General features: G+C 40.7%; 3 protein-coding genes and 1 pseudogene across 12 annotated transcripts in view; 2 read left to right on the forward strand and 2 right to left on the reverse strand.

Annotated features, from left to right (window-relative positions):
- Window positions 1–9,549: 9,549 nt before the first annotated feature.
- ADAMTS6 (ADAM metallopeptidase with thrombospondin type 1 motif 6) lies at window positions 9,550–282,104 on the forward strand. Of its 10 annotated transcripts, XM_058679970.1 has the most exons (25): window positions 9,550–10,134; window positions 20,672–21,047; window positions 23,963–24,327; window positions 31,991–32,159; window positions 38,749–38,960; window positions 39,477–39,560; window positions 40,046–40,191; window positions 120,626–120,669; window positions 125,671–125,776; window positions 150,009–150,155; window positions 159,068–159,209; window positions 169,885–169,992; window positions 179,953–180,098; window positions 182,160–182,223; window positions 195,994–196,096; window positions 213,172–213,305; window positions 214,857–214,980; window positions 215,446–215,526; window positions 225,428–225,591; window positions 226,014–226,152; window positions 246,036–246,165; window positions 255,058–255,262; window positions 266,087–266,263; window positions 268,131–268,287; window positions 281,198–282,104. In XM_058679970.1, exons 2-25 carry the CDS (start codon window positions 20,951–20,953, stop codon window positions 281,305–281,307), a joined length of 3,354 nt encoding a protein of 1,117 aa, XP_058535953.1. In that variant the 5' UTR covers window positions 9,550–10,134; window positions 20,672–20,950; the 3' UTR covers window positions 281,308–282,104. The 10 variants fall into 10 exon arrangements, 7 of the variants coding, with proteins under 7 accessions (XP_058535953.1, XP_058535952.1, XP_058535954.1 ...); XM_058679969.1 differs by lacking the exon at window positions 9,550–10,134 and having other exon boundaries at window positions 20,314–21,047; XR_009247499.1 differs by lacking the exons at window positions 9,550–10,134; window positions 255,058–255,262; window positions 281,198–282,104 and adding an exon at window positions 226,820–226,908 and having other exon boundaries at window positions 20,314–21,047; window positions 268,131–268,269.
- On the reverse strand, window positions 248,015–248,141 carry LOC118758225 (U2 spliceosomal RNA; annotated as a pseudogene).
- Window positions 282,105–394,344: 112,240 nt separating the features above from the next.
- CWC27 (CWC27 spliceosome associated cyclophilin) overlaps window positions 394,345–576,716 on the reverse strand; it is a 206,361-nt gene continuing 23,989 nt past the window's right edge. The window contains exons 8-14 of the mRNA XM_004583738.3: window positions 573,631–573,710; window positions 572,662–572,692; window positions 569,826–569,983; window positions 492,370–492,470; window positions 422,562–422,671; window positions 418,339–418,442; window positions 394,345–394,513 (exon numbers count right to left, since the gene is read on the reverse strand). Coding sequence (XP_004583795.2) covers window positions 394,351–394,513; window positions 418,339–418,442; window positions 422,562–422,671; window positions 492,370–492,470; window positions 569,826–569,983; window positions 572,662–572,692; window positions 573,631–573,710 — 747 coding nt within the window. The 3' untranslated portion in view covers window positions 394,345–394,350. The remainder of the gene's footprint in view (window positions 394,514–418,338; window positions 418,443–422,561; window positions 422,672–492,369; window positions 492,471–569,825; window positions 569,984–572,661; window positions 572,693–573,630; window positions 573,711–576,716) is intronic.
- Window positions 493,706–493,945, forward strand: LOC105941743 (small ribosomal subunit protein eS27-like). The gene has a single exon (XM_012926529.2). It carries the CDS (start codon window positions 493,706–493,708, stop codon window positions 493,943–493,945), a length of 240 nt encoding a protein of 79 aa, XP_012781983.2.

Here is a 576,716-nt window from a genome sequence, read left to right on the forward strand (position 1 = left end):
CACCGGAACACAGGTGCCCTGGCTCTGGATGTCTTTCAGCTCTTCCTTCTTGGCCTTCAGAGCTTTGCTCAGGCTCCAAGTTTGAGAGGATCTGGAGCTTTCCTTTGACTTGAACACTAGCTTGGTGAAAAGCCTGATTTTCAGTTATATAAAAAAATGAATAGATATGTTATAGATAAAGCTAAAGTTCTCTCTGACCACATTTCCTATCTAGTTCTCCTTTCTGTCTAGGTAACACTATTTGATAAATGCTGTTATCTTTCATGATACATAGTGATTGTTTTGTCCTACCATCTCATGTGTGCAGAATGTACTTTCCAGTGAAATAAATCTTATAACAATCAATACCTATTCCATCATGGTGTAACTATCATCATTCTGTTAACTCCTGGTGAGTAAGGAGAAAAAAATAGAAATAAGCGGAAGAACAAGGACAATGAATAGAAAACAGTAAATATGCTAGTTATTCATCTGTGCCAGTGTGTTTAAATATGAGTAACCTAAATATACAGATACTATGAAAGTAGATGAAAAGAATTCAGTTATGTATGTTAACGTGACTGGGGCTGGATCACACCAAAGTAGGCGCCAGGAACCCTGTCTGAAACTCCCATGTGGATGGCAGGAACCTAAGCACTTGGACCGACACCTTATGTCTCACACAGTACCTTAGCTGGATGGTGTGTCAGTTTTGGAAGAGATAAACCAAGAAGATCTATTGCAGTATGCATCTCTACTCCCAAATAAAAGATGGACTCTCAATGAAACTGTTCAATATATCTCGACAGTAGGATGCTGGACTGTCTACCATTGTCTATACCTACAATGTTATACATGTAAGTAGCAACATGATGGACTTGTGACTGTTGCTGAAGGACTGTAGTAATAATATGAGTGAAAACAGTTGAGGGGGGAGCATAAAGAGGGTGAAGCCTATGGAAGTATAGTTTGCAAAATGAAAATTAAAAAAAAATAAAAGAACCAAGACGTGAACCAGGCACTCCAATATCTGCAACCTTCCCAAAATACTGGTTAACCTGCTATTTTGCAATACCCACCTCTCAGTTACACTTTATATAAGAAACCTGCTTTATATATAAATATAAAGATGCAGATTGATTAAAAGTAAAGGAATGAAGAAATGTGTGTCATGTTATGGATTGAGTGTCTCCTCAAAATTCATATTGATGTCTTAAAACCCATATTGATGGACTGGTGTGTTGGTTCAACCTCCACTTTCAAGTGCCAGGGTCCCATATGGTTTCCTTTCATGTCCTGGCTGCTTCATTTCCCATCCAGCTCCCTGCTTGTGGCCTGAAAAAGCAGTAGAGCTGGCCTAATGCTTTGGGACCCCGTGCCCACATGGGAAACCCAGAAAAAGTCTGTCTCCTGGCTTTGGATTGGCTCAGCTCTGGCCATTGCTGCCATTTGAGGAGTGAACCAGCAGATGAAAGATCTTTCTGTCTGTAAAACTGCCTTTCAAGTAAAAATAAGGAAAAAAAAAAAAAACCACCCAGGGTGCTGGTATTTGGGATTGAAGTTTTTGGAAGGTAATTAGGATTAGATAAGAAAGAACAGGGAAACTTAGTGCCCTAAAGAGACACCACAGTATTTGATCTCTTCTATGTGAAGACACACCAAGAAGGTGACTGCAAGTCAGGAAGAAAAACCTAAGCAAAAACAGCCTGCAGACCCAGCATGATGGCTCAGTGGTTAAATCCTCACGTTGCACACGCTGGGAGTTTTCCAGCAGATGGAAAATCTTTCTCTCTGTATCTCCTCTCTGTAAAACCTGCCTTTCCAAAAAACAGACAAACAAATAAATCTTTTTTTTTTTTTTTTTTTTTTTTTTTTTTTTAAAGATTTATTCATTTTATTACAGCCAGATATACACAGAGGAGGAGAGACAGAGAGGAAGATCTTCCGTCCGATGATTCACTCCCCAAGTGAGCCGCAACGGGCCGATGCGCGCCGATCCGATGCCGGGAACCTGGAACCTCCTCCAGGTCTCCCACGCGGGTGCAGTGTCCCAAAGCATTGGGCCGTCCTCAACTGCTTTCCCAGGCCACAAGCAGGGAGCTGGATGGGAAGTGGAGCTGCCGGGATTAGAACCGGCGCCCATATGGGATCCCGGGGCTTTCAAGGCGAGGACTTTAGCCGCTAGACCACGCCGCCGGGCCCGAAACAAATAAATCTTTAAAAACAACAACAGCAACAAGACTTTGTTAGCATGAAAATGTCAGACCTCCAGCCTTCAGAATTGGAGAGAATAATCGTTTGCTTCAGTCCCCAGTTCGTGGTATGACAGCCCAGGCCGACTAAAGCATTGTGCTAACATCAGCTAAAAGAAACTGGAATAGCTATATTAAGTTCATTACAAAGCTAATGTCAGGACAAAAAAAAAATGAGAGGTATTATGAGGAGCATAATTGTAGAGGAATCATTTACAGAGTTTTAAAAAACACAGACCATGAGAAGTAATTCTGAAACTATACTGGAAGTAAACTAGACATCAACGAGGGTACCTGGAAAATCTCAGTTTGTTAGGAAGTTCAACAATAAATTGTAAGCACATGGGTCAAAGAAGTCTCAATGGAAAAATATATTATGAACCAAATGAAAATCAAAAACAACCTCGCAGACTTTGATAGCTATTGTGCTGGATGCATATGTTGGAAAACATGAGAAATTTGAAATGAGGAAGCATTCATCATAGGAAATTAGGAAAAAATAAGAATCAAAAGATGAAATGATCGAGGAAATCAATTAACTGAAAACAGGAAAGCAGCAGAGAAATCTGAAGAAACCAAAGTGAAATTTGAGCAAAAATAAAATTAATAAATTTCTTACCACTCTAAGAAGACAATACCAGAAGTGAAAAGTGCCATCCCTTCTGATTTCATCAATAAGGATAATAAAGAGACATTATGAACTATTCATAGATTTCATAAACTTAGGTGAAAGATGAAATAAACCGAATCTGTGAGAGACAGTTAACAAACATGCAAGGAGAAATAACTACTACACACAAGCCTTTTATAAAATCATTAAATAGTAGGCTTCCAGATAAAACATTGGTCCTAGATAATTTTTTCCTTTTTATGACTTATTTATTTATTTAGAAGATAGAATTACAAGGAGAGATCTTCTATTGCTACACTGTCCAAGTAGTCCCAAGAGCCAGGGCTGAATCAGTCTAAAACCAGGGGCCAGGAACTGCATTTGGGAATCCAACATGGTGACAGGGATCCAAGTTCTTGGGCTATTATCTGCCTTCCCAGGCACATTAGCAGGAAGCTGGATGAGAAACAAAGCATCTGGGATTTGAACCCATGTCCATATGGGATGCCAGCATCCCAGGCATCAGCTTAACGTGTGCTACAATGTTGTGTAACCGCCCAGCCTCCTCCCAGGATTATTTCACTAAGTGAATTCTATCACACATTCATGGAGTTGGTGATGCCTGTCAGCTCCACAAAATGCAGGCAGAGAAATACTTCCTAGGTAAATCTGGGAGGACGACATCATCTTGATATAAACGTTGATACATAGCCAGGAAGAAAAACAACAGATCACTGTTTCATGAACACACAGAGAAATCCTCAACAAGCTCTTTGGAAATTAATCCAATAAAGTACAACAAAAACCCTACATGACATCTAAGCAACATTTATTCTAGTATGCAGAGCTGGTTCATGACATCAGCTGACTAAAGCAGAAAAATATAACAATGCAAAAACCCCACAAAATTGTTAAAACACTAAGCAGGTTAGGAATGTAAGGGAAGAAGCTCCAGGCTCTTGGCTTCGTACCGGCCCAGCTCTAGCCATTGAGACCATTGGGAGAGTGAACCAAAGGATGGAAGACTTCTTTCTCTGTCTCTCCCTCTCTCTGTATAACTCTGACTTTCAACATAAATAAATAAACCTTTGGGAAAAGCTCTGCCTTAGAAGTGGATTAGCTGGGCCTCTATCCAGGACTCTGCTTCCAGTATGGGTTCAGAGGGCTGTAAGGGGCAAGTTAACGTGCTGTGCCACAAAACCAGTGCCCAAGTACTGTCTTGTTGTTTTAAAGTTATGTGTGTGTGTGTGTGTGTGTGTATATATAAAAGATTTTATTTATTAAAGATTTTATTTATTAAAGATTTATTTATTTGTTTATTTATCTGTTTATTTATTGGAAAGACAGATATACAGAGAGGAGACACAGAGAGAAAGATCTTCTAGCTGCTGGTATACTCCTCAAGTAGCCCCAATGACCAGAGGTGAGCTGTTCCAAAGCCAGGAACCAGGAGCTTCTTCAGGTCTCCCACGTGGGTTCAGAGTCCCAAGGCTTTGAGCCATTCTCTACTGCCTTCCCAGGCCACAGGCTGGGAGGTGGATGGGGAGTAGAGCAGCCAGAACACGAATAGGTGCCCATGTGGGATTCCGGTGGATGTAAGGCAAAGGTTTAGCCAGTAGGCTATTGCACCAGGCCCTTATTTGAAAGGCAGAGTTATAAGAGATTTGCCATCTGCTGATTCACCCTTCCACATTGCAGCAACCACTTATGCTGGGCCAGGATGAAGGCAGGAGTTTCTACTGAGCCTCCCACAGGTGTGGCTGGATCCTGAGCATTCGGCCTGTTTTCAGCTAGTGTCCCAGGCCATTAGCAAGCGAAATAGAGCAGCCTATGCCCATTGGGATTACTGGTGCTGCAGGTGGTGGCTTAACGGCTCTGCCAGGGGACACCTGATGGGTTTTTGAAAGATGAGAAAATATTTTCACCATATCAAATTCAACTCTCATTGAAGGAATGCAGTATATAGAAACTACGGAATTTGCTTATATTTGTGTTAAATCTAGTTTTAATATCTGAAAGGAAGCATTCCTAATTTGTCACATTCGGCAATATCTGTTTCAGTTTAATGATTCTGTGCAAATGTAAAAATCAGAGTTTTTTTGAAACTAAAAGTAGTCTAATTTTAAGAAATGCCTTGGTTCTTGGCTTAAAATTTAAAGTTAATTCATACTGATGAATTAAATGGTTATAAGATCTATGCTATTTAAACATTATTTATTTGAGAAGCACAGCTACAGTGGGCTGGCGTTCTCCAGGGGTGAAGCTGCCATCTATGACTGCCTGCCCAGCTCCATGGTGACGGCCTGGGAAAGCAAAGATGGCCTTAGTGCTTGTGCTCCAGGACTCACACTGGAGACTAGAATGAAGCTCCTGGTTCCCACCTTGTCCTGGGCCAGCTGTTGTGGCCATTTGGTGAAGGAACCAGTGAATGGACTCTTTGTTTCTCTGTTTAACCCTGACTTTCAAATACATAAATAAAAACATCTTAAAAATCATAGAGACCAAGATCTTTCATCTGTTTTTCTCACCAAAGCTGACAAAGCTAAGACCACGGCAGGCCAAAGCCAGTAGCCCAGAACTCAACCCGGGTTTCTTACTTGGGTGGCGGTGACCCCAAAAATCGAGCCCTTGCCTACCTACTCCCAGGGTTTGCATTAGCAGGAGGTTGGAAGTGGAGGTGGAATCAAGTCAAACCCAGGTGCTCCAATAGGGGTAACCGGAATCCCACACATTCACCAGGTCTCAGGACTTAGGTGTTTAAAAGCTCCTCAGTTTTTCTTCTTTTTTTTAAATCTCAAACTCTCCTCTTCGCTTCTCTTTTTCATTCTTTGAAGTGTGTGTATATACACATGTATACAAATTCCCTTACCTCCTCGACTTTATTTTATTCCATCTTGTATGTTTGAATCGGGCTCTGTTGCCTTTAGTAACTCTCTAAGTTAGGGTGGGCACATGCCTAGCTGTTGAGATGTTCTTACCTGTTGGGATGTTCATCCCTAGCTTGGGATGTTCTTACCACACTTGGGGAGCGAACCAGAGAAGGAAAGAGCTCTGTGTGTTTTAGTCTATGTTTCTGACCCTTGTATTTCAACTACAAAAAGAAGCGATTTCTGGCAAATCTTTTAAGATGTAACTAGGCAATTCGCTATCAATTCTCTTCTTGCTATCATCAAGCTTCGTTAAAATGAGCAAATAACAAGAAAACTAGAAGAAAACGTTTTGTGGGGGAAAAAGATTGTTCTAATAATTTTAAAGAATTTTTACATCAACTGAAATTTATTTAGAGTTTGATTAGTTTGACATATTTTGATTAAAAAATTATATTCAAGAGTATTCAACTAAAAAATTTCCATGGTAACAAAAGTGTTGAATATGATATTTACAGTACGGTGTTGAAGGAGAAAAAAATTATGGGGCTAGTGTTAAGGTGAAGTGGATTAGACCACCTGTTGAACGTCAGCATCTCATGTGGGAGTGCCAGTTCAATTTCCATCTGCTTCGCCTTTGATCCAGTTCCGTGCTAATGAGCTCAGGAAACAGTGGGGAATAGCAAAAGTGCTTGGTCCCTGCCTCCCATGTGGGAGGCCTGGGTGGAGTTCCAGGCTCCTGAGTTTCATCCAGCTTAGCCCTGGCTATTGCAGGTATTTGGGAAGTGAAGCAGCATAGGGAAGGGCTCTCTCTCTTTTCCCCCATCCTTCTCTTCCTCTCTTTCTGTCACTGTGTTTTTCAAATAAATAAGTACAAATATTACATGTTAAACAAAAATATTCGTCCTGGCCTGATGGCTCAATGGCTAAATCCTCAGCTTGCAAGTGCTGGGATCCCAGACAGGTGCCAGTTCGTGTCCCACCTGCTCCACTTCCCATCCATCTCCCTGCTTGTGGCCTGGGAAAGCAGTTGAGGATGGCCCAAGGCCTTGGGACCCTGCACCCGTGTGGGAGACCTGGAATAAGCTCCTGGCTCCTGGCTCCTGGCTCCTGGCTCCTGGCTTCGTATCAGTTCAGCTCTGGCCATTGGATGGAAGATCTTTCTGTTTGTCTCTCCTCCCCTTAAATCTGATCTGCATTTCAATAAAAATAAATCTTAAAAAAAAAAAAAAGGAAAAAAAAAAGACTTAATGAGAAGGAACCAGTAGATTTAAAGAGATTTCAAGGGAAAAAGGAATTGGGAAAATGTTGGCCAAATAACATCAAATTTCAATTTTATAGGAGAAATAAGTTCAAGAGATCTGTTTTACATCATGGTAGTCATATTTGATAACACTGTATTGCATTGCTGAGAATTGCTGATGGTAGTGTTCCCACCACAAAAATACAAGTATGTGACTTAACACATATTTGTGCCTGATACATAATCTTTTATTTGCTTTGGGAAAATTGGCATTTGATGACATTAATGTTGTAAAAGTAATACTTGTTGTGGTAGGTTTTTTTTAGTGCTTATATTTCTAAAATGCCGAGAAATAATGACTACAATAAAGTGATATCCGAGATTGGATTTAAAATAATCGCATTACTGTTGAACAAGTCATTGAAATATAGATGAAACAAAATCTGCCTTTGGCACTGTTTAAACTGCTTGATCGCTATTTGGGGCTTATTCTGCTGTTTTTCCTTTTTGCATATGTTTGAAGTTTTCTGTGATAGAATAATGACACAAGTAGAAGTATGAAGTTTTATCAACTTTCCACTCCTCATGCTCCTAATTTTTGACATTGGCGATGTCCTTGACTGTGAGGTGGAGACATGGAGCTCTTGAAAATATTTCATTGCTCTGTTTCAACGCAGGATGGCACTCTTTGAATAAGTAATTAGCCAAAGTGTACTTCTCGCAGAGTTACTCCGCAGTCCAGTGCCTGCTTAGGGCAATGTGTTTTAGCTGGGGGGGAAAATACTTTTTAGGTAGTATGTACAGATGGTTACTGCTCAACCTAATTTTCCTGTGCTGGCTGCATCCATCTATCTATCTCTTTGAAAAACTCAGGAAGGTTTTAAAGTTTATGACTATTTAAAAAGTGATATGGTACAAAGCTTGTTTTATGCCACTTCTAAAAAAAGTGACATTATGACGTTTAGCACTTTGTGTATCTTACACACACAGATTATCTTTATTTAAATGCCGACCATCGGACCTGTTTCTCCGATTTAATGGCATTTAGTCCAATACCCTGGATATACCCAATAGATGAAAACTATTGACTGTGGACAGATGCTCCATTTCAGCCCTCAGGGAAACATTGAAATAACATCACCCCATTCTTCCCTTTTGCTAACTCTTCACCAATTCAACAGAATTACACCTACTACCTCTGGTAAGAAGATGAAAATCAAATGGGCAACAATGTTAACAGAAACTTGAAATTTAAGATTTGGCATTCAGAAAGGTCCTCCTCCCTACTCCATTCTCTCAGGTCCAATTCCCTGTTTTGGTTGTGCTCACCGGAAATTGACTTGGAGATCTCTGAGGACTGGACTTTCAAGGTGTCAAGTCTCCCCTCCCCCCCCCCCCCCTTAGAAACTCTTCAGCTCCGTGGTAGAGACAGACAAATGATGCAGCAGATTACACCGCTGGAAGGCGACATTCGTCCTGAGCTATTTTCACATTTTTCCCTGTTTCCGATTTGTGTGCCAGACTTTGTTTGCTTGGTTAGGACATGGAAAACATATTGGGTAGATTCACAGTTTAACACCAGTGGCTTTCTCCCAGCAAATGAAAGTGAAAGTGCTACATTGTAATAGTATTTTATCCTTAAAGACCGGACTGGCAGCTGCTGTGTGAAGTGTGGGGTGGTGGGAGCGGGGTGGGGAGGTGGGATTGGGAAACTTGAAGAACCAGTTTTGAGGTTTTGTTTGTTTATGTTGAGATCCCAGTAGGGTTCCTTTTTTTTTTTTTTTTCTTTTTAGTGGGGAGGAGGGCTGACTGCTGACTTATTTTCATTTGGGCAGTCTTTTAAGTTTCATTCAATGTCCTGAGGTTAAAAAAAAAAAAATACACTTCACTTGCAGCTTTCCCCGGTTGCGCTTTAAAACACCATCCAGTCTCACCCTCATCTGGAAATAATGCAAGCTTGTCTCTTCCTCCGCTCCCTCCCCGCCCCCCCCCCCTTTTTTAAAGCCCCACATAACCCGAAGTCAATAATCAGATGGAAACAGTGCTGGTCTTAGTTTACTTTTCCTTTTGGTAGTAACCTCACTTGTTGAAATATATATAAAACACACAGGCGGTTTGTACACACGTAGCTACCGAATCTTGAAATCTGCCTGCTCAATTCATCTATAAAGTTTGCTGTAAGTTTTCTCGGCGGAACTGTTTATGTGTAGCTTTTAATACTTTTACTGTGTAGACTTAAAAAAAAACACAGAAAATGACACAGGAGAGCTTAACAGTGACATTAGTTCATCTGAAGTCATTCATCCTCCTCTACCTCCTCCCTTCCATTTTCCAAGAAACTACTCATAACAAACCAGCCTGGAGTTTCTGAAAGGGGTTAGCAAAGGAGGAGGAAAGGAGGCGGAGTAAGGTTAAGGGAGAGAGGTTAGAGGGGCCAGAATCTCTCTCATTCACAGGGTGGAAAAGTTGACATTGTCTAAGCCCTTCTGAATGGCTGGTAGTTGGTTACCCTGATTGTACCTCTACCTCCCCTCCCCCTCCACGTGACGACCCAGGACACATGCGCACCCGACGCAGCCAAGGCACATCTGCAGACTGACGTCAGTGTGCTCTGCCTCCGAGGAAAAGCTGCCAAAATTTTCTCCTGCTGCAATTCAAGTTGGCTGGGGGCCGGTAGTGAGATCTAGGGCTACTTCAACAAAACTTTGCTGCCCTTCCTGCTGCTCTGGTCTGCTTTTCTCCTGATACCTTTTGATGCTCTGCACATGTTATTTGCATAGCAAAGGCACTAAGCTGTCCAGGAAGAGAGGGCACCACTTCCACCCCCAATAAGTCTTTTTTCCCTTTCTTTCTTTACTTTTTTTTTAAGTGGTTGGAGTGGGGGGTGGAGAGAGGAGATTTGCAAAGGCAGCATCTCAGGGTGATAGCCTGCATGTATTGAAGGTGTCTTTTTTTTTTTCCTGCCAAATTATAAAGTCTGTTTTCTAAAGCCTGGGTTAGCCAGACTATAGTGTTTTATTCTGGCTGAAGAATAACTGCAGAATAACTGGTGTGGCTTTTTGCAAAAGGGGGGGGCAAAAATTTTTTTTAAAAAGAGAGAGAGAGGAGAGGGAGTACGTGAGTCGTCCAGTGCAATCTATTGTTTGAAACTTACTTTTTAATCAGAATTTGAAGATGAAAACGGTAAGGAAGACTTCACAATATTCAATGAAACCTTTTTTTTAAAAAAAAAACTTATGCTTTGCTTGTCTTCGGAATAATGCTTAGAAACCTCTCTCTCTCTCTCCTCTTTCTCTCTCCCCCTGTGTGTATGTGTGTGTGTGTATGTGTGTGTTTTATGGCAATGAGTGAACCTGACTGAACTCATTTTACAGATAGGAATCTTTTTAACTCCAGACTAGTCCGGGGTTGTAGAATTCTGGGACTTGCAAGTATTTTATGATGCAAAACAAAAAAAAAATGATTATTTTATGGATATACATGTTTTATGAAGTAGACTTGATTCTGGTTAATGTGGTATTTTAACTGATCACCCAATAGTAATTAGGAAAATAACGATGGTGTGTGTTGTGTTTTAAATTGATTTTCCAGTTTTCTTCAAGAAAAACCTTCTGCATTTTACAGTTTCATGTCAGTGTCTTAAGTATTTAGACAAGTGCATATTTTATACGTGGGCTCAGAGGACAGCATGAATGTGCTAGCTGTAGCCCTGATGCTCTAGGATCTGTTAAGCTCTTAATAGGCTAATCAAAGAGATGGAAACGTGTGTTTTTGATTTACTTTTGGCCACTTGGGACGTGCTAGACTCATAGCCCTCCGGAGCCTTGTTTATCGCGGTATGTCTGTATATATGGTGTGTGGGACCAAAGTTCAGAGATGCGGGAGGGGGGAGCCGGAGTGCTGGAGGGAGTACTGGAAAACCTTTTCCTGATAATGTGTGCTTCAATTCCTGTCTTTGCTAATTTCTGTCCTTGTTGTACTAGAGGCAAAGAGTAAGTGACTGAGAAAGCACATTGAGAGAGAACAAGAGAGTGAGTTTTCTTACTCTTGTTTTTATTTGAGCTGCCGGTGCAACGCGTTTGGGCCAAATGCCAACTGTCTGGGTCACACGCGTTTTATCCAAATAGATTTAGCGCTGCTGTCTGGAAATGGGCTGCTGGATGTTAACGTTAGGATCACAACTCAACCCGGGCAGCTCCGACTGTTACCCTCTGTCTGGGTGAAGTGGATGACGGTGGGGGGAGAAGGGGGGAAGACTAGCGAGTGGGGGGGGGGAACTGAATCATGATTTGGAACTTTGGAAAAAGACACTGGAGATTGTGCTTTTCAGTATGTTTTAAGAGCAAGCTTTTTGAACTAATTTTCTTTTTAGAATGTTGGAGTGACAGTTCTTAAAGTTTTTGTCAGAGAAATTAAGGTAACCAAACTGGTATAGTTAAGGGAAATTAAGAGAAAATCCATTTTGGAGAATACGGTTTTCCTCTGTTTCACCAAAGTATGACTGGTTAATGTGAAGTTAGTGCTTAAGTGTGATCATTGGTGCTTTGGAGCTAAAGACATGATTTCAAATAAATTTATTCATTTGCTGGAGTTGGCAACAGATGAAATCTATATCATGTTATTTGTGCTTTGTGAACCCCAAGAAGAAAACCTACAACCTTCAGACCTAAAATATTAGAATACTTTCATGTTTGGTCCAATACCTGTAAGATTAATTACTCCTCTTGTCTACTGTTACCACTTCCTCTTCATTTCCTTGGCAACCACCAGCAGCTACTCGTGGTTTAGGATGTGTCTGTCTGCCAAATCTTACCCTGTTTGTGACTTTAGCGAGACTGAAGAGAATTAACATATTAATATAGCTGAAGGCATATTTGGAATATTTTTAGGGGAGAGGAAGAGAGGAAGTGCATAGTTCTAAGTTCACCAAAAGACTTGATTAGCATCATATCCACCTACTTCAAGTGGAAAAAGATGTTACTTCTGTTTTTCAGAAAAGAAGTTTCAATACAGATAACATAAATTAACTTTGTTTTCTATGAAAAAACAAGGTTGGACTTATATTGATTTAGGGCTTGATTTTTGTAAATCACATTTTGTATTTTTGTTTTTGACTCTCTGCTTCTACTGACAGCCAAGTTTTGAATAATTTGTACTTAATTGTGTGTTGCTTTGTAAATCAGCCTCAGAAAGTTTATAAATGATCTGGAAACCTTGGTATTTGGAAATCTAGCTGTGTTCTTAGCAATTAATTGCTGACAGTAAATATTTATTGTTTGGAATAAATGGGAACTGAAATGAAAAGTTAATTTTCACATGTAAAAGTTGAATATCCAGAGGAAGGATGGAATTGTTGCTTCTTGCTTGGAGACCAAATCAGCCTGAAAATAAATAAGCAGAGTTAAGATGAATTAAAGAAGTGGAGAAGGATGTTATTCTTGTTCTTTAGCTCCATAATAATAGCTCATGAGAGGAAATTATTGCCTTGGCCACACTCAGGTCACTTGAGTGGGAAGTAAAGATGATAGAGGGAAAAGACCTTTGGCCAGGGCAGATTACTGGGGGAATTGTTGTAGTGCAAGTTGTCTGGTTTTCCTTCTGTTTTGTTGTAGCTAGTGTTGTTTTGATTCATGGAAGTATGTAAATGATACTCTAACTTTTCTGGCTGGTGCATTTATATTAAGAAGAAACATTTATATTAGGAGAAAAAAATCAAAGTAAAATCAATTTTTTAAATTCTACTTTTTTTATTTTATTTTTATTACAAAGTCAGATATACAGAGAGGAGGAGAGACAGAGAGGAAGATCTTCCGTCCGATGATTCACTCCCCAAGTGAGCCGCAACGGGCTGATGCGCGCCAATCCGATGCTGGGAACCAGGAACTTCTTCCGGGTCTCCCACGCGGGTACAGGGTCCCAATGCATTGGGCCATCCTCGACTGCTTTCCCAGGCCACAAGCGGGGAGCTGGATGGGAAGTGGAGCTGCCGGGATTAGAGCCTGCGCCCATATGGGATCCCGGGGCGTTCAAGGCGAGGACTTTAGCCGCTAGGCCACGCCGCCGGGCCCCCAATTGTATTTTTAAATTTTAAATAGTCACAAGTGCAATTGTTTCCTTATTAAGATACTTCACAAAGTTCATGGAAAATGGAATTAAGAGATACATTTAATTTGGTATCAAAAAATCCATGCAGTTTTTCATATTAAGGATTTTTGTGAGCTTTTTGAAGGCCCCCTGGACCATTTACTTAGAAGACAATATGGCATAACTGTTTGACTCATATGCCACTTGATCAACATTGACCAAGTATTCTGTATTTCTTATGGAAGGGGCAATGTGAAACCTTTTCAAGAAAGACCTTTGAAGTACTTTCGATAGCGAAGGGAGGATGGCTAACAATTAGTCCTTAATGTGATGCGTGCCGGACTCTACAATCATGTCTGATCCAATGTAATCACTCAACAAGTTTTTGTAAAGATTTACCTTTATCTTGATTTTGTAGATGAACAGATCCAGAGAGGTGTGGTAACTTGGGGTTAAGCCAGTTCTCAAAGCCTTTGTACTTTCCACAACATAGTAATGCTTCTGCTATGTAACTTAAAGGCATTGTTGCATTGTACGTAATGATTTCTGGTATTTTAATGTCAGTCTGAACTTTAGAAACTGTATCTGGAAAAATCTAAGTCTGTTACAGATTTGTTTATGGGAACCAGATTAACCTCCTCAGCAGGTATCAGAAAGTAAGTTAGCTCATTCACTTTTCATCATGTTGGGGACTAAGAGTGGTCAGATATGTTTGTTGTGTTGCTTTTAGTTGAGTTCTAGGTAACTCATTTATTTCGTGTTAAGTTCCTTACTAAGCATCAGAGGTTATTGTGGAGTGAGAAAGAGTGGGGAAAAACACCCACCACCAAATTAATTGAATGGCAGATGCTAGATACTGTATATAGCTAGTAGTAGACTCAAGACTGTAACTTTGATTTGTTTCAGTTCTTACTTTGTCTACCATGCATCAAAGCCCTTTGGGTGTATGTGTGTGTGCTTCAAATCCTTAAATCATTAGTCTACTTCTGGCTGTAATAGTAACTTACTACTTCTTTTTCCCTCAATGTTGCTGGTTTAGTTAACTTGGATATTTCCAGAATGATATTAGTTAAGGGTAAGAGGGAAGGTTACAGCACTCTGTAGGGCAGGACATTTATCAAATTCAACCAACTAATTTTTTTTTTTCAGTTTACCATTAGTTTCAAAGTGTGAGAAAATAGGATGAAAATAAGGAATGGTTCAGTACAAAAATTAACTCAGATGTGTTATTAATATATTCATCTTTAAAGGAAGATTAAAATTTAAAGTATTTGGGGGACTCATTTAATGGCAGACATGTTTATCCAAACAATTTAGTGATTTGAAAATGATTAAAATAATGAGAATGAGTATTATCTAAATAAGCAACAATGATACTCTAATGTCTCATGGAAGGGTTTAGAGTATGGAAACTGTATATAAGTAGGTTAGAAATAGAGATAACTAGATTAATGTTATTACACATTAATCTCTTTATGAATTTTTCCCTGAGAAAGGATAGTGTCTGTTGTGTTGCCCAAATAATTGTAAAGCTAATTTAAAAAAAGATTTATTTACTTTAATTAGGAAGTCAGATTTTACAGAGAAAAAGAGAAAGAGACAGAGAGAAAGATTTTCTTTCTGCTGGTTCACTCCCTAAGTGGCCCCAGTGGCCAGAGCTGAGCTGATCTGACCAGGCGTCAGGAACTTCTTCTGAGTCTCCCATACAGGTGCAGGGTCCCAAGGCTTTGGGACGTCTCTGGCTGCTCTCCCAGGCCACAAGCAGGGAGCTGGATGGGAAGTGGAACTGCTGGGATATGAACTGGCACCTATGTGGGATCCTGGTGCTTGCAAGGAAGGACTTTAGCCACTAGGCTACTGTGCCAGGCCCTGTAAAGATTAGGTGAAATGTTACGTGTAACGTTGTTAAAAGCTGCTTACATGAAATACCAATGCTGTTTATGAGCATGTTGATGTTGATTATATGCATCTGATATTAAATATTTTAAGTTGCAGCGCCTTCAACTGGAAGTATGATATAATTCCTGGAATTTATTTTGTTTTTACATAATACATTTTTTTAAACTGACAGAAAAAGAGTAGGTTACCGACAGATGTTTTCCAACTGTGTATTTACTCCTGAAATCACCACAATAGCTGGGATCAGGCCAGGCTGAAACCAGGAGCCAGGAATTCCATCAGGATCCCCCGTGTGATTTGCAGGGACCTAAATACTTGAGCCGTTGATTGCAGCTTCCTTGGTGCATTAGCAGAGGGGTGGATCAGAAACAGAGTAGCTGGGGGCCCGGCAGCGTGGCATAGTGGCTAAAGTCCTCGCCTTGAACGCCCTGGGATCCCATATGGGTGCCGGTTCTAATCCCGGCAGCTCCACTTCCCATCCAGCTCCCTGCTTGTGGCCTGGGAAAGCAGTTGAGGACGGCCCAGTGCTTTGGGTTCCTGGTTCCTGGCTTCGGATTGGCGCGCACTGGCCCGTTGTGGCTTACTTGGGGAGTGAATCATTGGACGGAAGATCTTCCTCTCTGTCTCTCCTCCTCTCTGTATATCTGACTTTGTAATAAAATAAATAAATCTTAAAAAAAAAAGAAAAACAGAGTAGCTGGGACTCAGATGGTAATCTGATATGGGATGCATGTTTTCTAAGAAGCAGCTTAACTTGCTGTACCACAATGTTTGCCCACAAATAAATAAAATTTTGGCTTTAGAGCCAGAAATGTTGTATGTGAATCTGGGTTTCATTGTTTTCTAGCTATCTAACATCCTTAAGAATTGGCTTGTTAACTGAAACTAGTGGCAATATTATCATAATATTAACTAATTATCTCAGTTTATGTGAGTTAGGAGTTCAATCATGGCATAGCGAAGTCCTCTTGCTTTAGGATTTCTCCTAAGCTTGCAGTGTGTTGATAGGGTTTGGGTCTTCATAGGAGCCTCCACTAGGAAAAGAGAATGCTCTGACTCACGTGTTGACGGGCAGGATCCAGGTTCTTTTTTTTTTTTTTTAAGATTTATTTATTTTATTACAAAGTCAGATATACAGAGAGGAGGAGAGACAGAGAGGAAGATCTTCCGTCCGATGATTCACTCCCCAAGTGAGCCGCTACGGGCCAGTGCGCACCGATCCGAAGCCGGGAACCGGGAACCTCTTCCGGGTCTCCCATGCGGGTGCAGTGTCCCAATGCATTGGGCCGTCCTTGACTGCTTTCCCAGGCCAGAAGCAGGGAGCTGGATGGGAAGTGGAGCTGCCGGGATTAGAACCGGCGCCCATATGGGATCCCGGGGCTTTCAAGGCGAAGACTTTAGCCGCTAGGCCACGCTGGGCCCATGATCCAGGTTCTTGAATGCGTTTGGATGGGGACCATGTTGCCTGCTGGTGGTATTTGGAGTTCCTTCTCTGTGCCTTGCCATGTAGAGCTCTTGATCTGCGAGAGCTTGTTCCTTCTAAACCAATGAAAGAGCCTGCTAGCAAGATGGAAATCATAACATTTTATAATCTAATCACAAAAATGGCATCCCTTGAACATTGAAGTATATTTTCTTTTTCTTTTTTTTAAAGATTTATTTTATTTTTATTACAAAGTCAGATATACTGAGAGGAGGAGAGATAGAGAGGAAGTGGAGCTGCCGGGATCAGAACCAGCGGCAATATGGGATCAAGACGAGGACCTTAGCCACCAGGCCACCCTGCCAAGCCCGAAGTATATTTTCTTGATTAGAATTAAATAATTCAGTTTCTTAAAATTTGATTTATTAGTCCATGATAAAGTTCCATAGGCTCTGGGATTTCCTGTACCCCTTGCTCAAATCCACACCACACCCTCCCCTCCTCCCCGATTTCCCTCATAATATTATAGTCCTTCACAATTAGTCATAAGTCCATCGTTCAGCTATCTAAGTGTATCCTGACATTGTAGACATGGACAACGGCAGAGTCCAGCAGCCTATTATCAATATATATTTAACAGTTTCATTGGGAAACTTGATTTGGAATTAGAGATGCACACTGCAATGTATCTTCACATCTGTAAGTGATAGTCTCTACTACACAGTTATTGTAAATCCCATTAAATGAAAAGTCATAAAACAAAATCAACAACAGAGAGAAAGATAGAAAATTTACAACAATGAAGTTAAATGAAATGCTACCAAATGATTAATGTGTGGCTGAAAAAGATGGAAAAGAAAAATCAAAGACCTTTCTGAAGCAAACTGTTGTGTGACCTTTGAGTCACTGAGATATTAATAAGAAAAGCAAAAAACCTGGTTCAGGTTTTGTTCTCACTTGACATGAGAAGAGTAAGGAGTTAATAATAGCTTTTTAGGATGAAGAGTTCTTACTAGAGAAAAATGAATAACTTTCTCTTCTCACCGAATGCAGATCAAGCAGTGAAAAGCATGGGAAACTTACGGGCTTTGGTAGAGCTGAAGAACCCTATAAGGGTGAGGGTATCAATTCCTTGAGGGGTTGTGAATTCTGTTTTTGGAAAGTCTTTTAAACACTATAAAATTTCCTTTCCTAGCTCTGTTAATAGGAAGTAGTACCAGTTTACATCCACTAACAATTTTGCTACTCCTAAGGCCCTTTCCAGTCTGATGATTTCAGTAACCCATTGGTATATAGAGTACTGAGGTCTTTGTAGAAGGAGCTGACATTTTTCAATACAAATAGTCATCATGATGCTTAGCCTTCAAATAATTTAGTGAAATCATTGAAGAATAGATGTGAAATACAGTTTTCAAAAAGAATTAAATGATTCAGTGGGAGTGATTAGATAATGGATGTTAGGAGGTAGAATCTTGGAGACACTCAGGGTGCTTAGCTGTAGGGCAGTAATACCTGCTTTACAAGACTGTAGTGAAGATTGGAAGGAATCAAATGTATTCCAAGTTTTTTAGTTTTGTTCTGACCTTAAACTGCCTTACCAGATAGTACATGTTGACCTTCTATACTGGAGCCTACTTTGTTATCACTGTTATTCCTAATAACACTGTTTTTCTCTTTCACTTGATATCTAGATTTTGTAGAATGCATACTGCATGTGTAACGATTTCCTCCAGCAGTCTGACTTGTGAATGCTATTCATCTTCTAGGACCCGTTTCAAAATGCTCCTTTGCTAGAATTCTTACCAGATTCATATTTTCTGGCCCAGAAATCATGTTTCTTCTCTGACATCTTGGAAATAATGTTTCATGACTTCACTGTGGCATTATCAGTCTGTCTTGATTTTTTTTCTTGTTTATTTAGATCATGAGCTCCCTGAGGACAAGGATTATGTTTTAATCTTTTCTGTCTCCCTTAATCCTTTCTGTATTCTGAATTGTTACATCGCCTTTTAAACATGGTAAGATAACACAGTATTTGTTGATTAATGGATTAGTTTTTCAAGGCTCGGAAGTTTCATAATATGTGGAGGGAGATATGAGGAATGGTGTGTACTTGTGGTTGTTTTAAATGTAATAACCAGTATTTCTAGTACCATAAGAATAAAGTATTCCACATAAATTAATTTTTTAGTTAATTATAAGTATTCTTTTATTTGCTTAGGTTACTTATTTTAAACCACTGTTCTTTTATTTTTATCAATTATTCAATCAATAAATACATAGTAAGCACTTATTGGAGGATAATTGCAAATATCAGGGACTTGGGATGAAAATATTTCCAATGTCTTATTGTAAGTAATCTAATTTAAAGTCTTTATGTTTTTTTTTTTTTAAAGATTTATTTTATTTTTGAGGGAATTTCAACTGAACTTGAACTATGGTTATGCAGCGGGGTGGAGGAACCCACCATGGGGGGAGGGTGGGGGGGGGAGTATCCCAGATTCTATGTAATTAAAACACCACGTAATTAATGAATAAATTTAATAATAAAAAATATTTATTTTATTTTTATTATAAAGTCAGATATACTGAGAGGAGGAGAGATAGAGAGGAAGTGAAGCTGCCGGGACTAGAACCAGCGGCCATATGGGATCAAGGCGAGGACCTTAGCCACTAGGCCACACTGCCGAGAAAGAGAGAGAAAGAGAAAGAGAGACAAAGGAAGATCTTCTGTCTACTGTTTTACTCCCCAAACGGCCCCAATGCCCAGAGCTGAGCTGATCCGAAACTAGGAGCCAGGAACTTCTTCCAAGATCCCACATGGGTGCAGGGTCCCAAGGTTTTGGGCCATCCTCTGCTGCCTTCCCAGGCCACAAGCAGGGAGCTGGATGGGGAGTGGAGCAGCTGGGGTAGGAGCTGGCACCCGTATGGGATCCTGGCACATGCAAGGCGAGGATTTCAGCCACTAAGGCATCGTGCCGGGCCCAGACATCTCCAACTTTTTATCCTTATCTTAGACATAATACTGTGAATGTCAGGTATTGAGCTGTAACACAGTTATGTACACAGTAGAAACTATTAAACTGTGCAAGAACCCTTTGCCTATACCCACAAGTGTGTTACTTGAGGGTTTCTAAAACAATTTTTAGGGTTGGTTGTTTTAGTTATGATCTTGTTGTAACAAAGCTAGGTTTTAGCTCTTTAGTTATTTTGTTCTTTTAATGTGTTGTGTACTGAGAAATCAGGTGGCCAATATGCCAGTGTTATGTGTGAAATGTGAGTGCAAGACTCTGTGAATAAGATTGTCAGCTGAAAGTAAAGTATATGGGATAGGATGTGAAACTTCTTGTAGTGCCTTAAATGAGAGTTGAAAGTTTCTTTTCAGGTACATTCTAGAGAGCTGAAATTGCTTCATATAAATTATAGGTCATCTAAGACTTCCAAATAAAATCAAGGCTTTCTGTGAATAATGGTTCAACATTTTAGAAGTTGAATTTGTGATGCTGATTGTTCACAGACAGTAATTGCTAAGTTTCCTTTGTTAGAATAAAGTGATAGATGCCTTATAACGGAATACAGCAATTTCTGGGTATGAGTGAAGTGACAGAGTGTGTTTAAGAATGTTATCATCTTCCTCTTCCCCAGGGCATTAGCAGAAACCTGGATCAGAAGCAGGGTAGCCAGGGTTTGAACTGGCATTCCGGTGCAGGTGCTGCCAGTGACACTTATCCCACTGCTGCCCCACTGCCAGGATGCTTACCCACTCCTGCCTGGGTCCTCGCCACCTGTGCAGGAAGTCTAATGCCTGCTCCTGGCTTTGGCTTGGAGCAGAACTGACTGTTGCAGCCATTTGAGAAGTAAATCAGGGAATGAAAGATCTCTCTCTGTCTTTCACATTAATAAATACTCTTTAAAAATGTTCAAATGTACTTTCTGGTTTCTTTTTAGTGGGATTATTCCTGTCACATATAATTACCTTAGACTGTGAAGTCTACTTTTTCTTTCATCCAAAGGAGGTTAGCTGACGCTACTCATTCATTGTTATCTTCAACATTTAATGAAAAGAATTATGGTTCTTCTTCAGATTCTTTCTTTGATTGCTAAGTCACTGTGGCATTTCCCTGCTAACTATTTAGGTCTCTAATTCTGTGTTTAGTCTTGTGAAAGTTTATTTAGACTATAAAGAACAATGTTTTTTTTTTTTTTTAAATTGTATTAGAATATGTTGTAGTTATGTGCTTTGGCAAACATTGTGTGATATGTAGGTCTGTCCATTGAGAATATTTTTGATTAACTTAATTTTCCCCCTCCTAGGTTAAAAAATGGCCATATTTTAGTAACTAATCAGCCTAATGGTTTGTTTGTGAACATTTTACCAACACTATCTTTTTTTCACTTCGGATTGAGAAAATGAATCCAAATGCAGAAGAAAGTATGGGCTATTGGAAAAAAGTACCTGCTAAACAGTGGAACATCTAACAACAATTTTCAACAAGTTTTACAGAAATAAGACTGTTATGCTTCGATTTGGGTGCAGAATTGACTCTCTAGCACATAGGTAGCCCTCCAAAACATCATCTGGTTTTCTGAATTATGGAAATTTTGTGGAAGACGTTGACATGGATTCTGAGCCTGATCATGGCTTCATCAGAGTTTCATCATGAACACAGACTTTCATACAGTTCTCAAGGTAGGATTCCCACTTTTCAAAACTGACAAAATTGTTAACGATTAGATTTTTAAAATTTCTTACTATTTAGTTTGGGTAAGCAGTGTCTTTGGAATATGTAGTGATAGGAACAGAAGCCTGTTGTTAGCCCAGCGGTAGTTTCATTAATGTTAAGGAACAAGAAAGTCCCCAAATTTGCCCCACAAAGCCTTTTTAATATTTGGGGAAGGCGGGAGGAACTTTAAAGTTGATTGTGCTTTCTTGGAAAGTGATATACTCTAGGCATGTATTTTTCCTGAAGCCTTAATTTTAATAGACTTATACCTTGCTAGAGTTTATGGAAAAAGTCACATTCAAAGAAAAAATTCTAAGGGCATACTGTAGAAAAGGAAGAAACCAGATAAATTCTGACACTTTTTATTGAGATCTCTTATGAGAAAATAATTTTTCAAACTTAAGAATTCTAGTCTAAAGATTATAACTGGACTAAATGAGTAATGTAAAATAGTCAACTTTTCAAATTCTAGACCTTATAATTTTAATATGGAATTAACTTTACATTATAGAAATGGTCTTCAAAGTCAAGTCCTCATAGTGAATGCAATTTGTTTTTCCATGGTCTGCTCCAATTTTTATCGAATTATCGAAAGGCAAACCTTTGGTGTCCTTTACATGAAAACATAGTATAGATTGGATTTTTGGTGCTTCTAAGTCAGATTTCCCATTGTAGATTGATGTATGTATCTAAAAGTCCATGTTATAATATGTGGCTGTCAAAGTAGGTCATGAAAGTTATAGTATTTAGTAGGAAGCCCTTTATTTAAAAAAATTTGTAAAAAGCAAAAGAAAATGTCTTTCATTTTTATTTCCACTTGGTTATGGGTTCATGGGAGTTGATATGTGTGAGCGTACTCCATGTAAAGGCAGTAGGCAGTAGGAAAACATTTGCTTCCTCTCAGTGATAAACATAGTTGAAGGAAAGTATGCCTAAGAAGGTGGAAGGGTAATATTGGGTATGTATAATGAAGAAAATGATGAAAATGCATTTAATATTCCTTTGAAATTTTAGCCAGTCATGATTTCTAATACCATTATTGAGATATGGTATGCTTAATATATAGTTCACCCATTTAGAGGGCACAGACAGATGGTTTTAAGTATTTTCTGAGTTGTAATGATTGCCATAATGAATTGTAGAATATTTTCATCATTACATAAAGGAACTCTACCCATTAGCATCATTTTCAAATTTCCTGCTAACCTCCCTCCACGCTCACGTAAAGACTGGCCTCTTTTACTTAACATAGTGTTTTCATGATATTAGATAGCCAACTTTGTAATGACAGTTATTAAGTTTCATGTTGCAGCATGTATCAGAAATGATTTTGTTTTTATTATTAATTAAAATAATATTACATCATGTGGGTACACCACATTCTGTTTTATCAGTTCATGGAAATTTGGATCATTAGTGTTTTTTTTAAACTATTGTGAGTAGTACTGGTATGAACATTCATGCATAGATTTTGGTGTGGATCTGTGTTTTATTTTTCTCAAATATTTATTAGTGGGATTACTAAATCAGTTGATAATATCATGTTTAACATTCTGAGGAACTGTCAGACTGTTATCCAAAGGGGCTATACTGTTTTACATTACTGTTGATGATTTCAAAAAATACTTTCCCCAAGGCTATAGATGTTCCACGTAAACTCTTTTGGGTAACTTTCAAAAATAAGTGTAGTCTGAAGTAAACGCTTTTACATATTTGTACTTTTCAGTGTTTCTTTTTTTTTTTTTTAAGATTTATTTTATTTTTATTACAAAGTCAGATATATACTGAGAGGAGGAGAGATAGAGAGGAAGTGGAGCTGCCGGGACTAGAACCAGCAGCCATATGGGATCAAGGCGAGGATCTTAGCCACTAGGCCACACTGCCGAGCCCTCAATGTTTCTTTGTTTCAATGTGAAATGGTCGTACCTGCTGTAGAATTTAGCTCTTAGATTTCATGTTTTAAAAATTAAATTTAAAGAAGAAAAATAGTCCACAGATAATTTTAAATAGTGTTGTCATAAGGAATTAAACAATTAAAATTAATATTTATGTTTAAAAATTTTCATCTTTCATTTTCATATATCAACACTTTTTAAATTAATTAATTTATTGTTAATTTTTTAATGATACAATTCTATAGGCTCTGGAATTTTCCTTATCCTCTCCACCCCACTGATTTCCCCTATTTTATTATAACAGTGCAGTCCTTCATAAGCAGTCATGTGTCCATCATTCTGTTATTTAATTGTATCCTGACATTGCAGGTATGGACAATGGCAGAGAGTACAGTATCCTATTGTCAAGATATATTTAACAGTCTCATTGGGAATCCATCTTTGATCTGGAAATAGAGATGCATGCTGCATTGTATCTTCACATCTATATGTGATAGTCTCTACTACACAGTTACTGTAGGTGCCATTAAATGAAAAGTCATAAAACAAAATCAACAAGAGGAATAAAGCTAAAAAAATTTTATAACACTATGAAGTTAAATAACATGCTACTGAATGACCAATGCGTCTCTCAAGAAATGAGAACAAACACAAAAAACCTTCTTGGAGAAAATGTTGCGACTGTATGACCTATATGCCAGTGAACAATTTAATAAGAGAAAAGAAACTATTTTGAAAAAATGAAAATAAAAACAGATTTGAAAATCCATGAATTGCAGGAAAAACTATTGAAAGGCTATTGATCTTGTGTTTTGTAAGGAGATTGCCTTATATCAGAGTGAACATGGTATTTGTCTACACCACACATAAAATAATGCATAGTATTTAACCTGAGGTTTGTTGTTTGTATTGCTACTTCTTTGTTCTGTTAAATATTATTTTCTTCTATGTGTTTTTTCTGGATTCCCTGCCTTGTGATTACAAAGAGGAATTCCTGACTTATCTTGAACACTACCAGCTAACTATTCCAATAAGGGTTGATCAGAATGGAGCTTTTCTCAGCTTTACTGTGAAAAATGATAAACACTCAAGGAGAAGACGGAGTATGGACCCTATTGATCCACAGCAGGCAGTATCTAAGTTATTTTTTAAGCTTTCAGCCTATGGCAAACACTTTCACCTAAACTTGACTCTCAATACAGATTTTGTGTCCAAACATTTTACAGTAGAATATTGGGGAAAAGATGGACCCCAGTGGAAACATGATTTTTTAGACAACTGTCATTACACAGGATATTTGCAAGATCAACGTAGTACAACTAAAGTGGCACTCAGCAACTGTGTTGGATTGGTAAGTAGATGCTATAATTTTAACTTTCCAATGAGAAAATAAGTTTACAGTGTGTATTTCTGCTCAGATTGAGTAAGTGTGTATGTGGTGGGGTGGGGAGGATGGAGGGTGTGGTTTAAGCAGGAAGATAATAGTCTAGAATTTTTCATTTCTGCTGCCTTTGCTTTTGATTATCTTTTAAAATAATGTTTTATTTAGTGTTCAAATAACAGTTCTTGAAGCCATTAATAGAAAAATGAATGAAACCTTAGGCTTCCTTTTACGGTTAAGTTTTCTGTTCAAATAAGGTATCTATTTTATGTACAAAAAATCTCAGTCATTGGTCAAGACTTTTGAAATTTCTTTGTATGTATGTGTGTACTATGTCAAAAGAGAGTGAGTCCTCTTTAAGTTTCTTCCTGTGACATCTTTCTCTGACATATAGCACCGCTTACAATTACTTATTGTTTATATAGGTTACAAGTTCTTGAAGCAAAATCTTTAATGCCAATATGTATGAAATAGTTTTCCTAATACCCAAATGGGAAAGATTGCTAACAAAGATTGCTAAGAAATCTTATGTTACTCAGAAAATGGGTTCAAGTGTTCAGGATTTATGCATTTCAATACTTTGCAGTCTAATGGTAAACAGAGTTCGAAGTTACACGTAGAAATAGGTTCAGGGTGCTCGCTTCGGCAGCACATATACTAAAATTGGAAAGAAATAAGTTCAGATCACAGTAAATAGCTGTACTTCTCTGCTGCTTCCCTCCTGTTCAGATTAATGTAGATGTTCCACTAAAGCTTTATCAATGCAAACAAGTATATTTCGATGCCCAAGTAGTATTTTCATAAACTATATTTATTCATTACTATAACACTGATTTTTTAGATCAGTATATGATAACTATATAATTAGATTAGAATTTAAATAAGTTTTAATCCTGAGAATACTTTTAAGAACTATAAAATGGGCCTCTAATAGTGTTGAACCTTTTCAAGAGCCAACCTTTTTTAAACTTATTTTTATTGGAAAGTACGATTTACAGAGAGAAGGAGAGAGAAAGTGAGAGAGAAGGATCCTCTGTCCACTGGTTCACTTCCCAAGTGGCCACAATGGCTGGAGATAAGGCGATCACAAGCCAGGAGCCAGGAGATTCTGCAGAGTTTCCCATGTGAAGTGCAGGATCCCAAGGCTTTGGGCCGTCCTCCACTGCTTTCCCAGGCCACAAGCAGGGAGCTGGATTGGAAGTGGAGCTGCCGGGTATGAACCGATGCCCATATGGGATCCTGCCAGGCGAGGATTTAACCACTGAACCATCATGCTGGGGACTAAGAACCAACATGTTTGTTCTTAATTGTGATTGTTCTCACAGTTGTGATACTTCATTTAATGCATTGTGGCACAAAGTGGGTGTTGGGGATATGATTATGACAGTAGTAGGCTTCTAGCTTTCTCAAGAATTTGAAGCAAGCAGAGTTGTGAGAGCTGTATGGTACAACTAAGCTACACAGGAAATCTTGTTAATTTTGTAGGTGCTTTAAGATTCTTGGATGATTTATGAAATGCTCATGCATTGTCTTTACATGTAATCATTTTAATGCAGAAGCTAAGGGCACAGTTTACATGCTTTCACCAGTTTTTGTTATGAAGCAGCAAATGAATTTTAGAGTTTCAAATGGTGATGCCCTCCTAATACTGCATTTGGGGAGGACTGAAACCTCATAGAACTGCATCAGCATGGGAGAGATGCGATCAAAGATGTTGGAATTTAAGTTGGACTTTTGTGCTAACATGTAGAGGGTGGAATTTCCCAAAGCTGTCAGAGGAATTGTGGTTAGTTAATATTTTGAGCTTTGCATGATTTTACTTTTCTATTAAATAACAATAACGATAACAATACTAGAGACAGAGCAAAGAAGAAAAGCAGAGAAACAAAGGGCAGCCATTGGCCTAATGATGGATGGGAGTGCCTGCACTCGATTTCCAGCTCTAGCTCCTGAGTGTGGTTTCCCTCTAATGAGGACCTTCAGAGGCAGGGTGATAGTTCAAGTCGTGGGGTGCCTGTCGTCCAAATGGGAGACGTCAACTGGGTTCCTGCTGCTACAACTGGGCGCCCAGCAGGTGCAGGTGTCTCAGGAGCAAACCAGTCCATGGGAGCTTGCTCTCTCAAATAAATAAGTACATTAAAAACCCACTTTTTTTTAGAAAAAGAAAAAAGGCACGATGGAGAATTTTGTCTTTAGATAGAGAACAGTTTGCTCAGATTGTCTACTCCATATAATTGTTAAATAAAATGAGCTAAAATAAATACTTAGGTTATAGGTTTTAGGTTTCACTCATATAGAAATATGAGTACATTTACTGCTAATTTATTTCTGTATAAGCAATGTGAAGACTTCAGTGTATAAAATAGATATATTTTTTGAGGCAAATTATTGGAAATGAATGTGGCCTAAAATGTACCATGTGTTAAAATGTTTGTTAATCGTTTGCAAGAATACCATTCCTAGTTATTGATTAAATCTTTTATATTAGTCATCAATGTTAATTATGCAGCCACTAGTTTTTTAACCGGTGGTAAGAAAAGTTTGAGATTTAGAAGAACCAAAGAAAACTAAGTCCCTTGTGGAATTTTAGGGCAGAATATTAATTGGAGATAAGGAGATGATTTAGAAGATGTGGGAGAAAATAGGTTCTGTATGAAGACTGGCACTGTGAGTACCGAAGACAGGCTGAATCTGAGCCGGTAACTCCATCTGAGTTTGCCACGCAGGTGGCCAGAGCCCGATGACTTGTTCTGTCGTTTACTGCCTCCCAGGATGCACATCAGCAGGACGAGGGATCACAAGCCGAGGCAGAACCGCATCCCAACCTGTTCAATATGAGATACAACGGCCTTTGGCCTCTGCCTTCCTTTTTGCTTTGGAGGGAGAGAATCATTTGAATCTTGCAAAAGAGAATGCCACTGTCGTAGTGGATGATGTGGAAAGAGTATCATTTAGGGATCTGCAGTTGCTTTTTTGTGTTTTAATTATCGTAGATGAAGTGAACATTCTGAGGGTGTGGATTTTGTTGACTGGCCTTGAGTTTGAAAGGGAAAGGGAGAAGTGAAGGAAAGACGTGGGATCATAAGATATGATGCACGTGGTCGTGTGGGAAATGGAATGCAGTTTAGAACCTTGGGCTTCTTAAAGGTATTGGCACAGCAGGAATGAGGGGAGTGCTGGAACCGGTCCTGCTGGTCCTAAAGCAAGTGGCTGGTGGGTGAGCATGCTGAACGATTCAAGCAGAGCTCTTGCCAGGCATGCAGTGTTCCAAGACTCCCAATTCAGATGTCTAGCCTCTGGTCTGTTTGCGTTAGGGTCATTTTCCCCTTACTTCCCACCAGTCACTGTTGCTTCTTGCTGTTTCTCAAACGTTGCAAGCCTACTCCTACCTTATTCCCTCTGCATTTGAGTGTACCATCTTGTCTTCTCTTTCCCAAGGCATCAGTTTGCCTAACTCCCTCACCTAACAGGCTTCTGTTCAAATAGTTTATGGTGGTTTGTATAGTACCCTCATTTGTGATTTCTCTGACTGTGCTTACACTTATGTCTTTCCCTGCTAACATGTATCACTACCTGATTATAATTTTTATATCTAATTAGTTAATTCCATTTTTCTGTAGCTCCTCCCACCACAATGTAAGCACTATGAGAGAGTAGCTGCACTGTTAAATCCCTGCCATCTGGTTCAGAGTCTTCTGTCTGATCAGTACATAGAACATATTGGTTGATGAGCAGTGCGTAAGAGAATTAGAGTATAATGGTGAATAGTATATGCTCCAAAGTCAACTAAAATGGTTTGTTTTGTAATGTTCCTTTGAGTTTATTTGGCTTGCAGTCTCAGTTTCCCATCTGCAAAGTGGAGCTGAAAGCAGCACTTACTTCAAATAGCCGTTCAGATGGGATGTGATAATGTGTGTTAACATTTGTTAGCCTATCTGACACCTGAGCTCTCCAGGATTTTTCTGCCAGAGTTTTTCCATTCCTGAAATTAAGCGTTTCATTTACTCACCAGGCTTCTGACTCCATTTCTCCCAGCAGTCCAAGTTTCTAGCCTGGGATCTGTCAGCTTCCTTCTGTGTAGAGATTAGTTTGACTCGAGTGCCTTGGCCTTTTGGAGCAGCACTCTGCACCCTACTTCTTCATATTAAATTTATACCGCTCCCTTTTCTGCTGCAATTATGCTCTGTTTTCTCATACATTGTTTATGTATTTATATTCAGGTATTAGAGCCTGCTAATGGCATTTATTTCTGGCAGTACTTACTTTTAACATAGGAGCTAATTTTTTAAAGGATTTATTTAGGGTCCAGCTTAATGGCTCAATTGGCTAATTCTCCCCCTTCAAGCATTGGGATCCCATATAGGTATCAGTTTGCATCCCAGCTGCTCCACCTCCCATCCAGCTCCCTGCTTGTGGCCTGGGAAAGCAGTAGAGGTCGGCCCAAAGCCTTGGGACCCTGCACCTGCATGGGAGGCCCAGAAAAATCTCCTGATCAGCTCAGCTGCAGCTTGTTGTGGCCATTTGGGGAGTGAACAGTTGGAAGATTTTTCTCTCTACCTATTCTTTTCTCTCTAAAATCTGCCTTTTCAATAAAAATAAAGAGAATCTTTTAAAAATTATTTACTTATTTATTTTGGAAAAGCAGATTTGCAGAAGGAGAGAGGGACACACAGAGAGAACTCTTTTGTCCACTGGTTTGCAGATGATCGCAGTGGCTAACATAGGACCAGGCTGGTGCCGGGAGCAAGAAGCTTCATCTAAGTCTCCTACATGGATACAGGGACTCAAGAACATCTTTGTTTTTTGTGTTTTTTTTTTTTTTTTTTTATTGTCAGGTCAGTCATTAGCAGGGAGCTTGTTTGGCAGTGCCGCACCTGGGACTTGAACTGGTGTCCTGCTGGGATGCCAATAGCAGTGGCTTAAATTACTGTGCCATGATGCTGACTCCAGAACCCATTGTGGTTTTGGTTTACTGCTCAGATGTCTGCAACACCCAGGGCTAGGCAGGCTGAAGCTGGGAACCAGAAAATTCTTCCAGATTTCCCACGTGGATGGCAGTGGTTCAGTCACTTGAATCATCTTCTGCTGCTTTTACCAGATTATTATCAAATAGTTGGGTACAAAGTCAAGCTGCTGGGGCCCGACCCTGTGCCCAAATAGATAGCAAGTGGGGCCTTTACTCCCTACTCCACAGCACCTGCCCCATGAATGGACTTTATTATCCTTCAACTCTGACAAAAAAAAAAAAATGGTGAAAATAATATGAAGTGACTAATGGCTTTTAAAAATGCATTCGTTAGATCATTTCATGTAGGTGACAGCCAGCTTCTCTAACTTGGAACTCTGATCCTGTCTTTTTTTTCCCCAAGCACATGGTACTTACCATGAATTTCCCATAATAGTATCATAAAGCTTTAGAATTAAATAACCTTGGAGATTATCTAGACCAGAGGTTTTCAATCTTTTAAATCATTTTAAATGATTAAATCATTTAAACTGACAAATGTTATGTGAAAACTAATAAATAGATCAACAAAAGCACAGCTGATTTCCAAGTCCAGGAATCCAAGCCACACAGTTGTCCCTTTGTTGTCTGGTGAAATCTCCTGAGGGCATTTCACTTGAACCCCTAGGGCTCTCCAAAGTGCTGTTTCAAAACCACTCACTTAGAGGGACTTTTTCATTTTTCCAGCTGAGGAAGTAAGCTGAAGGTGTTTGTGTTTTATCCACAGGGTAAATTAGTTGGATTAAGATCAGTCCTCACATGTACCCTCCGTAGGAAAGCAATATTTGACAAGGGTAGAACTACTTAATTTTGACGCAGAAAACACTTATCATTGAATCTGTTTTTATCAAAAAACTTGTTTCTACCTGTTACATCTGAGACACTATTGCTGTAACTGAGTCAAAGAAATTTTGAATATAAACTTTTTGCCTAAAGAAAACAGTTTAGTTGAAGAGAGAAAACATTTCGAAGACGAGAGATGTAACAAACCAGTGTATAATTGAAAATAAAAGATATTGGTAAACTGTATACTCTCAGCTCCTTCACTCATTCAAGTCCTCCGCCTCTGAACCTGTTATTCCATCTGAAAACGTGTCAGGGTTTGTCACAATGGAGCTTTAATCTCTCTTTAGTGTCCTTATCCAACAACTTTGCAAGAAGTCATGAGAGGACCTAAGTTCTTTGTTTTTTTTTGGTTTTTGCCTTCCTAAGGTCTATGTTGCTTTCATTCAGCTGACAGTACAAAAAGAGTATGGAAAATTCTACCAGGAAGTTGTTCAGATGCTCGGCATGAAAAGCGTATAAATTTTCTACCTTTTTTTGTTGAAAGGATTTGTTTATTTGTCTATTTAAGGACAGAGTAACAGAGATAAGAGAGATAAAGGTCTTCCCAAGCTAGTTTATTTCCCAAATAGCCACAACAGCCAAGATTCAGGAACTCCATCCTTGTCTCTCACACATATGCCAGAGGCCCAAATACCTTGGTCAGCTTTCAGTGCTTTTCCAGGCACATTAGCAGGAAGCTAGATCAGAAGTAGAGTGTTGGGATTTGAGCCAGCACTCTTGAAATGGGTTGCCAACATTGTAAGATGTGGCTTAACTGTACCACAATTCTGGCCTTTCTTCTACCTGTTTTTATTGGTTCAAACATTTTCACAAAAGCTGTACATCTACACAGAGGATGTAGTTATATCATGTCCACAATTTAGAAGTGAAATCAGTTTACTTCATGAAGTTGTTAAATAGAAGACTAGAAGAAACAATATATGTAATATAATACATTGCATACCTGTGGAGGTATTTGACATCCTTTTCAAACAATAAGAAAAAAATGTTAAAGGTTTGTTTATTTATTTCAAAGGCAGAGTTAGAGAGGGAGACAAAGTTAGAAAGGTTTTCCATTTGCTGGTTTATTTCCCAAATGGCCATAATCGCTGGGTCTGGGCCAGGCAGAACTCAGGTCTCCCAGCATGGATGTCAGAGGCCCAAGCATTTGAGCTGCCTCCAGCTGCTTTCCTGGGTGAATTAGCAGTGAGATGGACTACAAGTGGAATAGTCGGGACATGAGCTGGCACTCATATGACTTAATCTATGCCACCCACTGGCCTCAAATAGGAAAATGTGTATGATACCTTTCTGAGTTCAGATAATATACAAAATTAATATTAAGATGTGTTTCCGGGCCTGGCACAATAACGTAGTGGTTAAAGTCCTTGCCTTAAATGCACCGGGATCCCATATGGGTGCCGGTTCTAATCCCGGCAGTCCCACTTCCCATCCAGCACCCTGCTTGTGGCCTGGGAAAGCAGTCAAGGACGGCCCAAGGCTTTGGAACCCTGCACCCGCGTGGGAGACCTGGAAGAAGCTCCTGGCTTTGGATTGGCTCAGCTTCAGCCATTGCAGCCGCTCACTTGGGGAGTGAATCATGGGACGAAAGATCCTTCTCTCTCTGTCTCTCCTCCTCTCTGTATATCTGACTTTTCAATAAAAATAAATAAATAAATCGTTGAAAAAAGATGTATTTTAGCATCCTTTTTTGGAAATATATTAATTTACTTTTGACTCTTGGTGATAGTGAACATTTAAAATAATTCCTCTTGATGAATTCTTTGTTTCTTCTTCTTACAGCATGGTATTATTGCTACAGAAGATGAAGAATATTTTATTGAACCTTTAAAGAATACCACCGAGGATTCCAAACATTTTAGTTATGAAAATGGCCATCCTCATGTTATTTACAAAAAATCTACCCTTCAACAACGACATCTGTATGATCACTCCCATTGTGGGGTTTCAGGTAAGTCAAATATGCAGCTTTTAGAAAACATACTATATTTTTTGTTGCTTTCTGTCTTTTCTGCAAGTATAGAAAGGTTAATAACAGAAGTATTAAGGTACAGTGGGTTAAGCAGCTGGATAAAACATGGCATCCTCTACCAGAGGGCTGGTTCAAATCTTGCTGCTGTTCTTTCCCTACAGCTTTCCGCTCATACACCTGTGAATGCCTTAGCGCAAATGAGGCCTGAAGTAGTTGGGCACCTGCTACCTAAGAGGGAAGTCAGGACAGAGTTGCTGGTCCTTTACTGTAGCCTGTCCCAGACCTGGCTATTGTGCTCCTCTGGAGGAGAGAACAAGTAGATGAAAGACCTTATGATTAAATACATTTAACAAATTTTGCTGTGAATTTAAGTCAATTTGGAAGCCTGTGAGAAGTCCTTAAAAAATACAGAACCATTTAAAATTTGGCAGTTATTTCTTTGAGTAGAAAAAAATACATTTGCTTTATTTTATCCAGATAATGCATAAGCTTTCATGCAATATTACTTTGTTAACCCAACAGAAGTTGTTAGGTTGTTTTTGCTAGTTTTAGGAATCTAAACCATTGAATAAAACTTAAGGAGTCTTAGGATGGTGTTCAAAGGTAGAAATAGCATTGAGTGAAGGGGACTAAAGAAATCCCAGACAGAGGCATCAAGCTGTGAAAGAAGTGACAAGTGAGCTGAGGTGTGAGGAAATAGAGGTTGGTAGTCAAAAGTGATGGGGCAGGACCAGCACGAGAGCCTAGTGGCTGAAGTCCTCACCTTGCTTGTGCCAGGATCCCACATGGGTGCCAGTTTGTATCCCAGCTGTTCCACTTCCCATCCAGCACCCTATTTGTGGCCTGGGAAAGCAGTTGAAGATGGCCGAAGGCCTTGGAACCCTGCACCTGCGTGGGAGATCTGGAAGAAGCTCCTGGCTTCCAGCTTTGGATCAGTTCAGCTCCGGCTATCGCAGCCACTCAGGGAGTGAATCAGCACATGGAAGATCTTTGTCTCTCCTTCTTTTCTTAAATCTGACTTTCCAATAAAAATAAATAAATCTTTATCGGAGCAATGACTAGAGTGTTCCACAAAGAGGAAATAGCATTTACAAAGACCTTGAACCAAAAGAGAGAATGTCACATTCCAGAAATTGAAGGCTTACGTAATATGGATTGGAGAGACAGAGATTAGGTACATAACTACTAGGAAGAAAATTGTAAGAGATGAAAATGGAGAGATAGCAAAGGGCCAGCTCATGAACGGCTTATAAAGTGTATTAAGGAATTTGTTTATACTCAGTGCACTGAAAACCAATGAAAAGATTTTAAGCGGGAGGAGAGACATAATCAGATGTGTGTCTTAGAAGGACTACTCTGACAATAGTGTGATGACTAAATTAGAGAGGAACAGGAGTAGAGACGAGAGTTAGGCCAATGAGAAGTTTATAGATGGCAAAACTTAGAGAAATCTTGTATGGACAAGAGTAGAAAGAACACGACTTTGTGGTAGCTGTGATCTGATTACCCAACCTTTCTTGAGTATTGAGTACGTATTAGTTATTCAGTCAAATTGTAGATGTCATCATTACTAAAACGACTGCAGTATTTAAAGAGCTATGACAATTGAAGGAGAGAAACTTCAGAGATTTGTCTTATGACAAAATGATTCCAAGGAAGACTTCATCTTGATGAAGGAGTTCATTAACTACAAGATTTAACAAAAATGGAGGCAATTTGCGAATTAGCAAATGCTTCATCCTTTTATTTCTTTTCTTTGTCCTTCTATTCCAAGGGATAAATGTTTTTGGAGTTCTTTGCTCAGTTGAGTGTTCTCATTCTGCATACGTTCTTTTAGGAAAAGGCTTTAAAAATCTGAGATTTTATAATCTAGTCTTGATCTATAATGATCAAGACTAGCTGGTACTAGGTAAACCGTACTGTACGTGAATCTTCTTAAAATATGATATAGAATTCTAGAGCAAATAATCTTTTCAAGTTTTGTTATTAATATTGTGTAATGGAATTAAACATTGAGAAAAATTACCTTACATCTAATAAAACTTAGGGTCAAGTGCAACTACATGTAAAATCTTTGCAACGAGGATTTAAATGTTTAGTCATGATATAATTTTCACATTTTTTCGGGCCCGGCGGTGTGGCCTAGTGGCTAAAGTCCTCGCCTTGAACACCCCGGGATCCCATATGGGCGCCGGTTCTAATCCCGGCAGCTCCACTTCCCATCCAGCTCCCTGCTTGTGGCCTGGGAAAGCAGTCAAGGACGGCCCAAAGCTTTGGGACCCTGCACCTGCGTGGGAGACCCGGAAGAGGTTCCTGGTCCCGGCTTCGGATCGGTGCGCACCGGCCCTTTGCGGCTCACTTGGGGAGTGAAACATCGGATGGAAGATCTTCCTCTCTGTCTCTCCTCCTCTCTGTATATCCGGCTTTCCAATAATAATAAAATCTTTAAAAAAAAAATTTTCACATTTTTTTCATGTTATGGCCTCCTTTACTTTATAGTGGTGAATCACTCTTTGCAGATAATCATTTCATCATGTTATGAAAAGCATCTATTTATCCTTTGATATTCAAATTATTCTCTTTTCAAGTATTTAATCACATTATTTTAACAATTTTGTGTATAGATTTTATTGGTTTTAGGTGTGGATCAAAAATATCTCCATACCCCTTGTTACTGCTGTCATAAAATTCTACCGTTCTGGGGGAAGATTTTCTTCTATTCTGTGTGCCTGGATTACTAAAATGACTTCCTTTTTAAAATTAAAAACATTTTGTATTTATTTTTTATTGAAAAGTCAGATTTCCAGAGAGAAGGAGAGACAGAAAGATTTTCCATCCATTGGTTTACTCCCCAAGTGGTCCTAAAAATTGGAGCTGAGCTATTCTGAACCTACGAGCCAGGAACTTCTTCTGAGTCTTACATGTGTTTGTAGTGTCCCAAGGCAGTGGCGCATCCCTGACTGCTTTCCCAGGCCACAAGCAGGAGCTGGATGGGAAGTGGAGCAGCTAGGACACGAACAAGTCTGCATATGGGATCCTGGTAGTTGCAAGATGAGAATTTAGTCTCTAGGCTCCTGCGCTAGGCCCTAAAATGATTTCTTAAGAAGCCTTCTCTTTCAATGCATTTTATTCAGTAGCCATATGTACTACTTAAATCAATTCAGTTAGTTCAGATCGTTATTATAATTAGCCAAAAAAGACTGTGTTTTGTGCTTTTTTGTCTCTAAGTTGTCTTTATGTTTCTAGTCAAATATGCCTCCTAATCTATCTGCTTGTATCGCACACTTCAAACACCCTTACTGATTTCCCTTTGGTAGGATGTGGTAGTAGTTCTCCAAGTGTTGAGAAAATGCTACTAGATGTTATTAGAACATAATGCTTTATGTTAAGTAAGTAAGGGAATTGTCTGGCTAGGGACTTCATTGTGATAGTGTTTCATCAGTGTAGTTTAAGTGACAGATAGAAATTTGTAGACATACATTGCAGTTAGTGTGCTACTGTGAGCTCCAGTTGTATGCAAATGTAGGCTGTAAAATCCCTTTTGAAGGTGGGTGTTAGGCCTAGTGGTTCCCACACTGGAGTGCCTAAATATGACTTGTGGCTGCTGCAGCTTCCCTCATCAGTGCAGCCCCTAGGAAGCAGCACTCGTGGCTCAAGCAACTTGAGGATTGCCTCCCACATGGAGATCTGATAAGTGCTCCTGTCCTCTGGCTCTGAGTTGGCTAGCAGGCTTTTGGGGAGTCAACTAGAAGACTGACTGCCTATCAAATAAGTAAAAATTAGATTTTTAAAATGTATTTCTTTGAAAGGCAGAGTTACAGAAAGTGAAAGAGAGAAAGAGTTTTTTTTTTCATTCACTGGTTTACTCCATAAATGGGCTCAATAGCCAACATTGGAGTAGGCTGCAGCCAGGAGCACAGAATTCTATTTGGGTCTGCCATGCGAGTGATAGAGACACAAGAACTTGAACCATAATCTGCTGCCTCGCAGGTGTGTGTTGTCTGGAAGGTGAATTGAATTGAAAATTATATATTCTTTATATTTAAAGTGCTTATAGTCTGATGGAGTGATAGCCAAGCAAACTAAAAATGTAAGAAGTTAGAAGGTTGAGAATTATGGCAATGAAATGATGATGATTATAGCAATTACCTTTACCTGAATACTTACCAAATGAGAAATGTGTTTGCTAAATACTTAGTGACCAATCATGTCTAATTCTTTTTGCAACACTTTAAATAAAAACAAGGAGGTACTGAATGGATCAACTAAATGGAAATGATCAAAAGAATGAAAATCGAATCTTTTCTGTATTTTTGACAATCTTTATGTAGTTAATTAGGGCACAAAGGTTCAAGGGCTACAGGAAAGTGGTAAGACTATTATTTCCACATTTTCTTTTTTTTTTATTGTGTCTGGGGTAAAGGGGGATAAAAAGGGAGAAACCCCACCCAGCCTCCCACCAATCCCAGGTCCCCAATGTGGGGCATGCTCCAAGGGTCTCGCTCAATTGGTTTTGATAGTTCAACTGTTATGAATTGCTGCCAATCTCGCCATTCCAATCTTACCTGTAGACGTTTGAGTTGTTTAGAAAAATAAGCATAACTTAGATGAATGAATTTTTTTATGTTCATAAAGGACTGAACTGATGAAACTGGAATTATATTGACCCTGAAAAAACTCTGTATGTTTCAAAAAATTAGCATTAACCTGGTGGCTTAAGCATTCCACTTTTATCATCTCTCAGGGTATGTAGGTTAGGAGCTTGCATGGGTAGGTCAATTTCTTAGCCTCAGCCGGAAGTGAAGGTAAAACAGATTGTCATTTGCTATTGGTGACGTTCATTGCTTTGAGTTAATAAGCAGCTTTAGTTTTTGACTTCCAGAGGACACCTGTTTACCTTGTCATACTAGGCTTCAGCAGTATGGTTGCATGTTTTCTCCAAGCCAGCAAGGAAGAAGATTTAAGTAAGATAAGTGGTACAGTCACATCCATCCTATGGATTTTTGCTGTATTCTGTGATTAGAAGCAAGTCACTGGTCCTAGTCATCCTCAGATGGAGTAGATCACAGAAGGATATGAGTATCAGGAGGCAGACACCGTGGAAGCCAGCTTAGGAGTCTGCCAGGCTGTTGTGTGTTTGAACTAGGCAGTGACCTGTCTCTGACTCTGTTGACTGTTAAGAATAAAGACGCTCAGTTTCTATTGGTTTCGCTGGAGGGCTGTTATTGCAGTGCAGTGTGTTTAGGCAACATCACCTGTGTAAGGACTGCGGCTCTACTTCTGATCGTGCTTCTTCCTGCTGATATGCCCGGGGTGGCACTGAAAGATGGTTCAGATAACTGATGTCACCACCAGTCAGGTGGGAGACCAGGATGGAGTTCCTGGCTCCTGGCTTTCCCTTGGCTCGGGAGTGAACAATTGGATTGAGGCTTTCTCTCCCTCGGCACTCTTCCTTTCTTCCTCTCACTCTGCCTTTCAAATAAATAAATCTTTTGAAAAAAGTATGTCACTAGTACTTCTCATGGTCATTTCCATCCTTTTTTTTAAGTTATCCACCTTAACTGTATAATTTTTGAAAGGAAAAAGGCAAAGATTTGAAAAAAAAAGAAAAATAGTGGTAATTTCTGTTAGGTGTATAATAATATGTATTAATCTATGTTTCCTCACTGAATTTTTCAGTAAGTGGAAATTAGAAAGATTTTATGTTTCTTAAAGATTATGGAAGTAAACTGCAGAGGGTCTCTATTTGCTATTTAATGAAGACACTGATACATGAGGCAAATATTTGTAAATAAGGGCTAAGATGTTATGTAACAAAAATCACAGTACAGAAATATTTTTTTAAGAGTGAAGGGCCAAGTGTTTAGAAAACAAAGGATACAGTGTCATTGATACTAAGATTTAAAACAAACTGCCCAGGGCTAATCCTTTAATTTTAATGTCCTTTACCTCTCGACTTTGGGAAAGCATTACTTAGGATACTCTGAAAGTGCAAAGAGTTATAGAACACAAAACTGATTGCGAAAAGTATTGGCAAGCTTTAGATTTTACATCAGTGGAATTGGTTCTAATTCAGATGGTTTAATAAAAGTGTGTTACTTTAAAATAAATGCTCAGTAGCATTGTAGGAATATAGTTTTACAGCTTAATTGTTCTTCATTCAAATTTTCTTAGGCTGTTTCAAACATTCATGCCTTAGTTGCTTTTAAAACAACTGTAAAGGATTCCTTAAACTATGTATTCTAAATGTGGAAGTATTATAATTATTCACTGACATGATTGTTTCAAAAATTTTTTTTCTGTTGATTCATTTCATAGATTTATTGGGTTTTATTTTCATGAGCAATTGGATGTCATTGATGTTTAGGTTTTTCTTCCAGATTTCATTATGATTATTTTCAAAAATTTTAGTAGTTTAATATTTTCTTACTCCTTCAATTCCTCATTCCTTTCCCTTACTTAGAAAAATATTAGACAATTTGTAAGAAGCGTAGCTCCATCAAAGATCTATAAGTAAATAGGTTTAACTAGTGAGCCTATCTGAATCGGTTAATTGTTTTTATTGTAGACCTCACAAGAAGTGGCAAACCTTGGTGGCTGAATGACACATCTACTTTTCCTTCTTCCCTACCAATTAATGACACACACATCCGCCACAGACATAGGAGATCAGTGAGCATTGAGCGGTTTGTGGAGACATTGGTAGTGGCAGACAAAATGATGGTGGGCTACCATGGCCGCAAAGACATTGAACATTACATTTTGAGTGTGATGAATATTGTAAGTTTGATCCCTCTATATAATATTTTACTTAGTAGTTTGTTGTGTTTTTGACTAAGGTCATGGATTATTATTTTTTTTTACTTTGAAATAAATGATGATTAAAAAGTCACTTGTCTAAAATGTTGAAGAATTGGTCTATGAATGTGTCAGTTCCATAGAAAATAAATTTAAGGATGACCTTATTGTTAATTTTCAGATAATATGGTTTTAAAAAGATGAATTGTTAAATCTTGTTTAATGGGTTTTCTTTAAACATCAGCTCAGCTCACCCTCTAATTGCTATGTTATAGTTCAATTCTGGGAGAAAATATTTCTTGAGGTAGACTTTTATAGAAAATTTTTACCAAGGCATTTTGAGTGTAGAGTTCTAAGTGTTCTGGGGAAAAAGAATTTCTTTTTGTATACACAATGGTTTGCATCTTAAAAGTTGTTTACCACTTTTAAAACAGCACCAAGCTGTCTTCCTGTGAGCTTTGTCTGACTTTGTGTCTTTTCTTATTTTCTGGAGGTCAGGTTGCCAAACTTTACCGTGATTCCAGTCTAGGAAACGTTGTGAATATTATAGTGGCTCGCTTAATTGTTCTCACAGAAGATCAGGTAAGAATGGACTGGTTTATAAATCTAAAAGTCCTGGAAAGGCTATAGAATTGTTTATTATAAGAATATATTGTGGCTCTTCTTAAAGAATATTATTTGAATATATGAGTGTTTTCTCTAAATATTTAATGTTGTAAGCAAATTTGAAACACCTTCCAAGAATATACCGCTTATGTTAAAGCTGTGTGTGTATTAGTTACATTTCAGTATAAGGATGAGCATTTGCATGCCACACTTTATAAAAGTGATTTTGGTTGGTTTCAGATGTTTATAATCTCACATGTTCACATTATCATTAAAGCTTCAACTGGGAAGAATGTTCAATTAAATACTAAGTGAACTAGCTCAGATATTACAGAGATACAAATTGGCAAGAGATTATTCCTAGAAACCACTGCTTCTAATTATAGTCCCACTTCAAAAATTTTAACGTCCAATCCTAGTAATTTGTTTGGAACATTTCTGGTATGCATGTTGTATTGCAGCCAAACTTGGAGATAAACCACCATGCAGACAAGTCCCTTGACAGCTTCTGTAAATGGCAGAAATCCATTCTCTCTCACCAAAATGATGGAAACACCATTCCAGAAAATGGGATTGCCCACCACGATAACGCAGTTCTTATTACGAGGTATGACTTTTTGCAAGTATTTTTCCATTGATTCTTGTGTTTGATATGGTGACTATCTTTGGTTCTGTTTAAAGCCTCATTTAGGTGAACAGTGTAGTCAGAATAAGGTGGCAATTTATTTTTCGCTATTGAGAAAGATTGTATTATACTACTGTTGTGTCTGCAGTAAATGAACTGAATAAGAAAAACAAGAAAAGATGAGGATTTAACTTCGAAGTTTAATAATAATTCTTTTCCTGCTTATATGTATTATAATATTTAATTGGAGGCACATGTAAGATTTATTATTTGAACAAAATGCACACTAAAAGCAAGAGTAAAAAGTGTGAAAAATGTTTCAAAGATAAACTTGTCACTCTTGTCATAAAATATATTAACTATTGCTACCTTTGCATTGTGTTAGTTTATTAATATAGGATATTAATAATGATACAATTTACTTACATAAAGGATTAATTGAAAGTGTTCTAATTAAGATACAGAAATCTAAAAAGCATACTTATATCACTGTGGAGCAGTTTCTCTCAAGTGAAGCTACTGCTTGGTGATAACCCAGTGAACTAACACACTGCTTTCTTAGTTTTACAAAGATGACTTAAATTTACTATCAACAACAACTCTGTGGAGTAGATAGTACTTTTATTTTTCTCACTTTAGAGATAAGGAAACTGGTTCAAATAGTTAGGTTTCTCATGGTAAGTGTATATGTGTACTTCTCAGTATTCAAAAATAAAAAAGCCATAATTAGTAAAAAAACAAGCAAGCAAAATGTAAGCATAATTCTATCTTTGACAGTGCAGAGTAGCTTTTGTTGTTATGATGACTTCGTCTGATTTGCAAGGTAATATTTACGTGTGTGGAGTGTTTATGGATTACATGAAGCTCAGTGGTGCTATATAAAGTATATGGAATCAGAATCTTGAGACGCAGATAGGTAATGTGAACATTGCTTTTAAAAAAATTTCCCTGTTAACAGAATCAGAGTTAAGCTTCCTGGTTTTTATTTTCCTGACTGTCTACCTCAAATCGTAAACCAGAAGATAATGTTTATTGTATATTTGTTGAGTACAAACAACAGGAATTCTGCTAATATATAAACTTTTCTACAAAATGTGGATATGGTTAGTTTAAATGAAACTAGTAGAGGAAAATATCTGTTATAAATGCTGAATAAAATCATTACAGATATTTGCATGGCTTCTGTGTTTATGCTATAAAGCATTTACTCACCTCAAATATGCAACACTTAGGTTCTACCAATGGTTAACATTTGCACTATTAGATTTGCATTGACATTTAAGAAATAATTATTTACTCATTTGAATGGTAGTGTGACAATTGGGAAAATAGTGACACACACAGAGAGGGAGAGAGAACCTCCATCAGTGGTTCAGTCCCCAAATGGCCCTAACAGGCCACGCTGGGCCAGGCTGAGGTCAGGAACCAGGAACTTCATCCTGGTCTCCCATGGTTTTTACCTTTTGCATCAGACACCAGAGGTTATACCAAAAGTACACTTTTATAAGTATTGGAGTAGTGAAATGTATCTGGGCAGTTAGCCACCCTTGCTTTGCACTGACATCCAGCTTTCCACTTTCCAGCTTGTTATTCTGAATTGGCTCAGCTGTTTTTCTGATCCTCTGCAGAGCTCCTCTTTGCTTCTGTAAGCTACTCTGAGTGCCTTTTTGATGTCTTGGATTCAAACATAAAATTTGCTTTTATAGTTTGTCTCTAGTGAGCAAACTTGAACTAGAAATGATTTCAGGATTTAATAGGGCAATAGTTTAAAGATTTTTTTTTATCTTGTATGATTTTGGATTGGCTAATGTGGTAGAAGTTAGAAAAAGCCTCTTTGAAGCCATAGAAAATATTTTTTAAAAAGCACTATTAAAGCCTCAAAGTGATTTCTAGCCTATTTTAAACTCTATGGTTATCTTTGAATTAATAGGACCACAGAAAGTCTACTCAAAATGCGATGAATGTTTTTTGGAAGGAGGAGGGTAACTGTCAATAATTGACTATATATTTTCGATTTGTAAACTTAAGCAAGTATTTACATGAGACTGCTGCTTTTAGTAGATTACTCAAGAATTCCCAAGATGATTTTCTATTAATGTTTACAATAGCATTTTGTAATTCATTTACTATCATGTTCAACAAGTTGTGGCCATACTGTTTTATAGGCAGGAACATGATTTATGTTGGCTTGAAATGTCTGCTCACTAGGGAGAATGTATAATGTGTTTATTGAGAATTCCAAAGGAAAACTAGTAGACATGTTTATCTCTGCAGGCCAATTTTCTCCCAGGGACTTAAATGTTTTAAGCAGAAAATCATTTGGAATTGTAATCTTTTTAGGTAACAGTAGTTACTTTTACAAATTCAAAAACGTTACCTCACTTGAGCTAACAATATCTTATTGTTCTTTTAATCGATTTGAATTTCAATCTGTAGTTTGTAAAATTAGCATATCTCTGTAATTATATAGAATGAAATGAAAAACTATGCATTTAGAATATTTTAATTTTGCATGGGTGCAATAATAGTGAATTAATGCCAAAGCATGTGTTAATTGGTATTGATCGCTTCCATAGACTGGATTTGTTAGTATTATTTAATTAGTAGTGCTCACATAAGTCAGTTTGACATTTAGTATGTTTAAATACTAGACTATAATACCATATCATTTGGGTAATAAATGTTTAACACTTTGTGCTTGAAATTCTAGCGTTATAATTAAGAAGATACATTAGAATTGTACATAGCTAAATGTTTGCTGGTTAAAAATATCAAATTTTAAATTTCAATTTCATGTTTTTATTTTAGCTATTTTTAAAGTTCATACTTTTTAACGAGAGATACAGACAGTATCTTTCATCGGTTGATTAATTCCTTAAATGCCTGCAATGGCCAGGACTAAGCCAAGTGGAAGCTAAAAGCTAGAAATCCAGCCCAGGTGTCCCATGTGGGTGATAAGGACGATTTGAGCTGCCTTCTGCTTTCCCTCCACAGTGAAGGTTAGCAGCAATCTAGAACAGGGAATAGAGCTGGCACTGAAATATAGGCGCTCTCAAGTGAAATGTGTGTGTCTTACCTGGCGACTTGACTGCGATATCAAATGTCCACTCTGATCGCTTGTTTTTATATTGATAAAGAAAAATTGTATGTATTTGTTGTGTACAACATGCTATTTTGATATAATGTATATGTTGTAGGATGACTAAATCAAACCCTAGCTTGAAAAACTTTGTATTGACAAGCTGTAGAATAATAGCTACTTAAGAAAAACCTATAGTTTAACAGATTATTTTTATGTACACATGAAGTCAGAATATATTTGCCACAAGTTTAGAATCAAGTCAACTTATAAATTTGTTTTGTGGAAGAATATCCAAGCAATTTATTTATAGTCTGAAATTAAGTAGGAATTTAGTATATTATATTGTTGTTTGGTCAATTAGCCTGACTAGACTAGTGCATATGTTCTTGGCTTTTTCTTCTGTAAAGTATTGTTTTTCTACTTTTAAGATATTGATGATTAATATCTTACATATCAAGGGTATGAATTATGGTACTTTTTGATAATCACTTTATTGAGATGTATAGACATACAATTTGTTCATTTAATGTATAATTTGTTTTTAGTGTAAAGATGCTGTTGTGTAGTGATCGCTATGAGCAGTTTTAGAACATTCTATAACTGCAGAGAATATCATTGTCCCATCATTTTTTTCCTACCTCATCTTTGCTCCATCTCCTACTGTCTAGATTTGTTGTGAACCATTTGTTTGAAATCGTAACATATGTGGTCTTGTGTTAGTTTTGTCTCCTGCTTAGCAGAATGTTTTCAAGGTCCACTTATGTGGTTTCATGTATTAGTAGTTCATCCTTCTTAATTCTTTAAACTCAAAGGTATCTAAATTTTAAGAATGCTTATGATTAAGGGTTGTTCTTTCTTTGTTAAACTTCTAATTTTTCAATAGTGAAAAGCACAGGACTTACAAATACATCTCAGAATATCTATGCAAATATTGCACACCAACTCAGTAATTTAATGTTTAAAGTGTTTAGTAAAGATTGTGTCTTACTTGTAGACATCAGTAAGAATGTGTTTTGTAATGAATAGTTAACTTTAAAGAATAGTATCTTTAGTACTTATATTGGTTTTATGGATGTGTCGATACATATATGCAATCTCTTGTCCCGTATGTATTACAGACTCCTTTTTATTTAAACTTTAAGTAGCTTTATGGGGGGTGTCACTATTTTATACATGAGGAAGCTGAGGCAAAGGAAAGTTCACTGACAATGTCACAGGAGAATCAGAACTAGTATTCTGGATATGGAGTCCTTCCAGAGAAATGTTAAAAAAAAAAATTCAAAGTGGAGATTCAACAAAAAATTCAAAGTGGAGATTCTGTAGTATTGAGCCATGGTAGGCAGATCTGTAAGGTGTTGCAAATGATTTTCATGGCCTTTATAATACTCTTTTTTTGTGTGGGCTATGTCTAGTGAATTGATATTGTAGCAACAAGAGGCTTCCTGCCAGTGAAGAAAGTACCTCTCTTCATTTATTTAGGTGGTCGTTAATTTCTTTCAACAGTGTTTTGTGGTTTTCAGAGTTTTTATAATTTTGAGCATATTTATCTTATTGTCAATGATGCTATTCTGAAAAATTTTATGTTAAATATTGACTCTGGCATGTAAAAGTACAATGGACTCATGTTGATTTGCACACTGCAGCTTCACTGATACAGCTCATTTGCGAGTTTCAGTAGCTTTTACAAGATTCCATTGGATTTTCTACAAAGATGGTCATCTGCTACTAAAGATAATTTTATTTCTTCCTTTTAGTCAATAATTAATTTTATTTATCTTACTTGCCTTCCTCTACTGACAAGAAGCCTTAGTACAGTGTGTAACAGAGATGATGAGAGCAGACATCCTTTCCTTGTTCCTGATCTCAGAGGGGCAAGTCTTCCATTTTTTCACCAATAACTGTGATATTAGCTCTAGGTTTCATCATACAGATATACAGAGATAAAGATCTTCCATCCCCTGGCTCACTTCCCAAGTGGCCACTACTCTCAGAGCTGAGCTGATCCGAAGCCAGGAGCTTCTTCCAGGTTTCCCACGTGGATGCAGGGGCCCAAGGCTTTGCGCTATCTTCTACTGCTTTCCCAGGCCACAGGCAGGGAGCTGGATGGGAAGTGTTGCAGCAGAGACGGAAATCTGCACCCCTATGGGATCCTGGCATGTGCAAGGCAAGGACTTCAGCCGCTAGGCTAGCGCTCCAGGCCAGATAGTTCAGGTCTTTCAAGGAGTCCACACATTCATCGAAGCGATGCAGTGGGTTGTCTAGAGGTTTTAATGAGCTCAAATTTACTTTCAGTGATTTCCTTTCCTATTTTTCAATTTATTAGCTCATTGATTTCTGCTATGTCTTTTATTTATATTTTCTATTTGCTCCAAATCTAATTTGCTCTGCTTTCTTTATAGTGGAAGATGTGATTGAGACCCTTTATTCTCTTGAAGCCTTTCTGCATTCCTAATATAGGTATTTCTACTATAAGTGTTTCTAGTTTCCCCTAAAGCATCATTCTATCCCACAATTTGGATATGTTATGGTTTCAATTCCATTCAATTTTTAAAATGCTTCCTATTTTGCCTTTATTTATTTATTTTTTTTTTACCCTTGAGCTTTGTGGAATTGTGGTATTGTGTTATTTGTTTCAACATATTTGTTGGTGGTGGTTTGTTTTATTGCCCCCCCCCCCCCCCGCACCAGTTTATTCTGGTATTTGTTTCTGGTTTATCTCCACTGTGGTCAGCGAATATACTATGTATGGCTTGAATGCTTTTCACTGTATTGGGAGTTTTTAATGATCCAGAATATGGTCTTTTGCTGTTAATGTTCTAAGTGCATTTGAGAAGGGCGTGAGTCAGCAAGGGATGCTAGTGGGTGGAGAGCCCAAGGCAGGGTGTGACAAGGTCCCCAAGCTGCAGGTAGGAGAGTCCCTGCCCTGCTGGGACCTTGTTGCCTCATGTGCTACCTTTATTTGATGGAATGTTCTGTACATATTGTTATTTGGATGTAATTTGGATGATTATGCTCGTACTAATGACCCATTTGGTTAGTATGTTTTTGAATCATTTTTTCATGTTTGAGCTTGTTGAGCGTCATAGATACACTTTAACCAAATTTTGAAAAATCTAACCATTATTTTTTTTTTCAGTGTATTATTTTTACCTCTTCTTTCCTTTCCCTGGTGATCTCATTTGTGTGTTTCTTTAGCCGCAGGAAGCCATCTCATTGATGTTCTGTTTATTATTTTAAATTGTCTTGCCCATTTGTTTTTAGTGTTTTGTGTTTTCTGCTGTTATCTTCAAGATCACTAAATATTTTTAATTATATGTAAGAGCTTTCTAGAACAGACATCTGGAAGTAGAACTGTTGTGTCATAAGGGATAAGCATTTTAAAAATTAATTAATTTATTATTATTGGAAAGTCAGATTTAGAGAGAAAGATCTTTCATCTGCTGATTTACTCCTCAAGTGGCCTCAATGGCTGGAGCTGAGCTGATCTGAAGCTAGGAGCCAGGAGCTTCTTCCGGGTCTCTCCTGTGCGTGAAGGATCCCAAGGCTTTGGGCCATCCTCGACTGCTTTCCCAGGCCTCAGGCAGGGAGCTGAATGGGAAGTAGAACAGCCAGGACATGAACCAGTGCCCAAATGGGATCCTGGCACATGCAAGACAAGGATTTAGTTATTGACCCATCACGTTGGGCCCAGGTATAAGCATTTTTTACTATACTAAGCATCAGCTGGATGCTCTACAATGTGGTTTTGCTAATTTACACATTCTAAAGCATTTAGGGGAGTTGGGATTTATCCCAATTTGTTTTGTAACGCATGAAACTTTATAATTGTTTGTTGATTTATACATTATCAACTTCACTTGTTATTTATTTCTGGTTTTAGTTAGTGGCTCATTATGATGTACAACAGTAGATCCAGTTCCATCAGCTTTCTAAAAATATATTTATTTATATATTTCATTATTCGAAAAGCAGAGATAAGAAAGCTTCCATCTGCTGGTTCACTCTCCAAATGTCTGCAACGGCAGGATCTGGACTAGGACAAAGCCAGGAGCCTGGGACTGCATCGGGGGTCTTCCACTTGGGGTCAGGGACCCACACACTCTAGTCATGCCCTGCTGCTTTCCCAGGTAGTAGCAGGGAGCTGGATTGGATGTGGGCTTGAAAAAGGACCCTGGTATTGTAGACGGTGGCTCAATTTGCTGTGCCACAACACTGATTCCTCCGTTATAGTTTTTTTTTTCATTTTTTTCTCTTTTTTTTTCAATTTACTTATTTATTAGTGTGAAAGGTTGAAAAAGAGATCAACTCTCCATCTGCTGGTTGACTTTCTGAATGTTCCCAACAGTCAGGGCTGATCTGGGTTGGCGCCAGGACCAGAAACTCCATCCTAGTGTCCCTCCCGCATGAGCAGCAGGGACCCAAGCAACTGTGCACATTGGTAGGGTGTGAAGTAGCTGGAACTTGAAGTGGCAGTCAAGTACAGAATGTCAGCACTGCAAGCATCAGCTTAGCGTAGTGCACCACAGTGCTTCCCCAAATGCAAGGTTTTTGTGCGTATGTGTGTTTTCAGATCTTTGGGTATGTATCTAGGAGTATAATTGCTGTGCGATTTGGTAAATATTTAACCTTCTGGGATCTGCTAGACTCTTCTGAAATAGCTGCACTGTTTTAAATTTACACTTCCTCATGGACAATATGTCTAGTTTATTTCTCTCAACATCCGTCCTCCACTTCCATCCATTTCACTGCAAGGAATAAGATTTCATTCTTTTTAATAGCTGAATAATATTGCTCTCTCTTTCTCAATAAATATATTTAGATATGAATATATATATATGTCATGTTTACTTTATCCATTTATCTGATTCTGGATTTTTTTGTTTGCTTATAGTTTTTATTTCTTTTTTTTTTTAAATTTTGCTTTATTTTTATATGAAAGAAAGAATTACAGAGATAAATAGGAGAGATCTTCCATCCACTGGTTCACTCCCCAAATGGATACAATTTCCAGAGCTGGGTCTGTCTGAAGCCAGGAGCTTCTCTGGGTCTCCAACATGGGTGAAAGGGCCCAAACACTTGGGCCATCCTCCACTGCTTTCTTGGCCATTAGCAGATAACTGGATCAGTAGTTAAACAACTAGGACTTGAACTAACATCCACATGGGAGACAAGTGCCATCGGCAGAGGCTTAACTTACTACACCACAGCAACAGCTCCTGGTTAGCCTTTCTAATATATGTGAAGTGGTATCTAATTTTGGTTTTGATTTGCACCTCATTGATGGTTAATCAATGGCTATTTTGTTCATTTGCTTGTTGGCTATTTGTCTTTTCTGGAGAAATATGTAAGGTGCTTTTGTTTGATTTGATTGCTTGTATTGCATTTGTATAAAAATGATATCAGAAACAAGCACTAAATAGGCAAAAATTTTAAAAATTTTAAAAAAATGTTCAGGTTTTTATTAAATATTGTTACGTAGTGGGAGTGAAGTCACACCGACTTCATTTTCTTCTTTTTTTTAAATGGTTATTTTATTTATTTGATGTCAGAGTTACAGAAAGAGAGAAAGCGAGGTCTTCCATCCATTAGTTCACTCCCCAAAATGGCCATAGCTGAGCCAGTCTCATCTAAGAGTCGGGAATTCCTTCTGAGTTTCCCACGAGGGTGTATGGGCCCAAGCACTTGGACCATCTCAGCTGCTTTCCCTGCAATAACAGGGAGCTGGATTGGAAGTGGGGCAGTGGGGACCCTTCACTTCAAATACATAAATCCCTAATAAATTAGCTTCATGGGTTTGGGGAAAAGTGAAATTTCAACAAAAAGGATGACAATTTATAATCATGTGAGAGAAGTTGTAAAGACCAGACTGTGATCTATGTAAAGTAAAACAACTGAAGTTACATAATAAGTTATAACACTAATAATAAATTAGACTTAACTCTTAAGTACTTTAGATGTGGATGCTACTGGACACATTTAAGCAGAAAATGGACTTGATCAGCTTTGAAAACTATCCCTGGCAAGAGGGACTGTGTTTTTGTGATTAAGAGTTAATGTATGCAGAGCAGTGATAAATGGGAGAAAAAAACTCAATGCCTCCTTTCTTTCCAGTTCAGAAGGGCCCCTGAGAACTATTTGAATTAACATTTTGGTCCTTTTTTCCCCTCCTATCCCAAAGAACTGTATGCCTGGCAAAAACCTGTGAGTTCCAGTGTTGGGAGATGGAGAATTATTGATGAGAGAAGTACAAGAGGAAGGAGGAAAAGATTTAGGAAATGAGAGGGGAAAACTACTTATAGACTTATTTTATTGAAGTTCTTCCTTATTTTTTGGTTGAGATTTCTTATCACATTATTTTGAGATAAAATCTGCTAAATTAGCTACTTATTTCTTACTCTACCCTAGCAAAAGTTTATCAAATAGTAGCATTCTTACAAATGATATTCCTTTTAGCATACAATGTTTAAAAATGTTAATTAATAGACAATGTTAAAATATTGACAGCAATACTTTTGAGAAGTCTTTGTAGTATAGGAAAACAGTGTTTTATATAGTTTTATCACAATCTTATATTCACTTTTAGTGGTTCCATTTATTTTCATGGATTTAAGTACTGTATGGACGTAAATGCACCTAAACATCTTTAAGGGTCATCTCTATATACAAACACACATCTCTGATTTTACTCCTCCAAATTTTGTATTTGTACATTTCCTTGCCTAGTCAACGTCTCCAAGCGTCTGAATCTTAGTATGATCAAAATCCAGTTCCTCATTTTTTTTCTTCGTACTTGCTGTCTATTCAGCTTTTCTGACTTCATGTTCGCCCTGCATGGAAAATATGCTTGCTAATTATATAAAAAGTAAAAATAGTTTCAAATAAAAGGCTAATATCTGAAATTTGACATTGCAAATTAACAAGTTAGGTTCAACCATCAGATATATATATTTTTAAAATTTAAATTTATTTGGCAGATCCATGCAAGTCTTTGGGTGAGATAGTAAGAGATGGGAGAGGGAAGGTGAGTGAGGGACATCACCCTGCTCCTTCTGCTGTACCCAGGATGGGCTAGGCAGGAGACGGGTGTGGTACTGCTGTTTTCTCCCAGGTCACATCAGTCCCAGAGGACAGAGATGGTCCCTTTGTTTTTGTCCAAGGGACCCTGATGGAGAGAAGAATGTCCAGTGGGTGTTGCTTGAGTAGTCTTGATTGTTCTGAGATGGTGTTGGCTTCATTGCACCAGGTATGAGACACCACTTCCCACACTTGCCAGTTGCCTAAGTTTTGGTATGGCCATAGCCTTAGATGTTTGGTGGAGACTTTGTCCTGTGGAATTATTCAACCTGTTCTGCTGTGTGTTTTTTGGTGAGGCACTCAAGGTCTCTGTTGAATCAGAGGCCAGTTGTCCTATCTTCCGTGTGCATCCCAGTATGTTGTCTGTCCTTAAAGAGTCAGCAATGGGGGTGATGGTGGGACAGTCTGTTCCCACAACATGTGTTCCAAGGCCGGATCAGATATCCATGTGGCATTCCCTCAGTTTAGGGATTGAGCAGAGTGGACCCATTGGGCCAACTTCTGAGAATCCCTTCTGGGTTAGTGCCCTGATCTTGTTCTTGTGTGTGCCAGTGGGCACTGCAGCCCAGCCTGGCCCATCCTGGGTTATTGTAGATATTTGGGGGATGAATCAGAAAATGAAAGATCTCTATTTCTGTTTCACCCTCTCTGTTACTCTTTCATTTGAATGACTAAATCTTAAAACTCTAAAACTTGCCTCTTTTTATTGTACATATAGGTTAAGGTTAATTAAAATATTTTCAGTGAACCAGCCCCCGAAAGATAGACATCATATGTCTTTCTTGATTTCTGGTAATTAATATACCGCATACAGGAGAAATAACGTTTATGAACAAAATTAACTTTGTCTATACCCTTGAGAAAGATGGTTTTTTTTCTACATACTCCTTATTTAATTCTTTATTTAGTGGAGAGTTAAACTTGTGATTAAAAAATAAATCAAAAGTATGCCATTGTAAAAATTTAAAGATGAATGAGAAAGGCTAAAGGCGGAAAGGAAGGTAAGATGGGGATTGGCTATGTGTTCTTCCTGCTGTAACTATGAAATATACGCAATTTGTTCCCTTTACATAAATTAAAACATTTAAAAGTATGTTTTCCAAGTACTTTGAGTCAAATTGGAATTTTGACTCATTCTTGCGTTAATTTGATTATATACCTTAGCTCTAACCCTTCAGCTTGCATACCATTTTTACAAATATATGTACTTTTAGTAAACTCTTATTTTTACCTCCATTTTTTGCACTTTTTTGATGTCAGTTATATTTACTATTTTTAATCAGTGCCAATTTCAGAAATCCATGAATTAATAGAGGAAATCAAAACTTAGTTGTCTGATAGAGTTTGGCTGAATGAATCTCAAACCAAACGTAAAATAGATTCAACAGCTGGGTAAATGCTGTGATTGGTTCAGTTTCCTAATTTTACAGGAAGTGAAGTGACAGGGAAAAGTAAAAGCAGAAAGGCTATTCACTTACGTTGCTATTCAGTGCAGCTTTATAGCCATGACAAGTTGTTAATATTTTGAAGTGCTATTTTTATATACTGTGTTGTCTTAAGCATACTTAACGCTTCAAGTTTAATTATAGAACTGCAGTGAAAGTAACCTATTTCTGAATATTTGCTAACCATGACAGAATTTTATTTTGTAATCCAAGTAGTCTTATTTCTCATGTATAATTAAGTATTCAATTTTGAACTGAAATCTTATTGAAGATTTGAATGTCATGTAGAAGACATTCAGTAGGTAGTAGATAAATAAATGTTTACATGAACATGGAAAGTAAGAGTGTATAAATCCTTGCACGTATGAATAAAAAATAAAAAAAATGACTATGATATTTGGATATTTTAGGCTCATACACGGAGATATTTATGATTTTAATGATTGAGTATTTTCAAATATATGTCTAATTGCTACTACATTGCTAATTATAGTGTTAGAGTAATTTTAATTGCAAGTTATCTTCTGACACACATTTTTGAGTGACCATGTGTAATTATACTTTCTCTTGGTACTAATAGAAAAGGTTATTAGACTTCTGGATCTCTTGCCAACGGGGATTTGAGCTGAACAGAGGTCAAAATGATGTGAAATTCAAACTTGTATGAATAAAACAGAATAGATAAATAATTGCAAATCAACTCTGCAATGTGTTCATGGAGGTTGCATTTTTTTCTATAAGCACTCATCTATTACATATGCTGTTATTATTAATATTTTTTAGTCACAAGCTATTTCTATGAGGCAAATATTCTTTGCTACCACAGAAATGTTTGTATAAAAAAAGAACTTGTAAAAAATATGATGTTTACATAGTGGATAGGATGGAAAGGGTTAAGGACTAGGGGAAAATGGGTAAGACCATTATTTCCACATTTTGTTTTCCTTTTTTTTTGTATCTGGGGAAAGGGGGGTAGAGAAGGGGAGAAGCTACACCCAGCCTCCCAACCGCCTCAGTATCGGGGATGGGGAATAGCCACTTGCTGTCAATCCAGGGTCCCAGATGTGAAGCATGTCCCGAGGGTTCTGCTTAAGTGGTTTCCATAAAGGAACATATGTATATATATTTTAGGATGTATTTATCTCCATTGCAAATTCAGTTATACAGAGAGGAATATCTTCTGGCACATGATTCACTCCCCAAGTGACTACAATGGCTGGAGCTGCACTGATCCAAAGCCAGGATCCCAGAGCCTCTTCCAGGTCTCCCATGTGGGTGCAGGGTCCCAAGGCTTTGGACTATCCTCGACTGCTTTCCCAGGCTACAAGCAGGGAGCTGGAGGGGAAGTGGAGCAGCCGGGATATGAACCGGCGCCCATATGGAAAGTGGGCACATGCGAAGGACTTTAGCCATTACACTGCTGCGTGGAGCCCTGAAACTTTCTTTTAAAAAGATTTATTTATTTTTACTGAAAAGGCAAATTTACAGAGAAAGAGAGAGAGAAAAATCTTCCATCTTCTGGTTCACTTCCCAAACGGCCACAGCGGCCGGAGATGAGCCAATTTGAAGTCAGGAGCCAGGAACTGGTGTGTCTTCAATGCGGGTACAGAGTCATAAGGCTTTGAGTCATCCTCTGCTGCTTTCCCAGGCCACAGACAGGGAGCTGGATGGGAAGTGGAGTAGTCATGACATGAATCAGTGCCCACATGGAATCTCGGTGCATGTAAGCGGAGGATTAGTCAATTGAGCTATTGCACCAGAAGATCGTGTTTTAAAATAGCCAAATGGCAAAAGTGTTCTATAATAGAGATTGAGCATACTTATTAAAGAGAATCAATTCACCTCTGATGTAGTTAACAAAAATGTTGTAAGTATTTGAGAGCCAGGAAGAAAAAGAGTGCCTGTGTACTTAATTCATTCTTCAGTGTCTACTATGGTGGACTTGGCCATGGCCAAAGCTGGGAGCTTGGATTTTAATCGAAATTTCCCCCTTGAATGGCAGGAAACCCAGTAACTTAAGTCATCACCAGTAGCTCCCAGGGTCTGCACTGGCAGGAAGCTCAAGTCAGAAGCCTAAGCCCTGAAGCAGGTGTGGTGCTGTGCGGTGGATTATAGCTCCCCGTGCCGACGCTAAATGCCCAATCCTAAAGGAATTTTATGACTGGAAGGAAGCACAGGAAAAAATTCCAGGAGAAAATACAGGCATTGGCATATCTACTCTTCCTAGTTGTTTTGAGCTTGTGTGTATACTTTCTGCATTTGTGTATGTAAACGTAGATGGAATATACCTTTTTTTTTTCTTTCTGTTGGAAGAGATTCAAGTGTGAATGGGAGAAAGAGAGGAGAGGAGAGGAAAGGAGAAAGAGAGAGAGAGCAGTCTTGCATATCGTGGTTCAGTTTCTTGAATACCCACAACAGTTGCTGAACCAGGCTACTGGAACACCATGTGATTCTGACATGCAAGCAGCAGGAAGCCAAGTGCTTGGGCTATGCAGGTGTTCCAAGTGGTATCTTCAAAGGTGTGCCTAACACCCACCCTGTATGGTGCTTTTTATTTTGAAAGTATTTTCCCAGCCTTGTAACAATAAAAATGTTCTGAAAGAAATTAAGGCAGGATGAAATTAAACACGATGGCAAAAGCTGAAGCATTTTTCGGTTTCTAATTATTTCTTTTAAAATGAGTCTTTTATTTTAAAGGCCTTAAAAACTATCTACCTATCTACCTACCTACCTACCTACACACACACACACACACACACACACACACACACACACACACACACACAAATACAGTATAGGATTTCAAATCCAATGAGTAATGATCCGGTTGGAGTAATTGGCATATTCCTCATCTCAGACATTTGTCATTTCTTTGTGTTGGGAATATTTAAAATCTTCTCTACTATTTTAAAGTAATAATTACCATCAACCGTGGTTACCCACTGTGCTATACCACATGAGAAAGTACTGTTAGCCAACTGCATACCTCTGCTGACTAGCGTATGTCTTATGGAAGATTTTTAAAAATCTTTTTTGGACAAAACATTTGCTTGTAGTGTGATTTTTGATGTAGTTAGATAGGCTATGTCATCTTAGTAATTTCTAGGTAATTATCCTGCTTGTAATGTACATAATGACTCATATGTTTCGTTAACACTAGATGTTTCACAGGCATTAGGCACAGCTTCTCTTCAATTCTGTTGTTTCCTGGTTCTCTTTTGATATGTGTTTGACCTGATCACCTCGCTTCCGGGTCTCTTAATCATTTTTTGGCCCTTGATCCATGCTGTCTTAATTTTTTCTTAAGCTATGATGAAGCTGCCACTCTATTGATTCACTGCATTTTTGTTTTCAGTTTTACACTGTTTGTTTGTTTGTTTTTAGAAATTCATTTTTTTCCTCAAGCCTTCTTTTTTGGCAATTTCTTTTACCTTGATATTGAAATCTGTGATTCCATTGTTGATTTCTAAAACTTTACTGTGGCTTTCATTTGTTTTATGTGTTCAGTTCCTCTTCGAAAATAACATGTGTTAGAATACATGTTCCTCTTCTTAAAACAGTATGTATTTTAACCTGAAACACTAACTTAGCACATGCAGTAGTAGTGTCTTTTTCATTTTGAGATTTTTCTTAATATTTGGAGAATATTTAAGGAAGATATACTTAATGACTAATCAGGAGGTATTTACAGGTTTGAGTTTCATACTGAAATTTGAGAGTTGGAAATCCATTACTCAGAAAAATCAGACAATTCTAGACTATTTTGCAAGAAAACCAAGAAGTAGTACTCAAAATTAACACCCAGTTTTAATTTGTAAGATGAGATTTTTTTGTTTTGCATTTACAGGTATGAAAAAGTTTGACTTAATTGTTTCTAGAATGTGAGAATGTAGACAACTGGGATTACAAGGTACATTAGGTAGTAGAAAAGCTAGATACAGCTTTTAAAATGTTAAGTTTAGGGCCAGGCGCCGTAGCCTTAGTGATTAAAGCCCTTGTCTTTCACGTGCCCGGGATCCCATATGGGCACTGTCCTAATCCAGGCAGCCCCACTTGCAATCCAACTCCCTGCTTATGGCCTGGGAAAGCAGTCGAGGATGACCCAAAGCCTTGAGACCCTGCACCCTTGTTAGGAACTCAGAAGAAGCTCCTGGCTCCTGGCTTCAGATCAGAACAACTCCTGCCTTTGAAGCCTCTTGGGGAGTGAAACAGTAGATGGAAGATCTTCCTGTCTAACTCTCAGTAAATTTGTCTTTCCAGTAAAAATAAATAAATCTTTAAAAAAAAGTTAAGCTTGTATATCATGCTGGGGGAGGGTGTTAGAATCAAAAAGGCAGAAAAACCTCCAGGGACCTTTCATTCCAAAGGGAAGACAAAATGCTAGGGATTGACTGAGCAATATCAAAATTATATTCTGGAATTGAATATCTGTTTAGCAACACAACATAGTTAAACTGAAAAAAATTGATTTTATTAAAGTTTTCCCTTATAGAATTGATATTTCTTTTGTGCATGTAATTTTCTCCCCTAAATACGCTATTTTGTGCTTTATGAATGCCAATCTTAATACCTATTCAATCCGTTACTATGTTGCAAGCTACAATGTTGTAGATTTGTGAAAAAGTGTTCTTGGAGACTCACTTAAAATACAGGCAAGAACAGATTTTCTTCCCCTTATCCATTATACTTAATGTAGTAACGTAAAGTGTATTGTTAATTTATGCATTGTGTAAGAATTTTGATGACATAAAAGATAATTTCTTTACTTTCTGCATCTGATTTCTAGCATCAATCAAAACAGTGATCAGCTAGTTTTTAAAAATTCTTAATGTATAAATAGGACATTTGGTTTACAAATGATTGAGGCTGAGTGTGCTTAGTCTTTACATGACAGTTTGATTTTCCAAATAAACTACTCTTTTAATTGCCTACTTCATCATAAGTTCTGTGGCAGACTTTTTGGGAAACAGAAGGCTTCAGAAATGCTTTCATTCTTCTCTTTTCATGATGTGTGCTTCAAAGTGGAGTTCTGCTTGCTTGATTACACTTAGGGAAGGAAATGCTGGTGAGGAGGGCAAATCAAAGTAAGCTATGCTTTAAATAGGAAAGAAGAGAAAAGAAAAAGCAGCCTGGGCATGGAAAAAAATTAGCCTCTTTAGTTGGACATTGTTTCAGCTAAGTCCTTTGATGAAGTAATTCCTGGTGAAGTGCTGCTGGTTTTTAGAAGTTAAGATGAATTCTGAATACATGACTGATGCGTTATATTTAGTTGCTCATTGTTAATTTTACTTCTTAGCTATAAAACATGGGCTTGTCCTAATCATGGACTTTTAAATTTCTTTGTGAAAGTATAAATTAACTAGGAAAAATATATATAATGTGTATATTGTATTTAAACTTCATCAGTAATCCTAAAATATTAAATATTTTATATTAGTTTTTTGTCTACACTTGGAAGATTTTCATCTTAATATTAATTTGTAGTTAGTTTTTTTGCTAGAATTAAACAGCTATAAGAAGAAAATTTTATCTTACATAATATCTTTTATAGAGATTTATTGTTATTCTTTATTTGCTATTGAGTATCTGGGTGAGTTTATGAACGATGTTAAAGTTCCAAGTTACAGATATTAAAATGAAATCAAATAATCATTTTAATATAGTTACTAACTCCTATATTAGTTGGATGTTTGTCCATGTTATCTTATTAATGAAAATCAAGGAACTTCAATAGAATTTTGAATAGTCTATCGACCTTCCTGTAATTTTTTCTTCTTACTATGATCTTTAGCAGTAGTCTTTTTTTTTTTTTTTTTTAAATAATGTCCAGGCTGGAAACTAAAAAAATTTTACAATTTGACGTTATCTTTCTATTTATCCTGTGCCCTTTATCTAATATAATACCTTCAATGGACATTCTCTTTTCCAGTGCCCTCCCCCCACTTTTTTTAAACATTTATTTATTTGAAAGATAGAATGTCAGAGAGAGCAGGAAAGAAAGAAAGATCTTCCATCTGCAGTTTCATTTATCAAATGTTCAAACAGCCAGGGTTTGGGTCAGGAGCTCATCCCGTCTTCAGATGGGCATCTGGAAATCAAGTATTTAAGCCATTAACTGTCTCCCAAGTGTACTAGCAGGAAGCTGGATGGGAAGCAAACACAGTATTTGTTGCTAAGCACTCTTACTGGGTTCGGTGTCCCAAAATGATCTCATCTGTCATGTGACTTTTTCTGTATTCTTCTTACAGATTCTTTCCCATCTAATATCATCTAATATCATTTGTGTAAATGTGTCCTTAAGGGAAAGTTCATAGTTTGATTTGTTTTCCACATTTTAATGTAGGAGAGGATAAAGTCTCCTTCAACCTTCTTAGAGTCTGCAGCTGGATCTTTAATAGTGAGATAGATTAACAGGTGAAAAGCATACAATTCATTTAATAAAAGTTTGTATGATACACATACTTTGATAAGACAAAAAATTTGAAGAATCAGCTAAAACACTACATATATATATATATATATATATATATATATATATATATAAGATTTATTTATTTTTATCACAAAGTCAGATATACAGAGACAGAGAGGAAGATCTTCCGTCCGATGATTCACTCCCCAAGTGAGCTGCAACGGCCAGTGCTGCACCGATCCGAAGCCGGGAACCAGGAACCTCTTCCGGGTCTCCCACGCTGGTGCAGGGTCCCAAAGCCTTGGGCCGTCCTTGACTGCTTTCCCAGGCCACAAGCAGGGAGCTGGATGGGAAGTGGAGCTGCCGGGATTAGAACCAGCGCCCATATGGGATCCTGGCAGCGTTCAAGGCGAGGTCTTTTAGCCGCAAGGCCACTCCGCCAGGCCCTAAAACACTACTTTTGCATTCAGTTTTTAAGAATTATTTTACTTGAAAAAGAGAGAGAGAGCGAGAGAGAGAGAAAGAGAGAAATTGAGAGATCCCATCTGCTGGGTTACTCCCCAAATGGCTGCACCACCAGAGCTGGGTCAGTCCAAAGCCAGGAGCCAGGAGCTTCCAGGATTCCTAAACGGGTGCAGAGCCCAAGGTCTTGAGCCATGCTCTCTTGCTTTTCCAGGCTGTAAGTAGGGAACTGGATCAGATGTGGAGCAGACAGGACAAAACTGGTGCCCAAATGGGATGTTGATGCTACAGACCAAGGATTAGCTTGTTGCCCCACAATGCCAGTGCCTGTATTAGGTTTGATGAAGAGTGAAAAATTGTGGAAAATGTGATAGAATAAAGGTGGATGAACTAAAAATAGTGAGCTGGGTAATCTCAGTGAGACCTGTTTATTGAAATTTCTCTCAGTGGGCTTTGTCCCTTCTTTCTAGTACAGAGGTGACACTCTTCCTAACAGATTCTCTGACTTCCTGTGGACATGGTCACAGTCCCGCCCATAGCGCTTATTCCCCACATTGCTTCATCTCAATGCGGTCAAGATGCCAAGCCCCACTCTGGGCACTGTTATCTGACCCAATCCTTCATATTCTTTTGATTGAATTATAATATTAGATTCCCAGTCAAGAGGAGACAAAGAAATGATAGCAATTTAGAGAACAAATTCCATTCAAAATACCAGAATCGCAAGAATTGTCAATTAAGATTTTTTCAGCTGCAAATTTATAGCTTATCAGTGTTACTTTGAATGTCACGTTTTTAAATTACTTACATTGTTAATTTTAGCTATATTGTTATGAATATTTTAATAATTTGTTTTGTTTTAAGTTGTTACTTGACAATGTTTTTCATAGGCCATTTGTCATTTTTGATGAAAATTTCAACTAACCTTTTGTATTATACCTCCAATGTGGATTGTTGATAATACTGCAGTCAAAACAATGTATGTAAAATATTTTCCGTATTTATTTGTGTAGAAGCATATTATTGGTGAGTTGTGTTTATAAATCTGCAATGTGTCAATTCTTATAACACTGTCAAGATAAGAGTGTTAAGATTACTGCTTTATAAAAGTGCTTGTCTTGCGATATGAAATCATGGATATTGATCAGGTACTGTCTGTGGGCATGTGTGTGTGTGTTTGCAGGTATGTGTGTGTGCAGGTGTATGTTTTCTTTTTTTTTTTTTTTTTTTTTTTTTTTTTTTTTTTTTTTTAAGATTTATTTTATTTTTATTTCAAAGTCAGATATACTGAGAGGAGGAGAGATAGAGAGGAAGTGGAGCTGCCGGGATTAGAACCAGCAGCCATATGGGATCAAGGCGAGCACCTTAGCCACTAGGCCACCCTGCCAAGCCCGCAGGTGTATGTTTTCATAAAAAAGCATTCATATGTGACTGTATAATCCTAATCTTTTCTCCCAAGGACTAACTTTATGAATGGATGAGACTGTAATAGTATGTATTGTTCTATTATTACAATTTTTACTTTTCTTTCTGAAAGTCTTTTAGTATCTAACAATTCTTTTTTTTAAGATTTATTTATTTTCATTACAAAGTCAGATATACAGAGAGGAGGAGAGGCAGAGAGGAAGATCTTTTGTCTGATGATTCACTCCCCAAGTGAGCTGCAATGGGCCAGTGCTGCGCTGATCTGAAGCCGGGAACCTGGAACCTCTTCTGGGTCTCCCACGCGGGTGCAGGGTCCCAATGCATTGGGTCGTCCTCGACTGCTTTCCCAGGCCACAAGCAGGGAGCTGGATGGGAAGTGGAGCAGCTGGGATTAGAGCCAACACCCATATGGGATCCTGGCAGCGTTCAAGGCGAGGACTTTAGCCGCTAGGCCACTGTGTCGGGCCCAATATCTAGCAATTTTAATTTTCGTTTTTATATAGTCTTCCAGTATATGTCACATATTAAGTATATATCACATTAACGATCTTCGTCTTTTTCTTTTATTACTTTCCTAGCCATATGACCTGGAGCTAATTACTTCATTATGCTTACATTTCTTTACTTATAAAAGAAGGTTTGTGATAGTCACCTACTCATAGGTTCAATTATTAGAAAATAACTGTATTATCCTCTCTCACCTCCCCTTCCTTTAAAAAAAATTTTTTTTTGGCAAAAATGTACTTTTAATCCACTCTGCAGTGAGAGGCTTAATGCACTAGTAACTTTAATATTCATCAACTATGAAGACCAGTTTCAGAAGAACATGAAAAAGAGCCAGAAACAACAATCAAATCAGAAAGTGCCCATTACATTCCTATCTATTTTTTTGTATTTTATATTAATTACCATGAATCAGAGAAAACATATATTTGTCTTTTTTGGACTGGCTTATTTCACATGCTAAATGGTTTTCAGTTGCATCCATTTTTTTCATAAAATACAAACTTTTATTCCTTTTTATGGCTGAGTAATGCTCCCTAGTGTATCTATAGCTTATTTTCAGTATACAGTCATCAGCTGATAAACAACATGTGATTTGATGGCATATCTTAGCTATGGTGAATTGAGCTACAATAACTGTGGAGGAACAAATAGCTTTTTAATATTCTGATTTCATTTAGTTTATGTAAACTCTCAAGAGTGGGATGGCCTGGTCATATGGTAGATCTCTTTTCGGATTTCTGATAAATCTTCATGCTGTCTCCCCTAATGATTTTACAAGTTGACATTTCCACCAACGATGTATGAAGGTGCCTTTTCCCCTGTGTCTTCACCGGCATTTCTGTATGATAGACATTGTAACTGGGCTGAGGAAAAGCTTATTGTGGTGTCTTCTTGCCGTTACCAATGTATTTTTAGGAAAGATTCTGATAATTTGATCAATTAGAAATAATTTCTTGATGTCATAGGCAATGTTAGTTTTTCTAAGTTTTGTCATTTCAACAGAGGGAAGAGCCCTTACGCAGTGTATGTCCAACAAATTCAGATGTTTAAGTTCATTATTGAATTAATCATGATATCTAATACAAAAATTTTGTGAAAATTTACTTGAAATTCTTTGAGGGTTTGGTGTGTTCCCTGAATTTGACTAAACCCTGGGTGAAGATTTTTAAGTAGTCATTGAATGAATGTTTTGAACAATTATCTGTTAGATCAATTAAGAAAATTAGATAATGAATAAGTAGTTAGATCTCTAAAAAGTCATACACAATTTAAAAAAAACAAAAAGAAACATAATCAGAATGGACTTATATGTACTATAGAAATTAACAATGAGTAAACCTTCACAACAGAAAGCGATAGATTTGGTAAATTCTACCAAATATTTAAGGAAGAAATTATATTATTTTTTAATGGTATCTCAGAAGATACATGTAAAGAAAATGCTTTTTTGGCAGTAGAGAATGGCCCAAAGCCTTGGGACCTTGCACCCATGTGGGAGACCTGGCTCCTGGCTTCAGGTCAGCTCAGTTCTGACTGTTATGGCCACTTGTGGAGTGGACCAGGCGAGAGAAAATCTTTGTCTGTCTCTCCTTCTCTCTGTGTATCTGTTTTTCCAATTAGAATAAATTACTGTTTAAAAAAAGAGAATGCATTCTTGCCCTTTCTATGTTACCAGTGTCAACCTAGTACCCAAACTGACAAAGACATTGCAGGAAGACTATAGACATTGACCTGTCATGAACTAACAAGTCCTTAGTCACAGAAAATGAAATACCACATGATATGAAAAAAGTGTTATACAGCATGACCCATAAAGATTTACCAAGGCTGGTAAAGCAATTAATGTTATACCTTACATCCATAAAGTAGAAAAATCACATGGTCTTATTACAAATAGGTAAGGGAAAAGGACATGATAAAATTCAGCACAGAATGATAAAAATACTGACTACATGAATAAGAAAACTATCATCAACTTGATAAACTACGTCTACAAAATGTACACAACTGACGTCATACTTAATGGTGAGGTAATAGAAACGTTCCCACTAAGAAGATGAAAAGGAAACTTTTGTGTCCCCTCTCAGCACTGCTTTACAACATTGTACCGAAAGTGCTAGCTACTGCAATAAAACAAGAAAAGGAAAGACAAGACGTAACTATTGGAAAAGAAATAAAACACTTTACAGATTACATGATTATCTATGTAGGCAATCTGCTGAAATACAAAAATTCTAGAACTAATAACTGAGTATAATGTTTTCAGGAAAAAATTAATGCATAAAAATTTGTTAATTTGTCAAGAGAAGAAAAGGCAAGCCATGATGTGGGAGAAGGAATTTGGAAAAAAAAAACATTGCTACTAAGGAACTTTTTCTTATTCCTACAAAGAACTCTTAAAATCCATCAATAAGGAACAAAAAATTTTGGAAAATGGAACGGAGATCTCACCAATGAAAATGTACAAATAAGCATATAAAAATGTACTATACCTTATATACCTTCATGGAAGTTCAGAGTAATCCAACAATGAGATATACCTTCACACCTATTAGAATGACCCAAGTGTAGAATAATAACAGAAAATGTTGGGCTCGGCAGCGTGGTCTAGTAGCTAAGGTCCTCGCCTTGATCCCATATGGCCGCTGGTTCTAATCCCGGCAGCTCCACTTCCTCTCTATCTCTCCTCCTCTCAGTATATCTGACTTTGTAATAAAAATAAAATAAATCTTAAAAAAAAAAGAATAATAACAGAAAATGTTACTGCAGATACAGAGTAGAGAAACTCTGATTCGCTGTTGGTATAGATACAAAAGATATTTGGAAAGAGTTAGTCAACTTGTTATAAAAATGAATGTTGTGTTACTAGATCCAGTATTCTTGGTCCTTGGTGTTCATACTCAAAGTTGCTGAAAAATTATATCCTCAAAAGACACATACACTGATATTTGTAACAGTTTTAATCATAATAGCAAAAACTTGGAAGCAACCAAGACATTCTTCACTGGGTGAATAAATAAAAAGTGGTATCTCTTTTTGATGGAATATTACTCAATGCTTAAGAAAGGCGGAGGGGGTGGCTGTCAAAGTTTGAGAAGACATGGAAAACTCCTAAATTCATATTACTTGCTGAAGGAAGCCTATCTTAAAAAGACTACATGTACTGTATAATCCAACTAAATGACATTTTGGAAAAGGCAAAAAACTGTGGAGACAGTCGAAAGATCAGGCTGCCAGGGATTGCGGTGGAGAAATGAATAGGACAGTGAAACCACTTGAGTGTGAGAATATAATATACGGTAGCTCTCATTATGAGTTTGCCTAAACTTGCACCATGTGCAACAGTGAGAGTGAATGCTTTTAGGTGAATGTGATGGATCAACATTACTTTATTGACAATAATAAATGTGCTACTCGATTGGAAGATGTTGATAATGGGGGAAGGAGGGTGTATATGGGAAAAACCTATGAGGAAAACCTCTTTAATTTACTATGAATTAAAAATTCCTTCTGAGAAATAAAATATTTTAGGAAACCCTGCTCCCCGAAACACAAAAACAACAAATGAATAAAAACACTAAATAATAAAGTGCTTACCTCTAAGGAAAAAAGAGTGGGAATAACTTATAAGAGATATCTTCTCCATGCAAATCATTTTGGTTGGTATTATAGTGGTTGAAGCAATGTGTTAACGTATATATTAACATCATACAAGAAACGGTGTAAAAGAGAAGAAAAGATGAAGATTTGGGGTTGTCTTAAGAAAAATAGAATGAATATTGGTTTCATTAATTGTAAGTATACAAATTCTATGTTTTGAAAAGGATTCATTTGTTTGAAAGAGCTGGGGGGAGAGAGAGAGAGACAGAGAGAGAGACAGAGAGAGAGACAGAGAGAGAGAAAGCGTGCAATTTCATCTGTTGGTTCATTCCCCAAAGGGCTGTAATGGCTGACAGTGGGCCAGGCCAACACCAAGAATTTGGAACTCCAAACAGGTCCCCCATGTGAATGTCAGACATGCAGCTCCTTGGTCCGTCTTCTGCTTTCTCAGGTCCATTAACAGGAAGGTGAATTCAAAGAGGAAAGTCAGGGACTTGAATTGGCACTAAGGTGGGATGCTAAAAATCACAGGTTGCAGCTTAACTCATTGTGCTACAGTGCTGGTTCTGGAAATGAGGTTTTAAGGTAGAATGCTAAGCAGTTATTTATTTCCACAGAGAATGGAATATGTTTGTGGTGTTTGATCATAGCTCTTCTCTCATGCACAGTCATAATTCCCTTAAGGAAGCAGTGAGATGTCATATACTTTCATTGTTTTAACATCTCGTGTAAAAGATCTTCAACTAATTTCCATTTGATATATCTTCCATAAGGACAAAACAAACTTCCTGTGAGAATAGATGCAGATTAGAATTATCTTTGGAAAAAAAGGGATGTTTTTCTGTAGAAGTTATTTAGCAAATTAATCAGTTAAGACTCAGGTTTATGGCAGAGAAACATGAAGAATTTGTTGTTTTTCAAACACCTTCAAGATGAGTTCAAAGGTTTTAATGAGTTGGAGACACTTTTTATACAGAAACCTCAAGAGCAAAATGATGTTTGCCGTGCTTTGGATTATATTAGAGAGCTTCTCTACGTCATCCATAGCCTCATAATTTGTTGTCTTCACAGACCCTCCTTCATCTTACAATGTACCAACATTGGCAAATTGTGAGTAGCATCACTGAGAATCTTGTGAAAATTTAACACATGTTGACCTTAGGACTTTGAAAATTTAGGATATTTATCTGTCCCACATTTTTCTTCTTGGGAAAAACTGCCTCCTTAATTGAAGACATTTTTAATAAGAGTTTAGTGTAAAAAGAACTATCAGAAATTGCTTGCTTAGTTTATCTTTTCTTGAGAAGTTAGAATAAAAGGAATTTTGGTTCAGATACTAAACAATTTGGAATTTGTTTGAAATATTCAGACATTATGAAATAAAGTTTTATGATTGACTTTGTGGCATTGAAGTAGTTAGTTTGAACTCTTGCAAGGAACTTCTGAAAAAGAAATTTTTCACATGAATTACCAGAAGCGAATTATGCAATAAGAGATTTTGTTCTTCGATTGTACAGGAAAACACTGCACTGTCTTGAAATTTGTGGTATAATGGATATTAGAACTCATGTATACAGCATTCAGTTAAGAAAACAAAATAATATAAATCTTGGATAGAGCAAGAAAATAAGAAAGCCAAGAGGAGATTAAAACTAAACAAAACTGCACTTAATGTTAAGAGAGATTGTGCAGCATTAAAAAAGATCTGTTGACTTTGAAAGTAGGTGAGTATCAACAGTTCACACCAGATTGGAGTTCTGAAAGCACATGTTAGAAATTGTGCTGAAGCTGAACATCAGAAGACAGTAGTTAAGTGCACAGGATGGCATATCCGTGCAGCAAAGAGCATGATTTCTAGGCCTCCAGAACGACAAAACTTTTTTTTAATGATTTTTATTTTAAATTTTGAATTTTTTCATTCAATTCTATATAGTCTTGTATTCCCATCCTCCCAATCCACCCCCCCCAACTGATTTTTCTCATATTGTCACAACAGTACATTCCTTCATAAGGAATTGAAATTCCATCAGTCTGTTATTTAAGTGTGCCCTGACATTGCTTGTACGATGTCACAGTCCATCATCCCATTGTCTAGATATGTCCAGCACTTTCATGGGGAGTCCATCTTTTGTTTGGCAGTAGGGATGTGTCTTTACATCTGAATATGGTGATCTCCATTGCTCCATCACTATACATTCCTATTTGCATGACGGTTTCTTTTTATTAGACAGAATATACGGTATTTGTCTTTTGGAGATTTCACTGAGCATAACGGTCTCTAGTTGGGACCATCTAGTTGTAAATTCATTCTTTGTAATTTCATTCTTTTTAATAGTTGAATAATATTCCCTGGAGTATGTGTGCCACAGTTTCTTTAACCACTACTCTTTGGACGCACATCTGGTTTGTTTCCATGTCTTTGCTATTGTAGATTGTGCTGCTGCAAATATAGGATTATAGATTCCCTTCTCATATGCAGTTTTAATTTCTATTGGGTATATTCCTAGGAGTGGGATAGCTGGGTCATATGACAGATTTGTTTGCAATTTTCTAAGCACCTTCCATACTGATTTCCATAGTGGTTGTACTAGCCTGCACTCCCACCAGCAGTGAAGAAGAGTTCCTTCCCACATCCACGCCAGCAGGTGTTGTTAGTTGAGTTCTGAATGTAGGCCAACCTCACCGGAGTTAGATGGTACCTCAATGTGGTTTTCATTTGTATCTCCCTGATGCCTAGAGAGCCTGAGCATCTTTTCATATGTCTGTTGGCCACCTGGATCTCTTCTTTTGAAAAATGTCTGTTAATTTCCTTTGCCCATGTTTTCACCAATGTTTTGTTTTGTTTTGTTTTTCTGTTGTTGTTGTTGTTGTCTCTGGGTTTCTGAAGTTCTTTGTAAATCCTAGATATTAGTCCCCTATAACTTGTGTAGTGTGCAAAAATGGTTCTCCCATTTTGTTGGTTGTTTTTTCACTTTGTTAATTGTTTCCTTTGATGTACAGAAGCTTTTTGATTTGATGTAGTCCCATTTGTTTATTTTGTCTTAGATTGCCTGTGCTTTTGGTGTCTTTTCTAAGAATACTTACCTGTTCCTATTTCTTAGACAGTATTTCCTATGTTTTCCTTTAATAGTTTAATAGTTTCTGGGTGTAAATTTAGGTCCTTGAACCATTTAGAGCTAATTTTTGTATAATGTGTTAGGTGTAGGTCTTGCTTCTTAATTCTGCAGGCTGCTATCCAGTTGTCCCAACAGCATTTGTTGAATAGACAAGACTTTCCCTGGATTGTTTTCAGTTTTCTAGTCAAAGTTGGTTGTCCGTACATGTGTGGGCTCCCTTCTGGTGTTTCTTTTCTGTTCAATTGATCTTCTCTGTTTCTGTACCAGTGCCAGGCTGTTTTGATGACCACTACTCTGTAGGTCTGTCTTGATGTCTGGAATTGTGATTTTTCCAGTTTGATTTTTATTCTTCAGGATAGCTTTGGCTATTCATGGTCTCTTGTGTTTCCAGATGAGCTTTTGTATCTTCTTTTCTATTTCTGAGAAGAATGTTGTTGGGATTTTGATTGGGATTGCATTGAATTTGTGTATTGCTTTTGGGAATATGGACATTTTGATGATGTTGATCCTGCCAATCCAGGAACATGGTAAGTTTCTCCATTTTTTAATATCTTCTTCTATTTCCTTTTAAAATGTTTTATAATTTTCATCATAGAGGTCTTCTACATATTTATTTGGCTTAATTCCTCGGTATTTAAGATTCCTTTCTTCAATTTCAATGGGGACTATATTTAACAATTCCTTTCTCATCCATGGAATCATTTGTGTACACTAGTACCATCGATTTGTGTTGATTAATTTTGTATCCTGCTACCCTGCCGAAGTCTGTTATGTGTTCCAACAGTCTGTTGACCTCATTTTTTGGTTCTCATGTGTAGAGAATCATGTCATCTTCAAATAGAGATAATTTCAGTTCCTTGTTTCCAATTTGGATTCTTTTGATTCCTTTTTCTTGCCTAATAGCTCTGACAAAAACTTCCAATAGTACTACATTGAAGAGTCGTGGTGACGAAGGACATCCCTGTCTAGTTCCAGATTTTAGTAGAAAGGCTTCCAATCTTTCCCCACTTAGAATGATGCTGGCATTAGGTTTTTTGTAAATTGCTTTGATTGTGTTGTAGAATGCTCCTTCTATGCCTGTCTTGCTTAGGGTTTTCAGCATGAAGTGGTGTTGGATTTTTATCAGTTTCCTTTCCTGCATCTATTCAGATGATCATATGATTTTTATTTTTCATTTTATTGGTGTGATGTATCACATTTATTGATTTGCAAATATTTAACCATCCCTACATGCCATGGATGAATCCCACCTGGTCTGGGTGAATGATCTGCCTGATGTCCTGTTTGTCCTGTTGAATCCTGTTGGCTAGTGATTTATTGAGGATCTTATGCATCTTTGTGTATCAAGGATATTGGTCTGTAATTCTCTTTTTCTGTTGTTTCTCTTTTTGGCTTTGGTATTAAGGTAATATTGGCTTCATATAAAGAGTTTGGAAGGATTGCCTTTCTATTGTTTGGAAAAGCTTGTGGAGGATTGGGGCAAGTTCCTTTTGAAACGTTTGGTAGAATTCAGCAGTGAAGCCATCTGGTCCAGGACTTTCTTGAAGGGCTTTAATTACTGATTCAATCTCAGCCCATGTTATAGGTCTATTAGATTGTTAATTGCTTTTTGATTCAATTTTGGTAGATTTTATGCGTCCAAAAATCTATCCATCTCTTCTAGGTCTTCTGATTTGTTGGCATATAGTTGCTTGAAATAGTCCTAATAATTCTCTGGATGTCCAAGGTATCTGTTGTTATAATTCTTTTCTCATCTTTGATACTATTGATACATACCTTCTTCCTCCGTTTTTAGGTTAGTTGAGTTAGTGGGGAGTCTATTTTGTTGATTTTCTCAAAGAACCAGCCCTTTCATTCATTGACCTTATGTACAGTGCTCTTGGTCTCTATTTGGTTTATTTCTTCCCTTATTTTGATGATTTCTTTTTTCCTACTAAACTTGGGATTGCTTTGCTGCTGTTTTTCTAGTTCCTTCAACTGTAAGGTTAGTTGATTTACTTGATGCTTTTCTAGTTTCTTAGCATAAGCATTGATTGAAATGAAATTTCCTCTTAGCACCGCCTTGATTGTGTCCCATAAGTTTTGATATGTTGCATTTATGCCTTTATTTGTTTCAAACAAATTTTTAATTTCCCCTTTGATTTCCTCTGTAATCCATTGCTCATTTAGTTACATATTATTGAGTCTCCATATGTTTGTAAGTCTTCCTTAGTGTTTTGACTTCTTGGTCTCTATCTTCTCTCCATGATGGTCTGAGAAGATGCATGGTATAATTTTCATGTTTTTTTTTAATTCGCTAAGGTTTGTTTTGTGGCCTAAAACATGGTGAATTCCGGAGAAGATTCGTTATACTGATGGAAAAAATGTTTTCTCTATCAGTAGGATGAAAGTTTCGGTAGGTTTCAACTAATTCCATTTGCTCTAGAGTTTGTGTGAGTTGTTTCTTTGCTGAGGTTCTGTCTTTTTGATATGTCCATTGATATTAATTGTGTATTAAGGTCACCCACTATGATTGTATTGGAGTCTATTTCTCCCTTTAAATCTGTTGATGTTTGTTTCATGTAGCTAGATGCCTTGACGTTTGGTGCATGTACATTTATTATGGTGATCTCTTCTTGCCGAATGCATCTTTTGATCATTATATAATGTCTTTCTTCATCTCTTTTAATATCTTCCACATCAATGTCTATATCATCGATGTAAGAAGATTACCCTGGCACGTGTTTCCTCTGTTCTTATGTTCTGGAGATGTGTCTCCTGTAAGCAGCTGATAGATGGGTTTTGTTTTTTGATGCAGTCCTCTAATCTATGCTGTTTGATTGATTAGTTTAATCCATTTGCATTCAGAGTTATTATGGATAAGGGGTAGTTTGGTCCTGTCATTTTAGCAATGGGTTGTTTTTTGATTGACTCTTCTGTTAGCCTTTTCTGGAATGTTCTCCACATTTGCTTTTGGTTTTGGTAGCTGCTATTTCTTTTCTCTTTCATGAGAACTTCTTTGAGTATTATCTGTAGGGCAGGTTAAATAGAGGTGAATTCTTGGAGTTTTTCTTAATTGTGGAAGAATTTTATTTTATTTTCAAGGACAAAAAAAGCTTTGCAGGATATGCTAGTCTGTGTTGAAAATTTTTCCCTTTTAGAATCTGGAATATGTCACTCCATTCTCTCCTGGCCAGTAGTGTTGCCTCTATTTGGTCAGCTGTGAGTTTGATTGAGATTCCCCTCTAGGTCACTTGATTTTTTTCATGTACACATTTAAGGATTTTTTCTTTCTGTTCAACTGAAGAGAGCTTGATTATCATGTGTCGTGGTAAGGTTGATTTTTTATTAACTCTGCTGGGAATTCTGTGACCCTCCTGTAGATTGTTTCCTGTATAAGTTTTTGTTTATTATTTATTTGAATAAATCTTTAATCTCAGTTTCTCTTTCTTGCCTTTTGGAATTCCCATAATCCTTATGTTGAGCCTTTTAACCATATCTTTTAATTTTTGGATACTTTTTTTTCTTAGCCTAGCTCTGCCTCCAACTTTTTGTTTGTTTCCCACTGGTGACAGGAAATATCTTCCAATTCTGATGTTCTTTCTTCTGCTTCATTCATTCTATTTTTGAGATACTCCACTGTACTTTTAATTTTCTCTAATGTATTCTTAACTTCTGAAATGTCAGCTTTCATTTGATTCATTTCCTGTTTGACAGATTTTTTTTAACATTCTTTAAACTCATCTGTTATGTGCTTCTTATTGTTGAACAGAAGTTTTATAATGAGTTTTCTGAATTCTGTGTCCCACATTTTTGCAATATCTTCCTCACTGTCTTCTTTTAACGTCTGACATTGTATTCCTGCTTGGCAAATTTTTCTCCTTAGTGCAGATTTCTAATATGTATTACCTACAAGTCAATTTTTACTTCAATCAGTGTCCTGGATTAGAAGATGCCAACTGTCCCAGATAACTGGTATGTCGGCAGTGCTGATCTTGTCTGGACACACAAGATGGCACCTGGTGGGGCACTGTTGGAAAGCCGAGGTTGCAGGCCTATGGGTCCAGGGGCCATACAAATCCTGCAGAATGCAAAGCTGGCTCTGTCTTCTCCATGGGATCAGCCTGGTATGACTACCCGTGAAATGCGCCCACTCCTGAGCTCCGACCCGCCACCAGTCTGCCCCATGGAGTCTGCAGCTCCTTTCTGTTTGTTGTTATTAATGATTGAGGGGCAGAACAATTTTAGGAGGCATGTGCAGAGAAATCTTCAATACCTTAGTGAGGAGTAACTGATCTTTGTGTCCTACCTAGTAAGGTATATGGTAGTCCAAGGTGACTTTTTCCTGTCTGTTCTAAGCTTTCCTTATTGGTCTCTGTCTGTCTATCTGATCTAATTTTGAGGGCTCCCGAGCGACCCTGATGGTCATTGCAAGAGAGGGTGGAGGCCAACGTTGGAACTAAGTAAGGACCAGAGAAAGCTCCTTTCCCGAGTCCCAAAGGAAGTTTACTGTTCTTTGTTTCCGAGGACTGCTCAGGGCTCCTGGCTGTTGTTCCGATGACATTAGATCCTGTGAGGACGGATCTGGGCTTCTTCCATCCCATGTGGGAGATCTGATAGGGAATGGCTGACCTCAGAGTTCTCGGCCTATGTTGGCACTCCAATTCCCTGTGATCTCCTTGGCAGTTGGGATATAGTCCTTGGTGCTCATACTGATAGTCCTTTGTGAGGTACCTGGAGTCTCCGGGGTTAGGATACAAGCCTCCTCCTGTCCGCCTGTTAAACTCTGGGAGCCCCTCCTGCTCTGTGCAAATGACCTCCTGTTAAGAGGCTGTCAGGATTGCTCTTGCATCCCAATTCATGACTTTATAGTTTTTGCTGATGTCTAATGCAGATTCGAGTCTGCTGTCTGTAAGTTACCTGTTACAATCTTGATAGATTATACTTAACATCTTCCTCACTAACTCTAAAAAGCTGGAAGATTTCTCTTTTCTCTCGACCCATTGTGGAATAACATAGGGTATTAAAAGCATATCAGGCTTTTCAGTTCTTTGACGTATTTCATAAGCATTGATTATTGGTTAATTGGTTACATCACCATATCTTATTGCGTGTGATGCAGGCTGTTTGAAGGTGTAATAATGTTACAATTTACAGGTACTATTTTTAGGATTGACATCATTTCATCTTAAATTAAGGGAAACATGTGGTATCTAATCTTTTGTGATTTTCTCATTTTCCTTAGCATAATGATTTCCAATTGGGCCCATTTGGCCACAAAGAAATGCATTTCATTTTTTTTTTAAACAGCTGAGTAGTATTCCATGGAGTAAATGAACCATAGCTTTGTTATCCAGTCTTCTGCTTATGGGCATTTCAGTGGCTTCCAAATTTTTGCAATTATTGATTGTGCTGCTATGAACATAGGGGTGCATCTTGGTTTCTCATGTAACAGGTGTTTTGGATATATTCCTAGCAGTGCTATTGCTGGATCATATGGTATGCAGATTTTCAGTTATTTAAGTATTCTCTGTACTGATTTCCACGAGGCTGCACCAGCCTGCAGTCGCACCACCAGCAGAGTAGGGTTCCCTTTTTCCCATATCCTAGCCAGCAAGTGTTGGTGGTTTTTTGTATGTAAGCCATTCTTACTGGCGTTAGGTGGTACCTCAGTGATGTCTTTTTTTTTTTTTATTGATTGCATTGCATTATGTGACACAGTTTTTTTTTTCCTGCACTCCCTCCCCATTACCGGTTAACATAGCGTATTGAGGGTATAGTAGGTTTTACAGTTTTTCGATGTAGATCTCAAGTATTCTGACATTAATTGTTGGTTTATAGATTACATCGCGTTATCTTATTGCATTAGATACAGGTTGTTAGAGATTGCACTAATATTACAATATACAGGTACTATCTTCCAAGTTGTCATCTTTTCATCTCAGATTAAGGCAAACATGTGGTATTTAACCTTTTGGGATTGGTTCATTTCTCTTAGCATGATGGATTCCAGTCGGACCCATTTGACCACAAAGAACTGCATTTCGTTTTTTTTAATAGCTGAGTAGTATTCCATAGAGTAGATGAACCCTAGCTTTCTTATCCAGTCTTGTATTGATGGGCATTGACACAGTTTTATAAGGCACTGGGATTACCCCCCCACACCCCTGCTCAAGCCCTCCTCCAATGATGTATTCCTCCACCTTGTTGCATTACCGCAGTTCAAATTCAGTTGAGATTCTTTCATTGCAAGCATTTACCAAGCATAAAGTCCAGCATCTTATTGTCCAGATAAGTTCAACGGTTTCTCTGGTCTGAAGGTAGAGCTGACAGAGTATCATCCTGATCAATTTAAAGCCCTGACATAACATCAGTAACAATTAATAACGTTATGGAATTAGTTGATATGGTATTGAGTAACCAATATGTTAAAAGAAAAAAAAAAGAATGCAAGTTCTGAACCACATCCTGTGACTTCTACATTGACATTTCAATTATTAGTTTATATACAATTGGGTTCTATACACCTTAAAATGGCTATAGATTACTATTGAGCTGTCTCGTGTCTATTTTAATTTTAGTATTTAGCAGTTTATAGCGTTGAAGCATGATTTTGCTGAACCGGGTAGTCTAACTCTATAACTCTAACAAGACATATGTCACTCAGTGATGTCTTAATTTGGGTTTCCCTTATTGCCAGAGAGCTTGAGCATTTTTTCATATGTTTGTTTGCCATTTGGATTTGTTCATTTTTAAAGTGTCTGCCCATTTCCCTTGCCCATTTTTTGAGTGGTTTGTTTGTTTTGATGTTTTGGTTCTTCTGGAGATCTTTGTATATTCTGGATATTAGCCCCCTATCACCTATAGAGTGTGCAAAGATCTTCTCCCATTCTGTGGGTTGCTTTTTTACTTTGTTGGTTGTTTCTTTTGCTGTACAGAAGCTTCTTAGTTTGATGTAGTCGCATTTGTTTATTTTTGTCTTTATTGCTAGTGCTTTTGATGATTCCTTTAGGAAGTCAGGGCCTACACCTAAGTCTTGCAGGGTGTCTCCAACATTTTCTCCCAAAAGTTTGAAGGTTTCTGGATGTAGATTTAGCTCTTTTATCCATTTAGATACTACCAAAAGCAATATATACATTCAACATAATCCCAATCAAATTACCCAAAAAATTCTTCATAAAACTGGAAAAAATGATACAAGGGTTCGTCTGGAAACACACACAAAAAACACAAATAGCTAGAACCATCCTGAAGAATAAGAATTTAACAAGGAGGGATCACAATTCCAGACCTCTGGACATACTATAGGGCGGTGATCATTAAAACAGCCTGGTACTGGCAGAAAGATAGAGAGGAGGATCAGTGGAGTAGAATAGAAGCAGGAGGAAACCCACAGCCAAATAATCTTTGACGAAAAAACAGATGACAGTCCAGGGAAATTGGAAGGTCTCTTCAATAAATGCTGTTGGGACAATTGGTTGATAGCCTGCAGAAACAAGAAGTTAGTCCCACATCTTTCATCATACACTAAGATCAAATCTGGTTTGCTTTCTTAACTAGCTAGTTTATCTCACCTTTTAAAATTTTTTACCCTATTTATATTTTCTAAAATAATATAACAATCAGGTTAAGCTCTGTTGATATTTTACTTTATTTATTTATTTATTTATTTTAGAAAGTCAGATTTACAGAGAGAAGGAGAGGCAGAGAGGAAGATCTTCCATCTGCTGGTTCACTCCCTAAGTGGCAGCAACAGCAGGAGCTGAACCAATCCAAAGCCAGGAACCAGGAGTTTCTTCCAGGTCTACCATGTGGGTAAAGGGCCCCAAAGCTTTGAGCCATGCTTGACTGCTTTCTCAGGCCACAGCATGGAGCTGAATGGGAGTGGAGCAGCCAGAATATGAACTGGTGCCAATATGGGATTCTGGCAGATGCAAGGCAAGGATTTAGCCACTAGGCTACCATGCCGGACCCAGTTTTATTTGTTTTTTTTTTTTTTTTAAAGAACTGATGTGCCTTGTCAGTGATTAAACAAGTGCACTGTGACCACAGCAGGCTACTGTGACAAACTTTGGCTTGAAGCCAGCAAAATGTCGCATGTTCACAAACATACTTAGTGTTTCCAGATGCTCAACTGTCATAATTACTGTGCCTGCTATAGTTATGATTGTGTCTATTGTCATAGTACAGCACATCGGTCACCTGTCATGTTGTCAGTTGTGTGATGGCTTTATATCATCAGCTTTTTTTTTTTTTTTGAATATCTCATGTAATTTATTGGATACTACACTGAGCACAAATGGCAAAAAGGCTGCATGAATACAGTCACACAATCATGAAGTTGGAAAATCATACCGTGGATCATGTTTTTATGAGTGGGCAGTGGCTACGCGGTATCCTTGAGAAGGATTTGTTCTTTTTTTTTTTACTTTTTTTTTATTAATTATTATGCATTATGTGACAGTTTCATAGGCTCTGGGAGTCCCCCCACCCCTCCCCACGCCCCTCCCCCCTTATATCATCAGCTTTGAGGGACTTTTTTGGTATACCTTTTCAATGTTGAGAAAGGGACCAGGGATTTACAGTAGAGCTACAGAAGTTTTAAAATATTAACAGCCCATTAAGTACAGGATATGGTTCATGAGGTTTAATGGGAAGTTGTTAAAAGGAGATGGAATTATTCCAGTAGTTGTGGAGGCATGATTGGTGGCAAAGAACAAGGAAGAGAATGTAAAACTTGTTTTTTCTGTAAATAATATTTAATGTTTTATATACTGAACAATAATAGCAATTAGTCTCTTCTGTATTGATAAGGGGGCATTTGGAGATCAATGAAAATTCCATTTGTTGTTGTGTGCTAATTATCTTTTAAAGAAGATATCCAGCAGAGTTACGTTTTAAAAATTTCCCGTAGATTTGAAAGATGCTTGGCATTCAGTAACTAAGACCTTAAAGAACTTTGAAATAGTGCCTACTTTGTTTAACATTTAAAAAATTACAAGGCTCCTGAGGTTAATTCTTGGACTAGTCTTCAGCGATTATCTAGAGTATAATAAAAAGGCAGGATTTTTCAGAGGAGGGTATTTGTAAAGCAAAAATAATAGTACACTTAGGAGCATAACACTTAACACACACTCGACTCCTGGTTCCTTGGAGAGTGGCCCCCTCACACTGTGTGTCAATCACAGGACCAGTGACAGTCTGATGTATCATGTGTGTTCCATACACATGCCTAGATCTGGGCTTTCAGGTCTCCAGAGATTCAGACCTTTGCTTCTATATTTTGCATTACGTACTTTATTCCTCAGCCCTTCGATTCTGTGTCATTTAGGTGACTTTTCTGAGACTCGGTCTTCTCTTTATGAGACTCGACCACTTCACAGAATTACTTCTAAGATCAAATGAAATCATGCACATGCAAGCAGTTTGTAGGCGCTAAAGTGATCGTATTATTATATGTAATAAACTTATTATATCTAATATTATTCATTAGATTGTAGGCAAGTCAAAAACTAAGGGCCCAAAACTCTGTAATAAGGCCCAACTTTTGGAAACTTGACTCCCAAACCTAGTTTTGTTGCTAATTCTCTTCAGTTAACCTAAGTCTTCCATATATATGCCTTATGATTTTTTTGCATTGGATTTTTATGTTAGATTTGTATTGTTAAATAGAATTGGAACCAAACTGAAAGCACTGAGAAAACTCCAGTGACAATTTTAATAGATATTTAGCATGACTTTCACACCTTTAATTCCTTACCTTAAAATTCATCTTGACCTAGTCAATGGAATGTTATTCAGTATTTGCTGTTTGGAATGTCGCCATGTTCAATTTATCTGTTACAGAGCAACAAATCACCCAATACGAAGTGTGTTAAAACAGAAACAAACATTATTTCTCACTGTTTTCCTAGGTTGGAATTTAAGAAAGTGTTCGGTTGAGCAGTAATAGGTAGAGCTCAAACAGAATAGGACTGCAGCATCAGGGGGCTGGGCAGCATAGTTCTTGCTTACTGTGGTTTCCCTATATGGGCTGGTTTGCACTTTGTCCCAGCACCCTGGCTCCAAGCAGCTAATCAGCCTGTTGTATCCTGAAAGAAGCTAGTCTCTAATGGGGACTGTGCTCTCTGATGTCACAATCCTGCCAAGATTCAAGTCGGAAAAAAAAACAAGATTCCACTTATTATTGAGAGGCATGACACAGAGACATTGCAAGTGGGTTGGAGCTGTTAGAGTGATCAGAAAACAATCTGGCATGTGAGCGATGATTAATCCCATCACTTCTGTTAGCCTGACCTCCATAAGGCCACGATATGGAATGATTTAATTTCTTTTTTCTTGAAGGGCGAGAGGAAGAAAAGAATATCGGTGTATTTTCATTGTTGTACCTATGGACTGTCTTGAATCTAACCTGTTAAAACTAGTTTTATAAGTAAAATTTAAAAATTTAAGAAATGATTTCTTTTTGTTTCAAACTATGCAGTTTTTCAACTGCATGTGAAAAAGGAAAAATTGAGCAAGTAATAGGACAACTTTTTGCTTTGTTTTGAAGATTTATTTGGCCGATATTACAGAGAGAGGAGAGACAGAATGGTCTTTCATGGCTCACTCCCCAAATGGCCGCAATGGCCAGAATTGAGCTGATCTCATATCAGCAGCCAGGAGTTTCTTTCGGGTTTCCTATGTAATTGCAGGGGCCTAAGCAGGGCACTGGATGGGCAGTGGCCCTTCCAAGACGCAAACCAGGTGGATGCTTAGAGGCATTGGATTAGCTTGCTCTAACACTGTACCTTCCCCAGAACTGCGTTGTTATTTTTTGTTTTAAATCGTTTTAAATCTAAACTCTATCTGTTCGGAAAAAATTATCGAAATGTAAAAACTAAAGAAAAAACTCAGTTTTTCTTGGAGTCATACTTTCAGAAAAAATGTTATCCTAAATATTAATTTGAAAAGCTCATAAAAATTAGCTTTTCAACTGGCATGTTTTAAAATTTAATAAACTCTTACTTTGGGAACTATTTGTGCTCTGACAAGCAGTGAGGGTGTCTGTCCTTTTGTATGGCACTAGTTTCCTACAGAGGGAGTCTGTGTTATGGTGATTTTGAAAATTATAGAGCTCTGCCTCAGTAACGAAATGTCCTAATTCACCTTATGTAGCTGTACATTTTAAGAGGATCATTCAGCCAGTTGGAGAAATGAAGAGAGAGCTAATAATTCTGACCTGCGTACATGTCCATTTTATATGTATCAACATGCATTAAGATGTTGAACTTGAAAACATATAAAGAAGGATTAAAGTGATGAGTGGAATAAAAACAGTTTTAGAGATACACATTTTAAGAAGGAGTTTGAAGCGACATGTATTTCCAAAAAAACTGAGTGCCAATTGTTCAAATTGTCAATTATCCATATTTTTACCACAGTTGATGTTTTAATCCTGGAGAGTGATAAAAATAAGGCATTCTTTTAAATTCAATAATAGGTATTCTTTGAAGGAAAAATGACTTTTTACATAGCCCTTTTGCATTTCTCATGAACTAATTTTTGAGGTTGAACTTGAAATAAATGACTGATAAGTGAGATATACTAAGCACATTCTGAAAGTCTGTGTTTAATTAGAAAATAAATTTGGAAATGTTACGAAAATTTGGCAGACTAGCTATTCGTACTGGTAAGATTCTCAGTTGAAAATATAACATGTAGTACTTTTATCTTTCATGATTATGATGTTTTAGGTGGTTACAGATTGGTTATTGAAGCTTTGGAAACATTTTATGTGTTTGAAGAGAAACAGGCGGAGATTGAGAGTAGAAACTTTCATTTGCTGGTTTGCTCCCTAAATGCCTTTAAGACCAGAATTGAGCTAGGAAAGCAGGTGGTCATGGGACTTCAGGACCAAGAGAGCGGGGGATGCCAACTCCTTGAGCCATCACCACTGCCTGCCAAGAGCCCCTTTGTGTGAAGCTGGAGCTGGGAGCTGCAGCCTGGAGTTGAACTCAGGTGATCCTTGGCAGGATCCCATAACCCACTGAGCATAGACAATGGTGTGGTGCTGAAGTAACCCAATACACCAGTGGCAGTCAGTGAGCAATGATCTGAGCTCCACTGTGGCCGGAACTCCACCAGCAACCAGACCTGTGGGCGACACGGCTTAGAAACCTGTCCTAAGTAGAAGAATCTGTTAACCAGAAGTACAATGACCAAGAACAAAAGAAGAGACAAAGACACAATGAATATGACTGAAGACTCCCCTGCAAAGGAGCAAAAGCTTGTCAACCTCAGAGTTAACTGAGGAAGACATCGAGAAAAATTCCAAACATTTGTTATTAACAGTGAGAAGCACATACGGGAATTTAAAGAATATGTCACACAGCAAAAAGCAACAACTGAAATAAAATCAAGCTGAATTATTGGAAATGAGGGACACAATAGAGGAAATTAAAGATTCCATGAAAAGTCTCAAGAATAGAATGAACTAGGCAGAATAAAGAATCTCAGAATTGGAAGATATTTCTTGTCACAGTGGATGAACAATTAAAAATTTGAAAGCAGAGCTGGATTATATACAGAAGAGTTATGGGAGTCTCAGAAGGTGCAGAAACAGAAGCTGGGTTTAAAAATGAATTTAATGAAGTGATAAAGGAAAACTTCCCTAATCTGGAGAATGAATTGGGAGACAATATCCAAGAGGAGCACAGAACCCCTGGCAGGGCTGATCAAAAGCGATCTTCACCATGGCATATGATCATCAAGCTCTCTTCAATCGAACATAAGGAAAAGATCCTTAAATGTGCTCATGAAAAAATCAATTGACATATAGAGGAAAGGCAATAAAATTCACAGCTTATCTCTCACAAGAATGGAACGACATATTCCAGATTCTAAAAGCAAAATATTGTCTGCCGAGGATAACTTACCCAGCAAAGCTTTTCTTTGTCTTTGAAAATAAAATAAAACTCTTCCACGGTAAAGAAAATCTAAAAGATTATGCCTCTTCCAAACCTGCCCTACAAGTGGTACTTAAAGATGTTTTCTTGACAGAAGAAAACCAAAACCAAAGGCAAATATGAAGAGCATCCCAGTAAAATAACAGCAGAAGACTAAATTAATGAACAACTCATTGCTAAAATGACAGGACCAAATTAACACCTATTTCTATTAACCCTGAATGTAAATGGCTTATACTCATCAATCAAATGTCGTAGATTAGTAGACTGGGTTTAAAACACAAACCTATCTATTTGTTGCCTACAGGAGACACATATGACCAACAAATATCAGCAGAAGCTATATCTCATGGATTTTGATGTTTTTTGTTTTTAGTTTCATTTCTTCAAAACACTTTTTTTCTCATTAAATTTTTTAATGACTCAGATCATGCAGTCACATCATTTTCCGCAAGAAGGCTCTTGATTTCCTTTTTCATTTGTTCAATGACACATTAGTCATTCAGTAGCGTGTTTTTTTTTTTAACTTCATGGTGTTGTAATTTTTTAGTTTTTCTTGCTGTTGTTGATTTTGTTTTGTAGTTTTTCATTTAAGGGGATGTATGGTAACTGTGTAGTGGAGACTGTCATATCCAGTGGCATGCGGTTTAACATCATGGCATTGTAAATTTGTTTTTCTTTGTGTTGTTGGTTTGGCTTTTCACACGGGGGGATTTATAGTGACTGTGTAGTGCAGAGTAACATGTCCAGATGTGAGGATACAGTGCAGTGTACATCCTACTCCCCATCAAGGTTAGACTCCTAGTGTAACTATTGGATGTGTCTTGACAGTGGGATTCTGGACTCTCTGCCATTGTCCGTGCCTGCAATGATGAACTTATGACTGTTTGTGAGAAACTATACTATTGTAATAATATGGGAGAACTCAGTGGGGGGAGGAGGAAGTAGGTGAGAACGTTGCACAAAGTCCCAGGGCCTATATAACTGTATCATAAAATGATAATAATATGATGATAATAATAATAAAAAGGAAAAATACAAAAAAATTAGAAATTAGTATATTACACAAAGATGTGAAAAAGACTCTTTTTGGATACCAAAGTAAACAGTATGTTGTAATTAAGTACCACTGGCATCTGATTCTTTCTGTGAATTTTGCAATAGTTATATCCAAAGCTGTGAGGAAGGGAATGGTGCCTGTACGGAAAGAGAAAATAAAAATAGGAATGAACGTATTGATAAGCTCTTAAATTATTGTTTCTGTTAGAGTATTCACATGTGTAAGTAAAAAAAAAAAAAAAGGAACCTAAACTTTTGTCTTTCCTGTGAGAATGTGTATTGCTTTACAGACCAAACAGCATACATTGTTTTCAATGACTTGCAAGTCTACCAAGTTATACTGTTACTCACGAAAGCAGTTGCCTGACCTCTGCTGGTATATTAAGCATTCCTTTGTTTGTATCTTGCTTTGAAAGTTCTCTTTCCTTTTTTCCGGCACCACTGTAATTAGATTCATTAATCCTCTAATCTATTCCAGTTTTTACCAGCTCATTGAAATCTTTGTCAGCCTACTCTGTCAATGCCTTATTTATGTTTTCCTGCTGTCTTTGATCCTATGCTAGAGTTACTCTGATGAACTAGTTAGTTAGAATGAATCTTGACCAATTCAAACAACTTAAAATGCCTGACTAAGCAAGTCGCACATCAGATAAAATCTGTCCATAAGAGGCCTTGATCTATATTTGAAGCTTGTTATATTTTTATGACTTTGTTATGGTAATAAGCTTATATTCTTTTGTATGGGAAGCAGTTATAACTAAATAATGAAACCTTTCCTTCCACTTTCTTCCCATTTCTATTTTTAGGATTGTTTGAGAGTGCTAGAATTACTGTGTAGGTTGTAATTATTTATACTTAGAAGGAACTTAATGATTTAAAGTTTGAGAGTTATCTTGTACCATTTACAAGCTGTATTGTTCATTTTACCAAAGTTAAGCATTTCTACTGACAAAATTCCAAACTGACCACTAACAATTTGTTTGTCACTCAAATGACACTGTATAAGGGATTTACAAATTCTGCTAATGTGTACCAATTGAGTACTTTCTGAAAACCCATTTTTATACTCATTTATTAAATCCTGAAAACCTAAACTGAATCACACTCATCAGAGTTTCCAGTTATTACTGTGGACTGAAAAAAAAAATACCAGCTCAGCCAAATGCCAGAAACCTACATAATAATAAATATAGACTGAGGAAGAGCTGAGCACTAAATTTTACTAAGGCTTATTTTGGGGTAGGCATTATGTATTATCACAATTTCAAACGAAAGAAATGTAAAGCTCTTTGAAGAAAAAATACTGTCTCATCCTCAAATTATTAATAAATTATTTTGTGATTATTATTTAAATATATACCAACATAAAACAAAATCTGATTCCTTATACTTAGTTCTTATAAATCTTAAAATAAAGTAAAAGCTTATAAGCAAGTAAACAACCAATAAAAATTACATCTTGTTAGAAAAGCAACAGCTTATTGAAATTAAGTTGGCTGCTCAGTGGGAGCATGGTGCAGGTTTCTGACTTCAGCATGCTTATTCTCCCATTCTTTTTCCAGATTCACACTGTTGGAAAACTTTATTTATATAGCCTTGTGACCCTACCCTTCACTTGACACAACAAAATTTTTATGTAAATATTTCTGTTTCTCATTAGGCTATGATGATGAAAATCTGTCTGGGGGACGGTATGACCCAGAACACAAATGTCAAAGCAAGGCTGACACTACACAGCAGTATTTTTTGTTAATGTGTTCTTTTACCTTATTTAATGATTGTAGCAAAAATATAATTATGTTCATTTTTAAGGACGATATTGTCATTAGAAAGAGAATCTAAACAACAACTAAAAGAAGTGATCAGAAAACTCAGGAATGGGAGGGCTTTGTGGGATACCAGGTAGAGACATTCTGTAATCTAATCCTTTTGTCAGCTTCAGTAGGTTGGCATTATTTCACTGCTTTACAGAGTAAGAGATTGAGGTTCAGAAAATAATGCCTAAAATCATTCAATGAGAAAGTAGATTTAAAATCTCCATGATTTCTAATGTTTCAAAAAGTCATTTTCTTTTTGTCGATAGAAGTACTTTAACCTAAAGGTATGAGGATTAAATTGTATATAGGCTGAAGGTTACAGGTTTAAAACTCAGATCAGTTGCATAAAAATGGTAATTAGAGGACTGATAACAGTTAGGTTCTATTATGTATTCATTTAGTGCAACAGTCTTGCAAAACTTATTGTGCAAATTCTATCATTCATTTGTTTTCCTCTTTGATCTTGTACCTTAGGTTGATATCATAAGGAATGTGAATGCTATAGCAATATTGTTACTGTTGTTCCAGTTCATTGAAGTCTTTTAGAAGTAGTGGTGCATAATCTTCAATGCTTTTTTGGCCAAAAGATAAGCTAACAGATCTTACTGTGGAAGTTTCCAGGGCAACACATGAGTTTAATCTACAAGAGGTGTACATCAAATGAGTTATTGATGCTTTTTTCTTACCCTTACTCTCAGGCCATAAATGTCACCACTATTAAACTGCTGATGATTACCTGCTTGGAGATTAAGAAACATTCATGCAATCCAGTGTCCTGTTGTATCATTCAGACAGCAGGTTGGCTTGACCCAACTGTGAATCTGGAGTTTACAATGACCAGAAAGATCAGACATTCTAAAGTTTTGATTTAAAATGCCCACTGTAACCATTTGTAAAAAATGTCTAAAGCTGTGTTTTATATCAAATTAAAACATTTTTAAATGTGTTTTTCACTTTTACTTAATGTACTTACCAGTTCAAGGCTTTCTGGTTTTTTAAAATTTAATTTAATTTATTTATTTTTTATTATTTCATTTTATGACACAGTTCCATAGGCTCTCAGATTCCTTCATATTGTTAGAGTGGTACAGCTTATAACCAGTCACAATTCCATCATTGCAGGCATGGACCCATGCAGAGTCCAGCATCTTATTATCTGGATAAATTCAACAGTTTCATTGGGAGACCATCCTTGGTCTGAAAGTAGAGCTGGCAGAATATCATCCCCTCCAATGAGATGCCACAACATAAATTCAACAACAGGAAGAAACATGGGAATTTTTACATCATGATTCTGTTTATTTTTTAAAAATTATTTAAAAGGGCAATGGAGAGAGTGGGAAAGCTCATTTACTCTTGAATGCCATGGTAATCAGAGCTGATCTGCAGCCAAAGTTAGGTTTTGGGAATTCAATCCATGTCTCCTGTGGGTGGCAGCTGCCTCCCGGGATCTGTGTCAGTAGGAAAGGAGTCGGCATCTGGAGCTGGGCATCAAACCCTGGGACTTTGATCTTGGGTGGGAGTGTCTTAACCAGTGGCATATCTGCCTATCCTTCAATTTGTTTGAAATAATCAGTCTCTCTGTTAGAATAGTAAATGACTTTGCTTTGGCCTATTAAAGTTCATTAAGTTTCTTTAAAACGCCTATTTTGAATTCTTCACCCAAGAATGTGCAAATGTCAATTGATATCTGGGTGCCTTCTGGCAGTTTGGTTAGCTGAAATCATGGTTCCCTGAAAGTTCTTGACACCTTTACCATACCATATCATTTATGCTGTGATTAGATATTTTTTCCAGTCTTTGTAATCTTTCTTTGCAATTGTTCTTCTAGAAATTCTGAGCAGTCTGTTTATTTTCTCTGAGACAGAACGCTTCTATTTCAGTACTGAATGGTGACTTAGTTTGTATTTACCACGTCGTTGTTGGCATTGCCACCATGTAGTCCTAGAGGATTTCCTAAGTTGAGAGTTTTCTGAAGTCCGCAGTTGGTGTGTTGTACAGAATGAACTGGAGGAAAGGGGATGGTTTAGTTTCTTCTTAGGGTAGGTTTATATGCTTCGTCTGGTGGCCACCAACATTGCAGTGCTAGATTGCTCTGGGGTCCAATAATGGTACACCCAAAACTCACATCACTGTGTTCTATGTGCTTCTGAGGTGAATCTACAACTTGAGGATGCTGAATTGGTTGGAAGTCTGATCAACTGGGGCGGTGAGACACTGCTTGGCAGTGGAACAGGCCTAGTGGCTTCATACACAGGCATTGATCTGAGAATGAATCATGTTTATTTTCCCTATGTTGGGCTTTTCCAGCTCAGATCATTAAAACTATAAGATTCTCCAACATTGGTTTGGAAAAAGTATAAAGCGGAGTTTTCAGAAACTATTTGTTGAGGTTTTTGCAATTTTATTATTTATTTATTCATTTATTATTTATTTATTTTTACTATTTTTATTTGTAATACACAGGCATTTCTTTCCCTTTTGTTTTGTTTTTCTTTTTCTTTCTTTCTTAGCTCCCACATTGCTGGGGTAAAGGTGATAGACCCAGCCCTTTGGTCAGGCAGGCCAGCACTAAGTTGGGTTTTACCAGGGTCTGACAGTTACTAGGCTCTGTTCATTTTGGGGGTTGACAGTGAGTCATACTGAAACAAGTTATCCCACTGGGACACCAGTCTGCACTTGGTGCAAATGTGGAGGCTCTGCCTAGGAGCACAGGCTGGGAGTAAAGGCTTTTGGTCTTCATCAGGTGTTAGGTTGCAGAGTGACTGGCCTCCCGCCAAGGCGGCAGGTACACAAGAATTTGGGCCATATTCAGCTACCTTACCAGGCACGTTAGCAGGAAGTCTGTTCAGAAGTAGAGTAGCAGGGTCCTGCAACAGTGATTCTGATATGAGATGCTAGTGTTACAAGCAGCAGCTTAACTCACTGGGTCACAATGTGAACTCAGTTTCAAACATTTTGAATAAAGGATATGGGACCTACAGTGTCATATTAAATAGAACTTTATGTGACTGGCTATATGTTTGTTTAGTCTTATTTGATTTATATACAACATTACTAGTTGATTCTTTATGAAAAAGGAATTAAATACATAAGAATTCTGTTAGAACTTTTGGAATGTGTTTCTATGAGGAAAGGAAAGGAAGCAGGGTTAGACAGAAGGAGAAGCTGGGATGTGATGCAGTTAGAACAAAAGCCTCAGCCTACTGTATGGGAAGACTGAAACTCTCACAGATTAAAATTAGCAGGCTAGATCTTTGTACCCTGACATTGGCCATTCATCTGATGAAAGCTGCACCTTGCAGATGGTGTGATCTCACACAAGGTGATGTAGATACACTTTTTGGTAATTTTGAGAGCAGACTGACAGCTCAGCACTGATAACATTAGGTAAATAAATTCACCAAACCTAATTTTACCTGTAGAAAAATTAGATTTATGGCCCAGCACGGCAACCTAGTGGCTAAAGTCCTTGCCTTGCATGCCCAAGATCTGTTATGGGCTCCAGTTCTAATCCCAGGAGCCCCGCTTCCTATCCAGCTCCCTGCTTGTGGCCTGGGAAAGCAGTCGAACATGGCCCAAAGCTTTGGGACCCTGTACCCACGTGGGAAACCCAGAAGAAGCTCCTGACTCCTAGCTTCGGGTCAGCTCAGCACCAGCCGTTGTGATCACATGGAGAATGAATCATCGGATGGAAGATCTTCCTCTCTGTATGTCTGCCTTTCTTTCTTTCTTTTTTTTTTTAAATGTACCTGTATGTGTTCTTTGGACTCTGGGATTGGACTATTAATACGATGACTTTTCCCAGTGAGGTAAAGAATTATTTTTTCAATATTAAATTGGAAGCCTCACCAGAGATTGTCCTCTCCCACACAAATATTAACTTAATTCTGCTTAAGTTACTTATTTATAACAGCATTCTGTTTATAACCATTTAGCTACTATAAAAATGGTAAATTGTAGTTAACCTTTTAGCATTTTAATTCATTGTGCCCGTGGTAATAATAATTTTACTATAGCTCCAGGGTTATTTTGTAGTTTTTTAAAGGATTCTGATTTAATGTGCTATTCTACATTCTCTTGTCTTATAAAATAACTGCCATATATTAAAGGAGTTTTTATCTTTTTCTCAGAATACGTGTCTAGAATGCAGAAACTCTGTCTTGGTTGATACCCATGCCTTCTTGTCTCTTGGATAAATTATTATAATTAATTTTCTTTTGGCTTTTCAATGAAAGTGACCCAGAGGCAACAGTATTTGTTCAACAGACGAACTCTGTTATTGAACTTGGAAGCAGTTTTGGGGGTTGGAGTTGGGAAAGTATCCACGAACATCTGTCACATGGATTGAATCTAACTTTTACTAATTTTACACTTAGAATTATCTGAATTTTAGATCTGTGGCCATGTTGCCAGAATCAAAAATCAGTAAGATGATAGCTTTAGGAGCATCAATTTTGATGAAACTGTAATGAATATACGAATAGTGTGAAAGTTTTACACATCTTGAACAGCAGAATTGGAATTTTTGCAGAATAAATCAATAAATCAATTGTGATTGAAATGTCATTTTACTATGGCTGTAGGGCTTGTTTACTAGCTCTCTGGTTCATCTATTCCTTGGTTGGATTCAAATGTGGTATTGTTTTGAAAATTCAAAATTCAAATTTTGGTGGAGTTTTTATGTTAAATGTTTTTGTCTTTGCCCTATTCTTTCCCCTTCTTCTTTAATAATTTTAACATGTCACTAGAATGAAAGTAATAAAAATAGTGCTTATATAAGATCAGGCAATATTTTTACCCTTACTAGTAGTGAACAGTTTCAAATAACTGATGTAGGATTCATTGAACAGCAACTTTCAGTTCTGTCCATGGATTCCCTAAAGGCCTTGCATCTGTTTGTTCCTCTTACTTGTATTTACTAGATTAATTGAATTTTCTTCTTTTCTAAAAGATTTATTTATTTAGTTAGTTATTTACTTGAAAATCAGAATTACAGAGACAGAGCAAAAAAGAAGAGAGAGGAAGAAGAGAAGGAGGGTTAGAAGAGGAAGCAAGAGAGAAAACTGAGATATTTTACATGACTAATTCTCTTCCTAGATGGCCTCAACATCCAACGCTGGGCAGACTGAAGCCAGGAACCAGGGACTTCTCTTGGGTCTCCCAGGAGGGTTGCAAAGGCCCTAGCTCTTGGGCCATTCTTCTGCTGCTTTCCCAGGCCATTATCAGGGAGCTGAAGTGGAAATGGGACAGCCAGGATTCTAATTGTTTTGCACATGGTATTCTGGCATCACGGGCAGTAGTTTTACTTGCTATATCACAAGTCAGTCCCTAGTTTCATTTTCTCTGGGCTAGTTTAGCAATTGTTACCTGAGATCTGATTAGATGGTACAAACTCAGTACTAATGGAAATTTTTTCCATTTAGTCAGTGATTTTTTTGCCTCTAGTATCAAAAGAGATGTCATTGATTTCATTTGATGACCACAAATTCAAAAAGAGACCCAGAATCATATCTGATAACATTTAATTTTATAGGAATGTTTACTCTCTCAGTGTATGGGTGGATAAAATATCTGAAGTGCCAAAAAAGCTATTATCCCATTACACAATTAGCAAGCAAAGACAGTCTTCACTGAAATGTAACAGCTTTTATTTCACCCTGTTGAAAGCAATGGTATTAGGATGCTTTCTAATTTATATTTGACCTAATTTTATATAAGAATAACAATTTACCTGAAATATGTATCTTTTAAAAAAGATTTTATTTTGTTTATTTGAAAATCAGTTAAACAGAAAGGACGAAAGACAGCGAGGAAGATCTTCCGTCTGTTGATTCATTCCCCAAGCAGCCACAGTGGCTGGAGCTGTGCCTATCCAAAGCCAGGAGCCCAGAGCCTCTTCTGGGTCTCCCATGTGGGTGTAGGGTCCCAAGGCTTTGGGCCGTCTTCCACTCCTTTCCCGGACCACAAGCAGGGGGCTGGATTGGAAGTGGGGCCGCCAAGATATGAACTGGTACCCATATGGGATCCCAATGCATGTGCAAGGCGAGGACTTTAGCCACTAAGCCTTTGTGCGGGCCCAGAAAAATGTATCTTTAAGCAGGCTTCTTATAATACAACCCGAGATATTGTGTTCCAGATAACTTGTTTAGGATTACATTGTTTAGTTAATATGAAGAATATTTTCCTGTTAAAAATTGCCTAATCAACAAAATGGTATTTTTATACTGTGTTTCAGCTTCTGGGAACTTTGACGTGTTATCTGTCTGAACAACTCTTTGCCATGATAAAAACAGTTTTTATTATTTTATCTGTAATATATGGAGGAGCAACCTGATGCATAAATTAATAAATTGTAGCTCTCTTTACGCTAATGCTCTTGCTACCACATTATACTATTTCCCATGGATGATCAGTTGTTTTGGTCTCAGTACAGACTGAGTAAAGTTTCTGCCTGTCAGCTTTGAACAAAAAAAAAATATCTTTTAAAAGTATAGGGGTAGTTATTATAGATGTTAAGTTTTGCATGAAGAATAACGTTGTACATTGCTCTGATTGGAGTCATGTATCTGCACTAAAAGCAGACTGTGTCAAAACTGGGCAGGCATGTGACTTAGGAATTCAGCCAGTTATGCCTGTGTCCCGTGGTGCATTACCCCGTCTTCCCATCAGTGCAGATCCCAGGAGGGAAGTGGTGGTTCAGATGGTTGGGTTCCTGCTGCCCATAAAGGATGCCTAGACTGTGCTCTCAGTTCTTGACCTGGCCTGACCCAGCCTTGGCCAGTGCAGGTGTTTGGAGAATGGATCCTCATATAGGTGCTCTGTGTCAATCGTCTCTCTAAAAAAACCTCAGATAAAACCAAAATTGGAGTCAGGGTTCCATAACCAAAAACTAAAGGCAACAAGAGAGTTTTAATGATGATGAGTCCAGGACCAGCTGAGTTTGGAAACTCCAGGAGGCGTGGTTGTATTCTCTATGCTATCCTCTGGAGTTGTGCGACATGGTGATACTTCATAATTAAGAACAATGTCCTAAGAATGCTAAGGAATATTCAGAATCCTAACGGGCAACGATTCAGTGAAGAAGCTCTAAGGATTGAGGCTTTTTATTCAGCATAACTCTGATGATCACATAAGTCATTTTCCCAGACAGAATCTTTTCATCCTGAAAGGATGAGGTCAGGTGTCACAGCTGCAGTTTCTCCAGGGAAGATTGGTGCTTTTACTTAGCCAACAGGCTTTCACCTCAATATTTGAAGAGGGTGTTATAGCTTAAGTCAAAATGAAAATATTGATGCCCATTTTGAACACAGAGCAGTTGGCTTCTTAGCTATTTGCACTCTGGTTGGCAAAGCAGCTTGAGATCCAGTCTTTGTCATGTATCTTTATGTGATTTTTTTCTTGCACTGCAGTCTTTCTAAATTCAAAATAGATTTAATTTATGGCCTACATCAAGTTGAAATGTCCTACACTGATCTTAAAATGATCCACATTTAGGTACAAGCTTTTCACAATGTTAACACTTATTTAACATAGAAAATGAGTTTTTAAAAGAATTGTTGATAGTTTATTTTGATTTGAAATTCTTAATCCCAAAGATAATTTTCCTATGTGAATATAATGTTCTTTGGCATGTAGTTTTTCCAAAGATTACTAAAATATTTTCTTAATTGAATACGTTTCATAGCATAGAAGTCAACCAAGCAATGCTTTTTTTTTTTTAAGATTTTTTTTATTTTTATTGGAAAGTCAGATATACATAGAGGAGGAGAGACAGAAAGGAAGATCCTCCATCCGATGATTCACTCCCCAAGTGACCGCAATGGCTGAAGCCAGGAGCCAGGAACCTCTTCCTAGTCTCCCACTCGGGTATAAGATCCCAAAGCTTTGGGCCGTCCTCGACTGCTTTCCCAGGCCACAAGCAGGGAGCTGGATGGGAAGTGGAGCTGCTGGGACTGGAACCGGTGCCCATAATGGATCCCGGTGCGTTCAGGGCCAGGACATTAGCCACTAGGCCACGCCGCCGGGCCCCAAGCAATGCTTTCAAAAACCATCTGCATTTAGTGAATTTTGTGTAAGTCTGATGCAAAGTTGATGAAAGGAGTTAATAGCAGCGTTTGTTCAAATGTATTTCTAAGACATTTAGATACTCATTGCCACAGATAAATAAGCATGGACTAAAATGACTTAGGAATGACCTGTATATAGCACCAAACATTTTGGAGGGAAAGGCAAGTATTTTAAAAATTAATATTAATGTTAAAATTTCTTTTACTTTTCTTGTTTCACTTTTAAATTTTGATTCTAATTATTTTTTAAGATTCAGTACCGTTCATAGCTACAATTCTAAAATAACAATAACCCATTCTACCCTTTCCCTTTCTCCTCCAGTCTCGATTTTTGGGGGGGGGGTACTTAAGATAACATCTCATATTTATGCGACTATAAAAAAGGATTAATGCTTCACCAAATAGTTATGCCAAGTAAGTAAAAAGAAAGAAGACATTAGTTTAGTGGAAATATAGGTAGAGCTAAATGGTGGATAGCTGGATTGATGCTACATCTTAGATATTGTGAAGTGATATTCAAACAGCTATCTTTTATGTTGATTCCATGTCATTTGACTATATTGTCAGGAGTGGGATGGCTTGGTCATATGGTAGATCTATAAAATCTAAAAATCTCCATAATGTCTTCCATAATGATTGTGCTACTTTACATTCCCACCAACAGTGTATTTTAGGGTACCTTTTCCCCAGCACCTTTATTGTTTTTGGTTTATGTACATTCATTTTTGATTTATGTATGGCTAAAAACCCTCCAGGTGTTGTGCCATGTGGGGAGTGTACCTGCATCCCCAAGAAGAGCCCACAAGATCTTTGTCTCTCCTTCTCTCTGTATATCTGCCTTTCTAATAAAAACAAATAAACAAATGAGCAAATAAATAAAACCCAGTGTGGTATAGTGTTTGGGGCTGAAGTCTTTGGAAGGTAATTAGCATTAGATAAGGCCAGGACAGTGAAACTGTTTTAGCTGATATCAGGATAGCTACTCCTGCTTGTTTTTCATTTTTCATTTACCTGATAAATTTTTTTCCAGCTCTTTCAATCCATGTGTATATTTTTCTGTGGAGTTTCTTGTAGAAAGTATAGTGGGGAGGACTTGATTTTTTTTATCCATTCAGCCAATCTATGACTCTTTTGTTTTAAGATTTGTTTATTTTTATTGTAAAGTCAGATTTACAGAGAGGAGGAGAGACAGAAAGATCTTCCATTCACTGATTCACTCCCCCAAGTGGCCCCAACAGCTGGAGCTGAACTGATCCAAAGCCAGGAGAAAGGAGCTTCTTCCAGGACTCCCATGTGGATGCAGGGAGGTTTTGGGCCATCCTCACTGCTTCCCCAGCCACAAGCAGGCAGCTGGATGGGAAGTGGAGCAGCTGGGACATGAACCGGTACCCGTATAGCATCCTGGCATGTGTAAGGCGAGGACTTCAGCCACGAGAACCACAATGAGCCTGAATCTGTCTTCTGGCTAGAAAATTGAATTGACTTGTATTCAAGTTACTATTAGCAGATAGTTAACACCCGCCATTTTGTTGACTGCATCTTTCTTCCACCTCCTATATTGGTGAATTTGGTGGTGTCATGTGTTACTATGATGCTTACTACTAATGAGACTCCCTTCAGAATTTCTTGCTAAGCTGTCCAGTAGTGGTGAATTCTCTCAATTTTTTTTTCTTATCTGGAATATACCTTATTTTTCCTTTACCTTTGAAGTATAGCTTTTTTGATTACGACATCCTTGGTTGGGAGTTTTTCCTTCTTAAGGTATTGAGTATATCATCAAACTCTTCTGGCATTTCGGGTTCTTGAGAAATCTGATGATAATATAATTGTTTTTCTTTATATGTAACTTGACAATTTTCTCTTACTATCTTTAGGGTTATCTCATTGTCCTTCAGCTTTGACAGTTTTACTGCAACATGCTTTTATGAATATCTTTTTTTGATTCTGTCTGCTTTGAATCCTTTGAGATTTTTGTATCTGCTTATCCACATTTCTTTACAGAGCTGGGAAATTCTCAACTTTTATTTTATTTAGTGGCTTCCCAATGCCCTTTGCTTTTCTTTTCCTTCAGAAATACTTATAATGTGGATATTTGGTCATTTAATGGCGTCCCGTGTTTCAGTCACACTTGCTTCATTCTTTCTAATCCTCTACTCTTTGGTTTTTGTCTGATTATATTAAGTGGTGTCCTCAAGGTCACAAATATTTTTTTGTTTTAATTTTACTTTTGATGATGTTTACATAGTTTATTAGGGTGGGAATGGTCCAGGGTTAGGGGAATGTGGGTGAGACCATTGTTTCTACATTTTCTTTCTTCTTCCTGAATCTGGGGGAAGGGAGGATAAAAGGGGAGAAGCCGCACCCAGTGTCCCAACCGCCTCAATAACCAGGGTTGGGGAACGGCCACCTGATGTCATCCCAGCGTCCCCAATGTGGAGCATGTTCAGAGGCCTCTGCTCAAGTTGTGTTGATAATTCAGTATTTCTGAAATGCTGTTTATCTCACTGATCCAGCAATGAGGAATTCCTTCCAAGGTCCATTGGGTGATATAGATTCTCCATTTTACCAGAGTTTTGCTGTTGACACTTGGCTGGGGTATTTGACCAACCTGTTCTGCCCTCCTTCCTCTGCTATGGTACTAAATGTCCTCTGCAGGCTCCAATGGATTACCATATCCTCCATGTGCATCAGAGTATGTCATCTACCACTTCATCCAAGCCACTGAGAAATCCCAGCTCTGATACCTGAATTCCTGATCAGACCATAGATGCTGTTACTCTCCTAATGGCTTGGGTTCTGAGTCCAGATGTTAAGCTGAGGGATCCCCAAAGAAACCTTGCCCAAAGTAGTGCCATACCTGTCTTGTGTGTGCTTACTAGTCCGGGCTTCAGCTTGATCTGTCACCCACATCAGCCTATGTACACACTGGTAGTTGCAGTTTCTGGGTCAGTTCTGTTTCCAGCCCTGTCTCTTAGGTAAACCAATGCAGCCTAGCCCAACCCAGCCAACTACACACACTTGACCCTCACACACACCAGTGTGAGATTCAGCCTCATTGGCGTGACCCCCAGTAACCCTCCCTAGACTTGCCCCCAGTTCTAGTTCCTGTATTTGCCAGTATGTGCAGCAAACTGGTCCAAGCTGTCCCACATCCCGTTCAGTTCTTGTATACATCAATGGGTGTTGAAGACTAACTCAACCCAACCAATTCCACTGTCCAGCCGACATTCATGTTGGCAGGTGCCACCACCTGTTCAGCCAGGCCTACTTCCCATCCTTGGTTCTCATGCTCACCAGTGGGAGTTGCAACCGACTCTCAGTCCCGGATCTTGCACTCTCCAAGTGGTTGTGTAGTTTAGCTTGAAGGTTAGAAATCCTTATGCTAAGGGAAATGAGCCAATCCCAAAAGGTTAAATACCACATGTTTGCCTTAATTTAAGATAATATGATGTTATGTATAACATGTTATGTTTTGAATGTTATATGTTGTGTATAAACTAAAATTGAAGTATAGGTGAGGTGGTCACAGAAGGTGACTGGGAACTCGCATTTACTTTTAACATATTGGTTACTCATTACTATGTCAATTAATTCCATAATTATGTAAATTTTTGCTGATGGTATGTTGGAGCTTTCAATTGACTGGGATGATACTCTGCTGGCTCTGTCATCAGACCAGAGAGGGTATACCTAAGAAGCCGTTGACCTTGACTGGACAATAAGATGCTGGACTCTATGTTTGGTATACGCTTGCAATGGGGGAATCTCAACTGAACTTGAGCTGTGGTTATGCAACTAGGTGGAGGAATCCACCATGGTGGGAGGGTTTGGGGAGGGGTGGGGAGAACCCAAGTATCTATGTAATTTTGTCACATAATACAATGTAATTACTGAAGTTAAATAATAAATAATTTAAAAAAAATACCAAAACATCCTAAAAAAAAAAAAAGAAATCCTTGACTTTACTTCGTCTATTCTCTTAATTGTTTGCTTGTTTGTATATCAATGCTCTTAGTTTTTTTGTTTCACTGAATGAAGAGTCCATTGCCAAAATTTATATTTGGTTCTTATTCATGTTCTTAGTAATGTTTCATCCATATCATTCAATGATTACCTCATTTCTTTAATCTATTTCCTTGTGTCACATGAGTTTTCTTACAGTTATTTTGAATTCTGCTATTTGACCTAACGATCTAATGCTATTTGATCTAATGCTAGAAGATTGTTTTGTTATTTTGGAAGTGTTATACTACCTTTCTTCTTCACATCTCCTGTATCCCTCTTTTACCATCTGCACATCAGGTGTAGTTATTCTTTCCTAATCGAGTGGGACTTCTTGGAACAGAGTTTATGGTGTATCTGAACTGCCGGCTTTCACTTGACTTGTTGCTATGGCTCTGGGATAGGTTACCCAGAGTGTAAGTCTCTGCATGATTTCTTTTTTCTTAATGAATTTCAGTTTTGTCAGTCTTCTGAAGCTCGTAGGGCTAGAAATATGGCTTTGAGATGAATACTTATTTTCTAGGATGTATATCTTTGGTCCACTGAGAATCAATGTCTGTCTCCCTGGTGATTGCAATAGTCAGGACATTGTTCTTAGTACTGAGGGAGACACAGGTGGGTATCCCCTCGTCCTGTGCTGGAAAGCCTGAGTGATGCTGTGGCTTGTGTCATCTATTGCTGTGTCTGCAGTATGTGTGATGCAGATGGTCCTTTCCTTAGGTGCTGCTAGAAGAGTCCAACTAGTGTTGTAGCTTATACCAATTGCCCTGGTCCTGGTCCTGGGACTAGAGGATCTGGGCTGAACCCTGTGCCAATGAAACAGTGTGAGTGATTTTGCTCTGACAAGTATGAGTCCACAGAAGTGACATTCATATAGGTCCATTGTGTAGGTTCCAATGGGATTTAGAACTTTATAACTGATTGTTATCGTTATTGCTAGTTACAATAACCCCAGTGTTGTAGAGTATAGTGGAACCATTTTCCAGATCCCCCACAGTGTGGGTGGGTTCTCCTGATAAAGCTCACCTCAAGTTCTCTTAAGTCATCCACAGTCTCTGTAGCCTGTAACCAAAACTTTAATGTGGTAGTACATCTCTTTGAACAATCTACCAGAATAATTCCTTCAGGTATACTACCATTTCAACTGAAAATTCCTTTTTGCAGTAATAAAGACCATTATGGTGAAAATAATTTTTACTCAAAAAGGTTAAGAATGGAAATAAGGTGATGGATTGGATTAAAGCATCAGTTTCTAGCTCAACCAATTTAATTCTTTATGCTGGCATGATTTTGGTGGCACCTCCTAGTCCCTCATGGACTTTTGCCACATCAGACAAAACCACTGAATGGTTTTGTGTTGTCTGGCAGAATTGTTAGCTTCAGTGGTGTAGAAATGGAAACAATTTGGGAGTTGTAGGTTGAAACCGAGGTGGTTGGTTCTATGAAGTGGTATTGGTACTGAACTTTGTGTACCAGATTTATGTATATACTTACAACATTTTTTTAAGGTGGATGGCAGTGGTGGTTATTTGCATGTCTTCAGAATAGTGAAGCATTCAGCATAATTATACGTGTAAAAAGAGGTATTTTAGAACAAGATGGGTTGCATATTAACTTCAATTTTAGAATCCAACCAAAACTCATTTCATGTCTGTATAAACTATTTTAAGCCATCTTGATCTTACTAAATTTTTTTCTGCGCTCTGAAATTTCTGTACTTAAGGCCAGCTTTCCCCTAATCACTATGGGATTTGTATTCAGCGGTCTTGCTGAGTCATGTCTAGATTGGGCCCAAGAAAAGTTAATGCTGTTCTATTAGATTAAATCAATTGTACTCTTTATTTATAAATAAATTGCCGGTCCACCAAATTCACTAAGTTCTTTGGAGAGCTAACATTATACAGAGAAACTAGGGTCAACACCTTCCAAATCTTATATTAAAAGGGCATAAGGCCAAATAATAAACTGTTATAAAACGTGAAAACTTCAGATAAAACATTAAGATTAGGTTTTTAAAAATTTTTGTTTTTAATGTTCTTTACATAGTTGAGAAGGATGCATTCCCATGTAGACCTCTGCTTAGGGTGCCCAAGTCTACCTTAGTGCATCCACAGGCACACTCACTCACTACAGAGCTTGGTCAGGAGAGTGAGCCTACCTGGCCTGATTTCCATTCTCTGACGAGGCACCTGGCATTGTTGGCTGGCCCAGAGGAGCTGGCTGTCGTGTCCCTTGTGTGCGTCTGGGCATGCTGTCCACTGCACAGACATCAAAAACTTAAAATTGTATTTTTAAAAATATTTTAAAAATTTTTAATTATTTTTATTGTAAAATCAGATATACAGAAAGGAGGAGATACAAAGAGGAAGACCTTCGTGCATTGATTCACTCCCCAAAGCGGCCACAACAGGCAGAGCTGAGCTGATCCGAAGCCAGGAGCCCAGAGCCTCTTCTGGGTCTCCCACACAGGTGCAGTTCCTTAGGCTTGGGGCCGTCCTCGACTGCTTTCCCAGGTCACAAGCAGGGAGCTGGATGGGAAGTGGAGCTGCCGGGATTAGAACAGGCGCCCATAAGGTGGGCCCTCGCGTGCAAGATGAGGATTTTAGCTGCTAGGCTACCGCACCAGGCTTTAAAATTGTGTATGTAAGAACTTATTTGAAACAGATAAGTTTGAAGTCTGGTGAGAACATAGCCACATACTCTTCTGAACTTTCATAACTTTTAATCTGTCTCTTAGGCTTCTGAATGAAAGACCAGGTAAATCACGGTACTTTGTTACATCAGTTTCTAGATGTGTTAATGAAGAAATAAAGATTTGACTTTTGGTTGCAAATATTTATTTAAGCACATTAGTTCATTAATTTTATATGCAGTTATCTTTGACATATTTCAAAATAATTATAGGAAGTTGAATCTTTTTGTGCTTTTTCACTCTCTGTTTTATGAAAGTGTAGTTGTAATTGAACATAAAATTGTATATACTTGTATGTATTGTATACAACATGATATTTTGATATTTGTATATATTGTGAAATGATTACATTGAATTAATTCACATGTATTACCTTACATACTTATCACTTATTTAGGGTAGATAACACTTCTCATTTATGCTATTAGAAATTTTAAGTACATAGTACATGATTTTTAACTACAATCAATATGGAGTTTATTTCTTGAATTTTTTCATGTTGTATGACCGAAACTTTGAGCTCTCTCTACCCTCCCCCCTCCTCTCCTTCTCTGGTGCTTTGGGTCCCTTCTTTTCCAAATGTATGTAAAATAACTTTTTGAGAATGTACCTTTATGTGAGATCATGTGGTATTTGTCCTTCTGCCTTATTTCGCTGGGCATGATAGACTCCATATTAATCCATTTTGTCTAAAATGACCAGATTTTCTCCATTTAAAAGATAGACTTATGTTTCTTTGTGTATGGAGAGGATTCAAAAAGATTGTGAAGAATTTGCTTTATCCATTTTATTCTCTTTCCATTGACTTTTTGATGCCTCTCATATATATGTCTAGACCATGTTTGCTTCTTAAAAGTGTTTATTTCTTTTTAATTACATTTTTATTTTTGTTTAACTCTATATAAAGAACAAATTTCATGAATTTAGTAAATGTGATTCCAAGAATAAAGCAGTACTTTTCTTACTCTCTCTTCCTTCCTTTCCTTCCTATTAAAAAAAATTGTTAGATCACATACTTTGAATTTATTAACACAGGCTCAGTGTGCCACCAAAGAGCTATACAAGAAAAAATAGGAAGACCACTTTTTCTGCAGAAATCAGACAAGGGTTATGAGCAATAATCAAGTCACATGATGTCCGTTTCACTCAAGTACAGTAAAGGTTTTTTGTGCTCTGTAGGTTAGTACAATAAATGCAAAACTGCGCTGCTTGACTTTTCGGATCTGGCTTATATTATTGCACATAGCGGTCTCCAGTTGCATCCATTTTGTGGCAAAAGGCAAATTGCATTCTTTGTTATGGCTGAGTAGTATTCCAGTGTGTATAACAATTTCTTTGTCCAGTCAGTTGATGGATATCCGGTTTAATTCCATATCTTAGCAATTGTGAATTAAATTGCAATAATTTATAGTGTAGGGGTACAAATAGCTCTTTTGTCTGCTGATTTCATTTTGTTTGGATATATTCCCATGAGTGGAACACCCTATCATATGGTACATCTGTGTTCAGAGTTCTGAGGAATCTCCATACTGTCTTCCGTAACAGTTGTACTAGTTTAAATTTTCAGTGTATTAGAGTTCATTTCCCCTACATCCTCGTCAGCATGTTTTTTTGTGTTGTTGTTTTTCCTGCATGATATCCATTCTAACTGATTATATCTCGTCGTGATTTTTAGTTCCATCCCCCTGGTAGCTAGTAATCCTGAGCAGTTTTTAATGTTGTCTGTTGGCCATTTGATTTTCATCCTTTGAAAAATGCCTCTTTGTTTCCTTTGCCTATTTCTTAACTGAACTGTTTGCTTTGTTGTTGAATTTCTTCAGCTCCTCAGATGTGTAATTTGCAAATATTTTTCTGATTCTGTAGGTGGCCTCCTCACTTTGTTGAGTGTTTCCTTTGCTGTGTAGAAGCTTAGCTTGATGCAATCACGTTTTTTCTATCTTTGTTTTTATTGCCTGTGCTTTTGTGATGCCTATGCAGATGTGTTGCAATGTTTTCCCATGATAATTTGATAAACTCATGTCTTAAATGTTGATGTTTTCTCCTCTGCGGTTTAATTTTTGTGTAGCGTGTAAGGTACAGGTACTATTTTCCCAATACGCTTTGTTGAAGATATGTTCTTTCTCCAGAAAGTGATTTTAGCGTATTTGTCAAAGACTAGCTGGTTGTGGATAAATGAATGAATTTCTGGTGTTTCAGTTTTATCCTGTTGATTTGCATGTCAAGTTTTGTGCCAGTATCAAGCTGTTTTGATTATAATGTCCCTGTAGTAGTATGACTTGAAATCTGGCATGCCTCCAGCTCTCTTTTTTAAAGCTATTTGAGGTCTTTTTTGTTTTTCCTAGTTCATAGTTCTGAGAATGTTGGTCATGTTTTCATTGAAATGGCATTGAATCTAAAAATCACTATAGGTAGTAGGGATAGTTTGATGATATTAACTTTTCTATGAAGATGGAAGATAATTCCACTTGTGGCCTTCTATTAATTTTCATTGTGGAGGTCTTTCATATTCTTGATTAAATTTGTTCTAGGTTATTTAAATTTTTTTATAGCTATTGTGAATGCTACTGATCTGATGAGTTCTTTTTCAGCCATGGAATTATTTGTATATAAGATGCTATTGACTTTGTGTGTTGATTTTGTATCCTGTAACTTTACCAAATTCTGATGAATTCCAATAGTTTCTTAATGTAGTCTTTTGTTTCTTGTATATGAAAGATCATGTCATCTGTAAACAGGGATAATTTGACTTCCTTATTTTCAATTTGTATCTGTTTGATTTCTTTTCTTACCTAGTGTCTCTGGCTAATACTTCCAAAACTATTCTGAACAGTAATTGTGAGAGTGGACATCCTTGTCTCTTTCAGGAACTTAGTAGAAATGCTTCCAGTTTTTCCCCATTCAACATACCTTGATCATGTTATGGTTTGTTCCTCCTATACCCAATTGGCTTAATGTTTTTGATTTTTTCTAATAATGAAATAATATTGTATTTTATGAAATGCTTTCACTGCATCTATTGAGACATTGATATGGTCTTTATTCTTTGCTTTGTTGATGTATCATTTTATCGATTTTCATAATTTGAACCATCCCCACATTTCCAGTATAAATCTCACTTGTTTAGTGTTGGCATTCTTGAAGAATGTTGTTGGATTTAATTATCTGGTGTTTTGTTGAGGTTGTTCCTATCTAAGTTCATAAAGGATATTTATAGTTCTCTTTCTTCATCGTTTTTTCTTCTGGTTCTGGAATTAAGGAAATGCTAGCCTCACAGAAGAAGTTTGGGAATATTCCCTCTCTTACCATAGAAAGATTATCTCCCTTAGAATGGTTTTTCATAGTTTTAGAAAAATTGGGATTAGTTCTTATTCAAAAGCTTGTTAGGATTCAGCAGTGAAGGTATCTGATTCTGGGCTTTTCTTTAGTGGGGAGGGTCTTTATACTGATTTTATCTCTATCTTGATTACTGGTCTATTTAGATTTTCTATTTCTTTCTGCCACAGTTTTGATAAATTGTATGTGTTTATAGAGAATCTCCCCATTTCTTCTAGATATATAAATTTGTTGTCTTATAGATATTTCAGTAATATCTGATGATCAAACTTATAAATTATGATTATCCACACCTTGTTTATTTATGTTTCTATATATGTTGCAAATTAAATCATTTTCATTTTAATTAAAAAGTCAATAAATTAATCACTCCTGATGATTCTTTTTTTTACATCAATTTTAGCATTTTATTTTTCTTTTTAAGAAATTTTTTAATCTAATTTTTAAAAAAAAGATTTATTTATTTTACTTGGAAGAGTTACAGCAAAAGAGAAAGAGAGATCTTCTATCTATTGATTCCCTCCTCAATTGGCTGCAATGTCCAGCGTGGGGCCAGTCTGAAGCTGGGAGCCAGGAGCATCCCCTTGGGTATTTCTTTTTTATGCTTTTAATTATTATTTTTTTTATTAATTACATTGCATTATGTGGCACATTTTTATATGCACTGGGATTCCCCCTACCCCTCCCCCCAAACCCTCCCCCCACGGTGGATTGCTCCACCTTATTGCATTTCCACAGTTCTACCCCTTGGGTATTTCAAGTGGGTGTGGGGTCCCAAGACGTGAGGCCATTCTCTGCTGCCCTTCAAGGCCATCAGAAATGGGGCAAATGTTGAAATGGAATCAAACTGGCACCACATGGCTTGTTAGTACCAGAGGTAGGATTGGCCTGTTTGCCAACACAAAAAACTCCCATTTTATTTATTTTAAAGGCAGAATTAGATAGAGCGAGAGATAGATTGTTCATACGCTGGCTCACATGAGAAGTGGCTGCCATGGTCAGAGCTTAGCCAGATGGAAGCCAGGACCTTGGAGCTGTGCTTGGGTAGCAGGGGCACAAGCTCCTGGGCCATCTTTCCCTGCTTTTCCAGATGTGTAAGCAGGGAGCTGGATTGGAAGTGGAGCAACTTGTTCTCAAGCAAGCTTCTCAAAAAAGCAGACAGAGGGTCTTTCTCTGTGTCTCTTCTGTCTCTAAGTCTGCCTTTCCAATAAAAACATAAAAATATTAAAAAAAAAAAAAAGACGGTATGAGGTGGAGAGTCAGAGCTAGAACAAGAGTTAGAGCAAGTGAATCAGAGAGATCTTTCATCAGCACGACCATTTGTAGCTGGGTCAAGCCACAGCCAGGAGCCAGGAGCTTTTTCCAGGTCTCTTACATTTTGGCAGGGGTAAAACACTTGGTCTTTCTTTTCGCTGCTTTTCCCAGACCATTAGCAGGGAGCAGGATTAGAAGTAGAGCAGGGTCCTAGTGCAGTGGCCTAGCAGCTAAAGTCTTCACCTTGCACGCCCGGAATCCCACATGGGTGCCGGTTCTAATCCTTACAGCCCCGATTCCCATCCACCTTCTTGCTTGTGGCCTGGGAAAGCAGTTGAGAATGGCTCAAAGCCTTGGGATCCTGCACCTGCGTGGGAGACTCAGAAGATGCTCCGGCTTCGGATCAGCTCAGCTCCAGCCCTTATGGCCACTTGGGGAGTGAATCAACGGACAAAAGCGCTTTGTCTCTGTCTCTGCTCCTCTCTGTATATCTGGCTTCCCCGTCCCCTCCCCCACAAAAGTGGAGCAGTTGGGAGAAAACATGTTTCAGCGTTTCACATGAGGCCACAATGTGAACCCTCGTGTTTGGTTTTAGGTCTGATCAAAAGCCCATCCCAATATCCTGAAGTATTTACTCTATATTTTATTATAGTCACAAAGTTTCGTGGCACATATTGAGGTCCTTATTCTATTTTCAGCAGATTGTTGTACCTCATTTGAGATGAGTCTACTTCATTCTTCTGCCTGTGTATTCCAATTGTCCTAGCAACCAATAATTAAAAAAGACTATCCCTTTTCCATGTTTTTAGCACCTTTGTAAAAGATCTGTTGGCAGCAGATACATGGGTTTACTTCTCGGGTCTCTGTTCTGATCCTTCGTTGCAGGGGTTGAGAACATGTGGCCTGTGAAGTTTAAGTCCCACAGAATCATATGACTGGGACGTGCTAAGGCAAGCATATTGGGAACTGAAAATCAGTACAGCAGGCTAATTTTTAAGTTTATAATTTTATGTGACCTATAAATAATTCTTTTTAGAGACTATTTATTGGAAAGAATTACATACAGGGAGTGGGAGTTAGAGGGAGACCTGTTCCATCTGCTGGTTCACTCCACAAATGGCTGCCGTGGTCAGGGCTAGGCCAGCCTGGAGCGAAGAGCCTGGACTCCATTTGGGTCTGCAAGCAGGTCTCCAAGTATGTGGGGCCATCTTCCACTGCTTTCTCGTACACTTTATCAGAGAGCTAGACTGGAAGTAGATCAGCTGGGATTTGAGCTAGTGCTTATATGAGGTGCAGATCCCCTCTTAAATTGCTGTCCCACAACACAGGCTTCCATTCTTGCCATGGATCACATGTCTCGATGCCAATGTTGCATCACCCCTGAGTTCCTGGATTTATTCAACATGATCATGGTTGAATTTGGTATATTAATACTTTCTTGGAGAATAGTTGTATCTTTGTTCATGAATGAATTGGACTGTAATTTTTCTCATATTGTCCTTGTCTGGCTTTGGTATCATGGTAATGTTAGCTTTGTAAAACAAGTTTGGAAGTATTCCCTGTTCTTCAGTGTTTCAGAGGAGTTAGGACAGTTGTTGTTGATTCTTCTTAAGATATTTGCTAGAATTTATCACCAAAGTCATCAAGTCCCAGAGTTTTCATTATTGGGAATTCTTTGATTACTGATTTAATCTACTTACTTGTTTTTGTTCTGTTCAGATATTATTTCTTCATGAATTACTTTGATCATTATACATTATAAGTCTTATGTTTCTAATAGCATCCTTTTTTTTCCAGGTTGTCCAATTTTTGGCATACAATTCTTTTTATCATTCTCTTTTATGAACCTTTGTGTTTCTGCAGTATCGATAGTAATGGCTTTTCTTTTATGTGTGATTACTTGTCCTCTCTCTTAAACCTAGCTAAAGATTTGTCAATTTTATGTTTTCAAAAAACTAACAAAGTTTCATTGGTCTTCTCTGTTGTTTTTCCTAGATTCTGTTTCCTTTATTTTTATTCTGATGTTTTTCTTTTTCTTAATTTTTGATGATGTTTACATAGATGATCAGGGTGGGAAGGAATGAGGGTTAGGAAAAGTGGGTGTGCTCATTGTTTCCAAATTTTCTATTTTTTTTTCTGTATCTGAGGAAGGGGGAACCTGAGGGGAGAAACCATACCCGGCCTCCCAACTGCCCCAGTACCTGGTAATGGGAACAAGCACCTGCTTCGAGGGTTCTGCCCAGCTGGTTTCACTAGTTTTGAAATGCTGTCAATCTTGCCAATCCAAGGGTGAGGGATCCCTTCCAGTGTGCATTGTTTGGCATAGTTGAACTGAGTCTCCATTTGCCGAGATGTTTGCTGGCATCGTTTGGTTGGGGTGGTTGTCCAGTTTGTTGTGTTCTCCTCTTTCCGTCCACTGCTCCGTCTTTTTCACTGAGGTCTGATATTTTTCTTTTGCTGCCTCTGAGCTTAGATTCTTCTTTTTCTAGTTTTTTTTTTTTGGGGGGGGTATAAGATTAGATTGTTTGTTTGACATCTTCCCCCTTTTATTGTAGTAAGATATCACAATAAACATCCGTCTTGGAACTTCCTGTGCTGGATCTCATAGGTTTTTGTATGTTGTTTTTCCATCTTCAGGTGTCTCTTGGATTGCTTTTTATTCTCCTTGGTTTCTTCTTTGTGCCTTTGGTGGTTCAGGAGCATGCTATTTGACGTTTGCATATTTTTGAATTTTTGAATTTTTTTCTGTTACTTATTTCCAACCTGTTACCAGTGGTACACCTAGAATAGTTTTATACACAATTTTTGTATCTATTATTTCATGTGTCTCATCTTCTTTGCCTTTCTGCTACATTATCCCACTGGAAGCTGTATGCTAAGGAGATTTATTCTACCCCTGTGCACACTAAAAGTTATTTCATTGATATTATCAATAGTGAAAAATTTGTAATATATTCATTTAAAATAACAATCTAAATAAAACTCACTAGAGGTATTTGTGGAAGCAGAGATTAAAGCTGAACACCTTCAGTGTTTATACTCCAGACCACAATTTTAACATACTTTAATACTTCAGAGAGCAGCTGCATCAATATTTGGCTGGAACTTAAAATCTGCAATGCAGTCCAAATTCCCAGCAAGATAGCTTGCGCAAAGTGATAAATGGTGCTATTGATTTAATTTAACTTGAAGTGACATATTAGAAGAGATCTTTGATAGTGATGATAATACATGTAAACCAAAGCAATTAAATGCTAAACAAAAAAGCTGCAAAATATTTTCTGTAAGAAAAGAACAGAAGAAAAATGTGGCTTTTAGGGGGCTGTGCAGCTGATTTCTGGATCTCTTGTTTGGCTCTTCCTTTTATGGTGCATGCCTTCCATTCTTATGAGATATGTTTTGAGATAAACAGAGAGAAAGAATAGCAGTCCTCACTTGACATAATAGTGGAGAGGTTCAATAACACACCACAATTAGGACCAGAATGCAGTTATCCTGTTTGCTGAGATCTGGGCCCTTTTTACTAAGGACAACTAGTTCACAAGAGACTCATAAAAAATATTTTATTTTCAAGAAAAGATATTTACAACCAAAAAAAAAAAAAAGATTTCAGTGTGTTTTTTGTTATTAGAAATGTAACCTAGATTTTTTTTATGATTTTTTTTTTTGTTGCTATTAAGCTTACAAAATAAACATACTGACTAGTTGGGTATGTGAAATACATTGACAAAAATAAAAATACAGTAAATTTTTAATCATCCAAGTATAAGCACTGGGGCCCGGCTCAGTAACCTTGTGGCTAAAGTCTTCACTTTGCATGCTCCAGGATCCCATATGGGCGCTGGTTCTAATCCTGGAGGCCCCGCTTCCCATCCAGTTCCCTGCTTGTGGCCTGGGAAAGCAGCTCAGGACACCCAAAGCCTTAGTACTATGCACCCATGTGGGAGACCCAGAAGAAGCTCCTGGCTCCTGGTTGCTGGCTCCTGGCTATGGATTGGCTTGGCTCTGGCTGTTGTGGCCACTTGGGGAGTGAATCAGAGGATGGAAGATCTTCCTCTCTGTCTCTCCTCCTCTCTGTATATCTGACTTTCCAGTAAAAATAAATAAATCTTCTTAAAAAATTTAAGCCCTAGAATATATCTACCAAACATTAGAATGTTGGTGGTATAAACAACTTTAAATGTGTATGATTTTTTGGTGTCACTTTGTTTTGTAAATACGCGTGTTTCTGCTTGAGCAAGGAATGAAGGAGATTAAGCAAATTAGAGAATGGCAGAATACAGTTGCAAAAAGAGAAAAACAAAAATTATATAACCTGACATTACAGTTGCAATGATTAATTCTGAAACATATTTTCTGAAATAATTTCACGCTTGAAGTTTTATAAAACATTCATGATTGTGCTATAATACCAATATAAACCCTAACAAGTTAATTTAAAAGAGATGGATAACAATAATAGAATTAAAATTGCTTTTGTTATGTATTATTCATTGGGTAAACTTTAGATAAGAAGTTGATTTGTCTTGTTGATTACATCCAATTTTATTTATCCAAGTTGGCTTTTGTGTTTTGTATCTCTAGTGGTCACTATTTTGAAACCTAGGTAATTTAGTAATATGGCAATCTGCAGCTGGGTTTAGAGAAAGAATTGGATCTGAGTGGGAAAAGGGCTATCTTTGCTTTGACCAAATGTTTTTATCTTTGTCAGGGTCACAGTTAAATTTCCGTTTGTCATGATTCTTTGGTGAGAGAATTATGTTATTGTTTTTTTTTTGTGTGTGTGTGTGTGTACAGTTTCAACTTGTCATTATCATGAACACTTTTAATTATTCACAAAGTGGCTCATTTTCAGCTGGTGTTCACATTGATGCTCACATTAATATTATGATTCTGGGACAGACGATTACTACATTATATTACAACAGGCACTTGGAATCCAGAAAAGGAGCCACTCACACTTTTACTTAGCAAATCTTTTGGTGTTGGAAGCAATGTGCATGTCAAAGAACTAGACGAAAAAGTACAAAGGTAGAGTAGTTTTCGCCAACAAAAAGCAGTGAGCACTTTGTGAAATTCAGGTGTAATTTATAACTTAAAAAAAGGCTGACTACTTTTACAGTGCTCACGAGACTGAACGAATAGTCTTTTTGGAAGAAAGGATGAGGACTATTTAGGTTGGCAGGTGGAGAAAATTTACAAGCCAACAATGCCTGCATAGTTACTACAGTACCTTTCCTGACACTTCATTTAACTTAGCAATATTAGGGCTAATAATACTTTAGGTTGGCAATTCGAAGGAGAACCTTATTGGAGAATAAGAAGGTAGTTCCAAGCCTCATAATTAGTTACCTTATAATACCTCAAATATCATCTTATAGTGTCTGTTTTGTGATTTCAATTAAATGGGAATCTACAGATAATATTTAGTAAGAGGTTGTTATTCCTGAGTTCAGCAGCTTATGAATCTGAAATTTGAATATATTGTAGGACTTTATTTTAAAAAATATTTATCTGTTTGAAAAGCATAGTAGCAGGGAAGGAAAGATGGAGAGAGAGATCTTTCATCTGCATGTTCACTCCCCAAATGCCTACAATAACCAGAATGAGTTAGGCTGAAAGCAGGAGCTTGGGACATCGTTATGCCTGCCTCCCTTATGGCTGATAGGGGCTCACGTACTTTGATCATCAACCACTACCTTCTTCATCACATTAGCATTAAGTTGTCCTGGAAGTGGAGGAGTCAAGACTCAAAATGGAACTCTGATTTTGTATGTATTTTAGTTATAGGATGCATACTGACATTTCAGTTAATAATTGGCTTCATTTTTGATGGTTGCTATCCCATGTTGTCTTGTTATGCAGTAGGTAGCATCATCTGGGTTTGTATAAGAACATTCTAGATGTTTTCACAGTGACAAAATTGTCTAAGAGCGTATTTCTCAGAATTTATCCCCATGGTTAAGAGACACATAATTTATATAGAAAGACAGTAGAAGAGATTAGGGAAACAAAATAAGAATATACGTGGAAAAAATTCAGAGCACTGCGTTTGAGATCAATCCATAAAGAACAAGAAGAATATATACATGAGTCGATTCTATATTAACTTAATCTGTTCACTGTTGTTCAAGTGATAAGTTGTTTTCTGACTGTAGTTTTGCAATAGTGTCCAAACCTGCTGGAAGAGACTCTATTTAGAAGAATCATACAAGTAGAAACCTTGTATGTCTTGTCCAGTGCTATGCTCAGTCTCCAAAGGGGCCCTGTACGTGGTTAAGTTCTCATCAATTACAATGATTACTTTGATATAACACATCTATAAATGACATGAAAGTTTTTATAATATGAGAACATTTAGGCATTTCCCAAATGTTAACCTCTGGCAAAAATTGCAGTCATTTTTTTCTAAAAATTCTGAATTTTTCCACTTTTCCTATACCACTTGTTAGTATTTTGTCACTGTTAGTGAACCACACTTGGCTTATCCTATAGTTTTTATACACTTCCAGCGCTAGTCACAGTCAGAAGAACAGTGAGAGTTAATGTTTATCCAATGTTCTACAATGGTTCAATACCCAGGACAAGAATCTTATCTTTTTGCTCTACAAAAGTAAAAGCTTTCATTGTTTTGCCGGCAACACCTGCTAAGAACACTAGGCTGTTTTCAAAATCACTGAGTTAGAGTTTCACCACTTTTGGCAAAGTTACTCAAATAAAAACTTGTAGATAGCTCCTGTAAATTTAATGCTTATTGAATGAAAACAATACTTCTCACTTCCAATACTGTGGAGGATGTTGCAGGGAAAATTTAAATGGAAACCATTAACATATTGTGCATTTCATATATTTCAGGTCATTTTGTTATGATTAACAATGTTTCTATCCAATGCATGTTTACAGATAAGCAATTTTAAACCTGTTATTACTATTCTATTAATTACAGAATGCAAGTATAAACTAAGAAAGCAAGATTCAAGTGAAAATCTAGGAAAGACTTTAAAAAGAAATGACCTGTTATTTATCTTTGGTCTGTTCATAGTGACTAAGAAGGGGCACAATATTGCCATGCATAGCAAAATCAAAGTCAGGTTATTGAAGCTTTAATAGCTATGATAGCTACTTTGGAATTTTTTTGTGGGGTTTTTTTTTTTTTTTTTGGTAAGTGCAAAATGTCTTTAAGCTTATTTGAGGTATAATACTCTTCAACAAACATTGTTACTGACTCCATGCTCAGCAGCTTCTTAATATACTTAATAATTTTAATTTCCTTTTTTTTTTTTACCAATTTAAGGTATAAAGTCATTCTGTCTTATTACTTACAAACATATTTTGCATCTGCATTTGTTATCATTTTTAAAAGAAATTTACTTATTCAAAAGGCAGAGTTACAGAGCTAGAAAGGGGAGAGGATGGCGGTGGAGAGACAGATCTTCTGTCTGCTCGTTTACTCCCCAAATGTCCACAATGCTTACTTAGGAAACTTCGTTTTAAAAAGTTACCTAGGTCATCTGTGTTGGGCTGTCTCGTAGAGCACCATAACCACTTTTCCTTATCCATGGAAAGTAAGTACCGATGAAGTATATTTACTTCCCAATTCTGAATGGTAGATAATTTATCTTTCTAAGGATTTTATGATCTATGTATGACAACAATAGATGAAGTATTTTATCTATCTATGTGTGTTACTTCCATGTTTGTATGTCATTTGAGTAGCTAGGCTTCTTGAGATTCAGTCCAGACAAGTTCTGCTTAAATTTGGGGGCTAGGGGTATATTTTATCTGGCATAGCCCCGTATGTAATGAGGTTATTATAGAAATTATTTTTCAGATTATTTAGCAGCAGACCAATACATTCATCTAATGATAGAATAGAATGCCTAGTATACTAAAGTAACCCAAATAGTTACAACATTTTGTGATCCTCCAAACTTTTCACTGTTTTCTGCAAGAGAACCAATTATTATATTGGGGGGTTTGTAATCTAGCTCTTGAGTCTTTATATAATTTTATTAACACATTTGTTTTTATAGTTTATACATTGTATCTCCTGCAACAGTGTTGAATTGGAACTGCCTAGTGATGGAGCAAGTTTAACAAAACCTGCATAGCTATATATTTTCTTTCCAGACAACTGTGAATTCTGGCAAACTTTTAAAGACACTTAAGCACCTCTTGTAGATGTGGTGGTTATTCAATTTCCAATATTCTTTTATTTTCTTTTTATTTATTTATTTTAATTTGAGAAGTATAGAGGCAGGACTCCATATGTTGTTTCATTCTCGGGCCTGCCATGGCAAAGGGGTATGACAGCCTGAAAATGGAAGTTTAACATCAGTAGCAGGATCCTAATGACTTGAGGCAGCAGCTCTCCTCTGGGTCTGTCAGGAAACGGAGCCTGGAAACTCATGCCAGGAACTCCGATGTTGGGTGTGGGCATCCAAAGAATGGCTTTTTTTCCCCCCGATTAATTTATTTTTATTGGAAAAGCAGATCAGATTTATGGAGATAAGGAGAGACAAAACTCTTCCATCTGCTGATCCAAATTCAGGAGCCAGGAGCTTCTTCTGAGTCTTCATGCAGGTGCAGGGTCCCAAGCTTTGAGTCATCCTTTACTGCTTTCCCAGACTGCAAGCAGGGAGCTTGTGAGGTGAGCAAGGGCAATGGAGCAGCTGGTACACACAAGGGATGCTGGCACTTGTAAAGTGAATATTTAAGCATTCAGCCATCGTGCGGGGCCCCCAAAGAATGTTTTCACCACTTGAGCAAATGCCCACTATCATTTTTTCCTTTTTCTTAGTATGTTATTAGCAATTGGATTGGAGATACAGTGAACGACATCAATGCCTATGTCATGCTAGAGATTGTGACTCTAAAATAATTTTCTGTTGGGAATATTGAGAAGAATGGAATACAGAAGGGGAAAAAACATGAAGCAGGATAGTAAAGAGGAAAAATAACATAAGATCTGGTTTGTAGAACTCATTCAAAACTCCTTTTAACTAGCTACTCACCGACATAGGGATGATGCGAGTATTTGTTTTGCAAAGCCCAGTATAAGGAGAATAGGCAGGTATTGCTTAATTCCCTTAACAGACTTAGAATAAGGAACCTTATAGATGGGAGCAGTATTAGCTGGCGTGCAAGTATCTTGTTTTATGGTTCGGTCCTCTTTTGAGAGGTCAGAGATAGTATACTGTCATGATGTTTTAGGAGTTTTGATGATGTACAAGTAGGGTTTGGTTGGTCTGGGAACTATGTGTAGGTGGCAGTTATTCTGGCTGGTCAGAACCTGAGATTTCTGTAAACAAAAATCCTTGCGACAGGGTATAGCATAAAGATGTTTTCCATGCAGGAAATAAATGAAATCATAGATTAACTGATCTGGTACACTCTAGGAACAGCTGAACCAAAAACATCCAGCCTCTAATTCATTGAGTTAATCATTAGTAAGAAGTTGGTGGGCCCGGCGCCGTGGCCTAGCAGCTAAAGTCCTCGCCTTGAACGCCCCGGGATCCCATATGGGCGCTGGTTCTAATCCCGGCAGCTCCACTGCCCATCCAGCTCCCTGCTTGTGGCCTGGGAAAGCAGTTGAGGACAGCCCAAAGCTTTGGGACCCTGCACCCGCGTGGGAGACCTGGAAGAGGTTCCAGGTTCCCGGCTTCGGATCGGGGCGCACCGACCGTTGCGGCTCACTTGGGGAGTGAATCATCGGACGAAGATCTTCCTCTCTGTCTCTCCTCCTCTCTGTATATCTAACTTTGTAATAAAAATAAATAAATCTTTAAAAAAAAAAAGAAGTTGGTATGCAGTCACCAAAGCACTGCAAAGGAGCTTCACGCTAGAGGATAGCAAAATTGGTGCCTGAAACAAGAATATATCAAAGGCATTAAGGATTAGGTTAGGGATAAGGATAAGGCGTGGTTTCAAGAGAACGAATAACTGATTGTGTTTAAATAAAGCTGAAAACCCTCTTAGTAGTAAAGGAATAATAAGAAAAACACAAAGTAACAATATAGTGTTCTGATGAAAGCAAACACAATACTTGGAAACATAAAAAGGAATCAAGAATGTGGACACTTGAGGCTATTTTGCCATTGTACTTGCCACTGGTCAGACTCTTATGAGAGTATTGTTTGTTTCTAATTCTCAGTTCTACCACTAAAGAAGGACATGGAGAACTTGGAGAAAGTTCAGACGAGGACCACAAAGATGATTAAAGGGTTGAAAAAGAAACCTAAAAGAAAAATGTTAAAGTAACAGTGATTATTATTTCAGAGAATACTTAGAGGTATTTAACTTATGCATAAAGGATAGAGACCAGATGTTTTCAATTTCTCTGAAGGTCAAATAAGAAGAAATCAATCTGAGCATAGATTTAGGTTAAATATGAGGAAAATTTTACATGTGGTATGTTCCAGCAGGTGACTCTGGAACATGTGACATCTTTGATAACACCGTGCATGCTTGTTGATAACATCAAGCAATTAACAGGATTTATGATTCTAACAGTAATTAGAATTTTGAGTGAGGAGAATTAATAGTTGATATGGGAATTCTAACTTAAGAATCAGTTAATGTGGAAATGGTGTCTGATTGCCTTGAGAGACGTTACATTAATACAGGTTGAAGTGAATTCTGAGTGTTAGTTATTGTAGTACCATGCTTCATGAAATCCCCACAGTAATCAATCTGACTTCAAAGCCAAATAAACCCACCTTTTCTTTTAACCTGACCACACTCTAGAAGAGAAGTGGCAGCTATTTACTTATTAATTAGTTGAATGGTGAATATCAATAATAAGAGAAATGATTGCATTGAAGTTTAAATAGTTGTATTCTAGATTTTAACATGTATTTATATACCTACAGTTTTTAAAACTGCTAATGTTTTTTCTAAGCATATCACTTTTGTATGCATTTTTAAAATGAAATTAAATTTTCAAAATCAGTATGGTTGCCTGACTGTATATAAAAATTATTAATTTTGGAAACCACCGAAGTATTATCTCACAGAATTAGACTATTGTTTGTTTGTGGCTAGACTTAAAAGACTCACTTACCAATGACAGAAAAATTCAATGCCTTATTGAGCAATGTTAACATGTCTATTATGTTTTTCCTTTTTTGATTTAAATAGCTTCTTTGGTTTTGAGGTTTTTGAGGAAGAAGACAAAATAGGCTATGTACGTTATTTTAAGGCAAAGAACTGTTGTGGTCTACCATGTTCTGTAGCACCAAAAAGATGGTGTGGTGTAGTAAAAAAAAAAAAAAAAAAATGGAAAGAAAGACGTTCTAGTAAAATGTGAAAAGTTATTTGTATAAACGATGTTTGTGTCACAAATAAAATAAACTGATCAGTTTTTCACTGTTTATAAACCATTTCCATTGTATGTTGATGCCAAAATCATCTCATTCCTTCCAAAAAATTTATTTTTTGATTCTTATGTGTATATTCAAGGTGTAAGGCATATTTTTATATGGACTTATTACAAATGATGAAATCACTCTAAGTCATCACCTCACATACTTCTTTTTGTGATATGAAGATTTAAGAAGTACACTTAGCAATTTTGAGATCTACATCATTAGCTGCAGCTGCCAAGGTATTCCTTAGGTCTCATGAACTGGCACCCATGTGGGATGCTGGCCTGATAGTCAGCAGCCTAACTCACTACTCCACAATAATTGCCCCCAAACATTGTATCTTCTGCTCAACACCTCTCTGTTCTTCTCTCCTCTCCATTACCCTTCTGATAAGCGTTTAACTCTGCTTTTGTGAGTGACTTTGTAGATCCCACTTAGATCAATATAATATTTGTCTTTCTTACCTGACTCTTCCAGATTCATGTGTATTATTTCAAATGACAGGATTCCCTTTTTCCAGGAATAGTATTCCTCATTGTATATCAGTAGATGCAGTGAACACAGAAATTAAGATATTTAGTCAACCTTCTGCTTTTAGTTGCTTTGCTTAGACACCCAGAAGTTGGATTGGTGGGTTCTATAATAATTCTCTTTTTAACTTTTCAAAGGGCTTCCATGGTTTTTCATAATGATTGTACTAATATGTATTCCCACTACCAATATGACAGGTCCTGTTTCTTCACATCAGTTTCTCATTGTGATTCCAATTGGCATTTCCCTGGTGTTTAGTGATGTTAAGCTTTCATTTTTTATATACTTGTGGTTTATTTGTTTGGTTTTTTTTTTAAAGAATTGTCAGTTTAGATCCGTGGCCCATTTTTTAAACTGAGTGATTAATTTTCTCACTAATGAATTTGAGTTGCTTTTAGTTTTCAGTTAATCTCTTATCAGATACGCGGTTTCCAAGTATTTTCTCCCAATCTGCAGATTATTTAAAGTCATTTTACAATCTTTCATTTGTTTGTTTGTTATGGAGAGTGGTTTGCATTCCTGCCAATGTTAGGATAAAATAATTTTTCTTGGGGTAGGCACAGTGGTGTATCAGCCTAAGCCTCCGGCTCTGGCATAGCATCTCATATGGGCACCAATTCATGTCCTCACTCCCCCGCTTCTCACCCAGATCCCTGCTAATAGCAGGGGACAGCATTCTAAAATGGCCCATATCCTTGGGCCCCTGCATCCACGTGGCAGATCCAGAAGAAGTCCTGGCTTCTAGCTTCAGAGCAGGCCAGCTTTGGCCGTGGCAACCATTTGAAGAGTGAACCATCAGATGGAAGATCTCTCCATGGTTTTCCATCTCCCTTTCTGTATTTATGACTTTGAAATAAAATAAATAAGTCTTTAATAAAGTAATAGCAATTTTTCTCAGCAATTTCACTGTAATTTTCTTTTTTTAAGTGAAGTGAACTATATATGCTGCTCCCTTTGTTTGGGTAAAGAAAGCAGAAAAGATTTGTCACTATCACTTAGCTTTCAATACATAGGAGAGGAAATTTTTCTTTCATTCTACCCATCTGAGTTTCATGGCTAAAGCCCTTGTGCTAAAGATAAACCGACAAGATGAAAATGTGCAGATGTATTTAATGTAAGCTTTATGTGGCCTTGGCGCCTTCATAAATAATTGAAGACTTAGTTAAATTTGAGCATTTTTAAAATAGTATGATGAAAAGTGAAGAGGTGTGGAGAAATATGATATAGAAAAGAGGGTGTGATCTAAGGATTTAAATTGATAGAAACTTAAGATGACCATTCATATCTTCCATGTCTCTTCTTGTTCAATAAGGATGTCTCTCACTTCCAGTACTGCCCTGTCCTTTTCACATGAGGGTCTCATTGCCTGCTTCTGCTTTTATGACATGCTTGAGGAGGATAGGGTGGAAAGACAGTAACAGTGGCCTTGCTTCTGCCGTCTTCTCAGATTCCTTCTGCTTAAGATATTTAATATGCCAAAGTGCCGTATTTTGGGTTATCATGTCCTGCACCTCCATCACCACCTCATTGAGGAGAACTAAAGGAGGGGATACAGTATATAGGACAACTGTTTAGAAATAAGTGTATGACTTAGTGTTCCTCAAAAGAGATGTACAGTCTAGATGTTTGAGTCAATCCATTTTCAAAACTCAGTTACCAAAAGTTGTCTATATATGGATTTGTATTACATAGGAGTGAGATGTAGTTGCAACAAAACTTTTAAGAACCAATTAAGGTGTTTCATTATTATAAGGTAGTGCTGTTTTTTTAGGACTTAATTATATTTTAGCCAGTGTCTTTTACTAGCTATGCCTAGCCAAAACAGATCAGGAGATTGAAGGATTGAAACCATCCATACGAGAAAGTGTATCAATGTTGAGGTCATAGATGTTACAACAATGTGTGGTTTTCATCTTAATCCGTCCAACCTCTTCATGAATTTAGGGTGAGGAAATGACAACATGTGCCTTCGTCTACCACTTACCGAAAAGCAGAACCCTGAGAACCTTTAAGTACATTCCCAAAGATTGTATTCCTTCAACCTTTTAAAATCTACCCTTTCAGGAAAAGGATATAAAACAAAATATGTTCTTAAGAAAGTATTGTTTTTCCATCTAAATTCAGAGAGCTTTTTCTAATATTTCAGCTTGTCTTTCAGTTCTACTGAATTTTTTAACCCACCCTGAAATTTAGATCATAATGCCAAGGTTAGAGTTCTGGCCACATCCGGCTCATCAAGATTTGATGTTGACTGACTTGTGTAAAGGGAGCTGTCAGTCTATGCTAAAGCAGGATATGTCCTCAAAGCATGCAGCTAGATCTTTGGGATCAGGCAAATTTTCTCCAAGAAGTTTAGGTCTGGAAGAAAATAAGGTTAGGCCCAAATTATGGCACAGGAGGGTTGATGTGATGCGAGTGAAAATCAATACAAGGTACAAATATGAAAGGAGAAAAGAAGAGTAGCAGGGAGAGGTGTCTGAGAATAATCATTGTAGCATAAAGGCCAGTTATATATGAAGGCAAAATGGGAGAAGACTGAGTACTACTCAAGGACTTGAACTAAACGATTCATACTTGAGGTAAGTTGAGAGACAGTGTTTTAAATATATTCCAGCTATAGAATAGATGACTCACAAAGTTTTTCATATTTGTAGAAATATGGGATTGATAATAATGAGAGTAGTTTTCAGAAAAGGAAATAATCAGGTTTTTATATGTAAAAGGAAGCAAAATAGGAATAAGAAAATGGGTAGGGGCCTGGCGGCGTGGCCTAACGGCTGAAGTCCTCGCCTTTAATGCCCCGGGATCCCATATGGGCACTGGTTCTAATCCCGGCAGCTTCACTTCCCATCCAGCTCCCTGCTTGTGGCCTGTGAAAGCAGTCAAGGACGGCCCAAAGCTTTAGGACCCTGCACCCATGTGGGAGACCCGGAAGAGGTTCCAGGTTCCCGGCTTCGGACTGGCGCACACCAGCCATTGCGGCTCACTTGGGGAGTGAAACATCGGATGGAAGTCTCTCCTCCTCTCTGTATATCTGACTTTGTAATAAAATAAATAAATAAATAAATAAATAAATAAATAAATAAATAAATAAATAAAGTGGGTAAAATAGGAAATAACAGAAGAGGACATTAAAAAGAATAAGAGAATTGTAAGGTTACAAAATATCAAAATAATAGAACTAAGGTGATGAAAAATTTAAAAACTGTCGTCAGTGAATACTATCCATTAGACTTATTATTTTGGTATGAACAAGTAGCCAAATATGGAGCAAAATACACAGTGTGAGTAGAGAAAAATATTTATATTCATCATTTATATATTGGTAAGAAAATTCAAAGCAGTTGAGAAAATTTACTTTGAATAGAAACTGGTTTCTTATGTTTATAATTTTCAAGTTGTAAAGCAAATATATCTTGATTATATATTACATAATTTATATAAAAGCTAATCTTTTAGCCATGTCTGAAGTTGTTTTTTGTTCAGTCTGTTTCTACTGTTCTGTGATATGTATTCACAGAAGACAATAAGAATAGTTAAGAGAGATGAATATGTTTTAGGGCTTGTGTAATGTTGGATAAAGCCACATATAAATTATTTTTATTACTCCATTATTTTTTGGCTTTTATTCATTAGGAATGTCTGTAGCAATCTGATGGAAGCTGATATGTTCAGGAATACTGTTTGGGAGAGGGTAGTTATCAGTTCTGGTGAAGGGGATTTCTGGGCCAAATTCTGTCATACGCAAAAATATTTAGTAAGAAGGCACAAAATAGTTGATCGTCCTTATTTTACAAGCTCGATCCCATTTCAACTCTGTTACATGCTTTGACATCACCTTGCATGAAAAATCACTTAATATGTGTATGAAGGTATTTTAGGGACAGCATTTTTTCCCCTCATCTTAATCACCATTCACTGTAATCAACTAAATGAACAAGTGGACACACAGAGCCAATCCCAGACATTTTATCTAAATATACAGCCTATCAATCTTCCTGAATTCTTATATGCACACACACAAAGTGTGGCAGTGCCTTCCAAATGTTTTGGCTAATCTGTAGGTCTGAAACATATTTTTTCTTTGAAGAAAAACACATTTTAAATGCTTATTAACCAATCAATTGGTTAATTATCAAATGTGTGTTATGTTAGTAGAGATAGGCATATCTGAAACACTTTATTATGTAGCACTGAATATATTAAGATCATTATATTATCTCTGCTCTCCCACATATTCCTTAATTATTCTATTTCTTTATGTTCAAGAACTGTCTACACATTGTACAATGTACCATAACAAGGTTTAGGATGGGTGAAAGACATGCTTCTTAAGTTTTGTTTAGCTTTGTAAAACAGAAGTGGGAGAATGGTGAGTGGCAGAAGAGAGAAGGAAGACTGATGGATTCATGTGCATTCTAAGAAAAGCTCATATGGGGATTTGGGAATAGATTCTATTTAAACATTTATATCTGCATTACCCATGAAAAGTCTTTGTTTACATTTTCTTGAAGACTGCTGGAATGGTTTGTGTCCAAGTAACATAATAGGCATAACACAGCCTGATCACAAGATAAATTGATTGTGATACCCAGAATATATCTTCTGGCTCTTTAGTGAGTACATCATTGCACTCTGTATCTGACGTTCAAGAGTGTTCTAGACACTGCAATCCTCGGGCTTATCAATCACAAGGAAGGAGGGAGCGGGGATGAATACATGAGTAGTCCAAAGAGGTTATTACCAGGAAATAAAATCCTTTATCTCAAATGTAAAATGAATAAGACGAAGAATTTTAAAAACTAAAAATAGGCGGAGGCAATATCTGGATATTTTAATGAGTTTCAGAAACACTGTTGGTATGGTTGATTGCATTATTTGTTTCTTGAAAATACATTTTGGTCTGTTGACTGATGAATAAGAATAGTGTAAATTACTAACGCCGTACCCTAGTAGTACTAACTAGCCATTATTTACACACAGTAAAAAGGAACTTGGGTTTCCCTGAAGCTTGTGAAACTCTATTTTTTTTTAAAGACTTATTTTATTTTTATTGGAAAGTCAGATATACAGAAAGGAGGAGAGACAGAGAGAAAGATCTTCTGTCCGATGGTTCACTCCCCAAGTGAGCTGCAACGACCAGTGCTATGCTGATCCGAAGCCAGGATCCAGGAACTTTTTCCAGGTCTCCCACGCGGGTTCAGAGTGCCAAGGCTTTGGCCTGTCCTGGACTGCTTTCCTAGGACACAAGCAGGGAGCTGGATGGGGAATAGAGATGCCGGAATTAGAACTGGCACCCATATGGGACCCCGGCAGTTCAAGGTGAGGACTTTAGCCGCTAGGCCACCGTGCTGAGCCTGAAACTTAACTTTTTTAACCTAAACACCTTTCCATTTCTGGTACATAATATAGACAAATAAAAATTTTAGTCATTGAAGTTTATATTTTACCCTCTATTTAGAAGCTGTAAATACTTTTGGTTTTAAAAAAAGATCAACTTTTAAGGATATTATCCTCAAACTGCTAAATTTACATATTCAAATAGATATTGACAATGTTCTTAATACCATAATGTATATTTTTTAAATGAAGGAATGCTTTATGGACCCAATCTTTTCTTGATTTATACCGCAGTGCAGCAGTAGAGTGTCTGACCAATGCTAGAAAAGCCTTCTGTAGGGTCATGCTTTTGGCTGATTGTAAAAAGTCTTTTAAAACATTTGTGTTGTAGCCATTTTAAATTAAACTGCCTGCATCCGGCTAGAAAAAAAATATATAATTGTATTCTCCCTGCTGTGCGACATTGTTTAAAACAACAATAAAGAACCTGTGTTGGGGTTGAAGGAGCTCCAAGAAGAGTGCTTATAGTTCAGAAGTCTAAAATATAGTTTGTGGCTATAGCAGGAAGATAATCCCAGCAAGTTCAGAAAAGACTGGAAATACAAAACAACTCATTTGATTTTAGTTGAAGCAGTAGCAATCTGCAGACAGGCTGTTGTAGCTACAGAACAGTCTGGTAGATGGTCTTCTGGCACGCTAACCTTTCTTTCTCGCTGGCAGGTGTCCTACTGGCTGGCAGCCAGAGGCTGTGAGTGCAGTGCAGCCTGCGGTGTCCCCCGGAGTGCTGACAATACTGACACTCCAGCTGGCTGCTCCAAGAGAGAACTGCGATGAATATACAAAAATTATTTTACAAAATTTGATCAGATTACAAATTTCATCTCTCTTTTTCTCTCCTCCTTAGATATGATATCTGCACTTATAAAAATAAGCCCTGTGGAACACTGGGTAAGTTTTTTTTTTTGTAATAAAGGAAGGATAGTTCAGATCGCCTTCTTGGATCACTAACTTTACCCTTTATCATTTCATTTGGTCATTATTCTCTGTTGCACATTGGAAATTACCCCAAAATGGTTAAAAACTGATCTTCTATGGGTATATCATTTAGTAGGAAACACATACTTATCCCTGCAATAAATACTAGTTAAGCTCACTGGCTTTGTCCCCTGAAAACTAGAATGATGATTAGAAACAAAAGAAACTATTCAAAGTCATTAAATAAAAATTACAAATCAGTTATTACTTGTTTTCATATAATTAATCTCTGTCATGTGTTTCCCATAAAGCACCAAGGAATCTGAGAGCAAATGAAAGCAACCAGCATCTTAAAATCAAGGCTAGGCAAGAAAAAGGGAAAAAGAAAAACCCAGGGGTTTTTAAAAGGAACTTATGCAGTACAACACTTCTTTTGATTCACTTTTGGGGAAGAAATATAGTTTCATAAACATATTATTATAAGTTGTTAGTACTCCATCCAAATTAGCAAGCAATTTTATAAGATATTACAAGCACAAGGAGAGGGAAAGGACAGGTTTATCATCTTTTTGCACCTCCTAAAAAAATCACTTGCTTTATTTATCTACTTTTTACTTTGTTTGACAGGGAGAGTCACTGAGAGAGAGGGAGAGCGAGAGAGAGATCTTCCATCTGCTTGTTCACTTCCTAAATGCCTATACTAACTTGTGCTGGGCCAGGCTGAAACCCAGACTCTGGACTTTGATCCAGATCTCCCATATTGATGGCAGGGACCCACATTCTGGAGCCATCATCTGTGCATTAGCAGAAAGCTGTACTGGAAGCAAAGTAGCTGGGACTCAGCCAGCATTCTGAAATGGGCTGTGGGCATCCCAAGAAGCAACTTAAGCCTCTGTGCCAAAAGGGCGACCTCAGCGTCATTTGCTCCTTCTACTGTAATTCTTTCTGATTCTAGAATCGCAACAATAGCATTTTGTTACGGGACAAACATTTCATATTGATTGAGAGTTAACTGTAAATAAAGGTAGGAAATGCTAGCTAAAGTATTAAGCAGTTAAAGCTGTTTTAAGGAGCGGAAACTTTTTTTCGTAAGAGAGTTATTTCTTTTGGTCTCCTAGAGATTTTTTGCAATCTTAGAAGTTAAGTGCTTGAAGGTATATGTAGTTTCTGTATGACAAGTTTCAATTTTCTTACTTGTAAAGGTAGTTTTTGATTCCTACACATCTCCAGAAGTAGGAGAAAAAGTATCAAAACTTCTCACCTTGATTTTACCTGCCTTTTTAGGTTTCTTCCAGTCCGTTGCTCTCAGAACTTAAAGCTGTACAGGAAGTTCAAATTAGCCAGTTCTGAGTATTATAAATGGTGAAGATGCTAGTTAAAATGCATAACATGGAATATGTTCTCTTTGTTGAGACAGCTCACATCAGAAAGATTTTCTTTGCAGTATTGAGGTTAGTAAAACTGACATAACCCAACAGGGAACCCTGACCTGAAAGCCAACACCGTTGGGTTTCAAGCTCTTGTTTATCCATTTTCTTACCTGTGAGGTACAAGTATTACCTACCTTCATGCTACAGGGATGATGTGAAAGTCACTTGAGAAAGAAAATGTAAATATGTTTAGTAAAAAAATACTATAAAGATGAACAAGTACTATTTAGTGTAGAAATTCCCTATAGTATTGAACATAGTCTGCTGTATTTACCATTCATCATAAATATTGAATATGTAAGTATCAGTAAGTATTACTAAGTGCTTAGCTTAGTAAGCCATTTTAACTGTATGTCCTTAGGCTGTTTTGATTGTTGTGCTAACACCGTTCAGTTTACTGACACATTCTAAGATGACTGTATGGCTAGGCAGTATCATCAGAATGGAATCATTGTGACCTATGTGGTCCATTGTAGGCGGAAATGTTGTGTAATTGCAAATCTGGGTATATGATAGGATAATAAGAAAATTGGTGTGAAATGAATTAGCAGATAGGTTTTTTTGTTGCAAAAATTTTTGAAAATCCACACATCTTTTTCATGGAATATATTTTTCCATGAATTTTTGAAGTCCTTTCATGTGCATGGATTTCCAATTATTTGTACCAAAATAAACTTACCTTTTAATTCAATTTTCCATGAACTTTTTCTAATTGTGTATGTATAAATGTGTGTGCATATATAGAGTCTATTCTGCTTTTTGAGGGTAGATTTTATGTTTTCAATATATTTTTTTACTGTGACATTAGTATACCATTACATAGTACTTTTATTGTCATTATTGTCAAAAATTTGAGATACTATCATATACTACTTCCACTTTATTTTTCCAAAATAGTCTGTTCTGACACTTGATAGTTTAACATTAAATTCAGGAATCAATACATTGAGAATACAGTGATACATACATATCAATGCATTTTCAAGCACAACATAAGTTGTTTTAAAACTATAATTCTTTATGTATTATTTCACAGTCTTATAATGAACGCTGAGGAAGTTACACATATTTGCTCTTTCCTGTGTGGAAAGAGCACAAAACTGATCGAGCTATGACTTTCTGAGCTGTCATCTTAGTGACTTTCATTTTGAGTTTTACACTAATTTTTTAGTATTTTTTGTTCAACAATCCTACGTTCAATCGCCTAAGTTGATTTAAGGGTGAAACCATGGTCATTAAACTGAGGAAATCTAACTGACGGAAAGAGAAGCCAAACTCCGCTTCGCACAACCACACACAAGAACGTCAGTGGCTTTTCCAGCTGAGCCTTGTGAAGGACACTGGCATTTCAAATGCTCCCTTGTTTTCGTAAAGTCTTATCTCTATGTTTCAATAAGTAGCAGCTATTTCCAAAAATACTCTTCCTTATGCTGTTTTTTTAGCGGAGCTAGCAATTTTATATCAGATATCAGAAGCGAATATATGCTTCTAAATACATCTTATAAAATTGTTGACAATGTGAAAATTTAATCCCATTATACATACCAAAAAACAACCTAACAGCAACAACAAAACCCAAAGAACTGACTTGTGGAATGATGTGTTTTAAGAAACAATATTTTCATAGTAGTTTAACAACAATTGTTAGTGATTTTGTTTTTAAATACGCACTTCATGAAACTCAAAACAGAAACAGTTTTCATCCTATCTGATGAGCTGTACTGAACCCAATAGCTTAAGGTCAGATACATTTATTTTTAAGATTTTTTTTTTATTGGAAAGTCAGATTTACAGAGAGAAGGAGAGACAGAGCGGAAGTTCTCCATCCACTGGTTCTCTCTCCAAGTGGCCACAGTGGCCAGAGCTCAGCTGATCAGAAGCTAGGAGCCAGGAGCTGCTTTTGGGTCTCCCCTGTGAGGACAAGCTCTCAAGGTTTTAGGCCATCCTCTTCTGCATTCCCAGGCTACAGGCAGGTAGCTGCAAGGGAAGTGGAGCAGCTGTGAGAGGATCAGATGCTCATATCGGATCCTGGCATATGCAAGACAAGGGCTTTAGCCGCTTGGCTATGGCGCTGAGCCCATTCAGATATGATTTTTAAAATTCTGACTGGGGTGTGTATATGTGTGTGAGTGTGTGTTTCTTTGGTGGGGTTTGTAAGTGACATTCATTAAATATTTTGCTAATAAAAAAGGATCCTCTATCTCTAATCAGTTCCTCTTTCCATGTTGCTTTTTTCTGTCGCCAAGGGCTCTAAATGAATGGAAGAGCAGCACAAGAGGGCTCAGTATTTCTAACAACTCAAGGGGGCAGAACCCAGCTTTAACTCCTAACCAGTGTACAAAACTGTAGGCAAATCCTGCACCAACCTCAGCTCTGCTGCAACACAATGTAATTTTGCTGATTTTTGTAGTGGGAAATATAGAGAAACACAATGCCTAGGACTTTCTTATCAGTAAAAATACAAATTAGGTAGCATTTAGTATTTCAGACTAGTGCCATGCGGAAAGTGTACCAACAGAAAATTGCTTTTTGCCCTCAGTAAAAACTCTTTGAATTGATTGAAATCAGTTTTGTGGAAGCTAACGATGAATATTTGAGGGAAAATAGTAGGCTACTTCTAATAACATTGTTCCTATTTTTCCATAACTTATTCTAAATAACTATGATTCGGCATGTTTTATATCAGATAGCATTCTTTCTTTTACATAAAAGTTATTTTGTTGTAAATACTGTCCTAAAGCTGTTTGCTAGTTCACACAGCATGATATTCATTTGGAAATAAATATTAAAGTTTTTACATGCTAAAGTTTCCAAGGAAAGATGACCAGGAGTAACATAGCATTTCACTGGACTCATTGTGTTAACACAGTAGTTGTTGCTTTATACTAACATTAAAATGCATTGGAGGGAGTGGGAGAGAGGAATACTACAGTGAATGAATGACTTTCCTTACATTTATATATGAAGAGAAATTGTTGCATCACTATTAGGACTAATTTCAAAAGATTCAAAAAGTGTAGAGAAGGCCCATCTTTAGCAATTCTCCCTTTTTTGAATCATTCATTTTGCTTTTGTAAAAATGGCATTTTAAAAAATGATTTGGGATCCCCCTTTTTGTAACTAAAAAGTTGCTTGTATATTTTTATGAACCCACTAAATTTAAACAGATCTCTTTAGAAAAATAGTGTGGATATATTTTGCTTTCTTACTGCCTGAAGAATGTTAAAATAGAAATGCTTTCTTGAATTCCCTCTTCTGGCTCAAGTTACTAGGTGGTCCCAAGTTACCAGAAGTAAAATTTATAAATCTAACCCCTAGTCTAGACATTTTCCAGCACTGACTGCAGTTCAAAAAATATTAATGTCTAGCCGGCAAAGTGAAATTCCCCCCAGTGATTTTGCAAATGACTAGAAAGTTAACCTTTTACCAACTGTTCCTTCTGTGCATGGAGGTTATTAAAAAGAATCCAGGCATTTATAAGTATGGGCTTTTTAAGGCTGAAACACCTTGGCTTGACCCTTTGTGTCTCTTTCTGTTTGTTCAGGCTTGGCCTCTGTGGCTGGAATGTGTGAGCCTGAAAGGAGCTGCAGCATTAATGAAGACATTGGCCTGGGTTCAGCTTTTACCATTGCACATGAGATTGGTCACAAGTGAGTAAATTTAAGAAAAATCAAAATAAATTTTAGAACTCTGTGCTTTTGAGCAACTCCTCACTACTGTGTGCAAAGCCCTGGCTTACATACATTGCATTGCCATTTGGTTTGACTTTCAGTAGAGAAGGTGATCATTTTTGATGATGGGATAAGTCATCTTAAACAATGGAGACATGTAAAATCCTCCTTGTGATTCAGTGACGGGGACTGTCGGTGCTGAATATACCCTGCTAAAGTTTTGTTAAGCACATCTGAGATACTTCAGCTTTAGCTGTCTCCCCAACATCTACAGGAAATTCAGTTGTTTTCAATGATCTTGCTTTTTTCTCAAGTAACAATATATGCATACCTTTAAAATCCTTGATACTGCTACTATAACATGTATTTTTAGTTTTCACTTACCTTTCCAGACATAACATTTGTACAAACATTGCTGTGTCACTCACATCTTCAGGTGTGCTTATATGTCACTAGAAAAACAAAACTGCTTTAAAAAAAGTGTAGTGAGATATCATCCTCACTTTTTTTAGGGAAGAGCTTAAATTTTTTGAATACTTGCTTTAAATAAATCTATGCTATCCGTTGGCTTTCTCTACCCCCCGCCCCCGTTGGGAATAAATTCCTTTCTTTATTTCAAGCAGGCAATGGTAAATGTGCAAAACTATTCATAAGAAGAGAGTGAAGTTTGATAATATTTCTCCTTATTTCAGTCATTTGTGTTCCTAATATTCTAGGTGACTTGCTCTTGATTAGTCAAATTCTGATGTGCTTCTGGTGCTGTGATAAAGGTTAAACCAAACAAAATAACTTTTGATTCACTAAATTTTAATTTTATGCAGGAAAGCCCTTTTCCTCTGAAATAGAAATGTGATAGTTAACAAATGGCTAATATACCTGGTAACAGGAAAATGAGAGAAAAGCAAAACATATGTATTTTACATATATATAAAGCACACACATATAAAGTTATGGCATCAGCCTGTTTCCAAGAACTTCTGTCATTTTTTTGACTAAAGTTTTATAATACACTGTTTTGGTGGTGAAATGGAGAGGGGAAAGATCAAAAAGAAAAAAAGGAACATTTATTGTACACTTGTCTCTGAGGTAACTCCTGAGATAAATCTATGGTTGAGTTTTTTACTTTTTTAAGTAGAGATTACGATTGGGGTCAGTTTGTTACATTGCTTTAATGAATTTTTATCAGATGGATATTGCTTTAGTTATAAATTCAGATCACCAACGCGTTTTCAATCTGACATATTTTAGACACAGGAAGTCAGTATCATACTTTTAATGAATTCTTAAAAATATTGATATTCTAGTTTCCAGTGCAATCAATAGCAGGGAAACAAAAGGAAATGGCCTTTTAACCAGGCAGTTTATCTTTAACTCACTTAAGAATCTGACACTTTACTGACTGTCATAATCTGTCTCTCCTTACTGAATTTACTATATTTTGTTTATTTTGTTAGAGTCTATTCAAGTGAAAACTTAGGACAAATAAACACAATGTGTGGACACACACACACAACCTAGACACACACATACACACACATATACCTTATTATATTGTGTAACTTATTCAGTGTCAACATATGCATTTCAAGTTTCATTCTGGGATGTATTTAAAATACCTTGTATCTTGGTTGCCTCTTAGGTTTCCTAAAAATTTTTTTGTTGTGAATCCTTTTAATTCTTTTATTAAGCGCATATATATATATATTTGAAAAGCAGAGCTGCGGAGAGAAAAATCTTCCATCTGCTGGCTCACTCCTTAAATGATTACAAAAACCAGGGCCAGAACCTGACCTTAGTGTTGGCAGAAGCCCAAACATCTAGTCCATCTTTGCTGTTTTCCCAGATTCCATAGCAGGGAGTTGTTGTGGAAAAGGAGGCAGCCAGACCTCAAACCAGCACCATAAGGGATGATGGCATGGCAGTAGTTACTTAGTCCTCTATGTTCATGTCACCCCAATCCTTTGAAATCTTTTTTGTTTTAAAGATTTATTTTTTTGTTGCAAAGTCAGATATAGAGAGAGAGGAGGAAAGACAGAGAGAAACATCTTCTGTTCAATGATTCACTCCCCAAGTGGCCGCAATGGCTGGTGCTAAGATGAGACGAAGCCAGGAGCCAGGAGCTCTTCTGGGTCTCCTACGTGGGTGCAGGGTGCCAAGACTTTGGGCTGTCCTCGACTGCTTTCCCAGGCCACAAGCAGGGAGCTGGATGGGAAATGGAGCTGCGAGGACATCCATTGGCGCCCATATGGGATCCCGGAGCATGCAAGGCAAGAACTTTAGGTCATGGCGCCAGGCCCTGAATTCTTTTTTTTTTTTAAAGATTTATTTATTTTGTTACAAAGTCAGATATACAGACAGCAGGAGAGACAGAGAGGAAGATCTTCCGTCCGATGATTCACTCCCCAAGTGAGCTGCAACGGCCGGTGTGCCCCGATCCGAAGCCGGGAACCTGGAACCTCTTCCTGGCCTCCCACGCGGGTGCAGGGTCCCAAAGCCTTGGGCCGTCCTCAACTGCTTTCCCAGGCCACAAGCAGGGAGCTGGATGGGAAGTGGAGCCGCTGGGATTAGAACCAGCGCCCATATGGGATCCGGGGCGTTCAAGGCGAGGACTTTAGCCGTTAGGCCACGCCGCCAGGCCCCGGGCCCTGAATTCTTAAGGTTTATTTATTTACTTACTTATTTGAAAGGCAGAGCAAGAGAGAGACAGTAAAGGAGAGAGAAAGAGACAGATCTTGCATCTGCTGGTTCATTCCCTAAATTGCTGCTACACTCACGGCTTGACCAGGCTGAAGCTTGGAACCTGGAATTCTGAGTCCCCTAAACGGACACAGTACTTGGGCTGTCCTCCACTGCCTTCCCAAGAGGATTGGCACGAGGCTTGAGTGGAAGTTGAACACCTAGGACTTGAAAGATGAATGGTTTCTGTTATAGAAACCATTGTGAAAGGAGTTTTATCTGCGTTTAAGTAACTGTATCTCCAGAGTTAATTCTTGTTTGCAAATGTGAGTGTTAAAAAGCCAGTGAGGGAATTCCACAGAATTCTTTAGATTGAGGCTGGAAAGAATGTTTCCATACAAAAATATCACTTGAGAAACCCCCATCCTCTTTTTTCCTCCCTTCCATGGAAGCTTTTTCTCCAGGTCCAGTTGATCATGAAGACTGTGTTGTTTTGCAAATATCCTTCAGTCTTCAGAGCTAGACGGGATGTGTTGCACATATTTTATTTTTCGTTGCATCACAATTTTATTTGGTCAGTCAGAGAAAATGTCTCTAGATGAAGATCCCTTTGCTTGTGTTTAAGACTTAGGGTTTAGGTTTCAGAACTTAGCGGATCGCTTCTGGCACAATTCATGCCTCTACTTCTGAGACAAATCAGCAACCACTGAATGTATTTATCTAGTAGATTTTTCAGATCAAGCATTCTTTTTTTTTAGTGATTTCAATCGCTTATTGAATGGATAAAATAATGATTTCTGTTGGTTGATTACAATGAATAATATTTGACAATGAATTCCTAAGTAGAGAACCCCAATGGGGTCACTATACTACATGAATGTTTTTAATCTTTTTAAAATTGTATAGAATATACTTTATATCTAGTATATACTTGCCTTGGATGTATATTCCATTTGAAATAACTATGGAATAATTTTTTTCTTTGACTAGGTTTTAGTGACTACTTTTATTTCTCTCTTTTTATGAAAACTATAAATTAACATCCTTGTCAAATGGAAAGGTGAGATTTATGCTACATTTAAATGATATGTCTCTTTTTAATGTATTCTGTAAGATAAAAACACTTTGTGAAACCTTATGGGAAAATGTGTTCTTTATAGGATTTTGAGAATTATGTAGTTGCCCTGGGTATCAGAAGTTGAAAAAAGTTATACCAAAGAGAAGTGGTAAGAATTTAACCAAACATCTAGCTGTTGAGAGCACTGCACATGTGCCCTGCCCTAAGATGATGCCTGGACCCTACTTCCTCTTGGAGACAGGTTTCAGGAAGTGCCCTGTGATTGGCCCTTTCCCGCTTGCCTCAGGCATGTAAGCTGATTGGAGGATTGAGAGATAGCCAGGGGCCTTGGGGGAGGGATGAGGAGGTTCTCTGCGTAACAGAAATAACGGAATTAACTGACTTAACTGAAGGCTTCTGGGTAACGGATTTAATGGATAGGAGGGATATATAAGCCAGGGGCTTCTGCCCAAAAAGAAGGAACTGAAGGTTGGAATAAAAGTGCCTCTGAAACGCTCTCCAGTATCGGGTGATTTCTTCAGCGGGACGGGAGACACCGATATCTAGCAATTGAGAAAACTAATCTATCTGAAGTGCTCAAAAATTAATAATCTTGAGAAGAGATCTTGGGCAATGCCTTTGGTGCCATGGTTAGGATGCTGCCTGGGATGCCTGCTTCTCACATTTGTTCTCCTCCCTTTGCAGCTTTCTGCTCGTGCGCATTTTGGGGTGAAGCCTCAAAGGGTTGTTTCCCTGCTGTGGATGTGAGAGATGCAGTTTGGGTTCCCATCTCCTGTCTTCTGCCAGGCCCAGTCCTAGTAGAGTAGAAGTTGGGAGGTCCCTGTGTTAGGAGATGAGTTTTGTGTTTGTTTTTTCAAAGGAGAGAAGCAGCATCAGGAGATTTATTGTTAGGATACCTGTGTTAGGAATGTTTATCCACTTTTCATCCAGTCTTCCCTTCTCTGGTTAAGACCATGTTTATTTTGTCCTGTTGTTCCCTCACTTTCTATGTCATCCATTTACTTTTTCTCTTTTCCTTTCTTTTACTTATTTCCAGTTTAGTTTGTACTTTTTTTTTTCGTTTGTGGTAGAAGCTTCAAGAATAGATTTGGGGTCTTTGTTCTTTCATAATATAACTTAAGACTAGAAACTTGTTTTTAGCTTTAGCTTTTGTAGCAGTGGTAAGTTTTGCTGTGCTGCATTTCATTTTCATTCAGTTCAAAATTGTGTGTGTGCATGTGATTTCTACTTGGACTATCATCTTCTTGGAATATCATTTCTCCTTGAATTCTCTCACATGTAAAATACCAGTAAATGGATCATGCATCCTTGAAAAGGATAAGTGTTCTGCCGTTGTATTAGGCGTGGTGTTCCAGCATTGTCAGTTTGAGTCATCTGAGTGATAGCACTCAAAGCTTCTGTGCTTTTACAGCCATTTTTGACACGTATCTGTCAGTTTGGGAACAAGGTAATGGCATTTCCAAATGCACGGATAGCTTTGTCTATTACGTCAGTTCTGTCAGATCTTACATCATGTCTTTTGAAGTTTTCTAATTAAATGCATTCACATTTAAATTATATGTTTTTGATAATTCAGAATCTTTGTCATTTTAAGAAGGAAAAAGAAAGCAGAAGCAATACAAGAGATATGATTTTATCCTTGGGTAATATTACTTTTTCAGGAATTACGTTGCTGCATATAGCAGCTCCAAATTTAATCTTATTGTTTGCATGTCATCTTTTTTCTTTTCTGTCCTTTGAATTTGTTTATATCATTGTATTAAATGTGAAATTCTTTTAGGCGACTTACAGTTGATTTTTGCTTTCTTCATTCTGTATAAATTCCTTCAAGTTGTATTATTTCTTCCAATTACTTATAATGCGATTATTGATATACTTGATTTTGGCTGATAATGTTGCTGCTTTTTTTAGCCTTTTCCATCTGTTTGTGTTTCATTTTTCTCTTTTAGTTGAATATTTTGAAAAAATATTTCATTTTTCAGTGTATTCTACAGGTAATAGATGGAATATTCTATGAATATCATTCGAATTAGGTTGATTGATAGTACTATTCAGATCAATTGTACCTTTGTTGATTTTCTTATTTAAATGCAGTATTATTTTTTTTAAATATTTATTTATGTTTATTGGAAAGTCAGATATACAGAGAGGAGGAGAGACAGAGAGGAAGATCTTCCGTCCGATGATTCACTCCCCAAGTGAGCCGCAACGGGCCGGTGAGCGCCAGTCCGAAGCCGGGAACCAGGAACCTCTTCCGGGTCTCCCATACGGGTGCAGGGTCCCAATGCATTGGGCCATCTTCGACTGCTTTCCCAGGCCACAAGCGGGGAGCTGCATGGGAAGTGGAACCACCGGGATTAGAACTGGCACCCATATGTGATCCTGGCGCGTTCAAGGCGAGGACTTAAGCTGCTAGGCCACCACGCTGGGCCCTAAATGCAGTATTGTTACAGTAACTGAAAAAGCAGTCTCAATAATGTTTCTAACTCAAATAGTGAAATTGCATAGCTCTCCTTGAAGTTCTGTTCATTTTTTTAGTGTGCTTTCATATACTTGAAAAGCAGTGTGCCAGAGAGAAAAAAAGAGAGAACTAGAGTGCGAAAGAGACAAGACAGGCAGAAAGACAGAAAGCTTTCATCCAATGGCCCACTGCCAAAATGCCTGCTACAGCTGGGACAGTGCCAGGTGAAAGTGCGAAGCCAGGAACTCAGTCTGTGTGTTTCATTTGGATGCCAGGGACCCAAGTACCCGAGCCTTTGCCAGTGCTTCTCTGGGTGTGCATCAGCCGGAAGCTGCAGTCAGGGACCTGGGCTTTGCATACAGCTCCTATGATATGGGGGTACGCATCACAGCCTGTCTCCTGACCTCTAGGTTAAAGGACTAGCCTGGATTTTTCTGGCTTTAACTGAGTACTTTTTATGATTCCATTTTCTCTCCTCTTGTTACATAATTGTTATATTGCTTTTCATACATTTTCTTTTTACTTTCTTTAAATATTTATTTTTATTAGAAAGTCAGATTTACAGAGAGAAGGAGAAACAGAAAGATCTGTCCACTGGTTCACTCACCAAGTGGCCCCAATGGCTGGAGCTGAACTGATGCAAAGCCAGGAGCTTCTTCTGGGTCTTGGGATCACGTGGTCCCAAGACTTTAGACCATCCTCAAGTGCTTTCCCAGACCACAAACAGGGAGCTGGATGGGAAGTGAGGCTGCCGGGATTAGAACCGGCACCCATATTGGATCCTGGAGTGTTCCAGAAGAGGACTTTAGACACTAGGCTACCTTGCCAGCTCCTTTTTAAAATACTTGTAATAGTTTTTGATACGATTTATGTATTCATTTGAAAGTCAATTTTAGAAAGAGAGACAGAGAGATATGACATCTTCTGATTCACTCCCCAGGTAGGCACAGTGACCAGTGTAGAATCTAGGAGTCTGGAGCTTCTTCTTGGTCTCCCACATGGGTGGCAGGCCCCCACACACTGGGGACATCTTCTGCTGCCTTTCTAGGCCACTAGCAGTGAACTGGATTGCAAGCAGAGCAGCTAAATCCTGAAGCAGCCCCCATAATGGAGACTGGAGGCACAGGCAGCAGCTTCACTGACTAAGCCACAATGCCAGCCTGCAGTGTTGGCTTCTAAACTTGTAATAGAAAACTTTGTATATAAGATTCTCTAATAATGTATACATATGTGAGTTTACAAATAGTGTGAATCTATTTTCAGATATCACTATGCTGTTTCGTGTATAATATGTGTATCCTTATAATTTCCAGATCCTCACTGCTCTTCCTATAACATTGGTATTTTTATCTCAGTTATCCATTTATTGTAGTCTCCAACACATTATTACTATTGCTTTATTTTTTTTTAGCCTCTTTATTATTTCTTTTTGAATAATCCACTCCAATAAAGTTCTTTTATTTTGACTTTTATCACTTTATTTTTCTTTGGTTTTTATTTTAAATAATTTATTTTTGATGACGTTTACATAATAGAGAGGGTTGCATGCCTATGTGAACTGCCAGTTAGGATGGGGAAGGTTTAGGAAATGGGGGAAAGTTGATGACACAACTGCCTCCAATCTCCTTTTTTTCTTGTATCTGCAGCAAGTGGGGAGAGAAGAAAAGAGGGCCGCTCCCAGTAGCACAGCTGCATCTGTACCTGGGAATGGGGAACAGCCACCCAATATCATCCCAGGAACCCAATGTGGAGCATGTCCTGAGGATACTTTTTAAGTGGTTTGGATAGTTCTGAAATACTGTTGATTTCATTGCTCTAAGGTTGAGGAAATTCCTGCAAGATCCATTGGCTGACACAGTCCACCTTAGAGTCTCTCTTCACCCAGATATTTTCTGTCATAGCTTGGCCAGGAATGCTGTCCAATTTGTTCTGCCATCGATGTAGTGGTTGAGTTGGCCCACCTCCTGTCCTGGCCTTACACGACCAGCCCACATCCATTCCTGCACCTTATTGTTGGGTACTGCGGCCCAGCCATGCCTAGTCCAACCCCAGATCCAGCTCTCATGTGGTTCAGCATGTACCGAGACCTGGCCCAGCCTGTCCTACACCTACTCTGGCTCTTGCAAGCACCAGTAGGTGCTAGAGCCTAGCCCAGTCTAACATACTCTTGATCCAGACCAAGCTATACTTCAACCATGTCCAGCCCAGTCTGGCATCTTCATTCTGGCTTTTGCCCTCACCAGTAGGAACTGCAGCCCAGCCATGGCATCCTCTTACATCCCAACCAGGTCTGCTCCCAGCTATAGGTTTTGCCTGTGCAAGTGGCAGCTCTGACCCAGCTCTGCAAACCTGTCCCCCAGCTTGGCCTTTGCCATCAAAACTACAGCCTGGCCTGGCCTGGTCTGGCCTGGTGCCACCCCCAACCCTTCCACCAGTCTCAGCTCCTCACTGTTGGGTGCTACAGCCTAGCCCTCCCCAGCCTGCTCCCATCTCTGGCTTTCATGCAAACCTAGCCTAGCCTGGCCTCTGTGCATGGCAGTGGGCTAAGGTTTGGCCTGGTTCTGCCCAACCACAACTCCAAAGCCAACCTACACACTTGTCAACAGGTGAAGTAACCCTGCCCAGCATGGCCCACACCAGCCCTGATTCACGTGCTCACCAGCAGGAACTATGGCCCACCAGGTTGTACTTCCAGACCCAGATCTCACATGTGCCAGCAGGAGGTAGGCTCTTACCCGGCATAGTCTACTCCCTCTGTCTTGGCCTTTGTATGAGCTGGCCCCCACCAGTCCAAATTCTTGGGTGCACCTACAGGTGTTACAACCCAGCATGACCTGATACCAATCAGTGTTGGTGAGTCCCATAGTCATTCCTAGCTCATCTTGTCACTACCATCAGCCCTTGTGCAAACCAGCTGCAATGGCAGTCCCACAGGGATGAACCCATGATTCCCCCACAGAATCTGCTCCCAGACCCAGTTCTCTTGTGAGCTGGTTAGTGTCATGGTCCAACCTAACATGGTCCACATGTTGTCCTGTCACTCGCTGGTGGTTACTGTGATGAAGCCCTGCCAGGCAGGCACCCCTTACCCCGAGGCATGGCCTTTGATGCATCAGTAGGTGGTGGTGGATACCAAATAGCCCATCTTAGGTTTCCCACAAGGGTGGGTGTATTGGTTTGGCCCTAAAAAGTCCTCCAGTGTCCCTCCTCTAAACCACCCAGTTTCAGCCCCCTCATTTACCTCCAAGTGCAGTAGCCTGGTTGGTGAAAGTTCCCCAGAAGTCATTCCTCATCTGTCACATTCTTCCTGAGCAGTCCTCCCTCCCCTACAACTCCACACCCCTTCCCTGAGCAATCCGCAGGCCCCCATGCCTGCAAGCATGCATATCCCCAAGCCTTGTCTTCTGGTGGAGTGCTGTGCCAGCCTGGGTCCCTGCTGCTTATGTAGGCCCCACACACGCTTGCACATGGGTCCCCAGATCCTGTCTGCTGGCATTCCAGTGTCTGTCCCCCACATATCTTTAAAAAAAATTGAATAGGCAATTATGCTGGCACATTGGTATAGTTAACACAGATTTGGCCCTAACCAGGCGCTTACCAGCTATTAACTGTTTTTCTCCCAGTAGTGTAACACTTGGCTAGGTACAAGGCAATCTACAGCTGGGGATGATTGCTACCTTAAACAGTTATATTTTGTATCAATAAAAAGTGAGAAAATCTTATTCTCTTTTGGCTTTACTCATTCATCTTTTGATTCTCCTCCTTTATTTTTAAAAGTTTTTTTTATGTTTATGTACTTGAAAAGCAGATACAGGGCTGAGGGGAGAGAAGAAACACACATAGATAGATAGATAGATAGACAGATAGGTAGATAGATAGATCTAAGTGGCTATAACAGGACTGTGTTAAGCCAAAGCTAGAAGGCAGGAATTCCGTTGGGATCTGTCTCATGTGTGGCAGTGGCCTGAGAGCTTGGGCCATCCTCTGCTGCTTCCCAGGCTCATTAGCAGGAACTAGATCCAAAGAGGAGCCGGTGTTCCAATATGGAAGCCATTTTCTTTTGTAGGGATTGTAGTTTCTCGTCCTTTCTTTGCATATCCACAAGTTTTCCTTTTCTCTGATGGATTTTAATGGTTTTCCTTACAGTATGGGTCTTGCATTTCCTCAGCTCAGGTTTGAGAGAATCTTTCTGTATCTCTGAGGAGTATTTTAATTGGATTCACAATGTTCTCAGTTTCTGTGGTGAAGCAGAACTCTTCTCTTTCTGTGGGTGAGGTATTTCCCTCCCTACTCTGGCTTGTTTCTCAGGACTTTCTGCACTTTTGTTTTCTGAAGTTTGTGGATGATACCTCATAGAGGTAAATGTTGCAGTGTTCAACCTGTTGTATATTCTCTCAACTTTCTGAATCTGTGATTTAGTGTTGGCATTAGTGTTGGAAAAATTCTTGATTATTATTACTTTATGCATTTCTTCTCCATTATCTTTTTCTTTCTTGTAGTCCAAGTTACAAGTTACACCTTCAGGAAATGTTTCAGAGCTAATGTTCATAGATGTTGTCTTTGGGGTGTGTGTGTGTTTGTGTGTGTGTGTGTGTGATTACTGATGCCTTAACATGTCCAGTCCATACCATCAAAGGCATCCTTCATTTCTGTTAGAGTAATTCTGATACTGAGTACTTCTTTTTTGTTGTTTTTTGGAGCTTTCATCTCTGTGTACATTACCTACTTGGGTTTTTTTTTTCATGTTTTCTACGTTTTTTTCCATTAACAGCTGTTCACATGTTAAATGTGGTTATTTGAAATTCTCTACCTATGTGTGCAGCATGTTAAGCCACTGCCTATGTCACCAGCATCCCATAGGAGCACCTGTTCAGGTTCCAGCTGCTCTACTTCTCATTCAGGTCCCTACTAATGTGCCTGGGAATGCAGCAGAGGATGAGGTGCTTGGGCCTCTGCCATCCATGTGGGAGACTCTGATGAAGTTTCCTGGCTTGACCTGGCTGAACCCTAGCTTTTGTGACCCTTTGGGGAGTGACCAGTAGATGAAAGATCTCCTCTCTCCCTCTCTGTCTTGCTGAGTCTGCCTTTCAAAATATGAATGTTTTGAAAACAACTGAATCCCCCATTTTTGCTTCTAGAATCTCTGTCATAGACTGTCTACCTCGGATGCTTGTTTTAGCTGGTCTGCCTCAGCATGCCTTAAAATTATTTAAGTTTATTTCAGTGCTCTATTAGGTAAAAGGAACATGTTTGTAGTTCTAATGGGAGATAGAAAGCTTTCTGTCAGCATCTGTTAGTAAATGAAAAAAGAGTAAGTGTTTGCATTGTGAAATCTAACTCTAAAATAGGACTCCTTTAAATATTTTTTTCTCTTTGGATGAAGCAAAGGGACTTAATTGTTTTTCTGGCATGGAAATATTTTCAGTTAGTATGGCATGAAGAATTTACGCTGTCAGTTACTTAAATGTTTTTTAAATGATTTTATTGTTTATTTTATTTGAAAGTCAGATTTAGAGAGAGAGAGAAAAGGAAGAAAAGTCTCCCATCGGCTAGTTCATTCCCCACATGATTGCCATGGTATGATTTTGATTTTTTAAAAATTTGCTGAGGCTTGTTTTGTGGCCATGGAGTCATGGAGAAAGTTCAACATACTGATGAAAAAATGTGCACTCTGCATCTGTGGAATGAAAGGTTCTGCAGATATTAATTAAATCCATTTGTTTTATTGTCTGAATGAGCCCTGTTGTTTCTTTGCTGAGTTTTTGTCTCTTCGATCTGTCCACTGAGAAGTTGGTAGAGTGTTAAGGTCACCCACCAATTTTGTATTAGAGTCTTTGTCTCCCTTTGAATCCATTACTATTTGTTTCATTTTGAGCTATCCTAACATTTGTTGCATATACATTTATTATCATGACTTCTTCTTGCTGAATTGATCCCTTGATCATTATTTGGTGTCCTTCTCCATCTCTTCTAATGCTTTTTACATCAAAGACTTGATATTGGACTGGCTATACCAGCTTGTTTTTCCTTTCCATTGGCCTAGAATACCCTTTTCCATTCTTTAATTTTCAGTGTCTGCTTATCTTAGTTGGTAAGATGTGTCTCCTGTAGGCAATAAACAGATGGGTCCTGTTTTTTCATCCAGTCCACTAATCTATGTGTTTTGACTGATGGATTTAAGTCATTTACATTTACGGCTAATATTTATAGGTAGTGATTTGGTCATGTCAGTTTAGCATTGAGTTTCTACCATTTGGAATAAAATGGTTCCAGCTGGAGACCATTATGCCCAGCCAAATAAGCCAGTCCCAAAAAGAAAAATACCATGTCTTTCTTCTCTGTGATGTGAGGCAACATTATGTAAAATACAAAACAGCTAGATACAGAAGCAAACATGAAGGTAATTATATCTTTATATATTAATTGAATAATGAAAACTACCATACTGGGAAATGAAAATACGTTGCATTATGCATCTCTATTCCCAAATAGAAGGAGAACTCCCAGTGAAACTGTTAAATATGCCTTGATAATATAATGTTAGATCTTCTACCATTGCCTACACCTACGATACCATGATACACTTAGATAGCAGAATATTGTACTTGTGAATGTTGCTGAAGGACTATAATAATATAATAATATGGGGGAAAAGAGCAAGAGGGTACAATAGGGAAAGGGAAAGGAAAATGCAGGGGGAAATCCCTGAATCCCTTTACCTTCAAAATCACAGTACAGAAAATAATGCAAATAAATAAATTAATTAAAGGAACGCATCGACCGAACATTAAAAATTGTTATGTGTATGCATGTGGCAGAATAGACATCTACGTGCTTACATATGTTAATACTGTCCCGTATTTGTTCTGAAGCTCTCATTGTCACTGGTATTTCGTGTGCCAATATTAAATTGCTGTAATTAGCACGTTTTATAACACAGATTGAAGTTCTCACTTGTTCCTTAAAAATCATCATAAATCTTTATGATCCTTTACTTTCTGTACTAGTAAAAAGCAACTCTATTCTGTAACTACAAACGTAACCCCCGCTTTTTCTTCTAAAATGGTCTAGTTCCAGTACCCCCTACTGTATACCCGACAGGGTTTATTTATTGCGAAATGTTTACTAATTGATTAACCACATTTTGTCTAATTCACACCGTCAGAGTCCTGTGCATAGTTTTAAGGGTATGTTCCCAGAGAGGAGTGTAAGAGACACTGGGTTATCAGGGTTTCATGTATCCCCAAGGCCGAATGGATCTTCTCTACTCTGAAGAAATGAGCTACTGCCTTCTGTCACTAGTGCTGGTGCTATCTTGGGCCTCAGTCTCAGAATTTAGGGGAAGAAACAACAGATTCAGTTACTAAGATGTAAGGAGTATCTTTTTCACCAGGAACAAGACCGAGTCTAACTATCAGAATTTCTCAAAATTTAGAGTAGAGCTGTCCAACAACACGCTGTGTTTTGATTGTGCTTCACAAATCTAATGGACTCAATATCTTTGAATTGTCCTTAACGATGAATTGACCTGGGATCCCCTGTGTCATGTAGAGCTTTTTAGTATGTGAGAATTATGCAATTCCAGTCTTGTAATGTCAGCAATAAGGAGCAGCAAGGGAAAGGCAAAGTTTAGCAAAACTGAATGGAACTCAGAACAGCTTCTGTAGATCCCATCAAGAGACCATTTATTAGAATTGTATTTGAACCATGTGATTTCCTGCTTTTCCAAATTGAATTTCGGCTGTTGTAGTTTTTAGTTACACAAAGTCTCTATGCCTTCATTACCAATTATTAAACTATTATATGCTAAGTAGTATGAATGCAGTGCAATATGAAGCATACTTTCTTGCTCATTTTCTGTTTTCATAGCAATGAAAATAAAATCTAGCATCAAGCCATATACAGACTTAAACATTTATAAGCAGTCGCTTTGGAAGCAGTCACTCTGACAGTTTCTTACAAAGCTAGGCTAGGATGCAAGTATAGACCCATATTTGGATAAAGAAGAATTGTTTATTTCAACTGCATTAAAATTTAAAATGTAATCCAAAAACACCATCAGATAAAGATATAGGACATAATGCAGCAAAAGCTGTTTCCTACCAGAAATACATCAAGAACTTACAAATTAATACAGGAAATAATGAAATAATGCAGGAAATAATGAAAATACTTGAACACTTAAGAAATTGTAATAGTCTGTAAATAAATAAAAGATGTCTCTCTAATTAATATCCAGGGAAAAAAATCTGGCTATGTTATATATTGGTGAATATACATTATGCCAGAATTAGTGTATGAAAATATAAATTGAAAAGCTATTTGGCAGGCCTGGCACGATGGCTCAATTGGCTAATCATCTCTTTGCAAATGCTGGGATCCTGTATGGGTACCCGTTCATATTCTGGCAGCTCTACTACCTATCCAGCTCCCTGCTTGTGGCCTGGGAAAAGCAGTGGAGGGATAGCCCAAAGTCTTGGGACCCCCTTTGAAGCCTTACAAATCCAAACTATTTTCATAATAATGCTAAGATCACCTGTTAAGTTACCATGTTTAAACTGCTCTTGATCTTAGCCAAAAGGCCAAGAAGCGATACTGTGTTTAAACTGATTTTGCCGGGTCTTGTCATTTTGACTCAGCTCTGGAAGCTACTGCTTCCATCACTGGCATCCAATATCAGAGTGCCAGTTCAAGTTCCAGCTGCTCAACTTGTGATCTCTGCTGGTGCGCCTGGAAGGGAGGTGGCAAGGGCCCAAGTTCTTCAGTCCCTGCCAACCATGTGTGGGACAGCTGAATGGGCACGGGCTTCTGGCTCCAGGCTCATCTAGCTCTGGTCGATATAATCATTTGGCAAATCAAACAATGGATAAAAGAACTATCTCTCTCTGTCTCTCCCTCTTTCTGTTACTCTACCTTTTCAAATAAATATATTTTTGTAGAAAAACTAATAGTAGTTATAAATGCTGGCATTGGGCCCGGCACGATAGCGTAATGGTTAAGGTCCTCGCCTTGGACGTGCCGGGATCCCATATGAGCGCCAATTCTAATCCTGTCAGCTCCACTTCCCATCCAGCTCCCTGCTTGTGGCCTGGGAAAAGCAGTCGAGGATGGCCCAAAGCCTTGGCACCCTGCACCCATGTGGGAGACCTGGAAAAAAGTTCCCGGCTTCTAGCTTCGGATTGGCGCAACACCAGCCATTGTGGCCACTTGGGGAGTCAATCATCTGTCTCTCCTCCTCTCTGTACATCTGCGTTTCCAATAAAATAAATATATCTTTTTAAAAAAATTAAAAATAAATAAATAAATAAATAAATACTGACATCTTGGCCTGAATCAAGACAATTATATTAGTATACATTTCATTTGTCACTGTGTGCCCTTATAGTAAAACCCGTGGTAGTTTTACTTAAGAACATTCTTAGTTAGGCAACATTGTTAATTTCAGTAGATTGTAATTCTTGAATGCATGTATTTCTAATATTCTTTACACAATGAGAAGTGTGTAGTACACTAGTTCTATACCTTAGTCTAATGATTGTCACAAGGAAAAGTACTTGGGCAATTGTTTTAGATGAATTAGCTCCTCTTTTTTTTCCTGGAAAATATTTTTATTTGAAGAAAAAACAGACAAATTATGGGTAATTGGCAGAAATTAATTTGAAAATGAATGAATAAATCTTTGATAGCTTCTTAATGCTGAAATATTTTTCTGATGAGATTGATGATAATAAGGAAATCATTGAGGGGTGGGTATATGGCCTAGCATTTAAGCTACTGGATGGACTATCTATGCCAGGTTCTGGCTCCTGAATCAAGCTCCCTGCTACTAGAGGCCCTGGAAAGCAGTGACAGCGGTTCAGGTCATTGCATTCCAGTGTGGGAAAACTGGATTGAGTTCCCGGCCTGTTGCCTCTCTCTCCAGAGTCCTCCCCTGACATCCGCCCTGGTTGAGGCAGGCATTTGAAAGTACACTACTGAATGGGAGCTCACTTTCTCTCTGTCTCTCTGTCTCTTCCTCACAAATTAATAAATTTTGAAAGATCTTTGATATAGTTAGAAATCATATTGCGACTCACTATTTAAAAAAAATCAATTCCTAAATATCATCGTATTGTCAAAAGAGGACATTCACTTTAATTTGAAACAGCTCTGAAAATACTTGTTTCTTTTTTTAGCTATGTATTAGTATCAGGTAATATTTTTATCATATACTGCTTTCAGACTATCACCAGACATTGAATGAAGAAGCTGATACGAGAACATGGCTATCTTTGAACATGTTGGACACAAAAGAGATTAGCAAAACAATAACGAAAAAGTATTACCCTTTTGTTTTAGAAAATGTAAATTTTTATAAAATAAAATGGTGATTTATATTCACATCTATCAGATTTATTACTTAGAATAAATTTTTTAATTGCTTAGTTTTAATTTTACTATGATAAATTCAACTAGATGAGACATAATAAACTCGGTCTTTGGAATCTTCAGGATTTTAAAAATATGAAGGATTCCAAAGTCAAAGTAAGAAGTTCTTGAAGACATAGTCAGTGATATTCACAGTATGTGTCCATCGTAGCAGCCCCCGCATATCTCGCCAAGTCCATCACTGCAAAATAGCTAAATAAAGGCTATATTTATAATGAAGTACAGCACTGACAATAAATGATACAAACTTGGAGAGTTCAGCAGAAATGACTCATGAATTGTTGAATGAAAGAAATAAGTTATAAAAGAATATATACAAGTATGATTCTGCAGATTTTAATACCAAGTAGAATTAACAGATACTTTTAAGAAATGCAAAGTGGATGATTAACATGAAAAGCAGGACAGAGGTTCTCTCTCAGAAAAGGAACAGAAATATGAGTGTGAAGGTGAGATTGGAAAGCAATCTTTTAGTAGTTTGAAAAACATATCCTAAATTTGATAGTGACAACATGGATGTTTGCTTTATAATTACTCATTAAAATGCAAATACGCTTTTTTGCTCTCTCAAACATATATGCTATAAAATTTCATTTATTCTGAAATTGAACAAATGACTAAAACAATCTCATAAAAATAAAAATATAATGAGAAAATATGACAAGGGAGTACATTAGACAAGTGACTGATTTTACTTATGTTGCATGTGTTTCCTGCTATGAACTCAGTGTCAACAAACCATCAAGCACTTATATTACTTAAGAACCAGTTGAAGCTTATCTTTTAGAAGAACTTTCGTAAGACTCACAAAACTTTGTTCCTTGAATTCAATGATTTTTACTTGCATTTGAGTGTAAAATTTACAAATTTCACCCTGGTCTGTTATCATTAAATAGCACCAGAAAGAAATCTGAGGCTACTCTGGTTGTTTTAGCTTTTTTTTTATGATTTATTTATTTTATTACAAAGTCAGATATACAGAGAGGAGGAGACACAGAGAGGAAGATCTTCCGTCCGATGATTCACTCCCCAAGTGAGCCGCAACGGCCGGTATGCGCCAATCCGAAGCTGGGAACCAGGAACTTCTTCCAGGTCTCCCATACGGGTGCAGGGTCCCAATGCATTGGGCCGTCCTCAACTGCTTTCCCAGGCCACAAGCAGGGAGCTGGATGGGCAGTGGAGCTGCCGGGATTAGAACCGGCACCCATATGGGATCCCGGGGCATTCTAGGCGAGGACTTTAGCCGCTAGGCCACTCCGCCGGGCCCTGTTTTAGCTTTATAGGTCATTTTCTTTCACCCTAATTCCCCAAAAGATACTTTAGTTTTGAAAACCCCTAAGTTTCTTGAAATGCTGCATCACAGGCCTTTGCGGAGCCAGAATTGTTGATGGCTTCCTTCCGCCATCGTGTAGCTGGAGCTGCTTGTGGCCTCTCTCTCTTCCATAGGATCTGAGGTCTGGCGACTTGTGCTGGGGCTGTTGGAGCAAACTTGAGATTGCACTTGTGTTTGGTCCCAAGGGTGGGCGGGGAGGAAGGAGGAAAAGGCTCCAGGCTAGCGTGGTATACCTGTGGGTCATCCCTGGGATCTCAAGCAAGCACTTGTGTCCCAGGCAAGTAGAGAGGTAAGGTCCCAGACCTGCATATATACCAGAGGACTGGGTCTGGCAACCTGTCCACGATCTTGTATCCTTAGGCAGGCAGAGCTCCAGGCCAGCATATCACCCCACTATAGGACGGGACTTAGGAAGACCAGCCTCGGGAACCTATGTGCTCCTGGGCACAGGGACTATGGATTGCACAGGGAAGAAGATGTTGGGAGGTGAGGGAGGAAGGGCCACTGAAGGAGTATATGGCAGGTAAGGAATGACTTCTGGGGGATTTCCACCATCAAGGTCACTGTACTTGCAGGTAATTAAGGAGGCTGATACTGAGTGGTTTAGAGGGAGGAAGCTGGAAGACCTTTCTTGGAAGACTGATACACCCACCCAAGTGGGAAACCTGAGTTGGTCTCGTTGGCTTTGTCCACCACCGACCACCACCCACCAGCACACACCAAAGCTAGGACCCAGGGTGGGCAGGGCCAGATCACAATATCTGCTAGTGAGTGTTGGGACAGGGAATGGGTCACATTAGGCTGGGCCATGACACTACCCAGCACATAAGAGAATCAGCTCTGAGGGCAGATTCTGTGGAAGATATATGGGCCCACCCCTTGGAACTGTAATTTTCGCTGGTTAGCTTAAGAGTTGGGAGTAGTAACAGGCTGAACTAGGCATGACCGTGAAACTCTCTTGACCCTCATGGGTACTAGGGTTTAGAACAGGCTGGGCTGGTCAAGCACCTGCAAGAACACCTAAGAATGGGGTGTGGGGCAGTCCAGGTTGCAACATATACCAGCTCATACAAAGACCTGGACAGAGGGGACAAATTATGGTGGGTAAGAACGTAGCAGCAACTGGCACATGTGAGATCTGTGTCTGGGGAGTAGGCCTGGTCGGGGAACTTGGGGAACTCCCCTGGTGGGTCATAGCTCTGACTGGTGAGCATGTGATTCAGGACTGGTATTGGTCAGGCTGGGCAGGGTCGCTCCATCCATCAGCAAGTGTGTGGGTTGGATCTGGTGGGGGCAGACCAGACAGGGCCTGGCCAACCTTTGCTCACTGGCATGTGCAGGAGCCAGGCTGGAGTGTGGGTCATGATGGGCTAGGCTGTTATACCTACTGGTTTGCATGACCTAGGGATGGGAGTAGACTGGACAAGTTTAGGCTTTAGCACCCAATAGTGAGAGTTGGGACTGGGGGTAGGCTGGCACAGGCCAGGCTACAGCATCCAACAGCAAAGGCCAAGATGGGGAATAGGCTATGTGGAGCTAGATCAGAGCAACCAAAATGACACACACAAGATCTGTGGGTGGAAACAGTCCTGGTTGGGGAGCTAAGGGGACACCCCAGCTGGGTTGTGGTTTCTACTGGAGCATAAGAGCTGGAATGGGCACAGCGATCTGGGTTGGACATGATTGCAGTGTCCCTCAGTATGAGTGTGGACTGGATCTACGGTGCGCCTGACTTGGTTAGACTCCAGCACCCTCTGGTGCTCACAATAGACAGGGAGCGCATAGGATGGGCTGGGCTAGGTCTTGGTACCCACTCAATCACATGAAAGCTGAGTCTGGGACTGGAACAGGTATGGCTGGGCTGTAACATCCAACAGTAATTGCTGGAGTGGATATGGGCCGCTTGGACAATGCCACTGTTCCCTGCTGGACTAAGTCAGTCTGGGCCAAGGACCCACCAGTGTGCATGAGATCTGCCACTGGGAGGAGATTTGATAGAAGGGCTTGAAAACTCCTCTGTCAGGATGCAGTCCTTGCAGGTGACCACAAGAACCAAGTTAGGAGTAGCCCAGACAAAACCAGGTTATGGCATCCACCAGTGTACATGTGGGTCAGGTCTGGGGGTGGGTCAGGCTCAGCCCATTCATTACACTTACTGGCAGATTGGAGAATCGAGAGAGGATGCAGGGCAAGCCAGCTTAGGCCACAACACCAGCCAGTTCACATTATGAGCAGGACTGGAGGCTGGCTGGACTGGGTTAAGCTTCAGCACCTACCAGCATGATCTAGAACTGGGGGCAGGCTGAGGTAGACCAGGCTAGAGCACCTGCTGGGAAATGCCAAGCTGAGGCTGGTCATGAGAGACTGAGCCACAGCAACTACCAACACACATGAGACCTGGAGGAGAGTGGGCAAACCCGTAGGGGGTCTGTGAGGTTTCCCCTGCTGGGCCACTGCTCCAACTGGCAAGCGTGAGCCATGGGAGGGGGGCAAACCAGGCCAGGCAAGGGTATAGCTTTTGACTTTATATGAACAGGTTAGGGGGAGAGCCAGGCTGGGCTAACCAACTGTATCAACAGGTGCATGGCTGAATAAGTATAATAATACTTATTATATAAGTATAAGTGCAGACTAAGTGCAGGCTGGTAGGACTTTGTAGCAGCTTCAGCTGGAAAGAGCTGAAACTGGGGGCAAATTCTGTCAAGCTAGACACAGAACCACCTGGAGAGTGCAAGATCTGGGACTGGGAGTGGGCCCAGCAGGGAAACTGTGGTCCACTCTCTGATGGGTTGCAACTCCCACTGGTGAGCATGAGAATTAGGTCTGGCAGCAGGCCAGGATAGACAGGCAGTGGCACCTGTTGGCATGAGTGTTGGTTGGGTAGTGGTGTCGGTTGGGTTAACATAGGTTTCAATGCCTACTGGCAAGTATGAGAGCTGAATGGGATATGGGCCAGACTGGACCAGTCTGCTGCACATACTGGCAAGCACAGGAACCAGAACTGGGGGTGGGCCTAAGGAGAGTTCCTGGGGGTTGCTCTGACTAGGCTGCAGCTTCCACTGATGTGTGTGAGGGCCAAGAGTGTGGTGGGCTGGGTTGGCTTGGGCCACAGCATTCATTGGTTTATGTAAGAGATGGGGCAGAATTGACCCAACAATTGCAATGACCAGTGTGTGCTTAGGGTGATGTGGATGAGGGACTGAGCCAGACTCTGTTCTGGCAAGCACACACAAGAGTCAGGTCTGAGATCACTTTCAGATGAGATTTCTTTGGGAAACCCTGTAACTGAACTGCTGGCCTCTGAACTCCAACCATGGGGAGAATCGCATGATATGTGATCTGACCATTTAGCGCGTACGGCAGAACTGGGCCCCTCAGTGGCTTAGACATAACAGCAGACTGCGTACCTAGATGCACATTGAGGACAGTCCATTGGAGCCTGCAGAGAACATCTGGTACCATAGTAGAAGAAGGAAGTCAGACAAAATGGTCAGCTACCCTGGCCAAGAAATGACAGCAAATATCTGGGCTAATGGAACCTCTAAGGTGGACTAAGTTACCCAGTGGACTTAGTGGAAAGATTTTCTCATCATTGAATCAGTGAGATTGACAACATTTTAGAACTATTGAAACCACTTGAACAGATCCCTCAGAGCCTGATCCACATCCGGGACCCTGGAATGGTATCAGGTGACCATTCTGAGGCAGTTGCTAGGCTGGGTGTGGCTTCCCCTGTTATTTCCTCCCTTCCCCCCAGATACAGGAAGAAGAAAAAAAAAAAAAAAAACAGAAGCAAGCAAGCAAACAAACAAAAAATGTAGCTCAGTATATATTCAAATTGCATGAGGTTTTCCCAGGATATACTCATTGAATGGTTCAATGTTTATCAGAATTCAGCCTTTTTATGTCTTACTTATTTTCTTACATTGTATTGTAACATTTTGACAAGTTGTTTTGGTTCTCTTTGGGTACAGAAGCCGTATATATGTCAGACACCTATACTTTAAGACTTTTAAACCCTATCCACTTTTGTTTCGCTTTGTTTTTCACACTCATATGAGAATGCTTTTAGCAGTAGTCTAGTTTTTGGCACTTCAGCGTTGCCTTTTTCCTAATATGCTTTTGTGCTTTTCCTGATGGTTTCTTCTGATACCTCATGCTTTAATCTGCATTGCCATGTGTTCCCTTATTTTTTGTTTTTATAATATAATGACTTTTTAAAATTTGTTCAGTTTCATAGTAACAGGTGTCCAGTTTCTATGTTTTCTGAGTGGATGTGGATACAAGGAGTTTATCATATAAATATCATTCAGTTCTTTGAACTCTGTTGAATTTTTTGTCAAAATATAAAACAGTGAGTGAGTGTGCAAATAATTGATTCCCTTCTACCAACGTTTGGAGACCTGGATTGAATTCCTGATTTCTGGCCCTAGTTTGGTCTCTCTCTTTGCCTCTGCTTTTCAAATAAATTAAACTGCTTTTCTGTTATTAAAAACTAGTTTTAGCTAATAGCTCTGAAGTTGATTCAAGTACTGTAACCATCATCTTCTGTCTCCTCCTTTATACTTTAACGGGAAGCTGTATTTGGAAACAGAGTTGGTACTTTAACCCATGTACCCTGATATGGGGTGTGGGCATTCCTGGTAGTGTGCTAATGACTGAATGCCCATCCCCAATGTAACTTTTATATTGTACTTGTGAAGACCAATGTATTCTGCTAACTAATGTCTCAAACCTAATTCCACCATTTCATCCAGTGACCAGATTTAGACCAACATTGTTTCTCAATTGGTAACAGTTTTCTGACTATTCTTCCCAACCCATTATCTCCAGCATAAAATTCTTATAATGGCCTGAAATCAGGTCTAAAATAGGAATCATTTCTATATTCTTTGCTCATTAATCTTCAGTTGCTCTTACTTATAGGTCTTCAATGTCCTTTATTGCCAGGGGGACAGGTATTAATATTTACTTTCAAGATGTATTGTGTACTTATCTCTTCTCAATTGCCTTTGTAAAGTTTCTCTATCAATAATCCATATCTATTTTATATTCTAGTCACATTTCCTTGACTATACATCGTGGTGCATTTATTAGAATTTCACAATGGGAAAAATAACTTTATTTTAAGAATAACATTCAGGGCCCGGCATGGTGGCCCAGTGGCTAAAGTCCTCACTTTTAACACGCCAGGATCCCATATGGGCACTGGTTCTAATCCTGGCAGCTCCATTTCCCATCCAGCTCCCTGCTTGTGGCCTGGGAAAGCAGTCAAGTTGGGACCCTGCACCCGCGTGGGAGACATGGAGGAGGCTTCTGGCTGCTAGTTTCGGATTGGTGTAGCACCGGCCATTGCTGCTCACTTGGGGAGTGAATCATTGGACAGAAGATCTTCCTCTCTGTCTCTCCTCCTCTCTGTACATCTCCCTTTCTAATAAAAATAAGTAAATCTTTAAAAAAAAGAATAACATTTAGCCTAAACCTACCTGTGAAACATGATTAAAGGTGTTCTTATGCAATGTATGTAATTTTTAGTTAATTTTTATCACAAAATGTTGTAGTTTACATTGGTAACCCAAATTATGGTTATTGCTCATGGACTACAAGAAAAGCTTTGGGAATAAAAGAGCATCCCAATGGAAAAATCAGAATTCTTAAAGTATTGGGATTTTCCAAAATGAGTTTTGAGAACACACACATGCAAGAAAAAAAAACACACAAATTACACATGCATTTAATGTCTGTTTATTAGTGTTAATAAATGAAAACACTTCTGTGTTTGGTCTGTCAATTAGAACTGTTTTTGGCCTGTCAATTGTAACCATATTTTATGGCTGTCTTTCTGGATTTCAGCAGGATAAAGTAAGAGCAGTCTCATTTTAAAAGACAGGTTCTATCAACATTTTCAACATTTATTGTGATCTTATTAGATCTTTGCTAAATCTTAATGTGAGGATTAATCTTTCCTTTTCTGCTCAAGTGGAGATTAAATCATGTGTGATCACATGTTCAAGTGTGTGGCAAATGAAAATGGAATCAGACGTATACTGTACAATTGAATGATTGGTCGATTCGTCTCCTTAATCATAAGCTTATATTTTTTGAGAGACTCTCTATCTTAATGGAAGGCATTTGTTGATAAAACTTAACAAATAATCAGATAAGGAAATAAAGGAGTGTTCGAGATTGTTTTATTTCTTCTTCTTTTTTTCTTTCATGTTTCTCATTAAAACAGTTTTGGCATGAACCATGATGGAATTGGAAATTCCTGTGGGACAAAAGGTCATGAAGCAGCCAAGCTGATGGCAGCTCACATTACAGCAAATACCAATCCTTTCTCCTGGTCCGCCTGCAGTAGAGACTACATTACTAGCTTTTTAGAGTAAGTAATCTCTGGAGGATGATGATAAATTGCTCCAGAAGTAAGATATTGGTAGAAGCTTAATGTGTACTGCTACAAAACTTGTATAAGGAGTAACTTTTATAGGACCTTATGTATGACTGTTTCTCAAATATTTTAATATGCCCTTGAGGAAAATTTTTTCTTCGTACTCAAATGGAACTTACTGAATAAACAAGAAGAATTGTTGCAAGAATGTGTGGTTGATGATATGAATAATTATAGTTGTCCAATAAAAGCATTTCAAAAATTATAGATATATAATTTAGTAGCAGTCAGGTCAAACTTTAATGCAGTAATCATATATTTCATTTTGGGGGGGTTAAAAACATGAATATTATAGAAATACAGAAGTATCTAATAGTAACAAACAACAATGGCAACAACAAAAGCAAAAATTAAGAAAAAGCACTTTGAAAGGAAGATATAGTAAGTGGCCCATCTTTTCCACAGTTATGAAACTGTTGTGTGTTTTTTTTTCAGTCCTTAAATGTACATTTCAGGAATTTGGTTATCTGAATAGGAAGAATATGTGTTAGCTCAGATGTAACTATGTTTAAGAAAGGAGATTGTCTATTTCACCAGAATAGGGCTTCAGAATTGGACTTTGGAAACTGCTAGAAATTAGGTATACCGTTCTAACTGTATGACCTAGGACATGTTAGCTGATTTTTCTAATCTCCAGTTTGCTAATAGATGAGTTTAAGCCATATGCACATCAACAGGTGGTTTGGGCATAATTTTGTATAATGCTTTGATGTGCATAAAAGACCTACTATACTTTCATTGAATGGTAAATATGATACTTTTAGCTAGTATCAAGGCTTCAATGCTCTGTTGCTTAGCATCACTTTGCCTGCTTTGTGTCTTTATTTTCTTAAATAAGAGATCACTGAAAAAGAGGCATACATTGGACAATGGAAATTCCTTTTTGTAATTGGCTTTGTTCAAACTTTGTATTAGCACGTTTGTGTTGCAAAGATTTTGAAATTCAGATAAGTTATGTAGGAAAATATTATTTATTAAGATTTATATCTATTAAAATCAGATCAAATATTTTTAAAAGTTAGAGTTATAATTTATAAGATGTATTTTGTTCATTTGAAAGTCAGAGTGCTATAGAGAAAGGGACAGAGAGAGAAGGGGTCTTCACCCACTAGTTCACTCCACAGGTGGCTACAGTTTGCTGGAGTTGGTCAGGGCTGAAACCTGTTGCCTGCAACTCCATTCTAGTTTCCCATGACAGGAGCCCAAGGACTTGGACCATCTGCTGCTGCTTGCCTAGGTACATCAGCAGGGAGCTGCATCAGAAGTGGAACAGCTGGGCCTTGAGCCTCTACTCCAATAGGGGATGCCGACATCTCAGGTGGCGGCTTATTCCTCTATGCCATAATGCCAGCCCCCAAATCAGTATTTTCAAAATCTTCAAGCAAGATTCCAAAACATCTAGCACAGAGTTTTACTGAAAAAACCCAAAGACAAGTGAATTAGTATAATAATAAAATTGAAGGATTCCAAGTTCATTTTAGAAAGTAGTTCTTCTGAACAGCTGTATAATATACATATATGTATATTTATATATATATGAATCCTAACAAAGTCTAATCCCATTGATAATTATAACACTGCATTTGCCCAGTGCCCAAACTGTATTAGCTTCTATAAACATAAACCAAAGAGAAATTTGCTTGACATCTTCTGATGGTTTTAATTCAAAGCACCAGGAATATTATTTTCCAAGATAGTTTTAATGAAAAATTTACCTAAATTGTATTCAGTGTTAAGGATCTGCTCACCCCAGAAATTGAGCAAAATCTGGAGTTTCAACCTGAAACTGGTTCATGTTTCACCAATATAGTGAAATCTTACTGTCATGCAAAGACAAGCTGTTTAACATGCTGGGTTCTTGTACATTTTTGATGGCTGCCCTCTTGATTTTTTAAATGTGCTGTTTTCTTTTATATCCTGTTTCCATCCCGTTGACCACGGCACAGCTCACTTGCTGGGCCATCTCTCAATACTGAATACAGGACCGGAATTGGCCGCTTGCCATACACTGTGTGAAACTGTATTTAACATACTCCGAAAGGAAATTTTTAAATTGCTGCAAAATGCAGTTAAAAGAGATACACATTATTACTAATTGTGTTAAAGTGTTCCATTTATTTTAATTAAAAGATTTTATTTTTTAAAAGCATTATTTAATCTTTATCACTTCTCTGCATTTTATATATGTAAGCATGATGAATGTTGATGCAATTGTAATGGGTTTATTTATCCTGTATTTTGTAAAAATTATTTCTCTTGTGCATCCTTAGGGGACTGCACACAAATTTAAGAGCATTAAGGATGATAAATGTGAAAGACAAGAGTAGAGGCTTGGAGAAAAATTGGCTTTTTCACCCTTCTTTGATAATAAACTAAACAATTCTGATTCTAATCTGATGAAGTAATAAAAGGTTTTAAACTCAAGACCCTTTAAAAAGGTCAGTTCACTGGAGCACAAAGACATAATAATAACTTTCTTGAACTTCTTTGTTCCTTTTTATTAAGGCAGTGGACTTAATTGCTTTCACAGCCATTCGTGATATTTTTAAAAACCCAGTGATATTTTGATCAGAGATGAGGTTACATTTATATTTTATAGTCGACTCAAAAAGGTCCATAACATTTCATTTTAGCTTCTCTTGTCAAGAAACAGAAATCTTAAAAGATGAATTGTTTAGGAACCACAGCCCAGCTGACAAAATGCATACCTTTCTTTACAAAGTGACTGTATAAGCCAAAGGTTTTGGTGGATTCAAACAATGAGCTTTCTATGACTTACAGATTTACACTGTGGTCAGCTGAGAACAATCCTGTGGCCTTGAAGCGCCAGTAGAATAGATTCTCTCGTGTCATTTTGAAACACTAGGTGCTATTGGTCATTCAGGAGATGGTGTTTACCAACTCCCAATATTTTTTTTCAGATTTCTTTAACTCGGTGATTCAATAAGTGGTTCATGAATCGCCCAGAAGCCGTCCTGATTAAATAATAAAGAACCCATTTCCGTTAAAATGGACGTGTTATGCCAGCTTCTGATGTTTTCCGACGACGGCTTTGCAGGTAGTGTTCCTCCTATCTGCCTGCGGGACTTACCGATTGACGTAGGGAAGTCAACCTGGTATTACGGCTCATGCTCTTCGAGGACTATGGGCTGACTTACCAGGCAGGGAAAGGCAGCCAGATGTAAGTTAGCCCAGTTTTTCATACATTCTCCACCACTTAAAAAAAAGTACTGAGTATTTTCTTATAGAATTCAGAAATTACAGGGGATATATGAATCAACTGTTGCACTTTTTAAAATTTAAGTCTGTTAGGCTGAACTTTCAAAGGTCCGTAGCAAAATTTCCTGCAGTTTCAAGTCAAACCCAAAGTAACCATTCTTAGAGAAGCTGAACACATGCTAAGAGGCCCAATGGGACTTAAGCAGCAAGATGAGAGTAGAGTGGCAGAAGGACGTAAGATGTACAGGGTAGCAAAGGCACTACGTATTTTCTCCCTGTGAAGGTCAACACTGGACTATTAGATGGAGAAGCAGTCCTTAGAGATGAGACCTTTTAAAATGCAGCTTCCAAGAAACAGCTTAGCAAAGCACGCGTTTCCTTCCATTTGTCTGACACATTTTGTGAATCTTGTACTAAGCATTCTTTTGGACAAGTCATAATTACATATGGCAGAAATAAAGAATAAACCACCATCTTTACCTTTGGAGCCTCCTCTTCATTTGTTTTCAGATACTCCAAGTTATACTGAAGGTGCAAGAACATGTGACTTAGGATAATACATTTAGGCTTATTTTTACCTAAACGTGTTGCCTTTAGGCAAACCATAGTTAGTTTCATGACGATTGATAAGGTAGCTTGTGAAAACGTAAGAGATAAGATATCTGACGGACCAGATAGATGGTATCAGCTTGCCTGATTCGTTTTTGGTTAGTTTATATGTGTCAGCATACTTTATGAAAAGGAAAAAAACTAGAATATTCCATCATTAACTTTTTGTTGTTAAGACTGTTAAAATACATGCAGAGTTACATAGAGAGATTTATTTTTCAGACTGACCTACTTAACTGTAGACTTACAGTTTATATTTTATCGTGTAATTGTTTTAGTGAAAATAAATCTAAAATCATGATTAGGAGTATTCCTCTTATGTTCTAGTATCCAAGCCAGGAGTGCATATTTTACATAAGGGTCTTAAATTTTCGTTGAAGCTTGAACCCTGGCTCATATTCCCATTTTCAGAGCTAATTTTTGGACTATGTAAATAAAACCTCTCTAAATTAGAAGTAGGATATATAAAATGTGTCTTTCTCATCATGCTACAAAGATGTCTTTAAATGTAAATACTATCTGATTTAATATGAATTTCATAATCAAGCAAGACGCATTCTCTGAAATGAATACATATATTTTGCTTTGTCTTAGAAACATAAATTATACTTGGTATTTGATAATTTAGTTGTCATACAGGTAAGTAGGGTTGAGTTTTTAGTTGTGAAATATATGCTGCTAGGAAAATAAAAACATTTTTGCTTTTGGTGTATACAGTTTTACTCAGGAAAAATGCATCTTTACTTAACAAGAGTAATTTGTAACACCTTTGTACCACTAGTCTGTTAATGCATAGAGGTTCTATTTTCTGAGTGGAAAAATTTGTAAATGACATCAAGCCATAAACTATTTCTAGTTAAGTGTTATTTGATGACTAATTCAAGCTTGTTATGATATCACTATTAGTATTTTTTGACAATAGCCATAATACTTAGCATCATAAGAATTATGTGGTTATAAGTCAATTAGCAGATTAAATCAAAGCTCCCTATAATTTGCATTTTGTTAATGATAAGACAAGTTAAAACTAAGAAATAACAGTTCACATTCATATTTTATGGCAGGAAAAACATTTGTGCATTTGCTCCTGCAAACGTGTAATGACATTTTATCAGCATGATTTGTGATCCCCAGAAATTATAAATAATACAACTGTTTATTAATGGAACCATGGATAAGTCATTGTGGAATGATTTTAAATGGAATATATGGAGGCAATAAAACGGAAAAATAAGGGCAATTGACAGGCTACAATTGCATAAATGACGGTAATAACCTCACATAATGTGGAGCAAAAAAATGAATTCACAAAACAAAGTCTACAGCGGGACTCCTTTTACACAAAGTCCCCAAACAGGCTGACCAATAAGTGAGACGTAAAGTTACAGAGGGAAAAACAAGGGAATTGTTTTACAACATCATAGTAGTAATACCTCTGGGAAAGAAAATTAGGCTGTAGTGGAAGTTAAGCAATTGGGAATTTTCTTAGGAAAAAAAATGAAGAAAACACTTTCAGTGTTAAGCATTTATTTCTTCAATCCATATTGTCATCTTGTACTATATTTGAAATATTTTGTAATGGTAATTGGTGACTTAAAAGACATGAAAATATCCAGGATTACTGTTTTCAAAGAGTTCATTAGTAATGAGTAGGAAAGAAAAAAAGTACTTATAAATAGTAGATAAACTTTAGTAGTTTTATACAAGAGCGTTTTTGTTGTTTAAGCTTCAAATAAAAATCGCAAGAACTTAACTTGCAGGCCTTCCTAATTTGAACAAACATAGCCTAATTCATTTGAAAAGGCCACAGGTTCTTTGTAAAAGATCCATACAATTGTCTTCTAGATTTTATTTCACATGATGTTTTGTTCTGCACAAATACCCTGGAAAAGGAAATCAAGATTTGTCAAGCTGTTTTACTAGACCACGTTAGTACACACTGGCTGTAACAGCCATTTCTGGACCAAGCGGAAGCCTTCCAGGAGCTGGGAGCTTCATCCAGGTCTCCCGCAAGGTTGCAGGGGCCTAAGTCCGGGAGCATCCTCATTGCTTTCCCAGGCACATTAGCAGGGAGCTGACTAGCAAGCAAAACAGTGGAGACTGGAGCCAGCACCCAAATAAGATGCTGGTGTCGTAGATGGTGGCTTAACTTGCTATGCCACAACACTGGGCCCCATTTAAAGAGTCTGAGCAATTACTAGAAGATTGTTAATACTGGAAACAAAAATATAAAGAAATTGTCTTGGTTCCTCCAAATTTAAGCAAATTTTCAATTTACCATGAAATATTTCTTCCTCATGTATATTTTTGAATTCTTCTTTGGGTTCCACATAATACTTCCTTGAGTGTTTATGTTAATTTTCTAAATTCCTAAACATCTTGAATGGATTTGGTGTTGATATTCCTTAGGTAAATATATCCTATAGGTATTTTTATGCTATTGGTAAATATTTTTTGTTAATGCTTTTAAGTGTAGGGTACTGTACTTGGCTACCTTGGCACACAATTTATATTTTCTGTTGATTTTTAGTAGCATTTAACTTATTTTATTGCATGTTTAATTCTATCCATAGGGATATTTTAAAATTTTATTCTAAATAGAGCAGAAACAGGTGATTTAGTAGGAAAATTGAGAAGTTAAACTACTGATTCAGTCACCTCACAAATGATCTGCATTATCAAAATAATGTTACTTTTCCGTTATATCGTTGAAATATGATCTCTTTTTTCATTAACCTTATTGTATAATTTCAGATTTAGAAGAATTACATTTTCTTAAAGTTTGCATGAAATGAGAAAAAAGTTCTCACTAGTTATTATTAGTTTTTTAAGATTTATTTATTTTTGGGCCCAGCGGCGTGGCCTAGCGGCTAAAGTCCTCGCCTTGAACGCACCGGGATCCCACATGGGCGCCGCCGGTTCCTTCAGAGAGGAAGGTCTTCTGTCCCATACTCACTCCCCAAGTGGCCGCCATAGCTGGAGCTGAGCCAATCCGAAGCCAGAATCCTTTTCCGGGTCTCCCACGGAGGTGCAGGGTCCCAAGGCTTTGGGCCGTCCTGGACTACTTTCCCAGGCCATAAGCAGGGAGTTGGATGGAAAGCGGACAGCTGGGATTAGAACTGTCGCCCATATGGGATCCTGGTGCGTTCAAGGCAAGGCCTTTAACCACTGTGCTATCGTGCCGGGCCCTAGTTAGTTATTTTAAAGATTCATTTATTTATGTCTTTCAAAATCGGAGCAATTGAAACCAAGGGAGATGCCAAGAAACAAAGAGAGAAAGGAAGGGAAAAGAGAAGACAGATTAGTTTACTCTCCACTTGGCTACGATGACCAGGTCAGACAGACCCAGGCAGAAGCCAGCAGGTAGGAATGCTGTCTGGGTCTCACACCAGCACTTCATCTGCTGTCTTCCCAGGCACTTTAGCAGGAAACTGGGTTGGAAGTGCAGCAGCCGGTCACTTACTTATGGGCTACCAGGTTGCGAAGAGCAGCACGAAGGACTGTGCCACCACACCATCCCTAACCCTTACTGTTTAAAAATCTCCACTAGGAGTAGGTTTTCTCGCTGAGGTGTATGCCAATTTTTTGTTCTTAAAGTATAATGAAAAGGAAATTTAGAAGTTTTGTTAGGAAAACTGGTTAGCCGGCTGAAGAAAAGAATGTTCTCTGTTAGACATGTTCAGCAGCGACAACCAAAATGAATATAGTAGACAATAGAAACATTTTTCTATAGAAGTACAGCATTTAATGCCTCATCCAAAATATTTGACAGATTAAAAATTACTCAAGAGAGATGTAAATGAAGGGAAATGGGGTAAAAAAGACAGACTGTGTCCCCTTGGTCTTTGAATCTATATGATTCAGTTCTTAAATGGACACGATGACTAGCTGTACAAATGTACACCTTTGTAGAACACCTTAGCTTTTCTGTTTTAAGGATATGAGAAACTTTTAAGCGCATATAAAGCCTGCTGTTTCGATTCTTTCTTATACCTATGTGTAAATGAAAAGCTAGACTTTCCTAAATAACAGTTGAGGAACTTCTACTTGTGAAATTATTTTCCTTTGGCAAAGTGGATGGAAAAGATTTGGGGGGAAAAAAAAAAACATGAGTGCTGGCACAATGGACAGGAATGTTGGAAAAAATTTTTAAATGTTGGCATAGAAATTCTTTAAAAATTCTAACTTACTCACATGTGAAATGAAAGTAAAAAAGCATCTGTCCTGCTTTATGCACACTGACTAAAATAAAAACGAACCATTATATACAGCAAAGTTTAAAACGCTTGAAGGTATTCTGTCTGGCTCTTGGCGCTCTTCATGTTATTTGTTCCACTGAATTAAAATATTATGTTTGAGTGCAGGCATACTTTGAAAAGCAGAAATTAGAGAGACAAGAACATTCTCTTTTCCAATTTTGATGACCCTAGATGAAACACGAAATTTTTAAGAGACTAAACACTTCTAATTTACTTAAGAAGAGTATTTTGGATCTTGACCCCATCTGTTATTCAGCTTATTTATTAGTGAAATATTTCAAGAACCTATAGACACGTCTTCCCTCAGCATCTATTGTTCTGCCCAAAGTGGAAGTATATAAATTAGGTTTTTAAGAATTACAACCACAATTAAAAAAAAAAAAAAACTTTCCACATTTCATGTTTTTAATTCTGCTACCAGATGTGCTTATATTTGCAATAAGAAAAAAGAAGCTTGGAGCAATATAAAGTTCTGTTTTGATTCCTTTATAAATTAATTTACACCAGTGTTTCAAGGGCCAACAAGACAGTTTCACATTGTTGTCTGAGATGCTTTTATTTTATTTTTGGTGTAAAAAAATTGGAACTCTTACTCAGGTTTTAGTGAAGCAATTCTGTTGGGTTTGTGATTATTTGGGGGTAGAATACATTGTTTTGTATGAATGAAATTCATGCAAAGAGCTGAACACCTGGTCTCATAATTATGGTTGAAGTCGTCCATAGAGTACCTAATTTCCTTTGATCCTTTATGTTGAACAGTTCAGGCCGTGGTACTTGCCTTGATAATGAGCCTCCCAAGCGTGACTTTCTTTATCCAGCTGTGGCTCCAGGTCAGGTGTATGACGCCGATGAGCAATGTCGTTTCCAGTATGGATCAACCTCCCGCCAATGCAAATATGGGGTAAGAAGTCTTCATCCTTTTGTTTAGCCATTTACATACGTTGTTTTCATGACACAATTGTTATGATGGGATTATGATGGTTGCCATTTCTATAATATCTATTTCTAGATGTCTGAGTATTCTAAAATTAACGTATTTGAAACTTCTTGTGAAGGGATATGGTACAAACTTAATAACTTCTAATGTATTTATTCTTTGCATGTTGAGTTAACTTTGTCTTTTGAAATGTTGTGATTTTAAAAGCCCTCCGTAAATCCTTTTTTTCTGGTACTTTTAGCATTGAGCTAAAGGGTATTTTTACATTGGCTAGGTGCCTTTGCTTTAATTCATATTAGCTAGTACTGAGTCATTTCAAGTTGCTTCATCCACTGCCCCATTCCAACCTGATAATCAGTCAGGGACAAGATGACATTCACCCCAATAGTGAAACAAGGAAAGTTGTTGTAGAAAATTAAAAGGTAGGTATTAGAATTTACTATTTATATCTGCCTTTAAAAGTTAAAAGACAATATCAAAAATCATATAAAAAGTTCCATAGAGAAATATTGTAGTGTCTGATACAGGACACTGGTTCATAGAAGAAATACAGAATAAGCATGACAAATGAAAGAATAAATTTTCAAATGTCACATTGGTTGCCAGAAATCTTTCAAATTTGAGAAATAAGCTTAAAGTCCTGGTTACCATTTTTGTTTACAATAGTTTTCAAAATAATAGTGTCATAAAAATGATTACAAGTTTTAAAGTAATACAGACTAAACGATAGACTGTTGTCCTGCATTAATTATTGGATCTAGTAAAAGATAAAGTGATTTTCAGAATTATTTATTTTTGGTAGGCTCTGGCATTACATTTATTACACTAGCCTGAAAGGTTGTAAATGATTACCTGGATGTATAGGGCCTTGAATAAAGTATTGGTTCTCTGATTATTGTGAAAGTCTTCCATACTGTTTTTCTGTAGGGTTCCAGTTTCCTTTGTCTTTAGGTTATTCCACCCTGCATCTGTAAACCAGTCACATTTTAATCACAGCCTTTCTATATGCAAACTGGCTAGTAAATTGGAATTCATTTTAAACTGAGATTATAGATTTTCTATTAGAGTATTTTTATCTGTGTGTCCGGGAGGGACATGGACTAAGCTTCAGGCTCTTAACTTCCACCAGTCCCCACCCTGGTTGTAAGCATGTGTAAAGTGAACCAACAGGTGGGAGAGAGAAACTCTTTTTCTTTCTTACACTCTTTGTCTTCAATTCTGCTTGTTAAGCAAATAATACTAACTTTTTAAAAGTAGACTTAATCTACCTTACTGTATCTGTGTATCTCATTCATTTCAGATGATCTGATTTGAAATGAAATAAATAATTATGAAATTGTATTTTTTTTTTAGTTTATGTTCCTTACACTGTGTTTTTAAATTCTTCATGGGTTGTAAGTATAATAACTTCTGTGACAGTTATAAAAGAAAACTGCAAGGTGTAGGGAGAGACATTAGCATTTCTAAGTCTGTAATTTCATATATTTTATCATGAATCCTCTTCCCTGTCATTTGCGACAAAATATTCTTGTACCATAAAAAAAAAAAACTTAGTGTTTACTTTAGGGTATTTTTTTTACAAAGTGATATATAGCACTAACAGAGTTTCTTGAATCATGATAGATTCTTTGTAATCACTTCTACTTCTTAAATTTGTCACTGAAAGAAAAAAATGGATTTATACAATTGATAGCATCCAACCCCCTATTTTGTTTTGTTTGGCACATCCTTACAGATTTAAGCAATTCTAAACAACTTTAAAAAGTAGCTTTGAGGGTGATAGGCCAGTCAGATAAGCAAATCATATTTCAGATGTCAGGTGAAGGTAGAACTATATAGAGTCTGAATATGGCCTGCTGTATTCAACACTAAGCACAACCGTTGTGTCCCTACCACACTGGAGCTTTTCCAAAGGCTGTTAAAGAATCATGAAGTGATTTCTGTTCGACTAGCATGTCTCCAATGATGTTAGAGATTTCAGAAAGCTGTAGAATGAGTGCAGTAGTATTCAGTTTTTCACCTCTTCTGGCTATCATGTGGTCATTGCCATGTTACCAATGACTGTGTGTGTAGTCATGAAGAATCTTGCCTAAGTGTGGGGGGTCGGGTTGTTGTTAAAAAGTTATTTAGTTCTTTGAAAAAGTTACGGAGGGAAATAGGGAGACAGAGAGAAGCTGGACCTGGCAGAAACCCAGAGCCAGGTACTTTGTCTGGATCTCCCGTCTGAACAGCCAGGGGCCCATGCATGTGGGCCTTCTGCTGCTGCCTCTGCCAGGCTGTTAACAGGAAGCTGGATGAGAAGTGGAGCAACCTGGGTGCGAACCACTGCCCAGATGGGATGCCAGCATTATATGCAGCTGCTGTACGTGCTGCGCCACAGTGCTGGTCATTGCCTGAGTTCTTAATGAATTCTTAGTAAGCTGGTACCTTAATAAATGTGTTAGTTGCATTTTGGAATTTACATGAAACTTTTCTACTGAGGACAAGATTTTAAAACTTCTATTATCTTTGCATATATATTTTTATTTTGCTAGTATTTCTAAATTCCAACAGAAACAGTGAAAATACACACAAACAATAAAAACTACAGCACAATTATAGTAATGTGAAGTAGTTTCTGGTAATTATAAAGTACTTTTTAAATAAGATACTTCACAGTGCCTTAACAGAAGTCATAATAGTTCCTAGATGAAGAAACTAAAAATATAAAATATGATAGAACCAAAGCATTTAAAAAATAAGATCTCTTGGGCCCAGCGGCGTGGTCTAGCGGCTAAAGTCCTCGCCTTGAACACACCAGGATCCCATATGGGCGCCGGTTCTAATCCCGGCAGCTCCACTTCCCATCCAGCTCCCTGCTTGTGGCCTGGGAAAGCAGTCAAGGAAGGCCCAATGCATTTGGGACCCTGCACCCGCGTGGGAGACCCGGAAGAGGTTCCTGGTTCTCGGCTTTGGATCAGCGCAGCACTGGCCGTTGCGGCTCACTTGGGGAGTGAATCATCGGAAGGAAGATCTTCCTCTCTGCCTCTCCTCCTCTCTGTATATCTGACTTTTTAATAAAATAAAATAAATCTTTAAAAAAAAATAAGATCTCAACTCACTAGGTATAGTGATGTTAAGTAAAATAGAAATAGCAGATATATTTTGTTTCAGAACACTATGTAAGTTAGTTTATAACTGGTAATGTCACTAATAACTATGAATTTGAAAGTCCCTCGTCCTAAATGTCACTAGTGACTGGGAGTTTGAAAGCCCCTCGTCCTAGTCTCTTACGCAGAGAAGTGATCAGAAGACCTTTGAAATCATCATCAGAGTCATTTCTCAGATATCTTCATCTTGGCTTTCAATGAATTTGTTTTCTTTTAGTTTATATTTAAAATATAGGATATCTTGTACATAAGCTGCAAGTACAGGCAGCAGCATACAATGCTGGAAACCAATTAGATTACTTCAAAAAAATCTTAGCTATTTATGTTACAGGTCTCTTAGGGACCTACTGTGCTTCTTGGATGGAAATACATGGCAAACAGCTCTGCGGGATCAATATATCAATTAAGTAATATTTCTGTGTGTCTTCTTGGGGGGGCTGGAAAGCTCTGTAGAATCTATTCTTCCATTTCTCTAACATTTTCTATTAGGGTTCTCTTAACTATACTACTATAGTAAAAATATGTTTAGGAAGGAAACTACCAATAAGCTTGTACAGCTGATAGGCTCTGGGTATTTTTTTGGTTGCTTCCCCCAAAAAAAACACAGATTAATTCAGAGATCAAGATTTACCCCCCATATTTCTTTAATGTATCACTTCAGCACATAGTCCAAACATTGTTTTCTGTACACTTAATAGTTCAATCTAGATTAATAATATTTGGTGCATAAATTGATGGTAGACATCAAGAACTGATTGGTGCAGCCATTAGGAGATTGCATGGAACAGTCTCATCTCAGATTGCAGTGTCTGTTTGAACCACAGCTCCCTGATAATGTATTCCATGGGATGTAGCAGGTGATGGCTTAGGTATTTGGGTCCCCTCTGGCCACCTGGAGGCCAGGACTAAATAGGAGCTCTTAGGTTTCAGCCCGCTACATCCCTAACTGAGGCATTTGAGCAGCAAATGGGGCTGGAAAGATCATCTCTCTCTATTTCTGCCTTTAAGACGAAAATAAATAGATAAATAAATAAATATATTCAAGGCCTCAAAAACACGGACATTTTATATATGTCATACCCTTTCTTATTTTATGAGAAATTTTCTTCATGAAATTTATCCATTATTCCATAGACTTAACACATAAATGAGTAATAGTATGCTGTATGTTATTATAGCTTATTTTAAAGCAGAACTGAATGACATACCAATATATCATATATTCTGAACCATGAATAAGGAAACATATTCTGACACAAAGTGAAACCGAATATTTTTTAGCAGAAGGCGAGACCTTCCTGGCAAGCTGACTTAGATTTGGACGTATGTAGCCGTGCACACGTTAATTAAGTGTAATTTCTGTGGGGAAACAGATTCTACCTGATTTTGTGGATTTCTCAAATTTAATTTTTAAAGATTGATTCATTTATTTGGAGACACAGCGTTCCTCCATCCTCCCGCTCATTTCTGGAATGGTCTCACAGCCAGCAGTGGGCCAGGCCAGTCACTCCCACGTGGGTGTCAGAGACCCAAGTTTCAGGCCATTTGCAGGCCATCATCTGCAGCTTTCCCCGGCCCATTAGCAGGTGGCAGGGACTATAACAGCATCCACACAGAATGCCAGCCTATTGGCAGTTGGCTAATAATGCTGCTTCCTAGTGCAGGTCCCTTCGGTGGATATTTGTATAATGAGTAGCACAACATCTGTCATAATTATAGCAGCTCAGTAAATATTTGTTGAAAGTGAGTGAGGAGAATTCTCTGGATGAGGTAGACACTGATGCTGGGAAGAGCTGAGAAAAGTGCAGTGTTTTGTTTTGTCCTCAAGCACCATGTAAATGAGGTAGAACAGACCGCATCTCATCGGCATGCTAAGAATTTCACATTTATTAAAGGTAATAAGGAACTATTAAATGATTTTGGGTGAATGAAATCATTAGGGTTTATTGATATGCAGGAAAACACAATTTCTAAGGAACATTAAAGCTTAGGAAACAGAGTTCTGTAATCTAGAAAAACAGTATTTGAAAATTGAAATTTTGTAAAATGATGGAAGCCCTTTTCTCTTCCTTTTTGTTCTCCCCTAACACATCCTACAAAAATCGCTCCATTGCAGCATGCCCTCATTTTCCTACATAATTATGAATATGTTTCCTTTTTTAAGTAGTGGAAAGTGCTGCACTACAACTCAGATTAGTGGCACAGAAACTAAAGTTGTGTGAGTTCTATAATTTTGCTTTTGTGTTTTTCTTTTATTTATTTATTTTTGGTTTTTGTTTTACTTTTTTTTTTTTTACTACTTTTGTAATTTTGACTTTTTGATAGAAAAATCCCAGTGTGTTACAGTAGAAATATGAAAGGACATCTAAAAATGTGACATAACTTTGCAAATTCTAAGACTTAATTTTTGATTCCTTCCATGAGAAATGTATGATACTTACAGATCACCAAACTTGAGTTTTCTAAATACCTCAGTTAAATATTTAATAATAGAGCAATCTTCTGCAAATAATAAAGTACCATGAGTATTTCAAACCGTAAGAGACTTTTAGGATTTAATATAAGAAATGAAAGGTCAAAGGATATATATATATATATATGATTTAACTTGTTGATTTATATAATAGGAAATATAGGCACATAGTCCAATCTTGTAAAATCTGCATTTTTAGTCACCTAAATAAATCTACCAGCAGGCCAATTTATCGTTAAGACTGTTAGATCAACAAAGAATTAAAATGCCAAATAGTAAAGATGGTTTGAAAATACATTAATTACCCACTATGGTAATAATGTCATTAAGTTTTCTCCACCGAGAAGCTAACTTTTTGCAGTCCGGGTTGCTACTAGAGACAAGACAGTTGGGTGCGTGGTCAAGGTGTCCTTCCCTGGAGAACACTGAATCGAAATTCGCATAGTTGATCTCTCAGAAGTTACCTGTCAGTGTTTTCCTGCCATATCACTTTTGGTTCTTGTTTTTTTTCTTTTCTCTCATCACCATCACTTAATGAAGATTCAAGTCATTATTTGTCATTAAGAATAATTCTTTCAAATAATTATCTCCTGATTTACTCATAATAGTATTTATAAAGAGACTGTTAAGTACACACACAGTTTTTTAAGAAGCTGCAGCTAACTAGGGAGACAGTAGTGCTGAAGTGCTGAAGTGCTGAGAACCAGAAACCCGTTACGATGGGGAAATTCAAGGAGAAAACTCAGCAGCCTCATTTTGGCCTCAGAATGATTCTCAGATGTTAAAACTGTGATTTGGTCGTTGGTAACACATTACTCTCCTGCCCACCGAAAGCAGGTAAAGATCCAAGGTAGTCTTATGTCTTACAGTTCAAATGCTGTAGATTAAATACTCTGAAGAATTCCATGTTATGAAGTGTTGCATTGAGAGAAATCATAGAATCACTTTTCTAGAAGATGTCAAGGCAGTAGAAATATTCTGCTGTGCTGTTTGAGATGCACGTAGGGAATAAAAGACATGGAAATATTTTAGCACTTCAATATTCTTTTGGAATTCAAACAGATATTTGTATCTAGTACATGCTTAGCAAAAAGCATATTTAATTTTAATTTTCTTAAATCCTAAGCCAACCTAGTAGATACAAATCACCCATGTCCTTAAAGATGATTACTTTTTAACCCTGAGTTTACTTTGTAGATATTTTTGTTCTTTTTAGCATTTAATCATTTTTAATCCCCTTAAGTTGTTAATCATTTATCTAACCTGAATTTCTAGACTAGATTTTTTCTTTTTTTGCCTTTTTAAAATCTCTTCCATCTAAATTACCACGTGACAAGGTCGAACTGTTTAAGGCGGAAGTGACATTGCATCTATTCTTTCTTCCAATGTCCTGTAAACAACTGGTTCTGGGCCACAGGGTCACCATATGTGGGTCTTCATGTGATAAGTGACCTTCTAACCGCCACGCTCTTTCCTGACCTTCCTTCCCATCGGGATGCTTGATTGTGCACAGCTGCTGAAAGATGTTGCTGATAGGGCAATAAGGACAAAGAGGATGTTTTATACTCAGAATCGAGGACCAAGATTGCATAGGAGTTCGGGTTTTCCCAGGGCAGATAACCTGTAAATATTTCTTTCACTGGTTCTCAGCAAACATTTTGTAATAGATATACCATTTTCTTTTTAAAATATTTCTTTATTTACTAATTCTATTATAAAATTACCTTTTGCTTTTCAGGCTCCTTTCCCTTTGTGTCAGCTGCTAATGTTGATTTTCCTTGGAAAATCAAAGATTTTCTCACTTTTTAGTTTGCATTTGCATAATTACTTGAAAAACATTGACACATTATGAGGGCTAATTTTTATTTCTTTTCTTATATGTAAAGGCTCTATATAAGTTGGTCAATTATCTATTCTACACAGTGGAGCCCAGTGACAAAATTCAGTTCTGATATGTTTAAGAGAATTAGGAAAGTAGCTTAGTTGTGTGGCGAGTCTTGGGCATTGATCTCAGATGACGCTGATTCAAATTTAGATCTAGATAAAATTGAATCAAACTACCACATTTTTCTGAATATTAGGTTTCTCATACTTTCTAAGATTGTCCTGATGATTAAATGAGATGCAGGATGCTTAGCGTAGTAATCGACAGTAAATCCTGAAAAGTATTATTTTTTTTCTTCTCTCTCATAGCATCCTTTTTTTCTTCACACAATATCTCTGTTGTGAAGTATATTGTGCGGTAATTCCCATTATGCATTTAGTTTATCATTGCTCAGCTCTGATATTTAGAGACTCTCCTATATACTGAAATGAAATATTCTCCCCATCATTTTTACCTATTAAACTGCCTTTTCATTTAGGCTGATGTGCATATTTTTTTCCCTAATGGTAAAGTCAATACTGTTGACTTTTTAAAGGTTTGTTTATTTGAAAGAGTTACAGAAAGAGAGAGCAAGAGACTGAGAGATATTCCATCTGCTGGTTCATTCCCAAACTGGTCTCAGTAGAGCTGGGCCAGGCCAAAGCCTGGAGCTGGAATCTTCTAGGTCTCTCAAGTGAATGCAGAGACCCAAGCACCTGAACAGTCCTCCACTGCTTTCACAGGCACACCAGCTGGTAGCTGGATCAGAAGTGGAGCATCCGGGACTGTAGTCAGCACCCAGACGGGATGCTGGCACACAGGCTACCCAGCCAATGTCTCAGTGCCAGCCCCAGTAACATGGACTCTCCAAAGTCGAAGAAAAGAGTTTCAACTTCAAAACCTTGAAAAACAATAACCACCATCATTCTTTCAAGTACAAAACCAAAGATGCTAGATAAAATCACACTAGCAAATATGTTAGTTCATTTAACTACAACACGTATTTCTGTGACTAAAAGAGACATGAGCAGCTGACAACTTGGGGAATGATTCCATAGTTTTGTTTTTCCTGTATTACTATTTCATAGTAGATTGGTGAGTTGAAATGATCAGGAGAGCATTATCACAATTAAAGAGACCATCAACCACAGCACATATAAACTCTTGTAAAAAGACTGGAAGTGCTACCCAAAGTCCTTTGTTTCTGGCATTCCAAGAATTAGCCAGTTGTTAGGAAATTTCTGTCTTTTTGTCTCTCAAATGAAGTCAATCAATTAAAAAAAAAAAATCTGGGCAGTGGATAGTTCACAAATGTTTAGATTGTTTGTACTTTAAAACTTGGCAGACCAAGAAAAGGATGCCAACCTTCTAATTTTACCAAGAAAACCGTTAACACACCAACCCTGCCATCAAGAATTTTTCAAAATCTAGAAAAATGAAAAAATAAGGATGTGCTGATAACCCATTAAAATAGAAAGTTTAATTTTATGAGAAAAGCCTGACCAAATTAGTATCACAGAGCAGTTTCAGTCTGTGACATGCAGGCTGCTCATCTGACTATACCTTAACTTCTGCAGGGAAGTTACTATGAATTGTAAATGATAGCTTAGTGTATTATTTTTTATAATGCATAATTTCTTCAACACAGTAGATTTTAACTAAATATTCTTAAATAAATATGAAAAATGCTATCACCTATGTGCATTGTCAGACAATTCGCCTAATTAGTTACAAGCTGAGCCCATGAAATTAGACATTCATTTCAAACCTTCAGCATCATGTAACAGAAATGTCTGTGACATGCCAGGTAAGTGAAAGGCACTTTGTATTATTGTCATATCCCTTTGCTATGTGGAGTTTACAAGAACATTTTGGCTGCTTTCACTTGTTACGAAGCCTTCAATCTACATGCAGATGAATAATCCTTTCCTTTTTAAACGTTTTAAAATTTATTTACCTTCAGTTTTATCTGGATAGCAAAGAGACAGGCATCATAGCTTTGTTTAATATATGGAGAATGTTTGTTATCTATGAAGTTCGTCAGTGTTTACATAGACTTGAGTTAGTCTGCAGCAGCTGGACTGAAGCCCAGGAACCCACAACTCAAATCTGGACCTCCACACATGGGTGGCAGGGACACAACCACGTAAGCCATCCCCTGCTGCCTCTTACGGTGTACATCAGCAGGAAGCTGGAATGGAAGTGGAGGAGATGGGGCTGGAACTGACCTAGCTCTGTGATGTTGTGCCTGAGGCCAGAGGTAGCAGTCATTATTCTGTTTTTAAGAATATATATATTCTGTTCCACTGAGCAAGCAAGCATTAGATCATGTGGTCACCCCGCCCCCAAGTCATTGTTCAGAATATATGGTCTGTTGCTAAGTGCTGAGGTAAGATAATGGAAATTCATAATCAACAAGGCAAGATAGCTTCAAACAGCATTAATTGGTGAGTTTATGCTGTTGAATATTCTTGCATGAGATAAACATGTATTTCCTTTTTGCGTGTTCATTTTTTTCCTACTACATGAATGAAATGTCTGCAGAATATTATAAGATAAATCCTTGGGCCCAGCCGTGTGGCCTAGTGGCTAAAGTCCTCACCTTGAACGCCCCGGGATCCCATATGGGCACCAGTTCTAATCCCGGCGGCTCCACTTCCCATCCAGCTCCCTGCTTGTTTGTGGCCTGGGAAAGCAGTTGAGGACGGCCCAAAGCTTTGGGACCCTGCACCCGCGTGGGAGACCCAGAAGAGGTTCCAGGTTCCCGGCTTCGGATCGGCACGCACCGGCCGTTGCAGCTCACTTGGGGAGTGAATCATCGGACGGAAGATCTTCCTCTCTGTCTCTCCTCCTCTGTATATCTGACTGTAATAAAATAAATAAATCTTTAAAAAAAAAGATAAATCCTAATCAACTTTCAAAACCAAGATATGCTTTGTCTACTGAAAGTTATTAAGACAATTGTTTAAATGGTTTTGAAATGTGACTGACTCACCTTGCATAAGAAATATCTCCAAATTTTTCATCCTTGATGCTTCCACAGTGATGTGAGACCTGGAACATCATGCTAAATGACTCAGTGTACTTGATAGAAGCATTGGCCATGACTTTGGTATGTAATTCTGATCAACTTGCTTTTGCCTTCTTTCCTAGGAAGTGTGTAGAGAGCTCTGGTGCCTAAGCAAAAGCAATCGCTGTGTTACCAATAGTATCCCAGCAGCTGAGGGGACGCTATGTCAAACTGGGAATATTGAGAAGGGGGTAAGCTCAAATGATTTACTAGCTGTTTGACTTAGAAGCTAAACTGATACAATTTCTGGTGCTAATATTTAAACACTAGGAAATTATGTTCATTAGTTTGTATACGGTTAAAAACAGTAAACTAGTACAGCAGATTGTCATATCTTATTCTCTATAAATACACATTGTTTACGAAATAGCAGCTATTATATTCTAGACTAGTTGAGTTGCAGCTTTTTGTTGATACATATGTCAGTTATATTTGTACGATAAATATGTCAGCAAATGGTCTAGTTTTCTTCTGGTTAGTGATCCCTAGGAAAATTATGTGACCCCCCAAATAAACTTTTAAATTATAGTATGAGAGAAAGGGCCAGTAGTGAGAAAAATAAACAATGTAATGACCATACAAATTGGAGATAAGTAACTTTAGTTTCATCAGTCTAGTTTTCAAAAATATCACTGTCAAGAATTTTCCAAATAGTTGGAAGGAATTGTGTGCTACTCCTAAAATTCTCTATAAATTGCTATATATGTAAATTCTATGGTTTATTGTTATAGACTAAATTTCTAGTAATAACTAGCATCATCATTTTTTCTCAATTCTGACTTCTTCCATGTTAGCTGGGCAAGTTTCAACAAGGATTATGCTGAATTTCAGCTTGCAATCTTATGTTTAAATAGAAGAAATGAAAGCTTTTGGGCAACTGTCACAGTTTATTAATCCTTGCTGATGGCTTCATTCAGGACCCATGACCTAGAGCCATGGTGATGGCTTTTCCATGCTGAGTTTGGAAATGTTGGTAAATTATGCTAAATATATGAATTGATAGGGTCATTTTAAAAGGATTAAGGCTTTTTTTTTTCAGTTTTTATAAGTATCTAATAGAAACACAGCACTATCAAGAAATTCCTTTTTTTAAATTTTTACCAAAGTGATAGAAAATGTTAGGAAACACATTGTTGAAACAACTGTTTAGGTTTATTTTAGAACCAACCGTTCTTGACAAATACCATTTTATGTTCGATTTATTAACTGGAAGAATGACACCGACATGAGTAGGAGAGCGTCGGACTTGCAAATGTCATATCTTGCAGTGTTTGTGCATACATGAGATAAACATAGCACATTACTTGAAACTTTAGCTTTGAAGGCTGCTTAAAGAAAACTCTCAGGTAATAGTAAAGTAAATTGAATTGAATTTAGATCTAGTTAAGAGTAAAAGAGACATAATTACTAACATAGATAAAGATAAGCACAGTAAAGGGAAAGTAAAGCAAAAGAAGTTAAAGTATTCTTTTTTCTAAAGCCTCAGTTATTAATATTGGTTAATAGTTGCCGACTCCTTGTTCAAATGAATTCTAAAGAGTTGTGCTATACCCATTTGACAAAGTGGAAATACTCTTGTTGTTTCTGGAGCCCTGTACAAGCCCTTACCCTGTCTTTGAAGCTTTGCTGGCCTCTGACATACTTCCAAGCAACAGCTTGGGCTCCTTGAAAAACTCTTTGAAGAACCTTAAAATCTAGCAAAATTTGTGTGTCATTTATATAAGAGTACGTTGTCATATGGTTTATGTATTGCCACCATTTAGAACTAATCTGTACAACGAATCTTAATAATTCTTTCAAAAACATGGAACCCCCTCAAAAAAATCCCCACTATTGACTTTGGATTTTTGGAGAAGCTATTAGAGAACCTAATCAACCTACATTCTTAAGAGAAACAAAAAACTAGACATGCATGCTAAATATTTACTAAATTATCTTTTATTTATGTTTGCTAAACGGAGTTATCCTGTTACCTCTTGCATGATTTTATAATTTAATTTGTTGATATTTCTCCTTTTTTTCCTTAAGAGGGCAGGAAGTATGTTTATTGTTGCTAAAGGTACCTTTTGCCCTTAAGGCAATTTAACCAGACCCAGAATTTTGATTCAAAGCAAAACAGCCATTCAAGGAGGTTGTGTCAAAATTAAAGTGGAATTTTCACTTGAAAAAGTTTGTGTGGTTAGTCTGTAAACTTGCCATCTAAAAATAGTTGACATTCTCAGTAACAATGATGATGATGACTGAATATTTTATAAGTGCTTACACTTTGCCGGGCACATATTACCACATACTTTACAACCATTCTTCTGTTTAATATCAATAAAAAAAAAAAAAATCCTATGACGGGGGAACTGTTTTAACTCCATTTTACAGATGGGAAAAATAAGACTTAAGAGCCCATGATGGGCCCGGCGGCGTGGCCTAGCGGCTAAAGTCCTCGCCTTGAATGCCCTGGGATCCCATATGGGCGCCGGTTCTAATCCCGGCAGCTCCACTTCCCATCCAGCTTCCTGCTTGTGGCCTGGGAAAGCAGTCGAGGATGGCCCAAAGCTTTGGGACCCTGCACCCGCATGGGAGACCCGGAAGAGCTTCCTGGTTCCCGGCATCGGATCGGCGCGCATCGGTCCGTTGCGGCTCACTTGGGGAGTGAAACATCGGATGGAAGATCTTCCTCTCTGTCTCTCCTCCTCTCTGTATATCCGGCTTTCCAATAATAATAAAAATCTTAAAAAAAAAAAAAAAGAGCCCATGATTACACAGCAGTTTATTAGCATAGCTGAAATTCCAGCCCAGGTCTTTCTGATTTCCAGAGTTGAAATCTTTGCCCTTCTATACTGACTTTAATTTTACCTTGTCTTCACTTGAAAAAATTTACAGAGAGAAAAAAAGAAGTAGTTTTTCATTGTCGCAGGGGTGAAGAGGGTCACTGAGTACAAGATGGGTGGTGCTCATGTGTCTTGCCCAAGAACACTTAAGCGAATTTGGTATTTCTATACCTGTAGCAGTCTCTAAGCAAAGGAATCACAAAAGGGCAACAGTGGGGACAGGACATGGAGCTAAGAATTTATGAATCTCTATAATGGTAGAAAATAGATTTCTATGTATTCTTTAAGAGATGTATTATTTTGTCTTTAGTGTTGTTTACATAATAGAGATGCACACGCCATGAGGGACCTCCAATTATGTATGTATTTCAGAGAGATGTTGTGAGAATGAAACGAGATAATATCTAGGATATATACTAGATGTTATTCAGTATGACTTTTCATCTTTACTCGTCAACCTTAACTGATGGTAGGCAGAGCTTCTCATGGCTACACTGGGAGCAGCACACAGCAGCTACAAGCGCAGGTTTGTGTGTCTCAGGGACGTGAAGGCTATATCCACAACCCCTGATCCTAACTAAGCAGTTCAAAATTGCTCTCCCTGGAAGCAGGAAGAACCTACACACTGTCTCCCCAAAGCTGCACATAGTTTTTTTTTTTTTTTTTTTTTGAAGAAATCTTTTTTTTAAAATGGGAGGGTAGACGTATCACTCAACTGATAGTGTAGACATATCCAGAGGATTGGATCCATGATGATCTCGTCCAATTCTGGCTGCATAAGATACGGGATCCCTGCCCTGGGGCACAGCTCCACAAATGTTCCATGTAAGTATGGGAACTGTTCCATGTACATTTAGCAGATGGAATAAGAAATACAGCCAAAAAATTAAAAACTGATCTTTGCGTGAGTCCTGGGGGGTCTGCCATTGCTATTACAGCCATTGGATGTTTGCCTGAATAAGCCATTCAAGGACTGAATAAGAACCATATGGTCTGAGTGGATGTGCTTAGAAACAGTAGCATTAAGCAAAGGAGGAAATTTGATGAGTCTAGATGGTGCGCTGGTCCTGTGTCCATGGGTCAGTCGCCTACAAATCACTCAGTGTAACTTTCAGCCAGCGAACTCTCCTCAGATACAGCATCCCACAAGCGGACCTCTGGATGGGAACCAGAAGGACGCCATGCTGGAGGAGATGGTAAATAGGGATTTAGAATGTAAAAACTCGGTTCCTTTGCAGTGTTAGCTTTGTAACCAAACAGGATATTAAGGATAATCAAGACCCAATCCTTCTAATCCTTGTTGGTGACCACAAACAACACTTCCATACTTGATTTATTGCCAAAAGATTGATTTAATGATTCTGTAAGATCCATTTAGAGATACAGCCACCATTTGGGATTACATGTAAGTGACATTGATCCCTAATATTTTTGCGTGGAAAACATAGGACTGGATTAGAATAGGATTATTCAGTAGGGGAAACGGAGGTGAGGAGGGAGGACGGGAAATCCCAGACCCTATGAACCTGTATCATGGAATAATATAATAAATAAAAGTCCTTAAAAAGTACAAAAATGAATAGGATTATTATGTGCCCTTCTGAAGCACTGGGTAAATAATAGAACATTTGCCACCTTAGCTTTTAATTCACTTAGACTAAAATATGGTATGTTTTGACTGAGTCCTAAACTATAACCATAGAAATAAAGGAAAGAAATTGTTCTTCCAATTGCTTTAAAACTTTAAATAGAATGGAATGACAAGTTCTGATTTAGAGTTGGACTAAAATATGGCTTTAGCATTCCCATACCTGCGCAAAACAATGATAAGGCTTTCAATGGCACTCTGCTCCAACCTTCAGGTATTCTGATTTGGGAAGAATGCTCTGTTTTGAATCATCAATGTTACTTCCTTTAATATCTTTGGATTTCCTTAGCTGTTTCTTATTTCAAATGCTGGCACGACCCTGTGCTGTCTCTAACAAGATGCAATCATAATAGCATCCTAACCTGACCTTATTAAAGAAAGAAAACAATTACTTGAAAATGTGTATGCTCATTGCTCATTGAAATTTTCCTTTGTGAAATTCTGACACATTATCAGATAGATTGATTTACAATTGATTTGCTGATATATAATAATGTAAATCATAAGTTAAGAAGCCTGGCACGATAGCCTAGTGGCTAAATTCTCACCTTGCATGCACCAGGGTCCCATGTGGGCACTAGTTCATGTCCTGGATGCTCCACTTCCCATCCAGCTCCCTGTTTGTGACCTGAGAAAGCAGTAGAAAATGGCCCAAAGCCTCGGAACCCTGGACCCTGGGAGACCCGGAAGAGGCTTCTGGTACCTGGCTTCAGATAGACTCAGCTCCAACTGTTGTACCTACTTAGGGAATGAACCAGTGGATGGGAGATCTTTGTCTCTTCTCTCTGTAAATCTGCCTTTCCAATAAAAATGAACGACTCAATAAAAAAAATAATAAAGTAGTCTAATAGTAATACATAGTCTCTAGTAATGAATAATATTTCATAAAAAGGCTCTAAAAGCCTCTTAGGAACATGCCTTCTTTATTCATAGTGTTTAAACATTAATTTAAGGAGTATGTGGTAAATGAGTATTCCAGCAGCTAAAGCCAGGAGGCTAGAATTCCATCTGAATGTCGCACATAGGTAATTGGATCCTAACCTGTTAGGCCAGATTGTGCTGCTTTAGCAAGTACATTAGCAGGAAGCTAAATCTGAGGTGGAGAAGCTGGGGTTCAAACTGGCAGCCATGTGGGAAGCCAGCTGCTTAACTCACTGTATCACTGTTCTAGCCATACTTTCTTTTCTTGAACTTACATGCCATATTAGGGTTTTCACTACCAAAAGAGAGAAGTGGCAAGAATTCCCTAATGGTCCTTTCCCAAAAGAAAGTACAGAAGAACACTTTAACTACATATCAAAATCAAACAAGTTGTTTGATAGAATTTTCACTTCTTGGAAGACATGCCTGCACTGAACTAATTTTCAAAGTTGTACTAAACTATACTGAAACAAAAAGCTAAAATTAGTCCCTACTTTATAGTTAGGGAGACAGAAGAAAGCAAGCATGCTTTGGATCAAAGAGTGCTAAAATTAGAACTAAGATTTCTAACAAAGTTTGCGACACAGCTTGATGCTAATTTGTAAACTATTCAACTAAATTGTTAACTGGTTATTACACTAGAGACTAGTCTCTTTTCCACTGCTTTTTTCTCTAATACATATTATTTTTTAAACCCGTTAATCTCTTAACTTTTATATAGTTACCTATTTTCTAACGATTTATTTTTTCCAAAGGCAGTGTAACAGAGAGACAGAGAATGGAATGGGATAGAGAGAGAGAGAGAGAAAATGTCTTCCATCCACTAGTTCACTCCTCAAATGCCCCACAACGGCTAATTTCGCACCAGGCTGAAACAAGGAGACTAGAACTCCACTCAGATCTCCCAGATGAGTGTCAGGAACCTAAATGCTTACCGTCATCTGCTGGCTTCTGATGCATTAGGAAGAAGCTGGCCAGGAAGTGCAAGTAGTACTTGATCCCAGTCACTCTGATGTTAGAGGTGACTATCCCAGGAGGCAATTTAAACCTTAGTGCCAGTCCTACAATTGTCTATGGTATTATAAGTCCAAGGGAAGATATATAACCAAGGGATTTATGCAGCAGTAGGTCTTCAAACAAAATATGCATAAAATTCTACTACCAGGTAGATATTAATGAGAATTAAGCAGTATTTTACAAACTTAACATTGTATTTATCTTTTGCTTTTTATCTGTAAAAGAATTTGTTAACTTTCTAGGAACGTGGTTGCCAATATTGCCTAAATATATTAGAACTTACATCTCTTGGTGTGATGTGGCCCTCTCAACACCTGAGATTTTTTTTCTCTGCAAATCACGTGTACCCAGAGTGCTCTGAAATAACATATGACTGTAGAGCTCTTTGTAATCTTTAGTATTAGTTTACATTTTATGCGCTAAAATTTTAGTATTCTTTAATCTCTTCCAATTTGTCATACACCTTCAAGTAATTTTTTTTTCCTCACTTATTTTTGTATGTTTTTGGACACATAGTCCCTTTTCTGCTAAGTGGTTTTGGGCAAATCCACCTCTGGTTCTAGTTTCCTCATGTGAAAATATTAAGTGCTTAGACTGCCTGAATCCTAAAGTCCCTTCAAGTTTTAAATTCAACTCTGATTATATGAATTCAAATTAAAATCAGATTTCAATGTCATTTGAAATTAATAATGCTAAATTTCTCTCTTGAAAGAATAAATTTGAAGATTTCGGGTTTTTAAACTGTCAGTTTCTGCAAATTGGAACCAAGAACCAAATGTCAGTAATTACAAGCCAGAAATACACTATTTGATCATTTCCATAGAAAAAGCAGTTCTAGTCATAAATGTTCTTCTATACAGTTTCTTCTAGCGATTGAAACACAAAATGAGATTATTTGGCCTGATATGACATATTTTAAAAATAGGATTTATTTTATTCATTTGAAGCACAGAGTTAAATAGAGTAGAATAAAAGAGACAGAGTGAGAACGATCTTCCTTTCCATTTCACTCCCAAATGGCCACAATATCTGGGGTTGTGCTGGGCCAAAGCCAGGAACCAGGAGTTTCCTCTGGGTAACTACATGGGTGGAAAGGGCCTAAGCACTTGGGCCATCTTCTGCTGTTTTCCCAGGCACATTAGCAGGAAGCTGGATTGGAAGTGAAGCAGCCAGGACACCAATTAACACTCATATGGGATGCTGGTACTACAGGTGGCCTGTTAGCTTGGCTGTGCCACAATGCAGGCCTTAAGTGTTGTGACATTTGTAGGTGAAAATCTAGCATAGTTGAAAATGGCTTGACTTCAGGACCAATGAGATAAATCATAAGGTGGAGGATTTGACATTGTCTCCCCTTCTTTCTTAGTAACCTAGATACTAGGGTCTATAGTATGTTATTGGCTTATCCAAGTGCCTCTTCAGTATTTTGGACAGATAATTTTTTTTCGCTCATGATAATGTTGATCTTACAACATTCAATACATATTATGCTTGGGATCAAAATGATGTTCTTCCTTCTAGACAATCATATTTTGACTTTCTTTTGACTAATAATTGCTCAATACTTCCCTGAAAAGTCCTTTATGATTTCACAAATACGAAAGCATTCACTGAGTGCCAATTTGTGTACCAACTAACAGGGAAACAAATGTGTCTTGACAGTGTTTATCTGCTAGTTCTCCAGTTCCTTCCTCTAGTAAGCAAAACAAGACGTAACAATTCTATATAAAAAAAAAGTCCAATGATGCATTCACTGAATAAATTTTGTGCATGCCAAGTCTATTCTAGGCATTCATCATTTCCCACAAAACACTCTAATGAGGGGGATGTTCCCTATCCCCTCTGAGGAAATAACCTCACCCTCATCCATAGCCACTAGCCGCATCTGGCAGCCTAATCCTTGAATTGTGGCAAGGGGGTCTGCGAAACTGACAAATTTCCTTTTAATTAATTTCAACTTAAATAGTCACCTGTGGCTCTCTAGTCTTTTATATTCTAAGGAGGGGATGACAAACAAGTCATCTGAGGAATTTTTAAGAGAGGTCAGAGGAACGAAAATAGGCGGATTTAAGCCTTTTTGCAACTGAGAATGGAGCAGGAGGGCAAGAAAGGGGTGGTGAGACAACGTCAGGGTAAGGGAGGGTGGGCAAAGGCCTCTCTGTTGAAAGGACACTTGGTCTGAAACGGGTGAGAGGACAGTAACCTGAGGGATTGGGGATAGTGCGTTTCAAGAAGGCATCGCGTACAAACACCCTGGGGAGGGAACAAATCAGTGATGGAGGCCTACCAAAACTTCAAGGGAAATGCATACTGTGAAAAAACTATGCATCAATTTCAGACATCTTTGGCACCAAATAAACTTCTTAAATCATTTTTCTACAAATTTTTTGAGCCACCCTGATATTGAGGAAAAGAAAAAAAAAATAGTGTGTCTGGAACAATCTGCTTTAGGGGAGAGAATGAGATGTGAAGAAAGCAGAGCTGGACCGCTAAAGTCCACTGTTGAGCAAAATCAAGAGGCGTATAGAATCACTGACGTCTGCTAACCAACAGGTGACTTGATGCCATGTCGTGATTTTTTTTTTACAAGATGTCACTGAAGGCTCTCTGGAAAACGAATTCTAGAGGAAAAGGGTAGTGACAGAGTGACCGTGTAAGAAACTACTCCATTTACCAGTTTGATTCAGGGTGCTAGCAGTGAAGAAGGTAAAGAGTAAAGGAATAACAGATGTATCTTGGAGGTAGAATCAGTAAAGTCTGGTGACAGATCAGTTTCACAGGCCAATTAGTTTCTAAACAGCACCTGTCCTCATCCCTCCACATTTTAATGTAAGGTTCAATTCATTTAATGACCTTAACGTTGCTTAACTCAAATAAGTATGTTCCCCATTGTTATCCATATACACATGGTGGTTTGTCAAACTTTGATAATTCGGGGTGGGGGGGCGGGGAATGGCAATAACAGATACCTGCAAATGTCTGGTTAAAGAAAAAGAGTTTCATTTTGCCCTATTCTGCAAATAAGATTTATCATGCTAGAGTTACGAGTTGATTATGCGATGTCTGTGTCTTGATAATTTATTCCTGGCTTTGCAGTACGTGTGGTTTATTGCAGAGAGTAAAGTCAAGCAGAATTCCAGTACACATGTTCACGTAGCGACCATACTTATGGCTAGTCAGTATACATAAGGGTTTTTTTGTATCCAGTCCCTAGTGCCTTGGCATTACTTTTATTATGTCTGCAGTGCTCATGTAGATGAAATGCCACAACACATTCTTTAACTATTGTAGCTTCAACTAATCTTTTTCTTAAGAGCAATTACCATCATAAAAATTCCTTACTGTGGAACTTTCCATATTGCGTTATCATTTCATGAGTCTAATAATGGTGGAATATAAAAGAAAAAAATTTTATGAAATACTCTAGAAAGAGTTGTGGGTCTGCAGATAGTTTCATGATTAAAAACACTAAAAGTCTGGAGAAGAAGAAAAAAAGCAAAGTCGGAGATTTTAGAGCTCCTGGTACTTGGTAGAGATCTATAAATTACAGGCTAGCTAAAGATAATTCGCAATCCACATACACCTTCACCAATGTCTAAACACAATTACAGAATGATCTGTGTTATCTATTGTAAAAATGCGAATGCCTATAATTGGTCATTACTTGACCTTTATGTATTTGTACCCTGATAGCTCTATCTGCTAAAAGCTAATTCTGTGTTTTCTGTGAAATCTTGCAGTGGTGTTATCAGGGAGATTGTGTTCCTTTTGGCACTTGGCCCCAGAGCATAGATGGGGACTGGGGTCCCTGGTCACTATGGGGAGAGTGCAGCAGGACCTGCGGGGGAGGCGTCTCCTCATCCCTAAGACACTGTGACAGTCCAGCGTAAGTAGCTAAAGTAAGCCGGAGCCAACAAAAAGACACAGTTGGAAATGATTCAAAGCTGTGGTTTCACATGTTATCTGTAAAAACGTTTCTCTAGTGAGCCAAATGCTTGTCTTTGGAGCAAGCAATAGGCACAGCAAAATGAAGAACTTTGTGAGACAATTTCTTTTTCTTCCTTTCCTCTTATTGTGTAACTAAAAATTAAAAAAAAAAAAGAAAAAAGAAAGGAAAAAGAAAACCATTGTGTATCTGTATCCCAGATAAGCCATACTTTTAATATAGAATTAATCAGATAGATTTCCACCTCCAAAACCTACTGAATTATGGATGAATCCAGGTCTGGTTTTAGCAACATTACCATTATTCCCAGGAAACCTAAGGTCTTTTCACATGTCACATAAAATTATTACTGCTACATTAGTATTAAAAGGACCAATGAGAGCACTTCAAGGGTTGAAATGCCTTGATTCGCATCACAAATCACAATGAAAAGAATATTGCCCATGTGTTAAAATAGTTTCCATTCACATGCCCCCATTAATCATCTTCCGGAGCTGCCGCCACTTTTCTCCCCATGACTGTTTTATGCAGGTCAGACTGCTCCTCTCCCACTACTCTTTCCTGCAGCCAGAGTTCTCCTGGCCCAAGGCCAGACCCATCAGTATTCTCTGCTAGCTCTATTGCTGCTCTCGCTCTCACCAGTGCCCGTTACAGGTGGACTATTGCTCTGGTTATATTTTACTGTCCTCCCTCAGACTAAACTTCTCAGCTGCCACATGTCAAGTGCCCATTTTTTGTCTAGAACTACAACTGAGAGCATTCTTTCCCAGCTAATATTTTGGTGCAGAATAACGTGTCTACTTGCTACCCTCTCTACTACCCTGGCCTACCCAACGAGGATAAAAGATGATATATTTTTAGTTTTCTCTCATGTCTTATTTTGACTCCGGATTCCTTTCTTTGATTCTTCTCTCAAAATGTACTTTTCTTCTCTTTTGGTCCTTTTTAAAGATTTTTTTTTTTTTTTAGATTAGTTTGGTATTTTCATTCTCTCGCTTTCTGTCGGTTACTACCCTTCTGTTAAGTAGCACTTGCTGTTACCTGTCCATAGACCCGTTATGCTATTCCCATCCCCAATACCCATTTCTCTCAAGCTGAGTCATTTTTCCCTTTCTTAGACCCAACATTCACTGGCATTCAAAATATAGTTTTACTTATCTCTTGGTAGCAGTGAGCCAAATTACAATTTGAACTTGACCCTTTTACAATAAGTGCAGAATATTTAACCTGAATTTAACTGCAGGTTCATTAATACCAAAAGTATAAAACTTTATGATAAACAATATACCGAGATATTTAAGGAAATGACCTGGAACTCCTTTAAAAGATGAAATTGGTGGTCCCCCCCCCCACATTTAATACTAATGCTAGTATGCCCAAATAATAGCAGATGGTTTCCTTATTATAGTCTATAAAGGTTAACTTGGGTAAATTAAATATTTGATGTCTTCCTCTTTAATTTGAGGAATAAGATTGTAAATTCATGTACTGCAAAGTCATTATAGAGTTTTGGAGCTGGTTTCATGTCATATTTGAAATTAGTTGTGAATTTGTTTTATTATTGTTTATTTGAACTGAAGCTTATTTCCAGAGATATCTTTGCTTCTTCACGGGAAGAAACAAAATTTTCATTCCTACTGAGTAGATAGCATCAGATGATGGCTTTTATTGAATAACTTAAATGAATTTTCATTATAAATTGTTATTGTTAAACTAATGACTAAGCACTGTACTATGATAATAAGTATTGATTTAATTACATTTTCTTAAGAGTAAAATATGAAATGAAGAATCTTGTGTATTAGTCATAGTATATTGTCCTAACTTATTCATCAACTCAATCATTATTGCTAAAGATCACAGCAGACTATTATTTTAATAATTAGTAAAATGTCAATTGTAAATTTTTAACATAAACTTTAATGTGCTTCTATCATAATATATGTACTCTTTGAATGGAAGATGTATTATATTCACATATTAAACAAAATGTTTTTTCAGACCTTCAGGAGGTGGAAAATATTGCCTTGGGGAAAGGAAACGGTATCGCTCCTGTAACACAGATGTAAGTAAAACCAAAAAAAAAAAAAAAATTGCTATGAAAAACTAGTTTACATTTTCCCTAGGGCAGGAAATTTTTTTCAAATTGCTAACTATTCGATCAGAAATCCATGTGTCTGAGGGTTCCATGAGTGTTCTAAATGAACGGAGTTGGTCACAACCTCATCTGTTCCATACAAGGTTAAGGGGGAGTTCCAACACTAAGAGCCAGCACACTCCTTCCCGACAGGCATCACAAGAGAGCCACACACGTCCTGTGCTTTCCTACCCCGCCGTGCTGCCAACATCATGGCCCCTGTCTGTCTTGAGTCCCTAAGGACTAACCTGATCATGTCCTTTGGCCCCGTGAAGAGAAGCTCCAGCCTCATGCATTATCCCCTATCATCAGTCATCCTATCCCATAGTAATGTGGGCATCTGCCCCCCGATCTATTTCCTGCCTCTGACCTATTACTGAAGCTCTTTTACGAGGTACTCTGGAGGGCATGATCCATGATCAGCAAAATCCCTAATTGCTTCTGACTTTTTGAATTTTCCTCCCCGTCGTCTTCTTGCTTTAATGGATGCTAAGTCTCCTCTGAAGACACTTCTTACTCTGTAGTTCCAAGTTGGGACCAGAAAGAGGACTGGCAGTCATTATCTTTTTATTCTTTCCATATCATGCTTCCTCACATCTATTTGATATCATCAAAGAGTCGGCTCACTATCGCTCACTTTTCCTACCTTAATTCCTGACAATTTCATAAGCATGTAGATAATTACTCCAATATCTTCTAGAACTTTCCATCTGAAAAATAGGCTAATTGAAAAAAAAGGGCCTGCTAGATATTTTCTTTGCTCTCCTTTAAAACAAAGTTCCTCAGCAAAGTGGCCTCTATGTACTGAAACCATTTCCTCTATTCTCATTTTCCTTCCCCTCACCCTAGTTTTACTCCTGTCGGGTTTTTGCCTCCATAATTTTATTGGAATGCTCTTGTGAAGTCCTAGATGACTTCTGTGTAGCTAAATCCAGTGGTCACTTCTTCATCTTACTTGGCTTTCACCAGGCTTCCAGGACACAGCTTGGAGCTGGCTTGTTTATTTCCCTGCTTACTCTCTGTTCTAGTTTCCTGTTTCCTTTTCTTTACTCTGATCTCTGCATGTTGCAGGATCCAGGACTTCATTTTTGTCCCCTGCTCTAAGATGCTGATTTCCTTGATTACCTCATACAACTTCATTGCTTATGATACGATTTCTATGCCATTTGACCCTCATATTCATGTCTTCAACTTAGCCTTCTTCCATTGATACTAGCCCCATGTCTTCATCAGACTTTTCATAGACATCTAATGCTTAATGTCCAAAGCATGCCCATTAGTCTGTTCCCACCAGTTTCTCCCTTGTCATCTCCTAGACTGTTTTATTTACTCCGAAGAGGGTAAGCTCAGGAAATCCTGCTGGTTTCACCTACAGAATATGCTGCAGATAAGACTACTCCTCACTACCTCCGCTGCTACCACTTGGTATAAGTACCACTGCCTTTTGCTGTGGTGCTTCAATAGCCTCTTGTGATGAGTTCCTGTTACTACTTCTGTCCTGTAACAGTCTCAGGATAGGAGGAAGACTGAATCAGATTTTCCTTCACTCAAAGTTCTTCGGTGGTTCCTCATTTTACTTAAATATGAAGACCTCTTACAAGGTTTGCAAGTTCTGCACAGAATGGCCTTCATCACTTACTAGACTAGAACATGACAGTAAGCAAATCAAGAAGAATTAAAAATATTGATAAGAACGATTGAAGTGCTGAGCAGTGGAGAGATCTGGCAGCTATAAGAGGACTAACAAGGAGACAACTAAGCACCTACCTTCACAAGGCAAACAAACCAAAGAAGCAGTTGAGTAGGAAAACCAGAGTGAGAGAAATGGAAAATTAGACAATCTAAAAATGAAGTATATTTGAACTTAAACTAGGACAAGTAAGAATATTCCTAATGATGGTACATCTGGAGTGTGGTCATGGGAGCACTTGCTAACTTTAAAAGCAGGTAACAGAATCCAAAGGATTTGGAAGTTAGTCAGTTTAGAGGGTCTTCTATGTAGATACAGAAGTCGTTCTGGATAGTGTTAGAACCTAAGACTAAATGAAGAAAAGTGACTCAGATTTGTTAAACCAGGTAGTGGTTTGTGCTATTACATGCCTCTTCTAGGAACATACAGTCTAAATAAGCATAGAAGTGAATACCTGCTGTGTTATCAGACTAATGAGAGGAGCTTCTCAAATGTACTTCTCAATTCCCAGCAATTCCATCATTATACAGTTTTGCAAGTAGGTGCACATTTGGACACTAGAAGACTGTATAAAATGAATAAATCATGAAAAATTGTAGAAAAAGAAAAAATAAAAGTGGCAGATTTTTTAGACTTCCTCTGCTGCTCTCACAAATTTCCTTCAACTTTTATTTGCTTGAAGACCAGATATGCACCTAAACCATCGATATAATTGTTTTTGGAATAATCCTGATTTGTCCCTAAAATGAGTTTAAGATCAGCATTCCTGACAAAGATTTTTAAGCTAAATAAATACACACAGAAATCAATCAATAAATCTATAAAGTTCATTGGCAAGAAAGCAAGGAGTTATAAACATTGGGTATTTCATAGTTGGGTGTTCAGGGTTGTTTGATTTTCCTCTTCACTAACAGAGCTAACAGTAGTAGTAGAAATAGCTGCTGCTAACGTTCATTGAGCATTTACCTTATTGGACCTGTTATTGTACGTACATTCTCTTCCTGCACGCAGAGAACTCCTCCTCCTTCTCTTTAGTAGAGTGTTGACATAGGTGTGGACTGTCCATGTCACTGGCAAAAAATGATAGTGACCACTAAGAGTCATTTCTTTTTTTTTTTTTAAAGATTCATTCATTTTATTACAGCCAGATATACACAGAGGAGGAGAGACAGAGAGGAAGATCTTCCGTACGATGATTCACTCCCCAAGTGAGCCGCAACGGGCCGGTGCGCGCCGATCCGAAGCCGGGAACCAGGAACCTCTTCCGGGTCTTCCACGCGGGTGCAGGGTCCCAATGCATTGGGCCGTCCTCAACTGCTTTCCCAGGCCACAGGCAGGGAGCTGGATGGGAAGTGGAGCTGCCGGGATTAGAACCGGTGCCCATATGGGATCCCGAGGCATTCAAGGCGAGGACTTTAGCCGCTAGGCCATGCCTCCAGGCCCATTACTAAGAGTCATTTCTGTTTTCCCAAACAATTTTTCATCCTTAAAATAACCATATAGAATGCTGTAAGAGGTTAAAACTGAATGTACATATTATAACCACTTTGAAGTACCCGTAACTGAAGATTATCAAGGTTAATACTTTCTGAAAGGCATATTTATAGTGAATAAAAATATAGCTATCTTGAGGTCATATCAACATCTAAAGATAACATAATCATAGTCAGTTTACACTGAAGGCAGAAACACATAGTAGGAACTTCTGTGGCAGAGCCTGTGGACAAATGAACAAAAACAAGCATGTGAGGTGGATGTCATAACGTATACAACAATTAGCTATAGGTTTATAAAATTTTTAATAAAAATTTTTAGAAGTTTATATTATATTTAAAAATTTCCTGATGGTTAATTGCTTTCTATATGTCAAATTGATCTTCATTTTTTTTCCTTCTTATTCTATGTTATGTGTGACTTGTGTGTCTGCTTAATAATCTGAGCAGGATAGAACTTCTGGTAAAGCACCTAATGTTCGATTTAGCTGGGATGGACAGTCACATTATAACCACAACTTAGCCATGCTTATTTCTCTCTGTTATGCACCAAAGCCATATTTTAAAAAAAAAATGTATAGAGTTGAAGTTTACCAGATCATCACAGTGCATTCTAAAATTTAAGCTTGGAATGTGGAGTACTTACATGTGTTCTCAGTCAACTTTGCTAAGTGGCCATGCTATTCAGTATTTTATTTACTGTGTGGCTTGAGGTAATTAAACTGTTACTACCTCAGTTTTGGTAGAAAGGGAAATTATAGCCTGTACTGGAAAGTAGGATTAGAGTGAAAAAGCGTGCGTTTGCAAGTTAGGTTGGCTCGAGATTGAATCCTAACTGTGATGTTCGTTACTGTTTGGCCGTGACACATCCCTGTGACAGGATGGAGCGGTCCAATTTCTTGTCTCCAAACTTGGAGATGAGATTTAGAAAAGGTCAGCAGCATCGGGAGACTGCTTAGCAAAAAAATAAAATACACATGGAGGAGGAGGGTGTGCAGGCAAGCTTGAGAGTGAGCTGTGCCCCAGGAGGTTAGGGGGTCATTCCTTTATGTTGGTCTGGAGGCTTAGGGTGAGGTGTTTGGGGTGGAGTTGTCCAGGAAAGGGTGGAGATTTCCAGGAATTTGATGATTGCCCATTTTCTGACTTCTGAGGAAGTCTCAGATGTGTCATGGCATCCAGTACATAAGTGTCAGCCTCATCATTTCATTATAATGATATTAAAACAGGCTGGAGGTCGTCACAAGGATGCCGTCAACAACCATGTTGGATATTTTTGGCCAGTGACATTTCTGGGCGGCAGCTTTGCTGCAATAGTGATTTCCTGTTGCCAGCTATTGGAGGCTGATGTAGTGCTCCTTTTCTCTTCCCTGTCTCTTTACCTATACCATCACCTCAGTAAACTGCAGTTGACTCCTACATAGTGTGTGATTATATCAGGCTTACAGTTATTGCAGAGTGAAAACAAGTGGTACATGTGGAACATGTGATGCTATTCCTAACCCTAACCCTTAATGTACACTCATAATACGGTATAACTATTGCTGTCTACATTAATGATTTCTATGTTACATTGAATATTCATACATAGCCTCATTAAATCTTTAATTTTTGCGAGGAGGAAGGATAAACTTCTAAAAATACTTTTTAAGCATTTGTTTTATTTGAAAGGCGAAATTACAGTCAGAAAGAGGGCAAGACAAAGATATCTTCCATCAGCTCGTTAACTCCTCAAACAACCTTGACAGCCAGGGCTGGGCCAGGTGAAAGCCAGGAGCCAAAAGCTTCATCGTGGTCTCCCATATGGGTTCAGTGGCCCAAACAATTGAGTTACCTTCTGTTACTTTCCTAGGTGCATTAACAGAGAGCTGGATTGGAAGTGGAACAGCCATAACTCAAACCAAGGCTCAGCAATAGACTAGTGTAATGGGAGGTATCAAGTCTGATTGCTGGTACTGATAATAACAGGTACAGCCCTTGAGATGTACGGCAAAGCCAGCTTCTCTGAGAGTTTGGGTGTCTTTGACATTTTCTTACTTGCAGGCGAATCTCAGCACTGAATCAGAATTAGATAGCCAAGAACGTTCTGAGACTGTGGGTCTTACTCTTAGGCAAAGGGGCCAGATAAATGCTGAAGAGGTACACAGTTGATCCATTAACTAATAGTATACAGCTGTATTCTAAAGCATAATTATAAAGTAAATACGTGGGGCCAGCATGATGGCTCAACTGGATTAATCCTCTGGCTACAAGTGCTGGCATCCCATATGGGCGCCAATTCATAGCATAGCTGCTCCATTTCTGATCTAGTTCCCTGCTTCTGGCCTGGTAAAGCAGTGGAGGATGGTCCAAAGCCTTGGGATCCTGCACACATAGGAGATCCAAGAAGAGGCTCCTTTATCCTGGCTTCAGATCACCTCAGCTCTGGTCTGGCTGTTGCAGCCATTAGGGAGTGAACCAGCAGATGGAAGATCTTTCTCTGTCTCTCCTCTCTGTAAAAATTGGCCTTTTCAATAAGAATAAATTTTTATTTTTAATAAAAGGAAAACAAATGTGTGTCAACCACTTTGTTCTTTATACATTCAGAAATATAAACATAAATATGGCACATGCATATGTATTGTAAAAAAGAACAGAAATAAAAGCAAAAATCTTAGGTTGCTGTGAATTTTATGTATTGTGTTTTACGTTTTGAAAAACAAGGATTAGCTTCTAAGTACATATCAGAGTATTGTGTGTTTAAGAGAGACTTTTAAAAATGACAAAGCAAAAATTTGTTTCTTGGAATTTTTATGGGCTTAGAGCAAAGAGTTAAGCTTTGGATAGATGGGTGGAAGAGGTTGTTCAGCCCAGTAGTTAGGATACCTGCTTTCCACGCCAGCGTGCCTGGGTTTGCTTTTCAATTAGTGGCTCTGACTGCTGGTTCCAGCTTCCTGCCAGTTCCCACCCTGTGTTATGGGGCTATGTTTTCCAGTTTTTATTCCAAGTTCTCGCCCACTCATGAGATAAGAATTTATAGCAGAGGCTCAAGTACGACTCGTAAATAAGGACAGGATTTGTTTAAAGTGAGAGAGTGAATATACATTTATATGTGAGTGTGGACAATCCCATGAGGAAAGACACCTGCTGGGGAGATCCCTGCTAGAGAGAACAGGGGACAAGGGGAGAAGAATAAGAGCAAGAGTAAGAAGTCCACAAAGGACCGCTCACAACAGCAACAGTTCTCCTTATTCTCTAAGTATGCAGGGTGGAGTTCGGGCAGGAGTTTTAGTGTGGGTAAGGTTTTCAGGGGTTTCCTGGAATCTTCCTGTGGATAACTTCCATGTGTTCAAGTGCTGTCTGCTCCTTCCCAGTCCCAAAGGAGACAGAGTCGCATCATGAGAAATCAAATATACTTGTTAAATAAGGGGTAAAGTTACAGAGCAGGCTGTGAGACACAGTTGTTGGGGAGATCTTCCAGCTTCTTTATTTCTGTCTAACTTGCTGCTAAATTCCCCGGCCCGCTGAAGCACCGGGAGGCTGCAGCAGTAGCTCAAGTCACTGTGTTCCCAGTCTACCACAGGGGAGACCTGGAATTAAATTCCAGGCACCAGCTTCTGCCCCTGGTTCCTCTCTGGCATTTGCAGGTTAATTAAAGGAACATTATCTGTCTATCTATCTATCTATCTATCTACCTATCATCTCTCTATCTCCCATGTTGGTGGAAGCGATCCAACTCCTTGAGCCATCATCTGCTGATTCCTAAAGGATTCATTAGCAGAAAAGTGGATCAGAAGTAGGGAAGCCAGAACTCTAACGAGGCATAGAAGCAGCAATTTAACTGCTATGCCACATGCCTGCCTTTTATTTTTTTTTTTAATTCAGGCTGTATAAGACATATAAAAACAATGTTAATTGTAGGAATTTTCATGAAAAAATTATGATCTCAAGCGTGGCAGCTGTATTAAATTTTGCATGGGTAATATGAGTTATTGGTCCTTTGTTTTATTTTTTTAAATCAATGTGTAGAGAAAGTATCAAAAAGAAATCAGAAGCTTTTTGGGAAGAAAAGATAAAAAATTTAATCAAAATTGAGTTTGGGATCATTCATTACCTATAATTTAACATTGGACATGACCTCTTATGAATTACTTTAATTAGGCAGCCATCTAATTTCTGAAAACTTGGGAATCAGCCATTTGATTTGCATCTTGTCAATCAGGGTGTATAAGCAAGGCATGTGTAAGCCTATGTTTTATCTTTGTATAATTTACAGAAAGATGTCCACCTGAGTAAGCAAAAATGTGTCCTTCATAGTTCCTTGTCAACAGCATGACTTGCTAAGCAGGCAGGACTTGGATTTCAAAGTCCCTCAACTACAAGGTACAAGCTGCTAAGAATATGTTGCTGTCCTGAACAGGATGAAAATGTAGTTGGGGGAATGTTGAAGGCTGCTCGAATGTAACAGTGACGAAGCAGAGATGCACCTGATGGGAAAGCAGAAAAAAACAAAAAAGTGGGAAAGAAATAGAGCAAGCAGAAGAACAGAATGTCAATTTTACTCATTTTGTAATTTTATTTTGAGGCCAAGAAAGTCCTTCTATCTTCTCAGCCTGCCCGTTTCCTTTAGGAAGAGAAGAGGAAATGCAAAGTGGAAAAAATGGTCTTCATTGTTGGCCTACTTCCATTACTCATAAGATATAATACAGTATTTTCAGAATTATCATTTGTGCAACAGTTTAGGATGTATTTTTCTTGAAGATAAGAGCAATCTGGATGTGTTTTATAAATGAAAAAAGGCACAGAAGGTTTGGGGACTTACCAAGGTCACCCTGTTCGGGGGAAAAAAATCAGGACTACAACCTTCGTAATAGAATTGTCGGTGGAAAGTTTGTGAGCAGCACCTTTTCAATGCCCTCAGTGAATTACTCCGTTTAAGATTACTTATTAATGAAAAAAAAACTAAATTTCATCAAAAGACAATGAGTCTAAACCGTCAGGATTATTTGAAACATAAGGTAGCTTATAAAATGTATTGACCTGCATAGATCTCTGGGGAAAGGGGGGAAATTGATAGATACAATTTTGTTGTTGTTTTGTTGTTGTTGTTGTTTCTTTGATCCAGTAAAAAATGAAAAGATGCTAAGACCTCCTGTTTTTTGCTCACTGGATATCTATGGGTTCTTCCTGGTCAGTTTTTACCAAGAGAGCTTGTTTCTTTGGTGTTAACATAAAGAAACTGAAAATCTGTGACTTTGTATTTAAAAAGTCTGTCATTCGTGCCTCAAATTTTCTGTTAGAGTTTTTCTATCATGTCAGCATTTATTATCCTTATGTGGTTTAAAAAGTTAGCCCTTTGACTATCCACTATGCCTTAATAAGACAAAAATATATTTTAAATAATTTTCCTGAGGAAATCAATTTCCTTTCATCATTCTCATTCTCTTTTAATTTAATTTTTCGGTATCATTATTATTGTTGTTGAATTAGAACTTGTCCCCCTCCCCACTGATTTCTGCTAAATTATTATAATAGTATAGTTCTTCATAAGCTGTCGTCAGTCCAGCATTGCAGGCATAGACAATGGTAGAGTCCAGCATCCTATTGTCAAGATATTTTTTAGCAGTTTCATTGGGAATCCATCTTTGATCTGGAAGTAAAGATTCTTTAGAATGAATATAGTCAATACAGTGCCCACTGAGCCTATTTTTAATTAGCACAAAGTTAAAACATTCACTGACAGTAACACTGAAATCAAGAGAAATGATTACTGGTTAGAATATTCCAGAAATAGAGAGACCTGCGATCAAGTCTCCAAGTCTACTACCATCACCTCAATCCTTCTGCTCTCTGGGTTATCCTCTGAGTACCCAAATACAATCCTACCTCTGGCCCTTTGCATTTACCGCTTTCTAGAACACTCTTTTCACAGATGTTTGCACATGTCATTCCTGCATTAAACATATCTCTTTGCTTATATGTAACCTTTTCAATCAGAATTTCTCTGACTCTAGTTTTTTTAAATAAGGCCTCTTCTACCTCACTCTCAACCTCCTTACCCTACTTTATTACTTTTTTCTTTCTTATGTACAAACAAAGTGAAACTTCATGAAAGCAGGAAGCTTGTCTGTGTTGTCTTTTCAGCATAACACCAGAACCTAGATCCTATCTGGCATGCACTAAGCATTTTATAAACACTTGTCAAATGAAGAAGTGATACTTCAGGTCTAGTGCTTTGTTTAAAGAGGGTTAATGACCAGTTACTATGATGCGCCATAGCGATGTCATCAGGGTATAGGTAATTTTCAGTTTAGGAATTAGATTTGTTCAATGTGGGTTTATAAGAAAGACCAGTAGGTAATAGAAAAACAGGTGTTGGCCAAAGAGAAGGAAGAGGCTTCTAATAATTGTAGCCACCTGGGAAGTATTTGATCTTTCTGTATATGTTTACACAGATCACTTCAAAAGAAATTGTGTGTAGAAAATCTAAGAATCTTGTACGAATTAGATTCTATCACTTTGAACATAAAGTTTTAAAAAGTTGACACTGTGCTGACTAAAAAGTTAATAATTGAGTTTTGTTCTTCTGCAAAACTTTGCCAGACAGACATGACTCTTATGTTAACATAATTTGCCATGGGTTGGCAAATTGCACTTTCTAGGCCAAATATGACCTGTTATTTCCTTTTATAAATATTTTTATTGGCACATAGCCATGGCTATTCATTTACATGTTGTTTATGGCTTTTTTTCTTCTTCTTTTTTTTAGCCTATACTGCATACTTTAGTAGTTGTGACAGAAACTGAATTGCCCACAAAGGCTAAAATATTTACTGTGTAGTTCTTCACAGAAAAAGTTTGTTTGCTTTTGCCCTGACCTGATATACTGCAAATAATAACATGGAAACATGTACCTGTTCAGTTTCTCACATACTTCACTATTATTTTTGTTATTTTGTTCTTGCCATAATAATGTATTCTACTCTGTTGAAGTAGAGCAGAGAACTGGGCACATAAATAGTGGAAGAAGCTAACAAATTTGTAGATCAGCATCAATGGCAAAGTGCAGACTGGAATCAAGGAAGCCTCAACCATAGAGGAGGATGGCAGGGGAATGGAACTGTTGCTTGAATTAGGAGCCACACAAATTGATTGTGCTTCCGGCTGAGATGCGACCTGAGACAGAGAGGAAATGAGTCGAGTGGCCTGGCTTCTCAGCTAGTACCTTCAATAGCCTGAGCCTATCTCTGCATCATCTGACTCATGAGGCTGGGAAATGGAGCTTGTGGAGTTCCCTGAAAACGTACAGCAGCGTGGAAGGGTTGAGAATGAATCTAAGGCCAGCACAGCTGCTAGTTGGTACTAAATGCCAGGTACAGGGCTGGACAGTGTACAAGACTCCTCACCTAGGACACAAATTCTAGGATTATCCCCAAATTATAGAACAGGCCCAGACAGCTAAGAAAAATCATTCAGTGCCATGAATAAAATGGATTTTGAAGTTAGAATTGAATCTAAAACCACCTTGCTCCACAATTCAACTTTCAGCCTTCTCAATTTACAATAGATATGAAAATCATTTGGAGAAGGTATAAAAAACTTTGCAGATGATAATTCATTAAACCTTGAACCCTGAATTCCTGTTAGGAAAATGTCTAAAGAAACTCCAGTTCAGATGATGGAGGCACCCTTCAACCCTGAAACTATTACTCAGGAATGCTTTTGCAATCCACTTATTTTGTTACTGAATGAGATTATTAATGATAACTGGCCCAATAAGAGTGTTGAGAGGGGATAAATGATATTACTTCTAAACATCTCTAACCAGTTTGCCACAGAGTATGAATCACAGGTAACTGTTGTTATTGTTAGTTTATTACTATGATGATGATGGTGGCGAAGAGGATGCAGACCCTAGGAGTGGTTTTCACAGTAAAGAAAAAAATCTTATGTAGTGTTATCAAAGGCTGTAATTACACAATAATATCCTATTGCTGGAACTTTTACTTTTCCAGTATTTAAAAAAATCACTAAAACATACCAAAAGTAGCAATTTGTTTCCTTTTTTCCACTTTGCTTTGTATGTTTTGGCTTTTATTTATTCATTTGTATAAAGGGAACAGATTTCAAGTATTTCATTGTACAGTTTTAAGAAAGTAATGATACTTTCCACGCCCCATGATGCCTTTGTAAAAGTACTGCTGCTTATATGTGATGTATTGTTTGCTGTTCTGCCTTTAAATAATTCTTCTCTTTCATCTAGGATGGCATTTTCCAATCTTGCTCAATGTGATCTTTGTCTTCCTGTTCCCATGGCTTTACTCAGCTCCATTCTTAATGGTTTTCCCTCCCATGTACCAAGCCCTTATTCTTTCTTTACTTGCTGAAATCCTATAATACTTCACTATATGCTCAAGATTTTCTTTTGCTACCATTTTTTTTCCCCGTAACTACTCTCATGGCTCTTTGCTGTAACCTATATATAACAACACAGATAACCTAGAATGAGCTATCAAATACTATTTGAAATACCAATGTTGAAATACTTGTATAGTTTTTCCATTCATATTTTATTCCTCCAATTAGATTAAAAACTATACTTAGATTAACTTTTTCAAAATAGTCAACTTATTTGAATGAAAACTTCTGGTTAGAGTGAAATTACTTGTTCTTTTTGAAAAAATGATTGTTATTTGCTTAAATGCATAGCAAAGTCACTGACAATCGTAATTTTTATGAGGTTCCCTGAAGATAGCTAGAAAAAGGAAATATTCCTTTATTCCAAAGCAGTCAAAGATTCAGACTTTAGCAGGAACATGAGACTAAAGAGCGTGAAACAAAGTATGTATCCTATATAAATAGTTATTCCTTTTTTAAAAACTTTATTTTATTTTTACTTATTTTAAATTATCATCATTCTATGATACAGTTCCATAGGCTCTGGGATTACCCCTGCCTTCTCCCCACACACCTCCCACCGAATTCCCCTATATTATTACTATAGCATAGTTCTTCATTAACAGTCACGTGTTCATCATTCTCTGCATGGACAGTGGCCAAGAGTCCAGCATCCTATTGTCAAGATGCAGCTAACAGTTTCATTAGTAGTCCATCTCTGATTTGGAGTTAGACATGCACACTGCACTGTATCCTCACATCTGGACATGACAGTATCTGTTACACAGTCACCAGGCATCCCTCCTAAATGAAAATAGTTATTTCTAACTTTTGTTAAGGACAAGCAAGTAAGGTAATTTGACAAGAAAAATCATTATGCAATGGAGTGTCCTTACTTTAATGTGCTGAAAATATATTCAGATGAAGGACTCACAACGCAGTATGATTTGCTACTACTATTTTCAGATTCTGACCGCTGAACTTGGTCTTAAAATTTGAGCTGTAGTATTTAGGAAGTAATGATGACGATGCAGATTCTTACAAACTGTGGCCCACTCTTATTGCACATGCTTCAGAGAGACCATTTGTCACGTACTAACTTCGGAAAACTGTGCAAAGCAAGTGTAGAGGTCCAAGAGAAAATAGTAAATACTAGAAACGGTTTCTGGCAATGCTTGAACATACTTGAGATGTAGTCACAATTAAGAATCCCATCTAATGCCGTGTTCTCTTCTTTCATATTTAACTGGAATGTTTCATCAGCTTTTCAGAATCAGAAATTTTGGTTTTTAAATGCTACAGGTGCACAACTCTAAAAAATAAAATTGTGTTGCTTAGCACTAGGAGATATTATAGTTACATGAATTTAAAGATTAAGATGACCCTTTGCTATTTAAAATCTGTAGCTGCCTAGATGAACAACATACTTGTTTTTTTTTAATTTAGATTAAAAAGTGTTTTGAAACTTTAAATAGTCTTTCCTCGCCCCTCTAAACGGTGTTGTCCCAACTCCACCTCCCTAACATATGTACATGCCTTGTACCAGTTGAATATTTCATTTTCTGTTGTGTTAATTAAAATTCACTAAATTTGAAGTTGTTTACACCTAGCATTTTGTCTATTTTATTCCATATTTAGAATTAGGGGTTTGTCAGGACTAGACAGCTGTAACAGAAGGTTTCTGAGCCAAAATTAATTGTGGTGAATGCCATGCTACATACCTACCTCTTGATTCCTTAAAATAAAGATCTCAAAGGAGGTATAGCAACTGGACATCAAGTCATGTAACCAAAGAGGATGTGTGTGTTTTAGTTTCTTCACTTAGTTTTTCTGTGTATTTATAACCTGATGGCTTGATTGTGAAGTGAACTATGACATGTATCTGAATTTAAAGTTATTATGGAAACTAATTCTTTGTGTATAAATTACTTCAGTTATTTCTTCTGTAACTTAAATTGTGATTCAAACATTTCGATTTAAATGCCGATTGCGAAACAGTAAAGCAAATGCCAGAGTTATTGCCAGACAATGTGGTAGAGAGCTATTATGATAGCATTCTGGTGATTTTAATTATAGGAACATTGTTCCTTGATTTTGGTATTTTCCAACAATGGTACCATTCATGATTTTATTTTATTTTAGCCATGCCCTTTGGGTTCCCGAGATTTTCGAGAGAAACAATGTGCAGACTTTGACAATATGCCTTTCCGAGGAAAGTATTATAACTGGAAACCTTATACTGGAGGTAATGTATAACCTGGCAGAAAATTCATGCTTGAGATTGAAAATATCAAAAAGTATATAAATACATACAAACACACATATAAATTCATGCTCCACTAGTAGCAGGAAAATGCTTGTAATTCTATAAAGGGCTCATGTTTTAGTTTCCCTGAAATAAACTTCGTGTATTATTACAACCCAAATTATTTGTAAACCCAATTATATGTAATAAGATACAAAATTCCTAGAGTAAGATGTCTGTACATCAAAATAATATAATTTTTAAAAGCTTTATTTTCTTACAAAAGTGGAAGTGCAGAGACAGAGAAGAAGAGACAGAAAAGAGATCTTCCATCTGCTGGTTCATTTCCAAAACAGCCACAGCAGCCAGTGTTGGGCCAGACCAAACTGAGCAGGCAGGAGCTTCTTCTGGATCTCCCACATAAATGCAGGGGCCCAAGCAGTTGGACTATCCTCTGCTGCATTCCCAGGTGCATTAGCAGGGAGCCAGATCAGAAGTAGAACCACCGGGACTTGAACCAGCTCCCGTTTAGGAAACCAGCAAGACAAGCAGTAGCCTGTCTATACCACAATGCTGACCTCACACACATACTATTTTTGAATCCTACTTTGGACTTTGCTGAGTAGAGATAAAACTATATTATAATCATTGAGTATTTGCAATTAGCACTGTTAAAAAGTACAACAATATAAATCAACTCAAAGGGACCAAGAGAGTCTATATTCTTTTTTAAAGATCTTTCCATAGATGATTATTGTTCTTTTTCATAGTTAGGGGGTTTTTTTTTTGCACTTTGATTTGGGCATTTATCAAATATTAATACAAGCTAAATTTTATCTTGGAAAAATTGAATGATTTTTTTTTAAGATTTTCATTCATTTCTTTGAAAGTCAGAGTTACAGGAGGAACAGGAGAGAGAGAAAGAGATCTTCCTCCACTAATACTGGCTCACTCCATAATTGGCATCGAAGCCAAGAACTGGGGATGGCACCTTAATCTTCATGGTCACAGGTGTGGCTTTACCCATTATACCACAATGATAGCATCTGAACGTACTTCAAAAACATTTTAATTTTTGCTTTTCCAACATCTTTAAAAATTATATAACATATAAAAATGTTAAACATAATTTTGGAGCCAGTGCTGTGACTAATCCTTAGTTTGCAGTCAGATGGGTGCTGGTTTGTGTCCCGGCTGCTCCACTTCCCATCCAGCTCCCTGCTTGTGGCCTGGGAAGGCAGTCGAGGATGGCCCAAAGCCTTGGGATCCTGCACCTATGTCGGAGACCTGGAAGAGGCTCCTGGCTTCCAGCTTCGGATGGGCTCAGCTCTGTCCATTGCAGCCACTTGGGGAGTGAACCAGCGGATGAAAAATATCTTTCTGTCTCTCCTTCTCTCTATGTAAATCTACCTTTGCAATAAAAATATCTTTTTAAAAATTAAAAAAATAATTTTACAATGACAACTGTATGTCTACCTCCAATATGCCACCATTGACATATTATATTTGCTCTAAACTCATCTATTCATCTCTATGCCCATTATTAATCCAGCCTAATTTCTAGATGCATTGTAAACTAAGTTGAATTACTAATACTTTAAGTATTTCAATATGTGTAGCTTTAAACACAGTTCCATGATTTGCTTTTTTCCTTTGAGATAATGTTATGTGCACAAATCTCAACTATTTTTTTCTTGGGCTTTGACAAATGCACACATATGTGAAACCCTGTTGCTGTGTTAAACATTATTGTTACTTCCAGTATTCTCTTAGTTCTTGTCTTGGTCTGTAATGCTGTCAAAAATTATGAGACTGGGATCCCAAACTTACTTCATACAGTTTGGATTAAGTTGTCAGTATGGATGGATTTCAGTGGGGGCCTTTTCCTATGCTATTGGCTGACTCCTGATTACATCTTTGCCTGGCAGAATAACAGAGAAGAATTTCTGTGAGTTCCTTTATATTAGGCTGATAATCTTATTCTTAAGGGCTCCATCTCTAAAATCACCTTTGAAAGATTCCACTAATACCATAATCTTAGATATGAATTTTGATGGGACACATTCAGTCCTCATATTCCTTTGTTATCAATAACTGCTTATACTAACTCTTTCCAAGACACTATCGTTGTTGTCTTTTTTTCCCCTCATCATAGTTTAGTTTTGCCTGTCCCCCAATCATATATAAATAAACCAATTATCATATGTACTGTTTTGTGTAAGGCTTCTTTAAGCTTAATGTTTTTGAACCATGGTCAATGTTGTATGTGGAAGTAGTTTATTTGTGTACGTATTTTTGTGAGTAAATATTTTTATTTCTCTTCTGTAAATAATTAAGGGTGAATTCTCTGGACAACAAAATAGATGTGGTTTTAGTTTTAAAACAAACTAGCCAATGTCTTCCCATGGTGGTTGTATTACGCAACACTCCTATGAACACTGTGTAAGAGTGTGTTTGTTCCACATCCTTTCTAACGTTTGGTATTTTCATTCTTCATTGGTAGGGATGGAGTGATATCTCATTGAAGTTTTAACTTGCACTTTCTGAGTATTGTCTATGTTGAGTACATTTTCATGTATTTATTAGCTATTTATTTATGTTCTTTTGTAATCTGTTAAAATCTTTGCCTATATTTTGACTGAGTTATTTTTCCTCTCAAGTGCTAGTCATTTATTATATATACATTTTACAAATAGTTTGTCACATTCTGTGGTCTTATTACCATCATCCCTATCATCCATAGTGGACATAAGATTCTGCACAATATATTTCTGAGTAATTTTTATTTCTTGGTTGTTTGTACACAAAAATCAAAATGATCTTGAATGTTAACTGTTCTGTTGTAAATTGTTTGTATTTTTCTTGGCCAACATTCATGTTATCTGGAAATGGAGACAATTTGTTTCAATGTTTCTGCCTTTCACTTTCTTGCCTTAGTGCACTCTATTGGCCCTCCACAGCAATTTGTGCATTTATTGATTATATTTTTTGAAAATACAAAGTGGCTCAGTAGACTGAACATTGTCAAACCAAATTCCTATTCCCAGAATGAAGCCCACGAATGATATATTACTCTTCATATGTTAGTCCATTTAACTGCTACCGCATCCCCACCATGAATGCACAAGGGCCTGTGTGCACAGAATCCTTATTACCATTTTTTATCTCTTGAATTTCTTATAATAACTCCCCTAACAAGTATACAGTAGTCACTCACTGTGACTTGATTTAGATTCTTTCTGGATCATCAATTTTCACATCTTTTTCATGTACTTTTTGGCAGTTTGTATGATTTCTGATCCTTTGCTTATTTCCAATTGGATTAATTCTGGTTTTGTTATTGAATGTATGAGTTTCTTAAGTGTTTTAGATAATTATCTTCTTTCAGATGTATAGTTTGGAAGTATTTTCTTTTGTTCTGTAGGTTTGATTGGTTCATTGAGTGGGTACTTCCTTTCCTGTCCAGAAACTTTCTGTTTTTTTTTTTTACTTGTGTTTATTTATTTGGGCTTTTGTTGTCTGCACTTTTGTATTCATAGGTAAAAATTCATTGCTGATATAAATGTGCTGGTGCTTTCTCCCAATGTTTTCTTCTGGTAGCTTTACAGTTTGAGGGCTTCTTTGTAAGTCCTTAATTTATTTTTAATTGCTATGCTATAAGATAAATTTCTTTTTTCATTTTGCATTAAAGTTCACTTGGCACCTTTGTGAAAAACCACAAGGCCTTTCCTGTATGAAGAGTGTTCAAAAAATCACATACAAGACATAATTATACAAGGATCAAAAAATTATGCAAGGATCAAAAAATTATGTAAAAATCAACTTATATATGGCCATTTTGAAATACCATCATTTATGTAGGGATTTATTTTTAGACTTTCTGTTCTTTTCTGTCATTCTGTGCATCTGGTTTTTAAATTTTTTAAAGTCCTTTCTTTTTCTGATTACTGCAGTTTCATAAAGTAATTTGAAATTAGGAAGCATGGTGCCTCCAGGTTATTTCTTGCTCAAAATTGCTGTGGCTCTCCATAGTCTTTTGTGATTCTGTTTGAAGTTTAATAAAATTGTGTTTCTTAATTCTATGAAAAGTATCATTGAAATTTTGATAGAGATGGCACTGAATCCACTGATTTTGAGGAACATGCACATTTTGATTATTGGTTTCTGATCCATGAACATGGGATATCTTTCCATTCATCTGAGCCTTTCAAAAATCTTTTATTATCTTTCATAGATCTTATATATTCTTGGTTATATTCTTTCTTTGTAACTATTTTGCTTTCTATTTGGTGCTATTATGCATGGGATTGCTTTCTTAATGGCGTTTCCAGGTAGATCATTATAATTTTACTAAAAACACTACATGGGATTGCTTTCTTAACGGCTTTTCCAAGTAGATCATTATAATTTTACTAAAAACACTAGTAATTTGTGTGTGTTGATTTTGTATTCTGTGTTTATTGAATTTGGTCTTTAGTTCCAATAGTTTTTTTTGTTGGAGTCTTCTGCATTTTTATTGTATATGATAATGTCAGCAAATGGAAACAATTTACTTCTTCGTATTTATTTAAATGCTACTTATTTATTTATCTATTGTTTAATTGCTGTGACTAACATTTCCTATGCTATGTTGCATAAAAATAGAGAGAATGCATATTGTTATCTTGTTTTGATCTCAGAGGAAAAGCTTTCAATATTTCCCTACTGAGTTTTATGTAAACTTTGGGTTTGTCTAAGTGGCCTTTATTGTTTTGTGATTATATATATATATATATCTTCTATATGTCATCTACTGAGAATTTTTTTCATGAACGATTGTTACACTTTGTTATAATTCCCTTGATACACATATTGAAAGAATCATTTGGATTTTGTTCTTTATTTTAATATGGTTTTATTACGTCTATTGATTTGCCTATGTTGAATCATCCTTGCATCCCTGAGATAAATCCTACTTGATCATGGTGAATGATTTTCTTATGTTTAATTCATTTTGCTAATATTTCATCAGGATTTTTGCATTATGTTCTTCTGGGATATTGGTCTACAATTTTTGTTTCTTCCAATGTCTTTATTGGAATAGCTTGATAATAGTACAACGCTTACCTTCTTAAATAAGTTATAAAGTATTGCTTTCTACAGATTTTTTGGAAGAATTTGAGAAGATTTGACATAATTCATCAGTAGGTCCCAAGTTGATATTTGATATGAAGTATCTTAATATAGATTCACTCTCTATACTTGTTATTGATCTATTCAGATGTTCTGTGTTTTCATAATGACAATTTAGTTGTGTGTTCCTAGGACCTTATTTATTCTAGGTTATCCAAGTTTCGGGTGTATATTTCTTAATAGCCATCTCTTATGAGTCCTTTTATTTTTTAATAGCAGTTACAGTATCTCCTTTTTCATTTATGATTTTATTTCTTTTTGAGTCTTCTCTTTCCTAATGAAAAGTTTGCTAGTTTTATCTTTTCAAAAACCAATCAGCTTAGTTGACTGTATTTTTTCGCATCTCTATTTTATAAAGCCGTGTTAGTCCCTTTCTTTGGGCTTAGTCCATTCTTTTTTTTCCTCTGCTTTTTTGAGGCATTAAGTTAGGTGGTTAATTTTAAAGTCTTATTTTCTTCATATATACATTTGTTGCTATGAATTTCTCTCTTAGAAGATTACTTTAGCATGCTGTGAATTTTGTGATGTTCTGATTCCATTTTCACTTGTCTTAGGTAATTTTTCATTTAGCTATTTAGTTCTTTAATCCATTGGTTGTTCAGGAGCATGTTTTATTTCCACAGATTTTTGTATTTCCTGATTTTCTTTGTTTTATTGATTTCAATTCATACTATCAAGATGAGAAATGATTCCTGACATATTTCAGTCTTAAATTTATTAAAACTTACTTTGTGGTCTAACATTCAATGTATCCTGAAGAATGTTGTATGTGCACTTGAGAAGAATGTATATTGAAATTTAAAAAAAATTAGTTTTATTCCGATACCAACATTATAGTGTATGAGTGAAGCTGCCACCTGACATGGGCATCCCATATTGGTTTTGGTTTGTGTCCCAGTTGCCTGCTTTCAGTCCAGCTCCTTGCTAATGGCCTGAGAAAATCAGCACAAGATTGAAGTGTTTGGGTCCCTACCACCAACATAGGAAACCTGGATGAAGCTTCTGGCTCCCAGCTTGAGGCTTGGTCCAGCCCTCACCATTGTGGCCATTTGGGCAGTGAACAGGTGGATAGAAGATAGCCCTCTCTCCCTCTGAATATCCCCACCTCCACAAACACACACCTTCTCTCTGTAATTCTGACTTTCAAATAAATAAATTTCGTAAAGCTACTTCTGTTCTTACTTGTATGTTAAAGCAACAGAGAAGGGCATTCACGGAGGCAGACAGAAAGTGATCTTTCATCTGTTGGTTCATTCTCCACATGTCCAAACTAGGGCCAGGGGCAGCAAGGAACCCAGAACCAGTTTGGGTCTCCATGTGGGACAGGAAGTTGGAGAGAGGGACCCAAATACTTCTTGATCCCTCATCTGCTGCCTCCCAAGATGTGCATTAGTGGGAAGCTAGATTGGAAGCAGAATAACTGTGACTTAAACCAGGCACTCTGATATGGAATGCAGTGATGACTTAACAACCAGCTGTGGATTCTAGTCTGAATGTCTGTTAGATCCTATCTACTGCATAGAGCAACTGCAATGTTTATTGATTTCCATTGCTGAAGTAGGTTATTGAAATTTTGAATAATCACACAGTTGTCTGTTTCTCCCACCAGATCTGTTAATATTTGCTGTATATGGTGAAGTACTCTAATATTAGTGTATATGCATTTACAGTTGTAAGATGCAAGGAGTTGTTGAACAGAGCCCCTTTCACTTTAAAATGAGTTTGCCTTCTTTTTTTTTTTTTTTTTTTATCCATTTTATTGTATTGTTGTTGACAATCTTTACATAGTTAACTATAGTTGAAGGAAAAACAAGAAGAAGAAAAAAAAAGGTTCAGGGGGATAGGGAGGTGGGCAATGCTATTTTGTTCATATTGTTTCCATCATGTATCTGAGGTAAAGGGGGATATTGAGGGAGAAGCCCCACCTGGTTTCCCGCCCACCCCAAGTCCCGGATGTGGGGCATGCTCTGAGATATGTGCTCAAGTGGAGTTAATAGTTCTCCAGTTATGAGTCACTGCCAGTTTCGCTCGATGAGGTGGTCCACTGATTGATATGGTCCATCATGAAGTCTCCATTTGTCCCATATTTCGCTGCCAACATGTAGCTGAGATGAATGATTGTCCTATTCTGTCTTCTGTCTTTTCTTGGTTAGAGTTCTGAGTCCAGCAGTTCAAGTGGGGAGATCTCCAAAGATACTTTGAGGTATTCCCAGATTAGTTTCTTGTGTGTTCTAGCAAGCACAGGGCCCGGCACAGTTTGCCTTCTTGTAACAGTTTTTTGTTTGTTTGTTTTGTTTTGTTTTGTTTACTGAACATCCCTTTTGTTTGGAATAAATGTAGTCACTCCGACTTTGTTTTGGTTACCATTTGCATGGAATATCTTTTTTCATCTTTTCCCTTTCAGTGGATGTTTGTCCTTAAATCTGAAGTAGCCTTTATATAGTTATTCTTTTTTATTCTTTCAGCCACTTTGTATTTTTTTATTGCAAGATTTGAATATTTCCATTTCTTCAGGGATTTTTTTTTCCCCCTGCTACTTTCAGATACCCAATTTCTTTTATTCTTCTCTTCTAGTGTGTCTTTGTGAAGGGGTTTGCTGTGATGGTGTGCTTTGGTTCTACAGTCTTTTCCTCTTCTGTGTATGTACGAGAGGTTTCTACATTGTGTTTCTCATGAGGCTGACATAAAACATCTGTAGCAGTTTGTTTTAAGCTGAGAATAACGTATCTTTGATAACATACAAACATTTTGCCCTTTTACCCGCCCTCATTTTATGTTTTGTGAGGACACAATTAATGACTTTTTCGATTATATATTCATTACCATGTTATTATGAGAATTACATCTATTTTAAATACATTTACCTTTTATTCTTTAGAGTATTCCGGTTTCAGCTATACACTTACATTTGCCAGGGAGTTTCATTCTTTCCTACGTCTTCCTGTCACTAATTAGCACCCTTTTGTTTCAGCTTGAAGAACTTACTTTAGCATTTCTTGTATGGCAGGTGTAGTGGTGATGAACTCCATCAGCTTTTGTTTGCCAGGTAAAGTGCTCTTGCTTGGCAGATTTTTCCTTTCTGCTTTTTAACAAGTCATCTTATTCTTTCCTGGTCTGCAAGGTTTCTGCTGAGAAATCTGTGGCTAGACCTGTGCAGTTCCCTTAAAGGTGATGGATTATTTTTTCTCTCTTGCTGTTGTCAAAATTCTCTTTGCTTTTTATATTGGGCAATTTTATTATAATACATCTTTGTGAACTCTTCTTTTTGTTTGTTATTTTTATTTTTCATGGTGTTTACTTAATTGATCAGGGTGGGGAGACCATTGTTTCCAATTTTCTTTTTCTTTCCCCTGTATCTAGGGGAAGGGAGAAAACAGGAAGAGAAGCTGCACTCAGCCTCCCAACCACCCAGCACCCGGGGGGTGTAGAATGACCAGCTGATACCAACCCATGGTCCCTGATGTGGGCCATTGGCTGACATAGACAACCTGATTGTCTCCATTCTCCCAGATAGTTGCTGTCCATGCGTGGCTGGGTTAGTTGTCCAATTTGTTCTGCCCTCCTTCCTCTGCTGTGGTAGTGGATGTCATCTGCAGGCCCAAATGGACTGCCATATCCTCCATGTGCATCTGGGAATGCCATCCACAGCTCCATCTAAGCCGATGAGGAGGACCAGCTCTGACACATGCACTTCATGATCAGTCCATAGATCCCACGATTTCCCCCTGCTTGGAGTTCAGAGTCCAGTGGTTCAGTTTGGAGGATTCTCAAAGAGACCTCATCTGAGGTGATTCCAGATGTGACTCTTATGTGTGCTTGCCAGTACAGGATCTGGCTTAGTCCATCACCCACATCAAACCTATGCATAAACTGGTAATCACAATTTCTGGTCAGTTCTGTCTTCAGCCCCATGTTTTAGGTAAACCAATGGATGCTGCAGCCCAGACCAACCCAGCCAATTACACAGTTGACCCTCATACACCAATGGGAACTGCAAGCTAGTTGGAATGACCCTCAACAACCCTCCTTAGGCCTGCACCCAGCCCTGGTTCCTGTTCTTGCCAGTATATGCAGCAGACTGGTCCAGTCTGTCCCACATCCCATTCAGCTCTCATACACATCAATGGGTTTTGCAGCCCAGTTCAACCAAACCAGCCCCACTATCCAGCCCATACTCATGTCCACGGGTGCCATTGCCTGTCTAGCCATGCCCTTCCCTAGCCCTGGTTCTTATACTCACCAGTGGGAGTTGCAGCCCATCAGAGATTGGACCACAGTTTCCCTACTGGGCCCGCTCCCAGATATTGCACTCTCCATGTAGTTGTGCATCTAGCTTGACAGGATTTGCCCGCAATCCCAGCACTTTCCAGCTGATGCTGCTGCAAAGCCATACCAGCCTACACTCATTCTGGCTGATGTATGCACCAGTGGGTAAAGTTGGTTGGCCCAGCCTGGCTCTCCCCCAACCCCATTCATATAAGGCCTACAGCTGTTATAGCCCTGCCTGGCCTGGTTTGCCCCCCTTGCAGCACTCACAATTGCCAGTTGGAGCAGTGGCCCACCAGGGGAGACCCCCATTCTGCCCCCCAGTAAGCTCAATCCCCCGCCCCAGGTCTCATGCATACTGGTGGGTGCAGTGGCCCAGTCTATCATGGCCCGCCTCACCTAGGCATTTGCTGGCAGGTGCTGTATCCTGGCTTGACCGGGTCTGCGTTCGATTCCAGTTTCTGTCAGTGGGTGCTGCAGCCCAGCCTAGCCCAGCCAAGTCTCCAGTCCCGGCCTAACATGAACTGGCTGGTGCTGCAACCCAAACTGGCCTGTCCTGTACCCCACCTTGGTTCTCACATCTAGCAATTGGATGTTACAAACTGACCCAGCCTAGCTCACCCCCAGACCTGACTCACAAGTATGCCAGCGGTTACTGTAACCTGGCCTGGTCTGGATTATCCTAGTCTTGCTTCTTGCACTCACCTGCGGGGACTTTTTCCTAACAAAGAAGTTCTCCAGGCTCCTCTATCAAGTCTCTTCCCAGTGGCAGATCTTGTGCACATTGGTGGGTTCTTGGCCCAGGTTGACTTAGTCCCCCTCCAGTCCTGGCAGGGACAGTAGGCTTGCCCAACCATCCCACACACATTCTGGTTCTTACTGTTGGGTGTTACAGCCCAGCCACACCTGGTCCATGATGCCCAGACACAGCTCTGTGAACTCTTCTTTGATGTGAATTTTTTGTGTGTGTCTATTCTTTTTATTTTTTTGTGTGTTTTACATTTTATTAATATTATTATTATCATTTTATGATACAGTTCCATAGGCTCCTGGTATTTCCCTTATCCCAGCTCCAATTTCCCCCCAAAACCTAGTTCCTCTATATCATTACTAAAATATAGTTCTTCACACAGTCATATGTCCATCATTGCGGGCATGGACAATGGCAGAGTCCAGCATCCTATTGTCAAGATATAGTAAACAATTTCATTGTAAGTCCATCTTTGTCTGGAAGTAGAAATGCATACTACATTGTATCCTCACATCTGGATATGTTAGTCTCCATTTCACAGCTACTGTACATCCTCTTAAATGAAAATTCATAATACAAAATCAACAATAGAAAGAAAAATAGAAATTTACAATGCTATGACCCAATACACAGCTACTATACATCCCCTTAAATGAAAGGCCACAAAACTAAATATCAGGAAGAAAAAAGAAATTAACAACACCATGAAGTTAAACAACATGCTACTAAATGACTAACATGTAGCTGAAGACATGAAAATCAAGAACCTTCTTGCAGAAAATGATGCTACTGTATGATCTATGAGTCATTGATGAATTTAATCAGAAGAAAGTGTTTTGAAGAGGTGAAACTAACAGAAAACATCAAAACCCATGCAATATAGATTCCGCTGATTTTTGTTGGTGAAATGTGTCTCTTCTAGGCAACAAATAGATGGGTTTTGTTTTTTAATCCAGTCTACTAATCCATGACGCTTGATTAAACATAAGCCATTTACATTCAGGGTTAATATGTATGGGTGGTACTTTGGTCCTGTCATTTTAGGAATGGGTTGATCATTGGTTTAGTCTTCTGTTGTCATTTTACTGGGATGTTCTTCACATTTGCCTTTGGTTTTGTTTGGTGCTATTGCTCTTCTCTGTGAAGAGAACATCTTGAAGTATCATTTGCAAGGCAGGTTTGGAAAAGACAAATTCTTTTTTGTTGTTGTTGTTAAAGATTTATTCATTTTTATTACAAAGTCAGATACACAGAGAGGAGGAGAGGCAGATCTTCTGTCCGATGATTCACTCCCCAAGTGAGCGCAATCGCTGTGCTGTGCCGATCTAGAGCCAGGAGCCAGGAACCTCTTCCAGGTCTCTCACACGGGTACAGGATCCCAAAGCATTGGGCTTTCTTCAGCTGCTTTCCCAGGCCACAAGCAGGGAGCTGGATGGGAAGTGGAGCTGCCGGGATTAGAACCGGCAGCCATATGGGATCCCAGTACTTTCAAGGCAAGGACTTTAGCCACTAGGCCATGCCGTCAGGCCCGGAAGAGACAAATTCTTTTAACTTTTCTTTACTGTGGAAGAATTTTATTTCATTTTCAAAGACAAAAGAAAGCTTTGCTGAATATGTTATCCTAGGCCGACAATTTTTTCTTTTAGAAGCTGAACTATGTCACTCCATTCTCTTTTTGCCTGTAGAGTTTCCTGTGAGAGATCTCCTGTGAGTTTAATTGGCATTTCTTTATATGTCAATTGATTTTTTTTTTCACATGCACCTTTAAGGATCTTTTCCTTACGTTTGATTGAAGAGAGCTTGATGATCATGTGTCTCGGTGAAGATCACTTTTGATCAGGCCTGTTGAGAGTTCTGTGCCCCTCCTGGATCTTGTTTCCCAATTCTCTCTCTAGATTAGGGAAATTTTCCTTTATTATTTCATTAAATATATTTGTAAAACCAGTTTATCTTTCTACCTTCTGGGACTCCCATAACTCTTATATTAGCCTCTTAATAGTGTCTTTCAATTCTTGAATACTTTTTTTGGCCTGATCCTGCTCTGCTTCCTGCTTTTTGTTTGCTTCCCCCTGATGACAGGAAATGTCTTCCAATTCTGAGATTCTTTCTTCAGCTTGCTTCATTCTATTTTGGAGACTCTCCACTGTACTTTTAATTTGCTCTATTGTGTTCTTAATTTCTGATATATCAGCCTTGATTTGCCTGATTGCTGCTATTGCTTGTGTAAAATGCTCCTTAAATTCTTTGAACTCTTGTATGTGCTTCTCATTGTTGATCAGAAGATTTAAAATGAGTTTCCTGAATTCTGTGTCTCCCATTTTCTCGATGTCTTCCTCAGTGAACTCTGAGGTTGGCATAGAATTTCGCTCCTTTGCAGAGGAGTTTTCAGTAATATTCATCGTGCCTTTGTCTCTTCTTTTGGTCCTGGTCATTGTACTTCTGGTTAGCAGAGTCTTCCCCTTGGGGCAGGGTTCTAAGCTATGTCACCCACAGGTCTACAATTTGATTTTACTTATTGCAGTTGGTACACAACACTTTGCTTGCAGCCAATTGTGCCACTCCCTCCAGCGAGTTTCAGGTCAGGATTCTTATGTCAGATTTCCACCAAGAACTGTGTAGTCCCAACTCCTGGCTCACCAATCTCCATCTCCTGTGATACTGTGCTGAGGTTGCACCATTGTCTGTAGCTTTCTCCACTTCCGGTTGGAGCAGGTCCTGGGATTAGAGAGACACCAGGTGTCCTATATAGATGGGTAGTTGGTGGCACTGATCTTGCCAGAAACTGTTGGACGTTAGGTCTGGGTGCCACATGGACCTATTTTGACCTGTACGATGCCACAGTCGGTATTATTTTCCTGTGCAATCCACGGAACTCAGTGAGTTCTCGTGAGCTCAGCACATGCACAGTTCACTGTTGTCCCCTGCAGTCCTAAAGCTTTTGCCACAGTGTACAAGATGGCACCTGATGTACCACTACTAGAGTTCTTGATCTGCTGGCCGTCAGGTCTGAGGGCTACCCAGACCTGTCTTGGGTGGAACCTGTAGAATGCCACGTTGCTGTAGTTCACCGAGACAGAAATGAGTTCACTCCCAGCTCAGTTTATGCTCAGTCCTTTCCCTTGCCTTTTCCTCCTTACGCAAAATGTTGCCCAATTCAGCTCTCGGAGGCTGACTGGGCTGTGAAATCCACCCTGTTCTCACACTGCCCATCTGGGATCTGCTGCTCTGTCTCTGCTCCTGGTCAAATCAAACGGACCAGCAGGACGGACAGTTCTTGGCCTGGGTTCACCTCCCAAGCTCCCAGTGAAAGTCCCTTCCCACCTGGTTGTTGCTGGAGTTCCAGCGGCTGGTGGAGTTCAGATTGCTGTTAGCTGAATGCCGCTGGAGTATCAGTCACTGCAACACCATACCATTGTGTTCGCTGCTTTCCTGTGTCTGTCAGTCTCCAGGTACCCCTCTGCTGTTGTTCTGTCCTCTCCTATTTCCTGGAATGTGTCCTCTCTGCTTCATCCTGATTAAATGTTTCTCTGTCCCTTTAAACATGTGCTTATGCTATTCTGGCATCTTGATTCTCCCCCTTTGATGTGAATCTTAAGAGACTTTGCTCAAAGCTCATGTACTTGGATATCTGTATCTGTCTCCAGATTTGAAGTGTTCAGCCATCCCTTCTTTTCAGTAAAGTTTCTTCTTCTTTGTCTTGTCCCTCTGGAATTCCCAAAATACAAAAGTCACAACTTTGTTCATGGTGTTCTATAAATCCTGTAGATTTTATTCATTACTTTTTATTCTTTTTTTTTCTTTATATTTCTTGAGACCCAATATGCTCAAATGGATACCCTGTTATGTTTACAGTTGCTTCTGCTTGATTTGTTGATGCCTTCTATCGCACTCTTAATCTCATTTTGGTCTGTCAGCTCTGGAATTTTGGGTGGTTTTTTTTTCTTTTTTTTTTTGTTCATGTGTTATTTTTATAATTTCTTTGTATTGTGATCTTTTGTAGCTTCCTTAGCCTCCTTAAAACAGTTTTATTCCTTGTCAGGCTTTTTCTCTATCTCCATTTCTTTGGATTTGGTTATTCAATAGGAAGAATTCTTTAGTGATACCATGTTGTCATGATGTTTCTTGTTCCCTGAAATATGTTATCAAGACAGAATTACTCCCTCTAGTTTTTGCTCACTGATTTCTGGAGACAACCAGCCAATAGGGATTTGAGACTCTCAGGCCTTCTCTCTCGACGCAACTATTCCACAGTTCTAGTTCTTTTTGGGGGAGGAATTCTTGAGATTGTATGCCCTCCCTGGCAAAACCCGTCTTAAGTTGGGTGAATCTCCCTTCGTTTTCCCTGGGAGTGGGAGTGGTGTCTTAAAATGCTAAATTTATGTACCTTCTCCCAGTGTTCCAGAGCCAAGGCAACTGTCTGCATGAGGCACTTATACCAGCTATCCACGGATGAGCTCTCAGGCTGCATTCTTGGGGAGTGTTTAGGAGAAGAAAAACTGCACAAGGTTCTGCAGGGGATCATGGGCTCGTTTGTTGGGTGGGTCCATACCCAAAGCCTGCAAAATGTCTCATGGCTGATGTTCCTAATGTGATCCACAGAGCAATTAGTTAGCTTTGCAGCATTTCTTGTTTGGTCTCAGCCATTCAGCCAGGTTGATTACCTCAGCATTTGAGGTGGAGCATGAAAAGAAAATAGGCCCATTGAGCAGTGTCTGACACAGGTAAAGGGAGCTGGGTCTCATTCTTCTCTGACTTCCTCAGTGGGAAAAATCATGGGTTGAGGGGTCGGTCTGTCTGCTCACTGATGTAAGTTGCTTAGAGGAAAGTGAGATACAGATAAATAAACTGTCTCGAACACCTCTTCCTGCACCTTTTCTTGGAGCTTTGTCCCCTCTAAGGTGTGCTGGGATTTCACTGCTGGAATCCCAAAGTCTCACAAAGGTACTCTTGTCTGTGGGTAGTTTTCAAACTCAATACTTCTGTGAAGGTACAGTGGTATAAAGATCTTCTTCTACCATCTTGCTGATGTCACTCTTAGAACAAGTCATCAGAACAGGAAGAGCTGAACCTATATTTAGTAATAGACAAAGAAGAAATTAATTCCTAATTCTATCATACAGTGTAGTAATCTGAGGAATGCAACAAGTATATCTCCTGCTTATCAAACACTATATTACATAGTGAATGTAACATTAAAATTGGGTAAGCAAAAAACTCGGAGTCCCTTTTGAAGCTGTGTACATGAAATACTTCACTGGATCCTAAAGAATTGCCATAACAAAAAAGAAAACAACTGTGCGGAGTAATAAAGAAAGTAATTCCATCCCATTAAGATTTATGGAATTTTAGAGTAATTTTATTTGTAAGAATTTTATTAAAATATAGTTTGATTATTAATTCAGGAAGATATAATTATATTTGCAATGTTATTTCTGTTCTCAATACAGCACAAGTGTACCATTGACTTAAGCCTAAAACTAATGTTGTAACTTCTTTGGAAGCCCTATAGCCTATAAACAAGTACAATAGGAAAAAATATGGACTCAGGCCAGAGGTGGTAAGCTTCAGGGACCATATATATAGAAGGTATATATTAGTTTCCACTTTTAACGAGTTGACAGCACTTAATAAATTAATGGGTTTCCATTGGAAAGAAAAACTAGTTTTCATCTTTTGTTGAAAACCTTGTGTTGCATGTTGGGCCACCATCTTATTAAACAATACACGTGAGAGCAGGCATCTGTTATGGGATGTGCTTTGGCTGCCTCACTCCACCTGCTTTATTTTACCTTACCTTGTGGAAACCTGGTTTCCAAGAACTTCCCGGAGGACTGGGCCCATCCCTCATCAATCTGCTTTTGTGTTCTTCATTAGAAGAAGTCTTCTGAGGAGAGAGGGCGACACACCAAGGAGGGGGGAGAAGCAAGACGCTTTATACCAGAATTGTAACTCTGAACTACAGGGAATCTGTTAAAAGCTAACATTTTTAAAAAAAATTAAAATCTTCATTTTGAAATGAAATTTTGTCAGCATAATTTGAATACTACCAGTGTGTATCTCCAACCTCAGGGAATCAATGTTCACAAGAAAGGCTTTTAAGTTAGAATTTCAGTAGGTAATACATGTTTATGAATAGTGGCTTTTTCTTGATTTTTGCTTGTTTTCAATACTACACCCATAGTCATCTGCTTTTCTGCATTCCTGTCGTGTGTGCCCATCTTCATTCAGTCTTGAAAAAATGCAAGCATTAACGGCTAATGAAAGTGGCCAAATGCAATTACTTACAAAGTAAAAATAAAGTGTTTTATTGTTTAAGTCTATAGTTCATAATTATGTTTTTTATTAATCTCATAGGAATAATGCAGACTTGATGTAATTTATTTTATCTTTGATTTGCTAATATCTTAAGAATTTATCTTCATGCTAGAACCAACTTCATGGTATATTTAAGACATATACAGATTCAGTTTAATTTTACAACTGCTGTATTTCTGCCTTATATGGCAAATTTTTTCAAACCACTTCAGTAATATACAGCAGAAATTTCTATTTGCTATGCATTGTATTGTTTCACATCTTCTCAAACTTTATTTCCTCAGTTAATTTCTCAAAGCAGTTTTTAAATCTATTTTTAAAAACAGTCACATTCACTGTTACTGCTAAGCTATACTTTAAGCATAGAAAGAAAATATCTGACAATTATGAACTTTTTAATTACGTAAACAATGAACCTAGGCAAGAAAAAGGAAAGTGAACAAATCTGTATATTTGGGTGTGTAGTCAGGGAATGACTATTATATGTATTATAAAGTTTCTACAAATAGTATTGGCTATTGTTCATTAGGAGAAACATTTCATTTCCTTCCCTCCTACTGTATTTGTCCAGGTGGTGTAAAACCTTGTGCCCTAAACTGCTTGGCTGAAGGTTATAACTTCTACACTGAGCGTGCCCCAGCGGTGATTGATGGGACCCAGTGCAGTGCAGACTCCCTGGATATCTGTATCAATGGAGAATGCAAGGTTCTATATTTTATTGCTCTTTGTTGAGATTCTTGAGACTTTTGCCTTCTTTTTAAAAATAATACCTCTTGATTAATACCGTGTTCAATTATTTTCAAAGAACCACATTTTAGAGAAAGCTAATGTCCAGCTTAGAATGCGAATGTGTGTACCTAAAGTTAGAGTGACCCGTTCTTACTCAAGCACCCAGGGAGTGTATGACCTAGTGCTGCTGGCAGTGATTGCCAAAGGTATGGAAATATTTTTAGGTTTTATATTTCCAGTATTTTGGTGTGCTTACAAACATTATGGTAGGAAACAAGAGGGAACAGCGATTCAACTGTTCATATGGCGGCCATATGTTTTCATTGGAAGATTGACACATTTCATAGCATAATTCTTCCCAAAGTGTGAAGCAACTATGTCCCTCCTATTTTATCTCATTTGAAGCATCTGTGGTGGTTTTCATTATAGAATTAGTTTTTATCTTATTAATGCATTTGCCTTAGGGAATTGGGCTGCTTGGGAATTGTAGTAGCGTATCTATACTGTTTTCCTAGAATTGTATATGAGCCTTATCTAATAAGAAAAGCTACAAAAATTACTCTTTTCACAAGTGTTTTTGCTTTGTTTTACTTTAAAGAGAAGCACAAGATACAGTGATAAAACTTGGGAGATAAAAGCACCTTTTTACTTAGTCTCATAATTTCTTGGAAAAGTTTCTGACACTCTGGGTACTTGCCTCCATACGTATCCAAAGATACAGTTTGTGTGGATATTTGTGTGGGAGTTGGGAGAGGAGCTTTGTGTCCTTTTTTAAAAGTAACATTACTTTTGTGACACCGTGCAAGGTTTTTTTCAGATAACAAAGATCCAGGTATTTCATAGCCTTTACTCAAATATTAAATGCTTATAGTGTCAATGACTGAAGGTCAATTGTACAAACTCAAGTACCAAGTATGTACCTACTGTATGTCAAAAGTCCTGATTTTATGAATACAAAACAGAATAGTGAATCTTAGCTTCCTAAATTGTTTGCTTACAACACTGTTTCATTTACGACAATTGTATTCAGTCAGTGGAAACAGATTTTAAAGCATTCACGCAGGTGAGGATTCCAAAATCAATTTCCAGCGCCGACAGTGTCCGAAAAGAACCAGTGGTTTAGAAGTGGCAGGCCACGATTCTCAGCACTCTTCCTTCATAACTCTATGGGACTAATATGCCATTTTTGTTAGTCCTTGAAATTTTTATGCATGCCTCCATTGAGGGGCTATGTAAGAATCTAACTAATTGTAATTATTCAGTGATCACGGAACATGGTATCTAATAGTGAAGACAAGGTCTCAGATAGAAACGTAGGCCTCCATCCTAGGAAACAGGATTCCCCCACACACACTTAATCTTGAAGGTTGAGAAATTATTAGTTGTTGCAGGGTGGAAGTCATATTTTTTTTATTTTGATTTCCTTTATTGGAAAAATGAGTAAATAAATACGTTACCTGTGTCTGGTTAGGTATGGTTCCAAGAATTTCTCTTTTTGACACACTGAATATTCTTCTCTGTTTTCAGCATGTAGGTTGTGATAATATTTTGGGATCTGATGCTAGGGAAGATAGATGTCGAGTCTGTGGAGGGGATGGAAGCACTTGTGATGCCATTGAAGGGTTCTTCAATGATTCGTTGCCCAGAGGAGGTGAGTGTGTAGAGAGAACTCTTCCTCACACCTCTGGTGGACCTGGAATAGCCAAAAGCACTTGATTTCCCCCTCACTCACTTATTTGAAAACATTTTCTTTACTGGGGCAGACAATGTTTTTTGTTTTTTCCAAAATTTTCTTCAGTTTTTAAAGTATCATGTGGCTTCGTGTAAGATGTTTTCAGAAAGTGTTTATATTCCCTCTCTACTTGACTTCATTTAGCCATGTTTCTTTAAGATGCAAAATCCCCGAGGATATCTTTGAGGTAATTTTAGGGAAGAAGATTATTAAATGCCTTTTCTCTAAAACGTACTCATTAATCCAAAGGAGACTTTGTCTGCATTTTGTAATTTATAAAGTACAAAGCCAAAGAAAGAACAGAACAAGCAGGCTGTCATCTCAGAATGGTTACCGGTTGTCCGGCAGAGGCTGCTGATTACTGGCTCATCTTCTGTGTTGTAGGGTACATGGAAGTGGTGCACATCCCAAGAGGCTCCGTTCACATTGAAGTCAGAGAAGTTGCCCTGTCCAAGAACTATATTGGTATGTTATTCTGACAGATGTTATATTATTATTATTTTGTTCTTCTTCATTTGTGTGTCAAAGGCAGAGACAGAGGTCTTCCAAATTCTGATTGTCTCCCTAACTGCTTGCTGCAGCTGGGACTGGGCCAAGCTGAAGTCACACGCCTGGAGTTCCTGGAAACCCAGGTGCTTTAGCAGCACCTGCTTCTACAAGGTGCTAGGTTGGTTTTGCAGTTGCGAGTTGCAAGTTACCTGCTATGGCAAACGCCTCTATTTTGCTAGATTCCAACAATTAATAAGGAAAATCAGTATAGTATCATGAAGGAAAAAAATACTGTTTTGAGGTGGAATACTTTTATGCTAAAATGAAAGCAGCTCCAAGTTTTATAGGACCACATGTAAAATGCGAAATGGAAAAATCACAGGTCACTCTTCACTTGGCTAATTATTTGAATTTTTTAAAGAAATTCTTTGAGTACAATTTATATATACAAGATACACACACTACAGCACTAATAATGACATGATCCACATGCAAGATGGGAAACATTTCTATGATTTCCAAACTATCTTCCATCCCTTTTCAGTCATATCTTCTCGGCCCAGTCAGTGATCTAATGCACATGTAACATCATGTGTATTATCTTTATTTATTTTGTATTTCCACATAATGAACATATATAGTATATTTGCCCTTATTTGGGTTTTTCCACATAGCATAGTGCTTCTGAAATTTGTCCATCGAGTTGATGGCTTCAGAAATTCATTTTTATTGCTAAATATTATACATACATAAATATACTATATTTATCTATTCTCTTGCTGATGGATAGTTGAATTATTTATTGTCCTTGTGAATAAAACTTCTTTGAATATTCATAAATAAGCTTTGTATAGACATTATTTTTATTCTGGATAACTTTGTAGGAATGTAATGGCTGAGTATATGATAGGAATATGTTTAATTTTATAAGAAATTATTAGAGTAAAGCCATTATACAAAAAATATAGATGTTTCTCCAAAAATGAAAAATGGAACTACCAAATGACATAGTAATCCTGCTTTTGGGTGTATATCCAAAAGAAACAAAATCACTATCTTGAAGAGACCTTTGTACCCTCACATTCTTTACAGTAGGAGTCAAAATACTCAAAATATGGAAACAACAGAATTGTCCACCAACAGGTGAATGGATGAAGGAATTATGAGAGTATATGTAACTGTATATACATATTTGACTATTTGTACATATAACACATATGCTGTATGTATGTACAGAGTGAGAGCAAGCAGTATTATTCAGTCTTAGAAAAGAAAGAACTTCTGTCATTTGAGACAACGTGAATGAACCTGGAGGATATTATGTTAAGTGAAATAAGCCAGACACAAAAAGATGATCCCACATGATCCCATTCAAATATGAAATTAAAAGAAAAAAAAAAGAACGCATCAAAATAGAATAGCAGCATAATTATCCCAGGGGTCTGAAGTTAGGAGTCAGATCCGGGATATGTTGGTCAAAGTGTACACACTTTCAAGTATAACTTTCTCCAGAATTAACTCTAGAGATTTGATATACTAGATCTGATAATAATGTATTACATACTTGAAATTTGCTAAGAGAGATCTTAGCCCACTTTTTGTTCCTCTGAGATACTCAAGAGGCACTTCTTGGGAAGGAAAATGTTTATTTGGTCTTACGGTGTCAAGATGGCAGGTCAGGGTCAGGTGGTCCCCTGCTCTGCCACCCGGGAAGCTTGTCTTGGCTGCTGCAGAGGAAAGACCGCTTGGTGAGCCAAAAGCAGAAGGAGCAGCTAGGCAGCGCTTGAACTCAAAAACTATCCCCGTCTCCAGGAATAGCCTCCCTCTCATGACAACCTGCAGTAACCCAAAAACCTTCTACTAGCCCTGTTTGTAAGAAAATCCATCAGCCATTAAGCCTGTTTAAACATCTGCATGAATTTTAGGGATGCAAGTTCTGTACCCACAACATTCTCACACATGCACAAAAGGTATGAGGTGATGAATATGTTAATATAATGTGATGAATATGTTGGTTATCTAGACTGTGATGATCAATGAAATCATAAAGTTGTACACTTTGAAATTTGTTATTTTGTCAGTTATATTTCCAATAAAACCACAAAAAGAAGTTACTAAGTAATTTTCAACACTTGCATTATCAGAATTTTTCTTTATTGGAAAGACAGATTTACAGAGAGAAGAGACAGAGAGGAAGATCTTCCATCTGCTGGTTCATTTCCCAAGTGGCAGCAAACAGTCTGGAGCTGAGTCCATCCAAAGCCAGAGTCCAGGAGCTTCTTCCAGGTCTCCCACATGAATGCAGGGTCCCAGTGCTTTGGGTCATCCTTGAATGCTTTCCCAGGCCCTAGGCAGGGAACTGGATGGGAAGTGGGGCCTCCGGGATTAGAACCAGCACCCTCATGGGATCTTGGTGCATACAAGATGAGAATTTAGCTAGTAGGCTACCGTACCAGGCCCTATCAGAACTTTTAATTTACTCTTGTGGATATCTTCTATTGTGAAGAATGTAAACATTTTTACTATTTTAAAATTATCTTTGTCTTTTTAAGTTATGAGAGACCTTTACATACTCTGGATACAACTCTTTGTCAAATATTTGTATCATGGATATTTTCTCCTAGTGTATCATTTACTTATGAATTTTTAAATTCCTCTTTTAATCCTGATGAAATTCAATTACTTAAAACATTTGTTATCATGTTATTGATCATAAATAATTATATATGTTCCTACTTTATCTCTGTCACAGCTTTATTATTTTTTAAACCTTTATTTATTTATTATTTAAAAAAAATTTTAATGGTTGCATGGCTGACTATGGTGGGAAGGATTGAGAGTTAGGAAAAAATGGGTGAAATCATTTTTTCCAAATTCTCTATTTCTTCTCATCTCTGAAGGAAGAGCAGAGTTAAACGGGGAAGCCACACACAGCCTTCCAAATGTCCCATTCCCAGGGATGGGGAAACGCCACCCGATATCAACCCAGGATCCCGATGTAGAGCATGTTGTGAGGGTTCTGACCAAGTGGTTTGACTAGTTCTGAAATGCTATCGATTTCACTGACTCAGTGGTGAGGCAACCCTCCCAACTGACTGACATAGTTGGCCTCAAGTTTCCATTCACCCAGATTTTTGCTGTCCTTGTTTGCTGGGGTAGTTGTCCAGTTTGCTCTGTTCTCCTTCCTCTGCTGTGGTACCAAATGGGCTGCCACATTCTCCGTGTGCATCAGCGTCTGTGTCCACTGCTCTGCCTTTTTCACTTGCAGGCAGGTCCAAGGACCAGGGCCAGGAGACCCAAGCCCCACCGGATTTCCCACCTTGGATCTCACGAACTTAGCACCCACCACTCAGGCGGGCCAATGGACCAGGACTAGGCAACCTGAGTCCCGCCAGATTTTCCACTGCTGGGCCGCATGAGCCCGGCACCCACCTCTCAGGGTGGGCAGAGAGAAAAAATCTCTGATCTACTGGTTCACTGCCCTGAAATGACCCCAATAGCCAGGGTTGACCCAGACTGAAGCTGGGAACCTGGTTCTGTATCTGACATAGACCCAACTGGCTGAGCTGCTACTGCTGCCTCCCAGTGTACACATTAACCAGAAGCCAGAACTTGGGATGCATGTGCCCCAAGCAGCATTTGACCTGCTGGGGCGACTGCCCGATTCGAGGCATTTTTGTATGGCTTGTGTTTTCGTGTCCTTAGGAATTTTTCCTTCTTAGAAAGAGTGCAAGAATTGTCTTCACTGTGTTTTTTTTAAGATCTTATTATTTTAGTGTTTATGTTTAAATAGGTGATACTAGATGAGTTACATTTCACATAAAGTTTCTTTTTTTTTTTTCCATGTGGATAGTCAATTATTCTAGCACTGCTTGGCTCATTTTTTCCTGTGAATAGTAATTCCCTTTCTGGAGACGTTTTAAGCTAAAACCAGGCTTTGCTCTGACTTCCCAGTGGATATGGAAGTCCAGAAGAGATAGTGATCACATTTGCTCTTTTTTTAAAGTTCATTTTGCTTTTTTAGACCCTTTACCTTTCCATTTACATCTTATTATCAATTTGTCAATTTCTGTAAAGGATTTATGAAATTTGTATGTCAATTTGTTGAGAACTGATATCTGAAATATTGAGTTTCACAATATGTGAAGTTTTAGTTTTCTTTAGATTTATTTCACTAACATTTCACTTTCAGTATGTAGGCGTTGAACCAGATGTTTTATTAAGTCTATCTTCTTGCTTTTTGATGCTTCTGTTATTGGTATTGATATTTTAATTTCAGTTTCAAATTTTATTAGATATTAATATATATGGTTACTTTTTATATAACCCTCAAGTCCTGAGATCTGATAAACCTCATTTATTAATTTGGACTTTGTATTTAGATTATCATATCTAAATACATAGTTTGACTTCTAATTACTTTTCTTTTTTTTAAGATTTGTTTTTCAATTGTAAAGGCAGATTTACACAGAGTAGAGCTAGAGATAGAAAGATTCTCCATCCACTGATTCACTCCCCACGTTACCGTAATGGCTGGAACTGAACTGATCTGAAGCCAGGAGCAAGGAGTTTCTTCTGGGTCTCCCACATAGGTACAGGGTCTTAAGGATTTGGGCCATCCTTCTCTGCTTTCCCAGGCCATGTGCAGGAAGCTGGAAGGAAAGGGAGCTGTCAGCACATATAGAATGCTACATTTGCAGGTGGAGGATTAGCCAGTTGAGCAATTGTGCAGGCTTTCCTTTTCGTGTTTTTTTCTTTCTTTCTTTCTTTCTTTCTTTCTTTCTTTCTTTCTTTCTTTCTTTCTTTCTTTCTTTCTTTCTTTCTTTCTTTCCTTCCTTCCTTCCTTCCTTCCTTCCTTCCTTCCTTTCTTTCTTTCTTTCTTTCTTTCTTTCTTTCTTTCTTTCTTCCTCTCTTTCTTTCTTCCTCTCTTTCTTTCTTCCTCTCTTTCTTTTTCTTTCTTTCGGGCAAACTATACAATGTCGGGCCCGGTGGCGTGGCCTAGAGGCTAAAGTCCGCGCCTTGAACGCCCCGGGATCCCATATGGCTGCCGGTTCTAATCCCGGCAGCTCCACTTCCCATCCAGCTCCCTGCTTGTGGCCTGGGAAAGCAGTTGAGGATGGCTCAATGCATTGGGACCCTGCACCCATGTGGGAGACCCGGAAAAGGTTCCTGGTTCCTGGCTTCGGATTGGCGCAGCACCGGCCATTGCGGCTCAGTTGGGGAGTGAATCATCGGATGGAAGATCTTCCTCTCTGTCTCTCCTCCTCTCTGTATATCTGGCTTTCCAATAAAAATGAGTAAATCTTTAAAAAAAAACCTATACAATGTCAAATAGATATGAGAAAACTAAATAACCTTTGTACTGACCTTAAGGGAAAAATATTTCCTTTTTTTAACCATTAAATATAATGTTTGCCACAAGGGTTTTTGTAGATGATCCCTTTCTGGTTGAGGATTTTCACTTCTATTTACAGTGTTCTGAGAGTTTTACTTATAAACAGATATTGGGCGGTTCTTTCAGATCTTTCTACATGTACATATGATTTTTTGTTTCTCCTTTTAATATATGCATTTTACTATGCATTGAATCTGAGTATTCCTGGGATTACAAACATCTTGTGATGATGTATCATCTTTATATGAAGTCACTTGATAAAGCTCGGAAGAATGAAATTAAACTATAAATTATTTAAATTGGTGCAAAATATGTTGAAACACATGCATAGCTGTTTTACAAAAAACAATTTTATGTGTTGTGTTTTGGTATTTATCCTCCCGGATCCCACCTTCCTCAACCTCTGTTAATCTCTAAGATAAATTCAGAAAGATTCTTTAAGTTTACACACATGATGAAGAGCTTGTAGCATTTATGTCTGCCTTATTTTACTTAACACAGTGTCCTCCAGTACTATGTAGTTTCTTGCAGATGTCAAAATTTCATTCTTTTTTCTTTTGACTCAGTAATATCTCATTGTGTTTGATTGCCGTATTTCATCTAATAGTTCATCCATTGGCCAATTAGGGTGATTGCGTGTGGTGCCTGTTGGGAATAGCGCTGCGATGGACAGGAGACCACTTATCCCTTTGATGTGCTGTTTCTGTGTTCTACAGGAATGTTGCAGAAGATGGGTATCTGGGTCATAGGGTAAATCCATTAAGGCTTTTTAAAATATATTTGTTAAAGATTTTATGTATTTTTATTGGAAAGCCAGATATACAGAGAGGAGGAGAGACAGAGAGGAATTATTTTCCATCTGCTGGTTCACTCCCCAAGTGACCACAATGACTGGAGCTGAGCTGATCCGAAGCCAGGAGCCAGGAACTTCTTCCAGGTCTCCCATGCGGGTACAGGATCCCAGGGCTTTGGACCATCCTCTACTGCTTTCCCAGGTCACAGGCAGAGTTGGATGGGAAGTGGGACCACCGGGATTAGAACTAGCACCCACATGGGATCCTGGCACATGTCAGGCGTGGACATTAGCCACTAGGCTACCACGCTGGGCCCTCCATTTTTAGCTTTTTGAGGAGTTGCTACACTGTTCTCTAAAAGAGCTCTACTAATCTTCACTTACACCAATTGTGTACAAGTATTCTCTTTTCTCAGCATTCATGGCAGCATCCATGATTTTCTGTCATTTTAAAAGATCTTTATTAGTACATGGGTAATGGATATATGTCATAGCTACAATTCTAGTAAGATAACACAGTTTCTTCCATTCCTCCTTCCCTCAAACCACCCTCCTTCTTTCCTTTTTTTTCTTCAAGTTTTACAATGACTTTTTTTGTGTCTATTTCATCTATACAGTTTTAAGAGCAAGTCTTTTTAAAAATGTATTTACTTACTTATTATTTATCTTCGATTTGCCTGTTCACTCCCCAGATGTCCACAATGGTCAGGGTGGGCCAGACTGAAGCCAGGAACCTGGAACATCTTCTAGTTCTCCCTGTGGGTGAAAAGGGCCCAAACATTTGCGTCGTATTCCAGTGTTTGCTCCCACGTTATTAGCAGGAGCTGGGTAGGAAGTGGAGCAGCTGGGGCATAAAGCAGAGGAGATGCTCGGATTGCAGGTGGTTGTGTTATTAGCTATGCCACAACATCAGCTCCTGTTTTCGGTCTTTCTGATAATAGCCTTCCTAGCTAGACTGAGTCCATCTCTCAAAGTATTTTTAATTTGCATTTTCTAATAGATAATGATATTGGGCATTTCCCCACATAGTTGCTGTCCACTTGTCTTTCTTCTTTTAATAAGATTCTATTTATATGCTCAGCATATTTCTTGCCTGGTTTCTTTGTAGGGCTTTGTTATTTGTTTGGTCATTTTATTTGAGAGTCAGAAAAACGGGAAAAAAAAAACAGTGAGAAAGATGTACAGAACTTAAAAAGAGAACAGCCAGCGCTGGGATGGGCCGAAGCCAGCCATTAACCTAATCCAGGTGTCACACATGGGTGCCAGGAACCCAGTTACATGAGTCAGCACTGTTTCTTCCCAGGGTCAGTGTTAGCAGGATGCTGGAGTCAGGAGTTGGAGATAGGATTCAGTCTCAGGCATGGAGATATGAGGTGTAGACATCTCAAACAATGTCTTAACTGCTAGACCATGTGTGTGCATGGATCTTGTTAATTGTTGTTGTTGAGTTACTTGGATTTTCTTATATATTTTTTATATTAATGCTTTGTCAGATGAATAACGTTCAGATATTTTCTCCCATTTTTTGGTTTTTCTCTTGAAGTATTCCCCTATGTTTTCTTCTAATAAATAATTTCATAGTGTGATGTTATGATGCAATAGCTCTGTAGAAAAAGGGTAGTGAAAGCTTAAATTGAAGTGCTTAAAGCTACTCAGAATTGTTTTTTTTTTTATTTTTACTATTTCACATCAAACAGGCCCAGATGTCTTTGTAAAACCTAAGTAATTCTAATATTGTTGATATTGAAAATCAGGCAGAATATGCCTGGAGGTGGGAGTTGTGCATATAAACTTTGAGGAAACTTTTTACAAGAAAGATTCAAGTCCAAATAGTCCTTAATATTATTTGACATGTTCTTGTCTCAAAAGGTTAATTAGGTTGTTTTGTTTGTTTTTGCAATTCAGTGACTCTTTACAACATATCTGAAGCAAGAGAAAATATGTTTCTCAGGCACATGGGGTTGCGGGAGAGGAAAATGGTATATAATATGAACCATAAGCAGTGGAGGTCTGTGTACACAGAGGCTGTCCACCATGGCACTTTGTGGTCCTTGTGCTGCTTGGTCTGATCTGATAGTTTTTGCAGGAAGTTAGAATACTAACAAAAAAATCAAAGTGACATATTTACCACCACCTTGCTTAGTTATAGGAGTTTTTATACAGTAGTGCTTTAAAAGACCCTTTTCTATAGTCATATCTTTAAACTTTGTAAAAAGATATTTTTCCTGTTGAGCTTTTAAAAGATTATTATGTACATCTTTGAATCTATTCATAATCATTACTGAGTTTCTTGTTGTGCCCCAATATTATAAGAGAAAAAGTTCTCTTACATTTTATCTTGCCATTCCATGATAAAAAAGAAAAAATATATATATTGAGCCCGGCGGCATGGTCTAGCGGCTGAAGACCTCACCCTGAACGCGCCGGGATCCCATATGAGCGCCAATTCTAATCCCGGCAGCTCCACTTCCTATCCAGTTTCCTGCTTGTGGCCTGGGAAAGCAGCCGAGAACGGCCCAAAGCTTTGGGATTCTGCACCCGTGTGGGAGACTTGGAAGAAGTTCCTGGCTCCTGGCTCCGGATCGGCACAGCACCGGCCGTTGCGCTCACTTGGGAAGTGAATCATCGGACAGAAGATCTTCCTCTCTCTCTCTGCTCCTCTCTCTATATATCCGACTTTGTAATAAAAATAAATAAATCTTTAAAAAATTACTTATCTTTATTTGAGAGGCAGATTTGCAGAGAGAGATAGAGAGATTTATGATTCTTTCTCCAAATAGTGCAACAGCTTGACATTCCATGACTTAATTATAGTTAGATTTAAATGTTCATCCATCTGGCATTTATTCTTTCTCTTTAAACAAAAAAAAAATTGAAGCAAAATTTGCATCCCTCAATGTTCAGTGCAGTTGAGAGACGGGCGTCTGGCTGCTGGCTGACTGTTCTGCTGTGGAGGGCCTGGTTTGGGTTCGCAGCTCTGACTTCTGATCCAGTGTCCTCTTCCTGAGGAGTGCTGGAGACAGGGCACTGGCTCAGGGAACTAGCTTCCTGCCATCCACATAGGCCACCTGGCTCCTGGCTTTCAGACCAATACAGGAGAGGGACAACTCTATCTTTCTGTCTCTCAAATAAATAAACAAATGCAATCTTAAAGGAAAAAAAAAAACAGCCAACAATTCTGTGGTATGTAGTACATTGCACCCACTAGGAAGTTTTCCCCCACTCTCTCCAGCCCTCGCCCTTGATGGCATCTGTCTCTTTCCTGTCTTGTGGATTTTTTTCCCTATTTTGCATCCTTCATACAAATGGAAGTATGTAATATGGGACCTAATTGTTTTTGAGATTCATCCTCCTGGGTGTGAAATATCTTTGCTTCATTCCTTTTTATGACTGAATAATATTGTTGGTTGATAGCATTCCATTATATAGTATCACAGGGGTTTCTTTTAATCCACTTACCCATTTATAGGCATTCCATTCTTTCATCCTTTTCTACCAATGATATTATAATACTTAAATATTGTCTGAACATTTGTATGAAAATTACCATTTTAATTTGTACTCGGGAAAACATACAAGAATCATAATATAAACTGGCTATCCATTGTATACGTTAGTAATTAATCAGTGATGATTTCATAATGGAGGTTTCACATTTTTAGGTGAACCGTGATTTTTTCCCCCCCTAGCTTTAAAATCTGAAGGGGATGATTATTACATTAATGGTGCCTGGACTATTGACTGGCCTAGGAAGTTTGATGTTGCTGGAACAGCCTTTCACTACAAGAGACCCACGGATGAGCCAGAATCTCTGGAAGCTCTGGGCCCGACCTCGGAAAATCTCATTGTTATGGTAAATGTGTCTTTGCCTCTTTATTTCCACTATTTGTAGTTTGGCTTTCTGAATTAAGAAGGGTCAGGTTTTATTATCAATGATTTTGCCAGTGGTGAAATTAAGCTAAAGAAAGGCAAAATGGTTTGCAGAATGATATAAAATTAGCACAAAGTTAAATCCATCGTGCTCTGTCTGAGTGTTCAATTTTTTCATCCAATGCTTTCTTGAATAATATTCTTATAATCACAGAAAACAGAAATGACTTCCAACTGGCCATGAAAATGGAAGGAGAAAATTTGATATAAATGCATGTGATATAAAGGTTATTTTAAATTTATTCTTAGGAGGTTATGATGTTTTCTTCTTCAAAAGAAATAATAAATGTCTGAATGAAGGCTCATTGTATTTTAATTGTCTTCACCAGTTGTTTTCAATGGCAGGTTCTGCTTCAGGAACAAAATTTGGGAATTAAATATAAATTCAACGTTCCTATCACCCGAACTGGCAGTGGAGATAATGAGGTTGGCTTTTCATGGAATTACCAGCCTTGGTCAGAATGCTCAGCCACTTGTGCAGGAGGTAAGGCACCAACTAGGCAGCCCCGTCAGAGGGCAGGATGGAGAACAAGATGTATCTGAGTGATGCTTTCTGTCCGCTAAAGAAGCTAATTGAAAACATTTCTTGCAGGTTTGCCTCAACTGTAATTTAGCAAAAGACTCTTTGCTTTAATTATATTATATTCCATTCGTTTTCAACCTCATGTAATTTGTACAGATATGTTGGTAAAATACATCTTGGCACAATGAGTGTCTCTGCTGGTGCTTCTCCCAAGACTAACTTGAAGGTGGGCTGTTTGCTTTTCGTGAACACATTCTTGGTAAAAGAACATAAAGTGTTTTAAATAAGAAAATGAGCAAGAATCAGACGTCACAGATGCAACTTCTTGGAATGGGGCATAAGAAAGTACGACAGTGTGCTTGTGTGTTGATGTGTGCATGTGTGTTTCCCACAAACATATTCAAACTCCCTTCTCCAGCCATCCAAGTTAAGGGGCTGTGTCCTGGGATGCTACAGTAATTACTAATGGGTCTCTGAGTTAGTGGTGGATACCGACCTGTGGTAGACCCTCAGAGAGGTAGAGGTAGGTGCTAGGTGGTCGTTGGTGATGTGTTGGTTGTCCCATGTGCGTTTTTCATGGGTGCCTTTTCCCCACAATTTACTCTATTCCTAATCCTCCTCCCTCTAGTGGCCACCAATGCAATTCTTTACCTCTGGCTGGGAGAGCAGGACAGTTGGCTTCCTTCAAAGCCAACACCCTTGCTGCTGCATGGACTGGTGAGTAGAAGTGCTGTGCGAGCAGCATCTTCCTTCTCTCTGGAGACTAAATGCATCGCCTCCACTGTACACCGCGATCCCAATAGGCCAGGGAACAGCTGGGCTAGCGGACCTCACCATTCCAAAAACAAAGAGAACCTTCTGAGTAGTGATGGAGAATGGGAACAGTTGAAGTAGCCAATATTTACCAGTCTATTCCCTTTCTAAACTATGCAGAAGTGTGTGATTTCACATGGACTTCATCCTATCCTGTCTTGAATCTCCTGTGTGAACACTTCTGATTTTCACGACTTGAATTTGATACATGCTTTTCAGATAAATAATCATATGTTTGTGTGCTCATTTAGAATTAAATAGTTAACTATAGCTCCAAAGTAAACACTATGCAAAATGAAGAAAGCAAAAAACAAGTTGATGTTGTCTCCTACATAAATACCATGAAACATGATTATATGTACTTTGTTATGTATTTTTATCCATTTTATGTTGAAATGGGTGGCAATATATAAAGCTTAAAAAAACTACAGGACATTGCCATTTCTTTTCATACATCAGTGACATTTACAATGAGTTACTCCAGTAAATGCCATCACAGTTTATTTTAGTCGGCATTTCTGCACACATCTTTCCTTATTAAAATTAAAGTCCTTTTATTCATCCATAAACTCATATCCCTTTTCACGTATCAACAAAAAGTCCTCATTAGAACCATGTGTATATAAATAAATAATTCCGGCCCTGAGTAAGGCAGATAAATCATCCAAGAAGAATCAAAACAAACTTTTTCAAATCTGTAGGAAATGTCTGAGTTGAGGTGAATTAGCTTGAAGTAGAGAAGGCTCAGGGAAAACACAGTAGTATCTTTCAGGACATGACAGAATGTTGAATGGCAAATTCTTATAGTGCCTGTTCTCCTTTGTGCTGAAATTGCTATATTTGGGGATGGCTTAGGCAGAGTCTTGTCTGAGGCCAAGGAGGGATTAAGTGAATTCTCAGATTCCTTTAACCCTGTGATTCTGATTCTGTTTACTCAGAAGGGAGATAGGCGAGGGCATGAGAACTGAATTTGGAAGAAACCTCTGATTTTCACTAAAGAAAGTGTGAAGAATCTAAAGGAGTATTATTCTCTTCTGTAGCACCTGTGTTAGGGGAAAAAAGTGATGTGTACGCATATGTATGTGTTTGTGTGTGTGAGAGAGAGAGGGTGAGAGAGGGAATAAAAAAGTAAAGGCAGGAGATGATCTTGGAGGGAGAGTTTTCTCCTCTTCGTTATTTCTATCTTGCGCTGCTTTGATTGATTCTGAAGCTACCGATCTTACATGCTTGAGATGGTATGGAACATATAAGTTGTGCTTGGTTGTGAGCAATCGTGAGCTTTCATGTGCTCACTGCCTCCTTTGGAGAGGGTGGCTGGGGCTTGAAAGCTGGCGGCCAAGGGACGAGGAGCTGCCATGTGAAAGTGATGCTCGGTGTGCAGTTCCTACAACACCAGCCTCATCACTTGGGAACGCGGTAGAAATGCTAGTCTGGAGACCCCATTTCAGACCCCATTTCAGACCCACTGAACGAAAGCTGAGTGCACCCCAGCAATGGTTTTAACAAAGTATCCAGGCGATTCTTAGGCCTGCTCAAGATCAAGTACAATGGTCTTGGCTGACATGAAAGCTGGAACTTGGCACTCTAGACACAGAATCCACATGCTTATCGTTGAAGTCTGCACATATTTGTAGATTCACTTTGCACTCCGAACAACATCTACAATGTGCCAATAGTTTGATAAAAATTTACGCGCGAATGAATGAAAGAAATTGGTTTCGGCAACTATGTATTTATGCTTATTGTTTTTTTGTGTAGAAAAATGAGACTCCAGAATTGCTCATTTTTTATGGGGTGGAATGAAACAATTGCCAAGAGACTATAATTTTCATTATCATGGACAAACAAAACCAATCTCCTCTCTGCTTACTCTGACTAGGTAGAAAGTGTTTCCTAGGCTCTCCCGTACAGACATGTTATCGAGGTTACTTTTCCTACACCTAGCCCTACTTTTAACCGCAGCTGGCTTAAGTACATGAAGCTTATGCTTGAAGGAAGTCCTTCAGGGCCCGGGAACCTGGATCCAAGGGAGCGACGGGCTCATCCGCTCTGTAATGGTAAATGAAATGCCAACCACGGACAAGAAACTTGTCAGGACAAAGTCTTTTCTGCCTGATTTTCACTCCAACGCTACAGATAAATTCACCATCAGCCCTTCAATACGTGGCTTTCAACCTTCCAGGGGTGTGCTGGGTGTCTAGAGGGTATGCAAAGTTTTACTTTTAAAAGGAAAGAGATAAACCAAAAAAAAAAAAAAAAAAGTTCTCAGTTGTCAGAAGATTTCTTGTTCTCACCTGCTATCCTCCTGTATGATTTACTAATGTCAAAACTTTTGGACTCTGAGTTTGGGAGCAACAATGATAACATTCTCTTTGGAGATCTTGTAAGAAGTGTTGAGATGGAATTGTTGTGGTTGCTTAGAAAACCCAATGACGAATCTAATGCAGCTGGAACATTGTTGGTGATTCAGCGCAAGTCAGGGTTGTCTCTCTGAGTCAGCGGTGAGACACTTCCTCAGCCTGATTAGGAATCTTTGAGATATGCTATGGGGTGTTTTCAGGATAAATGTCATTTTTAAGATACAGCCTTTGACTCTTCCTCTGAAGAAAAATAGCCCAAGCACAAGAAACTAAAACTCGACTATTTTTAGAACCATTGTTCCTGCTGCTAAAGTTCCTCTATTGTACGCCCAAAGCATTTTATACTCTATAATGTATCTGACTCTTAAATGTTCATGCAGTAGAATTAGGGAGTATCAAACTATGCTCATTGAAAAAGCTCGACTGGGTAGTGTATATCCTGTTGTTTCAAAATTCAAAGTTTTAGGAGGTTTTTGTTTTAGTAGTGTATCTTTGTGCTGTGACTTCTATTTAAAAGCTAGTTTGTGTCCTGGCTGCCCACTTCCCATCCAGCTCCCTGCCTGTGTCCTGGGAAAGCATCTGAGGATGGCCCAAAGCCTTGGGACCCTGCACTGGTTCTAGACCTAGAAGAAGCTCCTGGCTTTGGATGAGCTCAGTTTCAGCTATTGTGGCCACTTGGAGTGTAATCAGCAGATGGAAGATCTTTATGTCTCTCCTTCTCTCTCACCTTTCCAATAAAAATAAGCAAATCTTTGAAAGAAAATGTTTTTCCCTTTTTTTTGGAAAAAAAAAGTTTTCTTTGAAAAACATATTTATTTGAAAGGCAGACTAAGAGAGGGAGAGAGCTAGGAAGAGAGAGGTATTCTTGGTCTGCTGGTTCACTCTGGAATGGCCACAAATATTGGGGCTGAGCTAGGCCAGACCAAAGCCAGATACCTGGAACTCCATCTGGGTCTCCCATGTGGGTAGCAGAGATCCAAGGACTTGGGCCACCTTCCCCTACTTTCCCAGGTCAATTAGCAAGGGACCTCGTCAGGAAGTGGAGCAGCCAGGACTTCAACCAGGGTTCCTATGCTTGTGTTACAGGCGCAGTTTAACTTGCTGCATCTCAAGACTGACCCCTGCATCAGGACTTGGAAAGGCTGCAGTGGTAGGCAGCTTCTTGCTTGTGGGCAGTAGAAGGTCCATAAAACCATTTGGTCTGGCCCTGCCAACACATGCAGGTGGAACTCCAAATTCAGTTAATCTTTAGCAATCTAATAAGACCCATGAATCTTATGAGTGTCTAATTGGCCCTTGTCAGAAAAAAGGCTCTCCTCCATAGCCCAAATAACAAAATATTTGTCACACTAGAAAAATCCAAAAAACAAAAAAAATCTAAGAGGATTCATGTATTAAAATCAACAATTGCAAATGAAACCACTCAGAGGTCCAGTTGGGAAAGCTACTTTACTTCCTGCAGATCTGCTAATACATCCACACTCCAGAGTTTACCTGCTGGAGAGTACAGTTGGCTCCGCAGGACCAGCTCAGACACAAGCTGTTGCAGCTGCACCCCTGTTACACAGGTTGTCCTCAGAAGACTTGACTTAGAATGCTACCCCAGAGGGAGCCTTTATGATGCCATCCCAGAGGCCACCTCCATCGCAGAGAATGCTCCTTACGGGCGGAAGGCAGCACCGTGAGCCCTCTGTACAGGGCACATTTGATTTTAGTCACACGTACTCTTTTTTACTGATGTTTGGCTAGATACATGACCCTCAAATTACCTGAAGAATTACCTGAAGGACTTTTGAAAACACCAACTATGAGGTTCTGCCACCAGCTTCAAATTCAGTAGGTCTGAAGTAGGCTCTAAGAATTTGCATGTCTAAGGAATTTTCAGGTGATGTTGCTGCTACTGGTTTACGAACCAGACTTCAACAAACTCTGAGCTAGACTCATTTCCTCAAGTAAATGCCTATTAAAACAAAATGACAGATCTGTTGGGTTGTAATTCATAGTACAGTTGGCAATCCACATTACCACTAATCTTTCTAATGACAAGTGGTTTTGCTCAGCTATGTAATAATAAATACAATTTTACAGTTTATGAAACATTTTCTGATGCCTGTTTCATTTGATCATACCCAACAACTGGTCTGTTAGCTTCAACAGAGCTTTTTGACTAGTTGGCAGCCTCAGAGGAGAAATATATATCTCCCCTTTCCTAGCCTGAAATGTATTTTTTTTAAAATGCTTTCCCTAGAGTAATAGTTCTTTCTGCCAAATATTGGAATCACCATGAGAACTCTAAACAGTTCTGATACTTGCACTCTGCCTCCAGAGTCTTACCAAGCTGGCTTAGGGGTGGGGATTGGGCTTCAGATTTTGAAGTTTCCTGGTACTGTTATTTTTTTAAGTATTAATTGACATGCCCCCATAGTTGAGAAGTACTGAGTTTGACACTCATTGGACGTTTTGAGTCTCAAAAAAATTAACTTTCAAATCCAAATGCTCCTGGGAGCATCATTCCTAACATGTGTCTCTTGGTGCACTGGTGACTGGGGCGCAGTCTGGTAGGACTTATAATTGAATACCTGGGGAGAGAGCAGGGCACCACAGAGAGGTCGAATGTACTGCTAGCCATGCACATGCTTATAGAAAGCTTTCCTGCAATTCTGTTAATTTTCACACTTTCTTCTTTACCTGATTAATCATTTATAAGCATCTAATTAATGCTTTACACATGACTGAAATTGGTGATAAACAGCTTTTCAAATCTCTTTGTTCTGATCACAAGCTATATTTAAGAGGTGTATGGCCTCCTTTTTAACCTCAATATTTATGAAAACTGATTTAAAAAAAGTTTTTCTCTTTGTGACTTACTGTAATCAAAGAAAGCCTTCTATTTGAGACATTGCTATTTCTTTAGGACTCGAACCTTTGTGAAATGCATCAATATTTATGATAATTTTCTACCTTATCTCTTTGGGCACATTCTCGGCTTTAACACTGTATTTAGCTTTGTGCCCATTCTATTATAAATAAACCTAATAATATTTTATTTGTAATTCAAACAGTGATCACAATGTATTGCAGTTTTAAATCTATAAATATATTAATACTTGTTCTGCCATTTAACTTTATTGGTATTTTTTCCTTTGTGTAGAACTAAGAAGCTTTCACACTGAGGAAGTGAGTTAGGCAATTCTGTCTTGATAAATAGAGACATCTCTGTTAAAACTTTGCAGCTGGGGTGGGGGGAATAAAACTTAGTTTGAGGAGGAGGACAGAGACCCTGTTGTCAGAGCCAGCTTTGGTTATATTTGGAGATTAAAGAGCAATGACATATATGTGTGCTTATGTTTTCTGTATGTGCATAGTTACCTACTATGTGATTATACAGGTATGTTTCTGATCAGTTGTCACTATTTGCGTGTATGTGCATGTGTATCACGTATAAACATAGAAACTTCCATCTAGCAGGGACAAGTTTTCTAATTTTTTTCTTATGTTTTATTTTGTGTGTTTTACCAGCTTCATCTACATTTTATACATATGTGAGTTGACTACTACTCTGAGATTTTAAGAAGCTTTGTGTGATTTTCAACTACTGTTTCAGATTTCCCTCACTTCGGTTCGTATTCCGCAGACTCAGGACACAGCAGAATACTCCACGTTCCTGAGGGAGAGAGGCTAACCCAGGGCCAGATAGCACACACGTGATTACGATGGAGGTGTTTGCACCTATATTAATGAACAAATTCAACATTTTTCTTCTGTCTAGGAAGCATTTTTAAAATTTGTTTTATTTATTTGAAAGGCAGTATGACAGAGAGTACTAGGGAGGGACAGAAAGAGAGAGGTGCAGAGAAATCTGTCTCCTGATTCATTTCCCACAGAGCCAGGGCTGAGCCAGGCTGAAGCCAAGGAACTTGGTGCTTGGGCTGCTTTCTCAGGTACTGTAGCAGGGAACTGGATCAGACAGTGAACAGCTGGAACTCCAACTGCATTCAGATACGGATGCCAGCGTGTCAGGTGGAAGCTTAATCCATTGTGACATATACTGGCCCCAAGAAGTAATGTTTGGAAGAATTAATGAGATACTAAGGGTACCATCAACCAAAAACATTTGAAAATCTCTGATGTGGGTGAATGAATGTCATTAAAATTGAATAAAAACAGGGCCTGTGTGATGCCTTAACTTCTTAATCCTCTGCATGCAGGCGGTTTGTGTCCAAGCTGCTCTGTTCCCATCCAGTTCCCTGCTTATGGCCTAGAAAGGCAGTGGAAAATGGCTCTGGACCTTGGGACCGTGCACCCACGTAGGAGACCTGTAACAAGCTCCTGTCATCAGATTAGCTCAGCTCCGACTGTTGTGGCTATTTGGGGAGTAAAACAGCAGATGGAAGATCTTTCTCTCCTTCTCTTTGTAAATCTACCTTTCCACTATACATAAATAAACCTTTTTTTAAAAAGTTGGGTAAAAACATGACATCTCACTTCCTTTTTTTTTAAAAAAAAAAAAGATTTTATTGTTATTGGAAAGCCGGATATACAGAGAGGAGGAGAGACAGAGAGGAAGATCTTCCATCCGATGTTTCACTCCCCAAGTGAGCCGCAACGGGCCGGTACGCGCCAATCCGATGCTGGGAACCAGGAACCTCTTCCAGGTCTCCCACGCGGGTGCAGGGTCCCAAAGCTTTGGGCCGTCCTCAACTGCTTTCCCAGGCCACAAGCAGGAAGCTGGATGGGAAGTGGAGCTGCCGGGATTAGAACCGGCGCCCATATGGGATCCCGGGACTTTCAAGGCGAGGACTTTAGCTGCTAGGCCATGCCGCCGGGCCCATCTCACTTCCTTTTGATAGATGTGGAATTTCAGTAAGAGGAAAAATTGCATATAATTCATTGTTCATAATGTAAAACTCGGACTCTTCCACATTGCCAGTTAGTGAATCTCAGACTCCTTCCTACCTGAAGCCAGTGTTCCATCTGATAGGGCATCCTGAATGTGCGTGAACATGCATGCCTCGCTCCTCTGTCTCTGTCCTGCTGAAGACTGGTGGCTGCTTAAAGCAGAAAAAGAAGGGGACAGTGGATATATTGAAAAGAATTCCTGAATGGTAAGCTCTTCTTTGTGACTGACGAGTTTATATAATAATTTATACAATTCCATTTGCAAATAGTATAATTTTCAAGTTATTTTAATGAAAGTGTCACGCAGATTTGTTCTTTTTAAAAAGTTGAACATTTCTGTATTGTTTCTATGGATACATTTTATGTTCATATATTTTTTAAAGATTCATTTTTTTTTTTTTTTTGAATTTGGAAAGTCAGATTTACAGAGAGAAGGAGAACCAGAGAGAAAGAGCTTTCATTTGCTGATTTGCTCTCCAAGTAGCCACAACGGCTGGAGCTGAGCTGATCCAAAGCCAGGAGCCAGGAGCCAGGAGCCTCTTTGGGTCTCCCACGTGGGTACAGGTCCCAAGGCCTTGGGGCAGCCTCAACTGCTTTCCCAGGCCACAAACAGGGAGCTTGAAGGGAAGTGGAGCAGCCGGGACATAACTGGCACCCATATGGGATCCCAGCACATGCAGGGTGAGGACTTTAGCCACTAGGCTACTGCACCAGCCCGTATGTTCATATAAAGAATGATAGAATATTAACATAATATTCACTTAAAAATTCAGTACTGCCATTCTAAAATAATTTGTAGGTTATTTTTGAAAGGCAATTATTAGAAAAAGTACAATGCAATCTTTAGATCAGAAATAATAATTGACCAATAGAGAACAATTCTGTAAGAACCAGTGAAACAGAAACAAATGCTTTACCTTTTTCGCAGATGTCATTGTGAATTTGTCTGCCTATTCTAAGGTGTCTGTAGAACACATTTAACATCAGTAAGCAGTCAGTTCATGTTATTGGTTAACTAACACAATGTGTCTCAAACATTGTGTCCTTCGTTCTTTTCTTTGAAGCAATAGTTATGATTGATTTTCAGGAAGTATTCCCCATCCCATCAAAGGTATTTTCAGTGTGAAGTTATGCTGTGTACCCTTGTTGGAAACCAGAGTCTTTCACATTTGATTCTTGTGTTTATCAAACTTAGGCATAAAACAAATTGCTGTGATATCATTAATAGTATACATATTCTATAAAAGTTATTTGAGTTTAGGAAGAATAAGGGTTGTGTTAAGTTGTGCTTATTATTCTCTAAATTTCTCTTTGAACCATAAGAGACCTAGACAGTGGCCTGTCCCAGCACTGAATATGGCACTCTCTTATTCACTCCTGCCATCTCTTCCTTTCAGATCCTTTTCACTGATGTGAAGAAAGAACGTCCCTAAATATATCAGATTAGATGTACTACACATTATAGCAGGGTACCCACGAGCATCATAGCTCCCAACATCCTTGACCCTGTCAACACCAAGTTCACTAGGGGTATTCCCATGTAGCCTTGAGAGAAAAGAAGTTCTCTGCAATAAACTCATGCCCCTGGCAGGTTCATTCTTTTTTTTTTTAATTTATTCATTAATTACATTGTGTTGTAATTACATAGAATCTGGGATTCTCCCCCCCACCCTCCCCCCATGGTGGGTTGCTCCACCCCGCTGCATAACCATAGTTCAAGTTTAGTTGGAATTCCCTCCCTGCAAGAATTTGCCAAGCATAGAGTCCAACATCCCATAGTCCAGACAAGTCCATCTACTTATTGGGAAGACCCTCTCTGGTCTGAGGGCAGAGTCAGCAGAGTATCTTCCCGGTCAAATAAAAGCACTAATATACCATCTGCAACAATTAACATCATTATGGATTGAATTGACATGATATTGAGCAGTCAACATGTTAAAAATAAATGCGATTTCTTAACCACTTTCTGTGACCCCCCATTCATAGTTCAATTTTAGTTTGTATACTACAAATGACATAATATCCATAACATAACATGATATGCTTAACATCATATCATATTAAATTAAGGCAAACATGTGGTATCTAACCTTTTGGGATTGGCTCATTTCCCTTAGCATTATGGTTTCCAGTTTGGCCCATTTGGCCACAAAGAACTGCATTTTGTTTTTTTTAATAGCTGAGTAGTATTCCATGGAGTAGATGAACCATAGCTTTCTTATCCAATCCTCTGCTGATGGGCATTTTGGCTGTTTCCATGTTTTTGCAATTACTGATTGTGCTGCTATGAACATAGGAGTGCATGTTGGTTTCTCATAAAACAAGTGTTCTGGATATATTCCTAGGAGTGCTATAGCTGGGTCATACGGTATGTCGATTTTGAGTTGTTTGAATATTCTCCATACTGATTGCCATAGAGGCTGTACTAATCTGCAGCCCCACCAGCAGTGGAGTAGGGTTGCTTTTTCCCCTGCAACCTCGCCAGCAAGTGTTGTTGGTGTTTTTCATGTGGGCCAGTCTTACTGGCGTTAGGTGGTATCTCATTGTTGTTTTAATTTGGATTTCCCTTATTGCCAGGGAGCTTGAGCATTTGTTCATATGTTTATTTGCCATTTGGGATTGTTCCTTTGTGAAATGTCTGCCCATTTCCCGTGCCCATTTCTTGAGTGGCTTGTTTATTTCGGTGTTTTGGCGGTTTTGTAATTCTTTGTATACTCTGGAGATTAGTCCTCTATCACCTATGTCGTGCGCGAAGATCTTCTCCCATTCTGTGGGCTGCTTTTTTACTTTGTTGATTGTTTCCTTTGCTGTGCAGAAGCTTCTTAGTTTGATGAGGTCCCATTTGTTTATTTTGGTCTCAATTTCTACTGCTTTTGGAGTCTTTTTTAGGAAGTGAGGGCCTACCCCTAAGTGTTGCAGTTTGAAGTTTGAAGGTTTCTGGATGCAGGTTTAGATCTTTTATCCATTTAGATTTGATCTTAGTACATGGTGAGAGGTGTGGGTCTATCTTTTTGTTTCTACAGGCTATCAACCAGTTGTCCCAACAGCATTTATTGAAGAGACCTTCCCATTTGCCTAGATTATCGTTTGTCCTTTTATCAAAGATTATTTGACTGTATCTGTGTGGGTTCCCTTCTGGTGTTTCTATTCTGCTCCATTGATCTTCCTCTCTATCTTTGTGCCAGTACCAGGCTGTTTTGATAACCACTGCCCTGTAGTATGTACAGAGGTCCGGGACTGTGATTCCCCTTGCTAACTTCCTGTTCTTCAGGATGGTTCTAGCTATTCGTGGTTTTTTGTGCTTCCAGATGAAACTTTGGATCATTGTTTCCAGTTCCATGAAGAATGCTTTTGGCAATTTGATTGGAATTGCGTTGAATGTATATATTGCTTTTGGCAGTATAGACATTTTAATGATATTGATTTTACCTATCCAGGAGCATGGGATATTACTCCATCTTTCTAGATCTTGTTCAATTTCTTTTTTCAGTAGTTTGTAGTTTTCCTCAAATAGGTCTCCTACATTTTTGGTTAGGTTTATTCCCAGATACTTCATGCTTTTCCCTGTTATTTTGAATGGTATCTTGCTGGTTAGATCTTATTCCAACTTGGGGCTATTAGCATACACTATGGCTGTTGATTTTTGTTCATTAATTTTGTACCCTGGCAGGTTCATTCTTACGGAAGCCAGTTCATTTATTTATTGGTTTGTCTGTCATAATTATTTTGACTTATTCATTAAAGAATGAATAAATATGTAATCCACTTTTTAAAAAATTATTTGAATTCTCTGCATAGTTTTAATATAACTTACATTTTCTACTGTCTTGTAAAAGGCTTTACACTTGAGAAATTACTTTGCTAATCTTGGCAGTCTTTAGTATTAGCCCCTGCACATTGTGGCTTATTTTGTCTTTACAATTAAGATTATAGCTAAAGGCAAGAATCCATTGCTAGCCCCCAAAACAGGCTTAAAAGGTTCATTTTCGTCATGTTTCATCATTTCCATTACTGTAATGCTTATATTCTTTGCTAACATGAACATGAACAGAGTTTGGATACATATGCACTCCCTGAAAACCTTCAGTAGGACTCAATATATGATTACAAGGAAATCTCCGTTTTTAATAAACAAATCAGCATATACAAGAAGCTCAAGATCTTGTACTGTTAAATCATTGCTCTAAAATTTTAAGTAAAAGATCTGAAATAAATAATATTTTACTGCATATCATGGAGATTATATCCTAATGTAATAAAATTAAAATTGTATTTATGTGTTTGAAAGTCAAAATTACAAAGACATGGAAAAATAGATCTTCCATGAGCTGTTAACTCCCCAAATGGCTGCGATGGCCAGGGTTGGGCCAGTCCGAAGCCAGGAACAGGAGCTTCTGCCTGGTCTCCCATGCGGACAGCAGGGTCCAAGCGCTTGGACTATCTTCCTCTACTTTCCCAGAAGCATTAACAGGCGGCTGGATGAGAAGTGGAGCAGCCGGGACTTGAACTGGTGCCCATATCAGATACAGGTATTGCAGGTTATGATCCAGCTCATTACACCATAATGCTGACAGGAAGTTAATTCTTTATATGAGGGAAATTGCTTTTTAATCCTCTCTGTAGTGAGTGTTTTGCCATCTGACATAGACATGCTGTTTTGACATCTCCAGCCCCATAGGAATGAACGTCACGCTGGTAAGAATTCAGGCACTGAGCACAACAAAGCCAACTGGAAAATACCAGACGCTTCTTTTCCAGACTTCTTACTCTGTAGAGTACAGGGTAAGGGCATACGTAAAAGGGAATAGAGCAGAGGTGGTTTTTAAAAAAAAAAAAAAATTGGTGAGCAATTGAAATGTGAAAAAAAAAGAGACAACTTTTAGAGAATTTTGGATCTGGAAGAAACATTAGAAATCGTCTGACTTGATTGACTTATTTTGCGAAAGAAAATTAAAAACTTGCCCAAAGTCAGTTACTTAAATTGACTATACCTCAAAAAGAAATAACGAAACATGGCAGGAGTTGGGCTGAGGAACACAAGAGTAAGATAAAGTGAATGGGAATGAGATCATAGTCTTTGAAGAGAATTCCTAAGATCAATGAGATCAGAAAAAAAAAAATCAGACAGCCACGCAGTAAAACAGAACTGTAAGCTGAAAATATTAGAACTGAAAATGCACCGGTTGGTTAGATAAGATACCTTCTACTTTGCATTATGCCAGCCACCTCCATTTTAACATAATCTCATTGAGGTTAAGACTGTTTTAGTTTTCCCCTTTATGATAATGAAAGCTATGCCTTAGACACTATAGGAACTCAGTGAATTAGATTAAGCTAGACACTTTCCATGGACTAAATTACTCTTCATATCTATTGAGTGGTAAGAATTCCCTCCTTGGATAATGTGGTTTCTTTTTATTATTATTTTATTTTTATTACCCAGTCAGATATACTGAGAGGAGGAGAGACAGAGAGGAAGTGGAGCTGCCGGGATTAGAACCAGCGGCCATATGGGATCAAGGCGAGGACCTTAGCCACTAGGCCACGCTGCCGAGCCCCGGATAATGTGGTTTCAAAAAACCGTGTGTGTGTGTGTGTGTGTGTGTGTGTGTGTGTGTGTTCCACCATTTCTTACCATCACTAAACACAGTTGCTCTAGAAAAATGCTTTCCACGCAACAATTTCCCTCCGACTATTCTATGTTTTTCAGAACATCTAGTTTTGCTTAGGAGGGAAGACATTGGAAAGGCAGAGAAGGGAAACTTGAAAGATCAAAAATAACAGGAGGCTGGGTGGAGCTGATTTGTACCCTGGGTGCCAGCTGTTAGATCCAAGGCAGATGGGCTTTGCTCTGCCCTGAAAAGGCCTGTGTCTGGCCAACAATCACACTACACAACAGCCAGATTCCAGCAGGAAAGGGCAAAGCCTAGAGACTTTTTTTCCCTCTGGCACTTGCCACTCTTTGGGATGCTGTCTGTACCAGATATTTAGATTAAATTAATATTGTTGGTCATATGCTCTGTATACTGTGGTTAGATAGTGTTGTCTGGTTGCTAGCTACTTTGGATAGATACTGTGGTTGAACAAATTGTTGCCTTAGCCACCAGCAACATTCTAAGTACAAGTTAAGACTTTTGTTTTGTTTTGTTTTGTTTTACTTCTTTCCTTCTATTTCTCTTCCAAAAAAAAAAAAAATTTCTTGAGTAGACATGATGTGTACTGTGCAGCTATAGTCAGTTATCTAGAGGTTGGTTGGCCCCTCAATCCTAAGGATATACTTATATCCCTTTTCTGTATTGACTCAGTCACATCTGGTTACAGACTGCCCGTTTATCAATGGAATTATCCAGAACTGAAATGATGGATCATAGAAGTAGATCTGAGACAATCCAGAAAGTCTGTCTCTGGCCCTCCATTACCAACTCCCTTCCCTTTTGCTCCAATACCTATTAGTCTTTCAAGTTAAATACAGCTGGTAGTTTCTATAAACTAAGCAATTTACATACCAGCAAGTGAAGGGCCCTGAGGAAGAGCAACATACAAATGAGTCTACAGAATTAGTTCATCCCTTACAAGACGAGAGATGGGAACACCTGAAAATACTGGGCATTTATTCTCTCGAGTAAGAGTAGCAGGTGAAGGATTCTTGCAGGACTCGCGTCTCTTTTGATGGGCTTCTCATTCATTTTCCTGTTACCTATGCCATTTCAAAATTAAAAGCCATTTTTCAATATGTAGGTAGAATAGCAATTCAAGTCTGGTACGCCTTATCTCATTGTGAAAAAGATCTTTAACTGTTGACAGAAGATTAAATATAGAATCTGATAAATTTATAAACAAAAACAGAGAATTATATTTCTGTGTTAAAAACCATCCTGCTGGGCCCGGCGGCGTGGCCTAGCGGCTAAAGTCCTCGCCTTGAAAGCCCCGGGATCCCACATGGGCGCCGGTTCTAATCCCGGCAGCTCCACTTCCCATCCAGCTCCCTGCTTGTGGCCTGGGAAAGCAGTTGAGGACGGCCCAATGCATTGGGACACTGCACCCGCGTGGGGGACCCGGAAGAGGTTCCTGGTTCCCGGCTTCGGGTTGGCGCGCACTGGCCCGTTGCGGCTCACTTGGGGAGTGAATCATCGGATGGAAGATCTTCCTCTCTGTCTCTCCTCCTCTGTGTATATCTGGCTGTAATAAAATGAATAAATCTTTAAAAAAAAAAAAACCATCCTGCTATCATATCTGATTCATTAACATCAAAGATTCAAAAGATAAGCACATAAAAAGGCTCTGGAAAAGACTCACCTTTTAGAGTTTAAGATAAATATGTTTGGGTAGTGGTATCTCTATGATGATATGAAAACATGATTTTTATTGTCTTGTAAAAAAAACAGGCGCACAGTTTTCATGCTGGTCACTTTAGGTTTTTCAAATACAAGCAGCGCAATTTTAAGTTTGTCCAATTGAATTTTGCAGACCATATACCTAGGTCCAAGGGATACAACCTCTGGAACGTTGCTTGTGATTAGCTGTACCCTGACCCATCATCTGACCTTTTCTATTTTGGTTATAAGCTAAAAGTCTTCCCATTTGAAAAGATAAAGAAGTTCTGGATATTCTAGGTAACTAGTTAGAATTATTCCCAACAAGGTTCAAAAAACCAAGTTGTTAGCACATTTTGCAAAGTGCTTTGAAAGAAGCTATCTATAAGATATTCCATCATATAAAAAGACATTTGATCACGTAAAAAGATTCTAAACTCAGTCATTTCTTTTGCTGGTCTGATTTAGATGATTTCCAGTTGATGAGCATTTTCTACTTTCCAAAGTTAAAACCTGTGTTTCTTTAATTCAAAGGCATATATTTAAAAATCCATTTATTTATGGTTTATGGTGTTATCCTATTGCTACTTACTTTAAAATAAAGGAAAACATCTGTCAACCTGCCATATGGGGGTAAAAGTTGAAAGGACATGTGAACACTGTTGAAGGCAAATAGTATAGTGTTATAAGATTTGGACTAGATTACTAGTAGAGTGATTCCTTGAGTATGAAATACCATGCTATTTAATGTAACTTTGTAGAAGAAAATTAATAAAAGATGACTACAGAAGAAAATGCATGTTTATGGAGCTGGTATGGTGGTGCAGCATGCTAATCCTCAACCTGTCACATCTGCATTCCATATGGGCACCAGTTCTAGTCCCGCCTGCTTTACTTCCACTCCAGCTCCCTGCCAATGTCCCTGGAAAGACAGGAAAAGATCGCCCAAGTCCTTGGAACCCTGCACCCACGTGGGAGACCCAGAAGAACCTCCTGGCTCGTGGATTCCAGACAAGCTCAGCTCTACCCTTGGCACCTTTTCAGCCCTTTGGAGAGTGAACTCGTGAATGAAAAATCAATTTCAATCTCTCTCTCTCTCTTTCTCTCTCCCTCCATTCACTCATTTTTCCTCCCCCATTTATTCTCCCACACCCGCTTTCTCTCTCTAATTCTTTCAAGTAAAACTAAATAATCTCTAATAAAAAAAAATGTATCTTTATCAAATACAACACAATTTCAGCTGTATGCTTGAGGACTTTAATTTTTACCTCACAAAAAAATAACATTCTAAAATTAAGAAGCTGAAATTAGCCCCAGAATACCCCTTAATTCTTCCTAAACTTTAAGAATTCTGGAAAACATGGCCAAAATTAAGTCAATTTGTGTTTTTTAACACTTACCCAATTTCTCATAAAAACATGGTGCCTTGAGCTTAGCATGATGTCTAATGAATGAATGAATGAGTGAGTGACCTGCAACACATTTATCTGGAAGTTTCAGTTTGTATATGTATGCAATTTTAAGCTAATTGCTGAATCCTACCAAATACTTAAATAATTCTACAAATAAAGCTTAGGAACAAAGCTATGGGTCTGTGAGTAATCTTCATCTTGTTCCTTGTGCTTTTCAAGTGAGCACAATGAGACCCAATTTTTATTTCAGGTCTTTGCCTTCAATATGGAGGGGCTTTCTAAATACAAGCACATCAATGGTGCACAAAATGAAAAAGTTGATTTAAAATGTGAGAGAGCAAACACACATGCGTGGGCATGAGTGAGGAGTAGAGTGGGCCAGAAAGTAGAAGGAGATGGCAGAAGGAGAGAGAAGCCAGCTTCAGCACCTTGTCTCCTTCCTGTCTCCAGAGAGGAACATCCCACCCACCCCCAAACTGCAGGCCTGTTTTATGACTACATGACTGGTACTTCTGCCCAGGTCTCAGCTAGAGGCCATCTGCCTGGAAGGGGCCACTCAACAGCCAAGTGAGTGGGTAGCCTTGTACATGGAAGGAGGATGGTGACTTGCAGGTACTTCAAGCTCCATGCTCCTTGATTGCTATCTCATATCAGTTCTTTGTATTTTCCAAATCTTTAACAATAGATATTATGTTACATTTTTTGGAGATAACACATAGCTAGAATTTATCTTGAAAGGAAATACAAGTCTCACTTCTACTGATATCTCATTTGATTCAAAATGCAGACGTCCTGAGTCTACATTAAAGACTACTTTTGAAAACTAGTGTGGTTATGGCTAAGCAGCATTTCTAGAGATAATTTAAAGTAAGCAAGATTTTATTCTAGCCCGTAGAAACTGAATGTTTCTGTCACTGAAATAAAGTAACATCTATTTTGTAGGCTTGAAAATGTTTCTTCTGTAAAACAAGCAAATTAATGTATCACATACCAATATTCTTGTTTCAAGTGGAATCATATTTTAATTACCGGGTGAGGGGGAATGTATGCTAACCTATAAAAACAATCTCCTGCTCTCCGTGGGAGAAGCGATATGTCAAACCAGAATGGATGAGTAATCCAAGCCATTATTGCAGTTGGTTGTTGAATCGTGACTAATGATAAAGCTATCTGTCTAGGTGGACCACATGGACTTATCTGCCCACAGTGACACAATGGCACAATGGAGAGATAGCTGATGAATATCACAGAACATCTGGGAGTGCTTCTCAGCTAGGCGTTGGCATGAATCACTCTTCCCTCAAAAATCTAAGCCTCATAGTTAAAAAAAATTCCAAACTGTTGTCATTGCCTGAACTGAGTTGTTTGGCCTATTCCAGGAGTTGAAAGGAAATGAACACAACCTATGCTGCCAGACATTTTACCAGTAAGTTGTTTGGCTTTGTTTTAGATGCCTAAATTGGGAATATGGAAAAGGTTTCTGTTATAGGTGATCGCAAAGGGCCTTGCGTCACCACGAGCAAACAAAAAGACCTTTTCCAACTACTTACCGTTACTGTGGAGGCCAGAGGATTGGGGCGGGAGAGGGGAGGATTGAACAGTTTTCCCTGTCAGTCTTTACACGCAAACAGTTTAGTTGAAGATGTACACAACACGATACCTGAAGCACCCAACCTGCAAAATTCTCAGGGCTCTTCCGGGACCTTGGGCAGAGCATTCGATTCCTAACTCCTTAGGAGTCGATTCCTTTCACTGAATCATACTCATGTGGATTTCCCTAATTGGAATCAAACTCTTCCTCTTCTTCTTCTTTTTTTTAAGTGTACTATTACTTAAAGAGGCAATAAATAAATAAGTCAATAAAAACAAAAACAAGTGAAGGCTCCTGTGGAAGTGGGATGTTCTAGGTATGAAGCTGTAGTTTCCTGAATCATGCTTTTTCTACGACTCTTTGTGGGTAATTTAACTTCCATGTTTATAGGATGGAGTGAGTGCCTGGAAAGGATAGTTTAGCCTCTGCTTTGATTTTCCTTTCCGGGAGTAACCTGTTATCTCGGAGTCTGTATAATCTGAAATAGTTAGCATTATCCTATAGTTCAACATTTTTCCTTGGTGTCTTGATATATACCTATCTTGGTTTTGCATAATTTCTCGACACTAAATGGAAAATGAGTATTCATGAAGTCTGTTCCCGAGGGATGTTTACAAATAAGAGTGTGTGTGTGTTTGTGTGTCTCTGTGTTTTCTGAAATGTGAGCAAGCTGTGGTGGATATCTTTGTCGTTAAATAATAAACATGCCTAGAATGTCCTAATGAGTATTTTTAGTTGTGGCAAACAGGTCATACAGACTCATTTTTACAAATGAAGATAAGCACTTGTAAATTAATATATGAATAAGTTATGTATAATTTTAACAACGGTTTAATCAACAGGGGATCGTCTCTCTTAAAGCAAACAGAATAGTATGTTAAAAAGGCTCATTGTGATCTTAAATTCTACACTTTAGGGGTTTTTCAAAAGATGCACATGGAAGAAAATTGGAAGAAAAAAATTAAATGTGTGAATGTGATATGCTCCTAACAATGACTGAACTGATGGGGTTTGTCCTACACAGTGTAAAAAAAAAAAAAAATGAATTTGTCCCTATGGTTTGTTTTTAAACAAGCATACAGCCATTGCTTTGTATTAAAACATATATTCTTTCATTTTATCTGGTGATATTTTGGGAAATTGAAGTTTGTTTTCTTTTAGCACGGAGAAGAATGTAGAAATGGAAATACCAATGGTGTAAAATTACCAATAGTCTTTTTTTTTTCTGCACTTGAAAACAGCTATGTTTCTCAATATGAAAACAATAATTTTGCCTAAAGTTTCGGTGCGATGACCAGGACTTCTCTCCTTTCTTAGAGAAGCAGGCAAGAGTGTCTGGAACAGATAAGACAGCAGCGATCCGGTGAGGTTGATTCCCCACAGAGGAAAGCTATGCAGACCTAGCTTATCGGAAGATAAACTACTCTTCAATTAATGATACCCTCCTTTTCTCAAGGTGTTCAAAGACAAGAAGTGGTGTGTAAAAGATTGGATGACAACTCTATTGTCCAGAACAATTACTGTGACCCAGACAGCAAGCCACCTGAAAATCAAAGAACTTGCAACACTGAGGCCTGCCCACCTGAGTAAGTAAAAAGCATTGGGGGCTGCTTGCTTCTGGCACGGAGAAGACAACTGTGTGTATTCATTCTGGAACACAGCCTTATGACAAAAGTAGATGAGGCTGGAAAAAGGCAAGGTGACATCAAAGTCATGTCTCATGTCTCCTTCACTGAAGCAAGAATTCTACCTACCTGTAGATTTCAGTTGTTAACCTTCACAAAGCAGTGAATTTGATCATGATAGTACTGGAACTGGTTGTATTTCTTCAATTTTGATGCATGCATCTACACATTTGAACATGCTTGAACTTAGAGTTGACCTTGCAACTGATGATGTCTTACAATAATAAGTGGCATTTTCTCGCTCTCTTAATAGTACAACAAAAGTTGTCTTATGTTTAATAAAACACAGGGATTTGTTTGTATTCATTTCTTTTGTATATGCTTTTCACAAAGTCCTAAAGACTTGTAAAAATGGTTTGGCAGTATTCAGGAATTTGAATCTAAGTTCCTGCATTTGGTGACTTGGTTTAAAATGCTGTCTTTGTAAAGCATTCTCCTTTGTGTTGGATGTAGGCACAGAGGTATTTCAGTCTCTCTGGAGTAATATAACAGTCACTCTAAAGCAAGGCACATGGAGAGAGCCCTTTCATCTTATGATGGTTTTAAAGTAGGGCTATAATCTGTAAGAACCAAAAGATTTCTTGATTGAACAAAAGACCGTGATGATTGTGGAGGCAGGGGGAAAGACCAGAATGCTGAATTCATCTTGACAAAACTGATTTTGGTAAAGACTGCTTGATAATTGCAGGACAAAACGTGTGAGTGATATTCTGTTTATGAGAAGTTAGGGTAACCCTTATCTGCTTGGTTAGCTACTAATCTAAAATTGATAAGGAAAAGGGGGAATAAGCAAATGAAAATATAGGTTCCAAACTCTAGAACTGAGTAGCCAAGGAGGACTTTATTATGAAGCAATCCCCTTTTTGGAAAATGACCACCATGAAGTTAAGTCACAAAAACCTGAAAAGGAAAAGAATGAATATTTAAGGAAGACTGACTCCTATGCTCTAGAAAAGTTTTAGGGTAGTGGCTACCAAGTAAAGGGCGTGAAATGTGGCGTGATCACAGTTTTGATTCTATTTTGTATAATTTTATGTCCGTTCACTTCAAAATGTGACAAGTATGTAACTAATTGCTCAAAGTCCAGCTGAAAAAAATGTGGAAATATGACTTCTGTGTTACAGAGATAATGTGTTTTGGTTGTTTTCATTTTCCTGTCTTCTTTAAGAAGCATTGAAAAACTATATCAATGAAATGATACTCAAAATCCTGAGGCTAGTTTTATCCTTTCGCATGTTTCTAATAACTGTGTATAATTGTGGGTCTTAATTCATCAAGCAAGTTCCCGGTGCTTAAGATTTTGATAGTTCTGTGTGGTGTTTGATCAGCCACTGAAGGTGGCTGAGTGGGTCTAATGACCCCTGGTCTTTTTGGCTGAAGCTTTTCATTATTTCTTTATGCTCAAGTGTTTAAATCCAGTGTACTCTTGTCGGATTTCAATCATTGGTCATTCCATCCCATATACTATGGGTTTCAATATAACAAGAGTGCTCTTAATAATTTAAGGACACTTAATATGTTCTTGACCATGATTAACATCAAGTTTTCCTGTTGTAGTTCTAACATGAAGTTGCTTATGTTTAGAAGTAGAGAAATGAAACTCGAAAGAGAAAATGCATAATGTGAAGGGTGGAAAATTCGTTTTGCTAGTTTTCTTGGAAATACCTAGTTATACATTTAAAATATTATTGATTATTTGGTTTTTTTCTTGGTTTTTTGAAATTTCTTCTTTATTCCTTTTGAATGAAACAGGAAATCCATTCTTTAGAATGGTTGTCATATATAATAAGATTTCTAATAGATGTTGCTATTAGTTAAAAATCATAGAAAGATTACTGAATTCACACTTGATCTTAGCCAAAAGGCCGAGAAGCGATAAGATTACTGAATTCAATAAAGTCTTAAATGAGTGTGGAAGGAAGGAGATAATATGTTTTGGATGATGATATGATAAACAAAAAGAAAACTTTAAAACCCATAATGCCATTGTTGACATTTTGATGTATATATTTCCAATCTTTCTATTACTATATAGGTACATATGGATATAAGTTGGCACAATTGGTGTTATGTTATCTATGAAGTGTTGTAGTCACTTTTCAACATATTTTTAAACTTTAAATATCTTTGACAAAATTCAGTAGATACATTTTTTGTATCTAAATTGGTAAGTTACCTTTAAAAATCTTGGTTCGGTTCTAGCTTTGATCTATGATACTATAAGGTTAACCATTTTTGTTGCTACAGTTTTCTCTCCATAATTATGGTCATATATGAAATAAATAGAAATAGAATGTTGGGTCCAACTGGAAGCACATTAGTCTTTGAGACGCCTTTTCATATTACTTTCACAAAAAATTGCACAAATGCATACTCCTGCTAGCAATCTATAAGAACTGTAGAATAGAAGGATAGTACTGAGTGTTATTATTTTAAAAGCAATCTTTAATTTTCTGGAGGGGGGAAATGCCATGTATCTTACATTTCTGATGAGGCTGACCTTCTGAAAATTATATTCAGTAGCCTCTTACACTGCTTCATTTGTGCCTTTTCTCTTCCTGACATGTCCTCTTTTTTTTAAACTAAAATATTTTATTATCAGTTTGCACAAATCCATTATTAAGGATATTAACTTTTATGTTCCAAAAGGGTTTTTTTTCCCTAGTGAATCATCTCTTCCATATTATTCATAATGTTTTTATCTAATCTTCACTTATTTAAAAATATTATTTCGGAAAAAATGGCCAACTTTTATTTCATTTGAAAGGTAGAGAGGGAGAGACAGAGGTCTTCTGTCCACTGGTTCACTCCCCAAATGGTCACAGCACCCAGGTTTGAGCCAGGCCAAAACCAGGAGCCAGTAACTGCATCTTGGTTTCTCATGTGAATAGCACCCAGCACTTGAACTGTCATGTTGCTTTCTTAGACACATTAGCAGGTAGCTGGATGGAAGTGGAGAAGCCAGAACTTGAGCTGGCACACATTTAATCTATCTGAAATATTCATGCATTTGCCTCCTAATTTGAGAAAAGGATCTGTATTTATTTTCAAATGTTTTCACAATGTCATTAGTTTAAAATTCGATTTTTTTTACATCAGAAACTATCTTTTCAAATAATGAAAAGGTCTGTCTGTTGAGAGAATCTGAAGATGCTGCATAGAAAAATAGAGAACAGTAAGATCTGTCCTTGCATAAAGAAAATGACAGGAGATTAAAAAGAATGAATAAAAGTATTTCAAAAAAGCAGGAACAGGATTTGCTTGTCCTAGGGAAAATTAGCATTATTGCAACAAATTTTTGTGAGAAATAGTTCAGTAGTCATGGTGATGCAGTGACTAGAATTGAAGATATCCTAATCCATAACATTGGCTTAAGTGGAGAAAAGGAAAGGATGAGTGGTTGCTAAAGAATATGGCTGACAGGAAATTAGTGTTGTGTCATAGGGAAAGAGCCTAATGCTGAGTCGAAATCCAAAGAGAAGGGCCAAGAGTTCAGTTGTTACCATGCTGTATTTTAATAGCAGGAGTATTTCTACAAAGAGAAATACAAAGAAAAATATATGAATATTAGATATTATGTCTGCATGATACTGTGATCTTTAAATTTCTGGAACCCAAAGAGGCAAAAACAGTAAAGAACTAAACATCACTGTAACATCATAACCATCATTTAAAAGCATTATCAATCAAATGCAATGTGGAAGGCACTGTCCTTTGGGGGAAATGGTTCCTTTTCCGAAGTACAGTGTAACTGGGCAAATTCATATAAAATAAATATAGTACAAGGCAAAAATGGCCAAGTATGGTGAGAGAGCTATAAGAAAGTGTGAAAGGTAGCTCCGAACGGAAAGAGATCAATTTTTTTTTTTTAAAGATTTTATTATTACTGAAAAGCCGGATATACAGAGAGGAGGACAGAGAGGAAGATCTTCCATCCGATGTTTCACTCCCCAAGTGAGCCGCAACGGGCCGGTACGCGCCAAACCGATGCCGGGAACCAGGAACCTCTTCCAGGTCTCCCACGCGGGTGCAGGGTCCCAAAGCTTTGGGCCGTCCTCTCCTGCTTTCCCAGGCCACAAGCAGGGAGCTGGATGGGAAGTGGAGCTGCCGGGATTAGAACCGGCTCCCATATGGGATCCCGGGGCTTTCAAGGCGAGGACTTTAGCCGCTAGACCACGCCGCCGGGCCCAGAGATCAATTTTTATCCGTGGCTAGGTTTTGTTTAATGACAGCTTTTATGGCATCATGTCCAACAGTTATTTTGCGTCGTTGGATCTCATCCATGAACTAGAATAGTAACATACTTTAAATTTAGAAAAAAAATCAATCAGAGTCCTCTTCTGAAATTCCAAAATAATGAGACCTGGGAAGAACCGTGGAAATCAGCTAGACTAATTCCCATTGTTTTACACAATAGGAGATGCTGCTTGTTTTTCCTACACAAGTTTTTCCTATTATATGCAAACATCATAGGTCAAATGTCTAGTAGAACTTCATTATAGATAGTTTTTCTTAATTTGTTGACACATTTCCAGTTGCCACAATTTTAGAATTTGTTGTTTTTCTTTTTTTTAAGTGTTGTTTATTTGTTTGTTTGAGAGACAAAAAAATGAAGGTCCCGAGCCAGTGGGTTACTCTCCAAATGCCACAATAACTGGGACTGGGCCAAAGTTGAATCCAGGAGCTGGGAGTGCCATCCAGATCTGCCACGCAGGTGGCATGAACCCAGTGTCCTGAGGTACCGCAGCTGACCCTTAGGGTGGGCACTGACCAAAACCTGGAGTCAGAAATAGGATTTGTGAATCTAACCCAGTCTACAGTGAATCACTCACAGGTGTCTTAAGCATCGTAACTACCTGGCTAAACACCCATTCCCTCCCACATTATTTTGAAAAAATGTAGAAAACTTTGACTATGGAATGTTTGGGATATACAGAGTTCCTCTTAGTATTTATTTCACTTTCCAGCTAGCTGGAATGACCGAAAGGTTTTTTTTTTTTTTTTTTTTAACAATTTCTTTTTTGTTTTGGAAAGCTACCTAAAAATTATTTTAAAAGCCAGAGCATTTTTTGTGTCTTTGTAAGGAGGCAACAAATTATATGATTGAATCTCTGATGAAAAATTGTCAAATTCTATCGTTTTTTAATTAGTATTTTGTGTGTTTTCTAAAGAGTTGATAATCACACCCTTGACTCTAGGACAAACAGTGGAAAAATCTCTTTTTTCATCTAAATATTTAATGTTAGTTTTATTTCTGTACATTCTGTCATTTCTCTGTAATTAGCCAGAAATAACATTGGTTTTATAATGGATTCCTTTCTCAGACTCTGATTAACTAAGGTTGTGTAGTGTCTCTCTTATTCCTGCCTCTAAATAATATTGTTTGTAGTCTAGGAGGCTGAATTTATGTATCAGATTACACAGGCTACACCAAGCACGCTTACTTCAGACACATGAATCCCCGTATTCGTTGGCAGCTGGTGGAAATGAAGGCACTGCTGAGGCCTGAGACAGTTTCATCACTGGGTGTTGGGAAGGATACGGGGAGAAAACAGTCCTGCAATTACTCAGCTACTAATGATTCAGCAATTGACATTTCCAGAAACAAAGTCTGTTCGTATGTTTGCCACTAAATCTAAAATAAAAGAGAACTAAGAATGTCCTCAAAGGGTTTCATCAAAAGGGTTTGATTTTATATCTAAATATGAAGAATGAAGATAAACAAAGCTGTTTGTCTTAAACTAGACAGGGAAAATGCAGAAAACAAGACAGGCAGATGCAGTGGAAATTGTAAAACTATTTAAATTACTGCGAGTGTGATTTAATTCTTCAGAGAGATGTGGGGCGGAATATGATGAGCAATAAAGATGCAACTAGGACTGGGAAGCCCAAAGTCAAAGTGACAGTCAGAGAAGGTGGGAAAGTGGTTAATACTTCTGCCTTCACGTATTCCAAGTCGAAGCGTAGAGTGATACACCTAGCCTAAGTTCCTGAGGCGAGGCAGTTGGCAATAAAAGAGCTTGAAGAATAAAAAAGGAGAGATGGCCCTGACCCTGTGGGGCAAAGAACAGCAACAACTCCTGAATCTTTGCTGTTGCTTCGAGCACCTGTGTTTAATTTGAATGAGATCATGGCTGGAGGTGGTATGACTGAACTTTTTGTGGCTGAGTTATACACATTTCTGTTTTAATTCCCTAATCTTGGTGATGAAATCACTGTTGCAAATTAAATCAGAGTTTCACTATGGCTGGCATGCAAGTTTTTATTCTCAGTACACATTTTTCTCTAGACCAAAAATGGTGCTAACAATTTGGGATAACGTTCATCTGTACAAAAAAAAAAAAAAAAGAAGAAGTAAAATAAATAGTAAAATCACTTTAATTCTCCTATGAAAAATAACAAAGAAAAGGGCTAGTGTCAAATCGTGTGAAAGTCAGTATTAAAATTATCACTCTTTAAATGAATTTTAGGTTGAAATTTTTAGATTTCTTAAGTTGAAGAAAATGATCAACTATGATACTTTTCTTTCTTTCTTTTTTGTTAAGATTTATTTATTTTATTACAAAGTCAGATATACAGAGAGGAGGAGAGACAGAAAGGAAGATCTTCCGTCCAATGATTCACTCCCAAAATGACAGCAATGGCCAGTGCTGCGCCGATCCTAAGCTGGGAACCTGGAACCTCTTCCGGGTCTCCCATGCGGGTGCAGGGTCCCAAAGCATTGGGCCGTCCTCCACTGCGTTCCCAGGCCACAAGCAGGGAGCTTGATGGGAAGTGGAGCTTCCGGGATTAGAACTGGCGCCCATATGTGATCTTGGCGCGTTCAAGGCGAGGACTTTAGCCGCTAGGCCACACCACCGGGTCCAATACTTTTATTTCTAAATGCAGGATTTCTTTTATAATTATGGATAAAGCAAATAGTCATAAACAAAGGCCACCGTAGCTTAGTTGGCCAAATGCAGGCTAAAATTTAGAATACTAAAATACTGGCTTCACTTGGTTGTTATCTTCCCAATGCAACCTGACACAATAGATATATGCTCTTGGAAATATCAAGGAAGTTATTAAGCTTTCCCTATTCTTCCCTCTGGGTGGTTGTTCACTCCAGAGCTTGAACATGTCCATATCTGTTGAGGAAAGCTAGATGCAAGATTCATAAGCACAGATTGAAGAAATGTGACTCCATGCTTGGGCTCTACATTCTACAGTTCAACAAGGTAACACATGAAGTTCAATTGAAATAGCTAGGTTCCATCATTACCGTTTGTTTCCCTCACACTGGATATTGTTTCTGTAACACAGAGCCCAAAATCTTGACTAGTGTGGAGTTAGCATTATTAAATGAAGTAAGAATTTCATTTGAAATAGCTTTCAATATTTCAAACAAAATACATTTCAAACCAGCTATTTCTGCTCTACAGGGGACATAGCCACTGAAATCTCCACATGCATTTCCTTATACATATGATTAGAAGGGAAAGTGATCCTTTTAGCGCCAGTTGACAGATAAGAATTCTTACAACAAGTCTTAGTTATTCGATGTGGTGAGGAGGCGAAGCAGGAGAGATATAGAGCTTATATCCACTGATTCAATGCCAAATTCCCACAATGGTGGAACAGGACCAGGGCTAGAGCCAAGACCTGGGACCACAATTCAAATCTCCCATGTGGGTAACGAACCAAATAACCCAATGACCTAAGCCATTACCCAATAACCCAAGTTCTGAATTGGCAGGAAGCTGGAATTTGGAGCCTGGGCCAGTCATCAAACCAGACACTGCAGTGTAGGAGATGAGTATCTTAACTAAAAGACTAAACACCTGCTCTGCTAACACAGAACTTTTATTGGCCTGATTTGGATCATGATTCATACTTTTTGGGTTAATTAATGTGTCCAAGAAAGTTAGTTCTGAGAAGTGTTACCAAGAAAAACCACGAAATGGTATACAGGAAAATTCCTTGATGACTTTAAGGAATTTTGGACTGGAATTTCTATGGATGTGAGATGTGTTTAGTGTGTGTGTGTGTGTTCGTTTTGAGTTTCTTCCCACGTTAGCTAAACCAAAAGCAAGGACCTCCATGTTTTCATAGGGCTGGCTCAGGACCTTCCTTTTGAGGATGATGAAGGTGTTTTAAGACTTCTATGTCTTCGGGTTGGACACCTGAGCTTTTGAGATTGCATTTTTGGTAGTCAGAAAACAATTTCCCAGCTCCTTAGTGTGATAGATTACGGAGCATCTACCTCAGTGGCACAAGAGTATAAATAGCTCATTTTATGCCAACACTGTGTCAGAAGGGTCAGCTGTGTGCTGACCAGTGAGCACTATGGGGCTCTGTTAGTGCGTCTTCCCTTGTTCATGTTTAGTGTGTCATGCCGCTAACTTGAAACTGACTGTGGCAAGGTGTCAACCCGTTGTTAAACATCTACCAGGACACTGTATTTGTGGTTTTCTCCAATCTCCATGGCAATCTGATAAGACTGATCATTGTTATCTTCATTTTAGAACTCAGTTATAAAAATGAGAAAAGTCTAAGAAGTTTAAAAGTGTGCAATGCATTGTTTGTTTGAATCTGGGCTCTCCTTACTCCAAATAACACTCCCTACAGTACTGAAAGAAATTGATGTGGAAAGATGTTTTCCTTAGCAGCTCTTTCCTTTGCTTATTCGTCCCATCAACCAACACTGAACTGTCCACCCCTCTGGGTTGTAGCCCAGGACAGTGACGTCACTCGGCAAAACAGCTCTGGCTGCACTGAGGGAAATGCTTCTCTGTGCTTCTTCGTTGGCTGCAGGTGGTTCATTGGGGACTGGTTGGAGTGCAGCAAGACCTGCGACGGTGGCATGCGCACCAGGGCTGTGCTCTGCATCAGGAAGATCGGCCCTTCGGAGGAGGAGACCCTGGACTCCAGCGGCTGTTTAACACATCGGCCTATCGAGAAGGAGCCCTGCAACAACCAGTCCTGTCCCCCGCAGTGGGTGACTTTGGACTGGTCAGAAGTAAGAAAATCTGACGCTGTGTGTTTTGAGCTGTGTTAAGTATTCTTACCGAAGCGTTTGCCTATAAGGACACCTGAACGTGTGAGCATCCTAGAACACAACAAGACTGCAGAAGAGTGAGTTAGAACATGCTGTATCTTATGACTTGAGTCAGGGAAGTCAAAGAGAAACTGGTCATCAATTTGATGAACATTAAGTCCAAAATGAATTGAAATAACATGATATAAAGAGCATCCAAGTGTTTTTTTCTGCTTCTTACTATTGAGAGATAGCACAAGCTCAGAATTAGTCGCAAATAGTGAAAAACTGACATTCAGAAGCAGAATGAAGAACCTTTCTTACTCCTCAAACTTTGGGAAAATCTAGAGTGATCTTTCCTACCTATAATCTCACTTGGAAAAGCCAGCATTTTTCATAACTCTTTTTCCAAGTGATGGAACAGCCTATGCCGTAACTCACAGATACAAACTTTCACCAATTTGTTATCATTTGTGGCATATCTAATCTTTATGCTTAAATTTCTTCCGTTACATCTGATACAGAAACATGAAGTTTAAGACTGTAACATACCAAAAATTTGAATTCAGAATTTAGCAGTACCTTCACTTACATGAAAGACCAAAAAAGAAGACCTAACTAAAATAATGTTTTTCTGATATACCTGGGCACACACTAGCCTAATATAATGAAGAGGCAGTCAGAAAGATGAAGTGATGAAAGCGCAGCTTAAACAGTAGTTAACCGGTTTTGGGTTTTTTTTTTTTGACTCCTCAGTACGCATGGTTCATATACATATGCATATCATGGCATTTTCTACATTTCCCAAAGAATTGTATGCTTCTGTAGGATATGTTAGTACTAAAAACAAGGAGTTTCCTGGCTAAATAACTGAAGTGATAATGCTTTCAGGTCAGCAAAACAGGATACGTTTCAGGTTCTATTCTAATATATTTTGCCAGACACGTTGTACTTGCTTCGGGTATGTACTATAGACTTCAGAAGTTTGCCAAAAAACAAATGAAAAAAAAATTAGACATTTTTCTTCTGGAACCTGGGATGTGAATGGCTTTATTTTGCTGCAGGCACAAGGATGTGTTTAGGATGGTACATGGAAGTGGAGGTTCTGACCACTTGTGGTTATCCATGGAATCTCTGGCAGGAATTGGGAGCGTTGCCCCAAGTTTCCTGGCCACACTCCAGCTTCAATAATGACATTCTGCCTACCTACTTTTATTTGAGGTTTCCATCTCATGTAGAGACATTCTTGGGGCTGTTCAGTCAGTGGTTACAGAAAGTGGTATGGCTGCTTCTAATCCCTCACAGCGGGTGCAGGAGCTCCGAAACTGACTTGAAAAATAAAGTCCATCGGCAAATCGACATACTGCAAGACTGTGCACAGAGCGCCTGAACTCTTAAGGAAACCTATACGTATTTGTTGATAATGGTGGCAAGTTTGTCATTTAAAAAAATAGTTTTAGAGTTTCAGGTCAGGTTGGTAAGTACAAATGAGAATTTACTGAAAACACAGACAAAATCAAAGTTTTTTTTTTATTAAGTTTGAAAATATAAAAAATAATTCAGGAAGCAACTAGGGAATCATAAATTCAGTGTTTTAATAAAACAGTGTATTTGGAGATGTGAGTATGTAGCTGGTGGAGGAATTTGGAGCTGGGAAGGTCAGTGTAGCCTGGTGCAGGACCTGGGCTTTTCTAGCTGATGGGAATTAACAATGTTAAGAGGTACAGGATCTGAAGCAGAGAAAAGAATAAAGAACCTGGAGAAGGTATTATGGGTAAGAGAAGCAAATGAATAGAAGCAAAAAGGTTTTTTTCTTTTTTAAGATTTATTTGTTTTACTTATTAGTCAGAGTTACAGAGAGAAGGAGAGACAGAGAAAGATCTGCCATCCACTGGTTCACTCCCCAAATGCCCTCAATGGGCTGATCTGTAATTAGGGGCCAGGAGCTTCTGTCAGGTCCCCCACATGGATTTTGGGCCATCCTCTGCTGCTTTCTCAGGCATATTAGTAGGAAGCTGGATAAACAATGAAGCATCTGGTACTCAAACTAGCACTCATAAGGGAAAACTGGCACTACAAGGGGCACGATAAGGCTGCTATACCAACATGCCAGCTTCAGCACAAAGCTTTTAAGATAGAAGTAAGGTCGTGGAAGAGGATTTATTTTAAGATGTAAAAAGCAAACAAGATTAAACAAAGTAGTGGTTAAGTGGTGGAAAGACTGCAATATAGAACTCTTTACCTCAGCATTCTTTACAAACAAAATCTAAAAATGTATGCCAACTACTGAAACAGCTAAACTTCCTCATATTTAGACTTATTCCTCATCACCCTGTTGACCCACACTTTTCTGTTTCATTGTGTTTTTATTTTAAAATAAAACCTACCCAACCACAAGCTAGAGAAATAAAAATATATGCTATTGACATGCTTGCATTCCCAATATCATTTTAAGGGTTTCTGACGAATTCAACCTCACAGAGATTGCCCTTTACCTACCTACTCTTGGAATTTTGACACTTGTCTATCCAGTCTTTGGAAGTGACTTGCTCAATTTTTGGCAAAAAGCTGTCAGATAATTCCTGGCGGCTGCCTGAAGTAATAAAGAGAAGCTGAGAGCTTTTAGCAACATTACAGCTATTTTGGGTTTTTGTTGTTGTTTTGTTTGTTTAATTTGAGAGGAGAAACGAGAGATACGGAAATAGCTCCCATTTGCTGATTTATTCCCCAAGTGCCCAGAGCCAAACCCAGACCAGGAACCAGGAACCAGGAACTCAGTACAGGTCTCCTGTGTGGATGGTAAGACCCTGCTACTTGAACTACCATCTCTTGCCTCTCAGGGTTTGCATTAGCAGCAAATTGGAATCAGTAGTTAGATTCCAATGTTAAATCCAGGTGCTCCAATCAAGGCCACGTACTTAACTGATGTCTTTACTAGGCCAAATGCCTGCCCCTTTGCTATGAGGATTGGGTCAAAGTTTAGGGGAAAGAGATGGTGTGGAAGGGCTGGCATGCACACGTTGGGGCTGCCACCTGGTGAAAGAGTTGGTAGCGCCTCTGTCTGCACAGACCTCTAAGGAAGACTGCTCCACAGTCCAGCGTGGCTGAGTGTTTACCTCTCAGAGACTCTAACTGAACCTTATCTTTGCCACTGTCATCCTTTGTCCAAGAGGAAAGTGATGATTTCATCCCACAGTCTCTCCTAGTTGCTTTCCAGAATGGGGGCTGGAGGGGTGGTTCGTACTCTCATGCTTCCATGTCCTTACTCTGCCAGGCAGCCCTCCTCTGCCCTAGATGGATTGCAAATAAATAAGAGCAAAAAGCCTTAGATGAAATACCTCTCTGAGTAGCTTGTAGAAGAATGTGGGAACAAGGAGCCTGTTCTTCCTGGAGGAATTGAAAAACCTACCATTCATGAGAAGGGGCGCCCTCTGCGGCAGGGCACACAATATACAGGCTGTTTCACATCATTTCTTGGAAATATTTGACACAGTTTTCTTTTTTGAGATACACCCATACAGACTTCCCTCTATCTTCCTCCTGGCCACTTCCAACTATTTGAGCCTTGCTAATCACAAGGGTGAGGTTCAACTGTTAAAAACATGTTGCAGGAAGAGGAATTTACCCTTTGACCCTTTTCTTTGCTGGCTACCCTAACACAGTGTAGAATTTCCATTGTTGAAAAGACAGCTACCATTTCCCCATCAGTTAAACATAACCAAAGCTTGTGGCAAAAGAAAAAGATGAAAAAATCCAAGTTAACCTTGTTGGAAAAAATGGCTTATTGGCACCTGTTTCTAAAACTGATGAAGCCATAGCTTTCCCATTTCCCATCATCTGTTCTCAGTCTTGGGATCAACCATGCTATGTTGGATTTGTAGTGTTGAGTTTTTGTTTTTGTTTTTGTTTTCGTTGGCTTCAGTTGGCAAATAGGTTTTGAAAGCATTTTTGTATATTGTGGATGGGCTCCAGCAGTCCCAACTCATTCTTTTGATGTATCAGAATGGTTTCTTTGACCTCCACAGTGTACCCATTGGAAAAAAAGTTTCTGGTACTTAATCTTGGACAAGTAGACATATGGCGCCATATTCAAGTGACTTTAGAAGAACTTAAATTTGAGCAGCACTACTTAAGAAGGATATGGTGGGAGGAGTCAGCCTGCAAGGTACCCTCTTATTTGATAAGACACTTGTGGTATCACCTTGCGTATTCTTAGGTCCTCCTCTGCTCCTGTGAGTGAGTAGGTTAAACGTTTCTCTCTAGAGGGAAGTCAGTCTAAACCCAAAATGTTAATGTTTGCCTCCTGTACCAATGAGGGCCACGTTCTTTTCCCTGGTGTGGATTCAAATACTTTCTCCTACAAAATGTGCCTTGGCTTCTTCTTAATCATGGTACAATAAGCTAAAGCATAAATGTATTTCTCATAAAAAATCATCTCCTCTATCCCATGGAGAAAAAATTTTAAAAAATGGATAATCTGATCAGATTTTCAATAATTGTGAGATTCTAATTATATGAATTTTAAGTGAATATGATTATTTGCCTGCAACAAGGGGAAATACTGAGAAATAATTTTACTGAAGAATGGGTTGTTTGTTGGAATAATATATTTTGAGGAAGAAAAGGATGGAACATTTTGTTCTTTTTTGTTTGTTGTATAAAATGCAGGTTGCTAGATGGACAAAAGAACTTATTTATTACAGTCTAAAAAGAGGCAACAGTGAAATTGAGGCTAAAGAGACTAGAGGGAATAATTAAAAATAAAAAGCAACTGTCCTTGCATGAATATCAGAAAGATATGGTGGACATAACATTTGCTTTCATAATCTACCGTGACAAGTGCAGTATTTACAGATGACCAGAGTTGAGATTCTGGCCACAGGTAGTTCATATTTGCGCCTAGACCAGAGCGCTGAAGCCATCACTTGGGATACACACATCCTGCCTCGGAGCCTGAGTCTGAGTTCTGGCACAACGTCCCGGCTCTCTCTAATCCCCTCCCTGAGAGATAGCCAATGATGGCTCAAATTTTGATCGCTGCCGCCCATGTGGGAGACACAAGTTGAATTCCAGTGAGCCAGTGATGAAAGCTCACTCTCTATCTCCATTTCTCTCTTGTATTTCAAATATAATTAAAATAAATCACTTTGTGAAAAGAGAATGTGGCAGAAATATGCACTGGTTTCCATTCACCTACAGAGTATGTGTCCCAAGGTCCTCAGTGGATACCTGAAGTGCAGGTAGCATCAAACCTTACATGTCCTGTTTTTTCCATACACATACATACCTATGAGAAATTTTACAAATCATAAAATTATAAATTAAAGTGCATAAATCAGATACAGTAAGAGATTACCAACATTTAGTGAAATATATCAATATTCTGGGATAAAACTTACATGAATGTACTTTCTCTCAAAATATAATTTTTTTCTTTTTGTGGGCGCATAGTTCTTTGTTCATTTCACTGCATCAGCTTTATCACATGCCTTGCACATAGTGTTAGAGTTAAACTCTGGCTCCTCAACTTTACACCATGGTTCAGCCTTTTCCCTTTCATAGATGTTAGGCATATTCTCCCTAAAGAGTAAGGTGTAATTGCTACCACAGATTGCTTTGTATAGTATTCTTTCTCCTTAACTTATTTAGCTTTGCTAGAAATGAGGTAGTTGTTGCTAGAAATGTTGCAGACATGTGCTCTCTGATAATTTTTATGTTCTTGCATACACATTAATCATCCCTTACTTGCAGTAGATATCTTGGTGTTACATGTCAGGAAATGCCTTGGTGAAGTCTTCATCCAGGTTCAATGCTTGTGGCACAACATGTTGTGGTCATGAGAACATGTCTTATGTTCCTGTCTTATATCCAAAATTGTGCCATTGCCACACTAACAACCTATCTCACATTGTGGTCTTATCTTTTGCAGCTAGCTGGAATTTCTTTTTCCTTCTTCACGAATCTATAAATGCTCTTAAGAGACTCATTGCTATTAAGATCCTAGGGATGTCAGTATATGATTTTTTCAATTATTATCAAAGTGGAAACTTCATGAAAATGGGCTTTATAGCTCCCAGATTTCAGCATCACTACTCTTGCACTTAGAAACCATTATTAAGTAAAATAAAAAGACTGGAATTACTGAGCCCAAAACACCATGATATCCTTATAATGTGATAGCTACTAAGTGACTAATGGGTAGATAGTGCATACAGTGTGGATGCAGAGAACCAAGGCATGTTCACCTCCTGGGCAGGACGAGTAGGAAGGCAGGTGTGTGTTATCACACTCCTCAGGATAGTGCGCAGTGCCAGCCTTGTGAATTCTTTATTTTGGGGACTTCCTGTTAAGTATCCCACCTGGTTTACTGTGGGTGACTGAAAACTGCAAAGTACAACCATGAATACGAGGAAGCACCATGAATTTCAGAACCCATGATCTCTACTGCGACAGTATAGAATACCCTTGGATTATTTAGTGGGTGCGATTTTCTAAAATGATTTCTTCTCTAAGTGGAAGACGATACTCTGTGATAAACTTTGCACATAATCCAACAAACAACTTGTGCCTGTTTACACTTCTTTCAGAACTTCATTCTGGATTTCTCTCTACTTCTCAATGCTTCCGTTTGCTCATCAGTAAAAGGGATATGATCATGGATACAATCATGGTCCTTTGAGGATTAGGCAGATTATTACACAACCAAGGCTGACAAGCACTGCCTGACAGTGAGGAGCAGTGCTGTTTTCTCTTATGCTTCTTATTATCTTGTTATTTGTTTTGTTTCCCAGGGACTTTTCAGACACAGAGGGATGAATTGTAGGTCTTTGCAATGTCTGCCGCCTCTAATTATAGGCAGCACTTGGTATATACTCTAAAAGACTGCTAGGTATTACCATATTCTTAAAATAATTACAGAAGCTTCTTGCTACTGGAAAAAGAAATCAGAATAAGCAAGAAACAAGTGTAACCACTTTTAATATTCATGAATATGACTTGCAAATGTGAGTAGGGCAGCTTAGTGGCACAGCACCTATTCAATGGGTACCCCACGTTAAACTAATAATTCCCTCAAAATGTGATACCTGACACCCACATATAGCCTATGTGTTTCTGCCTTTGTCTTTCGTATGAGTGACCCTCTGTCTTGCATCTCATCTCAATTTATGTCTTCATATAATCAATTCATACTTTTGGGTCACAACACCCAAGATATTTCTTCAAGATTTATTTAAAGCCAGAATTATGCATATATATATATATGACACAGTAAGACACAGATTTCTTCCATCCACTTGTTCATGCCTCCAAATGGCTGCCAAAGCCAGAACTGAGCTGCCTGAAGCTGGGAGCCAGAAGCTTCTTCTGGGTCTCCCACGTTGGTACAGGAACCCAAGGACCTGGATCACCTTCCACTGCCTTCCCCACCATTAGCAGGGAGCTGGATCAGAAGTGGAGCAGCCGAGCCATGAACTGGTGCCCCTAAGGGATGCAAGCACTTCAGACAAAGGATTAGCCTGCCACTGCGCCTTGGATTTCATTCCAGCTCTACCATTGCTGTTCAAGTTGCTGAGGCTTTCCTCATCTGTAAACAGATTTCAAAAACTTGTTTAATAATATATTTGAAAGTATTTTGCAGATAGTGAAGCAGTGAAACGGAAGGCAGCAGTGTAACCACTAGTAATGCTGAGAGTAAGCGTTAAGAGGGGATCTGAAATCCTCTGACTTTAGCCTAGATGATGATGGAGACTCAGTATGCTCATCAAGAGGACTAGCACAAATGGAACAAGGCCAGGAAATGAAAATGGACTGAACACAAGCAGGCTAAGGTCAGGAATCTTAGACCACAGCTTATTCTGTCAAAATCATTTCATGTGCTGGTTTCCTGAAATGGGATGTGATAAGGTTGTGATGAAGATCAAATCTGCTAAGCACACAGTATAGCACCTAATAGCCAAAGTACACCTAGTCATACTATTAGAGCAGCCCTTCATTTAATCTGTTTCCTTATTTTAAAAACAGAATAGGGCTGTTTGGTAGAGCAGTTAGAACAGTTCTCGAGAGCCTGGTGTTGCACAATGGAGTGGCAGGGTTGGGTCTCTGCGCTACTCCTAGTCCCAGCTCCCTTCTAATGAGCACCCTAAGGGCAGTAGGTGTCACCCATGTGGCAAAGCTGGATTATATTCCTGGTTCCTGACTTTGCACTGGCCCAGCCATGACTGTTGTGGGCGTTTGGGGAATGAACCAGCAAATGGGACCTCTCTTTCTCTGTTGCCTTCCAAATAAATCAGTAAAAATTTAAGAATAAATAAAGACACAACAAATGCTATCTCATAAGGATGTTGTGAGGACTGTGTAAATTATAGCACATAGTACAATGTTCAAAATATACAGCATTTGTTAAATGATAGCTTCTGCTAGTGGTACTAAAAGGGCTAGCCCTTGTGGCTGCAGGAGTAGTAGTAACAGTGTTCGTTTCATACTTGAACCTGGACTCTCATTGAGAGTACTGGGAATTTTTTTAGTATGGTCAGGATATAGAGAAATGAAACCAATGAGGTGAGTAGAGCTGTACTATCACGAAGTAGCACAACACTTAAAGATTGTTGAAACGTGTATCTTGAAGGCCATAATAAGCCCTTGACGGTTTTTGTTAAATCAAAACAATTGGATCAGATTCGTGCTTTAGAAAGGTCCCTCTGACTGCAGTTTACAGGGTGAGGTGGATTGAGGCAACAACAAGAGCCAGGAGGCCTGTGAGAAAGTCAGCACAGAATTTCCCATGGGAAATGCTGTCTGAAGTAAGATTAGTGGCAGAGGACACCGCCAGAGCTTGAATGTACCAGCACCATGCTACAGCAGGAGAGAAGGACTTGGGTCTGGCTATGGAAAGAGAATTTTTCTGTTTTAACTCATTCTGAAGTCTCTTTTGGAGCAATGATATTGTCCTTCCTCAAGATACGTGTTGATGAAACTTCCTCTACGTTAGAGGAAATGTGTTCTGCTGCTACATTCATTGTAAAGCTTGAGTTTCACCTGAAAATGATGATATTTCTCTCTCGTTTTAATAAAGACATGTATCAGGCTCAAAAACGCCCCACTAATAAGACCACTGTATTCAGATGTTTAGCTCATAAATAAGACTATGAACTTCAGAGTAGAGATTGTCCAGTCTTATTTTTTAAATCTCCCGAGTCTTATGTAGTTCCTGAAAATGAGTCCTTCTTCTTCTTTTTAACAAACAGTTTAGCTACAGTGCACTGGTAAAGCTCTCACTTGGCTTAAAGGAAAGACAGATTTTAAGGCAGGGTCCAGACACTGACAGATGAAAGCAGGAGGACTGGGCTTGGCAGTGTGGCCTAGTGGCTAAGGTCCTCGCCTTGATCCCATATGGCCGCTGGTTCTAATCCCAGCAGTTCCACTTCCTCTCTGTCTCTCCTCCTCTCAGTATATCTGACTTTCTAATAAAAATAAAAGAAATCTTTGGAAAAAAAAAAAGAAAGCAGGAGGACTTCATTCAAACGTTGTGTTAAACAGGTCACTTCTAGAAAATACCTGGAGATGCAGTTAACAATAGGATGAAAATTAAACAGTCCAATTTTTTTTTTTTGTGCAAGGGGGAGCAAATCTTTTCTTTTGAGATTTATTTATTTATTTGAAAAGTAAAGTGACCGAGAAAGAAGGGGAAGACAGAGGTCTTTAATCCCTTGGTTCACCCCCAAGATGTCCATAGCAGCCAGTGCTCGACCCAGGCTGAAGGCAGGATACCCAAGCTCCATCCAGTTCTTTCACCTGGATGCAGGAACCCAAGTACATGTTGGTCATCTGCTGCCTCCCAGGCACATTAGCAGACAGCTGACCAGAAGCACTTCATAGCCTGGACTTGAACCATCACGTGTCCCAAGCTGCAAGTTAACCCACAAAGCCCATCGGTGGACAGACATGGTTTTAAATGACAGTCAAATATATTACGTTTGCATCTGACAAGGAAGGGGTCAGAGATTTTCCATGCAATAAACCTATACAGTAGTGGTAATATATTCTAAGCTTAGCTAAATGGCTCCCAACTTGTTTGACAGAGCTAAGTTCTTGCGGTTTACTAATAACATTCTCTATCGAAGACTACACCCAGCAAGTAGGGAATGAAGAATTCAGCAAATTACCAGAATCTTAGCACAGCTGAATGAGCCAAACATGGGAAGGTATAGAAGAATAAACCTATTCCCAATAACGGAGGAAAATGAGCTAGCCAAGAAAAACAAACATCTGTTGGATTTCGCTCTTAAAGACCATAGGGAAAAGATATAAGTGCTTGCACTTAAGAACTATTTTTTAAAGATTTATTTTATTTTTTACTGGAAAGTCAGATATACAGAGGAGGAGAAACAGGAAGATCTTCCATCTGCTGATTCACTCTCTAAGTGGCCACAATGGCTGGAGCTGCGCCAATCCAAAGCCAGGAGCTAAGAGCCTCTTCTGGGTCTCCCATTCAGGTGCAGGGTCCCAAGGCTTTGGGCAGTCTTCAACTACCTTCCCAAGCCACAAGCAGGAAGCTGGATGGGAAGTGGGGCCACCGGGACTAGAACCAGTGACCATATGAGATCCCGGTGCATGCAAGTCGAGGACTTTAGCCACTAGGCCACTGTGCTGGGCCCCCACTTAAGAACATTTAAAAACTTGCTTATCTGAGAGATTTTGTCCAGAATTCTGTGATTATGTTTGTTGTAGATCCACATAAACATTTGCTTTCAGAAAGAATTTCCTCAGATTTTTGTCTTTATACATGTGTATTTGTTTTCTTCTCAGTGTACTCCAAAATGTGGTCCCGGATTCAAGCATCGGATTGTTCTGTGCAAGAGCAGTGACCTTTCTAGAACATTCCCTGCCGTGCAGTGTCCCGAGGAGAGCAAACCTCCCGTGCGCATCCGCTGCAGTCTCGGCCGCTGTCCTCCTCCTCGCTGGGTGGCTGGGGACTGGGGCCAGGTAAGGCCAACAGGAGGCTCCCGACTGGAGCACTGTGCGGGCTTGAGTGAGCAGCAGCAAGGGACACCCAGAGATCTCGCACCCTGCAGTGTGAACTACTGCACACACCACCCCTGCCACACGGACACGTCGCCATTCCGTTTCTCCCGCACCTCCAACGCCACCCTCCAGTATTTCTATTTCAGATCCTCCTATTCAAAGCTGAACTTACAATGAGAGGTGGTGTTGCAATTCTTGTCCTGGCTCCCTCTGGAGAATCAGTTAATGTCAGTAGAATACCGAAGAGTCCTCCCTGTGTGACAGAACAGCTCTGGGAGTTGTAAATCTGCTTAATAATATGAGGAACAATTTTGGGAATGTTATTATTAGGACTGATTCCTCAAATGCCCTATTTTTCTCCAATAAATATTGAATTGGAGAACAGGCATGGAGCCATTGGTAAATATTTTTATATTAGATTCATTTCCATTTTGTGTTTCAATTCCGATGTGTCTCTTCTGTCTCGTCTACTTTTAAATGATGCTAGCTTGTTATAGACAAGATGTGCAGTGTATCAGTATAAAGACAATCTCTCCCCTACTAAACAGACTGAATCTCATCACAGAAGCAGCAATATGAGGTACTACATATGCTAACGAGGTAGATTTAATCATTTCACAATAAATACAAACTTCATTACGTTGTACACGGTAATCACTTACAATCTTACCTATCAGTTAAAAGCTAATTTTTAACTTACAGAAAGAAGTTGGCATATTTCCCTGGGAGAAAAATTAAATATTGCACTTCTAAGTGTCAAAGAGAAAAAATCTAAAAATTAATGTCCTCAAAAGTAAATTTTTAACCAATCAGTATTCTTATCCTGTGATCTCATAATGGGCCTTGAGGCTTGTCATTTCCTAATTCCAGAGACCCAAATCAATTATAAAAATAGTATATAGCTATGCTGGTATAATTTTGTTTGTTCGTTGGGCCTGCCCTATTTTATTAAAAGTGACATTTTGCAAGTCGTTGCCAGAATTTTGGCCACAGTGCAGTATTGCTGGAGTGTAGAAGTGTTTATAAATCTTTGTTTCATCTGAGAGAAGACAAAGATTTTTCAGTACCCTTAAAGTAAATAAAAACACTTGCTCGTATGGTCAGTCCTAGAGGGCGACAAACAAAAACGATCATAGAATAATTGATACTTTGAGGCTCCACAGCAGTAGTCCATTTTATTTATGAAACACTCAAATGGAATGTACCCAGTAAGGTTAAGCATTGTAAGCAATTAAGAATCAAAACAAAGAATGGCCTGCAGAGATGCCAGCTTGCATGGTGCAATAGCACGTAGGTTAAGCCTGTACCGTGGTGCCAGCACTACGTATGGACGCTGCTTAAGTCCCATCTGCTGGTCTTCCCACCAGCTCCCTGCTAACATAGCCGGAGAAGCAGCAGTAGATTGCCCATGTCCTTGGAACCCTGCACCTACGTGGGAGACTCGGAGCAAGCTACTGGCTCCTGGCTTCAGATTGGCTCAGCTCTGGCTTTTGGAGCCATTTGGGAACTGTGTCTGTCCTTCTTTCTCTGTAAAATCTGCTTTTCAAATAAAAAACAAACTAAAAAAAAAAAAAAAAAAGGCTTTTCTTATCACCTCTCTGTTAGATTTTTACCAACCTTGCTTGAAATCCTTGGAGTGGTAGCCCAAGAACACTCTTCCTGCTGTCTTCTGGAAACTGTATTGCTTCTGTTTTCCAGGTTAAATGAGACACTTGAACTTCCAAATACTTATAACTTAAAAGTTAGTACTGTGGTATTTGAAACAGTTTCTCTTACCTTCTGAAATTATTGAGATTCCTATTGTGTTTCTCCATGTTCTTGGATTTAGTGTTCTGCCCAGTGCGGCCTTGGACAGCAGATACGTTCCGTGCAGTGCCTCTCCTACACAGGGCAGGCTTCCAGTGACTGCCCGGAAACCCTTCGACCACCATCGGTGCAGCAATGCGAAAGCAAATGTGACAGTGCCCCCATTTCCAACACTGAAGGTGAGTTTCCCGTGAAGAAAGGGCTTCTGTAAAGAACTTACACAGGTCTCAGCATTTGAGAAGTCCCATAAACCCACCACTGTACAATAGTTTGCATGGAATATTTGTGAAAGTTGCTCATTTGTTGGACTATAACAAGGAAACCTAAGATTTTCCTTCTTTCACTGACCATATGGCCTTATAAAGTCAGTCTCTCTAGGACTAAGTTTCCTGTCTATAGAATGAGAGACGAAAGTGCATCATTTCTAATGTTGTATCTAACCTGATATTCCATGTTTGACTTACACTAGAAATCTAGGCATAATTTCTAATGACCCATCCTTAAAAGTGAACACTATTTTTTAATATGACAGAGGGTCTTGGTGATTGAGAATATTAAATTTGTGCTTATCATGCATATAATGAAAGTACATCTTAGAAACTGTTATCAAAGCTCCTTTTTATCATTGTAGACAACTAGAAAAATAGTCACATGCTATTTATCATTAAGGATAAAGATCTTTATGTTATGAAATTTTTTCTTATATAGGGACAAATCCCTATTAATAAATGGCAGATGCCAGTCAACATCCCGGGATTTCTTATTTAAATAAAATAAGTCATAGGCATTCACTCAGATCAAACAGATCTCAGTCCATAGGCATTTACCCAAAATTTCTTGACTGTCAGTGTGTACATAAAGTGATGAGGAATATGAAGACAAATATGACAGAGGCAGGAAATTCAGACTGCCTTCTCGTGTAAAAGACACACACACGAACCATACCTGAAGCGTGTGCAGAAGCCATGTAAGAAATCCAGGATTAGGGCCCTGCTTAAAAAAAAAAAGAGAGAGCGTATCAAATTATCTGTTAACATTTTTCATGTGAAGCTTAAGCACTCTTATAAACCTTTTAAGATGAGATTTTTTCCCTGTTTTTCATCACCTCTATCCGGTGTGAAGGGTGATATCTCCTATGTCTACATGTTTCCTGGGGAGCATGGTCCATATCTTGCACACTAACGCCCAGAGACGTTGCATCCTTGTGTGTGGCTGTGCATCCTTTTGTAACTAACCCTCTGCACAGTACGTGTAGTGTCCATGTACTTCACACTTTTCAAAGAAACACAGCCTGATCCTGCAGGATTTGAAAGCCACAACTTTGATTTGCCAAACCCCTGACCCCGTTGCTATCTTCTTTCCTCATCTCTTAGGGGAGAGACTTATGAAAATCTCACGCTTTCTCTCTTTTAAGAGAAGGGCTCAAAATTCATGACAAGCAGGATTTTTTGAGGAGAACTATGTCTTTTAATGATCTGAATGAAAATTGCTGGTACCTAAGATTGTAACAAGTGTCTTTTATCTATTTTTTTATAAATTTTTAAGAAATTAATAGCAACAAAATTAATAACAATCAGTCACATTTCAGAAATGGAAAAGTCGGTTTAGGTGGGAGAGAAGCTATAGCAGTTGTATTAAGCAAATCTCTATGTTTACTGTCTTATTTCACATAAATAATACAACTCTGTATATAGGTGTGTCTGTATACATACATATGTAGGTGTGTGTTAGTTAATCCTGCAAAAAGTCTTTTGAGAGTTGGAATTACTGAGAAGGAAACAAAGATAAAAGTTAGTTACAAAACTAGGAAATAGTAACATGGAGACTTGAACCCAGAGACAGATCCCAAGGGCATGTCAGTGTTAACTACATTTACTATGTAAATTTTATTCTTAGTTCACTCTTTTAAGTGGGATATTTTGACATGAAACAATTTCTGGTTATGAAGCAGCCATCCTTTTGGTATGTCTGTCAACCTCATTAACTAGGTTAAGTTATAGTTGCTGAAAAAATTGGCAATATACATTACTGTATATATTGTATATATTGAATGTATATACAATATGTAATGTATACATTGAATTTTAATTTAAATTTTATAATGTAATTTTAGATAATTTGATAATTTCAGTAATTTTTTTCAGAAGTTTCTCTATAATGAATAATTATCATATATAAACTTTGCAGCTGAAGATGCAATATCATTTTCAAAGTGGACAGAATATCATTTGCCCCTGTACTTATTTCTGCCTTAAAGAAATTATTTTAAAACTGATAGTTGTTGAATTTGAAGTTTTTAGATTATTTGTATAAACATACCATTGTCATTTCATCTGCCTGGCTAAATCTCTTGTTATTAAAATTTATCAGAAGTAAGCTGTTAAAAAGTATGTTTAGCTTCTCAGTAAGGGAGGAAACTTGGGTATTGTCAGTTCTGCAGAGTATGACAGATGTTAGAATTGTTGCTACGTAAAACTTTTGACTCATTGAGAAGAGAATCGCCTGCCTACAAAATTAGACTTGAAGTACAAGGAACAGGCCTGTCCTAATTTTTTAGTGTTTTCTTTAACTTTCCAATTATGTTTATAAAATTCATTTACATACCTAAAGTTATTGTTAATTTAATTGGCGGCTAATTAGTGAGTTCTTTCCATAGCCAACATCTGCTTTTCTTATAGAAAATTCAGATACGTTTGTAAGTTCATCGTCTTTCAGGCAAACACTTAAATAAGAATTTAAAACATTTTTTATTTGAAAATGGAAGCTGGAATCCGTTATGGGAAGCAGTTCATCAAAGAACTAAGGAGCCTGAGAAGACACAGTGATGACTTTAATAGTTTGGATCAAGGCAAGCTTTATGGTCTAAGTGATCTGTGTTCCAGTGTGGCACTGGAAGAGCCCGACATATACCCTGGATAAAGTGGATAGAGCATTTCAGGTTAATGCCGAGTGCCCTCCACATAGATGTTTAATGGCCAGATAACATGGATTCCACAAGAGATTAAGTCCTTACAAGAAAATAATGCAAGAGTGGTCTAATATGTTCACTGGGTCAGGTCAGGGAGAGAAGTAATGCCTTGTGGTTGGGTACAGGTGGAAGCGAAGTCCCTCGGTTGTGAAAGGAGGGTAGAAGAGAGCCCTCCTTTCCCTGGCAGAATTAGCTTCCTGTGACTGTTGGTGTGGAACCACAGAAAGAAGAGCTGTGCTGCACCTCCAGAGAAGGCGCAATTCAGAGGGATCGCTTCTAATTGGGTCTTTGTGAGTAAAATGTGACACAAAGCGAATCTTCAGAATTGGCAACTGCTGATGTTTGATAATGTCTTCTCTACGTAACATTTTATTATGGAAATCATTTAAAAGTTTCAAACGCACAGCAAAATGAAAGAATTTCACAATGGACCAACCAGATTCTGTTATTAACGTTCCATTGAGTTTGCTTGACACCTATTTATCCACTTATCCATCCCTCAAGGTTATGGTTTCTAAATTAACATGTTCTGTTCATTTAACCATTAATCCATTTACTTAGGAAATCTACTCACTGTGTGCCAGACGCTGAGACTATTAAATAGCAAGGTCATTGTCCTCAAAGGGAGCATAGTTCAGTAGAAACGACAACCTATAAATGTGGCAGGAGGGAGAAGGTGCAGACAAGAGAGTGGCCTTGTATGCAAGAATTAGAAAGTTGTCCTCAGAGTGTGGCCAGAAATGAGAAAGACTTGAACTAGGGCTAATAGCAAAGTAGTCACAGGGAGGCTGGTAAAGTGGGAAGCAGAGTTAAGAACAATCCTGTGGGTAATTAGACAAGGCAATGGAAGAGGCAGAGGGGTTTAAGATGGTTCCAAAATTCTAGATTGAAGGAAGTGCTGTGGAATTCAGACTTGCATAAGAAAAATACATAGCTTCCCCCAGAAGCCATGATACAAAATATTTTAGGTGATATGACAAAGATTAAAAAAAAAAGTGAAGAGAGACTGAGAAATAGGTGGGGGTTAAGGCAATAAGAGAAAGAAAATCAGAGCCAGGGCTTCAAGAAATTCAAGTGATGAGAGGAAATGGGCAGAGAAGAGATGTAATTCACTAAATTCTACATATGCTTGTAGGATTTTTATCTTTCTCTGAAAGCTTGAGTAAAGGGTTGAAACATCATGTGTGTGTGCTTCATCGCCTGGCTCTACTGAGAGAGTAACATCATGCTGGGCACCACTGCATATAGTAGCTGGTACTAGCCTCCTCAAGCTCACATGAAACTCAAAATGCCGTTTTGCTCATCTTTCGTACAGTTCCAAATTTTCTTGTAGTATATGTGTAGTACATATTCAGTTTCTCAATAGCACAGGCACTCTGTCATCTACTATTTATTGCTGTGAGGTCATGATTCATGTTGTGCCGTGGGCCGGTAACTGACCCCCACCAAAGGTGCGGTTTGTGTACTTTTGTCTACTGGCCCAGGATGTCAAATGGTAGGTTTCGTGAGCCAAAGTCTCTCTCAAGTAAACAGCTTTGAGAAAGCCAAGACGGCTCCAAAAATCTTACACCAAGGTCAACTGAATGAAACAGCTATTGGATTTGGAGTTCATTGTGCAGTCCTGATGTTTTAAAATCAGGGAAAGGGGTGACGAAAGTCATTTGAAGATTGATTTCTAGCAGGTGAGGAAGGTAGTTTTTCTTTCAAAGAGTTCACAACCCCATTTAACATTCAGGTGCACATTTCTGGCTATCCAGTTGTAGAGACACCAGGGATTCCAGTTAGTACTACACTACTGGGATGTTGGATGTGGTGGTATATAGAGATGACTGAGTAAATGGAAGCTGAGAAGACAAAGAGATAAAGGAATGGCTTAATACATGATAAGATGAAACCAGAGGGTAGGTGTTTAGTGTAAAGATGAAGATACCAGTTGGGACTCCCGTGTCCCACATTAGAATGCTTAGGCTTGTTCTGATGCTCTTCCTAAATCCAGCTTCCTGCTAACATCCACCCTTGGAGGTAGCAGATGATAGCTCAAGTACTCAAGTCTCTGTCACCCATGTGAGAGAAATGAATTGAGTTCCCAGCTCCCAGCTCCCAACTTTGGTCCAGCTCAGCCTTTGGCCATAGTGGCCATTCAAAAAATAAGCGAACAGATGACGTCAGCCTTCCTTCCTTTCTTCTTCAGTCTTCCTTCCTCCCTTCCTGTCTCTCTGTCTTTTCCTCTCCACCTGCTAGACCTTTAAAATTGGCAAAATACCAAAACAAATTTTTTTCCTGGTGAGGTGAGAACAAAGTTCAGTAATTCATCATCTTGCTTCAAGAGTGAAAGAAAGTGCGGGAAATGTTCCCACTGCAATGAATAATGTCAGATTCCCCAGGGAAACATTGTTTCCTCATTTTCTTGTGCAAGTCTGTAGTACTCTAAGGTAAAGTGCAACTTTGTAGGAAAAGTACAGTGAAGACACACACCTGTGCCGGAGTCCAGCTCTAGCTGAGTTCGGAACTCAAGAAGGGTGTGTAGATGAGGCGCAAAGAGGAACAAAATGGACCATTATGATTTCATGATCATAATGGACAATGCGAGAAAGCTGTCCCCTTTGTTTATATAGAAGCAGTCACAAGTTCTGGCACAGACCTTTGGCGTCATGGTCAAGTGGGTGTATCCAAGAATAATTCTGCCGTTTGTTTCACCTAAAAACTCTAGAAGTTCCTGCTACATTTCTTATTCTACAACTCAATCTTTTTTTTTTTAAAGATTTATTCATTTTATTACAGCCAGATATACACAGAGGAGGAGAGACAGAGAGGAAGATCTTTCGTCCGATGATTCACTCCCCAAGTGAGCCGCAACGGGCCGATGCGTGCCGATCCGAAGCCGGGAACCTGGAACCTCTTCCGGGTCTCCCACGCGGGTGCAGTGTCCCAATGCATTGGGCCGTCCTCAACTGCTTTCCCAGGCCACAAGCGGGGAGCCGGATGGGAAGTGGAGGTGCCGGGATTAGAACCGGCGCCCATATGGGATCCCGGGGCTTTCAAGGCGAGGACTTTAGCCGCTAGGCCACGCCGCCGGGCCCTACAACTCAATCTTGTATCACAAAGCAAAGGAGAAACTAAAGATCAAGGAAAGAATGAAACCCTAAAATACAGGTCCCTTGATTAGCATAAGGTCAATGGAGACTGCCAAGATAGTATGAGTAATTGAAGGCTCTTTTGCACGACATTATTATTGACATTCACCTCCAAGTTCACATTGAGTAAAAGGCCAACTCCACAGTAGCAAACAATGCCTAAATGGATTAGAATTCTTCCACAGGGTAGTCCTGTGTCCATGCAAAGCAAGATGGAGCTGCATTCAGGTGGTTTTAGAGACATCTGCCGGGCCATACAGCAGGAAGTTCCTTGCAGCCCTGCCTGCAACGGAGCAATACTCTTCACGCCTTCATGTCCCCCCACATCCACCACACGGACCCCAGCACACCTGCAACCCCTTCACTGCTCATGCCTGTGCAGAGCCTATGGCACCTCTCTTCTCACCAGACTCTGTGCTTCCATGGGCATGGGGACAGGAGCACAGCTGTTTATGCTTGTTTTTAGTCCAAGAGATAGACCCTGAGGTGCTTCAGTCATAATGCTCCACTTAACTGTGTTATTCTGATTGTCATAAAAAGCTTTCAGGCTCAGAGAGCATGGATTCTTTCAAAAAAGACATTGAGTGGTCCAACTGCTCTGGCTGTGGTGTGTCCTAGCTCCCTTCAATGGTGCGAGCAGACGTATTTTGCAACTCTTGTTGATGCTGCATCTGAGGAGTTGATCCTGTGTTCTTTGGACTAGTTCAAACCTTCCAAGTCACTACAAATGTGAATCCAATCGTGCCCTGCATTTATAAGCCCCTGTTCAGTGTGAGTATTTTGAAAACATGACTTTCAGGTTAGAATTTTGAAAGATTAATGAAAAGCACCTGGAGAAAAGTTCATTGGCCCACACTAACAAGTGGATTCATATGTTGTCTATAAGACGCATTGTCTAATGTTATCTTTCAACTCTACCAAAATTGAGATTACCAACGAGACCTACTTGAGCATACCCAGCAGGTTAGTTAAGAGTCTGATCATGGATCAAGCTCACGTCACAGGACCAAGGGCCTGGCTTTTGCCCATGATGTGTCCCTAAGTTTCCCTGAGTAGAATCACAGAGTGATTGTCACCACTAGAAGTCTCTGATCTTGGGGAAAATACAACTATTTTTTTTTTCAGAGGTGTGGTGTGGGTTGTGAAAGAGAGAATAGTTCGGTTCACAAATTGTCTCTAAGAAACTACATAACAAGCACTTCTCATTTTTGATATCTTGATATTAAAAAAAAAAAAAAAAAAAGATGTGCTTGTCATTCTCCTGCCTAGAAAGTACTTAGAGTGACCGAGGAAATCAGGCTGCTTCACCTTAGACTCCTGCCCCTCCTGGGCTCAGATTGCACCACTTACAGAACGGTGGATAGGTGTGTATCTGCATGAAGAAAAACCCGATAGTGAAGACCAGCCTTCCAAACATATCCCTTCGGGGTGATTCTATTCCAACCAAGAGATCCCTCTTCATCCTAAAGATGTCTTGTAGAGTTCCTGGCGTCGTTTCTGTGCGGATTATGCACTGCTTTAACATAGAGGAACTTTTCACTTTAAAAAATATTTGAAGTACTAGCTAGAAATCAACCACAGATCATTTGGAAATTAAAGCAGAACAAAATACTGTTGTTGTTTTTATTTCCAAATGGAAAATATGGTTAAATTCATGGATTTCCCAGAATGGTTTTCTGGGGGTTTTTTTGTTTGTTTGTTTTTGTTTTTGTTTTCACAAAAGCAGATTGGATTATGTTTTGGCTCAAGGATAGAAGAAAAAATATCCTTTCATAATTTTAGAGGGTTTTGAGGCTAAGCTGCAGTAATGATGCGATTAAGTTTTATAATGATATCAGCTTTATGTTAGTGAGTCAACCCAAGGGCACAGCAAGCCAGTCCTATGCAGCCGAGCTGGACGTGGCAGTGGGTAGAAGGCACAAAAACAATTGAAAACTGGTACGAGTATTTTGAACAACATGTTCAGCTTTGGATATCCCTGGGGATTTGAGACTTCTCTGTGTGCCCGAATCACATTTTCAGGTAGGTAGTTTTCACAAAATTCAAAGAGGAGAATTTAGAGAAGAAAAGATCTGAGGAGGTAATTCAGGCTATTTTAAATGCCTGTAACCTAGACATCTTCTTTCAAAAGGAAAAAAAAAAAAATTTTTTTTTTTTTTGCCATTCTTTAAGGATACGAAGCCAACTCAGAGAACAGAAAACCTGACTATGCTGCCTCACAGGTTGGCTTATCTGTAGTGTCGGTCAGGAGTACGAGGGCAAGGACAGGCAGAAACTTCCTGCAGATAAGGGCCAGGCAAGCTGCCAAAGGAGAATGGCTGTGGAGTCAGATGGATCTGAGTCCTAACCTAACTGCTTAGATCAGTTCCCTAGGTGACACACCATCAGTTTGACCAGTTTTCTGAGCTTAAGTTTTGCTATGTAAAACTGACTTGAAATAATTAAATATAAAAATATATGTAAAAAAACAATCTATGCTTTACCTAACACAAAGGGAGAAATTATGCTTTTAGTACTCCAGTTAGTAAATTAAGCCCTTTTGGCATTAAAAAAAAAATCAGAGAATAAAGGCTATAGGATAAGCTTCCCCTGTAGCACTGTCCTTCCATGTGGGCAGTGGTTCCAGTCCTGGCTGCTCCACTTTTGACCCAGTTCCCTGCTAGTAGCCTGAGAAAGCAGTGGAGGATGACTCAAACCATTGGGTTCCTGAACCCACATGAGAGACCTGGAAGAAGCTTCTGGAACCTGACTTTGAACTGGCTACAGTTCTGGCCATTGGGGCCATTGTGGAATGAACCAGCAAATAGATGGAAGATCTCTCTCTCTCTCTCTCTCTCTCTCTCTCTCTATCTCTATCTCTATCTCTCTCTCTCCTTCTCTGCAACTCTGCCTTTCAAATAGCAATTAATGAATCTAGAAGGAAGGCAGACAGACAAGCCGTGGTTGACCTTTGTGAATAGATTCTCATCAATCCAAAGATGTGATGAACTGGTTCTTCCAGGCAGGATAGTTCCTAGAGTGGTTCCTGAGCAAGACGGAAGTGGACCTTTCCCACAGCCCCATCTTCCCAGGAGCAGCTCCCGCAGCTCAGGGCTGAGCGTCTGAGCCAGCCTGAGTGTCTCATCAAGGCCTGTGTTTGAGTCTTTTCAGTCCCAGACCTTTCCTTGCCCATGTCATTTTCTGTACAAATGTGTCACCCCCTTGGGGGCTGCCACAGAAACACGGTGGGCCGGTGAGTCCCAGAGGCAGATGTGTCTGTGGTCAACATCTTTACTCGGCTTGACTGTGTCCCAGTAATGAGGATTAATAAACTGAACCAAGTGCCCCAGCTTCTGCTTTGTGCGCATGCCCTCACGCCAGCCTCCCAGCATCCTACAAGCAGGCTTAACTGTGGTGGTATTTGCTTTAGAGATGCTGAGCCGGAGAAGTGAAGTCCCTCAGCAAAATGCTTGAAGAACCATCCCGTGCTAGCATTCCTCCCCATACCACCCGGTCCCTAAGCACTGAGCTGCGAGGCGGCTGTTGCAGGCCATTCACAGTCAACCTACTCCCCTCAGCTTGACCCTACTCCTAGGGCCTAAGCAACTTCCTGCTTCTAATGCAGTTAGTTGGGAACTGGGAAGTTTCATAAGGGCAGGTGGCCTCCAGCATACCCCTCGACTGGGCGGGGTACTATTTGCTACCTGAGGCTTGCGTCCTCTGCAGGCAGCAGAGTCTCGCTTCTAGAACCAACTTCAGAAACACTGTCTCTGACTCTGTTAGTACTAGCCTGAGTGCTTTGGGTTGGCGGCAGCAGGACGGGTTAGGTGAAGACAGAGGCAGTGTTCAAACATGTTTCACTCATTACAGATTATTTATTGTCTAATCTGGTCCTTCAGTGCAGATCAAAAAGAACAATGTGATTTTGCTTACATTTTTCACAACTCAATTTACCTGATCCAGCAACTCTTCTACAAAAGGAAGTAAGGAATTTCCCCAATGAAAGTGTGCCCCAGGAAATTCTTTCTTTTCTTTTGTCTTCAGCCCGATTTGTGTCTGTAGGACAGTTTTTTCTCAGTAGTAATCCAAATAGTGTGTGCTCACTACCATGGTTGGAGTATCACTTCTTGCTTCCTCCCTGTCATCAGGCAACGGGAGACACTAACAACTAATAATGGTGATAGAAAGAGCAATTCAATACCCCACACAAGGGCTTTGTGTTCAGCAGGCTCTGTTCTAGGTGAGGCACAGAAAAATATGCATGTTACAGGCATGGTACAGTAGCCTAGTGGCTGGAGTCCTCACCTTGCATGCACTGGAATCCCATATTGGTGCCGGTTCATATCCCGCTGCTTTTAAAAAATAAAATTAAAAAAATATATTTAAACAGTTTGTTAAAAAAGGCATATTCCATGACAGAGTGGAACCTCTAATTATTTTACAGATGAATAAACTTAGGCTCAGAGAAGCTAAGTAATTTTGTTGGAAGTCATAAAGTTAATAAATGGGAAAGCTAGGATCAAATCCAGGCAGTCTGGCTACTAATTTTATTCCCTTGTACAATTAAAACAATCAATCCTCCTCTATCTGTTTATCAATTAAATCATTTTTATGTTTTGGCAGAGAAAGCCATAACTAAAACTTACTTTTATTTTAAGCAGTCCCACTAATTCCTGTAGCAGCGTATGAGTTGCTTCCCCATGAAGAGGAGAATTGGTTTTTGTTTTTAAAGAATTATTTATTTATTTGAAAGAGTGACGGGGTAGGGATGGTGAAATCTATTTTCTACCGACTGATTCACTCCCAAATGCCACAACCAGGGTTTGGCCAAGCCAAAGCCAGGAGACAGAAACTTGCCCTGGGTCACCCACAAGGGTAGCAGGAACCAAAGTACTTGGACCACTACCTGCTGGCTCCCAGGTACGTTAGCAGGCATCTGGATCTGAATGATTGATCCCAGGCACTCCGAGATGGGGTTCAAGCATCGCAAGCTTCAGCTTAACCTGCTGCACCACAATGCCCACCCCAAGGAGGATAATTTGGAGTTAAAGACACGTGACAGTGTTTCATCAGAGAGATGTCTCTCATCATTTTAAAGAACCTTGACAATATGACTCTCTTGGTAACACTGATAAAATTTTTGCACAAAGATTATTTTTAGTCTAAATTTGTGTTGTTGTTGTTCTTACTAGTCATGACTCTCAGAGCTGAAAAGAAAAAAATAATGGCCAAGTGATTTCCAAATTAAAATACAGGAAGTCTTTTCACTTCCCACAATACCATATGATATCCATTTTGGTTTTTTAAGAGCCGAAGTTAGAGACTTTTTCATATCCCTCCCACCTTCTTTCACTTGAAAATTAAATGGCCTGTGCAAAATTTCTACTCAGATTCCCAACTATTAGTCTCTTTGTCAATCAAGTCTAAAGTGAGAAGGTTTAATGATGGCCAAGCTATGTTTTCAGGGAGTTTGGGAGCTACAGGCTCACACTGTAAGACTTTCACTGAAATTTGAAATGACGTCTGTAACATAGGAGAAAAGAGAAGAAAAGAAAAACTGGATGTGTTTGCTCCACCCACCTTCCCCAACACCTCCCAGCCTAGTCAGTGATCCTCAGTGGGCGTGCATGATTGTCAACTATATGAACAGCATTAAAAAAGAAAATAAATTTTTTTAAAAATTTCAAATACATCCGTAAAACTGTTACCTTACTCTTCAATAGGAAGAACTGGAAGTTTTCCCTACTTCTTTGCATTTAATTTTCCAAATTTATCAAATGATCATGCAATCTATATTTGGTCTCTTACAACCTAAGTGGAATACTGAAGCCGGGGGTCGGGGAGGTGGAGAAAACAACCAACCAAAGACAAAAAATTCAGTTGTGTCACACTGAACTTAACCGACTGTCCTGTCTGCTTCGTAATTAGATCTTAGCCGAAAGGCTCAGAAGCGATGCTTCCTTCTAACTGAAACAATTTACCCAGAATGCCTCAGCATAACCACCTGGAAGCTGAGGGTGGAACTTTGGTTCTGGGAGACATATGAAAATTTCATAGCTAAGTTTATAAAAGATTTTAAAATGCGCAGATAAAAGTGACCAGAATTCGGAGGAAAGATATCATTAAGAACAGCAGTGAGATTCTGCTGTGGGGGGCAGGGTTACTGATAATCAAAGGCCCCAGGTCCCTCATCCCTACAACCCCTTCAGTCCCACCTTGGGAAGCAGCCGCTAAGGGAGGATGGGAAAACAATCGTTTATATCCACCTTCTGGCTGCAAAAGCTGTAGAAACTTGCAACTGTGGCAATTCTAGCAGCGAGGAGAAAATACACATAGGAAAAAAGAAGGCCATGTCTCACTTCCAAATTAAAAAAAGACATTTCTCCATGTTTCCATCACCCGCAAACTGCTGCCATTTGAGGCCAAGCCCTCCGAGGTTTCCTCTGGGTCTGGGGTAGTGATTGAATCTGGGCCACCGTGAGCAGTGCTGCTCCTTCACGCAGGCCCAATCTCCTGCCGCCCAGAGGCAAAGATTCTCCCAAGGCGTGTGTGCTTTGGTATCAAACAATGAGACTCATGTTTGATTTTGGATAACCTCACAGTGCTGAATAAAATAACCCTTGAGAAAGAAGCAATAAAAGCGCTGTAAGGAAAATGACTCAGGTTTCCAAGCTGTCTAAAGTGATCACTTATCCCAACAAATGGTAATTCTTTCAAGACACAGTGGGCATGCACCATACTTATAAAAAGTCTGGGAGAAAAAAAAAATCTTGCAAACTTTTTTTTTTTTTAATAAATGCTGTGTTAAAATATATCCAAGGAATGTTGGTGGTAGGCTGTACCAGACGGGGCATGCTGAAAAACAAAAACAAAAACCACATGGATGTGGAGGCCAAGGTAGGTGGGTCCAAAGGGGCTCCTCATCTGAACATCTAAGCACATCAGCTCATTTAATGTCCGTGTTTATGTACCGCTAATTGCTTTCCGTTGTCTGCCCCCATTTGCTAGAGTGCAAAGATGTGAACAAAGTGGCTTACTGCCCACTGGTGCTCAAGTTCAAGTTCTGCAGTCGTGCATACTTCAGACAGATGTGCTGTAAGACCTGCCAAGGACACTGACCCACAGAAAGCAGAGAGCGAGCCTTGTCGTTTCATCACGGAAGGGCGTCCATCGAAGAGAGCCGCCCCGAGGAGGAGGCCTGATGTCCTTGCAGACACATTACCCTGTGGGAAACGTAACCACTGGTCAGCCCCAGCTGACAGCATTTCACTATTATTTTAACTTCTGTGAAGTGGGATTTATTGATCCAAAGTGCTGGACACGGAATTAGGAGGGAATGCCAGATTGGAGCGATGCAGACACCATGAGGAGACTCTTACTGTGGGATGTTTGTGTTCTTTCGAGTAAATCCGATAGCCTGTTTACCTCCTTGGATCATTCAGATCATTTTTTTTATTATTATTATGGACTTAGCAATGACACTGAAGCCCTTTGTATTTAAAACTCTTGAAAATGTAAGCTGTTATGACTTGGTCAACAACGAAAGTAAAGAAGACGCAGAATTCTTAAGTCGTCGTTTAAAAATATTTACTCTTATCTCGCTACAACAGCACCACAACTTAAATTATAAACTGGGCTTTGAACTGTAATTTAAGGAGCAATTATAAATCAAAAGTAATGAAAGTCTATATTATTTTCTTCTTCATTCCACCTAATTTCCTTGGGGATAATCCTTCTATTTTGAACACTGCTGTGAGCCATATATAAAACTCTATTAAACGGAGCAACAGTGAGCGACTTCGTGTAAAGCCGTGCGTCCGTTCCCGCAGCTGTGCAAAGTCTATAAATTCAGTGCTAAAAGACTGTGGCCAACTTGCCATTGTGCAAGTGAAGCTGAGATTTCCATTAAAACTTTAAGAGAGAGAGAGGAAAAAAAAAAAAAACAACTTTCAATTTTCCGCAGAAGCCAGCCCTGGAGTACAGTAGGGACGAAGGTAGCAGGCCATCACCCAGGAGGCCGGCCGTCCTCTCCAAGTCAGCCCAGCTCGCTTGCAGTGTTCACACCCTCCACAGCTCCGAGCAGCCTCTGCCCTGTTGGAGCGGTGCACGTGTGCTGCGCCTCCAGAGATAATACCACGCAAGAGCCAGACCGGCCGTGTAACACCCAGACAGACCCTTTGGCCATTTGATGACAATTATGATGGGTTCCAGATGTCCTTTCTTTGATATGGTAGAAGGGCATTTATTTATATGAGAGTAAGTGTGTGTGTGTGTGTGTGCGCACAGGCGCTTTTGAGTGTGTGGAAAGGTGAGTAAATGTGCTATTTCTGTGAGTTTTAAATTAGGGAAGGGATAACAACCAAAGAAGAAAACTCATGAAGACTAGATATTATAAAGCGTAATTTTAAGTCACTTAACCAGGAATTGTGTAGGGTTTTGGTGGTTTTTTTTTTTTCTTTGATGGATACCCTGAATGGCAATTAAATGTGAAACTCCGTCTCTTGATCAGATCTGATCATAGAATCACATCTCCCTAATTGAAAACGATTAACTCAGATTTTCCCTCTACTTGCACTTCACATCCTCCTCATCAAAAGGTTCAACAACAGTATTTCTGGACAAGGGTGCTGGTTTCTGTTAATATCTTGTACTTGAACACTTCTGATTAATGTGCTGTCCCCATCACACCTCCTTCGTGGTCCCCCTGAGCCCACTGCCATCAGCAACTCCCAACCACAGGCGACGTTGTAGAGAGGAAACCCCAGGTCCATCACTTCAGAAACCACACCTCCGTGTGGCCTGGGCGCTTTTGCCTGATTTGGATGGTTGGTTGGTGTTTTGTTTCATTTTGTTTTTTTCTTTCTTTTTCTTTTTCTTTTTTTTTTTTTCTGAAAGGTAAAGAGACTCATACACACACACACACACACACACACACACACACAATGTAAATTCACACAGGTTTGCTGTGGACAGTTGGAACAGGATGCTGTCTAGGCACTCGGTGTGGCAGTCTGTGTGTCATTCCCTGGCTTGGATCACAATCCCCATCCCTGAACTTGACAGACAAAAAGAGCTATTGACCAAGTAAGAATGTTGCCAGGGCCCCCAACCCAGCTCCCCTGGGCAGCCCAGTTCAGGTGCCATTTTAGCCATTCCATGAAGGGAAGGTAGCCCATAGGCAGCAGGGGCCTGAGGTCCTTTACAAAGAACAGTGAACTTGGTTGCTAAACATGCTGTTGACATTAAATAAAGTAGGGGTGTGTTGTCTTAGATCAGGCAGATTTGCGCTTATGATCTGATATCCTCCAAGATAAGCAGGAGTTTACATTTTTGTTTCCACATTATTTCTCACAGTACTGATAATACCATTTTACCTGGGGCCTGACATCACCAGGGCCATCCCCCTGGCACACCAGGCAGGGCCTCCAAGGTGAGTGCCAGCACTGATGGCAGAATGCCAAGAGTGTGCCCCGCAACCCTCGAGGCAACCTCGCAATACCGTGTGTAAGAGGGGACCAAGCACAGAATGTGACAAGATTAAGCACCTTTAAAGAAGCCCTGAATATACACCTGAGTATGTTAAGCAAGATTATTGCACAGCACATGACAATAACACTGCCACTCTGTACCAGCAATAGGGCTCCGTGATGCTGTACACCTAGACCACAATAGGTTATTCTCTCAGTGGCGGGTGGGCTGCTGTCGCAGGTGTTCTGAATATGCCACTTAGGGAACTCCAGGTGCGCCCACGGTACCCCACACCTGAGAGTCTGCCACTGGCACAGAAGACAACCCCAAACAGGAAAGGTCCAAATGTCCCCCGACGACTCAACCCCTTGAAATACATCTGACTTCCAAACAGTCCACTTTACCAGGAACATTTTTATTTTGAGTGAATGTCACATAGGTATCCCTAATACTACAAAACAAAATTATCTTTGTATTATTGTGATTAGTTGTTGCTTATTATTTTATACTCAGTATTAATGTGGTACACTGTTACTTTTTTTTTTTTGCTTTTATAAATTATATTCTAATTTATTGCCATGTTTCCTAACACTTGTCCCACATTCATTCTCCAGCTTGTAATGAAAATGAAAAAGTCATTGTAACACTTGATGGAGTGAAATTCCACACCAGGCACAGATTTTTTTTTTTGACATAGATAATTTAGTAAAAAAATAAAAACTCAGCTTATAATATGGAAGTTGTCTATTCCCTGAGAATTTTTTACTAAACGTACAGTAGAAAAAATCCTATGTTTTGATAGACCACACCTGTATTACGTGAATAATCTAGAAAGTACCAGGATCCAGAAGATTTGCCACATCCTTAGCAGCCTCCTTGGAGACTACGTGTATTTGTACATATTTTAGTCCTGTCTATAGGCAGAGATTTCAGCTATCCCTGGGGTAGCTACTTGTTCTTCAGCATTGTAGGGGACACAGCATTGGACATGGAAAGGTATTGAATTCAGACTGGAAGCACTTTTCCATTTCAGATTCCATGAGGCACTGAATTGTGGCAGGCATGCTTTTCTGTCTTCAGACCTTTCCGCTTATGCTGAAGATGAGCCAATGAGTCAGGTTTTGCATGCTGGAGGAATACTATAATATACAGTGATAACTCAGGAATGCTTTGGAGATGCATACTTAATTGTTGTAGCACTTGTATAGGAACAGCTTCATCCATTATATAAGAAGATGTGATATGTTCAAGCATGATGATACTTTAACCACTCCCATGTCCCTTACACATACCCAACTTTACCCATTGCAATAATCTGATTGGACCAATTGTTCTTGGGATAGTATTACCCCAAGGTCACCTCAGTATCCAAAATGGCCAATGAATCATGGTAGGTACCAACTAGTTTCATCTTTCACTGCTTTTTCAAAGGATAATTCTTTCAAGAGTTGGTAAGATGGAAATACCAAGAAATTGACTTGCTGTCAATCCTGCCTAGGGCATGAACTCCAGAAACAATCTTCCCACCACAAAGTCTGCCAGTTCCCCCAGAAAACATTGGCATCACCCTCATGTCTTAATGTTCCAAAAGGCCAGGGTCAGTATTACTCTTGGGAACAAAACGGTGTCCATTTGATGGACTGGGAGAAGACACATTACTGTTTAAAGAAAAGAGAAGAAAGACAATCCAAGCAAGAAAAATTACAGCCTAGTAAGATTGAAAAATTCTAGACACGTGGTCACAGGAAGAAGAAAATATCATCAGCCAGTGAGTAAGAAATGACATACTCTATGATTGGAATTCTGTCTTGTTCATGTCATCATGACATGAGGAATAAGCCAGCGTGTTTTTAGAAAGAGCAGTTGTTGACCATGATATTGTACCTCAGCTCGAGGTGGAAATTAGCAGGAAATGGGGTTTTCTTCCACCTCTTCTTCAGAGGTTGTTTCCAGCATTCTTTGTCCCTGTTTCATCCAAAGATGATGTCTGAGACTAGAAATGACACTGTCCTTTGAGAGCCAGCCCCATTCTGTGGGAGAACCAAGGTTTTATTCATCTTCTTTTTTTTTTGCTGTTGGTGGTGGTGGTGGTGGCTTCCTTTAGCCCCCTTAAACCTTGAAGGGTGTAGGTAATAGAGTTAACTTCCACAGCAATGCTTCGTCTTGAACAGAATGACATGGCCCAACACTACCTGTCATCCCTGGGCCACTGCACATCATACCTGATGTGTCAGATGCTATTGTCTGGACCTGAAGCCTGGTGAAAATCAATCAGGAAGTCTCTTCTTGGTACTTGGCTTGGATACCTGACCTTAGAGAGAAGAGATCAAGTTGCTCCCACCCACTCCAGGCCTCCCAGAAGACAGGGGGCCTTGCTAAGGTCAATGGACCAGAACTGGCTAGCTTCCATGGGCTCAAGGCCATGGGATTCTGGGACAAAGCTGGTCTCTGCTCGCCGCACAGGCAGTTGTGGGTAGCAGGTTCACATAGGGATCCTCAAAGCTGTGCTCACTTTGTAATTCTTGCTGGCAGAGGAAGAACTGTGAGCTGAGCCCTCTGACATTTCCAAGCTAAGGTAGAAGAAGGAAGTCCCGGTGTGGGGCCACTTCAGGGCCAGAAATGGGCCCCTGTGTCTAAAGGGTGGCATTAGCTGGGGTCACTCGCTCCTACAGCTAATATTTGCTGAAACCCTGTTCCACCAGGCCTTGTGCAAGACACTATAGCTCACGATTGCTCATTGAGTAGCTTACAGTTAAACTAAGGATAACACTGCCAAACCTCACTTCCAAGGGCCAAAACTGAAAAATCAGGGAGGTTGAGTGAGCTGCCAGGGGCCAACAGAGCCAATGAAAGAAGCATCACCTGTTCAGCTCACCCAGGGGGACCTGCCTGTGCTGTGCTTGGCTAGGGCGACGGGGAAGATGCTTCTTTGCTAGAGAGAAACTGACTTGCCATTCTGATTGTTGCCAGAGAAAATGGGGTACTCCTTCCTAGAAAACAATAGGCCTGAGGGCCTAGATGGGGCTGCAGGGTTAGGGTAGGGGAATTTTGAGTTTCTACCCTGGCAGGTGACGGTATTCATTACGAGAATCCAGTCACTGGCTTGATGACCAAATGACAGCAGAAGACCTAGTGTGGTTTGTAAGCATGTAGTCAGGGTTCAGACGGGGAGGAAAAGGAAGGTCAGGAATGTTCTAGAATGGAGGATGTCTGCCATGGCCTTTAGCAGCCACACACTTACAACTTGTGGGGCTCTCACCTCCCCTGAAATGCCTTGTAAATCACAGAGCAGTCTGCCCCCACAACTTGTTCTAAGGGCCTGTTTGAACACAGCTGGAGTCAGAGGAGTCCTTCAGTGTCTCTAGTGTGAATACTGAGGGAACAAGGTGGGTCTCTCTGTTTCAGTCAGCAGGACGCTGGAGGTCTGAACACCAGATCCTTGCTTTGCTGCGAGCCAGCATGCTATTTGACCTGCGGTGGGTCCCCGGAGGGGAGCCAGGTGTTCTTTCAGCCCAGGCCAGCATGTATTGGCCGCCCAAACTGGCCTCCTTTCCTTCACCCCATGATGGGGCTTTGGCTGGCCCTCAACCAAACAGCTGTTCGTGGGAGCCACAGGTGGCCGCCCACGCTGCTGCCCAGGCCAGCAGCTGCATCAGCTTAACTCAGCCTGGCAAGACGGCCTGTGTGTGCCTCTGCCTCTCTGCTCTGACTTCTCCCAGAGCGGGGTCACTCAAGGGATTAAGGAGGAGGAAAAGCAAAGCTGAACTAACCTGGTATGTTACAAACCCTCCTAAGATCTCTCATGAGAGCCACCGGCAAGCCCAACACACTTCAGTAGCATCAATTTGGGGGTTTTCCTTTTTAATTATTCACATCAGTCTGATGAAAAGCAATGAAATTTTTGATCTTGCTTGTCATGTGTTTTATTGTCAGAATAAAAACCTTTTCCTGGTGCCATGTAACTGTAATACATATGAAAGCAAAGGAGAGTGGTATTCCAACTTCAAATCAATGGCATTTGGGGGACCATTCCAGGAGCCTGGATAACATCACCATGCAGGAACACTATCGGGGATACTGGAAGACTGTTCCAGAAGTAACTGAAATGCGTGATCCAAATGCAAGTGAGTAGCAGAAAAACTAATCATCGAAAGTTCAGGGGTCAGTGTCATGCTAAGCCAGCATCCCATGTGACACCAAGCATCCCGTGTGAGTGTCTTGCAACACCAGCATCCCCTGTGAGCATCAATTTGAATCTGGCTGCTCCACATCTGATCCAGTTCCATGCTAATGTACATGAGAAGACAGCAGAAGAAGGACCAAACGCTCAGGCTCCTGCCACGCACACGGACACCTGGATGCAGGTCCAAGCTCTTGGAGGTGGCCTCCCAACTGGCCAGTTGGGGAGCGAGCCAGCTAATGAAAGAGCTCTTTTCTTTCTTCACTCGCTCATTTTTTAATAGAAGAGGCTGAAATTTGTATAATGCGACATTTTTTGCTAGCTATTTTCTAATTTCCTATTCTAAAGTTAGCCAGTGTGGGGACCACCTATATGGTGCTATCTGTTGGTAAGAAGAAAGACCTCTGGCCCCCCGAAGAATTCAGTAACTCCTAACCCAGGAAAGGAGCCTTCGTCAGACTCTGGAAATGAGCTGCCAGCTGTCCTCATTGAATGCACATTCCTAGAGCTTGAAATAAACATACTCCAGTTGCCCAACCACCCCCAAACAAGGAGGAGGCATTGCTGTAGAACCCCCAAATCTGGGTCCACTTGCTCGATGCACAGAAAGCCAATTACTGACACTAGAGTAGAAGAAGAAGCAGGTGTTTATGGCAAAGCACAGAGCAAGGAGCCAGAGAGCTACCGTTTAATTCCCAGGTTCCCCGATGAGTTTGGAGTGAAGTGTCTTACAGATTGAAGGTGGGGCTGAGGTGTGTGATCAGCGCATGTTCAAGTTCCTGGTTAGTCAGTAGAGCTCGGGGCCTTCCTTTGATTGGTTGGTGATGACATGCTCTTTAGGGAGTTTATGATTGCCAGATGGGCTCCAGTTGGTCTGGGAGGCTACGTGTCTAGCACAGACCTGGAATTTCCTTAAACAAACCCCTTCAAACAACACCTACCGGTAGAATTTTATTTGTTGGAGTAACAACAGACATGTGGAGCCTGGTGATAAGACTTGTTAGCTGAGGGCCCAGCCTGATAGCGTAGTGGTTAAGGTCCTAGCTTTGAACACACCGGGATCCCATATGGGCGCCGGTTCTAATCCTGGCAGCTCCACTTCCTATCCAGCTCCCTGCTTGTGGCCTGGGAAAGCAGTCGAGGACAACCCAATCCATTGGGACCCTGCACCCACGTGGGAGACCCAGAAAGAAGTTCCTGTCTCCTGGCTTCAGATCGGCACAGCACCGGCCGTTGCGGTCACTTGGGGAGTGAATCATCGGATGGAAGATCTTCCTCTCTGTCTCTCCTCCTCTCTGTACATCTGCCTTTCCAATAAAAATAAATAAATCTTTACAAAAAAAAAAAGAAAAAAAGACTTGTTAGCTGAAGCACTGCTTCCAGTCAGTGAATCCCTTTAGATAAAGGCCAGCCAAGGACACCTGCGGGCCAAGAAAGACAGATGAGAATCCAGGGTGGCATGATTGGTGTTTGCATCATTGGGGATTGGTCTCACTCCTTCCAGAGGGATTAATAATCAAAAGCCTGTTGGCGACATCAATGACATTCCTGCTAGTGCTTGAGACCCTAGCTGCCCCCTGAGTCAGGGAGCCAAACAGATATGCCCCCATTTCATAGAATATACCTGCGTTCACTTTCTGCAGCTTGAGTCATGACCCATTCGCTTACATAATAATTTCACTATGAACCTAACTTTTGATGGCCCTTTCTTGGCTGAGGGTGCGAGGGAACACTCTGACATTAAATATCTCCACCTGCTTAATTCTAGAGTTTTTTGTAGGAGGTTGTAAATGATGTGCACGCCAAACTTAAACCCATGCAAAATGTATTATTGTAAAGAATCCCAAGGGTGTGGACCTTCTGGAGAGCACAGTGACCCTTTTGCTTTTGGCATTTAAAATTTTATCATGAGTCTTTTGGATGTATCCTGACACAAATTAAGAAATGCTCTCCAGAGGCCAGCACTGTGTTAACCCACCCCCCGCAGCGCTGCCCCGGCAGATCCGTTTCTTTTTTTTTTTTTTTTTTTTTTTTTGAAAGTGGGTAATACCATTGTTTCCACACCAATATCATTCTTCCCTGTATCTGGGGTCAGGGAAAAAAACAAAGGGAAAAGTCCCACCCAACCTCCCACCCATCCCAGATCCCCAACGGGAGGTGCGCTCTGAGGGTCCTGCTCATACAGTTTTGATAGTTCATCAGTTCTGGATTGCTCCGGCTGCTCTATTTCTAATCCAGCTCTGCCGGGGGTCTGGAAAGGCAAAGTGACCCAAACGTTTGGGCCCCTGCACTCGTGTGAGAGATCAAGAAGAAGCTCCTGGCTTCTGGCTTCTGCCTTCAGCCGTTGGGACATTCATGGCCATTTGTATACTGAACCAGCATATGGAAAATGACTCCATTTCACTCTCCCTCCCTCTCGCGCTCCCTCTAACTCTTTCAAATATATAAATCTAGGGGAAAAAACTTCAAAATTTTTATGTAAGAGCTTACCTTAAAATGCACAATTTTTAATTCCTAGCCTCTCCCACTAGACAGCTTTAGAAAATCTCCATGGGTGGCCAAGAGTGCCTGCTTCCCACTTAGCGGTGACAGCTAAGAGCCTAGGCACAGTTGGAGTCCATCGTCTTTTTAAAAAGTTCGTCAAGAAAAAAAAGTTTCACTTTAAAACTGCTGTTTCATTTCTTCCCCCCGCTCACAACGTCCCAACTAGACTGGCCTTCATCAGCTTCATCAGTCGGTCGCCAATAACTGAGAAGGAAAAAAAAGACTTGGTGACGTGGACAGCCCCTTGGAGGAGCCGTAATGATGCAGACAGACCATGCATTTACTGAAAGGACAAAGGATGCTAAAAAATGAGACGCGTTTCCTTCACCGTTGAAGACATCTAGTGCTCTTTAGAGAAGAAATTATCTACCCTATTTTTGTTTTTATTATTTTGGAAATTTTCAAACATTCCAATTTTGGAGAAGTAGAGAAAATAGCTTAAATGACTCCTCCTGCTTTGCTTGGTTTGCCAATTCTGCAAAACATGGCCAATCTTGTTTACATTACATTACTAAATACTTCAGAATGTAGCCCTAAAAGATAAGAATTGTCGTTTAAAAACCTGTCAATATGATCTTGATATTTTCATTGTGAATTTGAGTTTGCTCTTTTAGAAATAACTGCCACCAAACCTGGGGAAACTAACAGTAATTGTGTTGCTAAGGCAAAACTCTCTAGACTGAGGGTTTTGTGAAATAAAGGATTTATTGAGCCCTAACAGATGCTAGCCAGCCAAGAACTGGGCCCTGGGATACGTTCCCGCAGCCAGCAGCAATAAGGGAGAGCAGCTGGAAGAGTGTCTGCTGAACCTACAGTTAAAAGCGTTTTTGTAATGAAAAGTTGGGCAAGGAATACCTGAAGTTGTTTACGTTGAGCTTACACTGGTGATAGATAAGGAGGGATGGGATTTGGGGAAGTGGGAAGCTTTGGGACAAGACAGTCTGTTCTGCTTCAGGATTGATTAAAATTAGGATGTGTGGGAGCCAGTGTCATGGCTTAGTAGGTCAGGCCTCCATCTGTGATGCCAGCATCTCCTTCAGGCATCAGTTTGAATCCCAGCTGCTCCATTTTCAATCCAGTTCCCTGTTTGTGGTCTAGAAAGGCAGCAGAAGATTGTCCAAGTTTTTGGACCTCTGCAATCCTGTGGGAGATCCGGAAGCTCTAGGCTCCTGGCTTGGAACTGACCCAGCTTTTGCTGGCCTAGTCATTTGTGGAGTGAACCAGTGGATGGAAGATCTGTAAAGCTACCTTTAAAGTGAAAATAAATCATTTGAAAAAAAATTTTAAGGGCCTGGTGCAATGACCCAGGCTAAATCCTTGTATTGCATGCACCAGTGTCCCATATGGGCACCGGTTCGTGTCCCAGCTGTTCCACTTCCATCCAGATCCCTGCTTGTGGCCTGGGAAAGCAATCAACGATGGCCCAAAGCCTTGGGAGGCTGCATTCACATGGGAGAGTAGAAGAAGCTCCTGGCTCTTGACTTTGGATTGGCTCAGCTCTGGCCATTGCAGCCACCTGGGGAGTGAACTAATGGATGGAAGATCTTTCTCTCTGTCTCTTCTTCTGCATTTCCAAGAAAAATAAATCTTTAAAAAAAATTTTTTAAGTAGAGTGTACAACATGTAGGGAGGGGATCATGTTGGGATTTGAGTTAAGGCTTTAATCAACATTTATTTGCACACAGGCATTTTGCAAAGAGCATAGAAAATGGAAATGAGAAACGAGTTTTGTCTTGGTGCAGTTTTTTTTTTTTACATCTGTGTATACAGGAGTCTTCAATAACTCATGGACAAAGTATTCTGAGACAATTGTGAATGAGTTTCAAAAAATGCTTCCAGCAACATGTTAATCTTTACATGAGCTTTTTGAAGCACCCTCATCATTTTGCTGTTTTCTAGCTCTTGTGGGTTGTTTCTGCCCTGGGCCTGTGTTACCCTGGTCCAATTCACTTGTTGGCATGAATAATTTCAGCTGCATTGCTTATTGATTTTCAAATACTATTTATTTGAAGGGAAGTAGAGACAGACACAGAGAAATTTCCCATCCTCTGGTTCAGTCCTCAAATGGCTGCAGGAGTCATGACTAGGCAGGCAGAAGTGAGGAGCAGGGTGTCCCACACAAACACAGGTACCCACTTATTTGGGCCATCATCTGCTGCCTTCCCAGGCACATTGGCAGGAAGCTGGGTCAGAAGTGGGTGGCGTGGAGGTGGAGAGAGAAAGCAAGTATGGTGATAATGATCATTGGTGAGTATGGGTAGTGAGGGCTTGGGAAGAAAGAGTCCCCACTCATGGAGTATGGGTGCTCGTGTGAGCAAGAGGAAGCATATGAGAACACAAAGGTATATTGATTCTTTGGTCAAAAAAGCTCAGTCTCAATGAACTATTTTTTTTTTTTCCCTTCTTTCTCAGCAGGAAACCAAACAAAGGGCAGGACACAAGTCTTTCAAGTGAGAGTGGCCCGAAAGGAGAGCCCTGGCTCAAAACCAGTTCTGAGTCCAAAACCGAGTTTCCCTCCAGTTAGGGCACTGGTTCCCAGATTTCACAGACCAGGAATATGGCAAAACACTCTTCTGACACTGCTGTGGGCTTGCTAATGTTTTCCTTTGCCAAGTAAGGATATTACCAAAAAAAAAAAAAAAACCAAAAAACTCTTTTATGTACTATCATCATGAAAGTTACCTTCCAAATGAATATATATTATATATATTAGTGAATGTTTTTAGCAGCAAGTCACCACATTGCTCTGATTTTCCCATGGGATATCTTCTTCAACCAGGAACGTTGAGAGACATCAGCACTCAAGGGAGATGGTCCCCAAGAGAGTCCCCCTGGTGCTCCCCTGTCTCCCACGCCACTGCCCAGGACCTGTGCTCAGAAGCAGCAGTAACCAGCAAAGAGGAGCGGCTGTTTGGGCTGAGCTGTCATTTCCTACCGGCAAGGAAGTTGCCAGCCCACTTACCCTCAAGACCCCATAGCCAGCGCTGGGCCGCACCCCAGGCACTGAGAGAGGGAAGCTGAGGCAATGTTCAGGACTGGAAGCAGCCTCTGCGCCAAAGGACTGGGCAAGGCTGTGAACCAAGAGGCCATGTCGGATCTTGGGACTAGCATGAGTCTGAAGCCGAGTGCCGGGGAGCTAACCAGCTCGGGCCGCCCCGGCTGAGGCCTGCAGCGGAAGTGGATGATGCATCCTCAGCCTCAGAAACGCTGTGGGTGGCTTTGTCCAAGTTCAGAGCAGAGATCAGTGTCAAAAACAAAGTCTTCTTGCTTTGCAAGGGGGCCCGAGGAGGCACAGCCAAATGCTGTCATCGCTCTCTCGAGACAAACTTGACCACTCTCCAAGCATTCACCCCCGATTGTGTACTAACAATCACTCATCTTTATTAATTACCTTGTTGAATTATTCATGGGAGACAAGGTATTCAAAACCCAGAACTGGGCTTCCTGTGTGACATAAAGGAAATCGTAATGGCTGCTGGAGAGCGTGATCAGTATAACAGGAATGAACTTCATACTATCTGGAAGAGCTAAGGCAAACGGCATGACTCCCGAGAGATTTTAAAACAACACTCAAGCCTGCAATGGCCATTGCCCAGGTCCCCTTCTCTTGCTTCTATTGCGTAGAAACAAGTTATAGTTTTAAGCAAACGCTGAAGAAGCAGATTTGTTTAGATAACACAGGGAGCAGTACTATAGGATTTCTTCCCACAACCTATCAAAGTACAACAAATGAGAAGCGAAGAACAGATCAGCGACAGTGAACAAGACAGGCGGCAGGTGCTTCTGCTGTTCATGGTAAAAGTCACTGACTGCAAAGGAAACTAGCAAAATCCCGAGCATTCCGTCTGATGCCTTCCAATGGGCAGAGAAACAGATGGATGACTGACCGAGGTGGCCTAGGCTGATGCAGGGGCAAAATCACCCCCACTCCAAAGACAAGCTAGGTTACAATCTGTGAATGGGAGTAGCAGCCTTCGTCAACACATCGAGCTCAGCATGATGAGTAGCCCCAGCAACTCCACCTCCGGCCATCCCCCTAAGAGGAGCTATGTGGAGGTGTTTGTATGCCCACAGTGACATGGCACTATGCCCAATAGGAAAGGAAATGACAACCCAAGTATCTGTCAGAAGATGAATGGAGAAGCACAATGTGCTATTTATACATACAGTGAATACTTCTGTCATCTTTTAAAATTGAAGATATATTTGATTTATTTGACAGGCAGTTAGAGACAGAGATCTTCCATCTGGTAGTTCACTCTCCCAGCTGGCCACAATGGCCAGGACTGGAACAGGCTGGAGCCAAGAACGCCTTGTGAATCTTCCATATGAATGGCAGGGACCCAAGTACTTGGGTGATCTTGCACCACTTTCTCAGGTTCATCATTATGCCACTGGATTAAAAGTGGAGCATCCAGAACTTGAACCAACTTGCTGATATGAATGACAGTGTTGCAAGCAGCGACTTAACATACTGTACCACAAACTTGGCCCCAAAATCAGTGAGTTTATTTCTTTTCATCTTGCGTTTGAGATATGGAAAGACAGACTAAAGAGATATTTCTTCTGTTGGTTCACTTCTGAAGCGGTTAAAACAGTCAGGGCTGGGTGAGGACAAAACCAGGAGTCTAAAATCTTATCTGGGTCTCCCACCTGAATGGTAGAGGCCCGAGAACTGGAGCTATCAACTGCAGCCTCCCAGGGTAGACATTAGCAGGAAGTCAGCACTGGAAGCTGAGCCAGGTTGCAAAAGGCAAACGTGTGTGAATCTACTTGTTTAAGCCACCTGGGATAGTCAAACTCATGGAGACAGAAAGCAGCATGGTGGCAGCCAGAGGGAAGACAGGCAATGAAGGCTTCAGGGTCCTGAGTTTCCATCCCAGAAGATGGGAAAGTCCTGACGATGGATGACGGTCATGACTATACGGCAGCATGAAAATACTTACATTTGAAAACGGCAAAATGTGTGTTTTGTATATATCAGAAGTGCACATTGAGTAAAACAAGAGAAGATGGAAGGAAGGCAGGGAGGGAGGAAAGAAGGTGTGCTAGGACTTGCCACCTCCTCATACACTGTGTGCATTTGGCCGAAGTCCCCAGTGTAATGGCTAACCAAGCGGGTTGTGGAACAGAGCTGCGGTGGATACACAGCCATCCCCAGCTTTCCCTGCCTTGCTCAGCCACATTGCCTCAAGGCTTGCCATGACCCTGGCCATAGAAAAGTCGACATGGAGCTTGGCTAAAGGACTTTTGTGTGTGGCCAACAGAACATGAGCCCCCTGTGAAACACTCCTCATCCTGGCCGTGGGGAGTTGACTCTTTTTCCCACTTCTGCTGCGAGATCACCTGGTCCCAAACAGGCACTGCTTAGATGCTCTCATTTCAGTGTTTTGAAAGCACCATGTGCACACTGAGGACAGAAAGAGATGTTGAGATGTTCACCTTTCGCCTTTGACCCCTCTGATTCCAATAGCAGCCAAGTGGTCCTCTCTGTGCACCTCCCTCTGTACCCCTCTTCCCCAATCCCACTGTGAGAAGAGGTGCTTTCCCAGAGCAGTGCCCTGGAAACAGTGTTGCTGTCTTGTGTGTCATTAATTTATGAAATCTTCCTTCTCCAAAGCCACCTTGACTCATAGGGCTGGGGAGCATCTGGCCCAAGGGCCACATGAGGCCCCCAGAATTTGTTGGTCTATGCCTACTGATGTGGGCAGTAACTCTACAGCAGATTGATTTTTAGGTTGGTGGTTTTGTATGGCCCAGGAATCCAAGAGGTTCTTGGCAGAAAAAAGCTTCCCTATCCAAGATAGAGGAACAAAAAGGGATTACCCTTGATGAGCTGATTTTAATGGGAAAATCCAGCAACACATCTGGTGAGAAGGACCACTACTTCTGGCTGATGAAGGTTCGCCATTCCCAAGCGAAGAGAACCTTTGTTTCCGGAGCCACATCCACAGTCTTCAGCCCACATCAACACACTCCTCCTTTCATTCTTGGTTTTCTGTCCCATTCCAACACTCAGGGGTTTTTCTACACTTATCCCACTTGAAATGTGGAAGTTGCTAAATCTGGGCAAATCCATTCTGCCAATTTAGTTCCGATGTCAGTCCACAGGAATTCTCGCACGTTCCCTCAATGTCTGACCAAAATAGGTGCTCTCACGAGTGTGGCTGCTGCCCGAAAGACATGGTCTCTGTCCCTTGGGTCAAGGGACAGGCAGAGGGAATGACAGAAAGTTTTACTGAGAATGTCCGTGGCAGAGGCATGGATGCACACACTGGTCAGACAGAACAATACACCCTGCCCACATGGGTGATGAACTGAGTTTTTTTCTTGTTTACTCATTTCTAAATACTATTCAGAGACAGTCTGTGCTTGGAGGTTTTGCCAGTGCTATGCCCCAGGCATCAAACTGGTCAAAAAGTATTCTTGGCTGAGCCACTAGGTATGGGGAAGGATGCAGAGCCTGGCTCAGGGACTGGTTCGAGCACTCAGTCCAAGTGGGGAGCAGGGGATCCAGCCATGCATCAGAGCTAGACTGAGTCAGGAAGCCGAGATAACAATGATAAACAACCATGTTGGTGTATGAGCAGGGAGCTTTTTCTACCACAGACCCAGGGGCCCAGAGTCCTAATTGGCCCCATGGCCTAAGCCAGCTTTGATTGACAGGATCAGCTCCGTTTCTGAAGAAGACAGGTTGAGTTACAGAGCTGTAAATCAGCCTTACCAAAGTACAGTTAGCCCTAGAGGCAGGCATGTTCCAGACCTCTCTCCTCTCTCCTGGGACCCCACCGATACCAATGCTACCCATCTGACATCCCACACATTCTCAGGCCCAGCACGACTTTGACTTGGAATTCAAGTTGGCAAAGGCATTCATTGGTGATGCCAATTGGAGACCCTCCTGCCAATGGAGCAGGAGGTAGAGTGTGGCTCTGTCAGCAGCCTCTGCCCCTGGGGGGCAGAAGGAGTGGTGAGGGACATCAGATCCCTGTGCTTCTGTCCCCGGATGTGTGGCCCTCACAGGCTGGGCCTGGCCCACAAGAGTGTGGCCCCACAAATACCTTCGTTGCCATAGGAGGCCCTGGCCTACACTGCTGGTCGTGTGTCACCTCACTCCCTTCTACGGCAATGGTCGTATGGTCCCAAACCCATGGATGTGCCCACAGCACCTGCTGCCTGCAGTCAGCTAGACAGGGGCATCTAGAAGTGCCCAATGGGGTATCAAACCAGGATATTCAATGACTTCTCTGAAGGAGCATTGCCTGAGGAGATGATGTGTGAGAAAAAAACACTCTGTATTATCCTAAAAATATGTGTATATATCAAAGAAAGCCAACTGATTTAACTGAAGAGACAAACCATTAAGTAATTTTTTTTAAAAGAATTCACTGAAAGTCACCAAAGGGGGTCAAATACAAAGCCAGGAGGAGTTGGCAAACCTTAGAGACACAGGATGTTGACTAGGGGACCAGTTGTCCAACAGGACAGCATTGTTGTTGAGGGCACAGGCCTCCAGGGAGATGGGCTTTGGATGGGGTTGTCATGGTGTGATCACAGTTGTTTGCATCTGTTCCCTGGCATAGCCCCTCGGAAGCACAGGCCACCATTTGGAGGTCAACCAGAGGGCACATTTGCCCTCTGGCAGAATGCAACTCTGATCGACCTCTCCATGGGCTGACCTGAGGAGTAGACCACTTCCTGTGTGCGAAATCTAAGTTCTTCTGGTTGTTTCTCTGCCAGGGCTGTTCCCTCTACTGTTCTTGACTGGTGGTGGTGGGGATCTCGCAGCAGCCCTGTGCACCTCTCGTCACACGCAGAGGTGTGGCCTTCCACTGAACCCTCCATCCTTGGGCCTTCCCGTGTCGTTATGTCACTGGATGATCCTGTGGGTGGACCATTTCTCCTGGCGCATGATTGTCATACAGGGTGTGCATCCGTGTTTTCCTTCTCCTGGAGCATTTTGCTGGAATCCAACATTCACCCCACAATAATCCAGAACATCAAAGGGTCTGGTGAGGCTCTGAGTATCTCCTTAACCTTGAGAATCCATCCTAAAGGAGATTCGTGGCAAAATTTTGAGAATCAGGCCTGTGGCCTCCATAATAACAGAGAGCTATGGTTTGGGGGTGGGGGAGGCAAGGCAAGAGGCCAAGGACATCCAGGGCCTGGGATGAAAAGCATCCCTAAACAGCCCTGGGTTTCTAGCTACAGCAATGGTAGAGCAAACACTGCTGAGCAAACGTTTCTCAAAAGTTATCAGAAAGATACCAAAGGTCATGTCCTCACACTGAGATGTGAGACACTAATTTGCCACCCATTTTCTTCACTCCATCCTGGAAAAGCCAAGAACAAAACATCCATCCTCACTTGGGACCTGAAGACAGAGCTTAGTTGAGGTGAAAAGGGGTCAAGCAAAATTTACCGTGTGTGTGTGTGTGTGTGTGTGTGTGTGGGAGAGAGAGAGAAAGAGAGAGAGATTCATTGCAAGGTCCAATGGTTCAAGATGAAAAGAATGGTACAGAAATTATGCCAACCATACAGGGTGGAGGAGTGAGAACTTAGCGGGATCGAACACATAAAGAACCCAGTGTAAGGAAAAACCAAATCCACAGAAGAGAAGGAAAATTTCCATGAACGTTTGTCTTTCATAGGAACTTAATGAAAACATACATTCAACACAGAATAGCTGGAATATAAAATAAGGCAACCAAGGGACAGAAAAGCCAGAGAAGCAAAATGAAAATCTCTCTAGAAGAAATGAGGGTCTAAGCAAGGAACTGAAAGAAGCCAGGACTGAAAGCTGAAATGTAGCACCTTGCTGCAGGTGTGGGAGAGATCACGCCAGACACATCCAGGATGTGTTAAGGAGTCTTTATTAACCAGGCTTGGTGATGGCAGTGCCCACTTGAAATTAGCAAATGAGAAGTTCATATGGCAATCCAGTCTGAATCAAAACCCTGAGAGGCACAAATGGTCATTACCATAAAAGCCATCCCTTAAGCTGTCCCAGCTTCCCCAGCAATATAGATTATCCTATGAGAGGTTCAGTGAACAACCTGGACACAATTACAAAGCTGCAGACATTCACCTTTCCCTGGCTTCTCTGTCTGTATTCCATTACTGCTGGGGCTCACCTCTCCTGGAACTCTTGAAAGTACACACATTAGAAACACAAAGCATCTCAGCACTCACATCTTCACTGACTCGCCCGAGCAGTGAGCGAGTGAGGAATACAGACATGCAGGGGCCATGCTCAGAATCTACCTGTTCTTGGAGTCTGTCCATGGGAAGCCAGAGAGCAAGCAGGTCCTGGGGAGGCCAAGAGTCAGAGTGCCAGAGCGACGGATGCAATACTCGGTAATGCAATACTGCCCCCTCTCTGGTTCCAGGTGATGATAGGTGAGTGTCACAGCTGGGCAGAAAGGACCACATAGGTGGGGGAGGTGTATCTTTCAAGCTCGTGACCCTGACTGAACTAGCTGCCTAAGATCACAACATACCTAACAAGATGAAGCAAAGTTTGAGACAATCCCAATTCATGGGTAAAGCAGATGCATGGACATCACGCATTGAATCCGTTGGTGAAGAACTGGAGTTAGTATATTGGAACACCTGCTCAGAGGCTCCTCTGGGCATGACCGCCCCATGCCTCAGGTGCGAACCTCGCAACTGTCTTGTGACCGCAGGTTCTGCCTCCTTGGCTGCAGCTGATCAAGCGGAGCTCTGGCATGGAGGAGGCAGTGGATTTTGCCTAGGAATCTGGGGCTGGGACGCAAGCGGGCAGCCAGTCTCTGGGTCCGTGCGTATCTGTAGTTCACACCAGCTTGTAGCATCCTCTGCCACAAGCATGGTTGCAGATACACGGTGAGAGTTGCTTTTTAAGGTATAGAGAAAGCTGATCTAACTAAAGAGAGGTGAAAACAAACTTGCCGGCCCAGCGTGATGGTTTGAATTCTCTGCCTTGAATGTGCCAGGACCCCATTTGGGCATGTTCATGTCCCAGCTGCTCCACTTCCCATCCAGCTCCCCGCTTGTGGCATGGAAAAGCAGTAGAGCAAAGCCCAAAGCCTTGGGACTCTGCACCCGGGTCCTGGCTCCTGGCTTCAGATCAGCTGAGTTCCAGTCACGGCGGCCATTTGGGGAGTAAACCAGCAGATATAAGAGCTTTGTCATTTCTTCTCTTTGTAAATATGCCTTTTCAAAATAAATAAATAAATTTTTTTTTTAAAAGCGGGGCCCAGTGTGACGTCTCATTTGGCTGAATCCTCACCTTGTACATGCTGGCATCCCACATGCGTGGCTGGTTCATATTCCGGCAGCTCCACTTCCCATCCAACTCCCTGCTTGTGGCCTGGGAAAGCAATTGAGGATGACCCAAGGCCTTGAGACCCTGCACCCATATAGGAAACCTGGAAGAAGCTCCTGGCTCCTGGTTCCTGGCTTTGGATTGGCTTGTTTCTGGCCATTGCAGCTGCTTGGGGAGTGAGTCAGGAGGCAGAAGTTCTTTTTCTCTATTTCTTCTCCTCTCCTTAAATTTATCTGCCTTTCCAATAAAAATAAATCCTTTAGAAAAAAAGTGAACTTTCAAAGGCAGCTAGAGAAGGGATCCCACACTGCCCTACAGAGAGAGGCTGCTCCACACAGACAGTACCAGGAGGTCCAACTGCGGCCTCTTGTGAAACTTGATTGTTATGCTACTATCCCATGAGATTCTCCTGGATCTGTGTTACCTGTTCTCCTTTTGTCAGTTGCACTAGGCTGAGTTCTTTTCTGTTGGCCATTCTGACAACTGTAACCAGCTCGAGCATCTCAAGGATCAAAATGTTATTCCATGAAGAAAGCCTGCAGGGCAGAAAGAAGCTCCTCAAATTGCCACCTTCGTGGACTTGGTGAAACGTTACAGTGTGTCATCCTTACATCACAGCCAATCAACACATGGTTGTTGTGTTAAAAGCCAAGCTCTGGTTTAATCATGCGTAGTTCAAGAAAGGAGAGTAGAGCCACAAGAGCGAACTACTGATGCTTATTACCAGTCTTTGGGACAATCACGTGGTCTATTATTTATGAAGTGATCCTGAGGAGCCCTCTGACTCTTTCCAGTAGTATCTTTTTCTGAAGGTAGCACCAAATACTGTGGCATCTAGAAGTGTCAGAAGCTACTAGAATAGTCTAGAAGAAAATTTTCTTTTATAGATGGTCACAACAGCAGAGAGATGGATCTTCAAAATATTTGTAGGATAAGATGGTCCTTGACTTCACAGGAATACTAGAAAAATGCTAAGGAGGGACTCTGAGCGTTTCCCTTCCAACAACACGGTACTCCTCGATTATCTCATAACACTGCACTTGGAGACAGTGTTGGGGACCCCGGAGTGATGGACATGGGCAAACTAGAACCTGGCACAAGGAACCCCAGGATACGGAGACATCACTGAGTAGTGGGAAGATGTGGCATGACGTGACTTGGCTCTGGTCTGAGTGTTCGTATCCTCACTCTCCCCCAGATTTACATGTTGAAATCTAACACTTTTTTTTTTAAAGATTTATGATTTATTTATTTTTATTGGAAAGGCAAATCAAATTTAAGAAAAGAGAGACAGAGAGAAAAATCTTTCATCTGCTGGTTCAATGCCCAAGTGGCCACAATGGCCAGAGCTGAGCCAATCCAAAGCCAGGAAGGAGCCAGGAACTTCTTCCAGGTCTCCCATGCGGGTACAGGGTCCCAAGGCTTTGCACCATCCTCTGCTACTTTCCCAGGCCACAGGCAGGGATCTGGGTGGAAAGTAGAGCAGCCGGGAGACAAACAGGTGCCCTTATGGGATGCTGGTGCTTGTGAGGGGAGAATTAGGCAATTGAGCGGTTATGGTTGGCTCAAAACCTAACACTGGTGACGCAGGGAGACCTTCAAGAATGATGAGATTTCAAGCTCCACCTCCCTGAGTAGGATCCACGCCCTCCTACCAATTCCTGAGGGAGTGGGTTTGCTCTCTGCACTGTGTGGAACCTGAGAGAGACATCAGAGATATGAGTGGGCCCTCGCCAAGCCTGCACCTGCCAAGGTCCAGAGTCCAGAACTGTGAAAAATAAATGTTTGATGTTACAAACATCGATCTATAGTATCATGTTAGAGGAGCCCCAAAATATAAAGACAAACACCCGTGTGTAACAGATCAGCTATTGTTGAGTTGGAGAGCAAGCTCTCCAATGGTTGGGATGTTTGGGGAAGTTGACCCCAAAGATCTCATTTACATCCCCAACAAGCAGTGCGGTTGGTTGCTGTCCTAACATGACATGACTTGATCTGAGTTTTACTGCTCTTTGTCCTGCTGCCGGCTCCACACCACAGGCCTGTGACCCCAGGGCTGGGCCTGGGATGCAACTTGTGCACTGGCTGTTTCTCTGTCGCATCCGTGAATTATGAATGTCCCTTTTGTTAGAGTCAAGCTGAACTCATATGGCGAGCAACTGAGACCCCAGCATAGGAACCGTAAGGGCTGCCAGGCCCGAAGCAGTGAGTGAGTCGCCATCCTGGTGCAAGTTCACAGAGGGCCAGGGCCATAGCTTGGCGAGGACACTGTGTGTGGGGAATCAAGAAAACCACAGAGTCCTCCGCCCCAGCTGTGCTCCCGCCCCCACTTCCTGATCCCTAAAGACAGTAATCTGTCTTCACAGCTTGACCACTGGCAAGCCGAAAATCCAAGGGTACTTTCAAACTTAGTTCATGGAAAAATGGAATTAAAAGACAAGTCTATTTGGGTGCCAGAAAAAAAGTTTGAAACCCCATGCAGTGTTTTTTTTTTTTCATAATCGGCATTTTCTATTAATTTCTTGAAAACCTCACTTGTATACAACTTCAAAAAACTTCTTGCAGGAGAATAGAGTGATTCTTTCTATGTTCTGTGAAGCTTTGGGGGTGCCCTTGTGATGTATAATACGTGCATGTTTAAAAAAAAAAGAGGGTGAAATGATGTCAGTCAATTCACATTTATGACTCCTCATCCTCATGAATTTCTCCCTCTCCTTATAGACCACGTGTCCCTGACTATGTGTCTTTGGGTGATTTTCTGTGACCCACGACCTGGCACAAACATCTTCTAATGAATTGGAAGTTAGGTGGAGTTTTAGTTTATTTGAATCATCTATAGCATTTGAAGGAAATGACTGGCTTGAATTCAGGGATTGGTGGAAAATGACCAATACACTTTTCATAGACTTTTCATAAACGCCCTAGTCTTGCCCTTAGATGGGAGACCCTGCCTTGCCTCTGATTTCCATCTCTCTACCAGAAGGGTGTTGGAAGGGCAGCTCACCCTATGGGGAAGAGGGGACGGGCTGCGCCATTCTATCCGTGTCAGTTTTCTTCTCAAAAACATGATGAAACACGGAAGCCACCTTGCTGAGGTCCACCACGGGGAAATTAGCCCCACCAGACTCCAAATAGAAAGCACCGTGATTTCTCTGCCAACCAACCCTCCACAGACTGGCCCAAGGCAGCGGAAACTGTCTGAATGTTCCAGAAAGATTTCTTGTGTCTTTGGCTTCATGGTGGCCATTTACATTGCTTTCTAACCAACTCCACCAATTGGTCAACCTCACGGCCTCACAGATGGCCACATGCAGCGCCTCCTGCCTCCTGCCATCTCCCCCACCTACCCAACCTCCTCCCAGTAGCAGGCACAGCCTCAGCTTCCGACATACTGAACCTATACGGGCAGTCAGGAGTGTGAGGGGGTGTAATCTTATTTTTAGAGTTGGGGCCTTCACACAGTGAGGGGAACCAGATATTACTGTGCTCTCTATTCCTGGAGAGAGAGAGAAAACTGAAAAATCATTTAATGATTACATTTGGACTTAATATTAACAAGTCAAAAATTTTCCAACACCCTTCCGCGGAGTCTCCCAGCCTCCACGTGACTCGAGCAGCTTCAAGGCAATCCACTCTGTCTGGGGCATTCATTTGATTTACAGAGCATTTCAAAATATTTATATATTTTTTAGGGTTTCCATCACAGCCTCAGCCAGTAACCTGCTGTGTTTGAAAATGTCTGGGCAGTAACTGTCATTGTTTGCGGCAGCTCTTTTGGATCCCAGCGAGTGCTGTGGCATTTTGTAGCATCTAGGAATGCAATTACCCAAGTTGTATACATAATCCAAGTGACCTTCTGGCTTCGGAAGCTAACCCCCTAGAAAACAAGGGCAAAATGCTGGTCTGATTTTTCTTCTGTCGGTCAGTGTTAGGTGGACTAGATTGTGGCCAATTTGGCAAAAAAAAGACAACCAGCGTAACAATTCCTTATAAGTACAAAACAATGCTGGCTTGGATACGCAGGAGACAACACGATTGGTGCAATGGTTCTCCTGACCCACTTTCATACCGAAGTGTTTTTGGGGGAGGAAATTGGATACTGAGGGGATGTCTGGGTTCTGGAATGACTCATCCTTCATGACGCAAGAGATTGCTCTTTTACCAATTAAAACGGGGCCCTCAGATGTCACTCAAAAAGAACTTGCTAAAGTGAAGAGATTTATGCTGTGTGGTTTTCTTTCTTTCTGTAAGGCCCATCTGAGCGAAGGAGGCCTTGCCAGATTCCGTAGATGAATCCACAGGCCGCCCTGCATCTCATTAGGGACTTAGGGTTTCCAAGAGGCTCACCTTACTCCCAGATTGGTTTTCTCTCTCCTGTTACTTTTTCTTTCTTTTTTTTTTCTCTCTCTCTCAGATAACTATCTGGAAACTGCTACAGGAGTCAAATCCCCATGTCAGAGCTGATAAAACACTCTAGGTTTCCCAGCAGGTAAGCGGTGCGGGCGACTGCATGGCTAGAAATACGGAACCGTCACAAACTCCCGTTGGAACTTTCCAAAACCCAGCATCACGCAGCAGCTAGAAACTCCATCTGCCTAGCCAGTGCTGCCCCGGGGTAGGGAGTTGGGGTCGGGGTTACACAGAAGCTTCCCGCTCACCTTCTCTGGCCTGTGAGGCCAAATCTCCCCGCTGGGAGCCCTGCCAGCTCTTGCTCCCACAGTGCCACCTGAGCCTTGTCTGGGTGGTGTTGCTGGTGCTGGGTCTGCTGGCGCAGCCTGGAGAAAACCCGTCATAGACAGTGGTGTTAGAGAGCAGGTGTTCATCGCAGAACACTGACTCTCTGCCTGCCTGCCTGCCTGCCTGGCCAAGGCTGTGCTCCTAAGAGAATGCGTCAGATGGACAGTGCAACTTGAGTTTGGAGGTTACACGCAGGTGGTGGCGACTTTCTGCCCAGCAACTCCCCAAAACAAACCACTCCGATTTCATCTAATGTGTAATATAAAATCAAGTGTTTTTCCCTGTTGGAGGAACAAGTACTGGTGATTAGAACCTTGCAGAGTTGGCTGTGCCTCTGCCTGATTCAGTCAATGCCTTTGAATGCAGGACGGGCACGGGCGCCTCGGGCTAAGGGTGGGGAGGGCGGTGGATGGCCTGGCGGGAGGCATTCCCCCTGCCCCGCGCGCCGGGGGAGGGTGGGCCTGGGAGCCCCTGGGCTCTAGCCCTGCTTGAGGTCTCCGATCCTTCTCCCCTCTTCCCCGCCCGGCCCGGCAGGGACTTCCTCGGCGCCCAGACACCCTGGCCAGCGCGCCCCTCCTCGCACGCCTTTGTTTTGCAGCCGCCGGCCAGGCTCGCTCCCGCCGGGCGCCCCAGACATCTGTGACCACAGCCAACGCGCGCCTGGAGCGCCCCCGGGGCCGGCTCGGCAGGAAACCTCGCCACAAGTCTCCGAGGGTAGGGGGTGGGGAGGTGGAGGGAGCCCCGACAGGCCGCTCTAATCATTCCCAGTCGGGCCGCAGGCGCGGGCCGGCCCAGCACTGGCGGGGGCATCGGGGCCGGTGGGCGTCCCGGGCTAACCAGCGCCCCACAGGGCCACTGGCGCTAGATCCAAGGTGGCCAGCTGTGCCCTTCGCAGGGTCTGCACCCCACCGGGATGCCACAGCACTTCCCCTCCACCGGCGGTCGTGTGCACGGCTTCTGGGGCTTCGGCTGAACCCGCTTAGTACCCAGACAGGCAAAAGACCCAGCCCCAAAGACACCGTCACGTTCCTCCCTCGTTCTGCTAGGCTCTGATAACTCCCGCTCGTCTTTTACTACTGTAAGCTTTGGATGAAAGGCAAAGAAGGCATTGACACTTGGATTCATTCATTCATGTATTGAAAAGGAGATGGGCGCTTTTGTGATGTAAAGATGCTCCCTAGGGAGGTCAAGCCAACCCTGGCTGGGAGAGAGGATTTAACAACAAATACAGTGTTCTGGTCGAATCTCCCCCCGTGTCCGGAACAGCGAACCAGCCCGGGGGACGGAAGGCTCCGGCGACCTCTGGCATGTCAAGGCCTTGGCAAGGACTGGCGTCCGTGGCAGGCGGCAAGGGCTGGACGGCCTCACCCCTGAGAGCTGGCCACTTGGTCCAAGCCCTGGCCAACTCCAGGCACCGACCCGACAGGGAGGCCACAAACGCATCATTCATCACTCAGGCACATAGAAGGGCACCTCCGGGGTGGTTAGAGCCGGCAGTCACGGAGCCTAGCAAAGTCAGCTTCTGATCTCACATGGCACCTTCTCAGGTGGCCAGGACAAGGCCAGTTCTGGGCTGAGATGAACTCGTGGACACAGAAGTCAGATCCAGGAGGGTCACTTGGAGCAAAACCATCTCCCCAAAGTTAACGGACTCAGGGACAATAATATTCAAGTATGATTAGACAACACGGTGTGAGCTCACGGAAATCGACTGGAGGGAACTCAGCAAGGCCTGCTGGCCCTGGAATATTCCTTCCCTTCAGGATGGTGCGCCCTCCAGAAGAAACGCAACAGCAGGATAAGGTGGGCGGCCGCTTTCTCCTCTGCTGCTTTCTCAATTTCCCTTAGCTGAAAATACTGTATTTGCGAAGGAGCCAAATTTTAGTGTATCTTTTCATGCACCCCATCAAACTCTTCCCTGTCACTCCCCGAAGATTTATGTGAAAGGCAGAGTTTCAGAGGGAGAAGGAAATGAGTAGGAGATCTATTCACTGGTTCACCCCTCAAACGGGACGCCAGGACCTCCATCCTGGTCTCCCACAAGGATGCAAAGGCCCAGTTACTTGGGCTACTGTTTTCCCAGGCTGCTGATAATGAGCTTGTTCCTATTTGCAACTCTGATAAACAAATCCCATATTTGTCATACACAACAATGGCAAAACTGAGAGGCAAATGCTACAGCTCAGCATCAAGATACTGCCCTGAGAAGGTCTGAAAGTCCTTTGTTGGTGTAGCTGAAGCCCCTGTCTCAAAAACTCTCAACCCCAAAGCACAGAGCAGCGGGGTTTATAAAGACAAAAATACAAACCAGGAGGGCTTCAGAGGCACTGAGCTAATGCAGAACTAGCTTCGAGATGAAAAATTGCTAATCACTCACTTTGTTGTTGTACCAGGTGAGACTCATTTTTCTCCGAGTCATGCTTGAACAGCCTAACCAGGGCTCCGAACATTCTTGCCAAGCAGGATGCCGTTGTCTCTGTTTGGCTACATTCTCACAGCTGGGGGGTTTACCTCACCTAAGATGAAGACCAGGGAAGCCCAGGTCAACATGGAGTCCCTCGTGTCAGGCCGTCTGTGACGTAAGTGTGTGCGTTTCCCCATCGGGAGAGCTGAGTAGGAAGGTCGTCTCATGCAGCCCTGCGTGAAGGCTGAGCGAGGAGATCAACCATGGTGGTAGCACCTGTGTGCACGCTGGCCCCATTGCTTATTCCCAGCAGGGGTCGGGGGGCAATAACTGTGGGGCTTTTCTAGCCTTTCAACTTGAAAAGTCACACGTCCCAGCTTGGGAGAAGCAGTTTGGGGCACATGCCACCCACTGTGCAAACACTCCTTTTGGGTGCACTCCTAAGCTGGAGTGATTTTTCAAAGGGGATTAAAGGCACCCCTGGGATGACAGAGCCTTGCTCTCCCAGGGGTCTGTGCTGTGATTTCTTCTGGCAGAGTTGGCTGTAAATTTCCACCAGTGGGCAGAGTCTGAAACCATGGGGTCTTCTGGCCTCAGGATGACGGACAACGCAACCTTGACCTTTAGTTTTTCGCTCTAGACTTCAGTGTAAGCAGTCAGCCCTCCATACAGCCAATACGTGGCCCAGAGTGATACTCTGAGGTGGGAATATGTTGTCTCCAGCTCTTGAACACACCTGCCAGGCACCGTGCGTGTTTCTTTGACATGCAATATGCAAGAATGTGTTCGTTCTTTGGCTTGAATCCCTTCTGTGCTCTTATCGCTGAGCCCTAACATTTTTATTAACGCCATGGTTCCTTCACTCACTGGAGTTTCCCTCTCACACTCTACAGTGCAGTTACTTGGCCACTTCTCAATCAGGCATGATTAGCCTGATGTCATTAAGATAGGGGTGGATCAATAATGATGCCTGGCAAGATGTTCTGGTAGTCCAAATCTCTTTAGATTATGATATGATAGCGAGTGGTAAAAGTCCTGAGGGGAAACTATATATGTTTCTGTTATTCATTCCATGTGAATGCAGGCTGTCTGATCCTATTTTCTTACAGGGCTAGAAAAGAATGCAATTGCCAAATCATCAGTCAAATACTTGAAATCATGCTAATCTGCTCTAGTAAGTTTCCCACATCTGCCACGGTGGCTGCAATCAAGAGCTACTACTTGGATGCAATTCTTGTAGCTTTCGCTCTGTGTCTCCCAGGATTGGTCGGGTTTCTGCAGTGGTTGGACTGGAGAATCGAGTGAACAGAAGACAGGGAATGTAACTCCCGCGGTTACATGTTCAGGCCAGTACCCGTTTCCCCTATGTTGTTGGGATTCACCATTTGAGGGGCGGTGTTGGAGATTTTTACTTCTCTCTGCCTATAAGGGCAGTCCTTATCCAGCAGCTTAGCTGAGGTTGTGTCAACCACCAATTACCCACTGAGGAATGGGAAGCTGCCCATGGATCCAGGGGGCCCACTGGGAGCCGGACCACATTCCATTTAATACTGCCCCTGGAGTGAATCAAGGGACAGAAGATGTTCCTCTCTGTCTCTCTTCCTCTCTATATATCTGACTTTGCAATTAAAAAAAAGCTTTTAAACTTTAAAAAATATTGCCCCTGTTGCTATGGCTTGAGTGTCCCTCCCTCTACCCCTCCCCATATTCATACATTAAAGCCTAGTCCCCAAAGAGATGCTATAAAGAGGTGGCGCCTTTGGGAGGTGGTGAGGTCCCAGGCAGAGGCCTCAGACTTGTATCCTAATAACCAAGACGCAAGGCAGTGCTTGTTTCTGCATTCTGCCACATGAAGACCTGGCATGAGGCCTACTAACCAGAACGTGGGCCCCCATGAAATGCCAATCTTCCAGCACCTTGACCTCAGACTTTTTAGTCTGCGAAACTGGGAGGAACAACTTCTGCTTTTCACTAGCTCCCCAGTGGATGATGTTCGGTTGCACCAGGGCAGGTGGGTTACGGAATGCATACAGGCTGCTCCTGGAACAGGGGCTGTGATGATATTTGGGGGGTGGGAGGGCTCTATAGCATCGATGCCAATTCAGACCTGGTATCCAACAGTCCCCAGAAGGATGGCATCCCCTCTATACCCAGCAAGCAGTCACAAACTGAATTTCTGGAGGTCCCTTTGAGCATGCCTGGTAGTGATCATTGCCAAGTACAAGGGTAATTCAGACTGTGGAAAAATAGAACTAGTTGGGTGTAAAATCGTGTATTTGTGAAACCATGACTATGAGTACAGTTTTCAAAAAGTTCGTGGAAAATATACATTGGGGAAAGACTACCCACAGATTTCAAAATCACAGAGCCCTTCTTTCTTGTTATAGTCATTGCACATCAGGAAACTATTCCAGGTCTGGAAATTAGTCCCCTTTACCACCACACCCTTCTTGACCTCGGTAAAGGTTGTTGTGGTCTCTTTGGGCTATGGTAACCAAATTTCACCAACTGGGGAGTTTAGGAACAACAGACATTTATTTCTCATGGTTCTGGGTACTCTCCAGTCCATGATCAATGATCTAGCAAACACTGGCTGAGGAGGGCCCCACTCAGAGGAACAAGGGAAACAGTATCTGTTGGGTCTGGTTTGTAGGGTCCCACCAAGAGTCCACCCCTGCCAACGCATTGAATTCTGTAGCTAACTGATAAACTCTTTTGCCCAATGAATAAATGATTCCATAACAAAATCAATAAGTTCTCCCTTGTGAAAGTGTATTGTCTAGCTTCTTTAATGAGGTACCTTCAGGGTCCAGACCCAACATGTACTTCCTCAGTTCCTGCTGATCTGTGCTAGCTCAGTCTTGTAGCTTCTTCGGGGTATGGGTCTTCCCTCCATTAACTGGCCCATCAAGCCCTCAACTGCCTGAGAACAGGCTAGGTAAAAAGAGGCCTCAAAAGAAGGATATGCTGGGGAGATGCATGTTGCTGAATTGCATATTGAAGAAGAATCAGCTGAGTGGTTCTTGTGGGAGAACAACTCCATTTGCCTCACTGACTTCACACACCATCAGGCTGACAGGCAGCTCTCAAGGAAGCTACGTCTTCACACACTATGCTTAATGCCGTTTGAGTGCATACAGTGACAATGAAATACGCTATGTGTACAGATGATAGAAATTGATATTCATCACAAAATGTTTGCTCAGTAGGGCAAGACAGACGAGCATGTTAGGGTTTAGCAGGGTGGAGAGAAAGGAGTGACTCGTCCAAGTTCAGAACTCCCAAGGAATCCATAACTCAGGATGTGTCAGACATCAGCCCTACAGCCCTCACCCAGCATGTCAAGGTCCCCTGCTCGATGGCGTAGCAGACCTGTCATCAGCCTCTTTGTGGTTGGCTGCTCTGAAGGTTAAGTCCTAGTCCTTGGCTTTCTCTAGCATCCTGCAGGGCCCGAGGCCTGTGTGTGTGCTATCTGGAAGACTTTTTGCTGCCTCGTTTCACTTAGAATGGTTGTGATTTGCCTTTGGTCTTTTACCATTTTGCCTCGTGTCCATGGAACTCAGCACTTGTCATTCAGTTTCACTGGTGTTACAATCACTGTTTACTCCACATACCTCAAAACACTGGGATTTTGTTTCACCCTCTCCGAAACTCCTGACTGAGTGTAATCCCCAGTACCTGTTACTAAATGAGACCTTTAAGGAATGATTAAGGCTCTGCCTGCAAGGGTAGAGCAATCCATTTGTGTGATTAATGACTTCATGAATTATTTGGGTTCTTGGGTTATCTCAAGAGTGAATCTGATATAAAAGCCATCTCATGTCATGTGTTGCTGTGTACCACCTTGAGACCCTACCAGCAAGAAGGCCTTTACCAGATGTGGTCTCTTGACCTCAGAGCAGAACCAAGAACCAAAATAAGCCTCTTCTCTAACATACTCAATCTGTGACATGCATGATGAAAAACAGAAATAGGATAATACATATCCCCTTTATTCTCTTCCTGGTCAAACACCCAAGTCACCCATACTGAAGGCTCTAACAATTGGAACTCCATGTTCTGCCAGGTGCTATTCGTATTCCATTGACCAGCTTTAAGTGAAACAGCACCCAAAATTGATCTTTTTTTTTTAAAGATGTATTTGTTTTATTTGAAAATCAGAGTTAGAGAGAGAGAGAGAAAGAGACAAAGACAGAGAGAATTCTTCTATCTGTTGGTTCATTTCCCAAATAGCTGCAATGGCCAGACCTGAGCCTGTCCAAAGCTGGGAAGCAGGAGGATCCTCTGGTTCTCCCACATAGGTGCAGGGTATCCAAGGACTTGAGTCATCCTCCACTGCTTTCCCAGGCCATTATCAGAGAGTTAAAGTGGAAGTAGAGCAGTCAGGACATGAAGTGGTGTCCATATAGGATGCTGGCATCACTGGTGAAGGATTAGCCTGAGATGCCACCACACTAGCCCTGCAAGTTTGATCTTATCACCTATGTTTCCATACCATTCAGCTTCTCCAGGAAGTAGACTGAGACACAGCCTGTCATTCTTGTTAACAGTGATATTGATTAGGAAGTGTCCTTGGGATCGATGCCCCTAAGGAGAGGGAAGGATGCAGAACAGGATGAAGACAGTGCAAGAGGAAGTGAGAACAGCTGAGCTGCAACACAGTCTCCATCGTCGTGGCCCAACCACAGGGAGCTCTGCAGTAAAAATGACCCATGAGAATTCTCCCACTCAGTTCTTTTTAGCCTCCCCCAATCAGTCACTGGATATAAGTCACCTAAGAGGTGCAAGACCTTGAGCCATGTGGCTCTTTGCCACTGAGTCAACCACTGCAGAGGCCCTCAATTGATGTGCGTCCAATGACAGCACTTCCAGCAGCTGAAACAAATCCTTGCTTGTCACCATAGGAGTCAGCATCAAGATGATGTCATTAGGAAAGTGTCTGATTGTACATGTAAGTTTTGAGAATGCCTCATGCTTTTTAAGTTATGCATAGTCCTCCTTAACCTTAACCGTTAAATCTTGCCTGTATTCTCTCCAACCATTTTGAAATATGCTTTCCTTAACTTTAGACAACACAAAAGACTGATGAATTAGGCTTCTCCCACTAAATACAAGTAAAATGAAATAAAGTTGATATGATCTCCAGCAGTAATTAAGCAGTGCTTGGTATATAGCCAGTGGAATGTAACACTGATGGCAACTTGGTTTCTAGTGACCAAAAGGGGTTCTGGTCATGTAAAATAGTGAGACTAGAATTGGTTCCCTGGCTTTATCCTCAAAACTCTAGAGCTAATTAAATGGGTCAAGAATTTAACGTAACACTTCACAGTTCATTTTATGATAGTAGACCACACAAAGACATTACTGGCCAAACAATTGAAATGCAACACCTCTTATGTGATCATAAGAACAAAAGCTGTGATTGACAAAGATGTAGCAAATCTAGCAAAGCTATGTATATAATGAAACATCATGATCCAGTGAGTTTTATCCCAGTTTGCTTATTTTTTAAAAATTAATCAGCATAATTCATAATTAGTAAACTAAAAAAGAAAAGCCATATGATCATTTCAACAGATACATAAAACATATCACAAAATTCTATACCCATCCATGATAAGAACCTTCAGCCTGATAAGGACAGTCCAGAATAATCTCAATTAATATTACATTGAATGGTAAAATATTGGAAAGACTTTCATATCATATCAAAGAGAAAGTAATGTCAAATTTCTCTAACATTCAACACAGAAATGGTAGTCCTGACCTGTGCAATAAGTCAAGAAAAATAAATACTAGTCACAGAGGGGGTTTATCTATAGATGATAAAGAACTCCGAACCTCAAGAAAGTTGAACTCAAAGAACCCAGACACATCAAAATAGAGTTGTTGAAGACCAACAAGGCAGCAAGGGAGAGGTGACGTCTCATGTATAAGGGATTCTTGGTAAGATGAGCAGCTTTCTCGTTAGAAACGAACGTGTTGAGTAGTGCTTCCCTCCTCAAAACTCATGCAGCTGTTTAACCACTGACATCTTAATATCAATGTTTAATAGACTAAAGAGGTGAGACCAATGATAGGCCATTGGGTCCCTAGGCTTGTGTCCTTTCAGGGTGGTTCTTGAGAGCTTTGATTATTTAAGTATCAATTCAGCCTAGCTTCCTTCTTCCCATCCTACTTTATCACATGATCATGCCTCTGCATCATCAAGAACAGCTTCTCTGAGATGCCACACCATGGGTTGCCTGATTCATGGACAATCCATGGAGAATGGACCTCCAGTTGCAAGTTGGAGCCCTTTTCTTGGGCCCAGCACAATGGCTCGATTGGCTAATGTTGCCTTTTGAAACACTGGGATCCCATTTGGTGCTGGTTCATGTTTTGGTTGCTCCACTTCCCAACCAGCCCACTGCTTGTGGCCTGCAAAAGCAGCAGAGGATGGCTCAAGTTCTTTGGACCCTACACCTGTGTAGGAGACCTGGAGGAAGTTCCTGGCTCCTGGAGCTAAGATCGGCTTAGCTCCAGTTGTTGCAGCCACTTGGGGAGTGAACCAGTGAACGGAAGGCAGGGATCGGGGCACAATACTGAGGGAATTGGGGCAGCACAGGTCTGAAAGTGGCCGGCAGTGAGGTGGCATGGTGACCAAGGAGCCTGCCTTGGCTGGTGAGGACCACCTGGAGAGTAAATCAGCGGATGGAAGATTTTTCTCTCTCTCTCCTTCTCTCTGCAAATCTGCCTTTCCAATTAAAAAAAAAATCTTAAAAAAAAAAAAACAGAGGTGGGATTAGACAAACAAGTTGGAGTACTTATAATTCAAACAGTGGGAGCCCTACGGCAGAGCAGGTAATACGTCACTGTCCCATTTTGGAGATCCTGCTCCATCTCCAATTTCAGTTTCCCTCAAATGCACAGCCTGAGGGGCGGCAGGTTATGGGTGACGGCCCATGTATTTGGGTACCTGTCATCTCTAAAGGAGACTTAGAATTGAGCCTGGATTCCTGACTAAGCCTTGCCCAGCCCTGGCTATTGTGTGTCCCTGCACTGCTAACCAGTGGATAAAAGCCTTTGGCATCTGTCTGGTTCAGCCATGACTGTTACAGATGTGTGGGGAGAGGACTAGCAGATATATCTCTATTATCTCTGAATCATCTTCTCTGTCACTCTGTGTAAATAGAACTTGGAAACATTTCTTAATAAATAGCACAATGTAGTGAATTTCTGAAAGACACTAAACTGAGAACAATAGATCCCACTAGTCCTATGTTCAGGAGCATCTCATATGAACATTTTGTCATCTCAGTATATTAAAAGCTATGCTATTCCCCACACAACATGATTCCCAAATGCAACTGTTTTATCAGGGTTCAAATCATAGTAAGGTACTTGAACTCTGGAGGAATCAAGGCCTGTGTTAAATTTACCAACTGACACCTTTAGGTCCTGACAGGACATGGTCCTGAGGAAATGAGGGGTTTTGACCCCTCATGATTGTCATGTTCCGTTTTGGCTCCGGGAATCACCTCCCATGCGAGCTGGGTTCCACTTGGATGAGATCAAGCTGGTAGGTTCTGCCCCCAGAGGAGCAGCTGGGATAAGCTGCAGGGCAGGGAAACCCAGAGACACTGAAGACTCATCCAAGTGGTAGAATGAACTTTGCCTGGTGGTGGGTTGATCGTGTGGAAGGGCAGCAGTCAGCCACAGGGGACATGTACATTTCCAGTTTGAGTAACTGGGAGGGTGTTGAGGGCATTTCTGCGGCTACACAGGAAACACAAGAGGAGAAGTGGAATTTGAAAGAGAGGATCCTGAGGTCAGATTTGTACCTGGGAAGTGTTGAACAGTGCATGGGACATCCAACTTGAAATACGCAGTCAGGGCCTGGGGTGCAGAAGAAACAGCTGAGCCCAACAGAGGGCCAGCCGTCGCTGGCACAACAGGTTCACCGCCGCCCTGAGATTGGTCATCATCTCCCAAGTGACAAAAAAGATGTTGGGGGAGGAGCTCTGGGGGAGCAATAGCATCTCAAACAGAGAGACACAAACCCCAAAGCAGGAAGGAGAGGAAGTCCAGAGAAAATAGTGCTATATGAATTTGGTAGCACAGTGGTTGAAAGAGTTGACATATGCAGATCCGAAAGCTGGTGAGAAAGTGGAGCAAAAGAGGACGGGTATGCCGTGGTCTCCAAGAGCTTGCAATCCAAGCCGAGACCCAATGCAGGCAGTGTATGGTAGGTGCCGCAAGGGTCCCAGGAGGGGGGAAGAGGGACAGCAGGATGGACTGAGGGCATCAGGGGAAGTGGGATGCAGGGAGAAGGCATGACAGGTGGAAGGATTTCCTGCATGGAGGCAGCACAGAAACAGGAAGTTGAGGTGATGGGCTTCTGTGGGGATTTGGTGGTAAACGGAGATCAGATGAACAGAGCTCTGCATGCTAAGCCATGACACCTGCCAGCAAACTTGAGTTCATAAGGCTTGTTACCGCCTAAAAGAAAGCCATCCTGTGTTCCGGGCTTTCCCCTCTCGAGCATCCCTTTGAGAACAATCCCTGCCATCTGAGCTCTTTCCACCACTATCAAATTGTGCCTCCCTTTGTGGATGTTGAAAAGCCGTAAGGTGTGATGTGGACACCTCTGGTATCTGGAACTGCTGAGCAGCTTCCTCTAATAGGTAGTTAAGTTTTCTTTGCTTCCAGCCTATTACTTCCAGCTCCATCCCTTGGGGACCATGGGAAACAATTCACTTCTCTTTCTGTTTATGGTGAGAGTTTCCACGGTCCCTCTGCTTTGAGCTTCGCCAAGGTATACATGCTTAATTCTTTTAATCTCTCCTCCTAAGTCACTCCCTGCGGCCCCTTAATCATCTTAATTGCTCTTCTCTGAATGGCAGCCAGCTCGTTCTGTGTATCTTCCTGGGGAGGCCACGAGGAACACATTCTTCCCCGTGTAGTCTCACTGGGCTCATATATTACCTCCCAGTTTCATCAGGCCGTGGCTGGACATGTGCAGCCGCACCCCTGGCCCGCCCCCTCCCCACGGAACACCCAGGGGCCCGCGGGAAAATCCCTTATCTCGAAAGGTTATCACCCCCTTTCCAGGTGGCCTATTCCGAAGCTTGGAAGCTCTGCACACCACATGTTTTTTCTTACCCTCGAGCTCTCACTCCAGGAGGTCTTGAACTGGGACAGGTGGCCCAGGACCAAGCTGAGTATCTGCGAAAAACTGTGGCCAACCTTGGATGAGGAGCACCCAGAATTGCAGGGTGTCCTGGCCTCCTGAATGGGGGCGACCATGGGACCCCCAGCTCTGCTTCCAGGGATTCTTTTTCTCTGTGTGTAGCCCCTCTCCTTGCCTGCGTGTGTTCACAGCAGTTGGCCATGACCACTCAGTTTGGGGAGGATAGAACTGAAACCAAATGTATGATCAAGACCCGGTTTCCAGACCTATTATCATCGCCCTGCCAGTCGAAACTGCCAAGAAGCTTGAGTCTTCAGAAGGCTCCGAGGCTTCTCTCTTGAACCTTTGAGGGGCTGGAGGGACAAAACCCTCTTCAGGCCCTCTAAGACTGGGTGACAGAGGTTAAACTGCCCCGGAGACAGCCAAATGTTTGGATTTCAGGGAGGGTTGACATGGAAACCCACCTGAGGGAATCTGGGAGGAAGAAAAACCTGAGATGGATGTGCTGTACCAAGGGCAGGGCAGCATCAGGTAGGAAGCTCTCCCAGAGTACCGGAAAGGGAACTGGCCAGACAGGAAACCCAAGGCCTGGGAAGGTGGGAAAGCAGATACTACCTGAGACATTGGCGGACCCAGGCCACTCCAGGACTTGCAGGGGGCAACATCCTATTGCCTGCTGCCCCCCTACCCCACCCCTCCACATACCACCAGGATCTCCTGGGGCCCTGGCAGGCCCTGACACCTACTGCTGAAGCTTTGCTGCCGGACTACCGACTACTGGTGGCAGCTGGGCTGGGTCCGAGGCTGGCACTTGACTGGTCACTGTGGGACTCATGTCTCCCTTGGGTTCCTGAAGAGAGCTGTGATGTTGGCTTCTCAGGCACTGGGGGGACAGAAGAGGGAAAGAGAGAGCCAGGGACCAGAGCTAGGAGGAGAAGGAAAGGGGGAAATGGGGCTCTGACCACTGTCACCTCCCTGAGGTGGGCTGGCTTTGCCCCCCAGGCGGCCTCACACTGCCCACTTCTACACAGGTGTACTAGGATGCTCTTGAGTGCTTCTCTCCAGGAGATGGTGGGGGGGTCTCCACCTTACCCTGCCCCCCCCCCCGTGTCGCCCCCGCCCCAGCCCCAGTCCCATGCTCATCTTGTGGGATTTGGGAGGTGAACACACAGCTTCCCCAAGTCAGCTGGGGAGCGGTGATAAACACCCCCTAATCGCTGGAGTCAGTAGGTCCCCTGCAGTGTTTTCTGTTTGTTTTGCTAAATTAAGTAACTCTGATCCAGAACCTCTTTCCGATTCTTCTCCTGCCACTCCTGTCCAGACAGCAACCCTTGCAACAGGAAAGGGGCGTGCGCTCAGTGGTGCCGGCCACCCGGCATGGTTTCCTGCCCCCCGCCTTAGTCTCCTCTAAAATTGGTACTGGTCAGCTGCACGCTGACCCCTCGGGCGCTTGCTGACCCTCCGGCGGCTGGGGAGAGTGGAGATTGGGGGAGGAGACCGGGTCCCTTCAGGCAGTTCGGGGAACTTGCACCGGGAGACCCAACCCGTCCCAGTAGGAGCTGTGCTTTCCTGGATGGGAGGAATTTGCAAGATGGGCTGAGAACCTGGAGACTTAAATATAATCGCCTTGGGTAAGAGGCAACTCCGACTGAAGTTCACTCTTGGGACTAATAGGAAGCTCCCCCAGGCCTTATTGACACAAGAATGCGGGTTGCCCAAATACACATTGCTTGGCTCAGGACTTGGGGCCAGTCTTGGTAGCACTCGGTCTCTTTCTAACAAGAAACTATCCTCAACTCTGAAGCCCGTTTGTAAAGTGCTGGGGAACATGTTCCCCCCTCCTCCCCGCAAAGTGCATATCTTAGATACCATAAAAGGGAAAAACAATTCTCTTTTGAACTAATAAATACCATTTGTAGCAGAATTCCTTCAGTGTGCATTTCGGAATTGTTTCCTGATCATGTTAGGCTTGGAGTGTCTGAGCGGTGCCCACTGCCTAGTAAGGAAGTCTGGAGGAACAACGCGGGTCTGGGGGTTACTTTGCTCTGTTCGTGCAGCCACCTGGGCATACCTCCCGCCGGCTGCACCGCCCTCAGCCGCGCCGGGCTGGCTTTTCAGACAGTGCAAGGCCCCTCAGACGGTGGAATTCCGCCAGCCTGTCTCCCAGGGCCAGCCTTCCTAACAGTCCTCCGCTCAAGCCGCAGGGAGAAAACGCCAGCCTTTCTCCACCACCGTGGATTAGGAAGAGCCCGTGTGCTGGGACATCCAGGCAGACATGTAAACAGTAAAATGCGAGGACTCCCCCCACCAGGCAGTGGCTGGGGGTCAGCTCCGCAGGCCTGCTCGCTCTGCCCCCTGCTGCAAGTCAGGAAGAATTCTGCCCTGCAGCAGGAGAGCCTGAAACGAGCAACTTTGCAGCACACGTGTGCCTGCTCCAGGTTCTGGATGCAGCCATGCTCTTCAGGCTTTCGGGGGGCGGGGGGGGGGGGGGTGGGAACAGAACGGCAGTCCCTTCCAGTTCATTCCAGCCACCAGTATTTGTTGATTACCTGCTATGTCCACATCCCTCTTCTTCAGGCCCACTTGAGAATGGGCAGTGGATTCTGAGTCCTGCTGTGAGAGGGGATGGGCACGTAGCAGTTGGCCACAGTGTAGTGGGGTGTGCACAGTGCATCGTAACGGGCACCCAAGCAAGCGCTCAGAAAATGCGTGTCAAGTGAACTTCATATAGAAATATCACGGGTGATTTACATTTTTAGCTATCTATAAATGAACCTTTTTTTGAGCTATGTCTTACTGGGGCTACTTTAGAAATGTTTCGTACTAACCAATACTGGTGTTTGCGGGTGGCTACACATTTTGAAGCATGCCTTGGTGATCGGCCTGATTTGGCTGGGATACATTCCAGTAGCCACACACGCACACGCACGCACACACACGGACACACACACACACACACACACACACACACACACACGGCGTGAGGAGCAGGGCCGAGGCTGCACGGACCCTAGGGCACTTTTGGTTCGCTGAAGAAATTGTCTAAGCTTCCTTGAGGATTCGCCATATCTCACTGAAATCTAACATGTGATATTTGGGGTTGGGATGGGAAAGCAAGGAAAGCGGCATCTTTCTGTAAAAACACAACTAGACATATGTTTATTTTGGTGCATACGTAGTTTTTTTGCCTAACATACATATATAAATTAGCCATGCATTTTGCAAGGACTCCTTGCATAGCGCTTATATGGGCAAAATAGATACGTACTTAAAATATTATTTATAATCTTCTTTGAGTGAGTTCTGCCTTTTCATTGTTCCTTGGGAATCTTTTTCCTCATCACCAGATAACATTGAGCAAAACGTTTTGAAGGCTCCAGAATATTCATGAAGTACAGCTGCCATCACAGATTTAACGATTTCTCTATTATTGGCTATTGAGGTTGTTTCCAATCTTTCACTCTTGGAAATAGCACTGTGATGGATATCCTTATAATAAAACTTTAACCACACTCAGAAGTTATTTCTTTAGGCTGCCTTCCTAGAAGCAGAGACACTAGGTCAAGGAGTGTGAGTGTTTTTAAGGCTCTTGACTCACAGTGCCAAATGGCTTTCCAGAAGGGTTGAATCCATTTTCACTCCCACCAGCAGTGTGTTGAGTGCCTATTGTATGGAACCCCGCCAACCACGAGTACTTTTTTAAACTTTTGTCAATTTGGTAGAAGCAAGTAGTATCTTGTTTTAATTGGTATTTCTTGGATTATAAGTGAAGTGGAACATTTTTTGTCACAGTTTCTTGGCCATTTGTAGTTCTTCTTTTGTGAATTTTCTGTTTCCTTGTCTGCTTTGCTAGAGGAGCTCAATTCAATAGAGAGAGGCCTAACGGGAACTGTGTACGTAATTTTAAATTGTCTCATGGCTATCGGTAAAATATATTTTAATAAAGAAGCAAGATATATTGTAATAAAGCACTCCAGTAAGAAGTATCTTAATAATAACATGAGGTGATCAGCTGCACTGAAAAGATGACCATTTTAGCAGTAGCCACATTTCCAGTGCTCTTGTGGTAAACATGCTGGACAATGTAGATCCAGATACATCTATCAGACAGGAAGTTCACCCGGCAACTCGAATGTGCGATAGTATCTGACATTTAGTTACAAGGGAACTTTATATCAGCATCCTTTTGTCTTTCTAAGCTGTTACAATTTTTTCTTTCTTCCTCCCTCCCTCCTGTCCTCTCTCTCTTTTGTCCTTCCTTCCTTCCTTCCTCATTCGTTTCTTTGTTCGTTGATTTTTCAAAAAAGAACAAGACAGTAGTATATAATTCCATTGCTCCTTATAGTTCCTCATGGTTTCTCATGCGTTTGGATACTGTGGTATTTAGTTCTTTAACATTCATGATTGGCAATACTTACAAAGGGGTGTGATTCTTCTTGTCTTTTGTAATATCTTTGTTTTGAATCTACTTTGTTTGAAATTCATATTATCACCACCACTTTTGGTATCTGCATTTGTATAAGACGTCTTTGTCCAAGCTTCAGGTTTTTTTCACAGTTTTCCTTTTCCCATAGTTTCATGATCAGCTTCACGACTCCCACTTCTTTGACTTCTGCCATCACATTTTTTTCACTTGCTTCCTAAGCGGCTTCCTTCCCATCCAACATGTGTGCTGCTCATACATTCCAGTTCTTGTCTCATAAAGAATGCACGTCATTGTGTCTTACTGATGATGCCAAACAGCTTTATGGAATAGTCACATAAGAATCCTGATCAATCATTTCAGACATCTGTTTCAGCAAGAATGTCTTATTCTTCAGTAGTATTCTTTCTTATATCTTCATTGATTTTTTGTCTTTTATTGATTAACGGCTAACTTATATTTCTTCAGTTATAAATGGACAGCTGCATGAGTTTTGTCAAAATGTAACCACTATGCAAATTAAGACAGGGAAGGCTGCCAGCATGCCAGCCTCTTTTCCTCTCTGCCATCGCTACCCCCTAAGCTAATTAATTCTTCTGACCACTGTTACCAGCTATCAGGTTGTATACCTTAAAACTTAGGCAAATGGATCCCAAGAGTTATTGTTATTGTTATTTTTGGCTCTCCTGAAATGGGAAGAGATAGATTCAGATCTGGAGCTGGCCAACAGATGGAATAGTGGTTATCGTGTCCCTGTCACTAACTTCTTGGGTCTTGTCCCCAGCCTCAGCACAGGAGCAAAGTTGCCAAAACATGCTGTGAGGTCGAAGCTCCCAGGAGGAGGCTGAAGTGTTGGACTCTTCCCTCTTTCTGACCCCTGGGAACATGGAACATGTAGGACATGACCAATGGGACTTTCTCTCATCCTATGAATATAGTTAGCTAGACTCACTTCTTGGGGACAGTCCAGGGAAGGGGAGGCTGGGAGACCATGATCCTGCCAGTCTTCAAGCAGAGGAGCTCCAGCAGGCAGCTCTGCCACACACAAACAGTGGGGCTCTGCCCAGCTCCTTCTGGCCAGGCTACACAGCATCACAGCAGGTGTGTGTTCAACAGCCATTTTTCTAAACTCCCCACTCTATGAGAGTCCAGGAGTCAGGGGCTCCGGGAGTGCAGACAGTGAAACACGGAGTCTGAAATGTAATACTCTAACAGCAGCCTGTGCACAGGGCAGTAAGAACTGTCCACTTACTTGGATGTGTGACAGGAAACAGCAAGTAAGAAGGAAATAATGGGTTCCTTAGTTTCCCCCCCCCCAACTTTAAGTGCCAAAAATGTAGTCTTCCTTTCTTTAGCTCCACACGTTCCAATTTTCATAGACTTTACTCATAGGTTTAGAAACAGGCTGACTGGGCTCAGTTTGATGGCTCAATGGCTAACTCCTCATCTTCCAAGTGCTGGGATCTCGTATGGATGCCAGTTCATGTCCCAGCTGCTCCATTTCCCACCCAGTTCCCTGCTTGTGGCCTGAGGAAGCAGTGAAGGATGACCCAAAGCTTTGGGACCCTGCACCTGCATGGGAGACCCCAAGGAAGCTCCTGGCTTCGGCTGCTGTGGCCACTTGGGGAATGAATCAGTAGGTGGAAGATCTTTGTCTCTCCTTCTATTTAAGTCTGATCTGCCTTTCCAATAAAAATAAATAAATATTAGGCCAACTACCAATCTTGGTTTTCCATTTTTCTATTCATGGATATTTTGTCCACAAAAGGGGCCCTATAAAAAATGGTTACTCAAATCCCTCATGTTGCCCTCAATGTTAACAATTCATTTTGGGGGACTAGCATTTGGGGGGATAGGCTAATCCTCCACCTTCAAGATTCAGCATCCCTTATGGGCGTCAGTTCCTGCCCCAGTTGTCCCACTTCCAGTTCAGCTCTCTGCTTATGACCTCAGCAAGCAGAGGAGGATGGCCCCAGTACTTGGGACCCTGCATCCAAATGGGAGATCTGGGAGAAGCTCAGGTCTTCATTTTTGCCCAGAAGTTGAGGTCCTGTTTGGAAGTATCCCTGGCTTTATGGAACTTGTCTCGGGGGGTGGGGCATTGAAGTGCAGAGGCCACTGTGACAGTCCACACACGAGGGGGCGAGACTCTCAAGAGTGGCTAGGATTGGAGCAGAGAGTGTGTATCCACAAAGCAGAGTCCTGGAGCTTAGATCTGGATTCTGCTTATTAGCTTTGGGACCTTGGGAAGGTTGGTTCTTAGCCAGTTCTGTGCTACTCTAACAAAATACTGAAGGAGTGATCATTTATAATGAGCAGAAATGTATTTTTCCATGATTCTGCGATTCCAGGATCCAGGTGCCACCATCTGCTGACAGCCATCTTGTGGTCTCATCCCATGACAAAAGACAGAAGAGCTGGGAGTGTGAGAGCAAACCCACTCCCTCCTGCTCCTTTTCTAGCGCTCTCTGTTCATGACAGTAGAGCCTTCATGACCTTCCAGCAGGTCCGCTTCCTAACATTGTTGCTTTCAGGATTCAGTTTCCAAAGCATAAATTCTGGCAACACATTCAGATCACCACAGTTTGTTAACCTCTGCTGATTCAGTGGATGATAAGCATGATTGCAATACATTATATGAGGATTAAAAGATACAATTCAGTACGCCGAGCCTGATGCAGTAAACACATAGTGAGCTCTCAACAAAGGTTTGTGATTAATGAGGATGATGACGATGTTTCCAGAGATCAGGGAAGGAGAAACATGGGACAAATGGCTGAAGTCATCTGAGATGGTAGGTCTGGGTTGCAAAGTTGCTAGCAGTGATAAATGCTGATGCTATTTAGGGCTCCATAGCATTGAATGCAGAGTTTGGAAAACTAGGGTGTCACAGGTCTCGAAGTGGCAGTAGGAAGTGAAGTCTGAACTCATTCTTTCCCCCTTAACAGGAGGGCAGCCCGAGAATGAAGACCCACAGGATTGCCAGTGAATATGGTGTCTTCATTTGCAACAAGGAGACTGAAGTAGAGTGAGGAACAGATTTAAGGTAAGAGGAATTTTCCATGCTGAGCTAAATATTTTAAGATACACTGTGGAAAAGAGTCAAAGTGAAAACTAAGACCAAGGTGAAATGGGCCCAAAGAGAAAGACTGGCGCAATTTGAACAAAAGAAAGCAAGGGCATGGCACATGAGAGACCATCACGATGATTATGGAACACGAGGACAACCAAATGGTTGGAGTAATCTCATTTTTGTATAATTCAAATGAAGCTCTTGAAACCAGCACCACCAGGATCAACTCCCGTTACTTTGCTCTCCTCGTGTTTCCTCTTGCCAGTCACAGGAGCTAGTATGGCTTCTGCCATTCCTCATCACTTTTCCCAGGAATGCCCTTCTTTCCTTCCTTCCTTTTTCCTTCCTTCTTTCCTACCTTCTTCCCTTCCTTCCTCTGCTCTACTTGGAACTATCAGGTAGCGAACCATCAAGGCTTGGCACAAACGTTAGAAGAAATCTCTTCCAATTCCTCTAGGAGTTAGTTACTCTCTCATACAATCCCTAAGTCAGCATTTGCTGTCTCTAGCAGACCATGAAGAACATTACGTTGGTATGGCTTGGCCATTTGTCTCCCTCACTACATTATGGCTCCTAGGTGGCAGAGACTGGGTTTCGTTCATCTTTGTATCCTAGGCTCCTAAGATAGTGCCAGACCCAACAGGAGGTGTTCATGTGATAAAAGTCAGTGGATTCAAAGTGACTGTTCGGAAATCTTTGGCAACCACAGAAAATGTTAGTCTCCCAGCAGAAGAGAAAAACCAAAATAACACTGCCTTGATGTGCAGGAGCTTTCCTCACAATTACTAGTCTTTATACCAGAACTCATAATAATCCATCTTACATTTAGCCATAAAATGGTAGAACGTTACAGCTGGAAGGAGCTACAGCTGTCATCCAATATGATTCCTTTATATTACAGATGGAGACGCAGCCAGGACCGAGCTTGCATTTCCCCGCTTCAGTAACACAGTTTTCGACTTCCTCCATATTTTGGTTCTTGATTCATTTTCTTTGGCTCTGGACCCTTTAACATTTCTCCTCACTTGTAGGACTACATTGCTCATTTACAAAAAGTATAAACATTTTTCTTAATCACTAACACTAATGTCTATAATCCATAGATAATTTTATGCTATAAAATGACTTAGACATTTTGGCATCCTTTGTGGCCAGGTTCTTTTCCTAGGCAATCCCTGAGAAGGAATAAAATTGGCAGATCTGACTTGTAACTTCATTTACTTCTCTCGCCTGGGTTCTGGGTGGAGGTGTGATTAGGCAGCCATGTGCCAAACAGTAAGGGGCCAGAGCAAGAGTGCCGACCTGGACATTAAACCCCTGGAAACATGGCGAGCCACTGGCATCTCCCATTGTTACAGGCACTACCACCTACCTGGCTTTTATAACTTCTGAGTGTTCAGTGTCCACTGCCAGGTATCAAATGTGAAATGGGAATTTTTGTGGTGACATGGAAGGGTGTAGGGTGGGGGGGGAGGGGACAGGAGGGAATGATTTGCATACAGCTCAGAAGTCAGTAGCTTTGGAGAGAATATGGAGAACATTTGTCCCTGGCAAGATACTGTGATACTGAAATGTCTTCCGAGAACTGAAGAGAACATGGGAAAAATGTTTCTAACAGTTTTTCTGTTGCATCCCACCAACTTCATGGCTATTTTGAGGATAACAATGTGGGGGTTGTTCTTGCAGTTGTATGAAGAAGAACACTAAGCAAAATAAGTTATGACCTGTGAGTTCTGCAGAGCCTATCTGAGAACTCAGCTCTGTGATTGTTTCTCCATGGAAGGGAAGCCTGCACGTGTCTTGAAGTTTAAAGGAGTTCTTGTTGTTTTCCCTTAACAATTGCAATCCTCTGGCATCCAGTAACCTGTGATTATACCCCACCTTTACCAATCTGTGCCCCATCTTTGGCAAATAAAGGCAACCTGAACTCATCTATCTGTTTATATTTAACTCAAAAGTCCTACCTCCATGGGATATAAATAATGTGGCTCCCAAATTCATGTCTAGAGAAGTTAAAATCCTCAGTATGTACAAAGCTGGTCCATCAACTGGAACTGGTGTTTAAACTCTTAATATCCCGAAGAGTTCATTTTGCATATTCAATAGTTGCTATTGAACATCTAGGGCTGCAACAACAAATGCACAGACAGAACCCTAAAAAAGGCAACACGTATTTTCTCCTTGCATAGCTTCTATTCCCAACCAAAGTTGTAGATGTGAAACCAGAGCATTTCTGACAGCAAGTCCCACAAAGAGATGCTGTTCATTTGTTTTGGCAGTGGGTTGTACTATTTTAAGAAAGCAATTCTGTGTGGCTGAGTCTAACATTGTAACTCAAAATCTGTCCTGTCTTAGCATTTGCAGGAGCTGGGTTATGGCATTTCAGCAGATGGAACAGACAGAAGGGTGCACTGGGCAAAGACAGTTCAATTGCTATGATTCGCGAAATCCCTCGTGTGCAGCCCCGATGTGCTCTGTAATTCACATGAATGTCATGTAAAGGTCAATTTAGTTTCTGTTTATACCGTCATAGAGTCCAGGAGTAGTCAGTCTTAATTCTTTGTAGACAGTTTTCAGTTTATGCAATTCAGTAGATGTTCACTGGCACATTTAAATCGCAAAACAGCAGGTTGACATTTGCATTTTAGGAATTCGATTGACAATTTTAAAACAATGACTTTTGATTTGAAATGCAGACTTACAAAGAGAAGGAGAGAGAGATTGCTCCTCCTCCTCTGCACAGGTTCCTGCCCCAGTTGTCCCACTTCCAGTTCAGCTCTCTGCTTATGACCTCAGCAAGCAGAGGAGGATGGCCCCAGTACTTGGGACCCTGCATCCAAATGGGAGATCTGGGAGAAGCTCAGGTCTTCATTTTTGCCCAGAAGTTGAGGTCCTGTTTGGAAGTATCCCTGGCTTTATGGAACTTGTCTCGGGGGGTGGGGCATTGAAGTGCAGAGGCCACTGTGACAGTCCACACACGAGGGGGCGAGACTCTCAAGAGTGGCTAGGATTGGAGCAGAGAGTGTGTATCCACAAAGCAGAGTCCTGGAGAGATCGCTCCTTTGCTGATTCATTGCCCAAACAACCACAATGACTGGAGCTTAGCTAATCTAAAGCCAGAAGCCAAGAGAGCTTCTCCTGGGGTCTCCCACTTAGGTGCAGGGGCCAAGCGTCTTGCCCGATCCTCTGCTGCCTGCCCAGGTCACAAGCAGGAAGTTGACCGGAAGTGGAGCAGCTGAGGAACAAAGTAGTGTCCATCTGGGATACCAAGTCTGTAGTCTGAGGATTAGCCTGACACACAATGGCACCGGCCCCTGTGTGACAATTTTACAAGTCGTATTAAGTTCTACACATGACCAATTAGAATGGATAATTGTGACCAAGAGGCAAGGCAGCAACACAATAACTGAGACTTGACACCTTGCTGGACAATGCAATCACAAGCTTACTTGCTGGGGACTCCCAGGTATGCAGGGAAACATCTATGTCATAGCCTGTTATGGGGATGGCCTTCTTCCAGATTTCCATGACTAACAAAATGTACCAATTGACAGACATGGCTTTTTAGAAAATTTTATATACATTTTGTTTGAGAGACAGAGACTCAGAGAGAGACACCAGCAAGACCTTTCATCCTTTATTTCGCTCTGGAAATACACACAACAGCTGGACCTTGGCTGGAGCTCGATTCAGGTCTTTCATGTAATTAGCAAGAGATCCAAGGGTGCAAGTTGGCAGGGAGCTGGACTAGGAAGAAGAGTTGGGACTTGAGTCCAGGTACTGTCCTAGGGAAGCGGGCATCCCAGGCAGTATGTGGGCCACACCTTTCCCCAAATACTTCTTCTTCCACCTGGTTGTCAGCAGCCTGTCTGCTCTGCATTGGCAGTAGCCTGAGTAGTGAGTACTGAGTTATGAGCAATGCTGGAGAGTGGAAGGGAAGCAGACATTAAAGGACCTTAAGCCATTTTCTGCTCTCTCCCTCCAACATGAAGAGTACCCATCAGAAATGTCTCCCTTCCACGGGTCAGTAGGCATATGCCCACCCATTTTTTAATCTACACATTGATTAACTTCTTTGGCAATACCACTGGAATAAAATAGTACCACCAATTGGGGTAATAAATACACATTTTATGTTTTTTATTTTTGTGTATGCTAGATTCTAGATCATTCCATTCTAAGCAGATAGTTATATCTGCATTTCATAATGTTGAACTAGAATTTAGTTTTATTTGAAAGACTTTTCTTTTTTCTTGAGTGAGACAGAAGGAGAGGGAGAGAAAGATCTCCCATCCACTGGTTCATTCCTCAAATGACCACAACGGTTGCAGTTGAGCTCATCCAGAGCCAGGAATCAGGAGCTTTCTCTGGATCTCCCATATGATGCAGGGTCCAAAGACTTGGGTCATCTTCTGCTGCTTTCCCAGGTCACAGGCAGGGAGCTGGATCAGAGTGGAGCAGCCGGGACATGACTTGGCATTCATACAGGATGCCAGTAGCACAGGTGGTAGGTAGATTCACCTGCTAAGCTACTATGATGGCCCCTTTCCCTTTAAAAACAATTCTAGTCAACTGTAGACCAGCTGCTTCTCAATGAGACTGTATGTTGTACAGACTGGGTGCCACTGGTGGTACATGCTGCAGATCCACTGAAAGCAGGTCTTAGAACGCAAACCTTGGGTCTATCGTACTGAGGCTGTGATGTGAACACCCGGCGTGTTTGAACCAGCCAGGCCACTCCCCCAAGAGCTGCTATGCAGGATGCTGGAAGGGTTGGAGCTCCTTGGAAGGCTGTGCCACGTCTAGTTGGGACAGGTAACATCCCACCATGCTTGAAGGAAACCCACCCCTTTGCCTCTCAGAGTGGAACCTGCTTCCTAACCAGCCCTGAGGGCTTCCCTGCAGCCACTGGAAACAATCACTGGTCATTAATCACTCCCGGTCCTGGGGCCTCAGGGTGAATTCAGCAGAAGCAGGCCACACAAGCTTCACTCCTGAATACTTTTGGAGAGCACTCCAACAAGTCATCTAACTGCCAGAGGCCAATTAGCCAGCCTCCCTGGGTGGTATCTTCCTGTGTTGAAGCTAAACAGATTGCTTGTCTGTTGTTGTCAATAGAATCTAAGCCAGAGGTTTGTGAGCTAGGGGGTCTGGCCTGTTTTTGTGTAATCCACAAGCTACCAATGAGTTTAAAGAGTTGTTTTTAAGAGCTGTTATTTTTTTTTAAATCCCTAAAGTAAGAAAAATAATGAAATATAGACTGTATGTGGCCCATGTCTAAAATATAGATTTCTTTATGAAAACAATTTCCGGGGTTAGCATTGTGAATCAGTGGGTTAAGTTATGGTTAATGACACAGCAGTCCCACATTGCAGCACCATTTTAAGTCTCAAACTGCTCCACTTCTAATCCAGCTGCCTCTTACAGTGCCTGGGAAAACAGCAGATGAAGGTCCCAATACCCAAGTTCTGCTGCCATGTAGTAATGCCGCCATTTAGGGAGTGAGTTAGCAAATGGAAGCATGCTCTCTGCCTCTCTGTCATGTTTTCTTTCAAATACATAAATACATTTCCAAAAGAAAAAAAGACACAATTTTTAAGCTGCACAGGTGCAACATGGAGTAGAAATTCTCTCATTTCTGGAGCCGCACACAGCTCTTCTCTCTCCCCCGCATAGTCCGTCGGTGTAGTCAGCAGGTGGAGAAGAGACCTGTGGCTACTTCAGGGGGCTTCCTGCCCCACTTGCAGGGAGGTCTTACATGGCCCACGGCTGCTCTGTGCTGTTTCAGGAGGTGATTCCGAGGAGGACGGAGGGCTTACCAAAAGTTAGACCGCACACGGATTAGAACGCATCCTCTCTGACTTCCCATCCCACCTCCGGGCTTCAGCCAGCAGGTGTGTTGATCAGCGCTTTTGAACCATTTGATACCTTTTGGGTGTCCCTTTATTCCCCTCTGTACCTTTCTTTAAGAACTGGCCCACCTCCAAGGGTTTGGGAAGATAAAATCCTAAATTCATTCCGAACGTTTCTGGTTAGACGGAGACTGCCTTTCAGTTCGGGTTCTTCCTCTTTGTTCTCCGATCTGAATCCCAGGGCAGTCATGAATGGTGCTCGGCTGCAGCTTTGTCTGAATCTGTCGGGACACTCCCAGCTTGGGTGACTATCTTAGGGTTCCTGATGTGCCCTAAGGCTGCTTACCCAGAGGAGGAGGGTCCTTGGTCTCTTCTTGAAAGAATGTAAACCGTAGCCAAGGTGAGTGTGCTACACAACACCTCCTAGTGGTGAGTAGCTCCCAGTTAACAGACTGTGGGAAAACTCAGGATCTAACAAGCCCCTGGGCTGGCATCCCCCAGGACTGCCAGGTTTTCTCAGCGGACTCTCACTTTCCCAACACTTCTTCATCCTCCTTGATATTGTCCTCACTCAGGCCCTTGTTTTCTTTTCTCATGGAGGCTGAAGTGGTGGCCTCTTCATCGAATCCCCAAAGAAAACTCAATTCATTCTATGCCTCATTTCCAGGAATCTGAATAGCTGACGATGTCAGCCAAGGTTGGAGTAACTGGAATAACTGTGTGTGTGTGTGTGTGTGTGTGTGTGTCTTTAAATCTTATGTATGATTTCTTTATCTGGAGATAGAACATTATCCTCTGGTTCACTCAGCTGTGTTTAAAGCTGAGCGCCAGGAACTCCTTCCACGTCCCACCTAATCACGTGAGGCAGCAATGCTGTGTCCAGCATGTATGCGTTAGCAGGAGGCTGAGGCCATGTGCTGGAGTTGAGAGCCCAAGTACTCTTATTTGCACATGGGCCTCTTAACCAAATGTCTACCTTGGAACCTCTTTTAGGGTTTCCCAATGGCTGCAGGAGAAAAGTTCAACTCTGTCGCAGCATCTTGAGCTTTGTCAACTTCCTTCATGCATTCCCATCTGTGTCATCTTCTGGGTGCTGAGAAGTGTGTTCCTTAAGCAGATTGCTAAGCCCTTGCCTCTACTCAGGCTGCGCTACGGCATGTGTCTGTCTACACAGCTCTCTAAACCCAAGGCCAGAGGTGACGCCTTGCAATATCCGGTGTTGGTGCAGTGCGGGGAGTATGGGACAGGACTGGCACTCCCCAAATGCTGCTTCAGTGGTTGATAAGCGTTTGAACAAATCCATGGTATTAGATATAGCATGGCTGTGGTAGTGAAGATTTCCCAGATAAATTGAGCATACTATGTATCATTGCACTGCCAGGTGTCCTAGATTTCCCATACTTGAACATTTGCATTCCGTTGAAACCATGCTTGGGGTGGAAGAGACACTCCTTGTCATACACATGAAGAAAAAACCCTGAGCAATGGTGCCCAGTCACCTCTTTGGCAGCAGCTGCCAGCAGCCACCTCCTTCCTCTGTCCCTTTCTGTTTGTGCGATGACTCAGAGAACAGGTGAAGAAGTCTAGAATTAAGCTCAAAGTGGGAATCGGGCACTGGCACTTAAACAGGCTCACAAGAATTGGGGGTTATTAGCCCTGTCCGCAGACAGAAAGTGCAAGCTTAAAATAGTTTGTCCAAAGCTACCAAAGTAGCAGAAGAACCAGGGGTCAAACAGGTTAACTTCCAAATTAGTGCTTTTCCCATCATGCCATAATGAACACTGCTCAGCAGCCACACGGCTGGGATCTCCACACAGCTTTTGTCTCTATTCTGGATGGAAAATTGAGGGCCAGTGGAGATTATTTTATAGTTCAAAAGTCATTACACGGTTCTTCTTCCAAATATTCTGATTTTGAAGGATGAAGAGGCCTTTTTTTTTCTGGCATCTTCAAGGAACTTGATATTTAACACATAATATGTTTTTCTAGATAACTAGGATTTTTGCCTTTAAAAAGTTTGAAAATGGTTTTAATAATTTTGGATGAAGCAATTCTGAAATACAGTAGGCCTACTTTGCTCCCTTATGTAAGTTGCAGCTTTTGGCTTATTGATCAGGGCTGCTTGTTACAGATTGTTAAATCCATTCATTCTGTTTGGTATTGCAGCAAGATATTGACCTATGTGCCCATCCATGGAGTTGTCTCACTCATATATTTTTTGGAGATAATTTATTTTTGATTTTACAGGGTTTTTCTGTGTGTCCCTATTCTTCCTTTATTCCAACTAAACATTGTTACTCCATGTTACAACTATGAGAGCATTGGCTTCAAACGTTGCCTTAATGTTAATTTGTTAATATGCAAACTTGTTAGAAACGTATGCAGAGTGGAGCGTGGAAGTGGCTTTTCGGAGTGGATGCTGCGCATGGAATGACCTTCAGCAGGTGTTTCGAGTGCCCGGAGATTTCTGGGCATTTCCTGAGTCTAAGTTTAAATTCAATACTATAATTTTATTTATAGTATTGCTTCCTGTATATTATTTTTAAATAGAAATAACCTTTATTTTCAGCCAGACTGAGTGATCTCAGATCCCTGATAAACAGGGTCTCATTTTCATGGGTGTATTTCACATGTGTGTTTACGCTACCAGAAATGACTTCTTGACATTTTACAATGCAAGATTTTCCTGTATCTATGGTAACATTTTTTTTTAGAAAAAGATTTATTTGTTTTTATTTGGAAGACAGAAATTACAGACAGAGGAGGAAAGACAAAGCGAGAGGTCTTCCATCTGCTAATTCATTCCCCAAAAGGCCACAATGGCCAGAGCTGAACTGATCTGAAGCCAAGAGCCAAGAGCTTCTTTTGTGTCACCCACTTGGGGTGTAGGGGCCCAAGGACTTGAGCCATCCTCTGCTGCTTTCCCAGGCCACAAGCAGGGAGCTGGATCAGAAGTGGAGGCTGCGATGTAAACCAGTAGCCATAGCATCCATATTGGCACACTAGTAGTAGAGGATTAACTGACTACACCATGCACCGACACCTATGGTAGGTCTTTTATATGAGAGAAGAAATATTATGGAATGCAAATGATAGACTACAATGTCACATTTTGAAAAATATGAGAAGACAGCAAAGGAAGAGCAAGTGAGAATGAGAGGAGAAAGGGGATGATCGCTCACAGTTCATTGTGATCGCCACGAGGCAGGTTGGAGCTCAGAGCACAGATCCTGCTCTTGCTGCGATGTTCTGGGAGAGCAATGGATCAAAGATTAGCCTCAAGGCAGCTTCTTCTGTCGTGTTACTTACAAATGACCTCTGGGTTCAGCTAAAACCAAAAATAAAAACAAAAATAACAGCACTTCAAAAAGAAAGCAAGAAAACAAAATTTGGGCCTGGCATAGTAGTCTAGTGGCTAAAGCACCTTGAGTGCTCCAGGATCCCATATGAGCCACTGGTTCTAATTCCCATCCAGCTCCTTGCTTGTGACCTGGGAAAGCAGTCGAGGACAGCCCAAGCCTTGGGACCCTGCACCCGCTTGGGAGACCCGGAAGAGTTTTCTGGTCGGTTCAGCTCAGCTCTGGCTATTGCAGCCACTTGGGGAGTGAACCAGCAGCCGACGGAAAATCTCTTTCTTTTTATCTCCTCTCTGTATATCTGACTTTCAATAAATATAAAATCTTAAAAAAAAAAAAAAAAAGAAAGAAAATTGCAAGCCATAAAGCAGATCATAGCGTTGACTTGCTAGTTTGGGTTTTTCATTTGCAAGCTCTTTGAGTGGGAAATTCACTGTTAATGAAACCTACATTGACCTCAGATAATTCAACACGTTTTTGAGTTCTAACCAATTTTTCTGGCTTAACAGACAGTGTCTGCATCAAAATAATTGTCTAGCAAAAACAAGGATGGTATACTTTAAATACCCCTTTTGCTGTGTCTCTCCTTCCGTTTTGTCCTCTAACATCAGCACAGATGTTTTTTAGTTTCAAGATGTACTTAAACTTGATGAAACAGGCCATCATGGTGGAGTTTAGAAATAAACACACAAGCCAAAGCATGCAGGCTTGTGAAGACTTTTACATCTCACCACCAAAGCCACGTCTATGGAGCCAGACTCTTCATAAAATAATTACGAATATGAACAGTTAACTTTGTTTTATGTTGATCATGTAGAAGCCTTTAGGACCGTTCCTTTGGCACTAGCAGTACTATATATTATATAAAAGAAGAATAAAAATGAAAAGACATCATAAGATATAGGTTGAAATGATTAAATTCTTAAGGAAATACGATCACTATGTAGGTCCAGTTAAAGGCTTTCCTAAACATCATTCCTTTTTACTCTTTGCTTTACCAGGCTGATTTTTTTTTTCTTATTTTGATGTAAGGAAATGGCTTTACCAACAAGGGGATTTTCTCGGTGATCTTTACACTTACCGCTGGTCTTTTTATGTCCACCAGTCTTGAAAGTGCGTCCTAACTCCGGGGGAGAAACTTACTTTCTCCTCAGGACATTGTATTTGTCTCTGCTTCCACCTACAGTCCCTGCAAAAACAATAGGGAAAAAACAGGGAAAATCAAGGCGCCATAGAACCTTCTGGTTTGGAAAAACTCCCTGATGGCTTCTTGCTAGCTGGAAAAGACTCTCAGGAAGACATTCGCTTAGAGAAAACAAAAACCAACAAGTCCTTGGGGGCCAACAGGCATTCAGCTGCCACCTACAGCTCCAGTATCCCATAGAGATGCTCCTTTGAGTCTGGCTGCCCCATCCAACTTCCTGCTAATGCTCTTGTGGGTCCCTGGTGCTCTGCCAACCTCACGTGAGACACGGATGCAACTCGTGGCTTCTGGCTTTGGCCTGGCCCAAACCCTGGTCATTGGGCCAACTGCACAGTAAATCAGAGAGTGAAGATTTCCCCTTCCTCTCTCTCTCTCTTTAAAATAGATTTATTTATTTGTATTTGAAAGGTACAATTGCAGAGAGAAGGACAGATGGAGAGAGCAGAGAGATCTCCTTCACCCACTGGTTCACTCTCCGAACAACCACAACGACCAGTGTGATGCTGAGCTGATGTGATGCCAGGAGCTTCCTCTGGGCCTCCCACGTGGGTGTAGGGGCCTTAAGACTTAAAGCATCTTCTGCTGCTTTCCCAGGTCACAAGCAGGCAGCTGAATTAGTAGTGGAGCAGCTGGGACGGGAACAAGTACCCACATGGGATGCCAGAGCTGCAGGAAAAGGATTAGCTTGCTGTGTTACTGTTTTGGCCACATCTTTCTGTCTTTCCTTCTCTCTGTAATTCTAGAATTAAACTAAATCAGAAACAACCAAACCAAACAAAAAAATACTCCCGTGGGCCAGCATTGTGGCACAGTGAGATAAGCCGTTGTGTGCTGATTGGAGTCCCTATCTGTAGGTCTGCTTTTCAAATCAATAAGTAAGCAAACCTTAAAACAAAAAGAAAGCTTTCTTTTCTATGCCATTGAAATCTGAACTTTGTATAAAAATCAATTTGTACTGAATTACCAAGTCCCTAGTTGCTTTTGAAGTTGCTTCTCAGAGAAGCTTAGAACTGTTTCCGAATATTTGAAAATAGATTTGAGAAGTTTTAACAGGAAGCCAGTATAGAAAAAAGTCATTATTATTATCCCAGGGTTCTCCTGCAGCTGGAAGAATCTCCAGTGGGTCTGAAATCCAGCAGGGATAAGACCCGCATCCAACCCCGCCTATTACATGTGGATTTCTCCCTTTGACCTATGACCCTGACCTTGAACAATTAATCTCCAATATTCATTGATGTCACATATTTTGCTTATCCATTTATCCAGGCATTTATACCAATAAACATTCCATGTATGTGCTAAGCTCTTCCTGGAACGAGTGTCTTATGATAAGAAATATACTTTAAGTGTTTCTTTATTAAGACAAAACCTATTTGGCTTCAATATGATGCCAAACACTTTCCCCCTTAAATTTGTTTGACCTTGGTAGGTTTCTGCTCATTAGCATCCAGGGTCTTGATGATACGCATGTTGGGGGAGGCAGAGTTGGGGAAAGGGGTTGTGGGTGGTGGGGATGGTATTATTTTAAGTAAATGCTGGGCTGGGAAAGCGCATGTTGTTTTTAACTGAATGTTTTACAAGGGAATTTGATTCTTTATCTTGCACTCTCTTAACTTCCCTCTCTCAATGGTTGCTTTTGGTGAGAAACTGATTGTTCTAGGGGAGGTTCTTATGGTCCAAGTCTCTAATTGCTTAAGGATTGCACACCTCAAACCACACAGTCTTTCTCTAAAAACCCCGCTCCGTCAAATTCTAATATCCCCTTGATTCCGCTTCATCAATGAGTGCACGAATATCTCACATAAGGCCAAAGGGGACAACTTTTTTCTCCTCCACACCCATGGACCTCACTCACGTTAACTAAAGAAAGCTATTTTTTTTGGTCTTTCTTTCTGTGAGAATCCTGCTCCTGTGGCTTGGGTTCCGTTAGCTTTGTGTGGGACAGGAAAAGCGTGTCAGCAACTCCCTCCCGTTCTGTTGGAAAACACGTCTCATCCCTGCTCTGTTACCTTCTTTAACACAGACTGAGGTAAAGAAATGATTTATTCTCTCAGCTGTGCACTCAGTATTGTCTCGCTAACTTCCCTTCCAGGCCCTCCATGGGATTTGAAAATTTATATTTCCTTGCTTTTGTTTGCTGATTGTCTAAAGGATTTTTATCTTCTTGTTTCAAGTTAAGCCTCACAAGCTAGGATTTCCTTTCTTTGGTAACACTTTGTCCTCTAGCATTTTTTTTGGCTTTTCCTTGAGTTTATCCACACTCCATTTCACTTATTTGGTTTCTAGCTTCATGTAGCCTTGAAGAAGGCTTTGCTTTCCAGCTTTATCTACTGCCTTTCCTTTTCCTTCTGTTTCTTGAGAACGGCCCACCATTGCTACTTTCCCTCTCTCTCTCTCTCTCTCTCTCTTTTCTTGACTTTGTTTCATTATTCTTTAAAATGACCTTCCAGGTCAAGTACAACATCTATCCCAAGGGCTCCACTTTCTAAAAGAATCATCCATCAGACCGTCATCAAATAGCTCTTCTCAAATTAGGATCTCTTGTTGTCATCTACCTAGTATCATTTATCCTTTGGGGTGCGCGCTCGGTTCAATTCAAGCGAAATAGAATATAGAGCAGGGAAAACAAAGACTCTTTCACTGCCTGCCCACCTGGCTAACCTGCACCAGACAAGGCCTCAGCACAACCTGCTCTAGACTTGGGACTTCAGTCTGTCATGCGGGGGTGTGTGTGTTAACTTGCCAAGTCTGTAGAAAATAGAATTGAATTGATGCACAAAAATTTGATATAGATCATTATGAGGGGTACTCAACAAATTCATACAAATGTACATTATGAAAAAAGCATGTATGGCTTCAAGCATTTTTTCATCAATATTAACATCTTTTAATTTCATCGTTTCATGAACTTCTTGAAATTTCTGTAAGAACAAAGAGAAATGAATGAATGTCATGGAGAAAAAGAAATAACATTGCAAATTTAATTCAGTTTTGATAAAGCACAAGGGAAGCCATATTTACAAGCTATTTTTAAAAAATTATTTATTTTTATTGGAAAGTCAGATTTACAGAGAGGAGAGACAGAGAGGAAGATCTTCCATCTGTTGATTTACTCCCCAAGTGGCCACAACGGCCAGAGCTGCACCAATCCGAAACCAGGAGCCAGGAGCTTCTTCTGGGTCTCCCATGCAAGTTCAGGGTCCCAAGGCTTTGGGCTGTACTTGACTGCCTTCCCAGGCCACAAGCAGGGAGCTGGATGGGAAGCAGGGCTGCAGGATTAGAACCGGTGCCCATATGAGATCCTGGCACTTGCAAGATGAGGACTTTAGCCACTAGGCTACCGCACCAGGCCCACGTTATTTTCTAAGTTGCAGCTCATGGCTTACATTCTAAATTTTTGATTGTTTATTTTGATTTTATTTGGAAGGCACAGAGACACTCAGTAAAGGAGACAGAGAAACTGATATTTTCCTTCGTCGGATTCACTCCCCAGTTGCCCGCAACAGCCAGGGCTGGGTCAGACCAAAACCAAAAAGTGAAAATTTAGTCTAGATCTCCCTTACAAGGCAGAGATACAAGTAATTGAGCCATCCCCTGGTGCACATTAACAGGAAACTGGACCAAAAGTGGAGCGGCAACAGTCTGATACAGAATGCAGAAGTCTTACCCACTCTACCAAATGCCTTCCTCTGATAGCTCACATTCAAAAAAATAATTATAATATAACAGAATTTCAGGCCAATAAGGGAATTGGAATGATATCCTAGACTTTATTGTAAACAAATCTGGTTGTGCTTGATTTATTCTGTTGTTGTTTTACCAACTTTTGCTTTTAGATTACACCTTTAAAAATGACTCAATTGGTTCAGACCTAGAGAATTAGCAGCAGCAGAAGAAAAATGCATTCGTGAAGGTGCATAGGACATTATTCTCTGAGACGATCAAGACTGGCAGAAGGAGGCGCTCAGAAAGGATACTGTTCGAAAAGTGCAGCCCACGTTGAGCTGACTGCCTTCGGTTGGCATCTCCAGCTTTTGTGACTTTGCCGGGTATCTTCTATGTACACACTACGGCGTCTTACACCACACATTCTGGGTACTTTTAGCAAGGAATATGAACACAGTGGCCTTCTCTGTCCTCCCCGCTGTCCTCTCTCTTCAGGCATTTCAGCTCAGCTTTTCAGATGTTTGGAAGTAACAGAGAAAACACGGACACCCGCTCTAGATACGCTGCAGAATTGATCAACAAATCAAGGCACGTTGGGGAGTGACGGGATTGTGTCATGAACACTTTTCATGTCATTAGTATGCAGAACAATTTAAATATCTCTCAGTATCATTCTGATAAGAAGATATTCTTGACCTTTAATTGGTAAGACCTTGTCAGCATTTGATTTTCTTCTTTCGAAAAGTCCTGAGGCTTGCGTTATACTGCTGCACACTATGAAGTAGCCTGCGTCATCAGAATCTCAGAGTCCCATGTGAGCACTGGTTTGGGTCCTGGCTGCTCCACTTCCAATCCAGCCCCTTGCTAACGAGCCTGGGAAGGCAGGAAAGAGGCCCAGCACTTGGGCTCCTGCACCCTCATGTGAGACCCAGATGAATGGAGTTCCTGGATCCTGGCTTCTAGCTGGCCCAACTCCAGCCCTTACAGCAATTTTTGGAGTGAACCAATAGATTCAAGACTTCTCTCATCTTGCCCTCTCTTTCTGTAACTCTGCCTTTCAAATAAATAAACAAAGCTTTGAGGGGAAGGAAGGAAGGAGTGAAGGAAGGAAGGAAGACCTTGCTTTCTTAAAGTATGGCCTGCAACCATCGCTATCATGAGGGAGTTGGTTACAAAGCCAGCATCATGAGCCCCATGCTAGACCTACTGAATGAAGCAGTTTTGAAAGATCTTCCAAGCGAAGCCAATCCAAGTTCAGCAAACTGCAGGTTAGGCTCTCTGTAAACAGCGCTGCCTTGCACCTCTTCCTCCAGGTGTGTTTCCCCTGATTGTGCTTGATTCCCAGAAGTGGGTGCAGGCTTTGCGCACGAGGGTATTTCCAGGGCCAGAGGGATGGATGTGGTCAGGTGCTGTAACTTGAGGATTGCTCTGTTGGCGGGTGGTTTAGGATTGGCCTGTTGGGATCCTCGAATTGAAAGCACGAGCCTTCTGTTGCAACGCAGAGGCACGGCCAGAAGGGAAAACAACATGGTGTTCCATCTCGGTGCCCGACAGACTTGGAGAGCTTCTTGCCGTGCCCATCAAGATTGCAAGGTTGACAGCTTCTAAGTATTCCAGAGACAGGCCAGGAACCTCCTCAAGTTTCATGTCCAGGGAATTCATTCCTGACTTTCTCTGAGTCATGAAGAAAAAGAAATGCTTCTTTAGGGGGCCTGCAGGTTCACCTTCCAAGCCACAGTAATTCTAGCTCAGTTCTGGCGTCCGTGACCTCAGGGATCACTACCCTGCCTCCATGACAGCTTCCTGCACCCCTCTTGCTCCCCGGGAGCTGTGGATGTTTTCTCTGCCTGATCATGTTGGCCCGGCAGGGGTCTGAAGTTGCAGTGCTGGGACCCTCCCTTCAATGTCCTGGTCCTGGTCCCGGCTTGGCCACCCAGACTCCCCTCTGCTCCCCACGGGTGTCGGGTCTGACCTGCCTCTGTCCTCCAGCCTCTGCCGTGGTTTCACTGGCCCCACAGTGGCTGTTTTTCTTGGGAACAATGTCACATTCTGAGGTTTATGATATGCTCCCCCGATAGTGATGCTGTCCAGACCCTCGGTTTGTTTCTTAGCATTCTTAAGCCTGCCCATCAAAGCTGCCACCCATCGGGTCTGCTTATCTGTGCGGCTGTCTGCACGGGAGTCTGGCAGCTTCATCATTGCTGCCTTGGCCTCCCTTCAGAGCTGATTGTGAGGGATGTCTGGGTTTGTCTGAAGATCACAGCCACACCCTTCCAGTGACTTCTACAGAGATCTCCCAGCACTCAGTGGTTCTCCCTTTCCTTAAGGGAGGTGGAAATGTACATCCCATCCCTCCTCATGGTCATGGCATTCAATCCTTCTAAGTCCTTTTGGATTTGTTTTGTGTTCAATCCACGATACCATCATGAGTGGTATGTATCATGTACAAAAAATGTGTGTGTTGGGTGGCAGGGGAGGGTCTGACCTTTTCCTGTAGTTCCATTGTGTTGTAAGAAAGACCTAGTAGAAAGATTTGCCATCTAGATGGCCACCGTCAGTCCCTCCCCTTCTCGTATGGCTCCTCTGCCAGTGAGTAGACGCTGTGCTGCTGCTTTTCCAAGCCTGGACTGGTGTTGGAATGCTGTAGTCCAAAAAAATGCAGCACAAGTGAGGCCTGGTTATGGGGGGCTGAGTTCTGTGTGGCTCATTGGAGGACTACTTTGAGATTTCTGTTACTGTGTGGTGAAACTAAGGGCTGGCACCTGGAGAAGCCATGTTGGGCAAACCTGAGTCCTACCCCATGGCCATCCCAGTGCCAGGCCATACAGGTGAGTAAAGGAACAAAGATGCCAGGGTCTACCTCTACGCAGCTGCAGTTACAGGAGCACCTAGAGCCTGAAAGATGAGAATGTGTCCATACCAGCTACTGTAGGGATGGGCCATTAACGTGCTGATTGGGAAGCCTGCATCCCATGTAGGAGGGTCTGAGTTCCGGTTCTGCTTCTGCTTCCAATCTCTGCTTCCTGTTGATGTGCAGGTGGGAGGCAACAGGTGATGGCTCAGGCAGATCCATGGGAGACCTGGCCTTGACCTGGCTCAGTCTCAGCTGTTGCAGCCATATGGCAAGTGATTCAGCAGATCTCAGTATATTCTTTTGTCCTTTCTCTCTCTCTTTTTTTTTTCTCTCTTTGCCTCTCAAATGAATTAAATTAAAATTAAAAGCTACTGTGCGTTGGTTGATCATCCAGCCAGAGATAAGTGAGATCATAAACGTGTCCATTCTGTAAGGCATCTTCTTAGAGTCTGCCTCTGCGATTGTGTCGCAGGTTTTCAAGTCCTGCTTCCACTGGTCCTTAAAAGCTAGGGTGTGGCTGATCCTCCTGATCCTCCTGTAGAGGTGCTGCTGCCCAGGACTGGATGCTGATGGATATATCTATAGATATATATATATATAATAAGAAACAGAGGCACAGATGCACATGGCTTGCCAAGAAAGCAAAGCTGTCTTTGACAGCGCCAGGACAGGAACCCAGAGGCAGTTTCTGCTACCATTCTGTTGCGTGGGTGCTGAAGAGCGAATGTGCACTCTGATCTTACCTCCCCTTCCATTGGCTGTGAGTGTCTTACATGTTCATCTGCACAATGAGGCAACTAGAGCAACTCCTCCATCCCCTCTGAGCCTTGCTTTCTGTGGCTTTACTTTGCATACTTTCAGTTACCCACAGCTAACTATGGTCTGAAAATGCTGCATGGAAAATTCCAGAAATTAAAAATTCATACATTAAAAGGATACTTATTTGAAAGGCAGAATGACAGAGGAAGAGAGAAATCTTCTATCTACTGGTTCACTCCTCAAATGGTTACGACAGATAGGTCTGGACCAGGCTGAAGGCAGGAGCTAGGAGCTTCATCTGGGTTCCATGTGGATGCAGTATTTGGGTCATTAGCAGGGAGCAGGATCAGAGGTGGAGCAGCCCATATGGCATGCCAGCATTGCAGGTGGTGGCCTTACTAGCTGCATCGTAATAGCAATGCCCCAAATCCATATAAGTGAAATAAATTTAAGTACGGTATATTGTTATGCTATGCTCCTTGTTTTATTCTTTGATATTATTTTCAGCTTCTTATGTGCTTCATTGAGGTTAAACTTTATCATGTATGTTTCATTATATATTATCATATCATGTGTATGTTTTATTATAGATTATCATAAATATATATATATATATATTTTAAAAGAACCAGCATATATGAGATTTGAGCCCATCTATGGGTTCAGGCATTTATTAGGGGTATTGGGGTGTAGCCTCTGTGTGGGTGAGAGCGTTGGGGGTTACCGTACCCAACTTGTATCTTACTAGGTGAGTTAAAGGAAATCGCGTATGGAAATTATTTGGCACTTATGGTGTACTCGATAAATGTTAAGAGCCTCTTTAGGAGCCAGGTCAAACACATTCTTTGGCTTACCATCTCTGAGACCTTCACATTGCAAGAATATCCCCATCAACAATGCCCTGGGCATGAGAACTCCCCCGGCTGGGAGGGTTGCACAAGAGACCGCACCTTCCCCGACCCGCCCCCCCAAACTCCTAACCCAGACAAGCAGACATTTAAACGACCTGTGAGAAAAGAAAGGAGTAGGTTGCAGATAATTAGCCCGAGCACATGGAATAACTCACTGTCCTGTGGAGCAAACCAGGCAGGGCTGAGTCAGCTCTGGACGCGGGAATTACAAGAGTGCAGGCCTGCGTGTCTGCAGTTCTTTCTGTCAAACTTTCACAAAACTAAGTCCCCCTCGCTGTCTGTCTGCCTGCTGGGGAGACGAGCTCTCCCCCACCCACCTCAGCCTGGGAAAGCAGCCTTCCTGCAACCCGGCTCCCAGACCTCTGTTGTGGCTGCCTGTCTCTTTGTGGTTATCCCCACGGCTGCTTCTCTGTCTCCCTGTATCGTATATGCTGGGTGTGTAAAACTCTTTATGTGGAGTGTGGGAATGGTTTTGAATACGCTCAGAGCAATAAGCCAGAACCTCCACCTTTAATACCTGCTTCTGCCGTTTCTCATCAGCGCGGCTGCTAGCACATGTGGGAAGCAGCCGCCCGTGACGGGTCAGGGCCCCAGCGTGCTTGCACAGATGCGGAGAAAAGGGATCTATTGTGCTGAACACCTGTCCAGCCAGCAGCCCTGAAAAACGAGGTGTTCTGGAGCCTGTGGACGGAGCCCCTACTTGTGGACATAGTCCACTGGGGACGGCACACGTGTGGCATTCATAATATTTGGAGGTGATGAGCACGAATGTCATTGTCTCAGGATTCTTGCTCACTGACTAGTTAAGGTGCAGATGGTGTTTTTGTAACTGTCCGGGGATGCCCTAAGGGGTTAGTTGCACAGGTTCAGGTTCTGGGTGGACCTCCTGATGGTTGGTGACTTGTGGTAAGCTGTGTAAATGGGAGCTGCACCTGTGGCTGTGATAAGAATGCCTGCCCTCCGGGCAAGTTGCAGAGAAAGTGAGGTGGGAGGAGAGCGTGAGTAAGGCACCCCTTGTGGCTACCCTGAAGACATTGATTGGGATTTCCAAAATAAAGGGGGACGGTGTTACGAAGAGAATAAAATTAGTTTGCTCATTTCAAATAAATCTTCAACTCAACGCTTTAAAAATGTCTCCAAGCTCCCCGCACCTATTAAACACGGATCATTTTTCTGGCTACTTCACCAGCATGGTGAGGCTCTGTGTTAGCTCTATGCAACCTCCCTGGTCTAGCAGCATCAAGGTGGCCCCTCCCAGCATCCTCTGCTTGGAGTCTGACCTTGGTCTGGACAGATGTGATGCCATATCTGAGACACCAAGATAAGAATGTTTGGTTTTGATGCGGAATGGTTTGACCTTCTCATCCAAGGGACACATAGCCACATGCCACTCTTGTAGGGGCTTTAACAATGCCATTGGTCTAAGGAAAGGGGTGGAAGGAACTCCTAGTCCTACAGGTTTTCTGGATAGTTATTGCACATCTTCTGGGTGCCAGGCTCTTCACCCCACTTCCTCCTGGGTGCATAGTTGCACTCTGTGTTTCGGAGGAGAAATCTGAGGCTCCAAGATGCAGTGCATCGCTGGCATCCCTCCCGGTGGCCAGTAGAGCCTGTTTGGAAGGCACATCCATCACATACTGAGACCCTTGCTCTGTTCAACTCCCTTGAATGCTGCCAGGCTCAGCTGCATTTGCTTGACCCCAAAGAAACAGAGATGCACACTCTCCTTGGCCTGGCTCTGTCCTCGTCTTTGCAGTAGCCCCATAGCTTCCACCTGGATCTGGGTGCTAGTAACTCTGTGCATCTGTCAGTTATTCTGAGACACTGAGTGTGAAACTTTTAATCAAGTATTTCAGGGAAAGGCCACATCTGGAAGCACTTATCCAGATGTTACAAACTGCTCTGGCCCGTGGTTGCCAGACTGCTGTCCAGGTGATGAGTACAGGAGACCCCCGTCCCCCCCGCCCCATGTGTGCAAGACGCCTGGAGGGACCGAGTGCTGGGGAATTGGTAACTACCGTGCTGTGGCCTGTGTCACACAGCTCCAAGGCCAAGAGTGTCCTGACGACACAGAACAGTCTCCAAGCCAAGGAACTATTGGCCTCATTTGCTTTTTTTTTTTTTTCCCCTCATAATCCGTAGTGCTGTGCTTGAAAGTGTGGGAAATTGTGTGTGGGCAATGGCCAGACACCTGTCCTTCTCCGACCCCGCGCATCAGCTTGTGTCCCAACGTTTGTTGGTTGCTTTCTTTCACTCTGAGACTCCACAGAGAAAACTCTGAATCCTGAAGCAGCCAGACGGAAAGCAAAGGAAGCCATTGGGAATGAAAATGCTGGTTAGGGCCTCTGCCCTCAGCTCCAGATTTGGTGGGAATGACAGCCCCATCCAGAAGTTCCTTGGGTTGCTTAGGAGTCACATACGCTGCTTAGAGAACAAGGATGATTCAGGTCACTGAATCAGACAGTTTGATTTGCTTTGTATCACCAGCGTTTTGGTTTTGATGGCAGTATTCATTGTAGCCAGTCATTGCTTATTGAGTGTACTAATGAGGAATCAATATGGCATCAGGTTAAAAAAAAAAGGGAAGAGTATAGCAGCAGAAGATGTACTTGCTGGTGGTGCCTGCTGGTGACCTCTGTTCTAAGGAAACTGGACCCTGCAACCGGAAGATGACAGGCATCCTCTTGGCGAAGGGGAGGGGTTGAGGTTGCTTGCGTTGAAGCTCCAACTGGTTAGTTTGGGCCGCAGAAGGGCTGACTTGCAGCTGATGCTATGCACATTCACGCTAGCAGATTCCACTTGCAATCTGGCCCAACCATCTCAATTCAAAAAACCAGCCTCTCCACAGGAATTTCACACATGCAAATGAGGATTTTGATGGTCCTTGTAAAAGAACCTCTAGTTTAGTCTGAACAGTCCCTGCCATTTGAGAGCCAAAGTCCCAGAGATGGGCCAAATTGATTTCACAACTGCTCTCGTCTGAAGTCAGCCTGAGGAAGCCCAGAGGCCAACCCCGGAGAATGCACTGGGTGCTGCGGCTGGGGGAGCTAGCCCTGGGTTACTTCAGTGCAGGGGGGAGGCAGACAGCATCCTGGCCCAGGAGACCAAAGTGAACCTGTGAGAGCTCCCACCCAGTGGTTTAAATGTAGCTCCTGTTGGGGCATCTGGCTTGAAGTCCTGAGTCAGCTTGCATTCCAGTTTTCTTGCTGGGGTGCACCCCGGGAGGGAACAGTGATGGCTAAAGGGCTTGTGGCTCTGCCATGCTTGTGGGAGACCCAGACTGAAATTTGGACACGAGGCTTTGGTGTGGCTCAGGGCTGGCTGTTTGAGGAATGAAACAGTGTAAGAAGCTCTGCTTGTGTCTGGCTACTTCTCTCTCTCCCTCTTCGCCTTCCTCCCTCCCAAGCGTGTAAAAATTAGAGAGACGTTAGTCTAAGCTTGTAAGAATGAAATCCTTGGTTCCTGTCAAGATATACCCACTAATAGATTTTTCTTGATACATTCAGCATTTGTGATCTCCTTTCTATGTCTGTAATTGTCACTTCCCTTCTTGAAACTTTTTTTTTAAACGTTTTTCAAGAGAGTGAAATAATTGAGCTCTTGGAAATATTTAAGTATAGTCTTGCTTTGTTTTATCTTTATCCTTCTCTACATCTGGATTATTTTAGACCTCGGCAAAGATCCATTAGCATCACACAGAACTGTGCTGTCTTCAAGCTATATTGTGGACTACAGTCTTCCTTAGAGCAAATGGTATTAGTATGGGGTGATAGGGCAAAACCTCACTAAATCTCTGACTTCTCGGGGGGCTTCTTTCTTCCTCTCCCTCCAAGGTGTGCCTGTTTCAAGTGTCCACTTAGCTCTTCTCTGATCGCTCCATGCAGAGACTTCAGCCCAATGGCTTTACCTGTCCCTCCTTTCTTTTCTTAATTTAAAAAATTATTTTCTTTTTATTAAAAAGGCAGATTTTTACAAAGAGAAGGAGAGACAAGCAGAAAGATCTTCCATCTATTGGTTCACTCCACAAATGTCCACAACAACCAGAGCTGATCCGACTCGAAGCCAGAAGCTTCTTCCGGATCTCCCACACGGGTGCAGGGTCCCAAGGCTTCAGCTATCCTCAGCTGCTTTCCAAGACCATAGCAGAGAGCTGGAGCCAGAAGTAGATGAGCTGGGACATGAACCGTGCCCATGTGGCATGCCGGCGCTTGTAGACAGAGGATTAGCCAATTATGTTATCACATCAGCCCCTGTCTGTCACTGCTGTTCAGGTGCACGCACAGAGGCATGCTGGGACAAGCATGGCCCCTGCTTCCAAGGTATGGAGCTTGAGAAGCCTACAAGGTGTGTGAATGGAAGAGCCCAGCTGACCGATTGCCCCCAGTGTCCACCGATGCATTCTAAAGCAAAAGCTCTATCTAACTTGGTCTTGCCTGATTTTATTCCCTGAAAAAGTTCTTGTCTTAACGTGGCCATATCTGTTTGCCAGAGCAACATGTTTATTTTTCTTTCTTTTTTTTTTTTCAAGTTTGTGGGGTCTCCCACCTCATGCTTCTGTTTGTCTACATTTTATTTACACTATCCTAGCGTATCTTGGGCTGTGGGCTCATGTAAAGAAGACGGTTTCAGGAGTTACTCAGCAGTACTGGCGATGTTGGCGGGCACATGGCAATGCTTGCTGTGGCGGAGTCAGGCCTCTTGCTTTTGGCTCAGGTAAGCCCTGTGGAAGGAGGGCTGGGGGCAGTGTCACACGGGGCCTGTCCACACCACCTCCGGGATGCTGTTCCTCCTTCAGTCCGATGCTGACACCTGGGGAACAAATGACTGCTATCATAAAAGTACAAGCAAGAGTTCTTGCTACCCAAATGTCCCTAAGTGCTCTCTGCCTGCAGATAGAGGGAGGCCACATCAACGCCTCAGCTTCCTTGTCGCAGCTGAACTGCATCTCCCTGGGGAGTCCCATGACTCTCCTGCCCAGTTGAAAGGCAATGTGATAGGGAGAGCAAAAAGCAAACAGATGGATCAACCTGTTGGCTACACTCCAAAGGCCTGTAGCAGCCAGGGCTGGGCCGAGCTAAACCCAGGAACCGTGAAATCTACCTGGATCTCCCACATGGATGACAAGAGTCCAGGATCTTGGGTCATTTTCTACTGCCTCCCAGGTGCATCAGCAGGAAACTCGATAGGAAGTGGAGTAACTGGAACCTGAACTGGTACTTTCAGATGGGTTGTAGGCAGCCCATTCAGTATCCTAACCCACTTTATCACAACACCCACCCCAGGTTAATCTTTTTATGTTATTCTTTCAGGACATACATTTAATGTATATTGCTTTGTCATTTTTTTCAATTGTAATGAGCTGTCTCCAATTGGTTGGCTATTTTTCTATAACATTTTATGGCTATATGGTATTCAGTTAGATGGATAATTTGTTTAATGTGTTCCTTATTATTACATAAATATATTTATTCCCAGTAATAAATAATCCTTGCACATATATCTTTATAGTTATTGACCTGAAATAAATTCCTGGATATGAAATCGCATGACCAGACAGTGTGATCATCATAAGGGTTAATACTGTTATTAACAATTAATAATGATTGTGATATGAAATTCTACTAACATTGGCCCAGTAGGTGGCATTTCCTCTAGAAAGAGCTCTTGGGGGAAAGAGATAGGCAATTTTTATAGTCCCTAAACAAGAACCATTCCAAATTATTGACACCACAGAGCTGTTTGGAATTTTTGAAACACCTTCTTGTAGTCGAACAGTTTTGCACCCTATATTTAAAATCAGACATGGTATTCGCATGTCAGAATTATCAACATGCAGCTAAAAGACAATATACAAATAATTTATTATCGACCAGCGTGTGCATGCACGTGGACATTCTACACTTGATTTAAAAGCTCAGCGTACTGAAGTTTGTTAATTCTCTCCTGGAGAGGTTTTAAAGTCCCAGCGGTCCATGAAGGATTAAGCGGAATGTATGACTCGTATCCTTCACTTGGTTTTAAGAGAAAGGAGTTGTCACCAATCTGTTTTGACCAAATGCCTTATTAAAGACACCACCAAGAAAGGAGCTTGGAAGCCAGGGTAGCCCAGACGCCTCTGGCAGCCCCGTCACTCTGTGCTTTAATAACTCGCTGGCAACATGATGAAGTCATTTATGTTCCAGACTTTGCCTCCTGGTATCTAGATTTTTATAGGTGTTTTGACTGAGGTGTGGAGGAGGCATTTTTTTGGCCGCTGATTTCTATTCCAGATTGTGGGATGTGAATAATTTTGTAAATTAACATCAATGAGTTAGACTGTTCTTTGTTCCCGAAAGCCCCTGGGCTGCCTGTTCCACTGGATGCCCACATTAATTTGCAACCACAGGAAGATGGCTGCTGGGCACATACGCCCAAGTGAAATTTCCTCCTGCAGGTCCCCCCCACCCCCGCCTCTATTTTGGATAACCAGGTAGCCACTAAAGTCTGAGGCAGCGTCCCTTGTGCATTCATAATGCTGGCCAAACCTAGGGCTTCCAAAACTAATATCAGGGAGGAAAGATCCAAACCCTAGTGCTTTTGTGGCTTTTTTTTTTCCCTGGGGCCAGTTTTCAGCCATGTTTCCAATGATCACTCTATACTCCTAGTTATATACTAAACAAATGAACGGTGTGTGCTACAATGATGTTTTTCTAGCCTGTCCATATAGTCTATTAAACCAGAGTTGGCTATTTTCCATCCCTTAGGAGAAGCATTTGGCATAAATAATATTGTCATTTGGGAAGGCTAGACATGGTTTGAAGAAGTGACCTTGTATAAATATTGTCTGAGGTATGACCGAGGCTAAATTATATGACAGGGAGCTAGTATAGTCTGGGCGCTGGGCCCTCCTGGTAATGAAGTTGCTTCTTGTAATAACGGAGCCCTCTGAATTGAGAATGTAATCAAATCCACCAGTGGCTGCTAAAAACACAGCAACCAGCTTATTTATGGACCCACAAGGTCCGGAGGATGGCAAAACAGAGCTGGAATGTCTTTGTTGTCCGATGGTTTTGTCTTTTGCAGAGACAAGATGTCCTAGAAAGTGCCTTTTGTCCTGGCCACAGAACTCCTCTCAGTGTTGAGACTGCTAAGCAGGCCAAGACTCTGTAGCTCTCCCCACCCACGTTTGGGGAGAGTGGCTGGCACCGTGCACGGTCTCGGGGCAGAGCTGGCCACTTGCGGCTGACCTGGAGTATCAGTAGCATGACACAGCCCCCAAAGACAGTTACTTTCCACTCCTTCTCCCAACACTCCGCTTCTGGCTTTCATTTCCTCTTTCCTGGTCTGTTTCGCTCTACTGGCCTCTCAATTATCCAAGATTCTTTCCCTTCACTTTCGCTTTTTCATGAATTGATTCACCAGATTGGTCTTTCAAAAGCACGGACTTATTTGCATCAATCCACCTATTTGCCCTCCCCCCCACCCTTGATAAGGAGAACTGATGGAGTACCAGCTGCATCTTCAAACACTTTTCTCTCTGCTATGATAAAATGTACCATCTTAAGGAGCTGACAGATGTCTGACAGCTAATCACACTACTGAAGATACTTAGGAGACCAAGTGGTACAATGGCTCTGCAGAAAAGAAGTCAGATTCTCTGGGAAGTGGGAAGCAAGATACTGCAGACTGAGGAGCCTGGGAGTTGGCCGGGAAGGTCTTGACTAGATGAAGAGGGGCCAAGCAGTGGGGGGCGGGATGGGGTGGGTATGGTGTTTTCCAAATAGAGGAAGGAGCAAGTCAGTGTAAAGGGAGGCACAGCAGCACCCTTAGAATGGAGAGAGGGCCAGCACGGCCGGAGTAGACATAAAAAACGGCTGTGTGAAGAATTGTGGTCTGTTTTCTACCAGCAGAGGGGAGCTGTCAAAGCGTGCTCAAGCAGAGCTGTGACTGGGTCAGATGCGCCTTGTTCTAGCTGCTTGGCCGGCAGTGGGGCAAGGAACTCACTGCCAAGGCGGAGTGTATTGCTATTGAAGGTACAAACGTGAGGCAGACGGATGTGGGCATGGGTGATGGAGAGTAAAACCCCACAGCCCGATGAGGGGCTTAGGGAAGGAGGAAAGGAAGCTGTGGTGATTGAAAGCTTCCAATTGGTGTGACTGGATTGGCCAATCATTTGCTGAGCGAGAGAAATACTGTCAAACGACTGAGTGTTGGCAGAAAGCATGGAGCAAAAGCTATGAAGCAGAAAGGCATAGTTGATTTTCAGATAGGATGGGGGAGTACGGACTGAGCACCCCTGAATGCTCCAAAGTTAGCAGCCAAAAGGCTCTGAACTTAGGAACTTTTGGAGTGCCAAAATGATGCCCCAAGTGGAAAATTCCACACCTGACTTCATGTTCTGAGTTGCAGGTCAAATGCAGGTGCGGTAATGAATATTGTAGAAAATGACCTCCAGGCTATGTATATAAAGTGTGTGTGTGTGAAACAAGGTGAATTTAAACTTGGGTCCTATTGTAATGTTTGCAAATATTTTTTAAAAAGTTGAAAATGTCAGAAAATTAAAACACTTTCACCTGAGATACTTCTGATCAGGGCCACTCTACCTATAGTGAAAGATAAAGTCACAAAAATGTGGTTGGGAAGGGAGGCAAATTAGGTCATGTAGGTTCCTGTGTGACATGGGAACATGATTTTAACTTCATGACAGTGATCACTTATTTAATTCAAAGGTTAATAGACACATACAGAGAGAGGATTTTCACCCACCGGCTCACTTGCCCAAATGGTACAGTGACTTGAGTTGGGTCATGATGAAGCCAGGGCCCTGGAACTTCATCCTGGTCTTCCAGGTGGGTGGCAGGGGCTCAACTACTTGGGTCATTTGTCTGCTACTTTCCCAGGTGCATTAGCAGGAAGCTGGATCAGAAGACGTGCAACAGCTAGGACTTAAGCCAGAACTGTGATTTGGGATGGCAGCATCATAACCCGCTCTGCCACAATGCTGGCCTCAAGAATTTTAACTTTTAAGTGATGCGGGAAGTTGGTGTGAGGTTTTGAGGAGTTATGCAACCTGAAATATTTTTGAACTATTTCTGTGGCTTCCATACAAATAAAAGACAGTAGGAGAACAAAGATTAAAAAAAGATCGGTCAGGTGACAATTAAAATTAGACAGGAAGAAGATAGTGGTGGTGCCTTTGCCCATGGAAATAATTGAGCAGGTGGTAAGAAATGGTTAGATCCTGGGGGGGGCGGGCGGAAAATTAGCAGAATTTTCTGATGGATTATAGAGAGAAAGGGAGAAATAAATGATGACATCAACCTTTTCAGTTTGAGCTTCTGGTTGGAAGACAGAGTGCCATTCAATGGGTTGCAGAAGACTTTGGGAAAGTCATGAGCTTGACTTTGAGTGTTAGGTTGGAAGCCCTTAACAGACACTGAGTGACAGGTGGAAACGTTTACTGGAAATAAGCATGGATGAGTGCAAATTTGGGTCATTTGGGTATAGCAAAACGACATTCAAACCTATGAGAAGGGGTGAGTTTACCCAGGCAATGAAGAGAATTAGTGCAGATGTTTAGATTAACCGTGAATAAGAATATCATTCCAACCCAGTAATGTTGAAGATCAGCATGACCAGCAAAGAGACATTCCCCTCTCCTTGGCTATACTGAGAAGGGCACAGAATTTCTAGGGTATGATCGTGTCTAAAGATGCACAATTTTGATCTGACTACGAGAAAACAAGAAACCATGCCAAGTCTACAGAACAGCTGGCCAGCACCTTATAGAGTCCAGGCCATGAAGGACAGTGGAGTGAGAAGCCATCACCACTGAGGGGGTGGGGGGAGTAAAAGACGTGACCCAGACTGGAACCCGGAACAGGAAAGGGATGTTGGTGGGAAAAATGCTGAAATTCTGACCATGGCCTTACTTCAATGGGTAGCATGGCTCTCCTGCTGCTCTCCTGGTTCTGATCACTGTGTGGCAGCTCTGTAAGGTGGGAGCATCGAGGGAGGCCAATTCAAAGAAATAGAGCAGAGCGTTCTGTTTCGTTTAGGTCACTTGTCTGGAAGTCTACATGCGTCCTAGCAGAGGAAGTTTCTTTAAATGAAGTTCATGACTTTTAGGCATGGACCCCGCCAGGCCCAGTTTTTCTAGCTTAGCACAAAGACACCATGGACGCAGGCAGGGCTCCCCTCCCCCACAGGTCTACAGCTTGTGTTCAAGACTTCAGACTTAGAGTCAGGAGCCGAGGAAGGATTAGACAGGGTGTGTGGTGGGAGAGAGGGAAACAGGCATGTTTGTCTTAGGGAAAACAAGACAAGAAAACAGAATAAATACTGGGTCAGGCCCGGATTCAGGCAAACACCCAGTTCCTCTCAAGCATTCATCCTGTTCTCCAAACAGAGCTGACCATGAGTTAGTCCATGACTCACGGGGTGTTAGCACATTGTAACGTCTGGCCGGGAAGATCACTCAAATCCCAGAGGAGCATCTTTGAGGATCTTGCAGTGTCCTGTTTTTCTCCTGCCACTCCTAAAATCCAGACTCGACTGTAGAAGGCATTTGAAGCTCAGAGGCCTGAAAAAGCGAGTTGTAGCTGTGTTGTCGCGGCCTCTCCCCTGCTGAAACAATTCCAGGAAAAAAGATTGCAGCTGTGTAGGGACACCAACCCAAGCGAGTGAGGAAATGCCTGGAAGGGACCTCCTAGACATGACGGGGACAGGGCCCCCCTCCCCCTCTTCTGGACTAACCCTGTCGACTCCATCAAATGCCAAAATTCTCCGGGCTGTTACCAACCAGTTAGAGACGGTGACTGGGCGAAGGCACTACTTTTTTTTTTTTAAGATTTATTTATTTTTATTGGAAAGTCAGATAATATAGAGAGGAGGAGAGACAAAGATCTTCCATCCTCTGGTTCACTCCCCAAGTGGCTGCAACGGCCAGAGCTGAGCTGATCTGAAGCCAGGAGCCAAGAGCTTCTTCCGGGTCTCCCATGTGCAGGATCCCAAGGCTTTGGGCCATCCTCGACTGCTTTCCCAGGCCACAAGCAGGGAGCTGGATGGGAAGTGGAGCTGCCAGGATACACACTGGCGCCCATGTGGAAATTTGGTGCACGCAAGCTGAGGACTTTAGCCACTAGGCTACTGTGCTGGGCCCGAAAGATACTACTTTTCATGTTAGGAAAATTATAAAAGGAGTTCATAAAGAAGATAGCAGGTCCCCTGAACAAGAGGACTCTGTGTGCCTGCCTGGAGAAAGAAGACCCAGCAGAAAGATGTGCCAGGGTGCATGTTTGGCACAGCGGGGGAGACACCACTTGGAACACCTTCATTTCATAGCCAAGTTTCAGGGTTCAAGTTCCGGCTCCGCTTCCAGCTAACTCTCACCCTGGGAGGCAGCAGGTGGTGGTTCAAACAGGTGGGCCTCTGCACCCATATGGGAGGTCTGAACTGAGTTTCTATTTCCTGTTTCAGCCCAGATTGTTGTGGTCATTTAGAGATCCAGCAGGTGGACAATTTCTCTCTGCCTCTCATTCTATCTCCCTGTGCTTTGAAATAAATTAGCAAACAAAAAGATGCACTCTGTAACCTCCGCGGCAAACAGGACAAGACTTGGAAAAGGGGGCTGTAATTCCTGGACCACAGGGTGAGATGCCCCCACCCCCATGACTACCCTGCCCCACAACCTGCCCTGGCAGGAGAAGGTGCCTGTCCATGCTGTATTTTTGGAAACCCTGAAAACATGGAGTCCCCTGCAAGTCCTACTGAGCACTCCCAGCGACCAGAGCTGTCCACAGGAGAACACAAACCTCACGCTGGGCTCCTTGCGCCCCTGTTTCTCTTCAGGCGGATCGGTGGGGGGGTCAGAGCACCTCCAGCGGTCAGAGCCTGTCAGAGGCCACAGAAGAGAAGGGTGAGGCAGAAGCGAGAAAGTCATTGGCCTGGATACTCATGGAGCCAGGGTGAGGACCAGCAGCCTCACCTGCGATACCTCTCAGTGCCCTCCAGCCACCAACATCTCATTGCTCTCTGTGAGCCATTTCCCATGTCATAGCCTCGACCGTGTTCGCAAATGAGCTTTGCTTGAGACCCTCTACAGTTTCCTGTAACCCTCCAGAGAGAGCTCAAAAGCGAGGCAACAGGTGAGCGCTCTCCTGTCTGCCTTCACCCTGTCCCAGCCTCGTGCCTGGCTGCTTCTCACAGATCCTGTGCTGTTCCACACGTGGGTCCTGCGCGCAGAAGCTCCGGCCTCGACCTGACGCTGTGTGGCCAGTCTCTCGCCCTCAGCTCTCAGCGCAAAGATGTCTCTTTGAAGAAGTCCTCCGGGATGCTCAGTTAATCACGGCACCCCGTGCGTCCCACTTTTGTCTCGTAGACAATCTGCCCTAGCCACCTCTTCCAGGCGGCAGCCTGGGTCTCCTTGCCAGTGAATCCCCTAGCACCAATCTCCGGAAGTGTTTGCCAAATGACACAATGAAGGGATTACTACTGTGCCAGTGTCCTGATCTTGGCTGATTCTAGATGGGTCCTTTCCCCTGCCTTTCTGTACCTTGCTTAATCCACAGCATGGCTGTATTTAGGAGAGATGTCATTGAAGGACGCATGATGTGCAGGAGAGGTTCGAGGAGGGGAAACTAAAGGAAAGCTTCCGTTTCCTACAGAGGCACAACCCTTCCTGGAACTTCTAGCTTGGGAGTCTTTGGTTTCCCTCAAATCCCCTGTACCTGTCCCCTGGCTAGAGTGCTGGGTGACAGAGCCGCCTACCTGCACTCCTTCCAGATGTCAGCATCATGTGCTGGCTTTTGGACAGGAATACAGCTTTGCTAAGCTTCATTTAACTGATCCAGAAAAAAAACACCTGGGCCTCTGACAGTGCAACAAATGAGAAGCTGTGAATAATGGTCCTTCCAGTTAAAATAAATAAAATGAAGGAAGGGAGAAAAATTAAAAAAAAAAAGTTATGGGGATTTTTGGGATCTTTTTTTTAAAGCTTTATTTATTTATTTGAAAGACAGTGCTACAGAGGGAGAGACACAGAGATCTTGCCTCTGTTTACTTATTCTGCAAATGGCCACAGTGGCAGGTGCCGGGCCTAGCCAAAGCTATGACCCAGGGACTCCATCCGGGTCTCCCATGTGGGTGGCAGGCCCCAAGCACTTGGGCCATCTTTTGCTGCTTTCTCAGATGCATTAGCAAAGATCTGGATCAGAAGTAGAACAGCCGGGACTCGAACTGGCACCCATAAGCAAGGCAGGCAGTGTAGGTGCCACTTAAACTATTGAGCCACAATGTAGGTCCCTGTCTGTGGGCATCTGTTTTAAGTATGTTTCAACAAACTTTACAGTCTTTCAGCTGTTTTCAAATAAACAAAAATCTGTGAATCCCAAAAGTGAAGCTTGGGTCAGGAAAGTTGAGTTATCTGATAGGCTCAACAGCAAGAAGATAAATAGCCTAGAACTTGCCCAAAATAGAGATCAAGTGAGCACCCTCACACCGGTCAGGATCTCAGACCCTTGAACAGGAAGGAAAGCAAGTGAGTGGAGGTTAGGTGGGAGGCATGGCATCCCATGTGGACTCTGTTCATGTCCCTGTTGCTCCACTTTCAAACCAGCTCCCTGTTCATGGCCTGGGAAAGCAGCAACAATGGCCAAGTCCTTGGGACCTTGCACCCATGTGCAAGAAATAGAATACACAATCCTAAAATTCGTCTGTAATCAGGGCCTGGCGCAATGGCTCAGGCCTGGTATGCTCCGGGATCCCACATGGGCTCCGGTTCATGTCTCGGCTGCTCTACTTCCCATCCAGCTTGCTGACTGCGTCCTAGGAAAGCAGTCAAGAATGGCCCAAAGCCTTGGGACCCTGCATCAGTGTGGGAGGCCTGGAAGAAGCTCTGGGCTTCGGATCGGCGCAGCTCTGGCTGTTGCGTCCACTTGGGGAATGAGCCAGTGGATGGAAGACCTTCTCTGTCTCTGCTTTTCTTTGTAAATCTACCTTCCAATAAAATTAAACATATCTTTACATGAAAAAATTCATCTGGAATCACAAAAAATCCTGAGTAGCTAAGATCACCTTGGAAAAAAACAAACAAGACCAAGCTGGAGCTATTCCGTTCTATCACAATGCTGTAATATTCCAAACAGCATGGCACGGGCATACAGAGACAGAGACAGAAACAAACAAAATCACAAAGCCACCTCAGAACAGGTAGTCCAGAAATGAGTGCACGTATTACTCCAGGCTGGAAATCCTGCCTGCACACATGAAGGACTTACAGCCCAAATCCTTGATCACAACTCAATGAAGGCAGAATACAATATCAAAAGAAAATAGAGAAACCCACATGCCCAGACATTTAAAAGTTTCCTGTCAGTCTGAGACTTAAGAAGAAATCATAATGAAAATGGGAAAAATACTTAGAACCAGATTCCAACAAAAAAATGCTGTATATTTAAACTAGCGGGCTACACTGTAGCCAAACTTAGAGGGAAAATCAAAACTTTAAATATTGTAATTATGTCAGGAGAGGAGAGAGCTTGCAATTACTAAGCTGACCATTCAGTTCCAGAAGATAGGCTAGAAGAGAACAGCAAAAACAGAGCAAAGTAGGTGGAAGGAAGAAATAAAGGGGAAAAATGCTACAAACTACATCAGCGAAGTCCCAATTTGAAAAAAAAATTAATAAAATTGACACGTTTCTGACAAGATTATTTAAGAATACTAAAGAGAATTCACTAATAAAAATATTAGAATAGAACAGGAGATGTCATCATTTGCAAATCTTAACAAAAATGTAACAGGAAAAAGGAGACATTATGAACAACTTTAGACACATAAATTTGAAAGCTTAAATGAAATTGATTGCGTCCTAGAAAAATATAACTTCTAAAAACTGATTCATGGGTGTTAGGGCCACAGCAAAGCACACTAAACCTCTTCCTGTGGTGCCAGCATCCCATGTAGCTGCCAGTTCATGTCCCAGCTGCTCTACTTCCGATCCAGCTCCTTGCTAATGGCCAGAAAGCAATGGAGGGTGGCTTGAGTCCTTTGCCTCTGCACCCACGTGAGAACTGGAAGAAGCTCCTGGATTCTGGCTTCAGAATGGCTCAGCTCTGATAACTACCACCATCTGAAAAGGAAACCAGTGGATCAAAGAGTTTCCCTTTGAGACTAATATCTAGGATTTACAAAGTGCTTCAGAAACCCAGGGACAGAAAAAACAAAACAAAACAAAACAAACAAACAAAAAACACCACAACCGTGTAACAAAATGGGCAAAGGAAATGAACGGATGTTTTTCAAAAGAACAGATTCAAATGTTTAACAGACATATGAAAAGATGCTCAGGCTTCCTAGCCATCAGGGAAATACAAATGAAAACCACGTTGAGCTACCACCTAACCCAGTGAGGCTGGCCTACATTCAGAACTCAACTAACAACACCTGCTGGCGTGGATATGGGGAGAAAGGTCACCCTCCTTCACTGCTGGTGGGAGTGTAGGCTAGTACAACCACTGTGGCAATCAGTATGGAGAGTGCTTGGAAAATTACAAATAAACCTGCCATGTGACCCAGCTATCCCGCTCCTAGGAATATACCCAAAAGAAGTGAAATCTGCAAATGAGAAGGGGATCTGTAATGTTATATTTACAGGAGCACTATCTACAATATTAAAGACATGGAAACAATCCAGATGTGCGTCCAAAGAAGAGTGGAAAGAAACTGTGGTACATCTACTCCATGGAATATTATTCAGCTAATAAGAAGAATGAAATTATACCATTTACAACCAGGTGGTCCCAATCAGAGACCATTATGCTCAGTGAAATGAATCAATCACAAAAGAACAAATACCATATGTTCCCTCTTATATAAAGAAGCCAACATGAAAGTGTAACTTCAATAATCTGATACGTACTGTTTTTTGTTTGGTTGTTTGCTTTTTTGGCTGTATCCCATGTGTTTTTAAGTTTTTTATTTCAGTTTTGTTTATTCCAAATAATTTCTTTTCTCTTGTCAAATTCATCTCTGGCTCATGGATTACACGGTGGCATCATTTTTCCCAAGAGACTTTTGTGTTTCCTTTTTGTCACTCATGTGTTGTTCAGTGGTACATTTTTTTCATGGTGCTGTGATTTGTTGTTGATGTTGTTGTTGTTGTGACTGTTCTAACTCATACCAGTTATTGACCTGGTTTCATGGCTTCTCCATTATGGAAGTGTATAGTGATGCAGTACTGGGGTCTATCATATACAGATGTGGGGGAATAACACAACATGCATTCCTACTTTCAGACAAAAGATAGATTCCCAATGAAACTCCTGGACATGTGTAAACATTGGGATGCTGGACTGTCTGACTTTGTACCAACAATTTCGGGGTACACTTAAATAAGAGACTAATATTCTATGATTACGTATGAAGGACTACACCATTGTAGTAAAATGGGGAAAATCGGTCAGAGGGTGGGAGTTTGAGGGGGAATCCTAGCCTATGCAAAATTATACCACATAATTCAGAATTCAAAATAAAATATATTAAAAAAAAGGTACCCTCTCTCAGTAATTCTTTCATTTAAAATAAATGCATTTTTAAAAAACTGAGTCAAGAAACCAGTTCTAATCCCAGCATCCCTGCTTCCCATCCAGCTCCCTGCTCGTGGCCTGGGAAAGCAGTAGAGGATGGCCCAAAGCCTTGGGACCCTGCACCCATATGGGAGACCCAGAAGAAGCTTTTGGCTCTTGGCTTCGGATCAGCTCAGCTCTGGCCATGGAGGCCACTTGGGGAGTGAACCAGCAGATAGAAGATTTTTCTCTCTGTCTCTCCTCCTCTCTGTAAAATCTGCCTTTCAGACAGAAAGAATATTTTTAAAAAGACCTTCATTTAGTATCTATTCATGATTTAAAAAAAGAAACTGGAATTGAAGGCGATTTACCTAAGTTGGAAAATAGTATCTACAAGCCTTCCTGTAGGAAATCTGAAGGTTAAGGAAGGATTGGAGGCCCACTGCAGCATTCCGTAGTTTACTGAAAACCCTAGGCGTGGCAGTCAACTAAAACTGAAGTACAATGAGATCAGTTACACACCTAGAGCTTAAACAAAACTTCAAACTTTGAAAACCCCTAAGCATCTACAGAAGAGGTGAGCTTTACAAAAGCATGTGATATAACTGAGCTGATTGTATTCATGATATTACCAGTAATTAGCAAAATACATTGTTTAAAAGGATGAGTGTATATGGAAATATCAAAATGAATACAGGAACTAGCCTAACCAGAAGATGTGGAAGTATTTGCTATAGAAATATATTGAAGGACATAAAAATATCTAAGTAAATGGGGATACATGGAGGTTTTCTCAGTTGGCTGATTCAAAGCTTACAGATAGATAATAAAGAATCAACACAACTCCAATTAATATTCTTTCGAAGATTTTTCTAGAACTCGACAACTTCACGCTCGAATTTTTGTGGCTGTGTAGATGATGGTCAAGAACAGCCATTACTGCCTAGAATGATTTCTGTCAGATATGCGTACATCCTGAAGTCATAGGAATTAACTCAGTGTGATATTGGTACAAGAATAGGTAATTGACTATGAGACAGAAGCCAGGGTTATAAACAGAGTCTTCAAGCCACATGTGGAGACTTAGCGGACACTCATTGAAGACCTGCACAAAAAGAGATAAATGGTGTCGCGACAATGGGTTATTCACACGGACAAACCCAAAATTAGCCCCTTCCTATATCACCCGGAAGTGTCCAGTGGAATAAAGACATGGCGATGAAAATTTTTATAGTTAAAAACTTTTAGGAGACTAATTTGGAGAGTATAGATGTGGTAACTCTTGAGGCAAAATATAAAAACATGCACTATAACAGGAAAACTAGAAAATTCAGTTATATTAGAAAGGATAAAGTGAAAAGAGAAATTAAAAAGATGAGGATGATGTTTCAATACATAAATCAAAAAATACCAGTACCCAGATTATGTTAAGAATATTCTATAAATCTATAAGAAAAAGAAACACAACCAATGAAAATGGGTAAAAGCAAGCAGCTGATAGAGAGAAGTTCTATCTTGTAAGTATTCATCTTTTTTTAGTAATCAAGAAAATGCATATTTATTACACACCCACTGAATGGTAAAAAAATTGATTCTGAAAAACCTAAATAATGGCAGCTATGTGAAGAAATGAGGTCTCTAATTGAATAGTAGCAGAAATGTAAGTTGATATATTTACTTGCAAAAATACTATACCATTCATTCATAAAAATTTAATATGTACATATTCTAAACCCATCTGACAAAGAGAAATCACACATGTATAATCAGACTTGTAGAATGGAGTCACTAGAAGCTCTGATAGATAATTTTTCAGGTGTCCATAAAGAAAAGAATGGATCAATCATATTATATTTATAGGACAGATAACATTCACTCACCTTTATATAAGATACATCACCAACTAAAGGAAGGCTCAACTTGGTGAGACAGTGGCAAACGCCAAATGGCATAAAATGTCTGATGTGTCAGGCATTTAAGGAGTGCTTAGCAGGACATGTGTCTAAAAATCTGGACATAGAATAAGATGACCATTCCCTGAAGCCACTGCTGGGAGTGGGGCAGGAAGGCCCTGCGGGCTGGGCTGTGGACAGGGGCATGTGGGCTCCAGAGGTACCCAAAGGGGTACACTCAGACATGGGCTGGGTCCCACACAGCCCTGGAGTAATCTGCCCAGTGAAGCGAGATGTGTTCCAAAACACAGCATGTTTACAACTTCTTGGCTTGATACCACTGTCTTTTATTATTATTATTATTATTAACTACATTGTCTTTTTTTTTTTTAAGATTTATTTTATTTTTATTACAAAGTCAGATACACTGAGAGGAGGAGAGACAGAGAGGAAGTGGAGCTGCCGGGATTAGAACCAGCGGCCATATGGGATCAAGGCGAAGACCTTAGCCACTAGGCCACGCTGCCAAGCCCTACATTGTCTTTTATGACACAGTTTCATAGGCTCTGGGATTCCCCCAACCTCTCCCCATGCCCTCCCCCCATGGTGATTCCTCCACCTTGTTGCAGTATTACAGTTCAAATTCAGTCAAGATTCTTTCATTGCAAACATATATCAAGCATAGAGTCCAGCATCTCATCGTCCAGATAAATTCAACGGTTTCTTGGGGAGACCATCTCTGGTCTGAAGGCAGAGCTGGCAGAATATCATCCTGATCAATTAAAAGCCACAACGTAACATCAACAATAATTTACAACATTATGGAATGGAATTATTTGACCTGGTATTGAGTAACCAATATGTTAAAAAATGCAAGTTCTTAACCGTATCCTCTGACTACTTCATTGACATTTCAATTTTAGTTTATATACAATCAGCTGCTATACACCTTAAAATGGCTATAGGGTACTATTCAGCTGTCTCGTGTCTATTTTCATTTTAGTATTTAGCCTTTTATAGCGTTGAAGCATAATTTTGCTGAACTTGGCAGATTTTAGGATAGTCTAAACTGGGTTATAACTCTAACAAGGCATATGTCAACAATTGAGGTGCAGAACAGTTTTAGGAGGGGTGTGCAGAGAAATCTTCAATACCTTAGTGAGGCATAACAAATCTTTGTGTCCTACCTATCTAGTAAAGTATGTGTGAGTCCACACTGACCGTTTCCTGTCTGGTTCTAAGCTTTCCTTGTTGTTCTCTGTCTAATTTTTTGTTTGCTTGTTGAGGGGGGAACCTCCAGAGCGACCCTGATGGTCATTGCAAGAGAGGGTGGGGACCCAAAGTTGGAACTAAGTAAGGACCAGAGAAAGTTCCTTTCCCAAGTCCCGAAGGAAGTTTACTGTTCTTCTGTTTCTTCGAACCACTCAGGGCTCCTGGCTGTTGTTCCGATGACCTTGGATCCTGCGAAGAAGGATCTGGGTTTCTTCCAACCCATGTGGTAGATCCAAACAGGGTGGATGACCTCAGAGTTCTCGACCTCCAAAAGCACTCCAATTCCCCGTGGTCTCCTTCTGATACCACTGTCTTAAAAGTGCTAGCCCAAATGCCTTTCTTCTTAGCTACCAATGAGCCCCAGGACAATGTTCTCTCCCCAGGAATAAATCCCATTCTGTAAAGAGATGATGCCAACCTTCACTGTGTCCTTCCCCACTTCTCAGGCCTTCAGGGAGTGGTATGGCCACCAAGCAAAGCTTGTCCTTCTCCAACCAATGAGCAGAGGGCCTCACACACCGACTCCAAGTCAGGTCTTGCTGTACACTGCAACTGTGTACCCACTGAGTGCGAGACACTTGGTTGCTTCTGGGTGGAACTGTGTCCCCCCAAAAGGTCATGGAAGTCCTGATGCTAAGACCCATGAACTTGACCTTATTGGGACACATAGTCTTCACAGATGATAAAAGGTTAAGGTAAGCTCCTCAGCATGCACTCTCCTTCTATGGTGTCCTTCTCAAAGAGGAAAAGTGGACACTAAGGAAGGTACCTAGGAGAGTGGCGTTCTAGCACCATAAGCCAAGGAGCTTCCAGGAGTTGGGAACAAGAGGCTACTGTAGATGGAACGTTTATGTTCCTCAGGAGCCCTGCCCCATTTGTATGCTGAAATCCTAACTTACCTGTCTGAGGGGATCCTGGGGTGGGTCCTTCCAGATGTGGTGAGATCTAAGGGTGGATCCAAGGTAAATGGACCCCAGAGGGCTCCCAGAAGACACAGTGAGAAGACGTCTGTAAACTTGGAAGAGGTATTTCCCCTGCTATGCCAGGCATTAGCTTTGACCTCCCAGTTGACAAAAGTGGAAGAATCAGCCTCAGTGGCTGCTACTGCCTGTGGTTCTTTGTTTGAATGCATGAAGGCGGGGTCCCCAAATACCCTTTGCTCTCACCAAGGGAGCATGGCCCTGCCTAACCTTGACCTCAGATCTGCAGAAAGTGAGCTAGTAAATTGCATGGTTGAAGCCACCAGTTTGCTGTCCCATGTTTCGTCAACCCTGGGAAATGAATATAAATGGACACATAAATGAACATGATATCACTTCCTGCCTCATGAAGTTTACTGCCCTTTAAGATGTGGACAGACTGGATATGGCTGCAGTATCCCTTGGCACAAGTGTGAACTGGGGCTGTTGACACCTAGCCAGGCTAGACTCCAGAGTTTGGGTTGGGCCAGGTTCAATCGCAACACATACCAGTACACACTACGGTTGGGATTGGATGCCTGCTGGTCTGGGCTACTCTGTAACCCTCACCAGCGTCAGCTGGAATTGGGGGCAGACCAGGCTGGGCAAGGCTACAACACCCACTGGCAAATGCCAAGGTGACATGGACCATGCCAGACTGGGTCACAGCACCCAACTAGCACACGTGAGAACCAGGGAGGGAGGGGGCAAAGCCAGTAGGGGAATGTGGAGGACTCCCCTGCTGGACAGTCACTCCCACTGGAGAGCATGAGCTGGGATGGGGCAGACCAGACCAGGCAGGGCTACAACACCTGTGGGCCTCATGTGAGCTAGATCAGGGATAAGCCAGGCTGGGCTCACTGTTCCTACTGGTGTACGCATGAATTAGAGTGGGTGAGGGTTGGTTGGGCTTTGCCACAGCTTCAGGTGGCAGAGGCTAGCACTGGGGAGCTAATTCTGTCAAGTTAAACTTCAGAACCACCTAGAGAGTGCATAATCCGGGAGTGGGAGTGACCTAGGACAGAAAAACTGGGTGCCTGCTTCTTGGGTTACCACTCCCACTGGAAAGCATGAAAACCAGGACTGAGGCAGGGATTGCTGGACGAACAGCAATATGTGTGTGGGCTGGATAGTGGGACAGGTTGGGTTGACATGTACAAAAGCTAAACGGGATGTAGGACAGACTGAGCAAGTCTGTGGTACATACTGGCAAGCATGGGAACCAGGGTAGGGGACAGGCTTGGTGGGGGTTATGGGGAGTCACCCCGACTAGGCTGCAGCTCCTACTGGTTTGCGTGAGGGCCGAGTACGAAGTGGGCAGGATCGGGCTGGACTTGCAACACCCATCGGTTCGCGTAGAAGACAAGGCTGGAAACAGAACTGACCCAGCAATTGCAACCACCAGCACTTGCATAAGCTGATTGGGGCGACAGTCTGTGCCGGATCCTGTACTGACAAGCACACATAAGAATCAGGTCTGGGATCACCTCAGACGAAGTTTCTTTGGAGATCTCTCCAACTGAATTGCTGATCTTAGAACCCCAAAAATGAAGAGACTATGTCAGCCAGTAGATTCTGAATAGATTTCATCGTGCTTGGAATAGCGAGATTGGCAGCAATTCAGAACTATTGAACTATCAAAACTTCATGAGCTAAACCCTCAGAGCATGCCCTACATTGGGGACCTGGAATGGGTGGGAGACTGGGTGGGGCTTCTCCCTTTATCTCTCCCCTTACCCTGGATACAGAAATAATAATAATAATATTAATGTGGAAACAATGGTCTTACCCACTTTCCTGTAGCTCATCACCCTTTGTGCCCTAATCAACTATGTAAAGAGTATTAAAATAAAAGAATTTTTAAAACTATTAAAAAAAAGATGTGGACAGAAACAGCCATCTTTCAGATTGGATGAAATAAGGACATCAATAAAAAGGGAGGAGAGTGATTAGGTTGCACCTGCCAGGGACTACCCCTACCTGACGCTAGACTGGGCACAACCAGTAACACCATTTTAGATGATGTTTTTGGGAAGGATCGAGTGTCAGGGAAAGGTGAGTGTGATCATTGTTTCCAAACTTTCTATTTCTTCTTCTCATTTCTGTGGGGATGGGGGAGATAGGGGAGGAACCATACCCAGCCTCCCAACAGCTCCAGTACCTGGAGATGGTGAATGGCCACCCAATATCAACCCAATGTCCTGATGTGGCACACGCTCCTAGGGTTCTGCCCAGGTGGTTTCAATATTTCTGAAATGCTCTCATACTCGCTGATCCAGGGTTGAGGGAAGCCTTCCAATGTCTGTTGGCTGACACAGTTGGCCTTAGAGTCTCCATTTGACCAGGTTTTTGCTGTCATCAAGAATATCAGATGCTATCCATTTTTTCTTCCACATGCTGATCATTTATTCACAGGGATGCACAGACTATATTAAGTATATGGTAATGGAATCAAATAAATCCAAGCTCTAATTTTAGTTCAGTTGAGTGCCTTGTCATGGAAAAGCTATACTGGCTCACTTATCCCATTGGTAAAATGAGAATAGTCATTCCTACTGCACGGAGGCATTATATAGATCAAATCACATAATAAAAGAGAATATGATGTTGGTTCTTCATATCCATGGATTTTGCAGATTGAAAAATGGCCACGGTACTCCAGACATTTTTCATGTATTTTATCCCAAACAACACAATATAACAACTATTTACATTACAAATTGTGAGTAATCCAGAGATGATTTAAAATGCAAAAGAAGGCACCCAGAACGGTAGCTCAGCAGCCAAAGTCCTGGCCTTGAACGTGCCAGTGTTCCATATGGGCGCCGGTTCTAATCCTGGCAGGCCCGTTTTCTGTCCAGCTCGCTGCTTGTGACTTGGGAGAGCAGTCAAGGTCAGCCCACCGCCTGGGGATCCTGCACCTGCATGGGAGAGGCTCTGGGCTCCTGGCTTCGGATCAGCGCAGCTGTAGTCGTTGCGGCCTCTTGGGGAGTGAATCATTGGACAGAGGATCTTCCTCTTTGTCTCTCCTCCTCTCTGTATGTCTGACTTTCTAATGAAAGTGAATGTATCTTTTTTTAAAAATGCAAAGGAAGATGTGTGCTTGTTACATGCAAAGGATACCATTCATATACAAGTCCTGCTGTTTTATCTAATGAGCACTCACAGCCTGTAGTCCTCACAGGGTTCCTGGAATCAATCCCTCTGGGATACTAGGAGATGATACATTTCTTTTCTTTTCTTTTCTTTTCTTTTCTTTTCTTTTCTTTTCTTTTCTTTTCTTTTCTTTTCTTTTCTTTTCTTTTTTCTTTCCTTTTCTTTTCTTCTTCTTCTTTTTTTTAGATTTATTTATTTTTATTGGAAAGTCAGATTTGCACTGAGAAGGAAAGACAAAGATTTTACATGCACTGGTTCATTCTTTAAGCGGCTACAACGGCCAAAGCTGAACTGATCCGAAGCCAGGAGCCAGGAGCCTCTTCCGGGTCGCCCAAGCAGGTGCAGGGTCCCAAGGCTTTGGGCCATCCTCAACTGCTTTCCCAGGCCACAAGCAGGGAGCTGGATGGGAAGTGGAGCTGCCGGGATCAGAACTGGTGCCCTTATGGGAGCCTGGTGCATGCAAGGCAAGGACTTTAGCCACTATGTTACCGTTCTGGGTCCTTATTTTCTTTTTAATACAGTGCCTAACTCATACTGTGTTGTATGCATGGAGATGGCCACCACCAGCAAGGGCAATTGAGGTAACCTTAGTATTTGTTCAATACAACCATATTTTATCTGCTTATGAGACAAATGGTATATTAGAGATGTAAAAATAACACTATGGTTCCTATCTCGAAGGTAAGAAGACAGACAGAAATAGAAGCAAGAAATTATGAAAGAACAAGCTTAAGTACTGATGGAAAGTGATCCAAAGGAGAGCCATCCCGAAGGAAGGATTGGGGTGGATGCATAAAGGAGTTGCTGCTTGAAATGAATGGAATTTTTAGTAGATATTTTTATTTATTTGAAAGAGTACGCAAAAATAGAGACGCAGATTGTTCATCTGATAAATAATTTCCAAAAGCCTGCAGTGGCCATGGCTTGACCTGACTGAAACCAGGAGTGTAGAGCTCTTTGTGGGTCTCCCATGTGTGTGCAGGAAACCAACTACTTGGGCCAGCCTCTGTTGCTTTCCCATTACCAGGGAATTGGAGCAGTGATGGAGCAGCCAGGATTCAAATCATATGAGATCCTGGTGTCTCAGGTAGTGGCTTAATTTGTTGCACCACAGTTCCGATCCCCTTGATACAAGTCTGGAAGTATGAGTAAGAGTTTGCTGGCGAGAGGGCCATTCCAAGTTGCTAGAAGGAATACATACAAGATAACAGAAGCAAGAGAGTGGATGGCACTTGGAAAAGAGCAAATGCTTTGGAACAATAAGAGCCCACCCCTCCTCAGCAAGAAGAGCATTCTGGGAAAAAGGGCAAAGGCCATGTCACAGAAAGCTTCCTAAGCCAATCAAACGATTGTGGACCTCATCTACTACCAGTGGAGAGCTTTTGTGAGACTTTCAGAGAGTAACAAAGTGATGTAGTAATTGCTTTTAGACCTATCACCTCAGTATTCATGTGGACAGAAGAGGGAAGGAAACAAGTTAGGAAGTGACTGCTATGTTAGTCAAGACCACAAACTGTGAAGACTAACTGAGTCAATGGGGGGAGGGGAAGGGGAGTCATAAGGGGTGGACTCGAGCGACAGAGGACAGCCCTTGTTGACATCTGTGATGACCTGTGGCTGCCAGGAATGTCTTGATCATCCTTCCAGTGGTTGGGGAATTTCCAGCTGATGAATCCATCTTCTCCAAGAAAGAAGCCAGACACTCTGTGTCCCAGCCTCCTTGGCACCTGGGTGCCAGCATGTGACCAGGGTCCTCCACCATCTTCTCCTGTCAATAGGACTTGGACTTGGGAAAAGGGGAGTGAGGGAGGAGACATTCCATGGCACCCGTTCTGACAAGGAGGGTTGTGACTGCCTGGATTTTGAGAGACGATGATCCTAGCCACTGTTTGTTCACACAGAGTTGATGTGCAACCTGAGAATTTCCACAGGACAGCTTAGCAGGATGATGTGGACATGGTTTCTCAGTACCAAGCCACGAACACTGGCCTTGGGACTTTCCTGTAGAGTCTATGTGTTACCCAATCACTTACCAAATTCATTTTTACTGCTTAAATTAGCTATAGGGGTTTTTGTTGTTTGTGAGACTGAACTCCTATCACGTACAGGTGGGACCCAGTCTCTTGTCTGTCTTTCTTGGCCCAAAGCGACTTTGACTGTCCTTGATCAAAAGAAATTCAGTAAATTGATAGAGTGGTATAGCTGGTCCTGCAAGCTTCTAGTCATCATAGTCAAGAGGTCGTTTTCTTCTCCATTTTCTTGTTCTACACTGATGGCCAGTACTGTCTAGAAGGGTTTGTTTAGGGGGAATTCCAGGTCTGGGGAAGAAGGTAATTACTACTGGCATGCAACCCCTGAACTAACTGAACCATACCTGGGTATTATTGTAAAAATTCCCCAAAGCGCATAGTATCACTGACCAATCAATGCAAGGTCATGGGTACCACCGACCAACTGGCAACTTGGACAGGAGCTGAACACACACCTCTTGGCCCCAGTCTGGCTCTTTAAGAACGTTCATCACTAAGTTCCTGAGGGGCCTGGAAATAAAGCAATATCTGCTTAGATGTTTGCTCTGTGCTTTGCAATAAATCCCGACTTTGTTCCACCACTCTGTTGAGGGTGGTTGGCTTTCTATGCACAGGGGAAATGGTCCAGGAGTGGAGATCACCTTCAACTGGTTTAGGAAGTTGTTCTAAAATATTTGCAACTAAAAACACAACTGGTACAAGCAGAACAGATTAGGATGAGGGAGAGGTGAAATTTAGAATGACACAGTGACATCCCATTTCTATCCTAAGTATGCTTGGGAATTACTGAAAGAATCTTATGAGGGAGAATAAAGAGTTCAGCTTCAACATGCTGAGTTTGCCTTTTGGTCCAAAGACAATGAGTGAAAAATACTCAACACCAGCAGAGAACGTTAAGAAGGATTTAGGACATGTCAGAATACTTCTTCAACTAGTATTAATTGAGTACTTCAAATGTTCCAGACACTAGAAGAAGTAATATTGAATGCTTTAAGATTCTCATTCTCACAACACTGATCATCAATCAGAAATAAGTAAATATAAAATGTGATCTTGAAAGCAGCAAATGCTACAAAGTAAGCAGGATCAAGAGTGATGCTGGAGATGGGATGGAGGAACGCTTTTGGACAGTGTCTAGGGGTAATGCTGTCCCAGGGAGTGACAGATGAATAGGACTGAAGAGTCCCTCCAAAGGTCTGAGGACAAGGAAAAGCAATCTAAGGAAAGGAAATGGTAAATACAGAGGAAAATAGGCTGAGGATGCCTGAGGAACAGCAAGAGGGTGAATTTGGCTAGAGTTGACCTTGGAGAGGTGAGGAGGAACCAGGGCTTGTAAAGTTTAGATTGCTGACCATGATGAGGAATTTCCCTTTCATTCCAAGTTTGGTGAGAGGCGATCTGAGGGTTCTGGGCAGGAATAGAAATGAGGTAACTTAAGCTTTTACAGATCACAGTGATACGTGGAGTCACTGGAAGAATAAAGAATACGAAAAGGTAGACTAGCTAAGAAGACTTCAGGCAAGGGGTGATGGTGATTTGGACTGAAAAGGCAATAGGGAAGTGGTGTGGTGGCTGGATGTTGGTAGTTGTCAAAGGCATGGCTAATAAGACTTGCCAGCAGAATTGCTTGCATGTTATACAAGCAAAATCTTGGATGATTGCTGTATTTTTGGCCTCAGGAACAAGATAATTAGGAGTGTGACCTACGGAGGGAGGTACGTGAGAACAGGTCTGGGGAGTGGTGGTGGAAAGTATTTTGGTTTGGATTTAAGTTGGAATGTTGGAATTTAAGTTGGAACCAGAGTGGAAAGGTTGAAGTTAGGTTTATCAGTTTGGAAATCATCATCTCAGAGACAGTGTGTGGTGCCACAAATCTGGATGAAGGCACCAGAGTGAGGGTGCAGAAGAGGAAGAGGGCGTAAGCCTGAACTTTTGGTCCTGTACACAGGTAAAGGGTTAGCAGATGAGAAAGAGTCATCAGTGAGTAGGGAGACAACAGGTGATTGCAGTGTTTCCAAAGTCGTCTTAACATCTTTTTTTAAAGTAGGGGTTTGCAATAGGGTATAGTAGCTTAAACCCTCACCTGTGGTGCCAGCATCCATATGGATGCTGGTTCAAGTCCTGGTGCTCCACTTCTGATTCAACCTCCTGCTAATGTACCTGGGAAGGCAGTGGAGGATGGCCCAAGTCCTTCGACCCCTGTATCTACTTGGGACATCTGGAAGAAACTCCTGGTTGCTGGCTATGGACCAGCGCAGCATCAGTTTTTGCAGCCATTTGGAAGTGAGTGGGCAGAGAGAGCTCTGATTCTTCTTCTCTCTGTGTAACGCTGCCTTTCAAATAAAAACAAATAATCTTAAAGAAAATAAAAAATTAGTTTCAAAATGGAAGGAGTAATCAATAGCTTCTAGTTTCCCCTGAGAGATTAAGTAAAGAAAGGTCTAAGATCTGACCTTGGTAACAAGGACATTGCTGGTAGGACCTTGACAAGTACAATTTGATACAGCTCTGGGGATCACGGACTAAGTAAAGTGGGTTCACAAGTGAGTAGAGGGGCCAGCATTGTGGTATACCAGGTTGAGTCACCATCTTCAATACTGGCATCTATATGGGGACATCAGCTGAACTCTCGGATGAGCTACTTCATATATATATATAAATCAATCTGAAGCCAGGAGACACAAATTTTTTCCAGATTTTCCACTTGGGTACAGGGTCCCAAGGCCTTGGGTCATCTCCCGCTGCTTTCCCAGGCCATAAACAGGGAGCTGGGTGGAAAGTGGAGCAGCTGGGACAGGAACTGGTACCCACATGAGATCCTGGCAGGCCAAGGATTTTAGCCACTAGGTCATCATGCTGGGTCCACAGCTGAGCTCCTTCTGATCTAGCTTCTTGTTAATATCTTTGGAAAGCAGCAGAAGTTGGCCAAGCGCGTGGGCCCCTGCCATCCACTTGGGAGATCTGAATGAAGGTCTTGGCTGCGGTCTGACCCAAGCCTGACCGTTGCAGCTGATAGACGAGCCATTCACCTCCCACTACCCTTTCTCTCCCTCATTCTCTGTAAATGTGCCTTTCAAAAAAATAATAATAAAATAAAATAAGTGAATAGAAAGTTAGAAAGCAGAGCTATGGATTATAATGCTCTCACAAGTGGTAAGGACAGTGCAACAAGGTGGCAGGGGGACAAGAGTACAGCTCTTAGGTAAACTTGTGGATGTGGCTGAGATTTCCCTGAGAAAATGTGCTGATGACAATGAGGAGAGAGCTTAGAAGCACTGCTCTCCGAGAAGGAAGAGGAGGAAATCTCTTCGTACAGGGAGGCACTGCTGAGGAAAATATTCACTTTTCAGAAAGAGGGGTTTTAACAACAACCTATGCTGGCGGGGGGAAGGAGCCAATAGAAGCAGAGAAGATGTTGGCTGGCAGGGAGGGGGCTGACAGCTCGAAGGGACAGCTTGAAGCTGACAGCTTGAAGGAGGGGTGATGTTCCCTCTGAGACAGCAGGAAGCAGGCAAGACATAAAGGAGGGAGGCCGGGGAACAGTGCACCTCAGTGACAGGAAGTGTTCACCTGCTGGTGTGTTCTGCCTGAGCGGTGGCGGTGGAGGAGCACGTGATGGGAATTGGTGGTAACCAAGTGGTAAAGACAGCTTCAGGGGCACAGTCCCGGTGTGTTCACAAACAGCCTGATTCTCATCTACCCAGTTTGTGTTTGTACAGCCCAGCAAACTTCCCAGCTCCCGTCCAAGAAGCTGTCTTTTGCTTCATCCCTCCCGTCGTAAATCCCTTCTCCAATCCTGCCTGCAGCCTCGGGGAAGCTCCCTGTCACGGGTGAGTTATGAAAGGAATCTTTATCTTTCCTTTCTGGCACATGTCTTTCCCCAGGAGGTCTCTGCTGAGCCCACCACAAGCAAAACACAGAAGATAGGAAAAGCAGAAAACCAAGGCAAGGAATTCAAAAGACAAGCACGCAGCAATGCAGGATCAATTCTTAAAAAGCTGCAAGTGAACTGAGTATGTACTAGCTGTGTGCTGCCCACACCTGGGTTTAAATGTCTGCAGGGCAGGGATTGTCTTGCTTTGTGTCTTTGTAGACGTGTTGGATCCTTTGGATTCTAGTTCTTGGGTCCAGGTGAGCAGTAAGTGGTCTTGGGACAGTTATGAAGTCTTGCAGGGCATTGGTGTCCCCAACTGGAAAACAGCCCTGGTAGTTGAACCACCTTCACAATGACTGATTTATGAGGGCAATAGTAACTGCTAGCTCACAGTGTTCGGCCTGCTCTAAGAATGGAGGCATGGTGTTGGCCTCTAACCCTCTTAAGAAGTGAGGGCATGTCCTGTGAGAGCGGGAGGCAGGATCCTGAACTGTACAAAGCTTAACCTTAGGTTCTTTGTCATTGCGTACGATAATCGCGAACCTGTTGCCTGGGAGCTACAGAAGGACAACAGTGCAAGGCTGGTGAACACAGAGCGTCCTGGTCCCTTTCAAGCCTGCTGCCTTTCTGGAAACCTGTGCTCCCATGCCTGGTCCCTGATGATCTGCAGTGCCTCCTCAGAGTGTGGGCTCTTTTTGCTGCTTCTCCTGTCTGGGGAAGTCCTCCTGCCCAAGAACTCACACCTCTCCATTAAAGACAAAAAAATTAGCCTAACCAGAAAACTTAAGCTATCATCCTTCATCCAGGCAGTCCTTGCCTTCCATAGAAGGTGTCAGGAGATAGCATAGCTCAGTGGCTAGGGACACTCTAAGCTGGTAGGGGATGGCAGAGCCCACAGTGGACAGAGCTGTGGATGTGGGAAATCACAGGTCCCCACGGCCACGCTGCTTGGAGCATTTAGGAGGGTCATTCTGGAAAGGATTCAATTGATCTAAACTCTGGAAAATGGAAACTTGTACACCTGGATGTGCACCAGGCTTGTATGCAGCACTGGACTCTAACGATCTCTCTGGAGAAAAGGCATAAGATCTTTCGGTCTGGGAATAAGAACAGTGGGAGTTCTTTAGGACTATTGTATGGCAAATAGGCATATTTGCTGCTGGCAAATGTGTGTGGTTTGTATAAATAAAAAGCCACACACACTTAATAAAACCCAACTATTCTTGTTTTCCCTCAACACTTTACAGCGTCATTTCCTGGTGCCTCTTCCAGAAGTAACTAGAGACTTCATTTTTTCCCCTGTCCATCCATTACTGAGACTCTGGGGATTGTTCATTTTTGCCTGTCATTTAATTCAAGGTCAATTCTAACAAAGGGACATCTCAACACTCTTGGTGGGTTATTTTGTAACTGAGAAAACGACCAACAGAATAGTCACAATCCCTGGCTAGAGAGACATGACAATCCATCAGAACACAAGATCTCTCCTAGGTCAGGAATGGGTAAGAGAAAGAGAATGAGTAAAGGTATTCTGGTACAACTGAAGAAAGCCAAATATAGATCGTATATTACTGATTAATCAGGCTGTCGACCAGCGATGTCATCAATTGGAACTTACCAGAAGAGCAGTATCAACCCTACCCAGGTAACTTATGTGCATGGTAAAGACTGAGTACTGTATCAGTCAACATTATTGTATCAATGCTATTTACATTTCTTGTGTGTGATAGTGGGATACTAGAAGAATATCTGTGTGTGTGTGTACTAAAAATAGGACCATCAAGAGAACTGAGCCCTACCTAGATACCTGGTGGCACCACAAATTATCCTGCTAAAAATATGAGCTGCCTCTAGGCTGGATAGACTAAGCAGGGAGGTGTGTGTTAAACCAGCTACATGAAGAATATCGACGATATGAGACCAACTCCTGAGGGATGAAACTGACTCCATGGAGCATCCACTGTGCGACAAGTCAATGAGGGTAGGAGATTGGGTGTGCCTCCCCAACTTGGTGTGGATGTTTCCCCCCCCTTGTGGGATGACACAGTTTAAAATTCCTTCCATCATATGTTATAATTCCCTCTGGTTTTCTCCAGCATTTTATCGAGGTCAGACACACCCCTACAACTGTGTGTGTGTGTGCTGGTGACAAGACAGAAGGGAGGTCTACTGGGTCCAGAGTTCTCCGTGAGGCCTTTGCAGAGGTAGCGGCATGGCTGTAAGGGCTAAGGTTGTTGGGTTCCAGGCTGCCTTTTCTGGAAGGAGAGTTGAGTTATTGCCAGCTCCCGGGTCTCTTTGAGGTGTCCCTGTGTCCTTGGCAGGTCTGAGAACTGTATTTAGGATTAATAACCTTCCCTGGAATCTCTAAATGCCAACTCATACAAGGGGAAGTGGTGAGGATGTCTCTCCACAAGCCCCAGATTTCTGTAGTTGCAAGCGGTATTGACTTGCGGTGGGGCACTGGTTTCAAACAAGAATGTGCACAATCCAAAAAGACCTGAGTAAGTTCTTCCTCCCACTCGTTTCCACATTCCATTCAGGTTGGGAACGTATTTGAAACACTTTTCATTTTGAACTACGAAAAGGTGGAAGAATCCAGCCCCTTTCTGCCTACCGTAGACAAAGACAAGTATCTCTCCACAAAGGTACAGGATTAGGTTACCCTTCTGGAATCCTGGTAGCCAACTCAAGTTGTTTTTGAAGCACAATGCTACCCATGAGGCTGAAACCAAAAGAACCAGACATTCCAGATTGACTCAAATAATTCCATTTTTTAAATGTAATGTTCTGGCACCTCTCTGATTTCCATATTTGTTCCAGTTTTCATCACACCCTGTGATATTGAATGGCAAGCTCGAGAACAGAATGCTTCTTTGTTAACTCGGCTGCTTTCTACCCGTATAGCTGGCAGGTGTATTATGCTGTTTGTCAGGAACTACAGGCAAACAGAATTTCCATTCAAGAACTTCAGTCTCTTTCAACAATTATAAAGACAGGAAAACTGTTATGTGGTTTACTGTGTGTGTTTGGGGGTAGAGGGAGGAGTTTTACACAAAACCAAAGGTTGGAAAATCTCAATGAAAACTAAGGATTTTTGAGGAACTTTTCATTTCTGCATTATAATGGAATGACCAAAGCCAAAAATAAGCCTATTTTTTTTAAAAATGTGTCTGTTCCAAGAATTTAGCAGGGGAAGAAAATGACATTACTAGTTATTGAGCCATATGACTCTCGAATACATAGAAACTTGGCCTTAAAGGCAAATTATGATGCTTCTAGAAACCCCAGGATAGGAAGGTTAAATCCTTTTCTTTGGAATTACTTAGAAGCAGTCACAGCTTGGAGCCAGGATGCTCATTGTACAGTACATGTAGCATAGCTGTGTCTGACTACACAAAACAAATTTCCAACTGAACTGGAAAAGGGCTCTCTCATACTATGTCTCGTCTGTGTGAGCCAGACTTTATCAGGTTTTGGTACTCTGTGTGACAATTATCCCTTGCCAAACACGCTTGTCTGAATTACTCCATAAAACACACTTGATAAATGGGTTTATGAAGACCATTAGGTCTTGAAGCACTTAAATTAGTCCCAGATGACTTTCTTTTCAGTTAAAAAATAAATTTAAATAAAATGTAAACGTAAACATATTTCCAATTCTGAGTTCCATTTCAACCGCGGAAGCACATGGTCTGGCATGAAGTCCTATACCTGTTTTTGGCATTTAGGAATTTGTGTTTGTTGGAAAAAAACAAGACCTCAGGTGGCTCAGTATATCTATCTATCTATTTATCGATAGATAGATAGATAATATTTTATATATATATATATATTTTATATATATTACATATATATTTTATATATATTATGACTAGCTATTTATCGATCGATAGATAGATAATACTTTGTATATATTATGACTTTTTTGTATTTGTTGGAAACAAACAAGTTGTTGGTTTTTATCCTTTTTTTCCTTTATTTTTATTTTTGATTTTCTATCCTTAAGATAAAATTGGAACAGCTGCTTCATAAGAATCTTAGAATCATGGGCTCGGCAGCGTGGCCTAGTGGGTAAGGTCCTCGCCTTGATCCCATATGGCCGCTGGTTCTAATCCCGGCAGCTCCACTTCCTCTCTATCTCTCCTCCTCTCAGTATATCTGACTTTGTAATAAAAATAAAATAAATCTTATAAAAAAAAAAGAATCTTAGAATCATTCAGTAAGAGAGCAAACATATAACATCAGGTACATCATGAATGTCCCATAAACCTTAGGATTCAATTCCTGCAGCTCTACGGAAGATGTACACAGATCTGGTGAGGCGATTTAAGTGTATTAATACTTATCTGTTTTCAAATCAACATATTTATCTTGTAAAATAATGGATTTCAACAACAATCCAGAGTTATTATTATTATTATTATTATTTTTTTTTTTTAGTGTGTATTGGTTGACTTCTAAAAGCTCAGGCTGTTTCTGGTTTGCTTGTAAGGCCACTGCTCTTCTGTCCCCATACCCCAGAACCCTCTTTGCATAATCCCAGTTCACCCTTTCCTGTCCTCCTACACTCTCCACAGTTTTTTGGTATCCGGTTTCCCTGTCTAGAAAACTTTATCACTTCCTTTCATTATGATCTCATTCTTTTTAAGACGCTGTTCAAACATCTTTTCTTCTATGCAGCTCTGATTTTCTGGGTCCAAAAATAATGTCAGTCTCCCCCTTTACCCCAGATATAGGGGGAAAAAAGTGAAAGTAATAGTCTTACCCACTTTCCTGTAGCCCTTGAACCTTTGTGCCCTAATTAACTATGTAAAGATTGTCAAAAATTAAAAAAAAATAGAAAAAATAATTTCAGTCAGTTTTAGGTCTTTGAGTATTTTTTAAAATTATGATTTTAAATTCAGAATGGGGTTAGCTCTACAGCAAAGTTGCAAAAGACTGCACAGAGAATTATGGTGCCTATGCTACAACTAAGGACCTACTAGGGGTATTTAGTATTTTAAACTTATTTGGTAACTGACTTTAAGTGGTTTGAAGTCATTCCACTGAGTTGAAGTTACCATCGAGTAACCAAGTGGGTGCCAGAATCATGTTTATTGAATCAAGGAATACTTGTTTTCATTGCTTTGATTGTCTACCTCAACAAAAGCCATCAGTCTGTGTTAAGTTTATTAAGGTAGAAAAGACATACAGAAAAATATAAACATTGTCAATTAGTCCTCACACAGAAAACATGCTCATGTAGCTATCACCCAGGTCTTCAAATGGAACATTCCCCGCACCCCGTGGACCCTTCAGTCTTATTTTACCAATGGGACAAAATGCTTATAATACGATCCACTTTAGGATTGTTATATCCATGGTTAAGTGTATTGAGTCTACTAAATAGCTCATGGCTTGACTAAAGCAACTACAATGTAGTAGATTTCCCAATGGTCAAACAATGTCCATTTTCATTAATAATTTAGATAGTGCCTGCGTTAAGCCTCAGTGGATGGTTGGGTGTAGCCAGTCTGGACTGCGAGACAATTTCAATTCTGACAACATCAGTTAAACCACTGTAGGAAGCAGGATGTAAACCATTTTCATTTCTGTTCCCTTAGAAACACACGGAACAAAATAGAGTTTTGCCAAATGGAAATATATAAAACGACTAGGGAAATAGATGTTATTTTTAAGCTTCTAGGGGGCTATCACAAATAACTGGGAGGAGAGTGGAAAGAATTCAAAAAAGCAGGTGACCTTTCAAGAGGCAGAACCCGGCAGGGTCAGCGATGCGCCGAGAATGCGGTCAGAGGAAGAGATGCTGAATGCACAGGCCTGGAGAGACTGACTTCACTGGACATGATGAGGTGGGAGGTGGTGTTTGCCCAGTCCTGTGTGAACTGGACAGCAAGAAACAAACTATTCCCTGGAAATGAGGGCCCCGAGAAGCCACGAGCATTTTCTAGTCGAGCAGCTGGAGACACCTGGGGGCTGTTGGGTTTGCTGCTGGCAGCCAGGTCTGGAGCACTGCTCTCAGGGGAACAAGTCTGCTCTAAGAGCAAATCTCCTTGTGGAGACCCAGTGACCCACCTTCCAGCCGGCAAGCACACGGGAGCCCAGTGAGCCAGCAGGAGGCGACCAGCTGCTCCGGGAAGGGGCAGGGGAACAAATCAGGTAGCTATGCTGGGTCCAGAGGGGGGACAGCCACATGGCCGGCCCCTCTCTTCTAAAGTTAGGTCATTGCTGAGCTGCAGCTTCTGAGAGGGGTCATGGATGATGAGCTGCTTTGTAACAAGGGCGTCTGAGCCCACACTGCTGGCTCTGTGCTGTGAATCCACTCGGGCAGCATCATGTGGCCATCTGGTTTCCTCACAGAAACAATCCTGAGAAAACTGTCTTGGCTGGAGACAAGAGCTTAAGTTGTACTTTCAGAAGAGGTCAGCAAGTATCCAGGCCAGAGAAGAGAGACATGCAAGAGTTGATACTATCCTGATAGCCACATAGAGGATGGAGCCACATGACTTTTAAGAGCCACACCAACACAGGGCACAAAAGGCCCTGGAAGTGGATTTTATTCTCAAACCACCAGTTTCTCCTCCACCATCCCCTCCTAGGACCACAACCAGCATTCCAGGTAACGGGAGTAGGTCTCTGCAGGGGCTCGCAGAGAGAGATTCAGATAGCTCAGGACCACAGCTTCTCCCGGATTCTTGCCATCTTACAACAGTCCTGCGCCTTGTTCCGTGGAGCAGGATAAAAACTCCCTGCAGGAAAGGGAGACAACAGCAGGGCCGGAAAAGGACCAGGTGGGGTGACCCTTCCCTCCCTGGGGCTCAGAGCCTCCACCTGTGCTTCTCTGGTGTTTTAGTAAAAGGGACAATGACAATTCCCCCTGAAATATGGGAGTTTGTGGTGAACAGGATTAAATTGGAAAGCCCAGGGCTGCTGATAGTTTGCTAATACTCTGTTTGCAAGTGCTGGCATCCCATATGGGTGCCAGCTTGTGTCCTGGCTGCTCAACTTTTCATCTAGCTCCCTGCTTGTGGTCTGGGAGGGCAGCAGAGGAAGGCCCCAAAGCCTTGGGACTCTGCATCTGTGTGGGAGACCTGAAGGAGGCTTCTGGCTCCTGGCTCCAGCTTGGCTCAGCTCTGGCTGTTGTGGCTATTTGGGGAGTGTACCAGTGGATAGAAGACCTCTCTTTCTGTCTCTCCTTCTCTCTGCAAATCTGCCTTTGCAGTAAAAATAAGATCTTTGAGAAAAGCTGCATGTCCAGTATCAGTGTCTCCAAACTCATTAACCCTCTAGGGTCATGAGGACAGGTTCTGGCTTGGTCCTCCCTTTCTTGCCAACAGCCCCTAGCAAAGCCTTCTTCTATAGGTTCAGAAGCTCATCCTGCAAACAACTCAATCTCCAACTTCGTTCCCAACAGTCAGACAAGCTTTGACTGATGGGCTACATCAAATGTAGTTGAGGCTTGCATATTTCATGAACCATACAACCTGGGCAAATGCAGCAAAGAGTACTTCCTCTATGCTGGCAGTGGGTTCTCACCAATGACAATGGCCTGAGGTGTCAGAAGAAGCGAGTGGGGCAAGAACGTGTGCTGGCCCTGTGGATGCCAGGTCTGCCATGAAGAATTCTATGGGAAGCCAGACAGCTTCTAGGTGGAACCAACAGGAACGAGAACTTGCCACCCCGGGAAGCCCCTGGGACCCTGGAAATGAACATGCAGAGTGAGGGCCACCTCCATCTTGCCTTTTGGGCTTCCTTTTTTAAAATCCATTCTTCCAGTAGGTTGGTCTCCAAGGAGCTCACACGTAAATGCTTGCTGTTGAGCTCACCCACCCTGTGGCTTTGTGGCCAAGGCCAATGTTAAGCAGTGAACTGCAGAGGCCCCTGCCTCCTGGGTAGGCTGTGGGAGAGCACCTGGAGGCTGAGGACAGAGATCAAGTTGAGTCTAGGAGCCAGTGGGCGCAACTGCCATCTCTTCAGAAATCCTGCTCGCTTGTCTTTGTTACAGGAACACTCATCCTGGTTTTTCCTTTTTCTCTGATAAAACAAGGGTCTTGCTAGGGTTGCTCTCTCGAGTTCACCTGTTACAGTAAGTGCTGCAGCCTGTTGGAGTGCCTTGGCAGGGAGAAGAGCCTTTTATCTGCTTCTGATCACTGTTGGAGTCTCAAGCCTTAGACTCTTTGGAACTCACAGCCATGGTTCCAATTAGCTGCTACCGATTCCCCAGCCCCACTTCTCCCTTGTTTATATATCTTTGGCTCAAATATGCTATTTTTGCTCTCTCTTGGGACTCAGGGGGCTGGCCGTGGGGTGAAGGGGGTTCCTAAGGCTCTGGCAGCAACGAGGCTCCCCATGACCTGTTTGGAATTCATGGCAACCAGAGTCAACAATGTTTCGGAAAAACAGCGGCAGGTTTATGTGGTTCAGAAAAACTCATCTTGTTCCAAGACATGGGAGGAACAGATAGAGATGTTTGGAAGCTGCTCAAATCAGAGCTTCTCATACTTGGGTCATCATTATAATCACCCAGGACACTTGCAAATACAGTCTTGGGGTTGAGGGTAGGGCAGACATCTGTGCTTTGCAAAGCTATTGGGTGATTTTGGCACCAGCTGAAGCAAAGCCACTGGCCTATGGTTTGAGCTACCTCGAATCAGGGGCAATGCTCAGCTTTGGGGAGACATGGTGTGTCTCCGTCAGGGTCTCTCATGTTGCAGACATTGCAGGAGGGCAGGCGCTCAAGCATTGGAGCCATTGTCTGCTCTCTTCCAGGATACACGAGCAAGAAGCTGGGTGAGCAATGGAGTAGCCAGGATTCAAACAGGCTCTTTGATATGAGATGTGGGTGTCTCATGTCGTTGGCTTAACCCGCTTTGCCACAGCCCTTAGTCCAAATCTTCCATGTTTGAATTTGTTTGTTCATGGGCTGAGAACTTAATACCAGCCTAAGGATTAGGTAGGGCCATAGTAAACTAAGGTAATGGATCTAGAAAATGATCTAGGCCCAGAATCACATCTTAATAAATAAATACTCATTCCTTTCCAGAATCATCTTAAAAACAAACCAACTAGGAAAAAACCAACTAGTGATTTTACTAGCAACACCCTCACCGTCTAGGCGCTTCTCAAAAGGGCTCACCGACTTGGTTTGAGGTGATCGGGAATGACCTGGAAACTGTGTCACCTCTGTAATTGGGACTGGATGGTCTAGAGAGGGAGTAGTAAAGGAAATGACAAAGCACCCTTTGGAGGATGATGACAGAAACCTACGTATGAGAATACTCACACTTTGGGGACCTCGGCGTGTCTGAAAGCAATCCCGATTACTCACCCGTGTAAGCTCTCCCAGCATTAATCCATCTTGGCAATGGGAGGGACATTACCAAATGACTGCACTGCCTCCTGGCTTCTCCCAAGGCCCTGGCTGGAAAAGCAAATGAGTGAATGCTCACTCTGGAAGATGGAATTGTTTGCCGTACACTTCGCAAGTACATAAGCATTTGATGTGTTATTTTTCTGTTGATCCCATGCGTCTGAGTCCTAGCATGGAAGGAGTTTCATTAGGATTTAACCAGATACTTATCAAGTTGGTGGCCACCAAGGCTATTTTTTGTTCCATAGTAATTTTAGGGCATGATGCAAATATCACATCTTGTCCCTATTGTATTGGCCAAGAAAAGAAAAAAAAAAAAAACGAAACAAAGCCTGCTTGGTTCTGAAGGTGTTTGCACATTTTGGGGTCAATATTTAACATGCTTCCCGCACAGAAGATGGTTAGAAAAAAAGTACATTTGCAAACAAAACAAAATAAAACATCGCCCCCTATTGGTAGGGTGTCTTACCAAAAGTAAGGGAGATGCCGCATTCGGCAGCTGCTGGCTGACTTCCGTGGTCACATCAGATTTTGGAATGGCTGTCTGTTGTTCAGGCTTCATGATGGGATTGTCACGAAGGAAGAGGAAAATTCTGTCATTAATCAATTAGCCTCAGGAGACACTGATTGAGTGGTCTGGATATTTTCCGAGGAAGGCAGAAAAGTGTACCATTTTAATACGTTTTTAATCCTTGCTAACGAAGAGGAGATTTTTTGGGAGAGAAGATCTAAAAGCATTAAGTATAATATGGATACAGAGAGGATTCATTGAGAGCAAGAGGCAGGTCATGGCCGTATCAGAATATTTTCCAGAAACATAATAGATTCCTAGGTCAAGAAAATGCCATTCCTAACCAGCCTAATGAAGAAAAAATACATTTTTAATCTAACTCCCAGGGCCAGGAGGATTGTCTTTGTTCTTCATTTTTCATTCATCCACGGGACCATAGGTGTGGGAAGCGTGATTCCTCAGAGTGATTCAGAAGTCTGGGGGCTGGAGGCAGAGTCGCGCACGGAGACATCACCAAGTCTCTCACCAGCAAGACATGGGCCTCCGTAAGTCAAACGAAATGCCCAATGCCCAAGTCACAAATTCTTGTCACTAAATCTTGATACTTGTGTCTAAAGCATTCACAACAAGAGAAGTGTTTGGACTACTTTTTATGGGGAACAATGTAACAGTACAAGCCACATCAGACGGGACATAGCACTGCAGCTTCCACCTGCCGACCACCTTGGCTCCAATGGCCATTCTGTCTCAGAGTCTACGAAAGGGGTCCGCAGCATTTAGGCCCAGGACAAGGACGATTAACAAGGTTGCCTTGGATTGGGCATGAAGAATATGAGAGGGGTCCTTGAGGGTTTCAGTAGGAGTCTGCAGAGCGTTTGGGTTTGCTGGTTAAAAGGAAGATGGGCAGTGATGAGGCCAGGAAGACAGAGCTGTGTGGCTGAGCTCTGCACAAGTTCCAAAAGGATAGTTAAATCATAGCATAGATTGGATACTCACTATCTGATATCATGACAGGGTTTTTTTTTTCAGATTCAGTAAGGTGTTTTTGTCCAAAGAATATCAAAGTAGTACCACATTTTGCTGATACGTGTATGAAAGTGTCTGAAACTACTGGGTCCCTCTGAAATTCATGCAGACACTCAATGGGCAAGTGTGAAAGGGAAAAAAAATCTGTACTTGAAGGTCATTTCATGCCATCTAACGCAGCAGAATCAGTGATTTACCGCAACTAAAGATCTGCAGACTTCTTACCCTTATCAACCGTAAGGTCTCGATAGATGTATTGAAGGTTCCCATTTTATGTGGGGGACAAAAAAAGAGATGAACAGGAACAAATTCTTCTTTCTGTGTTTAACCTGTATGAGAACATAAGTACTTAATGTTCTGAGAATTCCAAGGGGTTTCCTTGCCAATCCTGTCTTGGTCTAACTCCCTATCAGTAGGGCATGGCACCATTTGCCGGTGATTGCCGAATGGAATTTCACAGTGGCAGGAGATGGAGAAGAGGGGGAGTTACTGGTCAAGTCAAAACTCCTTGGTTTCCAGATGAAACCCTTGATGTGTTTCAAAAAGCATTAGTCAAAGGAAACTAAAAGTGAATTTGACTCTCAGTTATGAAGTAACAAATAGCCTCTAATAAAATCCTTCCAGATTCTTATTTTCTTTCCTATAGCCTTGGGCAGAAAAAAAAAATTAAGAAAATGGGCTGAGTTTAAGGAAAATGAACCCATTGCTTCAAGGAGGGACAAATTTCACCAATCTTGGGAATGTGGTTTGTGTTGCCAAAGAGAGGCACCTAGAAGATTACTGCTCATTGTAATGCTATACTAAGAGCATCTCATGGTGGCTTTTTGAACAACTAGTTTGCTGTGTTCTAACTTTGAGGCATTTCTTCATAAAATGATGGCTATGGGAAGGATCGATTCTAACACCCGGATAAATCACACATTGTTTCAGTGAGCTGAAATAAGTGGCTTTGCTTTGAAGTGCTAGAAAGACTTTCTGAGATCATGAGTTACATTTCTACATCAGGTAGACACTGCTCTTGGGAAGTGGTGGGCAGTGGTAGGCAGTGCTGGGAAGCGAGAATGGACACGTTGTCCTGTGTCTTGGGGCTCCCAAGGTTGATTCCCAAGGTGCACATGACTTCCGTGTGCTTCTTTTGAAGCCTTCTACTTATCACAAATGCTGTGAATTTACCGAGTGGCTCAAACGAAAGGGAATGTGACTCCTGGGTGAGGAGGAAAGTCAGGTTTATTTTGTCATCTTAGATTCTCACTTGCTTTCCATGGTTTTTATTCTTTCGTTTTCAGCGTGAAGGCAGCATGCTTCTAAGTCTGATCTTTAGAAAATGGGTTGGGAAAGTCAGTCGGGAGAACACATGAACCCATAGAACCAACACATTCTTGGAGCCCCCTACCCTTATCAATGGATTTGGCATTTCCAAGGCCTGGGAGACCAATATTGACAAAATCCCTGGGCCCTCCTGTTTTGCAGGGGGAATTCTGAAGCACATGATTGTGTCTGCTCATTCATTTAGAGGGCAAAGCCTTCTGGTTCCTGCAGTGTTTCCTTCTCTCTCTCTCTCGCTCCTTCCTCCACACAGGAGTACTTTGATCTTGGATTGTGTGTTGTTTCTCTTCTGGCAAGTGGGCATGTACAGTCAGGGAAAAGACTGACTCTCAGTTCAGAATCAACCCATCAGCAGAGTACACATTAGCTTCTTCTGAAGCTCACCTGGAGCTTGAAATTCTTGAAAACACACATTTTCAAAACCATGAATTACATGAATATTTCCCTCTTTTCTTTAAACAAAACCCATCTATTTGTTGCCTACAGGAGACACATCTCACCAATAGATTAGTGGAAACTATATCTCATGGATTTTGAAGGTTTTTTTTTGTCAATTTCATTTCTTCAAAACATTTCTTTCTCATTAAGTTCTTCACTGACTCCTAGGTCACACAGTAGTATCATTTTCTTCAAGAAGGTTCTTGATTTTCTTTTTCATTGCTTCAGCAACACATTGGTCATTCAGTAGCATGTTATTTTACTTTATGGTGTTGTACATTTCTATTTTTCTTCCTGTAGTTGATTTTGTATTGTGGCTTTTCACTCTTTTGAATATTTTCTAAGATTCTTATTTTTAATTAGTTTTTAGCAGATCTAGTAACTTGTAGTACATGAATATTTAGAATTTTTTTAAAGTGACATAAACCTTATTAGACAAATATCAGTTCACATTTAACTTGTATAATTGGAATTTCAAGCTGGATCTAATGATAAGCTTGATTCTCAACAAGTTAGATGGAATTAAAAAAAAATTCTATGAAAGTCCAAATCAAGGCTTGTATATGCCAAAGTTTTGTAAATTGATGGTTTTGAAAATATTGTAAATGCTTGCATTGTCTTTAATTTTTGTCTAAGAATTAAAAAAAATCATAAATGTTTAGATTAGGTCCTTAGTTCTTGCCTGTTAAGTGGCTTTTTAATGCTAATCTTAAGTTATATACATACTGTATTATTTCTGATAATTCGTTTCACCTAATTATACCTTGCATATTTTAATTTATATTACATAGATCCTAAAAGTGAATGCATCATAGCACATTATAATAAATATTCTTTTGAATCTTTTCACTAAAATTGTGTCAACTTGATATTTTGAATCAAGCATTCTCAATCCACTCATGAAGTTGGATTTGAAGGAAAAAAAAGATCTATTTATGTAGCTCTCAAAAGATGCAAGAAGCCTGGCCATGCGGGTCGCAGTCTCCAAGTTCCCTGCCTGCAGGCCTCGTGGTGGCCTGTGGACGGAGGGCTGTGCAGAGGGGCCTTCTGGGAGTTCCTTCTTGCTTTACCACTATGGCAAGTGCACAGCAGCAGCTGCTTTCCCAGGCCTTGAAGTTTCCAACTTTGGGGTGATGTGCAATTTTACTCCCTTGTCTAGCCCATCACGACTTCCTGTTCTTTTTCCATAATGTTTTTCAGATCCACTTCTTCCTGTTGCCTTCCCAAGGCTGATTCTGGTCCAGGCTCTAATTACCTCACACACACCTGCAGTCTCCTAATATTCTCTTTCCTGTCTCCAATTCTTCCTCTGTTTTTTTTTTTTTTTCCCTTTCTGTCCACACAGAATCCTCTTCCTAGACATCATTTCCATCCCACAGCCCTCCCAGCAGCTCCCAGTTGCAGCAGACCTAAGCTCCGAGTCCTGTGCTGCAAAGCCCCTCTCACTGCCCAGCCCATCCATCTCCCGCACAGCTGGTCTCCACGCCAGCCAAGCACATGTCCTGACACCACGTCTACACAATGCTATCACATCTGGTTAATCCAGTCAACTCTGTCAGATCTTCAGTTCATCATCTGGATGTTTTGTCTACGAGATGCCAAACATCTGGATTGACTGAAGAAATTCTCTGCATTGATGGAGCCTTTTCTTGTTTCTTTTTTTTTTTTTTTTTAAGGTGGATTGGCCAGATGTTTCGGCATCAATGCAGACACGCTGCTGTCTCCTCCATTTGTCTTAATAGCTTGTCTGCACAACCTCGTCTCCACCTGCCTCGTGACCGGTCTCCTCAGTGACATGTTCTCCTCTCTTTCCAAGTTTTAGTCAAAACGCCAGCCACGAAGCAATTCTGGATGAATCCCATTATACCCAACTCCTGGTTCATCTTAGCATTTAAAAAGCCCTAGCCATACATATTCTTTTTTTGTCTCCCTCCACCTACCACTCAACAGAAATCATTGTTTTTATTTTGGGCCGCTGCGTGCCTCATCTACCGCATTATGTTAGACACTTTACAGCTAAATATAAGCTGTGCCTTAAAGATAATCTGGCTTATGTAGTGAGAAGCTTGATTGCCTAGGGTTCAAGGCCAGCAGCCCTAGAATTCAGTCTTTTTTTTTTTTTTTTATAGTCCACTTCTTCTACTCAGTATCACCCAGAGAATAATTTAACTTCTTCAAGCCTTAATTCTCCTTCTCATTTGTGAACTGCGGATGAGCATGGAGTGTACTTGATAACATACTTTATCTGGATGTATGTCAGCGGACTGTCTGACATTAGATAATTGTCCGTTCAGTACTGGAGCTCACCATGGTGAGGTCTGACCCTTCGTAAAATTGCCATCTTCTTGCCTATTTGAGTGTGACAGCCCCTTGCCAGATAGGAAAGGCAGGTGTTACTGTCACCATCCGAGAGGAGAAAACAGAACTTCTGAGTTTCTGTCAGTTGCCTGTTACATCACTTACAGGTCTCAAGTCTTCTGGCCTGGCTTTCTAGATGTTCTATGTTGGCCCTCTATTCTTTCTTGACCGAGGAACTGGAGTGCTGCTTTCTTTAAACAATAGGTACTGAAGGAAGTTTCATAGGTGGATGTATGTTTTTCCGTGGTTTCCCCAAACCGACGTGTAGACCTGTGCCCATCTGTGACCTATGGCAAGGTTTACCTGCAGTTACCTAATGTTTTTCTTCATTGTGAGTGTAAACATATTCTGATTATGAATATTGGTGATACTGACCTGTAATTATCTAATACCACCATATTGATTGAGTTCCCAGGTTTTTTTGGGGGGGAATATATTTGCTTATTCGTTAATTTCATATTTATTGTCGACTTTTAGTTAGGATTGTCTGACACTGGGACAAGACAGAACAAAACTGATACCCTTTCACAAAGGGTATCCTAGGGTAGGAGATGGATGATAACTACATGAGTAATTAACTCTCCAAGGCTCAGTTCCCTCAGGTGTGAAGTGGCTGTAACGAGTCCCAACCTCATGGGATAGTTCCTAAGAATTTAAGAAGCCAAGAACCCAGCATGCCTGGGAGTCAATTGTTGTACTGAATATGGCTGACGTGGGACACAGAGATGGTAGGCAGCGGGGCATGTTTTAGAGTGAACACTTTAGATCTTCGGAAGGTGCCACCTGAGCAAAGATCTGCAGGAGCTGAGAGTCAGCTGCGTGGACCACTTGCGGAAGTGTGTTCCAGACAGAGGGCATGGTCAGTGCAAAGGCTCCGAGATGGCTCACTCCTCGCAGATAGTATAGTATGGCTGGTACAGAGTAAGTCCTGGGGAAGGTAGTGAGTGCTGGGGCAGGGAGACCGAAGGGAAGGGGGTGGAAATGACACACAGACCCTTGAGGAGCCGCTGAAGAGTATTAAGCAGAGAAGTCTAACAATGCAATTTAAGTTGGCCCTACTCTTCATAATAAATGCCTGGGACACAAAAGTGAACTTGAGGAGGCAAGTTCCGGTGCTGTACTGGCAGTCCACACGCAAGCCCATGGGGCCAGGACAGGGCCGGCGAGCAGAGACAAAAAGTTTGGATATAGCAGAAAGGTAGGGCCTACAGAATATCATAATAGATCAGGTGCATTGGATAAACACAGGAATCTATGCTATTTGACCTCAGCAAGTAGAAAGATGGCATTGCCAGTAGCAGAGATTGGAGAATGGCAGGTTTAGTGTGGCAGGGATGTTAATTCACAGTAGATCAATTCAGTTTTGGGACATGTTGGGTTTGATGGACATTATGAAATTTCATAATTAAATGAACCTAGTCCTCATCTAATATTAGGTATTGCTTCAAAACTTAAAAATATCACCTAATGGGGCCAGCATAATACCTGGTAGGGCAAGGCTGCAATCTGCAAGGCCAGTACCCCATAGGAGTGCCAGTTGAACAAGGCCTGATTATTCCATTTTCAGTCCAGCTTCCTGCTAATGGCCTGGGAAAAGCAGTGGAAGATGGCCCAAGTGTTTGGGTTCCTGCTACTCACCTCGTCGGATCTGGATGAAGCTCCTGGCTCTACCCTGACCTGGCCCCTCCTGCTGTGGTCATGTGTGGTGTAAACAAGCCAATGGAAGGTCTTTGCCTGTAATTCTTACTCGAATAAGGATACAACGGTGACATTTCTCTCACCCTAAATATACATGTTTCCTTAAAAAAATCGTATGTTTGTACACACCACCCAAAAAAGGAGGAAACTCACAAATTATAAATTTACTCATAACTGTTGGGAACTAAACATACCCTTTGGTCATTTACTTTTCTGCTTCATTTCAAATGTATTTTCTCCAGTGAGACTAAACTCAGAAAATAAATGAGTCCCGGAAGAGTTTCTTGCTTTCACAAGTAGACTGATTTTTTTTAAATGACTATCATTTTTTGGTATCATCAAAATGAGGAAAAACAATTTTCTGAAAGACCAAGAACATCTTATTTTTTGACTGGTGCTACGATGAAAGCCTCCGGAAGATGTTTCTGCTAAACAAGTAACATGGATTAATACCATGATCGAATCTTTAGGGAACAACTCCCAGCAGATGTGGAAGAGAGACCAGACTTCCGTCTGCATCTCATTTAGAAGTCAGGCTTTCCAGGTAGAGTTTCCCACCCCCTGACCCCAAACGCCATGCCTTAAAAAAAAAAAAAAATTAAACAACGAATTTGGAGATTTGTCATATTATAGGGAATGATTCAAAGAACTGTAATCAGCTCTTTGACCCTTTGCTTTCTCTGTTCTGTGAGATTCGGTTGCTTTTTGAATTGGACCAACGAGGGCAAGACAAGACAAGCAGGAGGAAAGCTAGATAGGAGGCAAACATTCTTGGAAAAGCTTCCACCAATACGCAACCTGAAGATACAAACCGGTCGCAGAGACCTACGGCGCAGCTGTGGCTGGAACGTCCAGCTTGCCCATTTGACCAGGCAACCACAGGAAACGGAAACACGGGCGCCGACCGTGAGCCTGGCAAAGGGTTAAAACCTCTGCCGAGTCCCTTCCATGGGAGAGCCACTGTACAAGGTTTCAGCTCATAACAGACAGAAAACTGTATACTGGAGCTACCTTGGGTAGCTTGAGTAATTAACCCCGTGGAAGCCAGGCTTTCCTCCTCCGAGGGTCTGGTTTATCAGCCAATCAGTGAAAACAAGTCTCCACAGGGATTAAGGGGACTTGGTGCTTGTGACAGAAATACTCAGCTGCTCTGTCTGGGGAGCGAGTACTTCAATGAATACGGGACTTCAAACACCATCCTATGTTTTTGTATTTCTATGGGAATTCAGATTTCATCAAGTCCTTATTAGAAAGGATTTCTCAACAATGTGAACACTGTTTTATTTCTCTTCATTGAAGGCTAAAAGGAGAAAGATCAAATACACCTCCTGCTTTCTAACAAGCCCAACCGGTAGGACATGATAAAGTGTTCAGGGTTCCTGGAAGAGGCAGCTAGAGCCCGAGACCTGCTCCAGTTTTGTGACTGACAGTGTTAAAGAATGCAACCACTCTGAACTTCTCTACACCCTGTAGATACAAATTGCTGACACTGATACCAAACCCTCCATGGCAACTCACTTCACACCTCCGTTTTTCTTTCCTGTTATCACCAAGATTAAACAACCATGGTTGGGCAATATTGGGCATCGCCATACAGGCCACACTGATACAACAGGGCAGCTTTATGTACTTCTCACGTCAGATCTTATCATGAAACTTGGTGTGACAGTTTGATAAAGACACCCAACAGAGCTTACTGAACTGCTTCTAAAAACAACAGCGGCAAAACACTCATCTCCTCACACCTTTTAATGACCTTGTCCTAGGGTGTCCCCATTTTTAGATGCATCGCTGACTGTGTGGCCTCAGAGGATGTAGACTTGAGGGCATGTGACGTGGGCGGTTTGATATTACACCTTTCAAACTTGGAGTACCTGCTGAGAAAGAGGTCAAAGGTTAATTTTAACTCTCACCTTGCCAACAGCTTCCAACAAAGCAGTAAACAACAACAACAACAACAAAACGAAACAAACAAACAAAAAATGAGCCCAGCTGGTTGTATAATGAAAGAAAGTATTGCCAGGAGGAGCTGGTTTTCTGTTTGCTTTCCCAAATGCCCAACATTGTCGCGGAAACTAAGCAGGAATGCTAATGGGCCTCACCATCTCAGAACAATATGCCTAGAGCAAGAGAACAACATTTTAAAGTGCATTTACTAAAGTTTTTGATATTTTGGGATTCTTTTTTTTTTTTTTTGCCACTCATTTGCCTGCGACCTATCCACAGACACTACTACGAGCCATTTAAGTTAATCTTTACTACGTAATCCAACTATGTTCCTAAACTTTGAAAAACATTACTGCTATTGTTCAGTTGATGGTGATCAGAAATTCTTCTGATAAGATTCTAATCTTGATGAATTGCAGCCGTGATTTTTTTTTTCCCCCTCCTTTGAGGTTAAATGGGGATGGAAAGTACTCCAAGGGACTAAAGCTTTACTTCTGTCATTCAGTTCCACGTTTTGAATCTACAAAGGTTCTCCGGACCCTGGTGTTCTGGGCTTCTCTGCAGTTGGGTTAATCCTGCACATAGTGAAGAAGGAAAGATGGAGGAATCTAGCGAGGACTCACGTCACCACAGTCAGCAGCAAAAACACTTGGTAACGCCCAGCAGAGGCTTTGGGAGCCTGGAGGTCACAGTTGTGCTTTGTGATAAGGAGCTTTGTGGGGAGCAGAGTTCAGGCCACGTTTCCCAGCACCAGCTTCCGTTTGGGGTGGCTTTGTGTCTGAGTGCCATGGCCTCCAGGTAGCTGCATGGCTCAACCAAAACAGAGACAGGGCTCTTCTGCTGAGCCTCTGTTCTCTCAGCTCAGGTTCTAGACATGATCACAGAAGAAATCAATTTTTTTTTTAAATAATTCAGGCATACTAAAATGTAAAAGAAAGAGAACTGAGCACTCATTATATAACTTAGCAAATAAAGCATTACAGATACAAGTTAAGTCCCCTGGGTATTCCTTCCTCCTCCTCAGAGGTAATCCCCGTTTTTATACCTTGCTAAATATGTTTGCATCCTTGGGCTGCACGCACCAATTTTTTTTTTTTAAAGATTAATTTTTATTGGAAGGGCAGATCAGGTTTATGGAGAGAAGGAGAGGCAGAGAGAAAGATCTTCCGTCTGCTGGTTCACTTCCCTTATGGCCACAATGGCTAAGCTCAGCTGATCCAAAGCCAGGAGCCAGGGACAGGGTCCCAGCAACTTTTTCATCCATTCTCTGATGCTTTAAGGTGTATCTTAGCACATATTCATGTCCTTGAGTGATGTGTGACAATTTCCTTAGGATTCAGCCCTAGGTGTAGAATTTTCTTATCAATGCATATGCAAATGTTTAACTCCACTAGTTAATACCAATCTCCAAAGAGGCTTAGGCATCAGTAGCGAAGCTCACATTTCAGACTCAGTATTCTGGAAGGGAGACGTGGTCGTGGTCCTGGCCAGCAAGGCAAGAACTTGCATTGCCAGCCCAGTCCTAAGTGATGTTGCTGCTACAGTGTAGCCTCAGGGGTTACACTCTGAGAAACAATGCTTTAGACAAAGCCTAGTAAATCACTTATGATAATTTTTCTTTTTAGGTCACATCTTGAGAGAACTGATGAGATACTATGTGAAATGGTTGGTGAGATTTTTTTTTAGGTGACTAAAATGAGCCATTTTGGGCATTAGAATCTGGAATAAATGGATTCAATACAGGTAAAGACAATATACAGTAAAATAACCAGGCTGAGTAATTGCTATTGAAGACTGCCTTATCAATGGGTTCTAGTGTGAGAACGCATCTGTGTTGTACTCTTGTTCTGAGCAGAGTAGGGGCAGGCGATCCATGCATGGCTGGGATGTGCAGCCCTGTCCTGTCCGGTCCATAAAACCTACACACTGGCCTTGATGGAGATGCCATCACTCACTTAAGGGTTCCTGAGGAGGTAAGGTGTTAGGAAGTATAGGTGAGGTGGTCACAGAAGGTGGCTGGGAACCCGCATTTACTTTTAACATATTGGTTACTCATTACTATGTCAATTAATTCCATAATGATGTAAATTTTTGCTGATGGTATGTTGGAGCTTTCAATTGACTGGGATGATACTCTGCTGGCTCTGTCATCAGACCAGAGAGGGTATACCTAAGAAACCGTTGAACTTGACGGGACAATAAGATGCTGGACTCTATGTTTGGTATACGCTTGCAACGGGGAAATCTCAACTGAACTTGAGCTGTGGTTATGCAGCAAGGTGGAGGAATCCACCATGGTGGGAGGGTTTGGGGAGGGGTGGGGAGAACCCAAGTATCTATGTAACTGTGTCACATAATACAATGTAATTACTGAAGTTAAATAATAAATAATTAAAAAAAAAATACTTTACTACAAAACAAAAGCATCTGTATTTATATAATTCAAAATGACATTTTTTAATTTACAAATTTTGCATTATATTCCAAAGTGAGTGCCAGGGAGATTTCCCTGAAATACGCTTTCTGTGAGAACTTACAAACACATCTGAAAGGAACTCCGCACATGCTTTGGGGTACAGGACCCAGATAGGCTTGTGTGATCTGTAGACGGTTACCATGCAAACTGGAAGTAAAGTGACTTCATTTCCATTTTAGCAACATAGAAGGTCAATTAGGGGGGAAAAAAGGGCATATACCATTAACCAAAAGCATGTGCTTGCAGCATTGTACAGTTTATAAAACCAGGTAACTGCTTTTCAAAACCAATTTTTTGCACATCCCCATGTGACGCTGTTGGGACAACGGGCGCCTCAAGGCCCCTGGCTGCACGTCCTGCTAAACGGCTCTCATTTCATCTCCTTCCCTTCTTCTCTCTCATCAGCTTTTTGCTTTCTTCCCTTCTTCTTTTGTTGACTGGGTTCCGAGGATCATAGATTTCGAATGTGTCTGCGTCCTGCATGCTCGCGTCTTTCACTTTTCTGCTTTTGTCCTCAAACTGAAGTACATGTGACATCCTAAACAAGGGAGAGAGAGGCTCGGTGAGTCTGGCGTAAGACTCTGAAGTGGGAATTTTATACTCCACTGTCACTGTAAGCATACGGAACACCAAGATGGGTTTATGGCTCATGGATGATTACACCGCATCGAAAACAACTTCTCGCACATTCCCAAAACAGGTCTGCAGTTTACCCTGCTGGCTTGTGTTTCTCTGTCTCCATCTTCCTTGATGCCCTTAACAGAGGCTTATAGTCATTCTTCATAGCAGAATTTCTCAAACTATACCCGGAGAAGACTTACCCAATGAGCCAGGTTGCTGGACACACACACACACACACACCCCAAACAAGTGTCTGATATTTTTGTTTTCAAAATGTATCTGGGTCAAGAGTAAGGAATACATGGCATGAGTCCTTTTTGGTGGGGGAGAGGGAGAGAAGTTGTTGGACTACTAAACTTTCTTTCATTAAAAGCAAACTAAGCATCTGGCATGATCCCATGGATTAATGTCCTCTTCTTACTGTTGATTACAACCAATCCAGCCAGCCCGCTTTCCAACTTTATCAAACACTCACTGGTCTTAAGGTATCAACATGTGCTTGAGTCCTAAGTGGTCATAAGCTGGCTATCCTTAGTAGCAGAGAAATATCTCAGTGATTAGCACTGCCCTAGTAGGAGGTGTCAGGAATAAACAGGGAAGTCAAAAGTCCAGACCTCAGGGCAGTTTGAATGAATTTGAAGGAGAAAAGTTCACTTTCTTGTACAAACCAGACAGAATGGTACGAGGAAGGCTTTCTGACCGTGTAACACTTTCTTAATGACCATTGTAATTTTCAGATGAAACTCAACTACGACATTAACTCCTTTCCCCAAATAAATAAATATCTAGAAACTAGGCAGAAGGCACCCCCCCCACACACTCTTTTTCCCCCTGCAGGAACACAAATAACAAGTGACATCTGCTTGGTGTGGCAAATTCCTATGGATACATTTAGAGTTTCTGACTCTTCCATAATTTTGGCATTTGTTATGGTATTAGGAATTCTCCCATTACTGAGGTCTCCGTAGCGGCTGCCCCTGTCGGCAGAGACCAAGTGTAGGCGTCATTCCCACCCCCTTGGACTCCATGTGGGAAAGTTTACTGAAATCCAACGAGCGTGAGTGATATTATGGAAATCACCTAGGATCTAAATTATTAAAGTAGAGAAGTTACATTCACATTTCTATGCTTTATTCATAATGACTATATTGTTTTATAACTGATCTCAATACGTAAACATGCCAAGCCACATGTGTGAGTTGTGGACTTTTTATACTCCTGTTGCTTCAAAACACACTCCTATTGAAAAACTACACAGGGCCCGGCGGCGTGGCCTAGCAGCTATACTCCTCGCCTTGAAAGCCCCAGGATCCCATATGGGCGCCAGTTCTAATCCCGGCAGCTCCACTTCCCATCCAGCTCCCTGCTTGTGGCCTGGGAAAGCAGTCGAGGACGGTCCCAATCCCAATGCATTGGGACACTGCACCCGCATGGGAGACCCGGAAGAGGTTCCTGGTTCCTGGCTTCGGATCGGCGCGCACCGGCCCGTTGCGGCTCACTTGGGGAGTGAATCATCGGACGGAAGATCTTCCTCTCTGTCTCTCCTCCTCTCTGTATATCTGGCTGTAATAAAATGAATAAATCTTTAAAAAAAAAAAAAAGAACTCACCATCTTCGTTAAGCTGAGATGTATAGGCCTTTGCACATGCATATTCTACTACTTGAAAAACTATCCCATTCTCTGCCTATCAATACTGATTCCCCCCCCCCCCCCGCTCTTTTTCTTTATAATATCCCTTTCTGGTAGAAATGATCCATGTTTCAAAAATGCTTTTCCCAGACTTTGCCAATGAAAAGAACCCAAGTAGGCACCTTCCTTCACTCTTCGCCGTGCGAGAACCTGGCCCAGAAGGAGTGAAAGGCTGGGCACGGGGACCACAGCACAGACTGCACAAGAAGGAACAGATTTTCTTACAAATCTGAGAAAAACAGAAGGCTGTAAATTAAAGGGGCTGTCTTTTCCATCTGTTTGTTTCCTACACCGCCGCACTAAGCAAGTCCAACATTTTGATTAATAGCAAACCTAAACCCAGAGGAACGAAGGGCTATCAGCTTACAAACTCCTTCAGCTTTCGTATCGCAATACTTAGCATGGCTGGTGACTCGGGCAGTACTAGTTAATGTTTAATAGATACAAAAGCATAATCAAAGTGATTCACCTATTTATCTTTCAACATGCCTTGGTCACTTCATTTTAAAAAGCAAAGCAAAACAGTTATTAGGATTTTCAGCATAATCAGCCCCTGACCGGCGGGCCTCCGTAAGTCACAGCCTGCGGCCTGCACCTTGCGGTCTCCTGGGAGGACACACGCGTGGACTCCGACTGCAGACGCCACTTCAGTACACAAAGGTCTGTCTGCTCACTTCAAATCTTCTATGTCTCAATAACTTAAAACCAAGCGTACTGTGGCTGGCCATGGAACCAGTCCAATGGAGGCGGGGGTTTGTTTTTTTAATTAATTACACTAATCCTCTACATCCCACATTTTAGAACTTATTCACTTGAAGGCAAAGACAAATAATTTAGTTCTGATTGAGAAAAATTCTCATCTAGTGAGTTCAGTGTGTCCATGGAAATACATTGACGGTGTCACTGACAGTACATTTTTCTTCTTTAAAGTATGAGATTGTAAGGAATGATAAACCAAAGCATACTGATTCATTGAAAAGGACCTGGGCTAATCTGACTAGTTTGACGTTCAGTTTTTAAAGGTCACACGTGACTGTGAAATAGACTGACTGACGCAGGGGTTGAGATGTTGTGGCTCACATCTGACTGTCTGGGTCCAAGTCCCAGCTCCACTGCTAACCCCAGCTTCCTGCTAATACTCACCCTGGGAGGACACCACCAACGGTGCAAGCCCGGGGTGCCACATTCCCCAGACGGGGGGACCTCGGCTGAGTTCCGGGATCCTGGCTTTAGGTTGCCGCAGCCCTGGCTCACGACGGCATCCGGCAAGTGAACTAGTGCATAGTAGGAGCTCTGTCTGCCTGTGTCTGTGTCTTTCAAACACATAAATAAGTAAATAAACAAAGGCCTTCACAATGTGAACAGGTCACCATCTGCCCATTCCACATCATTCTTTCCTTCCTTCAAAGAAACATTCATTTATGATCACTCATTAATTTATGATCACTCATTCAGATTACTGGTGTCCTAACTGTATATCTTTTTTAATTCTTCAAATTCTTCCAGAAGTTCTAAAATAACCTTTCATGCTGTCCGTCACGGCATTCCTGTGATCAATGACTATCAACACCACAGTCTGACTCTTAGATCCAACCCTTGTCTCCCACCCCACCCCCTCACTTCTGGCTGTTTCCCAGCTCCCCGAACTCATTTCACTTCTCTTTCCCTTTGACCCCTTTGTTAATTACATGTGTATTTATTGGGAACAGACTGTCGGCTGTTCAAGTTGGAGCCTTACTCACAGCCGTGTTCCCAGTGCTGAGCCTGGTGATTTGCGCTGGGAAAGCAGCCTTCGCCTGCTTTGCATTGGCCAGGCCTGCCGACTGGTACTACCTGCTTTGCTGAGCTGACACTTGACCTCCTCTGTGGGTAGAGGCTCTCTTTTATTTTGATGAGAAACTCCTTCAGACATCTGCAGAGAGTCAACTGCTCAGCCCGAGTCTACCGCTTCCTGACCTCCCAGCGTCTGCACATACTGACGGCTGCCTTCCCACGGCAGCCTGTCTTTTCTTTAAAGCAATGTTTCCCCAAGTATAGAGAGCTTGTACCCGGTCGGGAGAGGGGTACAGCTGGGATCATGTTTGGTGGTTTTTCGGAGGCAGGCTTTCACCTGCAGGGGTATAGATTTAATTGCACCGAGAGGAGGTCTCGTCATCAGCAGTGATAACAGAAAGTTCTTTAGCTATTTTTGAATGTAGCCAAAGCAAAATCCACGGCATTAAAGTTTAACCTTTACGTCTGCAGATTGATTGATTGTGTTAGCTATCTGTTCTTCGCCCTCAGAGATGGAGAACACCTGGTTCCTCATGACAAACTCTTCACATACCCAACGGTTCTCCGCATCCATTATTCAAGCTGAACAACACTACGCGCATCGAGCATTTCACATGTACGGCTTGAGGACAGGACAATAAGCAATTCCAAAAGAGAAGTTCTCAGTTATTCATGTCACAGCATGTGACAGGACTGATGCTAGACACTGGTGATTCAAGGCCAAGTGTGCTCCAGGTCTTGTCCTCCCGAAGTGGACAGTCTGTTAGAATACACTGACAGACACCACAATGTGGCAAATGTTCATTTTGCAGTGCCTGCAAGGCATATGCCAGAAGGCAGAGCATTCCTCCAACATGGCACTCTACACACAGCTTTCCCAGGGTGTCTGGGGTGGCATCTTTACAATAACTGCATGAGATGGGCAGTGCAAGAGATGAGCTCCCCCGTGTAACAGGCAAGCTCTGAGAGTGAGGGTTGAGAAACTTGTAGCTGGTAAGCTGTCGACCAAACACTTTTTTTGAATGCATTCAAAGGTAAAAAAACATCTATTCTTGTAAAGATGGATTTAATTTTGGGAATAAATCGAAAGTCAGTACAGGGCTAAGTCTAGCAAGGAAGATAAGAACCCAGATTGGCTAGTGCTTAGTATGGAGTACAAATTTTAAAATACAAGGCAGGCACAAATGGACAAGAGTGATTCCGTACAGGGATCCTGGGTTGGGCTTTGAGCAGTAGGGGAGCATCTTTGGAAAAAAAAGCATCTTCCTTTTTTTTTAAAGCATGAATTGTCACCATAAAAATTTAATCCTTTATTCCCTTCAATCTCAGTCCCAATTCTTGCTTGTTCTTCCGTAAGTGGTGTTTCTAGGTAGAGACTCCCTCCTCCTGCCCCATTCAGCTGAAGGTCCAAGGGGGACACAGCTGTCCCTGCAAGGGTGAGCTCTGGCAGACTTTTGGGTATCATGTTAGTAAGGACTGCCTTGAGGTTCATAATAACATCTGGGTCTTCTCTGCCATCTGGATTTTTCAAACACTGCAGATCTAGCCACAAAAACCCTCTGGTTCTCAATCCTTTGGTTGCTCCCCAGTCTACGCAAGGAAATCCAAAGTTCTCTATGACCTGGCTTTTTGTTCTTCTTTCCAAATTCCTACATTGCCTTCCTCCCCACATCTTTTGCTCCTGACATCCCAAATTGCTTGTGGTTTCCTGCAAAGATCAGATTGTTTTCCTTCACTCTCCTGTCCCCATGCAGTTTACAGAGGACACACCTGTCATCCTCTCTGGAGTTGAGATGTCCTCCTCACTGACACACCGGCCTGGATTCTTCTGCTGGCCTGTCCAGCTCTTTCTCAGCACTGTGTAGCTCCTCTCCGGTCTCCTGGAGAATTCTATCCATCTTTTTATTTTACTTCTTCCTCTCACTTTGGACCATATGGTGGGTGATGGTTATGCTGTACTGGTCTTTTAAAGATTTACTTTTTTAGGGAAAGACAGATATACAGAGAGAAGCAGACATAGAGAGAAAGATCTTTCATCTGCTGGTTCACTCCCCAAGTGGACACAATGGCTGGGGTTGAGCCTATCTGAACCTAGGAGCCAGGAGGTTCTTTCCATGCCTGTACAGGGTCCCAAGGCTTAGGGCCGTCCTCTGCTGCTTTCCCAGGCCACAAGCAGGGAGCTGGCTGGGAAGTGGAGCAGTTGGGACAGGAGTTGTAGCCCATATGGGGATTCCGGTAGATGCAATGTGAGGATTTAGTCACTAGGCTACCGCATTGAGCCCTGTACTGGTCTTTGTAACAGCCCTGCTTAGCAATGCTTGGCAAGAAGGCCTCCAATAAGTAAGTAAGTAAGTAAATAAATAAATAAATAAATAAACAAACAAATAAATATTTTAATCGTCATTAACATAACAAAATATAACATTACATAAACTACAACAATAAAATAATACATAAACTAAATAAATAAATGCTTCTGAGGAATTAGTCACTCCTAAAGTGTTCTGATCCTGTTTATATTTCCTCTTGATCATACCAATACACACAATACAGACAAATATATCAGAATGTTCATGGAAAAATGGAATTAGTTAAGTTTGTTTTGAGGCAAAAAAATATTTCCAAATTATTTCATAATTATATCTGTAAACTCTTGGTTTCCCAAATCAGTGAGTAACTCACCTTTCAAACTCTATATACCAGTGAAAAAGGCTGGTACCCAAAACGCTTAGAGTATTTCCGCCACTACTAACTCTAACTACAAAAACCCAAGACTTGTCCTTCCCAAATGGGTCAGTTAGCCTGAGCCCAGGTTGATGGTTGCCCTGTGTGCACATGCACGCGGTCTTGGAGGTGGGGGATGCAAGTATTGTCCTTACACGGCTTGCCTTATGTGGGTTGAAAGACCTTGTGTGTCTCTGTAAAACTCTGCCATACACATACACGCTGTGTACTCTGTTAGTGCGTGGTGTTAAATGCTTCCAGTCTTCTGTTAAATTAGAATTCTTAAGAAACGCAACTAAATGGCTCCTACTTATTATTAAAGTTTTCGTTCTGTCAGTCTATGGACCACAAACCCAAGTGTGTGCTTAAGTCTCTGTGTGTGTGTGGTGGCTTGAAAAGAGACTTGTATTTGAAAAGCAAAACCAGCCTTTTATTGCTTGCTTTGTTTTTAAAGGAAAATCTTAGCAAGACAAAACAATTTGCAAATGCAGCCCGTGGCGGAGCCTGTGAAAGGGCCATATCCTGTTGTGCTACAGCATACTTGGTCCTCCTGGCTTCTCCAGAAGGACCCGCCACCTCTTTCCCATTGCTGTTGGTCAGCAGTTCCAGTCTTATTTTCTGCAAAAAGTCTTTTCTGCTTGCCCTGGGCTTTTCCTGTTTTTGGATTTCAGTAACACTTTCTGAGGAAACCCAAGTGGGAGTTACAATTCAGCTACTAACTATAAGGAAGTCCTATTACTTCTTGGGACTCTGTTCCCTCCAATGTAAAGACGGTATGAAGGTCAGGTGCTCCCTACTTTACCATACGTGATTAGATCAAACATGCCTTCAAAAGGGCTTTGTAATGCGCAAAGAAGAGTCTAAATATTTATCTTTTCACTTCCTTTGTACTCTGGGTATGTGTCTTGGTTAGTTCAGACTTCTACAACACAATACCACGGCTTAAATGGCAGGAATCTACTTTTCCAAAGTTCTAAAGACACAAGTCCAGGATGGAGATGCCAGGAGAATTCGTGCCTGGTGAGGATCTCTTTGGGGTTGCCTTCTCACGGGGTCCCTAGGTGGCCTTTGCTCAGTGTGTGGGCTGACCAAAGGAGGAAGAGGGAGTGGTAGAGACACACAGAGACCAAGAACTGGCCCTGGCTGCTTCCTGCCAAGTGGGAACACAGTCCCATTCTCCCGGTCTCATTTAAATCTAAGTTACCTCTCCCAACTAAGTACCTCCCAGAAGCTCCATTTTCTAAATATCATTATGCTGGAAGTTGGAGCTTTAACATAGAAAGTTTGAGGGGAGTAGTGCAAAATTCACCCCATAACAGTGTATTTTTTTATAATACACTTCTATATTACACTACAAATCCTTGTCAAGTGTTTCCATATACATTATCATTTACATATAAATTTTTGCATCTTAACTTTGTTGGTTTGGATATGTAATTTCTAAGTAGGTCCTTCCTCCAGTATATGCTGAGCTGTTCAAACAGCTGAAACTACTTGTAGGGTCAAGGATTACAGAAATGTTATTTTATTTTTATAATATTCATAGCCTATTGTATATTCCTTGCTGTTATATTTTTTCTTTTGCAAATATAGTCTCCTGAGAGGCAAAAAGAAAAAATAAACAAAAATTACTTGTAACTTTATAGTCCATTCATAACTACTATAAAATACATAGACATACTACCTCCTACGTACTCTTTTCAATTGTCTATAAATGCATGAATATATATTGTGGATATGCAGTTTTTAAGGGATCAGAATGAAAACATACATTTTATAATTTGTTTTTCTTATCTAACTATATGGTTCAAGTATCTTTTTACATGAATAAGTCTTCTATTTCATCTTGATAAACAAAGCTGCACAGGAGGAAGTTACGCTCCCCCATTCCTATTATTTAAAATTGCTAGGTTATTTCTACTCACATGTGTCTCTCCTTCCTTGTACTTGTGTTTCTATTTGGATTATTTTGGGGCTGTAGAATATCTGAGGTAAATTATTTTTTCCTTACAAAAATCAAGTATTTGTACCAGTGTTGTGGTGCAGCAGCTACTGACTTGAGTCCTGGTGGTTCCATTTCCAATCCAGCTCCCTGCTAATGCACCTGGGAAAGCAGTGGGAGATGGCTCAGGTGTCGGAGTCCCCGCCACCCCATGGAAGACTCAGACGGAGTCCAGGTCTCCTTACTCTGGCCTGGCCCAACCCAGGCTCGTCATCATTTGGGGACTGAACTAGGCAACAGGAAGATCTCTCTCTCTCTTTTTTTTTTGTCTCTCCCTTTGTTTGTAACTCTGCCTTCCAAAGAAATAATTAAAAAAAAAATGTCCATGGAAAATGCACATTATCTTTAAAATATTCAGAGGCTGGCACAGTGGCCTAGCCGGTAAGGCAGTGATTTATGACTCCAGGGTCCCATGTGAGCATTGGCTGATATCCTGGCTGCTCCACTTCTGATCCATCTCCCTGCTGATAGCCTGGGAAAGCAGCAGAGGATGGCACAAGTGTGTGGGTCCCTACACCCATGTGGGAGACCTGGATGAAACTCCTGGCTCCTGGCTCTGGACTTTAACCTGACCTAGCCCTGGTCACTGGAACCACTTGAGAAGCCAACTAGTAGATGGCAGACTCTGTGTCTCTTCTTTGTAACTCTGCTGCGGAAATAAATAAGTAAATCTTCAAAAAAATTTAAAAATATTTTAGAAATCGCATACCCATCTATCTTTATAATGGGTGGCAGTTTTCCTTAATATACATAAAGCTTCTGATAATTCTTTAAGTATATTGTCAGAAATTTATGTTTGGTGAATTAGGTTGTTTTAGAAAACATTTTCTAAGTGATTATTTTAAAGTAATGACTGATTTTTGTGTATTTTATATCTAGTTAGAATGCTTATTAGCTAGTATTGAATTCTCTACATAGGAAAATAACTTCCCCCCCTTTATTCATCCTAATTTACATTTAAGCAAAGAATAGTTATTGTAGATCAGAGATGGTTACTGAGCTGAAGCCAGGATCCAAATTCAAAATTTAGCAAACTTCTAAACCTAAATACGACAGGTACTTTCACCGATACTTTCCCTGCTAATGAAGACTAAAGACCAAAAGATTTTAGTAACTATGTTAACAGACATTTGGGACTTCTTACAAATTTAAGAAATCACAACTAACCCAAAGGCACAAACCTTTCATGTTCGCTTTAAATGAACTAAAATGAAGCATATAAAGAATAATGACATTATTTTTAAAAAAGATTTATCTATTTTTTCTTTATTGGAAAGGCAGATATACAGAGAGGAGAGACAAAGATCTTCCCTCTGCTGGTTCACTCCCCAGGTGGCCGCAATGCTGATCTGAAGTCAGGAGCCAGGAGCATCTTCTGGGTCTCCTTCGAGGGTACAGAGCCCCAAGATGTTGGGCCATCCTTCACTGCTCTCCCAGGCCACAAGCACGGAGCTGGATGGGAAGTGGAGCAGTCTGAACATTTTTTAAAAAGAACAAATTGGGGCTGGAGTTGTGGTAGAGCAAGTTATGCCACCGCCTGCAGGGGTGGCATCCTATATCGGCCCCAGTTGGAGGTCTATCTACTCCATTTCCAAAATAGCTCCCTTCTAAGGCACCTGGGAAAGCAGTAGCAGATGGCCCCAGAGCGTGGACCCAGTGTGGGACATCCAGAAGTGCGTGCATCCTGGCTTTGACCTGGTCCAGCCCGGATCACTGTTCATGTGGGGGAGTGAACCTGCGACTGGACACTCGTTCTCTCTTTCACTCTCTCCCTTTTGTTTGTGTAACTCCGGGTTTTAATAAACTAGTCTTAGAAACAAACAAACAAAAAAATCCCTTCTTGTAACTCAGTATCTTTTTTTAAAGTGTTACTGAATTTTTGAAAAAGTATCTGAAAGTCAGATAGAGCTGCTCCATGTGCAAATGGCAAATGCCCACAGACAACTGGGGACTGGGCCAGGCTGACGCCAGGAGCCTGAAAACCAATCGGGTTCTCTCAGAGAAGTGGCGGGAATCCAGGAACGAGACCTGCTACCTGATGCCTCCGAGGGTGTAACTAGCTTAAAGAAAGATAAGATAGTAAAGTTTTGACTTGAATTCAGGTACTCCAAGCTGAAATACATACTTCCCAAGTGTTTTCTTGACCCCCTGTGCCAAATGACCACACCTAGAATAAACAGGTTCATCCTGTCATTACTATTTTTTCCTTCTGTCATTCTCTGTTCACTTCTGCTATTATTTGAAATAAAAATGGTTGCATTTTGGTTATTTTCTTATGATTTCTGGAGTGTTTCAGACTATCAGTTGGATGCTTTTATGTCTACACTTTAAGTCTCAAAATATAATTGCTAGGTAAAAACCTATGAATATTTAGTTTCAGGGCTTTCTCCATCACTGATTATAAATAACTTGGTGTTCCTGTTTCACAAACATCTAAAACATCGTTAGAGTTAGGAAATTAGTTCTGTTTCTGTTTTTTAACACGCATCAACCGGTAGATCTCAGTAACTCCTATAAGACACAGGCCAATAGACAAGGTCTTTACAAGTCCTGAGATCAAAGTATGTAACAACAAAAGTTCTGGAAAATGAGGTTCCTGTCCCACTTTATGTTCAGAACAGCAGGGTGGCACAGGACAGGAAGAAATGGAAGATGCCAAAGGAATCATGGAGGGAGGGGACAGTGTAAAGCCAGAGGCAGGCTGGGAAACACAGGGACTTAAATGAAACAAAGGAAAACAGACATGGGGAAAAATCAGAAAAACAAAAAAACTCAGAAAAGAGATCTAAACACTCACAGGAGAAAAGCAGAAACAGAATTTCTAACATACTTGAACAAATAAAAATAAGGAAAGAAAAACAGAACGCTACGAAAACCAAGACATTGGCTTTTGGAAAACAGAAAACTGGTGGACGTTCTTTCACTGTTCACCACTAACATGGAAAATTCTCTTTTGTCCTGAACGCGAAAGGAATGTTAATACTGCCCCCACAGTTTGGGGTTTGGAAAAGTCAGTTCTAGAAAATGCCTCTTGTTGTTTCCCTTATTTAAAAACAAAACAAAACACACACAAAAAAAACCTTACTTCTCAGAGTATTTTTAGAAGATCTTGAATATTGCTGGACCACATGTGAACCATGTAATTTTCAGACTCTAACAGGGGAATGTACAGTCTCTCGGCGTTCTGGTTTATCTACTTGGTGCTCAGCAGGACACACGTGGTAAGATGTGGCAGCTTTCCAGAATAAATCTGTAATACGCACTCTGACACCTGGGGTTTAGCTAACTGCTCAGTCCAAAACATTTAATCCATGGCCAGTGGACCAAGAGGACGACTGAGGGTAGATGGTGTTTTCCCATCACAAAAGCCTGGAGGCCGCTGGAGTACATGGCCCTGTGACCGTCTCTCTTCAATTAGATCTGTGAACAAAGTATACTTCTCCAACACGCCAGAAGCAGGTTTTAAGACACAGCGTCAACACAGATGGACTTCCGTCTGCCAGAAGAAGACAGAACCAGAGATGAGTTGAGGGACAGGAGAGATTGTGTAGGATGAAAATCATCAGCATGCCAGGGCCAGCAAGGCCGACAGGGACCTGTTTACAAAGAACCACGCTGCTCTCGGGCTGCAGCATTTACTGTCCCTGCAGAAAACAAACACCAGGGAAATTCTTCCAGAATCCTAATCCTTCCTGCTTCATTTCATCACTACCTTACAAGTTGACTGAGAAAGGGAAATGGGATGAAAACATTTACATTACAATGAGCTTGGGCCCAGTGCGCTGGCCTAGTGGTCAAAGTCCTTGCCTTGCACACACCGGGATCCCATATAGGCACAGGTTCATATCTCAGCAGCCTCTGCTTATGGCCTGGGAAAGCAGCAGAAGAAGGCCCAAAGCCGTGGCACCCTACACCTATGTGGGAGACCCGGAAGAAGCTCCTGGCTCCTAGCTTCGGATCAGCTCAGCTGTGGCCACTGTGGCTGCTTAAGAAGTGAAGCAGTGGATGTAGAATCTTCCTCTCTGTCTCTCCTCTTTGTAAATCTGACTTTCAAATGAAAATAAACCTTTACAAAATTATACTGAGCTTGTAATTCTATGCTCCTCAAAGTGATGATTCTGTTTTGCTTTATATTTAAATGATATTTACAGAGATGTCCCTCCATATGTTTCCTCTTCACTCCCTGTTTTTTTTTAGTACTAGCCTCAACAACCAAGCCAATATTTATTAATGAGATACTACCGTCCACCGAAAAAAAACACCAGATGTTAAATTTCTTTTATCTCAGATTGTTAAGGATTACGAGATAAAGTTAAGCAAGCCATTGTGAGTCAAGAGTTAACCAAGAGAGAGCATAAAAGTGGTTAAATATTGTAGAAATATTATATAAGTTCCAATAATCATCTCCATAGATTTACTAACAGTGGTCAAGTACAGAGAAGTTAGTTCTTAAAACCAGCATGGCTAAAACTGAAGACGGCATTGGGAAAGAAAAAGGCATTCACTGAGGACAGATTGTTCCAGACACCTTGCTAAACCCTCTAAAAATAGCATCGCATTTAATACACAACCTGACCTAACAAGATGGTACTATTAGTATCCTCAGTTTACGCTTTTAAAAATGGATAGAAAAGTAATACAATTTGCCCAAGATCGCACAGCTGGTAAATTTCTAAGTTGGGATTCAAATTCAGTTCTAAGTCCCATACTCAAAACCACTCTACTATTTATATTCCAATGAAATATTATGGGCGAATGTGGCATGAACTTGTTGTCAAGTTAAACAAGGTTCCAGATAACTTTCCAAATTTTAATTCTCAAGTAACACGGGGGATACAATATTAAGAATATGAGTTTAACATCTTCCATTACTTAATGAAGACTAGAAGATTTTTGAGAGTTACTAAAATCTTGATGTTATTTGACCCTTTTTACTATACTTACAACACAAAACAAATCACAACAGTGATTTATTGGAAAATATCGAAAATATGCAAATTAGAGAAATTGTTACTTAAGTGGCAGAAACCATGATGGTCATGAAATACAGAAAGTCATGAAATATTGAGCCCTCAGAGCTTATGAAACTGTGTCACATAATGCAATGTAATTAATAAAATAAATAATAATAAAAAAAAAGAAATATTGAGCCATTAAATTCCACTATATAAGCCAGCCAGCAATGTTTTTTTTTCAAGCAGAAAATATACTACAAATAAGTGATACAAAATCATAAACAAGAGAGAATGCTATTGAAAACAGATTGCATCAATGATGGAGCCAGCGTGCCTGGCTATCTCTGAGGCCTGCCACGTTTCAGCTACAAAAACTCGACTGAGTTATTTAACCTTGCTGTACTTCAGATTCTGCCTATAGAATGTGGGCATCACGACATCCAGCTTCTAGGACTAACAGCGTTTATAATTTATGTTTGATAGGATTAAAAGTGCTTTGTAAATGTTCAGTGAAACTAAGCTTTTTTACTTTAACTTCTATTTCCACTAAAACAGCGGCTCAGCTCCAACATTTTACTTATCTTGGTCAGCCAAATTTTACATCTAGAACAGAACAGTAAGATTACATTTAACTAGATTATCTGTGTTAGTACCAGAGAGAAGGGACAGTAAGCAATTCAGAACTGAAAAGCTTCTTGACAAATAGTTTGGAAGACAATTTTGTGACCTGTGTGACCGCCACAGACGTCCTCGGGATTCACAATGCAGGGGGATTAGGGAATGTATTCTATTCTGTCTCTGTGTTAATTCCCCGTGCTTTTGGTCAAGTGTACCAAGGAGATGGAAAAACTTCGGATCAAACTTCTCATAAAAACCTTTATATACCTTTACCAGAAAACAGCAATCAAACATTTTAGACTTCATTCTTTTTTATTTCTCATGCTATTTATTTTCCACATGCGATCTTTTCCATTACTTTGAACGGTCTGTCTAAAAACTAATTATTTCCTTCTTGGCGCTGGGGCTGCAATTCAGGTAGCAGCCACCTGTTAAATAATGGGGCCTTTTCACTGATTCCATGGCCTATTGTTTAAGCTTTTTCCAGGTGTGGACAGCCAAAAGAAAATAAGAATACAGCACATTCTTCCTTCACTTAGGTATAAATATGGGTATAGGGCAAGAAGGGCCCAACTTGTCTTACCAGACAGCAAACAGTATTCTATTGCTCTAAGAATCAACTGACGAGGTATTTATGCTAAAGGGAAAGGTAAAAAAAATAAGACAAAACAACAAGATCCAAGGTAAAACAGTAAGACTGACCTAAACAAAAGACTCTTTTTATATCTGTAAAAAACAGAGCATCATGGTGTGTAGCAATTTGGAAAAATAGAAACAAAACTCCAATATTGTCCTAACACACAATATCAAACAAAATGCAGGTGAATTTTTAAAGTAAATTGATGATAAGACAATAAAACTGTTAAAATATTGGAGAAAGACATAACTAGGTTTTTATGTAATCATGGGTTTACAGATGGAGCAGAAAGCACGGAGGAACAATGGACAAATTTGGCAATGCAACAAAACAAAACCTCTATAAACAAACTGCAACTCAATTACAAACTGGCAAACATATTTTAAACAATAAATATCCTTAACATTTAAGAGCTTCACAAATCACTGAGACATATGTAAACATTACAGACTCAGCAATTAACAACTGCGTCAAAAGGGAACATAGCTGTCCAGTTAACATACTGAAAAGGTTCAACTTTACTAGTAAGCAAAGAAATAAAAATTAGCTCAAGGTATTCATTTGCAAAGATTACTATATGCACACAAGCTATCTACACTAGATTACAAGTACACACACACTCATATAACACTGAGTGTAAGCAGAAATCGAAGACAAGTTGCTATGCAGCTCAAAATGATTCACCTTGCTGGAAGGTGATCTGGCAACAATGCGACTTGATGCATTGCTGATCTGAAGGGGGTATTAGCTGACAAAGAGCCTGAGGGCATTTTCTGGTGGTGATCCACGAGCTGTATTTTATTTTGATGGTATTTTCATCAGTGTATATAATTATTAAAATTCACTGAAGTGAACAGATAACTTTTTTTTTTTCATTTTAAATTATAGCTTAAAATAGACTGAGTCAGCACTGTCTCTACTTTTGGAAATCACAATGAATTTGCAAATATTTAAATACAGGTCTGGTCATTAAAGAAGGACTTAGGATAAAAAACAGGGAACATTTTTCCAAAAAAGGACACAGGTTAAGTAAACTATATGTTCACGATGGAAAAGTATGCAGTCATCAAAAGAGATGTTGCAAAGAATGTTTCATGATGCGTAAAATTCTGATAATACACTGAAAGCTGAGAAAGGGAAAGGTTAATGACCTGACAGCCGGAAGACATTACAGAGGATCAAAGGCTGGTGAAAGTCAAACTGATCCTTCCCCAAGACCCTGCGTTTCTGACGATCATTGCTTCAATCACTGTCGGCAGAGGCTACTTTTCCCAGTACCAAAGGGGCTTCTGAATTGCGCCAAGTGGCACCATCATTTACTGCTGTGTGATCTTGGGCCAATCACCCAATTTCTTTCAGTTCCTCATTTATAGAATGGGAAAATGGGAATAAAACTAGTTATCGGGTGGAGCTGTGGGAAATCTACCCCAGTTCCTCATCGACGGGTCCTGCTAACTGTGTGTGAGGGTTAAATGAGATGAGAGAGGACACATCTTTGCGGGACACCTGACGTGCGGCACAGGCAAACATCTGGTTTACTAGCAGAAGAGTCAGAACAAACAGGCTTAAAAAGGAAGGCTGCTTACTTTACAGTTAGGTGAAAGTGGCTCCTATTCTATCATTTCGCATGATCTCACCAACTAGTCTAAACTGTCATTTGCCTAGAAATATATTGAACAAGCGATTCTAAAAGAAAAGAAGATATTTGACATGAAAGCAACTTCAGAAATGTCGAAACCAAAAAAACCCTCTAAAAATCAAAATGCCACTTGGAGCGCAGCACCTTTGTTCATTTTCAACATTTGGATTTCACTCATTTTAATGCAGGGAACTGACTTAAGGAATCAAACTTGATCAAACGGTCGCTGAATGCAGAACCCTCACGTCTTAATAAATACTGAAGAGGCCCTGCAGCAGACTCTCCGAGGGTCCCTGCGGTCACAACTGACTACACCCTCTGACCACTGACCCCCAACTTTCTTCTTCGGCAACAGGAGGGTAACAGTCCCAAATTACACTGGGAAGGATTAAACCATATTAGAAGAGTTAAGAGTTGTATGTGAACGCAGGATTTCTTGCCAAATGACTGTACAGGCACTTCATAATTCACTTGTAATATCTGTTCTAACTAGAAACCTATCTTATCTCACTTGAGATAGTAGACTACAAATCAAGGGGCATAAATATCATATCCACTTTATTCTACATTCCAAACCTCACAATTTACATTAAAAATAAAAATAGCTTTCAAAATGTTCAAATGGACTCAGTCTGACCTATCAGAATGAGCTGTATCATGCAGTGTGCTGTGGCTTTTACGCCACTGAGAGATACTACTTGCCATGGTCCCTGTATGCTTCAAAGCACATTTTAACAACAACAACAACAACAATAAACAAAACCCCACCCACAACTGATAAGCAGGGATAGGCCTGTAAGGTAATAGCAGTTTAATGAGTGCAAATGACTACTTATCTAAATTGTAAGAATCAGTACCACTGAGGCTGGAAATAAAAGAAGTGTCTGGATTGAGGCTGGCATTGAACTAAATAAAAGTTTTAGAGCTTTAATAAAGAATACATACGGCACAATTACAGGTAACTACTGAAAAACTATTACTCCCCCAAAGCTGAGAGCTGAGTGTTTGTCTTGTACCACTTAGTGGAAATTTTATTATTTAAGGGGGGGGCTTCCTAGTCTTGGCAAGAAGGAGGAGGAGTACTTTATAACTAGTGAATAAAAAACAGATCAAGTTCTTTAAAGATTATTTAGCGACAAGCTCTTATAACAAAATACACTTTCCTTCTGACCCTATGAACTACCAGTATTGCTTCATTCAGATTAATTGAGCCAAACAGGTTTTATTAACTTGATTTAAGGCTCCAGATATTCTCCTCTGCTGAAGCACCTCTCAGCTGGGGCGCTCAGAGCCCCTGGACAGCTCACAACCATCCGCCCCTGCTGAGGCTTGTGCCCCTTGCCAGCAGCCCCACCACCTCCAGGCCTGCTCTGCCTCTGTGCCCCAGCGGCCTCCGGTCCACACCAAGCAAGAAGAATGTGAATCTTCCAAAGGAAGCCCCTCAGCACAGCTCACATGGGCATGTCTTTCACGGAGGCTGTGAGGGGACCGCGGGGGCAGGGCACAGTGGGCCCTGAACCTCCATACCCGTCAGCCTCCGCACAGCCGTGACCTGAGGATGCTCCCCTAACCCGGGCACACCGGGCAGAGCACAGTGCTTTCCACAGCCTATTCTCAGGAGGATTCAATGACAATTCTTCAATGATCAAGTTTGATTCCTTAAGTCAGTTCCCTGCATTAAAATGAGTGAAATCCAAATGTTGAAAATGAACAAAGGTGCTGCACTCCAAGACAAACAAACAAACAAAAAGGTGATTCATGCTAAGAAGAATTCAGCACTGCTGAATTTTCTAAAAAAAAAAAAAAAAAAGGACCAAAAACAGCAGAAAAGTTCTGAACAGGTAGCACCATCTGCACAGCCGGGTGAGACGCCGAGCTGGTCATGCAGAGGTGTTCCACGGGGAGCAGCGTGGTGAGGACGTGAAGCTCACCAAAGGAGGGAAGGAGGCGTACTGGCGCTAACTCCCGGAGGAGCTGTGGCCCCCAGGGTGAGCGGTACAACTCTGTGGCTCTCCCCTGGCTTGGTTACCACCTCTAGGCCCTGAATTAGGATGCAGCTGCAGCTAGGTTCGGGGCGCAACCCCGCAGAGGTCAACCTCTGATGGTCCAGGGGGAGATAGGGAACAGGGAAGCCCGGGAGGGTAAAAGGGATAAAGAGATGGTGAAGAGATGGAGAGAGACCCTGTAAAGACACTGCTAGGGCCCTAAAGCGCACACCAAACGCTTTGAGAATTTAAACAAAGGGAGAGAACCCCAGTCAGGTCCCAGTGGCCACTGGGTGGGCTTTGTCAGGCTCCTCTTCAGGAACTCTTCAGGGAATCTATGATATATGAGATGAAAACAGACAGAATGAACAGATACCAGAATCCAACCATTCTAGGGCTGGCGCTGTGGCACAGCAGGTAAAGCTGTCGCCTGTGGCGCTGGCATGCCATACGAATGCTGGTTCGTGTCCTGACAGCTCTACTTCTGATCCAGCAACCTGCTAACGTGCCTGGGAAAGTGGCAGAGGATGGCCGCTGCACCGAACGGCTCCAGCTTATGCACGCGTGTGGCAAAGGACCCAGGAGGAAGGTCCTGGCTCCTGGCTTCAGACTGGCCAAGTTGTGGTCATACTAGCCATTTAGGGATGAACTAGTGAATGCATTCATCTGTTTCTAACGCTTTCAAATAAATAAAGCAAATCTTAAAAAAAAAAAAAATCAAACTATTCCTTTTATGCCAGACTTTCGAGATCAAGAAGACAATATCACTCCCACTACATTTTTCTGTTCTGTAGATCTAATTATTTTCATTTATGTTACCATGTAATGAGTATATAATTATTTTAAGGAGATTCAAAGCTTCTTTGTTTTGATTTCTAATGATGGAAATATTGATTACCGTAATGCATGTAAACAACACTCCTTGGGGGTTCTTAGTAATTTTCAGGAGTGTCAGGGATTCAAGGCTTGGATATACGCTGCCTTCTTATGACCTCCATCCTTCCTGGCAACATTTTGCTTCAGTATAGTAAGGCGTTGAAAACATCTGGCTGCAGTCATTGGACCCTTCACTGAGTTACCCAGAGATCACAGAACGGATTAAGTGATGGGTGTTTTAAAGCTTGGTCAGTATAGGCAATGAGACAAAGCTGTGCTCTCGAATACGACATTGGCCGAGTGTAAAAATAAATAACCTTTTTTTTTTACCTATGCATTATTACAATGTCATGGTTTTGGACATAGAGAAAACTGGTCCTTGTTATCTATCTCCAGAGGATGGCTTTAGAATTTTTTGATACAAATATTGGTCTTTAGAACACCAATCTCCAGTAGAAATCAACTGTCTGTCTGATGCGTAAACCTGGTTTTCAACACAAGGCAAGGTGCACTAATAAAACTTAAAAACAACAAAAAATCCAGACACGGCCGTTCTAGCAGCAGTAAGTGAGGAGAGATTTTCAGAGTCGAGAGCAAGGCTACTCAGTGGGGAGACCCCTGAGAAGAGGGGCCGTCCCAAGTCCTGCACAGTGGCATTAAAACAGAAACCAGCCAGGCTGCACGTGTATTGGCTCCTACAAATTCCAAATTACACAGCGTCTGAGGTGTTATTCTCTCTCACTAAACACTGCCGAGGACCCCAATTAATTCTTGAAATGCTAACAGCCCAAAAGACAAGCGTGCAATGATATTTACTTGGGAGTATAAGTTGGGGTGATATTTTGGGAGGAACATTTGAAATATTTAGTGGCAGCTTAACATGCATGTTCACTAACTAAGCAATTCCAGGTTTAGAAATTTATCCTGAGAAAACAGGTAAAGGGCTGTTTGAAGGCAAAAATATGAAACAGAAAAATCATAAAACAAAATGTTGCATGACTAGTCTTGCTGACGGTAAAGAGTAACTTCACTATAGTAGTAGGTGATTTCAAGTCTGCTTAGAATATTTTGTCTATAATGACAAATTAATATATATAAATAGTATGAAGATACTTTCATAGACTTAGTAGCAAGAATATAAATTAATACAAATAAATAATTTAGTGGCATTTATCTTTGGGATCCCGTTTTTTTTACTTACGCATTTTTACTTATATATTCTGATCTTTCTGCAGTGAACATTCTCTTTAACCAACACAATAACTGACAAGTATTTTCTCAAGGCAACCATGTAATTGTTAGCATTTCTCTAATTATTGTCATATTGAACATTGTAGGTATGACAGAAGAAAGTGGTATTGAGGGTGTAGAGGATGGAAAAGATGAGACAGGGCCGGGGCAGGCCCTCACACTGTTTAATATACATATGTGTATATATGTGTGTGTGTGTGTACATATACACACAATTTTTTTTTTTTTTTTTTTGCTGTGACGTCTTAAGTTAATTGTAAATTTAACAACCTGGAAAGAAGTTTTCAATGGAGCATAGTAGTGAGTATCTTCTATTCACAGGTCTATAATCTACTCTGGCAGGTTTAATTTTTCCCCTTCCCTTGGAAATGCTGACACTGTTGTGTAACGAGCACCTTCCTTTTTTATAAGACTCCCCACTGCCTTGGTAGGCACAGCTCTCTCACACCCTTTTTGGGGAACTAAGCAGGCTTTACCTAAAGACACCCAAACTGGAAAATGGCCTCTATCCGCCTGGTCCCATGAGTCCTCCGACTGATGCTGCCTGCCACAGGTCTCTTCCGCTTTATACAATTCATGCTGGAGGAAGGGTTTTGTGACGTTAAAGGACTTGGGAATAAAGAGGCACAGAGACTCCTCTAGCTGCTAAACTAAACTGTCACCAACTATTGGCCATCTAAATAGAAAAAAAGGAAGAATCCTACTAACTGAGTGAAAGATGTCTATCACACACGTTAGATATATTAACAATACTTCTTTAAAAGTCTTGTTAGTGAAATCTGGGAATAATTACCAAAACACTATACACATTGCTTAGACTAGGATATTTCTTTTCTTTCTCTCTTCTTTCCACCTTTGTTCTTTTTAATTCTATTATTAGCAGTATCATTATTTTGCATAAAAAGTAGAATGCTGCTGAATGGTACCCAAATGGCTGTCATGTACCATGCCAATACAGCAGCTCAGCCAACAATGTGAAGAGGAGAATTTGCCAAGTAAAAGAGAACCTAACAAATTGGTAATGGTTTCTAGCTTGACAGAATATGAAAATGATCCCTCGATGTGTGGCCACTCAGGCGGACACATAAAAATGTCTTAGAAGCAATCGTTTTACCTCAGATAACAGACCCTGACAGTGGAGTACAGCATGCTGGCTGACTTTGACATTTTAGAAGAATGGCAACCGTGACCTACAAAACCGTCTGGGAACCGTGTAATTTATGCACAACACACAGGCACATGCCACACACTCATAATAGTTGTTATAAATAATTTGGCATATAAGACTCGTTCCCCGAGTAGAATATACTTTATGAGACAGGATCTAAGTCCCCAGCGACTGGATAAAACTGAACTGGTTTGTTTATGAACAGCAATGATGCTGCTTACCAGGTTAAAATAATTCAGTGCTTTATGTTTACTAAGAAGCCTTTAGATGATGGCAATTTGTATTTTATATGAGTCTGTGTACTGCTTTGGATATAAGGCAGTGATGTAGTGTACACTGCAGATAAAACAAATTATAACCAAAAATTCTGGAGGTGCACAGTGTCTAGCTTTGACTTTCCGTTTAGGACAACTGAGAGCAAAAATGAACTCCACGAAGACTGGCTAATGATTCCTGCAACACCCTTGCTCCTCTTTCATCACTGCCACTTTCTTCAGTTGGAGAATTCGCGAATACCATTGACAAGTGTTTTCCTCCCCTCCCCTTGCTGCCAATCTGCTCAAATGTTCCCATTTGTTCAGCTTTCTAATATTGATTGCACGGTCAAATTCCATTAAAACCAAGACTGCCTCCCTCAAAAATACCTAGTTGATATCTGAAAATAATGAGAATTGCAAAATGAGAGTTTATCGCACCAAGGGGCTCGCAAGAACCTTGGAAAGTCAAATGGTCGTGCCAAGTTGAAAGCAAATTTGAATCCTGTGGGCTAAGAGCCTCAAATGAAACTTCTGGGCCTTGAATTTGTTGGTGACTTTCCTGTTCAATAAAAAAGGACTTAAATAGCTTATAAAAAGGTTAAAAAAAACTTATTGGGCATTAAACTGCTCTTACAAAACACCATCTTGATGAGTTAAGTGTAAATGAATCAGAAACACATGGGTCATATTTCCTTAAAAAATGCATATGGATTCAAAAATAAGGGGAGGAGGACTTGGCAAAATATTTTCTTGTGTGTGTGGTGGTTGAACCTAAAACATTTGAAAGATATTCTGAGGCATTCAAAGGAATCCAAAATAAAACTAAACCTGTCCAATCATATAAAAAAAAACACAGAAACTTATATGCAACATGCATTTATCTCCCCGGGTCCATCAACACCTCCTGAGCCTGCACCTCTGGCAAGAGACCAGACGAAGCCTCCAAGTAACTTCCATGCAGATTTACACACATGGAAAAGTCGGAGACACCTGCTGTCAGAAATGGAGGATTTTATAAAAATTGGCATCCTAACCCAGATCATGTGGAAAGTATAAATTAGTGGAGAAATATACAACTGCTTTCAGGGTCCTAGGTTAGGCAGCTATTCATTGCATAAAAACCACCATGCCCTCAGACCTCCTGAGCTCTATACAGGTGCAGAGTCTTACTTGTTTATAAGCTTTCTTATTAAGCGTTTTTATGTCGCTTTTCATGTGGATCCAGCCCCTCTTCCTCCACCCTCCAATTGTGAGTGCTTGACAAATCTTGCTGACTGGCTTCCCGGAGTCTGGGAGTTTTGAACATGGTTTTGAAGCAGGGGGAGGCGCTGCTTGGCAGGAGAGGACAGAGGCTAGCGCTCTGCGCTGGGGTGATAGTACATGAAGTGGCCAGGAGGCTCCAGAGGGTGAGTCATGTGCGGGGGTCAGACATTGGCTTGCTTGCAGCACTGTGTTCGAGCCAGGGTGTAGTGGGAGGTGCAGGCAGCTAGGTGTGGGGAGGCCTACAGCACTGCAAGAGAAGTCAACTTGAGGACACAGGGGTGTGAGAGGAGAAAACACAATTCTTCTTTAAAAAAAAAATTTTTTTTTTGCGAGTATAGGATAAAGTTCTAAGCAGAGAACTAGTTTATGTCATTAATTTCATTATATCTTATCAGTGCGTTTAGAAGCTGAAAAATATCCAAAGATAAAGATAAAATTAACTATGTACATGTTGCCAGGATCCTGCAGGTCATAAACTTGAACAGGAAGTGAGAAAGATTATGAAATAAGATTACGGAATTTGAAAGTGTTTGTGAGAAAAGTCTAAAAAAATTACTGACGTCTTCTAAGGTTGTTTCCTAGCTGTTAAACATGAATCTTGTTTTTTTATTTGTTTGTTTTTCACAATATTTGAAAGTTCGGGCAGAAATCGTGTCCTGCATCTTGTATGCTGGCTAGCACAGTGCTGGGAAAACACCACACACTTAGGAGGCGAGTGTTCACTGAACACTGTGTATGTTGATTTCACTTGATATTGAACTGAAATGAAGCAAAGGGTGACACGCTCCGATAATGATGTTGCTAAACTCCGGGAGGAAAAAAAAAAAAGGATGATACAGCGGACACATCTGGGCAGTGTCTACTGCAAGCCTGTCTGTTCAGAGTTAGACACCCCAGTCCTTACCAGCCCTCGTCATCTTCCACCTCCGCTTCAGAAACGTCGTTTTCTGGAGTGTCAGCAATTGCTTGAGTGAGCTTAGATTTGAACTGGTTCAGCAGTGCAAGAGTCTGAAACAACAATGAGGCCGCTCAACTTTCTGCCAGACAAATGTAACTTAAAAATCTTACATGTGGTAGGAAAATGAAATAAACATTTTGTTTTTGAAAGAAAAAGGGAACATTGCCTTCCGGATGCAATTACATCGAGAAACCTTGATATTGTCCCGTTTGGATTTTCACACACCTGTTCCCACACAGACAGGTTATAGCTTTCTGATTTTAGGACCATGACTTTGTGTAGGAGACATTTTTAAAAAAATATATGCTTATAAAATTTTAATATCCACAAGACAGGGAGTAATTCACGAAGATATGGAGAATCGCAACCAAAACACTGAGAACAAATGGCATTCTTCATTTAACAAATTTGACTGTTGGAAGGTGGGCAAACTGGAATAATATCTTTAGAGAGCTGTTGATATGAATTGCAAACTTTAACTAATCATGTTCTCTTGCTTCAGTAGTTCCATTCCTGGGAATACCTTCGAAAACAGGCTTCTGAAACACAGAAAATGTGCTTTGCAGAAGTTCTTCATACAAATGGAGACACGGAAACACAGTACATGTCTATCAATAAGGTAGATGTATTTTGTAAACAAGCAATAGATATGCTAATATAGTATTAAAATTATATATAGAGAGCATTGTATTCTATGATTAGGAGAAAGAAGGAAGATAAATATCAATGTTGAGTACATGGAATACATGACTCTGATATCTTCCGTGGCTTCCTTGCCTTTTGTGGTCCAGAAGAAGACATTGTTACAATTTTGTTATCATATTGTTTCCTTAGTAATCTACTCATGAATTTGAGCAAAGAACATGCAGTAGAAAAGGTGTTCTATTTTATTGTTTTAATGAACACATTATTGTGAAATAACATCACCTCTGTATGAAAAAGTCAAGGGCCAAAGGAGGATGTTGGCATGTTGAATTCAACACTAAAATCTTCAGTCCTCATAAGTGACCAGACAAGTGAAAGATAGTTTAAAATGTGGATCACAGGGAGAATGGAGACACAGGACACACAAAGGCTCCAGAGAGTATTTAGAAACACCATAGTGATCACACTAGGATTGTAGGACCAAAATCTTCAAACAAAAGCATTTTTTCTCTTTTGCTTTTAGATAAGTCATTAAATAAAAATATGAGCTTCATTGTACCTGCTTTATGATAAAAAGGCTACCGTAGAAATACTGAAAAAAGGAAAGTAAAACAACAGCTGCTCCTTGGGCCTGGTACAGTGGCTCCAATGGCTGGGCTCCCATATGGACACTGGTTCATGTCATGGCGGCTCCACTTCCCAGCCAGCTCCATGCTTGTGGCCTGGGAAAGCAGTGGAGGAGGGAGACCCAGAAGAAGCTCTTGGCTTCCTGGCTTTGGATTGGTTCAGCTCTCGCTGTTGCAGCAATTTGGGAGTGAGCCAGCAGACAGATCTTTCTGTCTCTCCTTCTTTCTATAAATCTCTTTCCAATAAAAACTAAATACATCTTTAAAAAAAACTATTCATCACTCAGAATAATCACTGCTGACATTTGGATATATTTTTTTCAAAAGTAATCTGTATTTTAAAATTAAACTTTATCACTTTTTAGTGGCGTGACTTTGCACACCTGAAAATGTCTTTGTGAGTACACAGGAAACTAAAGGGGCTGGTATTGTGGTTTAAGTGGCAAAGTGTTGCTTGAATGCCAGTTGGCCCAGGTGTTTGGGACCCTGCTACCCACATGGGAGACCTCAAGGAGCCTGCCCTAACCCCTGCTGTTGGGGCCAACTAGTGGATGAACCAGTGGATACAAGATTTCTCTCTCTTGTCTCTTCCCCCTTCTCTGTATCTCTGATTTTTCGAATGAATACATAAAAGAAAAAAGACCTCTCAATGAAACATAATTTAAAAACTTCCTAAACAATCACACTAGATGTGGATCTTTGAGTTCAACATGGCCAGGCAGGAACCGGCGTTTGGCCTACTGGATTCCTGCCACTCCTATGGCTTCGGCCTGACCCGGGCCTGGTCACTGTGAGGGGTCTGAGGAGTGAGCCAATAGAGGAAACTTCAGTTTTTCAGTTTCAGTTTCCTCTCAAGCACATTAACAAAGGAAAGAATTCAAGGCACTTAGTTTTTGGAGCACACTTGGGGACTGTGCTACTGGTATTTGGTCAAATATGGGGGCCAGTGAATAGCAGCATCCTGTTCACTTTTCTTAGCTTGGCCAAATTTGACACTGGATTTTCCTGGCTGCATTCTAACGGTCAGGACAACCACTGGGCAGAAGAGAAAATGCCACAAAAGTAACCAACTACCTTACCAGATGAAGTATATATAAGGAGCCATTTCTTTTTGGACATTGACTGTTAAGACAGTGAATTTTCTGGGACTTTTACTGGCGGGATGAAGGGCCACCTGTATACAACATGGGTTCTGGGTATGGTGAAAATGTTTCCAGGGTGGATGAGCCCTGCTGAAGGTGCCCAGCATAGGCGAACTGTCTGCATGGGATATGCTGGTCTTCCAGGTGGCTCCTGCCTCCTCCAGGGCTGGTCTGAGTTCTGGTGACTCTCCACCTGGCGGTCAGGTAACAGCTGTTTTTGCAACATGCAAATGAGATCACATTGGTTCCATCCATTGGTGATTCCCCACTGACCTTAGGGGAAGTCTAAACTCAAAAAGAAGCTTGCAAGGACTGATTCTGACTTGTGTCCACAGCCTCATTTCGTTCCCTTTTTTATTAGTTTAAGTTACAGCTATAGTTAAGATCTATCTAGTTCTTTGTAAAGAGGGCAGAGGCTTCATATATATATACTTTCCTTTCCGTCTAAGCATAGCGGGTCTCTATGTAGGTATTGCCTCAGTCTTAAAAACTCAGCTACTGATGAATCATTTTCTCAGGGTGGCCTTCCCAGATGCCTGGACACATTAGGTTTTACTGTTATATGATTTATTTATTTAGTTCTCTATACCTCTACACTCATAATGTCCAACTCCATTGGTTGGTACTGCTTGTCTCACTGGCTCTTTTTTCTTGACGGTTCTGAGACAGCAAGGGTGTGTTCACCTGCTGACCACCAACTAGAGATTAGTGGCACCATGCAGGTGGTTATTTGCGCTCAGGGGGTAAAGGACAGCACAGATGACAATGATCCTCCACCTCTCTGGTAGTACAGTCACCACGGCAGCTATTCTGAAGACTATGTGTCGCCACGAAAACAAGTAATAATGGACTTTCTCTTAATTTCATTTGATGTGCCACTTCTCTTGAAAACTGCATATAAATTAGTTCTCTATAATTAGAATTTCCTATACCAGACTTCTTGCTGAATTTTTCCTCTGATTATTTTCATGTTAAGTACTGGTGCATGATCCTTCCTTGTTGGTAATTAGGTGCCTTTATCATGCAGTTTCTGATTAGATTAATTTATCCGAGGAAGCTTGGGCTTTTAAACTTAGTTTTATTTTGCCTGTTTCATTTATGTGCCTAAATTGGCATGTCTTCATATACTTTTATGGTAGTGCCAAAATGAAATGATTTCGGCCTGCCCCCAAACTTTCCAGCATGTAGGGCTGTTGAAAAGAACTGTTTTACCAAACACCAATGACTTGTACGATGCCTACAGCTGTCTCCCAAATAGTTGAGCTAATGTCTTATCTTTTTTTTTCTGTCCAAAGTTAATGACATAGGAGTGACTGGAACATATAGTTCTACTACAGTAAAAGTCACCCCAAAGAGCCACTGTCCTATTTCTAGCTGGTGCACGATGCTGAACTGAGCTGCTGGGTATCTGAGACATTGGGCTGGCAGAAAGCCTTTGGTCATTTCAGGCACCTCATCTTGATTTCATAGATTTTACTTGCAGAGAACTTCCACCTGTTTCTAGAGATAAAGCGCTTCAGAGAAAGCCTGTATTTGATAAAGGAATATCATGTTGAAACTTGCAAGTTTTAGGCTTTTTCACCTAAATTATCTGGAAGAATTCCCGAATCTGCACCACTATATGGATGGCTGAGGTCTCTGGCCTCCATCCTTTGTCACTGTTGAGTGACAGTGGGCTCCCTGTTACATAATCAGGCTCTGGCTAGCAGCACATCCAAGACAATGACTTGTATGGAGATTTCGGTCCTGGAATTACCTGGTCTTCGCGGGAAGTCCCCTTCTTGGCCTGTTGCTTCCGCAAAGCTTCGTACTTTCGCTTTTCTCTTCTGTATTCTGCAACAGCACCATTGGGAACATCTTCTTCCTCTGAAGAAAGTAGAATATGCTTTGAATAACGAGGAAAAGGCTCTGTGGATGAACACTAATTCACGCTTATCCCAGCATTTGGGATTGGTTTTCCTTTATTTAATTCCAAAACAAAAGCTCTAAGTTCCCACTGCTTCCAGTTATCTTCTAGATAGGAAGTGATGAGATACTTTTTTAACCAACTTTATAAAACTCTTTATTCTATGTTGCACTATTATAATGGTTTTTTGCACTTTAGCTTATGTAAGTTGGCTATAATAAATTGACCTAACAAGTACATTAGACAGGAGAGTGACCGGATCATAATTTTTGCTAAGGTACAAATCACAAAGTTAATCTATGGGTTTGATTCTACAGTAATTCCATGTTAAGGTTAGTTAACCTTTGGATTCATAAAATTCAGTTTAAGCTCCCCCCAACCTAAGTATTCACATTTATAAATTCTCATGTGTATATACAAATTAAAGTTTGAACAGTTTGTGGAAAATGGAATTTAAAGGTAGGTATATTTGCATGCAAAAGTTTTTTTAATCCATGCATAGTTTTTCATAATATATTTTCCAAAATTTTAAAAAAGTATCCTCGGAAAAAAAAAAAAAAAAAAAAAGTATCCTCGGATGTTCGTATTAATGAAAATTTGTGACTTAAAACAACAACAAACATCAGGGGTGGCATTTAGTGTGGCAGGCTGGGATTTCAGGTGGGACACCTGTTCAACGCCCAGCTCCGGGTCTTGCCTCCTGCTTCTGATCATTTCGACCCTTTTGCTCCTGTCAGTCTGCTCTGGAGATCTGAAAGGACTGTGTTCTGAGCTCCAGTGGGCTTTGGACCCAACGGTCTGCTTCAGGCAACCAGGGAATGAGCCAGTGAGTTTCTGTCTTTCCGCTTCTCAAACAAATTAATAAAAAACCAAGGAACAAAACACGCTATCTCTTTCTTGTCTTTAAATTGCAAACCAAGATGAGCCTGAGGTAATCAAGCATGCCCCCAGATTTTGCTATTTTGCTGCCTGATTTGAGGAACAGTATGAATGTGCAATATATTAACAATCAGTCATTTGGTCAAGAGATTTTCTGGTCTAAAAAAAAAATGTGTGAACCAAGAATCAAGATATCTTTTTGTGGTTACCTAAAATGATTTTGAGGGAACTTGAAAGGAATGATTGGTTTTATTTTAGACAATTTTATATGGATTCCATTAAGCACTGTATATTCAGCTCTTCTTTCAAGACTGACAGCTATAAATGCTGAAAACGCAGCACATTAGTGAGATAGAAACCATTAGACATGAGGTAATATCTGATATATAGTATCCCATATGAACCACCAGTGAAGAAAGGGTATTATCATAATTGACAAAACTCACTTCAATAAGTGATCTTTATTACAGGTCTTTAAAACGTAGGGAACTATGCTGTGTGATAGCAGGTAAAGCTGCCACCTGTGGTGCCAAACATCCCTAACAGGCACAGGTTGAGTCCTGGTTGCTCTACATCTGATCCAGCTCCCTGCTAATGTGCTTGGGAAAGCACTGGAGGATGGCCCACGTGTTCGGGACCCTGCACCCATGTGGGAGACCTGAAAGAAGCTCCTGGCTTCAGACTGGCTCGCTTCTGGCTGTCTGAGGCCATCTGGGTAGCAAATCAAAGGGCGAGACAGAAAATCTTGTTTCTCTCTCTCCATTTCTCTCTGAAACTTCACCTTTTCAATAAATAATTTTTAAAAAACCCTTACTTTTATATTATTCTCTTTACTTACTTCTTTGAACACCTCTCATCTTGTTCTGTATCAATTCCATTTGCATTGTCTTGGGATAAAGACCAAGATGCTTCAGACTCGTGATTCCCATCTGAGGAATTCCTCCATGCTTTCCTGGTCTCATCACCTGGAACCTTTCTGCTCCATCCACCTCAACTCACTTTCATTTGGCTCACAGTCATTATTCACCGAGTGCATTCTGTTTGTTTAGTTTTAGTCTTTCCTTTAAAAAATGCTTGTTTGTTTATCTGAAGGGCAGTTACTGAGAGAGGAAGAGAGACAGACCGATATCTCCAACCACTGATTCACTCCCCCAAAAGGCTGCAACTACTGCAAGAGTTTCATCTGGTCTCCCAAGTGAGTGGCAGGGGCCCAAATATGTGGCTCTCCAAAGCATCTTCCACTGCTTTCCCAGGTGTATTAGCATGGAAGTAGACCAGAAATGGAGCATACTGGACTTGAAGTGGCACTCGCATGGGATGTCTGCATTGCAGGCGGTGGCTTAGCCTGCTGGTTCATAGCATCGATTCCATAACCTTGGTCTCTTGATCCCTGATCTTTACCCAGTCTGTTTTTTGCAGAACATTAAAAGCCCTGCAACTCATTTTCCTCACTACATTCCTCTTCAAGTTGCAGGTCTCAGTATGGGTGGCACTTCCTTTAGGGAGACAGTTCTCCCTGGAGCCTTCAGAGCACCCTTTAACACTTATTGCATTTTATGGTCATTTCCTATTTCCTATTGTCTAACCCTTGCTGGACAATATACTGTTTGAGGACAAGTCTTATATCCTTGGCAGTCAGGACAGTGGGTGGCAAATGTTAAAAAGTTGACAATGGGTCAAATGAATGAAGTGAACGCGAGTCTGCAGAGAACAGGAAGGCATTAAGCTGAACTGGCCTCCCAGAATCAAAGAGTTTACAGCTTGTCATGCACCGGGGTTTCCTGCTTCACTGCCTTTAGGAAATCAATAATATTTCTTTTTTAAATAAAGATTTATTTATTTTTATTGGGAAAGCATATTTGCAGAGAAGGAGAGACAGAGAGAAAAATCTCTCATCTGCTGGTTCACTCCCTAAATGACTGCAATGGCTGGAGCTGAGCTGACCCAAAGTCAAGAGCTAGGTGTCTTTTCTGGATCTCCCACAAGGGTGTAGGAGCCAAGAGTTTTGGGTTGTTCTCTACTGCTTTCCCAGGCCACAAACAGGGAGTTGGGTGGGAAGTGGAGCAGCTGGAACATTTGGGATCCCGGCGCTTGCAAAGTCATCTATCCACTGAGCTATCATGCCGCCCTCCCCCCTCCTTTTATTTAAACTTGTTTATTTTCATCTACTTGAAAGATAGAATGCTAGAATGAAACAAAAAGAAACTTCAACCTGCTGGTTTACTCCCCAAATGCTTGCAATAGCTAGGGCTGTCCAAGACAAAGCTAGGAGCCCAAACTCTGTTCAAGGTTGCCAAGTGAATGGGAGAAACTCAGTCACAATGTCATGGTCGGCTTCTTGCAGGATGCGTTAGCAAGAAGCTGGATCAGAAGCAGAGTAGCCAGGATTTACACCGGCACACCAGCTGGATGTGGGAATCTCAAGCAGCAGATTAACCACTGCACAGCAACACCCACCCCCTAGTGATACTTCTTTTCTGTCCTTTCCCTTTGACAGAATGTACAAATTCCTAGGACTGGGCCAACATCGTGGCATAGTAGGCTAAGCCTTTTCCTGTGGTGCTAGCATCCCATTTGGGCACTGGTTCTAGTTTTGAGTGCTCCACTTTTGATCCAGTTTCCTGCTAATGGCCTGGGAAAGCAGCCAAGGATGATGGCCCAAAGCCTCGGGCTCTTGCATCCAACAGGAGACCAGAGGGAAGCTCCTGGTTGCTGGCTGTAGCAGCCATTTGAGAAGTGAACCAGTGGATGACTCCCTCTCTCCCTCTCTCCTCTCTGTAACACTTGTCTTTTAAGCGAAAATAAAACAAAAACAAAAAGGAAGCAAACAAACAAAAACAGAAAAAAAAAAAAAAACCTGCTAGGGCAAATTCTGATGCATATCCTTGAACTGTCGTCTGTTTTAATAGTGAAAAACATGCAGAAGAAAAAGAGAAGCTCTTTGCTTTTGCATTTTCAGCTACAAATGAATAAAACCCTTATTGGTGCCAATATTTTTTAAAAAGTTTATTCTATTTCTTTTTATTGGAAAAGCAGATATACAGAGAGGAGAGAGGGAACGCAGCAGAGGAAGGAACAGTACTGGCACCCTGTCATTCACATCAGAAACCAGGTGGAATTTTGGCTTCTTGGCTTCAGCTTGGCTCAGCCCCAGCTTTTGCAGCCACTTGTGGAGTGAAACACTTGGGCTCACTCTGCCATTTTGTCTTTTGAATATGTAAATAAATAAACAGGTTGAGAAAAAGATAAGTACCAAAATAAACACTGGTATATGTTGTACATTTATATGCAACATGTAATGGAGGGGAAGGGAAAATGACTTTTTTTATAGATCATGGAGCAGTCTATGTATATTTCAAAAATGGTTTTAAGGATTCTTCAGTTATATTCACTAATGTTCTGATTTGAATTTTTTTGAAAAGTTATGGGAACACATTTGCCCTGATAATATCTTCATATCGTAGGTTTAGTCATTTTTTTCTTCATTTGAAAACAAATTTTTCAATTCTTTTATGATTTAATTCCATAGGCTCTGGGATTTCTCCAAGTTCCCTCCCTTCCCTAACTGATTTCCCCCACAGTATTACAATGGGTGGTCCCTCATGAACAGTCATAAGTCCATCATCCCGCTATCGAACTGTTTTCCAGCACTGTAGGCACAACCAGTGTCAGAGAGTCCAGCATCCTATTGTCAGCACATCTGTAACTGTTTCCCTGGGTCTGGATCCAGAGAGACGTACTGCACTGTGCCTCCACATCTGGACATGTCTCTGCTACACTTCTATTATACATTTCCCAAATACCCAGCCAGAAAACAAAGTCCACAGCGGGGAGATAAACAGAAACTTTTCATCAACAGGAAGTTAAACAACATGCTGCAGAATTACCAATGCACTGCTAAAGTGAAGAAAAAAAAAAATCAAAAAGCTTCTTGTAGAAACTGATGCTACTGCATGACCCATGTGGCGCTGAAGAAATGATGATAAAAACAAAAAGATTATTGCCATGAGATGTGGCAAAAACAGTGTTGAAAGGGACATTTTCAACCTCAGGTGCTTACAAGCAATCAAAATATACAAATGACTACGAAGTGCAAAAAGATAAAATTCACAGCAAAAATAGATTTGACAGCGCAAAGCTGCAAATTGAAACAAGAGCCATTCCTTAGGAAGATGAGCAAAATAACCCCTCAGCCATATTAACAATGAGCATCACGAAGGGACAATCATTTAAAACCAGACATGGCAGAGAAATGGCTGCAACTTCCGGCTCTCTATATGGGCCATAGTCATTTTTTCTTATAGTTAGTCACAACCAGCTTCAGAAGCACATTGTGCAAAGCAATCTGTACTGCTGATGGCAAACATCCAACAGTGTGCAGGAGGCACTCATACACTTCAAGGTATGTTTGACAGAATCTCTTTAATGCTAAGAACTGAACTGAAAATGATGACGAAAACATCTACAATCTCTAACTGAAGTAATAAACAAACTGCAAAACAAATCCTACTTTGAGAAATGTTAAGGAAATATTTTGGATAAAACTGCAGACCTTTTCATTGTTACTGAAGTCATCCAGATGAAGGAAATATATTAAACTTTCTCTTTTCATGCAGTTGGATATTGTTTCCAATAGGACTTTCATGTAACTTCATATTTAACTATAACCATTCACAGCAAAGCTCCCATGAAACAATTTTCTTTTTTTAAAACATTTATTTATTTTTTATTACAAAGTCAGATATACAGAGAGGAGGAGGTGAGACAGAGAGGAAGATCTTCCGTCTGATGATTCACTCCCCAAGTGAGCTCAATGGCCGGTGCTGCGCTGATCCAAAGCCAGGAGCCAGGAAGTTCTTCCAGGTCTCCCACATGGGGGCAGAGTCCCAAGGCTTTGGGCCATCCTCGACTGCTTTCCCAGGCCACAAGCAGGGAGCTGGATGGGAAGTGGGGCTGCCAGGATTAGAACTGGCACCAATATGGGATCCTGGTGCATTCAAGGCGAGGACTTTAGCCACTAGGCCACGCCGCTGGGCTGGAAACAATTTTCAACTTAGAATTCTACAATATTATCAATACCTCAATGATCAAATCACCTTGTCATCTAACAAAGTCTGAGACTATAGTCTAATTTCAGTTTTTAATATTTCAAAGGGGAATGTTTGCAAAAGTTAGACTTTTTACTTTCTGGTCATAGGTGAAACCACTGACTTCAACATTGCAGGCTGGATTTTACAGTGAAGGAAGCACAAATAATTGTTGCTCAGCATTGCACGGCTGTACCCTATCATTACTAAGCTGTGAATATTCTAGTCCTCCTTCTGTTCAAAAATGGAATAAAAAATTTAAGCTGTAATTATCTCTGTGTTGGGCTACCTGGATAGATTCAGGAGCTTTTAATTCACTTGTGACTACCAATCATTTAATTCCAATCTGACATACCTTTTAAAAGGTATACACAGTGGAGGTATAAAAAGTGTATTAAAGGTATATTAATAAGAGCTGAGAACAGTAACTGATACAATCCTAGTGTTAGGACAGCCAGATGGGCAACAGAGATTGTTTTAAGAATGGTCTCTTAATCCAATCTGCCTATTTCCAGAACACACAGTCTTCTCAGTAAAACATGCTGTACTTTTGCCTGGGCTGATTTTGTCCCGTGGTTATCTTCTCACAAATAACTATAAAATAAAAACAAGTGATCTGTGAGGTGCTGATGAAGGGCAACTTAATGCTACTTTGTGTCCGTATAAACCAACTATGTGAAAGTGGCGATCTGATGCAATCTCAAATAATTAAACTCCTATATAGTACCACATAGTCTCCATTACATTATTATTTTGATAGAATGAAAGGGACAGGCTATGTCTCAGAGAAAAGCCGTTTCATTCAAAAATGTTAATGAATGTTAACCTAAAAATTTCAATAGTTTAAATCTTCAGTGCTGGTAAAAGTAATTTTCTTTAAAAAAATTTTTTTTTAAATTTCATTTTATGACACAGTTTCATAAACTCTGAGATTCACCCCACCTCTCCAAAAAGCCCTCCCCCCATATTGAATTCCTTCATATTGTTACAGTAGTACAGTTCATATTCATTCATGATTCCTTCATTGCGGGCAAGGACCGTGCAGAAAGTACGGCATCGTATTGTCCAGATAAATGCAACAGTTTCATTGGGAGACCATCCCTGGTACGAAATTAGAGCTGGTGGAATATCATCCCCTCCAATGAAAAGGCACTACACAACTTTAACAACAATTTACAACATCATGAAGTTAATTGACACAGTATTGGGTGACCAATATGTTAGAAAAGCCAAGTTCTTAACCACTTCCTGTGACTACTTCATTGACATTGTATCCCAACCCTGGAGACTCCTGGATCCTCACCAAGGACTATCAGTATGGCCACCAAGGACTATATCCCAACGGCCAAGGAGACCACAGGGAATTGCAATACCCTTGTAGGCTGAGAACTCTGTCATCCATTCCCCATTGGATTTTCCACTGGGATGGAAGAAGCCCAGATCCTTCCTCACAGGATCTAATGTCATCGGAACAACAGCCAGGAGTCCTGAGCGGTCCTCAGAAACAGAAGAACAATAAACTTCCTTTGGGACCTGGGAGAGGAGTTTTCTCTGGTCCTTACTTAGTTCCAACTTTGGTTCCCCATTCTCTCTTGCAATGACCATCAGGGTTGCTCCAGAAGCACCCCCCCAAAATTAGATCAGATAGACAGAGACCAATAAGGAAAGCTTAGAACAGGAAACAGTCAGCTTGGACTCCATATATCTTACTAGACAGGACACAAAGATTAGTTACTCCTTACTAAGGTGTTGAAGATTTCTCTGCACACCCCTCCTGAAAGTGTTCTGCTCCTCAATTGTTAATATATGGCATGTTTGAGTTATAAGCCTGTTTGGACTAGCCTAAAATTCGTGAAGTTCAGTAGAAATCACTCTTGAATACTTGAAGTTGCTAAATATAAAAATGAAAATAGACACGATACAGCTGAATAGTACCCTATAGGCATTTTAAGGTGTATAGTAGCTGGTTGTGTATAAACTAAAACTGACACAAGTAATTTTCCTAGTCAAATTAATATTCACAACCATGTCATGATAAGTGAGATCCTCTTCTAGACAAGATTTGGAGGACAGTGTTGATGAAACTTTCATAATGTCATACTCTTCATAATGCAGATGTCTCACCGTCATCCTTCAAGAAAATGTAAAACACATCACAGAAAGTATGGAAATTTCGTCAAGCCCATTCCTATCACTTTCTTTTTTCTAGAGACCCACAAACTTAAGTCATGAAGGTCAGACAAACCTAGGCTGTCACAATACCTTCGGGTGTGTTCTTTGGTGGTTCTAGCGCTTGCTCTTGTAAGAGTTTTAAACATTGCCTGCTTTGGGAAGTCAGAGCGCTAGGCAGACCAGAGCTTCATGTCACTGACGTGTCCTAGGCTATATCTCAGTGCTTAAAATGGCCTGAGTTTCATCTCCTTGGATCTTTCCGTTCCCCTTGCAGTTTCCCGATCCTGCAGGCACTTTTCTTCTAGAAACAGGTTAACCTGAAGCACTTTGCTGGGAGAGGCTTTCCCCAAGGCTGGTTTTCCAAACAGAAGTGATGTGAAGGGGACCCACTACACGCCTACCCAGACTGTGTTGCTAAGCTGTCCAGGTCACCGAGGGTTGTGGATAGAAACACAGTACCCAAGTCATTTTGCTTCATAACATTATAACAAATATAGATGAGTTGGGGGAAAAAAAAACCCCAACCATCTGCTTTAATGATGTCCTTCCCTTTCTCCTCTTTTCATTTCTAGCCAAAGTCAACATGCAAACAGCTTGGGAGCAGTTGTGAAGTCTGATGGTCTGTAAGACTCAGCCTGCTTAGGCTGCATTTGAACTGCATGGAAACTGTAATTCAGGCACTTTACCACATGTGCATATAACCAAATGTAATGACATCTGCCACACAAGGCCAATGGCATTACAAAAATAAAACACTAGCCAATTATTTTCTAATTGTGTATGTCATTAATATGCTTACAATGGGATTAACTTTGAACAAACAGATGACATCGGTTTTTCATGTTTATCCTGATGAGTTTAATTTTCTTAGCTTTATGCAATTCTCTGTTCAGTTTTAAGTCAAACGAAGTAACTGACTTTAATAGCATTCTCTTTCTCTCTCTCCACACACGAGCACAGAAAGAGTGGTAGAGAAAAAGTAAACAGAAGTTTGAGCTGCTGGCTTACTTCCCAGAAGTCCACAATGGCTGGAACTGGGTTAGGCCAAAGCTGAGAGCTGGAAACTCAATTCAGGAATCTCATGCAGGTGGCAGAGACCCAATCACTTCACTTGAACCAACACTTGCTGCTCCCTATTATCAGGATGCTGGAATAGGAACTGAGACAGGATTCGAACCCTGGCACTTCAATCTTAGATCCATCTTAGCTGCTCTGCTAGACAACTACCTCCATAACTGTATTTTTATACTCTTCAGTTCTGTTTCATATTTGCCCACTCTTTTTCATGCCTTAGTCTTTGTATTTTATTTCCCTCATTTTCACTAGTAACTTTAATCCCATTTATTATGTTATATCTTCCAGCTTGTTCTTGAGGATCCTCCTGTTATGTCTTCTGACCTCAGAGACTGGTCATTTGTGTCAGTAATTCCTAAACTTTTTATTATGAGTTTAGTGTTGTCCCCATTATACTCCAGAGGAAGAATAAGCACACAGGCCTTTACAAAGTGCCTACAGAAAGTGTTGCATTTGTTTCGGCCACATTATCAAGGGGATGCTTTGCTTGGCAGCCATTTTCCTCCAAGTTAGTATCTTGGTTTGTTTATAGCTATGCCTGGTAGAAGCTTAGAGCTTTTATTTTTTCTTTAGGGTGTCCCTGAGTGTGTGCATGCACGTAAACACACACACACACACACACACACACACACACACACACACACACACACACGGCTCTTAAGAATGACAAGCTTTGTTGTGGCTTCCCTGATCAAATGAGCAGTTCTGGTAGTTTCTCTAACTCAAGGCTAAATCCTATGTTCACGTATGAGATTAAATCCTGAGCTTCCAGCTACTAGATCTTACATCTGGGGCCAATATTCCTTTGGGTGATATCAGTTTGTTTGCTTAATGTCCTGCTATGTCTTCGTTTTGCTTCTGGTACCCAGGAATTTCCTTCTGTTTCTGCCCCCTCTGTTTCTCTATCCCCCTCACCCTCAACCACCAATTTTTAGCTAAGTAGTTGAACTGGATTGGGTTGTATTTTGCCCAGATTTTCTATGGATTTGCAGGAGAAGGAAGTTCTCTATTAGCTCAGTCCATGCTGCCAGAACAGGAAGCAGCACATTCATTTCTCACTGCTTGAATCCTCCTGAACAAACAAAAGTTGAATAAGTGACGGGATGAGTTTAGTGACATAAAACTGGCTAACAAGACACACAAGAAATTTAAGAAATTTAGCTCATCTAAGTACAGAGTATTCTATTTTTATTTTTCTTACAAATCTTAATATATGCTGGATGACGATTCATAAATAATGATGCAATATAATGATGACTTATCATTAAAATGTCTATAAAACATAAGGAAAATAAATAGAAATGAAGAATGGGGTAAAAAAAAGAACACATACTAAATACCTTCTATACTTTAGGCATCATGATAAGGTGCTTTGATGATAAAGAAAGTATCTGGAAGCATCACTATTTACGTCTGGGCACCCATGACATGCAGTGGGCTTGTAGGGGCTTGGAGTGTGTGGGTTTGCAGTGGCTCTGGGGGATGGCACTGGTGGCGGTGTGTAGGGATTGGGGCGCTCACTTCCAGGCAGATGGGTTGAGTCTGGTTACAGACGGGGTGGGGAGGGGAGAGCCCTGGGGAGGCAGGCTGGCCTGGTGTGCTGGTGGATTGGGCTTGGGGAACTTGAGGTGGGCCTGGATCTTGAGTGTGTGGAGATTGGGATCCTGGGCCAGCAAACACGCTGGGAGCTTTGGACCCTAGTGGGCAGGCAGAGCTTCAGGTCAGCACACCACCCCAGTGGAACCCCCCCCTTTTGAAAGGCTGGTTTGGGGAACCATGAGCTCATGGGCGCAGGGATTGTGGATTGATTAGGGAAAGGGGCAGGGGGATGAATGGCAAGAACTTCTGAGGGAGTATGTTGCAGGTAAGGAATGACTTCTGAGGGACTCCCCAAAACAAGGCCACTGTACTTGCAAGTAAGCTAGGGGGTTGAGACCGAGCAGTCTGGAGGAGATAAGCTGGATGACCTTCATGGGTCAAATGGATGCACCAGGCCACATGGGAGACCTGAGCTGGGCTAGGTACCATGGCTCACCACTGATCACCATCCACTGGTGTACACTAAAGTAGGGCTGGGGGCCTACCTGGCTAGGCTAAATCACAGGGGGGCAGACCAGGCAGGGTCAGGCCAACCTTTGCTCACAGCAGGAGCCAGGCTGAAATGCGGGTTATGCTGGGCTAGGCTGCAGCCACCTGCCTGCAAGAGTTGGGACTGGGAGCAGGCCAGGACAGGTCAGGCTGCAGCATCCAAGGCAAAGGCCAAGACAGGGGATGAGCTATGCCGAGTTGGGTCAGATCAACTCACTGGCAAGCTCAAGATCTGTGGCTGGGAACTGGCCTGGTCAGGGAGCTAAGGGGACACTCCAGGTGGGTTGTAGTTCCTGCTGGTGAGTGTGAGAGCTGGAGCGGGAATGGCGATCTGGGCTTGACATGACTGCAATATCCTTTGGCATGGGTGTGGACTGGGTCTGGGGTGTGCCAGACTGGGCTAGACTCCTGCATCCATTGGTGCTCGTGAGAGCAAGGATGGGTATAGGATAGGCTGGACTTGGTCTCTGCACCTGTTGAAACACATGAGAGCTGGGTCTGGGCAAGGACCAGGTATGGACTAGCTAAAGCACACAATAGCAAGAAGTAGAATGGATGTGGGCCAGTTGGGCAAAACCATTGTTCCTAAGTAAGTCTGGCCAAGGACCCACTGGTGTGTGCAGGATCTGCCATGGGGAGGAGACTTGATTGAGGACCTTGGGGAACTACTTTGTCAAGACACAGTCCCTGCAGGTAAGTGAGAGAACCAAGGCTGGGAGCAGCCTACACAAGGCCAGGTTATAGTACCTGCTGGCACATGTGAGGGTCAGGTCTCAGGGCAGGTCAGGCTGGTCAGTGTATAACACGCACTGGCAGATCTGAGAACCAAGATGGGGTACAAGATAGACCAGGTCAGACTACAACATTAGTCAGTTCACATTAGGGCTGAGACTGAGGGTTGGCTAGACTTGGCTAGGCTGCAGCACCCACCAGCATGAATTGCAACTGGGTGCAGGCCAGGCTGGGCCAGGCTACACTTACTGGCAAAGTCAAGGTGAGGCAGGCCATGCCAGACTGGGTCATGGAATCCACCAGCACATATGAGACCTGGTGTGTGTCGGGACAGAAGTGGTGTGAGCCTGGTAAGGAGATTGTAGGAGGCTCTCCTGCTGGGTCATGGCTCTCACTGGTGAGCATGAGAACTGGGACTATGGGCAGATCAGGCTGGGGAAGGCTACAACACATGTTGGCCTGCATGTGAACAGTGTTAGGCGGGAGAGCTAGGCTGGGTTAACAAACTATATCCACTGGTGCATTTATGAACCAAGAGTGGGTGCAGGTTGGTTGGGCTTTGCTGCAGCATCAACTGGCAAGTGCTGGGACTGGGGGCAAATCCTGTCAAGCTATATTGCAGAACTACCTGAAAAGTACAAGAACTGGGAATGGGAGTGAGTTCAGTAGGTAAACTGTGGGCACTGCTCTGATGGGTTGCAAAACATGAGAACCAGGGCTGGGGGAGGGGTTGGCTAGACAGGAGGTGGCACCTGCTGGCATGAATGTGGGCTGGATAGTGGGGTTGGTTGGGTTGAGTAAGGCTCCAACACCCATTGATGTGTATAAGAACTGAATGGGATGTGGGATAGATTGGACCAGTTTGTTGCACATATTGGCAGGAACAGGAGCCAAGGCTGCGTGCAGGCCTAGTGGGGTTTATTGGGGGTCACTCTGACTAGGCTGTAGCTCCTGCTAGCGTATGTGAGGGCTGAGAATGTGCTGGGCAGGGTAGGGCTGGACCACAGCATCCATGGGGTATGATACCAACATCTTGCAGGTTTAAAGATCACCTACTTTACATTAGGATAAAAATGAAACAGCATGTCAGCTACCTATCAGATAAAATTAGGTGACATAGGTGAAAAGACTTGGGACAGTGAAGACCCAACCTTGCCACAACTGCATGTTTACTGTTGGGCATCAGATTAGCAGAGAGTCCCCAGAAGTTACTATGAGGATCTTGTAATCTGATTTCTTTCTTTATCTATGAAGTGACCAAGGTCCAGGAAAGTGAAGTTCCTTAGCAAGTATCCTGTTCGGGTGAGCAGCAGAAATTGGACTACAACATGTGCTACAACTCCAACATTGGCTGACAAAGAGCAGGAAGACCACAAGTTAAGTACATACTGTACTCTTGTCCCTGCTATAGCGGATGTCTCTCACCATTCCTCCAGGAGCTAACCAGAAATTTCACCTTTTGTTCTGCTTGAGTCTCTTCATTGGTTACTTAAAGAAATCATATTTTCCATCCACAAATATCATTTTATATATAAAAGAGATTATACACTACAATGTCTCAGGAGCACAGCTCAAGGAATTATTAGCACCAGGTAGCTGCAAATTTATTCATGTAAAATTTATTCATGTAGCTCAATGGCTAAGAAGCCAGCTGGGCCACCCACACCCCACACTGCCTGGCTCCAATGCCTGCTGCCTCCAACTTCCTTCTTTTTTTTTTTTCAACTTCCTTCTAATGCACACACTGTGAGTGGGTATTAATGCCCCAAGAGGCGGGGTTCTGCCTATCCATGCAAAAAACCTAAATCAGGTATTGGCTCCCAGCACCCAGACCTGGCTACTGCAGGCACGTGGAGGAGTAAACCAGCAGAGGAAAGTTCTCTTTAACTGTTCTCTCCCTTTCTCTGCATCCCTCTGGAAACAAAGAAGAAAAGGTTATGTGTATGGCACAGCAAGTTGAGTTACTGCTCGCAATGCCAGCACTCCATATGGTTGCTGGATTCAGTCAGTACTGGATGCTCCACTTTGTTTTGTAAAGATTTATTTGGTTATTTTTATCACAAAGTCAGATATGCAAAGAGGAGAGACAGAGAGGAAGATCTTCCGTCCAATGATTCCCCCCGCCCCCCCAAGTGACCACAACAGCCAGAGCTGGGCCATCTGAAGCCAGGAGCCTGGAACCTCCTCTGAGTCTCCCATGCGGGTGCAAAGTCCCAAGGCTTTGGGCCTTCCTGGACCGCTTTCTCAGGCCACAAGCAGGAAGCTGGATGGGAAGTGGGGCTGCCAGCACATTCAAGGTGAGGACTTTGGCTGCTAGGCCACCATGCTGGGCCTGATGTTTCACTTTCACCCCAGCTCCCAGCTAACTTGCCTGGAAAAGCAGCCAAAGATGGTCCAACTGCTTGGGCCCCTGCTACCCATACAGAAGATCTCAAGGTAGTCCCAGGCTCTTGTCTTTGGCCTGGCTGTGTGACAGCTGTGTGGCCACCACGGGAATAAAACAGCAACATAAGACCTCTTTCTAATAAATAAATATTTTAAAAATACAATTAAGAGATGCAAGATGTTCACTGTGGGACAATGAATTTTTGAAATCCACATGTAGTTTTTTTCATAATGCACATTTTCATCAACTTTTTGAAGACCATTCATATGTATGAATTTTGATTTTCTTGCACCAAAATAATCTCATCTTTTTAAAGTATTCAGGAATGTTTTAAATCAAAATCTTTAGTAGACCAAAAGACAAATTGACTCAAGGAAAAGTGTTAAACTTGAAACCAGCTAAAATGATAGATGATATTTCAAGGCCTCAGTATAGCCTAAATACTATTGGCTGAAAAAATAGCTTATTTCTCATAAGTAAAAACCTGATTAAGCAGGCATTTTTTAAAAAGATTTATTTATTTATTTTAAAAGAAGAGAGAGAGAGAGAGAGAGAGAGAGAGAGAGAATGCTTCTATTTATAGGTTCTCTTCCCAAATGGCCTCAATAGTTGGTGTGGGGCCAGGCTAAAGCCAAGAAGTCGGAACTCCGCCCTGGTCTTCCCACAGGCACATGGGCTGGCAGCTGCTGCCCTAGCAGGGAGCTGCCTTGGGGGTGGAGCAGCCTGGCTGCTGGTGTCCCAAGCAGCAGCCTAACCTGAAAGGAGCAGGGTGGTGAGAGAGGGTGGAAGGAGAAAGGGGGCATGGGGAGGAGGAGGTGTGAGTAAGAGGAGGAGAGACATAGGAGCAGAGAGAGAGAGTGAGGTTGTGAAGGGAGGAAGAGAGAGAGAAAGGGAGAGACAGAGAGAGAAGAGACAGAAAGAAAGAGAGAGAGAAAAGGAGAGAGGGAGGGAGATAATGAATCTTCTGGGTCACTCCGCAAATGACCACAGCAGTGAGGGGTTTAGCCCAGGTCAAAGCCAGGAAACCAGGACTCAGTCTCTGTCCCCCATGTGGGCAGCAGGGACCTAAGTACTTGAGCTACAACCTTGAGCTACATTTGGGAAGAGAACCTAAAAACAGAAGCTGTCTCTCAGGGACTGCAGGCAGGAGGCAAGACGCCAACCAGGCTCTCCAATGTGCTCCAGGTGTCCCGGGTGTTGTCTTAACCCTGTGCCAAATGCCTGCCCCGAAAGGCAAGTTATTAATTAAATTTTCTGACAAAATTAGTCAGGAGAGGTTAAATCGTTTATCTCAGAGATTATAAATTCAGGAATATAACTCGTGCAGTCTGGCTGTAAAGTACAAACTCTTAACCAGCTTGGTTATTTCTTTTTCATGCTAGAGAAAAAAGAAAATATTATGGATTGATGTTAAAAGGCATCAGGTGACACATTCATGTTTTGAAGAAGGCCCCAAACTTCACCTAAATGACAATATATGGTTTACTGGTTCCTGAAGGAACAGAACAGCAGGTTGTCAATGGGTTTACTCAGGAAGACTTCCTTTTGGCTCTTCCTTCAATCTCTAATTAATCATGCCTCCCCTTATTTGGACCTTTAGAACACCTTCATACCTTCTAAGATGCTGGATCATAACTGACTGTTTCACCCCCCACCAGGCTGTAAATTCACAGCAGGAACTCTGCCCTGTTTGTGGTTTGTGGTCTAGCAAGCCATGGATCTATTATGATCTTAATGAACAGCAGTTAAACGGAGGAGCAGGTGCTTGGTGCACTGGTTAAGACACCACTTGAGACACCTGCTACCACTATTGGAGTGCCTGGATTTGCCCACCAGCCCTGCTGATTCTATGGATGTGGATACTGAAGGCAATTTGTGATCCAGCCGTTGGGTTCCTGCCTCCATGGGAGACTCAGCTTGAGTTCTGGAATCCTGGTTTTGGCCTGATCCAGTCCTGGGGAGTGAACTAGTAATGGAAGACCTGTTTCTGGCTCTGTTTTTGTTACAGTCTCTCTGATTTTCTAATAAAATAAAATGAAATAGCATTCTGGCAGACAGATTTTTTTTTTTAAGGTTTTGAATTATAACAGGGGCTTATGGCTTTGTTGGATGGAATAGTTCCTTGAGAGTCTTGGAAGGGCTTAGGACTTCTAGAATACAAATAGTTTTTCAAAAGTTTGTCTAAGTAAACTGAATTCTAGGGCATTAGAAAAATTCTGACACTTGTTAAGCAGAGGTGTGAAGGCCACAAATACTTGGGCTATCATTGGCTGCCTTCCCAGGTGCCTTAGCAGGGAGCTGGCTTGGAAGTGGAGCAGCCCGGATGCTGGCGTCACAGCAACAGCTTAACCTGACAGTCCTGGGTAAGAGCCTAGCCGGGATGCTTGCAATAGACAGGGTCAGTTAGGACACGGTGTGCCTCACAGGCGACAGAAGCATTCTAAAGGGCTCACCGTAAAGTTGGAGCAATCAGCTTTAGGGCAGTCTTCCCTGAGGAAGGCCCATGGACAATGAACCTGTAAGAGTTGTGCCCATTCAATGAGGTCTGTCACCTATGATGAGCAGCTACTGAGGATGAGCTGGGATTTCCCCTCTCGGAGAATGAGGATGCCTCCTCTATTGTTTGTTTTATTAAACAACGAGGTAAGCACTTGCACACAGCAGGTAAGTCATCACTTAGGAGTCCCAAGTCAAGTGTCTGTGCTCAACACAACAGTTTACACATCCAGGTTCTGTTTACAAACCCGGCCTCTAGCTGCCATTGTAACCTAGGAGTAACTAGGTCCCTGTTGCCCACGTGAGATTTGGATTGAGATCTGGGCAAACGGCTCAGCCCAACTGTTGCAAATATTTGGGGAGTGACTCAGCAGACAGATGATCTATCCCTCTCTGCCTTTCAAGTAAAATGAAAATAAATAAATCTGTTATGCATATAACTACAGTGGGAATACTGTGTAATGTTAAATGAGAGCCTACAAGCTATATATTCTTATGTTATTTTTCACATTACAACTTCTTATATTTGAATAATAGAGGTTAAATATTTACTTTTTTAAATTTATTTTAAAGATACTTGAAAATTGTCTTGGTGATCTCTTTAGCAAGAGAATAGAAGAAAAGAGGTTTTCTTTATACGAGAAATTGTCAGATTGAAATTTATTAACAATAAATTATTGCGAGGCTCTATGTATGCATACACATTTACAAAAACCAGACGACAGTTAAGAAATCTGCCATTTATTCATTTTTTAACCAGTTTTCATTTTTAGTGTGTTTTTGTGGTATGAATAGAACAATGTTGGCTCCATCTGGTGGTCAACAGACTCTTATAAATTTTGTGAAAATCAGCCATAAGAGAGGGGGGTTACCTGAAATACACTTGAATACTGATTATGTAATTAAGTAGTGTAATTCTAATTTAGATGGAGTGATTTTTTCTTTTTTATAGTTCATCCTAGTTGCACAGCTTAAAATAGTTTCAAAATAGATTGATAGAAAATGTTTTCCTCTGTGCTTTTCTATTAGTTAAAATTGAGAAATACTTAAATAACAAGTTGTTTCAACGAATAATTAACAGTGAAAATTTATCCAGGCTTTTAGATTTATTCTGTCTCGCACTATGAAGTGATAACAGTCTAGATTTTTGGCTTTATTTTCTATCAGACACTCCCAGAAAGGTAGTTTTTAAATATATTAGAATGCATATGTAAGAGTTGTGAATGTTTATATTGTCCTGGCTGGTTCACTCCCCAGATGCCTGGAGACTGTGGGGCTGAAGCCAGGACCCAGGAACTCAATGAGGGTCCCTCATGTGAGTCCCCCCAGTTGTTAGAGCCACCACTTCCGCTGCCCAGTAGCTGCAGTAGCAGGAAGCAGGAGTCTGAAATCAGAGCTGGGTATTGAGCTCAGGCACTTTGATATGCTTTGTGGGCATCTAGCCTGGTATTTTAACCATTCAGCCAAATGACCGCCTCAATACAGTCTTAGTTATCTAATTTGGGATTTTTCTAGTTTTAACTTCTGTCATTTTGGAAATTCTGAAACACTTGTTTTAACTCTTCAGTCTTATTTAATTACAAAATTTCACGTTGCGCTGTTAGGAATACATTGTTTTGTTCACAATTCAAATGGCAGTTGTGGTATTAACCTTACAGTCACATCAGCATAGAATGTAAGAGGTCTTACCTACCCTAGTAAGAGTTAAGGAGGTCTTAGTGGTGAAGACAAGTTCTAAGCAAATAACACTGCATTGATTTAAATTGGACTAATGGTCTCATCGTTTACTAATAACTTCTTATCATTTCAAGTGGGTTTGCCCCACAAGTTTGTCAGACAGACTTTGATGAATGTCTTTTCTCTGATGTTTCTCCTTTTTTCATCATGATCATGAGAAATGGCTCCACGCTTTGTCAATGATCATTGAGAGTTGCTGGGGGACATGAGTGAGTGGCTCTTCTTCCGGGAGCTCCAGCTTCCCACCTGCCAGCTGCTGTGTGTGGCTTCCGTTCAGCTCTGCCCTACTCTCCCTCTCACAGACTTCTGGCTTGGCACACTACATGACTGATGTGTTCTAGGCCTCTGAGCTGGGAACACTTTGTGCTTCTCCCGATGGACTAATCCATGATTCTTGGTAGTTTGAAGGCCACTTTGATAACATTCCCACGTTTGCTCTGTTATGCTGGAAGTGGGGACTACAAATTATGCTCTCTGTTGTAGCAATAAGAAAATAAATACAGAATTCTTCAAGATGAAAAGATTTCATGGACTAGATGAGGAAAAGAACTGCCAAAGGCTATGGTTACCACAGCAAAGGGAGCACTACTACAGAAGATGTGTTTGTAAACTGCTTAAAGGAGGTCTCTACTGTTTGTTAGTAAATAAGGGAGTTCTTTTTCTTCCAGTAGTGATAAGAGTTTACAAATCTGGACCAAACTGCTCTTAACATACTTGTGTGTGTGATACACAGGGAACAGGTGTTTATATTTTATATGTGATTGGAAAGTTGAACAATAAAGTAATTTCTACAACAGTAATCATGTTCACTACTACCAGCATTGCTAACGTTTTTCAGGACACGGCATATCTGAGCTACAATGCTCAAAACTCTACAATATGGAGCTACAACAGTAAAAACCCTACACTCTGGAGATACAATACTAAAGATCCTATAGTCCTGAGACCCAATACTAAAAACCTCATGATCCTGAGATGCAATAATAAAAACCCTGTCTCCCCTGATTCTCTAACAACAAAAGCTGCATTTATCCCTATTGTACACACGTGGAAACAGATTCAGGGGTTCAATCTCCTGCCCTAGGTATACAGCTAAAACATGATAGAGCAAGGATGGGAAATCAGGCCTGTCAGACTTCACAACCCGTGCCTCCTCTATCCTGTGTTACACAGCAGAGTGTCAGGGTAGTGGCGATGGTGGCACAAGGGATGGGAGTGAGGGAGATGATGGCCGTTACTGACGTCAGCAGCTTATTACACACTGGACAAGAGCGGAAACAAACACTACAACTATGAGGAGGTGCAGAGGACTCAGAGAGGTTCTGACAAAGGATTTAGGGAATCCTGCAGAAGAGAGAGAGGAAAAAGTGGGTAGAGGGCAAGGCAGCAGAACTGAATCTGGAAGAGGAAATACGATTTAGCTCTAATGGGTAGAGGAAACATCACAATTAAGGTAGAAAGAAATGGTACATGATGCACACGGGAAAAAGGAAAATGAAGAATGTCCAGAGATGTGGAAGCGGGACAATCACACCAACATCTGATCATGAAAGTCACTGAGTGCCAAGCTAAGGAACCCATGTTTAGGCCAGCAAGGTAAAACCACAACTTACATCTTCCTGATCTATACTGCTGAGATAGAATCCACAAATGTTTGTGATATATATATATATATATACACATATATATACTAAAGGAAGTGAGTTGAATTACCTCAGAATAATTATATTGTTTGAACCCATCTCTAAGAATTCTTTTAAAAAAATGTTTAGTTATTTATTTTGAAAGAGTTATAGAGAGGAAGGGAGGAAGAGAGGGAGGAGAGAGAGAGAGAACATCTTCCGTGCACTGGTTTACTTCCCAGATGGCTGCCTTTGCCAAAGCCAGGCACCATGAGCTTCGAATGGGTCTGCCACATGGATGGTAAGGGCCTAAACACTTGGATCACGATCATTAGCAGGCAGCTGGATCAGAAGTGGAGCATTTGGGCCTTTAACCTGCGCACATGTGGGAGGCTGGGTTCACGGGCAGTGACATTAACCATTAGGCTACAACACTGTCTCCTTTAGGCATTCTTTTTTTTTTTTTTTTTTTGTAGTTTGTTTTTAATTATTTAAAAGCTGGCTTGAAAGGGAAGAAGAGAGAGATAGACAGATAGATAAAGAGAGAATCTTTCATTTGCTGGTCCACTTCAAGCCTGGGGAGGATCAGGCTGAAATCTGGAGCATGGCAGGGTCCGACTAGCTGAGTTATCACCTGCTCTTCCTAGACTGTTGATGCAGGCAGCTGAGCTGGAAGCCAGCTGAGGACTCACATCCAGCACTCCAACTGGGATACGACATGCCGAGGAGCACCTCAACAACTGTGCCCTAAGAGTTTTAAAGGGTTATTTTCGATTATAGTGCGAGCTTGAGTAAGTCAGTAAGGTGGGGGGTTTCTTCATGCCTACTCATGTCTTAGTCCACGAACAATGCATTCCTCAGGAGCTCAGTGAGAGAGCCAAGGCTCTTACAGGCACATGGAGGGGGGAGAAGGGAGGGAAAGGAGGAGAAGCAAAAAGGCTGATGCCCAAAATCTTGTTGGAATTCCTTCCCCCCGCAATCACCCCCAATAACTTCAGGAAAGAGCTTTGGAAAGTGTCCTGGAAAATTATTTTTCCATCTCTATCAGAATATTCTAATTTAAACGTGAAAACACGTGCAAGTATTTGAAAACATCATGTCTAGTTGTTTCTGGCTCTAATTCCCTGTCTCAGAATTTTTACCTGCTCAGAATATGTTCTTGACTAAAGGGAAACAGATTGTAGCTCAGATTTTTACCATTTTACTCCTACCTCCGTCTATAATGTTATCTCTGATAAGTGAAATTTTGACATTGAGTGAGGTAGGAGAGAGGTCAAACTGTGTTACCTGAATGGGAGTATTGAAATGAGCTTTCTGGAACCTGGGGTTGGAGGGTGAGCGTGGGAGGGTCATTCCACTCAGTTTTAGTGGGAATGCTGTGAATTGTAGGCTAGCATTCAGCCTGCTGATTCTGGCATGCAGCTAACAGGTCATGTTGCTTGTGGTTTGTTTTATTTTATTTTCTAAGGAAACAATGTTTCGCAGTTTTAACAGTGGAATGAATATTGGATAGAGGTTCTGACTCCTCCTGAAAACTACTGTTTAAGTTAGGGTAGGTACTAAATATCTTGAATGCTTTGGTTTCTTCGTTTTCAAAATGGAAACACTAATACTGGTTTAATCTACTTTTCAGGACTGTTCGAGAACAAAATGTAATGAAGCATGTGACAGGACTTTGTAACGTGCTCATGTTCTATCAATACGAGGCATTATTATTTGGCAGTGATACCAGCCATGGTATTTTATGTCTACAAGCTACTTACAGCCATGACTCTCCTCAAATGATTAAGTCTCTTTTGAAGAAGCAGGGAATCGATACAGTGTTTTTCATGTTATTAACATACTTGTTTGATCAAAAATACTTCTGTACATTACACCTTATTTTCAGTGCATTAACAAAGCTCTTGGGTGAAATGTGGAAAATTCTTTTATGAAGTAAATTATCAGAACTTACTTTATATTTCTTACATCTTAGATGTTCAAAAGTAACACTGCTTCTTAGGGGCCTTATCAATAATTGTGGATTTGCTTAAAGAATAAACAGCATTTACTGGCATCCTGATAAAATGCACTTGCTACGCCTGTGTTCCACTTACAGCGAACACTAACATATATAAATAGTGCTCTCCATGGGCCAGGCAGCGCTCCAAATGCTTTAGGTGTGCAACAGCTCACTGATACATAACAGGCAAGCAGCTGACACTGCAAAGACAAGGACATCACCCTTGGACGCCTATCCATTGGGTAAATGCTGAAAGCTGGAAAAAGCATGTGATGGGTCAATGCTTGCGAGCTATCACTGGGAAGACCATCAAAGTCAGACAAGGAAAGCAAGTTCCTTGAGGGCTGCACATTTTCCGTCTTATTCACCATTTGTGTCCAGGGCCTAGAGAAGTTCCTAAGCTAGCTGGCATTTCGCAACCATTATTGGCATGAATTAATTTAAAACATTCTTGAAACAAGGAAAATGATTCTTCAGTGGGAGATGGATTCCTAGAGGAAGTAATTGAAGGAGAAGGGGTGAGTAGATGGTGGGGAAAGCAGAGGGGCGGAGAAACTGACCTTCCTGTCCCAAACCGCGTGAAGCTGTCATTATCAAGTGACATTTTGGGCTCTGAGTATCTCTTAGAAAGCACTGACAGCCAAAAGAATGACTAGGAAGTCATAGAAATATAATACACAGCAAGGTGACTTGTCCACTATAGTTAAAGTCTCTGAACTCTATATTACAAAAACACATTTAGTGCGGGGGGCGGGGAACGGGACAGAAAACACAATTAAAAAACTATCCTTGTTTTGAAATGGTATTCATTAATCCTTTAATGCAGAGGGATTACCGGGTTTGTCTGATTAGTTCTTTAAATTCATCACAAAAGTAAGCTTACACTTTTTTCTTAGTGAAGTGAAAAATTTCTCACCCTCTTATTTTGGATTAGAACGTAATTACAGACACATTCTCACTGATTAATTTTTGAAAAATCTTTGGCTTACTCAATAGAGCCAACACATTAAGTGGACTGGATTCAAGCTTCTGAGTTAGCAACTTCACATTCTACTCCCAGCTCCGTCACTCACCGAGGTGAAGGCTTGAGTCTGACTACAAATGCTTTGTCTTGATTTTCTGAGATGGAGACACACGATTAATTACCATTTGCCATAAAAGTATGTAGTGAATTAGTTAGTGTAATATTCTAGTAAATTACCCAGAATAATATGTGTGAGTAACTTAAAAAAATAGGCAAGCTAACCTTGAGAAAGATTTCTGAGAAACTGAGTTTATTGGATTCTTTCCCAAGTCTGCCCAACATCTTCACAAGACACATGCCACAGACGAGCTAAGTCTTTGGCAATAAGCAACCAAGTGGTTGGGAATAAACATAATTATTCTACATATGATTCATTTGGCAACCTAGCACATTATGGAATAAAATATAAGGGACGTCTCCAACCAGCTTTATAGAAGGAAGAGTACAAAGGTTTTATCTTTGATGCTGTTTTTCTACAGGAAACTTAAGCCAATCTCCTGAAATCTCGAGTAATACTGTAACTAAGATGTTCAGAAGTAAACCATTAGAGTGGAGAAAAGGAAATTAATGCAGCTAACTCTTGGTTGGGATTATCTGAAAGGATCCCAAACTGTAAGGTTGCTGCTGAAGAGAAAGTATAGTAATATACCGTCTAGTGTACACTGCCAAATAGTAGTAATAAAACTACAGACTTACATAGTGCAATAAAACTTTTATTTAATATTCTATCTTCGGCATTCCAAGACGGCATAGATGTTCTGTCGCTAAGCCTTAAATTATTACAGTCAGGGAGCGGGTAGAGAGGACTGAAGGAAAGATTCCAACCCCTTCCACTCTGTATTCCAGAAACAAAGTTTACAAGGTAAGAAAAGATGCCATGCTTTCTCCTATCTCCATGCACTTAAGTTTGTAACACCTTTAATCAGCTAACTTGCTCAGCTGAACCCGTAGCATCAGAAGTTTGTGTGTGATAGAGTTTTTGTATGCAAAACAATCGACTACGAAGTAGAAAGAAAATATTATAATGCTACTTTAAGTTTTGCTGTATCTTGGGGTTGGGTCAGTGGCTCAGTTGGCTAGTCTTCTGCCTGCAAGCAGTGGTATCCCATAGGGGTGCCAGTTCATGTCTCCACTGCTCCCTGCTTATAGCTTGGGAAAGCAGCAGCGAATGACTCAAAGCCTTGGGTTGTGCACCCATATGGGAGACCCAGCCACAAACTCCTGGCTCCTGGCTTTGGATTGGCTTAGCTTTGGCCATTGTGGCCACTTAGGGAGTAAACCAGCAGGTGGAAGAGCTTTGTCTCTGTCTCTTCTCTCTGCAAATCTGCCTTTCCCAGAAACATAAATGAAAAAATTGAAGAAATTTTTACTGTCTCTTCTAAACAATTATTTTTGGCATGTTATATATAAACAATGCACACACTGGTACCCATGTATGTCATAAATACATTTAGAGGGTCCTCAAAAAAGTTCTTTGAAAATATATATTATGAAAACACTGTGCATAGAGTTCAACTTTTTCTGAATCAAAATAAACTTTCAGTTGCATTTCTTCTATGAGCTTTTTGAAGTATCCTATTAATGATTACTATAATGCTTATATCCCCAGTAGTATCCATGTATAGAATGGGTTCAGCACCATTGTGATTTGATGTGGAAATATAATGCAAGCCACAGCAACATGTGGCACTTCTGGAAGTTTCACCAAATTAAAAAAGAAAAACAGATATTAAAAAAAAAATGCAACCTAGTATATTATTTCAATAGGCAGGTGATCATCATAAAATTCTTAATGAACTAGTTTTTTATGGTATCAAGTCTTCACATTTAAAAATTTATTTGAAAGGTAGTGAGACAGTTATGGAGAAAGCAAGTGAAGCACAAACCTTCCACCCACTGGCTCATTCCTCAAATGCCTGCATCAGCTGGGGCAGGGCCAGGCTCAAGTCAGCTGGCTGGCAGGAACAAAAGGACCTGAGCTACCAGGGTATGTATTAGTGGGAAGTTGGAATTGGGAGTGCAGCCAGAACTTGAACCCAGGCCCTCTGACAGGTGATGCAGGTTTCCCAGGTAGTGTCTTTAAACCAAATTAGAATTAGCTGAGGAGCTTCAAATAGTACCAATACGTGGGCCAGGGCCTTGGTGCTTCCAGGCGATTCTCAAGTGCAGCCGTTTGAGAGGCATTAGTTTAGTAATGGGTCAGGAAAGGCATCTTGGTGAAAGGATCTTCAACAGCAGCCTGAATGCGGAGCCCATGTTCCTTAGCTACAGAAGGCACTCCACAAAGGGGCAGCCACCACAGCAGAGTGCATGGTGTGGAACAGGCTTCTCCGTAGACTTTCAGCCTGAGCAGGGCACAGCATCCACAGTAAGGCGAGATGAGTGTGACAGGCAAAGTGTAAGTCCCGTAAGATTGTGTATACCAGGCAAACGACTTTATCCTGAAGGAAACGAGACGCCATTAAAGGACTTTATGAAGGGGATTGACACATGATCATATTTGTGTTTAAGAAAAGCACACACAGAACATACTGGCAGGATCTGAGATTAGCAACAGAGATCTGTTGGCAGCCTGTTAGCAGGTTGTTAAAATGGCCCAACATAAAAAAAATTGTGGCTGGAATGGTCCTGGTAGGACATGGGCTCAGTTAGAAACCTGCACAGACGGGAGGCGGGGCTTGTAAGAAATACATAAACAACAGATTTGCAGTGAGCATATCCCAGCATTTTGCAACCTAACTCAGTTCACTCCTCAATAACAGATGATAACTTACGTTTCTTTTTTTTTTTTTAAACAAAACAAAACCCTCCAGGTAAATCGACAACAAGGTTTTTTTTTGTTCAAAATAATTCAGTGGCCTTGGATTTAATATTTACTATCAAGAAATCCTGAGTTTTTTGTTAAGTAAAAATAATTTTCCCGAGGTAATAACGTCTGCAGTTCTCAAAGTTCTTAGAAGAGAAATTGAAATGCTGTTATTTGTAGTAAAGTTGATGAAATGGGAGGACATCATGGCAGGAGAAATAAGCACAGAAAGACAAATACTGTACATTCTTAAATGTGAGAGTGAAACAAAACGACAAAAACCCCACTGAACACAGTACGGTGATTGCTAGAGGGTTGGAGAGGTCTGAGGGGATGGGAGGAGATGTGGGTGAAAAACTAAAAAGGAGAATGTTGGGTGTGGCTCATTAATACAAATATAATAATGTAAGATATTAATAGGGGAAGTTGGGTGCATCACACAGATGTTAATAATAGGAGAGGATGAATGTGGGCCACTTGGGAACGCTGTAATACTTCACATTTCTTGCTTTAAATTTGAAACTAATTTGAAATTTGAAAAATTTTAAATGTATTTCAAAATTAAAGTTGGAGGAAGAAAAAAAGATATGCATCTGTAATAAAAACCTTCCTGTTGAATAGTTTTAAAAATTAAAGTCAAATTAAAGTTGTTTCATGGTTCCACAAGGTCTAAAGTAACATTTACAAAGCCTGCCAAAGGGCAGGTGTTTGTCGTACTGGTTAAGATGCTGCCGGGTGTCCCACAAGGGAATGCCTGGATTTAAGCTCCCAGATCTCTTTTGGTTTCGGGTTTCCACCACAGGATAAAGCTTAAGCAAATAAACAGGATGGCGACATTGTCTAGAAACTCTGACACTCTGATTAGTTAGCAGAGCTGGCAAGGACCATAAAAAAACCTGAGAATTCAGAAGCCCTGCCTGAGACAAGGTATCCCATATGCACCCCAGTTCAAGTCCCCATTGCTCCACTTCTGATCCAGCTTCTTGCTGATGAGCCGGGAATAACACTGGGAGACTGGCCCAAGTACTCGGGCTGCTGCAACTCATGTGAAATTCCTGGATGAAGTTCCTGGCTTTGGGCTGGCCCAGCCCTGGTCATTGTGGCCATTTGGGGAGTGAACCAGAAGATGGAGGATCTCTCTTTCCTTCTTTCTGTAACTCTTTAATAAATAAGTAAATCTTTAAAACTATATAAATCAGAGCAGATCTTGCCTGAATAGTTTTTGATTTGATGCCAATAAATTGATAACGTAACTCATAGGTGATTCAGTATGGTTGACTGATAATGTTCAATACGAGGGTTATCTTTTGGGACAAAGTGATATAAGACTCTGTCCAAAGTCCTTCTTTCGGCAAAGAGGGGAGGCCCACAAGGCACAGTCGTCTGACATTTCTGGTTTTCCAGAAGATGTTCATTATTCTAGGTGAGCTGTGTAACATTTTCAAACAGAAAAGCTTATCCAATTCTGGTAGTAACCAGTGAAACAGAGCAGAGGAGAACAGGCTGCAGACATCCTGCTTATATTATTAGACTTAAAACTTCTCAAACTGTTATATAGAGAGTGCACAAAAGCTTATTTGTTAACCATATTTTCCAGGGAAAATCAGAGAACACGAATTCTTATCAAAACAACTGGATCATTGAGATAGCTGCTGATACATGCAACAGGATACAATGTCACACCAGTGTAAAGGTCGGGCCAGCTTGGACTACAAGCAGGAGCGCAGGCATGCAAGCTAACACAGCAGCAGCAAGGCGCAACTAACACAGCAGCAACAAGGACGCTGTCAGTTGCGCCTTGCTGCTGGAACTGTGCGTGTGTACCACGACGCCTTCAGTGCTGACAGAACTTGAACTGGCGCCATGGGGACATGGTTGACATGAACTATCACAGGTTGCTGAAGGAAGAAATGTTTTTAGGTTGTCAAAAATGAAGGATCAAAGAAGGCAAAATAAACAGCCAATGTGTAGAAGCTCGCACTCACTCAGGTGCAAAGGAAGTAATAACTGGGCAGATGGACATGTGCACTAGTCACTGACCTGAGTTCTAACGACATAAGACGCTGTTTGTTCTTTTTGTAGGAGTGAAAAATGGTTATATCAAGTTAGGCGAGAGGCCTATTTACCATGCCAACCAGAAATCACATTCCATTAATGACGCCAATAGGAAAATTAGATGGGAAAGAAATTGCTTGCCTAAATCCAGGAAAGTAGGTCACCATCTGTGACACAGGTGGTTGATGTTGGAGGGCTTGTTCCAGTCCCAGGTACTCCACTGCTCATCCAGCTCCCAGCCAAGGTGCCTGGGGAGGCAGCAGGAGATGACCCGAGTGCTTGGGTCTCTCCTGCATGGAGACCAGGAGAGAGTTCCTGGTTCCTGGTTCCATACTGGTAGAAACAGACGGTGGATATTTTTTAGGGAGTGAACCTGGAAATGGGAGATATTCTCTGTGTGTATGTGGCTCTCTGCCTTGCAAACAAATAAATCTTTTAAAAAAATGAAACTTCAATTTCCTTAAACTAATAGCAAAGGTAAACGAAACAGCAGTGCTATCAGTAACATTTTGCTTAAGCTGAGCACCGATCAAGGAACACATGTGAAAGGCTAAAGGCTAATGCAGGGCCTTTACCAGACATGTTAGTGAGCCTACGTTAGACTACAAAAAGGTCATTCTAGCTGTCACGGTTGTCAGAGGTCACCACTAGAAGCAGACAACCGATAACTGTAGATCTGACCACGTGGTAACAGCAGCTGTGGTTGCACTGTAAGAGCTCTCAACCATCTTGGATTTACTCAATTGGATGAGGGTGTGAAAAGAGGAGCGTCATGGATGGCTCAACTTAACTGGGATTGGCTGAAATTCAGAGAGAGACTGGAAAAATAAGATCAGTAGTGCAATTTAGGATATATTAAATTTGAGGCACTCATTAAACACTTTGGGAATTGTTAGCATATAGATGACATTTAAATTCATGATACTGATTGGAAGACAGCGCCAAAAAATGAAGTGCAGTATAGTAAAAAAGAAAGAAGAAACCAGAGGGCACATAAAGAGTCCAGGGAGAAATCAAAAGAGTAAAAATATTGATGAAGGACCAGTTACACAAAGGGCTGCCAGTTGATGTGTGGGGATACACTTCTAACGGGGAATGCTAACAGAGGGAATGGGAGGACAAGCCTGCCAACGGCAAGCACGTACATCATTTCAAGGAGCCTTTTTTTTTCCTGGAAAGAAGAGTAGTAAAAGGGGTTTTGAGAATAATTTTTAATGTTGAAATCGTTGCATTTTTAAATGGAGAAACACATGCTATTCTGATGGTAACCAATTCAGTACAGCTAGAAGTTTCACGAAGCAAGACAGAAAGAACTACGAGACGGAGGTTGGCAAGAAGGACGAGAGGAGAGCAGGATCGAAGGCACCGATGCAGAAGTAGGCCTAGGACCAGGAACAGCTCATCCCGAGTTACAGGGGCATGTGCGCTGGCAACTGTGGCCCAGTGGCTTATTCTTCAGAAATCCTACCCATTCTTGACCACTAATTGGTGTAGGACACATGCTCATCCTTGCTAGATTCTGTTCTGGTCCATGATAAAGGGAAGTCGGAAAGGGGATTTTGAGAAATACTTTCTTTTCATAAAAAGAAAGACCCAGGTGAGAAGGTCCTCCAGGATTTTCAGTTTCTCTTTTCTTTCCTGCCTTCCCCCTCTGCGCCCCCCCCACCCCCGCCATTCTGCACAAGCGAGATGAGCAGGCTGCTGCGGACCTGATGACCATAATGGGCAGCCTATAATGTGCCAGGAACTTTGTAGTATTTGTAGAATCTAAGAGTCTTGTGGGCGCAGGTTTGGTTTCCTGATGTATCTAAAGTAATCAGAAGAGTGGCTAGCACACAATGCACATAAAATAATTACTTGTTGAACAAGTGAAGCATGGTCAACATGCTTACCAGAAACTCAAGGCACAGTGATATACATACCACAGCAGGTGCAGAGACGCTGACACTCACCTGCTCTGACCACTGAGATGGAAGTGGTACAGGCAATAGAACCTTCCAGCACAGTATAATGCAAGTCAGCTGGCTTGCCACTGTTGGAATGTTAACTACAAAGTGCTTTCCTCCCTATTGCTATTTTGTGATAACCTCTTCAAATCACTAGTAAAAATAAATCAAAACAAATGCATTTTAAGAAACTTTGCTGTTTTTCCTCAGTAAGACGCACACACAAAAATCACGATCCGGGCTAACAGCTGTTTTATTCATTAATTTCGTGTTTCCCTGTGTCTCCTTCTTTTTTCCTTTTTGACCTAGGAGTACAATCATACTGATGGAACACTGTACCGCAGCTTTCATCCGTTTTTATTGGGAAGCATACAAAATGCCCTGTTTTAAACATTTAAGGGTTTCAATGTCTGCTTTTTTTCTTAACAGGAGTTATATTTCTATGTTCCCTGCCAGCATGCTTTTTCCTCCTTTCAATATAGCAGATACCTTTATCTGTTTCTTCTGGAATCATTTTGGCCCACCTGAGCACAATGAACTCCTTCACCATATAATGGAAGATAAAGCATTTACAGTCTTTTGATACCAGCACACATGTGGCATTATTCACACAGACAGAAAATTAAAGCTGGAGTGTCTCAAGCCTGGACTAAAACCATATTTATGTGGCTGAGGGCGAAAAAAAAAAAAATTATTTAGTCTACAGTAACAAGTAAGTAGCAGCAAAACAAATATTTGGTTGACTGTGGAAAGCCAGTGTTTTCATTTCTTGTTGCAAGCATAAAACCTAAAAACAGGCTGACCAAGCATATTCTGACTGCAAATCGCATATGTATCCATCAATCTTTTGGTATACATAAACTATGATTTCTTAATTAATGAACTTATGTATACAGGGAAGACTACCCAAGTTTGCCTTAAATGTATATCATGCATATGCCTATACATGTTTTTATAATTGGTGTCTTTATTGCTGTAAGAGAGCATTCCCTGTCCTAAAACTCATTTAGCACAATATATTCAGCATACTAATCAACTGGAAGTAGTTCTCATGCAAATAACTGTTGGACTGCAGTTTGCTGACTGACTGTAATCAGAACTCTGTGGTGGTGGGTATATTATTTAACATAACGAATTTCTTTATTATTAGCCTCATCTTACAGATAAGGAAACTTGAGGCTCAGAAATGACTTGCTCAAGACTGTCTAAGGGACCGGTACTGTGGCACGGTGGGTTTAGCTGCTGTCTGTGATGCCTTCATCACATGTGGGTGCCAGTTCCAGTCCCAACTGCAGCCCAGGAAGGCTGGGCTATCTTCGAGCCCTGCCACTCCTGTAGGCCACACAGCCGGAGTTCCAGATTCCTGGCTTTAAATCTGCCCGGCCTGGATGTTGCAGCTGAATGGGGAGTGAACCAGCAGATAGAAGATCTGTCATTCTGCCTTTCAAATAAACAAAACAAATCTTTGTTTTTTTAAAGATCACTGGCCTTGATATCAAGTGAGTAATGAAGCCTACGTTGTTACTATTGTCACTGACAGCAGGAGGCTGTAAAATCGTGCTACTGATGAGGCCAAGGTGCAAAATGGCCTCACAATTTCTCATCTAATTTTGAAATTGTAAATATGCATTTTGTGTGTGTTCAGAGAATAAGAAGCAATATACGTATATACTACAGTGGCTTTTTGTGTGCAATACCCGAATTTTGCTTTCTTTTTGCTCATATTAAAATTTACGCAATAGGCACAATTTTTTTTTTTCGGAGCTAAGGCATAAAGGTGGTTTATTCAGGTTAACCTAGGTCTCCCAGCCACCTCCCCCAGCCCAGCATGGCTGGGCGGGGGAGGGGCAGCCGCAGCCAAGGTTGCTGCAAGGATCTGCAAAAAAGGAGAGCGTGAAAGCCAGAGAGCCAGAGAGCCTGTGCCCCCTAATTCTTACACATTTCAGGTTATTAATTATGCAGTCATGATTTAGCAGGCTTCTATTGGTGGGTCTGAAGTAAGCAACTTTCAAAAGGTACAAATCAATGAGCTATAGGGCGGTGGATCTTATCTAACACCAGGTACCTTCTTCCTGAGGAGTGGTCTGCCTACGTGACCTGCCAGGTGTCCTGCCAGGTGCCATGTAGACTATCAGGCCTGGAGTTCACACAGCCCCCAGCCAAGCCATTAGGACAGGAATTACAAAAGGCAGAAAACATCCATGTTCTTCATTCCCCCCTCTTTCTAGTAACTAATCAAATCTTTGATTTAGTAACATACTTAGTAACACAATTAACAATCTACAAGCATTGTTGAAAATATTAACATTCAACAATCTCTTAGTGTCAAGATGTTACATGTATACAAAACAGTTTTACCAGGAACTGGAGACCCTAACTGCCTATTATCCCATTTGGCTCCAACATTTCCAAACACAGGACTGAACCCCAACTGTTTTTAAGGCAAGGGGACGTAGTTGTCTGCTCTTGGCTACTTCCTGCTGAGAGGGGGCGCTGTTGAGTAACAGCAGCAGTAGGGGGTCCATCTAGCGGTTCCTGATAGAAGGTAGAAGTCATCAGGTGTTTGATGTACAGCCTGGCCCTTGAAAGGCTTCTCTTTGTTGAAGTCACACATGCCCTTACTCTTGATTGACCTGGAGATCTGGGACGAGCCCCCAAATGTTGTGCCGGATTTTGAAATCCCCAGATAATCATCATATCTGAAGTCGGAGCTAAGGCATAAAGGTGGTTTATTCAGGTTAACCTAGGTCTCCCAGCCACCTCCCCCAGCCCAGCATGGCTGGGCGGGGGAGGGGCAGCCGCAGCCAAGGTTGCTGCAAGGATCCGCAGAAAGGAGAGCGTGCAAGCCAGAGAGCCCAATAGGCACAATTTTAAAAAATAAGGTATTTGCCCAAATATAAGTAGCAGCGATTAAGTAAGAAGTTAATTTGTGGTTGCACAACATAAATATGGAAAGAGAAGAAAGCTAGACTGTATCCTGTCATATAAAACTTTAATTAGAGCATCCATATAGTGCTGTTTGATCTTAATTTCTTGATTTCTAAATATTTTTTTCCCATGAGAGAAATTAGAAGGCTTTAGAAAAAGTGTGTGATTCCAGGACTCAAGCAGGAGAGTATAATACTTCTATTAAATCAGAAAATAAGTAAGTACTCAAATACTAATGGGAACGGATCAGAAAAACAAAGGCGCCAGCTTGAAGTGCCCATTGTGAAGACCAATAGGACGATGAGTTAGTCACACAATCTCCAACTATTTTCCAGCAAGCAACTTTTGTGTGTTATCTTGGACTGGAAAAAATGTGTATAGCTACGAAGGACACTACTGGGACAAAAGACAAAATTTGAACTTTGTGAATGAGTTAACAGTTGTTAGACTAATGTTCAATTTTCTGGTTTTGACAATTGTACTGGACATACAAAAGAAAGCTTTGTTTTTAGGAAATATTTAGGAAAAAGGCTGTATCTCACTAGAGTACTCCCAAGTGGTTCCTGAACAAAGGACAGATGTATATACATATGCATATGGGTACTTCAAAAAGTTCATGGAAAGGGGAATTTAAAGATGCTTACTTTGGCACATGCAGAAAGTGTTATAGTTCATGTGTAGGTTTTTGACAATAGTTTTTCCAGGAACATTTTAGCGAGTTCTCTTATCATACACATGTGAAAAAAGTAATGTGCAAACGTTATAAAACACAAGCTACTGCTGAATCAAGATAAAGTATATGAATTTATGATATTATTTTTGCAAATCATATGTAAATCTCAGGTTATTTCAAAGTAAAAAGAAATTATCATGTCTCTGAATTAAATATTTTAGTCCTTGGAGCCTTTAGCAGGTGTATTGCTTTAGATTTTAAGAAAAGGCATTTATTTGGGTCGGCATCACGGCATAGCAGGCTAAGTCTCCACTAGGACACTGACATCCCATGTGGTCGCTGGTTAGTGTCCTGGCTGCTCCACCTTCAATCCAGCTCCTTGCTAATGTGCCTGGGAAAGCAATGGAAGATGGCCCAAGTCTTTAGGCCCTTGTACCCATTTGGAAGACTCAGAAGATGCCCCTGGCTCCTGGCTTTAAATCGGCCCAGCTCCAGCTGTTTTGACCATTTAAGGAGTAAACAAGTGGATGGAAGACATTTCTGTCTCTTCTCTCCTAACTCTGCCTTTCAACTAGAAATAAATACGTCTTAAAAAAGGAAAAGGATTTCTTCACAATGTCACTGAAGGCTCTATTTGGTGGACCCCACAGAGGTCCTATTATGGCAGCTGAATAGAAAGTAGGTTTCAGACTGGCCCTACAGTATCAAACTTGGTAGATACGCAAAATGAGTTTTACTGATAGAATACTGGAGAGTTCTAGGGGATAAAGTGACAAACACTCTAACAATGGCTGATAAAGTGGCAAGATTACAGAGAACAAAGGTAGATGAAGACTTGTCATTCTGCTGACAGGTATAACCACAGGGTAAAGAATTTTAGGGGAGGATGGGGCAAAGGTGGGGAAGAGCCAAGAGCCAAGAAAGGTTACTGAGATTTTGAGCCTGGATGGTTGATAGGAAAAGTTTGGATTCTGATGAATTCAAGAAAACATGCTATAGCTGGGCCTTTTCAAGGCCAAGGATCCCAGCCTTATAATCCTATAAAAGCACATTCTTTTAAACAGTGTCAAGGAAGGAAGTGGTGATTCCAGCCCAAGGCTTCTATAAACTATATTCCTCTAAACAACGTCATGTGAGGAAGTGGCTTGCAGACTTTCAGGGTTTAGAGATCTGCAAACATTCTAAATTAATTTAATGGATGAGTTAATTCTTAATTTTAAAAATTAACAGCTTAAAAAAAAACCACTCCAACAATGTAGTATGCATCTCTACCTCCAAATCAAACATGGACTCCCAATGAAACTATTAAATATCTCTTGGCAACAGGACACTGGACTCTCTGCCATTGTCCGTGCCTACAATATCAGGATACACTGACATAGCAGATTGATGGACTTATGCTTGTTTATGAAGTGTAATACTATTGGAATAATACAGAGGAAATCAGTAGGAGTGGAGGGAATTTGGGGAGGGATACGAGAAATCACTGAGCCTATGGAATTGTATCATAACATAACAAAATAAAATAAAATAATAAAGATTTACAAGAAACCCACTTCTACTAGCTTTTGAGACTATACATTGGTAAAACCACTTGGGAAAACAAAATGGTAACATGTGGAGGAGCTGGTGGTGCATCCTCCACAGAACATGAGTCCGTGTGGTGTGGCTGCTAAGAATATGCATCAGTTGCATCAGAGCCTTGACAATTCCACCAGCAGGATGTTGCATAAATAATGACTTTATAATTCAGTGCCTTCACCTGTAAAATGTGGGTAATAATCATATCTATTGTTATGAAGATTGAGTGAATTTAGGTAAGACACTTACAATAGCGGATAACATTACCTGTCATATGAACACTGTAACAGCAACTCAGGCCTAGCAATTTCCTTTCAAAAATATACACTTGAGAAACTCATGTTCATGTGCAAAAGAGAAAACACAAGGATGCTGTCTGCAAAAAATGTTCAAAATAGGAAATAAAGAGAATTTCAAAGAAAGCAAATAAAAGAGCAATCAGTATATGCAGTAAATGAATATTATGTATCATTTAAAATGAACAAATATGTATTACAAAACATTGATGAATCTCAAAAACATAACATTAGGGAGAAGTATCACTAAAGTGAGATAGTAACAATACTATTATTTTGAATAGGTACATGTACATGCTTGTAGTAAAAGGTTTAAACCATCTACAAATTGCAAACACCAGCTGATTGGGGTGATGGACTGTGCTGGGCCCTGTACTTGCAACCACACACAAGAATCTGGTCTGGGATCATCTCAGATAAAGTTTCTTTGGGGATCTCCCCAATCCAATGGCCGGACTCAGAACCCCAACCATGAAGAGAAGCGCAGGTTCCATGGTCTGCCATGGAGTGCAAGCGCCAGAGCCGAGCTTCCTCAGAAGCTCAGACAGAGCAGTGGACAGCACAAACAGGTGCTCATGGAGAATATGGCAGTCCATCAGAACCTGCAGAGGATACCTGGTACCACAACAGAGGACAGAACAAATTAACCAACTACCCCAGCCATATGCTGGCAGTGAAAAACTGGGCAAACGGAGACACTAAGGTGGACTATGTCAATCAGTGGATTCTGCAGTGACCTCATTGTGCTTGGAATGGCAAGACTGGCAGCAATTCAGAACTGCTGAACTATCAAAACCACTTGAGCAGGACCCTCGGAGCATGCCCCACATCAGGGACCTGGGATGGATGGCAGCATGGGTGTGGCTTCTCCCTTTATCTCCTCCTTTACTCCAGATACAAAAAAAAAAAAAAAAAAAAAAAAAAGAGAGAATGTGGAAATAATAGTCTTACCCATTTTCCTATAACCCTTGAGCCTTTGTGCCCTAATTAACCATTTAAAGATTGTCAAGAAAAAAAAAAAATCCACAAGAAGGAAACATAACCACTCAAGATACTAAGAACTTTTTGGGAAGGAAAGAAATGAAATTGGAGGCTATATAGGGAACTTCACCTATATTTGTAAGGTTTAGAATTACGTAAAAAAAAAAAGCTAAAACAAATATAGTACTAAGACCAGTTGAGCAGAAAGAATTTAAATATCTATATTTTTTGTATATTTAAAATATTTCATTAAATTAAAAGGGAAAAATGAAAACATGACAACCTATCACATATTGAAGACATTTTAAAAACATCCAAATACTTCTTACTACTATGAAATAATCTTAATTTTATAGAAGAGAGAACAACATAAAAATTCCTCCTTGCCTACTTAATTGGTTTTTGACATTTTTTGCCACATTTTTTTTCTCTCTCCTTTTATATACGTGTATATTTCCCCCAATTTCTTGACCATTTGGGATAGTTGAAATGAGGCTGTCTAAATCATTTGAGAGTAGGCTACATAAACCATGCTCCTTTACCACTTAATGCTTCAATTTCTATTTCCAAAGAACAAGGATAATATCTTCAGTAACTCTAACAATCAAATTCAGCAAATTTAATACTATACAAAATGTAAAACAATTCCTCATATTTTAATTTTTTGCAGGCGTCCTAATAAAGTCTTCTATAGCATATTTCCTGTGTTTTAGGAGCCAATCCAATGGCATATATTGCATTTAGTTCACACGTTTTTGTAGTCTGTTCAGCCTTTCCTAGTCTTTCAAGACAGGAGCATTTTTGAAGAATCCGAGGCAGGTGTTTTTCTAATACAATATGTTTTTATTTGAGTTTGCCTCATGGTCTCCTCTGATTAGGCTGAGGTTATGTTTAAGTCTGCTGTATGCTGTTCAGGCTTCTCTATAACAAAGAAAGAGAATGTATACCTTTCCTGTTGCAACTAAATAAGTAAACAGCGGGCACTCTGAGACAATGGTAACCTCCCGCTCTTTGTCAAATATCCCTCCTAGACTTAGCATCTGGTGATGATTTTTGCTCAAACGAATCTTGTAGTTAAAACTAAGTATGCCAATTTTCCACTCCACCACGATCTTCACATTTAATGTTTGGCATCCTCTTGTAAGGAAGGAGATTTCACTTCTCTTTTAAATATTTATTCATTCATTTAGGAACTCCTGGATTCCTACCTTTCCTCTAATAGCCTCATTTTTTCTATCAGCTTCAATTACTACCTTTTTCACTTTTCACTGAGATAACTGAAATTCACAGTCTAAAGTTGATCATTTTCAAATGGGTAATCCAGTGCTGAGTTTAGGAGTCACAATTTCGTAGAAGTAGACCACTCATTTCATAATATTCCAAACACCCCAAGAGCAAACTCTGTACTTCAGGGCAGTTAGGCCCATTGCCCACCTCCCCAAATCTCGGGCAATCATCAGTCTCTCCTTTCTCAGTAAGATTTGGGTCTGCTTTTTCCAGGGTTCCAAGGAGGAAGCTGGATGGGAAGTGGAGGAGCTGGGACATGAACCATGCAGGCCATGAGCCAGGTGAGCCACTGCACCGGCTCCTCTGCTTTCTTTTACTTATCCTGCTTCCAAGCATCATCTACGTTGAAAATGAACTAATAGTTCTTTCCTTTCTGTGACCTAATAGCATTCTATTGTATGGCTAGAACATTTTGTTTAGGTCATTTTGAGTTGCTTACATATATTTTGGCAATTATGAATAATGTTTCTTTGAAAATTCATGTAGAAGTTTGTGTCTGAATATTTGATTCTACACATCCTCAGGAGTGGAGTTGCTGAGTCACATGGTAATTCTACGTTTAACTTTCTGTGAAACTGCTAAACTTTTTTCCACAGTGGTGTCACCAGTTTATAATCCTACCAATAATGGACGATGGTTTCAATTTCTCCATCTAGTTGCCCAAACTTGAAAATTGTCTTTTTTTATTTTTAAAAAATTTGTAGTCATATATGGACAGACCTTCAAACAATTCATGGGAAATGTATATTGTGGACAAACCATGCACAAATTCCATTTTTTTTGGTACCAAAATGAACTTACTTGAATTCTATTTCCCATGAACTTTTGGAGTATTCCCATTTGATTTGGTGTAAGAAATCAATTTCTCTCCCCAAAGTTTAACCTTGTCTTCTCCCACTCTATATCTTTACCTCTTTTACAGTGAGAATCCGATAACGTCAATGCGTTAACATATTCATTTATGAAATCTTACTTTTTATTCATTATGTCTATAGCCCTTCCAAATAAGCAAATAAAACCTATCAAAAACAATGAATAATTTATTTTATTTTTTAAAAAAATTAAAAATTGTTTATGTAAGAGACAGGGGGTCTGCACCTGTGAGAGGCTGGGTTGTGGAGCGGAGCTGCAGCTGGAGCTCCATCCAGAGGCAGCAGCCGAAGGAGCGCCTTACCTGGATGCCGCTGTCTGCTCCTAAGATTTGTTTTTTTCTTCATTACTGCCAGTAAACATGCTGCTTCAAGTTTAAATTAATCTTCTCTTTTATTTATCTGTCAGTGTAATCTTACTCATCTGAACAGAACTGGTTTTATTTCCACTGTATTTAGTTTTACTTTATCATTCCTAAGCTTGCTGATATAATTTTAACATATTTAAAATCACACCTTCCAAAGTAAAAACAGCTTCCTCAATATCCCCCCTTCTCCACAGTCTCTTGTGACAACCAACGTCAGCGTCTTTGACCTCGTCTTTCCTGAGTCATTCCTGCAAAAGTACGTCTAGTATGTCACACAGGCAGTTTGGCAGCTAGCTTTTCCTATTACTTACAAAGAACAAAAAATTTGGATTCTGAACAGGCATTTTCTTGCACAGCCATGGGAAGGAAGTCATAGATTACGACTCTCCCTCACTTTTATTTGAAGTCTGCCACCTAATGATCTCCTTTCTAGCTTTGTAAGATGGATAGCTAAAAGGAAAAAAAAAAAACAAAACATACGAAACAAACCCAAAAACCCCACAAAATCCTGACAACTGAAAAGATGCAAAATTGCTATTATTCGTTGTTGCACACTCATGTGGGTTTTTCACTGTTTCTTTTTGCACAGAAGGGTCAACAGGGTATGTAAGAAGAGAGCCTGGATCACTCTGTTGCAGGAGGCAACAGTGAGAAGAAAAGGAACCAAATTCCTCAGGGGAATATGAGGACTGAGAAGGGGCAGTGAGTATGACTGACCTGAAGAACAATTTCAGCCCAGCTGAGAAGTTGGCAATTTAGATCCCAAGGGCTGATTAGTAGGAGTTGCGAACAACGGGCCTAAGATTACTTTTCACAACTAGATCTAATTGTGGGAAGACAGAGATTGGAAGGCAGCACAAGAGAAAAACAAACTTGTAAAGTCATCTTTGTGGCCAGGGAAGAAATGAGGAGCTGTGGATGGAGAGGGGAAAGAACAAAGAGAAAGCATCTGAAGCCTGGGGCTGGGGGGTGAGTGGTTAACCTTTGCAGACAGCAGGAGATGACTTGTTCAGAGACAGGCTGAAGAAACATGTGGGAACACCAAGCTGGTGCAATATGAGGGAACTCACCCAGGGTACCCGTTTCCAAAAAGTAAAGAGAAGACAAAGTGTGACAAATGGGGACGAGAGGCAGGGTTGCCACTGGAGACGGAAAGGCTATGGCAAACGCTTGGCCACAGTGGAGTCTTGTGGAGAACAGGGCACAGAAGGAACCTGACACTCCATGATGGGGTTTCTTCAGCTTTGATAACTTATTAACGCAAGTGTTTGTCCCAAACATTAAAATCGGTGATGCTAATATCAATTTTTGTGTGATAATATTTAATTAGTAGCAAAAGTACCATCTAAAAATATTAACCATTACAATTACCTAATGCAACTAAATGAAGTTTGAGTCTTAATAAATACTGTTATTATGGAATAAAACTCGGCTCCCTTTGGAACAGTTGACAGTTGATAGGGATGTCTCTTGACTGGCTGAACAAACCAGAGGAACTCAACGGTTCATCATATGTTGGTGGCTAATGCCAGCTCAGAGAGAATGTAAGGGAAAGTTGAAGCTGAAAGGGCATTCTCTGGCTAACTCCACATGCTGCTTATCTCCCTTTATTTGAGTCTGCCCCCAAGAGTTTATTTACTAACACTAATCATCTCCTTCTTTTTAAACGATTTATTTTTCTTGGAAAGGCAGATTTACACAGAGAGAGAGAGAGAGAGAGAGAGACAGAGAAAAAGATCTTCTGTCTGCTGGTTCACTCCCCAAGGAGCCACAACAGCCAGAACTGAGCCAATCCAAAGCCAGATGCCAGGAGCTAGGGCTTCTTCAGGGTCGCTATGCAGGTGCAGGGTCCCAATGCTTTGAGCCATCCTCAACTGCTTTCCCAGGTCACAGCAGATGGGTGGGAAGTGGAGCAGATGGAACATGAGCCTGTGCTCTAATGGGATTTTGCTGCTTGTGAGGTGAGCATTTAGCCACTGAGCCATTGTGCTGGGCCCAATACTAATCTGACAAACACACAGAAAACTCTAAAGACAAGTGCACAAACTTTCTGGCAGCTGGAAATCAGTAGAACTGCCTTTACCTGTATTTTATATCTACTTCTTCACTGTCATATTTCACCATCAACTGGAATTGAAGATCTGTGGGAACAGAGACCTCATCAGTTCTGTGATTTTTTTTTTTTATCAGTTCTATGATTTGTCCTTGAACATGTATTGTGGGTTGCTAAGAAATGACTACATGTTTAGCTAACAAGATCATTACCAAATACTTACGAGACATTAGGATTAGACACACTAGAATTATACCTTTTAAATTCCTTAGTACAGTTAAAAATTCACCACTGAGAAAAACAGAGTGCGTAAGTTTTATAAGTAATACAAACTGGTGGGGCTGTGTTGTGTGGTGTAGTGAGTTATGTCATGTTCTGGAACGATGGGATCCCATGTTTTACACCACACGGGGTACTGGGTGCCTTGCTTTTGATTTAGCTCCCTGCTAGTAAGCAGCCAAAGATGGTCCAAGGACTTGAGCCCTGCTACCCATGTGGGATATCCAGAGGGAGTTTCAGGTTCTTGGCTTCAGCATCTCTCATCCCTTGTCTTTGTGCCCATTGGGGCAGTGCAACAGCAGATGGAAGGTTTCCATTTCCCCCTCTCCTCTTCTCCCTCTCCACTTATCCTCTCCTCTTCTCTGCAGAAGTCTTCTAAAAACTAATGTAATTTAGCTTAAATTTGCTTTAATTTCATGAAATACATATTTCTCTTGAGCCTTCAGATTAGATAACGAAGAGTGAATACAGAGGATTAATGTCAGGTAGAACACGCTATGTAGAATGAGATATTTCCTGGGAGATTCATATACACGTTTTATTAAAAATGTACCTGAACTTGCAGATGGAAATCAAGACTTCAGAATCATCTTTCAAAGGAATCAGCAATCACATTTTGGGGGGGGGGGAGGAGTTTGCACAGGATCTAAAGGAATTCAGGAGAGATTTACAGGAGACAGACATTTGAGGTGACTCATGCAGCCCTTCGTCTGTTCCCTTCCTCTTGTCTAGCTAGCTATACACAGAATCGTCACAATCTTCGGTAGTGTGGATTTCAATTCTTTTCCATTACTTCACCAGATTTCATATTCCCTCCAGACTGTCCTGATGGGTCCTTGACAACATTCCATTCTTTCCTATCTGTTACGTTGCTTCTTCAACCTCATTCACCTGAGCATTTTGTGCTATTTTTGTCTGGGACAGCAGCAAGCATCCTTGTCCCCTGGGTTAAAACCTGGGAAGAGGGGATGAATTGTTTCGACTCTTTTAACCCATGGACAGGTAAGTCTATCCCGGACTGGCACAAACAAGGGCATGTTCATAGGGATTTGAGGAGGACTGTGAAGGAAGAATCTAACAGATGGAGATAAAAAAGAAAATACAGATCCATTTGACATCATTTTATTGTCCAATAAATCTGTGCCGGAAATCATTTCTATGTATATCCCAGTATAGGTTTTTCAGCGTAAGCCTGATTACGCACGGGGAAACATTTAGACTCTTAATGGATACACTGTTATTTACAAATGAAGAAAATAAAAGGATGTTGAAATAAGCGATTTTTTAAAGGTCACATTTAAATAACAGATTTTTACTTTTAATTTGAATCTCATGAATCTAAGATCATATTACCATGATTTTTAACATTTTGTGACTTTTTATTTGTACATACATATGTATCTAAGAGAGAAGAGGGTATTTCACAAAAGCGACCACTTTGCTATTGACCAGTGTATATTTGCTCTGTTTTGGTATACCCTGATCATCCACTTTCCCGCTGGTGGCCTGGGAAAGGCCAAGCTGGACAGCCCAGCTGGGTGACCTGGATGAGGCCTAGTTCTGGCTACTGTGGCTATGTGGGAAGTAAACCTGCAGATGGGAGATTCTCTCCCTCTGTCTTGGATTCTCTGTGACTTTTGTTTTCAAATAAATAAGCCTTCAAAGCAATTTCTACAGTGGTGATCATTCCTAGCTTCTCAATGCCCAGGTCTGTGAGTAAGATCCTTCTTGTCCAGGATTGTTGCTTTCTCAATGAGACTCAGCGGCTGTGACCAGAGATGCCAAATGACCCAGGTGTGCTCACCAGCGACCATGACTTGGGAGGCCAATCCAAATATGACTTAGGCCAGTCACGCTCCTTTCTTGGGACCACGGTGAGACCAAGCCAACATGTGACAGCTGAGAATGTTCACACTCATATTTGAGGTGGTCACTGGAGATTATGTATTACACAATTTTAAAATGGAATAAAAAGAGAAGATTCAGTATCTCTACTGAAGAAAAGTATGGGGCAGATGTAGAAAAAAAATCAGAGATGCCAAGAGGGAAGTAGACGGTACAGCTTTGGAGGCAGCTCAGCGCCAGACTGTGACCATACCCTACATCGCTAGTTTTTCATTCCTGTTTTGGGGTATTTATGAGGATGCCCTGCATGATTGTAAGAACCTCCTTTCACTCTGGCTAGTTAGAATGGTTCCTGGACCATGAATTCAATAAGACTAGAGCAATTCATTGTCTTAGTACCACAGCAACCTATAAGGTATTTACCTGATCAAACAGTCAGGGAGATGAAGTAAGTTTTCTAAAGAAACAATAAGAATCAGAGGCAGCTGGAAGTAAAACCCGGCTCTGTGCATCTTAACTGTAAGTGTAAGATTAAGTATGGTTGTATAGGAAGCAAGTACAAGTAGGAAGTGATACTGAGTGGCACATATAGAGCAATGGATGTAATAATAGAAATGACAGCACCAGAAAAAACTTACAGGATTGTGGGGGTATGAATGACGGGTCAATAAAGAGTTAAAAAATGATACTCAATGTTTCAAACTTAGAAAAAACAATACTACTACTAAAAACTGAAATAGGGATATAGGCGTGGGGTTTATTACTGTAAGGAAAAATACAGTTAATTTTGGTTAGGGAAACATTCACAGTGAGAGGTAAAATGTGTGCCTGAAATTCAGAGGTAAAAAATAAAAATGAACTTAGGAATTATTTGTAAGTAAGTGAGCTCATTGAAGTCTTAATAAAACTGCACTAAAAAAAATTGATGAGTGTTTGGTCTAGATGTCAACACACTGGTTACGATGCCGGGTTCCTAGCTGGGACCTTCACGCCAGCCTCCTGTTGGTGTGGACACAGGAGGCAGAGGTGATGGTTCCAACGACCACTCTCCTGCTCACTGCCCGTAACCCCAGCCACGGGCAAGCACCAAGGTGCTCCCGTGGAGGGTGAACCAGCAGAGACGGGCAAGCACCAAGGTGCTCCCGTGGAGGGTGAACCAGCAGAGACGGGCAAGTACCAAGGTGCTCCCGTGGAGGGTGAACCAGCAGACACGGGCAAGCACCAAGGTGCTCCCATGGAGGGTGAACCAGCAGAGACGGGCAAGCACCAAGGTGCTCCCGTGGAGGGTGAACCAGCAGAGACGGGCAAGTACCAAGGTGCTCCCGTGGAGGGTGAACCAGCAGACACGGGCAAGCACCAAGGTGCTCCCATGGAGGGTGAACCAGCAGACACAGCTATCCAACTCCAAAGCAAACAAATGATTAATACTGATTAAAAACAACAACAACAACACTTACTGCAGGTGCAAAGTTTACAACTAAAAAACAAATACTGGGGTGGTGCTGTAGTGCTAGGAGGATTACTTTATTACTGTTACTTCAGCCAGCATTTATATGACACTTTTACTGAGTACAAGAGACAAAATGGGGCAAGAAAATCTAGTTATCAGTTTTACAAGTGAATATACACACATGCAGAAACACACAAACAAAAATATTTATGTCTTCAATGGCTATATGATCAAATTTTCAATTCTAAAGCTAAAAATATGGAACCAAAATGATCGGTATTTATGTCCTGAATTTCTTCATGGAATTTAAAATCCTTTAACAGACATTATCTCATTGTTTTAAGAACTGCTATGAAACAATTTGACATTTATATAACACCATTCGTTCTCAATAATCCTGAAGGGCTTTATAAAACCTGGAAGAATGGCTTTGCTCACATTCAACGTACAAGTACTGAGGGAAGGAGGTGGGGATGAGTGGGAAGAAAAGTAGAGAAGATGTCACATAGAAAAGAGTAGTAATATACAAACACTTAAGAAAGGAAGTGAAAGCAATTATTAAGCAAAACCATTAAGAAACGGGCAGAAAAGGTCCAAACTGAGATTGTATTAGACTGAGAAAAACATTAAGCACACATCAGTCTTATTTTTTGTACCTTAGTCTATATAGATGATCTCAAGGTTATCAAAACAAGCATCACCTGCTAAATCAAGAAACTCATTTTGTTATCTCTTTTAAACTAACAAAAATATTTTATCGTGTACAATTGATAGGATTATTATGCGTACATTATGGGACTGTTGAAACAAGATAGCTGGCAATGTATTATGGTATAATTCTTTTGTAGGTATGAACACTTGAAATGTAACTACTGCTCTGTTTAACTAAGGACAATTATTTTATTTTGGGGCCTAATGGGAGGCCCACAGCTCCTCTGGGGGCTGCTGTCTGCAGGTAGTTCTTGGGAGAGGGTTGTTACTAAAGCCCACGCTTGGTCATCACCACCTTCTCTCGGCTTCCTGGATTACCAGGCTATCCCTTCTGGGCATACACACCTCTTCTACTATCTACTAGCCACTCCAGATACCAAACCAATATGGCTGTCCAAATGTGGAACTGCATCTCAGAATTGTGAACAAATCCAACCTTCTCTGTCTTTAACACTGATTTATTTTTATTTGAAAGGTAGAGCTCACAGAGATGGAGAGCCAGAGAGGGGTCGTTCATCTACTGGTTCACTTCACAAATGGCCACAATGATGAGAGAGCTGAACTGATCTGAAGTCTGGAACCAGGAGCTTCTTCTGGGTCTCCCATGTGGGTGTAGGGTACAAAGGACATGAACAGCCGCCACTGCTTTCCTAGGCCATAAACTGAGAGCTGGATCAGAAGTGGAGCAGTCAGGACACGAACAAATGTCCTTATGGGATGCCAGTGCCACTGTATAGAGTAGCCTGCCGCCACTGTGCTGGCACCTAAACCTTTTCTCTTTATAACATTAGCTTTTTTATTGAGCAAGAGTTTGTTGCAAACAAATAAAACACCACTTGGATGACTGCATCCCATCTCACAGCACCTGGGTTCAAAGCCCCACTTTGCTCTTGTTTCCAGCTTTCTGTTAGAGTGCCCTGAGAGGTGGCAGGTGATGGCTCATTGCCTGAGTTTCTGCTACCCACATGGGCGATAATGGTCTGAGTTCCAGGCTGCTGGTTTTGGCCGGGGTTAACCTTGGCTGTTGAGGACATGTGGGGGGGTCGGGAGGACGGTGAATCAGTAGATGGAAGATTTTACTCTGTCTCGCTTTCAAACAAATAAATAAAAAATAAAATTGGTGACGTCATATTTTGTTACTAAAATAACCAAAAGTAGACTAGTAAATTAAAACATGAAGTATAGATACTGTATTGTATGCTAGCTTTTTAACTTTATTCTTTTAAGTAAAATTTTGTATCCTGTGATTGATATCTCTTCGATTCTTCCTCTTGTCCCTTTCTCTCTTCCCCCAACTCCAAGAATCACCCTGGCACTCTGAAAAACTGCTTTTCCCATGGTGCTTCACAGTGGCTCGTGGGATATACTTCCAACCATCAACTATATATTGGATGCCTAATTTTCACTGACTATATATACTTTTTGGGAGAGGAAACTACTTTTTGAAGAGTTCCTCTGTCCTCCTTGTTGTTCTTTGGCAACTGAGAGAAGGATGCTGAAAAATACTTGCCTGGAAAAACTGGAAACAAGTTTTGTTTTTGTATTTACCATGTATTGTTAGGAATCTCTAGAGAATTAGAATGAAAAGTGTTTCTGTGTGTTTAAGATGCTTATCACGTGGGATGGCTGGCTAGGTCAGGGGGTGTTAAAATCAGTAGTAAGCAAAATTCAGATGCAAGAAGGGTTGCAGCTCGGGGAACCCAGGAGAGCCTAGCCCCAGGAAGAGCTGATGTTTCAGTTCAAGTCCAAAGACAGGACAAGAATGATGCCCCGGCTCAAGGCCGCCAGACACGAGGAGTTTCGACTTTAACTTCTTTTAAACATTTATTTATACTAATTTTATTTTAGAGCCCGAAGGAAAGAGAGATAGGAAAAGATCTTTCATCTGTTGGCTCACTTTCCAAATGCTGGCAACAGCTGAGGCTGGACAGCTAAAGCCAGAAGCTTCGATCTCAGGCAGGGACCCAACCGCCATGGGCTCTGCAGCCCCCCAGAGTGCACACCAGTGCAGAGCTTGGTCTCCAGTGGAGCAAAGGCTTGAATGAGGTGCTCGGCCACAGTACGTGGGTGTCTGGACCACTCTGCCAAACCCCTGCCCCATGGACTTCTTTCCTTTTTCTTCACTACTTCACCTGATTGGATGCAAAGACAACCATGCTTTACTCTGCCCAGCATCTCAAAATCTGATTGCAACCCAAGGCACCTTCACAGAAACATGCAGAATGACATTAAACTAAACATCTGATTGCTTGTCAAGGCCAAGTCCATCTGACACAAAACTAACCATCATTTTCCTTTCCAAGAAAAATCCAACAGTTTTCCTAAAGCAGTTGAAGTCAATTCAATAATACATAGGCATATGTAGAAGATATATCCAAATTCCCTACCCGAACGAGAAAGTATGACTGATGTCAAAAGGCTTTTGCCTTTTCTAGTCACAACACATGTGAAGGGGCCCACACGAGATGGGTGGCACCTAAGCTAAGTATGCAAGGGGAAGGGCCTGGCGCAGTAGCCTAGTGGCTAAAGTTCTCACCTTGCACGCGCCGGGATCCTATATGGCCTCTGGTTCTAATCCTGGCAGCTCTGCTTCCCATCCAGCTCCCTGCTTGTGGCCTGGGAAAGCAGTCGAGGACGGCCCAAAGCCTAGGGTTCCTGCACCCACATGGGAGACCCAAAAGAGGTTCTGGGCTCCTGATTTCAAATCGGCTCAGCTTGGGCCATTGCGTCCACTTGGGGAGTGAATCAGCGGACAGAAGATCTTTCTTTCTGTCTCTCCTCTTCTTTGTATATCAGACTTTCCAATAAAAACAAAATAAATCTTAAAAAAAGAAAAGAATGCAAAGGGAAGCAGAGAGAATGCAGAGGGGAGCAGGGCATCCCCAAAGAAGGCAAAACACATCTCCCAGCCCCAAGTCATAACGTGCTGAGGGAACAGAACCTGCTTTCTGGAAACATGGAGTCTACAAAAATGCCAACCTTGGCCTAGAATCTGACCAACAAAGACCTCCTCCTTAGTACCAAGCTACTGCCACTGTCGCCAGCTCTACTGCCACAAAAGTTGCCATGTACTTCAGATACTGTACCCCTTACACACTTAAAACCTTAACAGTACAATAAATATATCCTGTGCCATTTGCACAGATGACGACATGGAGCCCAAGTGCTGAGAGGGTGTTTTTGTGTGTGTGCTGTTTCTAATCCCTTCTGCGCACCCTGTCTCCAGCTCCTGGGTAGCCATGACCCGTCAGTCAGCATCTACTTACCAGGAAACCGCCTGCATAACTTGTCTGGTGAGCTGCCTGTAGATAAAACCCAGAGACAGAGCAGAAGTTCCTGCACTGAAGGCCCTGGAGGCCCATCTTCCTGCCCTTAAAGCTGAGTGAGAGCTACTGAAGTAGCCGCTATGTGGCTTAAATTATAATTGACTGTGGCCTAGAACCCTTAGGAAATGCACAAAGAGATCACACCGTTTGTCCAAGATCACACAGACAGAAACTGGACGAGCTGAATTAAATCTAAATTTTTCCCCCTAAAATCAAAGGCCATGACACCCCACTGGCTTATGAAAACAGATCTTGTAATGTTACCTGTCACCAAAAGATATTATAGCATTCTCTGTGTTTTATATCTTGGATTCTTTATTAGAATTTTTTTGAAATAGTTAACATGGAAAATCTTGTAAAATTACTCTATAAAATATAATTTCATTGTTGAAAGGGAAAATCTTCAGTGGGTGTATTTTAGTTAGGCTATTTAGGTACTGTATAAAACAGACAGCCTAATGTGTCAGAAAAATGGTACTTGAGCTGTGCTTGCTCTCAGTCAGTGAGAAAAAAAAAGTTTCAATAATTAGAACATGGCCTTCAAAAATACTTTGGGGAGACAGGTAAAGTGAGAGGGGAGAGGTCAGGCTCTCCCTTGCAGGTTATTACCACGGAAAAAAACAAACATTGAGATGCTTCTTCCAAACTCTGTGAACTGGGCTAGTTCAATCTCTCTATAATGTAGTTTCCTTATATAAAAATGGTGATACGGCCAGGCACAGTAGACCAGTGGCTAAAGTCCTAGCCTTGCACACGTCGGCATCCCATATGGGTGCCGGTTCTAATCCCAGCAGCTCCACTTCCCATCCAGCTCCCTGCTTGTGGCCTGGGAAAGCAGTTGAGGATGGCCCAAAGCCTTGGGACCCTGCACCCATGTGGGAGACCCGGAAGAAGCTCCTGGCTTCCAATCAGCTCAACCCCGGTCATTGTTGCCACTTGGGGAGTGAATCAGTGGATGGAAGATCTTCCTCTCTGTCTCTCCTCCTCTCTGTATATCTGACTTTCCAATACAAATAAGTAAATCTTTAAAATGATGATAACAATAGCTATTAGTATAATATTCCTGTGTCAGAACTAATATAACTAATATAATTATATATATATATATGTATATATGTATATATATGTATGTATTTTTTCCTCGTGTAGAACTTGGCGTATGGTAAGCCTTCATGAAATGCAAGGTATATTTCTGTTGCAGTTGTTATTAAACTGAGTCCTGTGATGAAGTATAGAGAGCCAACAGGCCAAGGCTGCTGAGAGGACAGTGTGGGCATGTTGTTGCAAACCAAAGGCTCAATGTCTAAGGACAGAAATCTTTATCTCTTCGTATTCCCTGCCCCGATGTGTGTGTTTGCTGTTGTATGTGTTGTGACACGAATTTAAAACACAGATCTCCATGCTTTATAACGGATGAAGAGTCAAGTCAGGAAATTCTGCAGCTTGCCAACCCAAACAAGTTTTGAAACTTTCCTGTCCCTACAAATACAACTATTGGTTTTTTCTATGTGATAATAACAAATTTTTATTCTTTAGTTTTGTTACTTAAGCATTTACTATTGAAACACTACTTTTTAGTTTCTGTTATTGTATACACCCAAGTCCATGCTACCCACTTGCAAACAAACATTTGAACAGTAATAGATAGGGAAACACCAAGAAGGTAATGCTTCTTTCGTAAACAAAATAAAAAATATATTTTTCCTGTCATGAGCCTTCAAAAACACACATCCAACTAATTTCCTTTTTCACATATCATGTAAATAGATCACTTATTTTTTGTGTGTGTGTCTAGCTTCTCTAATCAATGTTTTGGTTTGTAAGGTTCATCCATATAGCTCAGGGTTGCTGTAGCTTCTTCAATATCATTTGTACATAGCATTCCATTGTATAACACAAGTTTTACCCACTGTACTGCTGGTAGATATTTGAGCTGTTTCTTGGGTTTGACTAATGGCCTATATGCTGCGACGGGCACTCGTTCATCTATGTACACACTTCTCTGATAACTAGGCATGTTAAGATTAGAAGCAGTGGGTCACAGAGTATGTGTATTTTTAGCTTTGGCATACATACAATGCCCACTGATTTTTAACGTGGTTGTATCAATTTACACTCCCAAAGCTGGAGGAAGAGAATTCCAATGTTCAGTTTTCTCCATATCATCTGACACTGTCAGTCTATTCTTTAGCTATTTCTGGAGGGTGTGTGGTTTGGCTTCAATTTGCATTTCCCTGAATATTCATAAAGCTGAACACATTCTCTTATGATTATTGGACGCCTGATACTTTCCTTTGTTACATGCCTACTCAAGTCTCTTGGCCTTTTTTCCTGCGAGTTCCTTCTTTCTCTAAATGACTAATAAGAGTTCTGTAGCTATTGTGGTTGTGAAATTCTTCTCCTTAACTCATGCCAGGGTGTGCTGAACAACAAAGAGGTTCTTGATTTTACTATAGTGACAGCAAACTTCAGTTTTGTTACTTCTTTTTTATGCCCTATTTCTTAAATCTCTATACAAATATAGTGAAGACATTTCTCTAAAATATTTTCTGGAAGTTTAATTGCTTAGTCTTTCACATTTAGATCTGTTTATTCGGACTTGATATTTAGTGTGGTTTGAGTCAGAAGCGGTGGGCCCAGCACGGTAGCCTAGCAGCTAAAGTCCTTGTCTTAAATGCGCCAGGAGACCATAGGGGTACTGGTTCTGGTCCCAGCTGCTCCACTTCCCATCCAGCTGCCTGCTTGTGGCCTGCCTGGGAAAGAAGTCGAGGACAGCCCAAAGCCTTAGGACCCTGCACTTGTGTGGGAGACTTGGAAGACGCTCCGGGTTCCTGGCTTCGATTAAGCTCAGCTCTGGCCATTGTGGCTACTTGGGGAGTGAGCCAGCAGGTGGGAGATCTTCCTCTGTCTCTCCTTCTCTCTGTATATCTGACTTTCCAATAAAGATAAAATAAATATTTTTTAAAAATTCGAGTGGTTTTCTTTCCTTAAACTGATAATCCAATAGTTACAGCAGCATCCTTTTCACAAACTTCAAGTGCCATCTCTTCCATATGTGGTTCTGTTTTTACTTCCCTTACTGTATTTCACACATCTGCTTGTCGGTCATTACACCCATCCCACATAAAATTATCTGTTCCATTCTTAGCTTCTATCTTTACCTCAGTTTTTGCTGCCTTAGCTACTGACATTTCCATATCAAATTTTTAAAAGATTTATTTTTATTGGAAAGGGAGATTTAGAGAGAGAGGCAGAGAAAGAAGTATTTTCCATTCGCTGGTTTACTCCCCAAGAGTCGCAATGGAAAGAACTGGGTCAATCCGACACCAGGAGCCTGCAGTTTCTTCCAGGTCTCCCACATGGTTGCAGGGTCCCTTCCTCTGCACTTCCAGGCCATAGCAGGGAGCTGCATCAGAAGTGGAGCCGCCCATATGGCTTACCAGCACTGCAGGCTTAAAGCCTGGATGATGCTTGACTGAGCCATCATGCCAGCCCCTTCCATATAAACTTTTAAAGTCAACTTCCTTATGTGAAAGAGAGAACATGTGGTATTTGTGTTTCTTTTTGGTTTATTCTACTAAGTGTAATGCCCTCGAGATCCATGCACACTGAGACATTTGGCAAGAGTTCATTTTTTTAAGAAAAACAAAACAAAACAAACTTAAATGGCTGTGTATGTGTGTATGAGAGAGAGAATGTGTGTGTGTGTGTGTGTGTGTGTGTGTGTGTGTGTGTCTGACAGAGAGAGAGTGAGAGAGAGAGAGAAGAGAGAGAAAGCTATCTGGTTCGTTCTCAAATGCCTGCAGTGCTGCCTAGCAGGGACTGAAGTCTGGAGCCAGGAGTGCAGGCCAGGTCTCCCAGGCAGGTGGCAGCAACAGCAGCCACCCAGCCATCACTGCTGCTTCCTGAGTCTCACCAGCAGGATGCTGGAGCGAGGGCCTGAGGCTGAGGACCCAGACCGCATGACAGAGGAAGCAGGTGACTTAACGGATGTCTTAACAGCCAAGACAATGCCTGCGGTTTCTTCCTCTGTCTCTCTGAGGCAGATTCATATATATATGTTGTTAATTTTGTCAACAGGTATGTAGGTTGTTTTCATAGTTTTGGTTAGTGTGAATAAAGGTACAATGAATAGAGCCCAAATACCTCTATGAGGTGGCATAAACCTTTTCATAAAGCTGTTGGTCATTTTTTAGGTCTCCTTTAAAGAAACGCCTGCTCAGGCCTTTTGGCCACTTAAAAAAATTGGATTATTTATTTTTCTGATATTGAGTTATAAGAATTCTTTACAAATTCTGATTATGAACTCCTTATCAGAAATGTGATTTACAATTATATGCCGAGTCCATAGGCTACCTTTATTATTATTACCTTGATTGCTTTCTTTGTTGGGGAGGCTGTTTAGTTTGATATAGTTCATTTATAGCTTTTGTTTCTGTAGCTTGCATTTTTTTCTGGCTGTTAAAAAAAATCACTGTGAAGGAAAATGTTGCAGAACTCTCTCATTAAGTTGTCTTGTGGAATTCTACTTTTAGGTTTTACATTTAGGGATTTTTATTTATTCTGAGTCAATGTCAGTATATGGTGAAATCTGAAGACCAATTCTTTTTCCTTTCCCTTCTTTTCCCTTTCTTCCTTAATTTTTTTTGGGGGGGTAGGGAAATCCAGTTTCTGCATTACCATTTATCGAAGATAGTGCTTTTTTTTTTTTTTTTTGAAGGTAGTGTTTTGCACTATGGCCTCGTGGTGACCTTTACAAAAGTTACATGATCATATATATATTTACAATTATTTCTGGGCTCTCTCCTCTGTGACATTGGTTTGCATTTCTGTTTTTATGTCAGTATCATTCTGTTTGGATCATTATAGCTTTGTAATGCAGTTTAAAATCAGGAATCCATACATTTTAGAACAAGTTTATCAGATTGTTAGATTTTCATTGAAATTGCATTTAAATTATAGAACAATTTGGGAGAAATGGAGCTTTATAGTAGGAATTTAATCCAATCGACAAAGATGATACATTCCTCTACTTTTACAGTCATGTTTAATGTTACTCAAAAAGGTTTTAAAGCCTTCCATTTCATGCATTTTTTGGAAACATTTATTGTAAGATATTTCCCATTCTTAGGGGTATGTTAATGGGATTTCTTCAATGTTTGTTGCTAAATATTCGTTACTTATGCATAAAATAGTTAATTTTTGTGTACTGCATCTAACTATCTTATATACTTATTGAATAATTTTATATTATGTCTGTAGATGCATTAGGACTTTGAGTATGCATAGCTGGACCAAAAATAACTTTCTTCTTTTCCAAAACTCATCATTTTAAAAATTTTCGTTTCGCTACTTCAGCTAGGATCTCTAGTAAAAGTTTTTATGAATGTTATAATGCTACTTAACATCCCATTACATTTGTTGTAGGTTTCTGAAGATAACTATCCTCCTTGTATACTAGAGTATTTTATTAAAATCATGAATATATATTGAATTTTATGCTCTTTCTTCTGCTGTCAAAATAAGGAAATTATATTTCCCTTGATCTATTAATGTAATAAATTCTATTGACAGATTTTTGAAAATCAGGCCAAATTTGAATCTTATAATTCCAAATTGTTAATGCTTTATACATTTAAAATATGACTTAATTTGAAATGCCAGTATTTTGTTTTGAATGTAAGGAGGTTAATTGATAGCCTCCTTTTCTTATAATGTCTTTACCAGGTTTCTTGGGTTTATATTGGCTTCATGAATGAATAGCAAGTTGTTCTTTCTTCTTGTGTTTATTGGAAGAGTTTCTTTAAGATTGATGTCATTTAGGTGAGTTTTAAATTATAGATTTGGTTTCTATAATAGCAAGATTCAGAAACCTACTTTTCCTTAGATTAGCCTGGGGGAGCTTCAGAGATTTTAATGGTGATGAGACACATAATTATGTCATTTGAAACACTCGTGATGAGAGTCTGAGAGTTTATCAACACGACGGTCTGTTAAAAGAGCTAGTGTCTGGCTTTGCTGTCCCTGAACTGCATGCGTTTCCCACTGCACTAATTCGTGCTTTTCTTCTTCTTTTTTGTTTCCTTTCATTGGATTTTCAGTTTTATAGATTTTCTTCTTTTTTTGATCTTCTTTTTATAAACTGACATTTCAATGGTAGGAGATTCAGAAACAATATAGGTGAGCTCCAAGCATAGCCCATTAAAACAAGAATTGCTTTGTATGATAATGTAAGAATAAAGCAAAATGTGATGAAGGTAATTTCTTCATTCCATTAAAAATTTTTAAGTTACCTTTTTAACAGCTTCAATGCATTCTAATAAAAGGATATTTATCTTCCTTCCTCCTTTCTCCACTTCTCTAATTTTTGAAATAATATATTTTAAATTAATATTAAAATAAGAGGTCTAATGTTCCACCAAATAAGAACTTAAACAATTCTATAAAGATGTCCTAGGTTTGTAAGAATAGAGGTAAAGACTATGAGCAGTAATTGAATGGAAAAACAACCATTTCACCAAAATATAGTAAATTCCAAAGTGATCACAAATCACTAAGCTACAATAATACAAATTTCTTAACTCCCTGACAATTAATAAACCATTTTACAAAACTGTTTTTGCAGCAATACTGATACACATAGGCACTTCTTTGTTTTTGTCTTTTTTCCCCCAAGTTTACCTCCCGCATGGAAGAGAGAGCTGTCTGAGCATGACTCATTTCATGCAACACCAGGTTGCCAAATTGCTCCTATTTCCATTCAAGTGGTAAAATATCACTTTTATAGCTGAATAATATTCCATTGTGTACTTAAACCACATTTGCTTCATTATTTTCATCTGAAGATGGATACCTTGGTTAACTGCAAATTTTGGCTGTTGAGAAAACTGCAACATTTTGATTATTTCATTTGGAGTCTCTGTAGGACTCTCTCTGATGTTTCTTCTGGATTTTTGTCAAGTGACTTTTGTCTCTTTACACATCTAGCCAATTCTATTGTATGCTAGACATTTTGGTTGTAAATTGTTTATAAAATCATGTCATGTCTAGAATGGCATTATTTCCTGCAGTGAGAATGCATACTTGACATCTCACAGTGCTTAATCCAATTTCAGAGAATGAGGAGCTCTGAAGTCCACACAGGCCTTCCTTCTTTCTCTCACCCACCCTATTAGAGAAAAGTCTTCCACAAGAGATTCAGTGTGCGTGCTCGCCAGGTTCCTCTGAGCCAGCCCGGGACCCCCGACCCTATCTCCTTTCCGGAAAAGGCTGTCACAAACACCACATCACCTTTCAGTCTCACCCTCATGCTCTCTAAAAGCAACAAACTTTCCCAAGGGAAGAACTGCCCTGAAACTCTGGGCCCCCATTGTCCATCGCCTCTTAGCCTTGAAATTCTTTACTTAGTTTTGCCATGTCTTAAAAGATACCTTTTAAAGAAAGAGTTCAAACATTTAACCAGTTCTTCCAGTTATTCTAATTTAATACAAAGTACCTGATCTACTTTACCAGAAGCAAGACGACTCAGGCTGCCCCTGCTTCTCAGGACTGAACCATATGCCTCAGCTAATTCCACATTGTGTGTTAACATCTGCGTGTTCCAGCCAATGAGAAGTTTTTCTCTGCTATTACATGTCCTAATAGCCTAAGCAGGTCAAGTGGTTTAACTAAGAGGTGAGGAATTAAGTTGGGATAATGAGTAAAACAGAGAGGAAAGGGCAGGCAACCAACAATCAATTAACAAGTTTGCAGAAGATTAAAAAAATGTTGAAAGTGTGGACAGGATTTCAGTGCCATTCTTAGAGCAATGTTCTTTAAATTTTTCAAAAAAAATTCTGAACATTTATTCCCAAAATTAATATATTTGTTAGTGTCAATAGCTTTCTTTCTTTCGTTCATTTTTCTTTCGGAGTAAAAGACAGAGGCTGAAGTTCAAACACCTCTTCCCTTACCATTTTCTTTGCTAGTTAGGAGACCAATGTTTCAAAAGACAGGTGTGAAGTCATTGGCCTTGCATGGATAAGAAGCCAGAGAAGCAGGGCTGAAGGAGGCTGGAAGACTCTGCAGCAGGCAATGTGTTCATATTCAGGGCATCTCAGTTAAAGCAAACAAAAGTGGGTACTCACAGTAGACTGCGCAGAGTAGAAAGATATGTATGTATTAGAAGTGTAGGGGCTGGCGCTGTGACAGCAGGGAAGGCTCCCACCTACTGGCACTGTTTTGAGTGCCAGCTGCTCTACTTTAAATCCAGCTCCCTGCAAATGTGCCTGGGAAGGCAGCTGACAATGGTTCAGCAAAGGGCAGACAGCACAGAAGAAGCTCCGAGCTTCTGGCTTCAGACGAGTCCGGCTCTGGTCATTGTGGCTTTTTGGGGAGAAAATCTGTGGATGGAAGGCTTCTTCCAATCTCTCCCTCTTGCTCTCTGGAACTATGCTTTTCAAATAATTCAAAAGATGAAATCACTTATTTGTTGTTTCCCGCTTTTCCATCACGGAACAGACACAGGGATGTGCCAGTTTCCAATATGCAGATGATGCTGACACATCAGGAGATGGCAGAAGGGCAAAATGAGAACAAGAACAGATAAAGGGTCTTGCAATGAGCTGCTGGTCTTGAAGGGCTCATCCCTGGGCTGTTTTGCATGAGAACAATCCTCAGTCTTATTTAAACATGGTATTTTTATAGACTTAGCCATCTGCCTCTCTTTTCTCTATTTAATAGCAACTTATTTTGTGGCTAATAAAACTAGCACTACTAATAGAAATACCTTTTATGGAAGTTACTGCACACAGGAATTAGATTTGATTTTATACATCTGTAGAAGGAGGATCACGGGGAAAGAAAAGTGACAAACATTTAATGCTATAAGGTCAAATAATTTTTTTTGACTATTCATTATGTGCAATGGACTAAGATGTTACAATACTTGTCATACTGTGATCTAGTGCTAAAATTTTCGTATTTTTATTGATTTCTGCTCTTTATTATTAACTCTTCTCTTTTATTTTGTTGGGTTAAATTGTCCACTTTAAGAAAAAAAGTTTCAAAAACTTCTCTCCAGGAGACATGTCTATGACAACTCCCTGAAACATCAACACCTAAGCTGTAACTTTGCTCCTAAATACTGCTGCGACTGCACTGGCATTCGTGGCAAAGAGAAATTCCATAACAAAAGTTGTTCTTTGCTATTCGTGGGAGATTGGTTTTATGTGCTCTTGTGGTTACTAAGGTCTTTGGGTGCTCAAGTCCCTTAAATACAACGTCATCGCGTTTACATATAGCCTATATACATCCTCTGATATGTAAACACAGAGGTTAATACAATGTAAATACTATGTGAATACTAATTATACCGTACTCTCTCATTAAGATAGAACATCAATAAAGAGTCTATACATATTGAGTGCAGACCCAATTATTTTCGCCAAGTATTTTTGATCCGTGCTTGGTACAAGGATAGGAAACCCAGATATACAAAGGAAGGACTTAGTTCCCAACAGTTGCACTGTTATCACAGAACACAGCCTGCTTGAAGAATCCCAGGAAAATGTTAAAACTTATCTTGTGATTCAATATGTAGCCACTTTCTATAATTTTTTCAAAAGTGCTATAAAGAATGAGTAGTTTGAGGCTGTTGAGTGTGATATTCTCTTTATGCGCATTATATATAGTAGGTTAATTGTGTGGCTCATTTTTTTTATATTTCACAAATCTTTTATATGCTTATTTATTGGTTACTTGGAGGATGTGCTAAAATCTACCACAATGAAGGACTGGCTTGCTTATTAAACTATACAACTATCAATTCTGCTTTATACATTGAGTCTGGCTAAGTAGGTTCATTCAAGTTTGGGACTGTTAAATTTCCCTAGTATACTGAACCTGCTGTTATTATGGAGATATTTTTCTATTCCTAAAAAACTTTGTCTTTTAGATTTGATTAGCTAGTGTATTTAACATGCTTCTCATGTAAGTATTGTGTGGCAAACTTTCTTGCTTAGACAAATTTGACAAAGCTTGGCATTTAAGCTGAAGTATTTCATCTTTTCTGCATTAACAGGTATTGATAGATCTGTCTTTCCTCTATTTTTTACCTTATTTTCTCTAGGTCTTGCTTGGCTGTGTTTCCTCCTGAAAGTATTTTCATACATATTTTTTGATTTGCACAATCCCCTTCTCCCCAAGTCTACAGAATGTTCTCTCCAACTCCTTTTACTTGCTCCATGACCTTACACAGTACATAGTCATGCATTTCAATTTCATTTTTTGAATAAGACATCATTACTGTTATTGTGGTCATATGAATTCAATTCTAACTTAGATTCACTTCTATATTTACTACTTTCTATTCTTCTTTCACTTGCATTGTTGATCTCCCACCTGTGTTCACCTGTTTACTGCCTTAGGTATGTCCTTCATGATTCCTTTTGGTCAGGGTGTGTAGATATCAAAGTCTTCCGATTTTCCTTCAGCACATTAAAGATGAAAACTTGCCCTTTGTACCTTATGGGCAACACTTTGCTTTATGTGTTCGTTTGTTGGTACTGAGAAATCAGTCCTTACTTTTTTTTTTTTTCCCATAATGACTTTGGCTGTCCAGTTGCTTCAAAGATGGCTTTGTGTTAAATACTCTGAGGTCCCACCATAATATATCTTGGTCTGGATTTATTTTTATTCATCTTCTTTTAGTTTCAGAATGGTTTCTTTATTTTGTGAACTACTTTTTCCTTTAGCTACAAAAAATTCTTGGGTCTCATCTCTTCAACTATTGCCTCTATTTGATCTCTCATGTTCTCCTAGAATTGGATCAGATATTACATTAGATGATCTTGCTCTTCTTGGTCACCCATCTCTTGTCGAGATGAATTTTATGTAATTTTTTGATTCTTTTTTTAAGAAACATATACTTGAATGGCATAGTTTCAGGAAGAGAAGGAGAGACAGAGAGAGAATGAGACCTTAGCTCATTCCCCACATGGCCACAACGGCAGGGACTGTGGAAGGCTACAGTCAGGACCCTGCAGCTTCTGGCAGGGCTTGCCCCTGGGTCCAACGGTGGAAGGAATTGGGACATGCTCTGTTGCCATTCAAGCACTCTCTGAAGACATACTCAGTACAGTGTTAACATACACAAAAAGAGAGAGAGAGCACAGTTTAAACATCTTACACAACCTTATGCTTCTATTTTTTTTCCTAACTGTAAAACGGGTGAATTTTGGACAGGAGGTTAAGTGTTTTTTACACAAGGGGAAAAAACCCATGATGGAATCAGCTTATCGTTCTTCCTTCTCTTCATCTTTCATTTTCTAGCGCTTTTCTATCTTGACAACTCCCCACTAATTCCCAGCCCTCGCCCCTGCTTTTCTTTTTTTCTTGTCTGGCAAAAGGGTTAGTATGAAGCAACATCCTTTTGGTTGGATTTTTCTTACACCTTAGCTGCCTTCTTATCCCCGTCGGTAGCATGTTATTCCGTATCTCTCCCATTTTTTTTGCAGCCCCACCAATGGATATGCTAGGGATGTTCTCCTTTGATTTGAGGGTGAAAGTCAAAACAAAACAAGGAAAAAAAAAAAAGCAAAGGAGACCTCTCCGATGCACTGGGATCCTTAAATTTCTTTTTTGTTCGTACTTTTGGAGGGAGCCTTGCTTCCCTTTGTAGTCCTTGCATTCTCTCTTGTCTTTAGTGACATGGTCCCTCCCTCTCTCAGAAGCCGGCAGGGCGTCCGGCTGCTGCTGCTTGCGCTCACTGGACCAGGTGGCATCAAGACTGCACATGATGACATTCTGCCCGTAGGCTTCTCAGGATCACCTTTGCCCGCATTGACTGAGTTGCCACTTGCCCACCGACTGCCACTGGCTCAAGTACTGTTGCTACAGAGCTGAATACAGTGCAGTGTGAGGGAAGGAACCAGACATCTCCTCCCATACATGAGGCTTTACAAGTAGCAGCTGATGCATCCTAATCACCTGGAGGTCTGCAGGATGGCCCAGAGTTATCATTAAGAAGTATGAGGATTGGTTAAAAATTTCACTGCACATAATGATTAAAATATGCCCATAAAGTTGGTTTGCCAAGTATTTGTTGCTCATAGCTTATGAGAAATGCCTGATTACTAAGTGTATCTTTTTTTAAAAAAAAATATTTTTATTATTTTCCAGGATACAGTTTTGTAGACAGATGTTCTAACTTTGCTCATACCTACAACGCCATGACGTACATAAACAGCAGAATATTGGAGTTTTAACTATCATTATAGGACTATACTACTGTAATAATATGGGGGGGGACGTTGGAGGGGGAAATTAAGGAAGGAGAAAGGGGAGGAAAAGGGAGAGATCCCTATACTCTGTATAGTTTGTAATCTTAAAATATTAAGATATATTTTGTCAAATTGTAGCAGCAAGGGTTTTTGGTCATTAGTTTACCATATAATATATGAACCATTAGTGGTCTAAGTCCAGAGGCCTTAAATGAATTGTCAAAAATAAAACAACACAAAATAAAAATCAGGAACTATGAGCTAAAGTTAAATATGAATATCTCTTAAATAATTGACTGAAAGATTAAACCCTTTATATAACTCTGAGGTTATGCATCTTTTTAACAAAGTCTTATTTGGAGGCCAGAGCTACGAAGAGAGGGGAAGAGAAAGCGAGAGAAAAACCGTCTTCCACCCACTGGTTCAGTCCCCAGATGGCTGCAAGGGCAAGGATTGGGCCCAACCACAGATAGGCATTTCCCCCAGTTCTCCCATGTGGCTAACAGGGGCCCAAACTCTCGGCCCTCCTTTGCTGCTGCTTCTCAGGCCATGAACAGGGAGCTGCTCTGCTGCAAGGGCAGCAGCTGGGCGTGAACCTGCACTCACATGGGATGCCAGCATCGCAGCATCATCAGCATCACAATGGCCCTGGTTAGGTACAACTGCACATCTCCTATAGACCTGCAAAATGTTTTCTCCTCTAAAATCACATTATTGAAAACACTGGTAAGAATATAGCAGGAGCTGCTAAGTGGTTCAGATGCCTGTGTCCCATAGTTCAGAGACTGGATTTAGAGTTCTAGAGATCCACTCCTGATTCCCAGCTTCTGGCTACTACACCGGCAGGAGCCAGGAGGTGCTGATGCAAGTTGGGTCCCTGCCATCCATGTGAAGGACCTGGACCAAGGCCCTGGTAGGCCCAGCTGTTGTAGGTATTTGGGGGAATGAGCCAGAATGTGAAAGTTTCTTTCACTCTCAAAAAATATATAGCATGTTTTTTAGCACATGAAGTAGTTATATGTGCAATAATCTCACTTGAGAGATCATCCTGGCTACAGGGGAAGCTTTATTTCTCCAAGATTTGAACACAATGAGGAGAGTTCCATAATTGAATGTCACAGATAATTTCATCTTTATTTGAATATTAAATTTTTTTAATCATCTGAAAAGCACTGGCTATTTAAACTGCAAAGGAACAATGAATATCAACCAATGTTAATAATCAGGACCATCCCAATGAGTGTCAATGGCTTTTATCATTTAAAGATACTGAGATGCTTTTGGAGGAAATGAAATATCTACACAATATGCGACTGCCATGTTCCTGTGTGCCATGACTCGGATTTAACTGGTCAGCCGCCATGTCCTGCTGCTGCCAGAAGAGGAGTCCACAACCATGCTTTTCTCTATACTTCTTATTCCAACAAATTGGTTGTATAAAAGGCCCACAGATAAGTCTCTGTTCTGACTTTCTTTTTGTTTATTAATATTTTCTTGATTATTTACATATGCTTAATAAAAAAAATAATCCACTTACAGTATATTCTTGCTGACTATTTTTTAATGGAAAGTCAGACACACAGAGGAGGGACAAAGATCTTCCATCTACTGATTCACTCCCCAAGTGACTGCAATGGCCAGAGCTGAACCGTATCTGAAGCCAGGAGCCTGGAGCTTCTTCCGGGTTCTTCCACATGAGTGCAGGGTCCCAAGGCTTTGGGCTGTCCTTGACTGCTTTCCCAGGGCACAAGCAGGGAGCTGGATGGTAAGTGGGGCCGCTGGGATTAGAACCGGCGCCTGCATGGGAATCCTGGCGTGTGCAAGGTGAGGACTCCAGCCGCTAGGCTACTGCGCCGGACCCTACTTACTTTTGTTATTCTTCAATATACCCAGAACTTGGAAAAACTAGACCACTAATGTGTCAGCAGGAATGCCCGAAGCAGTAGGAAACAGAACATGACTGATGATCTGACACGTTTTCTGTAAATCAAGTACAAACACACTGCTGACATTTCCTGGAAGTGAGGTAAAAAATGAGCACACAATGTAAGAGTAGGCTAAAACTGGGGAAATCTTGATCTACAAGGACATTCTATGAGGTGTTAGCACAACTCAGAGCTAACATTCCAAGGGGGAATCTGTCCAAAAACAAAGATGAAGCGAGTTTCATATTATACATTAGATAGCTGAAAAGTAATCAGACGCTGTATGTGTTCACAACCTAGCAGGCGGGAGGCACCCTGGTCTGACTGACTCCAGCAGCAGGAAGATGCTGGAAACGGCGCAGTGCAACCTGAGAGGGACGAAGCACCTCAGGGGCGTGTGCCATGAGAAGGCTTCAACATTCTTTCTTGATTTACAAGCTCAGACTGCTCTTCCTGCCCTGATTTCCGGCATTACTCATGGAGCAGGTGTTGTCTGCTTAGAACTTTGAAAAGCAGGTGACACCTCATCTCCCTAAAGCTGATGACAGAGTACGTCTCAAGCTGTATCTCCCTGAGACTGTGTTCAGTTCGGTGCTGGTCTGTGTATGAGGAAACTTTCTAAAGAAACCTGGAAGGGACTTACAGCCATAATTCAATGGAAAGGATTATGTAGTTTATTAAAGAACTTGACAGAGCCAACATAGGAAACCCAACTCTATCTCCAATTAATTATCCATCTTATTCAGAATGTATGACCCCCACAGCAATCCCACGCACTGCCTGGATGATTTACAGCGGGCTAGAGAGATTCCAAGGCAGTAAACAGGCTGGTCCTGCACTCTCTCTCCTGACACTGCTGGTATCTGAAGCAAACCATTCCTCACCTGCCTCCATGATGCTGTCAGGGCCTACTGCAGAGGCTGCATTCAACTAGGAAATCTAACTGAAATTTTACAAACTAAAATTATGCTGTTACAAAAAATAGTTCAGTTATATGGTTGTAATAGTGTTTTTTTTCCTTGATGTTTAGTTTTATTTTTCTGAAGCACTTTTTTGTATATGCAAGGGATTCAAACAGTTGATAAGGAATTTGCATTATTTTTAGCTTGATTTTTCTATGAATTACTTGTGAGGCTCTAAGAAGGAAGTACATGTCTAACCAATGGCAACAATGAAGATGTCATATTTACATAAAGCATTTACATGACAGCATCTTTGGGATATAAGGAATATATATTCCAGAGAAACAGATGGTTCCAGACTTTAGAGTAACTTGCCTATTGTGACAGAATAGATACAAAAGTATTATATGATTAGAGAGGGACCGTGGGGAAGGGCATGGGCAATCCCAGAGCCTGTGGAACTAGATCACAAAACAAGATAAACTATTTGAAAATACAAAAAAAGTAGGATATGATTAGAATATGGCCAAGGGACCTAGGTAAATATAAAGCCAATTGATTGCATGATTAAAGGTGATTTCCTTGGATCCTACAAGGAAGGCTTTGGACTTCTTCCATCTCAAGTGGTAGATCCAGATGGGGATGGGTGACTTCAGAGTTCTCGGCCTCCGAAGGCACTCCAATTTCCCATGGTCTCCTTGGCAGTTGGGATGTAGGATCCAAGGTCATCGGAACAACAGCCAGGAGCCCTGAGTGGTCTACAGAAACAGAACAGTAAACTTCCTTCGGGACTAGGGAGGGGAGGTTTCTCTGGTCCTTGCTTGGTTCCAACTTTGGGTCCCCACCCTCTCTTGCAATGACCATCAGGGTCACTCTGGAAACCCCTCAAAACAAACAAACAAACAATCTAGAATAGACAGAGAACAACAAGGAAAGCTTAGATTCAGACAGGAAACGTGGATTCACTTATACCTTACTAGGTGGGACACAAACATTAGTTACTCCTCACTGGGGTACTGAAGATTTCTCTGCACACCCCTTCTAAAACTGTTCTGCACCTCAACTGTTGACATATGTCTTGTTAGAGTTATAAGCTAGTCTAGACTACCCGAAAAACAGCCAGGTTCAGCAAAATTATACTTCAACACTATAAAATGCTAAATACTATAATGAAAATAGAGACGACACAGCTGAATAGTAATCTATAGCCACTTTAAGGTGTATAGAACTTGGTTGTATATAAACCAAAATTGAAATGTCAATGAAGAAGTCACAGGATGTAGCTAAGAACTTGCATTTTTTTTTCTTTTAACATATTGGTTACTCAACACTATGTCAATTAATACCATAATGTTATGCATAGTTGCTGATGTTATGTTGGGGCTTTTAATTGATTGGGGTGATACTCTGCTGGCTCTACCTTCAGATCAGAGATGGTCTCCCCAAGAAGCCATTGAAGTTATCTGGTCAATAAGATGCTGGACTCTATGCTTGGAATATGCTTGCAATGAAAGAATCTCAACTGAACTTGAACTGTGGAAATACAACAAGGTGGAGGAATCCACCATGGGGGGAGGGTTTAGGGACGGGTGGAGGGAATCCCAGTGCCTATAAAATGTGTCACATAATGCAATGTCATTAATAATAATAATAATAGAAAAGGTGATTTCCTAAGATGTCAGAAGTCCTGCATGAAGAGCCACCCCTGAGTTAATGGGGAATCTCCAATCACACACAAAGGGCAAGAGTGGGTATTCTAATGAGCAGGCCCTAGAACAAGAGGCTTTCTCGCTGTTCTAATGATGCACAGGTATTAGAAGAGGCTTTTTTGTTCCTGTAAATTTCTTGGCAAGTGTATCTAACACAAACATAATATATTGCATTCTAAAACGATGTGGCAATAGTCAGCAAATGTTACAACTTGACAGATTCACACAAGCAGGAAATAGTCACTCTAGAAACTTACCCTAAGGATATCTACCCATCTTCCATGTTTAAAATATCAGTTTAGCTGAGTATAATTACAGCATTGCAACTTTGAAAAACATGATCTTTTGGATTTTATTATATTTAACCATATTCATTATAGAAACTCAACTATAACTACTAGCGTATCAAAATTCACGTTTTTAATTTGTAGAATTTGAATAGAAAACTAAACGAACCAGGACTCATAGTGTTCTTCTTACAAATTTAAAATTATTATTTTATCCATCACTGTAAATATGCTAAGTGTTTTCTCATTATTCGATTTACTACAAGAACCCTGAGGATAACACAAAGGATTTTTATCTCTGGATATATGATAAGAAAACCTATACCAAAAATTAAATAGCTTTCCTGATAATAATTGTAATTGAGAATGCTATTTTTTGAGAAGCTGTAAAAATTCAAAGCATTTGATAACCATTAATGCTTCAGGTACCAAATATCAAAATTAGCATTTAAAATACCAAATGTAACGCATTTTTAGTCTTTCTATAATAACAAGAGTGGTGCACAACCAAATAAAAGTTTGTATAGAAAGTTGGTTGAGTTAAACTACAGAACCATCTGGAAAGTGCATGATCCAGGAGTGGGGGTGGCATAGGAGGAAAATAGTGGGCTCCTCCCTCTTGGGTTACCACTCCCACTGGATAGCATGAAAACCAGTACTGGGGCAGGGGTGGCTGGAGAGAATGGCACGCAACAGCATGTGTGTGGGCTGGATAGTGGAGCTGGTTGGGTTGAACTAGGCTTCAATGCCCATTGACATGTATGAGAGCTGAACGGAATGTGGGACAGACTGGACTAGTCTGCTGTACATACTGGCAAGCATGGGAACTACGGCAGGGGGCAGGCCTGGTGGGGGTTATTGTGGGTCGCTCCGACTAGGCTGCCGCTCTCACTGGTTTATGTGAGGGCCGAGTGTGTGCCGGGCAGAATCAGGCTGGACTGCAACACCCATTGGTTCCAGTGGAAGACAGAACTGGAAACAGAACTGACCCAGCAAATACAACCACCAGCTGATGGGGTGATGGACTGTGCCAGGCCCTGTACTTGCAACCACACACAAGAATCTGGTCTGGGATCACCTCAGATAAAGTTTCTTTGGGGATCTCCCCAATCCAATGGCCGGACTCAGAACCCCAACCATGAAGAGAAGCGCAGGTTCCATGGTCTGCCATGGAGTGCAAGCGCCAGAGCTGAGCCTCCTCAGAAGCTCAGACAGAGCAGTGGACAGCACAATCAGGTGCTCATGGAGGATATGGCAGTCCATCAGAGCCTGCAGAGGATACCTGGTACCACAACAGAGGACAGAACAAATCAACCAACTACCCCAGCCATATGCTGGCAGTGAAAAACTGGGCAAACGGAGACACTAAGGTGGACTATGTCAATCAGTGGATTCTGCAGTGACCTCATCGTGCTTGGAATGGCAAGATTGGCAGCAATTCATAACTGTTGAACTACCAAAACCACTTGAGCAAGACCCTCAGAGCATGCCCCACTTCGGGGACCTGGGATGGGTGGGAAGCTGAGTGGGGCTTCTCCCTTTATCTCCCCATTTACCCCAAATACAGGAAAAAAGAGAATGTGGAAATAATAGTCTTACCCACTTCCCTGTAGCCCTTGAACCTTTGTGCTCTAATCAGCCATATAAACATTGTCAAAAATAAAGAAAAAAAAAACACAGACCAAAAAAAAAAAAAAAAGTTGTTTGACAGGAATTCACTACACCAAATTATTCAGACAATGTCTCAAAAATATTATCTGTTCCTACGCTTATGGCAAGGAAGGCTGCTAGATATAACATGAAATGTTCAAAAGAGGAAATCATTCTGATTTGCCAGAATAATTAGACAACTTAAGGCTAAATGCTTCTGCAAGAGCCTGTTGAGCAGTCATACAGTCCAATCAAGAAATTTTTGCACAGTAGGTTTCAATAGAGTATTCAATTCAGTTGACACATGAACTTACAGAGCCATGGTCAAATAAGCCTTTCCAACTTCTTTTCGTATGAGGATCTTACCATGTAAATATGTATGAGAACCTCTGGACCACAGTTCATGTAGTTGTAACCTTAGAATGATACCTGTCAGCTGGGAAGATCAGGGCGTTTCTGACACACAGTCAAGGGTGCCTAAAATTCCCTTCATCTGTAATGCTCTGGAATAAGGTGGCTCAGGAAGTCACGTGTAATCACGAGGAAAGAAGTAAATACCAGAGTTAATAACGGCCTAGGAACTTCAAATGTAATGCAGTATTCACTGAAATTTATAATCTTTCATAATAAACAGCTTCCGATCATATCAGCAGTATTTGCCAATTAAAAAGATCAAAGCAAATTTAGGAAAAGTGTAATTTTAAGACAAAGGTAAACCATAAAATGTATTATAGATAGCATTATAACAATATGGTGACAAAATATTACCTCTAAAAGCCCTACAGAAATCTAAGAATAAAAATAAAAAGGCCGGTTCACTGCCCACCTCCTAGTTTCTAGATATATTACTCCAATAAAGGAACCTGTACTCCTCAGAGTGGCTGATTACAGTCTCAAGGAAGTGAAAATATATAGGATAATTATGGGGGTTCCTTGTGGGGCCAGATTCAAGAAAGTGCTCAAAGAATGGAGCAAAGTTCAAAGGCCACAAGAGCCACCCTGAAAATGAATACGGTCAAGGCTAGGAACACAAGCAATAATGATCATTTAAGATTACAATACGTAGATTCCCATAGTCACGTGTTTATATTGAAATAAAGAGAGCTTTTTTCCTACAAAAGAATCGCAGATGACAAAAATACCAGGAGTGAAGGAAACAGTCGCCACTGGCAAAGCACAGCAGACAACTTGTCTACAAGCAAATCTATTATCTACCAATGGATCCTAAAGCTGGAGGAAACAAGAAGTCTGTACAGCGAGTGTCTCCCACATATCATGCTGCTATTCAGGGCATGTGTATTTCAAATGCTCATGTTTGCTGCACATTATTCTTTTATATACCACAGAGACGATTACAGAATCTAGGAGATAAAAACACTTGAAAGCTTTCCAGAGCAGGAGAATACAAGCTATAGGTGTACGCACAAGGCAAATACGTCAAGTCAAATTTATTACATATCGATAACAGCTGAATGACATTCCTGATCCTTTTCGCTGAATTCATGATGGAATTTATTCTTCTAACAGGAAAATCAATTTGAGGGTTACATGGAAAAATGAACATTATTTTGCAATCCACAGCCCAGTTTTAAATCAGATTGAATTGTTTAGCAAAATAGCTTTTTAGAAACTATAATAGCTTAACAAAAGTTACAGTGTAACAAAGAACACATTTAACCGGTATAAATAGCAGGGTATGATTCTAGCGGGCTTTTACTAATGTTTTAGAGTTTCCATGTCTTAACCTAAGAGTAAAAGCAAAAAAACGGAGGCCAAAAACACAGGTCTCAAACATTTTTCTAAAATGTTTGAAAGAGTATGCGATATTTTTTTAAAAAATGAACATTGCATCCGTGTGCACTTTTAATCCAGCTTCATGCTATGACAACACTGACGCTGTGCCTGATTTCAAGTACCCTGCTGGTTCTCATTCAGCCTTCGTAAGAGCAACAGTTATGGTCATGTTAGTACTGAATTTACTTCTTAGAAATGAACTGCGTGGAAACCTGCTTCACTGGCTAACAGAACAAAAACGATTAGAAACACAACTGAAAACGCAAGGAGAGAAGGTAAGAGGCAGGAGGACAGAAACAAGGAGAAGAAGGGGGGAAAGAGGACAGAGAAAGGAGCCAGGGAGAGGCAGGTGTGTCTGGCGACAACCAAGGTCGTTACCTTCACTCCTTTTTTCTGCTCTGGCTGTGTCTTCTGCTTTTTTCTGCTTTGCTGCCAAGAGTTCCCGTTTTAATTGTCTGGCTTCTTTTCTAAGTTCCTCACTATAAAACAAAAAAAACCAGTTCTGTAAGTATATAATGCACCAAAAGTTGTTTAGCAAAAACAGAAGAGAATTTTATAATCCATTCTGAGTACTCATATGCTTCAAGGAAGTTTACAGAACATGGAATTAAAAGACAGCACTAAGTTTTCCACGAACTTTTGCAGACTTCTTATACACCTTTGGGATAGCAACATAAAGAAACCATGTTTTCTTGTTTTGCTTTTAAAGATTCATTTATTTTGATTGGAAAATCAGATTTACAGAGAGAAAGAGAGGCAGAGAGAAAGATCCTCCACCTGCTGGTTCACTCTCCAAGTGGCTGCAACTGCCAGAACTGAGCTGATCTGAAGCCAGGAGGCTGGAGCTTCTTCCAGATCTCCCGAGCAGGTGCAGGGTTCCAAGGCTCTGAGCCATCCTTGACTGCTTTCCCAAGGGCATAAGCAGGGAGCTGGAAGGGGAGTGGAGCAGCTGGGACATGAACTGGCACCAGATATGGGATCCTGGTGCATGCAAGATGAGGATCTTAGCCACCAGGATACCACGCTGGGCTCTAAACAATGCTTTTAAAGTTGAGAATTTGGGGCCAGCATTGTGGCATAGCAGGTTAAGCCTCTGACTACGACAATGGCATCGGCATGCATGCCAGTTTGAGTCCTGGCTGCTCCAGTGCCGATTCAGTTCCCTGCTGCTGTGTCTGGGAAAAGCGGGAGATAGCCCAAGTGCTTGGACCCCTGCACCTATAGGGGAGAGACCTGGAAGAAGGTTTGAGTTCCTGACGTTGGCCTGTCCCATTCCTGGCCATTGTGGCCATTTGAGGAGTGAACCAATGGATGGAAGATCCTCCTGTTTCTCATCTCTCTGTAACTCCTCAAAGAAATAAATTTTTAAAAAAAATTAAAAATTTTTGATACTTTTTAAGATAAATCTTTAAAAAAATTAGATATTTTTCATAATAGTAATATGAGTTACTTTCAGGTGTATCAAACATAAGGAAGAGAGGGATAACTAACATATTAACCTTTTAATTATCTAAACATTTTAATATTCTAGTTTTAGTTGAATTATTTGGAGATCAATAAATCAAAACAAACACTTTAATGTAGATACTATTCACCTCACATGGATATACAAAAAAACAACTGACTTCAGAAACTGTTGAATTTCTAAACCCCAGTAACAACTTTTTATTAAAAATTTTTGCCTTTCTGGCAGTGACAACCTCCCCATGCGAACATGCCTCTTGCCAAGAATTTCCTCCATCCGTCTCTGGAGGAGGAGCGGAGGAAGCACAAGAAGAAATGCCTTGTGCAGAGTCCCAATTCCTGCTGCACAGATGAGAAGTGTGCAGTGTGCCACCCAATTATCACAGTTTATAGCCAGGCACAAATGATCCTTGTGTGTGTCGGCTGCTCCACAGTCCTCTGCCAGCCCATGGGAGGCAAAGAGAGGCTTACGGAAGGATGTTCCTTCTGAATCAAGATGAGTGGGAGGCCTTCCGAATAAACACACTTTGGATTAAAACAATTTTTTAAATATATGCTCAGTGCAATATTAAAAGCTTTTAAAACTCATTTTAAACTATTTGGTCTTATAATACGACATGTAATTTCTTCTTCTATGAAATTCACCAGGCTTAATGTTTTTGGTGATTAATACAATCAAGTGTTAAGGGCAAACTAAACATAAATGCTGATTTCACTGCATGTTATTAGTTTGGTGACTTACTCAAGGAAGACAGTTTTAAACTGGGAGATTCAAAATTATGTCTTAGATTATTATTTAAAAATATTTATCTGAAAGGTAGAGTGACAGAGATGGAGAGAGAGAGAGAGATCTTTCATCCACTGGTTCACTCCCCCAGTAGCCACATCAGCCAGGGCTGGGTTAGGCTGAAGCCAGGATCTAGGAACTACATCATGTCTCCAAGGTGGGGGGTGGTTCGGGAGTAGAGCAGCCAGGTTTCCAACTAGTAATCCACCATGAGATCTGGTATCATGGGCTATGTCTTGACTTAATGCTGGTCCACAAGTGAATTTATTATCCACATAGGTCATGAACTCCAACGGCTGCTGATGGATTGGGAAAACCGCGTGTGCTGTAATCTGTGAGTGTCAAGCATTCACTCTATTTTCAACAAAAGCTAGGATGGATTATACACAGAGAAGACTGCAAACCCAGGCAGACACCATACTATGGAAATACTCTCTGAAGATATCGGGACTAAGGTTTAGGAGAATCTTGAAGTTCTCATGATAATTCCAGACTGACTCAATCTTCAATGCATCTTCATGATCCCAACTCCATCCCTTTGAACTGTTGTCCTGTGGTCGTGTATAAGAGTTACCAAACTGACAGGCCTGATTCAGGAATTTTTTTTTAATCTTTTTTCTGTGTCACACACATACACAACACATCTTGTATTTGGCCTGCAAGATTCTGAAATAATCCACTATCTGATGAAAATCCACTATCTTTTTCAGTATTTCACTGATACCAAACCCGTGTTCATTCTGTAATAATGGAAGCCAATTCCTTAAGCACACTTCATGGCTCACCATTCTTCAGTCTAACTTTAACTAGTTCTAGATCTGGATGCTATAGGTCAATCATTTCAGATGTCCTCAGTACCCTCTGTTTTCTTTTCTTGCTCGATAGGCAGATATAGCATGATCATCTGGAAGAACTTGTAGCCTGAGACAAACATTCAGAAAACATGTTAACATTAGACGTGGGATGGTACTTGATCTTGTAGTGAGTTCCCCAAGTGATTGAAGTATACAATCAGGTTTGGGACCCAATGTTTTAACTGTAGGCATTTCATGTTTGTTAATTTCAAGTTCCTCTGTTTCACTGACCCTTCCATTTAGCAAATAAACATGCTGAGAATTCCCTGGACTCTGTTCAAACCCAGTGATTAATATCTTTAGAAAAGAACTCCATTCCTCAGAGAATAGTTTATACACTCTACTTCATCAGCCTCTAAATTCTTAATCTCTTGTAATCTATCCCTCTTATACTCCACTGAAACCTCTTGTGTATCACTCGGATTCAGTGACTTTTCTCAATCCCTTCTCCTTTCTGCTTTGTATCATTCACTGATTCTTTCTTGAAATTCCATCCTAATTAGAGCAGTTGCCACATTAGAGTCTCATTTTCTCATTCTATTCTTTCTCAGAAAATTATTGGGATGTTCCTCATTGCTATACTTCATACAGCAGCATTTTTACCCAACCTCACAATATCAGCTGACACTCATACATAAGTTATTTTTTATACATTTTATACATTTTGTCTCAAAGGCAGGGGTAAGAAGACAAGGATAGTAGGGGTCAGGGAGGGGACAGGAGAGATTCAGATCTTGCAACTACCTCTTCTCTTCCCAAATGGCCTCAGTGCCCAAATGTGAGCCAATCTGAAGTCAGGAGTTTCTTCTGGGTCTCTCAGCCATCCTCTACTTCTCATCCTCACTGGGTCAGAACTGGAGGAGCTGAGAGACCAACTATCTCTGATATGGGATGCTAGCACCATGGTTCTAAGCTTGAACTATTACATCATGGCGCTGGACTATTATACATGCTATTTTCTTTTAAAGACTTACATATCTTTATTGGAAAGTCAGATTTACAGAGTGAAGGAGAGACAGGAAGATCTTCCTTCCACTGATTCATTCCCCAAGTGGCTGTAACGGCTGTAGCTGAGCTGATCTGAAGCCAGGAGCTTCTTCCAGATCTCCCATGCAGGGGCAGGATACCAAGGCTTTGGGCCGTCCTTGACTGCTTTCCCAGGCCACAAGCAGGAAGCTGGATGGGAAGTGGAGCTGCCGGGATACAAACTGGTGCCCATATGGGATCCCAGTGGATGCATGTCGAGGACCTTAGCCATTAGACTACCATGCGGGGGCCTCCATAAGTTACTTTAAAACCTAGATGTTTTGTTTTGATTTTGCCCTGATTCGAACTCTAACAAATTTCCAAGATTAGTATTGTTTAGCAGATATGTAAGGTAAGAAATACATAATTTCTAACAGCTGCATTAAAAAAAGAATAGGTTAGATTAATTTTAACAATTTTTTATTTTACCTCATATATCCAAACAGTATTCCACTATGCAATCAATATAAACTAACAATGTGACATTTCATATTCTTTTTCTTTTCTTTTTTTTTTTTAAAGATTTATTTATTTTATTGCAAAGTCAGATATACACAGAGGAGGAGAGACAGAGAGGAAGATCTTCCGTCCGATGATTCACTCCCCAAGTGAGCCGCAACGGCCGGTGCTGCGCCGATCCGATGCTGGGAACCTGGAACCTCCTCTGGGCCTCCCATGAGGGTGCAGTATCCCAATGCATTGGGCAGTCCTCAACTGCTTTCCCAGGCCACAAGCAGGGAGCTGGATGGGAAGTGGAGCTGCCGGGATTAGAACCGGCGCCCATATGGGATCCCGGGGCTTTCAAGGCGAGGACTTTAGCCGCTAGGCCATGCCGCCGGGCCCTGACATTTCATATTCTTTATTGTACCAAATCTTCAAAATCCGGCGTGTATTTTATGCCCTCAACACATCTCAATTAGGAACAGTCACATTTCAAGGACTCAGATTGAGCTGAAGAGCAGGCCAAACGTAATTACAAACTTCTAGATACAACCCCGAAGTCATCCCTTCTTGCCCAAGTCCATCCTATCTCTTGAACAGGCAGCGCTCTGTATGTGACTGTGGAACGTGTCCTCCTGTTGGTCCAGTTCCCCCCAGCTGACAACGGCACTGCTTCAGCGCTGGAGCACAGCTCCCACTCCGTCTCTTGACCATCACCCCCAACGCTTAGTTTGGGTTCCTGCGCCTTTCTCAGGTAAATGTCATCATGTTTTACTATTCCTTGGAGCTACATGAACAGTTTTAGAAACCCCATCTAGAGGCAGTCAGTACGCTGTAAGACGGTGCAGTGCCAGCAGAAGGAATAGAAATCACATCTTTGCTGCATCCACTAAGCATTCCTATCGTTTTATGATACTAGCTTTTACATTTTTTAATTTGACAAATAATCCAACAATTTAGATGATGTTTCTGGAGACCAAAGTCTGAAGCGGATATCATTTTGCAAGCCGAAGGGAAAATGTTGCAATTCTAGGCTGAACAGGTTAATTTTCAGAGTAATTTGAGGTACTCAATAATGATGCAAAGAAAGTATATACCTTTTAAGGTACTATTGTACAGGTGAAAGAACACAATTACTTAAAAAAATTAACTTTGGATTTAGAAATTTCTGATTAAATACCCATTCGGGTAACTTATTAAGTAGGTTACCTTAAAAGCATTATTCCTCTGACACTCCAGTTTCTCAACTAGAGATTAGTGGCAACAAACAGTGGTTATCATTATAGGTCATATGTTTAGAGTACAACTACTGTTAAGGGCTATTTGTTATGTGAGAATATTTATTGTGTCATGTACTATAAACCAATATTTTGGTAAACATTGAGATCAACACTGTTCACAATTTTAATAGGGCAATGAGTAAAATAACACCTGATTGCAAAACTCCATTCTTAAGCAGTCCATGATTATACTACTAGTAGTGATACTACTAATCAGCGACATGATGCATAAATTGAACAATGATGAATACAAACTACAAAAAGAGTGAGACAGAGAAAGAGCAACATAGATTGTGGAAAACTTGTTTCATTACATTGAACTTTTCAAGTGATTAGGATATTGAATATTATTAAGATATTTCAGAATACTCAAACAACACTGTTTGCCAGTAGTTGCGGAATCCATATTTCTTGGAATGCAGGGCAAGATTTAAAATTAATCTACAGATCATAGTCTAATTTTAGAGTTCCCAATCTTAAATTCTCTGGAATATAATCCTATCCATTGGCATAGAAAATATTTAAGTCTCTTAAAATGAGAATAAAAATTGTAAGCTTGGAGTAAATGTTGCTGAACACTGCCAAATGGACTTACTCGAGCGTCTAGACAGCATCTTCTTGGCTCATTCAAAGACTAGTTTCTGCTTGAATGGTAAAAGAAATAGCTTTTATAGGCTGTTATTAACCCTAAGCTAATTGTTTTTTCCCAAAAGGTATGTTTCTAATTTGAATTCATCTGAATTTTAATATGCTTTTAGGATATCATCATTATCCACCATAGTTCTATAGTGCATATAAATCTGTACATGTTCTAACAGAAAAAGAATCCTTTTTGAAAAAAACAAAATCTCAGCAGTCTAGAAATTATAATAGCTCTTCTATATTTACTAACTGCAAATAAATGACTAATTCATTCAATAATTTCTAATATTTGTATCGTACAGCTGGAAATTAAGACAAATGAGAAGGGAACTATATCAAGCACTATAAGCCAATTGTCAGTTGCCACATAATCTTCTCAATAAACTCTAATACTGGAAGTTTTCAGGTATGAAGGCTGAGGTTTAAGGGAGATGTTATGAACACTTTGCTGGACATCGTACAGACAGCAACTGAAAGAGCTACAAGTGAAAAACGAGACGGTTAGAACTTGAAGTCTATGCTATTTCCAGAACGCTACACCAACATGTTCAGTTTTGAAGCTGTGGAGAAGCCAAGGAGGGATATAAGCCATGAATGCCACAAATTAAACAGAATACAACAAGAAATGGTAACTGTCATGACAAAGAAATGACTTAAGTATACTGAAGCTGAGTGAAGAAAAGACGACTGCAGGCAACGTCAGAGACGGTTTCATGGAGGAGGCAGTGGAACTGGACCCTGAACGAACGGTGAGGAGGAGCGAGCCTTGTGGAGACTGCATGGAAGAAGACGCCGAGCAATCCGTCTAAACTAACACAGGGAAGATGGAAAACCACAGAGCTTGTGCTGCGGTGTGCAGGTATTTGGCTTTTCCATAGAATAATTTTAAAGGGAAGACGCGACCAATAGCAAAGACAGAGCTGGGAAGGGAATCTGTGGTCGGATCTGACTGCCAAGCCTTTGTGAGTAGTCAACGAGAATATTTTCCTTTAATTTTTCCATACCCCTCAGCTCCAATTTTTCTTTTTACAATCAATTTCTCAACTGATCTCACTGCTTTCATATTACCCACCATCCACCAATTTTTAATGCATTAATGGTAATTTGTGCATGCCTTAAATTGTTCGCTCACAATTAACTTATGACCTGCTGACCACAAATTTCAATGGGTTTCCTTTAGATAGCTAATTTAGACTTTCAGGAGAACCAGAGTGTGTTGAGCACCTTTCCCCTCTGCCTTCTGCCACCTTGAATACAAAATCACACCAGCATTCCTGGCCCTCTGATCATCTTTTTCTGTTTCCACTGGCTCCGCTATTGCAATTTCTGCACCTTACATTTTGGTGCTTCTCGGCAGTATAATCTCAACTGTCTCTTTTATTGCCCTATTTTTAAAAAACTTCACCCACACTTGAGAATTCAACTCCCTTATTTACACAGTCAACATATAAAATCAAGATTGTCAGGCTGATACTCTAAATTCCACTCAAGAATAAATTTACATGTCTTGCTGCTAAAGGAATCCTCCCATTAGACATCTCATAAATGCATCAAGTTTCCTTTTTATTATTATTTTAAGAAGGATTCATTTACTTTTTTATTGGAAAGGCAGATTTAGAGAGAGGGAGAGACACGGAGAGATCTTTTATCAGCCGATTCACTACCCAAATGGCCGTAACAGATGGAGCTGGACGGGTCTACCGCCAGGAACATGGCGCCGTTCCCTGGTGTCCCAGTTGGACTTGAGCTACCCTCTGCTGCTTTCTCAGGTACAGCAGTGAGAGGCTGGATTGGAAATGCAACAGTCAGGCCTCAAACCAGCACCACAGGTGTAGGAAGTCTCATCTGATCCTCCACAATGCTGGGCCTCAAGTTGCCTTTTTAAGACACTTCTTTACTTACTGAAAAAAACTGGACACAAAGGAGAGAATATCATTTTACAAATAATTGCAACCGTATCTACAAAAACAGGTTGCCAAATGGCAAAGTAATGCTTAGAAATCCTAACTGAATCCACAAAGCCCAGCAAAAGAATATAACAATCATTCTGTCTGGTTTCTCCACAACAAAAATGTTGCGCAAACACAATAACTACTCCAAGAAATGCAGAATCAAAATGACAACATATTTCCATTTCAACTCCTTTAGATTTAGGATTCTAAAGCCCAGTAGGATTTAAAACCACTTTCCCTCACTTTCCTCATCTAACCAAGTAGTGGGATGATGAATATTGTCACCTTCATCTTAGGCACAAAGAAATCAAATTCTAGAGTATAGATTATTCAAAAGTGTCAAAGTCTAAAGTATAAACATGATACAGACATGCTAACTCTATATGTAGTTTCTCGCTTAACTTGCTAACCATCAATGAATGAAAAATATCTTTGTGCTTACATACCCTACTTTTAAGCTGAACATTTCCTATTCATGGTACCTCGAATCAGTATCTACACAGTATGTTAATACATTCACATTTCAGTTAGATCACCTATATTACATTTTTAGTTTTCAAAAGTCCTGAAAACTTTATAACAAAAGCAAAAACAAATCAACTTGTGGCTTTTCCACATGAGACTGAAGATTGAAAATAACCATGCCAAGTTATCTCGCACAGTTTTCAGGCAGTTTCCCCCCCTTCAGCTTCCTCATCTTCTCCCGACCCCAAGTATATCTCATATGAAAATGCTGAGTTATCTCTGTTCTTGTCATGGCATCAAACATTATTATTACAATAAAAGGGTAGTGGATTAAAGTCCTGCCCTTCTCTAATAGTCACCTTGAATTTAAAAAAAAAAGGTAAAGATCATAAAGCTGAGTGTTTGACATGCTTATGAAGAGAACTTAAATGTATAAAAATAAAATGGGACGTGTAAGTTTCTCATAGAAGATGGTCAATGAATTTGCTTGCAGACCTTGTAAAGCAAGTTGAGAGCTAAACTCATGTCCATCACAGACTCTTTTTCCTCGGGGCCATCACTGTAGCCTTTACAGACAGCTAAGCCCACCGTTTTCCAACATCTGATAAAAATTCATAACACATGGAAGTGATTGGAAAGCAAACAGTAAAACCCTTTGCTTTAAGCGCAAAGATGCTAAATCTGTTTGTAATGAAATGAAATCACTATAATAAAAATCCATCATAGATACTAAAACTATTAGATGTATGGCACAATTATTAAGCTTATGTCAGCACCTGATGAGTAGAGGAGTTGCAATCTACTACCCCCTCTTCTCCGTTAGGAAATAACACTAACATACTGTAGTTTACACATGAATTTGAGAATATGTTCATATGCTTCGCAAATATTTAACAAAACTGTAAGACTAGCTCTGCTATGTGACTAGCAGTATGGCATTAGAAAACTCATTTGTTGTAAGCTTTCATTTTCTCACCTTGAATTAAGAAAAATGATAAGGTTGTTGTAAGAAAGAGATAAGATTTGAGGAAAATTTATTTAGCACACTGAACATATGCTTTGGCATACAATATGTTTTCAATAGTATCACTGTTGCAGTATTTGATACAGTCTATATTGTATCACGCTATTTATATTCTTACTATTTATGGGATAAGCACTAACAAAATGAGATTTCTAAAGCTATTATAAAGATAAATATTTTTATTTTAAAAATGAATACAGAGGACCTGGCGCAGTAGCCAAGCAGCCAAAGTCTCGCCTTGCACACGCTGAAATCCCATATGGGCGCCGGTTCTAATCCTGGCTGCTCTACTTCCCCATGCCTGTGGCCTGACAAAGCAGTTGAGGACAGCCGAAAGCCTTGGGCCCCTGTACTCTTGTGGGGGACCTGGAAGAAGCTCCTCCTGGCTCCTGGCTTCAGATCAGCTCAGCTTGTTGCAGCCGCTTGGGGAGTGAACCAGCAGATGGAGATCTTTCTCTTTGTAAAATCTGACTTTCCAAACAAAATAAATAAATCCTAAGAAAATAAATTAAAATGAATACAGAAATTTCAGAAGCATACTGGCAAGATTTTGCTGCATATGAGCTGCTTGGATTAAATATCATATGCTATGAAAGTAAGAAATAAGTAAACAGTGTTAAAAAAATACAACTACAGTTTCCATGGCCTTAAGTCTGTGCACTACACATTGGGAACGGGTCAACAAAAACACATACAGGCTTACTAATTCCATGCAGGAGGCTAACAAAGATCCTGTATTATTATCAAGTGGTTCCAAAAGGCATCTATCAGAAGCTAAAATTTAATCTAACAGATAATGGACTATATCATCCTCTTTGTAATCTCCTTCACCAATACTTGAATAGGAAGACTATATCTTTATTCTTATACCCTTCAGACCGAAAATCTTACTCATTTCTTATGAACGATCATATTTTTAAAAATATAGTCATCTGACAGAAATTGTCATTAATCTGTTAAGATTTTTTAAAAACCCTATTTTATTGCTTTTTTTTTTGAGAGTCTAAACAAAAGCAAACCCCAAACAGTCATAAAATGTCCACTGTACCAAAATTGATACTGCTGACTACCTAAACATTAAGCAAAAATTTCAGGATCAAACATGTTATTTCATAAGAAGAACTTCGTGTAACCAAATTTGTTGTGGCAGAAATTTAGTCTTAAGCCATATGTCCGTTTCACAATCCAAATGATATTAATTTGATATGAAAAATAAATGATATTCGCATTTTCAGCCAGGCAGCATACTAGACAACATGAATATTCTCTTGTGATTAAATACCTAGAAGTGCTGGGCAAAGTAGACTTACATTTTTTTTTCATGAAGACATAGCTTAGTTCACTAGAAATCAAGGAAATACCCAGAGTTTGAAAAAATGAAGAGAATACTCAACATCACAGCAAAAAGTATTAGAACTGTTATGGAAACACTTGTATTGCTGGCCTCAGTAACCTAAGAATTTGAGTTTCAATGATCATGAGGGTGAAACTAGTAGTATTCTCATACCTAATACGAGACTTCTCCACTTAACACAAGGAGGCCACAAAAAGACTTGTCCAGTTGAGGTCCAGGCCAGTAACTAGTCTTCCAAACCCATTTAAACTCTCAGGTTATCAAAGAGTACTTTAACTTGAAATCATCACTGATGTATATTACTCTAACGTACCCATTAGCACCAAAGATAGATTCTGCTGGGGGGAAGGATACTTAACAATTGTTTCACTGAGCTCTGAAAACATGAGTGTAAAAAAAAAATAGTTTTGGGGACAGCACTGTGGCATAGCAAGTAAAGCCACTATCTGCAACATGAGCGTCCCTGGCTGCTCCACTTCCGATCCAGCTTCCTGCTAATGTGCCTGGAAACTCACTGGAGGTTGGCCAGGTCCTTGGGACCCTGTACCTATCTGAGAGACCTGGAAGATCTGAGCTCCTGGCTTTGCTCTGGCCCAGCTCTGGCCATGGCAGCCATTTGGGGATTAACTAGTGGGTCTCTCTCCCCTTCACTGCAAACTCTGCCTTTCAAATAAATAAATAATAAACAAATACCTTTTAAAGATTAGCTTCCAATAAAAATATTTCATTATATGTATGCAAGTGAACAAGCATTGTGAGTGAGAAGCAATGGGACATAAATAAATAATGGAATCCAGCACTCTAAACTTCAGATACTACAAAAATAAAACAAATATATTTATTATACAGAGCGAGTGAAACAGAATAAAAACTGAATAAGAATTCTGTAACACTAACTTGACAAAGAATCGAATTGTCTATGAAAAATAAGCACAATAGTTAAAATTAAACGTTGAGAGAGATGAAATGGCTGTTAAAACATAACTGAAGAGAGAATGGTCAACTAGGAGACAGATCTAAAACCACACATAATATGGGATACAAAACACAAACAGGACAAGTTAAAACTCAAGGGTCGGATGATCCACTGAGTGTACAATGTATCAGTGGAACTGCAGGAGGAGATCATAGAAGGAGATTCAGACAACATTTGAAGCAATAATAAATGAGAGTGTTGTAGAATTCAAGAAAAATAGTAGTCTCACGAAGTTCAACAAATCCCGAGCAGAGCTAAGAAAAATTAAAATCCACTTGTAGACAGATCAAGGTCAAAATGTAGAATATTGAAGGCAAAGTGATATACAACAACCAGCAAAAATTAACTTGCAAAAAAGTCATTAAACGTTCACTTCATCATTTTCTTTGACAGGGAAAGCAGACTAAAATACTGTGGGAATAAGATGGTTATGGGCTTATACAACATAAAAATGTATTTTATTATGTTCCTTAAAGATAAGAACAAACCATGGCCACATGCCTAAACAAAAATGATTATGGATTTATCCTAACTAACTTACTACCGCATGAATGCTAAATAATACCAAAAGTAAGCTTAAGATACATTTCTTATGAGATATTTTAGACTAGGTTTTAATCATATTCTGACATTTTCATTAATGACTTATAACTGTTTTGAACTGTGTACTAAATTGGGTCAAGGAACAGACATACTTAATGTTATAGACACAAAACTGAGAAACAGTGCGTTTTCTAAAGATATGAGCATATTTAAAGGCTAATTAAACGGCTGACAGAAGATGCTACATTGAGCATAAGGCAGAATGCAAACTAATTGTGTGAAGTATATGGATAGTTCCAGAGGGAAGAAGACTTCCAGTAACAGCAGCAACAAGAACCAAGAACCACTGAGCAGCTCGTGGTCCATGGCAAACAGGTCAACCCTGTGATTTGGCTGCCAAAAACAGTGTGTACGACCACAGGCCTTATGAAGTACAGCATCCAATACGTGGGATGTGACTGCTTGTTTCCATGCTGGTCAAGTCACATCCAGTGATTTGAATCAGTTTCATAAAGGACAGCGTTGTGGTTCATGGAGAGGAGAGAGCTCAAAGAAATCATTACAAAAGTCCCCACAAAACTGTCAAAATGAAGATGAACAAGGCTTACAGAGTAGAAAAAGAACCACGGTGGAATTTAGGGCATGACAGTGTTCGGCTCAATATTCAGTACTGTATGACACAGTGATGGCACACTGCAGTTACACACATGTAGCTACCACACGCTACATGTGGTACATGGCACTTCACACAGGATTACAGGTTGACCAGCTGAAGCAACTTACAAGGACTTTTCGAACCAAAATGATGAGATTCTCTGAAAAACTGAGTGATGAAAACAATTACAAAAGATAACAGATATTAAGGGGATACAAATATTTCATGAGCACAAAGATCCAGAATGGAAAACTAAAATTCGTAGTTAACCAAAGGCACTTTAAGTCAAAGGCATCTACTGTCCTTCTCAATGACAGGATAAAAATATAGATAGCTTGGCAATCTAACAGACAAGCAATTGCAGAGTGAAAACTCGCTAATGACTACATTTGTCAGGATAAAATTAGCAAGTTTTGATGAATAATTATAAATACCCATGTAACTTTTGAGTTTTTATCTTTGAAAACATTTTCCCGCCTCTAAGAATTTCTTTCCTGAAAACAAATTTCAAATAATGAATGAGCAGAAATGAGCATCCCGACAGTGCATTCCATAGGCCATCTTGGATCATTTCATTAGCTTTTCGGTTTTCAAAGTTATGGACCTTCCCTTGTGTCACAGAAATCTCAGTGATGTCTCAGGCTATCGTCCTTCCTTCTTTATCTATCTCTACTTTTCACACATTAAAGTCATTTGAAATTAGAATATATATGTAAGTATATGTACAATTTTTAATTTGAAAGAGTGACAGAAACAGGGAAGAGAGAGTGCGGCCTTGGTGCTAACAGGGCTAAACAGAGTAACAGAGAACGGGAGAGAGAGAGAGAGAGAGAAGGATCTTCCATCTGGCAATTCATTCCCCAAAATTCTCCTAACAGGGCTAGACCAAGCCAAGCCCATTAGCGAGGAACTCCGTCTGGTTTCCCATGAGGGTGGCAGGACCTCACATACTCACTCGAGCCAGCTTTTGCTGCCTCCAGGTGCGGTAGCACAAAGTTGGATTACAAGTGTGGAGTGTCAAACCCGGTACAGTTCAAGATACTGGTACCCCTAGCGATGGCTTAACCTGTAGGCCAATACCTGCCCCGTGAGTTCTTGACAAATATTTTACAAACTGTCTCTTTCCTACTCAATTTCCTTTATATTTTTATCTATATTTTCTTTCCAATAAACTTCCCATTCAAACGTGTAACAACCTTTTCTTATGAGATTAAATGTTTATAGTATTTAAGATAACTTTGCATATTTTCACAAAAATATTTCCCCAGTTGACGTCCTATTCACTGAAATTCAGTCACATTTAATTGCAGAATAACACAGCAATGAAAATCTCCCTTCTCCGTGATCTTAGATTTAAGTAATCTAAGTTTTTACCACTGAATCAGAATCAAACTGCTGTGTGCCTTAAGTATCATTTTTTTTATGATGCACAATCTTGGAATCCCACATGTTCCACTATTTGCACTAACAATTTTTATAATCTTGGCTGTTTGGCTCTTGCAATGCCTGTGAGTGATTCTATAGGTTTAAAAGCATCTTACTGATATTTTTGTTGGTTTTGCAGTTAACAATTAAACCAGGTCGAAGATGAAATCTTTTTATGATTAACTAATGCGGCATTATTTCCCCACTAAATGACCTAGAGGATTTACAGTGCTTTTCTCTGTGTGTGAGAGGATTGGTCCTGCTCTTCACTTGTATCTTCCGTAGGTATACCTAAACAAGGTGAGTATGCCTAATCAATTAGGTGAGCATTCCTAATGCAAACATTTATAATATTCTCCGGGGGGGGGGAGGTCAGATATACTGTGAGAAGGAGAGACAGAGAGGAAGGTCTTCTGTCTGCTGATTTACTCCCCAAGTGGCCGCAACCGCTGGAGCTGAGCCAATCCAAAGCCAGGAGCCAGGAGCTCTTCTGGTCTCCCACGTGGGTGCCGGGTTCCAAGGCTTTGGACTGTCCTCGAACTGCTTTCCCAGGCCACAAGCAGGGAACTGGATGGGAAGCAGAGCTGCCAGGACTAGAACTGGTGTCCATATGGGATCCCGGTGCGTGCAAGATGAAGACTTTAGCCGCCAGGCTACTGCGCCAGGCCCCTCATTTTGAGTTTTTAGATGAGGAGTTCTCAGCTAGTATAATTATACAAATGTTTCAAATTCAAATAAACTAAAAAATCTGAAACATATCTGTCTGTAAACATTACAGATCACAGATATTCACACCATACTTTCCAGGTGATTTCTTGTGGTATAGAGAAATACAAATTTTCCATACTAATTTTTTATTCTGCATTATCAGTTTTAGAATTATCAATTTCTCATGCCCTTATTTCTTCCTTTGCCCATAAACAGGAAAAACAGAAAATTTGGAAATGTTCACACCCACTTTTTCTAACCCTCATTCCTTCCCATCCTGATCAACTTTGTAAATATCACAAAAAAAATTTTTTTAAAAAAAGTCAGTTTCTAGGGCCCAACATGATGGCTCAACTGGCTAGTCCTCAGCCTGTAAGCACTGACATCCCATAAGGGTGCCAGTTTATGTCCTGGGTGCTCCAGTTCCAACCCACCACTCTGCTTGTAGCCTGGGAAAGCAGTGGAGTTGGCCCAAGTCCTTGGTACCCTGTACCTGCATGGAAGACCCAGAAGAGGCCCCTGGCTCCTGGCTTTGGATCGACTCAGCTCTGGCCTCTATGTCCATGTGGAAATAAATCAGCATGTGAAAGATGATGTGTCTCTCCTTTCTATATGTCTTCCTTTCCAATAAAAAGAAATAAGTCTCAAAAAAAGGTCAGTTTCTATATTTCAATAACAGAATGAACAGTTTTTCTAATCCGATATATACATATTGCAAGTACAACAGTAACATCTTTAGCTACTTTTCTCTCATTATGTATCGTTTCTCATGTCTCACTGCATTAACGGGAACTTTTTAACGCCAAGGAATAGAGTAATTCTGTAGTGAATACCTTGCTTCTTAATTTAAAGAGCTGGCCTATTGTTACAAACTTTCACTGTTGGTTTAGGAAAGCCACTTTGGTTTTACTTATATTTAATACTTTTATGTTATAAAGGAAAGGAAAGGGGGCTCAAGAAAACCACCTATCACCAAATTATCACTCAATTACGGCAACATATGATCTCAAACATCAAGGAAGACAGGGTATACAACCCTATGAAGTTTTCTTAAGTGTTTATGGAGACAGAATCTAAATAAATGAAATATGAATAAATAAACTCAAAACTGGAACAGAATAGAAAAGATGGTAGTGAACAACAGATCCATTTAATTTTTGTTAAAGATTTATTTTATCTTTTTTTTATTGGAAAGTTAAATACACAGAGAGGAGGAGAGACACAGAGAAAGATCTCCGATCCCCTGATTCACTCCCCAAGTGGATGTGGCAGCTGGAGCTGAGCTGATCCGAAGCCAGGAGCCCGGAGCCTCTTCTGGGTCTCCGACGGGACTGCAGGGTCCCAAGATTCGGTACATCCTCGACTGCATTCCCAGGCCACAAACAGAGAGCTAGATGGGAAACAGGGTTGCCAGCATTAGAACTGGTGCCAATTTGGGATCCTGGTGGACACAAGGCAAGGATTTTAGCCGCTAGGCTACTACACCAGGCCCAGATCCATACACTTTTAAAACTAAGACTGTATACCCCAAATTCTTCAAATTAATGCTATAAATATGACAACATAAGCATGATAATGTAAATACTGCAAGTTGGAAAATGGGAGGAAAGAAAAAACTGGGAAAAATTTAAACATACTAGTTTCTGAGCCTTTAGCATAGGAAATTAATCAGTACAATGTAAAATCAAAATGATTTTCAAAACAATTTCAATTTTTAATGTTTTCAGAGCCTTTCTGTGAAATAAGGTATTTATAAGGAACTCGAATATTTACGTGAAACTAATGAATTTCTGTAGCTTTAGTTCTGTTACTTTCCCTTTTACTAAAGTGACTTGGTTAATCTCGATTTTCTCTCTCTGCATATACATACACATTAAGAGATGTCTGGAGGAATGTTCAATTCCTGCTAAAGGCAGTTATTGCTGGATGTTAAGGGTTGTTGTTATTTTGGGTTTCCTATTTTCTTATCTGTTGTCTTTATAATCACAAAGCATCATTTTCGGGAAAAAAAAGTTGTTGATTTGAGCACAGAGGGAGTGTCAGTGTTCCATCTGCAGCTTTACTTTGCAAATGGCCACCATGGTAGGGCTGGGCAAAGCTAATCCAGCAACCCAGAGCTCCATGACGGCCTCCCAACGGCTGGCAGGGGTCCAGCCACTTCCTAGGCACCTTAGCAGGGAGTTGAAGCGCAAGTGTAGCAGACAGGACCTGAAGTGGTGCTCATATGGGATGCAGGCATTGCAAGTGGTGGCTTAGCACGCAGTGCCACAGACACCAGCATAACTAGACATCACTTTGAGAAAAACCTTCTGTCATCTGGAAAACTACTGAATGAGCTACATTTGTCAGGTATCTGACATTGTGACTCAATATGCAGTTGGTATTAACAGGCTTAATTTGAGAAATGCAATTAAAATACAAATCCTGGAAACCTCAGAGGAAAATGTGGAAACTTGGAAGAGGGTGTTTATGAAATATGTAGCCCACAGTATCAAAATTACCGGGAAAAGAGCAGGGAAGAAATAATGAACATCTAAATACCACAAAGCTGTTTTCAGGAAGGTGACACTTGGTAACTGATAAGCTCTGTGTAAATGAGTTTGCTATTTTTTACAGCATTCTTATCTTGTTACATTCATTCGGTCATAAGAAAATGTATTCTTTTTCACTTTTGATTTTAACTTTTATGTTCGATGATGTTTACATAGTTGATCAGGGTGGGAAAAGAAAATCAACATTATATAAAAAGTAACTATGGAGATAAGTTATTTCAAATATTGTATACAGCACAGATTAAACAGAAGAAAAGCAGGGAGCAAATACGCCTGCCTTCAGATACTTGCTTCAGTACAGGCAGGAATCACACAGGAAGGCTTCTTATTGACCCTGAAGTTTTACTCAGAGTTTCACAAATGGAACTGCACGCACACCATCACCTTAAACCGCCAACATGTTTCACATGTTCGGTTTAGAGAGTGCTGATACTATGTTGAATTCAACGAATGCAGGCCTTTTTGTCACCTGCAGGCCTGGTCCAAAAACTCATGCCTTGTGAGATGAGGACAAAAGGTACATCATGAGCGGCTTCTATTTCACTCAAGCACAAAGTCTGGGCCAGGCACAGTGGGCCTGGTGGCTAAAGTCTTCGCCTTGCATGCAACGGGATCCCATGTGGGCGCCTGTTCTAATCCCGGCAGCTCCACTTCCCATCCAGCTCCCTGCTTGTGGCCTGGGAGAGCAGTCGAGGATGGTCCAAAGCCTTGGGACCCTGCACCCAGCTGGGAGACCTGGAGGAAGTTCCTGGCTCTGGATCGGCACAACACTGGCTGTTGCGGCTCACTTGGGGATTGAATCATTGGAAAGAAGATCTTCCTGTCTCTCCTCCTCTCTGTATATCTGACTTTGTAATAAAAATAAATAAATCTAAAAGAACAAAGTCTAAGTCAAGAACACCCAAGTCCATTTTCAAGGTGTATCTAATGGTAGCTTTCCTGATAATGACTATATGATGAAAATGTTGAGAATATCATTGATTGGACTTGTGTTTCTAATTCCACTTCCTGCATGGGGTAGGTGGGAGTTCCTACGCTCCCGAAGAAGTACTTTCTATGTTTTTTTTTCAAGACAGAACAGCCATCAGATAAATGGTGACTTTGCTTAACTAACTTTGAAAACTGTCCTTGCTTACGGGCCTGTCTGATAAGCTCGAACTCTCCTGCTGGTGACGCCTGCCCAAATTACATTCACCACATATTTAGGCCTTGGGAATCTGATCGGCTTGCCTAACTTCCTCTCCAGCATATACAGTTCAGATTTGGTTTCACAAACTTCTGGCTACTACATCATTCCTTGTAGTCTGAAAGGTGAAAGGAGCTGTTCCAATGATTTCCACAGTCTTAGCTCGGCTTGAGTCTCCATCTTTGTCTCACTCCTTTCACGCTTTTTAAGCCTTCTCAAAGGCTCTTAGTTCTCAGAACCTGTAATTTTGATACGTACTTCATAAGATCTAAAACTCTCCTTCCTGCTTTCCTTCTTCCCCAAACTCATCCTTCAGATTTCATCTTGCACATCATCTCTCCAGAGTGACTTTTCTGACCCACTACTTCCGGCGCACTTGCTTCTTAATGTTTACTTGCAACTGTCACACGTTCCTTTGTGCATTTTAACGGCCTGTTTATTTCTTCATAATCTTTAGTAGCCTGATAAAAAAATGTCATTTCACTTTTGCAGCTCCAAAACCTAACACGGAATCTGACATGTAAACAGTTTTTATTCCTCAATAAACGCGCTAAGAGTGAGCCACAATGCTGGTGGTGCTGACGGCTGCCTTACGTTACCTTTCTCGGCAGATGGAGCCGTCTACTGTTCAGCAGGACAGCAAAATACCAGAGGCAGCCTATGATACAGCTACAGTTAAAGATATGCAGATATGTAGATACAAATGTGAACATTCATACATGGTTCTGGTGGTGCAAGGCGTAGGACCTCATTTGTTTTTTTTTTTTCCTGCTAGAATCCCAAGGTAGCAGAAAGCATCATGTAGCGACAGACAGGATGCCCTTGTGCAAGCTTTCCTATTTCTGCTTATACATCCCTCAGGAAAAAAATCACAAGGATTGGTGAGAGGGTTTCCACACTGGTGACTTTATCTAATCCTAACCACTTCCTAATGGCCTCTATCTCTAAATATTATAGTTGGATTAAGTTTCCTCTTTGTTGATATCTCACATTAGGGACAAAATTCAACTTGAAGCCTTGGGGATCAAACTCTATACAAACCACACTAAATGTGGGTATTCTGACACTCAGCAATTTCAGGCATTTACATAAAATACTCAAGTACTTGGATACTCACAAAATGGAACGTGCTGGGTGTTCTCCATGACACTGTTTATAATGAGAAACTTCCATGTGAAACAACCCGATTATATAATAAATTACATAATACCATCTATCTAAAACATGTGACTGAATATTGTATACATGCTACCACACAAAAGCAACAACAAAGATTTGGAAGATGGTTTACCTAAACAAAAGCAATCATTAGCCTTGTAAAATGCAGCATCCGATGACGTAGACTAGAAATCAACATTCAAGAGTTTTTCATCAGATGAAAATATGTCAGGGGCTAGACCACGGATGCATGATTCTGCACCAATTTAAAATCCAGTTGTTAAAATGTTATTTCTACCATGGTATCAGTGCACAATCTCAAATATTTTAGAGTGACTATAATAAGAATAAAACAAAGGGCGTGGTATATTCTATCTGCAGAATAAATGAGTGTTATCTTAGGATGTATTCCAACTCGTACCAAGTTTATTACTGACAGCACAGAGATTTTAAACAAAGCTTTCTTAAAATTTCCACTGCATTTTTATGACCCATCATTATGGATAAGCAAACTGCATGAATACGATAAAACCAAAATCCCAAAAGACTCAAAAATATTTTGCTCACATTTGACCCACGCCTCTCAAAAGCCATATTTTGGGAACCATGGAGACACATGCTTCTGTTCTGGCCGTGAATGAAGTGTTATTGTGGACCACTATGCCACTCACTAAAAGGGTGCTCTCAGAGAATTACTGCAAACCTTGGGATTTTTATTTGCACTTTTAAGTTTTTTCAGGTTTTTGTTGTTGTCTGTTACTGTGGTAAGATCCAAGCGGACAAGACAAGAGCGGGAGGAAGCAAAAAGACAGTAAGAGGAGAAGAGGAAAGTTTTTGCAATTTTCCCTACGGTAAATAAAACCCCAAATTGGCAGGGGAACGGAGGCGGGGGGCAAGCAACAAAGCCCCTTATTTTGTTTCCCGAATTGCCACGTGACACTCACAGTGCAGTCTGAAAGCTCTGTGCACACAGCAGGCACTGAGTCTCAGGCGGAGCCTCTGTTCCTCCTGGCTTTAGGAAAAGCTCTCACGTCTAATGGGGCTTCCAGGGCTGCCCTAAGTGAATCCTGCAGAGTCTCTGCTACGGAGGCTCTACTCGGCTGGCACAGACTGGGGAAGAAGCTGCACCCTCCGGGGAGCTGGTGACTGGGTGCAAGGGCTGACTCACTCACACATGGAGGAGGCCACACATGCGTTTCCTCTCCATAAGGCCACGCAGGCGTAGTCTCTCTGCGGGTTTCTTACTGTGTTACCACCTGGCATACACATAGAACTGACTGCGTTAGACCAACACTTTAAGGAAACAAGGACAAGATGTGAGCCAGGAAAAGCACTTTGGAAACTACTGGCATCTAATAAAAATACATTTTTTTTTAATGTGGCTAATGGGAAATCCAAAGTTGTTAAGTCCAAACAGAAAACACGCTTTATGTTTATTTATGTGAGCTCTTAATTTAGTCTTGATTCATGCTTCATAATTAAAAACTACCACTTCCCATGCTTGGGGCCGGGGACGGAATGATCCACTTCTCAGGGTGGCGGCTGTGGGGTGGCGCCTCGGCTAAGGCGGATCCGGCTAAGGGTTCGAGCCAAAACCACCCCGCAAGGCGGTGGGCGAGCCTTTAGTCTTCTCCACGCCCATGGAGCAACGATCCCTCCGGTAAGCGGACCCCCATACGTTCGCAAACCATGAGGGCAATTTGGGAGCTGGACTAATCCAGCTCCGTCCTGCCGCCATGGAGGCAGGACGAGTTAGGGCGGATCCCATGCTTGGGGCCGGGGACGGAATGATCCACTTCTCAGGGTGGCGGCTGTGGGGTGGCGCCTCGGCTAAGGCGGATCCGGCTAAGGGTTCGAGCCAAAACCACCCCGCAAGGCGGTGGGCGAGCCTTTAGTCTTCTCCACGCCCATGGAGCAACGATCCCTCCGGTAAGCGGACCCCCATACGTTCGCAAACCATGAGGGCAATTTGGGAGCTGGACTAATCCAGCTCCGTCCTGCCGCCATGGAGGCAGGACGAGTTAGGGCGGATCCCATGCTGGGGCCGGGGACGGAATGATCCACTTCTGGTGGGCGGGCTGTGGGGGGTGGCGCCTCGGCTAAGGCGGATCCGGCTAAGGGTTCGAGCCAAAACCACCCCGCAAGGCGGTGGGCGAGCCTTTGGTCTTCTCCACGCCCATGGAGCAACGATCCCTCCGGTAAGCGGACCCCCATACGTTCGCAAACCATGAGGGCAATTTGGGAGCTGGACTAATCCAGCTCCGTCCTGCCGCCATGGAGGCAGGACGAGTTAGGGCGGATCCCATGCTTGGGGCCGGGGACGGAATGATCCACTTCTCAGGGTGGCGGCTGTGGGGTGGCGCCTCGGCTAAGGCGGATCCGGCTAAGGGTTCGAGCCAAAACCACCCCGCAAGGCGGTGGGCGAGCCTTTGGTCTTCTCCACGCCCATGGAGCAACGATCCCTCCGGTAAGCGGACCCCCATACGTTCGCAAACCATGAGGGCAATTTGGGAGCTGGACTAATCCAGCTCCGTCCTGCCGCCATGGAGGCAGGACGAGTTAGGGCGGATCCCATGCTTGGGGCCGGGGACGGAATGATCCACTTCTCAGGGTGGCGGCTGTGGGGTGGCGCCTCGGCTAAGGCGGATCCGGCTAAGGGTTCGAGCCAAAACCACCCCGCAAGGCGGTGGGCGAGCCTTTAGTCTTCTCCACGCCCATGGAGCAACGATCCCTCCGGTAAGCGGACCCCCATACGTTCGCAAACCATGAGGGCAATTTGGGAGCTGGACTAATCCAGCTCCGTCCTGCCGCCATGGAGGCAGGACGAGTTAGGGCGGATCCCATGCTTGGGGCCGGGGACGGAATGATCCACTTCTCAGGGTGGCGGCTGTGGGGTGGCGCCTCGGCTAAGGCGGATCCGGCTAAGGGTTCGAGCCAAAACCACCCCGCAAGGCGGTGGGCGAGCCTTTAGTCTTCTCCACGCCCATGGAGCAACGATCCCTCCGGTAAGCGGACCCCCATACGTTCGCAAACCATGAGGGCAATTTGGGAGCTGGACTAATCCAGCTCCGTCCTGCCGCCATGGAGGCAGGACGAGTTAGGGCGGATCCCATGCTTGGGGCCGGGGACGGAATGATCCACTTCTCAGGGTGGCGGCTGTGGGGTGGCGCCTCGGCTAAGGCGGATCCGGCTAAGGGTTCGAGCCAAAACCACCCCGCAAGGCGGTGGGCGAGCCTTTAGTCTTCTCCACGCCCATGGAGCAACGATCCCTCCGGTAAGCGGACCCCCATACGTTCGCAAACCATGAGGGCAATTTGGGAGCTGGACTAATCCAGCTCCGTCCTGCCGCCATGGAGGCAGGACGAGTTAGGGCGGATCCCATGCTTGGGGCCGGGGACGGAATGATCCACTTCTCAGGGTGGCGGCTGTGGGGTGGCGCCTCGGCTAAGGCGGATCCGGCTAAGGGTTCGAGCCAAAACCACCCCGCAAGGCGGTGGGCGAGCCTTTAGTCTTCTCCACGCCCATGGAGCAACGATCCCTCCGGTAAGCGGACCCCCATACGTTCGCAAACCATGAGGGCAATTTGGGAGCTGGACTAATCCAGCTCCGTCCTGCCGCCATGGAGGCAGGACGAGTTAGGGCGGATCCCATGCTTGGGGCCGGGGACGGAATGATCCACTTCTCAGGGTGGCGGCTGTGGGGTGGCGCCTCGGCTAAGGCGGATCCGGCTAAGGGTTCGAGCCAAAACCACCCCGCAAGGCGGTGGGCGAGCCTTTAGTCTTCTCCACGCCCATGGAGCAACGATCCCTCCGGTAAGCGGACCCCCATACGTTCGCAAACCATGAGGGCAATTTGGGAGCTGGACTAATCCAGCTCCGTCCTGCCGCCATGGAGGCAGGACGAGTTAGGGCGGATCCCATGCTTGGGGCCGGGGACGGAATGATCCACTTCTCAGGGTGGCGGCTGTGGGGTGGCGCCTCGGCTAAGGCGGATCCGGCTAAGGGTTCGAGCCAAAACCACCCCGCAAGGCGGTGGGCGAGCCTTTAGTCTTCTCCACGCCCATGGAGCAACGATCCCTCCGGTAAGCGGACCCCCATACGTTCGCAAACCATGAGGGCAATTTGGGAGCTGGACTAATCCAGCTCCGTCCTGCCGCCATGGAGGCAGGACGAGTTAGGGCGGATCCCATGCTTGGGGCCGGGGACGGAATGATCCACTTCTCAGGGTGGCGGCTGTGGGGTGGCGCCTCGGCTAAGGCGGATCCGGCTAAGGGTTCGAGCCAAAACCACCCCGCAAGGCGGTGGGCGAGCCTTTAGTCTTCTCCACGCCCATGGAGCAACGATCCCTCCGGTAAGCGGACCCCCATACGTTCGCAAACCATGAGGGCAATTTGGGAGCTGGACTAATCCAGCTCCGTCCTGCCGCCATGGAGGCAGGACGAGTTAGGGCGGATCCCATGCTTGGGGCCGGGGACGGAATGATCCACTTCTCAGGGTGGCGGCTGTGGGGTGGCGCCTCGGCTAAGGCGGATCCGGCTAAGGGTTCGAGCCAAAACCACCCCGCAAGGCGGTGGGCGAGCCTTTAGTCTTCTCCACGCCCATGGAGCAACGATCCCTCCGGTAAGCGGACCCCCATACGTTCGCAAACCATGAGGGCAATTTGGGAGCTGGACTAATCCAGCTCCGTCCTGCCGCCATGGAGGCAGGACGAGTTAGGGCGGATCCCATGCTTGGGGCCGGGGACGGAATGATCCACTTCTCAGGGTGGCGGCTGTGGGGTGGCGCCTCGGCTAAGGCGGATCCGGCTAAGGGTTCGAGCCAAAACCACCCCGCAAGGCGGTGGGCGAGCCTTTAGTCTTCTCCACGCCCATGGAGCAACGATCCCTCCGGTAAGCGGACCCCCATACGTTCGCAAACCATGAGGGCAATTTGGGAGCTGGACTAATCCAGCTCCATCCTGCCTCTTAGGGCGGCCAGTGCACCAATTGGTGCCAGGCTCTGCCTGCTGGCCGCCCAGCGGCGAGCTCTGGGGATTTTATTATTTGTAATAGCTGCTCAGGGACACTCATGAATTAGGCCAACTTTAGTATAGGTGAAACATGAACTCCTGGCGACTGCCAGTGATAGGGACAGGTAACTGTTTGCGCTTGTACCTGCAGGTCTACTTTCATCGGGGATGCTGGGCCATGGTGTCTCTGGTAGAGGCCAAGACAGGAGAGGCCCTGAGACAATTGAGTCAGAACATTCACTGTCGGGCCATTTGGTCAGCGGGGGGGACACCCTAACTGGGTTGAGGTTCCCACCAAGGTCACGAGTGCTGGAATGGGGGCTGCGTTCTAGCTAGGAAACAGTCGTGGTCTCCCATGACGCTAGTATGACAGGGATTGGATGCACCGGGCTGGGCCAGACCCCAGCACCATCTGGTGTCCTGGAGAACCAGGGTGGATGTGGGACTGACTTGGCTAGGTTTCAATCCCCTACTGAGCCATGTGTGAGCTATACATGGGTATGGACGAGCCATGGATGGGCTGAGTCATCCAGCAACAGGAACCAGAGTGGGGTGAAAGCCAGCCATGAAAAGCCACTGTTCCTGCTAGGACAGAAGGTGAACTGAGAAGGGCTGGCTCATGGACCCCCTGGTATGCGCAAAATAAGCGCAAGAAGTATGATAGGAAACAGCCCCGAATGGGCCATGGAAAGTTTCCCATTGGCATACATTTGGCATGGGTCAGGGGCGGACCAGGCTGAATCAGTTCATGTCATCCACTGGCAAACCCGGGCACCGGAGCAGAGTGTGGGTCGGGCCAAGTTCGGTCGCGATTAAAACTAGTGCATGATACGGAATTCCTGGGAGAGATTACCTGTACTGGATTAGAATGCAGCACCCAACCAACACGCGTGAGAACCAGGAAGGGAGAGGGTAGAGCAGCGGGGGGATGGAGGGGCTGGTCCCCTCACTGGACAGCTACTCTCATTGGATAGTGTGGGATGGGATGGGGACAGACCAGACTGGGCAGGGCTGCAACACCTGAGCGCTGCACGTGGACTAGAACAGGGAAAAGCCAGCTTGGGCTGATTATTCCTGCCGGTTCTAGCATAAATTGGAGTGGGTGAACGTTGTTTGGGCTTAACCGCAGACAGCTGGCAGAAGCTGGCACTGGGAGCTAATTCTGTCGAGTCAAACCACAGAACCACCCAAAGAGATCATAAACCAGGGCTGAGAGAGACCCAAGAGGGAAGTGGTGGGGTTCCCCCTCTTGGGTCACTACTCCCACGAGAGGGCATGAAAACTAGGACGGGGGCTGGGGTGGCTAGAAGGAGAGGCACTCAGCAATATCCGTGAGGGCTGGAGAGTTGGTTGGTTGGAGGGAACTAAGCTTCAATGCCCATTGACAGGTACTGGAGCCATATGGGAAGTGGGACAGACTGGACTAGTCTGCTATGTACACTTGCAGACCAGGGTGAGAGGTGGGCCTGGTGGGGGTTATTGTGGGTCAACCCGACTGGGCTGCAGACCCCACTGGTTGATGAAAGAGTAGAGTGCATGCTGGGCAGAACCAGGCTGGACTGCAACACCCTTGGTTCCAGTGCAAGCCGGGACTGAGAACGGAGCCAGCCCAGCGATTGCAACCACCAACTGATTGTGGCGATGGACTGTGCCAGAACCGGTACTAGCTGGAACATGCGGGAATCTGATCTGGGAATACCTCTAAGTCTCTTTGGTGATCTCCCCAATCGAACTGCTGGACTCAGAGCCCTGGCTAGGAGAGGACGGAGGATGGAACAGGTCAATCAACCACCTCAGCTAAACGTTGGGCAGCGAAATACTGGGCAAACGAAGACTCCATGATGGACTGTGACAATCAGTGGCTTCTTCAATGACCTAATCGAGCTGGGAGGGATATGACTGGCAGAGATCCATAACTGGAAGACTATAAAGACCACTTGAGCAAGTATCTCAGCATGCCCCACATCTGGGACCTTGGGCGGGTGGGAGACTGGGTGGGGATTCTCCCTCAATATTCCCCTTCACCTCAGATATATAAATAATATAATAAAATATATATTTAAAAAAAAAAAAAATAAAAAAAAAAAATAAAAAAAAAAAATAAAAAAAAAAAAAAAAAAAAAAAAAAACTACCACTTCATCTAAGACCTAAGGTCTCTCACAGAATAAGGCAAACATTTGCCCTTCATGTACCACTACTGCTCTTGAAACAACTAACACAAGGTAGGTGATGATAAAATCCTTAATTATGTGAAAAGGGCAAATTTTATTTTATGGAGTAGCTTTGTTTAAAACTATAATAATAAAATGTAACTTCAGTTTCAACATAGCCACTTCAATTGTTTCTCCATCCCAAAGTGTTCCCAGGACTATGCTAGGAACACCCACATACAGTATCTCTCACTGACTCGTCACGTCCAACTTAAAGGGATGTTATTTTTATACAAGGATAATTACACAGAAGCGATGTATGATACTTCAGCTTATTTGCTAAACAGTGTATAGGATCAACCTAAAAAAGTAAACCTAGGAGAGCAAAAACAACACGTTATGCATTATTGCACTGTTAATATCAAACCAAAACTTTCTCAGACATATGGGCTCGCAGACAACATAGGAAAACAATAGGAGCAGGTGTAAGTGTTTTTAGTGGAATGTAGTTTCAACAGTGGTTCTAAAACTTCAGCATATTTCAGAGTCACCTGAAGGCTTGTTTGGATGGGCAGTGTGGCTCAATGGCTTCAGCCACCACTGGGATTCCCACATCCCCCTATCAGATGGCCAGGGATGGAGGCCCTCTTTCTCCTCTGTTTTAGTATTCTGTTTATCCTGTAACAGTAAGCAGTAACCCGCGTAGGCAGGTCCTTGACACACTCTGCTAGAATTCCTGACTCTGGTCATCAGCTCAGTTCAACTCCAATGTTGCAGGTTTTGGGAGACTAAACCAGCAGATCTAAGATCTCTATCTTTCCCTTGCTCTCCGTTTCTTTGCTTCTTCAATAAATAAAAGCAAATGATTAAACAGTGTAAAAGAACAACTCACTTAGTAGTTGGGAAGGGACACCTTGTGGTGAGGCTGAGGACCCGAACTTCAGGGCAGGGAGGATCTTTCTTTCACAGCAGAGAGTCCCTGGGAGAGGTGCTTTATTTATGATGTGGAGAGGTTTGGGGCAGGCCGGGGAGCTTTGTGCCAGGTGAGAGGTGGAAGGGAGTCAGGCCTCAGATTCAGCTTGCAATAGTGAGACTAGGCAAGACTAAACGCGCCATGGTGCATGGAAAGCTTGGGGTTTTAGGGGCAAGTTCATCAGAGGGTCTCCACCAGAACCCACATCTACTACATTTCACCGATCCATCTGTTCCAGCCCCACCTTCCACCTACTGTTCTTCCTAGATGTGGTCAAAGCAGCTGCCAGCACAGGTGAGGGGCCAAAGCTCTCCATCCCGAGGGGACAGGACTCTGCCTGTTGTTCTGGAGGGCTGCACTGTGCAGTCGGTGTTTCCCTTGCACACCCCCTACCATGCTGCCTAGAAGATGGAATTGTGTTGCACTCTGCCAGATCTGACGGCAGGGGAGATGACTGTGCTCCCTATTCACACCGACAGCTGAATCTCAAAGCTACAATCTGATGGCACTGGGAAGGTTAACCTTAACCTAAGTATGGTGTCTAGGAGCTGGCCAACTGGAAGTTCTGGAAGAAGGGCTGAGTTTAAGTGCCCACTTGGGACCAGCTATCCTGTTTCCTTATACTATGTGTTCCTGCCTCCCAAACAACTCCACCCTTGCCTTCTTCCAGAATCACCAGATGGCCCCAGACAATGGAATCATTGGATCTTGGGCTGAGAATCTCCAAAACTTTGAGCCAACATAAATCTCCTGTGTAAGTTGAAAAGCAAACATAGGTAGCTGACCTCCCAAAGTTTCTGACCCTACCCGTTTGCAGCAGGTCTGAGATTTCTTTTTATAACACCTCAGGGCAGCTGATGCTGGTCTGGGGACCGCAATTTGAGAAAATCTAGCATAATGTTCCACATTAAAAGTAAGCCCAAGTAGTTCCCTCGAGGTGGGATCTGCTAGGTCATTCAGTAAAGTATGCTCAGATGTCACTTACAGTCAGGTTTCCCTTAAGAAGGGCTGTAACAGTGTGGCTGAGATGAGTTCTTCATGTTCCCTGATGTGTGGGGTAGGTCCTTATAATTTGTACTGGAGGTTTGCCCTAATGTCCAACAAGGCTTTCCTTGTCAGGACGTCTGACTCATGGACTGAGGGTGATTGAAGTCTGACCACTTGGTTCAGGTTCAGATTGGCACTGATCACCCAGCTATTAGAAGGAGCTAATGATAAAGTATTAACTGCTTTACTGGCACATGTCACGTCTCCACATCAATGGTAAAAGTGGTCCCAGAAAACAGAAACTCACTCTTGTGAAAGTATAAATACAATTTAGGATCTTTGATCTAATGCAACTTTACAACATATTTGTTTAGAATAATGACAATAATACAAAAAACAAGGAGCGCTTATGTGTTTCAATTTGTAACTTCTGCATGGAAGTGCTTTGTGACAACAGGTGTGTTCATACCAACTTCCCTGAGGTGGATTTTCGACATGTGAAAAGCAACAATATTCACAGTATTGTGAGGAATGTCTTCAAACACTCTCTTTCCTTTCTTCCCTTCTTAACACTACCCTACTCGCTTCCTTTCTCACTAGAACTCCACTTATCCATAATCTTCAGGACTGTGAAATGTTTATACTATACAGACTTCAGGAGAGAATGTCAAAGCAAAAGTATGATGTCTTTTCTCCAAGTTCTTCCTCAGAACTTGGCAGGAGATAGGAAAATGTGGGTTCCAACCTACAGCAAGATCAGAACACACAATCTTCCAAATATATATGAAACATGTACTTAGACAATAGGTTAGTCCTTAAAACAACCCTCACCATGCTTAAAAGGATTGAAAGCATGCAATGTATTTCCCCAAGCACATGAAATGAAATTAGAAATCATTGAGAGAAATGTGGGGAAACTGCAAAAATGCGGAAATGAACAGCACATTCCAGAACAATCAATGGATCACAGAAGTCAGGGTACTCAGAGTTGAATAAAATGAAAATGCAACATACCCAGACTTAAGACATACAGCTGAAACAATGCGTGAGAGGAAATTTACGGCTTTGAGTAGATGTTCATATGAAAAAGACCTCAAATCAGTAACATAACCTTCTACCCTAAGAAACTAGAACAGTACTAGCTATAGCTTTAGTATTTTGGAAGTTTAAGAGAAATATTTTTGTAGCCTAGTTTATATGCTTTTTTAAAAAGTAATTTTTTTTTTACTTACTAGTACTTTTATTTTGACTTACTAAGGATCACATATCTAAAAAAGAGTCAACCACTGATCTCTGTTGTCAATCACAAATAAGGAACTGTATTGCTGGAAATTCTAGAAATTACTATGACGAGTGGCGACAACACCATTGGTTTTCATCTCTGACTCACACTTTCAAATTACATCAGCAAAGTACGCATACACATATCATTTCACCGGGCTCTCAGAGAGTGAAACCTGTTCTGTGTGTGAGGAAACCAAAGCTTTAATTAAGAAACTTCCTTGAGAGACAGCAGCTTCAATTTCCAGTAAATTTTGAAGTCTCTAATATGTACAATTTTGATTACTTTCATGAGGGTTTTCTCTAATATGACTTGGTTATAATGATTTACTCTGAGTTATAAACATTTTGTGTCCAGCTCCATTTTTTTTGTAGGCACAGCGTGTGACAGATGTGGCTGGAAGCTTTCAACAAAATTGGAGCTTTTAAAAGATGATTCAAGATGTACTGTTAATCTAAGATTAATATTTCATGCAGATGATGTTTATATGCATGACTAGACAGACTCATCTTGTTCTCAAAAATACGCCCAGCATGACTGGGTCTTTTTTTGCTTATTTGTTGGCTATTACGGCCCAGAGTAATTTAGCAATAATGTATAGCTTTATAAATAAAAACCTCAATATTGTAAACTAAAAATATTGATTCTTGTCCTTACGCCTAGAATTAAGTCACTATCCCTTTGAAAACAAAGCAGGCAAATTTCCTCCCAAATTAATCCCAATGACAAAATCAACCAATGACTCGGTCATCTACCTCTGTTTGATGTCACAGATTCCATTACATTCATTCCCAAAATCCTTGTTTATGCCGCAGTGATCTGTATAAATTAGGAGATGTCATGCCAAATCCCGTCTCAAGACATTCTTTCCTCTTACAGATGTATATAATCATGTGTATAACCACACATTACAGGTGAATAATAACCGCCTACTGTTAAATCCCAAACTACTTCTTCCAAGAGTAACCAGGCAACTCTTCGAATGAGACTGAGAAGTGGGCATTTGGGATCACTTCACAATTGTGAGTTTGGTCACTCATGGTTTCTTTGAAATTATCTCAAATATTTCATACAGCCATACCTTGGGGACATGCAATGTACTCCTATGCCTAAGGTTATCCGGTCTGCATTTACCTTGATTAACAATATTCTGTGCCAGACCCACGGCTGATAACCTTAGATGTTTTTGAAATAGCTAATTTGAAGAACAGTTTTAAAACACATTTTTCTTGGACCAATAGTTTAGATAGAAATAATTGTTTAAACAGATTTATTTATTTTTTGATTGAGAAGTCAGATATACAGAGAGCAGGAAAGATAAAGAGAAAGATCTTCCATCTACTGGTTCACTCTCCAAGCAGCTGCAATGGCCGGAGCTGATCCTATCTGAAACCAGGTGCCAGGAACTTCCTATAGGTCTCCATGTGGGTACAGGGTCCCAAGGCGTGGGTTGTCCTTGACTGCTTTCCCAGGCCACAAGCAGGGAGCTGGATGGAAAGTGGAGCACCCATATGGGACCCCAGTACATGCAAGGCGAGGAATTTAGCCATTAGGCTACCACGCCAGGCCCAGGAATAATTTTTGAGAGATATTATACAGCATGGTGACTATGGTTAATAATAATAGATTGAATATTTCAAAACTGCTAAAATTATGTTAACTGCCTACATTTCATTATCCCACAATGTGTGTACACATACGAAAGCACTGCTTGTACCATAGATAGTCATTTGTCAATTAAAAATAAAATTTAAAAATACATATTCCTTGCTCAATTATATAAAGTATTCTGAATAATCAGAATTACATACAACACTATATGAGAACTTTCAAAGCACCAACAAGTAAAACTACTCTTTATCCAAAATCAGAAATTTATAATCAACAATCCCAGTCACTCCATAACATACAGCGACACACCTAGCCCAACTACCACTTCGTTCTCTGTCATCACAGATCAGCTTTGCTTGCCGGAGCAGCTCGTACATCTGCGATCATATTGTATGATTCAGTGCCTGGCTTCTGTACTTCACACAAACCACTAACACACACTACAGTGATTGTGTTTGAGTTTCACGAACATCACAGTGGCATGGATCAGCAGTTCATTTCTTTTTATTGCCAACTAGTATTACATAGAAATATTCCTTTTTGTCACCCCATGATCCTGTTGATGTAAATTTGAATTACTTCTCCTGTTTGGTTACTATGAACTGTCATGACATACATGTAGAAATACTTTGTAGATGAATGCTTCAGTTTCTCTTTAGTGAATACACATGTGCGTGATTGATAGATTACAGAGTACAAATATGCTAATTTTATAAATATTGTCAAATGACTTGTCACATTTTATACTTCCACTAGTGACTTCCAGAGCTTTCTATTAGTTTTGCTTCTTGCCAATCTAACAGATGTTATCTTTTTTTTAAGATTTATTATTATTATTATTTATTGGAAAGTCAGATATAAAGAGAGGAGGAGAGACAAAGAGGATCTTTTGTCCACTGATTTACTCCCCAGGTGGGTGCAAGAGCCAGAGCTGAGTCAATCCAAAGCCAGAAGCCAGGAGCTTTTTCAGGGTCTCCCACGCAGGTGCAGTATCTCTAGGCTTTGGGCCAACTTCCACTGCTTTCCCAGGTCACAGGCAGGGAGCTGGATGGGGAACCCGGCTGCTGGGATACAAACTGGAGCCCATATGGGATCCCGGTGTGTGGAAGACAAAGACTTAAGCCACTAGGCTCCACTATTGAGCCCTAACAGATGTTATCTTAGAGTAGTTTGCATTTCTCTGAATATGATATTGAACATTCACTTATCTGGTTTCCTATGAAATCTGATCGAGTCCTTTGAACATTTGAAAAACCATATTTAAACGTGAACCTTCTAGATAATGTCTTCTATTAAATATGCATGATGCAAATATTTTCTGCTACAACTACCTATTCATTTTTTCAACAAAGTTTTCCAAAAAAGAAGACATTTTAATTTGTTGAAGTCTTGCTATCCCTTCAAGGTGTAACTGATACAAAAAGATGTAAAGTGCAATGAAAATTCTACTTGTCACGAATAAATTCAGGAGAAATCATCAAATCCCAGGAAACCCAGATTTGTCAGTGTCTTCCCATCTAGCTGGCCGGCCGGTTTGACATCACTGACTGACCTCAGGGCTCTCCATTTCTTGTCGTTTTCTCCTTTACACAGCCACATTTAAGTATATTAAGGCTTTTTTTTTTTTAATAGAAATACACTACTATTCTTCTCTGCTCCTCCCGCCTCCTTCCTTTTCTTTCAAAGTCAACAAACAGGATAACAGCCACTGAATGCACTATCAGTACACATTAGCAGGCTTTTATGAGTGTGATTTTAAAATATCTAACAGTAGGTCCCTCTCAGGGGTTACATTTGTATAAGCATTGCACTGCTAGATTTGCTAAACTTGGTAGACTCACGTCGCCATCCGGAGTGACTGAGCAGAGGCCCATAGAAAGGCATCCACATTTTTTGGAGGGTGGTAGAAAATCGGTCAGTGAATAAATGTGATGAAAAAGAGTACAGTCTTTATTTGGCAATGATGAATGAACTGAATACTGAAATTTAAACTAGCAATAAATAGCCCTGCCTAGACTTCGTTCTTCAAACTAGCATATCACCAGCTGTTAACTCACTCAAACCTTAAATCAGCCGTTAGCTTACAAAGTCCCCCACCTGGTACAGTCTTGGGAAAAACTATCTGGAAAATGCATTGTCAACTGACACTTCTCTCTTTGCTACTTAAATATTACTACTCATTGCAGGCTTTTATACATTTACAGAGTTCTATCAACACACTTATATTTTCAACATGGGCTAATGACATTACCTAGCAAACATCTGGACTATCTCGAAGTGTTATTATATTAAGATCATTTACAGAAATAATAAAATTTAATACAGATTCTATTTTCATAGTTATAAAAATGGAATTCATTATACAAGAAGACTGTGAGAAGATAACTAATAGTAAGTTAGCCAATTTCTATTGTCTCAAAATATTCCTCCAGATTTTTAACATTTGGAGGAATTCTATCAATTCTATCTTTTGGAAGAATTGTATCTCAAATTCTTTTTTTTTCAAAGATTTATTTATTTTATTACAAAGTCAGATATACAGAGGAGGAGAGACAGAGAGGAAGATTTTCTGTCCAATGAATCATTCCCCAAGTGAGCCGCAACGGCCGGTGCTGAGCTGATCCGAATCCAGGAACCTCTTCCGGGTCTCCCAGCTGGGTGCCGGGTCCCAAAGCTTTGGGCCATCCTCGACTGCTTTCCCAGGCCACAAGCAGGGAGCTAGATGGGAAGTAAAGCTGCTGGGATTAGAACCGGTGCCCACATGGGATCCTGGTGCTTACAAGGCGAGGACTTTTAGCCGCTAGGTCACGGTGCCGGGCCCTCTATCTCAAATTCTATCGTTAACGATTGACTTCCTTAATATGATCTTTTATTCTAATGTAAATGGCCTCTGTCCATAAATTATTTCTGGAATGACTTTAATGCAATTTCTACAACAAATGAACCTCACTAATTTCTTACCTCAAATGGCATCATTGAAAAAATTTTAAAAATTTAATTGTTAGACTGTAAAAGGTTCATATTAAAATGTAAGACTGTTTATATAAATCTAAGCTTGAAAAGTAAGAAAGTGGTAAAAAATTAAAGGAAGTTGCTTTAAGAAAAAGTTAAAAAGCAATTCTCTTAGTTATACAATAAATGACTTTTTTGGGGGAGAAAAATTTATTTATTTTTAAGGAACAGTTAGAGACAGATGAGACAAGGGAGATTTTTCTACCTACTGGTTCATTCCTCAAAGGGTTGCAATGGCTACAGCTGGGCCAGCCCAAAGCCAGGAGCCAAGGAGCCAGGTGCTTCGCTGGGTCTACCATGTGGGCGCAAGGGCCCAAAGACTTGCGCCACGTTTTGCTGTTTTCCCAGGCATATCAGCAGGGAGCTCAACAGGAAGTGGAGCAGCTAGGACTGAAACCAACACCCATATGGGATACCAGCACTTAGGTGGAAGCTTAACTTACTATGCCATGGTGGCACCAGCTCCAATGAATGCTTCTTAATAGCTCTTCTTATAAGGGAAACTATTCATATTTACTTTTGAAAATACAGTCCACAAAAGTTTTAATTAAAACTTAATGGTGGGGCCTGGTACAGTAGCCTAATGCCTAATGTCCTCACCTTGCATGCTTTGGGATTCCATTTAGACGCTGGTTCTAATCCCAGCAGCTCTGCTTCCCATCCAGCTTCCTGCTTGTGGCCTGGGAAAGCAGTCAAGGACGGCCCAAAGTCTTGGGACCCTGCACCCGTGTGGGAAATCTGTAAAAGGCTCTGGACTCCTGGCTTCAGATCGGCACAGCTCTGGCTGTTGCGGCCACTTGGGGAGTGAATCAGTGGATGGAAGATCTTCCTCTTTGTTTCTCCTCCTCTCTGTATATCTGACTTTCCAATAAAAGCAAATTAATCTTAAAAATAGATAAAATAAAAAATGTTAATGGCATAAAGCATTTTTTTTATGACTAAAACAGTGTGAACAAACCAATTTTGTTCCTATATATTGATGTTGGGTGCTAGAAATGAGGTTGACTCATGAAAACATTCCTCTACTTTTTAAAGGCACTGTGAAATATGTTACAAATATCATCCTTGCTGGTAGTTTGCAACCATCGGAAAATTACACAATAATAATAGGAAAACACAAAATATGCATCCAGCAAGAGTGGCCCTAAGTCTTTGGAGATGCCAATTGTTTTCCGAGGCCAAGCTTCCTCCAGACACCTGTATTTGCAGTTAAGCTGCCTGTATCACAGATACCTTGCTCACAGCCATTTTCTTTCTCTGCTTATCCTCTGAATCCCGAAAACAAGACTATATCAAACCAGGAAAGAATTTTCTTCCCTGAAAGCAAATGCGAGGGGAAATGTCCAGATAAAAAGAAACAAGATTATTCCCGTAAGTTCACTCTGATAGCAATTCATACTTCCATACCTGCATCAGTTTTGGCCCTTTTAAGTAAAAACAGTAACCTGTACAATCTTTCCGAATAAAAAAAAAGTTTGTCTTCAACAAAAAATTATTTGTGAGATGCTTATGATGTGACACTATTAAGAAGGTGTAATGTTACCAGATAAAACCACTCCCTGTGTGGGTTCAAAGAGGTTCCATTTGTTCCAGGCTCACCGTACTTGGGTTTTGATTCATACGTAAAAGTACAATCATACCTCTCACATTTCTTCTGTTGCTCTCAGAGAAACAATAAATTAATTGAAATCTCATTTTAAACATGCAAGTTACTTGGGCTCTGCACTACATCAACACTATCTATACAGGATGAGGCACTCCCCGAGTGCCTGCCCGCTGATACGCTGACAGGCTCTGAGAAGAGCTGTATTTCGTAGTTGCGAACACGACAGGTTCCCAGAATGGTGATTTCACCCTTTGCTAATAAAACACTGCTTGCAACATCCTTCTGCAATAATCACTTGGGGGTGAAAACTTTCTGCTCTATTTTTTACTCCCAAATCATTTCCCCCCAAATCTGACAATAAATCTGTTTTTTTTTTTCCAAAAGGCCAAGAATTGCTTATTGTTAGGCCATTAATATTGAAGTTACCAAGCATTTATTCAAGATAGCCAAAGTTTAAACATGACCACACTGACTATAAACTTGGCCCTGAGCACCAAGTGATCTCATATCAGCCTGTACGCACTGCAGGGGAGGAAAGAAGAGAAAAACCAAACAACACAGTTCTTTATGTACTAAACTACGTTTTTTGTTGTTGTTGTTTGTTTCTTCACAAGAACAAGTTTTCTAAAACCTTCAAAAATCTTAATTCTTAGGTCTACTGAATAGTTCTCTTGTAGAGGAATAAGCATGTTAAGTCTTCAAAAAAAAGTGTTCTAAAAATCGGTGGGATCAAAGAGAAACGCAGGTGGACTGAGCAATGGAAAGCTTGTGACGGTCAGCTAGGGGCTGAACGGACACGCGGAGCAATGCCCACCACGACAGGGGTGCCCACGCTGTCACACTAACGAGTGCAAGCCGCAACAGTTATTTCTACAATGTGCCTTTCATTTTGCTCTAAAGCACACCACAACAGGTACTTTATTCATCTTTCTCTGAGATCAACTTTCTAAAGCAAATGCATTATAAAAACATAACATTTTAGCACCCTTAGTGATAACCCGTTAGCTCTGCATGTGGGGTATTGCACAAGGCACTGAAGTGAAAATCATGTCACTACTCCTCACACCTGTTAGCATTGCTGTTATCAACAAAACAAAGAAGGCAGCAGTGTTGATAAGGATTTGGAAGAACTCGAATCTTGAGTAATGTTGGTGAAAACTTCAGTTGCTATGGAAAACAGCATGGCAGGTCCTCAAAAACTTAAAAATAGAATTGCCATACGACCCAGTATTTCACTTCTGGGTATTTATTTCAAAAAGAATGCAAAGTGGGATATTGAAGGGATGCCTGCACAATCATGTTCACAGCAGTATGATGCACAGTTGCTGAGGGGTGGCAGCAGCCTAAATTCAACAGATGAACACAGAAAATATGTAGATAATTCTGCTTTAAAAAGGAACGCAACGGGGGCAGGCACTGTGTTCTAGTGAGCTAACCAGAGTACCTGGTTCAAGTCCTGGCCGCCCTGTTCTTCAAGGACTCTCCCGCATTCTAGTGGAGGGTCAGCAACTCCCTCCCATTCAAACATTTGTACTTCTTTGTGATATGGCAATGTTACTTCATTTTGGATTTGGTCAACTGATTTGTTGAGCCTGAATGTGCCTTTTAGTAACTTGCACTCATTGATCCTGGTGCTGTTGTTGGGGGAGGAAATTATCTTTCACAAGAATTCCTTACAATATAAAGGGATTAAGATGCAACGACACACCATAGTTTCTAGTCTCTGCCAGCTAGTCCATTAACCCAATGCCCTATAAGATAAACAATAGGACCCATACAATTCCTATTTTCTCTTAAAACAGACTTCAAAATGTATGATTATGACTTCCACAGGAAAGCCAATCAGTCACAATTTTAAGTTTTCATTCTATCTGAAAATACAAATGCAAAAAGCCTTTAACGTAACAACTGGGTCACTTGTAAGCAGACCTGCCCCTCTGCTTTCTCCCTAACCAGCTGTCAGGTACATACAAATGCTGGTAGCATCAATGCGTATGACAGAAGTCATTTACGTAATTTTCATTTGCGTTAACAAACTTAGCTTATAGAGTTTACACAATCAAAAGTCATTAAACTATTTTAGGTCACTGTGATGTTTGGGGGTTCATTTGTGCCCATACAAACATGAATTAGTTTGTGGAATAGCAGCAGATCTAAACTACTGAAGCAATGTATGGTTCCACCTTTGAGAAAATCTCTTCAATTTTAATCCTTGCGAATTTTATTCAGAAAATAAGAAAAGTAATTGACATAATAATATCATGCTCCCTAAATTAGACAGACTGTGCCCTCTAAACTATATGGAGGGCCTATGTCATGTAATGAAATAGCTGTTTATAAACCTTTTTGACAGGCCTGATTTCAAGTACTTAATTGAAACTCTCACTAGGTTCTAAAAGGGTTGTGATTTACCCGACTAGCGAAAAGAAAATGAGATAAATTAAATGTGTTTTAAGTTTTCAACATGAGCATCTAGAGCATGACTTTCACTTAGTGAACTGGAACACTAAATGGAAAGAGCCTTGTGTCTTTCGCTTCATTAGCTTTTAGGCAAACTCCCACGACCATGCTCCAAGTTCGTCATAAAGTACATGAAGCATTAGAATGACTTCTGCTACATTTCTGCTTTGATTTTCAGAGAAAGATAAGCAATTCTTTTCTTAACATACTTATGGTGTCTCTCAAATCAACCAGGTTACTTCCTGCTTTTTTTTCTTAGAATATAAGTTTCTTCTTTTAATAAAATTCTGCTAAATGCAAATATATCAAAGCATCCACAGTTTTAAGTTTCATCGGATTGTAGGTAAAAAGAGAATTGTTTTCTGGATATTGCCTATCTCTCTTGAGAATTATGTAATTAATGGAGTTTGAGACTAAACTTGCAAATAAAATGCTTTAATGCTTAAAAACCATAATTTAATTACAAATGAGATAGCAAAATCAAAACTCTCACATATACTCTGTCTTGCCTAAGAAGCTACTCTCCCTCTATGAATATGGAAATCAATGAAAGATTCTGTTTCCCAACAATCTCAAAATGATCTTTCCAGAAACACAATGTAAATGAAAACAGCAGTGTTAAAAATCTTAAAATAACTCAGAGCTCTCGCTAAATAAATAAAGCTAATGTCTTGTAATAACCCGTAACTATCCTCCTTGCCTCTGACACACAACTGAAAACCACGAGATTCAGTTCTGGTGGAGTCAGTGACATGGTGTCGTGGCTCAGGTGGGTGTCCGTGACACTGGCACCCTGTGTGAGCACCAGTTCCAGTTTTGGCCTTTCCACTGCCGATGCAGTGCCTGGCTGAGTCAAAGGGGCAGTGAATCAGTAGACGGAAGAGCTCTCGGTCTTACCTCTGTCATTATGCCTTTCAAATAAAAATGAAATCTAAAAATATATGAAATATATTTAAAAATATACAAATATCTCTATTTAAAATTATAATTTTTAAAAATAAAGATTTAACCTCATAACATTAATGGACGCTGACTCTTTTTACATAAATGATTTTTTATAAATGAAACATAAAATTCATTGACAAAGATATTTTGAGGATGATTTACAATTTGAAAATCTATACTTGAACTTATCATTTGCTTTTTTGTTGTTGTTAAGACTTATTTATTGGAAAGGTACATCCACAGAGAGAGACACAAAGACAAGGTTCTTTTGTCCACTGGAGCTGAGCTGATCCAAAGCCAGGAGCCAGGAGCTTCTTCCAGGCCTCCCACTTGGTACAGGGTCCCAAAGCTTTGGCTCATCCTTGACTGCTTTCCCAGAATACAGAAAACTGGATTGGAAGTGAAGCTGCCGGGATTAGAACCGGTGCCCATATGGGTTCCCAGCACATGCAAGGCACGGATTTACCCACTGAGCCATGGTCCTGGGCCTTTACCACCTGCTTTGATATGTAGTTTTAGATGTCATTGTGTTGGCTGTTGGAAGCCATTAAAGAAATACAAAATAAGAGAATTGATGTAAGTGGAATAGTAAAGGTTAGCTTAAGACTGAAAGCAAGGAAATCAGTTATGATACAATACTCCAATCCAGGAGTCAGAAAACCTGCAGAGGACCAGAGAGCAAACATTCAGGTTTTATAAGCTGAATGGTCATGATTACAACTACACAAATCATAACATAAGTAGTAACAGGTAAAATGAACCAAGCGAATATAGACGCATTCTTTCAAAGCTTTATTTCAAAAACGGGTGACAGGCTGCATTTAGTTTGTAGTGCATAGTATTCCAACAACTGTTTTAAGTAAAAAAAAAAAAATAGACAGCTAAACGTGGTGAATACAGCAGCTATGATGACACAGAGAACCACATGCTAAGGATGTTTAGAAGGATACATTTCTTTATTTGAAACAATGGGACAGGCAGAAACTGAGACAGTGAGAGAAACACCTATCCTCTGATCCACTTCCCAAATTCCTGGAGTAGGTGAGGCTTACTAGACAGCAACCAGGATCCAGGAACTCCACCTAGGTCTCCCAGGTGTGTACAAGGAACTCGAGTGAGTGAGCCATCCTCCACTGCCTCCTAGACACATCAGCAGGGAACTGCATCGGAAGGGGGTACTCGGGACTCGGGACAGCCCTCTGAGGAGGCATGCGGGTATCCCCAGACGTCACTCTAAAGCCCACCGCAACTTACAGGCCTATGTGGAGGCTCTGATGGGTTTCTGGTAACTGATGAGATGTAGACGTTACAGAAACAAACATCTAGGGCAACTTGCAAATTGCAGCTCAAGTAACCAGGTGGTTAAGGGTATAGTCATAGAGAAAAGGAATCTAGATTGGAAACAGATTCAGTAAAATGTATCACAATTTCTGTGTTTCAACATGTTGAATTAAAAATTCCTAAGAGGAATCTGATTGAGCTTGTTACAACATGCTTTTTTATCCTCACCAAATATGAACTGCCACATCTTACCAGCTCATTTACTCTTCCTTGTCAACTGTATGGCCCCCCAATCCCTCGCTGTGCTCTTCATCATTCCTCAGTGCCTGGCCTCAGAAACTGGTTTCCGGGCTTCAAACTCTCATGTTCTCCAACACCCTTAGGTCAAGTCCACAGTTAGCTCAAAGAAACCAGCCTAGCACGCCATCTGAGACCAGCGCTGGGCCGTAGCGCATGAAGCCACCCCTTGTGAGGCCTGTACGTCCTAAACTGGAGCGTCTGCTCATTCTCTGGCTCTCCCAGGTCTGATCCAGCTTCCTGCTAATGCGCCTGATGAAGCAAGAGGGAAGAGCCCCAGTGTTAGGGTCCCTGGTCACCCACATGGGAAACCAAGACGCAGTTCCTGGCCTCGGCCCAGCTCAACCCTGGCTGCTGCAGCCTTGGGCAAGTGAGCCAGCAGGTGGAAGATAGCCTCCCCTCCCTGGTGCTCTGTCTTTCAAATGGCAAATTTTTAAAATCTTTAAAAATAAGTAATATGTCAATATGTCAGTATGCTCATTTCACTATCTTACTTAAGTTTTGTTTGTTTGTTTGTTTGTTTCCTTTGCTGGCTCCCCAACAACACAAAAGCTCTCTTATGCTCTGACTCTGCTCTGCTTGCTATAACTGAATAGGAACAAGCAAACACAGCAGCCTCTTTCGCCATTCTATGCCACACAATGTGATTTTTAACTGAAAAAAAAAAAATGCTCCCTACAGGGACAGAAATTATGCTAAAATATTAATGCTGCTTAGACCAATGGTAAAAGCTGTTTTTCTTTTCACCTGTTTTCTAACATGTTCTTAATATACAGTACTTTTCTCATGAGAAACAAAACCAAGTTAAAGCTGAAAACACTTAAATACAAGACTACCAATAACCAGCTTCCTTTCCTGCCAACTGTTTCTGCCCAGTCTCTGTGCTGGCAGCATCCTCCCATCACCCTCTGAGCACACGAGGGGCAGCACAGCGGCCCCTGTCTTCTGCCATATGTGGTCCTGAGCATCTCCCTCTAGGAGGGTTCAGGTCTCTGCTTGGCACACTCTGCCACTTTTGCCACCACCTCAACTCCTCAGCTCTTGCCTACTAGCCACAGATGTGGAGCCTTGGCTCGAGAGCAGCCAGCCTGAAGGGCTAATGTCCCTGGCAGGAAGCCCATGAGTCGCAGTTTCCTCCCAAAGAGACCCGTGAAGACCAGATCTAAAGGAGTTTGGAGTCTGCGGTCCTCTGGCCCCAGATGACCCTGCTTGAGCATTGCTGCTTCCCTTACAAGGAGAGGCCCAAGTGGACTCACCTCCCCAGCTGCCACGTCTGCTCGTCATTTTTTTTTTACCAGTCAACTTTTTCTATTTCCTTTTCTGTTCAGTGGTCTTTTAATCTCTCTGTATATAATGTCCATAGGTTTCTAAACCTTAAACAGAAACCTTAAACAGATCCTGCAAAGAAAGCAGGAACAGTGAGCCTCAAAATCACACTGCAGCAAACTCTGCTTTGCTGGTGTGTGTCCAGGGAGCAGGGGTGCACGCAAGAGCGCCCTCTCTCGGCCTTCTCACTTCCAGGCTCTCCCAAGGTTCTCCCCAAAGAGGAATGACCTCTTTATACCAACGTCTTCATCTTCCTTAGCTTTTTACAACCTGGCTTGAAAAGGCCACCACTTACTCCAGTAAGCTTTCTTTGTGCACAGACATCAACTACTGTTACCTTAAATCCCTTTAAAGAGCTACGTCATAGATAACTACTCATCAGCTTCTGCCCCTGACCTTTCTTCATTCTTGCAATCTTCCCAGGGTCAATATAACTCAATATGTAGCAGACAAGTGGTGAATGAATGCTTCTTTTCTACAAAGATTTTAAGGGCCACGACTGTGTCCTTACACCCTCAGACACTGTGCACCCTACACATTTAAGGCAATAATGCATGTACTAGGGAGATGTAAGTATTTCATGCATTCATTTATTCAATAAACATTTTCTGAGCACCTAGTAAATGACAGGCATGGAGATTAGGGATTCACAAAGAGGATTAAATCTAAAAATGTGAAAATGGTCCAATCTTCTATTACTTTGAATGATACTCTTCTCCTATTAAAAAGAGATAACCAGTTTCCCAGTTCTTCTTGAGTCGAGTTTCCATAGTGTGACTCATTTTTTTCATAACTGCCCTAAGCAGATATGACTACATTCAAACTTGAGTATAAAATCATTCCAAATCTAAACATCAGTGATTTTGCAATTTTTTTCCACTTTAAATCACCATATGTATGTTATTTTTCTTTGATTCAAAAAAAATTAAGAGCTTATTGGACTATTCTAAGATTCAAAGTTATAAATTTAAGCTTTAATAATTATGGGGTAATGACCTTTCCAGAACACTTGTTAAGTCAGAGGCAGAGGACACTTGGGTATTAACTCTGCTTTCTCCTTCTGGATAAGAAAGTGTACTTGCTGACGCAGAGTTTGGTTCAAGAACCAGGAAAGTCTGGTAATTATAAACATTCCCTTAAAAGGAATCCACAGATTGTTAGTTCAAGTTCTTCTGGAATAGTGATGAAAATGGAACAGCAAACAGACTGCTGGTACTTTTAGAATAGTGAATATAAAAGGGCAGAGACAGTAAGAAATGCACTTTTTGGATACAAGAGCCCTATATTACATGCTATTAACAGGTGCTTAGCCCTGTTAAGAGCTCTGGTGCCAAAGACACACTATACCAATACATATTGCATTTGTTTCTATTCTTTTAGAGTGGCTAAACATTGACTTTTTGGTTCATTAAACTGGAGACACAAGGCTAAAGGCACATCTGCATGTTCTCCTCCTGACAATCCATAACTCAGTCAAAACACTATAGAAAGCTTAGAGAGAATCTGAGGTACGGAGGCAATCACTTTGATTAAGAAATGATAATTAAGAAACAAATCAATGATATGATACCCATTAACTGTAGAGAAAGCTTACTCCATTAGCTGAGGGGAATTGTTCTTAGTTAAGGATGTAAAATCTTGGTTAAGATAAATGCAGATATGAAAAAAAGAAATCCCTAGAAGAATTCATTGTCAGTAAGATATTTTCTGAGAGATACCTCAACTTTCTAGGAATAAATTACTCCAAAGACAGGAAAGGTTAAAAATACCTTCCAAAGAAAATGCAGTGGACAGTTTTCAACTGCGCTTTGAAAGAAAGGGGCATTCTAAGACAGCAATAACTATTTCAGATTTTATATTGAAAAACAACCTCAGAAAAATTACACACTAAACTAAGCTGCAAAAATTTGAAGAAAGATCCTTGTGATGTGAGCTGTTTTTCTTTTGACGTCCAAAGGAAAACATAGTGGCAAAATTGATTTCTTCAAGCCCAGATATCTTTCTCATTGGCCTCATTAAGGACAAGCCAATTGCTATAGGCTAAAAACAACACTAATGCTAGACACAATGGCACAATGACATCACCGAAATCTTTTCTGGTTTCCCCACAGAAAAACAGTGATTAAAACTTCATGAGTTTTAAAACAGAAATTGACATTTTGGTAGCCAAACTAAGCAACAGAATCATATTAAAAACTTATCAGTGCATAAAAGTTCTATTTTGAAAATTAAATAAAGTAGACTTCCGAAGATCTCACCACCACCAACAACAAAAGTGCAGTTATACACGATTAAGATTACAAAAGAGACATCTCAGGCAAAGGTGCCAGAACTCCCTCCTCAAACAAGATATCCTGATATATCTATTTCTATGTAGAAAACATGTTCATGAACCTTAAAAGCTGAACTCATCTCAAAAAATGTGAGGGGGCATTCATTTCCTGAGAGTTCCTCATTTGTACTTGGAAAAGGCTTGAGTTCGAATGAGTTGTGAACCGCAATTACGCACTCCCACAAATGGTCTGCTGCAGGAATGAGTATTTGTTTGTAACGTTTGGTGGGTATGAAGTGGCAAGCACAAACGCCATCCTTTTGAAACTTTTCCCGGTGTATGGAAAATCTTAGTTTCTCCTTTATGTAAGCCAGTCCTTGTAACTCAGATAAATACAGCTCTTTCAGAATAGAAAGCTAAACTCAGAGCACTCAATGATGGACACATTATGTAGGCTCCACCTTCTGCAAACAAATTTTAAAGTATTGAGAAGTAACCAAGCCTCTCCATCACAGGGCAGTAGATTTAGGAACTTAGAATGGAGAAATGTTACAAAGTACTGTTACTCTGTTGGGTGATTTCAACATTAAGATGAATTGTCTCTTTCCAGCATAAATTTTAAACCAAGGATTTTGTCAAAGACTCATGCTTACTAGCATCAGATTAGGCTTGATGTGAATGGGCCAACTCACTGCTAACCACACACCAAAAGCAGGAAAATGATTTGCCTATTTTTTTTTAAAGGTCACATGCCTGAGATCTTTGCGAGCATAGTATTATTAAAGGAAAAGGGAAAACTGTGTGTGGTTCCAAGAATGGCAAAAACATCTTCCCAGAGGAAACTCCTGATTAACAAGTGAAGGAAAGCAAAAACAGTGAAGTGAAACCTAAAAACAGAACTTCTCCCAAAATGCTCAGCAAAGCAACAGACCCAGGATGAGAGCTCTTCATGCCTACCTGCCCGAGACTCACCTCTTTCCAATCCATCGTCTCAGAGACACCCAGGAACAGAGGATGACCTCAAACTACCGCCTTTCAAGCGAGGCCTCAGAATTGCTTAAGCTTAGTTGTAAACCTTTACTTAAAGGTTCATCAAATGATACCATTATTATTTATAAATATGATATGTATATTTTAAAGCAGAGTTACAGAGAAAGGGAGCAGGAGAGACGGAAAGAGATCTTTCATCTGCTCGTTCATTCCTCGAATGGCCACCATGGCTGGGGCTTAGCCATGCAGAAGCCAGGAAGCAGGAAGCATTTCCTAGTCTCCGGGGGGAGGGGCAGGCCATCACAGGGAGCTGCGTGACAAGTGGGGCAGTGGGGTCCTGAGGCAGCTCCTACATGGAAAGCCTGCTTTGCAGAAGGTGCTTAGGCCCCTGCACCTTGGCAGGGTCCCAGGTATGACATACCCTGATCTAAGTGGTCGGCATGTAAAAATTAGACTCATTTCAATACATAAACACTCGCGAAACTAGGTGTATTATAATTTATAAACTAGTTTACTGCTCTGTTAACTACTCTTGGGTTAAGTAATTTCTACCTATCTTATCATTTAAACTAATAAATTTTAAGCCTTTGAGTCCTCACATTTCAAATTTTCCCCAAATTAAGAAAGGCTCAGAAAAATAAAAAAGCAGTTATAGAAGCAATATATATCATGGTAAGACTCAAGTCATCGTTTTTCCTTGGGAAAGGACATAATATCTTATCTTATTAAAATTATAAAGATATCCAATACAACAAAAGCTACCAGTGGAGTCTGAACAATTTTGCTAGAGCCTATAATAATATAAGAGTTCAGAGGAAAATATAAATTACTCAAAGGGACTGAATGTGCATACAGTTAGTGATTATCACGATGAAAGTTTAGCTGTAACAAAAAACTTAGCCTTCAGCTCATGGCAAGCAATTCCTTCTACTAGGCATGATTCTGCATGACCTATATTTATCAAGATAACATCACAAAGAACTATACAGCTTCTTCCACTGCTAATTTACATAATGGGAAGTAGAACAGTTCGCTGTTTCCACATCCCAAGCCAAAATACATACTTATTTTTGCCAAAGATTCAGGAATCCACAGCATCTGAATGCGTAACGCAGTCCCAGCCAGGATGCCATTGGTTTCGTGGACAAGAATGGAAAGGGAAGAAAGAACATCACAATCCTCTAAAAATATGATTTAAGCAGAAAATCATTTTCTTATTCAGTAACTGGTATTTTTGTTTATAATATTTGAGGATCTTACTATTCTGAAGACATTGTTAATGCAGAGATCATTTTTGTGGAAATATTCTATTGCTTGAGAAGTGTCTCCTATCTACTGTTACATGCCTGGAATGGTGCTTTTAAATTACTAAAGTAAATGAGATTATCTGTCAGAAACTCAGAACATGACACACATTTTTATAATGTATTCCTATTATGAATTCCTACATTAAAAGCCACGTCTCTGCTTCCATTGAGCGGTCGAGGACACCTTATGCGGGCTCCAGGAATCATCGGTTGTATGGGTAAGCAAGGCCAAGGGAACTTCGAGTTGCAAGGCCCTTTCCTGTTCTACAATGGAATCCAGGCAATCTTTAGAACCATTTCTTGCTTCACCAGATATGGAGCTTGCTGTTGGAGATGGCTCGGGGGTGGGGGGGAAGGATTAACAGTTTGGATGTACATGAGCCTGAAGAAATGGCATTTGAATGGGAACCTTATGGGTTGAAGGTATATAATACATGTGTGTCCTTGAGTTGACCAAAAAACTCACTTGAATTGATTTCAACCATTACAAATGGCAGAAAATACAAGGAAGGGCAGAAACAACAGAAAAGTGCAGATAAATCGCCTGGTACCCTCCCTACCTGTTCTCTTGGAGGTGTTACTGCGCTGAGCTTTTGGCTGAGACGGAGAAGGGTGATGACCATCCAAGATGACTTTAGAGTGAAAGGTGCTTCACAGAACACCAAAAAACAAATTGTAAACACAAGGCTTTTATAATTATCCCAGACTTCTTGTAGAAACTTACAAAACTTGCATCAAAGTTCCCTTGGCTTAGAAGAAAAAAAAAAAAAACCAAGTTGTATGTGTGTGTGTGTGTGTGTTTTGTGATTCATGGAAGAACAGCGAGATAGGTTGAGACACAACATGACTTTCTACAACAGTTTCTGTAAGTTAGAATCAAAGAGTGCAGGGTCGGAAAGCTGCTGTGCAGCAGCATGTGGATCTGCTGCTTGTGACAGTGGCAACCCACAGTGGAGTGCGAATTTGAGTCCTAGCTGCCTCACTTCTGACCCATGTCCTTGCTCATGTGGGCCCCTGTCAGCCACGTGGGAGACCAGAACAGACAGCCTAGCTCCTCGCTTTGGCCTGGCCCCGAACTGGCTGTTGTAGCCACTTGGGTTGTAAACCAGTAGATGGAAGATCTCTCTGTTCTATCTCTGCCACGGTGTCACTCGTCCTTTTAAATAATCTTTTTGAAAGATTTAAGCAAGGAGAAAGATGGTGGCTATGTTGCTGGCTATAAAGATGACAGAGAAAAGTTTGCTCTGACAACATTATCATGCCTCTATCATACAAACATGTTAACTCAATAGATGTTGAAGATCTTCAAATAAATACATTTGTTTTGAATTTCTCTGGCACATAAAGTTTGAATATCCACATGACTTCTTAAAAGCAAAAGGGGCAGGTCCTAGGCACATCAGTGAAGAGAAACCTTGGGACATCTGCATCCTACTGCTGGGACCCAAGTCCCATAGCCCTTCTGGAGTCCAGCTTCCTGCTAATGCAGATCCCGGAAGGCAGCAGGCAATGACTTCAGTAGTTGGATCGCTGCCACAAGTGTGGGAAACCAGGACTGAGTTCCCGGATCCCGGCTTCAACCTGCCAATCTAAGCTGTTCTAGAAATCTGCGAAACAAACTAGCATAGGAAAGATTTATCTCTTCTCTCTTGGTGTCTCTTCTTAAAAATAAGAAAAAGGATTTATTTATTTATTTATTTGGAAGGCAGAATTACAGGGAGAGGGAAAGAGAGACAAAGAGAGCTCTTACATCTGCTGGTCCACTCACCGATTGACCACAGCAGCTAGAACGTCATCCAGGTCTCCCACATTGAGGCAGGTACCCAAGGCCTTAGGATATCACTGGCTGCTTTCGCAGGTGTTATCAGCAGGGAGCATGAACAAAGTGGAACACTTGGGACTCCATCCTGGCAGTCCTTCATACAGGATGCCAGCATTGCAGGTGGCAGTTTAACTTACTGAGCCACAGCATTGGTCCCTACATATGTTTTTTTAAAAGGCAAATTTTGAGACTCCTAAATAATTTCACAGTTGACTTTCCCTCCACTTTATATTTAGTGATACTGTTCTAACAAAATAATTTCATCTAGCACGATCAACCAATAGCATAAAGGCTCTTGGCCCTGAAAGTATGGTTAAGCTGCTCTTATTTTCAATACATTCTAGCAACTGACAGTTTGTGTGCTCTGAATGAACACACTGAAGGAAACTGAAGACTGAGACGAGCCCTGCTGTGCCATCATTTTTCAATGAACTCCAATCTAAAACCCCCTGTACATCACATCACATTACAAGTATTTCTCCAGGCTATTTAAGCATCAGAAGGAATCAGTGGTCAAGAAGAGAATTCGGTTATAGAATTTCGAGGATACCATCTGCTCTTCCGTCACAGGTGTGGAGATAAGACGGAGAAGGACTTGGCTCTCCAAAATCCACAGACATTTAAACCCCCAAGACTTGTGTTAATGGTGATGGGTTAAAGGTGGAGACTTGGTCCAATGGTGGAATCTGAGAAGTTGGGAGTGTGATGGGAGGGCTCTGCGTTCCTGGGGCTCTCCCCAGACAGCAGGTCTATATGGTCATTCTCTCTGCTTTGTGGCTCAGCACACAACTGCTTCCTCTGCACACACTGCACCCCATTCTGGATGAATGAGCCCCCTAAGAACCATGAACCTTCAAACTCTAAGGGGGAAAAAAAAACATTTTTTCCTTTTATAGAAACTCCTCATATAATTTACATAAAGCAACAATAATCTGACAAATAGAGCTCTCCATGGAATTCAGAGAACACTTTGCAACCTGAAATGGTATATGCAAGATACATTAAGAACTGCCATTGAATGTCTTAGAACTAAATTATCTATCACTTAACTGGTCTCATTTAAGGATGAGGTGATTTGAAAGCAGTGAGATGAACATAAAGACATTTTTCCAATTATCTAGAATTTATGAAATACAACCATAAAACTCTTTGTATACAGTACAGAATAATAACTTACAAAAACATGGGCTTGCTATACTTGTATTTCAGATACTGTCCTAAAAGATTTATATAAAACCACATTTACTTATTCTGAGCTAAAATTGTCATGTTTTCTGTTTGTTTTTTCCGTGTTTTGTCTTAAATTTGAAAGAACAAGTGATAAACTGACAAACAAATAACATCTGGTTATTCCAGCCTGAAAACTAAGACATCTGTCACTCCAAGGAGAGTTAAATATTTGTTGACAGAGATAAAAGCTGAGTTTGTAAAACTGAGAATTTTTGAAAACTCAGAACCACTAACATGAAACAGACCAAATAATGGAAGATTTTTCTAGAGGTCTGTGATAATACTAACAAATGTGATTTTAAAAAATATTGTACAACAAATTATATCAACACTTGGAATTTGCATAGCTTGATGAATCAATACTTTCCAAATGATTCAAAAATTACACAATAAAATCATGTCTGGGTAAATGATTCATTCAAAGCGCAAATAAACCAATGGATGTTACAATATAATAAATTATGAAGAAATTGTTGATCTTGCTTAGATTTCACATTGCATAAAACTTACCTTAGTATTTGTTGATCTTCGGTACAAAATCAAAAAAAGAATAACCACAACTATACGAAAAAGGCTATATTCCTGGGTGGCACAAGAGCCCAACAGGTTTAAGCCACCACTTGGGACACCAGCCTGCCACACAGGAGGGCCTGGTTCAGGTGGTTACTGCTCCATGCTTTTGGGCTGGCATTGCTGCTACAGGGCCTGCGAGGTAGCTGATGAAGGCCCGAGTACTCGGGTCCCTCAGCCCCAAGTGGGAGACCCAGATGGAGTCCCTGGCCCCTGCCTGTAGCCTTGCCCAGTCCTGGCTATTAAGTGCCCATTTTTTCCCCCATGTTTTATCTTAAATGTCTTTCTGCCTTTCAAATAAAACATAAGGAAATTTTTAAAAATCATCTAAAAAAAAGCACACAACTATTTGAGGCCATATTTTCCTCTCATAATTGCACCAAAACAACAGGCATACAACAGAAAGAACGAAGAAGTGGACATGGCTTTCTATTTAACCTGTAGTTAGAGATTTACAAAAATGTTAAATAATCTCTCTCTTCTCACTAAAAATGAGATTGTTTCAGGACAGGTTCTTTTTTTTTCTAAATGTGTGAACTACTTACATAAGATTTAATGGTGTTTATTATTTTTAAATATTGTTTTCAAAATTCCTGCTTTACTACAAAATAAACATCGTTAGATATAAACCAAATAAACAAATAACCCTAGCCCTAAGAGCAGAAACAATAAAGTTCTAATTTTTAAGAGTATAAAGAACCCTGAGCCAATGAGGTTGAATGATGCTGTTGTCCTTGCACATATGTGAGTCCATCTCCATCTCCTAGTCTGTACACGGGGTGGAGGGAGGAGAGCCCCGACACCTCCTCACGCAGTCATCACTCAGCTCCTAGAGCTGCTTTGGAAGTGGGAGTCTCCACTTTCGAACAATGGAATGTACTTAACCAGCAAAGTTGAAAATTATCTTAGCAATTATAATTCCATAATTATAATTCAAGAAACTGTCATTCAACATTGAAAATAGAGAGAGGGGTTGTCTTAACTAAGCAGTAACAATAGGGTTGAAAGCCATAAAGGCCAAATGATTGTTAAACCTATTTGAATACTATTGAATGATGAACATAAAATCAAATATGCAGGGCCCAGCGGCGTGGCCTAGTGGCTAAAGTCCTCGCCTTGAAAGCCCCGGGATCCCATATGGGCGCCGGTTCTAATCCCGGCACCTCCACTTCCCATCCAGCTCCCTACTTGTGGCCTGGGCAAGCAGTCGAGGACGGCCCAATGCATTGGGACCCTGCACCCATGTGGGAGACCCGGAAGAGATTCCTGGTTCCCGGCTTCGGATCGGCACAGGACCGGCCCGTTGCGGCTCACTTGGGGAGTGAATCATCGGACGGAAGATCTTCCTCTCTGTCTCTCCTCCTCTGTGTATATCTGGCTGTAATAAAATGAATAAATCTTTAAAAAAAAAAATCAAATATGCAACTCGCAAATGAACAAAACACATGAGTCAAAGGGTATAGGTAAGGCCTGTTTTAAGAAAATCCAAATCAAGAAAAATTATAAGTGGCACTTGCAGCTTAGATGATTCTCTTACAGTAGAATATCTTATTATAAGCATACTGGAAATCACACTTTCATTTTGCAATATCACTGTGTGTCACCATTTGCAGGATTTATAGAGTCAACATTCATTCATTTCCTTAAACAAATGGTTGAATATTCACCACACACAACGGAAGGCCTGCTCTGTCCCACTTCTCTAGGTGGGCTTCCTGACATTCTACTTGCATGTACCCTTTTTATTAACTGTTTAGTAAGTGAAGGCACTAATATGAATTTAGTCACTGCTTCAGAATTTAACATGCTCCTGCAGACGAGTGAGTGGTGGCAAAGTTCTCAGAGGATGGCACAAGGGAAAAAACCGACCTAGGTTGTAGCAAAAGGGTCTTAAACAAATCATTTGCTCTTCAAAGCTTTCTCTGTGAAATGAGGAAACCAGTTGCTAGGATGTGAATGCTCATCTCCCGCAGTATGGAACCTTCACAATTGGGATCACAGCCCTTCTAAAGGAGACCCCGGCGGGGTGCCGTGCCCATTGTACACAGGCAGAAAGAGCAAAAAGACAGCGGAGCTGTAGGAGGCCAGAGGCCTTCTCCAACACAGTGTGTGTTAGTGTCTGAACCCTGGACTTCCCAAGACCCAAATCCATGATTCAAACACACACACACACACACACACACACACACACACACACACACACCCCTCAGTTGTTCAGAAGCCAGATAGCCTGTAGTACTTTGCTACTGCAGCACAACAGGCAAAGATACTAGAAGACAGTTGATATACATCTTCCATCTTTACATTTTCACAATTCTGTTTAGGAGCTAAAATATTTGTTGTAGGAAGACTATGCAGGCTAAAAGATTAAATATCGACTAAATGGTGCAAAACGGCAATGTAAATGATTCACTCTAATATAAAAATGCATTATATGTTAGTAATTTCTTCTTGAAGTATCATTCAGTAAAGTGAACAGTGTTCAGAAAGAAGTAAAATGAGAAACTATAATAGAGAAAACTTTTGTAGAATGCAGTATCTTAAAAACAGGAAAACATTAAAAATCATGCAACTCAATTATAGCTAGGATTTCCTGAATGCCTACTAATTTATCTTATAGAGGAGTAACAAAGTAGATATTTCTTTTTCCTGCTTTTAAATGAAGCAATTGGAGATCAGAGAAATTATTTTTTTGAGACACACTGGTAATAGTAGACCCGTTTTTCCAACCTAAATATTAATACCCAAGCAATACTCGACTACAAAAATATAGATCATTTCTGATTCATACAAATGAGATCCTTCTTAAAATCAAGCTTCCATTACTCACGAATATGAGGAAAAGAGTAACATGGAAAAACAAACTTAATACACACATGGCATGATAGCCCATCAAAAGGAATAAATCCCAGTAAAAACAGTTCTGAGGCTGAGGGAAATACTGTATCAGATGGCTTCAAGGGTACCTTCCAAATCCTAAACATAAATAACAATCTTCACTCTTTGAACTTTTTTACCTGAAGGTTATTTCTTTTCCTTCAGAGTTAGAGCTACAGAGAAAGGGAGAGAGACAGAGAGATATTCCATCAGCAAGTCCACTTCCCAAATGGCTGCAACTGCCAAGAATCAGGACCTGGCTCTGGGTGTCCAGTGGGCATGCAAGGGCCCAAGGCCATGGGTCATCTGCTGCTGCTTTTCCAGGCCGTTGGCAAGGAGTCGGATTGGAAGTGGAGCCGATGGGACTCCACCTGGTGCCCATCGGGGATGCAGATACGCACGTGGAGGATTACCATGCTATACCATTGCACAGACCCCAAATCTTCGAACTTTAAATAATATTGAATCCATTTCGCCTAACATAATTTTGTATTATGTGAACTGAATGTTGATAGTAACTGAATAATCATCACAAATAATAACAGCTAAATTATCTACAGGAACAGGATCACCTTTCTAAAAAAAAGGACGCAAGAATTGCTATTTGTAACTTCCCATTTTTTAAAAATTATGCATGCTTAAAAGAAAAACATACAGAGGGGCCAGTGTGTTCGTGCAGCAAGTTAACCTTCCGCCCTGTCGCACTGCTATCCCACACAGGTGCCAGGCCATGTCCTGGCTGCTCCACTCAGGAGCCAGCTCTCTGCTTATGGCCTGAGAAAGCAGTGGGGGATGGCCTGAAGCCTTGGGATCTTGTACCCACGTGGGAGATGAGGAAGAAGCTCCTGGCTCCTTGCTTCAGATCAGCTCAGCTCTTGCCAATGCGGCCATTTGGGGAGTGAACCAGTAAATGGAAAATGTCTTCTGTCTCCTTCTCTCTGTAAAATTTGCTTTTCAAATAAAAATAAATCTTAGGAAAATTGAAAATTGAAAAGGCTACTTTTATAATCTAGGTTAATAACATTTTCTGAAAGATGGGGAAATTTTGCTCTAAATAAGAATATGTTGTATGTGCCAGAATCCCATATGGGCCTAGGTTCGTCTCCCAGCTGTTCAACTTCCCTTCCAGCTTCCTGCTGCCTGTGGCCTGGCAAAGCAACCAAGGATGGCCCAAACCCTTGGGACCGTGCACCTGCCTGGGAGACCTTGAAGAAGCTCCTGCCTTCTGGCTTCAGATTGGCTCAGCTCTGGCCGTTGAGGCTGCTTGGGAATGAATCAGCAGATGGAAGATCTTTATCTGTCCCTCCTCTTCTCTGTATGTCCAACTTTCCAATAAAAATCAATAAATGAATAAATAAATAAATATGTCTTAAATAAAAGTAATGTATTCATTTTTTATTTCCTTAAGTTCTTTGTTCTTATGGCAAAACAATAACATTGCCCCAGGTACATATACACACTTATAGTCATACGCACAAATAGCCTAAAAAAAAATTAAGGAAGATAAGGTAGATAAGGAATTTGGAAATACAAAAGGAAACTAAAATTTAAGAATTAAAAAGGATAAATGAAAAGCAGAGAATTAAGACAAAGTAGTGTTGCTTTATGACCTATAGCAAGCAACCAGTTTAAAATTATGACTAACTTATTAACTGACATGATTAATGAACTAAAGAGTTAGAACTTAACACTCTGTCCTTTATTTAGAATTACAATCCTTTCAAAAAATCTTTTTGACCAATTAAGATTTTTTAAGTTGTCAAATACTATTTAGACATAAAAATGTAAGTCAAAGGTAGGATCGTAAATTTGTAGCATTTATAGAGCATTCCAAACAATCACGGCAGAAATACACATTCCTTTCAAATGCACATGAAATATGGAATATGCTTTATGTTAGGTCAAAAAACATGTCTCAGTGAAGGTAATCAAAATTGTACAGAATATGTCTTCTGACCACAAGAATAACAACAACCCCAGACAATTCCCAAACACTGGAAATTAAGCAACATACTTCTTAATAATGCATACCTCAAAAATGAAGCCACGTGGAAATATTCTGAACTCAACTGAGTGAAAAATGAAAACACAACTGGTTTTGTCCTTGTCCAACCAGAGCAATGGAATGAGTACAAGACAGTCAGTGAGATACGTATTACTCACCTAGAAGCTGGCAGCTAGACGTAACTCTTAATGGTAGTTGGTAGTTCCATTTCCGCATTTTCAACAGAAGGATACCCAAGGTCAAACAGAAAAAAGAGATGCAAGAACTGAAACCCCTGCTTCTAAACTCTCCATGGAGCTCTTTCCATTGCATCATGCTATACTCAAGCATACTTCCATGTGACTATAATTCTGCCACACTGGGCCACCGTGGTGGCACTTCTGGGAACATGTGCCGTTACAACTATCTGCTGACTTTGACTTCTCACACTTATTCACAGGCTGGCACAGGAGGCACTTTCCCTTGAATTAGAAAAGCGCTCCCCAGCTAGGGCATCTTACTTGGAAAAGAACACTTTTTCTAGACTCACTAACGACAGAAGGCCTTGATCCCTTGGCACTGGCATGGCTTCCACCAGCACAGAAGGTCTGGTGAATAGATTTTAGCTCGTACTCCCACTGCCAAGTCAAGCTTCTCCAAACTGTATTTTAAAACCCTTAGCATGCTCAAATGCTAATACTGTAAATATTCAACAAAATCACAATGCTAAGAGCAGGACAGTTTTATTACGAACATGTTGCTTTTAGAAGTGACACTTCTGCTTTGTTTTCTGTTGTAACATTTAAAGTGTTTCTGTAAGTGCTATAATCAAAAGACAAACACTGGAAAAATAAAGCAAAGCAATAAATATCACTGAATTTTCAACAAGGACATTTATATTTCCAAAACAAAAGAGCTGCACACACTGGCTAGTTAGAGAGTTATCTTTTAGGTTTATTTCCTTAAGTGAACATGTCTATATCACATTTGCAGTAGATACATGCTATTTTTGTTTTATGAGCTTGACATAACAATTTTTTTTATTATAAACAAGATGTTCTCAAAGATACTTTTGATTTTTTTTTTTAATAAACATTCAAACTGGACCTGAGGTTAAAGTCCTCACCTTGCACCATGATCCCATATAGGCACTGGTTCTAATCCTGGCGGCCCTGCTTCCCTTCCAGCTCCCTGCTTGTAGCCTGGGAAAGCAGTGGAGGACAGCCTAAAGCATTGGGACCCTGTACTCACATAGGAGACCTGGAGGAATCTCCTGCCTCCTGGTTTCAGATCGGCTCAGCTCCGACCATTGCGGCCAGGTAGGGAGTGAATTAGTAGATGGAAGATCTTTCACTCTGTCTCCCCTTTCCTCTATAAAACCGACTTTCCAATAAAAATAAATAAATCTTAAAACAAATTAAAAAAAATGAAGTATGGATAGTATTAGGGTTTAGGCAAAATACAACAAATTAACAAACCTGCTTACATTTGACTGATTCCAGTTTGTCTTCTGTCTGTTGGCAGTACAGCCTGCCTTAAAACACACCTCCAGGAAAACTCTGCTTCACCTCGCATTATTTTGTTAAGTAATTTTATATGCCTGTGTTTTACAGATGATGATTCAGGCAGTGACAGCATATGATGCAGAATACATTCTCTGAAGCCAACAAAGGAACAAGGCATGCGGGAGAGCCCACATGCTTCTAGAGGACAGCAGCTCCTAATTTCCAACGTAGGCTTGTCTTCCTAAATCATCCGAAGGAACTGGGTTTTTCCTCCACTTCACCGCTATCACACTCTTTAAACAGAGCATTACCTGACAAGTTACTTTTCATTTGCTTTGAAGTGTGCCATGGACAGAAGAAGCTATCAAAAATTGAACACTCTACAGTTGCTAAGTGAGGGTAGGCATCAGAGATAAATTTAAAGTCTTCAACCACAGGCCATCGATGGCATCTCGCAGTCTCACAAATGTTATTTCAGTTGACATTGTGAAACCCCACAGAAGATCAGAAATGCAGCCTTGATCACAGTTTACAGCTGTGGGGACAGATTCTGAAAAGATTAATTCACTCGGATCTCATTTCCAGTCATCAGATTCCAGTCTTCACAGATACAAGGCTTCGTTAAATTTGAGTAACCAACATTATAACAAATTTTTAGCACTGTGTTAGAAATAAAATTTGTGCTTATTCTGTCACTATGTAGATTCATTTCTCTCCCAAACCCACAGCTTCATTTGCTACACAAATTGGGTACTCCATTTCAAATTATAAAAAGGTAAATAAACGATTATCTAATAGCGCAATCTCAGCAAACCTTCCTAACTCACATTTCTCCTCTATAAAAGCTGTAGAAGTCCAATACTCAACCAGCTTTGAATCTTCCAGGCTGATTTACTTTAGCTGAAAAAGCTGATCTATGTTTAGTTGTACCCTGAACTAGCAAAAAAATAAAGCAAAGTGAATTATGTTTACACTTTATTACCCTGGCAGATACTTCATGATCTGGTCCCAATCTATCTTTCCAGCTTCATTTCCAACTATATTCACTCCCATAATTACAATAAAGTGTTGCTCAAACACACCCTGTACTTTTCTCAGTTTCCTCTGTTGGAAATTCCCTTTCCCACCCATTTCCTCTAATTCAAACTCTAACCCCTCTCTAAGACATAGGATTAATGGTATCTACTTCATATATGTGGACTTCCTGATCCATAGTCAAAATATCTCTTTGGTCCATGAAGCTATTACACTTCTCCTCTGAACTTTAGTTTTATATAGAGTACATTGTGTACAGATGGCTATAACGGTTGTGTGTGTGTGTTTGAGTGTGGACTGCACCATGTAAAGGGTAGTATCTTTATCACTGAACCTAGCAATGAATATTGTAGGTGTTTGCAAACTGATTATATAATGCGGATTACCTAGTAAAAGCAATGTTGTCTCAGTTCAAGCTTTCACATCTCTGAACTTGGCTCCTTGCAGCTTATTTTCTATATCATTTCAATAGTAATCACTCCACAACAAAACCTACTCATCATCAGTTTTCAATTCTAAATGACTGTTACTCTATGCTATTGAAAGGGCAGAGTCCAATTTCCAAATTGCTCTATAAGGCCCATACTATACCCAGCCCCTGTTAAAATCCTAAACGCTATAAACTGCTAAATACTAAAATTAAAATAGACAGGAGACAGCTGAATAGTAATCTATAGCCATTTTAAGGTGTATAGAACCCGGTTGTATATAAACTAATAATTGAAATGTCAATGAAGAAGTCACAGGATGTAGCTAAGAACTTGCATTTTTTTTTTTAACATATTGGTTACTCAATACCATGTCAATTAATTCCATAATGTTATAAAATGTTACTGATGTTATGTTGGGGCTTTTAATTGATTGGGATGATACTCTGCCGGCTCTGCTTTCAGATCAGAGACGGTCTCCCCAAGAAACTGTTGAACTTATCTGAACAATAAGATGCTGGTCTCTATGCTTGGTATATGCTTGCAATGAAAGAATCTCAACTGAATTTGAACTGTGGTAATGCAACAAGGTGGAGGAATCCACCATGGGGGGAGGGTTTGGGGAGGGGTGGAGAGAATCCCACTATAAAACAGTGTCACATAATGCAATGCAATCAATTAAAAAAAAAAAAAGACCAACAGGCATACAAAAAAAGAAATCCTTAACTTTTTCCTCTGGAATTCCTGTAGACATAAAGCCATGTGTACAGGAATTCTTATAGTACCAAGATATCAAACTCTTATTTATCTCCTGTATCTATTATCTGCATCCCTGACACACCATCCCAATATCTCGTTCTTAAAGCCTCATCTCAGGGGAGATGTTATCTTGCAGGTGCATGAAACATTCTTTTTAGATCCCAGATGGCCCATTTCTGGGAGAGCAATACTGACTAGATCGAAGTTTGAAAACACAACTGGGGAGATGTTAGCAAACTCTGTAGCTTCACCTCCTTTCCCACACTCCCTTGCTCCTAGATCAAGGGAAGCAATTTCAGCATTTTCTGCAAAACCCAAAAGTGAGTCAGTGTTAACACCACAGGCTGTAGGCCCACTGCAGAGAGATGATTAGGCTTCAGATTTTTACATTAAGTAAGTTTTAAATTGTCCTTCTAGCTGTTTATTCATGATGTACTGAAATCAGAAGTCTCAATATAGGAAATTTTAAGTCCTTTTTTTAACTTACAACAATGGCTACCTCATAGAGAACATTAACCAATTTTTGTATGTTTAGTATTTATCTTCCTTGGTGAAATATCTGTTTGCATTCCTGGATAATTTTTCAAATGGTTGGTTTTCCTATTCTCCAATTTTAAGAGTTCTTCTATATTCTGGATGCAAATCTTTTAACAAATATTACTCTCCCTTCCAGCAGCTTATCTTTTCCCCTAATATGTCTTCTGCAGAGTTAAAGGCTTTAAATGTTGTCAAGGGACTGCGCTTTTGTCTCAAAAAAATAAAAACACTCCCAAACCAACTTTCATAATGCAATGGTTTTCTTCTAGAAACTAAATGGCTTTATATTTCAAATTCAGGTTTATGTTCCAGTATGAGTTAATTTTATATAAAGTGTGAGATATAGCTCAAGGTTCATTGTGTGATTTTTTTGTTTGTTTTTTTCTTTTTTTGCATACAGATCTCCAATTATTTCAGCATCATATGTTGAAAAGTCTATCATTTTTCAGCCCAATTGTCTTTGGATCTTTGTCAGAAAACTAGCTGACTATGTTTGCCCAGGCATATTTCTGAAATGGGTACTGTTTCATTGGTCTATTTTTTAGTCACCTTTTTTTTTTTAATTTTTCTTAAAGCTTTAAAGGTATGGAATTCTCTATAAAAAGAACTCTTCTAAGAATCAGAATAGAAATATAACAGAAACAAAATTAACTCAGGCAACACCTAAGCCATATGAAGTGAACTAATTCTGTCCCAGCACGCAACAGTAGGGTTGATCAGTTGCTCCTCTTGAAAACCAGGTTGTTTTGATCCTTACAGCACCCACAGGAGGTGCATCCTTTCGCCTTAGTCTATCTCTATTTCTGCTTTGCAGTTTGAAGAGGTTTTATCTGTTTGCATTCTGCTTTAATCTAATTTGGGTGGTATTTATCTGTAATAATCTTCAGCAGTTACAACATTTATTTAAAAAACTGTTCAAAGACAAATATAGCATGATCTTTCAACAGTCTTAAATTAGTCAAATTTTGAAAGAAAAAGATGTATTATCTCTATGTTTTTTGGTGAGATAAACACCATTTATCAGTGTCTCATAGAAAGTACTTTGATAGCCTGGCGCAGTAGCCTAGCAGCTAAAGTCCTTGCCTTGAACAACCCGGGATCCCATTTGGGCGCCAGTTCTAATCCCAGCAGCTCCACTTCCCTTTCCCAGCTCCCTGCTTGTGGCCTGGGAAAGCAGTCGAGGACGGCCCAAAGCCTTGGGACCCTGCACCCACGTGGGAGACCCGGAAGCAGCTCCTGGTTCCAGGTTTTGGACCGGTGCAGCACCAGCCGTTGCGCTCACTTGGGGAAGTGAATCATCGGACAGAAGGTCTTCCTCTCTGTCTCTCCTCTTCTCCATATATCTGACTTTGTAATAAAAATAAATAGATCTTTAAAAAAAAAAAGAAAGTACTTTGATATAATAAGTAAAAAGATTTTAGATATAGTAAAAAGCTGTATATTACCCTAAATATTATAAATTAAAACATTCTCATATTATGACTATAACACCAAAGACCCAAAGCGGTGTTGCTGCTATTCAACAGTTCTGATTTATAATCCCTTTCTGAAAGTCCAAATCCCAAGTGCTCAGCTTTTGCTGCAGACCATTAAGTACTATTCAAAGGTGTTTTGCCCATTTTCCCCCGTTGATAATTATAATTCACTGACATAGCTTAGCAGTGAATATTCATTCCTGCAGTTAAAGGCCTGTCTCCCATTTTGTGTTCCATGGTCTGCCTCCAGGCTTAGCTCCTGTTGCTAATCCCGGGAGGCAGCCAGGAAGGCTGTTCCTCCCTCCCACCGGGGAGATCTGCATTGAGTCCCAGCCTTCTCCCTGCTGTTGGGGGCATCTGGGGAGTGAACCAGCAGAGGGAAGTTCTCGCAGTGTTTGTCTCTTGCTGTGTGCCTTTCTGTAAAATGAGAAACAGGAAAGGAAGAAAGGAAAAAAGGAAGAAAAGAAGGAAGGAAAGAAGCAACAATGAAACGCAGAAGGAGGGAAGCAAGCAAGCAAGGAACTAGCTGGCCTAGGACAAGGGACTCCATCGCTGTCTCCATAAAGCAGAGCTGTGGCTGTCTGGAAACATCCGAGTGCAGTAACGAAAACTAAAATAAATCCCAACTTCTGTTTTCATTCATCTGTATTTAGGCTTAATGCAGGCAGGAAAAAGTTAGGTAAAGTGTCTTTTCATCACTAATTGGCTACAAAAACTATGAGCAAAGCCCTTTAAAAATCTACTAAAATGTAAGCACATTTTGTTAAAATGTTCTTTTCATGCAACACTGCCTAGGCTGAAACAATGAAAGGAACATAACAAATGTGTTTAAAGCTTCACGAGGATACTGAAAAAATCCCAGTTTAGATGCAGCAATGAGAATAAAGCTGTTTAATAACTCTTCAAGGTTAAGCTGGCTTTCAGTTTCAAGGCTACTCTCCAAACACCATCAGGATTAAACATCCTCTCCTTCTTTCTTAATTCATGTACTTTCATGGGTCGGCCACTTTTCTTCTTTGAGGTACCTAAGCAAGTATACCTAAACTTCACCTCAGTCAGTACTAACACACAAGCCAGATATAAAATACAAGGACCTATTAACACTCCATTCTTTGCCTCAGCTCTACATTACCTGCCTGAACACTTTGAAGCCAAGCCAAGGGCTTCTAACCCCTTAAAGAAAGCCTGTCATTAAGATAGTTCAAGTTACTGTCAACATTCAGAACAAATAAGCATATCTGGAAATTTTCTATTAATTTGTAATGATTAATAAGACAAAATCTAGATGCTTATCTAAAAGGAAGAGGAAATTGGCAGGAAGTTATTTTATAGCTTTCAAAGCTAAGAAAACATTCTTTTTCTTAAAACTAAGAAAATCAAATATACAGCAAAGAACACATTTAACTTCCTATCAGCTGAGTACATGCATATCTTTGGTCTAATGGATTTCAAGAGTTAATTTGAAATATAAATTAAAGAGAAGTGATTAAGCAACTTCAGTTCATATACGCCTTTGACCATAAGAAAATTACTTTAGTAAAAACACAAAACAGCCAATTACTATGTATTTACTTTTGAGCCTGTTTAAACAAGGTAGTTCCAAAGAGCCAGCTAAACAACATAGACAAGATCCACAACACAAAATTAAGAACTAGCAAAAACATAAGAATGTACTAAGGCTATTTAAAAATTTAAGTAGAAAAGAGAATTTTCAAATCTATATTTAAAAAATGTATCCAAATGCTGATATGCTCCAAAGTATAAAAGGAAATACCACTGAGAGCTTAGCATTCCAACAGGTGCATTTAAATGATGAGCATACGTAAGCTGATATATATGCATAAATAAACGAAATGAATTGAGCCACATAGCTAAATAATAAAGAATAAGTGGAGGGGACACACTAAATATTGCCAATGTGTCAATTGAGGGGACACATTAAATATTACTAACATGTCAATAGGCAGTCAGATATAACTAATGGTGTCTGAGCTCCCTCTTCAAGTAGGACATCATTGAGTAGTTCATGCTGCAGCTACTTTTAACCTAACAGCAAAGATTCAATAAAACAAAATAAGATAAAATCAACTCATTTACAAAATTAATGTTTATGAAGCACTTCTATTAGGTGTTGATTCTAAGAAGTGGTGGAACTGTGTAGAAAAACTGATTTCCAAATCACAAGCTTGATTTTTTCTTCTTCTTCTTGATTATTATTATTTTCTTAAGGGAATAGGTCCTAACACAGGCATTTCATAAAAGTCAAACAAATTGTACGAATCTGTCCTTCAGCCACTTGGATACGTCCTCTGAGGAGGGATGCAGGCAGTTACTTGAAACCGTATAGTCTGAAAAGGCCTCTGTTCAGATGGTATTGGAGCAAGCAACTAAATGAAGAGCAGAGTTTCAAGCTGAGGTCCCACCCAGCGCACAGGTCTGAAAGGTAGCTTAGGTGGGTCTGTGGATCAGCAGGAACAACACACCTGGTCTACAGTGAACAAAACATGAACAACCACAGGCCACAGCAGGTGGAAAAGTGAAACGGCACGAGGACCAGGCCCCAGCGTGATGGGGCTGCCACTGCTACGACCATACGATCCACAGGTGCAGCGGTAGCTCTAGTGGTGCAAAATTAGCAAAACCTTTCATTCCTCTTGTTGTTTTTCAGTGGAAAAGGGGTGGGGTGGAGACGCTGAGTACTCAAACCAATATGATTGTCTTCCAGGAGAAAACAAGAAAATCAACTGAGCAAACTACGAGGAGTTATGGAACTGCTCCTCACTCTCCCAGTGCCCTGCTCCCACTTCGGAGGACAGTCCGGTGGGAAGCAGTCCTCCCAGTTAGGCGTAAGTTGCATGCATGTAACAGCGACCCCGGAAACATGTCTGGAACAATTGAAAAGCTACTTGACGCCAGGGAGGAAACGCCCAGACATAGCCAGTTCAAGCTGGACAAGTAGTTCGCTCAACGATTTCAAGGACCCAGGCTCCTTGTCTGCACTATCAATGCCAGGACCAGGTGAGCACCTGAGCTAAGCTACACCACAAAGGCTTTGCCTTCTGTTACGTGTGAAGGGCTGAACTGAAAGCACAGAGTCGAGCCCCACAGCGAGAAGCAGACAGACTGCAAATGCTGCACTGGAAGAGAAGAAACACAATTTTCTGACAACCTGTGAGGACTGACTGGCATTCTTTTATCTGGACCCCAGCCAATTTCCCTGTTGCTTTATCTGAGTGGGTTTGTGTTTCCCACAGTCAGAACATCCTCAAGGTGACTAGCAGAGAAGTTATGACTCGATCGTAACACACACAGGAAGTGTTTCTGTATCTTGTGTCAAAGTTGGGGAAGATGTCCTGGGAGGTCTTCTTCACCCCTTGTGTAAAGAGCAGTACTATTGTTAAAAGTCTTATAATTAGGAATGGAAACTTTTTTTTTTAAAGATTTATTTACTTATTGGAAAGAATGACAGAGAGCAAGGATTGTGGGAGAGAGGGTGAGAGGTCTTCCATTTGCAATGGCTAGCAGCTACGGGTCAGCTAGGCCGCAGCCAGGAGCAGCCAGGCCGCAGCCAGGAGCAGCCAGGAGCAGCCAGGAGCAGCCAGGAGCGTCATCCAAGTATCGCCCACAGGTGGCAGGTGTTCAAGCACTTCGGCCATCTTTGGAAGTAGAGCAGCTGGACCCTGAACCAGCACCCACACAGGATGCCCGTGTCGAGGCCGGCAGCTTAACCTGCTATGTCACCTGTCAGCCCCAACACACTTCTTTTTAAAATCTATCACAATATTTGAAAGGTAGGGAGAGAGACAGAGACGTTCCATTTGCTGGTTCACTCCCCACATGCCCATCAACAAAGAAGGCTGGGCCAGGTCAAAGCAAAAATCCAGAACTCACTCTAGGTTTTCCACTTGCTTGAGCCATCACCTGCTGCCTCCGAGGGTTTGCATTATCAGGACACTGGCTCAGAAGCAGAGCCCAGGCATTTAACTGACTCCGTTGCGGAATGTGGGTGTCTGCAGCGGCATCTTACCCAGCCTAACAGATGCTCACGTGTTGTTGAGGACGGCTCTGCCTTCAGAGGACAAGGAAGATTCCAGGAAGATAAATGACTACATTTTGACAAAGTCATTGTTAGCTACAGTAATTCCTGGTTAAGTCACAGATGATAACAGATTGCACTATTGTTCACAACTGGTCCCTGCTCTTCCCTGTAAAAGGCTTATTTATACTTTTTCTCCCTATTAACACTGGGGTTATTCACATTACTTGTTCTGACTTATAAAACGAAGTGGCAGGCAGAAGCTTGAAGAGCTAGCATATGATTCTACCGTCACTCCTTTCCCTCTGCCATGAGAATCTTATGTCCTAGAGAGAGGGTGTGTTCCTTCCTTCTGGACCCTCAAGTCCACTGTGCCCACCAGGAGAGAGCCTGAGCAAGAAAACAGTTGTTGTAAACTGCGATTTGGGGTTATCTGCTATCATATCATTAGTAACCTGAGGTTACCAATAAAGCAATGGAATAAGAAACAATTTAGCATATGATTGCTCTAGGGACACTGACATACATCAGAATGGAAACACAGAACAAAAAATCAGAGAAGGGGCTCTGCACAGTAGCCTAGCAGCTGAAGTCCTCGCCTTGCACATGCCAGGATCCTAATCCCAGTTCTAATCCCAGCAGCCCCTCTTCCCATCCAGCTCCCTGCCTGTGGCCTGGCAAATCAGCTGAGGACAGTCCAAAGCCTTGGGACTCTGCACCCGCGTGGGAGACCCAGAAGAAGCTCCTGGCTCCTGACTTCGGAACAGCTCAGCTCTGGCCATTGTAACCACTTGGGGTGAATAATCAAACAGAAGATCTCCCTCTCTGTCTCTCCTCCTCTCAATATATATCTGACTTTGCAATAAAAGTAAATAAATCTTAAAATAAATAAATAAATCATAAAAAAAGAAAGAAACGAGAGAAGAACAATAGCAGCAATAGTAACTTCCAGCTCTCCTATCTAGCCATTCACCCAAAGCAGAGTCCAAGGAGTCACTGAGAATACATCCTTTTTTTTTTTTCAGCTTACTTCTAGCTAATTTGTTAGCAAGTCTTGATAATTCTGAGTCTGTATTATCTCCGAAATTTATCGTCATAGATGCCACCTTGGTTAGATCTTGCTAGTCTGTCTTCAGCTTGACACCCATGATTGAGTCCTGGCCAGTTCTCTGTGATCTATGGAAGTGTCAGACTGAAACAGGTTCAAGGGCCTGGTGCAACAGCCTAGTGGCTAAAGTCCTCGCCTTGTACGTGTTGGGATCCCATATGGGCGCTGCTTTGTGCCCTGACAGCCAAACTTCCCATCCAGCTCCCTGCTTGTGGCCTGGGAAAGCAGTCGAGGATGCCCCAAAGCCTTGGGACCCTGCACCCACGTGGGAGACCTGGAAGAAGCTCCTGGCTTCGGATGGGCTCAGCTCCAGCTGTTGTGGCCGCTTGGGGAGTGAATCATCGGACAGAAGATCTTCCTCTCTGTCTCTCCTCCTCTCTGTATATATGACTTTCCAATAAAAAAATAAACAGATATTTTTAAAAAATGATAAAGCAGGTTCAAGCACTAACTCTGCTATTTTCAAGACATGGGATACATTACAGTTGGTAGGTTTGTTGTGAGGACTCAAGCAGAGACAAGCAGTTGATGTGGCAAAGCACAGGGCTTCACAGTGGAAGACAGTAGCATTGCACTGCCTTTATTCGCTACAACTATCTCTTTTTACTAGACATTAAGCCACGTGAAAAAGAGACTGAGGTTTACCGGTGTCAGTACCTTGGGACCTAGGATACTACCTGGGACAAAGGAGGCATTCAGGGAACGCGTAAGAGTACAGCTACATGTGAAAGGTGGCGACACCTCTGAAGCGGGCAGGCGGAGAGAGGGCCCACACAGCAGCTACGCAATCACTAGGACGTCTCCCCGACATGACTCCGCCGGCTTTCAACTTTGTACAAAATAAAGCAGCACTTTGTATCTCGGGTAGCCCTTGTCTCTCCCCCCCTTTTTTTTAAATCTCAGATTATGCTTGTCGAGTTCATTTATATGTAAATTTGCAAGGTGTATACAGTCTTTTGAAAGCGGAGAAACAAATGAGTATTTCAAAAGTTGACACGACTGTATGCGTTCATGGACAGAGAACACCTCATCCAACGATGAGTAAAGGGTGCTTTCCCATGCGTAAATCCAGAGCTTGCCTTTCCAACGCACAGCTCCATTCCCCATAACGAATAAATGCTCTAAGATCAATAGACTGTAGCTCTCCAGGGTAATACAAATCAACACATTCTAAAGAAATGCAAATACTTCTCCATTTTGACAGGAGACCCTTCCACATTTTACTGCTTCCTGTCTGCCATACAAAATCTAATTGTAAAACCAGCAGGGTTGTCATATTTCTTTAGCATATGACTGAAGTTCAAGGTTTTATTTTTTTATTTTTATTTTGAAGGCAAGTCCTTGGATATGGATTAACTGGTTCTCAATGAACTGACTAAGGATTTTAAACATGGTATTTTATTTCAAACAAACCAAGACACAGGTTTGTCAAGATCACCAAAAATCTGGCTTTAAAGATCCAAACGGAAGGCAAATGGAAGTCTGCCAGAAATGCCAAGCAGTTTATACTTAACCATAAAATGTAAAGCAACAAACCTAACTTTCCAGAGTACACTGGAAGGCTACACAGCACTAATTTAAACAACTGAGTTTAACGTTACTAAAATGCAGTTCCTTTTAAACACTGTTCCAAAAAAATTACTATTCTAACATTAAGGATATACATATCAGTTTCTGATATTTGTCCTTGACTGTGAAAATAGCAAATTCATCTTCAACATGGTGTTTGGATCTTTTTCTGAAATAGATATTGCCTACTTAATATGACATACCTGATAAGAACACTTTTAAAATGCATCAACTGTTACCAATGTTTAACTCAACATAACTTTGTCTTGTGCTGCTGTAACAGAAGATTTGGGACTAATTTATAAAATACCAGAGACAGACTTGATGTTGACAGTACCAGGACAGGGATGCCAACGACTGGAGGATTTGCAAATGCCATGGGACTTGCCTGCTACAGCACCCTACACTGCAAAGCGGAAGGGCCAGACCTCACACACGTAGGCGCATGTAGCCCACAGAGTCAAAAGGAAGGGGCAAACTCTCTCATTTCTTTCAGCAATCCACTCCCAAAATAACTAACCCACATGAACCCATTGATGATCGTGACTTAATAACCCCACATCTCAACACTGTAGCAAAGGTAAGTACGTTTCCAACCAGTTAACGTTGGTGGTCACATTTAAATCACAGCAAAGAACATTTGCAGTCAAAAGCCCTTCTCAGTTGCACATTCCTGAAGTCTCCCTGCTCCGCTTCTTGCATACTGACTCTCAACAAGCCTAAGGCATATCTACAAGTGGAACCACCGAGTGGGGAAAAACATGGAAATAACAAAAATTAAATTCCTATTGAATTCTATGCACGCTTAATATCTGCTTTTAAACTCAAATACTTTGTGAAAATCTATTTGGACACCACTACTCCATACCAAAGAAATAATAACTGTGGATTTTCTGTATTTGGAGATCTTGGTGTATAGCTCCTACCCAAGTCTCATCTTTGCTTCACTCTTTCCTTCGGTCTTATGCCCGGGGGCTAACGAGGGTGAAAGGAAGCAGAAGCGCTGTTTCTGGTTAAAGTCAATACTTGCTTGTAAATGTTCTAGTGAAATGGAAAGAGGCACAGCCCGGATATGTTGACTCTAATGTCTTCATTTGGTTGGTTACAATGTAGGAATTTCAAGCTTTGTTAGTGCATTTATGCAGTAATCATAAAATACATACAGCCTTTAAAATGTCTGAAGTTTAAAGACTGAACTATGGTTTTGAATCTTGTAAAACAAACCAATGTTATATGTTAAGGATAATTCTATACTTCCTAAGTCTGATCACCAATCAAAAAGTAAGCAAAGCCAGAACACAAAGCATAAAAAGACTCAAAAATTCTCAGAGACCGAAACCAAGTTCCTCAAATGAAAATGCTGGATCCGGTTAGGCCCCAGTCTCCTAACCTCCCTTCCTCAGCTGCAACTTAACCTCTCCTACTTTCTGATAGCTCATCAACCACTTAACCCACTGAATTGAGACAGTGATACCGCCAGTCACACACTGAACCGAAAGCACCGCTGCCTGCATGGATGCCCACTTGACCTTCATATCAATTCCCTAAGAACATGGCATCGCTGACCACCCAAAGGCGGGCTGCAAGCACTGCCAACCAATCAGAAACACAAACACAACAAGAACACGTACCTCTCAGTCAACCTAAACCTAGGAGACCCTCACCCTAAGCCCTCAGAGAGCCTGGGGGCGAAGCTCCCACCACCAGGCGCTAGCTCTGTGTTTTGGAATAAGTGCATTCTTTCTCCCACCACCTCAAAATCCGTGCTCGGCTTTCTGCACATCAGATGAGGGGAACCAATTTTGGGGATTCTACAGCAATTATTCCAACAAGTTTTTCAAACTGCTCTATATCATGAGAAGGATTAAAGGATCAGAACTCCATAAATCTTGGTGGCTATTCAAAATTTCATAACAAATATATGTCACATTTTTCAAAGACAAAAAGGAAACCGAGAGAAACTAAACTTTTATCCAGTCCTCAGCAGGTATGAATACATTATTTATGACTGTAGTATCCCTTACTTTAATTAACTCCTAAGATCTTCAATACTAACTTCAATATTCTATTCAAATCTAAATTTCTGCTGCTATCATTACAACCAAACATTGTGTCTTCAATCTAACATAATAAAACAAAAATTTACTTAACATGACTAAATAAGAGAGTTACTTCATAAAAAGGAAATGTGGCACAGTCACCTAAGACATGACAGGTGGAGAAACATGGACAGCAGAATGTTCTAGAACCTGCTCCAACCGCCACATAAACACCAGTCTAGTTAAACCTGAAAGCAACTGTCTTCAGTGACTCTGCTTTAACAGTTTGTGTAAAGATTTCTTTGATTTATATTTCAGTTTGAAGAAATTGATTCAGAAAAATATAATTAGAGATAGAATTATTATACAAAAACATTTCCATACTGACTGTAATCATCACAAAACACATTAATTTGTGTTAATATCTGGTGTGTTTGTTACCTCTAATTTTACCATTTAGTCACTTGTTACGAATCATTTCTCAAATCCTAAAAACATGCAGACAACTCAATTTGGCTTACATGGCTAACCTGCAGCGGCTGAGCTCCACCTACAGGCAAAAAAGGATTCTTATTTTAAAGTGGGACTTTTTCCATAAGAAAAAGTGTAAATATTTCAAACTTTTAATTAACCTCAGATGCACAATTAAAATAACCTTCAATGTTTTAAAATTTTTTCTTATGACTCCATGCCAAAAATTCTGAATAACTTGAACAGTGCTAGGGCCTGTTGTCAGTGATTCGAATGTTACAGATAAGGTTCAAAACCCCTGATTTAGTAATTTGCCAGTATACATTTTCTACAAATATCACATTTTTGTCTTTCTAAAATCACTTATTGCCAAAATGTTTACCTTTTTCAAGCTTAAACCAAACATTCAGGATCTGAGGTGACAATGATATATCTCCACTTTTCCATTATTTTATACCTCATGTTATGTGCTTGTTGGGGAATAGGGATCTTACTCCTCAGGGATATTAGACTGTTGGGAGCGCTGTCGTAAGTACCATTGTGTTGAATTAACGTAAGCACCTAGAAGTTCGGAATACAGTTAGTTACGGTAAGATGGTAAGAGGAAGTAGCCAGAATGGGGACTTGCTGGGCAACAAAAATTTTCTACTTCTTGATGTAGGTAATGGATTTGGGGATAATTTGGTCTACAAAAATTTTAGCAAACTCTATGCTTGTTATATGTGTGCTTTGAAATATAGCCCACACAAACATATCACGTGGTCTTCTAGCTTCTAACTTAAATTAGAAGTCAAAAGGCAAAAAACAGGGATGTGCCCAGGCTTTAGCTCAAACCTTTATGATCAGAATGTGTGGGTGTGGACCCAGGCACCAATATCTTTTAAAGTTGGTCTTCCCCAGGCCATCTCCTCAACCTGAGGAATACAGTATGCAACTGGAAGGAGGGCTGGCAGGAGGGGGTAGCACACTAATCTGCCAGCTAACACCGGCATCCCATATGGAAACTGGTTCATGTCCCAGCTGCTCCACTTCGACTTTAGCTCTCTGCCAATGGTACATGAAAGATGCTGAAGACTGCCCAAGTCCTCAGTCCCTGCTCCAGCTTCAGATTGGCTCTGCTCTGGCCACTTGGAGAGTGAGCTGGTAGATCAAAGAGGTCTCTCTTGTCTCTGTCAGCTCTGCTTGACATATTCATTTGTTTATTCATCCACTTATTCCACAAAATGGAATGATCGATTATCACATTAGGCTCTGAGAACATAAATCAGGCACAGTCTCTAAAGAAGCTCAGATCAGACAACATACGGCCAACACCACGAATAACATGTGAAAGTACAGGCACATCACTGCACGACCCAGAGCAGGAAGTGACTTGTCAAAGAAAGGCTTATTTTTTGTTGTTGTTGTTGTTGAAACGTATTTGGATATCTATGAGATTTGATATTAAAGAAGCAAACATAAGTGGATACAATCACCACCTTCTAGAAAAGTGCAATATAAGAACACACAAAGAAAACAAACCAAAAGTATCACACCACTGCAGAAGAGGGAGAAAGGCGCTTAGGACCATGCCTAGGGGAGTTGGAGGATGTAGCACTAACTGGCTCACCCTAGAGCTAACATAGTGTAGATGCCTGCTCGTCCAGGAGCAACAGGGAAATGATTACCACCCTACAGGACTGCTTCTCAAATCAGACATCACCCAGGGTAGGTTCTGATGCAAAAGGTACCGTGGGGTCTGACACTCAGCATTTCCAGCAAGTTCTCAAGTAATACCAGTAATACTAGTACTTGGGTAACAATTTACACAGCGAGTTTCTTAAAAGAGATGAGCTTCAAGAGGGAAGAGAGAAAATTTCTTCAGCAGAGAAACTACCTGGAAAGAGGCCTTTGAATCTGTCAATTAGATGGCCTTAGGGAAAGCATTTTCATTGGTGTGATGGCGGATAATGTGCTGTTTCGAAATAGATGTGAAATCGGGATGCGGGAAGAGGAGATAAAATAGACTGGCTTAATTCTTACTCTTGAATGGTGGGAGAGGATTCAGTCCAGTCACAAGGTGAAGGGAAGATTGACTGGAGAAAGCAAACTGAAGGCAAAATAAAAACAGAATAATTTAGACTGGGTAGGGACATCTGTGCCTCTTTAAAGCAAAGCAGAAGGTGGTAAAAACTGGTCTCAAAGGGTAAGACCAGAAAGAGTAAGAAACACGTATTTTCTCTTACTTCACAGGAACAGGAAGCCAAACCATGTACTGAGAGGGTTAGCTTGGTGTTTGAAGTAAATAACATGGGTAGCGAATAACAGGGATGCAGCTAAGGCTGGAATATAGAAATCCATGATACAAACTTGTGCACAGCTGCTGAGCAATACCCTATACTCAAGAATATGCGTGGGCAGTGAGCTACACAAGAAAACAGTGCCTGAGTCAGCGCTGTGCCCGCAACACAAGCACCCCATACCGGCATTCATCTGAGGCCTGGATTCTCTACTTCTGATTCAGCTCCCTGCTTATGTGCCTGGAAAAGCAGAGAAAGACAGCTCAAGTCCTTGGGCGCTGGCACCAATGGTGGGAGACTTACACAGACATCCAGGCTCCTGTCTATTGCCTAGCCCAGCCCCGGCCATTTACGCATTTGCGGAGTGAACGGAAGATTGGTCTCTCCGACAATCTGTAACTGCCCTTCAAAGAAGAAAAGAAGAGGAAGGAAGGAAGGAAAGAAGGGAGGGAGGAACGGAGATTTGGAGGAGCGAAAAGAAAGAAAGGAAGGGAGCGAAGGGAGTACAATTAATATTTTCAAACACCAAAAAGGGCAAAAGGCTGGGAATCCTACAGGTCAGAACAGCCCAAAGGAAAGCATGGAAGAGCTGTGGATTTCTTTTTTTCTTCTGAACCCCTAAGTACCTTCCAAAGACTCAACTGGAGATATTGCTGAGAATTCAATATCTGGGAAAGATTCTATGCCACATAAATCTGTTGAAAAGTATATTGTTAAGCACCATCCCCCAACCTGAATATGAAATACTCAATAAAATAACTTGTAAGTTTAACATTGAAAGTGATAACCAGGCTACACAGATTCCAGATGTTTTCTTATCAAAGGAAGCAATACCACACATTTTTAGTATAACTCTACTTTGAATCGCTTCTTGTCTAACAGGCTGGTAAACTAGTTTGGTCTCTCTGATCCTACTGCTACAGAAAATAAACAAAGGATAATGGAATGAGTATTTCAAGCCCACTGAGATGAAAAGTCTGTATGTATCAAGAGCAATGATTTTTGAACAAATGATTTCGCACCAATTCCCTAAACTGGTTTTACACATAGTGACTTTTCTTTAGATGGAATCATTGTTTTTACCACATTATAATTTTTTTTTTTCAGAATCTTGGAGGTTTCTTGTTTCCTTCGTTTTGCTTTTTGAATCATAAAATAACTTCACAGACTTAAAACAGTTACAGCTGGCATGAATAACCAGGAGAACTAATGATCTTCTATGGTCATAAAACAATCATGGAAATTTCTCAACAAAGCTTACTATATTTCTTATTCAAATTTGCATTTTATCTTCTATCCTTTCTTATTTTTCTTTAACCTGTCTCTAAAGGCTGAAGGTATAGAATTAAGCAGGATATGAACACTGAATGTATAGGGCCTAACGGGTGGGGGAGGGTGGGCAAGTGGCAGCATGGTGATACAGCAGCTAAATCACTGTTTCCAGTATCTGTATCCTGTACCTCCAGCTCCTGGCCACTCTGCTTTCATTGCAGCTTCCTGCTAATGCACCTGGGAAGGCAGTGTTTGAAGTACCAGGTACTCTGGCCTCTGCCACCCATGGGAGAGGCCAAGATGGAGACTCTGGCTCTTGGTTTTGGCTCTTGCTCGGACCTGGCTGATGTGGCAATTTGGGGACTGAACCAGTGGATGGAAGATCTCTCTGTCCTGTCTTTCAAACAAATAAATCTTGAGAGAGAGAGAGAGAGAGAGAGAGAACAAATATGTAAATAGTGGGAAGTGGGAGCAAGTGATTGGTGTAGTGGTTAGGCAATGGCTGGACCGCCATCCCACACTGGTGTTCCTGGTTTCATCCTGGCTCCAGCTCCTGACTCCAGCTCCCTGTTAATGAACAATCTGAGATGCTGCTTGATCAAGATGGCTGAAGTGGTTAGCTCTCAGTCACCAACACAGAGACTTGTACCAAGTTCCCTGTTTCTGGCGTTGGCCTGGCTTGGCTCTACATCATTATGGCCATGTGGGTTGTGAACCAGTACATAGGGGTTTGGTCTGTCCTGTCTCAAAAAAAAATATTAAATAGAATTATTTTTAAAAAAGAAAATATTGGGGATAAGAGGAACATTTATGACTAAATATTTACTATTTGAACCTTACATGCACATTTTGCTACTTATTTTATGTGTTTTAAAAGATAAAAAGCCAAGGAAACCCAAAGTGAACTCTTTGAGCTGGGACGTCCAGTCACCAGAGTAATGAGAAATAAATGTCTGTTATTTCAGCCACCTAGTTTGCAATATTTTACTATGAAAACCCAAGACATGAGTCCATCATACACTCGCTGTATGAAACACAATTTATGTGCGCCATTCGCATGTAAACACTTTCCAGTAGAGATCATATTCCTATACGCAGCCAGTCACGGCATGTTTACTCCCAGTGCATCCCATAATCCACAGATGATTTTTTGAGAACAGCCATTTTAAGGATGAAAACACATTTGGAAAATGCAATCAGTCTGAGTATTTTATATGAGGTGACTGATTTTCTTAAAGGAACATAGGAAATATACATTAAAACTAAGCTTTATTTACTTCTTACAGGAAAATTTGCTTTGATAAGCTATAACTAATACTGAAATACTGAAATTTAATGTAAGTAAATATCTAGTTACAAATTTAATGAGTAACATTTGCTACATATAATCCTAAGAAAATCCATAATTTTTAAAAAAATCACACAGTACATTATGCATCTTTGAGTATGCTCACGAACTGTGCTCAAAATCACAGAGCCAAGAGGCTGATCAACCCCATTCATGTGGAAGCATGTATAGGATTACTACAATTTTTAGTTGACATCAGTCCACTGTTAATCTACTAGGTTCAAATGATTAACAGTAATTGGTGTCAAGTCACTGTTGCTGGGAAAAAGACATTTCTGATAACCAGTAAATATCATGCCAGAATGCAAAAGGTTGAGACTCATATTTATTTTACATTAAAGACTTTGATATGATTTGAATTTTTTGTTATTTGAAAAACAGATCCAGAGAGCTCCCATCTGCTGGTTCACTCCTCAAATGCCCATCATGAGACAGACGGCGCTGGAGGGAAGCCAGGAGTGAAGCTCTCCATGCAGCCGCCTCCCATGGGTGACAGGGACCCCACCGCCTCAGCTGCACTGCTGGGCTACAGGGTCTGCGTCAGCAGAAAGTTGAAATTGGGCTCAGCGGCTTTCTACTTTTAATCAAAGCAGGCACTCTGATATGACATGTGTATCTGAAAGCAGTGTCATGACTGCTAAACCAAATGCCCGCCACTGGAAATTGTTTTTATTTCTCATTATACAAAGGAAGAAACCAAAAGAGGTATGCAAAATGATGGGCAAACAAAAAAAAAAGTTTTTTGTTTTTCTAATTGTGGCTGAGAAATATAATCTTAAAAAAAGAATGATATTTACATGTGGTTATATTTATCCTATTTCCCATGTAAGATCATTTGAATAAATCAATCTTATCATTTTTTTTAAAAAGCAATGCTATTTAAAATAGATAGCCTGAAGTTGTAATAATAGAATCACAAAAGAAAGGAGGCCGACTGTCAGTTAAACTGATATGCATAATAACATGCTGAGTCAGAAAACCTGACAAACTTTATCTGTGAATTTTTTTATTTGCTGAATCTCTTTCAAGGCATCACTACGATTAGGAAGAGTATATAAGACCTGGGAAATCAGATTTGAAATGATATTCCAGATTCTTTCTTGTTTTCTACCAGTTTGACAAATTTGACTTACCTAAAGTATATGAGTAACTGTTTTTCAAAAAAGGAAAAAAAAACTACTGTTCTCATTATTACTAAAAAAGCATAACTTTGCACATCCAACTAACATACTGTGTATCTAAAAGAGCACAGAGCCTTTCTCCAAAGGGATCAGAAAGCTGTGAAATGGATTTTCGCTCAGAGTCACTGCTATGATATATATCTTAAGCTTGGTCTGTTTTCTTTTAGGTTCCTAAACAAGCCAGTTTAAGCAAATGTTGTGCTTACTAACCATTATGAAAATGTTATTGGAAACAGTCAGCTGAATCCAGTGTGCAACCTTAACTACAGCGAAGCATTAGAGAACAAAGCTTGAACAGCAGCTGCCTTACCTGCGGCTCACGGGTTTCTTTTCCACTTCTCCCTCTCCGGCTGATTTAACATTTGCACTTGTGTCCTTCTTTAACTTTTTTGCAATTCTTTCTTTCATCAACTCCTTTTCATCGCCGTCAATATCCTCATCATCTTCTGTACTTTCACCTTCTGCATCCTGTAGAAATTGAAACTATTTGTCAGGTATTCGATTTCTCTTTTCACTTTCAGAAAAATCCATCTCAGATTATGACCTTATTCTCGGCCAGGTTCATTTTCCCTTTTGGTCTGCTTTTGTTCCAGGTGGGACTGCACGAGGGTCGGCTCTAGGCCAACCTTGTGTGGGACAGCGCCAGGGCTCTGCTGGGCTGACGCTCAGCTCTTTAGTGCAGCAGACTGCTCCCTCCGTACTCGGGGTACTGAGTCTATCTACATTCCTGTTCTTATCCTTGTGGGGAGCAGTTGGCAGCACATCAGCTTCCACCAGGGCTTACTTCAAGTGGAAGAGACATAGCTTACAATATGAGATCTATCCCTACAATCTGAGTCACAGCAATTCATTCATCTGCTGAAAGGCTTTCAACTGATCCCAACTCACGTAAGCTCCCATCTAATGCATTCCTCCTGATCTGAACTCGTGCAACTTGGGTGCAGCAACACTTGCCAACTTTAGACTGATTATCTCCAGCCTGGAACAGTTCTCTGCGCTGCCTGCTCTTTCTTGCAGATTTTCATTAAGGTATCCTCTCAGTTGTGGTCTTGACCATCCGATTACAAGGAGAGCCACCTGCTCCCCTCCAATACTGTCCATGCCCCCTCACTGATTTGTTTCCCAGCGCACTTAACCATTCATCTGACAGACTATACATTTTAATTACATGTGTGCTTACTGTCTCTCATTCAATCAGAACCAACAGTCCATGAGGGCTAACATTCTGGCCTGTTCTGCGTACTGCTAAGAGGCCATATCATCAACTTATAGAACAGGTCCTACCATTAAGAGAGAGGAGTAAAGAGAATGAAGATGGGGGGGAAGAAAAGGGAGAATTTGTCCCAAGTGCATAATTTTTCATTGGTTCATTATCTTTTGTGATTTGCTGATCTCGTTTGGAATTCTTGGAGAGGCACAAGCCTTAACTTGAGGCTTACGGATCCCTACAGCAGCGGTCTTCAAAAGTTTGGTCCTCACTTTACAAGTCTGTAAAAAATATAAAATCTTTGCCTTCATTGCAGATTTGCCAAAGCAATATGACTGGTTATAGCAAGATGTCTTAAATAACTGCTAGGCATTGGAAGTTGACAATCACATACACAGGCTGCCACGCTTGGGCCTCAGTAAATGTAAAAAGCAAAACACATTTCCTTTGTGGATGCCATGCAATTCCTTGGGACGAAAGCCATTGTTTTGATTTCCAATGTTCTAGAACACAAAACAGGTTACTGACGACACATTATTCTTAGATTAACTCATCCTCGTCTGTGATCTTAAGAAAAAACCTGCACTTCCACATCCCAGTCTAACCTTGACCCTATATTCTAGGTCCATATTGCCACTCTCCAGATGCACATGACCCACTCAGGGCTACTTTCTTTTGCACACATCTAATCTGTTTCTCAGACCAGAGACCTTGTGGGTGGCCTGAACTCCTGCTCCGTCACCTCACAACGGGCCATCAGTCATCTTCTGTGACTCCTCAGTCTTCCTCTCTTCCAATGCACAGCAATCATCCTCACATGAAGCTCCTCCCGCAACAGCTGCCCAGGAGCATTCCCTGATTCTCACCTCTTTCCTCTAGTTTGTCCTTTAGGACACTGACAATGGAGATCTTCCTCAAATGCGAAGCTGATCACAGCACCATTTAAGGAGAATCCTTCAACTGCTGCTCACTACTTTTAGGATAGAACTCAAGCTCCTCGTTCTGGCAGGCGGAGCTCTGCACTATCTGCCTACTTCATTTTACCTCGTCATCATCACATTCTGGTCGCACTGGTCTGTGTTCGGCTCTGGGAACACGCCAAATTCTCTTGTTTCACAGCTTTTTGCACTGTAGTTCCCTTTATCGTCAACATTCTTCCTCCCTGTGCTACACAAATCTCCCTCAAACTTCAAATCTTAGCACTGCAGTTTTTCTAAAAAAGATACATTTCCTTATTCCTATGATCTAGTATGCTTTCTTCTGAGCAAGAAGGACTCCAGATTCATAATTTCTTCTTTGACTTATGTAACTCCTGCTACTTCTAGAATACATATCACACCATCCTGTCGTCTCGCAGGAACTGACAAGGCTGGCTATCCATGCTCACTTTTCTATCGTTAGTGGAGAGAAGTCCCTCTTTTGGGGATAATAAATTAGTCTGTGTTCATGTATGGAAAGTTTTATACCTCCTGTTTTAATCTAAAGTGGCATAGGGCTAATCTGGAAAATTTGGTATCTTACATGTCAGAAAAAAAAATCTTTCTGTTAGCTTTATTAGCCAGTGCCACTAATTAGGACAGAGTTCTATAGTCTTCCATGACGATCTTCTGACACACGTATATAAAAAAGGATCATTTACTGCAATAAACAACTGATGCAAGTATTTCCCATGTTATAGAAAAGAATCACCTATCAACTTTTAACCTTTCAGCTTAAGACAAAATCACAACATTTGCATTTTGAATATTTATGTAACTATTTAAGTGAATTTTGAATACGGTGTGAAAAGCAGAAAGAGCAGGCTAGAAATTCAGACATAAGATTGTGTAATACACACATTCATAAAAATATTTTTATATTGCAAATATTTTCAAAAGTCACATACATAATTATAGAAATAAATTGGTCAAATTCTATTTATATCAAAATTAATACTCACATCATCTAAATCTGCTGTATCACCTTTTTCACTAGAAAAAAAATAAGTTAAAATCAGGTTTAACTTCAAAATGAAACTCAAAATTGTTTAATAATCTAAAACAGTGTTTGGGCATAAAAATTCCAAAAATTTACTTCCGTGTAAGACATTTAAAATGGCATTCTAGAGCAGGCAGATCATTTTTACAAATGGAAAGAGACAGGCTTCAACAACTGAAACACACATTTACCAATGTTTTTTAAAAATTAGCAAATAAGTCTCAATGGAGGGGTTTTTTGTTGTTGCTGTTGTTGATTAACTACAGTACACATTCTTCTAGAGACTTGAAGCATTACCAGGTTCTTTAAATATAGACATGTTAAGATTGCTTTCAAGCAGGATTTTTGAAAATGCGCTAAAATGAACATGGAATATCCTAGTCTCCATTACATACACTGGCCCAATATATCACGTGTAATTATCTTTAACATAAATAAATCTTCACTTACCAAAGAAGAGCAGCAAAAACAATTTAATAAATTTTCTGTCACTCCCTGAAAGTATCTGAGAATTTACACTTAGTGGATTGGCTCAAACCGAGGGGTGATAACTGTAAGGCTGATTTGCTTAGGCATGATAGCAACTGAGACTGAAAAAAATATATATTCAAGGAGAAGTGTAACAGAGAAACTCTGAATTCAACATTAAACTGTCAGAGCAAACTATCTCTAGTATTTAAACCATCCTACGATTTACAGGCTTAGCAACTGATCCTAAACATGACAAAGGTAGACGAGAAAGCGAAAGTGACGAGAGTGCTTCCGCCACCCAGGGAGCATCCTTCACTTGCAGCGTCCAAAGGTTTTATTTTAATGGATTGGTTCAAGCATTCTTGACTTCCGAGACCTGACTGTTTACTGACAAGGGAAGCAAGGAAAGTCATCTGCGCCAGAAAGCACTAACTTAGGATCCGATCAGCACCGCACTGACCTTCCCACGGCGGGCACAGAGCTGAGGCGCGGGTCATCCTTCAGCAAGTCATGACTGCTTTTGCTTTTCCCCTTCATGCTCTGGAAAGAAATGAAAAGGAGAATCACGAGTCAAGGAATAAACAGGCTCTAAAAAAGACACAATCAAGTCTAACACTGACACAGAGTGGTTAGCAAAGGTTGTATTCCACTCAAGTCCAGTACAAAAAGGCTACTGTTCCATCGTCTAAAAGTATTTCTTTCAAGAAGCGATACGTTATTAAAATGTCTGTTCTAGTTTTATTTGATTTGAAAGGCTGAGTTACAGAGAGCGGAGAGACAGAGACAGACCTTCCATGCACTGCCTCACTTCCCAAACGGCCACAATGGTGGAAGCAGCATGAGGAATCAGGAATGTCATCCAGCTTCCCCATGGGAGCAGGGACCTAAGGACTTACGCCATCTTTCACTGCTGTCCCAGGTACATTAGCAGGAGATGGATCAGAAATTACGCATCCAGGACAGGCACACTTGGGATGTCAGCATTACGAGTGGTGGTTAAACCTGCTACCTAAAATGCTGGCGCGCTCACCATGTCTGTTCATGATTAAAATGAAGCACTAGGGGCCCAGTGGCCTAGCGGCTAAAGTCCTCGCCTTGCATGCCCTGGGATCCCATATGGGCGCCGGTTCTAATCCCGGCAGCTCCACTTCCCATCCAGCTCCCTGCTTGTGGCCTGGGAAAGCAGTCGAGGATGGCCCAATGCTTTGGGACCCTGCACCCGCGTGGGAGACCTGGAAGAGGTTCCAGGTTCCCGGCTTCGGATTGGCGCAGCACTGGCCGTTGCGCTCACTTGGGGAGTGAATCATCGGACGGAAGATCTTCCTCTCTGTCTCTCCTCCTCTCTGTATATCTGACTTTGTAATAAAATAAATAAATCTTTAAAAAAAAAAAAGGAAGCACTAACTCCTTATCATGTCTCACCTGTAACTACACATCTAATTCTATAATACTGATAACCGAATAGATCCCAAGAGGAATTTTAAATGCTTATAGTTGTTCTTCAAATATAATGTCTATATTGCAGAGAATCATTTCTTAAAAGTAAATAGCTGTGTGTTCTCACGATGTTCCATTTAGCAAATGGCAGACATGTAGGACAGTCTCTCACGCCTTAAAACATTCCATAGTGACCAAATGTGTATAAAATGCCTTAGTTTTAAGATTCTCTGTGTATGTATATTTTTAGTATGCAAACAAAATACAAGATAAGAACTATGAAGTAACTACTTTATTACTACAACAACTTCTTATTTTCTAGTTTATTAAGTATATACTTTGTGGTGGGCCCTATGCTATGGATATTTCTTTTTGTTTAAAGATTTACTTATTTTTATTGCAAAGTCAGATATATAGAGAGGAGGAGAGACAGAGAGGAAAGTCTTCCGTCCAATGATTCACTCCCAAAGCAGCTGCAATGGCCGGTGCTGCACCAATCTGAAGCCAGGAACCAGGAACCTCCTTAAGGTCTCCCACGTGGGTGCAGGTCCCAAGGCTTTGGGCCATCCTTGACTGCTTTCCCAGGCCACAAGCAGGGAGCTGGATGGGACGCTTGGCTGCCGGGATAAGAACCAGTGCCCATATGGGATCCCAGCGCATTCAAGGTGAGGACATTTGCCGCTAGGCTACCGTGCCAGGCCCTATGGATAATATTTCTACCCTCACTCTCCCCAAATGAAGAAATACCAAGTGGTCGTTATTAGCTCCACTTTACAGATGATTCGAGATACGTTAATTAGTGCTCACAGAAAGAATCAGTGGTAGGGGATGCACAATTGTACCCAGGTCGGTATGACGAAAGCATATCAGAACAGGTCCCTGCCACCAAACCCTGGCCTGGCTGTGGATCTGCAGCCTGCTGTTCCTCAAACTTCCCCAGGATGGGACAGGATGCTTAAAAACCTTCAGTCTTGGTGTGCAAGCTGTTCATGACCCCTCCCCTCCAACTAATCATAAAATGAACAGAAAGAGGTTAGAGTTCACAGAAGCATTTCTCTTCATAAATTATGGCCACTGAGATCTTAAAATGTCAAATACAGGGAAACACAAACACCTCTCACCCCATCTACCACTACTATTCTGAAAACAGGTTCTTATATTTGACGTGATTATCTCTGAGGTCCAATGTAGACTAGAAATGTACATACATGACGAAATAACAGATTTCTAAAATTTCTCCACTGACGTGGAGCTCTCCATATTTGAGGATCAAGTCAATGAAAACATGCTTATAATCCAATTTCAAAAACCTTTCTCAATTAATCTAGTCTACCACTTGGAATTTTAAAAAGTCAGAGAATCAGAATTATGTTATCCACATTTCCAATTCCATAACCTTAGTGAAAAGTGCTAAAAAGTCAACATGTCAACTTCTTTTTTTAAGATTTATTTATTTTTATTAGAAACACAGATTATACAAACAGAAGGAAAGACAGAGAGGAAGATTTACATCCATCCGCTGGTTCACTCCCCAGATGGCTGCAACAGCCAGAGCTGAGCTCATCTCCCACGTGACTGCAGGGTCCCAGATCTCCCATGTGACTGCAGGGTCCCAGGGCTTTGGACCATACTCCACTGCCTTCCCAGGCCACAAGCATGGAGCTAAACGGGAAGTGGAGCAGCCAGGACATGAACCAGCATCCAATTGGGATCCTGGTGCTTGAAAAGTGAAGATCAGCCAATCGTTCCATTGCACTGGGCCCTCAACTAATTCTTGAAAAGGTCTATCCAGCTATGAAAGGGAAAAGGGAAAAAAATGTTAAAACAAACAAACAAACAAAACCAGAAGATGGTATGCTAGAAGAATACGGGACAAAAAGATGGTAACTGGACCAAGGTAACTAATAATGCATAAATTATGGGTATTACTACAAAATCCATGCCATCTATAGCATGATTTCTTTAGACTTCTTCCCTACAAAGCAAGGAAAAAAAAAAATAGAAGCCCTGCCTGTTCTACAGAAGAGAGCTAAATGAGGTATATACAAAAACACACCATCAACAGAAAGGATTTAAAGTAGAACAAAGCTAAAGCATCTACTCATGCTG

This window comes from Ochotona princeps, chromosome 23, assembly GCF_030435755.1.
Source record: "Ochotona princeps isolate mOchPri1 chromosome 23, mOchPri1.hap1, whole genome shotgun sequence".
Taxonomy (NCBI): Eukaryota; Metazoa; Chordata; class Mammalia; order Lagomorpha; family Ochotonidae; genus Ochotona; species Ochotona princeps.

Coding starts and splice junctions, on each gene's coding strand:
- ADAMTS6 (XM_058679970.1), top strand. CDS start 20,951: ATGGAAATTTTGTGGAAGACGTTGACATGGATTCTGAGCCTGATCATG. Junction 21,048..23,962: donor ACTTTCATACAGTTCTCAAG/GTAGGATTCCCA, acceptor GTGATTACAAAG/AGGAATTCCTGACTTATCTT. Junction 182,224..195,993: donor ATCGCTCCTGTAACACAGAT/GTAAGTAAAACC, acceptor ATTTTATTTTAG/CCATGCCCTTTGGGTTCCCG.
- LOC105941743 (XM_012926529.2), top strand. CDS start 493,706: ATGCCTCTTGCCAAGAATTTCCTCCATCCGTCTCTGGAGGAGGAGCGG.